At 42.6% G+C, this 494,451-nt stretch overlaps 4 protein-coding genes across 17 annotated transcripts; 2 read left to right on the top strand and 2 right to left on the bottom strand.

Annotated features, from left to right (window-relative positions):
• Positions 1–25,589: 25,589 nt before the first annotated feature.
• Positions 25,590–291,576, top strand: SEMA5B (semaphorin 5B). 6 transcript variants are annotated; one of them, XM_064717687.1, is made up of 25 exons: positions 25,592–26,371; positions 98,602–98,825; positions 108,089–108,149; positions 159,247–159,452; positions 173,720–173,819; positions 188,540–188,585; positions 211,051–211,113; positions 220,105–220,203; positions 220,935–221,148; positions 223,717–224,002; positions 228,267–228,402; positions 231,854–232,061; positions 234,169–234,376; positions 248,453–248,570; positions 253,930–254,111; positions 257,111–257,254; positions 258,713–258,860; positions 260,109–260,334; positions 260,976–261,194; positions 263,046–263,216; positions 264,093–264,242; positions 265,142–265,186; positions 268,295–268,500; positions 284,722–284,791; positions 285,290–285,395. In XM_064717687.1, exons 4-25 carry the CDS (start codon positions 159,299–159,301, stop codon positions 285,295–285,297), a joined length of 3,201 nt encoding a protein of 1,066 aa, XP_064573757.1. In that variant the 5' UTR covers positions 25,592–26,371; positions 98,602–98,825; positions 108,089–108,149; positions 159,247–159,298; the 3' UTR covers positions 285,298–285,395. The 6 variants fall into 6 exon arrangements, with proteins under 6 accessions (XP_064573758.1, XP_064573757.1, XP_064573754.1 ...); XM_064717684.1 differs by lacking the exon at positions 284,722–284,791 and adding an exon at positions 87,328–87,464 and having other exon boundaries at positions 25,593–26,371; positions 285,290–291,576; XM_064717685.1 differs by lacking the exon at positions 284,722–284,791 and having other exon boundaries at positions 25,593–26,337; positions 285,290–291,576.
• A 5,352-nt stretch (positions 291,577–296,928) lies between these two features.
• On the bottom strand, positions 296,929–369,014 carry SLC49A4 (solute carrier family 49 member 4). Its single transcript, XM_064719021.1, has 9 exons — positions 368,378–369,014; positions 348,441–348,534; positions 334,358–334,620; positions 328,792–328,921; positions 323,660–323,768; positions 322,967–323,034; positions 317,955–318,082; positions 307,543–307,725; positions 296,929–304,385 (listed from the first exon to the last, which is right to left on the bottom strand). The coding sequence occupies exons 1-9, from the start codon at positions 368,709–368,711 to the stop codon at positions 304,270–304,272; spliced, it is 1,425 nt and encodes a 474-aa protein (XP_064575091.1). The 5' UTR covers positions 368,712–369,014; the 3' UTR covers positions 296,929–304,269.
• On the top strand, positions 369,004–406,479 carry HSPBAP1 (HSPB1 associated protein 1). Its single transcript, XM_064719020.1, has 8 exons — positions 369,004–369,237; positions 381,313–381,498; positions 387,011–387,195; positions 390,967–391,103; positions 394,223–394,394; positions 401,779–401,862; positions 404,820–404,930; positions 405,143–406,479. Exons 1-8 carry the CDS (start codon positions 369,201–369,203, stop codon positions 405,698–405,700), a joined length of 1,470 nt encoding a protein of 489 aa, XP_064575090.1. The 5' UTR covers positions 369,004–369,200; the 3' UTR covers positions 405,701–406,479.
• A 29,122-nt stretch (positions 406,480–435,601) lies between these two features.
• On the bottom strand, positions 435,602–494,129 carry SLC15A2 (solute carrier family 15 member 2). 9 transcript variants are annotated; one of them, XR_010441016.1, is made up of 24 exons: positions 488,161–488,583; positions 480,702–480,748; positions 477,365–477,452; positions 476,617–476,758; positions 474,622–474,714; positions 473,438–473,537; positions 468,325–468,415; positions 466,193–466,270; positions 463,499–463,581; positions 462,420–462,506; positions 462,021–462,110; positions 461,638–461,682; positions 459,391–459,423; positions 458,242–458,330; positions 456,466–456,547; positions 454,395–454,520; positions 453,875–454,039; positions 451,270–451,316; positions 449,065–449,175; positions 447,926–448,022; positions 445,323–445,469; positions 444,196–444,300; positions 439,405–443,358; positions 435,602–435,966 (listed from the first exon to the last, which is right to left on the bottom strand). XR_010441016.1 is itself a non-coding variant. In XM_064718363.1 (24 exons), exons 1-24 carry the CDS (start codon positions 494,066–494,068, stop codon positions 443,182–443,184), a joined length of 2,244 nt encoding a protein of 747 aa, XP_064574433.1. In that variant the 5' UTR covers positions 494,069–494,077; the 3' UTR covers positions 435,602–443,181. The 9 variants fall into 9 exon arrangements, 6 of the variants coding, with proteins under 6 accessions (XP_064574433.1, XP_064574435.1, XP_064574432.1 ...); XR_010441015.1 differs by having other exon boundaries at positions 435,602–441,692; positions 441,995–443,358; XR_010441017.1 differs by having other exon boundaries at positions 435,602–439,501; positions 441,995–443,358.
• Positions 494,130–494,451: the final 322 nt, after the last annotated feature.

The raw sequence follows: 494,451 nt of genomic DNA, 5'->3' as shown, positions 1-494,451 counted from the left end.
AAAAGTTCCAGCTCTTCTCTCACGTCCCACTAGCCTCCCGTCCGGGGTGCTTTGTGCCTCCACCTCTCTCCCGGCGTGTGCCTTACTCCAAAGAGGCTTCTGGCACACAGCCTCTTTCATGATGCTTGTTTGTCTGGGGTTTTAAAAGCTTTAGCTGATCTTAGATCTGGAATAAGAGGTGAACAATGGAACAAAAAATAAAGAAAGGGGAGAGAGAGTTAACTGGTAGAGAGGATTAGAAACTAGGATCTGTTGTCCTTGTAAGTTGTTCCCACTTATTAAATCCTAAAGGTGAACCCTGTTTATCCTCACACGTCGGCAATGATGCCAAAGTGCAAGCAAAATAAATAAATACACTGAGTCTGACCAGGATCAATTTGTGCAGCCTCCATTATAATGACGGTATTGGAATGGTTGCTGCATCCAGACGAACAAATCGGTCTGTGCCCTGAGTCTGGCACATCCAGTGAGCCAGCTCTGCCTCGCAAGGACATCCCAGATGTCCTGCCAGTAATCTTCAGGTCAGGGCAGGTCAGCCACGTTATAATTGGCTTCCCACAAACAGAAGGGATCTTCACCTACCGCCCAGTGGCTGCATGAAATTCTTCCTTGGCTTAGAAACATCAAAGGAAAATCAAAGGCATCTTCGAGCCTGATCCTTACAGCTGACTGTCACCCGAGCATTAGACTAAGAGGCTGGCTGCAAGGGAGCAATTTGTAGATCCACACAGCTAACTGATCACTTCAAGTGGTGATGATGAAAACTGAATGACGTTGACATTAACAAGTCCCCTGGTGGAAATACAATTTTGCAAAGCAGAAATACACATAGAGAAAGTTATTACTATTAACATTTACACTTTTGTGGCATCTTTTGCAGCAGAATCAGAGCACACTTTCTCAGTCACAGCTGGATAACCTTTAGCAAATCATTTCACAGTGCTATGCCTCGCTTCCCATCTGCAAAAGGCCTCGGTTAGCCCGCCTTAAAACAAGGTTAGCAATCCTCAGCTCTTGCTAAAATGCCAGTGAAAGCACACATGAGGCACAGCCCTGAAGCCATCAGAAGGAGTTTGGGATTAGAAGGGATGGATGGCTGAAGGGAGACTTGGGGAAGGAAAAAGCATGAATCTTTTCACTTCACAGTTGAAGGACCCAAACAAAACATCCTTTATGCCAAATATCTGCACCCCTAACCTATTGCTATCCGCACTGCCTCCTCTCACCTGCAGTCCTTACTGACTGCACTGGGATGGATGGATGGACAGATGGGTGGGCTGCACTAGTTACCACCACTGCTGGTGCCAACCTCCCAGCCTGTGATAATCAGCCCGCTAGTAAAAGGGTCTGGATCTCCAGTTCAATCCCAGTTCAAATAAGCTATCAAAATCTCCAGGAACAGGTAACCTCTTCTAGATGCTGTTCATCTTCAAATCCCCAGCCTATAGCTGAAAAGCTTCTGCATGCAACTACCCTGACACGTCCAGACCTCTAATCTCAGCTGGATATCCAGATCCTCAAAGACTGCTTGAGTCCTCCTGTGACTCTTTTGTGTAGAAAAATGTTATATCTTCTGATGCTTCACATCACAGTTACCATTATCAGGCAATGTAAAAGTAACCTCAGTGTGGTAGAATTTTCTGTGCCGTGTCATAACCATACAGGATGTGCTGCCATTGTGATAGGAAAGGATAAAATCATGGGAACATGGTTGTTTTGTCACGGCAGTACATTTTTATCGTGATGGCAAGAGGAAACATTCTCAGGAAGAAAGAAAAAAAGAAGACAAGCTATTTCAAACTGAGCTTCTGAAAGGTTATATAAAAAATCCAGTTTGGGAAGCTGCAGTTTTTATATACAGGAGAATATAGAAAAGGTATCCATGTGGCAACTACAGCTTCTTTCGTTCAGTTCAGCTCAGTAATTTGTATTGACATGACAGGCACTGCCAAAACTTAAGAGACAAGATCATTGAGCATCTGTCGCAGGTCAAAATAATATATCAAGTATCAGCTCTAGACAAGGCTTTACACAGTGGCAACTACTTAATCAATCCAGTCGTGCATTACTAATGAACTCATTACAATTGTATCTCAGTGCACTGCTTTCCAGTATCCCAAGTTTACCCTGTATCTGTTTGACATTAATATCATATGTTGCTTGCTTCTCTGTAATTGTAATATTTGTATATGGCACTGCAAAACACTGTGAAAGCATTCATTTATTCACCACTGAGAAGAAAGCATTACTACCCTTGGATTATAGATCAGAAAACAGTGGCAGTGAGATTATATGATTTGCTCAAGGCTATAAAACCAGACAGTTTCAGATCATGTTCATTTCCAAAGCCTGCACTGGGTCTGCTAATCCTTACTGGACTATCTACATTCAAACACCTCTTTTACCAAGAATAAAATACAAAACTGGACTGAACAGTAAGTATGTCTGTAAGGAATTACACCTTCCACATTTCCTCTATGTTTCTGCTTTTTTTGACAAGCTTTATTCTTTGTTCTCTTTTTAACCTGAACAAGTCTCTGTTGGTTTCTCACAAAAGGTAAAATGAGTCACCTTTACCACAAAAAGTGATAGCAGAGCAGACAGAAAAAGATACAAGTCAAATTTCAAGCCATACAGAATCCAGGGGCAACTCTGCTGGGACCCAAAGCTACATGTCATTTGCCCAGAATGGAAGCATGATTTGCTCACTGCCTTAACTACACAAAGTTCCCTTCCTTCCTTTCCTTCCTTTCCTTCCTTTCCTTCCCTTCCCTTCCCTTCCCTTCCCTTCCCTTCCCTTCCCTTCCCTTCCCTTCCCTTCCCTTCCCTTCCCTTCCCTTCCCTTCCCTTCCCTTCCCTTCCCTTCCTTCCCTTCCCTTCCCTTCCTTCCTTCCCTTCCTTTCCTTCCTTTCCTTCCTTTCCTTCCTTTCCTTCCCTTCCTTCCTTCCTTCCTTCCAGCAACATCTCTTCCTTCTTTAGTTCAGCTTCAGCCAACTGATTTTGATCTGCAGGCTTATCTCCTGCAAGTTTTGTGACATCTGTGTGTGGCACTGATTGCATCAGCTGAAAAGAGACATAGGAGCTGGTTGCCATCAACAGATTGATGGTATCATAGCCCTGGGCTCCTCGTGACCTTCCTACAGCTCTTCAGCACATGATGAAAAGGAAGAGACAGGACCAGCCCCTGTAGGACTTCACGTGGGAGTGGTCTCAGAGAAGAGGCACAGCTGTACATTGCTTTTCTCCAGCTGATGTCTGTCAGAGGGGAGAGCCTGAAGGCAGCTTTCCACTCCTGCAGCCTCCTCAGCATCTGACAGCAGGGCTGCAGATGCAGCATATCCATACACATAACTCAACTAGCAAGTTCCATGGAATACCATTAGCACACCATAATCATGGATACAAAGGTGCAGCTGTTACATAAAGGATTGTTTCTTAGGCCACACATTCTAGTTTCATACTGTTGCATGAACTCTTTTTAACACTATTTTAAAATACGTCATGAGTCTCAAGAGACTGCTTGTTATTCAAGCTGTGACATATTTGTGCTTTTCACCTGGTTCTCTCACTGAGGTCAATGGGAATGGCATGGAGGCAAGCTGGGATGGAGTTTAGTTGGAATGCTTCAATATCAGTGCTCTGTAATGGTGTTCTCTGCAGCATAGAACTCTGGGCCTCCATTTGCTACGTCATATCCTTTTCCATTTTGGAGACCTAGAAGGCCTCTGGACTTTTTGTACAGACCTTGAACACTACAAAGAAAAAATACACACATGCAGTGTGCTTTCATGGGAATTTTACTTTTGTACTTTATGGTTGTTGTTTCCTTCATTCTAGAATAAAAGTACTTTTGGACCACAGGTATACAGATGCTCTTTATATATGAGAGGAAAAAACCAGTCAGTACTGCAGGAATCAGTTAAAAGTTGAGTGCTGATATTTTCCAAGTATTTCCTCCTAGATGTTTTCCATTATTGCTTTTATTGCTTTCTCTAAGTCTGAGGTCTGCATGCCCCTTTACATTTAAGAGGCCCTACTGTTAAGAACACTGTAGTTTCTTTGACTGAGTCTCCAAAGCTGGATATAATGTGTTCCTGAGTAAAATAAAAACCTTCTACAGAACAGGCACCTTGCTGGCAGGTAGTTGATAATTTATGTCTCACAGTTACCTGCTGAGACAGTAGTTAAACAAGATTAAAACAACCATGGGAGTCTAGCTGTTGTGCACTGACTGCCGCACTGCTGCATGTTCCCCAGCTACTGTGGTCAACAGTTTTCCAGTGATTTGCAGAAAATATTTAGGCTTTAAAAAATATTTAGGCTACTTTACTGTATCTTCTGGAAATTGTTGAACTATGAGCTTGTGAGGAGGGTAGAGATCTGAATTCAGTGCAGAGTCCAACCACACGTTTTCTCCATGAGGATTTACATGCCATGTGATCTATGGGGGCTGATATCTCCACCTAGAAATCAAAAATAGGTGCATAAGTGGAGTTTAGCTAATACCCCCTGGATGGTGATGACCTACATACTCCAGTAACAGGGGCCTATCTGGTTATTTTTGAACAATATAGGTCACTATTTTCCTGGCAAAATGTTTGACTTCAATATGCAAGTTCACATAACAGGACAGATTCTGCCATGTTCATCGGGGTAGCCTCACACCAACAGAGAAGGTGGGGCTTCTCCTGCAAGTAGAGTTATAATGCCTCTGGTCTGGGTGCACAAAATATTAATCCAAATGAAGGACCAAATATAAAGACAGGACTATAAAAATACAATCAAAATACTGTTTGGTGTAAAACAATGTTTGCACTACTGGCCTCAGTATTTAGTGGAGCTGTATCCATGCACAGTAGCTGTGCATCTGTCTTCATATTATGTCCAAAAATGTATTAACATTCAACCATCAGCACATATTTACTGCAGACTATGTTCTACTAAAATATTTTTCATACATCTATCCTTTGAGAATATAACCAATATATCCAATATATACATATTCAGTACTTTTCCCTCTCCATACATAGATAGATAGCTTTGTATCTACTTTTTACACGTGTACACACAAACATGCACACATATACATGGTATGTATTAGAGATGCCTTGTGTGGAATTACATGATTTTATATTAGTAAATATCCAGTCAATACTGGGTTTTCTCCTCCATTTTCAGGTTTCCTGGAATTAGTTTGTGTGATTAAATACTGCCTGTTTAAGCTTAAGATCAGCAGAATAATTAAGTGTATGACTATGCAGTCAGCAGCTACAACATGTAATATGGCAAAGTTTAATGAGGGATTTTCCTCCTGGAAGACCTTGTCTTTGCAAAGACCACTACTCAGAGCCATGTGAAAGAATCTGTACTGTGATGAAGCAAGCATGAAAAACTCCCCTAATCGTATGATCAAATCCCTTGGCTTTCTGCAGCTGTGCACTCAGAGTAGCAATTTAGCAATCCTGTAAGGAATTTACTAGGTCCTTAGGATTTTCTCTGTAAACCTTCTTCCTTCCCTGCATATTGCAGTAACCCATCTTTTAGGAGGAAAACACCACAGAGAATGCTGCATAGGAAAAGAGATTGTAGAAGAAGCAGAGAAACAAGCGGAAATAAGACCTTGATCCTAAACTCTTTGAATGTAATGGATTGACTTCAGCAGGCTTTGGCTCAATCCCTAGCTGTCAGGGAGGAAAGTGAGTAGGAAAAAGGAGGAAAAACAGCTGAGGATCAACAGGGAAAGAGAAGTAGTAGAAAGAAAAAATATTGAAGAGAAAAGGAAAAAACCAGGAAGGGAGAAAGGTAGAGTGCCAAGGGAAAAGAGGCAGAAGAGTAATAGTGGACGCCACTAAAACAGAAGTAGAGAGGAGTGAGAAAAAAAAAGTGAATGATCTGTGAAAGGGACTGCACAGGACACTGATTTGCTCCTGTTTTTTAAGCTGGTTGCACATAGCACAACCTCATCACCATGACTGAGACTGTCACTGTATTTGCCTGCTGATGTCCTTCCTGTCATGTCCTATGCCCCAGCTCCTCTGGGCACCAGGCCACCACTTCTTGGAGAGCACCAATGTTCCCAAGGGTTCTCTGCCTCGAGGTTTCCTGCACATGGAGCAGCCTGGTGTGCACCTGGGTCTCCCCTAGGGTATGGGGGTAAGCTCCTGCAGAAGTCAGTGGGAATGGAAGGAGATCAGTGTCAGACTAATACACAGTCTTGCCTCTTGCTTCCACTGCAACAATTAATAAATCATTTAACATAGGTTTTATAAGCACAAGATTGTTTTGCAGGCCAAGAACAGAAGTTAGGAGACCTGAATTCTGTTTCAAAGCCTGTTGACTGTTGCTCTGGCAATTGTTAGTAAGTCTGTACAATTTTTTTTCTCATTTTCTTCTCTTGAAATATGCATGCACCTATTTGACTTTGGTTTTCGCCTCTTGGGAGCTCACAGGCTGAAAAGTATTCCCAGAATCAGACCAGAACTGATATCAATCTGTTAGAGATCATGATGAGCAAGGAAACATGATCAGGAACCAGTGTGAAGGGCAGCTCTAAGACAGACTGTAGAGATGCAGGTGGGGATGGTGGGCAAAACTCATGGGTGCATGAGAAGTCTAGGATGGCATGAGGACACTGGGAACAGAGTCAATGACTGAATGATGGATTGAATGAGGAAAACACAACTGAATTTTTAAAATTGTTGGATGAAACTTAAGGTAACAAGACAGGAGCTAGCAGGACAGCAGAAGCTGTAGACACATCCTCCCCTAGAGCCATTACAGTCCTACATTTCTGCTTTCAGTCAGTATGTGCCTCAACACACTCTTATCTACAGATGGCAATTTGCTATTTCTATGAGTTAATTATGGTGGCTCAACAACCAGGATGGCAATGTGGAATTTTAGTGATGTCAAAGACAGAACATCACCTTCAAAATGAAAATCTTTTTTGTCTGGATTGCTTTAAAAAAAAAAAAAGGAGATCACATGCACACAAAATTCTGTTCAGAGGGAACAAAGCCACTCACTCAAAAAGTCAGGAGATGCCAGATAAAGAATGCTTGAAAAATCATAGTAGCCTCCCTTGAACGCAGTTTGTGAAATGGGGTTTTTAACAGCACAATTATTTTTTCCTCACAGATTGCCTAAGCTGTTTGTTGCAATAGTTGGGAGATGTATAATTAAAGGCAGGAGATAACGGAAAGGAAAAAGATGGTCTTATCGTTAATGCAATGTGACCTCTGTAACACTGGGCAAATTGCTTAAATGGAAATTTCCCCACATTATCTCTAAATGTTCATATCTCTGTTTCTGAGTATCCAACTTGGTATCTGAACAGATTTGTAGAAATGCTGAGCACTCATAAGAGAAACTGAATAGAATAGGAGCAGTGCAGTGAGTACTCAATGCTCTGTACAGCTGACTATTCTGAAATAGGAGATTTTTGACTGCTAAACTGTACACTCAAAATAGGAAACTCAACCATATATTCCCTATCTGTGAAGTGGAAAGACATCCTGTTTTGTTCTACAATGTAATAGAAAGACAAGCTTATCACGGGCGTGAAGCTCTTGAGCTCTTAAATGATAAACAGCACACAGAGGTAAAACTCACATCAGAGGGAAGTCTGAGAAGCATACAAGGAGGGATGCAAGGGACACTCATGGATCATGGAAGTTAAAATATGAAAAGCTATGCACCTACTGAGCACCCTCTACCCATACGCTGAAAAAGGAAAGGGATTGTGGGGAAAAAAGTGTGGTCAAATATTAACAGATGTCTGTTTATCTAAGAAAACCATTTTAGAGGAAACGAGCAGTGACAAGACAAGAATGTGTTCAAAAACATTCTGCCAAGCCTATGCAAAAATGTGTTAAGGACCTATAAAACTGAGATAATGATACTTTTCCTTGCAAGAAAAGTGCTTGGAGAACTGCTGGTGAAATCTGCTACAAGACTTAATGCATTTTTCTTTTCACAGGAACTATAAGATCTTACCAAGTGACTCCCAGATAACTCAAAGGATGAATCTGAAGACAATTTTAGTCAGTGGGAAGTTAGTTAATTTCAGGGATTTTGGAGCAAAATCCATGAGCCATCAAACCCAGTTCAATTTTATGAAGTGGCTTGATGTCATGAACTGTACACCCTAGAGACAAAACCACAGAGCTGAGGTTATTAGGGTGACATAAGCCAGGATCTGAGTTTGGTTTATTTCTCAAACAAGCCGTGTCTTGGCAGCAACCCAGAAAAAAAGCAATATACATAAAAACAATAAGAGAAAGGATAGTATGGTCATAAAACAGCCACTGAAGTCTGTGAAAAATAAGAGGGGGACAGCACTGAGACTCCACAAAGATATTGTCCAGCTGAACTGGTATAAAACAATAGAACAAGGATTAACTGAGGCTGCCGGGGTCACCTCAAGCTCATATCCCCACACATGCTGCAGAAGGAACTTAGCTGAAAGGGACAGGGATTTTTCACTTTTCTCAGTAATCCAGCAGGAAAAGTGAGCACCTGCTGAAGGCTCTTGCCAATGACAACCAGCAAATGGTAGCTGTAAAAGTGCAAGGCAGTGCAGTGAATTTGATCTGAGAAATACAGGCTGACAGTGAAAAATGCTGCATATCTGAAGTGCGCCATAGTTCTCCAAATTTATGAAAGCAGTACATCTGGGCAGCTCACAGGGGAGACAATGACAGGACACGTCTGTGGTGTTACTGTGCAAAGACAGAAAGTGCAAGGTGCTACTCATCATCTACAAATGGAGTCTTACTGTGATAGTGAAGAAAAGAGAACCACATTACCCATTTTTGTCAAATTCCTGGGCCAATCCCGTTGCCAGATTTGCAGGCCCTGCTCAAAGTCAGCTGGACACACTGTTCCTAGTCAAAACACTCCTTGAGAGGCCAAGTAGCCAAAAGCTTCTGCCTGTCACTGGCAAAAGATCCATTCCTCTGTGAATTCCCATGTGTAAGCTTTTATCTCACTTTGCATATGGCTTGTCTGAGCCCTAAGGAAAAGGGCTCCATGTACATTAGTGCTGAAAGTAACAGGGAGTTACTGTCACTGCAGCTCCTCTGTGTAGGTGAGGGCTTGATGCACTGGGTGTGCAGAGTCTCCAGAGGTAAAGCGACACCAAGCATTTTCTTGAGTAGCTTATGCTTAAAGCCTGCTCTGAGGAGAGCAGGAGCAATGAGGGATTCAGTGAATTTGCCTCAATGAAGAATTACCAAACACTTACATTCTTCTAGCAGACCTCAAGACAAGAGCTCTAAAGTGTAAGCACTTTTATTCTGCTGACATGTCTTTGGAAGAGGAATCCTCATTTCACATCTTGCACCATAGCGCTCTGATCTGATTAGAAAACCTTCACACTGGTGTGTTGCAAGCAGTAATGGTAATATTTATTTTCCTTTTCCTCTTGATTCAGTCCTGAGGTGGTGAGAAAAAGACAGAAATGGAAATATTCAACTATGTGTCATCTATGAATTCTTCCTTACCACTTTATCTTCCACCTTCCTTACCTTGAGTTCGTGCCTTTCCCGGTCCCATTAGTATCTGATTGGTTATGCATGCATAAATGCCAAACTTTTAAGTGGGAATGAACTTGTTTTTAATATTGTGTACTTACAGGAGGAATTTAAGGGCAAGGACCTTTTCTTTAATTGGCACATAGATATAATGTAATTCTGTGATAAGGAACATAGATATATTTGGATGACATAAATCAAACACTCAGTGTTTGTACCACAAGAGGGATGATATGCCTTATGCAATGGAAAATCATCACTCTCATATCTTCTGGAATTACAAACCCACAGCTTTAATCAAAATCTTTTGGCTTTTTCCTGTTAATATTTAAGTATTACAATACATGCAAGAAAGAGACATTTTCAGACTCAGCAAAACAAGTTAATTTTTCTGCAATGTCAATTCATGTTCCTTTCTTAAGACATGTTGTGTGGAAAAAGCACAGCTGACTTCTGATACAGTTCTGCTTTTGTAATTGGATTTACATACTGTAGTAAGATGCCCTTTTAAATTTCCTTCTTTTCAAATCTGTTCATTGTTTTTCTCTTATCATGTTGACAATACTACCACAAAGCCTATTTGATTTATAACTGCACTTTGGCAGACAAATTTGTTAACATAAACATCATCTTTTTTTGCCCACATTGCTAGTAAAAAATATTTTAAATTATTTTAAAAGTCCATTTGACCTTTCACTTTTGAAGAGTTGTAGAGTTCTGAGGAATTTCACCAAGTGTATGAGTAAGACAGCTTCCTTCCTCTGGATTAATTTTATGTTTTATGCAATAAGAAATGCAGGGAAAAATAAATGTTCTTTGTTTACAAACAACAGACTCCTATTCAAGTGTTGAACAACAGCTATTATTAATTATTTACATTGTTATAGCTCTGCAGAGACACCAGCATGGAGCAAGGCTCTATTTCGTTAGCTGCTATACAAACGCAGATGAAAAAGATGATTGGGACTATTTCAATATGCAAAGTTGCTTAAGGTAACAATGATTTGTCTGTAAAAAGCAGGAAAAGGCTTGGATTAATCCAAACAAAAAAGCCTAATTGTACTGCTAAAATCATTTGTGGTAAGGAAAAGGGAAACATAACTAGAAAAGAATGTGCTGCATTAACCTCACATCTGTTTACTTCTAATAGAAGGATTAGCTATTCAAACCTTCAGAAGGGCCATTAAAAAAAAACAAGACTAGAGAAGAATTGAGATGGTCATGAAAGGAAAGTGAGCCATTTTTAAATGGCTACTTCCTGCATCACCTTTGTGCTGAATTCCAGCAGAGCACTGCTGGAGCAGATCAGGCTCTGGAGGAAGCCCTTGGTGACTTCTGCCAGCTTTGGCCTAAGCTCGAACAAGCGCTGAGTTCCTGTTCATTGGATCAGTGAATCACAGAATATCCTGAGCTGGAAGGGACCCACAAGCATCATCAAAGTCCAACTTCTGGCCTTACCCAGGACACCCCAAGAGTCACACCATGCTCCTGACAACATTGTCCAAACATTTCTTGAACTCTGCCAGGACTGGTGCTGTCACCACTGCCTGGGGAGCCTGTTTCAGTGCCCAGACCTCTGGGTGAAGAACTTTTTTGTGATATCCAACCTAAACCTTCCTGGACACAATTTCATGCTGTTCTGTCACTTCCTGTCACCAATCACCACAGAGGAGAGATCTGTGCCTGTCCTGTTGCTCTTTCTACTAGACCTTTTTTCTCTCCTATCTATTTCTTCTTCATTTTTCTCTTTTTAGCATTTTTTAAAGTAAGGGTTTTGATTAGCCAGCCAGGATCTCAGACCTTGTTGCTGGGACATTAAGTAAGCAGAGATCCCTGCATTCAAAATCCCAAATCATGTTTAAATTTTTAAAACTAGACATGGACACACTTAAGATTCACTCATCCTATCAAATTTTAAAAAAAAACAATGATGCAAGAATCTACAATCTAGGAGCACTGCAGTAATTTAAACTTATAAAAAGACTATTGTATGTTCTAATTTTGGACCCAGAACTATTTGAAAGTGTTTCTGTTATTGATGAAACCAGCATCAGAAGGTGTTAATCCCTAAGAAGTTTCAGGTTTAAAAGATGGATGTAGGAAATCTGTGGCATACCAGGACACTGAAGTCTGTAAAACTACAGGCTAGCATTATCATTATTGGATTACATTTCTTTCTCCTAGCCTATTGCCATTTCCAGTAGATTTGATTCATTGCTGTTGCTTCATTTTCAGTAAAATGCCAGTTTCTGGGACAGCCAACACAATATACTGGGTTCCACTGAATTCTCCAGAAACAACAGCCCCCCACAAAGCCCCACTCCCTTCAGAATGCCTATTGAAGATGGGATTTGTGTGTCAGAAAACAGTCAGGCATGCCTTTTTCTGTATGCCTGCTAAAAGATATTTAACATACTGTGCCAGAATCTAGAGAAGGCTGTTTTCCCCTACAGAGTTTTTCTGAGGAAAAAATTGCTTCCTTTCTCTCTAAGAGGGTTGTTTCCATCAAGCTTTCGGAGAAGCAATCTCTGCTAGAAGGCATGATCATGATCATAAAGGCATCTCAGCACTGCAATTCATGTATGAGAATTGGAGGGAGCAGCCCCTGTCATTTAATCTGATTCACAGGGGGCTGAGAAAGAAGCAGGCAGAAGCAGTGTCTGCTCAATTTGTCAACAGGAAATCCGACCAAAAACTGTGCAGTTCTAGTCTGGTTTAGGTGAAGAGCTGAGCTTTTGATAGAACTGTTTTAATTAAAAATGCTTCTGGTCAATGGTGCTTGTTCTCTGCAGAGAAATGCAGCTAAAGCAGTGATAATAATCCTACTATTACAATTTTGTAACATTACTGGGTCTCTCATATATTTACTCTGTTTGCCTTATACTGTTTTTTTTTTAGGCTGTGTTATCCCTTCATTGTGTTGTGGACTGCTGTGATGCACCATTTCCCTGTACAAATAAAGTGGAAGTGGAGGGCATGTTGGTCTACTTATTTATTACAGGGAACCTAACCTACAGTGAAGAATATAATTTTGCAATACCTGGACTACAGTTCCCAGGAGGCAGAGCAGCTGTGTTTAGGAATCAAAATATTTTTTTTCCCCTGCCATTTCAAGCTATTCTGTACAAATCAAGGTCCCCTTAACTGCCCATTTTCCAGGCAGTGCTAACCAAGGATCCACAATGACACAATAGAGGAGACCTACTTAAGGAAAAAAAGAAACCTAGGCTTTTTTTCATATTTCAACATCTTCTAATGAGTTTATTTTCTTTTATGTGAGGTACTTAGGCTGATTCTTCAGAAAAATTGGAAGTTAATAATGATCAATCTACATTTACTCTGCACATAACTGTAGAGGTTATGATGCATGGCATAATTGCAGTGTACTGAATGTTTCCCTTCTACAGCTGGCTGCAGAGACTGTAATAGCCTGTTACTCATTTCTAGATGAAGGAGTTCCTCCTTCAGTTTAAGAATTTGTGCTTCTGCTGCTGAAATGTCTGAACTTGATCCTGACTGGTAGTTGTAGACAGCTGCATTTAATTATCATACAAACAGCATTTGTTTATCATTCTCCATTCAAAACAACCCAAATACACCTGACAACAGTACTGTATCAAATAAGCCAAAGATGCTCTTGGAAAGGAGGTTTTCCTTAATGCCCTTCTTTACAGCTAGTAATTTATCACATGCTGTAGGTGTTCTTGTTTCTTTGTTTCATTTCTCTTTCCCTCAAAGACAATAAAGAAGCAGAGAAGACCCAAGGTTAGATCTGGCATAACTCCAACACCAGTTTGCCTCTTATTCACCGATTAATTATTTATCTATTTTCCTGAGAAAGACAAACAACATGCAAACAAAATCAGGATGTATTATGTGTATTTACAAGCAAGTGAAACACAACTAAGATAAAAGAAAGAATTGAAAATTTAAATTATTCTTGAGGAAAAGACACCAGGGATGAAGTGAAATTTCATGAATGCATTCAAGTACTTTGGCCCAAATCCATGCCAGCTATTAATCCATAGCTTGCAGATGAATTTGTTTCACTGTTATTTGAAAAGAGAACAAAACCTGAACTGGAGCTGTTACAATGAGCTGACAATCCCAGCACAGAGCACAATGTAGTGGATTAGACCAGAGAAAACACATTTCACTAGAAAGCTGTCGCCAAAGAGTCAGGATGAGCTTGTGGCTATGGCTTTAGTGATGACTGGGAAGGGCTGGATTCACGTCTTGTGACGTGAAAATCTCCCTCTCCGTGCATCTGTTCCCTGAGTAAAATAAACCAATTTTTACCATTTTGCCCCACATAAACCTTCAGTGAAGATGGGATGTGCCATCGTTTGAGACAATACCTGGGCTTCGGAGAGCAAAAGCCCTACACCTCTTCTGCGTGAAAGACAATCCAACATTCTCCCAGGTCCTCAGGCATCTCAGCCAAAACGCAGCTAAGACAATCCAACATTCTCCCAGGTCCTCAGGCATCTCAGCCAAAACGCAGCTAAATTGCTAAATTTTGAAGGGAAGGGCGTGGAGATGCTGTTGTCTGTGCTGGCCCACAGACTGGGTGAGCAGACCCGGCCGGAGATGCCGCACAAGAAGAGTCACTCCTCAGAAGGAGTCGCCCCTCAGGCGGGGTCGCCCCTCAGGAGGGGTCGCCTGGGGGCAGCGCAGTCCGGCCGGAGACCCCGGTGCGCTCCCTGGGCGATGCTCCCGGACAGCCGTGCCCGCATCCCCCTTCCCTCGGGCCCGTGTGGTGCCCTAACGATGCCGGGCATGCAGGCAGGCGGAGCCGGGTCCTGCTGCCATCTCAGGAGCTCTCCGGTGGCTGCAGAGGAGGAGGTAAGGCAGGTGGCACGGCGTCTGTCATCTTTGGGGGGATGGCAGATCATGGTGTTCAGAGCTCCACATGCTCGTTTATAACTAATTTAGAGAACCCATGAAAGGGTTTCCTGGGTTTTTCGGGGGAAGCTTTAGACTGTCCCTCCTGAGTGGCAGGAGGTGGCCATCGGGTCCCTGTCACTGCTTGCCTGACCCAGAGGTGTTTTCATCAGCTGTGAAGGGACAGGATGGCTTTGGGGAAGTGCTGCTGGAAGGCCTGAAGGGAGCCCCTGGAGCCCAGAGGCGCTGAGGGCACTGGCCCTGCTTGGCAGAGCGGCCTCTGGGAATGTCCCACTCGGGGCAGCAGTCAGTGCTGAGGGACTGCCAGCTGGTGGGGGCCGGGGCGTGTTACTTACAGTAGGCTTCTCTGTGAATTCATAGCAAATATTTGGGGAGGGGAAGGAAAAGAGAAACTTTGTTGTGCTGCTTCACAGGGAGCATGTGTCGGGAAGCCATTAGAAGTGTCAGCTCCCTGGGTTCTGGAGGTGGCAGGACATCCCTTCCCAGGGATCAGAGCAGTGGGGGATGCCGGGCAGCTGCAGCTCCAGGAACAGAGTCCCTCCCTGAGCACAGGGATCTGCTCAACAGGACCCATGGATAGGGCTGTGGGGAGCTGGAGACCAGTGCTCTTTCATCCCCATGGGCAGGAACTGAGGGCTCCAGGGCCGATCAGGGCACCCAGGTCTAAAGGTGCACTCAGGTCTAAAGGTGCACTCAGGGCCCTGGGAATGGGCTGGAAACTACTGCACAACTGAGTGAGAAATTAAATTAAATAGTAGAGAATTCCGCAAAAGGAAGCATCTGATAAAAATAAGCACTTTTGCTGAGCGTGGAACATACTGTCACAGGAAGCCACTGATGCCAATACCTTAAAAAGATTGAAGAGGGTTTGGTCAGTTATGTTATAGTAAGATTGCCCAGCTTTGGCATTATTTATGTCAGATTTCAGAGAGATTTTAAAGCATGTGCTCCAGAAAAGTATTGAGTCTCTCAAGAGATTAACTTGAGATTTAAAGCAGGAAAAAAAGTACCGGGTTATGTCACTGCCCTCTTAGACTACAATTAGAGAGGATACTGATCTGAACAGATTGCCAAGTTGATAACATATGACAATTCCTATACTCTGGGCTGAGTGCAGCCCTGGAAAACAACAAGGGAAGTGAAAGGGACGTGATTTTGGATTTTGCAAGGCCTATGGCAACTTATCTGCTGGCAATGGAAAACATATCTGACCTGAGCATCTTTCAATCAGTGAGGTCCCATCCTTCAGGAAGGAGGAATAACTGGCAAAAATGTTATTGCTTCCACAAATTAATTCAGGTTTCCTGCTCTTTCATCTAGTACATAGTGCTTTGTTCTCACTCTCCTGCCCTCCCTTTTTATTCTTGTATGCATAGGAGACAGGAATGCTCCATCACTTAGGTAATCTCTTGTATTTACAAAACCAATCTGGTCTTGTAACATTTCTGATGACACATGAAAAATCCCCTCTGGATGTGCCACTGTATCAGCACAGCAAAGAATAAGCAGGATGTGGATTCCTTTGGCAACTCACATATCAGTTTAAAAAAGTTATAATATGGGAATATGGGGAGAAGGGTGCCATTCCTACCAGCTGTCCTGCTGCCATTCCCAGTTTGGCAGTAATATGGGGTTCTTTAAAATATACAGGCTACAAATTGACCTTAAAGAATTCCTGGGTGAGCCTTAAAGTGAAATTTGCATTAGTTGTATCAAGGTTTTCCCATAAAGCATGCATCTGTGTAAAAGGTAATAAATTAGAAACATATTTCTTTATATACTTTAAACACCACATAGCAAAATGCCCCAGCACTTTGGGGGCTGTTGGGATCCTTTGCCTGCCACTAAAGTGCAGTCATTCCTTGGCTGCAAAACAGCAGTTGCTGCAAGATCCACTAATGAACAGTTTGAACATTGTGTGGGAAGAATATTATCTCTTGCTGAAACCACATGGCACATATGAACAGTACTGCATGAATTTCCTGATTTTCAAATACTGTATCATCACAATCTGCACCTCAGATCTTTCATGGATTCTGTTTTTCTTTCCAGTGTCACAGCCTTTTTCTCAATACTTTCTAACATGCACTGGAGTTGCCATAAAAATAGTTAAGCAAAATTAGAGTGACTATTGGCAACAATATGAAACTGAGCTTCCTTCAACAGGAGGTGTGCATCTGCTTTGCTGCACCCTGTCATTCAGCATTCTCTTGGCAGAAGTGTTAGGAATTTACACTTGTTGTTACTGGGGACTTTTTTTCTGTTGCATGCAGATATATAATTTTCTTTCCAGGTCACTCAGTGTGTTGGTTCCCTCCTCTTGTTTGTTACCCTCTTGTTTTCAGCAGAGGCTGAAAGTTTCCTCATAGCTGGATTTTTGCCAGAGACACCTGATATAGAAACAGCTCCAAGAAATATTCTGATTTCAGAGTCTAGCTGGTCAAAAAAACCCCCAAAACAAACCAAACAAACAGAAAACCAAACCCCAAACAAAACCACCAAGCTTCAGGACAAAGGGGAAAAAAAAAGTAAAACAAACTGAAAAAGCTTTTGGAAATCTTAAATGAATTGACCTGAACTCCAAGCAGCAGCAAAACATCAGAGCCCTGAAATTGATAGATGTTTTAGTACTCTGGCAGCAGTGGTTTGGTAGACTGGAGTTTGAGAACTGCTGCATTTGCTGATTGCCTGGAAGCTGAACTGCTAAATATTTGAATACCTATGCACAGATCTTGCCTGGCTTCCTCTTGCTGTTCAGAGGAAGAATTACGGATGGAACACAGGTGAAAATCTGGATTAAACTGAATCTGAACTCTCATAAAATGTGTCTGACTCTGTCAAAAGATGTGATTATTCAGACCTAGCTTTCAAACTCGGGAGCTGAGAGAACCTAAATTCTAACACTGTTATTGAGGCTCATCAGCTGATCACCTCTGAGTAAGTACAAGTGGGTGTAAAGCAGGACATGCAGGGGTAGAGGCAGAGGATGGTGTTTCAGTGCTGACCTCTGCACCTCATGAACCCTCAGCACCTTCATTTGTAGCAATGTGGCACCAATTTCCAAGGCTTGTTTCAAATCATGCAGTGGAAAATTATTGGTGCTTAGGCTGGATAATCTTTTCCCTTGTCATGTCAGGAGCAAATGACAGTTTGAAGTGAGTACTGCTGCTTCAGCTCAGCATCTGATGGGTTTGCTTACCTGATGCAGTGTTCTTAGGCAGTGATTAATGACAGCTCTTGAGTCAGAGCCTGTAACTGTGATGAGCATTAACAGGTAAGACTACAAACAATAAAGGAAAAAGCTCCTGAGAGAGCCAAAGGTACTGACTGGCATGTCAGTCTGACTGCCTATATATTGGTCCCAATCAGACGGTTCAGAAGTTGCTACATTTCAACCAAAGCATCTTAAGGGTCTAAAGATTCATTAGAATATTAGATTCATTAGAATATTAGATTCATTTATTCATTATAATAAATATTTATAGCCAAATCTGGCCCCTACAGAAACTGGTGGCTAATTTCTCTGGTTTAATCAGACCCAGGCTGAGAACTCATATTGGAATGCTACTTTTCTTCTGTGGCAAAATCAAAAATACCAGCAGTATAGTTGTGAGGCAAAATCAAAAGTACCAGTAATATAGAAACAAGGAGATGCAGAAATGCCTGCAATGTTAAAAAAAAGATGGTGGAAGGTCCCTGTTTTATACTCAATGATGTACAAGTAAAAATACCCCAGATCATTATGCATTTAAGCACATGCCTATCTAAGCAAGTGCTTGAATATCACTGTCCTTCCCTGAACTTTAATGGGACTTTGGGCCTCTGTTCAAGGATTAATCTATATTTGTGCTCCTTGTACACCTGAGATGGGCTTGCTTATGACTTTTTTTGCTTTGCTGGAACAGGGTTTATAACCCTGTAAGTTGATTTCTATCCTAGTCTGTTTAAATATTTCAGACACATACACAAAAATAAACCTAATCTTCTGCCAATATTCCACCTCTCTGGTCTCATGACATCCAGGAAACAAGCCACTGATCTTTCCAATGATCTGACTTACAAATCTAGTTTTAGAAGGCACCAGCAGCTAATCACTCTGCAGCTGGAATACCTGCATTACTGCATCTCTGTTGCATGTGACTAGCTTGGAAAATGAAGTTAAACTTGTACAATAGAAGTAATTTAATACATGATTTAGAACTTTAACCATCTTACTACAAATTAATTTGCATGCCTACAACCCTTTACTTATATGAGTAGCCCTATGTGTTTTGATGAGGAAGGAATATTATGAGCCTGTTGACTGTAGAAATGATTGTATCATAAATCCATGATAATATTTACATGAAATGTAGCAGTTTCACTCATGGTTCAGGGCAGAACAGTTTCTATCTTTTGTCTTTTCTTCCTTCATTACTACTGCTGAATCTCACATTTTTGAAGAAAAGGAGAGCAGAGTCAAGGTTTGTATATTTCATCATGTTACAATAATATGAATATAGTATGTAGGCAATCTAATAATTTATTTCACTTAACCTGATTACATACCAAAGCAAATCAGAGCTAAGATTTAGGAAGGTCACTGCTATAATAAGCCATTTCTGTTGACCCCTGACAAGACTTGAGCACCTTTTATGGCTGGTGGAAAGGATATGTAGTATCTTATGGAACTGCATTTTGTGAGATGCATTCATAGAAAACTTTAGGTTGGAAGGCACATCTGGAGTTCTGTATACCAAGCTTCTGCTCAAAGCAGGACTAGCTTCAAAATCAGATCAAATTGCTCTAAGCCCTGAGAAGTTTTGAAAATCTCCAAGGGTGATGTCTGAGCAGCCCCTTTGGGCTCCTGTTTCAGTGATGCTCTAGTCCCACTGAGATGACTTTTTTCCCTTCCCAATTAGTATTTCCCTTGTTGCAGCTTGTGACTGTTGCCTTTTGTTCTTTTGCCACGCACCCCTGAGAAATGTCTGTCTGTCTTCTCCAAGGGATTGAGGCAGTGGAAGACTGTAGCTACATCCTGTCTTGGGCTTCTTGTCTCCAGCCTAAGCAAGGCAGTGGCCTCTGCCTCTCTCTGTACCTCAGGTGCTGTGGTTCCCTTCTTGCCCCAGCAGCCCCTCCCTGGGCTCTGTGCAGGCTGTGAGCAGCTGTTGTTGTGTGTTTGCTCAGCCCTCAGGCTGGCCTGGCACACGGGGCTCTTCTGACCCCAGTGCACAGCTTCATTTGCCTTTGTTGAGCCTCATGAGGTTCCTGCTAGCTTGCTTCTCTGGTTTGTTGAGGTGCTTTCGAATGGAAACCCTGCTCTCTGCAGTGTGCCACTCCTCCAGTTTGGGTGTCACTTGATGAGGTTGTGTTGTGTCTCAGCATCCAGGGCCATATGGCATTGCAGCACAGTAACATATTGACTTAGTCAGCGAGTGATAATTTTCAGCTTATCTGGCAGGAATAGAATTCTTGATAGTTGTTGACCAGAATTCATGGAATATTTTTGGCCACTAGACTTGACTGAGAATACAATATACTTTGCAGTGTATGTTACGCTAATTAAAATAAAGAGAGAGATTGTATTTTTATTATACATATCCAAATGTGTTTTAATCTAGCAAAGGTTTTTCCAATGAACAAGATTGCATGGAAAAGAAATGGCAAATAGATAATCAGTAATATATCATTACATACACAGTGTAATGAAATGGTTGGGATTATCTGGGTAGAATAACAGTGCACTGCTTAATACCTGGGACTCAATACCTGACTCAGTACCTGGCCCTGCCTGTTGCAACACCCTGATCTGAGTTTCCCCTCTAAGCCCTTATTTTCAATATCCATCTGAAAACCTGCAAAATGGAGGGCCGAAATCTAAATTAGTTGGCATCTGCCTAGGGATAAAAATATGTGTTTGAAAGCACTTTATATTTTGATTGTGAATACTAAAAAAGTTTAATTTTAAAAATATTTTTCTCCTGATATTTTAGTTTAAACAGCCCTGCGGCCAAAGTGGGTGAGATTTGAAATTCAAATTGTTTTGATTTGAATTATAAGCATCTGAATATCACAGACTGAGTAGGTACAGTATGTTTTTTAGTTAAGTTCATTAAAACATGCTATTATGCAAGGCCATTGTATTAACTGAACGCTGTGAACTTCTTAAATCCTCAGAATGGCTTTCCAGATCATGAGTTTCAAATACTACAACAGAACTACAATCTGCAGAACAGATACTCAGTTTTATCAGCATGTTCACATTTCCATTACACTGAGAATTTCATTTTCCAAATCAGACACTGCAAGTTGCATTATCAAGACATTGGTCATCATGTAAGCAAGTGGAGGAAGGAATATTAATACTTTCAAAACCTCCTCACATTTAGACTCAGAATTTTCAGCTTGCTGGACACGACAGTTCATTGTATAAGTGGGTCCTTGTAAAGCTTTTTAATTTAGCTTTTTAAAGGAAAATTAAAATAAGACAAGGTACTGCAAAGGCTGTAATGGGAACTTGCAGTGTTGAGCTCATCTTTCAGCTGAATTGCCTGAGGTGGGATATGAAGTCAGTAGATAAGCTGTCAACAGTCCCGAATTCACTTTCAATTAAAATGTGTTTTTTCTAGAGTGTGTTTAGTGAGATGTCTGATGTGCTAAACAACATGTCTTTAAATAAAGGTTAAGGCTAATTGTAAAGGTACCTCTACTTTCCAGAGAAAAGAAAACAGAAATCTCACTTGTATTTAGCAAGGAAGTTTTCAGTCCCTCAGATAATATGTGTCTAGGGGCACCATAAGGGTGTTTGGTGCTAGGTTTTACACTTCCAGTCTCAAGGCAAAAGTAATATACTATAAACACAGCCACTAGGCTCAAAGCTTGAGTTAGAGGAGGGGAAAAACAAGTTTTGATATAGTGTTAAACCTCCTAATGGTATTGTTAAAAAACTAATTTTTCACTGCTCTTTTTTATTTGCCAACAAATAGGTGACTGCTAGGTGCTGTATCTCTTACCTCAGTGTGGATGCTTACTGGGCAACAAGAAGTTTCTCAGTTTAACTTTCCCTTCCTCCTAGTGTATCATTGTGTTAAGACAACTTTTATGTTTCACAAGTCTTTGTCTGCAAAGAGGGAACTTTCTACTTTTGTGAGACTCAGTGGGAATACTCAGGCCTGCCTTTATGAAGTGTGATGACATTTGCTGACTTTGTCATGTCGAGTGACATATGAAGATTGGCCCTTGGCATCAGGGGGGAAACAACTGTATAGCGCTTGTCTGTAGGCTTCAGATGCAATTCTCTGAAAAATGAAGTAGTTGTCCCAATTTAAGCTCATTTCATTTCTTTCCAAAGAAGTTAAATACTGTCACTCTGGTGACAGTGTCAAGTCATCCCTATATATTATTCTATTTGTTTCATCACAGTGTCTTTTCTCCAGGGAACTCATTTGTATTCTCTTGCATTAAGGTCATCTGACTTTTAGTTAGTGTCATGGATTTAAATTCGACTTATCTTTAGTAAAAATTAAAATGTTGCTGTCACCACCAGACTGAGCCCGGAAACCACAACTATGGCTATTTAGCAATCTATTTTAAATTCAGGAAAAAAGCCATATACCTAAATATTTTATGGCTAGTTGCCATTTGGCTTCAGATCTAGATCTCAGTATTCAAGATAATGCTTACTATTGTTATTGCTATTGCTGTGTGCCATTGCTTCTGAGTATTTGCTGATACTGTGTTTAGAAATGTATTTTTTCTCTTTTGAGGAAACTGCATTAGAAGGGCATTTGGGCTCCACTCGGGGTCAGGCATTTGAATCATCAGAGATAGTCTGCTGCATATATTTTGACTGGTTTTTTTCATGGCAACTCTGCTTCTTCCCTTGCAGTATGATGGGGAAATAAAAACGTGTAGCTGGCCAGTGTAGTGATTGTCTGAACATATGTGTCCAGCTCTAAATTCCAGCATAGTTTAGAATTTTTTGCCACTGATATATGCACTGTCAGTCTGTGTGAAATGGTCTGGGTATCTACAGCAGAAAGAATTTTCTAATGAGACTGCTACTAGTGTGGGGTCACAGTCCAGGCATCAAGTGTGGGTCAATGTTGTTCCCTAGCTTCCAGACAATGAGGCCAGGATTGATATTCCTCTAGACCACCCTCTAAAACATCTAGCAGGAAAACTTATCTGAATGCCCAAAACAGCTTAAGCTCAAGCAGGTCCATGCAGTCAGTTCAGTCATGAACAGACTGACCTGTGTACAAATGGGGGCTAAAAGATGCTCTGGTTAGGTTGCAAATATATCATTCTATCTGCAATTTGGGGGACTGCCTTTGGATGACCCAGCTCATAAAAAGCCCGAGTTTGGTCTCTTCTTTCCCAGAGAGCTCTGTTTTACACTTGCAGGTCCTCATCCCCACCAGAACCCACCTGTACCTGTTATCCTGCCTCCTTCTGCCCTGCAGCCCAAAGCGCTCCCATCCGACTCTTGTCCCTCGTCCCTGCAGCGTTTCCGCTCTATTGAACTCTCCCCCATCCCTCTCCGTGCTCTGCCGCTGAGTTTGAAGGCAGCAAAGGCGGGAGCCCCTTTTCCCTTCAGGGTTCCCGGAACGCCAGTGCCAGACGCGCCGCTGCCCTGGCTGCTCACACGAGTGCTGCAGATCCCGCACGGGGTGCGGGCTCCCGAATCACGGGTGCGGGCTCCCGAATCACGGGTGCGGGACCCCGAATCACGGGGTGCGGGCTCCCGGCTCACGGGTGCGGGACCCCGAATCACGGGGTGCGGGCTCCCGAATCACGGGGTGCGGGCTCCCGGCTCCCAGGTGCGGGCTCACGGGGTGCCCCGCGGTCCGGCGGCCCCGCACCGGCAGCGGCGTGAGCGGGGCCGGCGCTCCGGGAGGCACCAGCAGCCCCTAGCGGTGACAGCCGCGCCGAGCGCCCGCTCCGCCGAGAGCCCGCTCGGCCTCAGCCACAGGCACAGGCACAGGCACAGCCCCAGCCGGCCGCGTCTCTGCCCCCGGCGGAAAGGGCGTTTCTCCAGCGGCGGTGGCTCTGGACAGGGTTACAGTTCAACACCTCTGCGAGCAGCTGTGAGGAGTCTTGCCATGACCTCGGCCTCCGCCAAGCCCGGAATAGGAACCCGGTACATCCTCTCCTCAGGAGACTGGAAACAAATTGTTTGATACAGATCACTTCACATGCAATACCCTGACTTTTCCCATGACATTTCTCTCTTTTTCATAGAATTGTAATTGTAGTGCTTTGCGTCACAAGCCCTTTACTAAAAGGATTTGAGTAGTTTCTCTGTCTGGCCGGTGATTTCCCGGATACCATGCTGTGTAAAGGCATTAAGGTATCAGGACCTGACTGTCCATGGAAACATTACAAAACTTTTATTTATGTGCACATTTTATGAACAAGTCTTCAAGCAATGCATTCACATACATGACCAACAGAACTGATTCCAGCCTAGTCGGAGAAATAGCAAAATAGTAGCAGGAAAATGCTAGAAGATTTTAGGACAAACAATCTTTTCTTCAATAGAAAAGTACTACCCATTATATCTTTAAATGTTGACAGACATTTATGTGGTCTTAAGTTCAATGCTCAGTGCCACATCTCAAAGTCTTAGGATGAGGAAAGGTTGAGCTGTCTTCTGGAAATTGCATATGAAGTTGTGGCATTTGATGAGGTGATCCTGAGGCTTAGATAACCAAGTGATTCACTCTACAGTAAAACTGAAAAAGAAGACAAATAGTGTCCCAGCACAGAGCACAACCTTCACTATGTTCTGCTCTGTCCACCCAGGCTGCTGTACATCATTATTTAAAATTCAATTCACTAAATTGAAAGATATCATCCTGTATATTAAAGAAATGGAAGGACACTTAGTTACTATTCACATGTAAATTAAGACAATATTCTAAGAAGATACTATTACCAAAAAAAAAAAAAAATCAGCCAGAGTTTTTTCAGTATTAGGAAAGATAGGGAAAAAAAGAGGCACAAATGTGATGCCACTGTGAATGGGGCAGTTTGCTCAGCACTTTCCAGACTATGTCTGACTCAAGTCTTCTTCCAGAGTTTGAGTTTTGAACAGAATACATAGGGAACTTGCAATTGCTTTGTATTCTTCACCTGTTCTATGCTTTCCAGTGTGAGTTTTAAAATGGAAAGGAGATAAAAAATGTTATGCATATAAATAATATATTGACTGCTTCACTCAAGGTATGAAAAAATACATTACTGCCTGAGCAGATGTAGTGATATAGTTCCTTGGTTAAGGAAGAACTGAGAAATTATGAACAGGCAAACAATTACATGTTGTATAATCATCATCTCAGCAGATCTATGCAGTTACTTCTCTGAGATGAGAATTGGGAGCACACCCACTGCCGCCACAATTGGCTGTCACAGCACTGATGAGCCATCATACAATTACACTGTTTTTATATAGCTATAACATACTGTCAACATGAATGACAGGATCAGTTTACAGAAGGAAAAAAAACCCAGCCTCATTATGTATGCACACATACATATGCAACGGCATCAGTGCAGGCCGTTCTATCTGGGGATTCAGCTGATAAATAACTGAGGCTCTTATCTGGCGATTTTAAAATGTCACTAGACCAGCCCAGATGTGTTTTTATCCTTTGACTGCCGGGCTGCTTGTCCATCAGCAGGGTCCATCCTATGGCTTTATGCGGTTGTCGCTGACGGCGTTCGGGCGCTGTGCATCAGCCTTCCCAAAGCCACGTCTGATGCAGCCCCCCGGCCTCGCAGCGATTCCCCGCGGGCGGCCCCCGGGCAGCGCTGGGGCCGCGGAGGGACCGCGCTGCTTCTCCCGTGCGCTCCGCGCCGCGTTCTCTCCTCATCGCGGATTTTCCGCCGCTGTCTGCTCTCCGGCGCCAGAAAACTGCCGCTTCCCTCCCCGGCTTCATCCCGGCCCCATTAGCCTCCGGCAAACAAGGGGACATCGGGGAGACGTGGCCACAGCCCCGGGCCCGAGTGAGGGGCTCAGTCAGGGCAGGGGACCGCGCTCCGCTCCGCGCTCGGTGCAAGCCCCGGCCGGGCGGCGTGTCCGCGGGGGCTGCAAGGGAGCCCGGAGCCCCCCGGCGCCGCTCCGAGCCCCCGCGCAGCCGCTTCCCCGCGCCCCTCTCCCATCACAGCCACAGCAACGCAGCCGGCCCTGCCCCTTCCACAGGGGAGGGAAGAGGCTGGATTTAAACGCAAACATCGCTCCGCCGCTCGGTGGATTATTTTCGCTCTTGTCTGGTGCCTCACCTCCACCCTCAGCCCTCCCCACACCGGCGGCACTTGAACCTGCCCGCCTGAAAAGTGTGCCATCCCCCATCGCCGACCCCCTGCTCTCGGGGCCAGCCCCGCCGGCCCCCCTCCGCAGGCTCCGGCCGGGAAGTGCCGCTGTGCTCCGCGGGACCCCCCACCGGCTCGGGGAGGCCGGCTGCGACCAGCGGGGAGGGCGGCGAGGGCGATTCGCTTGCTAGAGAAATGCCCTGTTGAACTTTGAATATATTAGTTGACATCAGTGCGAGTTGGGGCTGCCAGCCCCTAGCTCCCTCCTCCTTCCCTACCTCCTCCTCCTCCGCCTCCTTCTCCTCCTCCCCTCGGTCTCCGATGGAAAGAGTTGAAGCCGTGCTGATAGGAGCCGCTTGGAAGAGACAGCGGAGCGCCCGGGAGGACTTCGGTCCCAACTCCGGCCGCACCGCGGGGACGCTGCCCGCCGCCGCTCGCATGGCCCGAGGCGGCACTCCCTGAGCGCCGGGCTGGGCAGAGCCGCCGCTCCGCTCCCCGCTCGCCCCGAGCCGAGCCTAGCCCAGCCGCGCCGAGCCGAGCCGAGCCGAGCCGAGCCGAGCCCAGCCGCGCCGCGGCTGCCCCCGCTGCAGAGCGCGATGTGCCGGTGAGCCCCGCACCGGGAGCCCCGCGGCCACCCCGTAAGCGCAGCGCGGCGGCGGCTCGGGGGGCGGACGGCGGGACGGGCCGGGGGCGCGTAAACTTCCCAACTCGGCGGGGTCGGGGGGAGCGGGCGGCGCTGGGGAGGGGATCCGGAGAGATGGGAACCCCCGGGCTGCTGCGCGTCTCCGTCGCCCCCGGAGCAGCGCCCGGTAATGGGGGCCGGGGGCAACCTGCGGGGCGTGGGGGTGTGTTTGTGCCCGGCGCTCGGCGCGCCGTCCCCCTGCCCGCCGGGGAGCCTAAGGGGCTTGTTTTTTGTCGCTGTGTTCGCGGTCCGGCAGCGCTGGAGAGCACGCTAGCTCGGAGGTGGCAGTGGAGGTGGTTTTTTTTCCTCCTCTCCGCCACCTTCCCAGTTCTTCCTAAACCCGCTGAGGGAGGCTGTGGCGGGAGCGAAGGGGTGCAGTGGTGGGAAGGAGATAGCCTAGACGAAGGGATATCAATGATTTTTGTTTTTCAGATGGTAATTTGTCTTTGTGGTAGGGGTGGCCCATTAAATTTCAGCTCACGTCCAGATGGAGATCAAAAGCGAAGGGGAGAGGGAGAGGGAAGCCGAGAGCCTTGTGCTGCTCCTTAGATCCGCGCATTGTTAGAAACTTACGGGGAGTATATGGGGGGTAGGATTTCCAGAAACAACCTTTGTAGATCCAGCTCAAATATCCCCCACACCAAAGTTGGAGAGCTGTATTTTCCAGCACTACCATCTGCTCCTGGTGCTGCCCAGGAGCACGCTTACTGTTATGCCTCAGAGGAAACAAACAAAAGGTGTGCTTGCCAGGTCGGTCCTGAACCTGTGTCTTCATGGGCTTTTAGGTGGAGCGTTAAGTATCTAGGAGTATCTATGTTCTAAAGGTTCACTGTCCTCTGTTGGCTCAGTTTAGACTCTTTGATAATTTCCTGTCCTTAAAAAAAGGTCTCCAAACATAGTAGATGCCAGGTCCTGTTTTGTTGTTTGGTTGGGGTTTTTTTGGGTTTTTTGGGTTTTTTTTCCTAATTTATTTATCTGGTTTTAGTTGAGGTTTACTTTTTTTTTTTTCCCTTTTCTTTTATCTTAAAACTATTTATGTATGGATATATTGGTTAAGAACCACCATAGTAAAGTTCCTTATTTTGTTGTGCAAGTGCTCCCTCTCATTACAAAAAACATTTCTGTTCATAAATTATGGTCTGAGCTGCAAGAGGTTTGATGTCTTTGCCTCTGGATGTGTTCAGTGGTAGGCTAAGACCCCAGGCTGACTGCACTGTGGACAAAATAGAAACCAACTAAACCAGAAGTTGTAATGGGCTTTGATTCTTACTGCTGCTTGAGATCCCAGGTGAGCGGAGGAGGAGTGAGGGGAGCTGGAACAAACTACTCAACAGAAAAGTGAGTTGTGATTATACATCCTATTTGTAAGCACCCAATGTAGAAAACCGGTCATAACTGCAGACAAAGTGGCAGTGGATAAGGAAAATCCTGCTGATATTTAGCTGGATTTTTAACAGATTCAGTTTTTAAGCAGACACTTGAATCATCCCTATCTTTCATTTTTTCTCCTTTTGCACTAAAACTTTTCCGATTGGATTGGGACTCGGCACTAGGCAATAGTGGGGAATCTCTGTGTTTTATGTTGTGCTTCTTGCATTTTCAGTGAAGTCTAGGCACGTTGTTCTGTTTTTCTCTCTATCTTTATTGTTTCATTAAAAAGGCCAAGTTTTTGTCCTCTGCTGCCAGGGACTCACTAATCCTGAAGTCATGGGGGAGAGAGAGATCCCACCCTTCAGAATATAGATATTTGCTTTGTTCATCCCCCCCCCCCAGTTTGTTAGGCTGATGGAATTGGCAGTGGCTGCCCTCTGTGACCTCTCTCCCTTCCTGCAAAAAGCTGGGGCAACCAGGGAGGAGAAAATGTGCAAACTCCAGCAAGTGAAAAAGCACAACCCCAGAGGACAAAAGGCTTGAACAGAGAGATGCGGGGGATGAGGTTCTGTGCAGAAAATGACTTTTAGCAAACTGGCCTTGATCAGTTCACATTGACTGGAAACAATGGCATGGGGATGGGTTCAGCAGGAATGTGGGTAGCCCAAGAGAAGCTCGATGCAAGTGGTGCCATGGAACTTTAGTTGCTTTGCAGTAAGATTTAAAAAGTTCCCAGACAGAATGGCTTTGGTCATCCTCTGTGATTGGCCTTTATTCCCCAGGCCGACAGCTGACCTGGGGGAACATACCCCCAGACTATAAACTCTTCTTCTTACCTTGTAGTCTGTTGTAAAAGTGCTGCTTGACTTGGGCTGGCACGATAGGGCCCCGTAAGAGGGAAAGTTCCTGGGAAGCAGGCGCTCTGTGACATTAAACATGGCTCAAACAATAGATTTCTATTTTAGTCAGGACAAATAATCATGCGAACAGACATACTAGGGTTAAATAAGACCATCTGCATGAATATATCTTCCCGAAAACAAATAGATGCCGGGCAAAGTTTCGGAGTGCAGCCGGGGCTGTTGCCTGGCTGTTCGGCGAAAGGGGGCAGTATCCAACAGTGCCAGGGAGCGAGCTGCCGCTGCCGCCTCCCTGCCTCCAGCGCCGGCTGCTGCGGGCTCCATCAGCCGGGATCTGGGAATTCAGGGTCTTATCCGGTAGCCCGTGTTCAGGTGATTCCTTGTAAAGACATCGGAGAGGTTCACTGACTGTCTAGAAGATGCAAGATCAAAGCTGTAATTGTTTTACTTTGTGGTTGCATCACTTCCATATGCTGAACGACTGGAAATTAAGGACAATGCTGTATGATTGCAAAGCTAGTTTTGTTCACATGTAGTAGGCTGGCAGTAGTAACCTTACCTTGTTTTTACTGTACTGTTTTTAGGGAAAACATGGTGAAGCCTTAGCTTTGGAGTGGTGTTGGTACAAATGCCCTCAAGGAATTATCACCACTGTTTTCCATAGTAAGAAAACCAAACATTTTTTTCTCTAAATTTAACTTTCTTTGAGAACTCATTTGTTTCCAGCCTAGAGAAATATATTGATCCATCTCATAAAATATTGGTTTTAGAATGCATTTAAAAGCCTTTTCACCTTTCATTTATCTACATGCCTGCATTATTAGATTAGCATTTCTTAGTTCATTTTTTACTGGAAGCCACGGGCAATTTTACTGAGGGTCTGTCATTGGGAGGCCACGTGCTGGACTCCAGCTTTGTCAGGTCTCCTAAGTGCTGCTCACTGCCTTCATGGCAAGAGCTGCAGGAGCAGGGGCAGACTGGCCCCAAGAGAGGGGACGTGCTGAGGAGGGGAAGTCAGTCACTGTAATGTGAAGGTGTTCTGCTGCTGGGGTAGTGCCGAGATTCAGAGTTTAGGTGCCAGTGTGAAGTCTTCAACTGGATTTTCCTTGCTGCAGATCATGCCCACAAGATCATTTCTGGCATAAAACTGAAAAAGGGAAATTTAATTACCTGCAGAGAGTGGTGGAGACAATTCAGAATGGTTCTCTAGGGGTAAAATTCATCAGTGTTCGTTGTGCGTAAGTACCAAATCACATTGAAATCAAAAAGTCAGTCTTAAGTGATGGACTTACCTTTTACAGACCAAATACTGTGAAGGTGAACTGCCACAATTTTGGGTTGGATCCCTGTGATTTAGTCCAGAAGACAAACTGTGGTGTATTGCACTCTCCCTGCTGTGCCTTGACATGGGCTGTGTCCGAGCGTTGTTGTGCTGAGATTCAAGTCAATGGCTCTTTGTTATTGTTCTGTTACTTAAGGAAACAAAAATCAGCTCACTGAAGGCACTGTGTCAGTTTTATTGTAGGGATTGTTTCTCTTGTTTTCAGACTGCTGACTTGTCCAGTGTGCCCAGTATCAGGAGTCATCCCATCTCTGTCCATGGTGGCAATTTTCATTAGTTTCAGTGGGAGCTGAGTGTGAGACTTTTTCAGCTCTTTGAGCCTGCAACTGTGTGGACAGTGCTTTGCTTGCTGGAGATTATTCTTCAAGCACAGTTAACCTCAGTATTTATTTCCCCACTGTTCTCATTGTTGTCCAAAAAAAATTTACTGCATGACAGCCGTTATTTCTTACCCCAGGCTCAAGCCATGTGAGTGAAGTGCAGCAGAGCTCTGACTGCACAACTGTGACTTTCAGCACGCAGGGTCTCCTTGACTACAGCGCCGCGACTCCCAAAGTTACCTCTGCTTCAGAACTCATATAAAGCACAATTTTTTAAGGTCCACAAAAAATCACTCAAGGTGATTTTCTGAAGATGAGTTTATCAGTAGTAATAGTCCAGAAATATTACTGTTGTCAAAAATGTATCTACAAACCAAGTGGGTTTGTTTTGTTTCTAAATGTAATAACTCGGGGAGGTAATTTGCATGTGAAGGATGTTACCAAGTTACAAAGTATGACTCTGAATTGGTGGCAGGGCTATTCATGTGCTTATAATTAAACATGTACCAAAGCACTGTGCTGGTTAAGGACTGGTGTGTCTTTATTTACTTTTTAGTGAGCTGTAAATCAGACAATAAGTAAACATGCTGATTACTAGTTTTAATCCCCAAATCAATTGTCAACACCTGTAGAGTTTATAAATCATATGTATAATTTCATTGGTGTTCAGAAAGGGGTCATTTGTGGAGAGAGCACAGAATATTTTCTTCCCAGAAGCTGCTGTGAAGGAGCTTGATCTTACAAGGTGCTGCATGTTCCTCATTGTTGTTAACGCGTCTCCGGGAAACAGCACCCGGCACAACCAGACCCTGATAAACACAAACTGCAGCAGTGTCTGACCTCGTGCCTTTGGTGAGCAGGCAAAATGCTTATGGGCTTGTTAGTCTAGATAACACACTCCCTATTAGGCTGTTGCTGCAAATTAAATAAATTGCAGAGTGCCAGTTTCAAAGTTTGACTTTATCCGTGATGCAGCAACACGTGACCAGCCGGGACATAGCCACCTGCAGAGAAGAACCTCTGTCATAAGTTTTATTTCTGCCAAATATTGTGCTGCACTCAAAAGCTTCATCACAACTTCAGACCCATGAGGCAAACCCATTCCATAATTGAGAATATCATGTGAGCATCTGATGATGCAGAATGGATTCTCCAGTAGCCTTGGACCCTCAGTGCTATGGAGGATGTACCCTGATGCCAGATTGTCTTAGAAGTTAAGCACCTGCAGTCCTGCAGAACAGCCCAGTTAAGTCCTGCATAGATGATCTCTAAGCCATTTGCAGTTAAAGGGTTTGTAGCTTTGAAAGTTGGTATATTTTCCAGATTGTTTGTGCCACAGTCTTCAAAAACTGTTAGCTTTTAAGACAACCAGATGGCTTTAACAAAATATATTTGCTGGCACCTGGAACAGGTGGATGTGGAATCAATTTATGCAGTGTAATTTTTTCCACACCCCTTTTGGAATAATTTTATACCTTGGAGCCACCTAAGGTGCTTATTATGTAGCCAATAGGGAACAGCTTCTGTCTGACTACATAAGATTTTACACATCTTTTATAGCTAATGCCTAGATTGAAATGCAAAATTTAGTGCTGGGAGTGCATGTGAATTTGTGAAACTCCCTGGAGAAAATGTGGGTGCATGTATCAGTGAATGAATTATGCTTCTCCAGAGACAGAGAGTGTTTTTTTTTAGTGATAACAAATGTCCTGTGTTCAGTGTTTGTCATTTTAAAAGCAGTATTTTTCATTTCAAGTGCAAACCTTGTGCAAACCCTGTGCAGGTTACTGATGTAGAGTGAAAATGAAAAAATAGCTTCAAATTTATTTGAAAGGATAACAGAATGAAAATTTCTTATGTGGTATGAAATTGCCCTGACTCAGAGATCAAATTGGTGGTTCCAAAATATGGCTGTGACAGTTATGACTAGTTTTGTGGGAAAGAAGCAGATCCTGCTTGTTTTCTCAAGTGCAGAACACAAGCTTCCATGAGATTTTGGCCACATCCTCATTCTTGCAGCAGATTCAGGGACAGCGAGTTTACCCAGATGTTTGGATTCATAGTAACTTCAAAGGGTTTTGAGTGGGTGCTGTGGAACCATCTGCACAACTCAGAGGTAGGATTAGGAACTAAATCTGGGAGTACTTTGGCTCTTAAGGGAAGAGGAGTTTGACTACAGATGGCCTGTTGGGCAGGTTTAATTGCTTTGCTGTGCTGCTTGGCCACGTGGAAGTTGTTTAGCCTGCTGTTTCAGCTAAAGGTTGCTTATTTTTCTCCTATGGTGCTGATTTACAGCACATCAAAGACAGGAGGAAAAAATAAGGCAAGAAAGGAAAGGGTAGGAAGTTCTGTCTGGATAACTCAGTTTGACAGGATAATATGGTAAATTCAAGAATGCAGAAGGAGATGCTTTTGGGGCCTATATATATATATATATATATATATATAAAACACATGGAAGGAAAACTCGGCTATGTCTCAGAAGTTTGTTAGAGTGATTACAGATCCCCCTGCCCTGCCTCATGTTCCTTTCTCTGCTCTCCCTTCCTGATTGAAGATTCTCTGCCAGGAGGAGATTTTCAAACACATGGTTTGGACAGGGCAATCAGTCTATATTTGTAAAACACTTAGTATTTCACTCTCTGACCTTTTCTGGTGTCCATTCCACATATGAAGGGCATTTTCATTAGAAACACAAAGCTGAAACTCAGTTTTTGCCTGTATCCAATGTGCTCCTCCAGTCCAAAAGAGCTTAGCTTTTAGTTGCAATTGCAGCTTGTAACCACCTACTTAAAATAAAAGGCAACAGGGGGAAGAATATCATTAGTGGCTTGTGGTAGGATAAAGATACATACTTGCTCAACATGAGCAAAATAGGAACATGCACTCTAACCATGTGCTGTTCTAATACTGACAAAGGATGAGGTGAGGTAACACATAATATGAAAAATTTCACAGTTCCTGCTTTGTGAGGATAATCAAGTGATATAATAGTACAACTTAACCTTATTTCCATTTCAACGTCCATGCTCAGCAGTCAGAATTAATAATCATCAGGGACAGAGAGTGAGGCATAAAAGGACTGTGGCCTGGAGAATTTTGTGCTCATCTGTTAAAGGTATCATGAATAATGATGCAGATGGGCGCCAGGTAGGGTTGCCAGCGACAGAAATCTGTACAAATTAAACTTTGAGGTCTGTGAAAAGCTAGTCTTATGCAACTTGCTCAAGGTCATAGAGTGTGTGTTAGTGGCAGAGGCAAAGTTACAAGCCCTGAAAATAGTTATTCAATTACTTAATTCTATAAGTGTAGTTAAATCCTATGAATGATATGTTACATCTTGTTGCTTTCCTGCCTCAAAGCCCTAAACTCATGCCTTACAAGACTATGCATTTATCTCCATGCTCAACATTGCCAGTGTGTAGGTTTATCACGTAAATCCTTTACACAACTAAACAATTCAGTGTAAGTGAGTGTGACTGTGGTGCAAGAAAATCAGTACCCTGCTGGCATGTGCACTATTGGTCCCAATATTTTCAAGATGAGCTAGGGATTATTCCTGTATTTTGCATTTTCATATGCATACCAGACATGCATCGCTACAGGTTGAAATAAAACAAAAACAAGTGATTAACATCTTTAAAATTTAACATTTCCCCCCCTAAACCAACAGAAATTGCTCCCAAGAGAGTAATTTACTAGATACATTCTGTATTTGTCTAGGACTGTACATCAGTAATACAAACCATGATTTTGCTAACGCTGTGTGCTCCCTCTAATGAGTCTTTGAAATATTAAACCAGCTTATATTTGGAATGAGTTTTGCACACTTCCTTGTCTATGGTAGCTTTGCAAATCCAGGCTTCACTGTTTTGCCTCAGAGAATTATGAGTTTATTATACTCCTGGAATGCTAATAGCGCTTCATTTTCCCTCTAAATTTCTTCTTCATATTTATTTATTGATTCTTCATTTGTGCACAGTTTCACAGATAATGATGGTACTACTGAGAATAGCTGGTGTGAGTTAATCTTTAGAAGGCTGCAGTTACAATGCCATCCTTTTTTTTGCCAAAAATTTCTCTGCAAGTTCATACGCTAAGGCATCCAAAATGCTGAATTAGTTAAGATGACTGGATAAGATTACTGTGCTGTATTTCATTCCTGGTTTCATCAAAACAAAGCACATCAAGGCTGACAAGTCTAAATTTAATTTTGCATTGAAAACTCATGGGCTGATTTGAGGGTGATGTGCTTTGGGCAAGCAGTCTTTGGTCATTTGGTCCTTTTTCAAATGGAGTTCATTGACCTGTAAGACTACATATATGAACAGGGTTTTTAACATTTTACCCTTTAGTTTTTACCATTTTACTTTTGACTCCTGGGGTTCTTCCCCATCTGGTCCCTCCTCCCACAGTGACAGACTCCAGAAAGGTGCTTCCAGTCATTTTTTTCTGCCTTCCCTGAAGGCACAGAACTTCCCCCGAGCCAATTCATGTTCAAGCTGGTCAATTTTTCTAAACAAACATCCAATGTTGATTTAAATATTTATGAAGGGAGAAAACATCCTGCAATTCTTGGTTAAGTGTTTAAAATTTAGCAACCCTTGTGATTATGCTACCCCTTAGTTGTTAGGTTCTTGGCCCTGCTATGCTCTTATCCAAAGAGGAAAGCACCACATTTTCTTGCTGTGGTGGTACTTTGATCTGCAGTCAAGTAATCTCTTCATTTTCTGTGATATTTCAGGATGATACTGGATTTTCCAATGTTTTTTTCAATCCTTATGGCTTGATGGCTCTTCTCTGAAATTTCTAAAGGATGCTACTGGCCAAAGAAGACTGTAGAAGTGACAGCTACAGAAGTTTGGGAGAACTGAAACAGCAGAGGTTGTAGAGCAGAACTGAGCAGATAGACATCAGGACATAAGATCTGCAAAGCTGGAATGCAGAAGAAAAGGATAGGGGTGTAGGAATCTCTTGGCATGAGGAGCCTGGTGTGGAGCTGGAGTGGCTGCAATGGGTAAAGGCAGCAGCAGCTTTTTACTGGCAGAGGAGCATGGCTTGGAGCTGGGTGGGGATTGCAGCAGCAGCACTGCTTGTAAATCAGAGCAGTGTTGTATCAGGGGAACTCTGCAGAAAATGTCAAAACATCTGTCTGCACTTTGCCTGGGCATAACCAGACTCTCATTCAGGAGCACTGCAATGCAGGCACGGTGAAAAGAGGCACTTTAAACTAACTGAGGGCAGAGTTCAGGCAGAATTTCTGGTGAGGAAGGCATTCTGTTCTTGCAAGTGTAAGATCTGAGCCTGCAAAATCAAACTCACTTTTGCAATCTGTACAAATTCAGTGTGTTACTAATTTCAGTAAAATGACCTGTGAATGAGAGTTTACTGGCCTGAGTTCTTGATTGCTAACACAAGGCAAATGGTTAAATTATTTTCAAAAGTTATAGGAGTATCAGGTTGGCTTGCACTAACCTTAACTGTGATACCTGTGGTTAGAGAGGACTAGAATCTTCCCATAAGTACTACAATTTCTGTTTTTAGTTTGGAAAGATGTTATCATTTAATGAAAACCCTTTGTTTTCTGGCAGCCTACTCTGCTATCCATTTACAAAGCTCTCAGAGGGCTTGGACATCCATGAAAAGTTCAAGAGCCCAATTCTACTCACAGATAGATGAGTGCAGCCTCAGTGAAGAGCTGTGGTTGTGCTTGGCTGAGGACTGCAATGTGAGCCCAAGAAATCAGAGACCAGTTGGTACCTATGGAACCAGATTGCATAGGGATGGTATTGGTCTGGAGGAGCTCTCCTAAATGAGGTCTGCCAGATTATGCTGTTGCAAAACCCAGCACCAAGAGAAGCATTTTTAGTTTTAATTAAAACAAAAACGTGAAACAACATGATTTCTATTTCTGCTGAATTTTAGGCTTCCACAGGTTTGAGCATAAGATGCAGAAGTAATTGATTAAAAACAGAAGTAAAATAATGAGGCTTGCTTTTTTTCTTTCCTTTCCCAAACTGATTCAACTGAGGAAAGAAAAAAACCCAAACTTCTGAAGAGTTAACTTGAGATGAGTAAGACTTTTCTTCACAAATAGACCAAATGAACTACTGAAGTGCTTCAGTGAAGTTATCACAACAGCCTTGAGCTAGCAGGATTATTTCCATGGCAGACTTCTACCTGATAGAAACAGGGGTTTAAATGAGTAATTTAAAGAATTGGAAATAATCTGATACACGTAGTTCTAATGGTCTAAGATATTTGTTGAAGAGACAAGAGGCTGACCCTGCAACAAGGGACATCAGTAGGAAGAGTTCAATATTTGTACGTTAAAATTTGATTTTTTATCTTTAAAAAAACCCCAAAGTTCACATTTTGCAGTTCTTATCCAAAGAATATTTGGGTTTGAAATTGGCATACTACCTGAGTCAGAGCTGCAGGAGATGGCCCCACATTTTCAATTTGACAGTGCTTCTTTAAAATGCAGTGGTATAATTTAGGCATCTCTTATTTGTTTTGAATAGCAGAGCTTTCATGTCTGTCAGTCACAAAGACTTGATAGACATGATTAGAAGGCAGGAGATCAGGAAATGTGTGCTTACCACAGCCAGCTCTCCCCAGTGAAGAAGTGAGTGGCTTGGTAGCATATTTACAATTAAGGAGTAACTGAAAGCTTTTTTAAAACTGTGCTTTGTAGACTGCATTGAAATGGTGTTTTCTATTATGACCAGTTTCTGGAACAGATTATCATCATTGTAGGAAGCACTTCAAAGCAGACTGATTTAGGAAGATCTTTCACCAAAAACTTCAGCTTCTCTGTAAAACAGAAATCTACAAATGTGTCTGCAATCTGGGTTGTTTCAGCTACAACAGCATTTATTTGATAGAACTGGTCTGCTCTTAATTTCCAAAGTAGTACAAAGCTCTTTTTATTTTGCTGGCCTCTCCATTTCACAGTGAAGTTCAAAGGTTGTGTTTCCTTTCTCCCATATCCTTCTAAATTTCTGTTTGGTATTTTTAAAAGGCTAAGATTTAAAGATTATAATAAAATACTGAGCTGCATCTGATGAAGTCAGACACTAATTTAATATATTGGTGGCCAGACTTTCATAGAACTGACTTTAGCACATTGTCCAGTCCATTCCCCCAGCTCAAACAGCATCAGCCAAACCTCCACCACTTCGCTAAACATATGCTCAGCTGAACTAAACCATGGTAGGAACTGGAAATGCTCTTAAAAGGTATTAATTTCTGCATTTTCACACACAAGGCTAGTGATATTGCATTTCATCAAGACTGTGAAAAACTTGTAGGCTGAAGTCTCTATCTTTGAGAATTGAAGTCTTCTGCTTACTAGCAAATACCAGAGCAAATGTGAAAAGCCATCTTTCTGGTTGGGATAAAACCAGGTGCTATCAGCACATTGAACTGTGGTGGGATGCCAGTAAATTCTTCTTGGTTTTCAAGGATGTTGAAAAGAGAGGAAGCTTATGCAGAAAATAAAAGGCAGCTGTAAGAACAAAAACAAGAATCAATTAGAACTGTCTTGCTCCACTATATTTAGTAGCACACACAGAAGACAGGAAGAAGAATTTACAAAAAGTCATCATTGTTATTTTGTGCGTTACCCAGCTGTAATATAACACACTCATTGCATTGTCCTTTATGAGTCTTAAGTGAACAAATTGATTTTTACCAGGGAAGAAGATGAGACAAAGAGAAGTCAAGCCTCTTGTCTAAACTCATAGAAGGCAGCAGTGAAAGACAATCCTGCAGCCACAAATATTTTTTCTTGTTTAACAGCACAAATCTGATGGATTCTTTATATTAAAGAGGGGCCTTGAAATAGTTCCTGTACATTCTGGGAAATTATTTTTTTCCTATAAAGCAAGGCTGAATGCTGTTGAAGAATATATTATGAATACTTATGGTAAGTGCTAAAAAATAAAAGTTTTTTTTATCCTCAGTGTCATTAAATGAACAATTCTGACAATTCAGAATACAAGTTATTTATCAAATGTGGTGAGTAAATTAAGTTATCTTATGCAGAGGGTTTATTCTGGTTCTTTCTGAAAAAGTACATAAGCTTCTAAAGCAGACAACTCTGTGAACACTTCCTTACCATTTCTTTTCTCCAACATAGAAAATTAATAGCCAAGCACCAATTTTGTCTGTATTGTTAATGAGCATAAATTAATCTACTTAATATGTTGCATGCTTCTTGCACTCACACCTAATTAAATCATATTTGTTCTTAGAAGCTATTCGTCCTGTGTAAACCTGCTTCCTGAGTAAATATTTCTTTAATTTCTAGAACAAATAGATTGTGGGATTTGCAGTTGATTATCACAGCATTTCTTTTCCTGATGTGTGCTTCAGATGTGCACAGCAGAGAGGTGTGCTAAACACAGCCAGGAAAAACAGCAACCAGCTTTTTTGCAATTTGAAAATAAAAATGTCTTATGAATACTTCACACCTACAGAATCCTTCATTTGGGGATTACAACGTGCTTTGCCATGCTTTGTGGGTATTATTTATTTCCAGTTTTGGGAAGGATAAAGGGAAAGGGAGAGAGAGACTAGGGCCCGTTTGCACATCCCCATGTTGCATTAATAGAGATAGCTGTATTAAAATATATATGGTTGTATGCTACTTGTGTAGGACAGCAGAGGACATGGCTTTTCCTACAGGCTAATGAGGTACAGCCTCTATTTTTGGATGTCTGGTAGTGCATTAGGGGTCCTAAAAGCCCAAAGCAGAGGGAAGTCATGGAGAGTTAGAGACACCAGGGATCTCAGGACCACGTCTCTCCAGCAGGGCACCTCACGGTCAGGTTTGGCTACTAGGGTTCAATGGCTTATCACTGGGGTGTGCAGTCAGTGACAGAGTAGCTGGGAGAGAAATGCAGGTGTACAGTTCCTGGACATGTTGTGCCAGAGCAGAACAATTTAGTCCCAAATGAATATCCTTGTCTTCACTGCACAACTTATTCTGTGTGAATAGTGCAACAGCAAAGCCATGTGCCTGTCCTCAGTGCCTGTGTGCTTGCCTCTGGGGAGGTGTGTGTATGTATGGGTGTCACTGTCTCCCAGGACTCTTTTATGTTGAGACTATATAGGAGTAATTCCCCAGAAGTTATGGGAGAAATGTATTTCCTGTGGGAGGAGTGTTTAAGAGTTGTCAGCATCTTCATGTTTCCTAACTGCAGAGTAAGGAGTTTCTGATAGAGGCCGGTAGATTTTGAGCTCTGACTTTCTCTTGCAGAGTTAATTAACCAGAGTTTAAAGCACTTCCTCTCCTGAGCTGGAGTTTCTTATGTGGGAAAGAGAGGTAAGAGGCCATAGTCAAATGAGATCCCCAATTAAGAATGCAGGTGAACAAGGCTTGTAAATGACTGTCTTGAGTCTGAGCAGAAGACCGTGTCTGCCAGTAAAATACTGTTTGGATATACCCTTAATGAAAAGAAAGGGTTTGCTGTGGAGTCAGCAGCCAAACCCTTTCTGCTCTTAGAGTGCATCATGTCACATGTGCTGAGCCTCTTCCTGGCTTTTCTTCAGGATTGCAGGGAATGGAGTAGGCATTTGGAGGAGACTTTGCAATATCAGAGCTGAGAGGGGCAATGGGATGCTGAATGATACCATGTTATTGGGAAGAATTCTTGGCACCTATTTGTCTTTTGATGGGTTAAATTCATAAAACCATCATCACTCACACGTGTACTTACAGAAGTCCTGTCTTCTGACAGTTGCTGTTTTATTTTTTCCTTACTGGTGCTTTTAGATGTGGCTGAACCCAGTCAGATGATGGACTGTGAAGGAACAAATACATCACCTAAACAAAAACCTCTTTAGCATCTTTAGGTTTAGAGTTTTATTTCTCTGTGCACATTAGCTCCAAAAGCTCACTGTTTCTTCATAGCCCCTGAGAGCTCTTGTTTGACAGCAAAGGTGTCAAGTGCCCAAGTAGGTACCTGGATGTTGGTAATACAGCCTGTGCCTTGTCAGCTATCACAGGTGTGCCTACCTGTGCAGGGATTGCATCTCCTGCCTGAGGTGGAATTGTAACTGAAAACTGCCTTTATGTGGCTTAGTGTAATCCTCTCAACTACAGGAAGATGCTCTGACTGTGCAATACAGTATCCACTCAGGGAGCTAATAGGAATTACCTATTGCAATTGAGATTTACATCCTGGATTATTGGGCAATAATTTCCTTTTTGCAGGAAGTTCTAATTGACACAGAGGTCAGATGATGCTGGGACTGGAAGTTTAGACCATCTTCAGGAGGATGTCTGATGAGTGCTCTCTGCCTCAACTTTCCATGAATGAGTACTAAAGCACATTTAGTCTGTTTTGGTTTTTGAGATCAAAAGATCTTTGGGGATGAGAAGTTACTCTGTGGATAGCAACTTGTGCAGTGGCACTCATGTGGAACCTCTGCCTGACTCTAAGTCAAATAGCAGTGGAATCCATCTGAAATCCAAGCACCTTGTGGTTTAAATGCTTTCTCTGTGTTTTCAGATAGCAATCTCTTTAGCTCTTTGAGGCATTTAATGAAAATTGTTTTAACAGGACTGCAGCATCATAGAGAGCATTGTGTGTGTTTTCATGCAGTGGGGGCTGCAACCATACAGTACAGCTGGAGCTGGAGCATTTTACTGTGCTGTGACAGGTAGCATCGATTTTACAGTTAGGTGAGACTGATTTCAAATGTTCCCTTGTTGAGTTTATTGGCACCTACAACTAACAGTGTTAAAAGGTTAAATGGTATGTACGTTACACTGCACACAGCCCCAAAATTTGTTTAGAGAACAAAACAATAGTCTCTTGTGACTGGTCCTTTCACCCTACAAAATTTCTGTATGTGGATCTCTGTCCTTAATGAGGTTGTCTGAGAACACATAGCCTTACATCTTCTCTGAGCCTCTTATGGAGAACATTTCTGGCTGAAAACTGAACTGAAGGAAGGGCAAAATGGACTCTTGAGCTGAGCATTGGCTGAAGACTCAGAGAATGTCGCGGTACGTGGGGATCGTGAGATGACGCAACTTTGAGGTTTCTTATAGCAGAGAGAGATTATTGGTCTACACAGCTCTTTATAAAGGCCATTCAAAAGACTCTGTACTTGATTCTGACTGGTTACCACCCTGCCCACTGACCAATAGTTACCTGCTTGCATTCATATCAGGGATTGGCTCTCTGTAGCCAAACCCTGCTCCTCTTGTGAGGCATACAGACCATCTGGCTGCTGTCATAAGAGAGCCCTTGAAACACCTGGGAATGACATGGACTCCACGGCTACCATCAAGTCCTGTCACATGCTGACTCTGTGAATATGAATCTGTCCCATGCACACTCCATCATTCCTTACTCAGCCCCCCTGCAAAGCAAATTGTACTTCATAGAGATGTTGTAAGGCTTTGGTATCTGGGATTTGTAAAGCTCTGGGAACACTTAGCCTGGGCCAGCTATAGAATTGCAAGTATTAATATTGGTTGCATTCAAGTAATTCTATATAAAGGTCACCTGCTTTGGTCTGTGTTAACAGTTAGAAAGGGACATGAATTGGCTGAGACATGTGCTGTGATTGCTTAAATACAAACCTGGCAGTTGGTGAGTTTTAACTTCTAAGCTCATCTCTACCAGCAGCTCACTCAATGCCTTGGGCAAACACTGGGAAGTCAGTATCAGGTTTCTCTGTTGAAGTAATAATGCTTAAGGGGAAAAAAAAGAAGATAAACATAATTTTCTAGAGTTGTAAGAATTAATCAAAGATTGTTTTAGAGGATTACCTGAAAAGTGCTATGTATTTTAATTTTTTTCTAATCCCTGTATATTAGTTATATACGTAGGAAGTAATCAGTCTGAATAACAGCTCCCATTTGGTGATACCCATTTGAAATGACCCATCAAAACAGCAGAAAGGACAGATATGTGCTATTAAAAACAAGATGTTCTATTTCAAACTGGCAGCATTATCTCTGAAACCCGCCCTGCTGGAGCAGTGCTTTCAGAAAAAGTAGATTCCCAGCAGTTAGCTGCTGCTAACTCTTTAACTTAATTCCCCAAGTTTTTTGCAGAACAGCTGGTATTAGCTGCCCTTACTTCCTTTGATCCAAGAAGTCTGCATTTCCAGTTCTTAGATTCCTCCACATCTGTGCTCCCAGTAACAAGCAGTGATCAGAGGTGAGTCACTTTGACACATTGAGTGTCTAGTGTTGGCTTTGCTCCTAGTGACGTGTGCCAGCCTGGGTGGGAAAAAAAAAGAAAGAAAAGAACATAGACCCTAAAGGCATGGTAACTTGAATTATTTCCCTTCACCTCTTCCTGAAGTGGAAATCCAGCTTGCATATGGAGTTCATGAACTGGAAACAAGCTGCTGACTCTGTGGCTGCTGTTGGCCATGAGCCTCCAAACCTCAGCATTCAAACTGAAAGCCAGATCTCTCTGGTGCATTAAGGCTCGCATGCTGGCTTTAAGTGTTGAGCTTCCTTTCAGGACTAAGAGATTATAAGGAGTTGCCAAAGCTCTCTTGTCTGTATTCCATGTTCCTATGATTCCCTAGATAACTTCACTTTGAAGTGGACTGCAAATGAAGATGCTCCCCATTCTCTCTTCTCCAAATGTACATCCAACAGCCCCTGAAGTTTCCATCAGCTTGATTACTTGGCACCTGACATGTTCTGAAATGATAACAGCGAGTTTTCTTTATAGACTACCCCTTTAAAAGTTACTCAAGAAGTTACTGTATTTGTTCCTCCTGAATTAAAAACCTATGGACTGGCTATGAACTTCCAGCTACGGACCTGATGCAAAGAGTGCTGACATAAAAGGGAGAGAGTGTCTTAAAATTCCTTCCACTGTCTTTGGATTAGGCTGTCTTTTGAATATATTTGTCTTCTAATCTCAACCAAGTGTTCTTGAGGACTGTGCATGTCTTTACTGTTTCAGAGTTTTTTCATTTCACTCCTTTCATGCATGCCCAGTTAACAGTTCCTCTCATTTAGAATGGCTTGTGGTCTGTAGAAGCAGGTTGGTTTTCATTACTGCATCCGACATGGATGGCTACCAAGATTGTATTTTAATAGAAGGTAGAATAGATCAGTGTTGTACAATTGAAGTTGCAGCCAAAAGCATACTTTACCTTTACACTAGTGAGTCTACCAAAGTCAGTATTCTTTAAATTGGAACAGGGACTGTACATCTGTGCAGTACAGCTGGAATACACATCGTTAAGGGCAGGGTGTCCTCTCCAGGGCCTGGGTGTAGCACTTTATATGCAGTCCACCTGCAAGGGACTGTTTTCACTTGGCTGCACTCAACTGTGGTCATGGTTGAAAATAAGCAGATTTGTTATTTAATACCTTTGGCAGTCTGACAGGTAGTTTTAGTAAAAAATCCAAAGCATGCTTGGTTGGCATCCTGTTCCCATCAGGAAGTACTCATGTAGCAACAGATCCCTGTGCTTGTCCTCTTCTGCTAGGGGTGTTATACCTGCTAGAGAGAGCAGGACTTCTATAGTGTTGCTGTTTGTTGAAACCAATTTGAGAAGAATAATCACAGTCACTGCTTCTCAGAAAGAGCCTTTTGGCTCTGGCTGCTCTCTTTGGTCAGGGGTTTGAGGATAGTGTTTCTCAGCCTAGAGTTCCTGATGCACGCAAGTGTTTTTGTGTTTGCCTCCCCTTAGAGGTTGCGGATCTGTTCTGCCGAATGCAGGAGTGCAGGTCTCTGTCATTTTTCTGTCAGAAAACCCCCCAAGAGGGAGAGCAAACTTCAGTTGAATTGCCTCTCTTAGAGGCTCTTTAAATGATGTGGCTCTTTTAGATGGAAATGGGCTGAGCTCCAACCTCTCTCATGCTGTTTGCCCTGTAACCTCTGTTCCTTTCCCAGTTCCCATCTGCATTGTCAGAAATGGGCAAGCTCCTGTCTGCTGTGGGCTGGGCTGCTGCTGACAGGATTGCTGCCCTTCCAACAGGGCAAGGCCCTTCCCTCCCTCTGCCCAGTCCTTGCTGACTGCAGTGCTTGCATGTTGTCCTTGGCTTTCATCCTCAGAACTGTACCTAATCCAGTGAATCCAGCTGTTTGTGTTTCGCCAGAAAGCCTCCCCATCTGTGTGGGGGCAGGTTGGGTGGTAAGGGAACCAGGAGTTTTCAGCTACTCCAACCTTGGGCTGAAGTACAGACTTTTAATGACATTTTCTCCTGAATGTTAACGTTAGCTGGTTATGAAGCCAAGAATGTGTCTCTTCATGCCACTGGAACACTTTACTGAGGGTGAGGGCACGATTAGTCATTCAGCAGGCAAACATCTGGTGCTTTTGTGTGCCCTGCAGCTCTTCCTAGTCGGGAGGCCTCACCTCGGCCTGGCTAAGCCAGGAATGTGTTACCACAGGCATTCTAATTTTGTGCTTTTAACCACCATCATACATGAGCAGGGAGTAAAACTTGGTTTCTCATGTGCTCTTTTTCAGCTCTGTATCCTTGTATTTCTAGATCCCAGCTCATTCTGCACAACAATTTGTCTCTCTAGGTATGTGTGATAGATAAGAAAAATAGGATTTTCAGAGAATTCCTAAGCCACTAGCTCTGTCCTTTCATGCAGAATAAGCATCAGAAAACTAGGGAGAATAAAAGATGTCCATATTCAATCTCTGCTCCTTTCCTTCCCATGCTTGGCTTCTCTTTTGAATCCCAGACTTACCCTTTGAACATGGCAATTCATGACTGATAGTTGAATCATTGCAAAACCTTCTCCTTTTATTTCTTTCCCCTGACATTGTTTCCTTACTCTCTGCTAACCCACACAGGCTTTTAATTCTAGAGTGACAACAAGTTTCTTTGTTTTCCACAGATGGGGAAACTTCCTTTCCAAATGCCTCTCCTTGCTGCTTGCTGAAATAACTGGCTTCTCCATCACTTCCAGCTCTTAGCACACCTTTTTCCTGTCTGTACATAAAGCTGCTCTCTTTGTCTTTTGTTGGTGTTGTGTCATCTTCCAGGAGCTTTGTGAGATGTGCCTGGGCTCTTAGTCCACCTTGTCTAGGGCTGATGCAAAGTGTGTTGAAGTTTGGAGCCTGAGCTGAAAGTGCATTACAGCTGCTAGGAATGCAGACAGTGTCTGTAGCCAGAGCCCGGAATTGCTGCAGGTATCGCAGTAGATCTTAATCACAACCTGTTTTCTTCATCCAGGCATAACTCCCAGGCACACTCAGACTCAGACAGACAAGGTGCAACTGCTCTGTTTTGCAAAGTGCAAGGAGGTCTAGTTAAAGTGATCCTCACCATCACTGGGCAAGTAAAATCTCTTGGTGAAAAGGCTTCACTGCATTTCAGTAATTGCAAGGTGACAGTACAACACATTGTACAGGGAGAATTTTTATTCTCTGTCTGTTGGGTTACATGCATTTATGGAGACCAGTAAGAATAGTGGGGGCCTGAACCTTTAAGCCCAAAGAAGAATTATTAGTAAAGCATAAACTAACTAGAATTGGAGAAGGCTGACAGCCTATCCACTTTATCCATTACTGCTGTGGAATTGGTCCCTACAATGCATTCTTTCCTGTTGGCTTTAAATAACTAAGCACCTGTTGCTTCCCTGGGGAAGGCATATCATGGACCAGTAGTGAACTCTAACAACCAGCCTAAACTTTCCTTAGTGTTTTACCCATTTCCCCAGTTAACTAAAGAATTTTACACTTTTCCAGTATTTGTAGATGGCTCTGTTGCTACCATACTTTATGTGAGTGATCAGTAAGCTTCATTCTTATAAATTGCAGCTTAATACTACTGCAAGTTTCACCACGGGGATGTACATCTTCCACTGCCACCACTTAGTGCTCAGCTCAAGCTCCAGCATGTCCTTTGTTAAACCAGCTTGTGCATCTATGGGCTCTGCATAAATCTGTTGCTTCAGATACCTTTGAAAATGTGGTCCTACAGGCTTGGAACAACATGAGTCTGTGCTGTGGAAAGCCACTAACTCCATTTTTTGATATGTGAGCACCTGTTTATTTCATTGCCCTAGGAAAGTGATTTTGCTTGGTAAGTCAGGACAGCTGAATGGAGGCTAGTGCATGATTAGTAGAGATTGCTGTTACAAACTGAGTCTGGGCATAAGTGTGTGTGTGTGTGTGTGTGTGTGTGTGTGTGTGATACATGAGTGCAAATGTCACTGAGATACTTCAGTCTTCCCAGCTCTGAGTTAGGGGTAATGTCAATTGCAGGGATTATTGTAAAACTTCACAAACCAAATACTAATCACTGTTGTATCAAAAGTGTGCCTCATCTTCAAGATAGGCTCAGCTACCACCAAATTCTAGAGAAGCCTTTCTTTTGTCTTTACCAGATCTGAATCTGAAAGGTTTCAGAGGAAATACTTAATTTTAGGCTATCTTTGCCATCCTTCAGCCTGGTAATTAGGCCACCATTTTCTTTTATTTCAGCTCAATGACCAAGCTATCTGGAATTACATATCAACCCCTGTTTCATATATTTTATGATTCATTGTAATTTTAAAAGAGTCCTTTATTGGAAGCCTGGAATTTTACTGGTGGTTGAAGATCCAGAAAATCCATTTAGAGGAAAAAGACTAGTAAATGTAAGAGAGGATAAGAAGCATCGCTGGCTGTGTCTTTTGGTGTAAATCACATTCATTTCATAAAAGTCTTGAACACATCTCTTAAACTTTAATACCAGAATTTCAAGCCCAGCAGTCAGTGGAGTTTTTAGCACCAGCCAGAGAGTGCTCATAGTTGGCGGGCAGATGGTCCTTTCCCCTCTTTTTCATTCTTTTAACACACTATCACTGCCAGTTGGGCATTTGAAGGCCTCATTAATTTTCCTTGCTGTTTGGCAATAAGACCTTGCTTGTTCCTTGCTGTCTTCCATTACAGAAACCTGTGAAGTTTTCAGATTACTCCTACTTGTTGTTTTGATGTGGGGCTGGATTATCTGCCTTGCTCAGGAGCCAAGTGGTGTAGATATTGAATGATGTAGAAACACACTGAGATATGGTGTCAAAAGCACAAGTGGTTAGAGTGTGGAGAGGAGAAGTTTGGTGTGTTGACGCAAGGAGGGAATTAGAAATGAGAAGGAAAAGGACATGTCAAGACAATATTGATGTTACATCCAGCAAATTCAGAGAAAACTCTTTTCTCTGTTTAAATTGTCTGTGCTTTGATGCTGTGGAATAATGGTGATATTTTTCTCTACTTTCTGGTGAGGTTTCAGGTTTCTGTGAAGCTCTGGAAGTACACATAGGAACAAAAAATACTGTTTTGCTGAACTTCTTTTCTTTCCCCCCCAACAGAGAAATGCTTTACAATGTAGCCATATTTAATAAAATGAATCTGAGAAGTGGCAGCATGGGGCTGCATGTTGAGTGGTTTCGAATGGGTCTATATCTCATTATCCAGGTTACAGGGTAGATTTTTGATTGCCTGCCCTGCAAACTCATTTTGAGACAGGTGTGTTAAAAATGCATGTGTCCTTGGTTACCTGGAGAGAGCAGAGGTTCTTTGTAGCTCAGAGTTAAGTTAAACGACTAAAGCCTGTATTATTCATCAAGACAAAATCATTTTCTGAATCTGGAAGAAAAGAAGCTGTCTTGTCTTTGAAAATCATTTATCTGGCCTTGATTTTCCTCAGGGCAGCAAGTAGAAGTCAAGTTTAAAACAGAGATTAAAACTCTTTTTCAGTGGGATCAAGAAAAGTAAATTGCCAGCAGAACCACTTTTGATCAAATGAGTGTCTGCTGCAGGAATTGACTGTGCTGCCTGTGCAGCACAATGTTACAGTGCTCATCTGCTCTCCAGTCAGTTAGCACCACTTCGTGCTCTCCTCATGGTGTGCCTGGCAAATTGAGAGAGATGGATGTGTAAAAAGGGTTTTGTCTTTCTGATGTGGACTGCTTGAAGGTGAAGAGCTCACTGATAGATCAGCAGCAGTTGCCTCTGTCAGCACAATACAGAGAAACCAGAGGTGCTGGGGGTTTGTGGTACTCAGCAAACAAACAGTGCCTTGTTCTGTCACAGCCTAAAGGGGACGTGACTGGCATTCCTCAGATCTCTACCTGGGGTGCCATTGTCTGGGCTCTCACAAGTTGAGAAGAGCCAGATACAACCAGATCTTCAGTGCAGAACTGAGAGTGATAATTATTGTTCATGTGTTGAGTTCCTCTGCTGAAGGGTAGGATGTTGTGGAGTCATTATCTTTAAGGGATGAAGAAATTCTGATAATCTGAACTGTCTTATCACGGTCAGTATCCATCCATTTCATACCTCAGCGCTCTTTGCTTTTGAGTCCCTGAGTCCTGACAAGTGGCAAATTGGATCAATTTATATTCTTGGTGCCACGGTGAGATACAGAGGAGAATAAATCTCCAGAGAAATGTGTGTTGGGTTTGTGTGTGAGTAGGCACTAAGCAACATCACCAAGGGGACCAGGGCAGGCACAAATGGGGGGAGAAAAGTAATATGTTGATTGATTTTCTTGAGCTTTTACACCAAGAGAGAGGGGCAGTGCAGAAATTTCTCTATACAAATAATTAGGATTGATGAGTTTGGATAATCTGGATTCATATTCACTGTTGATCTATCAACCAATGCCTCTGTTTTAAATTACACTCTTCAGACTTGTTACAAGTAAGCTTACCAAACAGCTTGTGAGACACAGCAAAAAATAATATATATATTTTCCCTAAAAATTCAGTTGATGCCTTTTAATTCTTGAGGCCAGTGATATTATTATTTTTTCAGTGATTCTCTCCTTCCATACTGGTAGTTAATAAGGTAAAACCAGAAGAGATACAAGGAATACTTCACCTCTTCTTCAAGAGGAAGCATTCCAGGTGTTCCCTACAGCAAAGAATGTTCAAGATATCCTGTATTTGAGTCTGCTTGTAATTCTCCATAGCATTTCAACTGGTTATGGTGTTCTTTCTCTTCTCTCCTAAAATATTTGCCCATCTGTGTGATATGCAGTTAAACAGGAACCTGTAACTGTATTGCTGGGCAGGATGGAATGTCTTCTAAGGATAGTTCACAAAATACTTCATCACTCTGAGCATGAGATAATTCTACCACGAACAGCATATATCCTGCCTTCTTAATAATTCTCAGACTTGTTTTCTTCTAATGGATTAAAGAAAACCTACTATTTTTCTTACTCTTTTGTAAGCTGTACTAGTTGTCATCCAGATTCTTGCAATAGCATTTTGTTTGGCTGCTTTCTCTTCTTCATTATATACCAGAACTTAATTGAACTGAATGAGCTATACATGAACATGAAGTGGTGATTACTCAGCCCTGCTCGTGTTAATTCCCAAATATAATTTAACAATTTAAAAAAGTCTTAACTTCACTCAGTAGTTTTAGAGCATCAATCACAAAATTAATTAAAGCTTTCTAAATACGTCATGCAAATTATGCTTTACACCCCCAAATACATAAATCATATAGAATTTCTGTGTCAGGGAAGGTTTATTGCTGCAGCTGCCTGCAGTACACGGGTGTGACTACTTACATCATAGCAGCACAGGGTAATGAGCTACTCTTTGATGGCTGATTCTCTGCACAGTGGAGGCTGCCATCAAATGTGTTGTACTTGGAGTCAACCTAGAGTAAGATGTTATCACTCCAGCTGCTCATCTCCAAAACCTTGCTAGAGGTTATTTATTTTGGTTAACATGCTTCACTCATTTGCAATGGGCTAGGAGCACTCATGGAGTCAATTTTTTATGTTCATCTGACAAGTGGTAACATGTTACCACAAGATTTACTGTTGTTTCCTTATTATCTAGGCATAGCTATTGCTTAGCCTGTAGCTGTTGCATGTTTTTATTTACCTTTTTATTAACACTCCTCTTGCTGAAATCTTTTCTTCCTCAGCTGCTACTCCCCTCCAATCATTCTGCCCTCAAATCTTGTAATCTTCCCTTAAATTTTGGCCAAATTGTTTTATAAGTTTTTAAGTAGGATGCCTTTTGAATCTATCAGGTAAGAAAAGACATAGGAAAGCTACAGTACAGTAAGAGTCCATCATTTTGTGATAAGCCCATGGATGGTGGGATTTTGTTCCTCACCAAGGCTGGGGAGTCTCAAGTACCCCACAGGGTAAGACTGGGATGGCATCTCCAGGCTACTGTCCCTGCTCCTGGTTTTGATAGGTGGTAGGTTGTTCAGCCCCAGCAAGAGCCACTTTTAATAGTTGTGTTGTTCCCACTATTCTCACTGGAACATTCTTAAAGAAACTCAGCCCTTTAATAGCCAGAAATATTTTTGAAGGTGTAAGTTAATACTATTCAGAGACAACCTATATAATTTCATTTCTTGTATGAACACTTCCTATTAATCTAAACAGCTATTTTATACTGATACATTTATAGTTAGTAATCTTTTCCACTCTCAACTTTTGTTTTCCTTAACCAATCTAAGCTCATGAGATCCATAAAGTGTCTGATAGCATGAATAGTTTTTCTCTGGACCTACTCAAGTTTGAATTCCTCTGCTTTGGGTACAAGACAGAAGTGTATTGAACAGCTCTATTAATGCTTTTTCACCTCTGCTAGAAAAATGTTTTTAATACAATGATTTAGCTTCATTTGTTTTTGTAACAGCTATGCCCTGATAATGGCTGAGGTGGCTTGTGAATGCAGGTATGAACCCAGGTCTTTCTCTTTCTAGCCCCGTATATCCACAATATTCTTGTTGGATTTAAAGTACCGTATCTTGCCCTTTGCTTTATTTAACTTCTTGATTCATACCTCTTATGTCATGTATGATATCATTGTTCTCTGCTGTATCACTACATTTTTTGAACTGTGAATCAGCATCGCATTTCTTCAGAACACAGTGCTGAATTAAGAGCATGTGAGATGTAGAACTAGGGCTGCAAATTACACCGTAGCTCATGCTGAGGTCTGCCTCATCTGCAGGACTTAGACTGTAATGAAGCTACAGAAGTTGCAGTCAGAAAATTTTCATCTTTCATTTCATGGTAGCAGACAACTTAACTCTGAATGTCTTCAGTTAAATCCCCAACATACCTGTTGTGTTGGTTTCCACAGTGCTGTAAGATCTTGTGCTGTGCTGGACTATTTCAGTGTGTGCACACTTCAAGGTACTCAGCATATACTAAGACAAAGCTGCTTTTCTCAGGGTAGCTTTTCAGCAAGATACATTTCTAGAGGTGCCCATGCAGAATTCTTTGCAGGACAGTAGCCTAAATCACTTTCAGTTTGATTGTAATACAGAATCACTTTCAGTTTGATTGTAATACAGATGCAGTCTATGCCAGGCTGTGTAAGGGTGTTTGTGCTTCCCTGTGTGTGTAGAATTTGGAGGTCACCTGCTGTGACCCACTATCATTCCATTAATGAAACTGGAGCAAGCATGATTTACTTCAAAGCAGTAGAACTCCAAATGGACAAAATTTATGCCTGCATGGAGCTCTTCAATAAAGCAGGATTTTATGCAATATTACTTGATCTTCTAATCTAGACAAAGACTGTAAATTCCGCTTACTGGCAAAACCTGAAACTGGTCAAATTCTGTATTAAAATTGTCTATTGCAGGATCCTACTGTCCTATTCAGTAATTCAAGTGAGGTTACACCAGGGGATGAGTCTGGCCAGTTAATTTACCCTTGATGACAGCAGTTGTGCCGCTGATCTACACAATTGGATTGTGTTTTGGCATTGGAGGGACTCCGGGGAATCTCACGTGATCTGTGCTGTGAAATTAATTTGATAATGCACCATTGTTTTTCCTGAGCTTGCTCATTCATTCCCTGCTGAAGCTAAGGCTCTCAGGATCGGATTCATCACGTTTAGAAACCAACTACAGCTTTCCATTTACAGGATGTCAAAATCCCTGTGTGGTCTTTCTCTTAGGGAAAAAACAAAGCACAGCACTGTGCAAAAGGAGGCCTGACGGAGGTTTCTGCCAGTGAGGGGCACATTATCATCCCTCAGGCTCTACAGTTTACTGGGAGCACTGTAATCCATAATCACTGCCCCATGAAAAACTGGCATCATTGAGTTTCCTCAGAGCTGATCGTGGGTGAATCTGCAGGTGCTCATTCATGAAGGAATTGATGCAATCCATTCTGATGAACGTGAATCCTGCCAGGTTCAGAGGGAAGCATCCAGTCCCTCCGGGCTTCTCTCTTTCTGTATCATGCCTGCAGATTTTAGCTGTGCCAGCTGGAGGCATGGGGCCAACTCCAGCCTTGGTGTAAATCCATTAACATCAGTGGAGTTGCCTGCACCTACACTTTGGCCCACTGTGGTTAAACTTCTGTCAGTATTTCCGCTAAGCCCTTTTCTTTATTCATGGGTTTAGAAGCTGGCTGTAAAAATGTGCTCCATGCTGACATTTGGCATACAGCATCTCCTCATCCTGGGAGTACAGAGTACAGATTTTCTCCTTCTGCAAAACAAAATAAAATAAATAGAATAGCCAAACCCCACTGAGGAATTTTAGTCTGATTTCCTGGATTAGAAATAAGTAGGAGTTTGTTTCAGACTTTTTCATATTCACCTGTGTCTCTGGGGTGGATTTGTGTTAAAGATTATCATACCAATCTGTGTGTACATACAGAGAATCTGTTTTTTTTCTCTCATCTGTGTGTGATGAGAGCTTATATTGCCTGTTTTGGTAGTTGGGGTGCCATGGCCCTTTTAGAAAATGCAACGTGTTGCTCAGGCCACTGCATCCATAAATCAGTGGCTTGTGCTAAACAGGGAGCTTCTTTGTGATTTGAGATCCCTTATCTAAATCACAGCAACTGCTTTCAACAAGCGTAGCTCTGGTCTTTGTCTTCACACAGGGATTTGTGACTTGAGAAATTTGTTTGTTACTTAAAGTAAGTGTTCATATAGGCTTTTATGGAGACAAATCTCAGTTTCAGAGTTGCTTGAGAGTGGCCAATTGTGGTTTTCATGGCTCTCATTTGTTGGTGGCCTCTGGTGTAATGTACGAAAGCCACATGTGAATCTGTCATCAGTCTGAGTGAATGGGAGAAGTGTTCACTAAAAATGGGGGGCTTAAATGAGTTCATTTTGCAGATGTTTATGCCAAAGCATATTTACAGGAGCATTCATGAAACTGGCAAGATTTCCTCAGTGATAGTTCTTCATCTAAGTTTTTTGGGGTTTTTGTGGGTTTTTTTGGTGCAAATGCAAATGCTTTATGGACTACAATAAAATCAGCCTTAGAGCTATTTGTAGACTAAAGTGCGTTTGCAGTGCTGGTTAAGAAGAATTGGCTGGAGGGAGTTCAGATAAAAAGGGAACCTGCCCTGTGCTACTGCCAACCCCCAGAGATCTGCTAAGAAGTGGGTGCAGTAGGGGTGAACTGATTTCTGCCCTCAGTTCTGTCCTGGATCCACTATGGTTACAACAGACCACTCAAGGGTAATTAGGAAATCTAGGTGTGGGTGGAGTGTGTCTATTAGAATATTTATCTATTTCACCCAGATATTTTGAAAGATGGTCATGTCCATGCGTTTTAAACAGCTGTACTGATTTAGGTTGTTACTGTCTCTCAGCTGTTCATTATCTGCTGCTCAGCTGACTGATCATGTAAGTATTCCTAATTTGTTTCAGTACAAAGTGAAGCAATTCATTTAATGAAGCTTTTAATGAAGCTGATAGCAAGAAGGGATGGCCAGATCTTAAAGCACAATTGTTTTCAGAAATAAAGATAGGGCAGTAACTGCGACATTTGCAAAAGCCTTTGAAGGTGCAGAGGAAGAAGTGATGGTTTGGTTCATATTTTTAAAGACGTGTCTTGCCCTATATCCATAGGATATACTGTTTTTAAAACATTTTATGGCTTGCTTTCTTTCCCTTGTAACAAAATACAAGGTCCTGGAAAATAGAGCCAAAGAAAACTGGGAAAAAAAGTGTTCTTGTAAAGTGCAGACTTATTGGAAATTAAACCCAGACATTACAGGAAAGCTGTAGATTCAGACTTAACAATACTCATATTCCTTATTGCAGTAGTGTTTACATGGCCAGTGATGGAAAAACCCCAGTGTTCACAGATCTTCTTTTTTAGACTAGAACCTTCACAGATTTATGCAGTGCCTTGCCATTTTTTAGCTCATAAATCATCAGTCCTAGGGAAGCATATGTCCATGGACCTGTGGGCAGCAAGACCTTGTTTGGTTCTTTGTAATGGAAATATCACAGCCCATCTGCTTTTCCAATTGTGGAGCAGTCCTGGTCGGTGTCTCCCTGGCAGAGCAGCTGCAGGGAGCAGCAGACAGATACACATTTAGTATTAATGTACACTACACAATCTAGTACCTTTCACACGCTCCTTTGATAACCCTTGTGCTTCTGAGGCTAGGGAAGTATCAGGCCCTGAGGATATGCTGGCTCTGCTTTTGAAGACTGAGCTTCAGAGGCAGCCAGTGGAAGCTGTGGGGGCTCAGGACCTCTTAAAGCTAAGCCACAGGTTGTGCAGTGTTTGCTCATGCAAAATTAGTAACTCATCTGCAAGTGGTTCCAGTTGCTTCAAAGCAGTCCCCAGCCGAAGGAGGTGCTTTGCTGTAGGAGTGAGCCCGAGGGCCAGATGGCTGGAGTCACTGAAATAAAGAGGGGTGCCCAGGGATGCCTCAGCTCTTTTTGGAAGGGTCACTCCAAGGATGCCTTGGATCCTGATAGGATATTTCTGCATGCTGCACACCCACACCAGCTGAAGGTCTATGGCCAAGGGATGAACATACTCTGCTGAATGGAGACCTATTGTTATATTACATAATTGTTTTCAAAATAGAATGTAATACCCAATGTTACCTTTAGGTTTTACATATGTTTTTTTGTTTGGGTCAAAACCTCAAAGCTAGTTTGACTTTTATTTTTAATAATTTTCCCTTTCCAGCTCTGTGTTTTCTTCATTACTGTTTTTCCTCTGTACTCCTGGAATGATTTTAAATATTTGCACAGAAATAAGAACAAGTGGAACTGTTTCTAAGAGTCTCCTTTGTAAAGAAAATCTTGATATTGTTATAAATGTAGGATAAATAACCAGTTTAACTTTGAAAGCACTTTGTGATGCTCAGCATATCATAGAACATGTATTTGTTAAAACAATGCAGCATTTTTCATGGCCACTGGTTTTTACTGCTCTACCCTCTGAATGTCCTTCACTGAGTTTCTGACCATTTTGGTGCCTGAGCACATTAGAGTACCTGATGCATTAGAGTATAATGGATTTGTTTCTTTGCTTATTAAATATATGACCTAGTTCAACCTGAAATTATGTCCAAAATGCAGGAATTACAGGTGACAGTCTGTACCCTGAGTAATTCAGAAGGTCATCATAGCTTAATCTGTCTGTAAAATATAACAATTTGCCTAAACTTGTGCAAGTATTTTAAAGTACTGCAAGGTACAAAGTAGTCTAAACACAGTGAAGAGCCACCATTAGAGAGGAAATGAAAACAGCCTGGCTTGCTTGGCCCAGCAGAGTGGAGGTGGGAAGGTAATTTAAGTGTTCATAAATATATCACGAGTGTTAACACCAGGGAAGAAAAGAACAATTTAAGCTAAAATACTAGGCTGGCACAGGATTAGGAGTGTATCCACTGGTTGTGAGTTCAGACTGGGAGCTGCAATGTTCTGGCCACCAGAGAAGTGAGAGGCAGTTTTGTGTCGCAGCTTCTGAAAGGGAGAGTGTGTTTAGTGGGGATCATGGTTGTTTATGAAAAGGATCAATAGTGTGGTTGTGTGCGAGAGCGAGAGGCTGGATGACCCAGCAGAGTTCAATAAAGGAGCACAAACAGCCAAACTTTTGTTACAGGCATTGAAGTGTCCGATTCAAACAAACCCCAGCAACACTGCAGCTCAGCTCGTCCTTAGCTTACCCCACTGCACATATTTCCATCACTCTGCAGAGCTGAGGTCTGGATATTGTGTATAAGATTTTACCTTACCTTTAAAGTAAAACTTGACAATCTCATGATGGCCAGCAGACTGCATGGTAGGAAAAGAAGTATGTTTTCCTGCTTGTCGCTACTTAGTTTAGACATGATTGGGTAGAATAAATCTCTTGAGTTATCCTCCATATGCAGTACTCTGTACCTTGAGTGAAGTTTAATGAGAAAGCAAGGTCACAGAACAATAATGGGAAATGGCTGTGTTCAGCTATGAAGAGAAAAAGATTGATCCAGTCAATAGCCATTCAAGTTGGAGGAAACCTTTACATTGATTTCAATGAAACTGGATCAGAGCCTCAGTGAGTAAATTACTGTCTGCTCTCAGCACCGTGTCTGTCTGGTATCGTGATATAACACAATTATATCTGTGAGGACATTTTGCTCAGTGTTTGTGCTGTAAGGCATTAGGAATAAAAGAAAAAGTGATCCCAGCTGGAGCATTCTCTACACTGCAGAGGTCATTAATTTTTATCTGGAGCTGTGAAATGTAATTCAGAACTCTATAGAAAATGGACATTGGCGTTTGTGAGCTCTTTTTTAGAAACACTCATTTTCCTTCTCAAAAAATAAAGCAGATAATCACTTTTCTTCGATCAGTAAGGAGAGCTCTGTATGTGACTGGTTTCAATCAAATGAGGAATTTTCTTCCTTGGTGATTTAAACTACAGATGAGTCCAAGCTGAAATGTTGGATCCTAAACCTATGACTCCGGGACAGGTTTTTAGTTGACACTACCAGGGGAGTGGCTGTCTTAGTTAGTCTAGTAAAAAAAAAGCTGAATCTGAAGTGAGATCCACAGAGTGGTATTGTTATAGTTGCCCAAAATTGTTGGTACCTTTTCAACTGTAGCACAGGCACAAATTACATTGCCTACTTAGAACTCCATATTTGAAATCCATTTTTGAAATCCATTTTCAAGATGATAACCAGGGCTGCAGCCAAGTCTGAGGGACTGAGCAGGGGTCAGTGGCAGAACCAGTACTGACCCTGGATTGTCTGTGTTGCAGTATTTAATTCTAGACACCGCCATTTAGGTCACTGAGCTGCATTTTAAATTTATAGCTTTCTCTAGCCTCAACAGGCTCCTGTGTCTTCTGAGTGTGGAGGAAACAGCATTTTAAAGAAAAACCTTACTTCCTCTCATTAACCCTGAATGTTCTTAGAATGTGGTATGCTGGAGGCTTCCAATAAAAGTTCCTCTTTCACCTTCTGTATTATCAGATAGCAGACCAAAGCCAAACAAAGGAGAAGGAAAATCACATGGCAAATTAAATCATATGGCCATTCTGAACATTTTAGGCATGCCATCCTTTTTTCCAGTTATGCAGACAAGATTGTCCCATATAACTATTAAGTCTTCAGGGATGGGACCCTCCCATTGGAACACTGTTTAGTGTGTTAGCATTTTGTTTCTCAGCCATCCACAGAGAATACTTGAATCTGACTCGTGTTTGTCTGGGCAAAGAGACACCTCATGTATTCTCTTTGGTAGCACTGCAAAGCCTCCACTTGGGATGCACACACTGAGGATGGCTTAACCTGCCCTCTCCCCCATGGAATATGTATGGATCCTGCACACGCTTACATCGAGCCATTCTGGCAGGTTTTTATTTTGTACCATCACTGTGGGTTTTCCAGGCCACAGAGGGATGGCTCCATGGCTGAAGGAAAGCTGATAATCTTCTGCTTTACAACAGATACTTGGATGTATGTGTTTAACCACTGCTGAGTCAGACACATAAAAATTTTAGGTGTTGTGTGAGAAAATACTTTGAGCAGTGACGATCACAGTCATGTACTGGTCACATCTGTACTGGCTGCACATCCACAGAGAGCTCTCTTAATCCCTGAGAGCCATCTGCCATCCACTTGCTGGGGAGTGCTGGGACCTCTGTCCCCATTTGGTGAGCTCTGTTGAAGGTGCAGCTTGTCAGTGCATCCTTCAGCTCACCAAGGGCCTGTGCTTGGAGAACAGGGCCAGCACAGTGTTGCGCCCTAGTGTGGGTGTGTGCTTCCCAAAGGTCTCCAGAGCTGTGTGATCCTGTGTGTCAGGCATATCCTCTGTGTTAATTGCTGGAGGAGAGGAAACAAGGAGTCTCCAAGTGCTAAAGTTAGAAGCACGTTCTCTCAAATTGCTCAGAAATGTAGAGGATGTTCCCACAGCACTTCTGCTTCTCATCTTCCACCCTCCTGAGAGAGTTCAGAAAATACAGAGCTGTCTTCACCATTTTCACTCTGTTTTCTCCAGCTTTTAAATGTCAAATCTGTGTTCCCATATTGTCTTCAGGCTCCAGCTGTGTTGGTGTTACTGCCCTCTTAGGTCAGCTGCTCATTGGGTGGTGTGAATGCACCCCACTGTTGCGGTACAGATGAGCTGCAGTAGAGTATCTACTGTTTCAACTCAAGTTAAATGACATTTCTGCTTCAGCTCTCCATTTGTTGCTGAGGTATGGCTTTGCTGATCCCACTGCAGTGGGAACTCATGTTGAGTTCCTTGTTTGTTCTGACTCCCTGACTCCTTTCCTGGAAAGCAGTAGCTCTGCAAGCAGTTCCTTAGCATTCCAGGATGCATTATTGTCTCTGGATGAATTATCTTCTCCCAACATTTGACTAAATTAATTGTATTTATTTTAGTAGAACCAGAATATAAAGAAGTCTGAAGCATATTGTACACGCTTGGACTGTGAGGACCAGCTGAATGAATGAATAAATGAATATATCCTTTATTAAAGGCAGCTCCTACTTTCTTTGCATTCCTTAGCCAGGCCCCTTTTTTGGCTTTGGTGGCAATCTGTTCTTCAAGAACTGAGAGTATGATCAAATTCAAACAGTTAATACCTGTGGACCCAAGAGTTACTATTCCAGCCAAGAGCCCAGCTCCATGTTCCAGGATCCTCTTTGGCATATGTTAGCTCTGAAGTGTTCTCTCTTGTCAGTCTTTGTCAGATGTCACTTGTCACTGCTATCACCTCAGGGCCATTGGGGTCAGACAGCTCACATGCTGTGAGGAGAGCAGAGCTCAAATGCTGCAGTGCTCAAGAGTGCAGCTTTGAGATGGGCTGAAGCAAAACTGTCAGGGAAAAAGAGACCTGGTGAGTGTGCAGATTTGAGAGATGTCTGTCTCCCCTCTCCATATTGATGAGTTTAGCTTTAAACTCTGTAGCTCCACTGTGTCTGGCATTTTCAGCAGTGCCACAACACTGTTGGTAAGGCAGGAATTTCTTTAGGAGCAGGACATGGAGAGTTTTCCCTTCCCTGAACCGACATTGAGCATACCCAGCAGAGAGAACTCACAGGAGGCTCGCTGTTAATGCAACCAGAACTGGAACAGATAGGACATATGTGTGAATCAATTCCTGACTTCCCCATGCGTGTCTTTATACTCTCCCATTTCAGCAGTGTGGTGGAAACATAGTATCCTGAAGCTATTTCTTCTGCTTTAGGATAAAACACACAGGATACTGTAGAGATCAAATCAGAAATGCATATAAGCATATTTTATGCACAAGCTAACTTGATAATCTCCCTAGGTAGGAGGCTTTTAAAATTATCCCAGTACATTCAGAAGCACTAATGCAACAGTTAAAGGAGTTGATTGTAGCGTCTTCTTGAAAGGTAAGTGTAGCTTAGTGTATTTGGTGCTGGCCTAGGATTGGGGAGCTGAGGTTCTGTTTCTGACTCTGCTATCAGTTTTTCCTGTGCAGTTTCCCTGTTTGTAAATAAAGACTTATCTCCTTCTGGAGAGCTTTAAAACCAGTTAAGGCAAGTCATGAGAGAGCTGTAATAATAAAGAGACAGCTTGGTTCTAGAAAACAAATCTGGAATTTTAAATTTTTGTACTAATATCTAAGCAGGCTCCTGTTTTTTCTTGCCTGGGGGGGTCTCTGTTAGGAGTTCAGACCAAACCCTGAACAGAGGGGCAAGTGTTCTGTGCAGCTGGATTGACCCCAGGGCCTGTTGCAGTTAACAGGACACTGTTTCCATAAACAGTTTTGTGGGATGGATGGATGCCTAATTAAAGACTGGAGGCAATAAGTGAGCATTGCAGTAGCAGAGGAATGGAGAGGTAACTGGAATAAATGGGAGTGGCCGAGCAGTCCAGATTGCTCACAACTGGATTTCCAATTCTGGTTTCACTTAGGGGAAAAAAATCAGCTCTCTATGCATGCCCTTCTGCTTCCATTTAAAACTAAAACTATTTTTTAAACCTATGTTTATCCTCAGAAACCTGTTTCTGCCTGTTTTCATTTAGTTCTTTAAATTACTAGTTTAACCCAGTAAGACTTACCATGGATTTTCTTAAGGGGAAGAAATGGATTCTGCAATTTCAAGCCAATAATGATCTGTCCGTGTATAACATGAAAGAAAGAAATGGAAGGAATTTTTTGACAAGGAACAGACGTCTCTGTAAACTAATCTTTTCTAAGCCAACTGTGGAGAGATTTAGCTTTCTGGTGTTTCCCATGGAAGCATACTTAACTCAGAGCTGCTGAGTAGTTTCAGGTCACTTGATGGGGTGTAATTAGCAATAGGTAATGAACTGCTGAGCCCACTGCTGATCTTGCCAGGGAAATGTTTAGGACTCTGCAAAATGTCCTTTCTACATTACATGCAATAGTTGGATCCATTGAGATATTTCTCCTCAGTTCACAAGATGCATTTGATGCACATATACACGTGGTGTGTGTATGGGGCATGCTGCAGCCACAGGAGAATGTGACCACATCAAAATTGGTGCTTCACTAACAATTTAGGTTTTTTGAACTGCCAGCACTATTCCCATGCATGGCCTAGAGAGGAGAAGCTGCCAGGGTAGGATGGGAAGTGGAGAACCTGGTGTATAAAAGAGCTGTGTGTGTGTGGAGGGAGGGAAAAAAGCCTGAGATAAGCGATAGAAATCCCCTCTGTGAGTACTCAGGGATTGCCTGGTCCTGCCCATCACTAGAGGGAGAAGCTCCGTGGGAGAGCAGATGTCTTCTCCAGAACTAGTCACTGGAGTTTGGAAAGGATCTCAGGGAAATCCGCTTTATACTCAAAAGCACATGTTTTCTGAAATGCTTTCTGACTGTGCATGTTCAGCACTAGCAATAATTTAGGCCCCAATCCAATACCCACAGAAGTAATGGGTGTCTTTCTGTTAACTTCTTTTTAATAGACCAGCCCATAAAGAGAAAACAAGCATATTTTTAAGAGCCTGCTAATCTGTGGAGCATGTGTTACTTTGAGTGAAATCCCCTAGCACACTGTGAATGGAATGTTTCCAAAAAAAAAAAAAAGTAATAAAGAAAAAAGAGTAAATATCCATTTGTGGAAGCTGAGAAACTGCAATGGCTGAAAAAGGAAAGGTCAGCTGCATTCCAGGCTGAAAACTGACGATCTTCATAGTTATGAATGTGCTTTTTCCATGTGGGAATTGTGAAGATGCCTCAGTATTAATTTTATAGGGAAGAAATCAACAAGAAATCCATCCAAACAAAGCCCAAACCTCCTCACTTTATCTCAAAATAAATTGCATGAGTGGAAGAAGCAAGGGAGCCAACTTCCTTACAAATAATTGGAAAAATTTATTTCATATCATTTCTGTAACTCTATTGTGTATTTATTTTTCTTTTTAAAACAGAACAGCCTCTGAGTGTCTAGTCTGATTTTCTGTAAAACTTCAGAACATGGAATTTCATGTGCTAATTCTGGTATTTAATCCAATAATATATGACTGTGTTCAGACATACCTGTACTAGGGAGAAATTCACACTTTTACATTTAAGAAATTGACAGTGTATGGCATCCTGCGTTGAAGGAGTAGGTGAAGAGTAAAATGTCTGCTTTTTCCAGTTTGTTTCTCTAATTTCACCTTCTATTGCTTTGATGTGCCAGAATAAGAACTGCCTAGGACCAGGAGATGGATTGAGGGATTAAAGAATTAAGGTTTAGCCAAAGAAACATAAGATGTGTCCTCACATATATATTTAAAGGTGGAAAGTAGGTTCTGAAAGGAAACTCAGATCCCTTATCTGACTCTAATTAAAGGAAAAGGTGCAGTGTACAAAATTTTGCATCTTATTTCCTGGCTGTACAAAGGAATAATTCATGTGATGTTGGGGAAGTTATACCTGGTTGATAACCAAGTAAATGACAGCAAAAGCTAGCAGTGAGCCTCCCTCTCCTACAGACAGGTTCCCCAGAAGCTGTAATAGAAAAACTTCCTGGGACTACAAGCAGTCAGTGAGAGCTGAATGCATTCAGGGTGTTAAAACTTACATACCATGAGCATAAGGAGTTTGGTCAAGGCTTTAAGGTTAGGTAGAATCATCTGCTCAAACAAGTTTAAATTCTTCCCCTGTAGGCAGGAAGCTGCAATGCATAACACGTACACGAACACCGTCAATATCCAGCTACTACAATTAGTACAACTGTAGCTGAAGTTGCATTGATCCTGAATGAAGAATTCCTGTTTATGGCTGGCAGAGGCAGCTTGCCTGCAGGATCCACTGGGGTTGGCACATTAAGCACTCTTCAGCCTAAATGCATGAACTTCAGCCTCTTTTGCTCTGCTTAGGTCTGCTTATATTTCAGATAAACCACCAGCAGTTTGATGTTTATAGTGGAATGCAATCTGAAAATCAATGTTCCCTTGCCTGCTTTCGCTATTGTGCTCCGTTGCTCTTTGTGGTGTTATGTTATTAAAATTACATCAGGTGTGTGGCTGTATTGTTTGATTTGGTAGTTGAAACACAGATAACACTTGGATTATTGGGTCAGACGTATTTATTATCTGTTCAGAGGCTGGATATCTGATGTGAATTTCTGGAAGTGTCTGAGTCAATTTTGCAGGATGAGGACAGCTTCCCCAGCATTGGCTGCTGTGTGCAGACAGTGCTCTGGCTGCCGCTCACCTTTCCTTTATCGTCTGCTCCGCTGGAGCGTAATGAGCCTGTCTATTGGAAATTGTCTGTGTGGGGAGAGGCAAAAACCTGTAGATGGAATCCAGCATCCACTGATCCCCTGGCAGAGGAAGAAGGGAATGGATGCTTCTTGAACCTTTGTACATGCCACGTGGGGCTGGCACTTGGCTTTGAGCTCAGACACTTCTGTCTGCACTTACTGAGGGTCAAGGGAGTGGCATGTGCTGATACAGGAGAATATCTCCAGTAAGCAGGACAGTCCTGAGCACTGAGCAACTGGGTGTGTTACAGTGAGTCCTGTGACACCTGTGTCACTGTTACCTTTCTGCTGGTCCACGCTGCACTGACGCAGTGTCTGTGGATGCACACACAGCTGGGTGTGTGCCTCGGGGCGGGTGGGGCAGCACCTCCCTCTCTGTCAGGCAGGAGTTCCAGCTGTGGGCAGCAGCAGATGGTTTGCCACGGAGCACAGCTCACCTCGGGCAGAGCAGCATGTCTCAGAAATGCCCAGGTCAGCCCAGGAAGTGCCTGTTTAGCAATGCAGAGCCAGGTGACGACACCAGGGTGATGCCTTTTTGGGTTAATTAGCCTTCCTTGGAAGCAGGTTGCCTCAGCTTGGCAGTGAGGTTACATTGCTCCCAGGTGCCAAACAGAAAGCGATTATGTTTCTCTCAAGGCTCAGCGTAGCTTGTCGAGAGCTGTCTTGGGTGTCTGCCCAGCAGTGCACTCCCGACACCTACTCTTGGAGATGGAGGCAAGTTTAAACAGACTCATCTTTGCACGGTGAGGAGAAGGGAATCATCCAAACCAGCTTCACAGTGTGTGGCTAGACTTGTGCAAAGGAGTCACAGCCAGGATGAACAATTTGGCCTTACTTTGGAATCTGAGTGATGGAGAAGTACATGTGTGCCTGGTGGCCCGGTTTATAGGAGCCTACACATGAAAAATCCCCTGCCCCTTCCCTCTCTTCAGTTCTCTGTTCACAAGCAGAACCCTGCAGGTTCAGAGAGACTTCAAATGATTGAATCCATTGCAAACTCACATTCAGCTACCTTTCCCTCCCCAAGAGCCAGCTCCCTGCTCAGCCTTTTCTTTTAGGAAGATGCAGCGTTGTCCTGCACCTCAGCTTCTTCACTCATGTGCCTGCAAGCTGGAGAGGGGAGGTACAGTGCCTTCCAAGTGAGGAGGTGTACTCAGCCAGCAGCTGCTGAACTTCCCTATCAGGAGCTGACACTTACAGACATAAAACATTGAACCCAGGTTCACCTGAAGCCTTAAAAATACTTTACAAAGCTGTATGCATATTACTCACTAAAACAGATTGCACCTGGCCAGCCCTTGGAGCTGTACATCAAAGGGATGTACACAGAGAGGAGGGAAGGGAGAAAGGGAGCTGGAGAGAGATTTCTCATTAGATTGTTATCTAGGAGATGATGCTTGGCTCAGCAAGCCTGTTGCTTCCAAGGTTATAGTTGAGATTGTATTTTCTTGCTGCCACTGTAAATAGCTTCTGGCTCCTGAGTCTAACTTGTCAGATCTTCTCCCTAGGATCAGGTATGGTCTTTGCCATACACTCATTTGGCTCTTCTCTGGCAAGGTCCAGTTTGCAGGGCAGCTCATTTTGTCCCAATCAGCTCATCAGGAGGGACCTAACTTCTTATGGGTCATGTTTGTACAGAGCTGTCAATATCAGTTGGGCTCAATCCATGCTTCACTGTCTTGTCCACCTGGGACTTTGAGATCCTTCACATGCTTCCTTCAAGGTCTTGTTTCCTTCTTAATCAATTCCACCCTTGGGCCTGCATACAAATTTTTAATGATTCTTTCCTCCTCTGCTAGCTCAGTTCAGTTCTCCTCAAAGCCAGTCTGGTAAAAACAACAAGCTCTTGGTATCTTGTGGTGTTACCCCTTGCCTCTGGGCAGCTGCAGTGCTGAGTGCCCCTGGGAGCTCTCTGTGCTGAAGGAGAAGCTCAGGCTGCCGTGTCCCTGTCTGCAGGTGCCAGTGGCACTGAAAAAGGGAGGCTCACACACGTCTGGGGGGGAGCCCGGATGTTTTTGTCCCTCAGGAGAGGGAATAACTGGTGCTATCAGCCCAGTGCCTATTAGCGTGCCATACACCACAGTAGGTATTTCTATAAGCAGCAGTGCCTGAATTCATTTTGATCTACCTTGGTTCTGGATTAAGCTTTTGCAGAGTCCCAGTTTTCTTTTTGTGAATCCAAATTTCCAAAGCAAAGGGAACACCTGGAGTGGAAGATACTGCAGATGTCAGAGATTCAGGCTATAAAATTATAGGATAACTTATTTTTCTCAGTATGTGGTTCAGCAGCAGCTAGGCATCCAGGTATTTAATTTTAAACTATTAACACATAACATGGATTTGCAGCTCTATTTTCAGTGCAAATATTTTATAAAATATTGAAATTTAACACAGCTCTATATTCCTTGTCACAGGATAGTTAAACCTATAACGGCAGTTTCTTTCTTTATCAAATCCTGTAGAATCCTATTAGCTGTTGAGCTATAAAATCCAATTGGCCTTTTTCCCGTAAGATCAGCTGAGAAGATGTGATATAAATTCAAAATATTAGCACAGATTTTAGCCTAGGGCAAACACTGTTCTCTGCAAGGATATAGGGCCTTCACCATACTTACACTAATATTTGTGACATACCCTTTACCCTCAGTTTGAGACTTTGCTTTCCCAATCAACAAACCTGTCAGCTTGAGACTTATTTGATGAAGCAGTTGAAGCATCCTGCTGTGAAAATAAGCACAGCATTCAAGGGTCATTTGAAGTCCAGCTGACCAAGTCCTTTCTTTAAGACCACTTGAAGAGGGAGGAAAAATTGGAAAAAACTCTCTGAAGAGAAACTTTACACCAAAGGAGCAATTTGAATAAAAATATTACATAGCTGCCTGAAGTGGTGGAAAAAGATGACCAAACAGGGTTAATTGCATCTGCAAAGTGTTTTCACATTAAAAGAAAGAAGAAAATGTTAAATCCTACACTTTTACTTGTCTGCCAAGTCCATTTATAAGCTTCTTAAACTGGCATGTAGCTCTGTGAGCTCTTTCAGGCCATAATCATGTTACAGGTGTGGTCAGGGTGGCCCACAAGACACTTGTGTTTCCCGTGGGAGAGGGGAGAATGTGTGCTGTAACCAGCACACTGAACAGGGGGTCAGGAACGGTTCTGGCACAGCTGGAAGCAGCAAATGTGGCTGGGGCTGGGTCCAAACCAGCAGAGCACTCAAAGAGCTCTGTGGCTGCAGCCCCCATGGGCCTCAGGTACAGAAAGATTTCCTTACACGCAGGATTTGCTTGTAAAGGACCTCTGTGGGGACTGAGCATGTGAGCTCAGCCTAATGAGATCTGGGGAGCTGGTGCAGATCTTTTCAGCTTTGTCTCAGAGCTGGCCATGCAGGATCCATGCTGATTGACAGTAGTGAGGTGTCTTTATGATTTTCATTTTTTTGTTGTTTTTGTTGTTTTCTGTTTCCTGGGATATTCCAACTTCTTGTTACTTTGGATAGCAGCATGCAGAGAGTATATGTGATGAGTTGTTTTTTGTTTTTTTTTTTTTTCACATAGCTAGAACATAGGAATTTAACACACACCTTATAATTGGCATTCATTATACCAATAAAACAGCAATTAACCCACTAGCCTTATCTGAGGTTGACAAAACAAGGAATTAAAGTTGTTGCCCAGCAAAATGGGATCTTTTAGTTTTAAAGGCAATTCACTTGAGATCACAAGAAAAACCAACTATAGGGGGGCTTGCACCAAGGAACTTGAAAACACATTGATGGCTTTATTGCTAAAAATCTTGTCTTTCCATCACATTAAGGTATAGATGAAATATGTTAAAAGAAGCTTGCATTGCCAAGCTTCTTGCTTAGTGAGTTTAGTAGCATAAACACGCACTTCCCTACTTCATGCTGCAGGTGAGATTTGGGTTTTACACACTCAGCTGGAAGCAACTTGAGGGTCAGAGATGATTCTTGTGTGAGATTGTTACTTGGCAGGATGTGAGTCAGCAACAGATCTTGTCTAAAAGACATGACTGGAGGGGTGAATTGGGCCATTTTCAGTTACCGGCAGGACAGAAAGCCCCACCTCCCAGCAGTGCATAGTCACAGCCCCAGGCACATTGTGCCCTTGCCAGATCTTGTATAGGAATTTATATTTGAACAGGTCTGGTCCTAGAGAAAGACTCTTTAAAGGTGTTGGCAGATGATGGCATGGATGAGAAAGGTGTTCCTGATGAATTGGTCAGGCATGGTGTCACTAGTCCTCCTCAAAATATATAAAATAAAGTTTCTGACATTTGAAATCATGAATTATCACTTAGCATTTTTCAGAAGTGAAGAGATCCTTGTTCCATTTTTCATAGTTATTTCTTGCAGATATAATAGAATAAGAATTCATGTAGGATTTTCTTCTCTGTACCACTTAACAGCAAGTGTGTATTCAGCAGTGGCCACAGTGATCTCTAGCTCCAATCCTTCTCCAATTCATCCTTTTTCATACATGAGGCCTGAATTAATTCAGTGTAGAATTGTGGCCATAGTGTATAAGACACCATTATATCTTCCCAAGGAAAGTACTGTAGAAATTCAAGATCAGTATTTTAAAACACCCTCCAGGTCTGGACTCCTGCCTTAAACTCTATCTGAAAATAAGCAGAAGTGCCAGACTCTGCCTGTTTTGCCCTGCCGCTGGCCCCCTGCCTTCAGAGCAAATTAGGAACAAATGTGGAACTCACAGGCCTGCTTAAGCACTCCAGCAAGTTTAAAAGCAAACATGATGATAAAAAATCAACAACCTTTTCATCGAGTTTTAACTCTCTCTGACTCCTTAGTAATGATGGAGATGTATTATGTAAAATAGAAATGTAATATATATTCATTTCTTCATGATGTCTCTTTACAGTTGGTAAAGGAGTAATGGGGTAATTGAGGGGAACTATTCATTTATTTTTGGAGGAGATGAACGAACTTTTTCCTCACTGATATCTCCTCCTGTGAGAGAGAACACATTCCTTCTCTGATGATGTTGTGACTTTTGTCACGTTCTGCTTCTGAGAGTGTTTCTTAATTGGCACCTCTCAGATGAGCCTGTCTGTCAAAATCACATGTAGCACCTGGATGCATAGTGTAACAAAATACTCCCAGTATTTGAAAGGAATCCAGATTTAATATCATATTCTATAAATAAAGACTCCTTGTTGATATGAGATTGATGTGATATGCCTTTAATCATAAAAATGAAAAGTCGTCTCTGCATTTTCTTTCTAATGTTGAAGCTTTCAGATCCCAGATCCAGACAGAACTTGGACCCACAAATAAGCACAACTGAAATCAATGACCCCTAGACATATGCTGAATTTTAAGTAAATGCTTCTTAAATGCTTAAAAGTGAGGCCCCACTTTTCTTAAAATCCATTAGATTTCATTTTTAGACTTTATTGGTGCCCTAATTTCTGTGGATTTGGAAATGTCCCTAAAATGGGGATAAGACTATATAGTTTCCACAATGCTGCTTTGGCCACCATCCTGCAGCCACATCCAAAGAGTCCAAACTATTTTCATAGGAACAGAGATTTCCTGGATGCTGTACAAATCTATAATCCCCTTCTTCACTTGTAGCAAGCTAAACTTACATCCAAGAACATATGATCATGCAGCCCAGTTCATGCAAAGAATCATTGACATTGGAGGAAGGGCTCTCTATTAGCATGTCACATTCCCCAAGTGAGTTACATTGTCTGTTTTCATGTCCTGTGTTCCATATTAGCAGCTTTGAAGGTTGCAGGTATGCTTGAACCTCTTGTTTAGTGATAATGACTGAAATAATTGAACACAGAGAATCTCAACTAAAGACTGAGGGTCAGTGACAAGGTCTTTACTGACTGGTTTTGATGATTACCTTGTTTTTTGTTCAGACCAAACACTGAAGTAGGAACTGAGTTTATGAGAAAGTGTCCAGCACTTCATGCTGAACACAGGTGTGGGTTTGGAGTCCTTTGCCTGGGAGATCTGTGGACATTGCAAAGAGAAGTGTTCTGCATTCTTACTTGTGTGCACAACGTGGGAAGGCTGGAGAAGCACGTGGCTGAGCATAGAAATGAAGGATAAAGTGCTTTCCTTGCACTGATGAGAGCAAACACACAGACAGGGAAAGGCACACAGACAGAATGAGCCCTTTCATGCAGGGAGTGATGATTTACTGCTGTGCTGGCTGCATACCAAGTGCAGCTGTGACAGGAGCAAGGCTCTGCCCCACGGGAGACTGGGGGCAGACACCCAAACACCTCAAGTCCCTTTTTCTTCCTTACACCAATATTGTTCCACTGACTGCATGAATTTCCTACTGACCTGTACCAGTATGAGAGTTATGATTTAAGCCCCTTCTCACCTTCTCTTCCCTCTATTTCCAAACTGGTGTAGGAGGCAGTCAGTTGATACCAGCAGTTTGCATGGCTGTCAGTATAATGTGCTTTGCTCAGGTGTGAATAACTTTGGTGGCCGAGATATGGGCCTATTTCCTTTAGTACTGATGATCACTTACATTGCTGTAGACACCACTGGGTCCCATTCTGCTGGTTAGTGCAGTGACTCTGAGGAAGAGGCAATCCCTTTGGCAGATCAAGGGCCTGAATCTGATTTCACGTCCTCAGCGACAGGTTAAATGGGTTGAAGTCAATGGAGCCATGCAGGGTGAGAGGAGAATGGAGCATCCAGGGTGATGGATCTACCTACTTAAGGAGTTTTTATGGCTCCCAGAGCTGTGATGTTTGAATGCCTCACAAACTTAAAGACCCCTCCTGTGAGAGATGGAAGCACTGTTGTCTCAGCCTAACAGCTGGGGGGCTGAGACACAGTGAGATGAAATACCTTGGCCAAGGTCACTGTGGAAATCTGTGACAGAGCAAGGTCTGCCAAATTAAACCTTGCCAGGTTTCAAGCTGGTGTGTGGACTACTGGGCCAGGTTTCCTCGTAGCATGAGGTGAATGGGCTGTTCCTGCCTTCTGTCCCCCTCTGCCCCTTCTCTTTCCTGAGCTGTGATGGTGGGAGCTGCCTACCTGCAGTGCACTGAAAAGGATCAGCCTCTGAGATGCTCTCCCCTGCACAGGTTGGCTGAGGTCCCCTGAGGTGCAGGCAGAGGATGGATTCCTGTTTCCCAGGAGTGTGGGAATCTGGGGTCAGCACACCAGCAGCCTGTTCATTACCAGGGTCTGAACTGTAGCACCTTCCCCTCTCACATTTCTGTTATTTAGGGCGACTAATCATAATAACAAATTGATTAAGGTTAACTGGATAAAGTCATCTAAGTCGTATTTACTGCTAAACTAACTGCCCAGGGAGGTGAATTAATGATCTTTACAGAAACCTTTTATGGTTATTTGGCCACAAGGTGCGATCTGGTTTGATCTTTTATGCAACATAAATCAGTTTAATGGTTAAATCTGTGCAGCTAGCTGTTGAATTTAAATGAGGGCTTTTTAAATGAAGTATGATGCTTTTTCACACACAGAGGGACATTGAGCAGGTGTATATTGCAATTAAATGGGAAAACTTACAATTAGATAATGTTAAGTTTGTGACACTGGCTGACAGGAGCCCAGAGATTCATAGTGAAGGTCCATGATCAATCATTAATCCCTGCCACTGTGGAAGAAGTAAAATTGCAAATGGTTTCAGCTGAGGTCAGAGCAGTGTGGGAGAGTGATGTGGGTCGTGCAGCGGATGTCTGATATCAGCCATTCATTTCAGTAGCCTTGGGTACAAATACTCTGTTGAGTTACAGATGGAAATTATTTAATCTTCTGAGACAGCTCTCAGCCTTCTAGTATTTATGCTGTTTTGGTTAACACCCAGAAGCCAGGATCTGTTACAATAGGCAGCTACAAACATGTCCTGGGAGATGGCTTCAGATGGTTGCTGATTTTCCGAGATGGGAAAATGCTAAAAAGGCATTGGTACCTCTCCCAGCCTTCCTGCACTTTAACACTGCTCCTAAATTGCCTGATGTAGTCACAGCCTGTCCTCCCTCATTTAGACAGCAGCAATATCTCTCCCAAGGGCTTGTTGTTTAAATAGTGAATGCACTTTGGGAGACAGAGACTGACAGACCTGTGCCAGTGCACCACAGGTCAACAACCCAGATCTGGAAATGAAACCAGAGCTTCTGGTCTACACAGCACTGCCTGCTGGGTCTCCCATGAGTCCTGTCCTCACCCAGGGATGGAAAAAGGGATCAACTATTAGACAGGACAGCTTAGCCATGAGCTACTTTCCAGGGGATCTGCTGGACTTGAGTGCAGTCTGTTAGGCACACCTGTTTGCTCAGGTGTTTCCTGAAGGAAGGGAGGAGTGTTTGGGATGCTGACTGAGCACTGGGAAAAAGCTGTTTGTATTTGGGAAGGCATGGAGAGGAGTGAATGCTTCCTGTTAAATTGACTTATGTTCCAAGTGCTCCTATGTTAATGTTTTACTGGAGATATTAAAGAATAGGTAAACAGCTGAGATGGGTGGATGTAGGTGAAAGGATTCATAAATGCTCAGAGGAGGATTGGTCCAGGCAGAATAAGACACTTCTTTCCCATCCAAGTGGGGCACAATCCTCCTAGTCTTGTCTCCTTGTTGAGCAGACTGCAGTTCCTCAGTTTTTCCTGTAGACCTTGAAATCTCTAAATGATTTTTTTTAAAGTGATTTGGCCAGGTCTTCCTGCACGTTTGCACTCCCTGGTGTGACCAGAACAGGCAGCACAGTGATATGCCCACAATACTGAGCTGGGACTTGGTCATCCATTTACAGCCTTAACTCTTGTGGGTTCCCCACCCATGTCCCATCATGGAAAACAGACCTAGTAATGCAGAGTTCTGCGTAAATACTGCTTTCAATATGAGGATGAAAATGGCTGTGTAAGAGTTAAGTCTGCTTCTCATTGCTGTGCCTTAAGTTTACTGCTTGAAGTTATAAAGATCCACCTGTGTGCAGGGTCAGAGTGCATCGTGGGCACTTCTTGGGTTACAGTTTCTCAGAGCTGCCAGCCAGTTTGCTTTGTTCCTCTCTAGTGGTTCACCTGTGCTGAAGATCTCTCCCAGTAAAGTCAGGAATAATGTTTTAACACTTACAGTAATCATTTACATCTTCAAAATGAGTTGCAAACACAACTGAGGTGTTGTTGTCAACCAAGAAATCAGTTTTGCCTTTTTGATTTTCAACTTACTTTCTTAAAAATCCTACCTGAGTACTGTAATAAATGCTGCTCATAGAACAAGGAAAGGAAGATTCAGTGGATTTCTTTTTGTCTTCTTTTTCTGGTCGAAGTTGTGATTGACAAAGTTTTAATTCATTTTTTTCTTTATTAACTGGCTTGAAACACAAAACAACATGAAAAAGAAATTAGCTGCATTCCCTCCAGCCTGGTTTTGCTGTGAATTTGCAGTATTGGAAATTGGGGCTGTTTGGATTCTAATGCTTTTACCTTTAGTTCATTACCTTTTTGTGTAGAACAAAATAGAAAGAACATCACAAAAATATGTGATTTTTTTTGAGCCTTAAAAACAGAATGGGGAGGTTCAGGGTAGTGCCTGAAACTGCTTCAGACATTATCTTTTTGTACTGCATTAAAGTGCAAGTTGGTGTACTAAATCTCCCACCACTTTAGTGAGGTAAGTAAATATTATGATCCTATTTAACATATGCCTCAAGCCACATAAAAAACCAACTAGAGACTTGGTGTCCTTGGAAGTAAATCATTAAAACTGCAGCTCATTAAATGAAGACTGAATTCAGTCTAAGGAGAGGATGTTAGAATTGGAATTAGACTTGGTCATCGACCCATCTCCAGTCCACCAAACTGTGATGTAATGACACAGTGACATGAAAAATGGTACTGATGATTCTGATGGCATTTCAGATGTCCACTGTCAAGATTTTTCCCATTTTTATATCAAAGCTTATAGTTTCTGCTGTGCTTGAGCTTGTCTAAAGGGTCATAACCAGCCTTAGATCTGGCTTGTACTCAGGGGAGTTCTTGCCTGGTACTGTGTGAAGCTGGGATCTCAAAAAAAGTTTGAAAACTTGACTGGCTCCAAGTTCAGTCTCTATCATGGAGAGCATAGGATTTCCACCAAAGTGCATAAGGAGGCTTGAATACATGCAGAATTTTTTTAAAGCATGAAGCAGGGCTGTTGTGGCAAGCTTGGAAAGTGGTTTTGTTTGGGAACAGCCTATTTTCTGTAGAAAGGCAGTCTGAGGCTGGGCGGAGAATGTCGGATGCCAATTGCTTTGTTTCTTTACCACTTCACAGAGAAATTTGCTTATTTATTTTATTATCAGGACTCTCAGGATTCTGAAAATGAACATAATGATTGCCCTGTGCCAAGCCTGCACTGGTCTATCAGTCACTTTTATGTATATTTCAGGATGCAAATCAAATCAGAAATCATAGACATTTTGTTTCATTTCCAGACTAATAAAGTTGGCTTGTTCATGTCATTTTGATGTGAAGTTTACATTTAAGAAACCTCCAGATATGGCAGCTAAATTCTGTCAGCAGAGAGACTGAATAGTGGTCATCTGAAATATCTAGCCCTGACAAAAATTACTCAGGGATGCATAGGTCAGTCTCTGCTTTGATTATATGACTTGATTTTCTTAATTTGATGTTTCAAGTCTGATTTTATAAATATGGTTGGCCCATTCTGCTGAAGAAGAGATGTAGTCACACATCACCATAGCCTCACAATTTACGAAGATCAAATGCATTTTCTTCTTTCTTTCCCACCTCTCAAGGAGGAAACCAAGAGGAAAAGGATTGTGTGGGCACTCTCTCAAAAGACTTGCAGAGTGTCAGCAGTTACCTGCCTCAGTTGTGCTTTCAGGTTTGCCCTGGCAGAGTTGTCCAGTTAGAAATAAAGTGTTGGAGCCTGACTGTGGAACTCAAAGAAAAAGCCAAAGTTAGTAAGCATTCAGCACTGCTCCCAATTAAAACTGCTATAAAACACAAAGCAGATGTTCAGAGTGGATGCAGGCACTGTGAGAAGCAAAGCAAGTGAAGGTAAATCAGCTCTGCTTGCTCAAATGTCCACATCTCCATAACTCTGCCAGATATGCTGCAGAGAGGGAATGGGGAAGTGATCCAAGCACTTCAGGAGCTGGAAGCAGCTTGCAGCTGGGGGAAAGGTCTCTGGCTGTAGCACATCTTCATTAATTGTCAAAAAAGTTTGCCCACTTGACACTGCTGCTCCAAGTGCTCTGTTTTCAGTCCCACCTGGCTGTGCTGTAACTCTCATTTTCTGCTTGTGCTGCAGGAAGGGAACAAAGCAGCACTGCCACTTTCCCTGCTTTGCCCTTGAAAGGTGAAGACACTCCAGTAGAGGCAGAGAGAAAAGGCCTGTGGTAAGGGCACTAGCACAGGATTGGAGGATTCTGGTTTAATTCTTGCCTTTGCCACAGATGCTTGTGTGACCCCAAGGAGTTGGTTAATCTCCATGTCCTTTCAGTACTGCAGTTGTAGGGATAATCCTTCCCCAGCCTTTTTCTTCCTTGTCTTGCATATGAGCTGCTCAGGGCAATTGTGGTCTCAGCTTCTTTTGCCTAATGCAGTAATGGGACAGTAGGGCTCCATGGGTTGCAGGAAAAATAGAACAAAAACCCAGGCCACTGTGAGCTGATTCAGGCCTCAGACAGATAGAATGAGAGGGTGGAGAGGTGGTGCTTGGCAGATTTGTGAGAACTCTGCCCCATGGGTGTCTGCAGGAATGCCTCTCTGGGGAGAACTCTCACAGTTGTGCTGAATGCCTCTGTGTTGTGCTGGAGGTGAGGACTCTGTGACGCTGCAGTGCTCTGTCAGCCACAAGGGATAATGAGGTGCTCTGCTGATAGGAAAAACCATGTGTGTGCTGGGCAAATTCCTGTGGGTCCAGATTCCAGAGCAGTTTCTAGGCAATAAAATTCTACTTGCAGTTTTCGTTTCATTTCCCAGGCCTGGGACTTGCTTTACTTACTGAGGTTCACAGCACATCTGTTAAGGTTCAGAGGAACCTAGAGGCTGAAATGGGATTTGTAACTCTGTAGGACAGACACCATTTGAGTTCAGCCTCATGCTGGAAATGACACCAAGAGACTGAGTTCTTATGGTGACAAGTCACTTCCAAGCTGGAACCTGAAACAGTTTGCCACAAGTCCCAGTGGCTGCATTTTAAATGGCCTTGTGGTGCTAGGCCACCCTTACATACTGTACCTGTTACAACATCATGTCAGTAACTCAGTGCTGAAGCCTCCTGAAACAGAAGAGAGCTTTGTGGGGCAGCTGCTCCCCAAGACAAAGCAGAGCACAGAGGATAGGAGAAAACAAACAACAGCAGAGAGAGATGGCTACTGGCCAGGTTTGATGATACAATTTTTAGGAAATTGTGAATGTATAGAGAAGACTTCTGTTTTCCCTGTCGTGTTAATGATTCTTGTTGCTCCAGAGCATTTGAGTGGAGGGGCAGCATGAGAACCTCTATTCAGTTCTGTGGGAATAAATAGAAACCTTGTAATGCTGTGGGACAGCTCCAGCCCTCCTTTGCTGAGGAATCTGAGTAACAAACCAGAAGTGGCCCAAGCGCATGTTGTGAGCCTGCAGACCCAGCCCTGCTGAAAAGCCCTTGAGCACGTTTTGAGTAACCTCAGAAGGGTTTGTGTGCTTGAATCGGATCTGGCATTACTTCTGTCACAGCCTCGATTGGCAACGTCCCTGCAGTGACTGGGGCCCGAGCAGTGTGATTTACAAGAGAAGTTGCTATGTTAAATAAAAGTTACATAAGGAATAATTTACCCCCAGCTGCGCACAATAATGCTGCTGTAATGCCATCAAGACACTTTGCTGACTTCAGAAACTGCCCGTGTGAAGTGGAGTATCTTGTTTTTCTCCCCAGGCCTCACAGAGGGGTTTGAGCCGCAGCTGAGCTCCTGTGCTGCCCGTCCTCCCCTCGCAGGCAGGCGCAGCACGGGAGGCACGGGCACGCAGCCCTGGCAGCAAGGAGCCTCCCAGCACCAGCCGTCCCCACGCAGGGCGGTGCGGTTTGGAGGGGGAATTACCCCATCTCTCCACACTTCTGGCTGGCTGGGTGCAAGTCAGCTCCGGCCCCGAGGCTGCAACCGGAGCCTCGGCATGGCACAGAGCTGAGTGCCTCCTCGGGACTTATTAACAAACTCCCCTTTGATGCTCTTTGAAATACAGTTCTGTGGCTCCTGGTCTGCCTCCAGAGGGCCTGGGGTGTGGGTAGACGTGGTACGAGCGAGCACACCTGACTTGCAGGCGCGATCGGCGGCACGCCAGAGCAAAGGCCTTGCTGGTCTGAAGGCCAGCTCTGCTGCCAGGCTCTCTGGATCCTGACATCTGGCTGCCAGTCCTGCAAAGGGCTGGGAGAGTGAGCTTGGAGTGTGAGCCGGGAGTGTGAGCTGGGAGTGTAAGCTGGGAGTGTGAGCCGGGAGTGTGAGCCGGGAGTGTGAACTGGGAGTGTAAGCTGGGAGTGTGAGCCGGGAGTGTGAGCCATGAGTGTGAACTGGGAGTGTGAACTGGGAGTGTGAGCTGGGAGTGTGAGCTTGGAGTGTGAGCCGGGAGTGTGAGCTGGGAGTGTGAGCTGGGAGTGTGAGCTGAGAGCATGAGCCGGGAGTGTGAGCCGAGAGTGTGAGCCATGATTGTGAGCCGGGAGTGTGAGCTGAGAGCATGAGCCGGGAGTGTGAGCCGAGAGTGTGAGCCATGATTGTGAGCCGGGAGTGCAGCTGCCCCATGCAGGAGTGGCTGAGCCTGGAGCAGTTTACAGCAGGCCCTTGTGCTGTTCCCTTCCTTGGGCCCCTTGGACTGTTTGTGTGCTCATGACCCCCAGACCCTCTGCAGTGGGACTGCAAGCTATAACGTTTCAAATGAGGGAAGGATGACGGGGGGATAAAGAGGAGCAAGGGAAAGGCACCTAATACGATTTCAGAGAGCCCTCTGGCAGTCTGGCCGTGGGAGGCTGCCATGTATAATAAGGAAACGATTTGTCTGGGAATGATTCAGCATGTAAAACTCTCCCTCCCTGACCTCTTTCTAAGTCCCCAGCATGGGATTGCGGGAGGTTTCCAGCAGAGGAGAGCCGATAAGGCGCAATAGTTTTCATATGCTTGGAAGAGAGGTCAAAGTGTCCATGCTGAGGCAGCATTCTCACTGCCATGTGGGGCTGCGTGGAGCCTACATTTCACCTTTACTCCATGGAAGGAGGTGGGTTTTGCTTTGCTTAGAGACACATTAACCATCAGGGAGCTCTCCTTCCCAGCCCTTGGGCTTGTCCTTCCCACAGCCTCTCCCTCTGCCCTGGGGACCATGGTGAGCAAAACCCCACCAGCAGCTGCAGAGCTCCCTCCTGGCTGATTTTCACGGGGCTGCCTCCTCACTCTGAGTTGGCCCATTGGTATTTCCCTGAGGTTTCCTTCCCTTTTGTGGGGGAACCACAAGGAGGGCTGGAGGCTGGAGCAGCTGCCCTGTGGGATCCTGGTACTGAGGGCTGGTTTTCAGCAGGGGAAGTTCCTATGAATTTTTTGGAGCTTGCTCTTGATATGAGGGTTGAGACATTCTTACTTCTCAGGTGCTCTGGGAGTTCCTTCCGTCCTGCACTATAAGCCTGACTTGCACAAATGATTACAAGACTACTGTTTCTTGGCATTTGGATTTTATAGGTTGTCAGGCTCTCCCATCAAGTGTGGGAGGGGAAGAGGAGAGACAGCAAGAAAGTAAACTCAGCCACCCTGAGTTTGCAGATGCTCACTTTTAATGCAGCAGCCACCTGTGTGGGCTTCTCTGTACCCTAATATGCACCCTGACATTTGCAACCTTCTTTCATTGAAATCCTTAATTTCTCTTGGGGTGTGATCTTCTTTTGCTGCTTGTTTTCTGCAGTAAGTTATACTAATTTAAAAAATATATGGAGTGTGAGCAAATCAAAATGGGCAGCCTGAGGGGGCTGCAGGTCCCTGCCTGCTGCCACTGTCATGTGGGGAAGGAGCAGCTGTGCTTTTGAGTAGTTCCCTTCCAGAGCACTGCAGCTGTGTCCAGACCTAGGGTTGCTCCTTTCCTTTTCATTAGCTGAACGTAGAGATGGCCAAGATTCCTGACTCTACAAGTTCTGGGCAGTCCAAATTCTCCATGTGGCTGAAGGCCATGAAATACATACAGCATGCCTTGGGGAGCTGGAGGGGGAGCTGAGCCTACTTCAGAGATGGGAAAAGAGACAAGATCTGCAAAGGTGTGACCATTCTGCTGCAGGACAAGGCTGGAGTGGGCATGCAAAGGGGTTTCAGGGTGAAAAATGAGGGACAGCTCACTTCACCTGCAGCAGTGACTTACACTTATACCTGCTGCACTGCTGGCAGTGTAACCTGCACAGCCTGGGGGCTGGGTTTGAAATAGTTCTGAGTGTGCAGCTCAGAAGCTGCCTGTGGGCACCCCAGGCTTAGTGAATTCACAGGGTACACAGCCAAGGTGAATGAGGCACCCAGTGTTAGCCCACAGCAGTGAGGGAGATGTCAGAAGTTCAAACCAGGGTTTATGAATTCACCTTCTGAATGCTTGGCTTTCCGGGTCCATCAGAGATACCAGCAAGGACTGCAAGTGAAATAACTCTTTTCTCTGTTATTAGGTGATATCTATTACCAGACACCTCAGTTTCTGTTCTGCTCCTGATGGGGACATTTTGGCCAGAAGCAGTTTCCAATTTGGCAAGCACAGCAAAAGTATTACAGGAAGGGAGAGAAGTCCAGATCCATGGAGGAAATTTTTTTTTTCTCTTTTTCTTGCTGGTTTGAAAATAGCCCCTAAGCAGGATATGTCAGCCAGGAACTGAATTGTTTCAAGTTCCCTCTTCATATGTATCAGCTAGTAACCAGTCCACTCTGCACTTCTGTCTCTTTTCTGACTTTGGTGGGAATTTTAGGAAAATCTGCCCAGATCTGGATTCCTGCTTGAGCTGTGCATCTGCTGGGTCTGACACTGGTAAAAATTGGCTGCTTTGTGGGGTGTGTGCATGCAATAAATGGTTCTCTGTGAATGTCTTCTCCCAGCTCCTAATATCCAGGGACTGGCTCTGAAATGGGTAGCATTTTGCAAAAGCTTTTGCCTCTCCCTGCCTACAGTTTGCCGTCACAAATCTGGATAGACTTGTTACCAGTATGAATGCCCAGTCCCAGCTCTGTGTTTTGTACTTTCTCCTCACAGCTGCCAGTACAAATGTATTGCAGTCTGTCACAGCCAGGAGCAGAGGAAAACCAGGGAGTGTGGAGGAAATTTGGTGACTGTCTGTCAGTCATCATCTTCCTTGCTCTGCTGTTCACTTTTGCTGTGTAGAACAAATCACATAACCTTTCTGTGTCTCAATTCCTTCCCCTATAATGAGGACAAATATTAATTTGTCTCCTAGTGACAGAGGTGTGTTCATACTCACAAAGTGCTTTGGTAATCACAGGTATTCCATCAGTGCCATGTATTGCTATCCAGCAATCTGAATGATCAGGGTTTCCTGACATCTGGCCACATGGAGCTGGCTCTGTGTGGTACTGCAGACCTGCTTCCTGCCGTGCCCAGGTGCTGAGTGTGTGACAACCAAGAAATGGTGGGTTTGGATGTGGCACCTGGGTCTGTGCTGCTGCTTTCTAGCCTGGTGCATTGGTAGCCATGGAGCTGCTGTGGCAAGGACAGTGTGTAGCTCCACGGGGAGAAAAGAGGATGTACAGATCCCTCTTTCTCTTCCCATCACCCAACCCCAACCTTTTGTCATCACTTGCTCTATGAGCCCCTGTGAATTCTCTGGTGTGCAGCCATGGCTTGTGATGGGATGGTCAGCAAACCCATCTCTGTGATCCTGCACCTTGGCATAGTGGGGACTTGCTCAGTGGTAATTAACAATGTGCACTTCATTAGCACTTTCCCCATGACTTTTCCGAGCAGTCTGTGTCACACCAGTGCTTTCTTCATTACCTTTTCCCACTTCACTGTTGAATTAATTCTTTCAGACCTCTTCCCAGAGGAGCTACCGCTCACTCACTGATATATTGGGATTTTTTAAAGCCCAGCTTTTTCTGGTTTTCATACCTTGGATATTGTTTCCTATCTTACCCTGCCTTCCCTAGATATTTAACACTTTGCATTTCTTTTACAGTCCCTGTCTTATATTTTCTCTCTGCATTTTGTCATCGCAGTCTTCTTTTTTAGCTTTCCCAGTCTCACTCTTTTATACAGGAAAATGGAGTTTTGAGCATTCTTAAATCATCCTGTAAAGTTCTGCAGAGCACAGGTTCCCAGCAGCAGCATCCTAGGTGCTGGGAAAATTATTCCCAAAAGCCTTTCATTCTTTTCTTTAAATACAGGTTTTGGTCCTTTCTGTAGACCATGGTTGCGGTACTGCAGAAACCCTTAGTTGCATTTGTGTTGAGAAGCCCAGGACTCTTCCACATGGACATCTGTGCAACCACAAGGGAAATACTTTATTTTAATTCTCCTAAGAGCCTTACAGAAGGTAATCTTCACAAGAACCCCAGGATCTGGGGTCTTGCACAGGTGGGAAAGCTGGAACACAGATGCTTAACCAGAGTCACAGGAGGAAATCAAAAGCAGAAATGGGATTGGGATTTTTGCACTGCTGCCTTGAAGACATTGTTGAAAACATTCCAACAACATGTTGGAATGTCTTCACCAGTTTTTCTGCTGCTTCAGTGCATGCACACCATCTACCCTCTACCAAATGCAATGGAAACTGCCACCAGGCATGGACAGCTGGCAGATTTTGAGCAATAGGTCTGAGGTGCAGCTTTGGGAGGAGCATGGATTTATGATGACACATGGTACATATTATGATGTATGACACGTAGGGTACATTTTGTGAAATGTCCCTTAGTTGACTTAAAAAAATCAATTACATGCATCCAAGATTCCTGCCTGAAAGGATTTCTGTCTACAAATGGCCAAACAGCATAAAATTTAACTGCTCTAATGTAGCAAGGCATTTGCCCTCACACCCCATTGTTGATCTGAAGAATTGTGGCTTTGCACAGGATGGGAAATCTGTGTGGGTCATTTTTAGCACTGACTTGTCAGGCTGTCTGTAAACTTATCTCAGTGGGTTTTCCTGGGCTTTGCATCTCTGGCAGCACCTCCACAGTGCAGCAGCAAACCAGGGCTGGCTCTGCCCTTGGCTGCAATGGAGTTACACTCCCTCCCCAGGACAGCTCTTCTCCCTTCTCTACTGCTCAGGGTATGTTGGGGGTATCTTAAATGCTGCTGTGCTCTGGCTGAACAGGCATTTCTTCTTGTTCCAGATGAGATCTGGGACTTGGGCTAGTCTGCTTTAGGTCACCTTGGCTATATGTGATGGTTACTGCAGTGCGTTGCTTTGACCTATCTCTGCACCAGTGGTGCCAAGCTGCTGGTTTGTACTCAAGAAGCTGGGATGCTGCTGCTTGCTGAATGTTGTCTTTTGAATCTTGCTGCAGAGTGAGCAAACCAGAGTATAGATTATCTGATCACGTGGCATGTGGATTATTGCTTTTTAGTCATAAATAAAACAAAGCAGAAAAACTGAGATGCGATGTAGAACATGAACATACAGCTAACCTGGATGTTCGGCTTTTGCAGCTCAGGCCAGTACCTGCAGAACATAAAGGGTTAGTTATTCTTGCAGTAGCATGATTAGGTGCTGTGAACACTAATGATCCAAAAAGCTCAGTTTTAGCTTACGTGAGAATTGTATCCAACTTTTTCATGCCTGTTAACTTTGCAGACAGCAGAGTTCCAACAGGAGGCAGAGATCCAGGAAACTACATGAAAACTTACTGCAAATGCACGTAGTGTCTGACTAGACCTGTGGTCCGTGGTGGGGAGTTAGACAAGGTGAGACTGTAAAAGGCTGTAATTGTACACAGGAGATGGCTGTGATTGCTTTGAATGTGGAGCCATTGTCAGGAACACAGAGGGAAAAGCACTGCCTATTTGAGCACTCTTATCTCAAACTTCTGGCTAAGTGAAGTCAGGAAATGATTGGGGGGTGCTGTTGTTGTCTGTGCATTTTCACCCCTAGGATTTGAAGAAACTTGGGATTTTGTGCTGCCTTTGGCATGGCTTTGTTACCCTTTGCCAAGTTTCATTAATCAGCAGCCAGGGGTTACATGAAGGGTATGGTGTCTACCCGATGGGAATTCAAGGACCACAAGGAGAGGTTTCAGTAACGTTTGTTTAAAGGCACTTCAAGGTTTTTAAATTATTTTTGGCTCCTGAAACATAACTGCCATCCTTTAACTATTATCAATGGCAGTAGAGCTTCACATAATAACAGCATGCTGGGATCCATGGGAGTGTCAGACTGGCTTGCTGTTATATGAAAAATGTCACATCTTGCGGCATCTCAGCTCTTGATTTTTGTCTGGTTTTTAGCACTTTGGAATTTGATGCCGTCATATTATCAAAGGGAAAAATGTCTCAAATTAGAGCCTGCTTTAAACAGATGCTTGCAGTCTCAGATAAGTACAATTTGTAGACATTACTCAGAGAAATTTAAATGTTGAAGGCAGCTACCCTCACCAAATTGCTGGGATCCACCTAAACTGCTGAATTTTTACTTCAGATTCCCATTACCCTGTGAGGAGATCTTTTCCTTCTGAGGCATCTCCTCCATTTGCTGTTTTCCCTGAGACTCTGGTATCTTCTGTGCTGAACAGCAGCACTATCCCCTTGTCTCTGAGTCTCCTATGCATCACTGTTCCCAGTTGTGTGATGGTGGTGTTGCACTTCATACATCTCTCTGTGTGGACAGAAAGCTTAATTATGGCACATTAAATGGAACAATATGTAGAGCCTGGGCTAAACTCTGGGATATTTTTAGTCTTTGTTGGCCTTGTCGTGGCCCTTGCTGTATTTCTCTGGGAAACAGTTGCTGAGTAGCATCATTTAGCTTGTCCCACATAACTCCAGGCTCTTGGAAAGCCAGTTTCCTGCCAGGCTTGAGACTTCTGGGATGGCTGTTTTCCCAGTGGGAATGTGCCCATTTTAGCATATAAGACCTCATGCTTTATTAATGTTTTGATGAGTGTTTGGGGTGGAAAGGCAATTTCAGAATTAGTGTTGTATTTGGGGGGAGTAAACGCCCAAGGTCAAGAGTTTAAACCATGGCTGGGTTATGTGTAGCCAACATCTGCATCCCCAAGCTCCTCTTGCAGAGCAATTGGATCACTGCTTTCAATGGTACCTGGTGCACAGATACTCCCCTGGAAAGGGACAAGAAGCATTCCTGTGACTGAAAAATGAAAATGCTATGGTTGGGTGGAGGACAGGGAGCCAAATCAGTGCCTCCATGGAGAAGCAGCCACCTAGTGCCATGGTGGCTGACTGGGCTGGGCTGTCAGCTCAGGCAGCGTTCAGCTCTGCATGCCAGGCTGTTTGGGGAGAAAAACATGTTCTGGCTGGGGCTGTGGGACAGAGTCTGTCGTGAGGGGATGTCAGCAGATTTGGAGGAGGGATGTTGCAAGGGCAGGGTGGGATTACAGAGGACATTGAAGAGCTGAGGTTATGGAGTGAGTGAGCAGGGAAGCCAACCTAACCTGGATCCTATAGCAGCATGAGCATTGCTGCTTCCAGAACAGCTTGTGTGAAATGCTGGGGTGCAAAATTAGGATGCATGAACCTGGGGCCAAAGAGCCAGAGATGTGGCTCCACTGTCTGTCCAGCCCTGTCTGTCAGGGCGCTGTTCCACAGCAGAATAGGCAGAAGGGCAGATAAGCCTGGGCTGCCTCCAGCTCTGTGCAGAACCTCCCCTTTAGCTCAAACCTGAGGCTGATGGTTGGGCACTGAGATCTCTGGCTCTAAGCTGTTGTGCTTAAGTGCAGACACATGTTCTGCTCTGCCCATTGCCTCAAGCAATGGAAACCTCTAGCAAGTGGTTGAGGCAGCCATCTGGAGATGGTGATGTCTTAAACTGCTGTAACACGATTTGCAAGGGCTCGTCTGGTTTTTGAACCTATGGTATTTTCGCCTTTGCAATCTCCTCTTTCTTGCTCTGTGCACTAAAAGCTTTTTTTCTCCTTCCTTTTTTTTTCCTTTTTTTTTGACATTTTGGTCTAATGAGAATTTTGTGTAACAACATGGCTCCAGGAACTGCAGCTTTATGAAGAAGAGAAAGTTATGAGAGACCGTATAAAATCATGCTCTATTATATTACATAAAAATTAAATAACACCACACTTCAGAGACAGAGAAGCACTTTTATTAGCTGAGAAAACACACATGAAATTTGAGTTTTACATGCAACAGCACACAGGGTGGGTAGCAGGACTGGGAGCAGAACAGACCTCTTCCATGTCTTAACACAGGGAGGGGAAAAAGAGAGAAGCTGAAGATCCTGAATATAGAATTCTTCCTTTGCTGGGCAAAGAATTAAATTAAGAATTAGAGCAATTTATTTTCTGCAGTCATTAAACTTGCTTAGCAAAAGCAGACCTTGTATATTCTACTTTAAAACTAATTGTCCAGTTTTAAAACTTCTAAGAATCCAGGGAGTGAATTTAAGACATAGTTTTTTGAAGAAGACACTGCTAGTCCCAAATTGAACCAAGACTTAGATTAATCACAGTCTTCTGTGCAATAGAAGGCATTTGAGAATCCATCTAGTTCATGGGAAAGTGATCTTGGAAGAGCAACAAATAAATAATGTGACCTTTTGACTCTGCTAGCCCTGGAGCTGTGGTAAGTTTGCAGTCAGGCACTTGGTTCCAGACAGGAATTTTCATTGCTGCAGTGAAGTAAATCACCATGAGGAGGAGGCCTCTTTGGCCCTGTCTGCATGGAGATATTTTCAGAGCTCTAATTCTCTGTGAGTGCCCCCTCCATCAGTGATAATGTAAATGAAAGCTGAATGGTAGAGCTGCTGAGGAAGCCTGAAATACTGGCATCTTAAACCACGCTAGTTGAGGCAATACCAGAAATGCCAGCTTTATTTCTGCTGTGGTCTGCAGTGGGTTTTGGCTAAATCCCATCGGTATGGGTTGGATTTATCCCCAGGGCAGATTTAGTGAGGGAACAAAGAGTACTGTAGTGCCTTTCGATAGCATCATCTTGATGTGGCACTTGTAGGACAGATTCTGTTTGCCATTCATGTGCACATATCTTTAGCAATTCAAAGAGGCTGAATTAATGATGGGAAAGAAAATAACTTTTGGAATAACCATTGGTTTTCATGATTATTAATTCAATGATCCTTAGAAACAAATGGTTTCTAAACCTTATGTTTGGGAAGGGTAATTTCTCTGAAATTAATGTGGCTGAATTTTGTTTCTTTGTTTTGCTTCTGTAGCCAGGCAGAGCTGAGTCTTCCTCAGTCTCAGTTCACATTTCAGCCTTTCCTGGAGCTATATCCTGTCCAGAGCTTGTCTTCATGAAATTTGTGAGAACATACTTATCCTGGGAGCCTCCACTCTTCTCTGCTCTGGATAAAAGCTGGTCCATGAGTTCTCAAGTTAGTAGGAAGAAGAGAAAGTCATACTGCACGTTTGGTCTCATTTCCTTAGGAACCAGGCACAGCACTCATTTTGTGTAACTATAGAAACCAGCGCTTTAAAGAAATGACCAGCCAGTGCAAGATTTGGGATAAAATTGAGCATTGACAATGATGGTTTCTCCTGATAGGTCATCATGCACAAGGGAATAAAAGGCCTGATTACTACTGAGGCTGCTTGAGGAGACAGTCCAACCAGGCTGGATGTTGTTTTGTTCTGCTTGATTGCCATGGTCTCTGTGAGGGCTCAGCATGACACACCTGTCATGTGAGGAGAGTAAGAGGGGTTTGTGCTCTGTGTAGTCATTTGCCAACTTGTCCAAGGAAAATGTGGGGAAAACAGCTTTTCTCAGCATTGCAGCTCCTGTTGGAGAACTTTCTGCACCAACAGGCTCTTTCAGTTACTCACTGGCACAGCTGCGTGAACAGGCATCTGTAGCAAATGTTCCGTCTTTGTCTTTATGGGCTGTGTGGGCTCTGTCCCTACCCTCAGCACAAGACAAGCCATGTTAAACATGCTGAGAATCCATTAAAATGAGTCCATTTCCTCTAGTGTTTGCAAAACTGGTGCTCTCATCACTGTCATTCCTGGAAGTCTATTATGGAACTGTTCCTAGGACTCAGCTTTTGGGTAGTAGAAACCCCTGGAAAAGTACCACGGCCTCTGCTGCTGGCTGTAGAAACCTCCTCTCCTTCCTCAGCATATGTGCACAATCTGAACCTGTGAAATGCTGAAGAAACAACAGCTATAAACTCACTTCTCTGAAATACTTCCTTTTCCTCTTTTCATCCTCTCCCATCTGCTCTTTTCTTGTGCTTCTCTTCTTTTGGTGATGACAAAGACCCCCCATATTCATTCTGTGGTTTTCCTCTCCCTCAGGCAGCCAGTGAAAAGCACAAATGGTATTTGATGTAAATCAGAGTAAGATTCTGCTAGGTTCCCCCTGCCCCCCTTTCCATGCTCTAGGCATTAGTATAATAAAGAAGGCAATGATTGTTATTTAATTTACATTCTTTAAGGCTAATGCCTTTGACCTGTGAGGGATGGGAAAAGACTGGTCAGTGTGGCAATGTGTGAATGTCTTCAGTCTGGACTGAGGCTGATTTTTCATGTATTTAGGCAAAGACAGGAATGTAGCCCTGCCTTCCTTCTGCCGATCATCCTCACCTGCCATACCCTCCCTTGTCACCTCTTTGTGGGCAGTGATTCATGGGCTCCCCAAGAACACGGCAGCTGCTGCTGGTTCCGGTCCCAGGGATGGTGATGACAACTGCAGCAGTGCTCCCCACCAGCTGAGAGAGCTCCTGTAACTGGCCAGAGCAATCACTCGGTGAAAGGAGACATCCCATGGCTGAGAGCTGTGCCAGGGATTTTCTTCTATGCACAAAAAAGCCAAACTAGAAGAGCTGGGTTGGCCTGACCTGTCCCTGTGCATAGGGAGTAGAGTCTAATCCCCCACTGTGTTGTCCACAATATTTCCTCCTGCACTGGCTCATTTCCCCATGATGGAGTGAAGGGAAGCAGCAGGCTTCGTTCTGCCCCTTGTTTTCCCTCTAGGGTGGCTGCACACAGCCTGATGCTTAATGTTTCTTGCAGTGAAGTGGATACAGCTTTTCTCTGGCAAGACTGAGGGAACTGGAACTGCCTGTGCCACAATTTGTTCCTTGGATTCTGCTCACTGGGAAAGCTGGTGCCAGCCTTTATCAGAGCACATGATGTCTTACAATCAAGATGTAAGTGATTGCACTATTAGGATTTTTTTCCAAGTCAAAAATGGCCCTCCAATGATGTAAAATATTTCATCCTTGATCCTACTGTCATGGGTGCATTGTAGTTCTTCTGCTCCCCCCCGCACATCTTCCATTTCATATTCAAAAGTCCACCAATTAACTCATTTACCATGTTTTCTGTCTTTTAAATATTTCTTAAATTTCCATCACTGGGAAAACATTTAATTGCCCTAAGCCTGAAGCATGGTTTTGAGTCCAGTTTGTTGAGGCTTTGAGGCCAGACAACTTTATTAACAACAGTGGCTTGCTTTGCAGATAAATCCTCCTTTTCAGAGAACATCTTTACTAAAGAGTTTCACAGCTGATTATGGACACAAATAACTCATCAGAAAAAGTTACTGATACTCAGTGCTTGGCAAGCCCTGAGTCATTATCCAGTTAATGCTGTGGCATGGTGCATTTCCAGCTGTGTTGCAGTGGCATGCAGACCTCAGCAGCTGTTGCAGAGCTCATCAAATGGCTGTTGAGCATCATCCTTGATTTGTCATAAACCTGAAGGTTTCTCTGGGGAGTGAATGTTATCGCCTGCCACAGCCTGGCTACACTACAGTGGTGCTCCAGCACTGTCGTTATCTTACATACACTGCCTGTTTGAATTCTTTCCCTCTCCCCTTTGCTTTCATTATTTCTCCTGTTTGTTGGGATAGCTGGGGTCAGATTATTCATAGCCTTATGCTTCTAATTGGCTTGTCTGAAAATGCAGTCTGGTGTATGCTTAGTGCTATCTGGCTTCATGTCTTCCTCTCCAGATGAGTTAATATTTAAAAAAATATTTAGATGCCTAATAAAGAGTCACAGAACATTTGGTGAACTGCTCAGGTACATTGTGCCTACAAAGAAGAATGGAGTTTTAGGTGTAAGTTATGGTATGGACAAAAGTTATATTTTATGGAGGATTTTAATGTTTGCGCTTATTCTGAATAGGATCAAATACAGACAATTTCAAAACTGGAAAGGAAATTCTTAGGTGAGGGAGGAAGGGAGGGAGGAAGCTTTTTATGGAGTTCACAGAAATGCTTTGTTTTAATAAATGTTTATCTTCGGGTGCGTAATACAGAACATGCAGAAGCAAAACCTTATTTCAGAATGTTTTATGCTTCTCAAAGCTTCTCCATGTCTGATTTTCCCCTTTTCATAGCTTTCCCAGTTTTCTTCCCTTTTTTGTCTTTAGACACAATTTTAGCAGAACTGATAAGGTACCACAAATTGTTTTGGCTCAAGGAAAAATAATTTTCCAAAGATTTTCTGACCACTTCAGCCTTACTGCTGCTGGAAACCCTAGTTCAGTACTCATGTGCTTCCTAGAGACTTGAAAAATCAACCCCATTTTCTGCTGCAAAAGGTGTTTTGCAGATGCAAGAGATCACAGTTAAGTTTCTGATCCTGGTGGCCAGATTGCTTCAACCCTCTGTGCTTCACGAATTTTGTGATATTATGTGAACCACCATAAAGTTGTTTTTCTTTTTGGCTCCTATGATTGTCTCTGCAGGATCTGAATTATTGCAGTGCCAAATTTCAGAGCTCAGCTTTTTAACTCAACCAACACCCCCTCAATCTTTTAGTTTGGAAATACCTTGTTCAAGTCCCTGCTAAGTGGCCCTTATGTTTGTATGGAAACCTTATCAAAAGCAATGTAAGTCACTCCTGGCCACATCCCTTCATCTCTGAGAAACACCTTGACAACAGTATTTTTCCTCCCTTAAGTTGCACTGTGATTGCAAGAGATTTGCAATGGTCACTTCCAGGGACCCCCAAGTGTCACAGGGGAAAGAATTTGTGTGTTTTCACAGAGAATTGTTAATTTTGTGACTGTAGTTCTTGCAAAACTTGCCTGTCACCATGATTGGGCTGTGAGTGTCCCTGTGATTGCTCCATAAATAGCCTGGGTGGACAGCGACCAAACAGAGCACTTAAGCAGTGAGGACTTTTCTGTTGGGCCTGCTGGGTTTGTGCAGGTTGTCATTGTCACTGTCACAAACAGGCTGCAAAAAAATATTTTCAGCTGCTTGAGATAAAATGGGCAGAGGTGGAGACTTTGTGTTGGCTCGAAACATTGAGATGCTTTCAGGCCAGAAATGTTCTTTCTGCTGCCAGCCCCCTGAAGACTTCTTTGGCCTGAAGGCTCATGTGTTACAGCTTATATATCAGCCCAATAAAAGATTCACTATCTGCCTTTTCTTGCTATCAGTCCATCTCCTAAAAAATGTTGCTGCAGCGAATAGTGGCTCATATTTGATTTCTATCCAGGGTATTTTAAGACTGCAAAACCATGTGGCAGGATAGGTGTCTGTCTCAGTGCTATCCGCTGCCTGTTATTATGTGTGTTTGTATTAATGATGAGATATCCTGCAGCATTAGTTGATTTAAATATTGAAAACAAATGTTCTCCTATTTCTCTGCCTTGGGGCTAGGAGTGATTATTCCAGCCTCTTCAGTGTACAGGAGTCTGCATCTGTTGAGGTCTCTGTTCTGCTGTGAGCCCAACATATGAACTCAGTTTGCAAATTCATCTGAGAAATGCTAAAATCAGCACCTAGTTCTGCAGGTACCTATACCAGTACTATCCCATGGAGAAAATCCTGCTTTGCTTTAGAAATGCAGGTTTTTTTGGAGTTGGCCACTTGGGTCAATATCCTTCTGTCCCTTTATTGTTTACATCTTGATGTTTCAGTATCACCAGGATACATTATTATGACCCTGGGAGGCAAACAGTCCACTGCTGATGGTTTTTTTTAGTAACTTGGCAACGTTATCTAAAGCAAAGCAGACTCTTGAAATTGGGACATACTGCAATTCACAAGGACAATAAAAAGTATTTGTGGTACAGGGTATTTTGCACATTTGAAATCTCTGTTTTATCAATCTTAATCAGAATAGAGTGCCTGGAGCAAAAGAAATTGCTGTTTAATATTTCTGATAAAAGTAGTATTTGCAAAAAAATACATTTAGAAATGGTATAAGAGTTTCACACAGTAGCCTTAACGATGTTGATAGTGTTGTTTATAAATATGTGGTTAGGGAGATATAAAATTGTAGATCATTGACTTGCTAAGTTATAATATCATTTTCTGAGCTATTTAGGTGTGTCGACTGAATGAATGTTTAGAATCCATGCAGCACATGCAGTAAAAATTTGCATGAAGACCATATTGATTTCAGGTGCAGGGGAAACATTTCAAGGCAGAATAGATGAGCTGCTGGATTTATCTGTATTCCAAGCTGTGAGAATGCAGAATTTGCCCAAGGGACCCCTTCTAGTCCTAATGTGAGCTGGTGCAAGGCAGGGGGAGGCATCGCATACGAGATGTATTGAGCAACTGCAAGCTGCAGCTATTGGGTTTGGTTCCTGGCCTCTCCTGTGTATCCCAACGAGGCATTCCCTGATGGATTCCATCAAATAGCCTCATTTCTAGCCCTTCACACCAGGGAAAGCTGCTCCCACAACTACACCCAGAGAGGTAGAAGTAGATGTTACTCTTCAGTTCACTTGTGACATCAGTCTAGTGCTGAGTCACCAGCGTTTTTTGGTGGTTGCGTGCTGGTTTTGGCATTGGGGGCTGCAGAGTTGGGATACCAGCAGCAGGAGAAGGCACAGCCCTTGCAGAGCAGTGGCTCAAGGGAGAACCTACATCCCTAGTGAGTGGGCAGTGAAGAGAGCTCAAGGAAAACGAGAAAGCATGGGGAACGTTGCTATTACTTGCAGAAAAGTAACAGGAATTGCAAAAAACTGATGCTTATGTGGTGATGTGCCTTTTATGATGAAGTGCCTCAAGTTGTCAAAATCATTTTGAACATTTTGTTTCTTCAAGCCAATGTCAAGATCTTTTTGTGTCCTCAATCTGGAGCTCATTAAGTGCATGACGCATGGAAAATTCTGTTTATCTCTTAATAATGTGATACTGGGGAAAACAAACTCTTAACCCCATTTTCTGTTGGACACCTTCTGTACTCCAAATTCAATCTATTTTCTGTTGGACACCTTCTGTACTCCAAATTCAATCTATTTCACATATGTGCACTCAAATATTTGTATATATGTCTCACTGTGTCTCAGTGTGGATTTGAAAGTTGTTCTGTGCAGAAATCTCACCTGGGCATTGAGAACAAAATACATAAGCACAGAGCTCTGTCCACCTGAGATGGCCTGGGATGGAAACACCCCCTTACTGCCCGTGTTACAGATGGGTATTTCTCTGGAGGGAGATAGTGAAGGATGCAGTGCATTTAGGAGTTTGTTGTTGCCTTGCTTCAAAGTGAGGAGAGAATCAATAATTTGTTAGGCAGTGAGCTGACGTCTTGTCTGAGTGCCAGCTCTGGTGTCCTCCAGGATAAGCTGCCAAAATGTCTGAGGGAGCAAAGCGGGATGTAAATTCCACAAGTCATTTTCCTGAAACTCTTATGTGGGAAACCTTTAGAAGCCTCTCAGTAAGGACAAAATCCTTCCAGGCTTAATGCTTGTTTGAGCAAAATTCCTTCTGAGGTCAGTAGACCTAATCCTGAAGTCTTATCACTTGTTTACCTTGATGGGATTTGAGTGTGTGTGGGGGGAACAGAGGGTCTTGGGACAGGGTGTGCTGGAAACGCTGTCTTGGGAGGCTGGAAGCAGCCTGCCAGGCTCTGCAGAAATGCATGTTTGAAAGGAAGGTTTGCTTCAGTAAAAATCACCTTGGTTTCCCACTTTCTAGGCAGTGGTAGAAAGGGGCAGGTGAGGATCTGTCTTTCCTCTGAAGGCTGTTTGGTGCCTGTGGGTGGCCCAGCCCCATCTCTCAGGGACGGTGCATCTCACAATTCCACGTGTGTGCTTCTAAAGTGGTTTGCATCTCAGACTTTCTTTTGCATCCTAGATGGAAAAAGCCCCCCAGGCTGGCAACCCCCTCATATCTTTTTAGTTGTAAGGTAGCCCATCAGAGTGATAAATAGTGTCAGAAACAGAAGGAGATGAGAACTGAGATGTTGGTTTCTCTTATGCTTAAGCTGGAAGACAAGCTCTGGGTTTGCCGTGTGGCTCTGGGGGAAGAACTTTGCAGGGGCCTTTGGGGCAGGTCCTGGCTCTGCTTGCCCCATGTGCTGTCATAGTGAACCCCCATAAAAGGCCCCTTGTCCCTGCACTGCGAGTCATGGCGTGCCAACAGTGCCCTCAGCAGAGATTTCTCCTGCCTGTCTCTTTCCCTCCCCTCTTTCTCCTTGCAAATTGAAATCTATCTCCTTTATAACAGACTCAGCCTTTATTAGCTGAAGATCATGCCTCTTTATTAACCTTTCAGTAAGGCTACATCAGCTGAGTGAAACACCATTCAGCAGGGCATATGGTATCATAAAAGTCACTGCTGGTGTCACACAGCTGTGTACAATTTTGCTTGGTTTGAGGCTTTTTGCTTTTCAGTAAAGAGATGGAAAATGTTATTTTCTTCTTTTCTGCTTTCTGGTGAGTGACTTATAAACAGTTTGTGTGAAATTGGCTCTGGAAAATATAATCAGAAAAATATATATAGGCTGTTGCATTGTTTTTCTGAATTCCAGGTCATGGTACAGGGGAGATTCTGTGGTAAAGTTTCATTAAAAGTAAAGAAAGAACACTAAAACTCTGCTACTGACCCAGGAAAAGTAAAACTTTGTCGAGACAAGTAACACTGGGCCATCTTGTATTTTATTCCCTGCTGCTTATCTAAAGCACATTACTTACATTCAATAGATTTCTACTTCTGGTAGTTTATAAGTCCCTGAGTTTAAGAGCCTTTGACTAATTAAGAGCAGAGAGATTTTCACCATGCTGTCATAGCCCTACTGGAAGAATAATTTTCAAGTGCTTTGTTCTTTGGGGGCATATGAGGCCAAAATTACAAATAAGTGTCTGTGTAACTATACAAATATACTTGTATACATAAATATGCAGACAGGTATGTATATACACACAGACATTAACATGCAAACATACACACACACACACATATATATGTCCATATCCATATTTGTTTTTAAAAAAAGCCTTAGAAGTGAACAGCTTTGGCAGGCAGAATGAAGGTACTGTTACCAATCTTCTACGTGGGTCTCTGGTTGGGTTATAAGTTATTTGCAAGTTAACCATGGAAGAATTTCAAGAGGTTTGATCCTACAGGTGAAGAAGCAGGTGTGATTGTGTGACTGCCTGTGCACACATGCGGAAGGCATGGGAGGGATTTCTGTGCCTGAACTGAACTGACAAGTTTTCTTACTTCTGTCCATTGTTGCTGATTTGAAATATGGGAGGCTTAGCCTATTAAGGTAGCTCAGAAATGTCTTTCCAAAATGGGGTTTGGTCCAGGACCAGAGAAAGACATACAGGAAAGGATCACAAGTGAGGAAATGACTGTGTCAAATTGCACTTGAACAGTGAAAAGGTAAAATGCATATGAAAAAAACAGCTAAGTTAAAAGAATGTGTAAATGAAGGGACAGGCAGCTCAGTTGAAACTCATAACTGCATTAACCTTACTGTTGTTTGGAGTCCCAATCCCACAGTAAATCCTGTACCGCAGAGCTCAAGATATAGGAAAACATAAGAGTTCTTAACTTCATTCCTGTTTGACAGCATAAGCCAGTGCCTCTCACACCACTGTGAACCTGATTGCCAGCTCTCTCTGCCAAAGGCTTCGGCAGTACTGAGACCCAATGGGTTTTTAATTCCATGTGTAGGTGTTTGTGGTGCCACCAGGGAAGTGTCTGGTCTGAATCAGCAAATCTATCCTGAGATGACTGATGCAAAATGAAAGCAGTCAGGAAAAGTACTTGTTGATGGGAGTTATCAAAACATTCTTCATTTTAGTGAAGGTTGAAAAGCAGCTTAGTTGGGATAAGAAAATTTACAAATGTGTCATTATGCTGTTGCCGAGATCACACCTGTAGCATCATGCACCAAGATCATGCTCTTAATGTCAGAAACCAGACTCCAAAGGAACATTTCACCATTAAAGGAGATACAGAAGCAGGAATGAATTTAGCCAGTTTCATCTAGAGAAATGCTTAATGGCAGCATGATCATCTTAAGGGTCATTTAATACCAGGAAAAGGAAATGATACATAACACAAGTAGTAACACAAAGAACAGTGAATTCAATTTAATAAAGGGCACATTCAAATTGGAAATGAGGCTAAACTTTCAGATGGTTAGGGGCCGGCAGAAAAGGGAAATCATTTGCTTAATGAGGTAGTTATGACAAACTAGGTAGAAATACTTTGTTTTCTGAAATCAGCAAGTGTGACATTCAGTCTTTCCTGCCTGATACAGTGGGTTCAACAGCAGAGTCCAGTGGTGTTCTGTCAGCCTTGTCCATCATGACCATTAGTTGCATTAATAATCCGTGTTTGGATAAAGGCACTATGGTAGCACTGTAGAAACCTTCTTGTTTCTCTAACACCAAAGAAAGAAATTGGATATTTTGTATCTTCATAATATGAAACAAAAACTCAAGTGTGCTGTGGTTGTACAGGTGATGGAGATTTACAGCCTCATGACTTTTGTGCCTGGTCAAAACTGTGTTATAGAAAGCCTGTGGGGGACTCTTCATGGGGCTGTGGGGGGTTTGGGTGCTTCACTCTTCACTGTTTGAGGACAGTGGACACCTCAGAGGCACCTGCTGGAAATCCAACTCTTGTATTGCACTCCTGCTGTTCCCTTGAGGCAGAGCTGACCCCATGGCTGTTGTTACACAGTGGGTGATCTTAATTCCCGACCTGCAGGGCTTGCTGCTCCCAATGGGCTCTTGGGCTCCTGCCTGCTCATAGCTCATTTTAGGAGCATGTCTGAAAACAGCCTTGTCTCGGTGTTGCCAGGAAAGCTTTATGGAAAAGAGACAACAAATGCATACTGCCAGAACGTCACATCTGAGTAAAAGTGAGCCAAATGAATTTCCAGTGCAAGTTTACTAAAATTGGTGAACAGTGCAAGAACTGATACTGATATTTAAATCAGTGATTCTGATGCAATAAAGGCAAGTGATTAACAAAACTGTTTATCTTTTTGTAGCACAGATATAGAGTTGATAGTTCTTGCTTTATTTTAAATATACTGATAGGCACAAATTGATGAGGTTGCATAGGGATCCCAGCTAACAATTCATGACTGCCAACTGATGAGTTTTGCAATGTCTGAAAATGAAAGGGTAGCACCCCGTGCATGGAAGTGGTTTCTATTGTCCAAAACAGCTGATCATTACTGTGTTTAAGAAACAGAATTCTCATAAGGATTTGAGCTGCTCAAAATTTGATGCAATTTTTCCAGGACCTAGATAATCATCAGGAAATTAATGTAAAACTGTGATCTCATGTCATTTGGAAAATTAATGGAATAATCTGATGGGCAGAGCTTGCTAGGGATGTAACTGTACACTGGAAAATAAGTCTTTAGTCCTTGGTCTCTGTCAACAGCAGTGGAAGTGGAGAAGACAGTAGATTTTATTCTCTAATTATCTGAAATGAAAATGGGAGATGTCCTAAAGAGAAATAGAGTAGTATTGCTTTCAGCAAGGAAAATAGAGCAGCCTAAATACTAGCACTGGTTATTACATGCTACTATGGATGTGTGTGTTAGAGAGCTGGCTGAAAGATAAATTTATTCCTGTAAAAACATTGCTTTATAGAGATCTTCTTTGAGTTTTGAGATTTTCATTGGAGAAGTGGAAAATTAGCAGTTTCCACCTACCAGAGATTTTCAGATGGAAACCTGGTTGCTAGTCAAGTTTCTTTCCCCAGTGCAAATACATAAACACTTGCAGGAAATCATCTGTACTGCTGTGGACATTATTTCTTCTGCAGTACAAGTGAGTCCATTTTTGCAATCTGTCCTGTCTCTTGGTTCTGCAGCATCCCTTACTGGATGTATAAGTCACCTTAGCTGCAAACTCTCACTCCAGTTGTGAGATTTACAGTTTTTGCTTCTAGGTTTCTGTTGCAATCAAAAGTTTGCTTGTTGCTTGGAGAACTTGCCATCCCAGTTACTCTCAGATCTTCTCTGCTCTTTGGTGAAAATCAGTAACAAAGTGTTTGTGATTTTCTGTGGAAACAATGGCAGCAGTTGCACTGGCATTAAACGTCAAATAAAGAAGCTGTAAAGGCTGAGGAAAGTAAATGTGAGTTATCAGGAGTCAGCACAAGCGATTTTGGTGCAGTAACTCAATCTTGTTGGCTGGGGATAGTCACAGATTTAATCCAGCTCTCATATGAGGCATTGAAGCAGATGAACAATAACCTATGAAAGTTACACTCATAGTGTTCCAGGGCCATAGGAAAGATAACACTTCCATGGTGTTTGACCAAAATATTTTTTGGGCCTATATAGCACATGGCAAGTGTTTATCAACTACTGTTTAGCATGTACTGGACCCAGCTATGTAACTGATTGCAGCTTTAGTCCTTTATGCTGTGACATTGAGTTTCTCCTTAGGGTGCAAATGCCAGGTGGTCTTCTCCCAGCAGACCCCATCTTTGTCCCTATGTAGAATGGGCAGTGCTTTGTGGGGGAAGACTTACTTAAAATATCTTCCCTCCTTTAAGTAGGTGTCAGTCACATTTTTTTGGTTAGGTACCACAGACTAGATCTGTGTCTGCTTCGGGTCTACAGTTGAACAGAGTAGTTCATCACTGGGGGAAACAAGTCTTTCTCTATTAGTGTTTATAACTCTTCATTTTATCTGGGCTTGTCAGTGTCTGGCAGATTCTCCATCCTTTGTGCCATTCCTCTTCAGCTCACTAACAGAGCCATCATTAGCTCTGCATATAGTGGCAGGCTTGGGATTTCATCACTTTTCTGAAGTTTCCTTCACTCTTTCTTGGGCTCTCTTTGAAATTTATTTTCTTTAAAGGTGAAAAAGGATGGGTTCTGCCCTGAATCTGGTCTTTGCTCTGTTCTTAGCACTTGTAATTACTACAGGACTACACTGACCTGAAGCAGGGCTGCAACTCTGCTTAACATTTCTGCTTGGAAAAGCATTTATGAGATGCTGGCACGTGCATCTCATTTTGATAGGTTTACTTGTACTGTTTAGAACAATCTGAGATTTATAATTGCTTGTTTTGTAATGCAGATACAAAGAATTAAGTAAAGGCTTTTTAAGTAATGTCTTTTTTCTTCTAGCCAAAGAAGCACTGTCATGTTTTCATATATCAACTTATTTAGGGTCAAAGTTTGACTTCTCTCTGAATTTGATAGGCATATATAAGTGCTGCATCTGAGTAGAGGGATTTGGCCCTTTGATTTTTAAATGCAGTGCCAAAAGTGTGGAGAGAAAAGTGTGGCTTGATTAGAATGGAGCCCATGCAATGACAGGAGGCAAATTTTCAGCAAAAATTACTGTGAGAGGAGACGACGACTTAGGAAACCAACTGCAATTAAAATTGTTGTAACTGAGTTAATACTAGAGGATGAAAACTGCTTTTGATATTTGCTAGCTAGGCAGAAACTGAGAAAATATGTGTTTTCTGAGAACAGAGATATGGAGGAAAGATGGTTTATGTTTAAGGCTCTACACAGGGACTCAGAAAATTGACTTCAGTTCCTTTCCTGGCTGCCTCACAGGATGCCTCTGTAGTCTTGGGGACGATTACAAAGTTTTCACCATATGTTTATGCTGCATCTAGTGATCTGGAGCCCTCATATTAGTTGGGTTTCATGAAATTCTAGCCTATCAAGTAATATTCACTCACTTGTGTATACCAGAATGTAAAAATAAATGGTCTTTGGAAAAATTAAGCTGAGTTACATTTACACTGAATAGGGATTCTGTGTCCTGGTCAGTGATGGAAGAAAAGTAGGCCCTTCAGAAATTGTGACATATCAGACTCAATGCTCAGACCCAGAATGGGATAATTTAAATTGTTTAAAAAAATTTTGTGAGGAGGGAAAAGGGAGAGGGGGAGATGGTGCTTACCATGACGTTTATGAGCTATTTTCCCAGGATCTTTGTCACATAACTCAGCAAAGAGGAAGGACGTAAAGTAGAGAGATCCTTCCTCAAAGAGGCCTTTGTAACACCATTATTTGTGTCAGCCAAATGCAGACGCACTTCTTTTTTAATGGAGGAAAAATGTGCCTTTTTTTTTTTAAATAGATAAATCATCCACAAACAAGCTGATGTGAAAATTAGAAGGAAGAAGTCCAAAGAGGCATGCCAGAGAAGGAAGTTTGCAGAGTCCCAGGGATTCAGAGAAGACTGCAGTGGGACTGTCTCTGAGAGGGAACATTTACATCACCCCTTCTTGACGGCTTTACCTTCTGGGACTCTGACCTTGGACTGCTGCCGGGACGTTTGTCTTGGACTCGTCCTCTGGGCTGGTGAGTTACTGATGGAATGACACACGTCTCTGTTGGGCTGAAACATGATATTTTCAGATGGCTCAGTGCAAGGGGTTTTGGTCTCTGATCATTCTGTCTCCTGCTCCAGTGATGAGAGGATATGTCAAGTAGTTAAAGCACAAATCTTGGAGCTGGAAGGCTTGGCCACTGTTCCTGAGGCTGCCACAGCCTATTTGTGATTCTGGAAAAGGCAAAGAATGACAGACATTAGATGCAGCATTTTCCAGTGGCTCAATGACTTAACTCGGCTGTCATTAGACTCAGTGGGACTTTCTCTCTTGACTTTGTTAGGAACCTTATATTTCAGACTGTCTATAAAGCATGCATGTTCCTCTAATCATTTGTTTATAAAAGAATTGTGTGCCTGCTGCAGTGTAGGGAATTGATGCAACTTTTTAGCTGCTGTATAATGGGTGGGAAAATCACAGTTGACTAAAAAGGGGGGTCACTGCTGCAGGCCCTGGTTATATACTACTTCAAATCCCAAATAACGTTGGTGTATTTTGCCAGAGTTCATTGTTACACAGGAACCTACTACTCAGTTAGTCAGGACAGATAGATGTGATGTAGTATAAGCAGGGGAATGCTGAGTGGAAATTGATTAGTTTGGTCCTAGAATATATCCCACAAAAACTCAACATATTTTCCACAGAAGCACTACAAGAAGGTACTATTTATAGTTCGTGCTTATTTTATGCTCTCTGAAACTAGGAAGAGTTTCCACTTTGGAAAGGTTGTAGTTTAAGTTTGGAAAATGGAAAGGCATTTTTAAATTCCTTATTGAAAATAATTTTTTTATTCTAACAGAAATATAAAATATTTTTGTCTGATTTTGTAGAATGGTGGACCCAACATACAGTTTTCCAGAACAACTGATCTGGTCCAGTCATGTTGATTCATTTCCCTTTGGTCTGTCTGGCAAAGACATATGGGTCCAGAGGATGTTTTTTGCAGGGGAAGTGTCAGTTTCAGTCCTGCAGACAGCTCCCAGGCTGGGAGTCCTGTGAAAGAGAGGAGACGTGAAGGAGGCTGCAGGAATCAATCAATCAAGTGGTGCCATTAGCAGGCAGCAGTCTGCAGAGACGTGTTCAGAAAGCCCCAGAAATCCCAGATACACTGTTCTTTTGCAGGTTGCTATACTGAGCAAAACTTGGTCATCTCACAAGGGAGAATGGGATCATATGGCCTAACTCTGCTGCTGGACAAAAATACACATCCAAAGGGAACAAGTGCCACAGTGCCTAGAGAAAAAAGGGATAGTCCTGTGCTCCTTGTGCTCCTTATGCTCCAGAGGCTTGCTCGAGCAAGTCTCTCCTGTACCCTGGGCAGTCTAGGGGCAGAGGAAAGTTGTTTTATTGAGAACTGTTTGACATGCAGTCAAACAGTTTTAGGGATCCTAAAAGCCCTGTGAGCTTGACCTTAAAATTTGCTTGTACTTCCAGTACTTTGGTTTGTGGCCTGGCTGTGCACTGGCCTGTAAAAGCCCTGGCCCTGTTGCTGTTTTGCCCATGTCCTGCAGTGTGAGCTGGTGGGAAGCCGAGCAGTGACAGGACCAGCAACACAGGCTTGGTCCCCTCACAGCTCTTCTTTGAAAGACCTGGCAAAACCAAAAGACTGGATGTGTCAGTGTCAACAGATAAACTTTAATCAGAGAAGAGTCATGTTGGAGATTTCCTGGGCAGAGTTGCTCTCAGTATCCTGGGTCTGGCTAAGAAACAATGCGAAAGGTGAACTTGGCTCAGTGGCTTTTACTTCTTTGATCTTCCTTGCCCAGAGTGGTACCTTCTGCACCAGAATGGTGCAGCTGTACTCTTTGCAGGAAGAATAGGAATTTCATTTAACTAAAAATGTTTGCAGTCATTTCCTGTCTCTCCTTGAATTCTTTTCATATTCATATTAATGGATTTAATGCTAATGAGAACAATAACTATATGTTAAAAAGATCACCTGTCCCTTAAAAGGTCTCTTGGAGTAGCCAAAGGAGGGGAAAAAACAGCTCCCTCTGAATTTTTGACTCATCTAATCACCTAAATTAATCTCAGTGATTTAATTAATCTTAAAAAATTCTTAGTGTGCAGCTTGGTGTGACCATCCAGGGCATTTTGTCTGGCTCCATGACTTACCCTGCCTTGCCTGTGTATCCAGGGTGCTCTGGTGTGGGATTATGCTCTGCCCCAGGTGCCTGCCGTACTCAATGCTGTGTAATCAGACTGAATTCCGGACTAGTGTTGGCTATGACAGACAACTATTGCCAAGCAGCTGTAAGTCTAGTTTAGGCCTTTTAGGATCAAACTTTCATCTCCAATTTAACTCTACTGAAGGGAAGTGTTTATCTTTCACAGCTATTGAAGGTAGAACCTAGAGCTAAGTATTGTCTTCAAGCACTATCCCGGGCCCTGCCTCTGTGACCTTCCATGGATATGTACATGGTTTTGGTGACAGTCTGAAGTTAATAGTCATGTCTGTGTATGGAAAAGGCAGGAATGAAAATAATGCCTAACTTCAGGGTGTTCTTGCAAGCAATGAGGAATTGTGTCTGGGAAGCACCGGCTGGAAAGTTGGGGTTTCCCCCTTCCCCCAGCTGTGCCACTGGTCTGCTGTAAAATCCTTTGCAAATCATTCACCTTCTCTGGAGGCTCAGTTTAGCTTTTGTGCAGCAGGAACAATGATTCCTTTCAGCTCTGCATCCACAGTGGTGATTGCACGGGGCTAACGAGCAGTAATGCAGCCTTCGGGGAGCTGCAGTGCTGAAGCCACTCTAGTGACTGTTTTGTGCTGGGAGAAGAATAGATCCTTAAAATATTTAATCAACAATCACTGGGTATATATAGCCCCACTTCTGGATTAAATACTCTTAGTGATTTAGGGCTCTATTATGTCTTTTCCTCTTTTGTTTATCTCATGTTCTCATCAATCAGAGCTTCACTTAAGACCATGATAAAGCACTTTAACCATGCCTTTACTGGCTATAGTTGTTAGAAAATCTTCTGCATATTTTTAATAGTTTTAAAATAGTGATTCCATTCTCACTTTCTGAAATATCTTGACTTTTTTTAAAGGGAAAGAATAATGAATTTCCGTATGGGTTATACCTTGTAAAAAGATTATCTCCATTTGCTCTTTTTAGAAACTTTTCAGAAGGGAAGGCACTGTCCCAATGCACAGAAGCAATTTTTCTTTTCAATGGATCCTGTGACTCAAATCTAAACCTTTGCTCTCAGAGGAACACTTTTCAAATGTTTACTTAATGCTTGATTCCTGATAGGCAGTCTGGAGAAAAAAACAGATGAGGTGTTACTCCTGAAAGTTATACTGCTTTATATTGTTTGAAAGGCAGAGATTGAACTGATTTGTCTAGCAGCTTGCCTTTTCTCAGCTGGGGGAAAAAGTTCCTTTGTAGCTCAGGCTTTTATCAACAGTCCAATAAAAGTGTTTTATATACATACATAAAAAAATCATACAACATATAAAGCCTTTTATCTTGATGGCTCCAAAATAGTTGACAAATTTGTCAAGTAATTTGTCAGCTACCTTCCTCAAAAGTTATCTCTTATTCCAGAAAGTTATCATGGAGGTATTTCTATGGTAAGTGAAATTATTCTTGCTACTAATAGCTTTGAAATAACAATCAGACTTGCAATGCATGCAGTACAAAATTTTAATCTACAAATTTTAGAATGTTTTCCTAGGCCTTTTTCCTAGCTGAAACAGGTTGTTGTGGATGGGCAAAAATTGCATGAACTGATGGGGATGCCTGCTCCTCTGTGGTACCTCCAGACCCATCCCAGGCTTGGAGAGGACCCTCTGGGCAAGAAGTGAGTTTTCTTCAGGGGCCTTGTGAAGTTCTTCACAGCAATTTACCTTTTACCTCACCATGACCTTCCATGGCCACTATTCCATATAAGCCTTATATATCAGCAGTGTTTGCCTCTTCTGGCAGGGCTCTGGACACATCCCACATGCACACACGCTCTGCATCTGTGAGGCTTCACCAGAGGATCCCTTGGCTCCCAAACCTTTCCCCTGTGCAAGTTGTTGGCTACCTCATGAGCAAGCTGGTTGCAAGGTGGCTGAGCTTTCGTGCAGGGATCCACAGCAGGAGTGTGTTAATGGACTCAAGTGCTATTTATTGGCTCCATGGATTTTGCTGCGCCCTTGGCACGCCCGTGCTTCCTGTATGAAACTTGGCTGGAGGAGCCAGAACTGCAAGACATCATCCCAAATTCCAGCTGGGATGCGTAACTTGGCTACATGACACTCTCCCCTCTTTACCCCCCTTAACTACTTCCCATGTTAAATAGTTTCTCAGGACTCAAAGGGAAAGAGGAAATAATCTCCAGGCCAATGATTCTCATAAGTAGAAAAGTTGCATAAATAAATTAGCAATGATTAATAGGAAGAAATTGTCACTTGTCTCACTTGCCTGGAAGCTGTAGCTTGCTGAAATGACAGTCTTGGTGTCGAGGGCTTGGGATAGAGAGAGTGAGTGATGGGGGTAGGGATTTATTTTATATATATTTTCAAATTGAAAAAAAAAAAGTGTGATTTATTTTCCTTTCCTGCAGCTTGCTCCACATTTTCACTTTTACATTAATAGCTGTGGGAACAGCAGTTCTTACTGCCATATACTTTAGCTATTAACACTGTGTCTGGTTTGACAGTACATCTCTCAATTTATTTTTTTTATTCCCTTGTGATCATAAAATATGTATCAGCCTTCCTTTCTAATCTCCTTTGGCATGTCCAGCTAGCTATTTTGTATCTTTTCTCTGCTTGAATTTGATTTTTCTAGCAACATATACTTAATCAGTAAAAAGAAACCCTCTATTAAAACTCCCCTTTTTTAAAATTTGAAGCCTGATTGAATTCATATATAATGGAATGATTTCTCTAGTAACCCCTAACAGCTTTCTACCCAAAATGTTTGCTTCACTGATATTTTAATTGCTGTAATAATCAGCATTCTGAGGACGAGGTCTTTCCTCTAGCTCAGTAAATCCATACTGGCTGAGTAAAGCATGTCTGTGATTTATGTGCAGATAAACAGCTTTGGATCCTATCCAATCACTTCATCAGTTTTAATTCGGCTGCCTAATCAGTAGCAAACAGAAGGATTGCTTTTTGCTGGTCTGGTTGTTGGGGTTTTTGCTTTATTTTGTTTCTAACAGGGTTGGGAGTGTTAATACAGGGTTTGGCATGTTCTTCAGAATGGCACAAATAGCTCCCCATTTCTCATCATCTTTGTGTCAAAATCAGCTGTAACTTTCTGAAAGAGTTTATAAGAAGGGGATGAGATGCCAAGCTGTGCCTTTGGGCTTTCGGTGGTATCTAAGGAACCAGGCAGATATGTGGTCTGAACAGTGAGTCTGCTCTTATCTCATGGTTTATAAAGGACTTCCCTCAGATGCCTGAGAAAAGTGGAAGAAGCAGATTTTGTTTACTCTCTGTGTTTAGGGGTTGATGCCTTCAAAATAATTTCCACAGCAATTATTATACTGCAGTTGCTGTTTACTACAGGCAAAGTGTCTTGGGAGGGTCCTGGGAGGTGCAGGGGGACTGTGGGGTGCAGCTGTGCAGGAGTGGGACAGCAGAGCCCACTCCCCCTTTGCACCCTCAGCCTTTTGCTTGCTGCACAAGCCCGAGGTCTCCAGATGATTCCAGACAGGCTCTTTGAGATTAAGGCTCATGACCACAGTTCCTGACCTCATTTTTGTCTAAAATAACCTAAGCAAATGCCTGTTAAGGTTAAAACATTGCACCATTTACATTATCATCTATTAGTGCCATGTGTCAAGAGGTGAAGCATTCTGTGATTTATAAGCAGCCTCTGAAGGATTACAGAGAGCAACCCCATTCTGGACATCAGATCTAGGGCATGCAATACCATCTGTAATAACAAAGCTTACCTAAAGAGCTTAGAAAGGTTTGAGTAGTAAACCATGGCTGTGTGTCTATGAACCTTGTCAGCTCTCCTGGCTGCTTCATTTCAGTGTGTAACTATGCCTGGCCACTCCATTTACACTGGAAACCTGCAAGAGGTATTAGTAGCTCTTCCTCTGTATCTGCTTTTTTCCTGTTTCATGGCAGCACTTGCTATACAAGCAAGGAGCAGACTTGGGAAAGCTGTGCTAGGCTGTGTGGGTACCATTGGAGTGTGGGAAGGACACTGGCATTGCTGCTGTATCTTCTTGGGGGTTCACATCATAGCCCAGTTGACACATGCCACCTTTTTTCCATGTCAGGGTAAACCCTCCCAGCTCTGTGTAAAATTTCACTCTTACCAAGAATCCAGTCAACTTTTTGGCTCAGCCTTAATATTTTGCACACACCCATAGCTGTAGGCTTTAAATAGACTTTTGAATCATCATGAAATTCAGAGAATTAGGCTGGGCTGGAGGGAAGGGCAGGGCACTGGGTATGTGGCATTTTGGGATCAGTTCTCTGTGCAAATGTGGGTGTCCCAAGGGACCTTGGGTGAGGTGTGTAATCCGTCTGCTGTGTTGGATTTTTTATAGCTTGCAAAAGGGCAATAGCACCTTGTTGCCTTTGACTGGCAATGAAGAAAGAATAAAACCCATTAATAAAGAGAAGACATTTAGACCCAGTGGTGGTTCTGGTACAGCTCTATCTCCACTAACAGCACTTACTGGACTATAAAAACCAGTGCTTGAAGAGTTTTCAAAAATGATTTGGCAACATGTGTGGACGGGGAAGTCTGGCCATTATACTGTTGTTTATATTATGTTGCTTCTTTTTAACTGATGGCAGCCTGTGGAGGGACTACCAGGCTTGGGATTCTCCTGGCTTTGACTGAGCACAATCTATAGCTTTGGTTCTCTTAAACTTAGCAGGAGCTCTGAGCATTCCTGTTAAAATTGATGGGAAATGAACTTCAAGAGTCCTGAAAGATGAAGACTATCCCATCTATCTATCTGCTGCTTTAATGGAGAGATGAGAAAGGTTTCATGCTGTAACCCGGCAGGGAATTCAAATGTCTGAGAAGAAATTTCAGGAGAAGGCTCAGTGTCTTGCAGATCAAAGGGTTCATTTAGGGAATCCTCTATTCTCTAGCTATTATGTTTAGAGAGGCAGTGTGCAGACCAGAATTCTTCTGCTGATGAAACTTAAAGTTTGTGCTGTCCAGTGGCTTTCTGTATAGGAAAGACTACCTGCCAGTCCTGGAGGTTTGAGCTAACAGATGGATCTTGTTTTCTCACAAGCTGGTGTGCTGGGCTCTGATCTGCCTCCTGGGACATCACCAAAGGAGCATTTCCACTGTCACCATTTTAAAGAAGCAGGAGTAATCTGACTAAGTGAAGACTGAGTCCTTTTGGTGGGTGCTCTATCACCCCTGGGCTCCTTTGAGTGTCCCACCTTCAGGACTCAGCCCTGGCAGAACAGCTGCAGAAATGTTCTCATCTTCATCCCTTTCCTATGATTTCTTCCATGAGGAAAAGACTGATAGGAGAAAGAAGGAAATGTGAAGAGTGTGTATGCATGTTAGTCTTAATGTGTTGAAAGAGAGGACTGTGAGAGCCTTTTTTGGGTTATGGAAATGTGATGAATGAGGTTTCTTGAAGAAAACAATTGCTTCAGTCCTCTCAGTGAACTGCCTGACTGGTTCCTCTGTTTCTGCAGTTTGGTTTTTTTCAGCTGGTGCTACATTTATCATGTCTTTCCTTTATAATGTTTTTTTCCTATTTTCCCTTTTTTACCCTCCCTTTCCCTTTTTCTCTTTCACTTTTCCTGATTCATACTGTACAGAAGCCATTGCTCAAAACATAATGACCAGGGTGGTAAGAAGTCTGCCTATGGCTAAAGCCTGATGGCCTGTCCCTGAGAGCAGCACCTTAACCTACAGAAGCCCTCTGGCATTATATAGAATTTTGTCAGATCAGATACTAGTTTCCCTGGAAAAAGCATTTTGTCTTTTTATTATCTCTACTCCTTGTCTATGATGTAGCGTTAGCAGCATGTGCTCCTTCTCAGGAGCACAGTGAGGAAAAACCCATCTGGTTTGTGAATGCTGAGACATTGCTCTAATGGAAGCCATGTAAATAACTAGATAAATTATTTCATTGAGTTTGTCTGTTGAGCATAATGGGTAGCAGGGTCAGAATCTCTTCACAGTGATTCATTTCTTACTGGCTGAGTGGGATTTGTGTTCACAAGCCATTGTACACAAGTGTCCTCCAATTTTTACTGTCTGTCTTTTCCCTGCCTACAGTTTTAGCTCTTTGATCTCTTGCTGGTGAGCTCCAGGGAGCAGAGACTACCACAGCCAATGTCTGCACTGTGCTCAATGCAAAGAGTTCAGGCACAGGGTCGGCTTTTTGGTGCTGCCATAACTAAAGGATAAATTAGTACAAACTAATCTACAATTTGTTAGAATTTTCCATAATTTTTGCCTTTTTACTTTCAGGAGACTGTTGTGGGGCTTGGATAAGACATAAGGGTGAAAACAGTGGGAATAACCTTTCAGATGTGGGTTTCTTGAGCAAATGTGTTCATTCTGAGCTTTGCTTTTGGTGTTTCAAAGAGGGGATTTGTGGCTCACAGCCAGTGTAGAGGCTCTCTGCCCTGCCACGCCTGCTGTGAGTCTGGGAGCAAATCGTGTAGGCTGCACTCACACATCATCTGCCTGCAGCTCCTGCACTTACTTGAGCAACTCAAATAATTCTTGACTAACATGAGCACTTCTGTAGTTCAACTGGCAGAATGGAAGGTGCAGTGAACTCCAGCAGGAGTGAATGATGAGGCAGGTGATGGATAGTGGGGACAGGAGTATTCCCAAAGAGAGCATTGCAGTGAGGAGTAAGATATGAGTTCACAGCTTACATTTCTCACTGTTGCAAATCTCCCACTTGGAAACTGGGACAAGAGTGATTCCTCATCTCTTCTCTGAGGATGAAGCATTTAGGATTATGAAAATTTCAGAGAGGGCTGCAAAATTTCTCAGAAGGATTGATTGTGTTAAAATATTTATTGTTTCCACAAACATTTTCTGCTACCCAATATGAGGGCTAGGATTTTTTGCACGAAGCAAATAATTGCAGCTAAAGCTAGTTTTGAAGCAACCTTCAGGTAAGCATTAAGAAAAAATTTTTACATTGCTTTGTGGTTAAACTTAAATATTATTTATATTACATTTGATTTCCAAACAATGTCAAATTTCTCCCCTATCTGTTAGAAGATGTAGTTAGAAATATCCACTAAAAACTGGTTTTCTGGTGTTTCCACAGGTCACTTAAGATTCTTCCTGGAGCATGACTTCGAATATGACACTTCAGTAATGCAGAAGCTGTAAGTAAATAATATCATGTTTTTAAGCCCTTGTTTTAGAGCTGTGTTTACACTTTTTCCAGAGCTTTTCTAGAACTCATCTTTGCTGGACCCTGTCTACCTCACAACAAGCTTGCTGGGAAGTCACTGAGAGAAGACATGGTTTCAAAGTCAATCGTGCCATTTTAGATGCTTTGCTTTATCAGCTTCTTGTTTAATCTAAGAACTCCAGTAATGGTTGCCTAATCTGCAGGAAGAAAGCCCAAGACATCTGCCAGTATTGCAGGAAATGTCACAAGCAGGCAAAATTAAAAATATCTCATTAGCAGTGAGCAGTGAATAAAGTGCAGTGATACATTACCAAAAGCTGGCATGCCATTGGTTCCCAGGCACAGAACCTTCCTTTGCTTGTGATGCTAATTAAAAAGGCCTAGTAGAAACTGAACAAATGAACCCTAGAGGCTGCTGACCTGGTCATGTATTTGTTGGCCTTTGGTAACTTGATGTCAGATTTCAGTATCCTAAAAGTCCTATCATAGAAATCTCACATTGATATAAGCAATCACAGAGATTGCTTTTGGGCAATTCCTGGTTGTGAATGCATGAAAAGGATACAGTTTCCTTCTCCTCAACTTTTTCTGTCTTTTTCAAAGGTGAATTAGTAAGGTGCTAATTTTGGTATCTCTTTTCTGAATTCTGCATTGTTTTTCCTAATCAATTCTCTCTGATCTGCTCAATCTCCATTTAATTCAGTCAGCCACTCAACATCCAAACCTTTTGTAATAAAGAGAGTGCTAATTTTTCCATTTATTTCAATTGTCTTTCGTCAGGTGTTATCATATAACTCAATCATCCGGCATTGGAATTTGTAATTTAATCAATAAAGGAGGCCATTTTCCTTAAGAAGATCAAGGAAGAAAGATCTTGAGGAAAATGCACAGTGAAAGGAAGATGAAAAACAAAAAAGGGTGATAGGAACTGTGGTTGGCATTTAATAGCTGCACACCTTGGTGGTTATACTTGCCTGGCAAGTAGCAAGTAAAAGAGGTATCACTACTTTAAAATTAATGGATATAATGATTTTGCCTGTGCACCCATCTTGAAAAATCTAGAGGGACAATCATGGATAATACTTCAGTTGCTATGACAAGCACCTTGCACCATCTCTAGGTGTTGTCAACCCCATAGATGAGCAGTTCTGTTCACAGGAGCAGTTTGATATCAAGAGAGACACCAAGAAAGAAACTTTGCTGTGTGAGCTCCTCCAACCTTCCTGCTCACATGGCTTTTTATTGTGTGGCTGTTGCTTTAGATAAGGGCAGAGGAAGGATGATCTGCAGCTTCCCTTGATGTGATCACTGAGGGGTCCAAGGCTTTGCAGCACAGAGATGTCCCTACCCACACTAAAAGGTGGCTGTGGCCTTTGAACCTGCTCAGTCCCTGCCTCTGGTTTTGCTTGCAGGGCTTCTGCAGCCCCAAGGGTGGGCCATGCTACTGTGCTCTGCTGGCAGGATGGGGAGATGGCTGTTCACTGCTAGCAGTGAGAGCTGTTCTGGTTTCCTGCCCTGGCCCATCTGAAAGAGAATCTCTGCTAGTTCTGCCAGGGGTGTGAGTTTTGCCCCATGGTGAGGTTTGTTTTGCCTTCAGCCCCTGGAAGACAACATGTCTTTTGCACACACTGCCAAGCAGCTTTGAGAAGGCCTGGCTGGGAGATTGAATGCCCCACTGGAGAAGCGTAGGTACAGTTTGTGGAGATTGGGAGTGGGGCTGTGGCAGAGCCTCATCCCCAATGGGCTCAGCTGTGAGCAGCAGGTGAGCAGCACTGACAGCAATGAGCCATGGAGTGCCCAGGGGCACTGACCAACCATCAAAGGGAGCAGAGGGCACACAGGTGCAGTGCATGAACATGGGGGTATAAAAGGTTGGGCTAAAGGACAAGAAGGTGCTTGCAGCCTTCTGAAGTGATATGGTGTTTGTTTGGGTGAATGCTTAAAGCTCTCTGAAGTTGTATGGTGATACTCTGTGTGTCATAGCTGTGTCGTATGCTGTGACAGAGAAGCGCTTCTGCTGGGCCACTTTGGAGAGTGGGACACACTTGGGAGTCTTGACCCCTTTTCTTCACAGTGGGATTGCCTGGGCAGGTCTCAAATATCAGGCCTCTGTAGAGTCAGCCATGGTTTTGCTGATATATTGATTGTAAGTTTTATGGCCTCAGCTTGGCAAAATCTTCAAAACACAAGATGAAAGATATCAAAACTCTTTCTTGAGAAAGTGTTGCTATTTAAAATTATAGTAAATAATTTGGTGTTTAAGGCACATCACTGCTCCTTTGCTTCTGTCTCTACCAAGGTCTGGTTGCTAGTGCTATGGACACATTTTCTGCAAATCAAACACTGAGTCAGCTATTGAAACACCCATCTTGTGGGATATTTAGAACAGGTCTTTTACTTGAAGCAGCCATATTAGTAAAAAAGACTTACAGATACAACACTTTGGGGAACTTCTAATATGTGGTGTGTAGCATTTGTCTTGAAGATTTTAGTGCTCCCCTTGAGTACTACTCCAGACTGAATAAACAGGTATTTTGAGAGGCTTCAGGTGCTTATTTTCAACCATTGACAAATTTTTCCTGTGGCAAGCACAGGAGAATCAAGTGTAGAGCTCTACAGTAAATAATCTTACTTCCCCACCCCTTCCATCCCCAACAACACCCTAAGCACTCTACAGTAAAAGCTGTCTCTAATGGGGATAGGGTCTTAGCTCAGGGTTTATTAAGTAATGAACGTGATGGATTGAAAAATGCCTGGACAAGGATTGCATTGAAAGGGGCTGCCTGTGGAGGTGGTGGAGTCACCATCTCTGAAGGTCTTCAAGAAATGACTGGATGTGGCCCTCAGTGCCGTAGTCTGGTTGACAAGTTGGAGGTCAGTCAAAGGTTGGACTCGATGATCTCAGAGGTCTTTTTCAACTTAAATGATTCTGTGTGAGTCTGTGAAATGAAATGGACATAAAATTGAAATGGCTTGGTCCTATATTCTCAGCCACTCTGGAATTCAAGTCCTGCTCCTGTTTTGCACAGTTGTACCAGAAAGTTTTGGACAAGGAACGTGTGGACTGTGCCAATCAGACAGCTACAAAATCTACAGAACTGCAACTAGATGACAAATCAGTCCCTCTGTCCCTGGAAACTTATATGAGCAATACTGTAAATATTGTTCATCTTTTTTTCATAAACCTGTGTTTGAGTCTATTCTCCAACCTTTCAATGGTGCCAAAGGATTACCAAACATGCACCATATGATCTCTGGTTCCCTTCTTGTGCACTCCAAATAATGTCATCAAAGCTGGTGCTGGTCTGCCTGTTGTGTTTGGCCAAACATGAGAGCAGAGTTTCTCCAAGGAGTAGCTTAATGTGCTGTATTTGAAGATTGACTTTTGGAGCAATGACTCTTTGACTGGCCAAAGCAATCAGTGCTTTGCCCAGCCAGCAGCCGAGGGAACCCAGATCTAAGAATCTTTCTGATGAGAACTGTGGCTGAAGACATTTCTTGGGGTTAATTTAGCACTCAAGAACTCAGAGCTTTGTGGAGCTGGAGCATCTTCAGAAGTAAGCAATGGCACATGCAGATTGCTGCTCTGTCCTTCCCACAGTAATTGCTTCCTCTTTTCACCTAAAAAAGAGAAAATTATGAATTATACTTTAGTCGTGTTTTGTGGTGGTATTTTGCACAAAATCATGCCAGTGTAATGCATGTCCAAAAATATTTACATAAATGTTCATAAATTTTTCTCCACTTGCTTTTGAGCTGCTAAAACATTTTGAAACACTTGGTTTGGGCTTTTTTTGTCCTGCTCCCAGCACCAAATCACCCATTTTAGTGATTCAATGCCAATCAGGAATTTGAGGGTAAAGAAAAGAAAAACTGCAACCACTTTTAGCTCATCTCCTAAAGGATGTTGGGTTTTGCTCCCACTGATTTTGAATTCAACAGGCTGCAGAAGGACTGGGTGTCATTTAGCTATTAGAGATTTTTGTTTTCCTGATCATTGTGAAGTAGCATCATTAACACAGGCAAATTTCCATGCTTCACTGTGCTGTGTGCATGGTACATTAAAGGCCCTTTTCCATTGGTAAAGCTGAGTCTATTCTTCTGTAAAATCAGGGGCCCATTGGCAGTTCTTTGGCAAGTGAGACAGAGGGACTATTTAATGGGAAGAAGAGTGGTTTAATAAAGGGGAAAAAGTCGAACATGACAAGTGCAAGGAAAGATAGCAGAATGTTAGTTTATAAATCACTGCATAATTGGGCCAAAATATTCATCCATTTTCACAGGGCCAGGGAGAAAGAGGACAGCAGTTTTGGGGTGAATGAGTTACGTGATTTCTCCAAAGTGCCTTTTAGAGAAGTCAAGCACTCTATCCATTTCTCTTCCCAATATGAGTGCTGTGATTGCAGGCTAATGGAAAATGGTTTGTATTGCTGAATTTTCTTTTTTGAAATGGTGTATTGGCTTTTGGTGAAGAAATTGGACTTATGCTTGAATATGTCTGGATTTTACAAATACATTTTTAGCTTAATAAGATGGAACCAATTAACCAGAAAAGTCATTGCCAATGGATTTTACAAGTACATAAAAATATATTGCCTTTTCTTGAAACATTTCATCACCCTTTTGAATGTTCCTTTTTCTTTCCTTTGCTGCCACTGACAAAGCACTGTGATAATTTGTTCCCTCATGCCTTTTCCTGCAAATATTGATCTCTGGCCCTGATTGTGTATGTGTGTGTGTATGGGGAGGATATTAGGCATGTATGTATGCATCTTTTTGTTTCTGACTCAGTGTTTATTTCTTTCTCCAGTGTTGTTCAGTGTGTTTAACTTGTGGCCTGAGGAAAAACAGAGCACACAAACTATAAAAAAGTTGTTCTGAAAAGGTTGCTTAAAGTGGCACAGGACCCAAGGGCTAATGAGCAATCTCTCAAAGCCAGGTATTAATGCAACTGCTGAAACGTTTGGCACAGCAGAGGCACTGAAAAAAGCAGTAGCACCCGATTGTCACCCCTCTGGATCTCTGGGAGTGGACATGTCTCCTGGAAACTCTTCTGAGGTCCCTCATTATGTCAGCTGTGCCTTGCAAGTGAGGGTGGGGACAGAGACCCACTATCCTGCAGTGGCACAGAGGTCTGTGGAAATGAGTTCTGGTCTCTGCTTGCCTGTCTCTGAACAGGAATGCTCATTTAATCACCTATAGCAATATTTTACTTGGAGGAAATTTTAACATGAGGCCCTGCCAGCCTCCTCTACCCCTAAATTTCCATCAGCTCTGCCTGCAAAGAAGGGCTGGGTAACACACCAGACATGGGCGCATACTGAGGAGTTGTAGGATTTCTATTTCCATTACCTCAGCCTTCCCCATTCCCTCGTAGCCTTGCCTTCTGATTAAAATGCAAAGGTTATTAACTTCTGTGAGCATGTGGGGCAGTAACCCAGGCAGGCACTGCCTTGGGATGACATGGTTTTCCCTGCTCTGATCAACTCTGTAAACTGAAGCACAGAGAGCCTGCTTTGATCCTTAATAACTTTGCTCATTTGCTTTAGTTACCAGTTGATACAGAAATGACTTAAACACGGTACTTTGGGGTAAAATATTGAATGTTTATCCAAGTACATGGCAATGACACACAAAATTAGCTGTTGCAAACAGACGTCTCTGTTCCCATCAACTTTGCCCAATTTGTCAAGAAAACATCTGTATCATCTAAAGAAAAACAAACACTAAATTTGGGTAACAGGAAAGGCTTTAATTCTTTTCTTCTGCAAACTGTGGGAGTGCCCTGCAGGACAGTGCCCTTTTTGCATCGCTGCTTTCATTCAGCAGTGGTTCTCACATTTTAGAAGTAAGTTTAGATATTTTACCAGCAGTCTGACATCATTACTAAATCTCTGCATATTTACCACAGAACTGATGATCTAGTTGAAGGAAATTATTACATGCAAGCTGTAAAGGAGATACCCTTTCAATGGGGTGTGAACTTCAACACAAACCTAACAGTTGCCTAAAGTCCTTCTGGATTTGTGAAACTGTCCCATGAGCCACACCAGTTGTGAATGATGCTGTCCTTCAAACAGCCAGGACAGCCCAATACCTCTTTCCAGTAGCTGTGGTGTGAACGGCATGTGCTGGTTTACATCCAAGCTCGTCCACTGCTTATTTAATTCTCACTTTTTATTTTGGCCTGAGTTGAATTCCTGGCCTGTCCTTCATATTAAAATGACCTTGTTCCTCCAGGGAAACCTCCCCTGCTTCAAACAAATGGTACCAACACCAAATAGCTGCTTTGTGGGATCCAGTTTTGTCCTGCATTTGTTTTAAAGCTTCCCAGCAACCCCTGGCTACTTCGCACAAACTGTTAACTTGAGGGTAATAATTTTGTCTGGGTTTTGTCACAGAAATTCAATTAAGGAGGATTATGAACACAGTTGTAGGCCTGTTTCATTTACAGTTGCAAATGAAACCCAGGCCACACACTGATTGTTTATATAGGAAAGGAGATGCTGTGTAGTTTTGAGTGGCTGAATTACCTGCATGTTCCTTTGTGTGGCTTCGCTTATTGCAGAAGGGAGGGGAGTGAGACTTGCAAAAATTAATAAAAAAGTGATATAAAGGTGGGAAAGAAATCACCAAGGGAAAAACTACCCCCACTGCTTTTCCCTGGGAGGCACACATCCCTTCTACACATAATAAACTCCACAGGGAATTTCTTCCTCCTTAGAAAATATATCCCAAAGGGCAGGAGTGAGTAGTCATTTATTTATTTATTTTTAGTAAACAAAGAGCAATATTCTGTTTTCATGGCTTTGATATGGCTCCAAGTCCCTGAGCCACTGGGGACAAGGCATAAGGTTTCACTTTTTTTTCAGTTCTTATTTCTGGGCCATAGAAGCCAACATTTTATTCCATTTCTCTTCTCAAGTTTTTCTGCAAGCAGCTGAATTCCTCAGGTAGAAAAGGGGAGAGGAGGGGGAAGGGAAGAAAGGATGTTTAACATATTGGAGCAAAATGGTAGCTGCTGCAGAGGCTGGCTCCAGGTGAAGCAGCATGTTTGGAGACAATGAAACAAGAAGGGAATTTGTTTATTCAGGAGATGCCTTTTTAAGTTATGAAGGGCAAAACAAAGGCAAAACTTGTTTTGATGTCCTCTGATGAAATGTCTGTGTTTGTAGAGGAGCAATATCTCTCAGCTTTACTTTGCAGCAACAAACTTGGGAAATACTTTGCACCACTCAGGAGATATGTGAAGGGCATGGTGCTTGGGTCACCCCTTCCTCCTTTTGCAGGCTTTGTCCCACAGCTTTGGGCTCTGCCCTCCAACCTTTCTGCTGGAAAATCCCACACTGATTTCCCCAGGGTGCTGCCTGCCTGAAGACATGAAGGATAAGGCTTAGCTCCCATGTACTGATTTTTATTCATAAGGAGTTATCACCATTTTGCAGATGGGGAAGAGAGAGGTGCTCAAGGTGGAATCAGCCCCAAGTGAGTCCAGACTGGGCACAGTCCCAGGCCATTCCCTGTATGAAGTGAGTGCTGCAGGACCTTCCCAATTATTACGCAGCACCTTTGATTAAAGCTCTCCCCAAGCATACTCTAGCAACTCGTTTACCTCTTGTTTCTTATTTTATTCCTGATCCTTCAATTCAAGGAGAGGTTATACTGTCCTTACTATGGTTTCAACTGCATGCCTAAGAGGCTTACTGGATTCTTCACCAGATGAGGGGAAATAAGCTCTTTAGTTTCTAGCTTTAGATCAGATACTGTTTCTGTACTTCTCTCTATACAGACTTGACACTGTTGAACACTGAAAGAGAAGCAGGCAGTTTATTAACACTCAAAAACTTCAGCAAAATTCACTGTAAGTGATGCAGTGAAGTGTGAACAATATCTGGATGTGAATGCTTCACATCCAGGACAATTCATCCTGTGGTGAGGGGCTGTTACAGTATTTTATATTTCTCAGTGGTTTTGTGGTAGAGTTGTCTGGTGTCAAACCAAACTTCTTGTTGAGGTAAAACCTGGATGAAAGTAATGAAAGGCCTTATATAAAGGATGATCTCTGAATCTCTTGCATTTTGGGCACCTTTTCTAGAGAAGTTAGGACAACTGAAATCAGTGTCCTCAGCAGCTTTCAGTCCAGGTGAACATGACTTTATGGACACTATTATGGCTGGATGGATTTGAGTGTGAATAACCTTGCAGAAGTCAGTGGGTTTCTGCTGACACTAGAATAGTGGGGGAGAAAAAGGGGAGGATCAGTATTTCATGTAGCTATCAGATTGTTTTGTTACAACTGATTGGGACAGTCTGTCATAACTCAGTTTTTTTGTGTAGTGGAGGAAGGAGATGAACATCTCCAGAGGGTGACTCACCAGAAGGGCCTTCCCATGGGTGACAAGAGGTGACCTTTGGGACTGCTCATCTCCTCCTGCTGACGTACCAAGGCCTTGCAGCCTAGCTTAGCTAGGTGAATAAAGTAGGGTGAGATGAATCTCTGCCTACATTTTACTCACATATTTTATATTTGGTAGAGCATATAGAAATAGTCCTTTTTTTAGCATCTTTCAATCTGTAGATAGTAGAGTTGGATCCTTAGCCAGCATAAATGAGATAAACGTCAGTACTAAAGAGCTGACTTTGATGGAGTTACTTCTGCTTTGCTCCAGTTCAAGAAGTTTCAGTCTCCATAGAGTTTTCTGGGGTTGTTTCAGTAGTACCTCTGAGCTTTACACCTAAACTTCAGGAAAAGGACAGAAAGAGGCTGTGTGGTACCTAAAGTACACATGATTTCAGGCAGTACCTTATGATTTAGATAAAGCATTTTAGATTCATGACATCTGGCAGCATTGCTCTCTCAGACTGTAGCAGAGAAATAATCCTTTCAAATTAACTCTGTTGGAGAGTGAAACATTTTTCACCAGCCTAGTCTAAAAATCCTATCTGAGCCTTTCTCTCTGCTAACTGGTTCAGCACAAACAAACAGTGCATACAGGATGTAGCTGTTTCAGCAGTTTCCTTGGAACTTGCTGTACATTTAAAATTATTTTCTAGCTTTTTTTTTCTTTGAGCAAGTTTTATTTTACATAGAAGGTAAAATGTGTAGTTGAATCACAAAGCTAGATAAAGTATTGTGAGCCTGTGTTGGCCTGAAGTCCTTTTCATCCAAATAATGACTTTATCTGCTTATTGTGGAAGAATTGAAAGAAGTGTGGGAAAGTAAGACTGAAACGCACTCAGGACCCTATATTTCAGCATTGTGGGGGAGGCTGACCATTAATATGGGAATTAATAACTCACAAGCCTCCTCATCTGAGCAGCAGCAGTAGGAACTGGTAGTGCAGAATGCACAGACTAATTATGTTTCAGAGAAGCTAAAATTAAATGTTTGTTACAGCTTTAGGTGCCTGCACTCTCAGCAGGAGCCGTTTCCATTCCCTTTAGGCAAACTCAGAAGAGGCTGAACATTTAACAGCCTTGAACTACCCAGTCTGTGTGCCATATGTACACAGCACTGAGCCATGCCTGTGTTGTCAGTCTTCCTGAAAGGTGGAATCTGGATGGTTGCTAGCAATCCATGTCCTTAGAGGCACTGGAGCAAAATGCTGATGTTGATCAGAAGGGGAAGGTCTGAAATTGTAAGCAAACAGAAAAGATCCATCATGCATTTTCACAGATGATAAAAGGCTGACAGTGGCAGTCTGCTTATCAAATAACTAGATTTATTGAAATAGCCTGTGCTCTCATTAAATAGCTTGCTTTTTGTGTTTTTGTTTTATTTCATCTTACTGAAGCTGTCTGGGTTTTTTTCCTAACCTACTATTGCTGCCGTGTCAAACTGGCTAATTTAGACCATTTCCTCTGTTAATGCTTAAAAGCAGCATGGACTGCAGTGTTCTCTTCTCACTGACATTGCAGGACCTCAGAGCAAAGCCAGTCCCTGTCATGAAATCTGAGATTCCTGGAAAATAAATCAGGAAAAATAATGTAATAATTATAAATTTGTTCCTTCCAAGTTATAGTGCTAATGATAGTGCTATGCATTTCATTTAGCATAAGCCTAGTGCTGTCAGCTGAAAAAATGGGGTAGAATTGGTAATTTTTAATCAGTAGAGAGAAATGAAATGCAGAAACAGAAATGTTGCTAGCATGATATGACATCCCTTTCCTAACTCAGTGAGGTATCACATTTGGTGATTTTGTTCCTAGGGGAATGAGCTTCTGCTTTCCTCCTTTTCTGAAAACATTTGTAAGATGGGAAGTGGAATATTAATAATTGAAAATGCAAGTTGCAGTAGTGCCATTTGCATAAGGATGTTTCTTGACCCATGGAGGATATTCACTGTTTGTTGGAGAAAATATCAACAGAGGAACTGTGGGAGGCTGATGGATCTAAAAGGCTACCTGGCAATAAATTTATTTCTCAAATGAATCCTAATGAGGTTCCCAAGACTGGAATTCTCTATTTGTAGCCTGCCCTTTTTCCTGGAAGATGTGATGCACTATCAAGAGATCAATATCCCCCAGTACTGGATGTGGTGCCAGTAAGCAGATATTTAACATGAAATAAAGGGTTTTTTTAAACAAAGAACATGGAGGCAAGTCCTTCCTCGTGCAGAATTTGCTTGTTGAAGTTTAACAGTCCCAATGACCTTCGGTGAGAAAGCATTTTTACAGTGAACCACATGGAGCTCAGCAGCTGGGGTTAAGACTGATTTGACTCTGCTGATACTTTAACCTGTAGTTTCAAGAATTGCGGTTTTCTGTTTGGACCTTTTGGGGTGTTGTTTGTTAAGCCAGATGCTCATGAGGGAGAGCCATCCTTCCATGGTGTTTTGAAGGCCTGTGGTACCAAAACATTCCTCATGAAGTGCGCACGCGGTTAGGATTCGTGACTTTAACTCTCAGGCATATTTATAGGCCTCATTTCCATTTCTTGTGGTCTCATTAATGGAGCAGCAATAATAAATTGAAATGTTAATGGGAGATCATTTCACCAACAGCAGAAGGTATTAATGAACTTGATACAATAGTTGAAAGGAAAATAGCTTTTTAGAAGTGTAATTTTTTTAACTGTTGCCCCTGGTTCTCTCCTTCCTTCAAACATGTGGGATTGGGACAGTTTCAAAATTATGGAAATTATTTCATGCAGACAATGAGTTTTCCAGATATGTTGCATGGGAGATGCACTGTTTGCAGAAATTCCAGTGGGGACAACCATTCTGTAAGTGAACCATGAGCAGACTTTGCTGTAGTCACGGTGGTAGAGATAGAAACCCAGAAAGCACCTTTTGTCTGTGTGAGTTAATGAACTTAGTTAATGGAGAGAGAAAAAGTGGTCCTCCTTGTATGAAGAGGGCATTTCACACCCTGTTGTGAGATGCCCGGGGTTGGTGTTAAGATGTGGTCTCTAAGGGGACTTCAATTCCTCAGCAGACAAGGGAATTGTACCTTAGGATCCCTTGGGAACACTGTATCTCAGTTTTCCCACTGGTAAAGCTGAGGGCTTTGCGCTAATGGAAACAGCTGGATTTTAAGGCTTGGTCAGTCAGTGTCTGTGGAGAGTTAGTGTCTCCTGAGGATGAGGAGTTGCACTGTGGGGCAATCCTCAGCTGGAAATAAGCAGTACCAGACACCATCCAGCACCTTCCCCCGTGCCACGTTGTTGAAGGCCTCTGTGCTGAAATCAGTTACAGCTGTAAAGACGTTTCTACGTGCATGCTTAGAAGTTGAAGGCTAACATTTGTAATACATTTGAAGAAAATTTGCATTCTGGCCCCTGGTACAGAGCATGTTTGATGCTTTTGCTGCTTAGTTCTAGAAAGTTTGTTCCCAGTGAGTTTTCATCTGAGTACACTCATTAATCCTTTTTGGATTTAGCTTACCCACAAATATAGAAGAAGCTTTGAAGTGGATTGGCAACTTTTCACCACCCTTCTTTCTTTTGTTTTCTTAAATAGTAAGTTTAAAGGCACTATAGTAGGTCAAGAATTGCATGCTTAAACTGTTTGTTTCTTGCAAGAAAAGAGATTGGGGTTTAAATGTGCCATTCAAGCTAATCATCTCATAATCAGGAGTTTACTGACCTAGAAACTTAATCTAGTCCGGTGAGTTCATGTAGCTGGAACGTTTTTTTAGAAAACAGAAAAAATATTATTTTCAAATGAGGCATGTGATTAGTCTAATTCTCACTTTTTTGTAGATACCATTAATTTGAAAATTACTTCTGTGAGGAGCTGTTATCTTGCTTCTGTGCAGGCAAACTGTGAGGTCTACCCCCCTGAATGAAGCAGAGGGTGACCAAGTACATATGAAAATGGGCAGATAAATGCCAATGCAGGCCCATTTGAAACAGAAAGAAAGGAAGGGGAAAAAAAGAAAATATAAAAGGGAAGATTATCTGTCTAGCCTTACTGGCAAATGATCAGAAAAGTGACTGAAAGCATTATATTGCATTTTTTCCTGCTTAGGGTTTGATAAAAAACTCACTAAAATAAGTGGGAAACTTTCCTTGATGTTCTTGATTTTGGGCTGGGATGCCTGATCAACACTTACTCTGTCTCCCTGCAACAAATTGCTAAGTGCCTATAGCAAATATCATCAACAACCACCACTGTCAATACTACTCTGCACTGTCAAAGCAAACTCATCTGTTGTTGGCTAAAATGGCTCCTCAACATGTAGACAGGAAAGCACTTGCTTTGAATATGGATATGGATATAACCCAGTCATGTGGCATGGAACCCCATATGTTCAATAAAGAGTCATTTTTAGATAGACAAGTGACCTTGAAATGCTTTTAACAATTTTCTGCATCATCACCTTTTACACTTCTTACTGTTCAGCTTTAGTTCAGTTGTATTTAATTTTCCCCCCGGTTTCTTTATGTCTTATAAAGTTCAGTGTGTGCAGACTTGGTTTGGGAATGGAGGTGGAGCGCAGCTGGTGGAGTGGAGGAGCAGGGAATGAGATCTTTTTAAAGCAGCTCAACTTGTAACCAGAGAAGATACTGCATTTATAATGTTCCCATTCTTCTCAATACTTAACAAGAAAAATGATTGTGTGTGTGTGACGCGAATATTCAGCACAGAGCTTTGGTAGCTGACCGCTCTCTTTTCACAGCCATCCAACCGCACACACATTCCTAAGGGATTACCTCACTGCCAGCGCTCCTCAAAGTGTGGGATACGCCGAAGCCGACCAACTGCAAAGCTCCTTTCTGCCTGCTGCGGGGCTGGTTTAGGCAATGACCTTTAAAACCACAAATCTAACCCTATGTCTACCCCTAAAAAGGTTTTTCATTTGTTAGTTAAATGGGAGAGATGCTGGGCGTGGAAATAGGGTAGAGTCTGTAGGTTACATGTAGAAATTCCTTTCCAAGCTTTCCACTCCCCTTTGGCTCCAAACACTCAATAACTTTCCAGCCAGAGAATGTTTGTCCCTTCCTTCTCCCTCTCTTTTTTTTGTGTTCTTCCCTTGTTTTGCATATTCTGACAGCACTGTTTACTTCAGCCTGCAGCTCCCACTGCTTTGTCTGCTTTCTCTGTCTCACAATTGCATAAATAAACCACTAAAGAAAATTTGCATTTGATGGGAATTTTTAGCTGATATTAAGTTTTATGGGTGGAATATAATATATGTGAGTTGGCTTAATTAAACTGAATTGTCATTTGTGACACGGAGGTCTTTATCTGTACAAGACTATTTTTGCCTTTCATATTTTTTTCTATTAAACATGCCAGTGGATTTGAAAACCCAAGGATGACAGGTCTCAGAAAGTATCATCTCTCTTGTAGCAAAATATCTGCTTATGCCAAGTGAAGCAAATCAGCATCATCACAGAGCTGAACAGTTAATTTATGCCATGAATTTCTAAGTGCCAGGGGATGGAATCTGAGGCCCATATATGTTGTAGCACCCTCTAGTCGCCTTGTTGGTGACTTCCCTCACACTAGAGAAGAGATGGAGTCTGAAAAAATAGTTTAGGTCAAGGGAAATTGGACTAAAAGTTTGTCCCGGGTTTCTGTGCCCTGATGTCCTACCTGGGCGGAAAGTGGCATCCTTGCCCTCCCAAGGAGCCATGTGTGCCCCGGGCACTGCTGCATTTGGCTTCTGGGAGGCAAGGCTCTGGTGGGGCTGGCAGGTGGGCACAGCCCTCCCTGTGATTGCCAGGCCTGCACACACACACTGCCCCTTCTGCCACACGGGCTGGGGTATTAACCCTGCACAGCAGTGGGGAGCACACGGGGAATTCATCTCATCAGCTGCTGCAGCTTTGTTTCAGAGGCATGAGGAGCCAACCTCCCAGTTCCCATTTTCACCCTGTTCTTAAATATCTGAATTGAAGGGAAGGGTGGAAATGCCATTTTACCCTGGAAATGCCATTTACACATGCCCAGCTAGAGCATGTTTAATCCATCCCTCTGCCTAGGACTGTGATATTTATCCTTCCTTGAGAATCAGGAAGCGTGTGAGCCTTCTGCAGGATCCCCAGATCTGGCTTCACAAAGCACAGGTTCTTGAGAGGGCTCCCTACAAGTTCTGAATTTTTGATTGTTTCTCTGGAACAAGGCTGGCAAAGCATAGCCTGAGATTGTCACACTGATTAATAATAATAATATTGGTGCAGCTCCCCAAAGTGTGTGAGGGACTGCTGGAAGTACTAGTTCCAATTTATTTCTTTTTCAGGCTAAAGATTTCCACACTTGCGCAACTCTTTGCTGTCATTTTCCATGCAAGGGGTCTGTGTGCCCCTGAGACTGATACTGCATCTGCTCCTCTGCGAAGACAAAGATAAACTGGCTCCTGGTGTGTTGTTCTTTCGCTCACTCTTCAGCATAAGAACAAGCAACAAGAATGCATTTTAGATGTTAATGAAATTAATGAAAGCCAGATCTCGGAAACAGCTGAGATTGTTGACTGTCTCAGGCAGATTTTACTTCATTTCAATTACAGATGAGCCACAACCAAACCCCTGATTAGAATTGCTCCAAATTTTGGATCCACATCTCTCAGCTTTGCAGTTTTGACCAGTTTCCAGTGTTTAATTTTCTTCCTGTTTTATTTTTCCTTCTGGTTTTACTCCAGGTTTTTTAATGTTTTCATTTTGTCTCCATGAAAGACTGGCCTCATGAAGGACATGAGACGTGCTGCCATAAGTCCCACTGGGGCTGCAGAGGCATAATTTGGTTTCAGGATGCCTGTACATGCTGGGAGGGCTCACAGTAGATTTGGGGTTGAGAAGCATTTCTGTGCCATCCTGGCAGGCAGGTGGCTGCCCCTGCTGCTGTCCTGGTAGCTCAGGAGGGCACAGCCCCTGGGAGGTCTTGAATGGCAAATGTCTTTCTCGCTGGCCTGAAATGGCTGCGACTCTTGAGAAGTCCCCAGCTGCAGAATCTCGCTGCTGGCTTGTTACCATGCCTTCACCCATAACTCCAGGCCACCCATCAACAGTGCTGTGTCCTCAGTCTGCACATATATAAATTCCATCATGAATTTATACTCTGATTAAAAAAAAAATCCTCCAGAAGCGAGTGTATTAATAATAACAGATTCCTTTTTATGTCTCCTGGATATAAGGGGACCTCAAGCCTCTCCCTAGGGAGAGAGAGTGCTCTGAGCAATCCAGTTAGAAACCTCAGAGGCAGCAAGCATACAGGAAAGGCTGGTTTATTATCCTTGCTCTTTTATTGCTGTGCTCAGATCCCAGGAACAGTGTTACTTTGGTCCACAGATATTGTGCTGTGCATTTTTAGGGGAGGTTGAGAAGAACTTGATCATAATGGTTTTAAAAACATTGATAAAAGAGGAAGAAGAAAATATAATTTACATTAAATGCTACAGTACTTCATTTACACAATATAATAAAAAGCAAATTTTGTGATTCAAGTAATGATTGCAGGTTATTAAACTGGGCTTTAAAGGCTTCATAAATGAAAGCCTTTTAATAAATTGTGAACATGGATGATAATGTTCTTGGAAATAGAGAGAATCTTTATTAAGCTTGACACATTTGTTCTCCACCCACCCACTTCACTGTTGCTGTACTTGGTCCCTGGATCACTGTCACAAAAAAACACCAGTGGGACAAAGCTTGAGTAGGGAAAGCACCTCTACATGGGAAAGCACCACCTTCCATGGCTGCCAGGGCCTGGAGAACATGACATCTTGGGAGAAGGCTGCAACACCTTGGATTTGCTCTGGTCAGAGAGGGGTCATGGGGCAGCTGAAGGAGGTGGGAGCCAAATTCATCCCCAGATGGTTTCCAACCACGTGTAAGAGAGCTCTCCTCTGGCAGTTTTGAAAGATGAGCAGAGCACTCACTGACATATGAAAGTTGCTCTCCCTGGGTACCCGTTCAGTTGGGAATTTGGCAGCTGGTGATGGGAGCAGGTGTGGGGCTGAAGGGCAGAGCAAGGCTGGGCTTCCTTAGGGCCTGATTCAGAGCACAGTGACATCAGTGGGTGCTTTCTCACTGGCTTGAAGGATCTGGCCTCAGCAATGCCCGACAGTCATTTCACTGTTTCTTTGTGTTTTCAAGGGTCTGTTCTGACTGGCATCAGGTTGGGACTTAGTGACCCAGAGGGGAGGTGGCAGAGGGAGAGGCAGAGCCGAGGCAGGCAGCAGACAATAGAGCCTTCCTTCCCTTGACCGATAATAAACCGTGCTGGTGTAAGGGAAACTGTTCCTGCAGGTACAGCCTTTTGATTAGAGATCTGAGAGTCATAAAAGACTTCCTGTCATGAGGGTGAGCACATGAGACAACCCTGCCCAACTGCAGTTTTGGATAACTTAATTTTACCTGCTCAACTTGCCTCCTCATAGAGTGGAATATTCTGCTCTATTTTGCCTAAATTATTAAAGACTGATGAGGTTTCCAACCTCAAAGTGACTGCATTTCAGTGATGGATGAGTTGATTCTTCTGTGGATATACTAATCAAGGCATTTTTCAGCATCTTCGGCATGAAAGACACAATATAAATGTGAAATATTATTTTGTGCCATGCAGCTGCTCAAATCTCAAGCACACATTATGTCTCAGTAATATAGACGGTGTTTAAGACTGTTAAATTAAACTATTAAAGCCTATCGAAAAAACAGAGATGACAGAGTGCAAATTAAATCTGAATTATCGTTAAATTGCTGTGCCAGTAGTTTTCAAACACATCCATGGTGACCTGGAAGAGAGCAGGGGGAGTGGAATGACATTCACACCTCCTAATTGGAGTCATTATCCATTCTTTGTTATCGTGCTGCCCACAACAAGGGCATGGCTGGGACGCCAGTGACTTGGTGGGGGCACAAGGATGCCTGTGGACCACAGGGCATGTTTTGAATGTCCTGCCATCTCTCTGATTTAAAGTCAGGACACGGCCAGGCAGTCAGATAGATAGTTTTTAAAGGCAATAAATGCCTGCAGGCTCTTTTCTGTGCATGGTGACTGACGCGGGGGGTTGGGAGAAGAGGGGGCCATGGTGGCATGGCTGGGTTGTGCTCCTGAAAAATGTTGGTGTCCCAAGGACATGTTAGTCCTTCCTCCCCTGTTCTCTTCCCTGCAAACAGCCCAGGCTCACTGAGGGCCTCGGTGGACCAGAGGTTTGTAGTAAAATCTATGGGCCTTTGTGGAATATCAGATAGAAAAGGAGCTTTTTAAGTAACCTAAATGATCTGCCTGCCAAAACATGAGTGCACCTGATAGTATGTTCCCAGGTATTTTTTCTGGTTCATTTCTATCCAGTTGCAAGTGATGAAATTTTCAGAACTTCCTTTGGAAGTTTATCTCTGCTCCATTCTCTAATAAACACTCCACAGTGCATTTTCAAATTAAGATTTTGCCTTTGTTTTCCTCAAGTCATTGCTCACGATGGTATCTCTGTGTACCTCAAAAAATCCTTTTCCATCCTTAATCTTTACAAGCTTGCAGGCATGTGGATATCTGTTTATTGTGAGTAACCTGATGCCAATCCATCAGTTTGCTTCTTGGAGGACTATATGACAGCAGAAAGTGATTAATTTTCAAAGCAGACACAGCCTTTAATCTGCAGAAAAGGAAACAAACTTTCCCCCTCTCCTTTGCTGATTGAATCTGGAAATGAATGAATGATACCTGACTTCAATGTGTTTCTAAACTAATTTTCATTAGATATATTTGGTCAGTGCTGATCATCAGAGGTGTCTTGAAGATTGGTCTGTGTATGTATATGGTGCTAAAGTCAGAATAAGCTTAGTGATCGATATTCATTCAACATCTTAATCTGCTCAACAGTATTAAATGGATTGCCCCAATGTCCTTGCAAAGCAGGGAAATAATGTTAACTCTTGAGCAGGAATATTAAAGCAGAGAGGATGAATGTGGTGTCCAAAGTATTGCTAAGCAGCTCCTTACTTGTATCTTTGTGCCCATCATCCAACTGTTTGTTGTCATGAACCAATGCAGTTATAACTGTGGAAAACTCCCAAGGATGGCCAAGAAAATCGAAGACTGACAAAAATGAAGTAAACATCTCAATGTGGCTCTCCTGTATGTTCTATTGTATTCCCAGATCTCTCTGCTTGTCTCCAGTGGCTAAGTCGTTACTAAATCCAAGTGCACACACAACCCTAGTTCTGAGTAGGTTTATTTGTTGTCTGGGTGTTTTATTAATCTTTGGGCTCCTCTTCAAATGGTGTGAACACTGATCTTCATCTTTAAGTCCATTTCTTTCTTTGATGTTAAAATATATTTCCTGTTTCCAGCATGGGACTGAGCCTCTGTCCCTGAGAAGTTGAACTTAAATATGCAAGTCATTTTACAAACTGCTCCACTATAAAAATCCTACTAATTTTATATACATATACAGTTAGCACAGTAATGGCTAAAGATCTGTGTTCCTCCCTGGATTTACCATAGGAGATCTCCTCAATTTCCCTGCTGCAAAATGAGAGGGTAACAGTGTATTTAATTTAGTTATTTGAGGCCAAGACTGCTACGGGACATTTCTCTGTGGCTATGTCTCTGGGGAGATTTGAATGAATGGCCAAGAAGAATCTGAATCATCCAGTCATGCAAATTAAACCATTTCAATAATATGAGGGCTACTTTTCCTGATCCATAGTAATTGATGAGGCTCATTATATGTTAATATCACTCCTTTTTTTTAATCTTACATGTAATTCGCTACAGTGTTTCAATGTGAAGGTATAATTAAGATTCAGATGGCAATTTCATTCTAGACTGCTCTCTACAGTTGCTTTAATAAAAATTAGAGCTTGGGATGCTATTTTCTCTAGAGGCAGAAAAAAATTCTTTTTGATACTTCAGATGTAAATCCATCCAGCCACTGCTGAATTTTCTAATTGTGAAAAAATGCAAAGTACCACCACTTCCAGGCAAGCAGTGCTTCTCTTCCCCCTGTGCATGGTTCAGTGCCCCTGCTGAAGTTCATGTGTTCAGTGCAGCAGCCAGGACTCGGTTCCTAAATGCTCAGAAACTCTGACTTTCATGTCAGCCATGCCCAGATCCTCCATCTACACATTCATGTTACTTACCAGTGCCCATGGTGCTCCTGGTACAGCAGCCAGCTACTCCAAGATCTGCACCACCAAGCTGCTGGGGGGGAGACCTGTTTGTGAACCTTCATGAAATTTCATTGATACTTTATTTTACATATCAGGTGCTTTTGTGGGCAAAAAGCCTTTGCAGTGAGGGCAGGAGAAGCATGTGTGTGTCTGTGCCCTTGCAGTGTGTCATTGCTTTGTGCTGATCCTTATCTTTACCAATGGGATCTGGCTCTATGTGGGATTTGATGGCTGCCCCCCAGCTGACTACACACATGATTTTATGGTGGGGATGCAACTCCCTGTTGACAGAAATGCTTTGGGATGTAGCACACGAAAAGAGCAAATCAAAATGTTTCTGTAATAGCATGTGAGGAAAGACAAATGTGGGTGTACATGAAAACATCCCAGTGAGCCTGCTGACACGGGCAGGGAGAGGGGGAGGTGGGAGTTTCTGTGTTTTTGTAAAGAGAGTAAAATAGTCACCACCTGGTAGTGGGAATTTCTGAAGTGGATGGCAAAATCTCATCTTTTTTATAGCAACCATTTTTTGAAAGTGACCATTTTGTTACTGTTTTGTGTAGGCTGACATCAGGTGCTTTGTGAACCCTCTTCAGAGGTTTTCTTTGCTGGGTACTTGAGGAGAATGGTACTCTGTGTGTCTGGAGCACAAACCCTGTGCTGGTCTGAGCTGGTGCCTGGCAGGGCACTCCAGGTCTTTCCTCTGCCAGAAGGGAGATGAGCATTTTACAGAACTCTCAGCATGAGTCCCTGTGGGGTTCATGGATTGGAACACACAGAGATTATCCCACCGAAGCCATGCAGCCCCTGGGGGTAGAAGAGGAGCAGAAGGAGAGAGAGGCTGCTGGTGAGGGGGGCAAAACCTCACCTCCACCTCAGTGGTGGAGGGGATGAGACAATGTGCACTTATATAACTTGTTTTCAAAGAGATAAATGCTGGGGTGATCCTGTAAGAGCCAGAGTGACCATCATCCTGCTCGACAGTGGGGAGCACCAAGCAAAATCACTGAGTGGCTTTCTGACTCAGTTTCCCCTCCTGTAAGTTGAGGAGATCTTTTCCAAAGATGCAGTAAAGATAATTAGGATTACACTGATGCTGTGGTGTGAGGGACACACAGTCCTCCAGAGAGAGAGCTCTCTGTCTGACAGCTGCTTTAAAGATGTAAAAAGAAATGCAAAAATTTGGCTTCACTTTGCACCATGTGGAAAAGCAGGACGTGTCTTTCAAGAAAGGAATTTATGGCAGTGTTCTGGTTCTGAAGGACTGCAGGTGGTGTGGGTCCTCTTCTCCCTGGGTGTAACTGCAGCTCCTGCACCAGGCTCACACAAACATGGGAATCTGGGGTTGCCTGCCCATGCAGGTAGCTGTAGTGGGAGTGTGTTGTCTCTGTGCCATGTGTTGTACCATAATGTGAATTTTGGAACCAAGCCCATTTTTAATAAATTGTACCTTTCCTCTACTGCTTCCTGTCTAAATACTGTGTGTTAACCCAGAAACGAGCAACCATCACAGCAGCTGTCAGTGGATTTTTGTATGCTCTCAGCAAAGACCCTCTGAGGAATTTCCTTGTTAAACAGACGAGCTATCAAAAGCACCTTTTCCTGCCAAAAAGGGCAAAAAGCACAGAAAACTGAGTGCATGTTCAGTGAAATTCTGTTGCAGTTTAATGAGATCAGGCCTTGGAAGGAGATCTCTCCTGACTTGTGCCCGCTGCGAGGAGAGCCAGAATTATACGTGAGAATCTTGAGCATGTAAACCCTTTATCATCTTTGCTTTGACCCTCTCAGGACATACCAGTAGTTTTGATGTATTTCTGGTGGATGCTGTTGCTCCTAGAGCTGAGCTGGGCTGGGGGTGTACAACGAGGTCTTGGCCACTCATGGACAAACCCTTATCAGGGAGGCTTGGGAGTGTTGTTTCAGCCTTCAGTTGCATTTCAGACTTGATCTTGAGGAGGAAAATTACTGACCTCAACTGTAAGAAAAAAAATGAAGCTTATCACCAGGTCTGTCTGTAAATGAGTAAAACAGACCAGGACTCTCTGACCTGAAAAAGAGATGGACCAAGTGGACATGTGGTAGAGATCCAGCAGATATGAGAGAGTGTGGAAGCAGGCAAAGAGAGGGAAAGAGGAAGGATGTATCTTCAGACACCTGGAAGTCACCATTTTGCTTGATGTGTTGTTTTATGGCAAATTCCAAAGGAGCATTGGTTCAGTATTGCTGTTGGGTGGAAAGCTATGAGAAAATCAGGATGAGTGGTGATATGGAGGATTTGACCTAGAAAAGTGATGGGACAAAGCTTGATCGAAGCAGTAGAAAGGTAGAACCTGGATTTTTGGAAAGAAAGAAGGAAAATTACCTGATTTGAAACAGAGGGTGATATTAAAGAGAAATTCTGTGTCTGAGAGGCAGACAAATTTATCACATGAATTAAAACTATTCATTTCAGTGGTAGTAGAGAAATGTGCTGTCTGCTTTTATTCTGTCTCAGCCTGGGTTTGGCCATTTTTATTCTGAGTCACTGCTGCCCTTCTGTACGGAATTCAGGAAAGGCTCTATACTGAATCTAAGTCTGTCCATTATCTTATTTCCTTCCTAAGGGAGCAAGATTGATTCCCAATAAAGCAGCTGGTTGATTTTTAAGATTCTAGGACTTGCCTCTTTGCTTGATCTTTGGGTTTTGCATTTAACTGGTTACCTGCTCTGTCCCGCCTCTAAACGACTTTCCCCCAGCCTGTGGGCACGGACTGCAGCTTTGTGTCCAGGCTATCGCACACTGCACCACTTCTCCAGGGATTCCCTCCACAATGTCAGATATGAAAGCTAATAAAAAGTGTTGTTTCCCCTTTTCCTTTGGCAGTTTTGATTTTTATTCAATTTGTCCCTGCCTGTCAGGACTGAATGACGGGAAAGGAAGGAGAAGTCACTAAAGCTCTTTCTTCACATACCCCGAGCGTGCTCTGCTTCATTCTCCCCATATTCCCAGCAGTTAATAACCATTTTTTTTCAAACTATTGCATTTTCTTCATGCTTATGTTTTGTCCTTGTTGTCTTTTCTTCTTCTGGCACTGAGATCTTCCTCTTTTGGGTATTTCCTACTTCAGTGAGTAGGTTTGGCAGTAATGAACATTGGAGCATGGTCCAGGCCAACAGTGCAATACATACCTTGATATTTCTTATTTATTTCTGATTAATGTTCACACACTAAACCCAGCCAATTTGCAGGTTAGAACATTTTTTTTTCTTTGTCTCTGACCACTGCAAACTCTGCCTTTTATGTAGAGGAGACAACAATTTTTCCTCCTGCTTTTTAAAGGGATGCAGTAGCACTGAGGAGGCTGGGTTAGGAAGCTGGCTGGTAATTTTGCATATTATACACAGGGCAGAATAGGACAATGTCTTTTCTCCAGAGCTGCTTTGGTTGCGTAGCACAGGCCCTTGCTTGTGAATGACACAAATACTGTGCAGATGAAAAAGGGAATGTAACTGTGTCTGGTATTGAGCATTATTTTTTAATACCTTCCTGAAGATAACTTTCATGCAGCAGGATGTTGGTTATTTGACACACCATATCATTCTTGTGGGTGGTACCTTCCTTCAGGACTCCAGAAGTCTACTGGCACAACAATTAAGGGTGCATATTTTAAGCAGTGCTTTTTGACAGATGCAGATAAAACTGGCAGTCCTCTCGGCAGTGTGCTGCCAGTGGCAGTATCCAATGTCACGTGCTTTAGAGAAGATGTGAGAAGTTACGTGGTGCCATAAAGGAGTTTCCTTTGTCTCACAGCCATCAGAGCTGTCTGGTGTCCTGAAGCATGTGGATGCTGTGCATTCAGGGATGTTAGGAGGGAGGTGCTGATGTTACAGAGCAGAGCAGTGATGGAAGCAAAGGTAGCTGGACCAGTATGGCTGGCCAAGTGTGCAGCCAGAGTGGGTTGGGATAAATTTAAATAGTGCAGAGGAAATGCTCCATTTTCATTACATTTATCACTTACAGTCCATACAGTTTAGTCCTTTCTTTCAACTGGATAAATTAGGTAAATCACTTACGCAAGTCCATAAGCAAATATTACAATAATTTTTCTCAGAATTAAAATAAGCTTTGTTAATGAGTTCTTATGGTCTGTCATGATGCAGTGAAGACTTGTGAGCATCTGAATTACATAGAACTCAAATGAAAAATAGGTGTGGTTTTTTCCGTATTACTTAATTAACCACAGTCTGCTTTCACTTTTAGCTGCTTTTTTATATTTGAGTGATTGTGATTTTGCTCTTTCCTCATGTATTTGAGTCAGCAGAGCAATCACTCAGTTTTGGTGTAATAACCATGTAGGAGATCGGGGCCTCTTCCTGTAATTTCTTAATTCCTACCTATTGAAGAGAGAATTAAGACAGAATTGATACAGACAACTTGGCTATAACATCTCAATGTATAGGATGTCAACATCAGCCTGAAATATCCTTCCTGCAACTCAGACCTGAGCATTGCCAACCCTGACATCAACTTGCCTTGGGACTCTGCGTCGTATCATTCTAGCAGGTGGTTCCTGGTAACAAAGGGAGATTAATATCCCAAAGAATTCTACTCAGCTGTGTAAAACATTTTTTTAAAAAAAATCTAAATAAGGTTTGTGTGTTTCTTGCTTTCTGGCTGTGCAATGTCAGGGTGCCAGGTACTGCTGGCTGATTTTGTGGGTGTGGGAGGCACAGACACAGTGTGGTGGTGAGACTGAACTCCTGCAATTTTAAGGAGGCATATTTTGGAGAAATGCCCACACAAGCTGCAGAACTTCAGCAGATTTAGCCCTTGTTAGGTGGGCAAATCCATTTTCATCCCACTCTATCAGCAGATTGAAATTGAGGAGGACTGCAAATTGTGGAGTACATTGGCCCGTGGCGTAACAGCAATTTCTCAGTTCTGCCCTCAGGGACAGGCAGACCTTGCTGCCCAGGCAGGCTCACAGGCACCACCCTCCACCTCTTGTCTTCTCAGGTAGAAATCAACTTGACTTGGTGGGCTTGGGCTTTTCTTGTGTTTTAAAGCTTCAGCACATCTCCAGTTTCTGAATATGAAATAATCCCCTGTAGAAAACTCCTGTAGAAAACTCAGCACAGGGCCAACACAGTGCCTGTTGCCCTCAACATTGAACTCTTTTATTCTGGTCTTCTGAGAACTTTGCCATTCAGAGAATCCACATCAATAAGGCAGCAGTAATGCAGAAGTCAGCCTGTGCTGAAGTGCCTGAATTTGGTGGCTCACCTGTGCTGATGTCTGTGTGTCTCAGCTCGGCTGCCTTCCCTTCCAGATGTAGCTGAATGACACCTGGCCTGTTTTTGTCTGCACTGTTCTGCAGTTCCATTAGAGTCTGCAGCACCTGGTACAAAATTATGCCTAAAAAAATTTAAAAGGCAACTTTCAAAAAATTATATGAAAAGGAAAGAACAGAGAAAAAAATTAAAAGAACATACTTAGTTCAGCTGCATGAACAGTGTTTCACCATTCTAGGGAGAGAATAGCAGATCTTTCTTTAATCAGGAATTCCAAGCTGCTAAACTGCTCTGGAATATCTGATTTGTCCAAATATCCTATCTTACACTGAAACCAGGCTCTTGGTGTTGCTTATACACTCATCTTACCGCTGAAAATCCTAAATAATTTTAACATTTCACCTACTTTACTCCTTTAAACAAAATTAATGGAAAGAGGATAGAGGAATAAAGAAAAACACCAACGGGAAGTAGAATCAAATCTGACTGATGAGACATGATGTAGTTAAGTAATAGATGTCAAGCAACTTTAACTAATTCTTTATATATTCTTCCAAAGACTCATCTCCCCTGACTCTCACAGCTGAGCAGTTTGGGTGTGTGTACAGCAAGTTGGTGCAAATCAAAAGCAAAACATTTGTCCACAGACATACAAGGAGTTCTTCAGTTAACAGTGGTGCTATAAATGCCAGCCTGATCTGATCTATTAGTGCAGTTGAGTCTAACCTCTCTAGCCTCTTAAACATAGAAAAACAATAGCTCTTAAGTGACTGTGAGGTTTCAATTACATTTGCACCCCAGAGGGACGCAGCAGTGACCTGTTGCTGATGGATTTATGAGTAGGTTGTCTGACAGGAAGGTGGGTTTAAAAACAGTTGCTGCACCATGTGCTTACTTATTACATTAAACTACTTTCCTTGACTTGGACATCTCTATTTTTCTCCTCTCATCAGGCTCAGGTAGTTCAGGGGATTCCCACCTCTGATATAAAGATTTTTCCTCATTGATTCCTGAAATCAATATGAAAACAGAAGTAATTTTAGATATTAAAAAAGCACATACCAACATTTGAACCCCTAGCATGGTAGAGAAAACTGCTTCAGATGTTTTCTTTTAAAAGCTAAGAAGATTGTTTTCTCTGACTAGTCTGAGTAAGAGTTATTTTAAATGTAAAAGGACAAGTTAGATTTTTGGGAACACTTTTTCATTTAAATCCTTAGAATAAACATTGTCTTACCCATATTATATAATAAAAGAGCTTGGTTTACTTAGCTGGAAGCCATAGATTATTTTTTTTGAAAGTTATGAATTGCTTTCCTTATTCCTTTGGAGCCTTTTATTCTCTTTTAGAGCTAACCAGTAACAAGAGAAGAATTAAATATTGATTGATAAGGCAAAGATTTTAAAGGGGCTGAAAAATACGGAATTGTCATGACTCTGAAAGTGTTGAAATTAAATAGTAATATTTAATCTTTCTTTAGTATGTCACAAACTTACATGTATGCATTCCAGCTCAAAACAACTGTCCTGTGTAATGGTTTTGGTTTTACAGATGTATTCACTATTAGCCTATGTGTGAAGACTACTAAGCAGTTTTAATTAACTTATGTTGAATGCTGCATAACAGTACATCAACAAGAACTTAGAAAAACAAATCTTCATTCAGCTCAGATCAATACATGTATGTAATTCAGTGCACCTGTACAGAAATATCCTGCAAAGACACCTTAACTCTGACCCATGAGGCACTGCAGACAGCAGAAGTCTATTTCAATAATTATTTCAGTAACAGAGATGAATAGAAATATATCCTCAGATGCTTTTGCACATACTAGTAAGTTGCCCATATCTATCTGCCTGCATTAAATTGGGTAGGTTACCTCTTGCAGAGCTAGGAGCTGAACCAGGTGTTCCAGCCATGGTAGCCCAATTCACATCCTTTTGATTGTGTAATAACTTGGTGAAAGTGAATGGCTGTGGATTCACCTGCAGGTATCTCTTTCTTCAGCAGACTCTAGCTCTGCCTTTTCAACTCCTTGGAGCCTGCCTTCCAGGCAGTGTTAATGTGTAGCTGTGTGCTGTGAGTTTGAGTCTTTCCAGCAGCATTATGGCTCAGATATTCCCAGGCAAGATGTGTGGCTGTGCTCCATCCTGCTGTGCCTAAATTGCTGATGATACCTGTAGTACATGTTTGGAAGGTGGTGTGAATGCATCTGCACCTGGCTTAGGAATCCCAGGGTAGGTCAGCCCTAAAATGTGAGAGACTTCTCACTTGAGCTGGTGAAACTGCAGAACAAGATTGTACTGTCCAGAAGAAGGTAGCATTGGAACTTTATAAGCTATTAGTTTTGTATGCCAGTAAGAATTACCCTTTGGGAAGAAAAAAGCCCCAATATTATTCACTATGTACACTTTTGAAAACACTCCTGCTTTGCAACGCTTTTGTCTTGGCCATTTTCTTTTTGCTGTAATGGAGAACAAGTGCTTGAGTCTGTGACAGTCTCAGATGGTTCAGGTATGCCTGAGTAGCATCACTGAATTTCTTACAGTGGCCTGAGTGCCAATACCTAGGCTGAAGCAAGTGATAAAGAGATCACTGGGTGTTTTGGTTTTTTTTATGAGAGCTCACTGGCAGCACTGCAGCAAGAGGAGATCTGCTCAGAGGAAATCAGATCACCATGACGGACAGTTGTGTGGACTTCATGCGTTGCACAGAAAGAAGCCTGACATAGTCAACAAATTTCCTGCATAGCCGAATTTTCATCCTAACAGTATGTGCATGGATCAGTTAGGAACATGATATATCTACTTTCATAATTTGTCCTTATTCCTGTTTCCTTTCAAGTGGTCACTGAGGTACAAAGATGAGAAAAATTAAGTGTGTGAATGGTAAGTATCTACTGGCTTTTGTGTAACCCACTGCCATGAAAGAGCTCTGCAGCAGCAGCATTTCCAGTCCATTTTCTCTGGCTGATCTCTGCTTCTGTACAAAACAAACCAGCTCACGACAAACAGGAGTGTGTAACTTATCCATCCTTGAACCTCTCCAGCAACAGCCTCTTGCTGCATAAATCAATGGACTGTTTACATGATGGGGCACAGAATATGAAGTCAGGGATTTTCACTTCTCAGTGTGGTTCCTATTTGAAACTTGTGTGATCTCCCTGTTACTGCCAGGTTAACAGCAATAAAACATTTTACTGAGAATGTTTGGCAAGGAGGGGTTTTATTTTGTTCTTTTCCTGTCTGACAGATGGTTTTTGGTTGAAGTAGGGGTAGAAATTCCCCACAGCAGTTGCAGGGAGACTTGGCCACATCTACTGGCATTAATTATAATAATTGTCCTTTGTAATTAGCTGCATGCCAGAGATGGAGGCACGACGTCGCCTCTCTGCTGACTCTGATTGTTGGGTCCTTTTGTGGATTGCTCTCCCACAACTGGGAAACAGATTGTTTGGGCTGGAATTAGAGAGTTGTAGGTAGGCAGCAGCTGCTCTTGAAATTTTTTCTAATATGCTAGTTAGATGTGTGATTTCAAATTGATTTTGTTCATTTAGCAGCCTATTCAACTGGGGAGGAAGAACAACACAAGCCCCTGTAAGTGGTAGTGCTCTGTTCTGATAGAGGCTCTGCCTTAGATGACACTGAGGTGTATTTGCAACTCTGAAAATGATCAGTTCTTGTTCCTCTGCAAAGGTAGAAAAGAAGCTCTGCAGGTACCTGCTCCTGGCAGAGAAACCCTTACCCACTGCATGTCACACCAGCCAATGCAGGTGGCATTTGAGCTGACCTGAATTTGGTGTAAGTATTTATTCAGTGAAGTAGCACTGCTGAAATTACACAGAGATTTTCTGCTTTCTGATTTAAACCTGGAGCTGATTTCACTGTTAAGACCCTCACATTTAATATATCAGCCTGTGTATGAAAAGCAGGGCTTTCATCCCAGCCTAACTAGGTGAAGAACCCAGGCTTACACATTTATTTGGCTGGGTCCCCTGCTTTCTAGGTTAGAATGCAGACAGTCTAAAGATTCACAATTTTTCCGAAAAGGATTTCCCTCCAGTGGGAACAAGGGACTTGGTATCTCTTAAACAGGAGTGATAATCTTCACTAGAAGATTGAGTGAATGTTGGAGGTGGGCTACTGTAATAACCCATGTAAGTCATGTGATAGCCGCGTTGGGATGATAGGGTTTATACTACTAAATTTTCCTCTGAAATTTAGTCCTTTATATCATGGCAATCATATCAAGTTACAAAGGGCAGAAGTCTGTTAGCATTCCTATATTGGTAGAACTGTAACATTCCTCACAGTGTACAGCACATCTGATCACATCTGCAGCAATACTCTGACTCCCCACAGTCTGATTTGCCCTCAAATCTCAATGCATTTCACAAATTTAAGTAACTAAGATATTTTGGTAAGGTGAGCAGGCAATCCAAGAACCACATCATCAAAAAGCAAGTTAGTGTTCACAGAAGTTAGAAAAACTGCCCAGACTGTGTTAGATTCAAATCCAGAGTTTTTGCTGGGCAGTCCTGCCCCTAAACATCAGACCTGGACCAGGTGGATCTGGTGATGTGGATGATGCATTTCTGCTCTTGTCAGTGGTCTTGGACTGAGTGGCAGCTGTGCAATCTGGCTCCTAACATGTTGTGTGCAAATTGGTGTTTCGTGTTCAGGCTATGGCATCAGTGCAATATTGAAATGAAATCTGATTTGTGTCACACAGCCCTGACAGTGCAGAAACTACAGTGATGCTGTAGTGAGTGAACAGGTAACCAACCATGCTGAGCCACAGGATGGATGTTGTCCAGAGACACTCCTATGCAGTGTTATGAAGCCTCAATGATAAAATGATTAACTTCTCAAAGCAAAACAAAGATATTCCACTTTATCTGGAGAAGAAATGCAGGGTGGCTGCCAACCCTGTACTGTGGGAAGAAATCTATGCTCTTTTTTTTTGGCCCCATGCCAAGCCAAGGCTCACACCAGGGATGGCTCTAACTTTGCTCTGTTTAGTTTGAATGTGTAGGAGCACAACAATACAGATTATTTTGGTGCCTAAATCAAACCCTTCAGAGGATGAGAAAATCTACATTTTCCTCCTGCATCAATTGCATCAAATGACTTCATCTTATGAAATTGCATTGCATTATTAAAGCTAAACTTCAAGGGAGCAGGTGGCCACTGATGCTATTTCACCTCCCAAGCTGGTTGGCAAATCTGTCATCTTAACATCAAGTGAGAATAAATATTGGAGGTTGCAGTCAAGGGCTTTTTTCAAAAGTAGGGAGTTGCTAATGATAATGGCTATTAGTGTTAAATGTTTGCTTTTTTGCAAAGGAGTTGACTATGGTTTGTACTAATTAGTGTAGAGAGAAAAAGGAGACAGCATTTTCTCTGAAGCCATTCCATTCCCAAACCATTTTTGGGAGAGTTGGGACTACCTCTTCTCTAAATTTGAAGTGATGTGTTCATGTTGAGGATTCAAGGGTTATTTTTGCAGACTTGACTGGGGGAGAAGGCATGGATCAGAACAAGAAATTCTTACTTGTTGCCTGTCTGCATTCTGCATAGTTTAAATCATCTCCAAATTGAAAAGAAATTTAAGTAGAAAGAAAACCCATATCCAGCACTCTCAGTATTCAAGGAAAAAAACCAAAACCACAAACAACACAAGGGAAAGAATCTGCATCTCAATCTCATTGTTGCATTAAAGGAGATACACTGAATTTGCAGAATGGCTGCAGCAAGTTTTGAATAATAAATGAAAGGGGAAAATTGCCTCCCTGTGCATAGAGAGAATGCCAACAGCTGTGCTCTTTGCTTGTGTGCTGCTTGCACAGATACACTGGCATCACTCAGGACCCATGAAGAAGAGTGTAGCAAGACCAGAGTTCCTCATTTTTCCCTCCTGCCCTGACTCAGTCCTTAAAAAAGTTTTAAATTCCTTTTATTGCTTATAATCAATTTTTGTTGCTTATCTCTTCTTCTCTATTGGCAACTGGCCAATTAAAGAGAAGGAAAAGGAATGAGAAACAGAGGCCAAATAAGGAAACACAAGTCTAAATACTTTAGGGTTTTTTCTTTTTGAACTCAACATTCTCTTTTTCAGTTTTGTTGTGTATTTGCTGTAGATGCCATAAAGACACCACTTAACTCAGTCTACATTTTATTTTATGAACAGGAGATAATCAAGGAAAAAAAAATTGAGGTCTGACTTGTGATGCATTGATGCACCAAACTTACTTTGAACAGATTCTGAGTTGTCATATCAAATTTACAGAATCACAGAATCATCTGGGCTGGAAAAGACCTCCAAAATCAGTAAGTGCAACCATTAACCCAGCACTGTCAAGGCCACCACTAAACCATGTCCCCAAGTGCCACATCTACAGGTCTTTTAAACACCTCTAGGGATGATAACCCAACCGCTTTCCTGGGCAGCCTGTTCCAGTGCTTGACAACCCTTCCAGAGAAGAAATTTTTCCCAATATCCAATCTCAACCTCCCCTGGCACAAATTCAGGCTCTTGTCTCTTGTCCTATCACTTGCAGCTTGAGAGAAGAGACCCACCCTCACTTTACCACAGCTTCCTTTCAGGTTGTATATAGAGAGCATCAAGGTCCCCCAAAGCCTCCTTTTATCCAGCCTAAAGAACCTGAATTTGCTCAACCACTCCTGGTAAAGACCTGTTCTCTAAATTAACTACTCAAGGTAGTGACCTTTGCCAAGCCCACTAATCCTGATTTCTCATAGGACCAACAGGACACCAGTTTTTTTCAGAAGGTTATCTGAACTCAGGCCTTTGGAAGAGAAGGGGAAAGAACACAAACCCATTACTTACTTAGCTTTCATTTGAATAAAAGAAGCTTTTAATTTTTTTAAAACAAGCTTTAAATCTTACACTGAAAATTGAAGCAGATGAGTGAATAGCAAAACACAGCTCAGAAATCTGTCCCTCACTGCCAGGAAAGCCTTTTGTCTGATGTGGCAAAGAAAACACAGACAATTAGTCATTTTTATGCTTTCAAAGCATTGGTTTGATGGTGCCAAACTTTTTCTGACAGATCTCATCTACTTCAGTTATCTGCCACTCCAGTTTATGAGGTTTCTAGGGCAACTGTCATCTTCATTGTGAACCACCCAGGATTCATAGAAGGCTGCTTTTCCTTTAGCACTCCTAGAATTCAGTAGCTCTCTTTTTAAAATCACAGAAAATTATTATTTTCTATGAGCACAGGCAAATGATTTCTTGTTTTGGATTTTTGCAAGCCTGGTGGCTAGGAAGGCACCATCTTTCTCCTCTGTCAAGTGTCATCATAGGCAAGGAGTCTTGGCCATGAATATTGTTGTAACTCTCTTGAACTTTTTTGGGAGGAACATTAGCTCCATTGCTCTGGAAAAAATGTAATTGTCTGAGCCTGGGAGCTGGGCTCATCTGAGGAAAAAGAGAGGTGAAGAAAAAGGCAGGGAAATAAAGAGTTCTGAACTGGGACTGCAGAGAGGGGGAGTTTCTGCAGAGTGTTTGTGAAATTGCTTCTATCAAAGACTCAGTGCATCTGTGTAAGATGATATGGGATTATTTGTATTGGTAGTACCCAGTCCTAAAAGGACAGGAGCTCATTTCCTGGCTGAAAGAGAGGGGAGCCTTTGCTCTGTAAACCCACAGGCTGGGGGGAGTTCAATAGGATACTGTGGTTTTGGAATGCTTGTTCAAATATGTTTATTCTGTGAAATGGGAAAACCATTAATCATGCTACCTGGAAGAAATGAATAATCTGATTTGTCTGAAATTCTATTTTTTTGGGGGGAAAATGTGTATACGTGCTATGATAATTAACTATGTTTGTCTCTAAAGTCAGTCTCTGTTCTTAAAACACTTTCTTGTGAAATGAGATCATTTTATCATTCCAGGTAAGATGGATTGGTAGTGATAAGGAGAGATGTAAGGAAGCTGCACCACAGCTGGGTGCAGTCCAGACATGAGGCATGGAGTTCCATTGATGTATTCACAGAGACATTCTCCTGTGTGTTAATTTTGTGTTCCAGTGGTGCCTGGGAGCTCTTTGACAGCAGTTTTAGGCTGGATGTTGTGTATTTGGAAAGCATCTAGCATGTTGGTGGCAGCTATTGAGGAAGGAGTATTCTTCACTGCCCATTGGTATCATTCTTCCTGCACTGTGCAGAGGCAGCAGCCGAACAGCATTGATCATTCAGGTCTCAGTTTCCAGGCCAGAATGTAACAAAGGGGCCTTGCTGGCTCAAGAGCTCGCTAAGGATAAATGGCTACAATGCTTTTCACCAGACCTTCCCTATGAGGGGGTAGAGGGGCAAGGAAATGCAGTTTGCTATTGAAAATAATTGATAAAGTTGCTTGCTGTTCCAGCTGGAGCCGGTTTGCTGACACCATCCACCCCAGCCACTAATGCTTCCCACTTCCCTGATGAGTGGCCATTTTCTACTGCTGGCTTGGTGTAAGAATATAATGAATAGGATTTTTTATTTATTAGCTGTGTTAATGTGGCACACAGGAGCTGCATTACGTTGGGCACGGTACAAACACATTTATTTAGACTTGTGTGAAAATTACTAATGAGAGAAGATGGCTGGCCAAAGCTCTAGGCGTTCTGACACCTCTGAATAAAACAATGACATCCCAACAATGTTTAAAGTGATGATTCCAGCAGAAACTCAGCCAGCTGCTTCCAGAAACTCATACAGAATAACATTAGCTTCTCTAAACACTCTAAAAAACAGAAGAGTTCACAAATGTTAGGAGATGGTCTTTACCCTGAGGTGTTTACAGTCCAGAGCCTCCATCCTTCAGAGAAGTGTCTGCTTATTTGGTGCATCCAGGGAGAAGTGTTGATACTTGCCTTCTTTAAAATTGTGCATGGGTCAAGATGGTCAAGACAGAGAGTAAAGGGGAGAATTAAGGAAAACTATTACTTGCTTTAAAAGAAAGAAAAAATGGAGACTTGGAGCTGAAAGGACTTGCCTGAGGCTACAGAGAGAGTCGGTGGCAGAACCCAGAATAGAAGCCAGATGTTCCAAGTCTGTAGCAATATGACTTAGCCAGATTTTAACAGAAAGATGTTTTCCTTCAAAGTCTGTTTTCATCTTTCTTTTGAATTATTTTATTTTATTTTATTTTATTTTACTTTATTATTTTATATCTAAAGGGTAGTGAGGGGAATTTCAAATAAAAATAATACACTGAGGAATCTGAGGTTTGGGATGTTTGGTACGATTCTGATTTACCATGAGCAAGAAGAGCAGCTCTGATGCTAATTCTTAGGTAGGAACTTCAAAGATTGCAAGAGTCTATAAATATTTGCTTTATTTGCAGTGAAGAGTACAGGAAGTTCTGAGTTAGCCTAATTTAGGCTCCAATATAGACTATTTATGTACTACCTCCTGGGACCCCCTCTGATTACTGAAAGAATGACCTTATTGGAAACCAACAAGTAGGTCTGCAGTTAATTATAAAGGGTTCAGAGCCTGCTGCAGAACCTAACAATGGCATTTTTGTGGATGATGTTATGTGTTTTTATTTAACTGTTCAAATCAGGAGAGCTTAAACAGATGGCACACACTCTCCTGCTCCCTGAGAGCACCTAGAGAAAGACACTGATAATAACTGAGGGAGGCCAAGCCTAACAGGTCAGGAGAAATGGCAAAGCTCAGGCTGTCTGGCCTCAGCAATTACCATCTGAAAGCAATAATGAACTGGTCAGTGGGGTCAGGAACAGGTGATGCTGGGTGGAGAGGGAGAAAGGGGGGTTTGTTTGTCTTCTGCATTTGGAAGAAGTGGTTTGGACATGTTGCCTCTTTTTAAATTTTACAATAACAACAGTGACTTAATGAAATCTAAATGTGGCTTTTGGAGAAAATCTGCTTTAGAACTTATCCAAAATAATTTCCTGAAGGAAAAAAAAAATATCAGTACAGTTCAGGATAATGTCTAAAGAGAGAAATGTAAAAAACTGACTTACAGGGCAACAAGTTTATACATGGGATGATGCTCCTCTGGGGCATCATAGAAAATGATTATACCAGATTTTGTTCATCAAGGCAAAGTAAGCTAAATCAGATACAAGGCAAAGCCCTTAGGAGGAGGAGGAACGTATTCAATTTAGTGAGGCAACTGTGATAGTAATTAAAGCCCAGATGGAAACCTTTGAATGTGTCTGGCGTCTGTGTATCCGCTGTGTTTTTTCTGTTAACTTGACATTATAAAAGGAGCACCCAAAGAATAAAGAGATGGTGTTTGAAATTTCATCAGTCAAACACTGTCCCAAATTTGATTTATTGTAAACAATCTGCAAAAATTGCTTTGGGTATATATGATACAGGCAGGGAGTTTTCTCAAGTGGTAATTCACAAAGAGAGAAATTGTACATTATTTCTAGATTTGTCTTTGCTGAAATGCAGTCAGGATTAATTACACCATTTGCCAGCTCTACTGCGAACCCCTTATATTTCGGACATATGGATAGAATTTTATTCTGCTGTTATATATTCTCTCTGAAGCAGACTGCTATGCTGGTTACTTTATAAGCAGATACACTCCAAGATTTCAGTAAAAAACCTATACAATTAAAAGAAAGTAAAAATCAGGAGTTAAAAAGGGAATCATTGTCCTACTTTTTTTCCTGTAATACACAAGCCAGGAGCAAAGGATGGTACAGTATGGAAACACTGCTACAGGGTTAGCAAAACGTGAGGAGTGATTTGCTATTCCTGCTGAATGGAGGGCTGGGGGCGGCTGTAACTCTGCCTGGGCTGTCGCACGCACTGGGAGCCTCGAGTGTCTCCTGCCTTGTGTTTGAGTCATTACTTTATCTGGAGCAGACAGACTGCTTGCACTCCCAAATCCTCCAGCATATGCACTACTTGGTGCCTAGTACAGGCATGGATGTGCTGCTGAGATTTACTACTGGCCCTGAGTGAGTGGAGAGCTGCAGCCCCTGCCCAAGTCTGCCCGGTTTGACAGGCCAGGCTCAGCATCCCAGGCTGGCCTCAAGAGCATGGAGGAAGAGCTTGGTGTTCGCAGCAAGGCAAGTATAGAAAAAAACAAGGAGGGGGGAGGGAAGATGCTCCTCTTCAAGTGTGATAAATCACTTTTCCCCTTATCATCTGTAAGCACATATGTAGGGACTTGTGAAGCAGTCTGTTACCCCCCTCAACAGTTTATTGGCATGTTGTGATGTTGCAGTTCCAGGCAGAGCTGTAGTTAAGTGTGTATAATTGGTGGCAATATTAATGGTCTTTAATGATATTCACTCAAGGCAGAGGTGTTTTCCCTTGGTTTTCATTACCTTTATGCTGATAATGGCTTATATCCTTTGTACTAAATCAATGTTGCCAAAATCCTCCTGGTGGTTTTCACTTAAAAAAGTATCTCTGTGTGAGCATATTCCCCCCACATACACTGTCAGTCTTCATTATCTTTTTTTTTTCTTTTTTTTACGGCAGTACATGGAGCCTCTTTTGCAGTCTATATCCTGAAATAACAACAAAAAATCCAATTTCTTAAAAATGAGGTTTGCTGTTAATGGAGAATTTTTGAGGAGCTCTGTTCCTAATCCACCTGCTCTGTGGCTTCTGAATTCCCTGCAAGTGGTTCACTGCTCATTGATGAGAAACCAAAACCCTGAGTCCCACAACTCATGAATTTGAGACAGATTAAATTTTCAGATCTAATTTTATTTTAATCTTTATTTTACCTCCAAATTTAATATTACAGGGCCTCACAAGTGACTGTCTATGGAAGGTATTTTTTTTACATGAGTCAGGACAGCACCTATAACCTTGGAAGTGGAGTCTCTGTTCATGGGCTCTGTGATCAATCCTCCAGAAAGGGATGAGAAATTTGCAAGTTGATAAAAGACTTATGTGGAGTGCAAAAGAGGAGCCTATTCCTGTTCACCTTTTCAATCAGCTCTTCACTTCTCATCCTCTGACTTTGTTTAAAGACAAACTAATTGTAATTTAAAAAAGAAAAGAAACAATGGCCTTTTTTTTATTCCCTACAACCAACATCTTCTAGAGTTTATAAGACCACAGGTTATATTTATGGGTCTTATATTTCCAAAGGGGGTCTGTGATGCTTTTGTCTGCAATATCATTGCCACCATGGGACTGAGGTCTGAATCTTACATCAGTGTACATAAGAGGAGGCTTGAGAGATTTATAATGGGAAAATGCTGACAGCTCCATAATTTACTGCAGGGCTAACAGCAGCACTGTAGCTCCCGACAGCTCTAAACCCTTGTTCTGTGGGATGGTTTGTTTCTAATACACTCCCTTTGCTGGATCTTCCCCCACCCTCTCTCTGGATGAATGGGCCTAGGCCTGTGAATATCTATATTGCTGCATTTTCCTTTGGTATTTTAACAGCCTTTCACTTTTAGGATTTCCCATTGTTGGAATTTGTAAAAGATTTCAGGAACTTCTCAGCAGAAAGGCTTTTTCATATAATTTGCCTTTTTTCTTGTTGTTCTTTCTTCAGCCTGGAGTATCTTACATATTCATTGTTGCACCGGATACTCCAGCAGCAGCTTTACATTTTCAAGCCCTGGTACTTTGCTGTGTCCAAAAAATGGGTAGACACCGAACAATACCTACTTTTTAACTTATTTGAGTAGAATGCTGTGCATCTGCATAATGGTTTCACACAGAAAGTGCTTTATCTTCATGAGTTAGTGAGTCAGTTTAGGGGTATTCTATTGGCAAAAGCTTTCAGAGAAATTATGCATGGTAAATTAATGAAGGCCGTCTGAGGTATTATTGTGTGTGAATGCACATGCCATTAGAATCAATGGCTGGCTGAAAAAAGTTAACGGTCATTAAGGGGCTGTGAAAAAGGCCAGTGGACACAGATTTACTCTCTTGCAGGGCTCTGGTTGGGTTAGGTGAAGACAGAGATTGCTATTTGCCTCCAGGCCACAGGACAGCCCAGGCTTTGTGCTTTCCTATCCCCATTTCTCTTGGGTCCTGTCAGTGGCAGATTTAAGAGAGACTGCAATAGCCTGTCTTCTGAAGAGGTAGAGACCATCTTCTCAGCAGGTAAAGACCTTTGCATGACTTTTCCTTAGTTTACAAGTGGTTGGTAACAGAAAGTCCAAGTGGTTGAGCTTGAAATGGCTTAAAACAGTGTCTCAGTCATGGTGTGAAATGGAGAGCTTGCCAAAGAGAAGGTTCTGTTGGTTTTGGTTGATGCCACCCTATCTGATGGTGAGTCTTTAAAATATTGCTCACTCGAGTTGTGGGATATTGCCTGCAATCAGACAGGAAGAAAAGAGCACTGCAGCAGATCTGCCCATTAGCCAATGGTATGGGAAATGCTGAATGCCAACTGGAGATTAGGCAACTGTGTGCCACTCCAGGCAATACAGCCAGGAATTTGTCATAATTGAGCATAAGTGACGCAAAGTGGTTTTCCTGGGCACTTGTATTCTCCTGGGCTGTGTCCTTTCCCTTGAGCAATGTAGATTTTTTTTTCCTGCATTGTATTTTGAATGCAGTGATTTTGACTGAAATAAAATCCATGGAGAAAATTAATGATTTGATATCTTCTTGCGGCTGCCAAAAGAAATGTAAAAGAGTCTTTGATCTGGTGGCTTTAAAAAAGCGAGCTGGACCAGTTACTGACACTTACTGACCTAAGTGATAAAGTGACTGTGTCGAAGTTTAATTAGTCTTGATCAAGATACTTTTTTAAGATTCAGAACTAGTGGCCTATTGGAGAAGTAAGGCTTCTAGTTGTCATTTATGTCACAACATGTCCTTTTATCATACTTTCTGTGTCTCCAGCAGAAACAGTTTTTATTATAAAGGAAAAGAGAAATGGTTCATTTGATGGGGATTAGCACAGACAAGCTTACTAATATTTGAAGGCAATTTCTCTGCCTTACCTTTTTCCCTATTTCATATACCACAGAGATTACCTCAGACTGCTGTTGTTAGTCACTGTTATTTATATAAAGATATGTAATGCATTTGTGCTTGAGGGGTCGTCTGTAACGAGGTATGCAATTTCAGACTGTAGAGACTGGCAGGAATTACTGTGAAGGATTGCTTTGCGGTGACAGCTTTATCCTGCCTGTAATGTGTCATTGCGTGTGACTCTCAATTAATCACGCAATAACAAAACATTGCGTCTGGCGACAATGGTGTGTCCATTAATATCGAGAGGTAAGGCTCAGCTTTATGAACACAAATGCTGTCCCCTGCCCACTCGTGCACTTTAATCAGCGAGTCTCAGCCCAGAAGGAACATTTTTCTCTTCTCCTCTCCCCCATCATCCTCTATTGCAATCTATTAAGCTGCAATCCATAACGTCTCATGTCTCTGTAATGGCCTGATGGCGTGTGGTGTTAAATGATTGCATGAGTTTGACTTTGTCTCGCTCCGCCTTGACCTTGGTGTCTTCAGTGGCTTCCCCTCTCTCGTTTTCAAATCGGGAATGGGGAGTTGGAAGAGAAAATGGAAGAGTGACAGAATGGAGATACTACAAAGGAAATTTGATGTTGTTCTTTGAGGAGATGGGGGAGACAAGAGGTAAGAGGAACCATTGCTGGGAGATGAAAATGCAATGATTTGCAAATTTGCGTGAGAAAAGCTATCATGCTTTTGAGCATAACCTGTTCCACAGACTGAAGCCTGCCACGTGCAGGACCTCATTGGTAAGCAGAGTGGAAACCTTGCAGTAATTCTTCCCCTTGTTTGTTCTGCCATTTATAATATGATTGCTAAGTCATATATCAATTTAAGTAAAATCCCCAAATCTCGTTGTGTTTTACAGCTGTATTTATATCCTGAACAGAAACATAAAGAGGCACCTGGGTGTTCTGTGCTTGGGCTACAGAGAAAGATGCCCTGATCCCAGCCACCAAGTGTGAATCCCTGTTATTACATCCAGCCAGGTTTAGACATAGATTCTCACTCCCTTGATAGCCTTAGTTTGTTTTCGTTCAGTTGATTTATTTTGAGTTGGCATTGAGGTTTTACATCCTGTGCAACATAAATAGGAAGTCTGGTAGTAATTAGTGTCAATGCTTTTGGTTTTTTTGCAAAGAAAACTAATTTTTCAAAAGTGCTTGGCAGGACAGTCTCAGAAGAATCTCCTGAGCATCCTCAGTCTGGTTTACACCAAAGCATTGTCATGTTACATGCAACAGAGGAAATTAATTATTGTATCTCTTCCCATGGGTTAATACTGTTCGTGAATTTGTGACACATTTGACTGGTAGCATTGAAAAGTGCACAGTGAAAGAGGCATTTGAATTTTGACAGTGGTGTGTCGGGTGCATTGCAGTACTTTCACTTTTTGTAAATAAAAACAAAAAGCCTTTGGGATTCTTAGCAATAAAAAGGTTTGTAGCTCCTTGGGGAATTCTTCATGGTCTGAATTGCTGAATCTCCCCATTGTCTCTGAATTATCAGCCAGACAATAAAAAAATAGTTAATCCAGGGTTTATGTCAAACATGGTTATTCTGGAGTAAATGCAGTATTATACCAGCACCATACAAAGTTCCTTCTCCCTCTGGGCAATGTGACTTCTGCCAGTTAGCAAGAGCATTGGTTTTGGTTCTTTAATTAAGTCTAACCCCATCTCCCCTGCTGTATGAGCAGTGGATCTGACAAGATGCTGAACTTGCTAAACTATATAAAATAAAAGCACCTGCCCTCACAAGAAATTGAGGGCACTCAATAGTGCAGAAGGTGTGCTCCTTGGTGATCCCTGGCAGATACAATCCAGCACAGCTTCATAAAGCCATTTGCTGCCAGGTGTGGGGCTGCATATTTGCATCAAGCTTTTCCGTCAGGTGAATGCTGTTAGTTCATGTTTAGGAGCCAAGCACACACAGGGGAGACCTCCAAGAAGGAGAGTTTGTAATCAATTTCTCAATCCCAAATTATTTTTCCAGGGTCCCCACAGTATGGTGTTTGAGTAACAGAATAATTTCCTAGCTATTAAGTGCCTGAAAATCAGCAGTAATTAACTTAGCACAAGTTCTTCTCTTCCTCTCCCTCCTCTTTGCACAAAAAAACAAACAAACCCCCTTTCTCAGCAGAGGAAATGCAGATGGAAGCAGTCTCTCCTGCCTTAGTGCAGTCATGTACAGATTACATCTTTTTCCCCCTTTTGGTTCTGTGAATAACATAATTGCTTTGTTATCCCTCAGGGGATTTGTAATATTAACATTGGTTAATGACATTAATTCAAGTTTTTACCATTAATAAAATGGCATTGCTTAAAATTAAGCATTACATTTCAATTAGTAGTCCATCAAAGACTTTAATAGTCTGGAGCATTAAAGTGATATTTTTTTAAATTTCTTATTAATTTTTTATTGTATCATGCTAATTTCCAAAGAGTGATTGAAAGCCCAGCTGATCCAATGAACGACCCTATCTGCCATGTTTCTTGAAGGAACTTCTTTCTTTTATGACATTATGCAAAAAGGTCACATTTCCACAAAGCAGGAATCTGTTTCAGTCACCTCCTGAATTCATTATCTTCCTTTTTACTTTTTAACATGAGGCACATGATATACAGGCACCCCAGGTGGACATGTTTAAATTAATCTAGTAATAATTGATTCAGAAGAGATTTGGAGGACAGAATTTGCATAAAAGCCATAATGAGAGCAACTCCTCCAAGGCCAGACTGAACAGCTAAGTCCCTGAATAACTTACATCTCCTAAACTAATTTGGTTATATATGCAGGAATGAAGGTGTGGGGGCTGGAGCACCATGTGATTGGAATTCATTACAAATAATTCATCTTCTCTAGGAAGGCTGGCCTCAGAGTGTATTAAAATTATATCAGCTCCCAAATGCTTGCTCAGACCCTGCCTCTGGAAGATGATGACGAAGTTTCTGTCTGAGGGATTGTTTGGGTATTTTAAAGCATTTCTGAGGCTAAGAGCTGACACCCCAGGGCTGGGGTGTCCTCTGGCAGGCTGCTTCTCCTGCCTGGTGGGAAGATATTCAGATACTCAATCTTGGCTGGACATCTGATGGTCAAAAACATAAGTGCAGAGGAGGATCCCAGCTTTCAGTCTCAGATATTCTTCCCTTCAGTTCCAGAATGGAATTTCTTAGCTAAGTTGTAGATCATTGGATTTGCATTAAATCCTGGATCACTGTGATGTCTTTGGGAATTTAGGGAGTCCCGCTGCAGGATGAGGACTCTGTACTGTTTAGTTAAAGTAAATCTGCAGACAGAGAAAATTACAACTGTTCAGTCCATTAAAAGAAAGCAGCCAAGGCCTTTTTGAAGGTCAGCTGTCCTGCTTGACTTTGCCTTTGCCTAAATACTGTTTTAGAGAAAAGCTCTAAAAGGATGTCTCCGTGACCCAGCATAGTAATGCCTGTGCTCTGAGGCTGGTGAGCTTCAGTTAGCAGGTAACACAGTACCATGCTCCGGGTATCAGAGAAATTACATAGCATGTGTGGAAGAAGGGGGAAATTCAGCTCTGTCTTTTCAGAAACTGTTGATCATCATTTATTTTTCATGGGAAAATTGATGTCACTGTTGTTTTCAGCAGATAAGGAATCAGTCCCATTTTGTTTATACACAGCAGTCGGTAATACTCTGTCATTTGTGAGCTGTGTATGTTCAGTGCTGCCCTGCAGCCAAGAGGGTCTGGGAAGAGCAGATCCTGCTTTTCAGAGTCCCAAACACAGTGCAAGAGTTGGGGCAGACCAAGGCAGCCCTGCTGCTCCAGTGAGGGGAACAGTTAACAGAGCTCAACTGGTACCTGCTCTTGTAAGAGGTATGAGAAGAGCTGAGCACGGCAGGAGAAAAAAAGACTCTGGCTGACAATTATTGTTTCGTCTGTTCACATTTGGGGCATATAGAGGCTGGCTGAATGCTTTCTAGCCAAAGGTTTCTGTATGATAAATGATGCTGTGCTGTGCCAAAAAGACAATGCAGCAAAATATATTCTTGTTTCCAAACAGGCTGAAATTTGGAGTTGTGCTACAGGGATGCTTTATGCTTCTTCTCCTAGAGTTAAAATTAAACCATGAGTATGTGTTATGTGGCACTGGGTAATCACAAATCTTGACAAAACAAACAAGCTCTGGTTTCTCTCTCCTGCATGGGCAAGCATGAAAAGAAAAAGTTCTTCTCATTCTGTTTTTCCAACATAGCAGTGGAGGAAGGAGCTGCAGGGAGGGATGAGTTGGGTTTGCAATGTGCAACAATTGCCTTTGACTCTGGCATGTGGGGCTGTGTCAGTGATGCAAGAGGATTTGCTGGATGGAGTAGAAGGAAGAGGATGGCAGAAGCTGGAGGTAGTGTCAGAGGCTTTAACAGGAAAAACAAACCTCTGGAAAAGGCCAGCCCATATGTTATGGCTGACTCTCAGGCGGGAGGTTTGTTGATGTGATGATTTCATGGCTTGGTGTTTGTCTTCTGGACACTTGAATTGTGGGATTGCTTTAGGTCAGAGGAAAATTAAGGGGTTTGTTGTTTTTGTGTGTGTTTTTTTTTTTTTTTAATTTCTGCTTTCTGTTGTTTTCCCAGGTCTGTGGACACAGGGGCACCACAGTGCTACATAGTTTATCAGGATTGCTTATCTGCAGGGCACAATCTGGGGATTGTACTTGTCCACAGATTGCTGTCACAGTGTTGAAGAGAGAAACTTTGTGAGTCACTAACCTATATCAGGTCTAATATAATTTGAAACTATTGTCACCAACTTCCTTACTAAGCATCCCAAGGGATGTCTGCAAAAGACCCTATAATTAGAGTTGAATAAAAAAATTGTGTCAGTAAAACATTGGTTAATACTTTAGTAAGACAAAAAATTCAATAGCATTTATGGTTTTCATATTAAACTGTGAGACAAAAGATAAGCCCATACCAAAAGCATTTTGAAAAGTCAAGAGGGATTAATTCTTCTTTCTGTCTCTGTCTAAAACTGTCTGCAGATACTAGTGACTGAGTGACAAATCTGTGTCCTGCCTCAGTTTCCAGCATTGTGTCCTCACAGCTGCAGTGGGGAGGTCTGTGAGCAGGAGCACCACGTGTCTGGAAATCACTGCAAATAGAGGATTGTCTCCAGGCTGTCAAGTACAAGAGTGTGTTGGAATGACAGTGGCTGTGCAGTGTGGTCCTGGGGACTGTGGTTCTGCTAATTTCACATTTACAAGCCAACTACATTGTTTAGGGGAGTAACTTGAAGAAAAGCTGCTGTGTTGGTGTTTCTGTAACAGCTACAGGCTTAAGGCATCAGGCTGTGGGTTGAGTACCAAACCTCAAGCCAGAAAGAATTCTTGCAGCCAGGTGATGATTTGCAGTAAGTGTGATACTTGCAGTATGTAAGCAGCATGTCCGATACCTTGGATTTACAGCCCCCATGCAGGGGATTCCAAATCACATGTTCAGTGAGAAAGGTGACTTCACTGCAAGGGGTGCTGAGCCCTGTGCATGCTCCCCTGCTGCAGGCAGGGCCTCTGGAATAGTTATTCCTGCTATTGCTGCTGTCCCATGAGCCCTGGGACACTCTTCCTCTTTTTGGCTGAGGATCTGGAGACTTTGACAGGGAGTCAGGATCTCCTGATTCTGGAGCTAGGCTGCAGTAAATGTTGAGTCTGAGCTGCAGTTGTGCTCAGTACCATAGTGTCCAGTACATTCTGCTGTTGTGTTAGGCTGTGCCTTCATCTCCGTGTTTCGCAGATGGAACACATAAAAATAATTCCATAGCCAGTCCAGGTCTGGAAATTACCAAAAATTTGGTAATTCTTCGACAAAACTTTGGCATCTCTCAGAGAGGCCATTCTGTGAACAGTACAGAGCAGATATTTCCATCCCCCCTCTAGAGGCACTTTTCTAGAAAACAGTGGCAGCACACCACCAGGGAGATAAATGAGTGTGAGCCTTCATTGCCAAATACAATCTTTGAATAAACAGACGACTTCAGACTCCAAGGCACCTTTTCTCAAGTGCTAAATTCATACCCCAAACAAATGCTAACAAAGCCTCTCATGTCTTTATATTAAGTGTAGCCTGTAAAAAGAAGATCTAGAGCTCTCTGGGGAGCCTCTTGAAGCACTTGGGGACACACTCAATGTGTGGTCAGGTTAGCAGTACTCAGAAGCAAGTCTGAGTGTCAGCAGAGCAGGTATTTATTTATGCCCACTGGATTTGGCAGGAGCCCAGAGGTACAGTATATTTTGTGCTGTTACACAGACTTTTATTGTTGAATCAGCTTTATTTAATGGAATCTCTCTATAATAGGGTCTTGTTTTGGAGGGCTTCCTCTACAGGTGAGGAAACAGCTCTGTTTCCAGGACCTTGTAGCAGTGGACCACACTACTAAGGCCGAGTAACCAAGTGGTGGCTGATGGTTTGCTGAGGGCCCACACCAGTCCATAGAGAAGTGGCCTGACAACAACCAATTAATTTTGTGCTAAACCATTATTAAGAGTTTTGTCTCTGTTGCCCGTTCTGAATGAAAATATCCCTTTGCATTTTGTGGCCTTGGTTTTGGACCTTGACCAGTCCTGGGTGGCTTTGATCAGCAATCAGAAAGAGCCCTAGAAATAAAATGCCCCCAAGTGCACTGTCGATTTTTTGTGGAATGTAGTCCTAAGAACATCAAAGTATAGACTATTACAATTTAGCTCCACTACAGGATTCGTGAACCATGAACCAAAGAGTACATTAGGAAAAACTGATTTCTCCCTTGCAAAGAGTTACCTGAATTATTTATACAGATCTAGATAACAGAAGGGTTTCAATGAATTGACCTGTGTTGCAATATCTTGATTGTTTTATTCCTGATACAAAACCCACTATGATACTGCCAGTGGTGTCCTGCAGACTCTGTGAGGCAGGAGCTGTGAGAGGGGTCAGCATGGAGCTCAAGCTTCTGCTCTGCCACAAGACAGCAAATTGCCTGCACACACTTTTGATGCACCCTGCTGCTGAATTGCAGGGGGGTGTGAAGATAACCCTTGGATTATATGTATGAAAATGTGGATTTATCTTCCTGGGGTGTTGTGAGGGCAAGATCAGTGTGAGACTCATAGAAGATGTTGCAGTTGAGGCCATGGGAATCCCTGAACAAGGTGGGTACACACAAGCCTGGTGACAGCCAGAGCAAGGCCTTTGGCATATAAACTGCCATGAAATCCAAAGTGAGCTCACCAATTCTTCTAAAGACTGTAGGGTGATTTAATTAAAGTAAAACAAGATCTCTTCACAGATTCTCATCTCAGCCAGAGTGTGACCATTTCCATAGATTTGCCTTACAAAGTAAGTAAGTGAGAGAAGCTCAGTATCCACAAGTCCAGTCTAACAGTGCATATGAGATTTGACCTCTGGACATGAAGTGCAGCATGGCATGTTTTGGCTGTAAGAGAGATCCATGGGCACAGCTGAGGGCTGAGTGTGTGCATGTGGCCAGGGGCAGAGGGAAAAGCTGTGCTTTTTCTTCGATAGTGTGAAATGGCCCTTGGAGCCAGTTGGGTGGGATGGATTCCAGCTGGAGAGGGAGGGAAGCGTGAGGAGCATCAGATGAATAAAGGACCATAGTTTTGTTGGTCTTGGAGCTGTTTTCTAGGGCAGAGCTGCCTGTGCCAGCCTGTCATAGCCACATTTCTGAGCTGTCTTTCCTTACAATGTTTATATTTATTTCCTTTATTCTTCCAATACTTTAATGTCCACATCTTTCCATTGCACCTCTTCCCTCTGCTATCCCAGTCTAATAAAACCATAACTGTGGCAATCACAAAAGATCCTGAACAGAAGAATTAAAGCTTTTGCAGGAGGTTCCTTTTTTAGTCTTTTTTAAAGGCATGTCTTTCCTTTAAAATGAAAGATGAAGCATTTTCTTTTATCCTTTAACTTTACTGTCACATTTTATTAAGTCAAAATGATAGTTACAGTCTGAGGAAAGCAGGATATGAATTCCTGGTACAGCCATTTTTAAAGTGTGCTTTGTTTTAAAGCCCTGAAGATTGATTGAAGGTATTTTTCTTTTAGACACAAAGCTTTAGTCAAAAGGGGCCTGATCTGAGTTACCCTCTGTAAATCAGGATTAGTTCCTGTGAAATCAATGGAGTTGCAATGATACAATACGGGGTGAGTTGGAAAAGACTCATGCCCTGGCAATAAATAAGGGAGGGACTGTGGGCGATCCCCTGAACGCTGCCCTTGCGCCGGGGTGAAGCCACAAGGCAAAGCAGAATTATACCCTGTCCCTCTGGGCTGCCATGGAATGTCCTGGCTGGGAGGTGGGCAGGCAGAGGGGATTTGTGCTGACACAGGCACTGAGGGTGCAAATCTCAGCTTTGGAGGTGCTCTGAGTGTGCAGACCTCCTGCCTTTCCCAGATGGAGCAGCTCTTTGCACATCCCCTGCCACTGCCACTACAGGCAGGGAGGCCAGTGAGCTGAGATAGCCTGATTTAAGAGACAAGAGGATGGTGGCAGAAGAGGTGCTCTATAAAATACCTGACTGTGGAGCAAATGTCACCAAATCCAGTGTAGCCTGAATTTATCAACCTTCTTCCGTCAGAGGGCTGTAGGGATTCACTGGGTGGAGAGAAAAGGGGAGAAAGGTGCCCCATCACTGGCCCTTGGGGCTTTGCAGAGGCTCAGAGGACAACTTTCATGAGGGACAAGGCAGATAAACTTGGACAGATAATATTTTTGGACATTTTTATCTCTTTTTAATGTGTCTGCATTGAACCAGGGAGAAGAGTAGCCAAGGTGGTAACTTGCATCAAGATGAGCAAATAAAGAATTGAAATAATGTGTCCTGTCTGAGATTTCAGTTTAACCAGGGATTTGAGCTCTTGTCTCTCATCTGCAGTGAAACCTTGACAACTGGTTTCTTGAGCCCTAAGCCATTCTGAGCAGACAGTCTAATAAGAACAGCTCTTTTTATAGCATTTAACTGTATCTAAATGGCTTAAGGCCAGGGCAAGTTCCAGCACTGCAAAGCACCACTACTCCGGGCTGTGCTTGGGATGTGCAGGGTTTTAGCAGTCTGGATGGAGACTGGCCCTAAGCACTGATCATACTCCAGGCTTCATAGGGAAAATCTGCAGCTTGGGCAAAATGGGAGGCTTGGGTTTGGCCACCTCCAGGAAAATGAAAACATTTCATTTCATTAAAACACTTCATAACTGCTGGACTCTCCCAGGCAGTTACGAGCTTGCTTTTGGCATACAGCTGACCTGTGCTTGCACATGGCACTGCTTCATATTAGGACTGTGGGGTTCTCTTTGGAAATGAATTTGCTGCAGCTGGGAATAACCAAGTTAGAGTCTTAAAATACTGAGAAAAAGTGAACAAGGAAGCCTGGGAAAGGACAGGTTGAAGGACTAAGATTTTTCAGTGTTATCCACTGTCTCAATATTGTTCAGCTCAAGGGCTCTGACTTCTGTTGCCCTTGATCAAGCTGGCATTTCCCACTGACTCTGACTCCAGTTACACACCAGCTCAGGGCTGCACATGACACTGGTTTTCCTCAACTTTCCAGCACACAAATGCTCCACACATCTGATGAATGCAATTGGATGTAGGAGGTACAGAACACAGTGAAGGATATGAGTTTTTTACATGTTCCTTTTTCACCTTGCTTTGGTCATTTATTACTTTCCGCTTCAAGTTCAAAACCATTATTTTCATGCACACTTTGGATTTCCCTATGACAATAAGGAAGAGAAGATGGAACTTTACCCCAAGTACTGGTTAAAGCTTTCTAAGGAACACTGAAGTCTCTTGGACTGTGGTAAAATCTCCCAGGGAAAGTGGCAGAAATCCAGATACTTGGCACATTTTACAACTAGTCCAGACAAAACACTAGTAAATGTACTCTGCTTTGGCACAGAATAGGCTGTGGGATGCTATGAAGCTTCCCTGTATGCAACTTTTTATAATTTCATGACCATAATGAGTGTGAAACTTGAATTTACTCATCTGCTGATTGCACATGAGCATAGGACCCTATCATGTGTCTTTGTTTTAAGATTTTTTTTCACCTAGCTTGAGATCATTGTTTGGATGATTAGTACATGAAAATGGCCATATTGGCTCAGACTAGAAGTCTATCTAGTTTAGTACCTTCTTTCTAGGATTAGCCAGTAATGGCTGCCCTGGGAGTAGTAGAGCGTGCATAAAGTGAGATTTCTATGACTGTCTTTTCCAGTTTCCAGCAAGGATATCTGACAATGAAAAAGTTCTTTTTGCCTTTTGTGCATTTCCCACAACAACCATCTCCTATCTCAGGAAAGTTTGGCTTTGACTTTAAGTGTATCTGAAAGCTATACAAAATGCATCTCCCTGGCCTTCACATCTCTGCGCTGTGCTTCATTTCTGGATTTTTACTGGAAAAAAAAGGATCATTTAATCCAGTGGTTGAAAATATAATGTGAAGCTTCATCATCAATAATTTTTATTACAGTGTGGCTCATACAACATGTCCATCATGTGAGGTGCCACAGTACTCAGTGGCGTACACCCTGCAGTATGCTTGTGCTTGATGCTGTGCTGGCCTTAGCTCTAAATGATTTCACATCTCTTCCTTCTGCCAGTCCCATTTCTTAATTTAACATTATATTTGCTATGTTTTTCAAAACAGTCACCCTCTGTAGTAAAGTGCTGTAGAACCTCTTTTGGAGAGCTGGAAAGGGATTTTATATATCACTGCATAAAATCTGCATGTATATGGGGATGGAAAAAATGTGAAATGTTGTAATGTCTCACTCACACTGGTTGGGAAACCAAGTCCCGAGAACTACCCCGAGCCCTGAATGCCAATGCTATTTTCAGTCAGAGGTATGGAGCTGCTGCTGAGGACGTGCAGAATGGATGCACTGGCAACTCATCTTTATGCATGTTTAAAATCACAGAGAAATACAGTTAAGACTAAAACACAAGATCCATTTTTTCAAACCAACTGTCTCCCATTTCTGGTGTAAGCAGTCCCTTATTGCTCTTGTGATGCCTGAAGACCTTTAAAAGTTTCTTCCAACTCCTTGATGTCACAATATTGTCCTCTATATTGGAGTTTGCTCCAAGCCACAATCCTGTCATTGCGCATCAGTGCCTCATGTTACCTGCCATCAGCCTGCCCATTTTGGGTCACTGAAAGTGTTTTAGAGACTCCAAACAAAAATATAGAGGTATCAGATACTGCAGGTGTTGACTCTTACACTAATTTTATGAATAACATCTTCAGGAATTGAAAATCTCATTATGTGTGAATTTGATTAGAATTAGCTTTATCGCTAGGTAAGATTTAAAGGTAGAAGACTCTATTTATTTGAAAACATGTGCTTGCAATAGTTGAACAAAGTCACATAGGAAAATATACTGTGCACATCACTAAGATTAAATTTAGCAATGCAGATTTTCTTAAGCTGCAGCATCATCTTGGGGAACTTGTGGCATGGGTTTATTAATCCTCCATCCTCTGCCTCAGGCCTGGTAGGCCTGGGAGAATTTTTAGAGCTGTGCCTTTACTGCTACTGTTGTTAAAAATGCTCACGTAGAAAAGGCATGACTTTCCTCGCTCCTCACCTGAGAGTGGATGCTCCTCCTCTTGAGCTGTGCCTCAGCTCTTGTATAGACTGGGAGCTATAGCATCCCATAATAATGAAGGCAATCAACTCACTTCTCACCATTTTCCCCTTCAGATTATTCTTACTTTTATGTTACCTCAATTAGAACTTTCCTGGCAAGACCTTTATACTGGCTTGTTTTGTTTCAAGACACTCAAAGCAGAATGAATCACATGTTAGAACACAGTTTTCATGGTGACTGATGTTGGCCTTTTCTTAGCAATTTCTTGAATTTAGCATGGAATTTACTATGGACACATTTTGAAATTGAGGAGGGAGTTGTCCACACTGGGGGAAACATTTACACCTGGGATAGCTGAAATTTCATGTTGTTGGTGCCAGCCATTGCACACCAGGTGCTTTATAAGACACACACCCCCAGGGTACACAGAGATAGGTGTTTAGGGAGCTGTGCACTTCCCTTCTTTATGGTTGTAAATTGGGGTGGGATTTTTTTATTTTTGTTGGTTTGGTTTGGTTTTTTGTGCTGTTTGTGGAATATTACCTTACATACTTAAGCACAAGTAGGGTTGGTAGGAAAGGGGAGCTCCACCCTTCCCCATGTTACACACTCTGGACTAGCATTTGCCTTTCTGAAAGTGGAACCTTTCTGAAAGAGGAATTATTTGTATTTCAGGTATTCTCCGTGGGCCTGTCTTGGAAGCTAGATCTGCAGCCGCCCTTCAGTCATGATTGTTTCAAGATTAAAGGCCATTTCCCTGTCATTGCCAAGCCTTTTTCTTCTTGCTTTTCATCTCTCAGCATCACAGAATGCACCTGAATACACTGAAGCTGAACATCAGCAATGTGTTAGGAAAGAACACCCCACAATTGCTTTTGAAGGTAAGAGCTTCTGTTCCTGTTCCAGATTCCAATTGGATGATCCATTTAGGTTTAGTCTGTGCTGTTTTTTCTTACAACTCTGATCCACAGGCCAGGGGAAGTGGCCTGACGAATCCTTTTCTCTTTGATGCTTTACAGTGTTTTAATTCTGAGGTTTCACAGCAGTCACTTAATCCAGGCCATTTTGGGACTACTGGTCTAAGAATCTCAATTTTCTACTCTGTTACAGGCTCCCTGTAATCTTGTGCCATGCTGAAACTGTGTTTCAGTTTCCTTTTCTCTAACTGGTTTCAGTAATGCCTCACCTGGCTTGCTGGAGCCAGACACTTAATAAGTGAAATGTGATAGAGAATTTGGACACGCTTGAATGCAAGAGAAATGAGTTGATTTAAAATTGCTGGGAGTGGCTGTGCTTTTGTTTGTAGCATTCCTGGTTTGGTTTGGTTTTGTTATGTATTTGTCACCTGGACTAGTAGTTTTTCTGTCCTTCATCTGAGCATTTAACTTGAATGTGAGAGGGAGCCTTTGTGTTGCAATGGCCAATTCTTTTCCTGTTCTTTTGAAGCGTGGGACTTCTCTTGTCCTTATCCACTCAGATTTTCCAGGAACGTTCATGTCATGTACACCTCAATTGTTGTCTGGATAATCTGTCCACTTATCCACAGCTAGATTTTTATATTGGTACCACTATTATTTGAAAATTCACTCCAGACTAGTGTGTTCAACTCAGTGTGCCAGCATCAGCAGCTGCTGAGTCTCCTTGCTAAAAATGGTTTCCTCCGAAATGTTGGAATATCGATTTTGGCTCCCATTTAAGACTTTGCAATGCATCTCCAGTTACATTCTTTGCTAAAGGCAATTGAGTACCTTGCAATGTGTCTCTAGTTAGGTTCTTTGCTAAAGGCAATTCAGTTGTGGTTTTGTGACCTTTGAGATAGGGTTTCCAGGAAGAAAGTAGTCAAAGGCTTCCTTGCTGACCTTTCAGGGTTCTTCTAGAGAGATTTACTATTCTTCACAGAGGAGGAAACTCTTGTCTCCTAATTTGGAAAGTTTAAGGGATTTCTTGTCTGTTTTCCATTATCCATGCCTTAAAGGTTTAACTAGATTAAAATAAATTAGCAGAATCTTTGAGCCTATATGATACAGCACTGGCTCTAACCTTGGTCTGGCAAATAAGCCTTGATTTTAGTTGCTAAATAAATCTAACCATCTGTTTTAAGTGGGGAGGGCCAAAAGGAGAAGTCCTTGCTGTTAAAAAACAATGAAATTCAATTCAGTAAATAAAAAAGTTATGAGAATATTGTAGGTACAGAAAAGAGAAAAAATCTTGCTCTCTGTATTAACCAGGAGCACCAAACTTTGAGTTTACAGACGATGTGTCTGTGCAATCCTGCATTGAGGTAAATCATTCTGCAGGGAATGTTAAAAGCCCCAGTTCCTGAAGTTGAGGAATTGGTGGGCACTCAATATGAGTGCTACTCTGCAGAATTGATGTCTGTGTAAACACACTCATAATCTGCCAGTTTGCTTTGTTTTAATACGGCATGAATATTTCACAGGAAAAAAAAAGCTGTCCTCTTCTTTCACTGTTCTTGTTTCCTTCCTTCTTTCAATGATAGAGGGCAAAAACTGGTGAGTTCATTAGAACCTGACAATTGTGCAAAAGAAAGAAAGATTTAAATTGCAGATGCATTAAGAAAATGACCGAGATTATCATTTGAGATTCTTAAACCCAAGTTAGATTCAGAGTTATGGTTTTTTCACAGCACCTGTTTCCTTGTGATTGTTCATGATACAGTTTCATCTTGTATTTTCTGCTGCAAAGCTCAGCTGGAAAATACACTGTAGGAATTAAATTAAAGGCACCTTTTGTCCACTGCACATAAGGCCTGGTGAAGAGGGCTCACATGTCCAAAACCACATCTCAGTTCATAGTCTGATTTCTCTTAAAGCTATACCCTCTTCTTATGCCAGCACACGCCGGTTTAGGCTACAATGGTAGACAAGTAGGGGAATCTAAATTTTATGTGGTGTTCCCAGATTGCTTTGAGGATGTCTCTGCTTAACAGTGTGCCTCAGGGGCTTTCTGTGGCTCTCCAGATGCATGGACTCATGAATCAGAACCTGGTACACAATGGGAGTGTGTAATGACTGAAAGAGTGACCCCAGCAGAGCCCTTCTGATGCTCCTGCTGCCAGGGGAAGGGATTATGTTACACCAGCAATTTTCTGTGGATGGGCCACAATAATAATAAGGCCTCTGACCATTCAGTCATACAGGGTACATTAATTTACTGCCAGAATGAATAGGCTAACAAAACAGTTTATGTTACAAAGGTGTTGAATAACTTCTTTTTCACAACCTTGCTAACCAGGCTTCCCATCACCAGACAAATGGGATGCCATACCATGTTTTGTGTTCTCTAGTCTTCAGTTCCCACTTTGCTTGTGCTCAGTCTCTTTTTATTATACTTTACCCCTAGATTATATTCTTAACATCCAGTTGGATAATGTTCTTGTTATAGAAGAATCCAAGCAAAACTTCTTTCTGTCTATTTTCCCTTTATTTCCTGAGAAATTCTGTATTTTTATGTTCTTATCGTATCTCATCCACACTAGCCAATCATCTGTTTGATTGACTTTCTATCTCTTTGTCTTGCTATAAGGGTGGGTAAGAAAGATAGAACCCAGTACATGTCCTACCCATATAAGCAGAAAGGAGATTATGTATATAAAATGCTTTTACTTTAGCTGTGTTCAGACCTGAAGAAATGTTTCTTTACAGACTCCATTCCCAAAATTATTTGTGCTATTACATGTGACATAGCGAAAATGGCCTAGACAAGTCAAGGGGCATGCATTCTGGTTCTAGATGTATATACTTTAAATGCTAAAGATAACATTGCTCTGCCAGGACAATGTGGGCTGGGGAGGGAACATGAGCTGAATGGTTTATCCTCACAGTCTGCATGGAGATCCTGAGGGACACAACAGGAATTTTGTGCTGCAAGCACTGTCCTGTGTGTTTGCACAGTACCAAACTATCACAACGGTGCCCCAGTTTCCCTGGGGCTTATAAATGGTGCTCATTGTACAGTTCCAGCAATAATAACATACCCAGTTTGGACTTTTCATAATTAGATTGTTCTACTCTGTGCTTATAGGAAATCCAGTTAAAGTTTGATTTCCCTTGTTAGATCAATAAGAAAATGATCTTCTACTTCCCAGGAGGCTGTTTCTGGGTCTTACTACCTATTTGACTGTTAGTGGGTAGCTACATTAGGGATGTTGCATGCTTGTTTGTTTTTCAGTGAGTTGAGAATTTAGTGAAACAAGTCAAGTGTATTCTTAGTGCATCCCTTTTTATTTATACATGCGTGTACACATGCTTCCAAATCCCATTTCACAAAACAGTTTGTCATTCCAGCACAGCTCCCCTGTGGTCCACTCTGGTAAGCCAAACACCAGAGAATTTGTTTCTACTTCTTGTCAATCATGTTCATATTTCTCGTTTTTTCTGTATGGGTTTTACTGCCAATAGATCAGTGCCTGCATTTGCAGTTGGTCAGTGCCTGTGTCCTACTGTCCTGGTTGCCAGCAGTATACTTCATTGTTGTACAGCTCTTTCTTGGATATAAAACACTCTTGCTATTCCTTAAAGACATTTGGGGCTCCTTTGTAATGTGCCTTTTGGGAAAACCAGAAACATCTTCCATGTAATATCTTCCTTCCTATATAAGGTTTGTTATTTCAAGAGCCAGAGCCATGAGGGACGTGCACTCATGTTTGTAATAGCTGCAGAGTGTTTGGCTACATCTTGTTTACCAAGTGCTTAAAACTTTGCAAACTCATCGGTGTTATGTGAATGATTTGGATGTTCACAACTTCACTGGAAACGAGTTGTAGACAGGTTTCCACTTGCAGTTCTTTCCATTATTTTTTCTTATTAATTTCATCCATTAAATCAGTATGATCAGGAGAAAGTATGATAACTTCACAGGTTTTGCTCTGTTCTGTCTCTCAGGACTTTTTCCCCTGGGTCATAGCAGTTAGGGTAGGCTGGAAGAACATAATTTGTCCCTGCTTTAATAATTGTAGCCTGTCTTCATCCATAAAAACCCTTCAGCTGATCGCATATGGAGGCACAGGACAGAGGGGGACTTGGTGAAATAGCTTAGGTCTCCTCAGGACTGCAAACCTCAGCTTTGCAGACTGTACCATCATGGCCAGTGCGAGTTCTCAGTGTGTGGCATGTGATCCATTGTCAAATCCTCAGTCTCTCCTACATGCAGACAAGTTGCTCTGTCTGTTGCCTCAGGTTTTCAAAGTGATTTAGTTTGGGAGTGTTTAAATTTGGGAGTTTACTTCAGACTGTCTGTAATTATTACCTCTTACCAGATAAATGTGATTCAGGTGACTTGAATGTAGCTTGCTATGCATTTTCTCAATATTTTATTTCTTTAAACAACATTTTATTGAAATGTGTCCAGCTTCAAACATTGAAACCCGTGGGGAGCAGCTAAATGTTTTCTTGTATTGAAAGCAAAAGGTATTTTAACTTTGTGGGCTGAAGGATAATAAGGTATGATTTATTTGTGTAGAAAGTTCTTGACATTTCACCAAACATTCTCACTGTTGTTGAATTGGTCACTAATACATTATTGCCTTTACTGTATACTGATGGGAAAAAAGCACATTAGCATTCATCAACTCCAAAGGTGAGCTGGGAAAGCCCCATAGGAAATTCTGGTCAAGATATACACTTTTCTCAAGCAAGTGAGATTTTGACAATCCAAACCAAAATTTTAGTTAAAGAAGGATGAAGATTGTGAGGTGAAGTATTAGAGGTGTATGTAAGCATTAAGGGAAGGCACAATACATTATGGGAGAATTGTCTTCTAGCTCATACCCTTGCTGCTCTTGGTTCTCCATGCAGGGAGCCCAAACATTAACTAATGATGGAGTTTCAACTGGAACCTGGCGGCATCCTGTGGGTGCTTCTGAATATTTGACCTTCAGTGCATTTCAGTATGGATTTTGTTTCCATTAAGCAAGGCTTGTAGGAATTTTATTTTTAATCTTGAAAAACAGAGCTGTGGCAAATGGAAACTAGAACTATCTTATTTAGATTTGATTTAGAATTTGTTTGAAAATTATGACTGATAAAGCCAAAAATATACAGTAGTTAGGGAAATAATTGCTCTCAGGCAAAACTTCAGAAAAATACAACCAACTGCTCTCAATATTTTTTTATTCCAAAATAATAATTGTAATAGTAATTATGCTAGTTCTTTAAGACTTCCTCATTAATGATGTCCAAGGCACTTCACAAATAATAGCAATAAGATTTGATTAAAAAAATTACTCAATGTGGTGTTTCTTGGGACCTCGGGAAGAAAGGAAGGGTTGGAAGAATGCCCTTCATTCACAAAATGCTTTAGATGGAATGAATCATGAGAAGCAGGAGAGAAAAGAAAGATTTTGCAGTGAAGATTCAGGAACTGAAGTGATCAAGTAACTTAACATATGAGAGTGAGGGAAGGTAAAACTTTAAAGAGGTACAACAGCTCAAGGGAAGGAGCAGCCTGTGACGATGAGTGGTGTTGTTGATGAGAGGGAGGCTTCCTCAGCAGCAGGACTGAGCGAGGTGGACTCACAGTGTGGAGGAGCAGGCACTCAGGTCACCATTCTGCATGGACCAAGGCCATGAAAAACTCATGTGTGCAACAGAGTAGCTGATTGATATTTTCCAGAGGTACTGCTGGTGTAGCTGAGGCTAACAGCAGCATGTGCCTGGTCCTGTCTTTGGCACAGGAGCTGGATCTAGGACATAGAGATGGGCAGCCTTTTTTTTTGGATTTTGGGCACACATCAGAGAAAAAGAACAGGGCGGAAATCTAAAGTGAAGTGCTTATCTTCTTTTTCTGTGGTTCAGTGCAAACAAAGACATCCCTTGGAGAGACCTCATTTTCAATCTCAAATCTTACTTAATATAGTTCCCTAACTGAACAAGTTTGTGATACAAGAGCAGTGGTACAGCAGACCACATTTATTTAGCACATCTGTTTCTGGTGACTGTTAACATAGCACGTTCTCCTAAAACCTTCCATTCAAGGATGGCATTATGCTTTGATAAAGTTCCCTTTAGTACTAGCAATCTCATAAGAAATATTCTTGTTGTATCATACATGGTTCATTTGGAAAGCCCACAGATAGTGTCATCTCAGTCAGGTTCTGAATGTGTACTTTTCTTGAAGTCAGTGGGGTTGTTTATTATTAGCCAGTTTCCAATTTAAAACACTGATTCTTATGAGAACAGCCTAATTTCAAAAGTCTTTCAGGAATTTACAGCCTGTGCTCTCCTTCTTTGCTCTAACTGCCTCATGGTGGGAGTTCTGTCTGCAGAAGACATGAGTCCTTGTAGGCCTGGCAGCTACACAGCACAAGCTGTGCATTAAACTGGGCATCTCCAGTTCAGTCTTTGGTTAGCCAGCAAAGAGGATCACCTGCTTCAGATGTTCACCACAATCAGACGCTTCTGCTTCTCTGGCAGATCTAGTTACCTGCAGGAAAAATTCAAGGAGAGTTTAGCCCTGCTTTCTCTGCCTTATCCTACCTTCTCACTAGTGAAAATAGTTGTCTTGAGCACCACCTCTGCTGGCACAAGTGGCTGATTTAGACATGTAGCTGTAAGGATAGTGAAAAATTTGCCTCCAAGTGTGGAGGAGAGAGACTGAGGGATCCTTGAATAATGACAAAGAGATGTTGATTTTTTTTTCCCTATCGGACTGCAGTGGTTGTAGAGGCCAGGATGCAGGTTGCTTTCTTGTCTGAAGAGAGGGATTATACTGATCAGAATGTCATAGGAAGCTGCAAGTGATGCATGAGCACTCACTTTATCTTTCTCAGTGAGGGAGATTGCGTGACAGCTGCAGGACTTGTCTCAGTAAACAACAGATCACAATACTTGAACACTCTGCAACATCCTCAGGAGAACAGGAAGTCTTTGGGTTTGCTCACAGTGGGGCTGTGTGTGGCACTGCTCAGCCGAGTTTCACCAGCGGGTGGTGGGGCACAGGGCTGTGGCCACATGTCACTGTGCAGTGCTCTGTGGGGCTGCAGGCAAGGCTCTGGAGGAGAGGAGGAAGTGTCAGGGTGGTGTTCGCCCCAGCTGGCAGCCAGCTGAGGAAAGCCAAATCTATTCTTTCCATAAAGTCCTGTGCTATGTGGGCACACGCCTTTGGTCCTGTAAATCTCAGGCAGGGCAAATGGACATGCTTATGTCTCAAGGACGCACATCCAGATCCACCACTCTTGCAGCACTGTGGCATCCCCTCTTGCTCTTTATTGGCCACAAGGAACAGAAGTGAAACAGAGAGGGATGAGACTGACCTCTCTGATGGAACAGAACTGCTGCACAATGTAGAAATGTGCCAAATTAGGAATGTGATTTGCTCGGTCCTTCAATACCCTTCCTTGAGGTGGCCCCAGGACAATTTACCAGCACACTGTCCCATACTGGAAATGAGCACTAGTTCATGTTTACTATTTAGTGTTTGCTTTATCTGGGATTGAATCCCTGAGTTCTTCCTCATATATTGGTGTGTTTTGCCATCTGTTCCATATTAATAATAAAAAGTAAATAAACAAGCAGTTATAATTGTACTTTTGCAAAAATTTGGTTTGGACTAAATTATTTATTCTTCATATTAAAACAATTTGGCAACATTTGTTTTAAAGAAATGATTAAAATTTAGGAAATAAAGAGTCAAAATGCTTGGTATGCAATATGCAATACTTAGTGCCTCCTGTACATCACATGCATTACAGATAATTACACCTTGATGCACCAGCCAGTATCCCTAAACCCATTAAACAATTGGAACCACTGAGACATTAAATAGTTTCATGATTTGCTCAAGACAGAGAACTCCTGTGTCAGTGCTATTGGGCTCTTGGGACCATGTCTACATCTCCAGCTGTCATCTCTCTCTTGGGGTGGAAGAAGCTCAGCAAGATCAGTTCAGAGAGAGGTTGTAGACACTAAGGGAAAAAGGCATAAAATCATCCAGATCTTTAAATTTTACTATCTTTATTGGGATTCCTATGGTTCTATGGAGGCAAGACTTGAGTCTTTGATTTGGGGACTTTTTTCCTTCAGGATGATAAAAGCCAGAGCCTTTTCTTCTGTGCTGTTCTGTTCCTTGGTAGCTGAGGGATAAGAATATTCCTTCTTTTACACGATCAAGAGAAAAAAATCTTGTTCTTTATTTTTCCCATCGTCTCCTATCCACATATTCTAGGACAGTTTGGAGAGGGACATTAGCAACTCTTGCCTCTTGGATCTCATGGAAAAGGAATGGCTCACTGCAAGCTGCTATCACAGGGACTCACAGGCCACTCATGGGTTAGTTCATTGCTCTTTCATTTGAGAAGGGGCTTTGTAGTTGATCAAGACAGGAAAAAATGTTTCAGTGGGCAGGAAATGAGGTAGAAACATGTCTAGAAGGTGAAGACTGCTAGGAAAGAAAGCAGGAATGGGAGGAGAGGTGAATATGGGGTCAGAAGGGTAAACTGAATGAAACCATGAAAGTGAGACAGCTGGAAGAACATCTGAGGTGGGTTTAGGTATTGAGGGGAGAGATAAGGAAACTGCTGGTTTGGCCCGTTTTGTAGGAGGGCATGTATTCTGTCAACTGCCTTCTAAGTCCTCAGAGTTATGAGTGGAGATCAGAGATTTGAGAAGGCAATGACGCTGGAAATTGCAGCAGTTGGGATGAGGACATATTTAATGTACAATTAAAGATTTCAATGGATCAGGTTTAAAGAAAGAAAGAAAGAATACCAGCAATGAGGTGGAGGTGGTGATGGGAAGACAAGACAGCAGGGTGATATGTATGTGTAGGAGGACTTCTGGGGTAAAGCCAGATTATGTTTTTGGCCTCAAAAGTAAAGTTGAGCTCTGAGTGCTGACACATTTGTTTGCTCAGCTCTGCCCGTGCAGCAAAAGATTTCTCCCTCCCCTGATAAATTTGCTAAATTGTGGAGTGGTTTTGCATTGTGGAGGCTACTCTTAAAACTCAGCATGAAGTGGGAGTAAAAGTTAATGTCCACAGTCTATTGCATTAACCTGTGGTGTGGCCTACAACTGAGAGCTAAAATTTAAAATGAAGCTGATATTAAAATATGATTCATTGTCAGTCCAATAAAGATAATGCTGTAATTTCATTGGAATGTCTATGCATTCTTGGAAATGTCCACACTTGCAGCATTTGAGAAGACAGGTGATAGCATGGCTGGGTAATCATTAGCTTTCTCAGCTTTGGTTACAGCCTTGTTTGCCTTGTCTCTGATGGGTCTGGTCAGGGGCCCACACACAATGGAAACTGTGGCCTCAGTCTTAGCAGGCAACTGCCTACTTCATGGAGAGGCTCTGAATACTGAGGATAATTGAAGCAGAGGATGGTCTGAGATGGTAGGTCTGATTCTGAAAAGGGGACATTTCATCAGTCTGTACCAAGAAGAGAGCCCGAGGCCTTTCCTTGTTTTACAATATGATTTGCATCTCCTGGTCATGGTTCAAATCCAATATTGAGAGTCCTCTGGCCTAGTGGGTGGTCTGAAATAAAACTGAGTGGTTTAATCACTATACATCATCTGCCCTGTGCCAAGGCTGAAGCAAACCAAAAGGGGATATTGTACATGTTACAGGAGTCATTGCTGTCATCTGAGCCTTGCCAGGAGTGCTGCAATACTCACACACAGTAATTAGGCGTGTCCTGAACTGGTAAGCTGAGTCAAGAGAACTTAAAAAGAGACCATGCTGAGGCAGTAAGGGCAGCATTCAATGTGTGATCAAGTTAGCACTGCACAAAAGTAGGTCTGAGTATCTGCAGGACAGGTACTTCTTTATTGCCATTGAGTCTGACAGGTCCAAAGTGCTGTGTATGCTCTACTTCATTGCACAAACTTTTACTATTGAATCAGCCTGTTTTACAGAGCCTTACATAAGGTATGGGATTCAGGTTATCTTTTCTGGAATGGAGACCCTCTGAATTTATCTCACAAAAGGTCTTTTTATGATCTCTTTGAAGCTTTTCCATGCAGTTCTAGGATAGGAGCATGGTTAGCCTGTGCTCATGGGTATACCCTCATTTTACACAAAGAATCCTTGGTCCTGTTCAGTTTAGTTTCTTTTGCTTCAAATTGGAAATCCTTGCTGAGAATTATTTTGCAAGAGCTGTTGTTGAATAGCACTGTGGGTAGCCACACTCCATGCACCTACAATGGCTTTGCAATTTCAAGGCCTGGGCATTTAACATCTCTGCTCTTGTGCAATGTGTGCTGGACACTCAAAGCTGTTGCAGCCTGCTGGGATGAGAGCGACAAGGGGCTTAAGTGAGATGAAGCAGTGAATGTTGTCCTTCAGACAGGGAACCCTCAGCTCAGTCTTTACATATTTCCTTCCTCCAAAACACAGAGTGAGGGTGAGCTGGGGAGCAGTTGCTTTTGAGGAGATGAAGACTCAAGTATTACCAGGTTTACCATATCTTCAGAAGGTGATCCAAAACCCATCAAACACAGTGGAAAACTGCCAATGATTTGGAAAGCTTCTATAGAAGACCCTTAAACCCAGCTCCTCCAAACTGACTTGCTGTGCTTTGTGCAGCTGAGTAATCCTGGTCCCAGCCCTGCACTCTCAGGAAGTCAGAGCAGAGCAGTGTGCTGGAGGCTGCAGGGACTGCCCTCTGAAATGGCAGAGGGCCTCTTTTCCCCCTGCCTTAGGCTTGCAGAATGGCTGAGCACCGCTGTGCCTGCAGACTTACATTTCCTTCAAAACCTTGTGTTCTTTGCAGCTGGATACCTGAGCCACCTTGAGCTGCCAAGGGACTCGCGGAGCTTTAGAGGTTCTGAATCAGATAGCTGGAGATGGATGGTGTTGGAAACTATTAAACTTTTGTTCATTGGTTTTCATGTGGAGGAAGTGAGAGCACAGATCTTTAACCCCCTGGAAATGATTAGAGACAAGAAGCACAAAGGAGGCCTTGATGAACATTTTGCCCCTAAGCCATGTGGTTCCAAGTTTTCCGTCTCCTGCTGCCGACATGCAAAGCCAGAGCCTTGGTTTTTAATTTTTCATACTGTTTTTAAACAGATACTTTTGCAAATGTAAACATACCCCAGCACTGAAGGTTTCAAGCCAAATTAAAGAGTCAGCACTGGAAAAATCAACCTTCAGAAGAAGGTCAAATACAAGCAATCTCTGGAGTTCATTGGGTCCATATGTGTAAACTTCAGCTAATATGGGGTGGACCTAGGGCAGCATTTACCTTGAAGTACTGAGTTAGTTTCAGAGTGAAGCTGAAAATGTTTTAGGGATGCCTGTGGTCTGAGCAGTAGATTTGAATGTGTTGAATGAAAAAAGACTCATGTCCTGATTTTTGGTTGTAGTTGCATTCCCTCTTAACAAGAAGAAAAAAGTTTGGGAAGGAAAATGTGCCATTTGGCATTAATTCTGACGACTTGCATTTATACATTGTTATGTGGGACCATGCTGGGTTTAATAATCTCCAACTACATGCCTATAAAAGCTTAATTTTGCTATGAGGATGCATGCCTTTCAGCCTTTAATTTAATAACTGGGAAGGGTTTCTTTATAAGTTGTACCACCTGCAGTACTAATAGAAATCAAGACAGTGCCTGTTATTTCTTGGGCTTGATTGACATTTGAGCCAACTTGGAAAGATTCAAGCAAACTACTGCCTTTAATTTTTATAAAATTATTTTTACCTGTAGTTTGTCAGAGCTTGCCATTAAAAGGAAGCACTGATGAGTGTACCTCTCTGAAGTGATGAGCTTTTGCTTAGAGCAGCAGATGAAGAAATATTCTTCCTGCTACTGCACTCTAATAGTGGGTTAGTTAGTAGGAAAGAGTCAGTAAAAGAGGAGGTAAAATGACAAGAGAAATTATGGCCTAAAAGCAGGATCCTTAAAAGGTATCATCATTATATAGCAATTCTCTAATCCTACCCCCATCACCAAGAGAAATGCCAGAAGATCTGCAGCACGTCAGCTAGCTAACCTGCCTGAAAGGTGTTATTGTTGCTGGTTCTGCTACTTGGCTCAGAAATGTCTCTGCAGCTAAAGAGCTACAGAAAAAGGAGTCAGAGTCCCATTAGGAGAATGCCAGAGGTGAAACTGCAGTGCCTCCCTGGTGCTAGTACATCATTAAGGGTCCCAGAGGAGCGTAGGAGGATGCTTGAAGGTTAGAGGAGTTATTCCTTAACTCATGCCTTTTCATTGAAGAGCAGAGGAGGTACACGTGTTGTGTGTGCTTACACAGTGTGACAGGAATGCTGAGAAGAGCTGAAACCCTCCAGCCCCAGCAGCAGAGTTTTTATTATTGCGAGGATGGAGGTCTCACTGTTGGAGGGGCCCTGGCAGTGTCCAGTTAGGCAGGGCATGGGGCCAGGCCAGAGGGTGTCCAGCTCTGTGGTGAGGGACTATAGGAGCTGTTTTGAAACATAGTGGTGTTCGGGGCAGAGGCAGAAGCTCCATGTCAAGGTCCTGCTTTGGAAAGAGAGGCAGGTCAGGTAGACTTCTTATATGTGTTTTCTTAAGGTTTCAGTACTTAAGGGCTTGATTAAGGTTCATCCATCGCTGCAGGGAGAAAGGACTTGAAATTGCACCACAAAAATTCCTACCTCAAATGTTTCAAACCATTGCACATCTGAAATCCTGTGACGCATGCCAAGACACCACAGGCCTTAGTGAGATTCCTCATCAGCATTGTCCTCTCGCCCCTGTAGAAAGGGAAACTAATGCCTGCAACAAAGTGTTCAAACCTGACTGCCTTCAGTGAGACTTCTCCATTGATCTTTGGGGTTATAAAATGACAGTGGAACATGTTTTTTTCAGAGCTGTCTTGAACTGGTCTGAACTGCATCATTATTGTTATGAGTCATCAGGTCATCGGCCTGTGTAGTGGTATCCTGTTGGCATGAGACCAGGAGATATTACCTTCCATGCTGAGCCTCCTGATCTTCAACAACCAGCCCTTGAATGAGACAGGGCTGCTTGTCAACAGGTCATAGAGGGATTAGAGTCATACTGATTTGGTCTCATCTGTGCCTTGCCCTCTGAGGTATTTTGTATTGTCCATATATTTTACAGCCAGAGTAGTTAACAAAATAAATTCTCAAGAGAAGTCCTCGCAGTAAAGCTGGATGACTTTCTGAAAGACATATTTAAATCTATTCCCAGATATTTTGCTGCAATAAAGGTGTAAGATGGGAAGTTGAAATTCTGTGGTCTGTAATATACACAAGGTCAAAGTTGGTGGTGGCATTGAAAGATAGGATGCTGTGAACGCCCTAGCATCACGCCTGAGTGGACCCTAAAAGTAGCAATTCACCTTTTTTCTTTTAAAACATGTGGAGGTTTTTTGTTTTGTTTTTTTACAACAGGACTTTCTGCCCTAAATTGCTCAGTTGATGTTAACAGATGTAACTTCTGAAAGAGCTTTGTCTCTCTGAGCAAAGCGTAGCCAGATCTATTGCTTTGCACTTAACCTGTATGATTGCATTTTGGACAGTTGCCTAGATGGGCAAATCCAAAGCAGTTGATAAAGTCAGTCTCAAGCCTTTGCAATTGCTCAGCCACAAAGATGCTGTGATGACACCCAACATCCCACCATGTGACAATGAAGGAAGGATTTAGCTGATAGGCTGTGAAATGCTAGGTAAAGTGAAACATAGAAGAGAACCTAAGACCTGAAAGAGAAGGCAAAATCTGTCATTGAAGCAGCCAGGTCTTGAGTGCCGATCACTAGTATTCCCTAACTTGGTTCTTCATCAGTTGGCACAACCTTCTCTTTCTGGCAGGCAGCAGTTTCCCTTTGATTAGCACAGAAGGCAAGGTTGGAGAAGTGTTATGGCAGGCAGCCTCATCCCTTTACACCACTTAATCCTGACACTGAAGATGTTTCCTCAGTTTTGACTTAGTAAAATTGAGCTGCTGTTGTCTCTGAAACCAATACTGACACTCCATTGTGGATGTGAAAATAACTGCTGAGACGGCCTTGTGTTTATATGTGGGTTTTTTGCACGTTCTGCCGAAAATCAGAATAAATAGAAACCCTTTAAAGAGGTTATTAATTAGCCTTCCCCTGACAGATAACTCAGTAGGAAATCCATTAGTGGATGTCTGGGTGAATTCACTGCTTCTGGAGCAGCTTTACTGTTTTCTGCTTTCTCTTTTCCATTGCAGATCTGAAGCCCTGGGTGTCGAATTTCACCTATCCAGGTGTGCATGACTTTTCTCAGCTTGCCCTGGATGCCAACAGGAACCAGCTCATTGTGGGAGCAAGGTAAAGATAATATTTTGATGAGTCTAGCTCAAGCTCCTTCCCTTCAGGTTCTGGCTTCAGAGGAGAGTGTGTATCCAGCTTATGTGGCCAGTTTCCCCCTCAAAAAGAAGGCTACAATTTATGTAGAGGGATTTAGGCATCCAGTATAATTGCAAAGAAGAGAAAATTACTACAATTAAAAAGAAAAAAAAGATGCTATCAAAATGACTAGTTAATGAAGCAGAATGCTGGCATCTCACTCAGTATTGTGAATGTTAGAAGAGCTACAGTAAATCATTCTGCATCTTCCCCCTGCCAGCACAGAATTTGACTTTATGGTTTATTTGACATGGCAAGACTTTCACTCAGAACCAGGTTCATCTACACACCTTTGAGTAAGTGATAGAGCCAAGGTAAATGGTTGCTTTCTTCTCTCTTAGAATCCACTTCAGAATCTGGTAGCTTCACCTGGCTGATGTAGTGAGATCCTCACCCAGTGTGTTCTGGTGCAACTCTTTCTTCTAGCCCATTGTATATAATTATCATATATTTTCCTTTATTTTTAAATATTATTTTTATTTAGGATGTCACAAGAGGAGAGGGGAAACACATAAGCACAGGCAAGGTCTTACAAATTTAGAGCTGCATTTGTAATGGAGAAAAGAGCTATGCTTCAGCGAAATAATATATGTCAGAGGTGGTTCAGTCACAAGTCCCAACAGCAACTATTTTTTATTGCATAATAAACAGAAAAGACAAGCCAAAAAACAAAAAGATACTAAGCATGGGCTAACAGATCAGTTAAAGTATAACACTTAGAACATTGTGGTATCAGTCTCTGCTCTTAACAAAAATGGAGGGAGAGTGCTTTCTTCCCAGTGTATTCAGCAGTAGAGGACAGGGACACGAGGAACAGAGGTGGAAGAACTCATAGTATGAGCAAGAGAAAACAACAAGATATGTAGAGAAGGAGAGTTTTATGCTTCACAGAAACAAGTGAAGTGTGATTTAATACACATTTTCTGCCTGTATATGTGCAGTAAATAATAACATTTACCTTCCTGTAGCTGTTCAAATTGCCAGAGGCCCTCCTACTTTTCATAGAGTAACATTTTACTTTTCAAGCTGAGGCTTACTTGTGCTGGGATCTTTAACCAGAAATTATTAATATTTATTACTTCAGAACAGCATTGCTTTGGGGATGGCTGTGAACAGTGCATTCTGCCAGGCATTGCTCAGGCACGGTGCTCTGAGGAATTTGTGGTTTACATAATTGGGCTGCACGGCAGGTTTCCCCCACGCAGTCCCTCACCCCTCCCCAAACCCCACAGCACGTCCTGGAGGGACTCCCTGCCTCCCAGAGAGTCTGTACGAGCCTGGTTAGACAGGGGTACAACATCATCACAAACAGGGGAGTGACAGCAAAGCTGGCTTCCTGCTGGAGGTACGTTATATTGCAGGGTATGGCCTCATGAGGAAGCAGTGACAAGTATTTATAGAATTTGCTTGGAAAAGTCAGTTTTCATGAAGCACTACCCACCTGACTGGGACTCTGAAAGTTTCAGTGGTGCCGCACGGCTGTGCTGAGCAGTGCAGGGTACATTTAATGAAGATGCTGTTTCCCAGGGTGGTTTGTTTTGGTTGGATACACATGCTTGGTGTGGAGAAAGTGGGGAGAGCTGAACCCATTTCCTCATCTGAACTCCACCCTGTGGAAGGTGACAGGGAGAGATTCTTGAAAATGGGGTGTGGATGGGGTCCTTGCTGCTGTATGGCTCTGGGCGCACTGAGCTCCTGCTGAAGCTGTGCCTGAGAAATGGGAAGGGGAAGTAAAGTCTTTTCTGTTCCCTCCTTCCCTGATAAATCCACACCTTGTTCTGGACTATTTTTAGGGGTGATTTTTTGAGTCATTAGTTGCTCGTGCACCATCTGCTTGAATTTGCAAATGAAACAATACCTCAAAGAGATAGGAGCTGTCTCTATCCATCTTTGCAGGGTGTAATTTATGAAACCTAAATTTAAATGTTAACCATGTTTAAATGTGCTGCTGTAGATCATATTAGTAGTAATGCCAGCTATTCTGGGGTTGTGGAAGGAGTTTGGGATCAGGGTGGCGTTTATAAGTACTCCTACTTCTCAATTTCCTGGTTAACATTCTCTTAGATGATAGAGTTATAAATTATTTCAGACTGCTTCTGTCTGTCTCTATTTAAAAGCAGTATGACCTCACCACAGCATCTCTTTGGCTTAGTTTGTCCTGTGTTTCAAAGCTTCATAGAAAATACTTCCTAGAAAACCCAGGGGTTCACAAGAGTTTTTGGTTTCAGGAATTGGACACAGCGTGACTGAAACTGTAAGAGGTATTCAGGGCATGCCATGCAGACAGGGAGCTAGAATAACATGAGACTTGGATTTTTAAGCTTTATCCTTATCTAAGAGCCCTCCTTAAATGACTGGTGCTGTCTGAGAGTAAACCAGAGGAGTTTGATAACTCCACTGCACCAAACACCTGCCAAGTTAAAAACCCAGAAACAAAAGAATTAGTTTCAAAAGCCCACCATGGTTTCTAAGCAACGTATTTACTTGTCACATCATTTGTAAAATCCAAACGCTTGAGAGAAAGGATATGAATAGTTTAGAACATTGTAAATCTACACTCCCCATATTATGAGTCACATTTCATTAAGTATAAAAACATTTCAAAAATTCATAACCTTCATTTTGACTCACAGTTCACATGTTTTGTTTTTGTTTTGGGTATAGCATTTGTTTTTTAATGTACTGTTTTTCTTCTGTGAATGAGTGATTGTTTTGAAATATTTGCTGCTTTTTTTCAGCTCTTGAGCACAAGTGATCGCCATTTGAGCTTACTTTAATGGGAGGGAAAACTATAATCTAGACCTCATTATTAGTGAGAAAAAAAATTTAAATACAGTCACAGTGATTTCACCTGTCTGTTGGAGAAGCTGTGTTCTGCTGTGTCACCTGTGCTGTAGGCAGGGTGCCCAGGCCCCAGGGAGTGAGAGTTTTGTGGAGGAGGGACATGGTAAAGCTGTGACATTCCACCTCCTCAAGGAGCCTTACTCCTCAAGACTGTCTCATTGCTGGCTGGGCACAGACAGAAGCCAGTAAAGTGAAAGACCCTGCTTGGAAGCAGGCCAAAAATCATACTTCACAGGAGCTCCCTGGTGAGGACAACATAAAAGGTGTGAAGGAGGGTGGTTGAGACACTGTGTGACAATCTGGCACAACAGCAAGCTGAAGGGAAACAGCTTGGACAACAGGAGGATGGCACCCAAACAAATGACTGTACAGAGGGTGGCTGGGAAGTCCTAAGGGAAATATTTGACTTTTCCCAGAAGGAAACTACAGGGGTGTGAGCTCAGGGCCATAGCCTGGTGAGGCAGCTGATGCGAGAGGCAGGGCTACAAGGGTCAGCCATTCACAGTGAGTGGAGGTATTACTGAGGGAAACCACCCAGAAAACATCATGGCCAGAAGCCCTCACTGTTCTGCCTGCCAAGAGGGCTGTCAGCTCCAAGAGGAGATGGGAAAGGATCATCCCCTGTGGCTGTCACACAGGGAAGTGCAGCCCAGGAGCCCTTGTCACAACTGGCTGTTACCAACAAGAGCCCAGAGGTAGACAGGAGGGAGCAAAAGCTGCATCAGGGACTCAGAACTGGCAAGTAAAGTGCACATCATTATGGACTGCCAGACTTCTCAGCAATAAATGTAAAACTGCTTAGCTGCAGGTGATGCAAGCCTTGATGCTGACAGGGGTGATTTTCATACTTGATTTAGAGCTGATCTGAATGTGCCTCTTACTGCAGAGTAGATAGGTGCAAGGGAGGAGATATCACAGAGTCATAGAAAGGCCTGGGTTAGTAGGGACCTTAAAGATCATCTAATTCCAGCCTTCCCACCATGGACAAATATGACACCCACTAGATCAGGTTTCTCAGGGCCCCACTAAAGCTGGCCTTGAACACTTCCAGGGATGGAGCATCAATATGGTTGGTTTGGGGAGCAGGGAAGGTGCTGTGTGAAATTTCAAGTGTTGTTTTAGGGAAGCAGCCTAGGCACACCCTTTTCTGACTATTATGCTTCTGGCTATATAAAAGCATTAAAAAAGGTCTGGATCATGTAGGCTTAGGAGCTGAAGGCTGTGTAGAATGACTGATGTCCCAAAAGAGTTCCTTCAAGTTGCAGCTTGCAGAAAGATGGCAAATTGTAAATATATTCTAGGACCCTCAGCCAGCAGGTTTGGCACCCTGAGTTTACTGAAAGTCTCTGGTGTATGATTGATTATTCTGTCAGGAACCAGGTTACATGCAGATTTGTGGCCGAACACAGGCACTTTCCTGCCTGTTTGGCAGAATGCTCCAGAGCACTGCAGTAAAATGCTCAAAACCTGTGCTTGTCAGAAAATATCACTCTTACCCTTGGGCACATTCAATCCTGTCCACGTCTGGGCTGCCACTAAACTGTTAAGTCTCCACAGATAATGTCTAGGCAAAAAATATTTTGCAAACCAGGAAGTTCAGTGGCAGCAGTTGGGTCAGAGTAGTTCCACAGATCCACAGAGTATAAAATCTGTCAGCAATACTTACTATTGCTAAATGATCAGGACCCCTCACCAACATTTCTTCTCACAGGGCTTCAGTGAGGCAAGAAAGCACTAATATTTTCACACTGTGGATGGGAATCCAAGGCCAAGAGGGATTAAGAGCCACCTTGCCCTGTGAAAATACTGTGATATTGTGGCACAAGAATATGAAGCATATCTGAAAAGCAGTGCAGTACTGCACCTAACACAGCTACTCCTGCAGTGAGACTGCACTTTCTGAAGATACCAGTCAAGGTCTGCACAACCTCAGTCTGCACTTGACTAATGTGGACAGAGCCAAAGTTCTTCTCTGGGCTCAGAAAATCCATGGCAGAGGTGTAATTTGGACCCCTTACTCTTGTATTGGTTATTTTAATCACTTGTTCTTAGCCTTACTTCTCCAAAGATGCAAAGTGTTCATGAAAGCCTGTGAGTCCCATGCACTAACACTGGGAAAGTGTGACTTCAGCATGGCCAGAAAAGTCAAGTCTCTTATAGCACAGAGAGACTCACATGCACACAAGTCAGCATTGGGCACAGCCAACAGCTATGCAGTCCACAGGCCTGCCCTGAAACAGCCAGGAATGGTGTGCCATTGGTCCCTGTTAGCATCTGACTACAGGATTTTTCTCAGTACTTTTCTGAAACAAATGGACTGAACAATTTCTGGTGGCTTTGGGCTATTTTTGCACAGTCTCACGCCAGCTTTACCCCCTGCTAAGTCACATTGGGCTGAGAAATTACCTTGCCAGTGGAGGTATTAATGAGGACATGAGCAAGCAAAGAGCATGATAATTTTTTTGATTACATCCTGATCATAGGTGGGCAGCTGAAAGCGCTAGTACACAGAAATGGAGAGAAACAAATACCTTCCTTCTCACTGTGATTTTTCCTATCAGACAAAAAATGCTCTAATTAAAGTTGCATCCTTGTATCATAGACTGGAGAGGGGCAGATAACATGGTGATGTGAAGGAAAAAAATCCCCAAATCAGTCTCTGAAATTAACAGAAACCTTCAAAGGACCACGTGTTGTATTTTAAGGCATTGCTTGACCTGTGACGTAAAGAATGTGGTGAAGGTGAGAAAGCTGTCATTAGACACTGCAGCTAGTTAAATCCATAATTGGGGTGCACAGTTTCTTTACAAAGGGAACAAAAGTGTGATTTAAAGTGCAGGTTTTAACCTCCTTGGCTGAGCCTGGGATAGTTCAAAGGGAGATTTTCCTCTCTGATACTCTGCCAGGTGAGGTCAGCTCAGCCCTTGTATAAATTGTGGAGGGTGAAGCCTCACTGGGGTGTCCTTTTTTTACCTATGGGGTTTGCTTTCCTCTGCTGGTCTGCAACCGGTGTAAATTTGGCATACCCTAAATCTATGCTGTTCCTGACTTGTATCCCTTGGAGAGGAGGGAAAAGGTGTGGAAAGGATGAAGGACAGTTTTTGTAATTATGGGATTCTGGGAGGTTTAAAGCCTGGTCCAAATTTTGTTCAAAGTGGCTTTTGGCCTTTTCTTAGTTAAAATTTGTGCATTTTTTCAAGCAAAGAACATGAATTTTAGTTAGCTCATAGTAAATAAATCAAATGAAATGCTATACTGCAACACTGTCAGATTGTTGGAAAGGATGACTGTGCAGAAGAAGCTGCAGCTGTAGGAGGGCAAAGGGGCAGTTTTGCACATTAATATCGTACATGGAGAAGAGGATGAGGCAGTGGCAGTCTCTGGTCTGTCATCTCTGTCAGCAGGGAAAACAGCTGCTCCTTCAAATTGCCTGCAAGGCAGCACCACCCACCTCTCTGCAAGGGACCTCAGCAGTGCTGTGGGGCTGAGCACTTTCACAGCCAGTGCCTGCACAGCCAGTGCTGTGTGAAAAGCACTTCGTGCAGCACAGACTGATAGGAAGCATCTTTACACAGCAAATTGCAGGCCTCACTAGAAAAATATCTCATATTCCAGATAAAATGAAAATTGGTGATACCCTATCATGAAAGCAGCCACCCATGAGAGGCTCACTTGCTTTAGTAATGCACTGAGAATAATTAAGTTTGAAGATTGCATTTCTGAGAGTGGGATGGGTGCAAACACAAGGTCAGGATTCTTTGGCAAAAGCCTTGGAGACTTGGACATAATGTGTTCTACAGCATCACAGAATGGGGCTGCAGAGCAATTTTCCTCTGCATTGCTGAGAATACTTTCTCTTGCTCTGGTTAAGGTACAGATGTGTCAGTTTTATATGGCATGGCTCACCACAGTGGTTTGCATACCACTTTACATCCAGATGTTTAGGTGCTAAGCCTACTGTTCTGTGCCATTGCAGGGGTATAAAAACCCAGCAAAGAGTAGGGATTGTTGGGCAATAACTTAATCTCACCAGCCAAGTCCATCAGTATTTACATACAAGTCATGTTGAATACATCCAGAGAACTGAGGATGTTTATCAGCCTCAGTAGCCAGGTGGGGAGGCTGCCAGGGGACATTTGAACAACAATCAGTGCATCAGAATAAGAGGAATTTTATGTTGTGACTTACTGAAATGATGGGCAAATAGGAGAGCAAAGGTCTCTGTGTGTCTTGGGACCATATAAAGGTGCTGTAAGTGCTCTCTGACTGCAGCTGGATGAGAGAGGAAGAGGGGAGCTGTCAGCCACATGTCAAAAAAGACTTGAGGTGGCATGTGGGATAATATGTGATGGTCTGAGAGATGGAGTCGCTCTTCCAGAAAAATAAGAACAGACCCACACATGCGCTTTGAAAATTTGTCTCAGTTCTCTGAGGTTTTAAAGAAACTCATCTAGTGAAAAAGAGGGAAGAAAATATGGCAAAACAAAACAAAAAAAGGAAATTTGCCCTCATTTGATAAATATATTCAAACAATATTACAAAAAGAAAATCCTAATCCCCATTCTTTAAAGTGTCTCAGGAGCAGAGCAAAGACCAAAGATGTGGAATAATTTTGCAGTGAGGCTTTGTCTTTCCTGCCCTGGGGAAAGAGAAGGGCCAGAGACAACTTGCTGTTCCCTTTGCAAGCTGATGGAAGAGGGGACAAGGCTGTAAATCCAAAATCCAATCCCCTTTCTGCTTCTCCCTTCCCCAGTAGCATCCATCTATCTAGATTTCTGCATATTGGCATAGCCCAAGTGTGCCTCAGCTTTGTTGTTGTCCTGCCTGCTCTGCAGCTGTGTCTGCCTCTTTTGACTCTTCCTAGAGTTGGCCCTGAATATGCAGCATCTAGAGGAGCATAGCTGTGCCATGTGCCCTGTGCCATTAAAGCTGATGGTAGTTTTCCACTGAATGCAATCTAGAGTAATTTCATCCCTGTTTCCACAGAGAAGTACTAACTGGGCTTCAGTGCCACACAGAGATAGTAGCTGAGCCCCTGGCTTGATTTGGAAGCTGTTTAATACAAATGATATGCTGCCTGCATAAGGATCCTCTTCTAAGAGGTTGTTTCTCTAGCTCCAGTTGAATTTATAACCGAGAAAAGTTGCATTGGGAAAAGCAATGCTTCATACAGCAACTGCATCATATTACTGTCTGCCATTTAGTATGGTTCTCTGTTGTACATCTATTGATTTTTGAGGAAGAATGATGTATTGGTCAAGTTTTTCTTCAATAGAAACAAAATTACTGGTGAATAAGGATCCAGCTTGTAGGGTAGCTGCTGGTCCTCCACTTTTCTCCAGCAAGTGTTTGCCAGGAGCTTCAAATGAACCACTGGGGTAACATTTGCAAACAGATTGTCACATCACACTCTGGACCAGGCATGTAATTAACTCCTTCTGAAAGCAAAGGCCAGAATCATCCTTCAGGAGCTGGGTTTCTTGGTATGGTTGGCTAGCTCCGAAATGTGGATAACCATCTGAAAAGTTCAGCCACAGCTGGACCTGCATGCAGGCACTGTGCGTTAATCTAGCATGAGATTTGGTAGCCAGGAGCCCTGGGGTCTGATCTCAATTCCATCACTGCCTTGCTGTGTGCTTTGGAGAAGGTCATTTAACCTTTCTCTGGCTCATTTTCTCCATTAGTGTAAGGGGGGCAATGAGACTAACCAGCTCCTTGGGAGCCGTGAGGCATGACTAAGCTGTGTTTGCCATGTAGTGTGGAAGTACAAAGTATATCTAAGGCCTCCAGGAGCAAGGATAGGAAGAGCTGATAGGAGTTGCTGGCTCCTAGCCCGAGGCTCAGCCCCAGCACGTGGCTTCCAGGAGTGCCAGAAGGGAGCATTAATTGTCATATGCATAATTCTGTGTCTTGTTTCATATCACCCAAAGGACCAAAGTTCTGTTAATTGTTTTTCTTATTATCTACTCTGTGACAGTTGTGAGACCCTCTTGCAGACCTGGACCCTAACTGCAGCACAATCCCACCCCGAGAAGGGGAAGGGAGAGGGAAATGCAGATCTCTTCTTCCTGGCATCCAGTGATAGGATGCACTGGGATGGTTCAAAAGTGTGACAGTGAAGGTGCTGACTGAGCATTAGGAAGCATTTCTCTACTGAAATAGTCTATTTTATTTTATTTTATTTTATTTTATTTTATTTTATTTTCACAAGAAACCTCTTCCCAGACCACCATAAGCCTATCTGAGGCTCCAGTTCCTCACCCAGGCTGTGTTTCATGACGGGAGCAGTGCAATATTAGTCCCCAAAAGGGACAGTAACTCTTCACTCAGTTCTTTTCAACTTTCCCTGTCCTGGTTTTGGCTGGAATAGATTTAATTTTCTTCTCCATAGCTGGTACAGGGCTGTGGTTTGGATTCAGTATAAGAATAATGTTGGTAAGACACTGATGTTTTAGTTTTTGCTAAGCAGTGCTTATCCTAAGTCAATGACTTTCCAGTTTCCCATGCTCTGCCAGGGAGCAGATGCACAAGAAGCCAGGAGGGTGGCCAGGATAGCTGGCCTGGACTAGCCAGAAGGATATGCCATACCCTGGAACAACATTGCATTAACTGGGGCAGTTGGCCAAAAGAGGCCAGTTGGTGTTGGGGGATGGGCTGGGCATTGGGCAGGATGGAGTGAACAATTTTATTGTGCAGCACCTGTGTTTCTTGGGCTTTATTCCTCTTTCTCATTCTTATTGTAACAACAACAACAACAACAATTGACTTTGTTTCAATTATTAAATAGTTCTTATCTCAGCCTGTGGGTTTTACCTTTTCCCAATTCTCCTCCCAGTCCCACTGAGGAGAGTGGGAGTGAGTGAGTGGTTGCATGGCTGGGGTCAAACCACAACATTCTCTCAACGTGTGTTTTTCATGCATGATCAAACATTATTATCAGCTTCTGTTGGCTTTGTTTCTACTTGCAGAGTAATTGCCTAGAAAGAGAGGGAGCTTAAGACAGCCTACCCTGTAAGGAAAAAGGGGGGAACTTCTCACACCTACTATAAGGTGGAGGGAAGCAGCAACAAATGAGCAGATGTAAGGTAGTGATAGAGACTGAGTTAAGGCAGCATATTGTTGGTTTCTGTGTGCATGTCCAAGTCCTCAGAGGTTCTGGTCGTGGTCAGCATGTGGGCTGTCATGGCTCCAAATTTGATAGCAGGGGTTATTCTGAAATATAGAGAGGTTTTCTTACCTACTTGGTGTGTGAGGAGTTAGAAAATGTGAAACAAGCCTCACTCATTTAAATAGCAAAAAACATCTGAAGCTAGGATAGCCTTTTATTTATGAATGATTAGTCCATCAACTGCAGAACTGAAAAGCTGCTCTCTCTCTTAATTAGGAGAAGCACCTTTTAATCAGCCAGTACAGTGCTGACAGATGTGGTGCCTGAAAAGAGGCACAGAGGAGGAGGCCTGAATGAGTGACTGAAGCATGCTGCAATGCTTGTGGTTTCAGAGCTCTAAGAGGAAGGGTCTCTGTTGTTGTTCAGGCACTTTTATTATGTGGCTTCCCAATAGAAAGGCTTAAATTTGTCTTGTATCTCTATTGCTCAGTGGCATCACAGCCAAAGTGCTCTGCCTTCAAAGTAAGTTGTTTCAAGGCCAGGCAATGTGTGAACAAGTGCATGGGCACCGTGTTACAAAGTTCACCCAAGGTGCTGTTGGCTACATGAAATAAATACTTAAGAAGCAGATTTGACTTGGAACTGTCATGGCAAACAGATTTACATGGGTATATTCTTCCACACCCTTTCCTGAATCACATCTCAGCTGCTCTCTTGCTGCTCTGGTATGTGTGTTTTGTGGTACCAGGCACAGTGAGCACTTAATCATTTTACAAGCAGCCAAATACAAATTACTAAGCCAATTAACAAATACTTTCATTTAAAGGATTTCTGCTGCAGCTTGACTCTGTTCATCTGCACACAGGATAGAGCTCTCAGTTAAGAAAGTAATTCAACCTCTACTCAATAGTGTAAATGACACTTCAGCACAGGTTTACATGCTGTGCCCCAACTTTGGGTGCAAGTTATTCTCCTAACTAGGGCATAAACTAATGGTCCAGGAGATCTTCTCCTGGTTGTGATGCAGATATGTTCTGTGATGTTGGCTAAATTGCTCAATCTATGCTTTGAATTTAAATGAGAGTGGTGCATCTTTTTCTCTCTTCTCTATATATCCAGATGGAAAATTCTTTAAGCCTAGGTTTAATAGAGCAGGACAGACTTCACAGAAGCTAACTTTGTATATCTGAGCTGGGGAATAGCAACCCACTGCAGTCAGAGGTGACAGAGAGGATCTGCCCTCAGTTTGTTTGAACAGGCACTGGCTGGGAATCAATCTCCAGAGGATCCATCATCAACCCACTCTGTGTCTTAGAGCAACAAAACCTCATCCTTGCCTGAAACTTCAGGGCATTACTGTTTAACATGGGCATTTTCAGAAAGGCACTGATGTTTATGAAAAATAAGGTTAGTTGTAATAATAATTAGTAGTTTGAGGCATAATGTCATTTGTAGCAGAGTACTCAAGAGTGTTGGCATTTGCTCTGGAGATGGCTGAAATGCAGCCAAATCTGGGGTAAAGCAAAATCTGGGTTTAATACTGTGAAGTTGTGTGACCTTTTAGGACAGCAATTAAGAAGGCTGTCCTGTCCCTCCAAATTTAGGCACCAGCTTTTCATTCAGAAGCAGGAGGATATTGGAATATCCTGGCTGCACCAGGCCATTGCTCTTCTGGCCTAGTCCAGGGGGTTCAGTTTAGGAGAAAAAGGAATTAACCAGCATTCACTTACAAGAGAAGAAGGGAGGGGAAAAAAAAGACAGAAAAAAAAAGACCAGGAAGGTACCTCATGCATTCATGCGGAGATCTCAGTGTTCTTATATACTTCTTAATCATACTCCTTCAGCTGCTCTAAATTATAGTTCAGCAAGGTATTAAACAGACATAACTTCAAACACAAGCAGAAAAGAAGGACACAAATGGGGCAATTCTAGCTACACTAAACCATGCCTGTCATTCAGAGATCTTGCTCATTCTTGGACTGAAATTGCAGTTAAAATGCAATTCATAAAAATGGCACTGTCTGATTCAGCAGATGTTTTCCTTTGGCATTTTACTCCTGGTACAGCTTTACAGAACAAGTATGGTTAAAAGAGCATGTTATTAATTATGGATTAGTCAGTTCTAGCTGGGCAGGTCAGCTGGAGTCAGGAGGTGTCTGATAGCCTGGTTTGCCTACAGGTGTTTGTATTGCTGCTGTAAGATGTGAGAAGGATCAAACAAACAAAGAGAAACTGTCAGTGCCTGTGCAGACGCCAGGTGAGGCAAGCTGATAAAAAACATGGGGAAGCCCTCCTTTCTGTAAGAAAGCCCCAAGGTCAGGCTTAGAGAGCTAAGGTTAGTATAAAGCTTTTGGAATATCATTGTGCTCTTCACATTAGCATTATTATGTTCCTGCCTGGTTCAGGTCTCAGCCACCCGAGTGGCTTTGCCCAGGTGCTACACAGCAGTCACTGAGAGAACAGACTGGCTTTATTGAAATGGACACTATCCCTGTCTGCATCTGCTTTGGCTGAGTGGAATGAAAATTGTGTCCTTTGGATATGTCTCTTTCATTAAAGATATTTTGGTTGAATTTGCTCTGCAGTGCTTTCAGGGAAGAAAAAAAACTCCTAATATTAAAACTTATTACCTAGTCAAACTGTCCAGCTTTTTGCAAGCCTAGAACAAGGAGCTGAAATCTGCATTATAAGACTTCCAAAATCAATGCATTTAAATAGCATGCTTAACAACAGGAGAGAAACTTCAAGTCCCTAGTTATGAGAACTTTTTTCCTGAGGGCATTGTAAGATTGGAGGCCTTTCCCAGCAGAAGGCTTATTCCGTGATATCTCATGTCCTAGAGTTGCATTAATATTTTGGTGTGAGTAGTTACGTGGTGTTCCAAGGGAGTGGTCAGATCTGTCACTGGATGAGAATTTAGCTTCATTTTGAAATTTTAGCTGTGTGTAGCTGTACTGCTTCTGGTCTGCTGCATACACCTTTATTTAAGTCTGGTGCTAAAGAGTTAACAATTTTTGGGGGGAAAGTATGCAGCCCTTTGAGACAGAATAGGGTTTCAGACTGTACAAAAGAACTGCTGGATCTTCAGTGACAGAACTAGGAGAAAGGATGGAGATTTCCTCTGTGTCTGTATACTTCTCTGTGTACTTACAGCAGGTATAATAATCACTGATACATTTTCTTCAGACACTGCTATTGGGTCTCATTCCTCTCTGAGTAACAAGTTCCAGTGCAGAATACAATGGTGCAAGTCAACAGCAAGTCAGAGCTATATCAGCTGAAGATTTGGTATCAGGAGTTCAACATCCCAAGTTCCCCATCATCCTTGTCCCCATCCTTCTTTATTAACAGTCAGCAGCATTTGAGAGATCTTGATTTATTTATAGAACTGAGACAAGTACAATTCCATGCTTATGGTACACAAGTGATACATAACAGGAGAAGGAAAAATTGCCCAAGCCTGTTGCAGTCATGGTGACCCAAATATGAATCTCTCACTAGAGAAGTTTGAATTACTTTTTTTGCCTGGTCAGGCTGTGCTGCTGTACTGACCCTACAGAAGGCCCTTCAGAAGAGTCCTTAGGACCGTTTCTTCACTATAGGATCTTTCCTCTCTGGTAACTGGCCTAGGAATGGAACTTGCATTTTCACTAGGTGGGGGAATGTCTGTATACTCGCATTTCTAGAGCAGATGAACCTATATCATCAAAGCTGCACTTTCTGCCACTTAAACAGAGCCACTTCCAGAAGTATGGTTCAATTCACCATGTATGACATAAATGTGTGTTCTCTGGAAGATTGTGGTGGCGTTGGAAAAGGATTACAGCTCTTTAGACCTTGTGACAGATGGTATGCAAAAATATGAAGTTAGATGTGGCCAAAAGCCTCAAACACACAATCCAGTCCGTATGGCTTAATATATCAGCTGATTCCTGGTGACTGCATTGTCTTAGCAAGCAAAAATGTGAGATAAGTCATGTTAACTAAGCCTTATCTGTAGATGTTTATGCAAATATGTGTTGCCTCCTATTTGTGATGGAATATGAACATTTAGAAGGGTGACAGGAGCTCAGCTGATATGTGGTACCTCATGCTACAGTGACTTCTGTCAGAAATTCCCTTGCTTTGCCCGTGAAGAGACAATGACAGGAGGATTGGGAATATCTGCAGTCACTGCCTTGATTTCCCTGTTGATTTTCTGTGCAGAGAGATTCCACTGAGAAGTATCTGCTCTCTTCTCTTCCACGAAGTCCTGAATGGGAATTCCCACAACAACAGGCTTGGGGGAGCATAGTAGGAAGTCAGCTCTGCTCCAGCTGGCTTCTGTCCAATCCCAGTTTTCTCAGAATTCAGTGAAAAACATGACTGCAGCCCATACGGACCTCAACTAAAGCCTGCTGAGAGTTTGCAAATGGCCCTTTGTGGCTGGGATTTCACTGTGGTTCTTCAGTATGGATTCTGGAATATTTAATGCTAGGACCTGCTCAGAACTTTATTACCAGGTTCACTAAGATACTGATAAACAAGTCAGTGAACAAGCATATAACTGCTTTTGTATTCTGTGGAGAGGAGTCCAGGAAAACCTTTTGTTTGTAGACATGAATGACCAAAAACTCTTACTTGCTTTAATTATTTTCCCTTCCTTCCTTGGTAGCCTAATAGTTTGTAATTTTTCTGCTTGTTCATGCAGGAACTACCTCTTCAGACTTAGTCTACACAACGTTTCTCTTATTCAGGTATGGTCACTTTTTATTCTCTTATTTTATTTGACTTGTTAATGAAAGTTCTGTAATATTTGATGTACATTTTCAGAAGCCTATATAGTGTAAATTTGCCCAAAGTGGTGCATCAGAACCAAATGCTTGTTCCCACTCCAGTGATGATGCTGGGGAAAGGGTTCTGCTACACTTGCCCACTTGGATGGTGCTGTCTTTGGGTGGTAATGGCGTCTGCCAAAAATTTGGCATCTTAAGGAAGAAAGCATGTAGTGTGACTGATACAGGCTTAAACAAAACAATCAGTAGAAATCCTTGGCTTTCTTTAGAGATGTCAGTAACATGCTGGAGAAGGTTTTACTCTTCTCATCCATCTTCATTTTAGCCCTTGCAGGCCTTTGTGAACATGGATTGTTGAGGAGCTCTGTGTTGCTAAATGCATTACTAAAACCATGATTGGACTTGCAAGCATTCAAGAGGCAAAAGGGGTTGAAAAATGTGTTACCATTGCCTTTACCAAGAAAGAGCAGCTGAAGTTTGAAAGCACTTGAAAATATCCAGCATTATTAGGACTTTACTCTCACTGCACTGAATCTGGAATTGAAGGATGCAGCAAAAATTGTTAATGAAAACACCAGCTGCTTATCTTTAAATAAATTAACACTTATGCTCTGGTATATTTACCATCTTCTATAGTTGCTGGATCACCAAAGAAGCATTCAGCATTTTTTCAGACAGGCTGAGAGGCCTTGCTCCTGTACCTGACCACACAAAGAAGCCATTAGAGTAGTATTGCCAGCCTTTCTGATGTGCACAAGCCTTTTGCTGTTAGTAAGAGTTACAAGTATAGCTGGAGAGAAGAAAAGATGTTTAATGGTTGTAAAATGCATTGAATCTTTCTTTAAAAGGAAAACAAAGTACAGAGTTACCAATGACAACAATAAAGAGTTAGAGAAGCTGCTATTCCCATTTGGCAGTGCCTTCCCTTTTGCAGAGCTGCATTAGCATGGCTGGAAGGTTTCCAGTGAGCACACAGGAGAGGGAAGTTCGTAGTCATGAGAGGTGTCATACCTTCTGCAACGCCTGTTATCACACTGCCTGACGCAGCCTCTGCTGCTTGTCAGGGATCCCCTTCCGCAAAACCCAATTGTGAATCTCCCTCACACACTTCTGAAGCCAGGCTTGGCCCTCTTCAGTGCACTGAGTTTCCTTTTCTATGCTGCAAAACATGGGAAGTCTCCTTCTATGGCACTGGAGGCTGCTGTGGGATCTCCGGTTAACATAATGAGCTTAGTCCGCTCCTGCTCTCTGGGTGTATCCGGTTACTTTGCCAAGACTTTTTGCATGACAAAGAGAGCATGGAATTATGTTGACACACGTGTTGGGAATGATGGAAGTGATTGTTTCCCAACCTAATGGTTGCCTAAGTAGCTGCTTGGCTTGACTCCATAAAGCTCATGATGCTTTTTAAAGGCACCACCTTCCCTCTACCATGCATCATTTTAAAGGTCAGATCTGAAAGTGAGATAAGAAATGCAAGGAACTTGCATTTAGTTCTATAGGGGTGAGAGTGCACTTCAAGAAATAATCACAATGTCAGTTTGCATTTTGTATCTCCTCTTTGCATGTAAATAAAATACAGTGTGGATCTTTCTGGACCTGAACTGGGATAGTTTTTCATCTCGAGATTGTATTCTGATTTATTTCTGTTCATGAAACCTCATTGTCATCCTGCCAGTGGTGCTAAATCTGCCTCACGGTGCAGGTTTGTGCTGACAGGTATCTGGTTCCTTGCATTTGTACTTCCACAAAGTGAGGGCAGAAACATGAGGAGTGTGGTCTGTGGAGAGAGACATCAGGATATGCTGGCTGTGGCACAAAGCCTGGCAGTGAGAGAAATGTACCCCTCTAAGCATGGTTTGATGAAGTATAAAGCTGTTTTTCCCAAGTGTTCTTGTGCTGTATCCTGAGGCTGCACAGTTCCTGTGGGAAAGAGGCATGCCACGTGGTTTAGACAGGAAGTTACTGTCTTAGAATTGCAGTAAACTAAAAGACAAAATTTAGTATTAACTAGCAAGTTGTTGATTAAGCATTGTGTAAAAAAGACAGCATTACCCTATAGAAGGATTTTGATTTCAGGGGAGTGAAAGAAGAGAGGTCAATTTTGGGATGTGTCAGCCCTTTATAATAAAGGGTCAATTCTCGTTCTTTCTTATCTCTCATCTGCTCTACCACGTGTTGATGTTTCCTCCTCATTTAGAATTTTCTTTTGGTTCTGCTGAGATTGTTTCTCCAAGGCACTAATCTTTTACATGAGAACTAGAAGACGGAGTGGAGGAAAAAACTGAAACAGAACAAGCTCATTTCCTGCTCCACAGAACCAAATGTCCCAACTTTTCAGAGATTTTTCCTCCTCCTCTCTTTGTTTCCGATATGTATTCCAGAAATTTCATTTGGAACCCTTGAAGCTTTTCACCAAATGAGTTTTAGTTGCATGAGAACTTCTGTGGTGGTTAATACTTTTGTGAAAAGCATTTCTGGCTGATCTTCTTCTTCTTCTTTATATCCATAAGGAAGTTATGGCTCAGGTATTTTGGGGATAATTTGTGATTTTGTCTACCTCTTTTACTTGCCAAAATTGAAGCACCTTGTTAAAGAATTACTGAAAATCAGCATCTTGAGGTGGGGTATCCAAAAGCACCTGTTAATATTGGAAACTTTGGCATGTAGCATTCAAATTTTTGCAGCAGTCAAAAAGCACCATTTAAAAATGGGTACTCTTACCATAATTTTTAGCATCTCTTTTAAACAAAATCTGTTTCATGTCTGTCTTTAAAGATTGTCTTATATGTATTGTAAACTCTTGTTACTAGACATTTAATAGAACATTTCTTTTAAATGATGTGCACCTGGAGAGCATGCTGGTTAATTTATGGATGGATCTGAAACAAGGCTAGCTCCTAATCTGCAGCTTTCATGGTGAGGCCATAGAAAAGCCAGTTTTATACTGGAGTTGGTAATTAATAGAGTAGGTGGAAGAGTCATTTTAAAAACATAAGCCTTTAAGCAAAATTTTTAAAAATCACAGTACTGATTGGGATTTCTTAGCAAGGAATGCTATTCTGGTGTGTGTGTTAAAAGCAGGCTATTTGGCTGGCCTTTCATAAATCACAGTACAGTGCCTACCCCCTGCTCACTGTGATTTTACCTGGATTCTTAGTTCTCAATTAAACTGAGTAGGAAATTGTTTTTGCAACTTTTTTGAGATACAAAGACTTCCAATCTTTTTGCACTTAGATGAAAACATGCCTCTGACATTTTTCTAAAATCTGAAGGAGAATGAGATAGACATGTGGTTAATTGGCATGCAAATACTCTGGGTCAAGTTATTTTCTGAAGCATCAAAAGAGAACATTTACATGTGCATTTCTCTCATCTCAAACAATTGTTCTTGTTTGTTTGGGGCGTCCTTTTGCCCCTTCCCCTTTCCCTTCCTCTTTCCCTTTCCTTTTCATTTTCATTTTCCTTCCTCTTCTTTTCCTTTCTTTTTCCCTTCTTTATGGATCTAAGATGTCCTTCTGCACTCTCATCTGGTAAGTGTAATAGAAAATGTTGTAATTTCATCAAATATTTTGGCTTCAATTGTTTCTTTTAATGGAAGATCTCTTATAAAAAGTTTTTAAGCAGCCCTGTGAAATCTGAATGCTGGTATGTCAGGCCAGTAGTGTTTCAAGTATTTAAAATCCTTCAAGAGTTTGTACTGTATTTTAACAGACTGTAAAAGAATAAATAAGTGCACCTATTGCAAAACTATTTGGAAGACATAAACTATTTCACCTAAGAAAGACAAAAAAATTGTGAGTTCCCCAGTAGTCATAAACCTGCATTAGGAAGGATTGCCTGTGGAGTTCCACACTGTCCAGTACCACCGAGGTCTACAATTACAGATCTACTGGTACCCCACTGCAAAACACACAAAAATGCTACAGAACACACAACTTCATTTGCTTCTGAAATTTGGCTTCACATTTCTGAATAAGATCCCCTATATTCACAGGGGCATTTTGGATAGTGCTGCCCAGTCACTAGGGCAAAACCTGAGGTACTTATCAATCCCACTGAAGCATAAGACCTAAAACCAAGCTTAAAGCAATGTATCAATATACTGGGGCAGTATCAGCTCTTAAATCATGATCTGAACCTTACTGAAATAAATTTCTTTCTACTGATATTGTTGGGGTTTTGGAATAAGCATTTTTCAAACCTGAAATAGAGACAAAACATTTCCATAGTGTCCTGTGACAAACAAACTGCAGACACCTACCCAGTGCATTACTGATAAGGATGTTTTTAGTTCAGTTTTTCTTCCCTCATTTTAAAAAGCAGCAACATCCCTGCTACAGAGATGAAGCTCTTAAACTGCACAGCTGCTCCTGAAGACACACTTCCCTCCCTGCTACTCCCTGAAGGGATCTTTAGCTCTGTGGCATAATCACTGGTAAATCAACAGCATGTATCAACAAACTGTAGTTAATAATAATAAAACTTGCCTATCAGTCCTCAATATGTCACATAGCAACAAACGGAACAGGTTTTGTCTTTTGCACTTTGAATCAAACCAAGCATTAAATGCATTATTTTCTACTTATTTAGGGCTCAGTAGTGCCACACTTATGTCTGCTGATGAGAAACATGCTCTGTAAGTGTATAGAAGTGTGAGGAGAGGTGGCAGAGTTTAACTTGGTTTCTCTCTATAGTTGAATAAAATATGATAAACAAAATCAACAGGGAACAGTGAGTAATGTAGTTTACAGCACAAGTTGTCACTCAAGTAATCTTTCCTAGTGAAAATACTTCACTGAGAAATATTAAGGATTCACAATATGTTCATAAAGCCCTGGCACTTATCAGAAAACTTGCAAATGTTAGAAAAATCTTCCATCCACAAGAATTGCTGGATAGGCACCAGATCGGGCTTGGAGGGCCAAATTTGTGATGCTGGCTCTGCCCAAGGATGCCTGAGGTAAAGTTAACCTGCTCAGGTTGTCTGCCTGGTGTTTAACATGTGCAATAGGGCTGCAGCACTCCTCTATAAAGTGCTGTGGGGGTTCCCAGTAGAAAGGTACAAGTACTGTATTTCACATTTCCTTGCAGAAACATCCTTGAGCCAGAGCTGTTCCTATTTTTCAAAATATCTTTTCAAAGATCATGAGAAAATTAGGCATTGACATTGCAGCACAAGCCCAGGGCTGGGCTGGCCCAGCTTTGCTGAAGGTATTTATTTCTCCAATCTAGTTGGAATGTGAGATTATCGTCCAATTTAACATCCAGTTTGAGAAGTAATTTTGGGAAAGAGTAAGAATACTTTGCCTATCTTTATGTACCATTGAGTTGCCTGACAGGAGCTCTATTTTGAAATGTTCAGGAATAAGCTTCACTTTTCAGAAGCAGTTTATTGTTTGTTTCTTGCAGATTCCCAGATCTGTGTTTGAATTATGTGGCACATATTTCTAGATACAAAGTTTATTTCTTTATTTTCAGGCCAGTGCAGTTCCCTCATTTAAAAACATAATCAAAAGACCTCTACTAGAGCAGATGCAGTCTTTAATATGTGGCTCATAGCTGAGTCCTGGTTGTCACATATTTTATCAGTATGAAACATTTTTTATTAACAGATTAACATATAAATCTATTCATAAATCACCTTCCAAAGCTGCACCTAAAACCTCTCACTCTCAGCCTAGAGGTTTAAAGCTATTCCATAATAAAGCTTATATTGGCTGGAAAAACTTTCTGGTAAATTCAGCTATTTATTCTTATGGTTTAGGGTCCCCAAATAAAATCTACTCCCTGAATATTCCTTTCCTTAAAATGACTGGTCAGGAGGTAGATTGCAGCTTTCAGGTGCAAGTCATCCTTCCCAAGATTTATGTGAGAGAAATTTCTACGTGGAGTGAGAGATGAGGGACAAAAATAATGCATGTCAAACTGAAGGTGACAGTGTCTGAAGGCCACACCTCATCCTTCAAGGACACACTTCTCCAGCTCCTCACTGCAGGGAGCTCTACTCTGTGATGGGCTGCAGCATCTGCTCTTGGGAACCAAAGTTCTGCTGATGTTACTCATCAGCTGAAATTCAGAGAGCAGAGAAAGCAAATCTCTTCTCACAGTCCATAGTGTTGAGTGATTTCTGAACACAATATCCCCTCTGTCTAAGAGAACCCAGCTCATGAGTCCATTTATAACCAGCAAAGCTTTTAAGCCCAGGTTTAGCTTTAAATAAATACCAGTTTTCTTTTGAGAATTCTCTGAGTTAAGAACATACTGCATGCTCTAGTGAGTAAAAATGTTTCAATATGCACATTCATAGGTCTGCTAAACTGTCTCATAGTCTGCGGTCTAGTCATGATCAATTTAATTGCTGTCTAAAGTGAGTATTTAGACATAGTATAGGAAGTTCTTATATATATATTTATACATCTATTTTTATATATGTACCCATACATGGGAGGATCATATACATAGGGTATAGCACCCCCATAGAGGAGGTCCAGGAGCTGTACCTGTTTGAGTTTGTACTTTAAGCAGGGCAGCCCTCCTGGAGTGAGTGAAGGCCACGGAGCTGATTTGCATCCAGAGGGGAGCTACCCTGTTCTGCTCACACAGTAAAGTGAAGTTTACATGATGGATGTCAGCTGTGGATTGCCAGCCTGCTTCCCTGGGTAATTTGTTAGTTGGCATTCTCTCCTTCCCAGCCTCACCTCACCTAGAAGCCAAAATTACTACAGGGGTTTTGGTCTTTGTCAGCAGACATTATGAGCAGGATTTAGAAACTGAGAATTTAATTAGCTGCTGAAGTCACTTACTGATAACTGTAGCATATTGGACTCTTTATTTGATAAAACCCTGTCAGGCATTTTATGTGTAGGGAATGAAGACTAATGCTCTTATTTCTTGCAACTTACAGTCAGGACCATTAGACATACTTTAAAAAGGGAAGAGAAAAAAATGAAAATCAAAAGAAAAATAAATTCCTAGGACTTCTCATTTCCTGACACTACTGTTGCTTCCTTATCATTGCAAAATATATTTTGGTTTGCATGTTTAGCCTTTTTTCTCTGTGGGCTGCTTCCCACTCCAGCAGCTCCAGGAGCCTTTGGGGGATCTCAATGTGCTTATGGCTGTCCCCTGCTCTGACAAACTCACTCATCTGTGGCTGCTGTCAGCAAACCCAGCCCTGCACATGTTCTGAGAGGCAAATCAGCCTCTTGTTGTAGGCAGCACCTTACCTAAGCCAGCATTTATACAAAATGAGATTTATACAAAAATGTGCTTTTAAAATTCTGATTACTTCAGGTATGCGGGCTATTTTTTAGGCACGGAGTGGTTTATTGGCTAGCTGCAAGGCACGGAGAGCATTTCCGAGGCGCTCCCGGCCCGGTCAGGGCTCCGTGACAGGATCGTTAGCGGGGCCCCGGCACAGGATGGCTTCAATGGCACCTCGGCCGGGAGCGCTCGATGCGGGGGCAGCGACCCATTGAGCTCCACACGCGAGCACAGCCAGCTCCTGCCGCACCCTGTCCTGGGCACGGGGGAATGCCTCCCGCGGGGGCCCCGCTCAGCAACCCGGGTTTGTGGCGGGGGAGCTGCCCATGGGTCCCCGCTCGGCCGAGGGCTCCTCCTGCCTGGGACTCCACGTCCCGACCCATCCATCCCTGCCGGGAGCTGAGCCGCACATGCTGCGAGTCAGGGGTAAGAGAGTCCTTGAAGACACAAAGGAGCACACTGGGCATCGTACAGGATGAACAATGGAGTACCTGGGACAATTACTGCAAAAAAAAAAAAAAAAAGGAGCAGGTTGGCGCTTTTTAAGGACTGAGAATACAGAGGAATATCTACATTTTGTTCTCAAGACAGAGCTTAAACAAGATCTAAATGATTCATGTCCCCTGCACTGGCTCTCTGCACAGGATTAAGTTTGACCCTGTTAGCATCCAGTCATTTATAATGAGAGCATTAAAAAAAAAATCACCATTTATTGATTTGCATCTCTCAAGGGCCTACAAATGACCTCACGTTTCCTCTAAAACCTACTATTAAGCTTTTTGCAAAAAAAAAAAAAAAATTTATAGTAAACACATTTCATATTACTGTGTGTATTTTTTCCCTAGGTAAATAATCCTGCATTTCTCTGTTAGTAACAGTTTAGCTGATATGTTTTACAGCTTCTTTTAAGCGCAGCAGTTCTGAATGACTAATAGGAGGGGATTATTGGAGCTATGGAGCAGTCACAGACGGGGCCTGCACAGCTGTTACCAGACACCCAGAGCTGGGGAGCTGGGATGGGAACAGTTTGCTCATCACTCCCACAGGATATTGATCCTGTCTCAGCCTGGCAGGTGCAGCTGAATCCCTGAATCCTTTGAAAACCTCAAAGAGCTTTGGCCTCCAAGGTTTCACCTGCCTTCCCCAGGCTGTGCTCAAGGAGAGCCCAACCCACACCCTAAAAGGACAAGATATGTAAATGGGCACAGCCTTGACTATGCCTGTGGTATCTCCAGCCACCCTGACTGGAGAAGGATGGGAAGTTTGCATCCTCAGAAACCTTTTTGAGTTGCTGGCTGCCACTGCAGCTTGAGCAGTTAATAGGAACAATTATCTTAAGTTACTGTACTGTCGCTGAAATGCTTCTTTCATCTAGAAGATACCACACCATGGTTATAGGTACCTATTGCATTTTTATCACGAACATGACCAAGTAAGAGACTATTCTGAGACTGCAGAGACCAAGAGTGGTGAATCAGGTGAAGGGCACATGTAAAGAAATGACATCTTCTGCATTCTCTGTAAGGAGAGTTTGGGTAGCATGGACTGGCTGCTTCACTTGCAGACAGCTGTGAACAGGTAAGGTGGTTTCCAGCTACCCCCAGTCTGAGCTTTCCTTTCTCTAGCTATGAAGCTGAGATAATGACATTTTGGCCTTTTCAGTGCTCTGAAATATGTGGCATTTTGTTTAAGATCTAAATGTTATATGTTATTACGTGTACTTGTAAATATAGGAAATTTACCATAACTGTGAGCCTACAAAATTGTCATGTTCTGATTCATAGAGGATGTAGTATTAAGCAGTTGTTATCTTCATCTCTTCTCTTTAGGTAAACAACTAGGCAATTCCAGCATATCCATGTGTTTAAAATGGACCCCTTTTTCACTACTTGTTTTCTAAACATTTTGAATGAAAACCTTTGAATGTAAAAATAGAATAGTTGGGGTCTACTAGGGGAAGAATGCTATACAAATGTATCCCTTCAGATAAAAATACTTAGAATATGAATAAACCTGCAAATTTGTGGAAAAAGGAGAACAGCTTGGAAGGAATGTGGGGGAGGGTTAATAAAAATATGCTTTCATCAGAAACACTGTTCTGTCAAGAATTCTATGCACTAATTATTGATTATTCACTTCAGACAGGAGACAAAGCAAGGTTTTGAGGTTTTAGGAAAAAAGTATTTTACTTCCTTGTGAGTAAGGAAAAGGAGCTAACAGGGCTGCAGCCGTTTGAATAGGCTGCAAGGTCATCCAGAGAGAAGTGATTTAAGTTTTATTAAGAATGTGAAAAAAAAAATCCTAACTTAGCCTGGGAATATTAAGAGACAAACTGCAATTGCCTAAGAGGAGAGAATTTTGATGCATGGGGCAGAAAGGAATGATCAATGGTTCATAAATATAATAGTGGTAAACACAGTGACAGGAGAAAAAAATGTATGTGGCTAATATAATTGTTACAAATTTAGTAGCTTTTGCTGTGAGATCAGTTGTTGAGGATTTAATAACAAGGCAAAAAAAGAAAAATAATTTTTTTCAATAGAAGATAAATGTGAAAGCTTTGAAAACCACCAGAAAGGAGTTAAGAAGAAACACAAAGAAGTATGCTGCATTAATCCTGTTGTAGAATAATTTTGTATTCCCTCATCTTAATTATAAAACATATTCTCAAAACTCATTTATGGAATCTTTGACCTTCATAGAGGTCAAATGCAAATGTGCTGGAGGGGAGGTGAGGTAAGAGCCTGGTGGAAGTGGGAATGTAAGGGCAGGACTCAAACTGAAGGAAACTGAAAAATAAATCCTGGGTTGGCAGCAGAGTGCAGACTGGAGAACAGAACAGAGGATCTGGGAGGAAGGAATAAAAGACACTGCACCAGAGCCATCTTTGCAGAAGAAGGAGCAAATACATTCCTTGTTGAGATGAGGCTTGGCAGAGCTTACTACAGCATCAGGTGCTGACGTCTGGTGTTGGAAAAGAGGAGGCAGAAGCAAGGCAAACTGTGACAGACCAAGCAGGGAGTCTGAAGGCATCTGTTTCCCAGCCTTGGGAGGAAGAGGGGTGGATCAGTGCCGTGCACACTGGTCAGGTTCTGGCAGTGGCAGCAGGCAGGGGCTGTGTCCAGCTGGGCTGGGCAGTGAGGGGACAGTAGGGCTTAGAAACACTTGAAATTTTGGTGGTGGGACAGAGTGGCAGAGAGCCATTGTCCCTAACACTGCAGTTCAGTTTTTATTTAAATTGTAGTGCACTCCCAATAAAAAATAGACTTGAGAAATATCATTTGGATTCTTGATAAATCAACCCCATTGCTTTTTTCCCCCCAAACTGACTCCTTGTTCTTCTTGAGACAAGTATTTGATTTACACTGATTGAGTGCTGGACTCAGCCACTGCATATGTTGCTGGGGATGTGGTTTTTGAATTATGAAGCTCTTGTTATAAAGAAATTGAGAGATTCAGGTCCTTTTTGGCTTGTCATTTCCCCACTGACCACTGAAAAGTATTGCTGCATCAGAGCCTTCCAGAGTATTTAGGACTGGATGGATGTTGGCTTCACATTTCATTGGAAATGCTGGGGAGAGGAGGTGGAGGCAGGATACTGGGAATTCTGCACTTTTGGTTCTTCACTTTCTCTGTATTTAAGTGTTCCTTTCTGATGGAGCACAGATGGTCTTAGATTAAGGAAAATACATGCCAGAACTGCAGGCTAGGCTCAGACTGGGAGTTAAGCTTGACATGAAATAAGCAGAAGGCTGTAATTAGCTGATCAAGAGCGTTAGGCACCTGGTGGAGGAACGCAGAGATGTAATGCACAATGTAGCTGTAGAACAATAAAAAATACTGAAATCTCTTTTATGAAACATTGAGGACTTTTCATTGCTGACTTTCTCTTCCAGCCCTGCCTGGTAATTTCTGGATGGTCCTACTTATTCTTGGTTATTAGTGATTTATCAAAAATGGCCTTTTTCTGACAGTTTATGATGCTGAGCACCAAACCCCATAGAAGCCAGAGAGTCTAAAGGTCGAAATCTAAGTGTGTTGTCAACAAACCATCCTGGGTAGCTTACACCACACTTGCCTGTGCACCATGTGAGCTCCCTGATTGCAGATATCTGTTGTATCACTGGTCCATCTCCTCCTTTCTGCCTGATTTTTCCAGCCACGTGGTGGGTTTCACCTCTATGCTAGGATTTAGGCCCGCTGGGGCAGAATTGCCTTTTAATTTCCAGCAGAAATGCCTAGCACTATGCAGCTGTCCATGTGCCTCTGCAGTTCATGCCAAAATCATACTAGGAACAGGGTCTGGATCTTTTTTCTAGGTGTGCTAGAAAACAAATGGAAATTCTCACATACATCTGCTGAACTGAACAGGGAAAGTACTTTTTAACTTTAGGTTTTAGAATTTTTTATCCATATTATTGAAGCTCAAAAATGATTACTTTAAATTGGGGAAGAACAAGTGAGAGAGTCTGGTTTCACTTAAGTTCCTGCGGTTCAGGAAGGATCTCTGTGTTCAGACTGCCTTGCAAAACTTTCCCAATCTCTTTGGCTTGCACAAGACTGGCCTTGGCTCATTAAAGGAGTCTCAGAGCTTTCGTTTGGTCTCAATAATGCAGCTTTCACTTAATTAAAGATTTCCAGTGCCTTTTTTTTTTCGCTTTTGATTGTATTACACCAAGCATAAGTGCACAACCAGAAAAGCATTTTGATAGGATAAAATAAATCACATGCACATTTATTTGTTTAATTGTGCACTGCCCTCTTTTTTTTTTCCAAACCAAGGCAAGACTTAAACCATGTTCAACCTCTTACACAATTTTAATGAGAATATATTGCAGTGTTTGTCATCTGAAAGAGTATTAGCACCCCCCAATGCAATAGATGTGATTTCCCTAAAGAAAAACAGGAGGCACAGAACAGTGAAAATGTCATCTTAGTTCTACATTAGTCTCTTTAATACTGCAGGAAGTGCTGATTTTGATTCCTGAATCTTAGCCTAATTGTTGTAAGAATCAAATCCAAATTGGACAGTTCCTCAAACTTATTTTAGCTTCTTCTCAAAACAAACAAGTAAATGCTGAACAAGTATATTCAATGATGCAACCTGGAGAGGAATAAAGAATGCAAGACTTCCCCACTTTAGAAAGCTGGTAATACACAGGCATTTCACAAGTGCTTCAGTGATTGCATTTTTGGTTTCAAGCTTATATGGAAAGATTGCGTTTCATAGCTGAGCCCTTAATGCAGGTGCACAAAATTGCACTCAGTTGACTGTGTAGGATTTGTCCATAAGCTGAGGGAGAGGGAATGCAAAAAATATATGGTGGAGAACCCTTAACATCTTTCCATAAGCTGTGAGCTTCAAAGAGTTACAATGGCAAGGAAACCCAGAGCAGAAAAGTGAAGGAGAACAAAATCGCTTTGCTTGATGCAGAAATACAAAGGAGACTATAGCCATGGTAAATTGATTTTGTACTGAATATGGGCTGGTCCATTGGAGGGGGTTTTGAACCTCCTACTCCAGAAATCATTGTGCAAAACAGTAAGAGGAGGCTGCTTAGAAGTCTTGTCACATCTATCAGCAGAGGCCACAAAGAAGAAGGAGGGATTTGGTTCTGAATGGCGACTCTGCCAAAGAACATAAAGGGGTGGAGATGGACATCTTTTGGCGGTAGAGGAGCCTTGAAAGAAGAATTGCCTCCACTCTATCAAGGGAAACCATTACTGTGACTACATTCGTTGGCTCACTTCTTAGAAATAGCTTGTTGTACCTTGTTTGTATCAACTGAAGAAAAGAAACCCCAAAACAAAGCCTGCTCTTTGCAGAATAAACAGTGCTGGGGCTATGAGAAATAGTTCTATGTGATACCCACCTGGCCAGTGACAACTGCACCTGCCTCTGCATCAGCTGTACTTATATTTCTGACCTGTGCTTGACAGCAGTGAATTTTTTCTTTAATTATTTTCCCCTCAGTATATTTTAACCTCTTTATTTAGTTATTTTATTGATTTAACATATAATCTTATGTCTCTGTAATCTCCAGTTTGTTATCCTAAGCTGTAAACTGAATGTGACATGGCAAGAAACCAAATTCTACTGCGGCAGTTAATTACCCAGTGTGCTGAAACTCTCATCTCAGTTTCTGTATGCTTTCAATCTTCACTAATAGGAAAAGCATTGTCATCTTTCCCCAACATCCCCTCTGCTGTTCTCCAGTTCTAGATGTTGTCATTCACTCTAAACTGGCTATAGGTGAGAGCTTCAAGGTCTTTTTTCACTATCATCCCAGTTTACTGAGACTGTCAATTTATATTTGGCCCCATCCATGCTTTTTCATGCTTAAAAGCAATAGCTTTCAAAAAAAGATAAGCATTCCCAAATAGAACTTGCAACTAAATCATTGCACTGTTAAGCACTTTCAAGCAAAAGAAGTAGATCACCAGCTAAATGAAATCATTGGCACAGACTGACATTTTTCTTTACACAGAATGATAAAAATACAAACACTAGATAGTGGGAACAGAAATGCAGTGCCATCTTTATCTCTCTTCTTCAGAACTGTATCTTCCTTGCAAAGCTTCGTGTTGGTGTGTTCATCTAACATTGCTGTGTAAATATGCAACTGTCAAAGCTCGGCACACAGGCACAGCAGAATGTGCTCTCCTTTCTTTATCATTATGGACAGCTCTGCATCCCAGCATCTTTGTACCCCCACACTGATTCCCCTCTCTTTGGACCTGTCCTTGTGGCATTGCCTTAGTGCTTGTGTTAACTGTAAGGGTCTTCCACAAACCTTCTTATCACTCTTAGTGAGAGATTTAACCCACTCTGAATCAGTCCATTAAGCCAGCACCTTTCGTGCCCTTAGTTAATGTGCATTCTCCTCTTGCTTTTTCCCATGTGTTCCCTTTGGGTCTCAGAAGAATCCAATCCTTGATATAATAAAACACTTCTGGTTATGAAAACCTCACAATGAGTTATGTGGCTGGTGAGCTGTGACCTTTCCCTTTTGTGTGGTTGTGCTCTGTTGTCTCTCAGTGCTCTGCTGTCCACTGCTACCTGATACCCCATTTATTATTGCACTTTACTCATAATGCAGTTTGACAAGGCTGTACCTACACAGGCTTGCATGGGGAGTCTTGGGCTGCAGTGGAGGCTCACAGGTCCTTTGAAAACTGCAAATTGGGATGACAAAGTTCCATTATGTTAAAAAGCTCAAATTCTCCTCAGTATGGGATTCAGCATCAAGTTACAAATGCTTTACAGAAGAGTTACTGAAAATACACTTAAAGCAGTGGCAAGACAATCTGCTTGCTTCGGATATGAATTTTAATTTGACAGCACCTAAGACTGAGCCGGCTGCTTCATTGTAACATGTTCTTTGTGCACTAAAATTCCTGAAGAGCTGAAAAAAGCTGTAACCTGTACATGACTGTTGTTTATCTCTTAGAAAACACCATTTTAGTTTTAGTATTTGGTATCAAATGTTCTTTACTAAATCTTTAGACAATCGTCTTTAATAATAAGACCTTGGACTATTACAGTACTTCCATTTGGGTGCACTGTAGAAACCATGATCTGTTAAGCCTCACACAATGCTCCTTTCAGATAAGGGAATGCATAGTCTGGAGTTGTAAATTCCTACCTGACATTGCAGAGAAGGGGGAGTGTTAGATTTACAGACCTTATGTTGTTGTTTAATGGAATCTCCTGCAGGAAAAATGGAAGTTGAAGGCACAAAAACTCAAATTTCTTTTTGTAGATGAGACTGTAGCCATGCCCGAAGATGTCAGAAAGAAGAGGACAGGACATGGAGTCTTGCCCATTGTTCTAATCTCTAACCCCACTCCCTCACACATCACTGATTCAGTGGATGTATTTTGTGACACTAGCAAAAGAGAAAGGCTGTCTAAGAACTCATTTGTGCTAGACAGGAAAGTTTTTATTCCGCAAGAGAGCAAGGGTCAGTGCTCATCTCTGCCTCTGACATGCTCAGTGGCTTTTCCTAGTCAGTTGACCTCTTTGTGCATCTGGTTTTCCCTTCCTCCCATGTGCCTGTGTTTAGATTGTAAGTGCTCTCAGGCAGAAATTCTCTCCCACAGCATGTTTGTATATTGCCTAGAAATATGGGGTCACAATCTCAGTTCACTATGTGCTTCTATAATACAAGTAAATAACAAGGGATTTTGAAGTTGTGAAAGAGAGAAAATCAGTAGCATTGACCACCAAAGAAGAATTCACAGCAGCTAAGAACTTTCTCTGAAAGAATAACATTTGCAGTTGAGAGCAGATTGTGCCTTTAGGCACAGATGCCCAACTGCGGTACAGGAGCTTACCCACTTGCTGCAGAGCTGTGCACAGGAGGAAAACTCTGAAGCATTTTACCTTGCATTTTACCATGCCAGGCCAAGAGCCATCCCTGCACAGTGAGATGCTGACATTTGTTTGTAGAGAGAGGGTCTGATTCAGAGATTAAGGTTACAGGACCTGAAACCCACTGATGGATTTTTTTCACTTGTTTGTTTGTGAACCTCCATCTTCCAATTGTTATATTTGAGGTCTTCCCCAGCTGAGTTACTGTCCGGCCACTCCAGAAGAGCCGTGTCTGGGCCAGTCTGTTGTTTGCACTATGGGTTTAAATGGAGCAAACAGCTTGAATTTACTACATCTTGGAGGATCAGAGATCACTTAAGGGAAATCAATTAATAATTTGATAACACACAATGCAATTCCCTTCATCCAAACCCCCTCCTCTCCCTGCAATGAATTGACTGAATTCCATGATCATTCCTCATACCTGTCACTGCACGCAGCAGTGATCTGCAATTCGAATACTGCAGTGTGAAGCAGAACTAATTATTGAAGTTTAGCATTCTGTTCTTTTGGTATTAGCTATCTTTTTATCAGACATGCTTATCACAGTTTTAATAAATTACCAGTGTTGAAACTTCAGAAATGGCCTCTAGGGCATTAAGCTACTGTGCTTTATTAGATTTCAAAAAGTTATTATTTATGGAGCACTGTAAATGTTCCTTGTCCTCAAGAGACAAAAAACAATGCTTCAAAAAGGGAATTTAACTTTCCACTTTTAGACTAAACCAGCAAGTATTTATGGAGAAGTTCTGGAGGAATAAATAGGGGAGAAATAGCTGAAGTGTTGTAGGAATGTTTTCACTGTGAACATCATAGAAATGGAATAACCTCTACATGGATTTTCTGCATCCAGTCTGTAGAACTTCTTTGAAAGATTTTTTTTCCTTCCAAGTGTTGTAAAACCCAGAATTTATCAATTTCTTTTAAATGTTGCAGCATTTGCCCAGAGAAGGGTAGATCTACACTGCTGCTATGTTATGTTGGACACTACAAAGTATATCGAAACATAGGGAAACACTTGTAAAATGGATTTTTCATTATCAGCAAAAATCTATGGGTGATATTTTAGAGATCTGAAATCTGTTCATCACTGTGGATGGGAATATTGGGGCTGGCAACTTGTAAGGGAATGAACCAGCCTCTGAGCAGCCACTGAGGGAATGACTCTGCACTCCAATTTAGCAAAGTCCCTAAGAACGTGATTAAGCTAAACTGGTCCAGTAGGGTGTGCAAATATGTGCTTTATTTACATTGAAGTTGGCAGATTCTAAATGCAGAGGAAACATAGTCCCTCCATGTTATTCTCTCCATAGACTTGAGGAAAATCTTCCATACCTTACTGTAAAATGAGCTGATAAAAAAAAAATATTTATGAATGTAAATAAGAGAGGAAGAGATTTTTGGCCTGTATATGATTTTTGGCTTCCTGTATAATCTAGGAAGCAAGTTTTTCAGGTTTTTTTCCAGAGGTACATTTTTCTGAACATACTAGTGCCTTGTACAGTTACTGGAAAGGAAGATGTAAATAAATGTGCTGGGAAAGGAATAAGTCTGCCAGCTCAGGTCTCTGGCGCACAATAGCTGTCACAGCACAGCACCTCCTGCCCTCCTTCCTCATGCATAACTCAGCAAAGGGTGATGTGACTGGCAGGCTCTGCTCGGGGTGCCCCTGCAGCACAAGCAGAGAACCAAAATCACCTCACATTCCGTGGGCAGGTTGAGAAATCTCCTGTGGGCACTGAGGAGAGTAGATGGAAATGGAAACTCCTGCGTCAGCAATCCCTGCACACCCGAGCCCAGGACACAAGGTGCTGCTTTTGCTTCTGCATCTGCTGACAGGAGCAGAAACCTGAGGAACACAGTACCTTCCAGAAAAAGCTGGCATCTCATGGAATCAGTACCTGATTTGGGGGGTGTTTGCTTATTTGTTTCATGGTGGTTTTGTTTGTTGAGTTTGTTACTTTTTTGTAGCCAGTTTGTACTTAAGGGATTTTCGTTTCCTTTCAGTATACAATGTGCATTCTGGTATTACACATTTTTCCCCTGAAAGGACTGAACAACATGGTTGTGGGCCTGTCTTCAGGCATGAAAGTGGTTTGCATGCTGCAGTTGTTTCATGGAAGTGAGGTTGGTAACAGATGGATAGGTTTGTAATAAAACACCTTAGATGTGTTTAACAATGTGTTTAATTGATAAATATGCATGTAATATATTCTCCTCCAATCTTAACTTTCCAGTTTTAAAGCAATGGTTTGGTTTTGCATGAAAATCTGCAACCTCTTATTGTGCAAGTACAGTGCAGGGATTAATGTATACTTAATCTATAAATTCATATTGTGGTGTTGAAGTATAAATTGCTGACCTGAGTGTAAAAGCTAGTCCATAGAAGTCTAAGCAACTTTCACATTAACAGTTGAGGATACACATAACTATTGATAACAGGACTTGCTAGTGACAGGCAGGTACTTTGGGAGCCAACGCTGGGATGTGCAGGTAATTAAATAAATGTATCTAGAAAGCTTCTCTCAGCAGTGCGTGCTGAATAACTGATGTGACAGCACAGGATGAGCTAGAATTCTAGAGCACTGCTGATCTGCAGTCAGAGCTGGTAGCAAACTGTGATGCTTATAATTTATTGGGAGAGACATTAACTCTTTCTGTCTGTGTCCGGATGTGACCTCTGAATATTCAGATATGCACTGAATAGGCTTAGCTATTGTGGCCCCTTCTGTTGATTTCTAGTTGGGCAATGCCACACCAGGTGCATGTGATTGTACACACGGATGCTTCTCTGTGATTGTCTCCTTCATGGGGCTTCTGAAAATGCAGAAATAATACACAAACATGCAATTAAAAAAATATTTGAGAAAATATGTCTGCATAGAACTCAAGAAACAGAGATGTGAAGGACCAGCTGTCCTCGCAAATAGGCTGAAAGAGGGCATGTTTATTTGCATTTTCAGTTCAGGGACAAAGTTGCTTGTCCTCTGGTGTCTGTCTGCACAGGTGGCTGGGCAGTCCTGCCCGTGGCTTGCATGGCTCATCTTGCAGAGCAGCTGCAGCCCTGAGCTGTTCCCTTCATATGGCACATGGATCTGGGTACTCCCATCCTGCAAATGGCCCATGTAGTTATAGAGGAGATCCTCAAAGTGGCTGGAAACACTGTGAGAAACTGCATTTCTTCTGGAAATGCGTGAGGGAAGAAATACTTGAGTTTGTAAGGAGGTAGCATGAGAAGCTGGCGTGTTCTCTATAAGGATGTCATGGGAGGAATTGCTGACACCCTGACAGCCTAAAAAGCTGTTTGCTTGGTTGCTTAAGCACATGGCTAGTACACACTGTCCTGTGTTTGCATATAGCCCTGCTCCCAGGTTTGTCACGTCTTCATCCAGATTGTCTTCCACAACCCATGCCATGAAAGCTGTTTTCTTGCATATGGGTCCGGAGATGTGTACTGCTTTTGACTGACATATGTAGCAGGAGGTACAAAAATAATCCCAGATGTGTTTTCTGGGGCTGGGAAACTGAAATGTCTCAGAAAACTGAGAAAATTAATCATAAATTCAGGATGATATCCCAACAGAGTGACCGAAAACATCTGGTGGATACAGTTTGTATCTCATCCAAGTGTGCAGAGGCAGTTAAAGCAGTACAAAAAAAATTTTTAAAAAATGGTTTATTGGGGGATATGAGGGAAGGGAGGGGAGGCACCTAAGCCATTGTTCAAGAGAATGGTTTTTGAGAAGCATTATGATCAGGTAAGGAAGACAAAGTACAAAGCACCTCTCACAGTGCTGAGGTGTTATGCAAGTGTTAAGTAGGTCTGTGCCTCACTGATTAATATACAGGTACACACAGATGCGCCCCAGAGAGAGAGATCTTTCTGCAGGTTGCTCTGTCAAATGTCCAGTAGTTTGATCCTGGGGCAAAATGGATCTAAGGCAGAGGAAGAACATATGTTCTTCCGTGGAGGAGGGGCTTGGGTTGGATGCACCAGTGAGAGGACAGAGCACCAGCATCCCACAGGGAATTTGCAGAGCGTAGCCCAAGGCAACAGAGGTGACAGGGGTGGGACATTTTGACCTGAAAAGACAGCTGATCAGTCAAGAAAAGAAACTGAACAATGCCGGAGAGCTCATGTGAAAGCCCCAGACTCAGAGGTCTGAGCCTAGCCAGGTCCAAGGCACAGGCCACGGCCACAGATGTGTGTGGGCTCCTGGGAGTCCAGCACAAGGCCTGCTCTAGTCTGTAGGTCAGTGGACCTTGCAGTACAAATATTTAAGTGCTCATTAGCTGCTTGGCTTTGCAATTATACTTTTATTATTTTCAAGATGTTCTGCTTTGCAGGGTCATGAATATTTTCTTTGAGTCACCAGAGGTCATTGGAATTACTCAGCCCTCAAGCTAGCTCCCCCCTGTCCTGCCAAAGTCATGTGTGGGACTTGTAAAACACGCTCTGGCTTGCCATATTGCTTAATTATCCTCTTAGCTCTAATGAGATGCACCCTGACTAATGGTGTAGTCACAAACAACATGTTGCTATAATTTGGGCCATCACTAAGATCTTCTTTATCACTACCCATCAAGGTAGTGCTTCAGAAGGCTGAAGGGCAATGTGCCTAATAAAAGAAAACATTTAGGCACATTAGAACATGGCTGGAGGAGAGCAGTGCTCTGACTAGAGCTGTGTTTGCAGCATGACTCGAAGTTCTGTGGTGCAGGTGTCTGGCAGGAAGAGCTGGGTGACCCCTGGGAGGCCAAATTCTTGTGTGCTGCACTGCTGCAATCCCACATGACCCAGAGTATTTGCAGAGAAGCAGCATTGATTGCTGGAGCAACCAACAATTTTTGTTTTCATTTTCTCCTGTCAAGCACTGTTAAAGTAAACTGGGCTGTATAACGGAAAGTTCTCTGTCTCTGGTTTTAAAATGGGAAGAAGGGCCTAACAATAAGTGATCTATTTTCTGAGTATCTTTTTTCTTTTTCTTTTTTTAAATTCAAATTGTCAAAACTTGATTGAAGGTACAAAGACACTGTGTTTTAATGAGCATGGGCTAGAGCTGGGATTAAGATCATAATCCTACTGTGCAGTTGCATTGCTGATGTCAATGGATGCTGGTAGTCAGCAGGCAAAATTCCTTGCTCTCCTGTGATGGCTTACAATGTGAGCTCTGTCATCCAGTGTCATTCCCTCTCAGGATATGACTGAATGATCCTTTTCAGCAAGGACTTATCCCATCTCTAACAAAAACACTTCTGAGGCACAAGCTTTTGGCCTCCACCCTGGATTGGACTGCAGTATTTAGGAGATATTTCCCAATGGGGACCCCACATGCACAAGTGGCTTCCAGGGAAAGACCTGTGCTCCTCTCTTCTCTCACCAGATCTTTGCCTGTGCTCATGAAGTCTTTATTTCAAGTCAAAATGAATGGAATGCTCAGCTAATGGAGAAATGGGGTGGGTTTTTTTGGTTTTGGGGTTTTTTGAATGAGATGGAACTATCTCTTCCCCTAATGTTGTATATAAATGCATTTCCTGGCTGGTTGCATTTCTTGTACATCTGAATGAGTGTCTTCATGGACCTGAACTGGGAGTTGGAAAATTCATCTTCTCTTTTTAGTGGCTTCCCAACTTTCTCCTGCAAAAAAATGGATTTATCATGTGTCTAGAGGACAATTTCTATGGCAGCCTAGGTTTTAAAAAACATATTGGCTGCAGTGAGAAGTTCAAGAAGAGTTCAGATCCGGACCGAACTTTGAAGCTATTTCCTTTGTTGGTAATGGACTGAGGAAAATAAAAATAAAGAAAATCTGGCTCTGTTAAGGGAGCTCTGGATCTTTATCTATACTTTGTGAGCGTGGCCTTTCCCTGTGTAGCAGAGCTGTTTTTCTGGTGTTCAGAATGATGTATTATGTATAGTATGGATATTTATATGTATTTTCACCTCCAGCTAACAATACCTGCTTGAATTTGTTAGGACTATTTTTAAAAAGTGCTGAAGGGAGGAAAATTGGGGAAGGCACTGAATAGTTGGATATGTTGCTAAATATTTTACATTTAAAAGTTCTCTCTAATGCAGCTTTTCTGGTCTTGACTTTTGCTGTGAGGGAAGGGGCCTCTTCATTCTGAAGCAGTCAGAGGTCACTGGGGACCCCACATGCACTCAGCCTCCAGTCAATAGTGCCCTCAGCCCTAATGTGTTTTACTCTACCTCAGGACCTGACCCCACTTGTCTGGCATCACAAATCACCATCAGCCTTTTTCCCCTCTTCCCATCTCTCTGGATTTTACCTGTCAGTTCCCAATTTTGGTCCAGCTTGATTCACTGTAGGGTTACTTAGAAGGTGATAATCTTGGGGGTAAATTTAAGAAGACCAACAGATTTGTGCACAACTGCTAGACTTTGCTGTAGGGAATTTTTCTTTTTGGCAATGAAAGCTGGGGGTTTATACTGCACTATCCTCTTTAAAAAGAATGGGATGACTTGGTGTGTGGGGCTTATGTCTTGGACCTTCCAGCTGAATGATGATCAGAAGTTATATTTACATGTAAATTAAAGTTTGTCCTCTGTGAACATTCCAGTTGCCACCGCCTCTGAACTTCTCATCTATTTATCATTTGTGTGCACTGTGAGCACAGTGGGAGTTAGATACATGTTTACTGTCACAACGCTGCTTTTAAATTGGGCTCTGTAAATTGGCTGGAGATGCTTGCTTTTGTTTTGGGAGTCTCCAGACATGGTGGTTGGTGGCATTCTTGTGTGACTTGTGCACTTTGGTTTTTCAGGCAACAGCATGGGGTTCAGATGAAGACACCAGGAGGTCCTGTCAAAGTAAAGGGAAAACAGAGGTAAGTTTTGCTTTGTTACAATGATGTTATGGGTAAATATATTTGCAACATGTGAAATCCACACAGAGAATGTCTGACACCAGTTTGAGCTTGCAAATTTGCAGCAGTTTAGCTGTACTGCCACATGGGTATGAGCACCACCAAGCAAGCCACTTCAAAGGCCCCCTGTTCAAGTTATTACACTTGCTCTGCATGAAATTTAAAGGTGATTTCACTGCTGGAGAGGACACAATTTGTGACACATCAGGGAGCGGAGTGGTGGCAAGCCAGGGGTAGCATTCTGCAGAGGGGTGTGAGGCCAGGCAGGCTGGCTTAGCCCAGGTCCTCAGCAATGAGCCACTGGCATTCAGCCACGTGGGATTCAATGTTTGCCTGCAGTTGGAGTTTGTAGCTGTATAATTCCCTGGAAGGTGAGAATTGAATCTGCTCACACACTGCAATCTCTTCAGGTTGAATATCACAGAGCTGCTTGGGAGGCAGGTGCACTCTGTTAAACTGCACTTTAAAGTAGGAATTGCTTGAACTTGCACATGCTGTCCCAGAAGTTCAGAGTTTCAGGCATTTCTGATTCAGCCATGGGGCCTTTCCACCCTTCTTCTGAGAAGCTAAAACGAAGGCATCTATCTAAAAGCAGGATTTTTTTTGTTTGTTTTTCAAATATGATATTCATGCACTTCAAAAATCTTCAGTCCTCAACTGAGAGGGTGTCCATTGTCTTTAGTACAACTCTGCAAAGAGCTTAAAGTCCCAACCAGAGGGGCTGGCAAAAGATGAGACAGAATAAGCACAATCTTTGCTTAGACACAGACAATCAAGCACAGAGTGATTGTGTGGCTGGGCCAAAATGCTGGAATCTGCCACATTCCAGTTTGCTGCTTTAAACACAGGATTATCTGATCTTCCATTGACAATATTATTTTTATATAATAAAGTTCATGTGATTACTGCATAAAATTGTATGTACACACCAAAAAAAAGCTAGCTTGAGTTTTGCCAGATAGGCAGAAATTTGCTTCATGTTGCTGTGGAGAACAGGAGTATGGGTATCCTAGAACATCTGTTAGAGTTTCAAGTAGAAACTACATGATGCAGGAAATCAACATGGAGACAAAATGGGTTGGGATGGACAAACACCAAACACAAGACAGGCAGCAATGAGAAGAAGTAGGACAAAACACCAAAATTCAAGACGTGAGGAATTTTTGAATTTGTGGTATTTGTACTTTAGATGTGCAAAGAAAGGTTTTCCTCTTTTCTTTCATTGTAAAGTCTGTGAGATTTGTGTCCTGTTGTTCATGAAGAATTTGAATAACCTAGAAATATTTTGTCAACCACTGGATAAAGCCATACATGTGACTGAACAAAGTCTAGGGTAATTTCAATCTCTCTTTGTTACTGTTATGTCAAAAGTAAGCAGCAGTCTGAGTATCTTCACTGCTGCCTTCTCACACTGCAAAGGGTTTGCAAAAAAATGTCATGAGCATAATGCTCTGAGCAGCTGAATTTATGCTGATTGTGACACAGAGTTTGAAATCATTTGGTGGGTGCAGTGATCATGAGTGAAGTTTGGAGGAATGGAGGCATTCAAGCAGACTTAGGCACTTCCTGACATACAATTAGTGCAAACGAAGGTGTTGATGAGGACTCTGACAAGAAGACAGGAAGCTACAAAGGCAGAAGGATTCTGCAGTAGCTAAGTAAACACTGATCTCCCAGGTCTGTATCTACACTACCCTGTGAGTCCACAGCTGAGTCCCCTATACATTCATTGTTAGTTATACTGCAGAGAAATGACTCAGCACCAGCTCAAAAAGACCAAGTTCAGTCTAGGCAGCTGATGAAGCTCTACTCCAGCAAAGTCCAGATCTGACCCAGGATCTCTGCCCTTGGCTGGGTAAATGCAGCAGGTGAGGGCAGCACCATTGTGAACACTTCTGATTCTGCTGTGCAGTGGTGGTACAAGGTGCAGACATCTGTCTGCCTCAAAGTTGACTAATGGCAGGTTTCTACCCAGCACAGATGATTTGATGATAAACATGTTATGGATTGTTAGACACTTAGATATGTGGTGATAGAGGCTAGAAATAAGGAGAACCTTTGGATCTTACATTAATTCACAGTGTAATTGCCTAGGCTGGTACATTTTCCTTGCCCATTTAATAATGTATGTAGTTTAGGTGAAGCTTTCAAAACTGGCTCATGTATTAAAACGCCTCTTTTATTGTGCCTGTTAAGTATGAGATGATAAGATTGTTCCTGCTGCTTAGAAACTCTCTTCCTAAAATGCACAGAGCTGTACCCTAAGAAAAATAAGAAGCAGAAGAATAAAAGCCACAAAATGCATATCACAGAAGTGTAATTATTATGATATTATCACTTTCCTTTTGAGTACCTATTGTCTAGAGGAGAGGCAGATGAAAAATCTGAATCTTAGATAAAAGGTGAGAAAGTCCTTTTTTCCTGACCCCTCTGGCCATGAATTTCACTTGCTTATTCCTAAATTGAGCTCAGTGCCTGTGTCTGTCTGCTGTAACTTTTTGAAAAAGATGGAAAGTTTTGCTCTGAGGGCCTGAAGCAAATGTGCTTCCTGTGCTTTACTGGATTGTTCTAATGGCAGATTACCTTCCCTGGTAACATGTACTTTATTTTTTATTTGGATATAGCTTCAGTTTTGAGTGAGCGGGCTTCATTTTGCCCTTCTCTGCTAGATTAAAGAGCCCTTTAGTTATCAGTATTTATTTTTTACAGAGGCACTTATATGCTCTTTTCAATGCAGTACTTTGGTTTTTTGATAAAGTAAAAGATTAATTCTGCAAGCCTTTCTCTATGTCATTTTTCTACTGCCCTTGAATACTTTTTGTCTGTTTTCTGCATACTCCAATTTTTCACCTTGCAATCTCTGTAATGCCTAAGTGTGATTGAAACAGCCTCCACCCTCCTCAGTTCATATACATGACAGTTTTGTAGCTGCTCTGCCTAAATCCTTTCACAGTTACTAGTCTTGGGATGAAATCTCCATGTTTATACATAAAGCCCTTTTGTTGTTCTTTCTTTAATGCACAGTATCTTTATAAAATGGGACATTGGTCTCACTGATAGTTGCAGCTTTTGCCATCTTTAGGTTAAATGATTAAGAAAAATGTTGATACTGAGCTGGTAGCACCCCAGCTGGGGCTCCACTAGGACAGCAAGTTTATGAGTGATTTCACTTTGAGGATTTTTTTAATCACAGTAATTTATCAGACTTTAATCACTTAATGTATAAGTTCCTGAACCTGATTTTAAAATTAACTCTCTGCAATATATCATGCAGTATGAAAACAAGCACCTCAGAAAAGTCTCTTTCATTGAAGTTATTTTTATCAACTAAAACTTGTGGTTTCCTCAAAGATGTGTACATGCTTTTCTTGCCATGTCTCTGGAGAGCCATGCTGGCTTCCACAAGTAATCATTCTTTTTTTTTTTTTGTAGCATTTATAAAGTGTAGCATGATCAATATCTTTAAACTGTCCCCTGGAAAACATCCACATTACTGAGACAGTGCAGAGAACAAAGTCAGTGTTATGTTGCCTTTCTTTGTGTCTTCCAAATGAAATCATCCAGAGATTGTAGTTAAAATGAATGATGGATAGAGCAGAAGGGGAAGAGATGTATTTAATTTCATTAGGAGTTGCTCAGTTCCTCGTTTGTAATTGGTTTGTCTCTGCATAACAGTTGCCATCCACCACATCTAAGGAATTTTGCCTAACATGGAAAATTGTCGTTTTTCAAGATTAGAACTTTGGTCTTTCTTTTGTCTAAGCACCAAATTATTTGTTAATGTTCCAAAAGCAGCACACCATCATTTTAAACTGTGTAAAGAAAACACTTGTGAAAATGGCAGTGAAAAATGGCAGCTCTTACGTTCTGCCCTAAGAGCTTTGTGTAGCCAGGAGGAAGATGATGCACTAATAACACTCTGGAGCAAGAAATGAGATTAATATCTGATAGGCATCCATCTGAGTTGTCCCACTGCACTGCCAGTGTAGCTTCTTCCCTCTTTTTGTGTGGTGTCCTGTTGCTGTGGATGCACAAGGTCACAGGGAAATCCTAGCCAAGGCTTCAGCCCAGTGGAATGGGATTGGTGCATAGAAATTGCTGAGCTAAAGGAGGATTGAGCTATTTCAGGCCTTCCAGTGGTTATGTGTCACATAGAGGATGCTTATCTGCTTATCTGGTGGAACTGGGAAACTCCACACCATTTAAGAATAATAGACATCCAGGTAGGAGAGGCACCATAGAAATCCCCAGGGAAACAGAAATAGCTGGGAGGCCATCAGCTATTTTTATCCCCTTTGTAACTGTTCCTAGAGACCTGAACCTACATCCTATTACTTCTGCTAAGCTATCGATGCAGAATCAGCCCCCAAATAAATTTGATTAGGAAATCTATTAAAGAACATTTGGCTAGAAAAATCATTAGCAATTCTCTTTGCTATCTGTTCCACTCAGAGGAGAGGGGTAGTTTGGCTGGGGCCTTGGCTTAAACTGAGTAGCAGACTTGCTTGTCCAAAGAAGTAAATACAGATACCTGAGAGTGTACCAATAGCAGGGCTCAAGAACCAAGTTAGGTCTTGATTATTTTTTAATAAATTGGGATAAACTGCAGCAGATAAATTAAATGTTTGCTGCACTCTAAAATGTCGCAGAAGGGGTAACTTGGAGTTCTGCTGGCTGGTTCTCTGAACTCCAGGTTGTGCTCCAGGAGTCTGTTTCTCTACTGAGCATGGCAGACTGTCTGCAACAGCTATTTTTCTCATATAGTGTATAACTGTAAAACCTATCAGTATGTGATGAAATAGTGTTAACAAATAATTAAAAAGGAGATCTCTGACAACAGGGCTTGGGTAGTTTATTTAAACTAGAAAGCCATTAAAGTAGTGCCTATATATAGCTGTGCTTACAAAGAAAAATTCATCTGTACAATGAGATTAGGATTTATAACATTTTAGAACTCTGGTGTTAAGAGATGACAGAATAAACAACTAAGAAGCATCTACAGCTGGTTTATTTGCAGCAGCCTGAAACTTTTTGATTTTTACCTCAAATGGAAGCTGCAGGAGGTCAACCCCTCCATTGCTGATCTGTCCACATGAATGAAGGCAGTAACAGGACACCACTTTTGCTTCTCAGGTTTGAATTGTGCTCTCAAAACAACCTGATGTCTCTGTGAGGTAGAAAGAGACCTGGTCCTGTCCGCAGTCATGGACATACAGCATTCACAGACAGTACATGAATAGTAATTCTAAATGCAACAAAAAATAAATAAATGAAAGTAGGCTTAAACTGAGGAGGTGACAGGAAGGGGCTTCAGTGCAGTTTGTTGTAGTGTTGAGCATTAGCAGTCATGACCTCTTCCTTTCTAGGCAGACAAGGGTCATTAGATTGGAGAAAAGTGATACCTTCTAAATTTATGGCCCTGTCTCAATAAAGGAATGAGTACCAGGTAATTTTGGGGAAGGAGCAAGAACCTCAAAGTCTGTAACATGCAATTCATAGGAAAATCAGAAATATGCTTAATTCTTTGGCAGTGAGCCACAGGTTTTTATCAGCTCTACCATATATTTAATAATAATCCTAACTAATATAACTAAGTTATTCTTATTAACCATATAAATATGCAGTCTTCCCCCTTTATTTAAAACCTTAATCTCTTGATCCCTGTAATATCTTCTGGTGATGAGATTTGCAGACTGATCATACACAGATTTAACTGTCATAACTCCATAATGTGAGAGCAGGATCCAAATATTGTCTTGTCTGGACAGAGGTGGATTCAAACTTGCCAAATTTTCTGCTTATATTACAGCCCATCTGATTTTTGCTTCCTGTGGGCCTAGAGTTTTCCAGCCACATGGAAGAAACTGCATTAAATAGCTACTACTTTCTGTAGGGGCTTGTGAGATCATTTTACTAACCAGTTGCCTCAGCTATGACTTGCTGCAGAGAGCACTGTATTGAATGACTTTTCAGAGCAAATCCAGGCTGGTTTAAAGAACACAGAGAGAAGGCTGTTCCTTGCTATTTATTTTGAGAATGGGGTAGTAAGAGGATCTAATTAAATCTCCCAGACACTGTCTTGAGAAAAATCCTGCAAGGTGGAGCATTTCAATGGTTTTGTTTCTTTGCTTTTGTTGGAGGCTTCATAGACTGATGTGACTGGCCATGGGTACAGCAATAAGAAACACGAGGTGAGCACTGTATTCTGCTCTGGGCCAGGCAGGTTGGAGAGATGTGGTCTGGTAGTTGGATCTTTGTGTGTGTCCTCTAACCCGTGTCTCACTACAGTGAGATTAGCACCTGCATTGTTTCCATTACCCCAGCTGACAGAGCAGGGCAGACAATGTGCATCTGCTTCACAACATTACTGTAAGTGTCTAAATTGCTTTGAGACCAGTGCATGAAATGAGCATATTATCACTGCTCTTCCTCCAGGAGCATGCAGTGCTGCTACCATCATCAGTCAGTCAGGTCTAGGGAAAATGTCTGCTCAGTTAACTCATAGGAACAACTACAGGTGGACATGGCCTACACCTAGCAGCACTATTTTTAAGCAGTAAAAATGGATTAAAATGTGCAACAGATTAATCATTGCCAGTAGTCTGCAGCCTATGACCTTCCACAGAAATTCTTTTTGTGCGCTATCTTCTCAGCTGGGAAGATTTTACAGAAATTGAAGTTTGTTAATCTGTAATTCAGCTCTGTGCAAATAAAGGGAATTCTTCAAATTAAGATTTTATATTTTTGCTGGGCAGGGCTTTAGTTAGGAATACATTGTAGTACCTCGTCAGGAAAGGGTCCAGCAACATAGCTGGTCTTAGCTGTTCTGGGTCAGAAGCTCTGCTCAGACCTTGCACAAAGCAGAAAATGGTGGCAGTGGAGGGGGAGCAGGTGGGTACTCTCTTGTGTGAAATTTGAGTACAGAACTGCATTCTAGGTTAGATGGCAAATCAATCATATTCTGAAAACAACACTCTGTTGGGAGATGACCTAATACTTTTTTTTTAACATCATTCATTCGAGAATTTTTAGTACTTTGCAGTCAAATATATAGTGGTCCTAAAACTATGTGGGATTGAATAACTGTACTCTACAGAAAGAGGAATTACTTAACCCAGTCATGAAATGCAGACATCTCTAGGGCAGGAAGGAACTGACAGGGCTCCCAGCACCATGCAGCAATGACAAGAGAGGGCAGAGAGGATGGCAAGCCCTTTGTCTTGTTAAAGGAAGCAATGAGACCACTATTCTCAACACAGCAGGCGGGACAGTGCTTCTTAAGGTCCTGCTTGATAGACTGATGCACAGTCACCGTGACTAATCTGCTTCTGAAATAAAAAGAGTTGACTCAGCTATGAATCTAAGCTCTCATTTTTGGGTGCTGGGAATTGGGTATCTGATTCCTGCTGCCTCTCAAGACTGGCAGCATGTGCTCTGTGGCACTCAGTAGCCTGTTTCTAGACTGGGCAAGTGCTCCTGGGCTGGTTCTGGAGTGGAGTCTGTGTCATTCAAAAGCAAGGATCACATATCATGTCCATGCAGTTGCCATCTGTGGGTAGCACTGGCAGGTTTCCTGTTGGATCTTTTCTGCACAGCAAATGAAACAAGATAGTATGTAATCCAGCTAAGCAAGCCCCTTCCCTTCCAGATGATAGGGGGTGTTTTTACACTGCTGATTCTTGCAAATGAAGTCTTCAGGGGAATTATCAACATTCCCAACATGGGAGCTTGCTGTATGATTGCTGCTTACAGGAGGGAGAAGTGGTGTCTGCAGCTGTAGGCTCAACTTAGTGGCAAATGATGATCTATTGGAGGGAAGAAAGCAAAGCAGCCCAGGTAACCCAGCCGAGGTTGCTATTTTTCAACAAGTTTCCTTTTCTGTTTATGGTATAACATAATAGACTTTGTTCCCTTGGAGCCCAGTGGGTGCCAGTCATTGCTCATATCCTCTCCTCTGAGGGCCTGGGGCAGGCAGGCTGGTGCCCATGGCTCATTGGGCTCTTTGGGTAATCCTTGGGGCAGGTGGCTCTGCAGCCTCTTGCACTGCCTCTGGGAATTGCATACTAGTCTCTTACCTCCCTTTTCCTGTGTGTAATGTCGGAAAGTTCCTGCCCTGTGTCAGCTCCTCCACTACCGCAACTTCACTCCAGGAGATGCTCAGTTAGCCTGATTTGCACTGCACAGGTCTGTGGGGAGCAAGAGAGACCATGGCTTTCTCTATCAACATGAAGGTGATTTTCTGAACAAAAAGGCAACTGCAGCCTTGTGCTGCCACCCCCACAGCAGACCCCTACACCTTTGGGGACTGGCATGTGGAGGGAGTTGCCTACTGGTACCAGCAAGTGGTTGAGCAACTGAGACTGGGAACTTGCTATTTCTCACTGGCCTGGCCTGAAAGAGAAACTCCTTCTACCATGGAAAATCCTGAGCACACAATCCTATGGGAGGTGGGAAGTAACAGCCTGTTCAAGCACAAGATTGTCTGACCAGTCTGGTCTATTAAAGAGAAGTTCCTGCTGTTATCCTGCTGGCACTGGTTTGAATTATAGTGCAGACAGACCTGCTGTCCTTCACTGGTGAAGTTGGTGTCTGGGTAATGTTTTCAAAGCTGCAGCATTACTGGGAAAATAGGTCAGAAGTATCATTGTGGAAAGAGGGAAAATTTCTCCTCCACTCTAAGCAGAGCACAGAAAGAGGCACTTGTAGCTATGACAAAATTGACCTGATGGCTAGCATCCTACCCCAGGACTGTGCAGGGCTATGGTTAGAGAAATAACCAGCAAATTGGGCTTGCTCTCCTAGACTGCTGGCTCCCTACAGCTGTGCACTGCTTGAGGCAACAAACCTCCGCCCAAGTTAGAGCTAAGGAAGGTGCATTCCTGCTGCAATACAGGTATTTTTAATGTAATAACATTTTCAAAAATCCTTTGTCTCTGTCTCGTGTCCCTATAGGAAGAGTGCCAGAATTATGTCCGAGTGCTGATTGTTTATGGCAAGAAGGTTTTCACCTGTGGTACCAATGCCTTTTCACCAGTGTGTTCCAGTCGACAGGTCTGTTCTGCCTCTTCTACAGTGATGGAGAGGGTTGGATACATGCTCTGGGGAAGGACAGTCATTTGGCAGGCTATCATGGCTGCACAAGATATGTTCTAAATGTAACTGACTGAAATTATGTTGGTTTTCTTCTTTGGGCTGTTTTGGGGCAATGACTGCGTCTGCAGTTGGGGAACAGAAAGTTCATGTTATGGGTGAGTTTGGTCTGGACAAAGTGCTGCTCAAGTAAACCTTGGGTATGGCACTGAAAATGGGAAATACAGACAAGCTTAGCTCTGAGTACCTCCTGAGCTAAACAGTTTAAAGTTTCTTTAAAATAAATGGCAAAACTCCCTTTGGGTTCAAGGGAGGCAGGAGCAGGTCCAGAAAAATGTTTGTATGTTTTTTAAGGGCCAATATGTATTCAGGAGGTGTCTACAGAAGATTAAAAACCTGCACTTGCACATGGAGCACCTGATTACACCAAGGGGGTTTGGGCTTTATTGACTGGAGAATAACCCTTTGTACAAAGCAATAGAATCAGTGAGGTTCAGACACAACTTCTTACCTTGGCAAATGTTGGCTGTAAAGAACAATTTTCAGTCATCACTAAGATTACATTCTCCTAGCTACCTGATTTTTAAAAATCAGGGATTTGCTCATAGGTACTCATGGGCAAACCAAATTCTTTATATCATTAAGAAAGTCAGATGCTCTTTAAATTTTCTTCTCTCTCCTTTTAAATACAGGTAGGAAATCTCAGCAAAATCATTGACAGAATTAATGGAGTGGCTCGGTGCCCGTACGACCCTCGGCATAACTCGACAGCTGTGATTACATCACGGGGAGAGCTCTATGCTGCAACTGTGATTGATTTTTCTGGACGGGATCCTGCTATTTACCGCAGCCTTGGAAATGTTCCCCCTCTTAGGACAGCACAATACAACTCCAAATGGCTCAATGGTAAAGTCATGTGGGTCACATCTGAGCAAGAGATGTATTAAAGTCAGCTTGACAGGCTTGTAAATCTTTCTCTCTCTTTTCATATTGAGATCCAGAGTTATGATGGGGAAGGGCTTCTGGAGCAATAATCAATGCAGCTTAGAAGACATTAAGAAAGAGCCTGGAATTATTTCAGAAAAGTTGATTTAGAATATAGAAAGTGGGTCGTATAGGCTACTTAACAGAGATATGGGTCTCTGTCTTGTGAGATGACCAAATACATCATTTTAACAAGAAAACCACCCAAAGACTTGAAGATCAAAATCAACTTAAAGCATCGCATTGTTGACCCAGTTCTGCAGAGTGATAGGCACTCTTTACTTCCCCTGACTCAGCTGAAGATGCCTGGCTTCAGTGCCAGTGCAAGATCACTCCAAAAATGAGAAATTTCACAGCACATTATGTTCCATATGAGTCCATGCTGATGTGGATTTATAGTTATTAAAAGCAGCTCTTACCCCAGTGTGATAATACCCTGCATCAAGCAAGCTATAGAATTTCAACCAGCATCCCCTGCACTGAGTCCATACCTTCCAACTGGGGCAAAGCACTTCTAGTCTGAGCAGACTGTAGTGATGGAGACCCCAGTATTCCCCCTATCTCCTTTTACTCAGGTAATATAACCAGATATTTCAAATATTTCTTTTAGATTTCAGGGCCTTTCAATTAAAGATAAGAGCAGTGGGACTGTGCACTCTCTGGAGCTTAATAAGATTGAGCTAGGCTTCTGCAGGCATCCTGAAGTCAGTATGGAGATATGGAGTGCCAGGGAAAGGATGTCGTCAGGAAAGACTGTGAATTAGGAACAAGAAGCATCATAGCCCATATGCACTCATTGGAAACACGTTCCTCTTGTCTGTGCATGAATGCAAGATTCAGAAGGAAGCCATGTTGGAACATGGGAGTTTAAGGAAGACAAACAGTAACTGAAGTTCTCGTATGTGGCTGGAAAAACTCATGTGACTCTTGGATTTATAACCTGTGCAGCATTGGTGACATTGGAGTAATTTTGTCCTGTTCTGGCCAATTTTCAACAAGAAACAGAAAACCTGAAGGTGATTCAGAGAAGAGCCATTCAGTGATTTGAGACTTGGAAAGCCTGCCTCACAGTGAGAGCCTTAAGGAGCTCAATTTATTTATCTTTCTGAAAAGTAGATAAAAGGTGTTTTGTTCATGATATGGAAGTACTTACATCAAGAGAAGATTTTGGAAAGGATAAAGTTCTTTAGTCTAGCAGACAAGTCATGACAAGAACCTGTGATTGGAAGCTGAAACCAGATAATGTCAAATGGGAAAAGAAGTACAGGTTGCAGCTGGGTCAGTCTTTAGTGATTTGAACAAGTCACTGAGGAAAGTGATGGATGTAAAGCCAGGTGACATTGTCCACTAATACCAGATCTCCTTCGAAAGATGTGGTCTAATTATCCTGTTAGTTACAGGATCTGATGGTGGAATTACAGGGTCAAATTCTCTGGCTTGTGTTAGACAGAAGGTCAGATTGGGGATCATAATGGTCCCTTTAAGGTTCATGGTTAGTTTGAAGAAGAAAGTTTGACGGGGATGATTTGCAATGCCCTCCCCTCTGTACCATCATCTGCCTCCCAAACTTGCCTTGCAGCACAAGTGGGCTGCCTTTCTGTATTCTCCTTTCATTCCTGGACTGCAGCTTTAAAGGAATCCTGTCCCTCCCTTTATTCTTCTTCCTTTGAGCACTACTCAGAAATGAACATTGTGAAAACACCCTATTAAACCAACGGGTTTGGGGAAGGTTTGTTTGTTTGGTCAAATATTATTCATTGGCCAAACTTTTCCTTTTACCAAAGAAACTTTTAGGATAAAAGACTTTAGAGCTTTGTTATATCCCCAATTAAAATATTTATTACTAAACCTACTGAATTCAAAGTTCTTTTCAATTCTTGTGAAAATAATACCAAAAATTTTAGGAGAAAAACATTAAGGAGAGCACATTTCACTGCTGTCAGTCTCTGGCATGGTTTTGTTTTATGGACATAAGATAATCTTTTGTGCCTAGAAACTGGAAAGGTTTGATGATAAAAGCCAGATGTGACAGTGCTGGGAGAGTAGCTTGAATGTTTCAGTGCAGCTGTCTGGGGAATCGGGCGGATGCACGCAGCATATTTAACACATCATAAGGTCCACTTCAAAAGTGAATAGGTGAAGCAGCCCAATGGGGAGACTTTATCTTGTAAAAGGAGTATAGGTACAAAGAATAGTCATGCATATGCAAAATGTTGAACTCTGCTTTCACTGAAATCAGTAGCAGCTTTGCCAATAAAGTGGAGAAACAATGGGACCTTTCCAAGATCTGAAAAAAGGTACTGGAGCTATATCCTCATATATCATTATTCCCATCTACTGTTTTTATGTCCTCTGCTGACTCCAAACTCCCTGTGGTCCCAGCTTTGACAGGCTGCATAAATGGAGCTGGCAGTGCAATGCATTGAGCAAGTCAGTGAGCATGGATTGATTTCTAACCTATATAAATCTCTTCAAATGTTTGTTTTTCAGAGCCTAACTTTATTGCTGCCTATGACATCGGCTTGTTCACCTATTTCTTCTTCCGTGAGAACGCGGTGGAACATGACTGTGGGAAAACAGTGTATTCCCGTGTGGCAAGGGTCTGCAAAAATGATATTGGAGGGAGGTTTTTGCTGGAGGACACATGGACAACTTTCATGAAGGCCAGGCTGAACTGCTCTCGTGCTGGAGAAATCCCTTTCTATTACAATGAATTGCAAAGCACCTTCTACCTTCCTGAGCAAGATCTGATCTACGGTGTCTTCACTACTAATGTGTGAGTTGCACTGGCTTTACTGCCCTGCCTCTAGTCCCAGCAGTCTGAGGCTGACAATGTATTGATTTCTGAGACAGTCTGAGCAATCATTTTTGAAAGATCGTTTGGTAAACGTGAAAGGATAGATCTTTGTTATCCATCATGACTACATAGCCTTAGGACAGTGTTTTTAGTCCATGGCTCACAGACTCCTGGAGTCCATAAAAGGTGACTGTGCAGTTTTAGGGTAACTTAATTTGATGCAAACCTGGGCATTGACAGACTTCATACTTTTTGTAGGGACAGTCCAACTTTTGTAGTTTAGAGAGGTGATCTAAAAATGACCCAACAGAAATGCATTAATTTCCAGCCAGGCTAATTGCCTGGACAATCTGACACATTTGTGTGAACGCTGGAGCTGACCCATGAGATGGACAGGTGCACACATTTGGGAGAGAAGGGCTGGAAGGAGAAGAATGAGGCACATGGGATCACAACAGCCTAGACTGAAAACAATATCTATTGCAGTTGAACAGCACTGTAATAGCAAGGTCATGAGGGCCACAAGGCATTTAGCATTTCCAAGGCAGGATGGGGAGGTTTTACCTCTGCCAGACTGTTTGAGGTCCACAAATCAAAAGCAGTGATGGAACTCTCAGGGGAAGGTATGATTTCTGATACTTCATAATCACCTCTTCTTGGCTTGATATTGAAAAAACTTGTAATTGGAATGATTTAGTGTAGCTGTGAAAGCAGAAAGGAGAAGAGGAGTTAATTAAAAAATATATTAAAAAACTCATAATGTATATTTTTAAGTCAGGAAAGCTCAAATAACTTTTTCTCCGATGCCTAAGGCTAGGATGATAAGTTTCAAGCTATAACCAGTCTGCATGGTATTGAGTTTCAATAATACATGTTCTCCAGGGGGTGGTAGCCTGACGTGTAAACTGGAGAATGAAAATCTGAGTAGTTACTCCATATGGCAAATGCTCAAAGTGCCTTCCTTGTGCTGGGCAGCCAACTTGTTTGGGGTTTTTGTGTTCAGTGCTGTCCTATACGAATAAGGGCCTGTTCCCAGGGAGCCACAGAAAACCAAAGCAGTGAAGCCCTGCTGAAGTACAAACCCTCCTGTTTTAATGTGTCACCTGCTGGTGTGACAGGGCTTGAACTTCAGCCCTTGAAGTCACAAAGCATCAGCCCCAACCCCTTGAGCTAAAGCGCTGTTGGGAGCCTCACTGTGAGTCAACAGAGCCTGAATGTTCTTCCCCCTCTGTAAATTCCAAGAAATAGGTAAGTGTTTGGCCACCCTCATCCTCTTCCATGTTTTGTTTCTGTTCCATTGCCAATGTCAGTCAAAGTGAGCCAGCAGAGAAGCAACTAGAAAAAATAAACATGACTGAGCACTGCACCTTGACTGTGGGCTAGGAGAAGAACTGTCCTCAGATTGAAAGGCACATGAGTCATTCTTTAAAAACATTTAGAGGATATTTGCCAAACTTCCTAAACATTAAAAGGAAATCTGGCTACTTCTTTGGGCACCTGAGCTGACCCCCACTTTTTTTTTTTTTTTGCTGTTGGCTGTTGGAGAGGACTTCTGTGCCCATAGTGATAATGTTTTATCTATCCATTTGCCCATTCATCCAGCCAAGAGTGGAAGCTGGAAATGAGAAAACTATTATTTTATTTATCAAATTGGTGATGTATTTGGACAATCAAAGGGGAGGCATAGACTAGCTTTGGCTGGGACAGTGCTCTCCTGCTGTGTCCATCTCCTAAGTTTAACATGAGATGGTGATGAGTGTTACCTGTCTCCTCAGTGGACACTTGAGCATTCTTTGTACCTCAGGGATGTAGAATCTCTCTTTTATCTTCTGAATATAATATAATATGAAACATTTGTGTAATTGAAGAAATTAGTAATTGATAACAGCTGAAGTTAGATCAAATAGCATTTTGGGTGCACAACATAGTGTTCTTTTAAAAGTTCAAAGAGAAAATGTTCCAATTTGTCATCCAACTAGAGAAATAATGGTAATTATTCTTTTAACTTTCACTGGGACTTATATCATGATACATGAGCTCTGCATACCAAAGAGGGTTAATTTATGCGCCAGTCTGAGTTTCTTTGTGATAAAATGCCAATGCAACACAGAACTATGTTTTTTGGTTTTTTTTTTTTTAATTATGTGTACAGGTATTTTTACTTTGGAAGGTTCATGTTTATGAATTTAGGGTCATCTTATAAAAAAAGGGAATTAGTGGTTGTGGCAACACCCACATATAGATTTATTGCTTCATGTTATGTTATACCCAGCTGAATCAGTGGGAAACAGAGCTTTTGGGGGAAGCTGCTGATGAAATTTTTAAGATGCTTTTATTAAAATTTTCTGGGAGGTAATAGAGACAATGTTAAAACCTCTTTGAACTTAACCCATTCTTTAAACCAGCTAGTTAGTCACAGGAGGTAGGAGGTGGGAATGAAGGAAGTTGTACTTCACACCAAAACACAGGGGCCAGCTGCACCAGTTGATGTCACTGGCTTGAGACTGGGATCAAACTTTTCATAAGGAGGGATGGGAAATATGCCAGACCACAGATGGAAAAGAAAATGGTCCACAGATTTAATGGAAAACCTCTTTCCTTTCTCCATTCCAGCAAAGAGAAAAGGTTAAACTACAAAGTCCTTAGCAGAGCCCTAAAAATATTCTTTTTTTTCTCTTTCTTTTAAGTATTTTCATTAGACTAGTGGAATTTTATTCTTTCTTTTCCTTTTTCATTTTCTCCCTCATTGTCTTTTTTTTTCCTGTGTGCGCCTCAAGGCATTTACTTGTCATCCATCATTAGGTTTGTCTTAAAAGCTGCTGTCTGTGAGCATGCACTGCATCAGCAGTGTTCAGACAAAAGTGGAGAAAGGTTTGCCTGGCATTGCTTTGACATGTTCAAAGTGAGCTACTCCATCATTCTGGGGATGCAAGGGGCAGGGGGAGCAGAGAATGGGAAGGCAAAGCAGGAAGTTCTTCCTGATGTTGTATTGCTAGGAAGAAATATGCTGTGAAAGAATCTGTTCTTCTGCTTTCCAGCCTGGAATGGTGAAGAAAGGCTTTTTTTGTGTGTGCAAGAGAGTGTAATTATTGGTTTAGTTAAAAAAAAAAAAAAAGAAAAAGGCAAAAAAGTGTTCTTTTCAGGGAATTCAAATTGCCTTAATTAGCAAAAAGATTCATACAGAAGGGCATGAGTTATTTAAAAGGCACCGTGATGAATCAGTCTCTCATGCTGGCCCTATTTTTAGTTTTATTTTGATATCTTTTTCTCTAAACCTTGTAGTTTTTCTAAAAAAAAAAAAAAAGGAGGGGGAGGAGGGAAGAACTGGAAGCAGGTTTGAATTTCAGGTCATCACTTATCAAATGTCCCTCTGAGTCAGTTTTGTTGAGGTCACCGTCTAGGAAGTGCCCTCCAACCCTCTTGAGGCAGGAGGAGATGAGCTGGCTCAGGACCCTGCAGAAGTGAGTCCTCCTGGAGTGAAATGGAACAGCAAAGGTCAATGATCTGTGTGCAGTGTGACTGGGCAGCCCAGCATCCCTGAAACCCACTCCTTTCCAAAGAGTCCTTCCCCCAGCAGCATTTCCCTCACCGTGCTGTGCCTCCCCTGGCTGAGTGTGCTTGAACAGTCTGCCCCAGACAGATCCTGTTCCCACCTGGGAACACACAGAAGTGAACTGTGGTCATTGAAAACAGAGGTTTTCGTGAATTAACAAGACCTTTTTGCATGCTGAGCTGCTGTCAGAACCAGCTGGTTTGTCACTGTCACCTTTTCCCTTCCACTGCATGTATATAAAAATAATCCTAGGTGATATATTTTATAGCTGAAGATTTCAGGAACCAATAGAAACTGAATTTCACCTTGAGAAACAACAAGAGATTAAAAATTAGCTTGTTTGTAATCAATAAAGATAGATGGGTTGTTAAAAAATGAAAGTAAAACCAGACACAAATAATCCATGCAAATTAAACTGTATTCACCTTTCTTGTCAGAACTGCTTCCATGGCCCTTAAATCTCTGACATTTTAAAACCAAACTTTAAATTCATTCTCAAAATTGTCACGCAAGTCATCTGCATTTTACAGTTTATTTATTTATTTATTTATACTCCCAGTGAGATTGGTATCACTGTACATCTACCTAGCAATTTACATGTATTTTATTTGAGTGGAGTTTGATGTCTGTTATGATGAAAATGTCAATGTTCTAATGATTAAATTGATTTTTTCCCCTCCCCTTTTCCAGAAACAGCATAGCTGCCTCAGCAGTGTGTGCCTTCAATCTGAGTGCCATTACTCAGGCATTTAATGGCCCCTTCCGCTACCAAGAAAACCCAAGATCAGCCTGGCTGCCAACATTAAACCCCATCCCCAATTTCCAGGTAATGCTGTTGCCCTTCAGTTTGCTGCAGTCCCTCTGATGTCCCTTCAGTGGGTTGATTTGTGTAGGGCTCATTTCTCCAGGTCGACCCATGGTACAGATAAATTGTATTTCTCCACATTTATGTGTTTTAGTCTGTGGAACTCCTTGCTGCAGAATTCATGGCAAAAATTGAATGGTTTAAGGAATAATAAAAATGTTCTGGGTTTTTTATAATAATGAATGATTTAAATCTCTGTTGCACTTATCACTGGCACATGAGCTCTGAGGATGTGATTCTCACAAGAGGACATAAGGCATGTCCCTACTAGAACTGGGAAGGATTGAAAGCTGAAACTGGACAAAGTCAAACTAGAATGGAGACAATCTATATTTTTTAAACAAGAAAGGTAATTAACCACTGTGACTCTGCAAGGAAGTGATGAATTTTCCATCACTTCATAGGGCCCCTAAGGCTACCAGTGCTTCAGTGGAAGATGAATGACTTTCTAACACATGGTAGCTCAGCCAGAAGCCATGGACATGTTGCCACAGTAACTGGTGGAAGGGGACACTTGAGGATTGTCACAGGATTGTTCCTTCTCTTTTTAAAAACCTTTGAATTTATGAATGAGCAACTTTCCAGGATTATCAGTTAAAGCAATTTTGAAAATTATGAAACAGCTTCAGTTGCTTTATCACCAGATCCAGTCAGTGTGGGGCAGAGTATGTGTATGACAGCCCTGACAACCCTGAGTCTTCTGGAGCATGAGCCCATTTTACAGCTCAGCTCCTTCCCAGCAGGGGAATCCTGGGTAGGATGGACTTGTCTTCATGTCCTTGCTTCCCCATGGCAAATCCTTTCAGCCTGATTTTCTGAATCTGGCTCTCCTTTATTATGGCAAATGTGCTGAGGCTGCCTGCAAGTGCCATCTGCCTTCAAACTGGTGATGTCAAGGACCTTCCAAAAAGAAATCTACAGTTGCCTGAAATCACAGCAAGAGCAGATGGGAGACAGGTCTCTGCTGCAGGCAGGGACAGCCTTGTCTTCCTGCTGAGGAACCTGATTTCTTCTCCTGAATTCCCTCTTGGCACCTGACTGAGGCCTCCTGCCCGTACGAGGTGGGACAGGCTTGGCCTCTTGATCACCCTCTCAGCTTGGTGCACGCAAAATCAAGAAACAAAGCCTGGCTGAAGGTCCAGCCATGCCCAAACATAGCCAGGTTTTTGTTGTTCTTGGTTTGTTTTTTTCTATAATTTAAAGGGAATATTAAGGCAAACTGAGAATCAAGGACTTTCTGTCCCTTGCTTGGCTAACCCAGAAGGAATAGCAAAGGACTTTGCAAGGCATTTCCATGTAGAGAAAAGTATCAGATAAAATGTGGAGTGTAAAGATTGCAGCAGCAAGATGAAAGAAAAGGGTCAGAGGAAAATAAGGAAAGGAAAAAAGAGGTATGTGGTAGACAAAAGGAAGATTGCAAGAAGAGATTAAGATGTTTTTCAAGTACAGAAGGAACAAGAGGTCAGTGAGGAGCCTTAAGGAGATGACAAGGGTAATTTAGTGACAGAAGAGGCAGGTATTGCAAAAACATTAAATTAATTTTTGTGCCTCAGTGTTCACAAAGAAAGATGAGGGAAGCATGCCAGAATTTTTTTTCTTGCAGAGAGGAAGGAGAAATACTGAAGGATGCAGAAGACCAGGACAGTACAGATAATCAGGAAATTAGAACAAAACAACATTAAACCAAATCAGAGGGATGCTGCGTCAGCACATGAGCTGCCAATAGACCAAAAGAATTATCTGTGACTTGCTGAGAACAGAAAACAAAACCAACAATGACATTCCTGCTACTGGGACTCCTTTTAGGTGATGCTCTACAAGGAAAAGTGAATGGGGAGAAAAGTATCCAAAGGAAGACAGTGCTGAGAAAAGAAGGAGCATAGGATACAACAAAAGAGAGAGATCTAAGAACTCTTTAGAATCTGGGATGAAAAAAAATACCATTGCAATAGAAAAAAGCATTAAAACCCACCTGAGGACACATAAAAAACCCACAGATGTTTCCTTGGTCTGGCTATTCAGGAAGATGCTTAAATTGATTAAAAAGTGACTATGTTCATAGGTTGTGAGAATCAACATAACTGTTCTCCTAGTTCACACAACCTCTAGACTATTGTAAAGCTTAGTTCACCAGCCACTGGAATCCGTATTTACTGTGTGAATGTGTGTTAAATCCCTGACAACTCATTTTAGCACATAGTGGGAGAAGGGCTGCGTGGTGCACCCAGGAAAGGCAGCGATACCACCAGGGGTTGCTGTGATGTGCATGGAGAGTGTGCACGTGGGAAATTTGTACACTGCAGCTCAACTGCTGTAAATCAGCATCCTCATTCACAGTGTTCTGACTTTTCTTCAAGGAAAGCCCAAACACCTGCATCCAAAATGAAGAAAAATAAATGTGTGGGATTTTATTTCTAGTGAAATTGCTCAGGTGTGAGTTTCATTTAGTGAGTAGTGAAGTTGTTCATCGACTGAGTATGGGTCTTGGCAGGATTTAGTTGTACCACTGTCTCCCATGGTCTTGGGAAGATAAATAACCAGTCACCCTGCTGCCTTTAGTAGTAATAAGTTTTTTGCCCTCCAGGCATGATATTGTGGGGAAGAGTGAGATCCAGCCCTAACAACTGACATGGACCAAAAAAGTAGCACTGGCTTTTGAAAATATTGAGTTCTAGAGGTTAATCTAAGATGGCAACTCAGGCCTTAAAATGCATTATCCACTGGTTTAAAAGACACAAGATGTGCTCTTCTTCTTCCCAGTTCTTGCTGTACAAGGGAATTGAGTCCTGTTTCAGTGCTTCTCTTGGTGCTGGAGGATGGGTAGTTATGGCTTGATCTGGTATTTGCTGTTAGGAGAAAAAGGGTGGGGGGAGCTTATTGTGAACCTGCCTTGCTTCAGATGCAGCTAGGGGAGCCTGTCCAGAGGGGAGCACATCAAAGAAAAGCAATGTGGCAAGTTTAGTTCTTTTATGCAAAACCAGTCCATTTTTAGGTTTTTTAGACTCCAGGTTTTGTTCATTGTACAGACTGAGATGTTAGGTAGTGTCTGAAATATTTTAAGGATTTATCACCACAAAAACTTTCTCTCCACTGCTGCCTTTAGATGTTTGTACAGCTAGTTTTAATTTTTTCTTTTTCTCCATGGTTTGTTGAAGGCTTTTGCCCTTCTGTTGTGCTCGTTGAGGGTATCACAAGGGAATGAAACTCCACATTGCTGGTCAGTGGACCTAGGAGAAAAGTTTTCATAGAGTGGGCTAGAGGCCAAATCTGGGCTAAGGACCTATGATCAGGCTGCGTGCCTGATCCTGTGACCCTCACACAGACCCACCTTCCCAGGAAATCAACAGGACATGAGTTTCCATGCTGGGCTGGGTAGATGATGCACTTTCTGAAATGCAGTCTCTGTATTTAGTGTGGGACACTGAACGATGACAGCCCTAACGAGAACCTGACGGAGAGAGTGCTGCAGGACGCTCAGCGCCTGTTCCTGATGAACGACGTGGTGCAGCCAGTGACCGTGGATCCCTACGTGACTCAGGACAGCATTCGCTTCTCCAAACTGGTGGTTGATATTGTTCAGGGGAAGGACACCCTCTACCATGTCATGTATATTGGAACAGGTAAGAGCATGAGGGCTTCCAACAGTTCCTCCTGCTTGCTTGTAGACCTAGCAGGCGTGGGAGCCCAGTTGGGAAGTCCTTACACAGTTGCCATTCAATATGATTTTGGTACAAAACTTCCTGGAAGTTTTTTGTCTGAGTAAATTAAAAGCAGAATGGAGGACTTGAGGCGGAGTCCCAAGTGATCAGACTAAAAATCTCCATTGTGTTTTAAAAGAACAATAACATTTTCTCCCTCTAATAAAAACACATTTCAACTAATCAGGCTAATAAATAACAGTGGGGAAGAGCAGAGGTGGCTGGAATGCTCATGTGGTTTCATGCATGTCAGTTGCCTCTCAGTGCTATGACAGACCCGTCTCTAAATAAGCAGTAATAATGCATAACCTCCAGGCTTGCCCAGGGACTTAATTGTGTCTTTCTTTGCACTTTCATGGCCCTACTGATGTATGGCTCCCAGTGCTTTTGGGAATGGGCCTGCACTGAAGTTTAAGGCAGATAGGGAAGCAGAGTGCTTTTTTTTGTGGGAGCATAGCAAGCCAGTGGTAGAATTAAGTGGATGATTTAGGCTCTTGATTTTGACTTCCATCCACTAATTAGCAGAACATGTTGCCTCTTCTGAAAAGCACAGGTATCTTGGATAAGTGAAAATGCTGAAGAAGGACAAAGTGTTATAAATGGTTGTCTTAGCCCATAGTAATACTAATGATAGAGGTTAAATTAAATAGTTTGATTAATCAGAGCATATGGCCAGCCTCATGGGTATAATGTTGTTATCCTCTGCAGCAGAAGCTTTGACTTTAGAATAAGATGGATAGCTTCTGTAAGTGTTCATTTAATCCCACATCTGAATGCAGAGTCATTGCCTTATTCTCATGTTTAGGAGAACAGACCTTCAGGACTGTGTTATAATTTATCTAACTTTTACCACCACTTGTTTCAAAAGTGATCATCTTGGTTTATTATTTATATGTTCTAGCAACACTCCCAGTATGGGAACTCCATGAGCATTGACTATGTTGAGAAGATTGTACTTAAATGGAAATACAACATGATTCTGCCAATATGATATCTTGATATTTAAAATGAGGGGTCCAGGCTACAAAGCCTTTACAGAAAATTGGAATACTTCCTGCCTTATATCATTAGTGTAGAAAGGTCCAATGCCATAACCTTAACTACTTACTCATGCTTGCTTTGTGGCCCTGGTTAGTGGTGGCTGAAGAGTAAGATCTGTTGAAAATGTTTAAACCTGTGAAATGCTTCAGTAGAGGCAGCCCTGAGCACAAACTCAGTCCTGAGACTAACTGAGCCCAAACTTTTGTCTTGTTCCACATGTAAGTGAAAGGGAAATTTCACATGGGTCCAACTCCAACATTATAAATTGCTGAGCTTTGGCACCAGTGCAGAAGTTACTGGAACAGAAAGATTAAGTTTCATGAACCATCCGGATGACAGTCCTCTTGGGGGTTTCAATGAAAAGTGGTGTGCATTAATCTCCCACAGCTTAGCAGATCTTTAAATTGTTTATCTAAGAGCACTGTGAGCACAAACATGTATGTTTCTGTGTATGCACTCCTCATGCCATAACATCCCCTTGTCAAGCTGGCTTCTTCCAGGAAGAGGATCAATTAGGTCCGCGACCCATGCAGTCATTATGGAGGCCTCAGAGATTTCCAGCAGGGCTGCTGCATCTGTTGTCATTTGTCATGACATCAAATCACACTGATCTGCTCCATAAACCAATAGAAATACAGACTAAAGGCACCAGAAATGATTCTTGCCATCCTGGGTCACCTTGCTCTGTAACTCTCTGGTAACGGGACCAGACTCCTCTGCCTCAGTGCTCCAACTGGGAAAAACTGCCAGGTGTTCACTGTCCAGATGGTTCACATCCTTCTGAATTCCCATTTAAGTGCATTCTCAGGTGGTTTCTGCTGAGGATTGTAACGATGTAGCTGGAGCTCTCTACCAAGGGCAGCAGGTGACCCAGAACTAGGTTAAACCAGCTCTGTAAAGGTGATACTAATATTTCCCTCTTTAGGTAGGTATGAAATGAAGCCACTGCCTCTAAAATTTACTTGTGCCTTGTTTCTTGTTCTATTAGAGTATGGCACCATCCTGAAGGCCCTTTCTACTACCAACAGGAGTCTGAGGAGTTGTTATTTAGAGGAAATGCAGATCCTCCCTGATGGACAACAGGAAGCAATCAAGAGTCTCCAAATCCTACACAGCGACAGGTCGCTCTTTGTGGGTCTAAATAATGGAGTGTTAAAAATTCCTTTGGAGAGATGCTCCATGTACAGAACAGAAGGGTAAGTAAATTTACAGCTCTAATAGATCCCTGCTGGAGTGCATCTCCTTACAGATACATGCATAACAGGAGCAATGAGGATAAGAAATATAAGCTTTTCTTTTTTTGGTAAATGTTAATTACTCCTCTTCAGAAATTAATCATATGTTTACCAAGTAAGGGTTTACAATATTTACTTCTATTTTTGTGGGGTTTTTTAAACATCATATTATAGTGTTGCTTTTATTAAGTCCATGTGTTTTCCTGGTGGTTCTTATTGGCAGTATGGCTGAGGGTTTTTGAATTTGGGTTGCAGCCAGCCTTTCCTTGCTTATCAGAGTGATCACCTCTCAAACATAGGATTAGGCAGGGCTGGGCTCTGTGGCAACTTGTTATTGCTTTTGGAAATCAATAGTTCATCTCAACTATGTGTGACACTTCTTACACCTGGATAGATTCTGTGCCTCAATTGTACCTTATAAAGGGAGTAGGAAAAAGGACTTTTTCTAATTGTCTGCCTTGGCTCAAGAGCAGTCTTCCACACAGGACTGTAGAAGGTTTTTGCATCCAAATGGTGCCTTTCCATTTAAGCAGGTGAAAGTGTGATAGCAGCTGTTTGAGACAGATGCTGAAATATTCTCACTGGGTGCTGTGGGCATTTACTTGTTTACATCTCTTGAAAATTCTTTTCCTTCTCCTCTCATGCTTCTGCCTTGCTTCTGTGAGAGTTTTGTAGTTTTGTGTGAAACTGATGTCCTCTGTGCTAGACAAGAGGAAAGATTTTGTTAGCAGCATTTAAACAGATTCCCTCTTCCATGGCCTACTTCAAGATGTCCCTGTTCTCCTGCCAAAAAAGCTGATATAGAAAATGTCACCATAACTTTATTTTCAACAAGTAGAGTTTATCCATCAGCTTGTCTAAATCCATGCATGTCTAAAACAGACGGACACAAAAGTGTTTAGTAAGAGAAAAAAGCCACAGCTGGAAAATGCCATCCTGTCCTTAGCCCTTAAAAGCAGAGATTTTAAAAGGTAGAACATAACAGCTGTCCTTTTCAGGCTGTCCTGTAGACTCAGTCTGAGAATATTTATGTGTGTATACATATATATGATCCAGTTTCAAGATAAATGAGTTCTTCCTTTCCTTTTCCCTTCCTAATCTTGAGTTCAGCTTTCCAGTAATTTATAGATACTGTCCTATTTTCAGCCTGCCCAAGTACTTTGTATGACACTTCCATTAAAATTCAAATGTTGGAGGTTTGCTGAATTGCCTTAAAATGGGGCAAGCTAGAAAAAAGAAGTGACTGGAGAGCAGACAGGTGGGTTATCTCACAGGACCACCACATTTAGGTCCTGAAGGCTGCAGAGCAGCCTTGTATAAGCTTATCCCAGCAAAACAAAAACCTGTCCTCACAGAGGTTCCCTTGCTTGCTGGTGACCAAAAGCAGCCTCAGTTTTATGCACTGTATGGCGCTGAGTCCCAGCTGAAATCACTGGGAAGTTTGTGTACTAGTGCTGTTTTTCTTGTAAAACAAACTTCCTGGAAGCAATTTTGAGTGAAATGAGAAAAGAGCCCAGTTCTTCAGGCTTGGGAGACTCAAATTTTGCCTCCATTGACTAGTTTCATGATAGAAATCACCATCTGGGCAATAGCAAGGTACATGCGATAGGTCCTGATGGCATGGTGGGGTGTGATATGGGAGGCCAGAATTTGCTGAATTTGGGTGCTGACCATTTAGTGTTCTTGTGTACGTTGCAAACCATCCTTTGCTCTGTCGGTGAGTCTTGTGCATTTGGAAAAAGGAAGGAAAAAAAAAAGAAAACGCAGGAAAGCCAAGAAATGCCATCATTTATTTATTTGTTTGAGAGAATATTTATGATATTATTAGTACATTTTAGACTTAGAGTTTTCCTTTTTTTTTTCTTTTTGTCTAGGAAATTTTCAACTGCAAATTTTTCAGCTGCAGGTGTTGGAGCCCTTCCCCCCCTTAGCATCCTGGCTATGTAGGTGATAAGTCAATTTGACCTCCTTTGTATTTCTTTCAATCCTGAACAGTATCAAGAAGGATATTTTAATTTCCTCCAGTGCATTCCACCTGGCACTTCTCCTGGGCTGTGATTTATTGCTTATTGTTGTGTCTATATTTAATACCCGCCAATATTCAGCCTCTATGGGTAGAAGGGCTCCCGCCCCTACAATACTCCCTGCTTACTTTTTTGTTGTGCTGTGACTTCGTGACTGGCCTCCTTGAAAAGCTCTGGTTTCAGCAGCTTTTATAATGCAATTGTTGTGGTGGGGCGGCTCGGGAAGCTTGGAGGTGATGGAGAGAATTTGTGCCTCCCAGGCAGGAATACCACATTGTTTGTTGTAGGCTCTGCCTTCTCTTATCAGGAAACTTTTCAGCCTTTTAGACCCTGGGGGCTGATGTGGGTTTATGATTGCTGATACAGAGCTGTTGCCTTCAACCTGCCTTCCTCCTCCTCCTCCTCCTCCTCCTCCTCCTCCCTGGAACAGCAATCGTATCGAGAGAAAATTGACCCTAGCATTGATCTCGACCAGGGATCTTTGCTGCTCTGCTGCTTTAAAACCTCGGGGCTTGCTACCGAGGCTCAGAATTGGGGCAGAGGGAAAAACAGCAGCAAACGGAAGAGATGGAAAGGGATAAGGATTTCTGCCATCTCCTTTACTGTTTGTTTATTGACACGGCACCAATTTAATCTCTTAAATGGTGACCAGTAAGTCAGCCCCGTGTCTTGATGTAGTGGGTGTCTGAGCAGTGTTTTGTGTGTGCCCACTGACCTGTCTCAGTCTGTCTTTTCAGAACAGCCACTCTTAGCAACAGGGACACAGGAAGACATCTGTAATGTCAGCTGCCCAAATTTACAGGCTGGACTTGGCTGCAGGGACCTTCCCTTGTTTGTGTGTGCTCCTGGTGTTTGTCTTTCCTGCTCTCCTGAGTGCTGCGTTCCCCACTCACTGGAGACTCTTAGGAAGATGTCCAACATGAGCAAAACCTACAAGCCCCTTGAATATGCAGAATGTTTTGAAGGTTGCTTTGCTGGGTGGTTTGCCTGTGCTTGCTGCTGAATTTTGCATGGCTTTGAAATCTTTGTAACTTCCCTGCAATTTTCAAATGAGCTTCGATTTTTTTTTACTTCAAGTTGCCCCCAAGCTTTAGTGGGGAATATTTGAAGAACCAGTACTGCAGCCTTATCACTGACACCGCTGTATCTTTAGAATGTGCCTGAACAAAATCCCAAATCTGAATTTCAGAGCTGAGGACCTCAGATCTGCAGCATTATTTTCAGGTGGGATGTATTTGTAAGGCATAGTTTAGAAATTTTTTCAAAGGCTGAGGTGCAGTTATGCATTTTTAGAATTGCAATCTGACAGATAGGAAAATGAAGCTGGTTGTTACAAGGAATAGTTTAGGATCTCTTTCTGTTGACTCTTTGCAGCATCAGAACCATGGGCCTCTGAGCACACAGAAACCCTGAGGTGGGCCACAGATTTTGACTGCACATTTAAATGAGGAAAAGAAAATGTTTGGAAATAAGACCAGACAGCCTCTTGAATACCCACCCCTTCTCCTCTCCCTGTCCCAAGCAGTTTATTTTAATGCACTTTATTTTGATATTCATTTCTTCCTCTTTCTCCTTCCATATTATTTTTTTATGCATAAAACTTGCAGTTAACATGATGCAGGTTGCAGTTTTGGATGTACAGAGTGGTTCTGGGGATAGTTTAGCTCTCCCTGCTGTGCTGTGGGCATCTCCCAGGTTGTGGCAGTGCCACCTCAGGTTACCTTCAGGCCACTGTGGATCCTCCTGCTTCCAGAGCCAGGCCCTCTTGCATGCAGCTATGACATGCTCTAACCTGAACCCTTGTCTGCTTTTTGACCCGATTGCAGGAATTTGCTCTTGAGTGATGGTGAGATTTTGCCCTCTTGCTTGGCCTAAATTCTTCTGAACATCCCCTCCAGCCATGGTACTTAATGCAAAGCTGGCAGAAATGACTCAGCTGACAAGGACTCTTATTTGCTGACTTGATATCTGTGAGAGAAGCACAGCTCACCTCTAAATAGCTCTGGGCCAGTGATCACACAAACTAAGTACATATAGGTAACTCCTGAAATGGCTCCAGGGAGTTTTTGGAAGAAAAGGGTCAGCAGCTACACTAAAGAAGCAGGGAGTTTTCTGCCCTCTTTGTCTCTCTCCAAAGTGGAACTGTAGCTCCAAGCACAATCACTGTACCACCTCCACCTTTGAGGGCTTTGAGAAATCACATGGAGGATTGCTTTGGAGTTTAATGTTGCATTATTCTTTTATTTTTTTAAGCCTTATATGATGCAAAATTCTCTGTAACAAAGGAGTGAAGTACTTAAATGTAGGATTCTAAAACCTGAATTACAGGATTACTATATTTCAGGACTAAAGCTATTGGGGAATTTAGTTTGGAGAAATAACATAGTCTGGGAAGAGGTATAAAAATTTTCCAGTTTGGGGGAAGGATTTAATTGAATACAATCCTCTGACTTCTTCATCAGAATGATGATAGCTCCTTGAAGGACAAACAATGAACTATTGTTGGGTAAAAAGAAAAATGTTTAAAAAGGTGGGGGAGGAAACAACAGGGACACTTGTTCAGTGGAGCCCAGCATCCAGCAGATCGCTGAGGCGACACTGATGGCCAGATTGTTCATCAGAGATCTTGAAAATCCAATACTTCTTTCTTAGCTGAGGCTGTTGAAAATCTGGCCCAGATTTTGTTTTGAAGATCTTCTGCCTGAGAGTTTAAAAAAAATATTCAGCACATTGAATATCCGTTTAAAAATAGAGGCAAAAGGAAAGGTAACAGACTACAAAAATGTTGTGATAAAGCTTAATCATTAATTTCCATCTGTTCTGGCTGATATGGCTTCTCCACAATTAAGGGAATTAGCTAATTATTGTATCACCAATAATGCTGAAAAGCTTTGGAAGACTTCATAGGCAGAAAGGAGAGTGCTCAGCCCAATGTTTTGTCATCCTCAGTATCCAATAATACATCAGAATAAATCACTAAACATCTGGTTTGACATTCTGGTTGCATTTAAGAAAATAGCAAGACTCCCACTGACAGAGAATGAAGACATCAAACAGAACCATGATCACTAAAGCTCTTGGAAAGAATGAAGTTTGTAGATGAAATGGATCTGTGTTCTTTAAATAGAAGTACAAAATTATACCATTTTCTCTATCCTGACAACACATTTGCATCTGCTGTAGCAGGCAATTACTCCCATTTTCTTTAATGTAGCTGTTTATATATGTAAAGTTAAGTGCATCCATACAATTTGCAGGATATGGACCTCCAAGGTTTGAAGGGATGGTAAGGTCTAAGGAACGTGGCTTTCAGAATAGCAGTCAAAGAGCTTCACTTGAATGGTCTGGGAAAGGGATGTGTCTGAAATTGGAAATAAAAAGCAGACAAGGATAAGCAGTGAGCTGGTGAGCTGGGGCATGTTTCCTGTAAGATGCCAGAGAGATTGGTTTTCAGTTTCATCTTATTTGACATTATCTTTAATGGCATGGAAGAAAGAAAATAGCATACTTTGTAGATGGCATTTAAGTATGAAGGAATCACAAATAACAGTGAGGAGAGAAATGCAGTGCAAGGCCAGCAGGGAAAGCAGCAAGAGGCTGAGTTTGAGGAATAAGCCTGTGCTGAGATTTCTGGTGCATGTGTTGCAGAAAAAGAGACAGGATACAAAATAGGAAGGCGCTAATTCATCTGCTCCTAACCAGATGAATTATTAGAGTTTTTCTCATTTCTACTAAATATTCAAACCAATGACATGTATTATATTAATTTTAAGCAGCCTGTGCACTTTTAGGCTCCCACTTTTAGTTCTGAAGTCTGGAAATGACCCTTAGTGAACAGAAGGGGAATTTAGCAGTAGCTGGAGTCCAGAGTAATATGATTGCTGAAACAGACAGTGGTCACTTCAGAAGAAGCAAATAAAATCAGCTGATTTCAGGACTCACTTCCTTTTGTCTCCTTCCTATCATGACTAGGTTGCCAACTCGTTTTGGGTTTGCCAGGAGGGAGGACACAGGTTGAACATGCCAGGGCTTTTGTTTGCTCCCTACTTTTAAAGCATCCTGCCAACAGGACTTAGGAACAGTTTAGTGTACAGATCCTTTTACCTCTAGGAGCTCGGCTGTAGGCCAGCTCAGATCAATGCTGTCTAAAAGTCATTACCATCTGATGCCTGCTAGGTGGGCTGTGTGAAATTACTTTCAACACAGTGGCAACTGACAGGAAAGCATGTCGTTTTCTTGGAATATGTTATGTTAGGATGACATCAATGCTATTGTTATACAAACAAGATTAATAACTAAAGCTACTAGCAAGCCCCAGGGCAGATATCCATTGCATCTGTCAATTCTTGCCATTTGCTACTATTTTGTCATAAGATTTGTATTCTAGGCAATGGTCACATTCAGTAACGTGGCTCCTGATGAAAGGATCTGCAGTCGTACTGCTGCTGTGGCTGGTTTTCTTCTTGTCTCAAGCTTCAGGCAGAATTTGCAGGGCAAAACACAAATGTGTCCAATGTTAATACTGAGTTAATGTATTGCTACAGATGCATCATTAACTTTTTATCAGGAGATGTGCTGTTTTACCTGTTTGGGGAAGAGGAAGTATCTGGAGTCAGAGCAAATTTGGTTTTGCTGGCTTCAGTTTAAAACTGAACTACATATAAATACATAAAATATGTATGGGTTATCAAAAAATGTAATATTGTACAGTTTGTTATCTTCTATCAAAATACTGAGTATTGTAGAACTATTGGAACACTCCAGTCTGCAAGAGGTAAAGCTGGATTTCAAGAATATCCATTTACTTAAGTGATGTTCTCTTGTTAAAAAAAGGAATGAACATTGTTTGATGGTGTTATTATGATTACATGGGAAGAAGCACTGGAGAATATGTAGCAGAACCATTTTGGCCCTTATACAGTGTTAAAATATCCCTGCATTAGAAGGCAGATGTGTTTGATCCTCAGGCTGTAATGGATGGTCTAATATTTATTTGACTTTTCCAAGATACATTAATCTACAAAGGCTCTATCCAGTTTAATCTGCATCTTGTTGAGCAGAAAATAATTACCCAGATCTTAACAAAATCCTACTTTCACAAAGGAGCTCCTTGAATATGGATTACTTTGTGCAGCCTAGGTGACAACTGTAGGCTATTTTCAGGTTTCTTTATCATCATTCACACTGCTTTCTAAGTTTTCTGCCTTTGCATTTTTCTTTCCCATCCTGAGTTCCCACTTTAGTGTAACTTGTGTTCTTAAATCATCAGCGTCTTGCAGAGGCTGCATAAAGCACCTGTCTGCCTCTCATGCAGTGGATTTGCTCTTGCCTAAGCCACCCTTTGCCTGTCTCCACCCACACCACCAAACTCCAGCAGTTTGCACACAGAGATCTCAGATCTGCAGCCACAGAGCAGAAGCACAGGAGCAGAGCACGTCTTAATGTGACAGCTGCCTCCAGACACTGACTGACACAGGGCAGAGACAGGGAGTAACACTTGAGTGCACTGATCTGCCCAAGCTGCCTTTCCAAAAGGATGCCTGGTCCCCTCTGCCTCTTCCCATATGGCAGCCCTGGGGAGCATGTTTTCTTAAGGCTCAAAAGCCTGCTGAGGCTTGGAAACGGTGGTGCTCTGCAACCCCGACAAACATGCCCTGCATTCAGGAATTCCTTCTGGCTATTCCTTTCATTAGGACTTCAATAGTATCTGAGTTTTCTTGTGGATGAATGATCCTGTCACTGGTAGTCAGAGACCCTCTGTACTTTTGTTTTTATTAGAGGTCAGTTTTGTTTGGCACAGTGACAAGAGTTTCTAAAAGTGTCCATGAAGGAACACTCCTTTTCTTTTTTTTTTTTTTTACTAATCTGTTTTACTAATGTAAACATAAATCCAGATTTAATCAGAGATGGCATTAATCTTCATGTTTGAATAAATGGAATGTTGTTTTATTTCACAGCTTTGAAAATAAAAATAAATTCCTATCCAATAAAGAAGTCAGTGTTGCTAGAAGATGATGGAATGGGATGTCAGAAAGTAAGAAATGGAATAGTTGTGTAGCTTGTGCGAGGCCATAATCTATAAACCTCAATCGATTAAAGTGATATTGAAAATGGTAGGCCAGAAGGTGAACTCTTGCTAGAGTTTCCCTGATGTGGAAAAGAAAATGAGATGAAACTGCCTGAAAATCCTCTGTCTGTGCACTGCTTTTTTTTAATAAATAACATGTGTTTGACTCATAAATGGACTTCACTTTTGGAGGCTGCTTTACACCGTGGCTTTAATTTATTCATTCAAAACAAATCATGTGCAGAGGAGCAATCACTGATGCTAAGCATGTGTGGGTGATAAATGACACATACCCATTTCAGCTTCTCTGCCTCTGCATCCAGTATCACATGCCAAAATACCAAACCCTGTCTGTCCACATTAACATCAACTGTACCCCTCACAGCGGTGGTACCTGTGAGCTGCAGCATGCTCTTCCCAAGCTGGGCTCTGCTCCACAAATAGGCCTGTGAATTCCTTATGTAGCATGTGGCTGCTGGTCTTGAGGAAAGGGCAGTAACATCTGGCATGGAATATGTTATATTCACCGACTGAGAAATGAAGCTGCTACTTGACCAGCATCTGACTAAAGCAGCTCAGTTCCACTTGGCTTCTCTTCTTATGGGGAAAGATAATGAATTTGTACAGATCACTAACTCATTTCTGCAGTCTGAATTTTTAAAGGTATCAAAATTAGAAGGATTTTTAGAATGTCTGGTGCTTTTTTTTCCTTTTACAATCTTATTTTCTTAAACCACAATCATCCTTTTAGTTCTAATTTTTCTCTTTTCATGCCATCTGGCTTTGGGGAAGACAGAGGTCCACTCTTCCTTGCACAGGCAGTTGAGGTTGTCAGTAATTATGATTTGGTTGGCTGGAAGCTAATATGGTTATTTGTTTAGTTCATCCCCTCTGCAGGTTGCTTGCAATGGAACAGTAAGCTACCCTTGTCTGCCAAACACAGCCTCATGCTTACAACTAACTCAGCTAAAACCCCTTTATTGCTTGCAAAGGGCTGTTCCCTCACAGGTGACCATTCTAAGAGTGCAACAAGCCAGTGTGGAATTGGAACTCTGAGGTCTTATTTCCCAAAAGAGCAAGGGGCACTCCTGTGCTGCCCATGCTCCTGAGATGCTGAGCATGGATGAAGCTTGCTCAGTGCCTTGCAGGATCAGGGTTATAAATCCTGCACCAGTGGATGTGCCTCTGATGGACTGCCTGGTGATGCCCATGGGGTCTAAAGAACCAGGTACAGAGACAGTTCTTGTGTCTCCCTGACAAACGGGACCTTCACTGCAGGTTCCAAGCTCAAGAGTGAAAATGCAGAACTGTCTCCTGGTGCAGTGATGGTTTTGTGAGCAAACACAGTTTGGGAAGGAACTTCTCAGCCTTTGGGTCTAGAGCCTTGCCTCTGCACATCATCATGTCCTGCCATTCCATTCCTATTTGCTATTAGTCGTAAAAAAGGAGTGATAAAAAGTTAAATGAAAGAGAGGAAATGAAAACTGGGAGAGTAAGCACAACCTGGCAGATGAAAGGAGCAGAGTTCTTCGTTGTAAATATTTTGAATGAGTTTTGTGGCTCTTGGTACAAAATGGCATTTTTATGTGTCTTCTGTCTGGTAGTAAGAATGGGAAGAGGCTGTAGTAATTCTTTCTTTCCTTTGGTCTGTCAAAGCCTAACCTCTTGGGTCTGGTTCCATTGATTTGATGATTCATTTTCAGTCTAAAGTTTTAACTTTCAGGGAAAAATGACCAAAAGATGAGGTTGTCTAGACCCAGAGCAAATTAAAGTGGGAATGAAAAACTTTTTAAATACAGATGTTTAAGCTTTAATGAAGATTCTGAAAGAAGATGTCATTCAGGACATTACGAAAAAATGGATCTTGGGCAGCATTAGCATACTGGAAGCAGAAGCCCTTTTACAGCACATACCATTAGTGAATGCTCAGCACACTGGCTGTCAAAGACCATATGAAAACTCTTTTGAGTCATAGGTAAGAGTTTCCATTGACTTTAGTGATAGTGTCCCTGTTGCAGAGTCTTAATCCTTTGTGTTATCCCAGATCACTGCTGTAGAAATGATTGCAACAGCCAACAGCAGGGAGGCTTACAGCTCCCAAACAGCTGGCAGCAGGTGAGCTCTTAGGAGCAAGATCTTATTTTCATGCAAATGACCTTAGTAAGTGAGAATGAGGAACTGGAGGAAAAAAACACCTTGAATAGGAGACTCAAATGGAATTGTTTTTCAATTGAACTTTTCAGTGTATGTCTTTATGCCTCACACAAGGCATTTATTGTGAGGCAATGAATTAAAATGAATCACTATTGATATTAATGCCCTATAAAAATAAATCCAACCTCTTCCTATCAAAATAAATCCAACGTCTTAGATATCTGTCAGGAGGTTCTAAGTCCTCACTGAGTGTGAGGTTACTAGATGGCCAGAGGGAAACGGCATGGGCCATGAGGTGTAATCATCATCATCATCATCTTACTTTCACAAGCATCCCACTTAGTAGGATTTCATTAACTAAGTCATTAGCAGTAAGACAGTCAGTGTTAACCTGCTATGCTCAGGTAGTCTTCTGGGATAATGGGTTCCCCCTACCCCTGGGAATTGTGGTGGGAGACAACAGAATAGTGTCTCATTAGTTCCTTGAGTCATTCCCAGCCTGCTACTGAAGAGACTTAAGTGAAATGTTCCCTTTATGTACAATATAAAACCTGGGCAACCAAGCCAGTGGCAGAAGTCCCATTGCCTTTGAAACATCAGAATTTCATTGTTGTATGTAAACTCCTTTGTATCTTATTTCACAGTATTTACATATTGCCCTGCAAGACTGCAGGCCCTGTGGCCCCTGTGAGATTTTTCACCAGTATCATAATTCAAAATGGTATTTACATGTAAACATTTCAATTTATTTTGTGTTATGAGCACAGAGAAATGCTGTGATATCTTTGCATTTTCCACACCATGGTGCCTGATCTACTAAGAATGACAGTGTACTTCTGAAACATTTTGATTTGGATATGCATGTGTGCTTGCATATATTTGTCTTTTGGTATGTGTTTGCTGATGTGGTTTTATCTTTTAATGACATAAACAGGGATATATATATTTTAAAGATACTGTAAGGATATAAATTTGGCTGGCTTTTGAAGTGTTCACTGGAAGTATTTGCCAGAAATGTCATTTTCTTGCATTACATACATTGTAATGCTTTTCCTGCTTAAAAAGGGAGAAAAATGGACAAAATTTTGCCTAAGTAGATACATTTCTCCTTACCCCTAAGTGTATCACTGTCAGCTGATATAACAGGTTTCTCACCAGAGTTGAGGCAGATGAGTGTGCTCTGAGTCCTGAAGGGAGGCAGACAGCATAGCTATTTTGTTTTTAGATTTCAAATGGTTTTAAAGGCCTGCCATGAGATGAGAAGTCCTGGGCTGTGATGGTTGTTAAATTATAGAGTGTGCGTTCTGACAGCCCAGCAGAGCCCGGGCTGGGTGCAGGAACTCAGATGCAGCCAGCCACGGGCTGGTTCCCGAGCTGCCCACCACATGTGCCATGCCAGCATTTCCCAGTGCCCAGCACCATGGCCTGCTGTGCCAGCTTCCAGTGCCATGCACCCATGGTGCCCAGCACATGGCTGCCATGCCAGCATTTCGTGCCACCGCTGCCAGCTTTCCAGTGCCCATCCCCAGGGCCCCTGGCAGCCGTGCAGCTCGGCTGCTGATGGCTGTCAGCTGGGGGTCACAGCAGTGGCAGGGGAGCGTGGGCTGTGATTCAGTGAGAGCTCTGTGAGGGTTCCAGAGCCGGCTGCTCCCAGCCAAGAGCGGCCCATTAGCTCCATGACATACATTATGGCAGTGCCAGCAGAGTGGTCAGTGCCTAGCTGGGCTATGCTGCAGCCTGCAGAGTGGCTGAGAGCTGCAGCACAGAACATATGGAGATTATTTCCTGAATTTATGCAGCACATGTTTTCCTATAAATTAAATTCAGAGAAAATGTGTATCATAATAGGGTGATGCTCGCAACAGCCTTCCCCGTTATGAATTACAATGACCTCTCTCAACTCGCTGGGTGCCCAGTGAAATGGCTTCATGCATTTGGGAACAATAGTGTATGTGGTGTCAGGGTCTGAAAGCCTGACCAAAAGGCTCTCTGAAGAATAGCAGGACCTTCCCCCCTGCCTCCCCCTCCACTGGTTCTCTTTTTCTACCTTTTAGAAACTACCCAGTTTCCTCCTGAGGTGCCAACTTGTCACGGTGTGGGCAGATGCCCCAGGGTGTGCTCAGTATTGAACTGGGTGCTGTCCTTGCTGAGGGGCTGCTGCACAGCAAAGGCAGCTCTGGATGTGGCAGCAGCCCCCTTCGTGGGTGAGGCTGCCAAAACAGCAGGACAGGGGTCTTTAGCCAAAGTAATGAGCAAAGCAGCACATGTCCCTTCTGTGTCCTTGGACTGAGGATCCCAAGCCATTTTCTAGGTAAATATTTGATGTTCTGTTGCCTGGGGCTGGGATAAAATCATCTTTGCCTTTTCCTTGGGTGTGCTGAAGCAACTGAAGGAAAAATACAGTAGAGACAGTCATTGTAACTACCTTCCTAAAGCCTGAAAAAGAAGTTTTGTTCCTTACAACTCTGTGTGTGAAATCTTTAGCAGAGGAAATGTAGAAGGAGAGCAAAGTGGAAACTCATAATTAAAATATAAATGTGTCTGTGTATAGTTATATATAAAGCAATGGGTACCAGACATCAAAGCAATCTGGGGTTTGCTTTGGGACAAATCACTGTGGAGTCAGTACAGACTAATAGAGTGTTCTCAGCTGTGTGAGGGACTTGCTTTTTCATTTGCAGCTGATTACAGGCTAATAGGATTTCAAAGATTTCTGGGAGGGAACAGTTCACATCTCATTGCATTTGGGGGGGGGGGTGATGTTTTGTTAATCATACTGATACCTTGCCTTAGAATACATTTTATTACTCTCCTGTTTAGCTTCTCGAACTGAATATTTCCCCGGTCCCTTGCTGCTGTCTAATTGGCAGTTTTCAAGTCATTTGGGATTTTTTGAAAGATCTTATCAGCCTTTTGTGTGACAGAAGAGAATGGATCATAGGGTTTAAAAATAGTGTTGTGAATATTTTTAGGTTTAGTCCTCTCTTTGTCTTTCACTAATACATGCATGATGTGACTTGTACCTTTATATTTTCTTAATGAAAATTAACAATTTGAAAGCAACTCATGGGAACGACCAATACAGCTGAATTTTATTGGTACAGACTACTTCTGTGACTGATCTTCACTGCTTAGTGGCAGTAATAGCCCTAGATATTTTTGTTTAGCAGCTCACATGTTGGGAACACACACTTAGCCTGTAAATATGGATTCAGGAGGAAAATGAATACAGCAGTGTTCAAAGCAGCCAAAAGCTTAGAAATAATGTTCTGCTGTGACTTTTCCAAACTGACATCTTGATGCTGGGATTATAAATGAAACCATTGTTCCAGCAAAGACCAAGACTAATAGAAAGCCTTTATTACCAGTCCATTGGCTAATTCTGCTTGTCTAACCCCTTCAGATGGACACAGTGTCAGAAAACATAGTCACAGAGGTTGCTTTGTGTGAGATTTGGCCTGCAGTGTGATTACATGGGGGCTCAAAGATATCTCAATGACAAGTGTTCTTTGACTAAAATTTGTAAAGTCATTTTCTTTCCCTAGGTCTTGGAGAAGAGTGAAGTGATTTTTAATCTACAGCTTCTATAAGTGATATTTGCTTTGTGTCCTATCACCCTCCTATCCATTTCTTCCCCCTTCCAAGCAGGTAAACCTCTGCTTAAAGAAATTGTTTCTTTTGCTGAGCCTCGGTGCAGTTGACAGCTGTCACATACAAGGACTATACTTGAATACATGTCTTTGGAGCTAGACAGTCTTAAAGGGCTTTAATCTTTTGTCTTTGCACATGCAGGGAATGCCTGGGAGCCAGAGACCCTTACTGTGGCTGGGATAGCAAGCAGAAGCGATGCACCACCATTGAGGACAGCTCCAACATGAGCCTCTGGACCCAAAATATTACTGAGTGCCCAGTAAGTGGAAGCAGTGGAAAAATTTTATATATACTGATGTGTGTATGTGTAGAAGGGATATCTGCATGATATTGCAATGAGATGGCCTTTTTTTCTGGTCCTGGTCTCCAAGAGATGGGAATAGAAAATAAATGTCTCTTCTTGAATCAGTCTGAGTTGACTCTCCAGCTCCCTTCCCAGCCGCCCACCCTTCTCTGATGACAATATCCAGTTCCTGGCTGTGATCCCCAGAAGCTGTCTGGCTGAGTATAATTCCTGCTGCTTGAACTGTACCTCCAGGATGGCTGGGAATGAAAAAGCAGTCTTGTTATATAAATTGAGGGTGGAGGAGAAATTGTCATTAATGCTCATTGTTATTATCTAATGTCAATTAGCATGTTAATACTGCTAAGTCCAGTAGATAGGGAGAGAGGGCTGGATGGGTTATATCTTCAGTACGCTATTTCTGTCTGGAGGTGCTGGGATGTTTATTCCCCTTATCTTCCTTACTCCGAAGATATTTTCCCAGGAAATATTAGTCATTACTTCAATCCATCCTCAGCTTGGCAGGCTTGAGTTTTTCACTGCTGGATTCAGAGGCTTGTGTGTTTATAACCCTCCTGTGCTGAACTGGGATGCAGTGCTTCTTGATTGCCCATGCTGTTATCTCATCCTGCTTAATGCCTGTGTCTGTTGATGGGTGTGTGAGGTGTTAATCCTCTAGTTTGAACATGTCTGCTGTGGTGCACACTAGGGAACAAACTACTCCAGGTCATTGTTTCAAGGTCATAAAAATCCAGCACAGAATATTCAGGAGCTTTGTCTGCTCTTGGGGTGCATTTTACATTTGTTTTAAAATTCCATTGTAGATTATTTTCTGTGTAGATGCTCCTATTCTGTTACATGTGTCAGCCTTGTGCTCTTTGACTGACAGGCTGCCAAGCTGTTTAAAATCCACATGCAAGTGCTTCCTTTTTCTTTAACCCCTGCCACTCACTGGAACGAATTCACACTGACATGGAGTGGGATGGCTCATTTAAACACCTGCATCAGCAATATCCAAGTATTTCCTTGTATTCAGTGCAGGAAAGGTCATGGACAACAGAAGCAAGGGTCCAGAACAGCATGTGCAGATGAGCACTGAAAGGGAAGGGGAATGTAATGACCCAATGCCAGACTTCATTCCTGCAAAAGACCTGTCTGTGAGTTTAGTTGGATGAGTTGCTCATAAGATGTCCTGGCTTTTCCCACCCTGCTTTTCTGGGCTGAGCACCAGGCGCTCAGCTGTGCTGGTACAGCTGTATGTGAGATCACAGTCAAGTGTGAAATGGTGTAGATTAAAAGCACCCCTCCCAAATAAACTTTTCCTAACCCAGCTAATGTTAGTGAGTTCTTCTGCAGCCTAGCCCACAAACAGATGTCCTGGCACAGCTGAGAGACTGGCATTCAGCAACTTTTAAAGCCAGAACTGGCATATTATTGAATTATATCCTACATGGGCCAGGCATTTGTATGAGTCAACCACAACACTAACACAACTTGACTGCTGCTCTTGTGCATACAGGCTTGTTCAGAGCTAGTCTGAACATCTTTGTACAGCACTACATTGTGCCACAGATCCCCACTCTCCAGCTTTAATATTAAGAGACTTTAGATGGAGGCTTAATCATGCAGTGTTAACATGGGGCAATGGTTACTGTATGGTATTACTAGATAACATCCAGAATCTCCTAAGGGTTACTGAGGTTGCAGTCTCAACCACTTTAACATTAAGAAATGGTAGCACACAAATTCCACAAACTAAACTGCTCTCCCATGTATGTGCCCACAGTTTCCCAGGGTGTCCTGATACAGGATTGTACCTGCTTTCTTGGGAGAAGGGAGTGAGGTGCACTTTGATTTCAGAAAAACAGATGCATCCTATTTTGTGGTATCTTACTGATGCCAACATGAGCCACCAGCAGGAAAGGAACTTTAGCTTAGTTAATAAACTATTAGCCAAGCTCATGGTGTCACTGTTGCGGGTGGTTGGCAAGTCAGGAATTGAGTATTCCCAGTAAAGTGCACCATCCTCCTTATCCTGAGCCAAACAATCATCTTCCTTCCAGGTTTTCATCCCAGTCCCACTTTGTGTTTCCAGCAAACCCCTATCTTACTCATATTGCATCTGTTCCATGCTACCTCATTTTCTTGCTATCAGTGGCAGTTTCCCCACTCTGTTTTTGGGTGTCTTGTACCCTGCTGTCAATTCATGTGGACTCAGCTGCTCAGAGCTGCAGTGCTCAGGGTGATCCTGCTCTGGCCCACACTGAGGCATCTCCTGTGCACAGAAGAGTCTTTGGGTGCTGGGATTAAAATCTATGAATCTCTGAAAACTGAATTTTCTCCATGTCCCAGTGATTTTATACTCTGGACACTTTTGAATGGCTTTTCATAGGAATTGCAAAAAGGTGTTACAAGGACATAAAGTTCAGTTCCTTGCTCTGAACACTAATTTGTTTCAAGGAAAATATTGCAACTTATGGACAGTCTTTTCCTCTAAGTTTGATTTTATAAATGGTTTAAGCAGTTTGACTGAAACTTTGCAAGAATTTTCAGCTTTCATCAAACAGCTAGTATGGCAACTTCCAGATTAATTAAAGCTTGGCAAAATTATAAGCAGTTTATATCTGAATCCCAAGATAAAGAATAGATGAATTGAAGGAACAGGGAATGCTTCTAGTCTCACCTGTAATATCAGAATAAACCTGGAAAATATCCTGGTAACAGAGATTAGGAGTGGTCATCTGAATTTTTAGATCCTGCATTTGAGCTTTTAGATTCTACAAGGAAAAAGAAAAAAATGAGGTCTTTGGTGTGAGTATGGTAGTTTATAAAAGACAAGAATTCCAGAAATGGCAATATTGTCAGGTGAGAGAAGGGCATTTGATCAGATGTGTTTTTAAAGATGTCCTCTCTTCCTGATGGGCACTGTGTAGGCTTCAAAGGATTTGCCTTAAAAAGGTATTCCTGAAAAAGATCAGTGCATATGGGTTTTTATCCCACTTCCTAAGTTTACTCTTTTGAAGATATTTTTGTGGATTTAAAGATGGAATGATAATCCATATGTAATTTTTTAAGTATAAAAACTTCCCACACTCACAGTGTGACATGTTTATAAATCTCAGCATTTTGGTTATGGTTGCTTATTTGTTTAATTTTTGGGTTGTTTCCCAGTATCACTTATGAGCCAATGATTATTTGCTTTTTTTTTTTTTAATTGATGCCACGGGCCACATCATCCCATTGATTTTGGAACAGAACTCCCTGCTGGAATCAGCAAGGCTTTCTGGCTCAAAAATGAATAGAAATGATCCAATACTTGGATTATGACTTTTCTAAGGCAGGAGGAAAAATGAGATAAAAATCTAGTATTAAATACCTCAAAGTACTTATTTTGATTCCCCTTCTCCAACCTCTAGAAACCCAACTGTATTGATTTTTAAACAATGTTTAAAACAGCAAATTCAACAACAACAAAGCTCTGTGATCTCCTCCATGGGCATCTTGCCTTGTAACCTTCAGCCCAGAGCAAATTTTTACAACTACATGATAATCTATTGCAAACAAAGGCTTACAGCAGATGCCTGAAACCCCCAGCTGCAGCCTGAGGAGTGCAGTATCAGATCTAAATTGCTTCCATGCCACTGCTGCATATTTTTGATGCTGCTGTAGATGGGTGAGCGGGGAAGATGACAACCCACCAGAGGTACATTCGGAGTGTTTAACGTAGTGCCAGTCTTGGAGAATAAGCACAGAGCAGCATGTTTCAGAGGATGAATGCTGGGAAGCACTCCTCCCCTGGCTGTGGTTGGCTCCCTGCATGACTGCTGAGCAGGCTCACAGCCCCTCCGTGCCTTCTGTAGAGCAGAGACAATCATTCCCCTCTGGGGCAGCCCAGGGGACTGATCCTGCTGGCAGCAGGGCTCAGTGGAGCATGGCACTGTGGGGTTTGTCAGGGTAGCTGGCTCAGATCTGGGGCCAGGGCTGCTTGCCAGAGACCCAGCCTCTTCCTGCCTTCACCCTTCGTTGCGTGCAACGCTGAGGCCAAATCCAGTGCTGCCTTTGCCAGAGGCTTCACCCCGTGCTGAGCACCCCACCACCACATGGGTCACCCCACAGGCATGAGCTGCTTGCAGGCACCACCATCTGTGCCATCTGCCTGGCACTTTGGGATGGGGCATGGTGTGGGGAGCATGGAGGGAGCCAGCAGGGCAGAAGTGCATCATGGTGCTGTGCTCTTACAAGGGAGTAGCTGTAGGCAGGCAGGGCCACCACCAATCCCTTTCTGCATCGTGTTTCTCAGGTCAGTAACAGAGGGGATGCCAGGACAGGGGTGTTCAGGGAAGCTTTCAAGACATGGTCTTGGGCTGCAGGATTTTGCAGTAGTGGTGGAGGGAGCACAAGAAGTGATTCCAGGAGAAGCAAGTTGCTCACATCCTCTCCAGACAGCCTTGGGGACAAAGGCCCCAGCAATCTGGTCTCCCAGCCCTCGGCTTAGGACTCCCCTGGAAGCACTGGTTCAGCAAATGGAGAGCAAGCTCTGACACCCTGTCTGCTGGAGGGTTGTCACAGCCCTGAAACAGTTCTGTTTCTCATGCTCTTGGTCTGCCAGTACTACTGTGTTTTTCCTTCACTGCAGTGTGCAGGAAGCTGTCAAGTCCCAGCCTGTTCAGGGCTGTGCAGGCATGAAGCAAAGGGCAGAGGGAACAGATAGCAGTATGGTCTGGTCTATAAATTGTCTTGAGATGAATTCTTACTCTGTAGGTGACTATGTGATCCTCAGCATTAATGCTAGTCACCATCATGCCCACTTTTTGTTCTTCAGCCATTTAGACTGTGCCTCAGTTTAGAAAGGGAAATAATTGTTACTGCAGGTTTGGGCAGCACCAACTCAGCAAGGCCTCTCAGCTGGTCACTATGGTTATAGGAACACTAACATGGAAATACTCTGCAGGAAGCCCTGCAGAGGCTGGAATATGATGGAGTGGGGTCAGTCAGTACTGGCCATGGTGTTGCTAGAAAGGCTGAAGTGTGGAGCAGGGAGCATGGTGTTTGTGTGGTGTGGCAGATGGATGTTGCTCCTGGTGTAGTGCTGGCTGGGTCGGCTTGGTGCCTGTGTGCACATGTTAGGTATGCAGCGTGGAATTTGGAGGGTAAATATTGATGTGGCATGGTCTGAAAACAACCCTCTGTTGTGAATCCTGCTCACAAGCACAGACAGCTCCCATCTAAGATGCATCCTAATCCCCCCGGCAGCTTTGTTTGGCATTTCTATTGTGGGCCTGTCTCCAGAAATGTAAACTTGCTATTAATGACTTTTTTTTTCTCTTAAAATTAGGTGAAAAACCTGACAACAAATGGAAGATTGGGGCCTTGGTCCCCATGGCAACTGTGTGAGCACTCAGATGGGGACAGCACAGGCTCCTGTATGTGTAGGTCACGTTCATGTGACAGCCCTCGTCCTCGCTGTGGAGGTCGCAGCTGTGAAGGGGCCAGGATTGAGGTCGCAAATTGTTCAAGGTACCTCAGCATCTTTGTGCTTCTCAATGGAGCAAGAGTTTTGTGTGTCCACAGCTTAGCTCCTTCTTTGTGACCATGCCATTGTATCCCAGCCAGTGTGAGGTGTGTGAGGTCCAGCTTGAAGTTAGTGTAAAATGAAGAAACCCAAGCACTCTGAGTGAAGGGCCCTCAGGCAAGGCTCTTGGAAGATGAACACCCCAAATTACTGTACACTATACTGTGCCTTGGTTTCCTTCACCTATACAGTGAGTAGTCACCCATCCAGGAGGAGATGAGTAAGGCAGAGGTAGCTGTCAGCCAGTTGAACAGCAGACTAAAAAAATCAACAAGCCGATAATTTTTCAGAGCTTGGGCTCCAAGGCCACTTTGCCAAAACCAAGCAGAGCTCCTTCAGAGCAACGCTTGTAAGGACAGGGCTGAGCCTAGCTCCAGGCAGGGCTTGTTTGCCTTGTTCTGTGAGTCTGTGACCTGTCTGCAGCACAGGCTGCCTGCTGTGCAGGTGAGAGCAGCTCCTCATCCTCTGGCTCATCCTCTGGCAGCCAGCAGGTGTGGGAGATGGCTGCCAGGATGGTGCTGGAACAGCACAGGCAGCTCAGCTGGGGCCAAAGCACTGCCTGCCCATGGCAGCCTGAAGCTCAGCTCTGGCAGTATGGAAGCTAAATGTCCTCCTGTAGGGTGCCCAAACATAGCCATGGTGTTTGTGACTGTGGTGCCCCTCCACCCTCAGACCACATCATGTCATGACTCAAGGGAAGATGATGCAGTAGTGTAAGCACTATTTAATCAGGGTGGGGGCAGACAGGATTTTGGTAAATATTGGGTCAATATAGTTTTTATCTACTTTATCTTCTTCATAAACATTCATTCCATTAAGGACAGCTGTCTCTTGACTCATCCCTGGAGATCAGTGCTGGCCTTGGCACCAAAAATTCAGCAATACTCATGTTTTAATTGGCATTTCTCCTTGCAGTTATGGGCTGTGTTGCCCAAAAGGTGTGCAGTCATTCCTACCCCTGTGTTGGCACTGTGGGCTGAGCAAAGACTTTCCCAAGCAGGCTTTCTCTGTCAGTGACAAATGGAAAACATGCCAGTGGGATGGATTTCTCAGCACTGCTCTGATGCCTCTTAAGGCAGGAACAGCTTCTAAGAAGGGGATGAAAAACAGATTATTCAATCTTAAGACATACGAAAACAGCATGGTTTGAAAAATAGGGACATCTGGTCATCTTACATCCGCTTCAGCCCTCAAATTTCCTTTAATTGACTTCATATGGCATTGAGATTTCTTTCTGCAAAGAGGGAGTAGGATGTTTAAAGATGAGTTCTATTAAAAAGCTGGAGATCTGAAAGTGGAAGGTTTCTTTATTTCTGTTAAAAATCCTGAAACACAAATGGATGTTGAGAATTGTTGGGGTTTTGAGGATTTCTTTAGTGGAAATTACTTGCCCTTTTTGCAGCAGTAACAGCAACCTTCCATTTGATTTTTTTTCTCATAATTTTACATATAATCATTCTTTTGGGTTAAAGAGTGGGGAGGTAGTAGGTAGTTTAAAACATGGCAGAATAATATGGAATAGTAGAATTTTTATATGAGTGGATTTCTTGTTCTTTGACCTTGTTTGTGGTGGGAGAGGGGAAGGGAGAGAGGGAGAAGGATAAGAGAACAAGAAGAGGAGGGGGGAAAGATCTAAGAGGGTTCTGAAATAAAGCTGCCAAGAACAGGCAAGAGTTGATAAAAAATACAAAAACTGTGAAGGGCAATGTGGGTTTTAACTTTCATCCTCTGCCCTGATTGGTGCTATGCCAGAAAATACTTCTTGCCAGCAGTGTTATTAGTTCAGTAAATGCTTTGAAAATTAACATCTGTTTTCAAGCTTAGCTTTCAAGAGTCAGAGAGCACCTGAGCTGTTTTTTGACTAGATTTTTTAGAAAGGTTTTTCTTTATAAAAAAACACACCTCGGGAAAGATATTTTTTGGCTTAAGGCACTGAAGTGTCAAGATTAGGCAGTTTTATAAGACAGAGCATTACCACTGGCTCCACATGAAATGAAACCTGCAGCACAGAATGGATGAGATATGGTTCCTCCTCTCCTGCTTCAAGGTCCAGTGCTGCCAAATCAGAGGAAGGTGAGCTTTAATAGATGCAAGATTTTAAAGATGAAAATGTTGGCTTCTGTGTAAGCACACGTTTAGGCACCTGCACGTGCTCAGCCTTTCACAGGAGCTTTGCCAATGTCTCCAGCGCTGAGGTGTGAACTAGGCGGTTTTACATCACCCTGGCTTCAGGCTGTGTTACCACTGTTCAGCAGAGATGTGATCACTTATTAAACCATGAAACTCGATCCTGCCTCTGAGCTCTTAATTGCCTCTGGTTGCTACAGATTTAAGGTCACACTACAGTGACGTCTGCAGGCGGCCATGAAAGCTAGAGGCAATTATTGTTATTTTTAATGAAATTTCAGATTTCCACTTAATAGGATTCAATGCTGAAGGCTTTAGGAAAACACAAGATATTATGAGGTTTGTGATAAAAACATGGGAGCTGGCAGTGGTGTTGCTGTAAAAGATTTAAAGCATCAGTACCTACTGAATTAGCAGAGGGTAGGTTTTTTATATCCTTCAGCACAACTGGCATTCGTATCCTCAAAACCAGAAGAGTTTGGAACATACAACTTTGGGATAAGCCAGTGGGTCAGAAGAGCAGGGTTATGATACATGGGGAAGATGATGGGGAATAGTCAGTGAAAATTATACTAATCACACTATTGCCCAGTAAATTCTAGGAGATATTTTCAAAATCATTCAGCATTGGCTTAGTTGTCTTCCTTTCCAATTGTTAGAGACTTCAAAGGGAGGAAAGTTAGGCCACTGCTAGGCACTTTTGAAAATCCCTTTTAAAAAACTCCCCCAATACAAAGACTGGTTGAAATGAATGATCTATTCTCCCATAAGTTCAACATTTTTCCCATAGTGTGTTCTCTCTCACCCTTTTTGCTAGAAATGGCGCTTGGACACCGTGGTCTTCCTGGGCCCCATGCAGCACCTCCTGTGGGATCGGCTTCCAGGTCCGGCAGCGCTCCTGCAGCAATCCTGCTCCACGGTACGGGGGCAGGGTCTGCGTTGGACAGAGCAGGGAGGAAAGGTAAGGGCTGGCCATGATGCTGTGTGTTCATTCCTGTGGCTGTAGTGGTGCTGGGAAGGCAGATTGAGGCTGTTGGGCTCAAAGTGCAGAGCGGGAGCAGTCCTGGAGCGTGGCAGGGATGCGGCTGCATACGTGCATAGACACCCTCTTTCAGTGAGCCTGTGAACATCAGACACTTCAGAGCTGCCGTCACTGCCAAGCAGGACCCTTCAGCCCTCTGCAGGTATTCCTGTCCCACACAGAGGGCTCACCTCCTCCCCGAAGGCAGAAGCTGTGCCTGCTGTTGGCACTGTACAGTTTATGGACACAGTTACTCCATTCTGATCCATCCCTGGAGTGGCAGCTGAGTATGTGCAACTCACTGCCAGTTGCACCATTTCCAAGTCTCTATTACTTGTGCTGATGCTCCAAAAGCAGTTCAAGGCAAAATACAGCTTAACTCACAGATTCAGGCTTGAGTTTTTGCAGGGTATGGTATCAAAAAAACATCCTTTTTCCCCTCTAAACTATGAAAATTTCACACAAAATTACTAAAAGTTTAGTACTTTCTGAACCTACAGAGCCATCTGCACTATAACCCTTCTTCAAGCTTGGCCCCTCATGAAATACATGCTTCAAGGCATCCCAACTTCCTTCCAGGCCTGACATTTCATTAAAGGTCACCTGTACTTGGCAATAGGCTGTTGCTTGTCCCTTGGGTGGTCACTAAGACATATGTCTCTGCATTTCTCAGAATAAAAAGAGCAATTCATTTAACTTCCATGTTTCAAGACATTTTAATGTTTGGTTTGATTTGTGTCCATTCACAACAGTCTTTTTTGGGTTTAAAGACTACCTCTGAGTCAGTTGCAGTTCTATCTGATTCAATTTGAGAACAATATTGATTAAAAAGATGAACAAAATCACAGTTACTTTTGACACAGAACATGAAATAGCATTCAATAGGGCCTGCCTTTAGATGCCTATAGGGTCCAGTTGCAAACTCTAGCTTGTTAGGGCTGAGGCAGCAGTAAAAGCCAGATTCTGTAAAAAAAAGATTGTGAGGTGTTTAGTACCTGCTATTAGTGACAGATCACTGTTGAGTTGTCCTCCCACCAGTCATCCCATGTACAATATTTGCTATCCACTCTCTCTTTGTGACACTTGGGCATCAGTTTATGAGCTCTTTTGTAGACTCAGTGTTTGTGGAAAAGTTTTGAGACAGCGCATTTCAGAAAACCTGATCTCAACCATTTACTCCAACGAGCTCAGCCTGATTAACCACTCCCATTTGGTACAAAGGCTACATTCCTCTCCATGGACAGGAATATTGCTAATCTGATGTTGTGTCAGCCCCTGCTGGCTCTGTGCATGCATCAGTTGTGCCCAAATGCAGTGTGCAGTCTTGCGTCCCACACCGTTTCCTCCCTTGGATGTGCTGACATGGAGTTTTTTAAGCAATGCACTTTCTTCTTTCAGATTCTGTAATGAGAACAATCCATGTCCATTACCGATTTTTTGGTCTTCCTGGGGACCCTGGAATAAATGTAGCGTGAATTGTGGTGGAGGGATTCATTCAAGGCAGAGGTCCTGTGAAAACGGAAACACATGTCCAGGCTGTGCTGTGGTATGTATTATTTACTGACATTGCATGAGGGGCACTTATTGACAGTAGCATTGAGGAATGGGGTATTTAGCTTCTCTCTCCATTGTGGTTTTATTTCTCAAGCAAGAAGAAAATGCTGTCTTCAATTTTTGCTGCAGAGGATGCTGAAATGAACTTGGAAACAAGAGGGGTGGCAGATTTGGGGACAGACTTGTATACTGAGTTCTTCCTTAGGCCTCTGTAGGCTGATATCAAATCCTTTACCTGAAAGCTCTAGACATGCTCTTTTCTTCTGTCCCACTCCTAAGGATGATCCTGTTGAGTTAAGGAGGCCACACACACACCAAAAATGAGTTGCACTATCACACTTGAGTAAACAACAGGTCCAACACCCCATTTGTTCTCTTTACTTTCCCATTGCTGTTCCAGCAGCTGTTTCATGCAGCCATTTTAATTGGTTGTGTGGGGCTTCATTTCAGTGTAAGCAGGTTTGATCTGGAACCTCCCATTTCTTACCAAGATATTTGGCATTTACAGTAGAATCATGAAGCCCTGAAGCATTACATTTCTTCCCCTCTGCCAGAAGAGAGTTGTTCATTTAGTTAATTTAAATCAAGAACACAAATGTTTGTCACTGGAATTCCTCCCATTAGTGATGAGAATTGTAAAACCCTTGAATCCCCTATTCCCAGCCAGCCAGAATGCTGTGTGTGCTCAATGGCTGCTCTAGACCAAGGATGGCAAATGGTTCATAACCTTCACTAGAGAGTTTGAAAAGCCAACCAAACAAAAATAGCTGTAAAAAGATCTACTCTAAACCCTACTATTAAAAATAAAATTATAAACTTTCAAGGAATAGACCTTACTGACATCTTGTCCTCTTGAGGCTTTTCTAGGCTGACCTGAGAAGAGCATCTCAGGGTCAGAGCAGAAAACTTGTTTGCTGTTATTATTATCTCTTGCCTGAATTATTCTCCTGCCGATAATGAACCAGGCTGCCAAAGCCCCACAGGACTTTGAGTCAGCAAAGAAACACAAACCTGAGGGAGACATAAAAATAGCAAGCACAGTTTACCCTTGAGGTCCACCTATGTAGCACACTGCCTCCATAATCACCACATTTTGTTCCTGTGAGGTCAGATAAGGTGGATGAGGACAGTTTGAGATCCAGAGAGTACCCCCGTTATTTTCTGAAGTGTAAATAAGCCTCTGCCAGTTAGGCTGCTGCTGTTTAGTAAGTAAGGAGGGAGCGGTTTTCCTTCTTGGCAGGAATACAAGACCTGCAACCCGGAGAGCTGCCCAGAGGTGCGCAGGAACACCCCCTGGACCCCGTGGATGCCTGTCAACATCACCCAGAACGGGGCCCGCCAGGAGCAGCGCTTCCGCTACACGTGCCGGGCCCAGCTGTCCGACCCCCACGAGCTGCAGTTCGGGAGGAAGAAAACCGAGAGTCGCTTCTGCCCCAACGATGGCTCTGCAGTGTGTGACACTGACTGTACGTCCTGCCAGCTCACGGGGACCCCGGGGCAGGCCTAGGGGGGGCAGTGCAAGGGGGACGCTCTCAGAACAACAAGCCCCTGACTGTGGCTGCAGTAGTGTCAACATGTACGACTGGTGTCACTGCAGAGGGGCAGGGATGGGGAGTGCCCCGTGACACCCATATACAGATGTGAGATCTGTGCTTATGGCAGTGTGTAGATTTGTTCTTGCTCCTGCTAGGCTGCCCCAAAGACAACAGGCGAGTAATAAGGGTGTAAAGAAGAGAAGAGCTGTTCTCAGGATAGTGTGTCTTTTCTTTCTCCCCTTGCACGCTGTTTCTCAGGTTGTTCCCTGCAGGGCTGCTGTGATGCAAGGCAGCATCTTGAGGGCACAGCCTGGACTGCCACAATTTGCTGCCCAGGGAGCTGATTTATCAAGGTTACAAGCAGATTCCGTTTGTATGCCTACAAATTTCTTTTTCTATCTAGTTTAGCTGTAGCTCTGGGAAAAAAAAAAAACCCTCTTGCCAAGGGATTTCAACAGAAACTATTCTGCAGGGCACATAGATCCTGATTTTATTCATAAGCTGAACCCCTTTTTAAAAGCTCAGCAAATTACTAATTTCGGATCTTGGTGTCTTGTTTGTTTTCCTTGAAGCTCTTGTTGATGACCTCCTCAAGACTGGTAAGACCTCTGCACGGATTATCAATGGGGGCTGGTCCTTTTGGGGGGCCTGGTCTTCCTGCTCCAGGGATTGTGAGCTGGGCTTTAGAATCAGGAAGAGAACATGCACAAACCCTGAACCTAAAAATGGTGGCTTGCCCTGTGTGGGGTCAGCGATGGAGTACCAAGACTGCAATCCTCACCCCTGCCCAGGTAACCATGATCATCTTCCTGCATGAAATTCAGAGGTGTTTTCCTAAATCTTAGTGGTAGAGCAACAACAACAACCACAAAATCAGTATTTCTAAGCTGCCTTCTTCTTTTTTTATTTTTTTTTTAATTTGGGGGATTTTTCCTTATGTTTTTTAAAGTTATTGTAATGACCAGCATATATTATCTTTAGTGCTGACTTAGATTTCACCTCAGCTCAGAGGGTAACACAGCCACATCCTCTAGAGGAAGTAGTATGGTGGCTTTTAGCAATCCTTTGCTTCAGGAAGATTTGATGCTCCATCCAGTGGAGGGCATCATGGTGCATCTGCTCCATGATGAGAAGGCAGACTTAATAAATGTGGCTTAATACTGTATAGAGATGCTTGATGTGGTGGTTCTTCTTGTGAACACTTATTTCTTCCCCCTCTCCTGCTTACGTATTGTTCTTGCGATGGGCATCTACTCTTGACATCAGTTACCATTTCCTGCACAGCCAGCAGGGAGTATTCTTGCCTGGTTTCCTGGTTTTCGAGTTTGTCCTCATGTTTATGTTGCACTCCTGGTCCAGAATAGTAGTAATAGACCACTGACTACTGTATTCTCTCTCACTTATCCTTCCCCTTGCTCTGTAATAACTGTCTAAAGTAAATTTAAGTGATCTTACACAAATTACCTTGCCTCTTTGCAGTTCCAGCAATTATCTACCTCTGGCAATGTAGTTTGTGGCCTACACTTGAAAATGCTCTATTATAGTCGTACTATTATGATTCTAAAATTCAATACAAAGATAAAATTCAAATGCAGATATGATCAGAATGTGCAGCAAGAGTATAACAGGAGTGCCAAATATTGCACTCTATGGCCTATAAAAAGGAAATAACTCTAGCACTATAAAGGCAGCTATTAGTACTATTTTGGAAGCTCTCAGTGGCTTTTTCACTAATGTCTGTGCCCCTTTTCTGTGCTGTTTTCTCCCCTCAGACACTCTGATGTTTTTCAATCTGTTCTGAGTGCATGATTACTATTTCTCTGTGTCTCCCTCCTTCCCTGCCTCACTCAATGTGTATACACAAATCCTGGGTTTATTTTGCTCTAAGTCATCAGGTTATTATCTTCTGAATTAATGGCATGTGGATCTGCAAACCAGGCAGTTTAGTGGGTGGGGGCTGGGGGATTCAGGGATCTTAAGTTCCTCCCTAGTTTTATTATTAAACTCTCCTGGGGTTATGCTTAGATCATAGAGTGGTTTGGGTTGGAAGGGACCTTTTAAAGGTCACCTAGTTCAATGCTTCTGAGTTGCTGTTTCCTGAAGGCTGCAACTAGAGGACTTGGGCCTCCCACAGAAAGGTGCCATATAAGCTGCACTTTGGTGCTACAGTGCTTTTTTCCCAAGTAAATCTGCTGTTGCTATGAAGTTTCAGGAGACAACATAGTAGTCCTTGTAATAGAAATAGTAATAGTAATAGCATATAGTAATAGTAACAGTAGTAGTAGTAGTAGTAGTAATAATAATAATAATAATAGTAGCAGCAATGCTGTTTTATAAAAAGGAAAGGAATAGACTGGAGTAGAATATTTCAGTGAATATTAATGACTACAACAAAGAGTAGTTTCTTTATGATGCAGAGTCTTTTTCTGCATTGATTTCATTCTGCATCCACAGAGTGAAGTGGACTTGTACCCTCTCTTGACGTGAAGTTCTTGTTGTCAGGCCCAAATGTCCTGGGGTGCAGGAAACTGCTAGCTAGTGTGGGCAGGATGTGCAAGGTGAGACACTGGGGATCTCCAGCTTTGTCACAGTGATAGGAGTAACCAATGGCCTCTACCTGTCTGCTTTTCAATGTCCTTCAGTGAAAGGCTCGTGGTCTTGCTGGACTCCCTGGTCTCACTGCTCAGCCACCTGTGGGGGTGGGCACTACCAGCGCACGCGGACCTGCACCAACCCAGCTCCGTCCAGCGGGGAGGACATCTGCATCGGGCTGCACACCGAGGAGGCCCTCTGCAACACGCACCCCTGCCAAGGTAGCCGCCCCTCATCCCCGCTCCAGCTGGCTTCCAGGCTGGTGGGAGCAAGGCACAGCTGCAAAATGTTTAAAAAACAGATTAGAAACACCACCAGTTACAAGTTTTTTGGTCATTTATTCAATGTCTGTTGAGCCAGGGGATAAAGAGACATCCCAGTATCAACTGCAGTGGAACTCCTTCCTCTTTGTGTGTTCACTGGCCATTGCTCTGGCATTCTGGTGCTGGTCAAGCAAAATTTTGCTAATGGTTAATCTCTTTCAAGTAATGGAAAAAGCAGGAACATGGTTCTTCAATGTGGAAGTTGACCCAACAAACAAAAGGAGTCATGAGGCAGCAATCTGTACAGTTGCTGAAGGACAGTCCTTCCTTTTTGTTTCACAGACAACAGATCAGCATGTGCTACAACTCAGAGGACAGGGTTTAGATTTGTGTATTTCTGATCCAGTGCAGGCTCAATCCTGTCCTTAGGAACCTCAGCAAAACTCTGTGAATGCTCTAATTCGTGCTGGCCGCTTGAGGTGTCTTTGGGAGGCCACATCAAAGCTTGGAGGTCTTGGTGCAACGTTGCCCCACCCTGCTCCTTGTATGTCTTTGACCAGAGAGCTGATGTAGGAGGTTTTAAGACAACTTTGTTCTGTGCAGTGCTCCACCAAGGGTCAATTTAGTCCACATTAAGAGAACTACAACCTGACAAGTAGAGTGCAATGCTTGCACTGAGAAAATTAAATCCACTAAGGATCTGTGGAAAACATGTGTGAGAGAGGCCAGGCCAGGATCTGGGATCCTTCAGCATGGAAGAAGTCTGATATCTACAAAGCACCCTTTTCCTTCTTGGTGACGCTGTGTGTGTGTTTTCCTGCCCCTGGATTTCAGGTGGCTGGTCGGAGTGGTCAGAGTGGAGCCTGTGCAATGAAGAGGGCATCCAGTACCGCAGCCGCTACTGCGAGGTGCACAGCCCGGACTCCTCCCAGTGCGTCGGAAACAGCACTCAGTACCAGGAGTGCCTCTACAATGAAATTCCTGGTATGTACCGGGTCATCCAGGAAGACAGGGTGGGCCAGTTCAGGAGAGCAGTTCGTGCCTGGACTGTCAAACTAGGCTGAGATTTTCTCTATTAAAAATTGGATGTTTCTAGAAAAACAAGGAAATAGATAAACGTTATAAATTCCCTTGTGGCAGGCATGGGATAAATGGCTTTCCCTTAAGCAGCTTAGCATTTCTTTTAAACAGAATTACCTTGATCCATAACGAATAACTAGTGTTGCTTCACCTGAATTGAAGCTTTTAAACTTGTATGGTTTGTCTTAGGCTGGGTTATAAAAATTGTCTCTGTTCTCAGTATGCATACGGGCAACAGAAGGTCGTTGATTTCAGGTACCCAAAAAGCATCCCAAAAGAGATAAGAATTAAGGTGAGGCAGATGCAGAAAATTGGGGTATGAAGGTGGGAGATTAATCCAGGGTCTAACAGAGCAACACTATTGATGGACAGATGGTCATCAGCATATTCCACCCAGTGCCTTCTGGAAATTGAATCTCTCAGGCAAATATCTGATATGGGTCTAAACTGAATAATGGTTTTCCACATGTTCTTTTTTTTTGGATTACATTGCACTGACTTAAAAATCTGACATCTCTAGGCAATGGTATTCTTTTCCATGGTTTTTTCAGCTAACATCTTTTCCCTAAATTGAAGAAGCTAAAGAGTGATCAGGTAACAGAACTGGAATTATAAGATCTTTGGAGAGGTTTCGTTGCATGTGTTTCAAACCATGAGCCTATAATTCAATTTAGAGAGACTCTCAGCTTGCTGCAGAGCATATGAGCACCTTCTTGTGTCTGAAACACAAAGGGTTTAATTACTTGAAGAAATAAAGGGATGGCAAAATGATAACTTTCTCCAATCTTCTTTCCTTTGTTTAGTGATCCTGCCAGCCTCCAGCATCGATGAGAGCACGAACTGTGGAGGTAGGTTGCCACTAACTATATATCTTGTTTTTATCTTAACCTGACTTCTTTTCTCCCTGTGCAGTATCAACCAAACCATTAATCTATACAGCTCATATCCCACTGATAGCTTTAATTCCGCTGGAGTCTTGCTGTCTGAGTCAGACTGGAGGAATGTATCTCATGTCCACTTGTCAGGTCCAAGACTTATATTTATTTGGAAGTTTGGGTTGGCCACTGAGGGTCATTAATTACTAGAGAGCAATTCCTTGTGTCTCTCTACCTCCAGGGTAAATGGTTCAGGTGGAAGAAAGGGTTATTCCCCATTCACCACTGTAAGCCTCCAGCTGTTTGGAGGCAGGTGTTTTTAAATAACCTATAAAGATCTCAGTGAACAGGGTCTCTTAAACAGATCCTTTGCTGATATAGGATGAGATTAGAGGTTTATACTTGTCCTCCAAGCACTTCCTTTCATTCAAGTTCTCACCTCTCACAGAAACTGTGTCTCCTTTCTGCATGTAACATGGAAAGGTCCAGCCATTAGTGTCGCTTTTCCACTGCCCTGGGAGCCCCTATGATAAAAATGCAGACTGAAGAAAATGGCAGTTCCTTTAATGTTTTAAAATGCTAGTTTCACACTAATGGCCATGCCAATTCCTGCTTGCGTCACATCCCTGCTTTCCTGAAATCCAGATGATCTTCGGGCTGCCAAAATCTCTTCTCCCTGCAGAGATCATGGCAAAAACAGGCATGCCACCTGTGGCATGGAAATGTGGATTCTCAGTTTGCAACTGAGGGCAATCAATGCAATTAAGATTTCAGCTCCTGCAATGTAACATTTGGCTTCCTGCATCACTCCTTCTCCCTCAGAGAGTGCAATGGTTCTGCTTTGATTCCAGGACCCCTTGCTGTAGCTTGCACTCTACTGTTACGCACTGTAGCCACATTTCCTTCTTTTTCCACCACCACTGTATTTGCTGTTGCTATCTACATTTTTCCATAGCTAATATTATTTATTAATGTAGTGTTCTACAATATTTGGCAAAGAAGCCAATCAATAGAAATTCTGTTGATGCATCTCAGAAAATCTATATTTTCAAAGTGATGAACCAGAAAGCTTTCCCCTGGGGACTCACATGCTGCAAACAAAATAATATGTTTTTTTCCCCCCCTACGATACAGCCAAAACTCATTTGAAAAATCAGATGGGTGTTTCAAAGGTGAGAGTGAAATAGGAGAGAGCTTTATGTTGTGACTTGCAAATGTGGCAGTGAAATGAAACATTCACTGCAATATAAGCAAATCTGGGCAGGAGGAGAATGTGGCTGCATGTCATGTGGCTTTACTGAACACAGTTGCATATTCTATGTTTTAGGTCTCATGAGTGATGCAAAACAGGCAGAGGTTTTTAGAAAGGAAATTTATGTTTTAAAAAGTCTAGTGACATTTAGTAGGAAATTATAGTATTTCTGCTGGGTTTTTTGGGACCATCATCCAAAACAATAGAAAATGGTAATCTTGCAATGGAATTTTATAATGTGGTTTGAAAAATAAATCTAGCTCATCAGTCTAATAAATTCTGAATGGTCCCTACTGTAATTATGATTGAAGTGCATTACTTTGCTGTAGAACTCTACTGGTTTTGTTCTTTTTAAAATCAGAAGGATATTTTTTAACTAGAGATTAGACGAGAGCCATTGACTAATGGGCAGAATCTGCTATCTAAAAAGAATATCACTTAAAATGTAAGATGGCACCAAAAAAACTGCACACCGTGATCAGACTAAGAATGAGCCTCATTTAAAGCCACTCTCTGAGCAGCCCCATTTCTCTGCACACAGTCAAGTCAACACAGCAGTGTGTCCAAATGAATTGGCTTTTTAAGTGTTAAGGGAAATTTACCGCTGCAGTCGCCACTGAGGCGATGTGACTGACCCTGGGGCCAGCAGTCAGGGGGTCCCCTCGGGCTCTAGGGCCTCTGTCATTCCTCTTTGAAATATGGCAGAGCAAAGGCAGAGGAAAAGCATTTGGAATCAAATAGCTGATTCCTTTCTGTTTAGTCCCCCCTGCACACAGCAAGATACAACAGGGTCATAAAGTTTTGCCATCCCATAATGCCCCTGGTTGCTTTGATAACTTGGTGGCTCTAATGGTCTCTACTGTTGGTTCTGTTGTCAGAGGAGATCTGGTGGTGGTGTGTTTTACTGTGGGGTGTGCGACTCAGTGAGGTGAGGGAGGAACGAGAGTGCTGTTTGCCCTTGCCTTCCCCCACCAGTCAGAGCTGTGAGTTAGGTGCTTGCCAGTGTGTGGGCTGCTCAGCTACTGCTCCTTCCAGAGCTCAGTGCTGGCCTTGAAGGGTGCTGGTGCAATCCCACATGGAGAGATCTCTGCAGGAGGCTTTTATAGCCCACACCTGCCTGCAACTGATTTCCTATCTCTGCAATTTGCTGAGAAAGCCAACAAAGAAGCGTTTTTCAAGCACTGTTCCCCTTTCCTTTGTCCACTTTATCTTTCCTGTTCTCCGGAGGACCCCTATTTCACTGTTAGCCCTACAAATACACCTCAGAGGTAGTGCAGACAAACCAAGGCTATGCCATCCCATGAATAAGCAAGAATGCTGAGCACACTTGGATTACAAGGGGGAGGAATGTGTATCTCCCCCACCCCACACACAGTCTCATAGGCATTTTGGGCAGCCGACAAAAAGTGCTTTTCCCTCCCTTCCTTCCCCTTCAGAGAAACACTGAGCATTTTTATCCCCTTATTTCCATGACACGCACATGCTTTGGAATCCATTAATGTGCATTGTTTGTATGGCTCATTTCTTTAGCTGTCAGCTTAACATAATGTTTAGTTTCAATATCAATAGAGGGGAGAGAGGAGAGACAGGGAGGGAGCTTTGAGAAAACAATGCATGAACCTGTTAAACTGCACAAGGCAGAGCTGCAGTGGGGAGACCGATTTGCAGGGAGATTATGTCAGTTTATGTTAGAATGTAAGAGTCTGGCTTCAACAGCTTATTAATGTTGATCCCGAGATGTCACTGCTCTGATTTGCACCTGTGGTCTTGTCAGGGGAGGGAAAAGGGCTGTTCTTTAAAAATAGCATCTCTTGTCATTTCCCTTGCAGGTTTTAGTCTCATCCATCTGATTGCCACTGGGGTCTCCTGTTTCTTCGGCTCCAGCCTGTTAACGTTTGTGATTTACGTGTATTGCCAGCGCTGCCAGAGGCAGTCCCAGGAGTCCACTGTTATCCACCCAACCACTCCCAACCATCTCCATTACAAGGGCAACACAACCCCCAAGAATGAGAAGTACACCCCTATGGAGTTCAAGGTAGGGTACTTGAGGAGAAATACCACAAACAGCTTGATACTGCCTAAATAAATTCTGTATTCATGTCATGTTTGGAACTGGGTAGGTCTGTGTTTCTGTGCCCAGCTGATGGCATTATACATGGGGTTGAAAGGGCATTTAGCTGTGCTGTCACAAAGGGGTTAAAAAGCCTCATTACTGCAGTGGGATTTTGTTCTGTTTCACAGTCCTGATGAATGCCAGTCTGGCAAGTACATACCAAGATACTCCAGCCCATTCTGACTATTGAATGTATACAAATTGTCCTCAAAAAAATCAGTAAGAGCTCAGTTCAGTGCATTGTTAGTGCATGGTAAGAGGAAATGGAGGGGAGGAAGAATAAAAATGGAAACTTCATTGCACAAATAGCTGGGAAAATGTGCATTGGTAGGATGAGATTTTGGAAATTCTTTGGTGACTGCCAAATTGGAGTGAATGAGAAAGCAGAGAGGGTTTTGCCCCCCTCTATCAGTACTGGACAGAAACTTACCCCAGGCAGCTGTGCAGAATTCAGTGACAGTAGCAGAGTGGGGAGCTGAAGCCCGTAGGAGATGAGTGCTGAAGTGGCATGTGTTGTTGGCATGTTGGCTTGCTAAAGTGAGCATGGCCCATTATCAGAGCAGATAGGACCCAGGGTGCTGCAGACAATACCCTGAGACTGCATTTGAGCATCAGCCTCCTGGTGAAGCGTGGGATCAGAGCAGTGAGCAGTGGCAAGGGTAGAGGGGCTTCATGTCACCACAGGAGGAACGGCCTGCCTAGGGTCACTTGAACAGTGTGGAGCATGATTTGGGACAGGAACACAAGCCAGAAGGAAGCCCTGCAGCTGCTTGTTCCTTCGTACAGCTACGTGCTGCTGACATTTTGATTGGCTGCCTCTGCTGCTCTGGCCTGGCTTCTCACTGAGACCCAACAATAAGATCAGTGGTGGGACTGTTGCCACAGTCTAAACTCCCTGGGTGTTGAGGACTCTTTCTAAGTAGGAATTTTAATGCTGGGCATAGTACAGCTCCTGATGCATGGCTATGATTCGCAGTGTGAATGCATATCAGAAATAAGAGCTTGCATCAAATAATTTGAGAAGAGTCAGTGTTGTTTTGCTGCTTTAAAGGAAAACAGTTTGAGCTGGAAAATAGCTGACCAGTGTGGTAATAAGAATGTGGTGAAATCCTTGTTGGGCATTGCAGCCTCTCAGAGGATACTGCTGCCTATAAATGCAGTCTCAAAAACACATTTGCTAGCAAGCTTAAGGCTACAGTTGCATACAGTTTAATAAGAGTCCAGCATCATAATGCAAGTCAGCATAGATTTGTGGAAAGTAAATCATGTCAAGCAAATTGGATTCCTTTTTTAAATTAAATAAATATTGATCTAGATAGGAGGGAAGCAGCAGACATATCGGGATTTTCAGAGACTTTTAACAAAGTTTCACGGGATGCATTATTCTACACACTCTGCATATACAGGTTCAGTAATAAATTATTAAGACAGGTAAAGAACAGGGACTTGATCCTGGAAGCATCAAACTTCCAAGTAATCCTTTCAGTTATGGGAGCTGCTGTGGCAAAGTCAATAGGAAGACCCAGATTAAAAAGACTTGCAGAAATTAAAAAATGAGCAAGAGTATTCCCTTGTTTCTTATATAGCAGACAATAAAGAAAAGACACAAATCTGGTTTTGTGGCCAAAAGCAGGTAGTTAGAGGGCTGGATTTATGTTAACATTTTCTTCATGATTTATACTGTGCTACCATGTGTTATCAGATGATGCTAAAATAGGCCGAATGGTTAAAATTTAGAAGGATGAGGTTGTTCACAGAACGATCTTGATCAATTGGGTAAATGGGTTATGAAATGCACTATGTCTATGTCAAGTGGTGCAGTGAAGTAGAAGTAATAACAAAGCTAAGCAAAGTTTAAAATAGCAGCAGATTAGTTAATGTGGTGTCAGGAGGGAGTTGACCTCTTTGATAGATCCATCTCTGAATACTTGATCTAGTGTATAGTAACAGTGAGCAGCTGTTAGAGTCTTCTTTCGAGGGATATAAAGAGCTTAGGCATTAGATCAAGGTTTGAAAAGTCTGGTTTATTTAAAGGGAGGCATTAGCTAACTGAGACTGTATGACTTACATTCGGGGAGAAGGGACTTGGACACAAGGAGAGATAGACCAGATGGGGCTTATTTACAAAATGTTAGGAAGTGAAAGAGTTCAAGTGCATAAATCTGCAGTCATTGGACAGACCAAAGCTAAATGTTTAGGAGCAAGGGGCTACTTGCTGAGAAGAACTCAAAGTCATACACTTCAGAGTGGTGAATGAGGCAAAGAAATTTACAGAAAGGGTAAAATCTATTTGTCAAGTGAAGCCTCTTTTTCTCCATTCCTGTTGAGTATTTCCTTCTGCTCACCTTCTCTATTGCCCCTCCTTTCCTAAGCTCTTGGCTGAAAATTTTTCATTTCATACTACAAATCTGCCACTCCTCAGTGTTCCCTTGAAGCATGTAGCATTAATGAAGTAAAAGGAAAGGCTCTGTGTGCTCTGTGCTGTGTAATTACTTATGGAACTTGTTATTAGCCAGGTTTATATTTAGGAATAACTGACAGATTTTTTTAAGGGTTAGGAGGGAGATTTTTCATGCCTTCAAGGAGCATGTGTAGTTTTATTGTGATGCCACAGAATTAACATTAAAATGATGGAGAAGCTAAAATTCACCTTCCTGATAAGGAGGGCTGGACTGAGCTTGGATGTAGGCTTATCTGAATTTGAAATGTGTACATTTGAAAGAAAGTGGAAGGACCTGAGGTTCCAGATTCTAAACCCAAATAAGTTTCTCTTCAGCAGATACAAAGGAAACCACCCTCAACATTTTTTAATGAAAGCAAAAGAATAATTGTATGTGTGTGTATCTGTGTGAAAGAGTTAATAAATTCAGGATTAAGGAAATAGAGGGTGTGTAGACTACTTTTCAGTAACAAAAAATGATAATACATAGTGACATTATGGTAGCAGAAGGCTGGCCATATGCACAAGTTTATTATTTTCCATTCTTTGATAATAACAAGCCTTCTGCAACCATCTTTAGTTTGTTTTCATCTTGAAATATCTCTGCTCTACAACCAGCAGGTGAACACTGTAGAAAGTTTGGCAGTGTTACATTCAAATGTACAGCACTGAATGCAAACTCATAAATCAAGGTAAATTTTATATGAAGGCAGATTTTAATGAAGGAAGTGCTAGCTGATACGAGCCTTGTTGGCCATTCCAGCACAGCAGTGCAGTAATGCAGATCAGATGTAAATACCATACATAATGGGTGACCTATTGATCATGTAGCTGATGCTAACTTGCATAGGCAGTGTTTTGCAGAAGCATGTTTTATTTTTGTTGGCTCCTTTTCCCTTCCTGTTCTGCTTTCTCAAGAATGATGTGAGGTTTATTATTAGCTATTTTAGCCAGGATGCCTTGAAAGATTTCATGCATATGCATTTACCAGCAACACGTTGATTTTGATTTGGTATTCACAGATCGTAGGGGAGAGACCTTTTGGGTCACCTAATAAGCAGTTCATGTTTCATTAATTGGTTGAAGTTCAAACAACACTCTGACAATATTGAAGACTGTGCAGAACAAAAGCATAATGAAATAAAAATTATCTGCTCTTCACGTTTTGGCATGACGGGTTACAGAACCACCTACAACCTTCCCAGTACTGCCACGCCAATTAAATAATAACTGACTATCAAAGGAGTGAGGAGATCTTCTATTTAACATCTTGCTTCAGCTGCTCCATGCCTTGTGTGAGTTACTTAGCACAGCTGTGCTGATGGAAAGCCAGATGATCCTGCAGTAGAAGCAGGAGGATGTAGGGTCAAGATTGAGCCCTTGTGAATTAGGATCTCTTGGAACAGCCACACATGGAGAAAGGGTTTGGACTGAACTTCTTCCTATTGCTAAATCCTCTGCCAATAAAGAGAGCCAACATTTTATTCTACAAGGGATTTGGACAAAGGCGTCTGCATATTGGGCCAAATCCAAAATCCAATGGCCTTTGGATCTGGCCAGATGGGATCAGTGAGAAACGTAAGTTGCAGGATGGTTTTGATGATGATTCTGCAGATTTTCTTTGTGATTGTGCTGGACAGACCTCCCTCTGTCCTTCCTTCCTTCCACACAGCTTTAGTCATGAGTCATGCAGTAAAACTCTCTGTGCTGATGCCTCAAATAAACTGAGGAAGCACCTGAGCATTGCATCTTCTCTGGCATCAGCACTGCTGCTGTAGGAACTTAGGGCCAAATACTGAAGCAAAACAGTCATTTATGTCAAGGATTAAATTTATTGTGGGGAAACGATGAGGTGAGATTGCAGGATATGGCAATGAAAGAGGGAAACTAAGTGTTTGATGTATTGCTTGATATCTGATTTTCTAGGACATTAGAACAATACACATTAACTTTAGTAGAACTGTGAGTCCTGCACTTGCCTAAAATTATACAGCAAATATAGATGCAGTTACCAGAAAATGGGGGGAATAATCAGTAGATCACTTGGACTGTATAAGTTAGAAGCTGCAATGAATATTTTCTAATGAAGTGAGAACAATGCTGTTGGGAAACAAATGACAGAATGCAGAGCAGACACCCCCTGTGAAGGACTCCGGGCCCTGTGATCCACACTTCATTACTAATCCCAAATAATTCATGGCAATAAAATACTAACAAGGAGAGCTGAGACACAGAAACCAATTCTGTCTTTGGAAGATGAATCCTTCTGAATAGAATAACACACTGCGTGCTTGGTGTGGCTTTCAACCTTGCAAAAATTAGCAAAAAGATTAGTTAGTTGATTTGAGCTTATTATGCCAAGGTTATTTTGTGTGGGCCATTCTCTTGAGAGATGGACAGGATGATCCTTGTGGGTCCCTTCCAGTTCAGAATAGTCTGCGATTTTATTCTGTGAAAAAAATAGTAGTGCTTAGGGTATAGGAAAGTGAATCTCTGTATGGATTTTAAATGTCTCTCTCGTGGTGATGGTCATTTTCATTGCTTCTGAAAATCACACCTTTTTTGTAGAGAGGAGGCAGCCAGTGGTTTAAGTTAAAGCTATTTAAACTGTTGTCAAGTGCCCTAGAGGAATGTTTGTCAAAGTCAGCCTTGGTCTTTGAGAATGTTTGCTTCTCCATGGAAAACTTTGTTTCAGTGTCCTGCAGTTAATTTGATGTGTTGTTACTTCAACTAAAATTGGCCAACCCATTTATTTTTGGTGATCACAGCACATACATTGATAGCACTGTGATATAAGCTTTTTTCTTTTCCCAGTGACCCTTTCACTGCATCATTCAAGCCCCGGGAAGTGGCTGTAATGTTCACATATAAAGCAGTAGCTGATGATACCCAGTGTTCTCAAGAAGTTATCAACAGTGTCCCTGAAGTATTTGCTTTAGCTGCATGGTGTTAGCTAATGTAATCAGCTGGGGGGAAAAAACCATATATATATGTATAGATATAGTAAATCAGATTGAAATATAAATTCTGTTCCCAGTGAATTGCATGTTTAACAAAGGCCATTTCCCTTGAACAAAGTGGCATTTAAGAACATTAAGTGCTTGAATGGTAGAGTACATATTTTTAGTACTTACCATGAGTATAGTATTATTTGAAATAGAATAGTAGGGGCAGGGGGTTGGATTGGCAAAGAAGCATTGTGCCCTTTCTTGTATGATCCTGCAGTTGCAAATATCACTTCAGGGGACTCTTGATTTGCATAATGCCTACTATGAAGGGAAGGCAAGAGAGCTTACTGATGGGGAAAAAAGGATTAAGTGGTGCGTCTCAGTCAAAATCTATTAGTGTCTTTTCTCCCTTTATATCATTGGCTCGAGTCAAATTGAGCAGTCAAGCATGCCTGGAGGTGTGGCTGTCCTGGGATGATTGTGCCCAGGCAGGGCCGTGCCTCTCCCGGTGCTGTCCCCAGCCCCTGGCAGCAGGGGCTCAGCGGGTGCTGTGTGTGACTCACAGATAGCGCACTCGCGTAGATAAAGTATTTAAGAGTAGAGGAGAGCGCCAGTTCACATCGGAGTGTTACCTTGCTCCTGCTCCCTCTGGGATACTAAGCAGCTGCTCGCAGCAGTCCCCCGATGGGAATTGAGTCCCTGCTCCATCTGTTTTTCATGCAAACCCTTGCTGCTTCACAGGGTGTTGCTGCTCCCTGTTCCCTTTTCCCTACCATTTTTAAGAGAGTCTGGCTTTTGAGATGACTTTTTGTTTTTAAGCCATGTTAAGAAGTTTTGACATTGTGGGTAGATGCTTCACAGTATCCTGTCACGTGTTTCAGTTTATTGACTCAGCCTTCTCTGCTCCCCCTTTACAACCAGGCACACCTCCTCTACAGCCAGGTTAGGGATATGGTCCATGCTCTGCTTTCTCACAGGCTAGATCATCATGGATGCTCACATGAGCCTTTCTTTGGAGAAGTATTACTGCAGCTGTGATAATCTGTTTGTAGGCAGACAAGTTTTGGTTTGTTTTTAATTAGATCAATGAGTGTAGCTGGAAAATCTGGCAGGTTTTTGAACATGTGAGCTGCTGTTTCAGAACTGAAGACAGACAGATGTGTTCTAAAGCTTATCTGATTTTTCCAGCTACACTCATTGATCTAATGACTGATATTACCTTTTTCTTGCCATTTTCCCCTTTCCTAATTTCTCTGAGGTTGACATGCACAAGCCTGCACCCACCCAGCTGTGCTGGAATAATAATTAATTGAAGAACTACAGGAATGGGCATAACAAAATTGCACTGGACTTGCTGCTGCTTACTTACATGACTTCCCTCTACTGGACAGCAGTGGAATATTTCAAATATACCCTTTCCTCATTTGCTAGAAGTTAAAGGTTCTCCCTTGGTCCAGGTACTTGAGGTGATTCTCTCCTCTTGGTTGCCTCAAAGCTCTGGCTAGAAGTGTTATGTGTATTAGCTGAACCAGGAAATCCTCAGTGCCACCAAGATGTGCAGGAGGAATTAATTATGTGTTTGCAGAAGACTTTAAAGGGAGCCATGAAAGAGGCAGGGAGCTAGAGTAAAGGGAGAAGATAATATTAGACAAACAATAAATATCAGAAAACATATAACCTTTGTGCTACACTTGGAGATGAGCTGCCTTGCTATTCTTCTTAAACAGTTCCACTTGCAATTAATGGATTCTTAAGTAGAGTTATAAAGAAATTGAGCTACATGCATACAAAATAAAGATAGCTGTGTCAGTATTCAGGACTAGAGCTCAGTTTCCAGAGTGTTTGGCAGCTCTTGAGTGAGGACTGATGAAATACTTGAGCTTTTTTTTTTTTCTTGACCATGACTGCATAGTCCTGAAGAATCATTGAGAGCTCAGGGCTGCTCAGGATGCACTGGCTGCTGCCACAGCATGAGCTGCACAGCCTGGGGATACACTACAACCACAGCCACTTTCCCTGGTGCATCATTTATATATACATGTGAGGTTTGGCCTAGGGGAAGCAGGAGTAACTCTGCCTGCACTCCCATAGAGCTGGGGGAATCCTCATTGAGTCAGCTCTAATATTGTCCTGAGATTTGGCACAAAGCATGTGAATACAGGAAAGAACTGAAAATCTGTGGGTGAAGGAATCTAGATGGACTGTATCCCAGAGTCTCTGAGAACCAGCTAATGAACAACTCCAATTACCTTTATAAATATCAGGGACCTTAGGCAAGCCCCCAGTGCCATGAATTGCAAAGGTAACACAAAAGTGTTAGTTAGAAAGCAGGCTCATTTCTGCCCTGCTAATTGAGTCACTGTTAAGCTACAGAAGTGCAATGCACTAAAGTCCCACAAGTAGCATGAGTAAGTCTGTGTGGGAAATGTCAGTTGGATTTGGGGATCAGACAGAGCATCTGTGAGCATACGGGCCCACAATCGCTAGAAAAAGCCCAGGCCTTCCCCATTCAACCAAGCACATCAATGGGGTGTTAAATCCTGCTCTGTCTGTAAAATTTGGCAGCCAGGGCTATACTAGAGAGTGAAACCAGGAGAAACAAATGGGATTGACTCAACTGTGCTTTCACTTACAGCAGTGGAAACTCATTGAAACAAATCTGTGTCAGTATTAATATGCAGGAAGATCTGAATTAATATTTGAGAGGCAACATATCACATACCCTGATGAAATGAAAGGTGGTTCAGCTGAGCTGACAGCTGAGCCAAGACCTAATGCTGAGCAGGGAGAAATCAAACATAATCACTTTTTGCACAGAGTTAGAGCTGCAGATTCTCAGCTGGTTAAAAATGTAGCTTCACTCGTCCATACATCTAAAGCAAAGAGGGTGGTATTGGTGTCTTAAATAATCTTGTGATGTGTAAATAGAAATTGGCTTGGACAGGAAGGCTGCTGTAGAGATTGAAACCTGGCTAATGGACTGTGAACATTGGGCAATTGTTGATGGGAACAAACAGGGCTTTGGGGAGGAGTTGTTTGGGACGCTGCAAGCAGTAATGCAAGGTTTGGCTTTATTTAATATCTTCATTAACGACCTTGGAGAGAGTGCAGTCAGTGTGTTAATTAAATGAGCAGTAGATATTAAACTGGAAGGTGTGTCAAAAAAACAGCCACTGCTATAGGACTAATGGAAAATGACCTGAGGAGGTTACAGAGGAAATAACAAGGTGAGAGGCAACATGGGGAGAAAATAAAGCAATCCTGAGGAAAATAATCAAGAAGCAGCTATTTAGAGGGTGGGAGAATTTGGAAAGCAGTAAGACTATAAGAGACTGAATGGAGTTAGCAGATGGCAAATTGGGCCCAGTTTTTACTTTTATTTTTATTACTTCTTTTTTCACCACTGCAGTTACACCTTTGCAGTTCTCAGTCTAAATGCAGCACTGTGGGCTGGCACGAGGCTGCATGACTTGTGCTGGTAATTCACCAGCTCTGAGGCTCAAGGCTGCTTGCTCCAGTATGAGAGCAGCAGGGCAGTGGGAGCTGTGCCCCCAGACAGCCCCAGACTAGTTACCATCAGCTGGAGCCCAGTACAGCCCAGTGCTCCAAACCTGCACCCAGAGTGATTAATGTCAGTTTTAAAGGGCCATGGTTATGCCTGGTGAATTTGTCTGAGTACTGGAGCATGCTGAGCCTCTCTAGTAACACTCTGTGTGCGTGGGGCACCCAGGAAGGGCATTCACCAAGGCAAGGAGTGCAATGAGGAGACAGTTTGCACCTTCCCACACAGCTGAGATCATGTCTGCTTCATCCTGTGCATCAGCTATATTGGGAAGCAGTTGGGGCAGCCTTGAATTCCTCTTTTGTGTCTGGACACCACATCATGGGTGTTGCCACCCCCACATCATAGGCAAGCTGGGGCTAAATTGCAAGCTTTAGGCTAGACACCTGCACTTGCCAGTGGGAGGATTTCCATGACCTCCTCAGACTTCAGTTTCCAGTTCAGAAAAATACTTCAGTTTGCCTTACTATTACATGCAGTTTGTTTTGCCATCTTACTCATGTGCTTGAAGTCAGAAATGTGCCAAAGCATCCTTCTGACAATGGTCCTTTATGCTGCCAGCTCTGAAGGGTTTTATAAGTTTACAATGGCAGTAATATAACTTCACTCCCTCCTAAGTGCAAGGATAAAATAGCTATTTTCAAACAGCTATAAATAACTTTAGCTATTCATTTTCTGATAATTGGATGTTAGTTCTATTGTCAACCTGAGCACATCTACAGATGCTGCCGTCATTTGGGGGTTGTTTAATTTATTTACCAATAACAGTGAACAAAGAATCTCCAGTCTAAAAATATGGTAAGCTTTCATCCAAAAAGAAAATGCAATCATAAGTTTAGTGTCCCAGTGGGATTTTTTTGTATCTCTTTTTGAGATGAATAACCTTCTTATATAGAAAATAGGTTCCTCATCTGTACATCTACACTTCACTGTAAATCCTGCAAACAGCCTTATTGAATTCATCAGGAAAAAACTCAATGCATAAACCCTGGCCACTGCTTCCTTTGACTCCATGTAGGCAGAGCTTAAGAGGCTTTATAAAAGCATCAGGTGAGATAGTTTTCTTGGCATAAGACACTAAGCAAATTTTAAAGAAATATCAGAAAGAGGAGTCATTCAAGTCCTAAAAATCACTCCTAGCTTGGAGAAAATACATGGGTCTCATAAGGTCTTCCTGGCAACTTTCCATCTTTCCAGGGTGATTTGTAATTCTTAGTTCAAGAGGCACAGCAGTGTTGTGGCATCCAGTTGATCAGAAGAAAGGGAGCATGTGGGTGGGCCAGACGTCATGTATTTTCTCAGTTATTGCCAAAAGAGGTTATTTTAGTTGTATGGTTTATTTTGTTGAAATGTAATTATTATGCTAATTATTCCCAAATTTACTGATTAATTATAATTCCAAGATCTCTGCCCTAGTACTTCCAGAGATGTACAAGCTTTGGTAAATGTTTCATAATATTAATATATTTCCACAGCCCGAGTCATTTGGCTAATGTTTCAACAAAGCAAAAAGTAACATCCTTTAACAAGGAGGCATGTCTAGCTCCATGGAACAGCTGATCTGCATCAAAAAGGCATTTTGCTCAATCTGATTTCACTGCAAGAAGCAAATGGCTTAAAAGGAGCACAAAAGAACCTAAATGTTGGATCTTGGTTTCATTACATCATTGCACAATTCCCTTATCCCTCCATTTTCCTGGGGAATGAGGGGGCGTAATGGCCATCCCACTGTTGCTACAGGAGGTCTGTTGGATGCTGTTACAAGGAAAGTTGGAAAGGCTGCCTCAATTCTTTTAGGGATAATTGTGTGGCTGAGTTCAGCAGGAGTGTTTTCCTTGATTTCTGCAGCGGAAGGATGAGGGATGCACAAGGGCTTCATTTGGATTTACTAAGAGGAATGGGTTGGCTACAAAGTTGCTGTCTGCTCCCTGGACCCTGATTTTAGACCTTCTGCTGTGTTCACAGTGGATGACCAGGGTTAGCAGCGATTGAAGTTCTTACCCCGGTTCCTTCATGCCTGCACTCATCCTGGGGTGAAGGAAAGGGGAAGATTTCTCTGTAGTGCACTGGGGCGTTCAACATTACAAACAAAATTCCAAGGTGGAAACCTAAAGCTGTGCAGCCCTGGCACAGGCAGCATGTCTCTGATGAGCCATGGAAAGGTGTGCACTGCATTGTTCAGCCTCTTCAGAGGCTAAAGTGGTGGTAACCATAAAAACTGAAAAAATTGTTTGCAGCTGCCCAGGGAAGATCCCCCACTTTTTTTCTTTTTTACCTTTCTAAAGAGGAAAATGTCATGAGTGGGAGGTAGAAGAACTGAAATTATACCTGTTTACAGAGAAATAGTGGAGGAGCTGTGAGGCTGGGGGATATTGTCCTTGCTCACTGACTTCACTGGGATTCTGATGCTGCATAGCTGGTGAAGATTAACCTACAAAACTCCTGGGAAACTTGCTGACTCTTCCTCCACAACCCCCAAAATAGAAAGATCTGGAGCTCAGAGAGAATGCTGAGCTCTGAAAAGCTGAGTGCTTTCTTCATGAGCAGATTAAGGAAATCTTGCCATCATATGTTACCCTGTGGGAACTACATTATGGCCCTAATTTTAGTATTAGTTGTACGAGTATCAGAAGCTTTTAGAAGTATCATTTTCACTTAACTTCTCAAAAATATATGGACTTCCTTTTAATTGTGAGTGGGGAGATGCCCATCTACTTTTTAAATCAAGTTTTGAAATTTTCATGACTGCATATTGGAAATTGAAACATTTGATCTGTTTATGTGTGTAAGAAATGTTTACACAGCTTATACTTGCAGCTGTGGGATGGGAGTTGAGTAGTACTGGAAGTCCCATACTGTTATGTGTAAAGATGTTTTGATACATCTGGGAGAATGTAAGCAACTAGGTCAGTGGATAATGACTTAATGATTTGGAGCAGGGGTAGAATTTGGGGAACTAGTGGCAAGGTCTTGCTGGAGAAAAATGAACAAATGGAAAATCTGAATGATGACCTAGGCTAAAAATATCAATGGAGAAAGCTGAACAAAGTTAAATGTATGCATGTGGTACAACAGAGTCTGTTTAACACACCCACCACTGGGCAGGAACTGGGAGAAGCAGCCTGTGAGTGCTCTGCCTATGGTGTGACCCTTCCCCTCAGACTCCTCCACTTCTAACTGCACACTTGCATGAGTGATCAGATTGTTCATATAATTCCATAAATATTGAACTACTCAGGATTCTGCTGTGCTTGGCACGGACATGCGATTCACCAACAACAAGACTGGATCTCTTGGTTAGTTGACATATCACATATAAGGGAGCAAGCTGCTGCTCTTTTACAGTCTGTTAAAGCCATAACCATTGTAGTCCATATGAAAACATTCCTGCTTGACAAAGCAGAGTTCCTGGGTCAGAGATTTTTTCAAATTATATCAGTCATATGCCAATGCAGCCTAAAGGCTGTGTAAGGTGTCATTTAAAGAAAGCAGTTAAGTTGGGCTTGCTATTGAGTGATCCACTTGGCTGTGTTAGAGCATGCTGGGGGCTTTCCTTCTGCTAACAGGCCCTTAAACTGAGGTTAGTGGTGAACAGACCAAAAGAAACAAATTGTATCAGCTATGCCATGCCAGGATGTCATGGCTCATACTGTGAGGGAGGAAGCAGGTAAAAGAAATAATTGTTAGTGAAATGGAGTACTTTTCCTAAGTGCATCCACAGGTTTTCATATTAGCTCAGTCTGGCCTCACTTTTTACATGGAATATTATGCTTGCACAAATACCAAAAGCTTCTTTCTTCTCAAGGCAGGATAGGACCAAAATGAGGGCCTGAAATGCATTTTCCTTGGTGTTTGGAATACATCAAGTGTATGGCACGGAGATTTTGTCAAAACTAATTTGCAGCAGTAAGCATTGATCAGGCTTTTGGTTCTTTCTGCTTACTGAGCAGACAGTTGTAAAAGCTTGTAGTTGCTGGCAAGGGCAGTCAGTAGTGTTTGATATGGGAGGAAGCAGACAATAAGAGGAAGATACAGGTTGAGTGTCAGGAAAAGTGTCATTGGAAGGGTCTGGAGGTGCTGAGATGACTGACAGGTCTATTGCCCTGGAGGGTGCAGGAGGGCTCAGGTTGCAAAGGCAAGTCTCTTTTCCTTCCCTGAAACCTCTGGTGAGCTCTAGTGCTGGCTGGGCTGCTTCAGTCAGCTTTGCTGCTGCAGCCACTGCCAAGTCCCTGCAAAAGCACCAAAGGACTGTCCTTTCCAGGAGGACATGCTGGGCTTTGTCTTCAGGAAGCACTTCTTGGCCCTGGTCATACTGAGGACCTGGCTCAGGGGGGCTGAGGGGATGAGACACTGGCAGGAGTTGGGCTGGGAGCCAGGGTCTGGTCTGTATTGGGTTTTGTGACGAGCTGGTGACAACGTTGGTGACAACTCTTGCCTTTCCTGTTGGGAGTGATCAGTATTGCTGGGGGCATCCATGGGTGCAGCAGGACGATCCCATCCCACAGGAACTGCAGTGAGTTCAGGCTGTCAGGAGGCTCTGTTCTCAATGGCATAACCCACACAGCAATGAGGAAATGCCTTCCAAAGGGAAAGTTGTTTGCCATCTCTGTACTGTCACAGTGAAGAGCTGTGGGATGAGAGTAGGGGTTAAAACTCTGAGTAAAGCAGCACAGGAGTCGATCCAGAGAGATTTAACTGCAACCTCTTCTCCTGCAGGGAATGCATGAGTGTGTCTGTGTACATCTCTAAATTTCACTGCTGCCTAATTTCCCTTCTACAAATATCAACCAATTTCTAGTGCCAAGGAACCTAATCATCTGTCTATTAAAATGAGACAGACAATAAGTTTGTGGGGGGAAATGTTAAAGCAGTGCACATTGATCATGCTGATTTAGGACAGTACTGCCACTGCAGCATTTCCAGAGACAAATTATTTGTGGTTAATTGTATTATAAATTCCACTAAGCCATTTTATGAGGTATTTACTTAAGATATAAACCCTCCATCCAAAATAAAACCAAAAAGAGCAAATGACCGGTTGTGGTGTTTTTCTTAAGTAAGTACTACATGAACATAAGAGAGAGAAGGAAAAATGCAAATCATGTTAATTAATTGCTAAATCTGTTGTAATGGGCTAGTTTTAAATACTGTGGAACATGTTAAAACTCATAGAGATTTTCCATCCCAAAGCCAAAGAAGTTGAGTCCTGAGGTCTTTGTCCTTATATCAAGATGGTCCTGAGCTATTGCAGGTCAAGGGTTTTCATCTCACTAAGTTTCAGAGGTGGCAATCCTGTCATGCCATGAATCTTAACCAACCAGACAAGGCCTGGATGCTGGACCAGAGAAAGTCAAGAGAGTCCAGAGAAACTGTGGTAGTGGGACTCAGCCTCTTCATCTTCCTTCTGTTGTGGCCATGGAGTTATGGTGCCAGCAGTGGGTCCCAGACTAGGAACATCAGTAGGAAACAGCAGCCATTGTGTACAGCCAGTGTGAACACCTGTGGGGCTCACCAGAGAGCAACTCCCCCAAATACTTGGTGGTAGTACTTAGAAAAGTGCCTTTTTACAGGGAGCCTCAAACTTTGTTTTTCTCAAGCTGGGTCAGAAGACACGGAGGCGCAGAGCAGTTAATTGGATTTCCCAAGGAAGCATAGCAAGCACTGGAGGACTGAGGCTGGCTTCCTTCTTTCCCAGCCTCCAGCACAAAGCTGCAGACTGTTGGCCACACTACTTGAATATTTCTTTGGGTGACTGCGAGCAAAGCATGACATTTCCTTTTTTACTTCCATATTGAAGGGCACAAATTCTCATTTCTTGAAAGTATTTGTCACTTAGAGCATGCCTATACAAATTCTCTCATTGGTTCCTACAAGTGTTGTGCTATGGGATCAATTTAGGGAGTCCGGGCAGAGGGAGATTGCAGTCAGACCAGGAGGGGGCTGGGTCTCCTCTAGTTTTCATATGAGATGTTTCAGGCAGTGCTTATTTCTGAAAAACTTATTTGGTTGTTCAGCAATTGGGAAATTTCTTTGCCAGGGTAGCTTTGGCACAGGAAAGCTTTTCTTTCTAACATCTTGTATGAAATTGGGAGTTGTAAGCTCCCAAGGTAGCTGTAGCTGTCAGTCTGCTGATTAGAAGAAAACATTTTCTTTTCTTCCTCCTCCTCTCCCCCTCCCCATGCAGTAAAATGATTTGATTACAAAGAAACAGGGAGATAAATGTACTGCCTGTGGTCTTGTCTTTGAGCCCAGGGTAGCTGATCCTTTCAGTGGTCACAGCTGGGATGTGGATGAAGCCTGACGCGCAGTAGGGAGCCCACTGCAGTCAGGTCACCCTGCTGCTGCTGGGGCTGGGGGGACAGAGCCTTCCCCAGAAACTTCCACCTGCCCTCAGGCAGAGCAGAGATTTCTCACCTTGCTGAGGGAGACACTTTGCCTGAAGTTCAGTGGGTCGATCAAAGCGGAAGGAGCTGGGTAGTTCATGGATTCAGGCATTAGTTAATTAGTTCTCACCTTGCCCTGAGCTGGGTCAGGGAAGAGAGGTTTGTCTCAAGGGGGAACCGAGGTGAAGTGGCTCCTCACTAAAGCAGCATCAGATCGTGCCAGAACAGCCATTAGGGCCCAGGACTAGCTGGCTCATTAGACCCCTCCATCTCTGCTCCTGACAAGAGAGATGCTCATACTCTCTTAAATGTGCTGTTAATTAAATGCTCCCTGAAGATCTGGTGTTGACTCCCAGATCAAAGGAGTGAGTTCCCTGCTCAACAGCCATTAAAGGTGCACTTTGGAGTGACATAGACCAGAGATAGGCATAAGAAATTTAAGCCAGGTGTTAGGTGAAAAAATTGTGATAAAAGTATCTCAGACAAATTCACAGAAATCAGATGACTGTGAGGAAGGAGAAAGTTCCATAGAATTATTGCACACATACACACAAAGTGTGATTTTATCCTTGCACATAGGTAACAGCTGGCATAGCAATGGTCTTTAATCTGGGGAGAGGGGGACATCTGCTTGTTGGTGGGAAGAGGGGAGGGAGAAAAAAAACATTTCTAAATTTTTCTGGTAAAACGGGCATTTGTCATTCTAATTTTTTATGTTATTGTTTCCGACAATTGTTACGTGGTTGTGAAATTTTTTTAAGTAATTTTAGATTTTCCAAAAGTGACCATGATTTGTTACTTATACTGTAGCTTACAGAAGTGACACACTTAATATCGGGGGGTCCAAACCTGGATATCTACCAATGGAGATGGAGATCAGGTAAATGCACACCTGCTCTTCCAAAGAGGAAAAGGTTGGCACGTTTTGGCACCTGGTTTGAGAGGGAGCCACAAGCTGTACCATGAGCATTTTGGACGAGGTTAGAGCTGAGCCATGAGCATTTTGGACGAGGTTAGAGCTGAGCGCTGCCGTTAATCGCCAGCCTTCGTGTAGGCCCAGCATGGCTTTGTGTGACAGTGGTGTTCAGACACGCCATCCACCAGGAGACTCCGTGTCCCTGGAGAGGGCTCTGGCTCCATCCCCAGCAGTAGCTGAGTGCAGGGCAGCTGAGGGACAACCCGGCAGGAGCTGTGGTCCCCAAGCCCGGCCCGTAGCGAGCGCGAGGTGCCAGCTTGCTCTCCCAGCCGGAGGGAAGGTGGTGGTGGCTGCAGCAGAGTCTGGCTGGAGCAGGCAGGTGAGAGGGAGGTGCCTGCAGGTAGAAAAGAGTAATTGTGTGGCACTGTGGCCATGCCTGTCATCTCCTCTTCTCTTTTACAGACACTTAACAAGAACAACTTGATACCGGACGACAGAACCAACTTCTATCCGTTGCAGCAAACCAATGTGTACACAACAACCTATTACCCCAGTACACTGAATAAATATGATTACAGGCCCGAGGCCTCCCCTGGAAGGACCTTTACCAACAGCTGATGATGGACAGATCCTATGGGACTGGATTACTTCCTATATGATTTTTTTTTTAAATTGATTTTATGGACCAAATACCGGCCCAGCTTCTAGATGTAAATATTGTACAGTAGGGTCTTCTTTTTTTCCTTTGGTTAATTGTGTTTCTTGTAAACAGCACATCTCCTTACAAGGACAAGAATTCAAATGGACCATTTGCAGAGCTTTTGTGGATATTTGTCTGGAGATGGCTCTTCTACTGCAACTGTTTATGGCTGGAAGGTCAGCATGCTGTCCAAGGCTGAGGTTGTCGAGGAAGGGGCTGTGTGCTGGGCTTGGTGACCATTGAGCAGCCACACAAAACACACAGGAGCACTCCAAGAAGGCAAGAGGTGGCCTCCTGGAGCAGGGCTGGATGCATCATTCCTGAGCCAGGACAACAATGGTGTGCCAGATGACACACAGCTCATGGGACGGGCCAAACAGAACTCCATCACACCAACAACTTGATGAACATTTTCTTTTTCCTTTTATTTTTTTTTTAATTTTTATTTTTGATTTTTTATGTTTCTGAGGAAAAAAAAAAGTAGTAACTTTCTAGGGCAGTGTTCCCTATATCTTCAAGAGAATCTTTTCATATTACAGGAAATACTCTCTGCAGCCTTCTTTGGTAATATGCAGTTCAGCTGATGAGAAACAACACACAAAGAAAGTGCATTATCCAAAGAAGCTTTCCAGAATGTTTCCAGTCTTAATTAAAAGAAAATTATACAGGCAGTGAGACACTGAGAAAAGTAAATGTTGGAATAACATTGGAGACATGAACTTGGAGTGCCTAACAAACAAAGATGTTTATATCACTGGAAAAAGAGATGTGATGATTGCCGCACAAGAGCCATGGGCTTTTTTTCTTTCTTCCTTTTTCTTTTTTTCTGAGACAGTATTAACTCCTTTTGTTCTAGCTTTGATCCTGATTGTGTCTGCCAGGAGAGGCAACTTTAGAGGCCGTGCTCTTCTTGTGGGAAATCACCTTGCTTTGGGCTAATATTTCCTCTTGTTTTATTATTGGGTTTTAGTTCATATACTTTCAAAAAATGAGTGATTCTGACTTTGCAGGGGGAAGGTATTTTTTTAAGGAATGTTTCCATAGTCTGACATGACCCAGAAAGTCTGCTGCACATTCTTACAGCGTCTTCCACTCAGTACTCTATGAAATAGTAACACAACTGAGTAAAGTGCGTTGTTTGCCAATATTTCTTTAATTTTTCTGAGAAAAAACAATCCAACAAACAAATGCTGCTGCAGCTATTGAAGTAAATTGGAGCGGTGGCATTATTAAACAGTATATCCAGCCTTGAAATGTAATTTTGTGTATGTGTGTGACTGTGTCTATAAGAACTGTATTAGTCTGATGCAGAAGCCATGTTGTCTACAACCAGATGTTTGTCTGACATAATTGTTTGGCAAAAAGGAAACTTATTGCTGGTGCTTAATGTACAACTACATCCAGTGTGTTAGCAACGTGAACAAGTTCACCGCTGTTACCATTCAGTGTTTCTAAATATTTATGATGAACTCCTGATGCTAAGTATTTTAGAATGTCGCAATACTGAGCATGAGATAAAAGTACACCCTGAAATACGCATGAGCTCCACGTGGTCCTGAGCTTGGCTTTGTTGTCTGCACCTTCCCCGAGCAGTGCCCGGCCCGGCTCGCTCTGTCCCTGCAGTCCTGTCTGTCCCCGCTTGGTTCCGGATTTCGCTGTGAGCCCACATCGGTTGTTTCTCGGTGCTGTTCCTTTGCAGTTGCTTGTTTGGGAGCCCAGCTTGGGCCGTGTACTCAGCTCTTTCACGTAGGCAGCTGGTAGGAAATGAAGAAAGCCTGTGCTACTTGTGACAAGTATATTGCTTTTCCTGTGAGGGAGAGCCAGCGTGACTCAGCAAGCCTGTGTGTTATGGTGGTTTGACCAGAGGGCAAGTATACAATAGCCTCCCATTTTTAAATTACTTTGTTTGGCTTCAGTTTGCAGTGATTGAAAGCTGTAGGGATATTTGTAATAAAGTGGGGTTATTATCACTGCCACAAGGACACCTTAGGCTCAGCAGTGCCCACCATTTCCAGCAGCTGCTTTTCTTATTTAGCAGCCCACCTTGTTTCTGCTCAGGTGAAACAGATGGGGCAGAGGGAGAGAGAGAGATGCCCTTAAACAGATTTTAAGCAGTGGAGTCAGGAGCTGATGCAGACCTAGCAGAATGTCTGGAGCACCTGCTGCAACTCTCCAAGCTGGCACAGTGGTTCAGCAGCCCCGAACCCTCAGCAGCACAGCCAGGCAAGACTTGCAGCTGGAGCAGAGCAGGATCTCCAGGGAAGCAGGGTAGCACTGGTGGCAGGCTGCCTTCAGGGAGGCTCTTCCCAGGCCCTAAATCCCATTTGGGGAGTGATGGCTTCGTGCCTCGTGCCATAAGGAGTTCACTCTCACTGAATTTCCACATGCCCCTCAGCAATATTTAAAATTCTGACTCAATGTAGTTCTAACAAGTATGTAGCCCAAGGGTTGGAAATTATTACATTAGACTATCAGGATGGGATTTCCCAGCTTTAATTTATGTGATTCAGAAGAAAACACTGGCTCCCAAGATCATTTCAGCCATTGTAAAATCAAAGCCATCTCTGAGCTTCCCCATCAGAATAGTCCCTGTATTAACACACTCTGCAATTACCATGCACGTGGCAAGATTGCAGCTGGAGTTTGAGGGAATGCAAGCAAGTCAAACCTTGCAATTATCTCAATCTTCTATTTTTCCTTTCTCTGTTCCCCTCTCCCCTTTAAATTTTTTTTTCCATTTTTGGCTTCACAGAATAACATGATGCAAACTGATTTCTTTTTTGCAGAGTACCATATGAAATTATTTAAATGTTCAAGTCACCAAGATGGGTGATTATTGCCATTGTGCTCAGGAGGTGGATATTTTGTAGGCTATTGGAGGGCAGATGCTATGAGGGTGGTGCATGTGGTTATAGTTTCATCAAGACATTCCTTCTTATCAGCCATCCAAATGGATTCAGCCCTTTTTCATATAATTGGCAATCACAGCAAGGGGCTGTAGTCTCCATTCGAGCAGAAAGCAGAATCCAGGAGAGAGTGAAAAAAAGAAATCAGAACACTGTATTACTCAATTAATGTTTGCAGAGGAGTGCAGTTCTGTAAGGACGATGTTAATGCAGTGTGAGAGTTGCATTTTTTATGAGCTCTGCAATGTGTGGCAGGTTAATGACGTGATGTGCAGGGATGTTCTTGCACTCCAGGTAATTTGGCACCTTGAGCATCAGGTCTGTAATATCTGTAGAAGTTTGAGTTGCTCCCGCATCTGGATGTTGAACTTGCTAAAATTTCCTATTCCTAATACCATCTTAAACTGGAGTGGAAATGCATTTCCTTTGGGAGCATATCCATTGCTTTCCTGAAAGTTCATTATGCTATATATTTTTTTTTTCCTTTACTTCTAAGGCAGAGAAAAGGAACCCTGGGTGGTTCCTCTGTAGGTCTGGAGACACTGTGTCTCTGCAAACCCTTTGGATAGGATTCAGGTGTACAGGACTTGAAATAAGATGGAAATCTTACAGCCAAGTATGTAGTGGAAACATCTGTAATTAGGCCATTCTCTGTTTTTCCATGGAAATGGCTGCCTTTCTCCCAGCTGAGGGCTGTGCCTGCTGCTGTTATCCAGGGATGGTGTGCCCTTGCTGTCGGGTTTTCCTTGAGCAGCTGCCGGTAACTCACAGCTCACTGACAGACGAACCACTTGAGGATCAAACCCTCACACAAGAGGTGCTGTTGCTCTAAAGGTGCACTTGAATGTTCAGCATATGAGCCAGGGCTGCTCTCAAATGTATGACCTGTACAGATTTATAGGAGAATAACATTTATTGTCTAACCACCACGCTTCCTACTGCCTTATGTTCAGAAAATGAAGTGTTTGCTTTGAAATCAGCAGAGAGCAGGAATGGAGCCCGTGTCTGATGCAGACAATTTGATGCCTCCGGTGATAATCTGCTGTTCAGCCCACCTGGAGAGAAAACTGCTGTCCATTGAGATCGATTTATTCTTTGTACCAAATGTAGCGGGGGAGAGTTTTATATATATATATATAAATATCTATAAATATATATATAAAAATGTAAATGTAAAGTTTCTGTAACAACTTACTCTTCTTTTTGTAACAGTGTATACATCTATCAGTGGATAGATATGGTATATATTTATAATATATACACACGCAATATATATATTTAGCAAAATGCCTGCAGAGGAAACTTAGAATAAGAAAGGCAGTGCTGGTATTCAGATTCCACAGGGACAAACTGAAGAAAAAATCCTATAAAAATCTACTACCCTTTCCATTAGGTTTAAAAACACACTTTTGAGGTAAATGAAATATAATTTTTTATTGAAAAATAAATTGATTTTTCTAGTTAGAAATGCTGGTTCTCCCCTAAATCATTCTGGTTAAGAGTTATTAAGAAAGAGATACTTGATACTGTTTATATTTTCATAATAAGCCTCCTAAATTTCTCATGTGTATCACTCTATTGTTCTTGTAATTATAAGTAGGGAGTAATTGTGCAAAGAAAATTAAAATAGCAAGTAGGAGTAACAAGTCTTGTACTATTAGAGCAAAAGACATCATCTGTTAGAATGGGGAAAATGTCATTTTCCATGTAAAAGAAGTCAGTAACTGCCTTCTGAGTTATTGATCAGCTTTGCAAACCTTGCCTTACAGTCACACCAGGAGGTTTGATCTGAAGTGTAGGAAAAGAAGCCCTGTGATCCCATATATTTTGTTTTTCAGATGGGTCCAAAAAGCCCCCCAGGCCATGGAGGCCCCTGGGTGTCTCTGGAGCTTTCTGTGTCCGTGGCCAAGGCTCTGCCCCACCTGTCCCCCCTGAGCCAGCCCTCACACACGGCAGGCACAGCACCCTCAGAGCATGGCAGAAAAATACCCAATAAATCAGGTCTGGAGGATTCCTTCTTCCTGAACAAATCCCTTAAATGCCCTCATGACCAAAGCCTAAGCTCCCTACAGATGAATTTTTCCCTTAAGCTTTTTAGAAGGAAGCTTCAGGTGGCTTCAAGAGCAGTTTGTGGGTAGCTGAGAGAGCTTTCTGTCCAACTTTGTTTTTCCTGGTTGCCAGAACCTTCAAAACTGGGCAGAAACCCCTCTGGAGCTGGGTCTCAGTGGGACCTATGCAGTCTCAGCTCTTCCGCCTGGAATTCCTTCTTTAGAACCTTTGGGCAAAATTAATGTGTTAATGCATTAATGCTGTCTGGAGGAGCAAAACGAGCTACCCTCTATTTACACAGCCACAAACATTTGTGCTCAGTAGCATTTGGTGTAAATTTGGGTCTTGAACCTGTTACTGTTTCCATTCCGCCTCCAGCCTCAGCTGCAGACTCGCCCCTGCTATTCAAGAGGATTCAGTGCTGTAAGAGCAGCATTTGGCTTTCTGCAGGCCCCTGCCACGATTGGGTTTTAAACAAATCTGGTCATGAAAGTATTAACACTGCGCTCTGGTGCTGATGCCTCTGTCAGCAGGACGCTGCTGATTCTCAGGCCACGGAGTCAAGCAGAGGTCGGCGTGGATGGGCCATTAATAACCGGAGCAAAAATGTTATTAGTACCAAAATGTCAAACAATGTAAAAGCCAGCCAGCTGCACAGCAGTGTGCTTTCTTTCCACACCCCTCCTTAGACAGCATCCAGACCTGCCCATACCTAAAAGCCATGTGCTTAATTAGGAGCATTCCCGCAGAGGAAGCTTAGGGAGGATGCATGGTATGTGAGATGGAAATGATAGGATTTAGCTTGTGGTTGAGGTGGGAGAGTGACAGATGCAATATTGGATCTTGGATACATGGGAAACAATTATGTGAACACAGAATGCTTGCCCCAAAACAATAAAACCTGGAGAGTGTTATTGGACTCTGTTGTGAAGGCACATCACCTTTCCTATGCAATCGAACTTGATGGTACTTTAGCATAAAGGTGACCTAGACTATTATCACTGCCTTTAGACACTGTGAATTTTTTTTGGGTACTCTGTATTTTTATATATTGTACAATGTAAAGAATAATTCAGAAATAAAACAGACCAACCTGACAAGCCTGTGAGTTATTTCTCCTGCGTGACCAACACGTGGTGGATCTGGGGCTCCCGACAGCTCTGGCAGGATGGGCCAGCAGGAATGAGGAGGAGCTTCCTCCTGACCTTTGTGGCCAGTGGCCATGCAACATCCACCCAGCTGGGGATGGGGAATTGCAGCATCCATCCTTCCTCCCTGCCTGCACTTTGGCCACATCCTGAGGCCCAGGTATGGGGTATGGTTATATTTGTCATGAGTTGCAGTCTCTGGGGACACCAAATTGTGTTACTGGAGGTAAGGCTCCCTTCCCCCATCACAACCTCCAACCAAACATGGGGTGCCTTTCAAAGAAGGTATTTCTGAGTGAGGTGCCCACTGATGTAAGGTTGAATATGAAATTCTGGGTGCCAAATCCTTGTCCAGATCTGCAGTGAGCATCTCCCTTGTGCTCCTCAGCTCTCTGCAGGTGACACCGAGCCCCCAAGGGCACAACTGCTCTCTGTGCCAAGCCAGCAGAATACATTCATCCTGTGCAGAGCCTTTCAGCTGTGTGTGCTCAGCTGCAATGAAATCCTGTCACTGCTGCTGCTGCTCAAGCCCTACATATTGATGCAAAAAGTTATGAAAAGCTGAGGGACATATTTTGATTGAAGGATGATCGTAGCCTCGTGTTGAAGAACGTTATAGCTCTTGTTGCATTTATTAATCAAAGAAAAGACCATGAAAAGTGACAGAGTCAGGAACATTTTAGTTTATGTTCCGATACAGCTTAAGACTTATATTGAAGTTCCATACAGAAAATTACACCGTAATGTCATAAAAAATAGATTGGATTGCTAATAACCTGAAACGTGCTACACCTGCATACATAATACTTTAATCCTACTAAATCATAAGCTATCATTTGGGTGTTTTCATATTCTCAAGTGTGCATACAGGAATTTCTTTTCAATGCAGACCATTAAAAAGTAATTGAGAGGCACAAGAACAGTAAAAACAAACTTGCTGTGAATAAGATGGATTTTTTTTCTCAGTTAGTTTGCACGATAACACAGGGAGGTCATTTTTGAACAGTTTTGTTTTGCATCAAGACACCTCTGCATACAATTAGAGCAAAGTATTACGTTGGAACCAATTTCCAATTTCCCTTAAATCTGTCTACCACCACATTTTTTTTCTAGTTGCTAATTTGACTCATTAACATAACAGCTTCACTGGTAACGTCAGTAAATTTTGTTCTCTCACCTTCACTGTGCATCCCAACTGTACCCTTTTCTCTCTTTAATTCTTAATTGTGTGAAAAACAGAAAGTTTCATTATCTTGTGGGTTCCCCATGAGGTGTGGGAGCACCCCCAGCAGCACAGGCAAAGCAGGGACCCAGGCCAGGCTGTGGGGCTGCTTGGGGGGCCCAGCAACGGCTGCTGCCCCACAGACCCCTCCAACCTGCCTTTGGGAGTGCTCAGAGGTTTGGCATAAAAAATGCAGGAAAAGGAAAAAGCAGAAATTTCCTCATTACTCGAGTCTGGTCTCACTGTTTCCTCCCAGCTCCCTGCCAGAGGGGCTTTGGGGACAGGCTGGGCCAGGTGCTGCAGTGACAAACCTGTCCCAGCCCTGCCCTCCATATGAAGCCCATCTGCTGGTGTTTTCTTCTCTGATAAGGGATGGAAATATCCACGGCTGGTGGGGCAGTTGCCTGGGCAAGGGCACTGCCAGCACTCGGTGCTGTGGGGGTGAGAGGGGCAGGAACTGCAGCCCAGCCCAGGTAACCCCTGTGCTCATGGCAATGCTGGAGCAGAGACTCACATGAGCGAGCTGTAACCACCACAGAGCAGCTGAGCAGAGGTGTTTGGGCACCCAGGCATTATCCAGAGCAAGTTAATTTCCTCCTCTGAACAGGCACCACATCGTGCAGATAGCATGGAAATAAGAAATATCCTGCAGCCTGATTTTAGCAAGGCTGCTGACTCTCTCATACCTGAGCCTCATATGCTGCCAGGAGCAGTGGCCAGGCAGAGCATTGTGCAGACGCACTCCTGTGAAAACAGGCAGGCTGCAGCAGTGAAAAAGGTCTCAAGTGAATCCCCTACTCCACACCCAGCACTGCTGCTGGTGCCCAGAACCCCCACCAGTGCCCCCACCACAATGGGATCACACGGCCTGGCTCTGACTCCTGAATTTCCCTCTGCCCACACAACCATTTCACTCCTCTATGAGAGCCCACATGGTTGTGCTGCTGTGACCAGGCAGGGGGACAGTCCCCAAGCTCAGCAACATTCCCTGTGTTGGCCAAAATCAGCTCAGTGCAGCCATCCTTAAGAGATCAGCACAGAGCAAGCCCCTCAGTGTGTGAGAGGCAACCCTCAAGTGCAAAAGCTCTGCTCCCCATGGTACCCCATGTGTGCTTCCCCCTCGAGGGACCACACACTCAGTTACCAAAAGCTTTGGAGACTCATTACAAACTGTTTTGCTAACAGCTGAAATGCATTCTGACATGGTTTGTTTTGTCCCTTCATAAAGAAAACACTGACAGAGTTGTCATTGCACTTTCTGTTTAAAAAAACTGAGGTTCAAATTAATCAAGAAGGTGACAGAGTTCAGCTGTTCCCAAAGGAAAAACACAACCACATGCACACATCCCTGTCTTTGGAGAGATTTCAACCCTTCAAGCTGCTGACAATATCTCCAAACCAAACCATTCTCCTCTGGGGTAAGGACTGAACTGGGTGAAGGTGATTTTGGTGCGACAGAAATGCAAATCTGGCTCTTGGCAGCTGGGCAGGCTCTCACCTTTTCCTGCTGCCCCAGTGTGATCACAGGCCAGGTTTATTTTGTGACCCAGCAGTTCTATCACCCTTTTTTTTGTTCCAACTGGAACAAAAAAAGGATATTGACACTTCACAGCAACTCAAACGTGTAAGGTCAGCTGGTTTTCCTTTTAAACCTACTAAGATGACAAGGAAATGTTGTTGTGCTGCACACCAGCCACGTCCATCTGTCAGCTCCATGGTGTGGATCTCTACAGAGTATGGAAGGTGCAACTCTTTGGGTCCTCGTAGCAGCTGAGGCAGATCTGGAGCCCAGCAACCACTCAAAGCTCCTCCTGGCTGTGGGGGAGCTGTGGGCAGCGTCTTCTGGCTGAGCAGCTGTGCTGCAGCCTTGTCGCCCTTCAAAATAACATCTCTGAAGATTTTCAAGGTCAAACTTCACAGTTTGTGAAAAAAGCAAAAAGTAGGCCTGGCTTTCCATCACTCTGGGGATGGTGAGGTGTGTCCCAGAGTCAGGGTTAGCATGGAGCACAGTGAACAGCAACAGCCTGTGGAGGCTCCATCCATCTAACCCTGCTGCTTTCCTCCGTTTTTAAACCCCCCATAGTCATTTCCTTGCTGTCATGGAAATAATGGAGCCAGCAAAGGATTGCTCCCCTCTCAAGCACAGGGTAATGAACAGCCATCAGAAACATTTGATATTTCCATGATGTGAAGCATCAATGGCCACAGAGAAAACCGTTCCCATTTTGGCAGTACTTAATTTACTGTCACGAGCAGGCGATCTGTACGGGAGAGCAGGCACAACGCTGATACACTTTTATTACCCTGCCAGGAGCCACATTATTGTTTTCTGTTTTCACATTTCTTAGCAACAACATTTTTTTGTTCATAGGTTTCTTCCTAGGAGCTTGGCTGGAATTATTTTTATGTTGTCCCCAATTTACATGCTGACTTACATCAGCCTGTCCTCGAGCGAGAGCCTTGCTTTCTGCCTGAAAGCCTCCTGGCAATTACTGCTGTCTTCTGCTGATCCATCACTCCTTTGGCACTGCAGGAGATGAACCTCCTGCCTGGCAGAGCTGCCTGTCCTGGGGAGCAGCTCAGTCCCTGGCAGGCCCCGCCGTGCCAGGAGCTGCTGGAGCCAAGTAGGGTCTGGAGTGAGCAGGTACAAATTTGTACTCTGAGCACCATTGCTGCACACCAGCCCAGAGCCCCAGAGCCCCCAGCCAGGATAAAACCATGCCTGACACACTGAGCTGCAGTGCTTGAACCTGGCCTATGCTGAAAACCTCTCTCAAAATGTGTAAAGGTGAATGCCTCGGGTCCCAAGTCCCTGATGCAACCCAAATCATGCTCCTGGAGCAGGCAGAGCCCTGCAGCTGCTCAGCTCTCTTAACCCATGGATGGAGGGTGAAGGCAGGAACCCCTGCCTGGGGGCTGCTGCTGCTCTTGTTCCCCAGCATCAGCATCCTGGGCGTTTGGCTGCAGCCCAAAGATGCCAAAACACACAGAACCAGCATTTACAAGGGCCCCCAACCTTTTCCACAGCCTCTGCTGGTCCCACAACCATTAGAGATGAGGTATCTGAGAGCCCACCCACATCTGGGCACATCTGGGCACAGCACCAAGTGCTTTCAACCAGCTGGCCCCAACCCAGCTGCTCCCCCGTGTGCAACTGCAGCACAGTCGCAGAGGGAGCTGCCAGCACCCAGCACTCCCTCAGGAAAGACAGAATAAATGTCATTTATGTGCCAGAGAAAGAGCAGGCTTCAACAACAGCAAAGATAAAACAGAAAATAGGAAAAAAACCTGAGAAAGAACGAGCACAGGGATTTCACCAACACACAGAACTACATCAGACTCTGAGATGGATCCTCAGTTCTCATCCCCCTAAGGATGGAGATCTCTGTAACACTGCAAAGATAAATACAACTGGGAACTGTGTCATTAGAGGCACTTTAAGCTCCCATATATAGCCTGGAAAGAGACTGTTGCTAAGAATAGTGGGGCCCAGATATTCCACAACATGAGAGTTGACAGATTTCTTCCCAGCACTAATAGGATGTGAGGCTATTTTAAATTTGCCCTGATAAGTAGTCAGGCCATTCTTGAAGAGCTGGTTCTAGAAAACAAACATGGATCAAGAGATGCTGGGCTGGGTCTGCTTCAATTAAACACAGGATAAACACAAGGAAGGTTCTTAGGAAGGCTCTCCTTTCCAAAAGCCCCACAGAGACACTGATGGTGGGAGCCAGCAAAATCAACTGGCCTGCAGCATCCTGAGCCCTGAGGAATCAGGGTGTGAAACCAGAGTGGTGATGATGTGTGGGGCTGCAGAGGCTGCCACCCCTGCCAGCCCTTCCCTTCCCCTCCCTGCTGGAGGGTACCAAGGGCTGCACCTGCAGTGCCAGACCATCCCCCAAAACCTCAGGAAAAGCCATGGAAATCTTTCATTGGCTGGGCTGGGAGATTGGATGAGGCTGCATTGATTTAGACTAAACAACCCCATTTCATGGCAGTATCTGCAGTGGGTTTTGGCAGCATTATGGCAGAAATAAACTATTCCCTTGTGCTTTCTTGGAAGTGATGAACAGCGATGGCAGCAAACTGAGTAACCTCTTTAATGTGCAACAGCCAGTACGTAAAATAACACACTCTTCATGGTCAGAGTCCAGTTTTAAATAGAAATTACACAGTGGGTATGTTACATTGACAAGTATATAGTGGTTTCAACATTATTTTCTCAAAAATAAAAATACATCACATTGGAATATTGCATACAAAATGTAGTATTTGCCCTAAAATAAAATTCTATCAAATCACTTTAAAAATTACAAAAGTAAAATGCATACAAACTCCAGTAAAACTGAACAGTCTTACAAGTCGAGGATAGTTTACAAAGATGCTCTCCAACATGTAAAACCCTCTTCCTTCTCCATATGTTCATGCACTTCAAAAAACCCCAACTGTTAGGTGTGTCCCATAATTAAAAGCTGTTTTTGTGACCTTATCAAGTACTTATTTCTAAAATGCACAGTGGAAGACATTAAACATGGTAGGGGGAAAAGAGATGTTAATCTAGCAAATATCACAGGCAGAGAAAAGAGATATGTTTGGAAAATGCATCATTGTCCCACAGGAGCAGGAGCTGGTGGCAGTGGGGACACCTGCAGCTCTGCTGGGCTGGCTCAGCCCAGGTGGAGCAGAAAGGTCAGAGCAGAAGAGCTGTGGGCAGGGAGGGGCAGGAACACAGCTCCAGTTTACACTGCACATTCAGGGGGTCCCTGCTGGGGAGGGACACGGAGCATCCCCTCCCCTGGCATGGTGGGCACCCCAACCCTGGCAGCCCCTCCCCAGGCCCTCTGGCTTGTCCCACACAAACCTGCACATCCCCTCTGAGAAGAAAAACATGACCTTGGGCTTGTGGTGGCTTTGACAAACACGTGGACCAAGGCTGGAGAAGTGGCCTCAGCCTGAAGGGAAAATCTTCCTGTAAAGAAAACAGGTTTTGCTGCTGGTATTGTCTTCATGTAGCAATGCAGTGAGTGCAGTGAGTCTGTCCAGATGCAACAAGAGGATAAATCCCATGGAGGAAGCCACTGGGCAGAGAGAGCGTGCAGAGAAAAGCTGTTGGTGCAGAGAGCAAGTCCCACCTGCCTTGCCTGCTGCACCTTGGAGAAGCAGCACCTCCATACGTGTGCCACCTCCACAGCTGTCCCTGTGGCACAAAACCCACCACAAACAGAAAATGAAGGTCAAAAACTCATCCTTGAGGAAGGAAAAAATGAGGGTCTGGAACAAGTAGGCTGAAGGAGCCACCCCTCCTGTGCAAACAGCCCAGGAGCCCAACATCCCCTGTCCTGGGCATCCTGGCTCAGCCCTTCCCTTCCCTTCCCTCTGTGCTGCAGTCCTGCCTCCACCAGGGCCTGGAGCTTCCCACGGTGCTGCTGGGCCTGAGCAGTGAAGAAACAGTGCTGGGGCTGTGGGGGGCATGAATTGATCCAAAAACATTGCAATCCCAAGCAATTGGCAGCAGCCAGCACATCTGTGCAAATATTTGCTTTTGCTTGTCAAAACTTTGGACAGAGTTACATTTCTTCCTTTATTTATTAGTTTCATCTGTCTTGAAACACAAACTGCAAAAATTGTGAGCAGATTGACATCTTCTTCTGACTCCACTGTGGCTGTGCCTGCTCTGGGGCAGCTCTGTGGCAGCTGCAGTGACATTCCTGGAGGAAGCAAGGCAGATATTCCCGTGCCACCCACAACCACCCGGCAGCAGCCACGGCTGCAGGGACGTGGGATGGAGTCTGTGCGGAGGGGGATGATCCCCTCAGGTGAAGCAGGGAGCCTGGAGCTGCCTGGCTGTCTCTGATGGAAAGGAACAGCAGCCACAAGGCAGCATTTCCCCCTTCTCCCCCCACAGCTGGAATGCCAGGACCCATGGAAGGTGACAAAGTCCTTGTGTGTTTTGGCAGGGTTGGCTCTGCCCTTCACAACTGGGCATCCACACACACAGAGCTCCTTGCACACCCCACATCCCTGCTCTTCCCATGTGGTGCTTGAACAACCCAGAGAATGGCAGCCCCAACATCAAACACCAAACCAATACCCAGAACTGGTGTCGTTTCCACACACTGTAGCACTTGTCTTGCCAAGTTATTACAATGGTCTGTACTTAGTATAAAAGGAACCTCCTCAAAACTAATGAAACATAAAAATGCCTTTGTCAGAGATATCTACTTAATTTGCAAGTGACCCAACAAAAGAAATGAACAATTAGAGCCCTGCTGTCACACCATTACAGAGCAGTTATATCCACTGTGCAAACTGTGTAATTCCCATTCATATTTCAGTCACTCCTGACAATTAAATCACATTTCCCTTTCTTGTAAGAGCCAATACAAGCACATCAATCAGGGCTGCTTGTTTATGCTGCAGTGCAAGGCCATGCAGTCACTTGCTCAGCTTACTGTAGAACAAACCCAGCATTAACATCCCTGACACACAAAATTTCAAATTGCATATGGACTTCATCAGTCCAGTGCAATATTTTGGTGCTGAAATGCCCCCTGGAATTGGGCACTTCTTGTTACTCAGTCCAACCTGTTGCTTTCCCCAAGTTACCACAACAAACACTGACAGAGTCTGGGGTCTCCCAACCCACTCCAACATTCAAGACTTCCCACTCCCACTCCTCTCAGCTCTGTCAGATGGTTGGGAACAACTGAGATGCTGTGAGCCTGAATACCTGACACAGACAGTGCTCATCTGCTTGGCCTCTCCAGGTGTGGGAGCTAAAATCACAGGTTTCAGGTAAATTACAGGCTGCTTCTAACAGATTCGCTGTTCATGATGTGTGCAGAATCCTTTGGGTCTGCACTTTATTCCAACTGGCACGATTTTCTAAAAAAAAAAAAAAAAAAATTGCCTATTTTTTTGTACATTAAGTACATGGTCAGCCAAGCTCCTTTCCCTCTAAAATTGCTCTGGAAGCAAGGAAGCTCCTCCCCACACCTCCAGCTCAGGGGAGCAGGCAGCCCAAGGGAGGGCAGAGGGAGTTAATGGGTAACAGCAGTGACCAGAGCCAGGAACCAGTGCTGCTGCATTTTCTAATCCTGAGCTCCCCATGAGCAGCATGGGAGCTTGCACAGCTCCAGAACTCAGGAGAAGGAGAGCCAGCAGCACTGGAAGCTGAACCAGGAGTGTCCCTGAGCCAAACAAATGTTTACAATAACCATTAGGAGAGAGTGGTCACCATGGAGCAACGTCCCAGCATTCCCAACACAAACCACAACACATTACCTGTGTTCTTCAGGGCTGTGAACTCACAGGCCACAAAGAGAGGAATATTCCAGGGCTCCTCAGGGCACCTTCCTCTGCTGGCAAGTCACAGGCCACACAGCAGCCAATGCTGTGACTGGTCCAAGCTAGAGAGACTTCAAGCTTTCATTAAGAAAAGCATTAACTGTTTCAAGCCTATTCTGCACTCCTGCTCATTGCATCTGCACTGCTAAGGGCTCTCCCTGTGCTTCAAACTCAAACTTCCAAAGAAGTGCAGGTAGCCTGGCAGCTTGCTCTCCTGCTAAATCCAAACAAGGGTGACCAGGCAGCAATGCTTATCCAAAAAATACTTCTGTGGGTTGTGTTACTGACATGAAAGGGACTGCCCCTCAACAGAAGGATGCTGCTGTGGAGCACAGATGGGGATAAAGCGTTTTTCAGAGATCTCAACAAGCACATTTAAAATCCTCACTTCCATCCTAAAGCAGACTTGCTAATCTAATAAAATCCTAAGCTTGAACCCTGAGTGTGTGGAATGCAGCCATGTCCTGCACAACTTCAAGTAACTTGGGAGCAATCCTTTGACTTTCACATGGGCAGATTTCCATCAGAGCTGCTGGGAACTCGGGCTGAGCCCTGACTGCAGCGTGCCTGTGAAGCCCCAGCAGGTTTCCCAGCCCTGCAGAGGCCCTGGGGGCTGTGACTCAGCCCAAGCTGCAGTGCCAGGGCAGGGGCTCAGCGTGGCAGGGCTCTGGCAGCGAGGGGCCGCAGGGCTGGCGTCTCTGAGGAGCAGTGGGAGCTCCCCATGAGGGACAGAGCCAGCCCAGCCAGGGTACAAATGCAGCTCTGGCCAAGGCTGAACCCACCAGCCATGGTGATAACACCTCTGGGATAAGAGATTGGGAAGGGAAAGGAAGTGACTGCAGAGCTGGAGAGAGGAGCAGCTCTGCAGGTACCCAGATCAGGGCAGAGAGAGGGGCAGGAGCTGCTCAGGCACGGGAGCAGAGATTCCCCTGCAGCCTGTGATGGAGACCATGGTGAGGCAGCTGTGGCCCATGGGGAGCAGAGATTCCCCTGCAGCCTGTGGAGAACCCCGTGCCCCACAGCTGGATGCCCAAAGGAGGCTGTGGGAAACCTGCTGGAGCAGACTCCTGGCACGATGGAGAGAGGAGCCCAGACTGGAGCAGGTTTGCTGGCAGGATTGTTCCCAAAGGTCCCTGCCCACAATGGAGAAATTCGTAGAGAATTGTCTGCCCCCATGCTGGAGCAGGGGAAGGATGTGAGGAGTCCTCAGGGGATGAGATGTGTGATGGTCTGACCACAGCCCCCATTCCCTGTCCCCCTGTGCTGCTGAGGGGAAGGGGGAGAGAAAACCACAAGTAAAGTTAAGCCTGGAAAGAAGGGAGGGATGGGGGAAGGTGTTTTCAAGATCAGGTTTTATTTCTCTTTATCCTACTGTGATATGATTGCTAGTAAACTAAACTGGTTTCCCCAGGTTGAGTCTGCCTTGCCCATGATGGTCACTGGTGAGTGTTCTTACCTCAACTCATGAGCTTTCCATTGCATTTTCTCTCCCCTGCCCAGCTGGGGAGGGCAATGACAGAGTGGCTTTGCTGGGCACGTGGTGTCCACCCACAGTCAACTCACCACACAGAGAAACAGCTACCAAAGCATCAGAGCCACAGTGAGCCATTCACTCTGACTCAGAAAAACAATCAACAGGGTTTAAAACAAGAGGTTCACTCATCTCCCCTGACTACAGAGAGCCTGCATCTGGAAGCACTGACAAATATTTTAAATTGTCTGTTGCCTTCTGGAACAGAGGAAGAATAGGTTATAGTCTAAGCATTGTGTAAAATGCTTCTCCACCTTAAAACAGTCAGGACAGTGAAAGGGTTAGAAATCTCTGTCACTCAGGACAGCAATTTTGATCTTTATATAGCTACAGTAAATTGCACAAACAGAGCTCTGGAGAGCCATCCCAGCTTGCAGTTCTGCCATGACAATGCAACTCCAGACTCCTGGCAAACGATCCCTGGTTTCAGAGACAATAGGTAGCAGCAGCTACTGGATACTGAAACTAATCCAGGCACTAAAACATAGTAAAAAGAAGCTGGACAGTTAACACCACTCATCTGAAAAGTAAGGGATGATGCCAGTGGATCTGAATGTGCTGGTTGGACTGATTTCATTTTCCCTATGCAGGTTAGCTCCACTACCACAAAGAACCTGCTTCAAGACAGGAAAGACTATTCAGAACTGATACAAGCAATGAGCTAAATCCATTTTCAGTACTACAGTAAGGACATCAATTGCTCTGAAAACATAAAAGCAGGGAACAGCTTGTTTTATTTTACTGCACAGATACACTTCTGAGTTAAGTCTTAGAGGTGTATTCTCTCTACAAAAGGAGAGCAGGCAGAAGGAACAGATCCATGTCTGAAAGGTAGTTCTGGGTTTATTTGGGTGAGCTTACCGTGTTGGTGTTGCCCCAGGGGCAAAGAAGAGCCCCACACAGGAGCAGAGGGTGCTTGATTCAACTTCTAGAGATGCAGAGCCTCCTCCAACACGTGCACCCACCCCCTGCCACAGAACTGCCAGGACAGGAAATCATTCCCTGAAAAGAATCCCTGTCGCAGGCCGTGCACAATGCTTCCCACTCACGGCAGTGACTGGCTTGGGTACAAACAAGGGCACATCACCTTCCCCAGGCAGGATCACCTGGAGTAAACCTAGGCAAACACATACCCTTGCACAACTTATATATATATATATATATGTATCTCTTATATATATAAGTTTTATTTGTGTATACATTGATATAAATATGCACGCCCCCATACACACAAACACATCCCCATAACACAAAGCACAGAACACACACACACATACAGAAATATTTTAAATGATGCTGAACTGAAATCTAAGAATATAATTAAGAAATCATTAGCAGGTTTAAAAATTGAGTTAAAAAACTATTCAAAGTGTCTTTAATATTTATGTTCAAGTAAGGGCCGGAACGACCACAGATTAGTACTGATAAAAAGAGCTGGCAATAATTTCCCATATTATGCCAGAACTCGTGAGTTACTCATTGTCAAACTCATTGTCATTTCGCCATCAATGCATCTCCTCAACTAGAAAGGTTTTTTTAGGAAACAGTGATTTCTCCAGACTTGGGTTACAAGCAATATTGTTTAGGCACCCTCAGTCATAAACTAATCCTAAAAACCACACACACCTTAGAGTATCAGGAGAGAGCTAGCAGGATTCAGACATCCACACCCACAGTATTCAGTGGCACAAACAGTAAAAAAGGCAGTACTGGAGATGGAGGATGGAAAGGTGACACAGTGGTGGCCTTTAGAACAGCAACATTTACCTAGAGTGACACTCCAGTACACCACAGATGCTCCATATCAGGAACCAGGGTGGCATTTCAGAGATGACTGTGGGTGCAGGTTGGGATTCAGTGGCAGCTAAAGCTATTGTTTACTTGTGCTCCAGGGTGGTAACATACACCTCTAATAAAACTGCAAGGATTATGTGGGGTATTTAGTATGGCTAAAAACCCTGGTACCAGTGTCTTATATCAGAACCCACTTTATTAGAATGTAAATGTAGTGTACAAGCACCAAATCATTTTAGCTTAAATGTTTAATGAACATTCAAAATATAAATGACTAGTGATTTTAAAGAGATCTTGAAATGATTTTTGTTTTCTTTCTTATTTTTTTTCCTTTTGTTAAGATTATTCCCTATTTTCATTCTGATAGAAGACTCTGAAGATTACTGGTACCCTGGTGTGTATAACCGTGAGTCAGCACACAGGCACACACACACAACATACACCTCGCTGCTACATCAACAGCCTCTTCAACAGAGAGCCCCAGCCCTGCACAGGGACCTGGACAGCAGAGAGATTCTCTTTGTGCATTTTGGTGTCTCCATCACCACTTCAGTTCCACATTTGTGGCAATTCAAGATGGTCTTGAACATAAGAATGACCCATCCCTCACCCTCTCTAAATAAAGCCACGATTAAGTCTTGAAATTTCTTTGTTTTTCTGCTGTTCAGCTGTGCAAATCCAGGCAGATGTGCAGACTGCAAAGCCGACTTCCAGTCTCTTCCAAGCCCTCACCAGTGCGGGGTGATCACACGGAGACGACAACGTCGAGATAGAGTCTGTCGTAGGACTCGCGGAAGCACAGGATGAGGAGCAGGCTGAGCAGACACGACCCTGGCAGGCACCAGTTGAACCAGGAGAACTCTGCAAAGCAGAACAGAGACCCAGCCTCAGTTATCAAACATGTTCTGTGTTTAAAGCGATCAAAACTTGGACTGATGGCAGGTTTGAAGGAAATCGCTGTGTGCTGACAAAATCCTGACGGCTCCCAATCGATGGATCCACGGTTAACTTGGTCTGTGAGCCTTCTCCATGGACACCTCAAGTTATAGATATTTATAGCCAATTCCTCCAGCTAATGGAAATCCTCCTTATTCAACCTCCCAATGAAGAGAACGGGGAAAAAAATAAAGATCTATCATTGCTAATGGAGAATAAACCACTTCCAAAGACTCTGCTCATTAGTCCCTTGATTTCTATGGATTGAGAACTAAAATTAAAAGCATAGAAGAAACTGGGTTTGATTTTGAATCAAACCTGCTCCATTGTATAAGAAGGGAAAACCAATTCCTCAGAAGAAACTTGTGCATAATGGGATCAATTCAATTTAAAAGTCATTGCAAAAAATAGGCCCTTTCAGCTGTTTGACGTAACGTACTGTCCTTAAAAGTCTGTGCTCTGTACTCAAGAAATCCTATCATCTGATATTTGACTAATAATTAGCAGTTTGAGTCACATTTTTTTCAAACAAGTACCACAAATTCTTTTTTTCTACATGTGTCAATTTACTAAAGAAACATTCATTTCACCAGATAGTGTTTTACTCGTTTTTTTTTTCAAATTTTCCATTATTATTATTACTACTTTTATTTTTTCTTTTATTATTATTTAATTTTACAGAATCTAAACTCTCCCTCCGGGAAAGTTAATCAAATCTGAGTTAATCCAAATCAAGGCTTCATCACTGCTACTTTCTTAAATCTGCAATTTATATTGCTGAAAGAAAAAGCATGATTTATTTTAAACAAGGCAAAGGACAACAGTCAGAAAGCCTGAAAAATCAGCCTTCCAAAACCAGAAACTTTAAACAACATCCTCCCTGATCCACCAAAAACCCTTATGGATTTGTTTAGGCAGTATTATTATTAAAACTATAGTAAAAATTTCCTAGGCTTGGAGAAGACTTATGTGATGCCAGAAGTCAACAGGCAAATGCTTTGCTATTATTTTCCTTACAACATTCCTCCTTAATTGAATTAAACAGGTTTTACCTCAAATATCCTAAAAGATGAAATTTAACTTGGGAATACTTCATGCCTTTTTTGATCTAGAATTTGTGCCAGCCCTGGCAATGCAGGGAATGCATCAATCCTGTGATGCCAAAGGTCATTTTCCTTTTGTTTTTCCCTTGGAAATCCCTGCAGAAAGGCAAAGGAAACCTCATCCAGAGGCTGCAGCTCTGGGGCACAGCACTAGCAGCAAGGCTGAGCTTCAGGAAGGTTTGCATCCCCACTCTGCTAGCTGAACCAAAATCTTCAGTGCTCTGGAAAGCTTCCAGGGCTTGGGTCCTTCACAGCATTTGCAATATCAGTACAAGGAGAAAAAGAGAAATTGGAATGAAAACTACTTAAAGATTATTTGGCTTAAAGGAAAGACCAAGGGAACAAGATGAATTTGACTGAGTTCTGGTTTATCTGTAAGCTTCTTAAATGCCATTACAGGATGTATTTGAATCAAATGAAAGCAAATGATTAAGATCATTATCTACCCTCTAACAGATTTTTTTAATCAGAGGAGCCAATAGCACCCCTGGCACTCATCCCCCCCAGTGACCACACACTCTCTCATATTTTCTATCAAAGAATGGATTTTCCTAAGCACAAATTACTTTATTTTATTTCCTTTTGAAGAAATAGGGAAAATATTTTAAGTGTATGGGTATACCAATTTCAGGTTTATCCTAACCTGCATTTACTGGTATCTTGTAGGGAAGGAAATATGAGAGACAAAAAATGGTCCCAAATACTCTATTTATGGGGGAATGAGTCCACTGTATTGTAATATTTTCATCAGAAGTGAGACTCCATATCCCCATCCTCATTTATTATGTAATGCCAAACAGTGAAAAAATTCTCTGAACATTCTGTGCCATCTTTCCAGCTGAGGTACAGATGTCAGAAACAATAGTATGTGTGAATAGAGTTCACACCAATTAATATCAAAAGTATACTTTAAAATGTAAAGACCAGCTCTCACACCACTCAAGGCTAGTTCAGACGGCATTCAGATTTTACAATGATACAGTTCAGCATCAGTATTAAAAAATTAAATAATTTCTCTCTGTTTGTGTTCACAGACCACAATTTGGAACAAGCTTGTCATCCTGCTTGCAATTTCCTGGCAGAAAGACAAACCATGCTGAAAATTTGCCCCAGGTTGAAACCTTGATGCTTTATAGCAGAATTCAATCTGAAATTTGTCACTCTCCTCTTGGTTATAAAATACAACATCTTAAGAAATAATAATACATAAAAGCTCACATTTTATAATGGTTTACAAATATTACACCGTGAAGCAAATGTTTACCATAATAACAAAATACAAAGAAAAAATCTGTGTCTTTGAAAACCATTAATAAAGACCACTTCCCTTTGAAAGCAAGCTGGGTTCTTATTTTACAGCTTAGAGTAATAATATGTATTACAGTCTACTAAACAGCAAGTTTTAAGTTATGATTATGAGTTAGGAGGAAACAAATAATACTTGAGAGACGAGAAAATCTGAATGAATTGACAAAAACCTGAAGTGAAATCCTGTTATGCCGGAATAGGCCATGGGATTTCCCAAAGGAATGCCTGTTCTGTCTTAGGGCAGTGGGACCTCACCCTCTGAACCAAGCTGGCTTTAAATGGGGCATTTCTGCTCTGCCCCTCCTGGGTAACACAGCTCTGCCCAAGAGCATGAGGCTGGGTGAGCTTTACTGTGGTTCTCACCACCCACAGGTACAAACATTATTAATGGCCACATTACCCAGGCCTTTATACAATTTGATGACAGTGTGTACCCTGGTGGTATCTGGCTACAGCAGATTCAGGCAGACTTATCCTGCATCTAAGAAATTTCATTTTTATAAGCATGCATATAGAAAAGAATTAAGATTAAAATTCTCCTTCCTTGCTGCCCTTGCTTGGATTCAAACATTTGGTTATCAACAGAAATTGTACGTGCAAATCCTTCCTTTTGCTGACAAAGGTATGTCCTTAAGGAGTATTAAATTTTTTAAGTGTCTTATATTTCTTACCTGTATGGTAGAATGTGAGGAAAAACAAAAGCACTCCCATGAACACATTACTCAAAAAGGTGACAACTCCACAGCTTATTCCTTCTGGAACAGGGTAGACTGTCTCCACAAAGAGCTCAAAGAATATTGGTACGCTGCTGTTGAGGAATATGCCCAGCAAAATGCAGGATGTGTACAGTGTAGCTATGACAGAAACAAAACCAGTTATTAATTTCATGCTGGTGTGTTCCTCTCCTATTCAGAGCTGCCAAGAATACTAATATTTGAATAACCAAAAACTGTATAATCTTATTTTTACCCTCTGTGTATCAAAAAGAACATCACATCCCATAAGCCTTAGGAAGAATGCATGCATTGATTTGTGGAAAAAAAAATCAGAAATAATGATTGATTTATTTATCTATTTATTCAAACAGAATCCATGAAGATACATTCAGTGATTTGGACTTCACTTGTAAGTAAAACAAACAACAAAATTATGAATGCAAAGCATCACCTACAGTTTAATTTACCTCTGAAACAAACACAAAATATTGTCCTACACACAATTAGGACAGGGAGCAATTAATGCACCAAATTGGAAATGGACATGGATTAACCTTTTGACTTAGCTCTAAAGGTCAAAACTAATTTTGCTTCCATTTTACAAATAAATACTAATGATCTACCAGCTATCAAGACATTAGTATTCAGCACAGCCTGAGCTGCAACATGTTGAATCCCTTCTGGCTTCAAAAGGAAATGAAGGGCACCCAGCTCCTGACAGGAACGGGACAGATTTGATAATGCAGATTATTTGCTGCTGTACAGCAAATTGTTTTTCTTGGAAAAACGAACAGAAAAATGTGACATTTCTTCAGCAACCTCAGCTATTTTGTTCTACAATTTCAGCCAAATACTTCACAGTACTTAATACAAAAGCTTAATATACTTATATTATACTTAAATAAACTTATTATAGCTATTTCTGGACTAAAAAAACCAAAAAACAAACCACAAAACTTCACAAAAATTTAGTATCTATTTAGAAATATAAGTAAGTTTTTTCTTAGTGCTGTCTTGGACACAGGAGATTTCCTGACTTGCAACCTCAATAACCTGAGGTTACTGACCAAGTAAAAAGAAAAAGGAAATTATCAGAAGGCTTTAAATAACCAGAAAACTCTGGAATAATTTGTGAGGCTCCTACCAAAATACTAAGAAAACCTAAAGAAAAGTATTTCAAATACAAAAGTGTTATGATGTCAGAGGTGAATTATTTATAGTGTCTTCGCTGCAGTGAAAAGATTCTGTGGTACAAAATCCTTAGAATTTTTTTTCATATAAATATATATATGTGTGTAGATATTTCAGTTTAATTTACACTCGTTTGTCTTAGGAAAGGGAGAACAGAAACAGCTCTACTTCATCTTTTGTTAAGCACTGCTCAAGCTTTCAACTGAGAAACTGTTAGGAAGCAGGAAATGTTCAGCTTTAAAAAAATTAAAAACCAGCTTTATAAAATATAAAACATCATGGAAAAGAAATAAAGAGATTAAGAAGCAGAAAGGGCTATTTATTACATCCTCTATTTCATGTGGTTTGCTTCCAAGGGACAAGGACATTTCTTTTTCAACAGAGGACTTGTCGAGACAGGAAAAAAGAGGGAAAGGTGGCCCCACTTCTTTGAATATACCACAGTACTCTGAGCTGTAAGAAAAACAAACAAACACATGCAAAACCAAAAAAATCCAACTCCCTCAAAAAAACCATGGTAGCTTTTCCTACTCTTGAATTCTCCTGTCACAAACTGCAGAATAAATCAAAGAAATTGATGTAAGATATGTCCAGGAGACAGACAGGAAAGAAAAAACCCCATACAGCATTAGGATGTTCTTCCTAATGCCCTCCTCTAGCTAACACTGAAGACCTGATTCCCTAGTTATAAGATCCATAGATTTTTGCTGCCAGTCCTCACCAGTATTTAAAGTTTCATGAGCCACTCTTTGAACTCCCATTCACCTCAAACATTGCTGCATATTGCTCTAAATCTCTCTAACTGCTGTTGGGTGTAGCCAGAATATCCAATCACACTCTGCGGTTTGAAATTTTTGTATTGGCTTGAGAGACCAACACATAAATGAAATAGAAGAATCTCTTAAGACAAATGAATATTTGCCCCTTATTACTACACTCAGTTGAAGATATCTATAGATAGACTTGTAACTTCTAGAGAAGAACGTTTTCAGAACCTCTCTCAAAGGAGGGAAGGTGGCACCCAGCTGTAATTCTGTATCAGAAACTCAAACAGTGGAAATAGTTGAGAAGCTGCTGAAAGCCACAACAGCACCACTGAAAGTGGAACAGTGAACAGACTGTCAGAAGAAACACCTCTGCAAGAGGGCTGAAACATCTTCCAGAAGGAGCAACAGCCAGGAAAAGGGAACTCATACCTCTGAACAGAGACAATGTCTAGACATATAATTTCCAGAAACATAGAGTCACTGAGATGAAAGCAAAAATTAGCAGCCATTTAAAGACTTCAGATTTTGTTTAATACAGTAGGTGCCAAGGTTTCCATAAAATAGGAATAGGAAGCAGTCTTCAAACTAGATTTGCTAGTTTAAAATATGCCAGTTGAATTACATCATTGCTCACCTTGCAGTGCACTCACAGGGCACTCACAGGAACACACCCACTGGCACACATCTCACACTCCCACACTGAGAGGAGCAAAGCAGCCTTGGCCTCACCCCTTGGCTGCCCCAAAGGATTGCCTGCCTTGTGTGTGCACACCAAGAGCTGCCAGCTGAATACCAACAGCAGCACCTCAGCTGAGACCACAGCTGGTACTGATAAAGCAAGGTCTGTGCAGAGGTACAGGTACACACACCTTTGGAATTAATAAGCAGAAATGTCACAGCAAAAGGACAGACAGAATACAGCATCCAGTAGATGCCAATTTAAGTTCTAACATCTAATGGAAATGAGAGCTTCTAACTGGGAAACCACAAAAAGAAGCTCTGAAAACGAGGAAGATGTGCACATCTGAAAGCCTTCTTTAAATGGTACGTATTGTAGTGATGGGAAACTGCTTTTTATCTCAAGCATCTGTAAATCAACCAGGGTTATCCTGAGTGCTATACAAATAAGCTTATTCCAGTAATTTAGCAACTGAGTCACAAATCCAACTGGCTGTTGACAGGAACTCAAAGATAAGATACACACTTCTAGAAAAGTAAGTCCCAGAAACAAGTAAAATCAGAGTTCAGAAGTGGGTTTTGTTTTTTATTTCACACATTAAAGAGTGTATCTCATATTCCAGCTCGTGGATGACAGGACAGTAGGAAGATACCACCTATTAACAGGGACCATTTGCTTTCCATCACAGAGACCTTGTGCTGAACAAACACAAACAATTACCACGATTTCATACTGCAGAGGAACAGCTGCTCAAGTTACAGCAAATGTTCTTTCAATTAAGACAATCTTAATGACAGTCCTTGGAAATGAATATAAGGATCTGAAAGCACTGACAAAAGAAAAAAAAAAAAAAAGAGATGATTCACCAAGAAGCTAACATTATGTCCTAAAGAATAACAAGTAACTTGGATAGGCATACACTGGAGAAGTGCTACTTCATGCTACCACTATTTTAAAAAATCACTTTTTGTCAGGAAAAGGAATCAATTAATTGCCTATGAAGTTATGTGCAAAGTTGTGTATCCAAGACAATGGCAGCTATGGACATCAACAATGGAACTGGGTTAGGTTTCTTAAAACATTACATTAATTGAAATAGTTTAAAAGATGTTTGTGTGCATTAAGCAGCTATTTCTCAGGTTGACCACTGCAAAAATATCAGCAAAGGCAAAGATCCCATCCACAGCACAGGTGTTTCAGAGAACTGGCAGGAGCTGCTGCAGCAGGAGGCTCAAGCCAGATTTCATCATGTCATGCTCATGCTTGAGGTGTGAGGTAACCCTTGCTATTCCCTCAGCACTCATCCTGCTGGCCAGGAAGGGAGCAAGGAATAAAATGTGTCTTGATAATAGCACTAGAGATGTTACCAGTTAGATGACTTGGGACTGATGGTGATACAGTGGCTTAGCAGAAAGAGGAGAAAAGTGGCAAGAAGGAAGGTTCCTGACTGGCTTATCTCCTACAGGCCTTGAGCTGCTGGATGGCAAATACATGCCCACATCCCAGAAAAAGACTTTCTCTTCTCCCAGCCACAAGCTGCGGAAAAAGCTTTCTACCAATTAAAAACAATACTGGGGGGGAAGTTAGGAATTTAAACAGGGAAGTGATTTAAATGACAGCCTTCACTTGGTGTCCTCAGATGAGCTTGCAATGCAGCAGAAGGAGACTCAACCATCTCTGACATACAAACAACTTTCAAGAATTTTCCAGGACATTCTGCAACATGTTTAGCAATTTACTCTTAAATTATACCATCACTAAATGTACAACTACAGAGCCTGATCCAAACCCAAATGAAACTGATGAAAGGACCTCAACTGATGTGACCAGTTCTTATCAACCAGTGGCACATGCATCTTGGCTGATTTTTAACAAAGAATATGAAATATCACCATTTCTTAAAAAAAAACCAGTTTTCAGATAAATTTACACAGGAAGTGCTGTATCAAGTGCAAGCAAGTGGTAAAGCATCTCCTTCCAAAGTCCTCTGCCAGAATCTCTTGAACTCTGTGCATTTTCTAACAGTTCTCTTTTGAGACACACTCAGCCAAAACTCACACAAATTTTCTAGAGATAAACAGGAGAGTAAATACAATGGAATATATTCTCTTGGAAGCAGTACACAATTTAGAGCAAAACCTGTGGAGATCCTAGGGCACTTTGTCAGTGCCCATTATAACTGTATTGCAAACATCAAAGTGAAAAGATAATGCCTCATATGGATGCAGCCTTTGTTGACTTCAGTGCTTCAGTATCCCCATGACCAATTTGAACAATTCAAGTTAGTTCCTGCCAAAATCTAAAGTCTATTAAAGTAGAATGAAACCTCCCTATAATCTAACTCTTGCTACTGGCCATGGTAAGAAAAGTCACGGAAGAAGTAATCCCTAATTTTTCCATGAGAAATGTGACTCCCTTAAGGTAAGACAGTAAATTTTACTGTAATTCACTTATGGGAATGAAAAAACACAATAGAAGAAAGATGTCTCTGCAGTGCACATTTATAAAATCAAAATGTTTCATTGCCTGGATTTCCATTCCAGCACACACTGATCAAATTGCTATCTCATGATATAGTTTTGAAAGAAACCAAAAATCTGATCAAATTTGATTTGTTCTACATTCTTCTCATGAGAAAAGCAAGTGGAACTTGCTTTGAAAGCAGAGCATTCAGTTTGGAGAACTAAGAAGTAAAAAAATTACTGAGTAAGCCTCAAGAAATGAAAGAGGAGAGGGCTGGAAATTATACAATATTTGAGGTTTGCTATTGATGGATATTCAAAGTGCCCAGATTCATAGATACTCATCTCTGAAATGCTCCTCCCAAATTTCAAGCACTGTATACTAATAAACACTGTGTCCTAAAAGAAAATAACCTCCTAAATTAGTTCTTCTTTAGGCACTCTTCTGTTTGTGAAGTTAAAGAAGCTGTCAGCAAAACAAGGGTCATTATTCCCATCTTATGAGTGAGAAAAGCACAGCAGGAGTTGGGGTAATGATTTGCCCAAAGCCCTAAGCAGGTTAATGTTTTCAGGCCACTGTTTTATCCTCTGGGCTCCCCTGCCTTACACTTACCAAGCACATCTTGTTTATGGTAAAGAAATTAAACTGAAATAATAAACCTATCAGTATTATATTATTAACACCTTTCTTCTTCTGTGCTTTGTAGATGAGGACAGAGAGACAGATGTGTTTACAATGTTCAATCTGTTGAACCTGAAAATAAAAGTGTGGGCTGCTTAACCTAAACACAGTCATCAGCTTATGGAGTTGCCACTGTATTCAGTGTCTGCCATGCAGCACTAGAAAAGATTTTGTAAAGCAAACTTCTGCTGAATGTGCTCATAAATATTAGAATATTCTTGATATGCTACACCGAAAACATTCAATCTGAGCTGCAAGCAACTAGTGTTGCATATCAATTTTTGGAAAATGCTGGTATTTGTATCCAGAGATCCTACCAGCAATACAAAGTGGCAAGATACTGAAACTGGCAATACAATGCCTTACACGATTATTTTGGGTCGAAGTATCCCATTGTACATAAATTCACATAATGAAGTTCAGTACAAAGCAAACTAACAATGAACTTGGCAAAGAGAAACAGATCAGCAGCTGCACTGAGAATTCAATGGAGAAAACTATTTTAATGCTCTATGTGTACATAAAATTGTCTTTGAAACTGAAATGCAAATAATATACATTAAATTTAAAATTTCTTAAAATAAAATTCAGGGTTGCTTAAAATATAAACCAATTCCAGAATCAAGGTTTTTGGAGAGCTGTGATTAGCTGATGAGAGGTGTTTTAGACAGATGATATAGTAGCTGGCACTGCATCATTATTGCCTCGCTTTCTTTTTTCCCCACACTGGCTGTTATGGTTCATATATACAACTATGGCTACACTTTTTATAAAGTCTTTTGGAGTTACATTAAGAAGTCAGCAAATGACACAAAACTTGTCTTCCTCCATGGGAGGAGGAAAAATGGAGTGTATTATGCAAATACGAAGCAATGCGGGCATTACTCAACACAAACAATCCTAAACAGTATAATTTAAAACCACAAATGCAGTCATTGATTTTTAATAACTGCATTAAAGGTCTCCATTCTAAGTAATTACATTTTGTAGGAAATATCTTTAAATGACGTTATGCCTATTTAAAAGGAATTAGAAGAATATTATACAAACAAGGTGAGGAAAATATATTTTGCTGTGACCATTTTTTCAGATACCTTCCCTCCCCCAGTATTTAAAACAGACATTACTAAAACTGCCACCAAGAACACCAATTAAAAGAGGACTTTGGTTTGTTTGTATTTTAAAAACAAATATTTTGAGATTTTTTTTCCTTTTCTTTTAGGGCGAATAATTGGCCAAACTCTCTCATCTTTTTTATGCTTCCATAAAAACACATCCACCTACTGCCTGCTCTGAGCCCAGGTGGGAGAAAAGCAAAGGGTTTTCAGAAGGGGGAGATGAGCTCATGTCCCCAATATTCACATGCAAAAGGAAAAGACTGGGTTTGGACCTGGGGAAACCACTGTCAGGGTCTGCCTATAGAGGCAAACTTAATTCATGGATGAAGCAGCTGTTAGGTGAGATACAGCAGCCAATGGTGATGCCGTCTAACCAGACCTCATCTCTGTGGTGAAGCTGCCTCAACACCTGGGCCAGTACAAAGGCTCCCAAAGGTGTCCTGTCTCCTCCCCAAAATGACCATCCTGTCCTGTGGGAGAGCTGCCTTTTAACTGAACCAGCAATCCTTCAGATCACGTGGATATTTCAGCAGTTCCCAGGTATTGCTGCAGATGGCAAAGCCTGACTTGTTCAAGAGAACAACACTGGAGGCAGGCCAAGAGAGGAGGGGGAAGTCCCTCCAAAACTGGGAGCTACATGGTTGGAAGGGAAAACCTCTTTGGAAGATCAAATGTACACCCCCACAGATTTTCATGTCAGTTTTGAACCCTGCTTGCTCTGCCTCAGCATTTGAATAAGGCTGAAAGTGTGGACTGAGATCCATCACTGGCTCTGCAGCACTGCCAAGCCCAACACTTGTGCTCTTTGCCACAGGACAGGAGGAAGCGGAGGAGCCTAAGAACCTTCTGGCTCATCAAAACCTGCCTTGAATAACACAACCCCTGCTTTATAGCAGGTGTTCAGTGCTGCCTGCAAAGTGGCTCTGGAATAAAAAGTATTTTATGGACCTTTTGTGGAAAAAAATTTAAAAAAGCAAAGGAAAGAAAGAGAATAGTAGATGAAAAAGAAAATCAACCAAAAGTTTTCAAAAATATGAATGAGGGAAAAACCCCACGATGATGTCTGCTTTTGTTTTGCACATCTTCAAGCTCTACAAAAACCACACAGCAAATAACTACTTGGCAGTCCACTGTCAACACTTGCCCACTGATATGCAGAGTGACTTCCACCTGTACCAGTTACCACTAATCACTTCCAAAAGCTGCCAGCCCACAGCCTGCATCTGACCTCTTAGATTTGTACTCCAATACACTCTACATCTCAAACTTTTAATTAAAAGGAGAAGAATAAAAAGAAGTTAATCCAAATCAATTCAAATGTACCGTTTCTCCCAATTACTGTGAATGCAGAGGTCATCATCATGTTGCATCATTACACTGAGGAATAATCTAGCATGAAGTCCTATAAATTAGCTTAAATAGCTTGTGTGTTTTCATCCATAACAGCATATTTCATAAAGATATAGCACTGCTTTTCTGTGTACAAGGAACTAAATTGAACAGGCACATTACATCTATTTTTTAAGAACTTTAATGAGAAAAGCCTGATAAGAACCTTCCCCCACTGCATATCTATGAAATTTAAACAGAAGAAAAAAGAGATCTGATTTTCTGGCTGCACATTAGACTCTGATGCTTTAGACTGCCTTTTTTTTTTGAGGAATGCACCACATTCCTGGCACTTCTATTCAAAACAAGCTTGTGTTTTAAAGAAAAGGGTTCAGTATTTACAGTGGCATATGTAAGAAAAGCACTGACAGAAAAATCTGATCTATAATTACAACTCAATCTAAGGAATCATCCATTTTAAGAGAAATGGTAATTGCATAAAAAGTACAACCCAATCCCTGTATTTGAATCAAGAGATGCTAGTTTAGGACACTATATATTAAACCTCAAATTTACCTACATTTATGTCCTGACAGTGGATGACCTTTCAAAAAAAAAACCAGCACAATGCAACTACATCTATAAAAAATAAGAAGTCTTATAGAACCTATGTTGCATGCTGAATTCTTTATAAAAAAACCCCCAATAAAATAAAATCAGAGAGAGCTCCATCAGTTTTGCTTTGGAACACTGGTGAGTACGTACGTAATGACTTTCCCCTCTTGAAATGTTTCTTCTTCATTCTTATGCATAGACTTGAAGGGTCATTTATGTGTTTGGTTTGTTGCATCAATTCAGAGTATAGAGTTACTGTAAAAATTTACATTACTGCAGGCTTGCAGTGATGAAGCAGGCAAGCATGAGAAAAAAGCTTTTATTGCTTTTATTTTAGATTTGATGGAAATGTGTAGTCATTTAGTATGACAACAGCCATCATGAAATTTGATTTATTTATTGATTAAATTATGTTTTATTTAAGCAGAATTTTTGAAAGCATTGAAATTTCAAGATAAAGCACAAATTTGACCTATCCATCCAGATGGTGTTGCTCCTGAATTGATCATGTATTTCAATTTGCTGCACCCACTTTAGTTTATAGTTGTGACATTTGCAGTGCACCAAGGACACTTACTGAAACTCAAACATAATTTGAGTAAAGCACTACTCTATATACTACTCTCCCCACCAAACTCTTTTATTAAAAATAGGCAAAAAATGGTTTTCATTTCTCCTAGAATGCACAAATTGCTTGTATCAAAGATGGCCCTTCATTTAAAATGGATTTATAGAATCCTTTACTAAATAAATATATTTTTGAACCTTGATGGCTTAGGTTTTACTGCAACTTGCTACTCTGTTGAAGGTCTTGGAATCACAGGAGGATCAGTCCTTTGGTGCAGATAATAAGGTGAAGGACAGATTTTTAAGAACTAAGCAGTGCTAGCTTTCACCTAAGGGTGCAGCTCGCTGGCAGCCCAACTGGACCTCTGAGCTTTTCCCCCACTCCTGCCAACTGCTTTTTTCCCTGTCTTTTTGAGGCACAGGCTGAGTTAATTTTGGGCTGGAAGAGTTCCCTGAACCTGCAGGCAGGTGCAAGAAAAAAGGACAGCACTGTGCAGGGACAGATTTAGATGGCTGAAAACACTATGGGTCACCTTGGTTTGAAATGCACCAAGTGTTTCTAATAACGAATGCAAGTTTCAACCCCCTAAATTCCCAGACATGTCACTGTTTCTTATATGCAACACTACTCTCATTCGTCTGATTTTTCTTGATTTATTTCTCACTTCGGTTATTCCTAAGGACCCAAAAGCAGAAAAAGACTTAGTCCCCAAATCAAATTTAAATGTGTACTCAGGGCTCCTGTTATTGGGTTTTTCAAGTTTTTAATCTTTTTACTGAATTATTCAAAGCAGTAAGATATTTCAGGTTTCAAAAGACTTTCTAAACATTTTTTCTGTCTCAGTAAAACTACTGTATTACTAAAGATACCAAACCAGGTTATAAGATATTGAAGACTGCAAATATTTGCCTGCAATATGAATTATAAAGAACAGGAATTCAAATAATTGTCAATACCTGTGGTCAAAGGCAGATGAGTGACAGAAGTTAGACAGGTGAGAGTGAACCAGGTTGATGCTAATGTTGCTCCAGATAAAAGCAGCAGCAGTATGAACTTCAGCATGCCCCTGATAAAATCTGCAAATCTAAAATAAAAACACACATCAGAGCAGTACAAACACCGATTTTCATGTTATTTAAATGTGATGCTTGACAATTAATTCAATATATCCTCATTAAGCATTTTGGAGACTATAAAAACAATTTAAAAGTAATTTCTCATTTTCAGAAATAGAAAAAAGGTATTTTTATAGAATGGTGATATTTCTAGCTGTCAAGCTGAAGAGCCATGGATGTTTTAGCTGTCACAAAGTAACAATCAAACCAGAACAATTCTCAAGCAATTATCAAGGCATCACATGAAAACACTAAAGGAGAGTTATTTTTTCCTTCTGCATTTGTTGGACACAATATCTCACCACTACTTCCATCACTGTTTTGTCAGCATTTGCCAGTCTCCCTTGGCAGACACAGAGCTCCATTAGCATATGAGGAGGCTGCCGCCTTTCATTCAAGACATAGTTAAGTGTCAAGATTCATTCCTATGGGAAATGGAAAATCTCCAAAAAAGTCCAAAGAATCCCTAGTTGAAGATGACAAGGAACAGCTTCTGAACCCTTGGATGCATTGGTGATGAAGCCTGTGGTGGCTTAGGCAAGGAAGGAGCTCCTTACACAGGGGATCACTCTGCCAGTGGCTGGTTTGGGTTGAAAAGTTCCAGAAACCACAAGCTCGGTGCTGCTCCTCTTCTACACAGACCCTGCTGACAGACGGGGGGAGGACAGCCCCACAAGTCCTTGGGCAGTCTGGCTCTTATACAGAGGGAATTATGATATTTACACCACCTGACGGTACAATTGCTTTTTTCATCTTTTCCTTTTTCTTTCAAGGAGACAGAATGAGCAGCGCTCGTGTGGCATAATTATCAGTGCAACTGCTCTTTTCAAAGGGGATGTTAACCTAACTACTGGGAAAGATATATTAGAAAAGGCAATGTTATTTCTTCGTGAGCAATTTTCTATAACCTCCTGCTTAGGAGATGTGCTTTTGGGATGGGTGGGTTAGGTGTGTATTTCTAAAGCAAATCTTATGCCCCCTTGACAGGTTCCTACCTTGATTAGGCTAATGGCATCATAATCCACCTAGGTTGGTCCATGATAAAATTTGTCTGTCTACCAGCTGACTGCCTTATCTACCCTGACAAAGATCACTCTATAAGCAGATACCTTACAGCTTATTTGATAAAACAGGAAATGCTGCCAAAATTTTGAGAACTTCCAAATATAGTGTAACAGACGTAGGAGTAATGCACTCAAACACTCTCTGCTCCCCCAAACCAACTTCTTTCCTTGTATTGTGATTCTCCCCATGCCTGAATTCCACACTGAATTTAGCAGTGAGTAATTCAATAAGCAGCAGTGGGAGATCAATGCTGCATATAATCTGAGAAGTTTATGACTGCAGTGTTCAAGTGGCGTTTGCATTCATCTCCAATAGCCAGAGGTCAGCTGCTACTGGTGGAATTTTTTTCTAACAATCCAATTGAGGAGTCAGGATCACCTCACTGGTTTGCCAGTGAGTTTCTTTAATTATTCTTTGGGATCACTAGGGTCAAAATCAGCAATTTTAAAAGCTTTGCAGAAGCATCTGAAAGTGTAAACTTCCAGCTTATTCCACAGAGACTCCCACTTTGCCTGCTGGCAGACAACATCTCTGTCCTTACAGGCAAGGGCAGTGACGTAGGTCCTGTCTAATGAAACAAGGTGAGAAATATCAGCCTTCTGGGAGGGACATTCACAGACTACAGGTCTGGGGTGATCTCTAAAGGATCCTTGGTCTCTATCCCACCACCACGGATATGTGGGGATGGGAGGCTGATATGCATCTAATCCATTCATGACAGCTAAGTGGAGAAAATACCACCTTTACCAAGCAGGTGCCACTCTTCCAGACACAAGGATCCCAGTTTGGGTAGCAGCATGCTCCAAAGAGCTCTCAGGTAACACAGAACTACAAAAGGGTCAAATGTACCCCAAAGTAAAGGTTTATTTAGCTATTGGATTCAGCCAGCAATAGAAATAATAGAAAAAAAATGACATAATAACCTAACCTGAACTTGGTAATTGAAGGACTTCTGTTTCTTGTCTGGTTACAGGAGAATAAAGAAGACTGTAAATCTAGTCTACTTTTCATAATACTTGCTTCAATCAAAAAATATGAGAAATTACTTTTATCTTCAGACTCTGTACCTGATTTCAAACCTTTGTTCTGTATAAATCCTTCTACATCATCTAGCATGTAAGGGGTTTCCTGCAACTGCTAAAAAAGTAGGCACAACAGGACAGAAGGTGTATACCCTGCCAGACACACACCCCTGAGCCTACTGCTGCTAACAGTCTCCAGCCTCCCAGCAGATCCAGCCCTAGGTTGTATCCTACAGTTAAAATCACAAACCTGCACTGCTGACAACACTGTCTGCTGTTAAGGAAATTATCACCATGCCATAAAGTTTCAGCATTTTGACGACACTGCAGGTTAGAAGCAGGAACTGAAACTGAGCTGCAGAGGACAAAACCTCAGAAATATCTATGATCCTTGGCAAATGTGGGGGGAAAAAATATTTAAAAATCTGAGAAAAGGGAATAGATTTATGTTTCCATGCAATTATAGGAATGCTGCTCTTTGACACTGCTTTTCTTCAAACTAGTAGCATTTGAAAGCTGCCAGCAAAGGGTACAGCACCTACCAGCTGCCCAAAATAAGCCAGGCTTTTCAATGATAAAAATGCATCAAACACATTAGCTAAACATGTAAGTTCATGGCTATCAGGACAGCAGTGGGAGGAGAGTAGAAGGATTTATGTATAATGCTGAGAGAAACTTGAAGCATTTTGAAAACGAGATAGATAAACAAATTTCCAAACTGGGCATTACTTTAAATACAGATGATTTAACACCTACTGTGATGTACAGGACCTAATGCTCAAGGGCAAGGCTCAGGTTGTTAAAAATTCTAAATTATAGAATCTGCATTGACAAAAATGGAAGGAGCAAATTCCTAAGATGCACCAATTTTGCTTTAACAAATTAGCAGAAGAAAAAAAAAGGAAAAAAAAATCCACCCCAAAACTAACAGCTTCTTGAGAGGTGGTTAAGGGAGAGAGCTGCTTGCTTGGCAAATCACAGTTCTGACACTGAAATATATCAACTTGTCAGTTTTGACAAGAATCATTACTTAATTTTCCTAATTACAACTTTCAGCAGATTACAGTCAGACTCGTCATTGATTCAACCCTACACAGATAAATGCTGAATAGGCCTAGGAGGGAGAGTCATCCATCAGAAGTGACAAATCACCTCCTCCCTCCCTTTCTGTATGCAAACCCTCCCATCTGAACTGTGCATCGCCCAAGTTAGAAAGACATATTTGGAGACAGACTGTTGGTATTTCTTAAATTTACTAAATGCTACAAAATACAGGTATTCAACAAGGTTTGAAATCAATTTTGAAGCAGTTAAAGGGACTGCCTGCATTTCCTGAAACTAAACCCAGACAGCTTATTAAATAAATTAATCTACCATAAAGACTGAGATTTGCATGTTGACTTAGAGTTTGCAGATTCTCTCCCAGTTAAGTTAAGTGAGCTTCAAAGCTCTACTATTGAAAAGCTGCAAATAAACTAGAGATTACCTCATAATGAAAAATGGCAGTCTACTGCTTCAACATGCAACCTATGGCATCTGTGTCATTTGCAGCAGTAGCTTTTAAACATCTACTCTCTTACAGAGAAAACATTGTATCTGAGCTTGGCTAATCAAAAGCAACTCTTTTTAGAGGAAATCAGGTCATGAACTTTGTTTGGCTAGATGAAGTCCTTTGGCCTGCATCTGGAGTGGATGGGAGAGAAGCACTTGTTTCTTTTCCCTAGGTCAGGAGTTTTTCCCTCTCCCTGTTGCAGTTGCTAGGCAGCCTGCAAAACGTCAGGATGTGAAACCTCACATTTCTTTATGCATTGTGTATTCTGATGAAGCACAGCAAGTGAAAACAAGAGAGTTTCAAAAAGAAAATAGAGAGTCCTAAAAAGATCACTCTCTCCCATCCACAGCACCATGATGATGCAACAATTGCAGATATCTGCACATGGACTCTAAAGAGTGGACACAGAGAAGCCAGGACAATGCTCAGATATCCCAAAGCAAGGGGGGAACATGTGATTGGTTTTAATCACATAATAAACTCACTGCTCAGGGACCTCCTAAAAGACTTTTTCTCCCTCCCACAATCCCTTTTCCTAAAGGGGACCTCAATGAATGAGAAACAGCAGCCTTTTGGAAGGGCAATCCTACTCTTGCTGTTCCACTCCCTGTGTCATCAGCTTTCGTGATGGTCAGAGAGAGACAGCTGTGTCTGGATTTACAAAAAGCAAACACACCCATACTGTAGCCCATAGGATACAGCAGAAAATAGTTAGGCTATGCAGGAATCCAGCAACCTGCCCAAAATGGGCCCAGACTAATTTCTCTGTGAGGGAACAAAATGTTATTGTAGTTAGGCTGCCTGTGCTACATTCCCAATATCCCTTTGGGAAACAATATGCCCAAAAGTGTTAATGGAAGGAGACAGAAAATTTCTTCAATGCTTTCCAAATATGCTGCAATGAGGTTCTTCCCCCTCATACCAGGCAGCTGAATTCACCAGAGCTGTCTTTAAAAGCAGCATACAGGAAGCCATTGTCAGGAACAAGAATCTGACTTTCAAATTCAGGTATATGCATGTGGAGTTCTCAATTCCCAGCAACCACTAACACGGTATGAATTATTGCTTTACTAGAAACACATTATAACCCCAAAAGGAATTTTCCATTTCAAGTTTCTGAAAGATGAGAGAGAAAACAAGTTCTGTTCTTAAGAGGATAAACTAAATGACAATCACAGTTGAAGAAATGGAGAAGGACCTGTAATTATTCCTACCTTGCCATTGCTATGCCAACAACACAACCTCCAACTATAGACCAAAATCCAATCCAGCCTGCATCCACCTGACAGGGAAAAAAAAACAAAACAGAACATAGAGAAATGTGTTAAAGCTCAGAAAATAAGATGGTGTTACTTTCAAAACAAGTGTTGGGCAGGAGCTCCGAACTGCTAACAAGAGCTCTCTACAATATTCTGAAGTGCAAGGCTTTTTCTGGGAAAGGAAATAAATTCACCACAAGAAAGTAAGACTAAGTAGTCTATGCCCTAAATGTGACCTCTCTTTATGGAATCTGACTAATGTCCTCTGTTTTTTTATAATACTCTATCAAAAGCTTAGAAATCATCTTCTCCCCACTTCATCTTTTCTACTATGCATACATTATTTTCTTTCACTAGAGACGCAGCAGCCAACAATACTCCCATTTTTTTACCTACTTCTTCCTTTTTGTTAAAAGGCATGTACAGTTCTGAAAACACTCACCACTGATGGAGAATCAGCAGGGAGAGTTTTGACACTTTGGGATGCCAAAGCTACAGTTCATTTTGTTTAAAATTTCAGGGAGTAAAGTGGTCCATATGTATTAACAGCATGTTAAACATAAAAATCTGATAAAATTGCATGCTAGTACAAAATAAAAACATGCCACTTACAAAATAGCTGCTGATTATCAGTCAGGAGATACTTACCTGGCTTACATGAATGGGTGTTAATATCAAATCCAAAACACCAGACCAGCCAGAGAAAACACCCAGTGGTATGGCATAGGCCAAAGCAATCATCAAGAATCGGAAATTGCTGTGAAGATAAAACGTTGCCATTAGCCTCAGCTTATACTAAAAATTGCACCAAGATTAGCCAGGAGAGTAAATCACAGCCTAGAATCTATACTCTGCCCATCAAGAAAAACAGCAAAGGTCTGAAGGAGGAGTGAGCCAGGGAAAACAAGAAAGGTATCCAGCCATGCCATTGAATTCCTAGTGGCTGATATGTTACCACCTTAGCACTGATAATAGAAAAAGCCAGTCTCTCCACATTGTTCAAAGATTTTTGTAACATGCTGGGCTCATATGTTTCTCAGTTCTGCAAGCAATTCTTCCATGCATTGGCATGGGCAACCTACTTAGCCTAAGTGTATGTTAGGAATAATAAGCACTAATTTAAAAGATTAAAAGCTTATTTCAAAAATAAAATCAGAGATTCATCCCTCTTGAACTGCACTTAAAAGATCAAAAAAACCCCAAGCCTGTTTTAATTCTCTTTATTTTGGTGAAACGCAAGGAAAGCTCTGGAAATGAGGCAGATACAGTTGCAAGAGTGGAAAATTTTGACAATTTGAACTGGCAAAAACAAGAGACAGCTATAATACTCTACTCTAAATAGTCAACATATTTGCTTCCCCCCCCCTCATGATTCAACCTTTAGTATTCAGTGAAGGTGAAACAGTCAAAGCTGTATCATCATCTTCAATGTATAGAGCTAAACAGGAATTTAACCAACAATTTCCCCCATTCACCATAACTGAAAGCAAATGTGAAGTCCTTGCTAAGACAAATCCAAGTTTTCCTCAAAAATGTCTCAAATGGGAAAGAAAATATACTTTGGAATCTGAAACAGTGATATTTTAAACTGAAGAGATTTTACAGTGATTCCAAGGTCAGTTATCCCATGGGGTATCTGTGTAACCCGAAACAAGGCTCCCTCTGGTCAAAACAATTTACATAAAATTGATCCTGATCAGTACCAGTTCCTTGGCAAGCAGTGGCAATTTGATAGCACACAGTTACAAAAGCCAAGAGGGAGAGAGAGATTCAATTACACTCCAAACCATTTGTAAGTTTGCAGCTTACGCTGTTTTACTCCCTTAGATGCTCCACACACAACACAAGCAGCCAGTGCTTTTTGCACTGTTCTTTTTCACACATCCTCTTCTTGAATAACACATTCCCATCCCATGAACATATCCTCCGCTTTCAATATCATTTGTGTCAGATTTATCTTTCAATGCAAAGAAAAACAACACTCAAACTTTCAGCTCTTCTATACATTGGTTATATTTCTTTGAATGCTGTCTTCCTGTCTTCCTGACAACTCTTCTCCTTTTTTAAGAATGCCACACTCTTATCCTAGTCTATCTTGTATCACCTTGGTATTTGATGCTATTTAATACTATCCATGTGAAAGCCATTTCAACATTTGTCAAATAAAATAAAAGGGAATTTTGCATGGATCTTATGGAGCCATATTGTGGATTGCTAAGAGGAAACAAGTCTGAATGCAGTGTTCTGAAATAACACTTGGCTGAATATTAAAAATCTTTGGCTATCTGGACCTCAACTTCATTACTGAGCTACTTTTGAGGGAGAACTTTGTCCTTTACTTGAGCAGTGTTTTCTGTGGTGTATTTGTTTTCTGTCACTCAAGCAATCAGACAGCCTGAGATGTGGGATAGCTGCTCTGTGCCACATCCAACCCCGAGCACCAATCCTACAGTAACAGCTCTGCATGATGACAATCTCCAGGGACAGAGCCTGCTCCCCTGCCTGGTCTCCACAACAAGGAAGGTGACCAGGAGAAAGGGAGCGTGGCAGTGACAGAGATACTGATCACCAGGTGTCATTCTGCCCCCTTGCCCAGCAATACCTCGTGCTGCCTAAAGTCATTCCAAACACACATCTTCAGTAGCAGCTCCACTTTTCATGGCTCCAGTCACTTGTGCACAGCTTTTGCAATTTTGCAATTGCTCCACTGAAAGTAGAAAAATGTGCTGTCTGTCACACCATCAGCTGTTGAACCCACACTGTTTTCCATCCTATCAGCAATGACAGGATATCAGAATTAGCCTCCCTGTTAAACCATTCTGCTGGGATATGAATTGATTTTTTATTCTGGTTTTTTCAGAAACCGAACGCCACTAGAATCCGTAAGACAGGCTGGTTCAGAGGGGAGCCCCATCAAAGTCAGTCATCTTTTTCAGAGTAACTTTGACAGTGCCTATTAACATCAGGCACATTCTGAGCAGCTTCCATTACTGGATGGTGTTGTTGATGAAAGTGTCATTAAAGCAATAATGATGCATAAAACCCCTGATACAAAATTTCAAAATTGCTTACACAGTCCCTAGAAAACATAAAAGCCATGTAACTGGCTAAAAGTATCTTATTACTTCAAATCAAAAATCACAACACTTTTTTTAATGCAGGTTTTAAGACTTATCAACCATTTACTTGTATTAGATATTTTTTTCATTGAAGTTTGTGGAATATCCTGAACTGGGGAAATAAAAACAAGTCATATTTGCTTCACCCAAGAAACTGAGACAGGGCACCACACATTTTCTAATGGAAATTCAAACTACACTTGTCACAGTGTGTGATAGACTGTTAAAAGATTTGGGCTTAGCTCCCAAACCATGACCAATCTGTTGTCTCCCACTGCAGACTGAGAGAGTTGGTATCAGGAGATAATGAGACATCAACTAATTGTAACAATCTGTCAGAAGGAAGAACCCTCCAAATCAGAAGGAAGACTCAAGTTCCTAAGAAAGTCCCCCAAAAAGGGCCCACAGGGGATGGCTGACCTCTGCTGATGGTGTAATAACTCTGCAAGAAGCAGCTCACGTAGAAGACTGCCAAAGGACCTGAAGGCACGAAGGAGTGTGGGAGTTGCAAGGATGTGATAGATCCCCTTGGTGTCCAAGGAGAAAAGGTCAGTGACTTCAATATTGCTTTATTTTGAAGTAATAAAACTGTAGCTTGGTGGAGAAGACAGAGAAATGATGAACATCTCAATTCTCATGCTTGTATCTGGTGCATTGCTGGGTCAGCCCACCAGCTCACACACATCCTGAATGCCTTACACACAGTTCTCACACCAAAGGGTAATTCTACAATAAAAGGAAATCATGATTTCCTGGTAATCATCTGCTGGTTACCTTCAGTCTACACCACCAAGTCTAAAGAAAGGATCTCTAAGCCAAGCTGAAGCCTAGATTAGGCAGGCAACAGAGTGTAGAATCCTAACGAACCAGATGATGGATTCCTCCTGAAGCATGGCAGATACCATTTTCTTTTATAAAACTCCCTTGCATGACAGATTGTTACTGAACAGCTCCCCAAGATAAGTGGGCTTAATGATGAACTGTTGATTGTTTCATGTGCAGAGGAATGAAGAAGTGCCTTTGATAAAGGGCAGCATGGAAGAATGCAAGACCATAATTATCTACCTGTCCACATTTTAAAAAAGCCCTCTTTGTTCTTGGACACACTGTAAACTATAGTCATCACCGAAAAGCCCAGTTTGTTTTCTGAAGTTTCACTAGTTATTGTTAACAGTAAGCCAGCTTTGCTGTTTACATCATGACCTTACCAGTATCTCAGGTCCACTGTTTACAACACTTTAAACATGGAATCTAATGGTTATAAAACTCCCAAATGGAGCACTGTCAACTAAAATTTTATATTTCACCTGCAAAGCCAGTTGCTGTTTGGATTTCTGTTCAACAGCAACATTTTTACAACACAGCCCTCAGGCAGGGTCTAACGGCACATCAGCTTGGGTGTAGAACAGCATTATTGTGTGTGATAAGTGTCCTTAAGAGAACTGCTATTTTTTAATACCCTGAATAGGTCACTTAGCAGACTAACCACCCAGCTGTACTCACACCTCCTGAGTGCCAGCCTGCTCCAGGATGAACACACAGGATTAAGCATCCTGCCAACTATTTACTCCCCCAAACAAAAAAAAAGCCTCCAAAAACAGAACAAAACCCAGTGACAAGGGATGAGTTGTTTTCACTGCCTCTAAATACAATTATTGAAAGTACAGCCCACAATAGGCCTGCAGTAACTAAATGTCTAAAGCTGCACAATTATCGAGCTTCAAGCAACCCTTTATATGCAGATTCAGCTCCTACATCACTCAACAAACAATTACAGCAAGAGTCAGAAGCTTCCCAGTGAAGTCAGTCATACTCTGTACCAGGGGAGCAGCTCTTCTTTGCCCCAACAAGTTCCTCTGTGCAGTATCATCTACAGGGCATGGCCTTCACAATTATTCACCCTTAACATTACAGTTGCTTTAGCTGCTCCTCTCAGATCATATTTACATTACACAAGACACTGTACAAACACTGGGGGAAGTGGGACTGTGTCTTACAAAAAGAACCCAAGAGGGAGAAGCTGCAATAATGTCTCTTTCTTTATAACCTCTCTTTTTATTTAACCTAAAAATTCAAAGCAAGCTAGCTCACCTGTGAGCCTATCCAGAAACACATCTAAAGACATTTTTCCTATTCCCACTTAATATTTTAATGTACAATTAATGCGATTTAATAGATCATATAACAGTTTTAGATAATTCATTCATTGCTTCTATGGTTGAATGAAAACAGCTGGATAATCCTTCAAAAGACAAGTAAACCCCAAATTCATTCCAATGTAATAAGCACAGAAAAAAACTACTTAGAAGTTAGTTTTGCCCAGTGTTGTTCACTGTTTTCTCACTGTTCACTTTTAACAACCTTGTATAACCTGATGTAACAGAAGCATTGCATAAGAAAAGCCATGCTAACAAGATGACTAAAGCACTGCTGGTGCTGAAGGACTGGCATGAAGAGTGGAGATACACACAGTGGTTTAAAATTTAATGTCTGCTCTTTAGCAGTTAGCATCCTTTTATGTCTTGACATTAATATTTAATTTTATTTTGTTTAAAAGTACTACAAACCAACTTGTTTGCTCAATGAGAAGATTAAAGCACACTTGTTTTTATTTACTTAGGCACTGATCTGCTTTGAAGTGGAAACCCAATGAGGTCCTACCTTAAGAGTCTGCAAAAACTTCTCCTGTAGCTGAGGCGCTGGCTCGCCGCAGCCACGCTGGGGGGGAACGGAGGGCGCGAGGGGAAGTAGGCCAACGCTGCAGAAAATATCAGGGAAACCATTCCAAATTCTAAACAGGAGGGCAAAGAAAAACAAAACCAAGAACAGATGTTAGCATTGAAAGACTTATTTCACTGCAGTGCTGTTATCAGCCAGCCTCTGAGACATAAATCCCATCACAAGTGTTTGACTGCTCCTGACAACAGAATTCCGTAACTTGAAGGAGGAATTTCTTTCTCCTTCCCCAAACAAGATTTCAAATTGAGATGGAGAATCAGTGAGACTGGCAGTCCATTCCAGTGATAGGTGCTGCAGAGAAAAAGGCTCACACACAGGGAACTCAGTGAAGCAAAAGGAAAGCTTTTGCTTTTTCTCTTCAGAGAGAACTGCAATATGAGGATTTGGCCACGTTTCCTTTCGATGGAAGTAACTCAGTGCAGGTAACAGCATGCTAGAGACTTGAAACAGATGGGACTGGGGAAGCCCCAGGGCATGGAATAACAATTATTCATTGCACAAGATGATGAAGGCAAACAAAAGGTCAAGCAAGGCAGCAGTTCCAACACAAACAGTACTACATGGCAACAGAATATAAAGAGCAAAGTGCAGAAGCAGCCATGGCTCATGAATAGAAAAAGTGCAGGTAAGGGGGGGAAAAAGAAAGAATACAGCTGTTTGTGGATGCTCTGCTTGTTCAGCAGCAGGAATTCCGAATCTTTGAAAAATTTCATAGCAGAAGTTTGAACCTGAGCTTGAGAAGTGATGAGCACTTCACAGAAAACAGTAAGTCCCATGAGCAGACATTCTGAAGAGAAACAACTCTACCCAAAGTCAGTCTAATTAATTTATTTTACAGGCCTTTTACAATATATATCATGTTCTCCACAGTCCTCAATCCCAGTATTTCTCCTATTGCCTTTGAAAACAAGATTCTTTGCTGATAGAGAGAAAAATGTATAGCTGAAGTGTGTTATCTTAAAAGAACTTATGATCTTATAACAAAGGAGTGTTCACTGACAGCACAAATAAATTCCAGCAGAGCTGGATACTCAATTGCCTTAATTTTCTTTTTTTTCTTCTCTTTTTTAATAAATCAATATGAACATGGCACTTTGCCAGGTCTTCTGCTAAACTAGAAGAAAATAAATTCAGGAAACTGAAAAGTAAATAACACTCAGAGTCTAAATGGATCAGCTGGAGATGGAGAAGGGAAATGAATGCTTCTATTTGGCATATGGGAAAAAAGGCATATCGAGAGTGTGACAATGCCATTTTTCATCATCAAATACTAAAGGACTCATTTTGAATTACTTGGTGTCTCTTTTCCTGCTGTGGTATAACTGCATGTTTCAAGGGGCAAGGGCACTTAAACTAGATCTCTCTCCTCTGCTCTTCAGAAAACAGATTAATTTCTATCTTTGTGCACATTGTTTTGGACACCATGATCACTGAATAAAGACCTGGCAGTAACTGATCACCCCAGACCTAAGAAAGGGATGAGATGCTCTGTCACTACAGGATGATTCTACACAGCTCTTTAGTAAAAGCTGTTTATCTCCCCACCTCCTGCCTCTAGTTTACATACAGGTTTATAGACATATATATTACACACATTTTAATCACATATTAAAGGAAGATTTAAGATTGCAGATAGGTATAGCCAATCAAGAATGTGATCACACAATCCCATCAATTTTGTCCAAGGTACTAAAGTGCCCTTCTCATACTGCAAGGGGAAAGGCCAAGTTTTATTCTGCAGAATCACAGAAATATTTAAATCACAGAAATATTTCATAACAGGTGCCCATCTGGGGTCTCATCTATGCACTGCCTCAAGATTTCTACCAGTCAAATTACTGTAGTAGGAGCAGTACAGTAACCATTTTTTTTGTCTTTTTTTTTTTTTTTAATTACTATGTTCAGGATGCTGTCCTTGCAGTACCTTCTTGCAACTCTTTAATGTTTCCCAGTGTTATACTTTGCAAGCTAACAAATTTGCCTAGAAAGCTCTGCTCTATGCCTAAATAAAAAGTGACAAATTCACAGTGGAAACAAAAGCATCTCCCTCTGTTGAAGAATATGAGTTTTTAGTGCCATCTTAGATTTGTATACAATACTTACACCTCTACCTAAAGTTCAGGTACTGCCAAACACATCTGATTTCTTACATATTGAAATCCTACCTCAACAGGAAACCCACACCTTTGTTTCCATAATTTAAGTTACCAGAGTAGAGGAAGAGGAATACAATCTAAAATTTTTCCTGGGCAGGTAAAGAGTGAGTGAAAGTAAGCAAAATTGAGAAGGTAAGAAATAGGTCAATGCTGAGAACGAGGGAGCTGCAGCCACAAGAGAGAGGCTCTTCTTTAGAAGCTGCCAACTTCTCAAAAGTGCAGTGAATGCACTCAAACAAGGCAAAGCACATTAAATGGGGCATCTCATAAATTAGTGTGTGGAGACACAGATATGTACACATCTGTGTACTTGCTGAGGAATGCTTCACAAAAGCTGGGTACCACACCATGGTGACTTGTTATGTGAGAGATGCCTGCATCTCAGCCTAGGAAGCAGGCACCATCATGATGCTTGTGTAAAAAAAAAAAAAAAGAAAGAAAAGAAGGAAAAAAAAATAAAGAGGTTCAAGACTCCTTGATAACAAAGTATTTTTCCTTCAGACGGGCTACTCATAGCACAAAAACCTTTTCAATTCCAGAAACTCTCCTCCCCACCTTGTTCCGTGGGAATATTCCAGGGTGCATGAGGGCTCCTTACACACACACCTTTTTTTTTTTTTTTTTTACAAATAATAATTTTACATTGATATTTAGGAAAGTAGGAGGCTAAAAGCTCTGGCTGCAGTCTGGAATAATTAATTTCCTTACACAATTCAGGTAATACAATTCAATCCTGATTTGCTACACCCATATTACTTGAGCTGTGAACCAGAATATGCAGCAACACAGACGACACAGAAAGAGGCTGTGGCAATTCAGCTGAGCTCTGAGTACATGTTTGAGCTAAAGGAACAGCAATTTATTAAAACACAGAAGAGACTGGAGTTAACAGAGCAATTTCAGAATGGGTTTATAAGCAATTGCTTCATAATCATGTTTGAGCTTAAGTCCTTGGAAAATCTGCACACTGTTGGCACACTACTGATCCCAAGTCAACAATTCACATCGTTACTGTCTTTTAAGAGATCATCTAACTTTTGGAGGCTGCTTATTTAATGCTAGCTCACACAAAAGCAACATGCTCATCAGAAATGCAGAGTGCTTACCTTGTGAAACTGGCTTCCCCATAGTATCTGAAAGAACAAGTCATACCAAACCTGACCACACCGGCTGAAGAAGTGGGGAAGTGGGACATTCGGGTCCAGCTTCTTGCTCTTCTACATTCTGCAAAACCCTTATTTCTAATGTGTGAAGTCAGTTTGAGCCTAGTTTTCTGCACAGCTGTTTAAGGGGACAAATAGTACCCTACCACACCTACCAGGTATTTTTTGTCCCACAGGTGAACAGAGCTGTCTGTTCACTGTTACCCACTATGGAGCAGCTGTCCTTCCACCTCTGGACCCCATGTGGCACAAGAGAGCACAGGGAAGCAGTCAGAGGAACCTTGTGCCTCCAGCTCTCCAGGGAAACAGAGCTAAGCTGAGACAGAACAAATCCCATGAGGGATTCAAAGCAAACTCCTCTTTGACAGTTCTTAGCAATTTTAAACCACTTGGAGGTTTTCCATCATTACTGTGATTCACTGCAGGCCAGCAATGTTCACAAAGCAGCTCTCTGTCATTGTCTGAACAGCTACAGGGCTTGCAGCTCCTGAAAATACACATCCCATAGGACACAAACACCAGCACAAAGAAACTATCTCTGTTCAAAGCACGTTCAAATACTAAGTGAGAAATACAGATGCCCCACAAAACACAATTCCTAGGAAGCTGAAGAGCTGCTGGAGAATCATTGCCTGCTGGGACCAGTGATCCCAAACAGGACTACAAGGGTGTTCCCACATCCTTGCCAGCTCAGAAAGGTAGAAAGAGCCCTGCTGAGGTGTGAGGCAGGCAAGACCTGAACCTTGGTGGCAACATCCATCCCTGTTTCTGAGGAAAATGCTTAGGAAAACCTTCTGAACGAGAACAGAAGAGAAAGGGAATCTCATGCACTGCTGAAGGCAACATTTCTACTGCTACCAGACTCAAAACAGTGGTTTCAAGCACAGCACGGTATTTCCTTAGGCAGATGAATTCTTCCCTCTCCATGGAAAATCTGCAGAGGGGGAGCTAAAGCACTTCTCTAATTGCTATGGCTTTCCTCTCCTTATCTACTGCTCCTCAGGACAAAACCCGACTTGCTTTCGTTTTTCCTTCTTTCACACCAGACATTTTCATCTGCCACGAGATTTTCAGAGCCTAACACCATATTTACTTGTGAAAAAGGCTTAGCTAAACCTGAATTTCCTTGTTCCATTTGAGTCCAGTAAAAAGCAGCTTACTCAAAAATACTTGCTGAACTCATGATCCAAATTCTATTACACTTTCTTTAAAACAAACATTAAAGTGGCCCTCGCCCAACAGGAATATTAACTTGACAAATTTCCATAAGGATAACGTCCAGGAATAAATGATCACAAACAGCTAACTCAATCCACTAAACCTCCACATAAACTACACAGTATATATATGTTAGGACTTCTGGAACACTTAGAACTAACTCCTGGCTCGATTTCAGAGGATGCAATTGTAAGAGGGGAAAACCCCTATCAGATGTGCAACTCTTAATGCTGTACCAATTTATATTCACTAAAAATTAGAATGTAGACACTTTAACCACTTAACCAATTCTATTTCTTTAAAGTTTGCTGCTAATTTTTCTAAGTGACAGGAAGAGGCATAGAAGCCATTATAATAAAAAGAGCAAGGATATAAAACCTAGGTTTAATCAGGTGAATTTTATATCAGTGATTTTTTCCACTGAACTGTTGTCACTTCATTGAAATTGCTCACCAGTAAGAATTACGTGGTTTTAGCTAAAACCAAAATCTATCATGTTTTAATTTCAATGTTTCTGATTCTGTGGATTCTGAAATACTAATTATCTAATCACATTTGAAAGGCATATGCAGGTCATAAATTAAGGCTCAGTTAATGCAGAATAGAATTTCATGCTAAAAGACTATTGAATTTCCATCCTTACAGAAACAGTAGTAGAAACCCAACTTGTCATGGAAACAAATTTTTAATGAAAATTCAATAAGCAAAAACCAGTTTTGAAGCTCAGGGAAACTCCAAGAAGACATTTCTCCCAAGTTCAGCCGATACAAACAACTGAACTACTTCTTTCCAAGTCAGTCTGTACAAAAGGCTGTTTAAAAAATTAATCCTCCTAACTCAATTATCTTCCCCCAGGCACAGACTAGATCCTGTGCAAACCAGCCACTAGAGGGTAGCGGTTCTCAAGCACCAACACACAGGAGGGCACGAACATTTTGTGTTTAGTCTCACCTGCGTAGAGCACGGCCTCGATGCGGTCCTTGATGTGCTGGGTGTTGGAGGGCGCTGCCAGCTGCGCCGTCCCGTTGGGCGGCGGCACCACCAGCGGCCCCACCAGGAAGGCGGCGGCCGAGCCCAGGTAGTTGAGCAGCGAGGCGATGGCCGTGGCCGTGGCGCGCTCGTCCGGGGAGAACCAGGTGGTGGAAAGGAAGGGAGCGGCGTTCATCACCGTGGGGCCCGCCAGCCCGTTCAGCAGCTGCCCGCCGTGGATCAGCCTGCGACACAGAACACACGGCACTGAGAACCGCTCGCTGGGCTTTGGGAATTAAATAGGCACGTGAGGTACTGCGAAAAACGCCAATCACTCGTTATAAAAAAAATTAAAAGTTTAATTGTCGGGATCTTTAGCTTGTCAGAGTGACCCCGAGAAAAGTTCGAAAGTCTCTTTTCCCAGCCCGGCACTTCAAGAAGGAGTCAGAGCTCTTCATTTCTCGGTCTCAAGGTTGGTCGTATCTTATCTGTAACATTCTTTCTCCTGTCCTGCCGAGGTCCATCCGGCAGGACAGTTCCAGGCACTCTGCCTGCCCCTGGGGTAGTGTTATGTCTTTATACTAAAAACTACGTACACAATGTTTACAATTACTTTCCAATACCTATCACCTGTGTTAGACAGTGAGCTTCTACTCTAAACCAATCTAAAAGTGCCAACATCACAGCAGAAGATGGAGGCCAAGAAGGAGAAAGGCTGGACATGCCCAGTTCCCTCCATCTTGCCCCCTGAACCCCCATACCAAAAACCCCAAAATCTACTTTTCCACCCCGTGATAACTTCACTATTATTCTACCTAAACTGTTGTGGCTTGCTGATCTTCATATCAGGTTGGTAATTTGCTCCATAATCAAAACCACAGGAATTTTGGGCTCTGTGCCAGGGTGTCTGAGACCCCTGGCAGGGGTCTTGGCTGCTCAGGACAGCCAGAGGGATGTTCTGGGTTCCAACATTTAATAGTAATAAAATGGTTATAACAATAGTAATACGATTAGAGTAGTAACAATTTGGACAATTTGGACTAGGACAATATGAGACAATAGAAACAAAGAGTTACAGACGTCTGGGTACCTTTTTCTGGGCAGCAAAAGCCCGGAAAAGGACACCCATTAACAGAGGATTAACCCTTAAAAACAATAGTCTGTGGCATATTCATACATCTCATACATGATGCATAAATTCCATTTAAACACAGGATTCTGTCTGGTCAGTGTCAACTTCTTCCTCTTAATCCTAACTGCATCTTCAGGGCTGAGCAAGGCAGGAAGAAGTTCATTTCTTCTGATAAGAAAGCAATAAATTCCTTTTCTCTGAAAGATTTAGGTGTCCTGTGGCAACTATCTCACTCCAAGTCCTTTATTTAAAAAAAGTATCTTACATAGCATAGTCTCTATTTTAACATTATAACCTAAAACTATATTTAACACAGTACTTAAGAAAATTAATACAGTATAACTTTCTAACATAACACATATAATATTCATTTTAATATTTGAGAAAAGACAATCATAAAATACACATTTTTCACAGGTACCTAGTGCTGGAAATGGAGCTGCTGCACAAAGAAATGAAAGGCCTGTGCAAAAGAAGGATATTCTATCCACCAAAAGAAGCCAAATTAGATTGATTTAAAGAATCCAGAGCTACTCAGATCTCATTACCTCATATAAAAGGAGAAGCAAATGTTCTCTTCAAAGCAGAAAAGGAAAAGGGAATAAAAGGAACTTTCTTTGCAGCAAAAAGATATCATGACAGGATATAAAAGTAGAAAAGGTGCAGTAGCAGAAAAGCTTTAAATTATAAACATTGTAAACCTGACCCTCCTGCCTGCATACATCCCAATGGAAGATTTAAATTAGTTATGGCAAATCCAAAATTGAAACACTTCAGCAAAATACTCTGCATATTTTTTCACTGCATTATTTATTTTTATTTACACACTCAGATGAGCTCTATGTGCCTACAGATGAGAAGGCTGGGCTGTTAGGGTTTCCAAGAGAGTCGTCTTCTGCAGCAATCTGGCCATTCTCAACACACTGCTGAAACAGCCAAGTAAACCCAGATTTTTCTCGTTTTTCACACTCATTGGGATTTAACAGATAAGGCTGGTGACAGAACAGAGATAGTACTTCCAGGCAGTGAAGTCTCTGCAAAGTTTGGCTTAATAGTAGTACAGTGAACAAATACAAAAAGGACTTTTTGAAGGCTCTCCTACATGTGGAATTCAGTCAGAAATCTTCCACTTTGACTTTTCCAAAAAGTAATCAGCCATAGAACGCAAAACTATTTCAGAACTCATATAAAAACTTCATGCCTAAAAAACAGCTAGAGAGTCACATGAGATATTGCAACCCTCCAAAGCAAATCTATTCATTGTGCAATAAAGTGGTGGCAGATGATATTTTCAAATGGGTGGTGTTTTTTTAACCATAGCAGGAACTCAGTGTTATTGCTGCAAGACTTGAGTTGTGAGACATAAAAAGCTCCGGCTTGAAAATGGGGAAACATAAGCCAGCATTTAGGCAGGGTTTCAAGCCACAAATGGCTGAATAATATACAGTATGGCAGGAGTTTTTAAAGCACACAAAGGAACACAATATGCAAAAGAAATGCCTACAGACTCTTTATAGAATTAACAGGATAGATTGCAATAGAAAGGAATAAATGCTACCAATTCTCAGTGGATTGGGAATTAAATTTTTAAACAAAATTTATAAAAAATATCCAAAAAAAGAAGCATTATTATATATCATCTAAAGGAAACTCTTTCTGAGCTGGGACAGAAATAATATCCACACTTACTTATATGCAATTTACTGTTTTTGGAGGTTTTTTAATCCTCATACAGAAATGACAGATTTCATTACTGGTGTTGATAATGTGCTTCAGATGGACACCACCAAGGCATGGTCAGGCCTTGTCAATGCTCGTTAAACTCTCACACATGCTAATCCAAAATGAAATGGTTTTAAATAAAGAAAAAGTACTATATAAACAATGCTCTGGTATTTTTCTGGAGGACACATTACATCAATACCCCATGGTTACTCTCCAGTATATTTGGAACAAACCAAGGTATCCTTTTGCACTTTGGTATTTTCATTCTACTTATCTCACTGTAGTTATTCTCAAACTTTAAAATGTTCCAGGCTATTTGCAGAGCTACAGCACATCCCCAGAAACAACTGCATTTCAGTAGCAAGTAAGGTAACTACTGCAACATATAATGATTTTATTTTAGTATTTCCTCCTGTTCCAAAGTGAATTTAATGCTTAAATTATGTTCATGTTACTGTATGTTTGGAAAACTGTGTCAGCACAAAATAACCTTCATAGCTTTAGTGTACTACCACTTCTGTTCACTGACACCACTCTGGTGTTACTGTTTTAATCCAAATATGCCTCCTCTGTAGTCATCCTAAAGGCAAATAAAACTCAGTAAAATCAGAAAAGAGTACAACAGTTTTGCAGCATCTGTGGTCATGTAGGCACTTCTTCTGACAGAAGAAGAAAAGTTTTGTAAAAAAAACTCTAAATAAACCATCAGACAAAAGACCCAGTTTATATATTTTGAAGATTACACACACATATTCCTACCATGTACTTCAGATTTAGATTATGTCTATCAAACTCCATCATCTGAATAAAGCTCTATAACCAATCTTATACTCAAAGGGAGCAATAAATGTTAATTTTACTTTGCAGATCCTGAGGGATAAAGTAGCAACTTAATCCAGTATTTAAATTCTATATTAGCCTTTTGTCTTTGTTGTTTTGGATTTGTTGTTTTGTTTTTTTTTAAAGGGTGAGTCAATTTTGCCTCTCTCAAAGTGTCTTCTGTTGGTGTTTTCCTGGCTGCTCTCTCTCCTTGTCCTGGCTGGTGTGGTCTGTTCACAGATTTGCATTTTTGGCATTTACCAAGCCTGACATTATCATTCAGGGTAGAGCATCTCTTATCTTCATATTGTTTAATTTCTCAAGTCCAACATATTTGAGTTAATAAACACTTATTTTCAGACTAAATTGCCATCAATATACAGACTACTACCTCAAATATCTCTGCACATGATAACAGCTTAAACCCTATTTTATCTCTTTTTCAATACTGACTTGAATTAAGCTACTTTTTCCTGAGAAAAAGATTATTTGCATGGTTCTTCTGCACATCCTTAACTCATTTCCCCAGAGAGGCAGGGATGAGAGATTCCAAATGCAATTCAGAGCATTTACTAAGCTGCTGCTCTGGGAGATGTATGTAGCAGCTGCTCCACCTGACAGAGAAATATGAACATAACAGTATTGGTGGCTTTTTGCTGTTTGTTACAACATCTTATCAGCACTGCACAAGATTTTGGTCTCACAGCCTGTGAGTCTCCTCTCATACACCATCAGTGCTAAAAACTGCCCCAAGACCAAGAGAGGTTTGTTTCTGTTATCCCCTGATTTTCTTCTTGTTTCTGCTACTGGAAAGGTGCAAAGAGGAGCTGCCTTTTCCCCATCACTATTCCAATTTCATTCTGTACAAGTTTTCTCTTTCCTGAGGAAAGGGATGAAAAGATAACTTTAGCTCAGGATCTTACCCAGATGGAAAAACATTTCTCAGTCTCATTGCACTATAAAGTGTAATATTCATCTGTTATTTTTCCCAGTGCTGTTTTCAGATGTGTTATTTATCCAATCATAATTTAATTATTTTCATGTATCAAAAAGTAGAAAGCTATTGAGGTCAAATGACAGGAAATAACATGAGCAGAAGGCTTTTTAATCATAATCATGAAAGAGAAAATTGGAAAAAAGTTACACCAGAAATTAATTCTCGACTTACAAAATAATTGATGACTGTAGCTTAAAGCAAAATTGAGGAAATAAACATCTGTCTAAAATATTTTGTTTCTAACTGTCTCAGTGACCAGGTCAGGACTCATTTTGATATGTCAAGGTTTTTGACATCTGACCTCCCTGCTAATGAATTGATGTGCTCTGCCAAACGTGTAATTTGCAATTGAACGTGAGCCCTTTATGAACCCTTTTAAAGAAAAAAAATAATCATTTAAGGAATTATGGTAAATGGTAGTGTGAAATATCACATGGCAGAACATCACAGTAATGAGTATTTACATTATGTATCTATCTAAGAAAATAAACATATGGACACACATACACACTTTTGCACAAAATAAAGATCACTTCTGTTCCTTAACTGGCCTCTGAACTGCAAAAATATAGTACAAGGGACAGTTCAAATACAGCAATAGAAATTAGAGAAGAAAAACTCTTACTGTACTATACTGTCACCTCTTTCCCAATTTTTTTTATCAAGTCACACTATAAATAACTTTAATTATGCACTTTTCACCACTTCCCTGAGAAGATTTGATACTTGTATCAGGAACTGACCTGGCTGTACCTGCTTTACTCACTTCTTGCAGTCACTGTTAAAATATCCTAACAGGCAGCAACAAAGAAAACCATGAAAGGCTATAAATGCTGGAATTACAATATACCTGAGCAAACTGGGTATGAAAAAAGTGAGATTACACTGGAAAAAGGTCCTAGTGACTGATGATAATACCATACCGTTAAGATGGGAAAGCACTTCCATTTACAGTCGGCTTTATTTTTATTTTTCTCCTTGTACAAGTTGAAACTTTGCATGCATGGTCACAGTCACATCAGGTACTGGATTTGTTAAGTTGTTTAAAAGCTGTGTGTTACATAAGTGGTTTTTCTAGGTAAAAAATCCAGACATTTAGTGTTCCTACCACTGTGTGTCTAATGCCTGGACTTAGGAGAATTTTAAATGAAAGAAAATCTCATTAGTTTCTGTTCTCAGATGGGGAAAAAAGGCAACACTGGAAGGAGAACTACTTACTCAAAAATTACTTTTGATATAATGGATTTAAAACCCACAACACTAAAATAAGTATCGAAAGTTCAGTTCTAAGATATGTAAAGCAAACCTTTTCTGGAAAGGCTAAGACTGGAGAAGTTGGATCAGAATTTTAACTGATTCACAGTGTGGAAAATGCATTTTCACCTTTTCTTTGGCAGACAACACAGTGAAGAGCAGGGCTGCCAACCCCAGGGTGTTGCTCTGACTCTCTAAACACAATGACAATTTTCCAGCCCGAGTGGAAAATTCAACCCCTTTGCATCTTAGGAAGAAGCACAGCTCATTTCAAGAGCCATGAGAAGAGGAGCTTCTGGTGCAGGTTTTGTTTGTGAAACTTCTACCCTGCTTTTCCCACTCACTGCCATGAGAATTGACCACTTAGTCACTTTTCAAACTTCTATGAAAATACAGCACAAGTAAACTGCAATTCAGTTCTGCCAGTGTTGGGAAAAGTCTGAGGAGCAAGGAAGTCACAGAGAGTACTTATTCTCAGGAAGACAGGGCTACAGTGTGCCACTTACTGTGGAAAAGGTTACTACATGAACTGCTGAGCTTAACAATTAAAGCAAAAAGCAATTCTGGATAAAGAAGTTGATGTTTTATAGAAATGGATGGCTAATATTTCTTTCACATGCCTGACAATTTCATTCACTGAAACAAGCGGATTGTTCAGCTCTTGCTAATTTGGAAGACAAACAGGTTTATGAAGTGATTAGCTCATTGTGGGAGCTCCTGGAAGCAAATGAAAGAGACCCTTCCACTGGAGGACTTCAGAGAACTTCTGAAGTGCTATTGAACTTAGTGTCACTACATGGCAACAAAGCAAGCAAATACCTCCTACTCTAGAGTGTCTATACTGATGTGTGATGCAAACTGCTTGCCCAAAAAAAGGCACATGAAAAGCCATGGGCTTACCCACATTATATATTAGGAGACTGTTATACTTCAAAGGGAACCAACATTAGTTCTGTCAACAACCACTTCTGATTTTTCACAATCAAGCTACTAGAAGTGGACAGAGCTTTTCCTTTAAACTCACAAAAATAAATATAACAAAAGAGCCTCCTAGTAAGAGGAACTTTTTCAGGCACTTTTAGGGCAAAGAGAATTAGGGAGGTCAAATTCATGCTTTACTGCAATTCATTGCTACATTGTATGACAAATGCAAATGATGTTTTGTTTATACCCCAAAGAGAGAACAACCAAGGCTCTATGTCTGGAAAAAGACTGGAAAGAAAAATACCTCTGGGTAAAGCAATGAATTCATCTATTAAAAATAACATTCTATAGATGAATTTCATGGAAATGCACTTCCTTTCGGTATTTTCATTAAATGATATATTTATACTACAAAAGCTTTCTGCCTTCTGGATATTCATGGATTGAGGCCATTAGCTTTTTTTTAGCTTGTTTTTGATGCATGCGACCATTGATATGTGGAATAATTTACAGCTGTTTTTTCCCCCATCAGTAAGAAATATTATTGAAAGCACAAAGCCTGAGTCATTGTTTGGTACATTATCTCCAGAAATAGAATGAAAAAAAAGAGAAAAACTTAGAAAAGCACATTTTGTCATTTTCATCAGGAATTAGGCTCATGTTTTACCCCTGCATGAACCATGGCCCCAGCACAGTCAGTCAGACCACCATGGGAGTGGGCTTAGAAGGGGACACAGCATCTCCATCCCAGGCATCCCAGCCTCACGGCCCTTCTCCCACACTTAAAGAAAACAGCAAACACATTTACAATGGTCTAAAAGCTAGTGAGTTTGGGGATTAAATTTAAAGGATTGGAAAACCAGACTTACTCCAAAACTTATTACTGAGAGCCTGCTGAGAGAGACAAGTATTTGCAAGGAGAGGAAGCAGCCATCTCAGGCAAAGAGCCTGAGGTGTCCATCACACATCCTGACAGAGGAAAGGGATGAGGTGGGTGTACAGTGAGACCCCCTGGCACTGTGGTGACAAATTCCCTTGCATCCTCACACTGTGTTATTGTGCAGCCATCACACCTGTCACACACCTGTGGGGGGAGTTCTTCACTTTATCCAGGTTTGAAAGATAAAGGCACATAAAGTCAAAGCTGAGGGGCTTTTTTATTAAGTTCTGTTTTCTTGTTTTTCATTTAAAACTAACCAACTCCACAAACCCATTACTAAAAGAAGAAATATTTAAAGAAACACTAATAGAGGACATTCTCATCAAATATGAACAGACCCAAAGTACACAACATTGTAAACACGAAGTAGGCAATTACATTATGGGCTAATGAGGCAAAACATACTGAAAAAAATTATCAGGGAAGTGCACCAGGACTGGCTGCTATTTGGGCTGCTGTGGGAGAAAGCTGATTAAGATTACTTAGTACAAAAGAGGTCCTAAGTAGGATTTTTTAGTAAAAGAGTAGGAGTGTACAGGAGATGCAGCAAATTAAAGAATGGGATAAACAAGACCTATTTAAATATTCCTGAATAATTTTTCTTAAGCGAGTGAAAGAGCAAGAGGGTGTTTTGATTATAATGCAGCAACTTCAATATAAATTTGATTAATATGAATTCTTTAAGGACAGAAATTAGCCACCATAATATGACTCACAAACTAAGGCAAAGAGCTCAGTATGATTAAAAAATTAAAAGCGTTCTACAGTTGAGGATACCACCTGCCATTATATGAGATGAAGCTAAATATCCCACAGAGAATATAAATTCTCTTCCCTTCCAGAACAGGCTTGCACTAGCTGAGGCCTTGTAGAAGTGCTGCCCACTAAATACTGCTGCAATACCAAGCCCTTTCTGAGATAATTTTAAAACTCCAAGAATTTACAGAGGTCTGTAAATTGCTAATTCAGCATGCACGCTGGTTGCAGGTGGGTGACACCCACAGTGCCACGGCCAAAGTCCAGGACAGGAGCACAAGGAAAAGAGCATTTATGACCAGAGCTGTGGAGTCATCTCCTTTTTGCAGGAGGGCTGATCCAGCTGAAGGAGGAGCCAGTGTGGCTGCCCCCCAAGCTGATGAGGAGCTGCTGGTGCATCACAGGACACGTGGCCCCAGCAGTGGCAGACGGGACCGCTGGGCAGCCAGAGGGACACTAAATCACCCCAACAAATAAGCAAAGCTGGAAAAAATCATAACCACTTCAGAATACAGGACCTCTAATCGAAAACAAATGCTTTGGAACAGAGGTTAAAAAATAAACCCAGTGTACAAGATGAAGCTGATGGAAGTAATAAAGACAAGATATACTGTTACATTACAGAGGCATAATAAATAAGTATCCCCCATGTGAACCTCCTCATGAATGACTTGTTTCCTTTTTTCCCCACTTTCCTGTTTTTCTGATGCCATGGATTAACCCAGCACTGCAGCACAAATCAGCACCAAAAGCACCAGGCAAGTCCTCAATTTTAATATTTTTCCCCCTCCACTTGCTGAGCTGCAGCACACAAACAGGTATGTTTATTCATCTTTCTAGTCCCAGACCCTCACTTTAGATTAAATCCTTTTTTCATTTCTCTTCCCCAGTGAGGTAGGGAGCACAAAACACTCAGCACACTCTGTCTTTATTCCTTACCGGCTGATTTGTCTACCTGCCTCTCCTAACAGGCTCTTCTCATTCCCTAGAACACTTTAATTCCTCTTCTCTACAGATGCTCCAATTTGGAATTGTTTGGGGTTTTTTGAGCACAGAAGTGTGTTCAGTATTACCAGAGAATACAGGAATTCTAGTACCTCTTTACTGAAATAACCTCTTCCAAAATGCTCCTTTGCATATTTCATGCATAAGAATGGTGGCTTATGGCAGCCTTAGGATCAGAAAACCCAAATAATTAGATGATCTCATTAATTCTTTAGGCTTTAAGCAACAGAAATGGGGAAAATGTGGAATTATTAAAGGGTAAGTCTAACAAGAGTAAAACTCAAACTAGTTTGCAACTAGCTAATAGAACCAAAATGCACCAAAGATGTGCTAAGAGTGAATCTTCAAAGTTCACAACAATATATATATATAAAAGAGAAATATTCAAAATCCTAGGAACTGTTAATATTCACAAAAAGACCCATTTATAGGCTCTACCAACTATTGGTGTGTCTCCTATAAATGACTGTGTAAACAACCATTCTGTTTCCACTGCAATTCTCTGCGCTTTTTGCTGGATTCCCAACACACATTTTAATGGTGCTTACTGCCAAGGAGCATCCTCTCACTGCCATGACTTCAAGGTCCTCAGTAACTGCTTCTCTGTTGTGAAATCTAATGTGAAGGACAAACACTACCAGCCCACAGCGTAAAAAGTTCTAATAAATTGCTTAATTAATGTGTTCAATACAAATGACAAATTATGTTACATCCTTTACTTCCATGTCTTTAATTATCCTGCCTTTCAAAACATTTTAAGAAGTCTTACATCACACAATCAGTCTTAAAAGCCAAAGTTTTATGGCTGTGGGCTGATTTCTTAATTTTATTTCCTTCTTTTACACATTTCAGCTCATACAGCTTTTTGCCTAGATTTAAGACATAAGATGTATGTAAATCTATTCCTAAACACAGAACACAAGGTAAATATGAAGTGCTATGTGGAGGAGAAAAACAACTCTGATTTAATCTATAAAAAAATGGCCTCTGAGTAATGTTAATGTTCAGGATAAAATAATCAAATCCTAAAAGAATCCAATGAAAATATTTACCCAGTGACAAGCAAGTGTCAGAAAGGAAAAGACTAGACAAAATGCAAGCAAAAAAGCATTAGTGATGTTCTGGTAAGCTTCAGGGAAGGGACAAAGATTCAGGAAAATACAATTTGGTAACATCTTTCTTTCCTTTATGTTCTATATAATGTATATTAAATGTGAACTAAATAAACAGGTGTGGCAAATGAAGTTTTCATAACTTTTAAAAAGGAATAATAAATTTGGGGTCAAATTTACTGTCATATATCTGGCACATCTGACGAACCCAGAAGCACATGGTACCTAAGAAAAACTCTTTTTAACATCCTTGTATGACAGACTCATTAACCTCATAGTTTGCTGGGCTGGGGAGGTAAACAGGTAAAAGCATATGTGTACATGAAAGGGACTTTATTAGTCCATTTAAAGGATGGATCCTCCATCTGACATGCAAGTTCACACTTTAACATTTTCACCATGTACTCCCACTTTGCCTGCACTGAATTTAGGCAGCTCTGGCATGGATTTCCAGTACAATTTTAGGTCACACACTGTCAGAGAACAAAAATTCACCACAGAAAATGTACAGCTGCTTCAAGAGACACAATGAAATGTGCAACTTGAATTTTCCCTCATATGCATAGTGCATATCAAATGTACTGAAAAGAGAGGTTAAGGTCTGTGTTTAAAATATGACTTGGAGGACTGGGCATGGTCTTAGTCTGATATTACATACTACAACCAAAAGAATAATTATGGACTAGAAAGGGGATTAAGAATACACTTGGATATTACAGGTCTGTTTGAGATAAGGAGCATAAAGCAGCCAGGATTAATGCCAGTCTTAACAGTGATTTCCTTATGTCTATGACTGCTCTGATAGGTGGTGGGCCTTAGTAGCTCTCCTTAATGTTAATCACAAGAGCTTAGGGAGCTACAAAGTACAAAACCCCCAGTCTAAGCCCTACAAACCTCATGAACATTCTTATAATTTTATGTATATTAACTCAGACAGAATTGTCCCATGGAAATCTTCAGCATATTCCCACAGATTACTCTCAGGCTGAAGGAACACACTACAAAACACACAAAAGCATTTAAAGAAATTCCAGTTACACTGGCTTCTGAAATGCTTCCAATTAGCTTGCAAGTGATCTTGTCTCTCTGACAGGCTCTGTAACATTCAAATTGTTGTATTAACATATAGACACATTCAGAATAAGTGCATAATTTGGTGCTCAGCCAGTTGTGGTTAATGCATCAAGCAGTAATGCTCATCTCAAAAAAAAATTATTTTATTTGGTATCACTTCAAAGAATGGATGAAAACTGGCCTTAAGCCTTAACCCACAAAGCAGTGGAAGTTACACAGTATAGCATCACAGGGTCTATACAATTATTTACAAAATCTCTTTTGCTTCCCACAGTTGGCCATAATTAATTCTTGGTAAATTTTTAAAATCAAACTGTGTAAAAGATCAAGCTACTTCCTCATGTAGATCTACAATTCTGGCAAATTTCTTTTTTGGGAGTAGGATAAGTAGGCAAATTTATCAGTTTCAGCTGGAGGAGATGATACTTATTTTCACAGCCTGAATATATGAAATTATTAACCTTTTCCATCCGTATTCTGCTCACACTCTTTTTTCCCCTATATAGTTTTCAATAAATTTTAACATCACATTTTATACATCTCACTCATCAGACTCTATAGAGTCCAAAGCCTTTCTCTGTTCCTTGAATGTTTCTCCTTAGTTTTGTATTTCATTGCTTTCCTAGGCCTGCTCTCTGCAGCTACACTGGAAAACTTTAAAGGTGGAAACTCTTCTTCCCACTCCCCAAATGATACCTCACATCCAAATCTCACCTGGGAATTTTCATCTTCTCAGGTATTTATAGTCTTCATCCTTGTTTTGGTAAAGCCTAGGCCAGCACATGTCTTCTGGCATACATCATAAATGAAAACTACATAAAACACCACATTTCATTGCATTTAAGCCACGTGTCCCATTTAAAAGCTATTGATATTTAACCCAAGACTGATGAGAATGAACAAACTGAATGCCGAGCACCCCTTGACATTTTAAGAAAATGGAAACCAAGGGTAAAATAAGGACAGCTCTTTCTGGCCACCCAAACAGTACATTTTTCTCAAAAGGGTCACTGTGAAGGGTAGCACAATATGGTTAGTGCAGCCTGCCCTGCTCACAGAGTCCTTGAAGACCCTGTCAAAATGGGCAACACCAGCCAACCAACATCAGGAGCACCTTGAGTGCTTCCTCATATGCTCACTAAGCACCTAAGAACTGAAAGTGCATGATTTCATACCTCACACTCTGCTCTTAGTTTACTTATCAGGGCTAGTTTTACAATTCATGTGGTTTTTCACATTCTCAGTTCTTTCTCTGAAACTCCTTCTTTGTTTTATCCATGGTGCCCAGTCATCGGCTTTCAACTTCACACTGAACATTTTCTTTCTCAGCTTAAAAGGTGCCCAAGCTGATTTTCAGGTCAAACAGTACTAAGGGGAAAAAAAAAGCCCCCAAGCCCAAATAACTTGCTGAAGTAATACCAAGACTTTGTGGCAGAATTCAAGCTGACTAGAATTCAAGGGGAAAAAAACCCAACCCACATAAAACATTTAAAACATTTTATTTGTAAGACCTTCCCTTAGTGTTTACATATTATGCAAGCACAACTAGCAAAGAACCAGTGCTGCTGCTTTTTCAAAGTAGCAGGAAAGAGTAGTAATGCCTGCATACTCCCACCTTCTTCACACTAAGAGGCAAAAGAAAGTTAAGTGAACAAGTGATCCATGTTCCCTGGCTGTACAAAACGAGCAGTGCCGCTGCATTACTCATCATTCCCCAATTCAGGATATGTTGATGGAACAATTAAATTGTTTGGTTTGTGGGATTTTTAGAAGGAATCTGTTTTTATCACAAATTTGTAAAGCAGAAAATCACTTCACTGGAGAAGAAGTACAAGGCTACTTTGAAATATGGACTGGAAGAGACTACATGAAAAAAAGCATTTTGCACAAATTCATCTGTCTCACGGCATGATCCCACACATTCACTATGAGAAAATGAACTAACTATTTAACATTTGCATACAAATTACTTATTTTTGGGGGTTGAGGCATGGCTCCCTGTGTGATCTTGGGCCAGTTTCTGAACCTCACTAAATCTCTAGCTCTTTATTTGCAAAGCAGATTAATATTAGTTATGCAGGATGTGGTGAGAGTAAATTAACTCAAGCATGTAAAGGGTTTTCTGATCTTCAGATACTATGGAGAAGAAGGACTAGAAGAATCCATTTAAGAAGCAAAGAAGCACGAAAACCCACAGCCACACAACAAACATTTGGTATATCAACTTCATACAAAGAATTGGTGCTAACATTTCTATGTAGTAGCAGCAAAAATTATATTAGCAGAAAGAACAAAATACATGTATTAAGAATAATGAATTCACTTACTTTTTCCTAATTTCTAGGTCTGAAACTGGAACACATCTCAGGCCAGCTCCCAAAACCATGAGGGATGATGTTAGTAACACTGTTACCCTCAGACCTATGATGAAAAAATAACAGTATTTTACAAGTTAAATCAGTAATGTTGCAAAAGAAACATTGCTTTTATATATCTATATTTACATGGAGTTTCACAGAAATAACACATGTTTCTTTCAAATCATAAGCACTTTGGTGCTGATATAAATTCCAAACACATTCTGAAATCCTGAGTTATTTTCTACACTTTCACTCCAGAATTACAAAAGCTTACTCTTGGCATGGCAACACACAGAAGTGTATCCAAAATCTACACAGACATTCTTGAAAGTGAAAAGTAATAATAAAAGTATCATCAAAATATACAATATTCCCTTTGGAATTAGAGGCATTGGGGAACATGCTCTACTGTGTTATCTGAAATCTACACAGATGCAAAGAAAAATCTGGACTTGTTCATTCTTCTCCAACCACTTAACGAGCACAGACACAGCACTGTTATTGTTTTCTTTCATAATGCAGATATGCATTTCATCCCAAAGAAACAACCATTTATTCAGGGGAAAAGAAGTACAAGTATTTTTTTGCAGTCCTTGCAATTAGGGCAGTTTTTTGCTGCTCTCAGCTCCAATTGTCAGAGGTTGTAAATATCGTACATTAGAAAAAAGCCACAATTGACTGATTCCTTGAATATGTTTTTCCCTCGTGCAATTTTCATCTGAGAAGCTCTTAGATTAGAAACAACCTTATCTTCATGCTGCAATTCCTTTTGCCAGCAGTTTGTTTGCTGCTGTTAAGGTGTTTCCATCAGCAGCACAGAACAGTGACAGCTGAGGGGCTTAAGCTCCAAAATCTTGCAAAACACCAAATCATAAATACTCACAATTAAAAACCACAGAGAGAGTCTGCATCTGTGAAGTTGTAAATTTTGAAACAATTTCATAGCAACAAATAGAAAATAAAGGGCTTCCGTGTTCTTAGAAGAGTATAATAAAAATATTAATGATTGACAAACATGCAATACCTCTAACATTTAGGTAAAACTAGTAGTTACCCAAAATACAGATGATAAAAGAACCTGTCCTATGATGTCACCTATCAAACAAATGACTTTGATTCTTTCTAAAGCTGCCTATCTTCAGAGGAGTGTTCCCTCTGTTAGTGACTCCTGTGATCAGCACAATTCAAGCAATAGTTGCATTAAATATTTTGTCTCCATGTATTTTACTGAAATGTGATTTTACTGGATGAGACATAATTTTGCTCATATTGTGACAGTTCTTAATAAATCTCACTCACATGCATGCAGATCCTGGTGCTGGACACTACACAAACCAAACACAAGAAAAGTTTCTCTATCAACCAGTGTAGCCCAAGACAACCCAAACAAAAATAAGTTAGTAAGTAAAGTTACAGGTTTTCTGAAATAGAAGTGAGACTTCCTTTGGTAAGGCCCAGTCATTAACACAAGGAATGCCAGCTGCAGTGATGTGACTCCAAAGGACACTTCACATCTCTGATGCCCTGAAGAAGTATCATCAACCAAAAATACTTCTTTCCTGGTAGGATTTCCCAATACCTCCTTGAGCTTAGTTGCTTGACTGTGCTCAACCAGCAAATGCTGCTGTTAAACTGGTTTTTCAAGTGTGTTCAGAGAGCCCTAAATAAATGCCCCTTTAATATGGCTGCTCAAAACCTTCATGTTCCTGTGTTTGCTAGGCCACCATGAGTCTTCATATGACATTTAATTCCACATTGCCATACTGCCTGTGCTGTGCTGGGGCAATTATGCATATCTGCATTGCATACATGATGCTTCTGCCTCTTCTTCTTGGAAATTAATCTTTGTTAGCACTGCTTTTGTGGGTAATGAAAATTTGTATGCAGCAAGGATTGGAATTTTATTGATGGAAAATTGAAATACAAGTCTTTTATCTGAAAAACTTGAAGTTTTCCATTAGGAAATGCTATCGAAATTTTTCAGGAAAGCTCTAGTCATGTGCACACCACCTTGTTTTCCATGTAAACCAGGCTCTTCTTGAACTACATTTCACAAAACACAGTGCATTCTGCCTTTCAAGAGACACAAGGAGAAGGACAGCATGAAGGGTGCTGCTCATGGGGCCCTGCTTGAAGTGCAAGCCAGGGACAAGCCCAGGACACAGCTGTAAATGAGAAACAGAAATTTAAATTTAAATCACCACAAGACTTAAAATGAATGTTTCCATATTAAAAACTCCTACTTGATTTTTAATTTTTAAGAAAATCCCTAAATCAAAACATATGCAAACCAAGAAAGTTTTAAACTGAATCTGCACAGAAATTTCCTTAAAAAATAAAAAACCCACAACATGCAATTTGGTAAAAAAATTAATTAGATGCAGAAGTTTGCCTCCAGCTTTAAATTCAGGCCTATCTTTAATGTCAACCTCATATGTCAGATAATTTTAAAGTAAAATTATCTGTTAAAGCTTCACAATCATGTAGGCCTGATCTCTTCATTCTTTGAAGTCCTAATCTTGAATACTATTTACTGTAAGGTATCCCTTTAAAATGTTTTGATTGTCCAGCTTTTTCTTTGTCCTTTTTTTCTGTTTCCACCTTAACATGTAAACGCCCTCCTGCAAATTCCTTTGGTTAATGCTGCAGGTTGAAAATGATGACATCAAAGTGAACAAAAGATTGTCAGACAAGCAGCATATCAGACATTTGTTTTGCTAATTACACAATATAGTTTTACCTCTAAGCAACTCACCCTCTTATTTTGCTTTACATTTTAACTTTTTTTCATTTTTGTCAGAAACCAGTCTTTTTATTTATTTCAGTATTTTTGTTTTGAATGCTGCAGTTGTTGCTACATTGAATTTGACATCTTGTATTACTCTAAAAGGGGCACCCCAGAGTGCTTAAGATAGCAACCATGCATCATGGGGACTATAAACCAAAGCAACCAACCAAGCTTGAAAAACAGCCTGTGAACCTTACAGCAAATTATGTCTCTACTTTAGAACATCTAAGTAATTCACTCAACCAGGAGATTTTGTGCAGATGTAATTAACTCCATTAATTCTACCCTGTAAATGCAAGCAGAAATTGGAGGGAGGGAGGAGGGTACAGCTTCTTAAAATCCATCATTCAGTTTCTACCCGTTTCTATCAGAGGTTTCTGACACATGGCTGAAAGGGGAAGAAATTCCTTTAAACAAGATTTTCTGCCAGTGGGTGAAGTTTTGTGTTCTTTACACCTTGTCTCCTTAGCTGCTCCTTCCCATCCTCTTCTTGCAGGAGGTTTCTGGGCCCCACAGGTGGCAGTGGCTCTTGAGCAAACTAAGGCCTTGCTCAGAACAGCCAAACTTCACTGACAGCAACAGAAAAGTCCAAGCCAGCAACAGAAATTGAGTCAGTAATAAAAAGGATGTTTTAATTATCATTTATGAGTGTAACAGTCGATATTGTTCAACTGTTTAACCCTCCTGTGGCTCATAACACCATCTGCTTTATGACTTCAGCAGTCAATGCTGCATTTGCTGTTTCATATTTCTTTTCACAACAACTGTCTCCAAACTCTGGCCACTATTACAGACTTAAACTCTCAAGCCACAATCTCCACCACCCACAGCCCAACACAGAGCAGAAGCAGAACCCCCCATGCTGGAACGTGGGGGCAGCAGCTGCCAGTGGCACCCAGCTGCTCTTAGCTCCCTCACAGCAACATCAAGCAAGAGCATTCAGAATGTGGGTGCTCATCCCCCACAACTCCTCCAGCATGCCTTACTTTCAAAATGCTTTTCAAAGTATATGAAAAGAAAATGCATTCCTCCACACCCCACATTACTGACTTGTAACCCAATGAGTGAATTATTATGCCCAGTTTAATAAGAAACTTAAAAAACTATGCTGCTGTCCTAATTCCAACAATTTATACATTAGTTTGTGATTCACCAGGAGAATGTGATTAACTCATTCCTGAGCATCCCCGACCTGAGTCCAGCACAGCAGCTCCCTCAGTTCCCCACTACTGCTACAGAGCACTGCAAGCAGCCTCTTCTAGCTCAGAGCACCACACACATGGCACACACCGTTTGAGTTTGCTTTCCCCCATACAATGAAGCATTCATCCTAGGGGAAATCTCAGTCGGATGGGCAGAACAGACAAGTTTTCACCTTTCTCCTTTATTTTTAATAGAAGTTTGGCCTAGAGGAAAGGCTGCTGGATTCAGCCCTTCCCGTGGCATGGCAGCACTGATTTTCCTCATAGAGCTCACACACCCTGCTCTTAGATGCAGTAACATTTGAGGGGTTTCCTAACTTCCCCTGCAGATACCAAAATCAGTTCTCACAAATACCAAGTACAGCAAGGCTCTGAGTAGAAACATGTGACATCAGCCTCCTGCCCTTTTTCACAATTTTTAAAGACCAGGCTGAAAGCACAAATTGTTCCTTCTGACACTGAACTGAAAGCATTTGCTTGACCTCCCCATCATTTTGACTAAAACATATCTAGCTAAGAGAAAACAGAATGTAAAAGTCTGTCTTGGTCCACACACACCAGGAAATTTAAAACTCACCAATTGCATTAGCTGTTTCAACAATTCACTGTCAAATTGTGCTTTTCCTCCCAATTTAAAGCAAATTCAAAGTTCTTGTTTTGCCCTTCTTTACAAAACAAACCACAGTTCCTGGATGTTTCCTTCTATGAAATTAATCTATAAAAACCAACTTTTACATTGAGGTTCAGTAAGTAAAGTATTGAGCTTCAAGCCTTCCACAATTTTTCTCTGGACTTGGAATTGTTTTTATGTTTTGTTTATATGCCCTCCTTATGGCTCAAGCATTATTTTTAAATGGGTTTCTTTGCTGGATACCAATGTTCCATTTCATATGATGGGTCTGCTTTTCTCCCTTTTTAATATATCCCTATACATTTAGCTGTACTTTTCAAAAGGCTTAATTAAACAGCTCCCTTTATCAGGCAATCCTGAAAGCACTGCACACACACCATCCTCCAGAAATCTTTGGTTTTTAATGTAATTCTAGCAAAATTATACTAATAGCTGCAACATTTACTCTCATAACATCAATTATCTTTGCCATGATTAAAATACCAAAAAAAAATTTGCTTTCCACTAAACACAGTGAATAAAACTTACGTTGTGCCTGCTCTTTGCCAAATTGACTACAGCCATTAAGGAGGATAAGTGGCAATCCTCTTTCAGAAGAGGCATCCTTGCATCAAGCAATACAATTTCCAAAAGAAAAGAACCTTTTCATTGATGTAAAAATACTTCATAGCTGAGATGTGGTCCCAGTCTTTCTGCTAACACACGGAATAAAATTGAAAAGTCAGTGTATTGGGCCTGCCTCGGATTCCACAAAGGCACTTGATTGCAGAGTGGCATAAATTGTGTTTGGAAACTCAATGGAAAATAAATACATTCTCAAGAATAGCATCAATAAAAACTGGGAACCAAATACAAACACTGCATGCAAGAGAGAACAACTACCAGGTCGTATGTAGCTAATCCAAAATTACAGACTGACAGATAATTCTGAGGTGGAAGGGACCCACAAGGATTGAGTCCAACTCTTAGGTGAATGGCCCATAGAGTGACTGAGCCCACCACCATGGTGCTATCAGCACCATTTACAGCATGCTCTAATCATGGATTGAAGGCCAAGAGATCATTGGTGCTATTAATTGCTGCTTCTATCATTGGAGCTATTAACCACAACCTGGACTTCCCTTTCTCCCTGACTACTTGATGCTGATGCTTCTGTTACTGCCCCATTTCAAACCTCTTTTTAAAATAAGCTGAAGCAAACTGCTTCCATTCATCTCCCTGGCTTTATGTGGCACTGCCAAGACAGCATCCCAATCTCAACTGGAAAGATTTAGGACCTGAGTACTTTTTATTTTCTGCTTGAAAATGAAGCTAACTCAATTTAAACATTCTGTAAGACAGGTGACAGCATCCTTCTGGCATCAAAATGTAAGAACCAAACTCTATCATACAGAACCTGTCTAAAATAAATTAAACCCAGAGCTACATAAACCCTCAGTCTTGTCTAGGGCACAAGAAGGTATTTTTCTGTACTAATCCACAACACAGTCCAGTTCCACCTTTCAGTGGAGGATTGCAGGGCAGATTCCACCTGACATTGCTTCAATTTCTGTCTGACATAAACAGTTGGCAGACTGGGATACTCATATGAAATATGTACTAGAAATTTCTTGAAATGCAGACGTAGGAGGTAATGATCTTCAGAGGGGCAATTTCTCTTTATAGTATCTTACAGCTGTTGCAACAGAATCTGTCAGCAATTGCTGCCCAGTTAACAGCAAGGCTATCAGCAGGAGTTTGACATTTCTGTATAAATTGATTTACTTGCAAAATTTAAATCTGAGAAAGCAAACTCTGTACAAGAACACAACAAGCTGAAGTAAAATAGTTTCTGTGATTTGGACAAACTTTCTCATTGGGGTCAGAATTTCAGTAGAGCCAACATCCCAGAAGTGTCATCACCACTGATGGGGGGAACCCACAGGGAAGTCCCTGCCAAATCAGCAAGACAGAGGGGTGCCAACTACCAGATCTGACCCAAAGACAAAGTAATCTCTGCTGCTTGTTGGACAGACATAGCAAGGCTGTGTGCAAACTGAAAGCATGAGGGCCAATACACATGCTTTCTTTTTTCCAGTGTACCTCTCAGATGAGGAAGATGCACTCTGCATAAACATCCTCATGTGCATCCTTGTAAGGAGGGTATCCCTCCCAAATTCTGAGGTCAGTTAAGAATTTTGAAAAAAACACAATATAGCTCAGAGACTCAAAGCACAAAATTGAGCCTATCAAGTGTTTCACAGAGAAGACACTCATCATGAGGGAGGTCACTGAACACATATAACCACTAAAACAGATATGGAAGCTGACAGAACATAATTGTGAGAAACAAAACTAAACAGAATGCAATTGAGAGCTATTACAACAATGACACAACCACTCTGCAATTCCTGAGCTGCTGCATCTTTTATTTGCACCCCAACTGTAAGGAAACCAAGACACTTAAGTACACATTCTAATGCACAGCTCGCCTCTGGTATGTATTATAAATACTGTTCCCATTTTTAAGTTATTTTTATTCTTCTCCACACACCCCTCTCCTCAACATTCATTAAAGCATGTAAAGTCCTTATTCTTCTGTTTACTCTAGCTACAAGAACTTGTTAGAAAGAACACCTGTTAGAAAGAACAACAAGCTAAAACAACAACACCAAGAGGCTGCAGGGTGCCTTTATCTCATTTGCATGGATGAAGCCAGGCCCACATCAACAGTGGACCTGTACTGCTTTTAACATTATCCCAGCACATTAGGCAAGCACATAATCAATCTCCAAAAATATGCCAAGGAAAGTATCACTTAATTCTCCTGCTCTCTACTCCCCTACATTTAGTTATTAGAGACTTAATGATGCAAATTCTTTACAGAGTTGGCTCCACTACCAGAGATTTAACCACAGTTGGTGACACACTACCCATGTAAACACAAAGCAGTATTTCAGAGTTTGTGCAGCGATTTAAAAGTCTGGTAGTGTAAATAAAGAAGTCCTGGTTTTAAGAACTGAACAGGCTTAATCTAAGCTTTCAGATATACAAAAAGGTAGCTTACAAGTAATGAAGCTTCCTTCCACATGGCAGTGAAGGATTTTGAAGCATCCTAACAGTTTAACATCAACAATGGGGAAAAAAGGCAAAATATGTAAATTAGAAATCTGCATTGCAAGTTTATACAAGTGCTGTAAATTCTATTCAGCAATCCAGAGGCTGACATTTTGCCTGAACAGATAAACAAAGTGCTGAGCTGAATGGTATTTGCCTGAAGATCAAAACGACGATTTTAGAATCAGTTTTAGACCCTTTATTAGAATATCTCCTATTCTTTAATAACACGTTTCTTGGTTTCAAAGGAGACCAATTATTTTAGCCAATTATTGTTATTACACATTTTACTGCAGAAAGCATCCCTTTTATCTGCAACTAATCCAAGTGCAATGAACCTCTCCTAATGCTTGCAGAGCATCTCTCAGAGAAGAGAGCACTGGCCTGGGGCAGCAGGACCTGCATCTCTCAACATGCCATAGGAAATTGGGCAGGCCACTTCCCTTCTGCTTCCCCCTGCCCTGTGTCTTGTTTATTCAGGCTATGAACACAGGGAAACAGGAGCCTGTCCCACCATTAGTATTAGAAAGTCTGTTAAATCAGGTTTTCTCTTCACCTGAGGTGAGTGCAGTGCTGGGATACAACAAAAAAGAGCTATTTAAGTACTTCCTAAATCTGTGACGTTAACACTTGTATGAATTGTTCTTTCTTCTCTCACCACAGGTAGCTGCTTTCTACTCTGAATATCAGTATCTAATAAAACAGGAAAATTCAGGTGAATCATTGAATCCATCTTTGCTATTTGATAAAATTAAATCTACATAATGGCATGTGCTAGTGTGTACACAGAGAGAGATGCTGAGCAATTAACAAAAATGGCCAATAATGCAGTTGGGGGCTAAACCTCCTCACTAACTCTGAAGCTAAAGAAAGGATGTCACTAACAAGCTGACAGAAAGTGCACAACAAGAAGCCTTTGCTCTAACTCTCCTGAATGAACACCAACAACTGAAGCACTTACAGCACCACACAAGAGGAGGGAAGCACTTCCTTTTCTCTTTCCACTCCTTTCAAGGACTCCCAGTTGCACAGCAGGCTCAATTACCACACACTAACTACAGAGCCTTACCTGTGGCAACAGAGAGCAAAAACAATTATTCTTATACACATCAGCCAGGGAAGGTGTTCTGTTGTTACCTTGATAGCACTTACTCACACCACTCAATAGTGCATGAAACTCTTCTTTTTAAGAAGTACAGAGGCATTTTGTTTTGCCTCAACCAAGTATCAAGAAGCAACCGTGCAGCAAGGATTGGCAGCTCCATTAAATACTGCCCAGTGCATCTGCTAAGCAGGACACTAAGTGCAAGGTTTCCTCCTTTTATTATCCCTGCTGGGAGAGGGGGAAATAAAGAGCTGCAAAAGCTTCACTAATGTAATATCCATGCAGGTCTTGTGACTTATAGGAAAGGTCACTGAAGTGAGCTTTCAAATTTTCTATGTGTGAACAGTTTCAGTGTTACTTGAACATTAAAATGCATCAGGCACTACTTAGGGTACATAGTTCATTCTAAAAGACATCTTTCTCAGCACTATAATGAGTCCTAAACCCATCATATTTTTTAAGGGTCCTGATCAATTCTTTAGGTTCATGTGATTAATTAAAATTATAACACCACAACCTTTCTCAAGTATTTAAAAGGGATGGCTCTCTTCAACAAATAAAGAAGTAAAACAAAAAAGTTTCTAACTATGCTTATACTTGATGTCCTATATTCCAGAAAAACACCAGCATTCATTCTTTGCAAAAAGCAGAAGACCTCTCACTTTCAAAACACATCACTCCCTCTGGCTGAGTCACAGATCTCCAGCTCTGAAAACAGGAAAAGTCCAAAAACCCCTCTCTACTAAAAATCTGCATGAGAAAGCTTAATTTACAGCTTTTGAGGAAGTTGGAGCATTGATCACAAGCTCCTGCAGCACAATTACAGCGACAGCACAGCTACAATAGCACATGCATGCCAGAAGCATTAAAAAACCAAAGTTATGGCAGGAAGTGATGGAATAGCTCTGAATGTCACCACTAGGAGAAAGGCAAGGCAAGCCACAATTTCCCCAGTGCTGGGAATATATTATTTACAATATATAATCATATAATTGTAACTAAAAAACTTCTTAAAGAATTTTTTATCATGTCTTTGGTGTGCTCAGTTAAGGCAATACCACAGTGTCAGTGGAAGAATTCAAAAACTCTCCAAGAAAATTTGTAAAATAATGAAACAGCAGCCAAAACATATTTCTTCAATTTACTTCTGCTCTTTTCAGCACTGACCATGGTTTTGAGGGCTTGGGTGTTTTTAAACAAATATTTTATATAAATCAAATATTTTTATTTGACAATGTCAGACTACAAATTTTCACAACAGGCAAGATTATTTCAGGACCTGTGTTATGTACGCACTGTTTCATAAGTCTGAAAAGGCAAGCAAATCCCCCTGTTTCACATGGCTCCTTTCCCACAAGTGAAAAGAAAGAAGAAAAAAAAGCACAGGTGAAAAATCAGCAATGCCGAAAATGTCCAAACTTTACTAACAGGTAATGAATGAACCTCATTTTTGTGTTTGCTTCAGACTTTTCCCTCCTAAAACATAACACAAAGCTAACTGTTAAAAACAACATCTGCTGAAAATAATTAATAAAAAATATTTTGTTTATGCAGTTGTGTAATGTTTTTACTAGAATTCAGAAATCAGTAAGGTGCGGTAAGTTTAGCATTACCAAGTGAAAATTATCTTTCTTTGTTCATACTTAGTTTCTTCTGATAGAAAAAATACATATCATGTTAATTCTTTGAAGAAAAGTCTCAGTTTTCTTTAAAGGGAATAGATTCAGCTTTTGCAGAACAACAGCCGCTCTACTCTTTTTCTCTTTAACAGAATTCTAAACTAATAGCTTGGGATTATAAATACAGTATAAACATACAGCTAGCAAAATGAATGCAATATAACTTTCCTAAGTACTTGACTACTTCCATAATAAAAACCTATGAGAAAGCCCAGGGGACTTTGATAATAGAGAAATTATTGTTGTCATTCACATTAAAAAGTTAGTACCAGCTACCTTTATGCAGCATGGATGCCACACTATTAAAAACTCCTAGAAAAAAAAAGGAGACTGACAAAATTTCAATGTTTTTTAAATGCAGCAAGGCAGTGCAAAACAAAACAGTATTTTAGCACTTTTAGTCCCGTTCCACAAGGCTTTCCAGAAGGGAAGAGATACCAGCCAGAGGGGCTACAAACATCCTCTTTGCATCCCAGCGGTGCCTCCATCACGAGGCCGGACCTCCGTCAGCCCCAAAGCCACACAAGAGGGAAGAGCCGCCCTCCCCTGCGTCAGCAGCGCCCGGAGAGTCCCGCGGGAGGCACAGAGGAGCTGTGACCCACCAACCTCGGGGCAGGCACGGCTGGATGAAGGGCCAGCTCACCCTCTGGCTGACAGACACTGCCAGGCACAGTGCAGAGCTTTGGCTGTGAAGAGGCAAAACACCCGGATCTTGTTGGAGATAAGAAAAGGCAAAAAGGTCACTTGTGTCCCAAGAGATTCCCACCTCTTGGTTTTAAAAGTGCCTCTCAAGACAGTTCACAGAAGCTGTGCTGCTGACCTACACTGCTGTGCAGGCATCTGCCCCCACCCCATTTGCTGCAGTCCCATTTCCTACTGCCCCTCAAAGTATCCATTTCCCTGTGCCTCCTACTCGACTCATTCCTTAACCTCTCCCATTCCCAGCATTTCTTGCCCTCTGGCTCCAGATCTTATTTCTGCATCTGTGCCTCCCATACTTCACCCACTACCTTGCTCCACACTCTCCCCTTCTCATCCATCCACAGGCTTTTCTCACTCCTTTGAGCCCTTGGATCTTCTTGCATCCAACCTCTCCTCCTCCTCAACAACCAAGAGGAGTGGAGAACAGAGGAAAACAGGAGGGCAAGATGGGCATACCACAAGACAGGTGAGGTAGGAAGTAGAGAATAAGCAGTGAGATTAGAGTGAACTTGGGTCAAGAGAAGGTTATGAAGAGTAGTAAAACCATGAGAGCATACAAGGGAGGTATCAGTGCACAGTTGCCCTGGTATTACTACCCCTGTAGTCAACTTCTAAAAGCTGCTGTTGACAAAATATCTTCCTATCTGGACCTGTGTCCTGATCCAGTTCAGGGATGCTTCAGTGCTTTAACTGCTTGTGTTAGCAGCTGCATAAGAAAAGCAAGGGATCATATTTTACACTGGAAATTATTTCCCTATAGGAAATAGGGAATAGGAAATATAGGAATTATTTCCCTATTCATCAGCTTCCCAGCATCAAGGTGTATTAAGTTGCATACACAATCACAGAATTGTCAGAGTTGCAGGGGGCCTCTCGAGATCCTTGAGTCCAAGCCCTCTGCCAAGGCTCAGGATGACCCGGAGCAGGTTACACAGGAATGCATCCAGATGATTTTGAGTGTCTCCAGCAAGGAGAAGTGGCTCCACAATCTCCCTGGGCAGCATGTTCCAGTGCTCTGCCACCCACAACAAAAAGTTCTTCCTCATGTTGAGGTGGAATTCCCTGTGTTTGAGTTTATGGCTCACTGTGCTTGTACATGCAGCGTGCCAAAGCCCAAGCGCGTTATCCCAGATAACAGATTACTGTTGTCACATGAGCTATATGCAAATAGAATTATTTTACTTTCCACCATGGAAAAGTTCTTCCAAATCAAGCATACAGCTTCCTGATATGCTTCACCACGTGATGTTTAAACAGCTGTCCCAGTACCCCTACTCAGCTGCAAAGACCTGTGTGAAGAGTGCAAAGGGCACAGCAGCTGCATAGGAGAGCAGCATAAAGAGAATGTATGGAAACACGGCAGCAATCAGAGCTGGGGTGGAACCCCACCCAACAGAAAGACCTAGCTCCAGTAGAGGACATCTACCTACAGCCCCAACTGATGCTTTTCAACTCAACCTGGCCCAGCAGGAGGTACGGAAGCACTACTAAGAATCAAGCTAGCATTGCTATGATGAACCAGAGCAGCATCAAGTTAATACAATTCACCAGCTCCTAATTAAAGCACTCTGTGTTTCTAATCACTGAGTATCAAGTGGTCTTTTGCAGCATGCCAGACTCCAAGGAGGGTGGGCCAATCAATTCTCTAATGTGTCTCACTTCTGGAAGTACTTGCACAAACACTCTGTGAACATTCATATAGCCACAGTAGATAAAATTTAGCAACAAAAGCCAAGTTTGGTTTCGTCTTCCTTTTTCTTCTCTTCTGATGGTACAGAGGAAAAGTATGTCTATACAAATATGCACACCAGCACTCATCAAAATAAATTTTGTAAAAGCAAGCTGATCAAATACCTGCTCTAGTGGGATTTACCTATATTCAGCTCTCTAATTGCTTCTTTCATCTCTCCACATGAAAAGCAACACTTCATCTCATTTCTTCCAAGATTTGTTAGCATAGGAAAATTAATCTCTTTCACAGGATTTGATAGGTGTGGATCAGTATCACTTAAAAGATAATGAAGTATGGACCATTAATAGCATGCAGTAGCTGTCTACAGGATGAGAGAGACAGACTGCAGTAAAGAAGGTATTTTCCTTCAAACTTCTTTTGTATTTGGTTCAAGTGCATCAAGCACTTGCATTTTCACCAAGCACATGCACCTTTCACTTCTTGAGTCAAGGCATTCTCCCCTGGCTCCTTTCTTAGCTGAAGCCCAAAGTTCACATTTAACTTTCATTCAATCCCAAAGAGCTTCTTGCTGCTCTGGCTGGAGTTAAAACCTTTGCCATTTGTAAGAGACATAAAGGTCATAATAGCCTGAACCTGAACAGCTTTTAAGGACTTTGCCCACTATGGCAAACTGTATAAAGAAGCAACTGCTCATCTGTGACCACCAAGCTCTCCAACCTACCCCTCCCCCTTGAATATGACTCCATGAATTCCTGGAAATTTGGACAGTAAATTATACCACCTGATGGAAACTTGAGATAAGATAAAGGTGGTACTATTTTCCGATTATCTCAGACCAGGAAGAGAAAAACAAGCTGGGGGAGCACTGGCAATAAACACAAGGAATCTACACTGAAAGCCAACACAGCAACTGGGCTGAAAGTTCTGACTGGGTCCAGCAGGTGGATGCCACAGCTCACTCATTTAAATTGAGAATCTCCCAAATCAAAGAGAAAGACTGAACATGGGACTAATTAACATTGGAATAGAGGGAATAATTTAACCCATAGAATAAAAGAACTGTGCAGCCAAATGAGCACTGATTCCTGTGTTTGCTAAGATGTATAAATGGTGAAAGTCTGGAGTGACCTCAGGACCCCCCCACACTGAGAAGAGAAGAAGAGGACCAGCAGGATGTCTTCTGGATCTGTGGGTAGTGATATCTTTCTACTTAATCTGTCACTCCCTTTCTCCCTCTCTTTTTCTTATTCCTCTCTCTCTACCTCACATTTATGTTAAATAAAATCCGTACTACAAACTTGGACATATGGTCTCATTTGCACCTTAATTCACGCAGAGGCATCTCTCTAATAATCATAATTACTGGATCCTAACACCATAAATACTAAGTAGAATCAGTTGTTTATTATGAGGCTACTCTCTAATCTCAGCATCACACTTGCCTTCTTACTTGCTCCCTTGCCATTCTACTCACATTTTTGAATCTGTAAGCTTTCCCATGGGTATTTCTTGCAGACTGTACTAACCTGCCGAAGTCAGAATGCCTAAAAACTTCTACTGTTGAAGCATGTAAATCCTTTTGGCTTGATGTCACTAAGTTAAAGTCTCACAGCCTTAGGCCAAGTCTTATCCCAGATGATTTTAGCTGAGGCTCATGCTTGAACTTAGCACACAAATTATCAAATTGGTCACTTTGAAATACTGGGCACTCATCTTGCAGTCATGAATCTGAGATAAGAAAAGTCTATTTCTGAGATCATGACAAAAAGGAAATGAAAATGCATTTCTTTGCCAAAGGTGAAAATTCTCAGACTTTGAAGGCTCACAAGCCACCTCTTTTGTCCTTCTGTTAAGCATCTATGGCATGACAGAACTATGAATACTTCCATCAAAAACTCCCATTTTCTTCTAAGTGCCACCATGGAAATTACTTCACATAATCCATTTATATTAACAATGGAACCTATCAGCAACTACACTTGCAGTGATTCTTCTAAGTTATTAGTAACATGTCCAAGTTATACTTAGATTGTCCAAAAGCCTGAATGACAGAGAAGGACCCTGAAATGCCAAGCATAATGGGAACACTTGAGAAAATCTTCCCCACCTGTTGGATTCACTCGGCCATTCAATGCTTTCACCAACTTCTAGAAGGACAACCTGCTTTCTCCCTGTACCCACTTTCACATGTCTCAAAATAAACCCAAAGGCATTTCACAAACACCTCCTAGACTAAAATCTCAGGAGAAAACAAGTTCACCTGGAGTCACCTCCCTTAGGTCCCAGTGACCTTATATGTGAGGTAGAGGTACCCAAAGGACCCATGAAAGCAAAACCAGCATATGCACCCAGCATCAAGTGACAATCCAGGAACTCCAAACATGAAAGCTGCCATGCACAGTTCTGCTTCTACGTCATGTGTAGTTTATTTTATAGGGAGAACAGTTATTAAGAACATTTTTTGTATTAGTAAGGTCTGATTTAGTACTTGTACTCAATAGTCATGACAATTTTGTCAGACTGCATTAAAGAATTTAATCTCAAAATTCCCAAGTGGAAGAGAAAGAGCTATCAAATGTCTTCAGAGAAGGAAACCAAGATGCATGATTTAGGAGACAGCAATATAATAAAGAGTTTGGTATTCAGGAAAGAAATAACTACTCTTACAGATAAAAACTTTCATGGTGTCAATGGACAAGCCAATCTTGATTAAAACCAGAATCTGATTATTGAAGTTTTCTCTCTACTTCATAATGTAATCACTAGAATAACATCACAGCATAAATTCAATTTCAGCAAAATAAAATTACTGAGATTGTATATGCAACCCACATAAGCATATATAATTTTATAAAAAAGGACCAAGAAATAGATTACATTCCACTTTTACAAGTAATATGTCTCATCCTCAAATTCAATATAAAACTGTTCACTGCATTCCAAAAATTAATGAAAAAAATCACCATTCTATTCAATTTGTTCAATGTAAACTATCATAAAATATTTCATCCTTCATTGCCTCTTCTTGCTTATATGGGAAAATAATGAAGACTGACATATATTGCTTCTAGGTCTCACTTTGTAACTAGGAGCTTAATAAAACCCCCTTGGTGAACCAGATCCAGCGTTTGATTTCGAGTTACACATATAAACATCCTAACAGTCCTGTGTGGTTGTATTTACAGTTCTCAGGAAATGAAACACTCAAGGCACAAAATGTACATAAACACTCAAGCATCATGTGACAAATTGTAGCTAATTTTAATCATGTAAACAACAAGGGTCCATCCAATAGCACACTTAAGTAATTTCCCATTTAATTTCAGTCTTATTAAATCTCTAAAGATAATTAGAATTTAAACAAGGACTCTCTAATCCTATTGCTAAAGAAAATACACCAAATAAGACACATAGCTCCATGGCACCCTCTATCTTTTCACCTTTCTTCACTAAGAAACCAACCAAGACAACACCTCGAATCCTACACATAGGAAACAGTTTTCAAACCCACCCAAAATGGCACATACTCAGAAGTGACATATAATTGATGAATTTCATCATGCACCCATCCCAGAACAGGACTAAGAAATGTGACAGATGCCACCACTGTCCTTACACAGCACCCAGCCAAGGAACATGGAAACCCCTGGGGGTGCCCAAGGGCTGGCACAATTCAGCCAGAGGAAGTTGGGAGGCAGGAACAGGAACAGAGCTCATTCCCCAGAGAACTTTCAGCTGTGATATGTGAACCTCACTATGCATCTGAAAACAAATGTACATTTGAGGACAAGAGCTCAACAAAACCACAAAATAGCTTTCAGTTTACACAGTTTACAGAGATATGGGCTAAATCCAGACTTCCTCCATCATCTCAAAGACCCTTTAAAACAGTGTGATAAATCCCTTCAAAAATGTCTTCTTTGAGTCTGCTCAGATCTTCAAGTAAAAAGGCTTCTTTGTGAAGCCTTGTGAAGGCCATCACTACCTTCCTGATGAAAAATCATCTTCAGCTTCATAAAAAACATGATATCCCTACAGATCCATAGGAACATGGTCTTAAGTCAACCAAGACTTTTTGTCATGCTGCTTCTGGCACCAAGACCCTTCTGGGTCATCCTCTGGGGAGGCATACAGTTGCCAGAATTATTCCTCGGGGAGCCAGAAGTGACACCATCTCTAGACCTTTCCCAGTCCATGTATTCCTGCCATTCCCCAATTGCCTAGCCTGGGCTGGCTGCAACCAGGCCTTCAGAGTGAATCCAGGGGATACCCTCAGCAGGCCACAGGGGAAAAGGTCACAAAGGCCAATAAACCTTCTGAGGTTAGAAAAAACAAAAAAATTGTAATTCCTCCCTCCTAGAACCCTTCTGTACAGAACTGAAGAAAAGAAGTTATTTAGCACACCTCTCACTAAAAATAAACCCTGCTGTTGTCTCTTCTCAGAGGGCCCCACACTTCTCTGAAAAGCTATAATGGAAGCGGCTCATGGAATCCAAGAAATGCTTCTTGTAACTATTAGTATGCTATTCATGAATATTTATTCTTTCAACTTCCAATTAGTTAAGAAGCAAAAAAAAGAAGAAAAGTGACCAAACCTTTGCCAGTGACCGAACCAGTACTGAAACAAGGAGCAGGTGCACAAGATGCACAACAGAAATCTGGTACGGATACAGATTTATGCTGTGAACTATGTGCTGTGAATGAACAACTAAAAACCAAAAAGACCAATTCTTCTGAACTTCTTCTGAAGCATCATAACACAAAATCAGATTAAGTGACAGCAGGCAGATACTTATAAGTTCGATTTACCTCTGACTGTGAAGTATAAGACTATCTAACAGCACAATCTCCTCTCAGATTCTGACATGCCTCATCTACAGTGTCATACTTCTGATACTTGCCAGGTTTTACATGTTGACACTTCACAAATACATTTCTTCCTGACAGCTCCTTTACTAGCCAACTCCAGTAACAAATGATTCAAGTCAAAGAGTAAATGGTGTAGCTTCTCCAGAGTAAATCTGGTGTAACAGCAAGCAAGTGAAATATGAGCCTTGCAAGATCAGATTCAACCAACTTTACAGCTTCAAAGCAAAAGTCAAGATCCTCCTGGAACACAGGTACTCCAAAGAGCAGGTAACTCCTCCCCACAGCATGCCTCCAGTGAAGTGTGCCCCATGGCTGACTGGGGGCTCAGCAGCTCTCCTGTCTGCTCCACGATGAACCAAGTGACAGGACTCCACCATCACTTCCAAAGTGAACAGCACCCCATTCTCTGTGGGAATCACCCAGACTCAGCAAACAGCAAGAAAAGAGTATCAGAAAACATTCAGTGCCCTCACAAAATCTGCTGATCTGGAAAGAACTTGCTCCAGTGCCCATATGTACTCCTTACGCACACAGCCAAATGAGTTGAGATGCCCTGTTCAGGTTACCTACCAACATTCTCTCAATAAGGACAGCAACAAACCAAGAGTAAAGGGGTTGCTCATATCCGCACCTCCAATGAACATGAGAATTTAAAAAAAAAAACCCAACAAACACACAAAAGAACCCTCCAAAGCAATCGGTTAGGGAAATGAGAAGAACACCTGTATACATATTCTCATCAAAACAACCTACACATGAAACCAAGAAATCCCACAACTACACTACTAATCATAATACAAAAGCACAAAATACTAAAGTTTCTTTTCCCATTAATTGCTTCAAAACTTTTACAGTATTATTTTGCAGTGCTCAGGATCAACTTCATAAAAAATGTAGAAATAAAAATACAGACTCAGCTCTCTAAGCATAGGTTCACATTTACCTTTATTTCCTTCATGCCATGGGCAGTCTTCACTGTAGAAACCAAACTAACTTGCTTTAATTTTAAGATCATTAACAACACTATTATGTATCAATCGAGACAGATATTGCCAGCTCAAGTCTAAACTGCTTGAGAGAAAACTGGATGAACAGCCACCATGGACTCATTTCCAGAATGTACTTTCAGCCCAGTAAATTTTATTCCCCCAATGCCTCTTCAATTTTAGGAAAAGTAATTACAGTTTTGAAACAGGCCTTCTCAAATACAACTTTTCTCCCTGCCTGCTTTCACTTTCCCTTCCTCTTCCCCTTCCTTTCCCACAAATGAGCTATTAATTCCTAAATAAATGGAATACGTAGCACTTAGGATCAGGAGCCACAAGGGTCCACTGGTGACTATCTCCTGTTTAGAGGTCTGTTTAAACAGGAATTAAAAGAAATCCCTTCAGTGGATTTAGGCCCAAAAACTGAAATCTGCAAACACCTCAGTGGAATGGTCCCCTGGGTGACCACAGAGGAACCACACAGACCCTGGAGAAGTTCTCCAGAGACAAACACCATTTTGGTAAGTTTGCTACTGAGATGCAATGGTCTGAACACAAATTAGGAAACTCTTCCTTGTACTCCTCTTTGAAACACCAAAGCACTACTTCTCTCTGTTCTCTGTCTCTGTATCCCTAGCACAATGGAAAGAAAACCACCAACTTCATGTCCAGCCTGCTTTTAAAAATGAAGAACTTCTTTCAAGATGCAGTGGCCACCCTGAGCAATGGCACTACTTGATCAAAACATCAACGCGTGTTTGTTTGACAGCAGGTAACCAGAAATCACCACCAGGTCAAACAGCTGGATGGCAATGCCGGACTGGAACAGCTCCTCCAGACCCACACCTCCCATGCGACGTCAGATGCCCTAATTCCGCTTAGTATCTTCCTTGTGAATGGACTTTGATGAGTCTTCGTTTGGGCAGAGTACTGAAAACAGCAGTCATGATGCCTTTTAGGTATTAGTCAACCCTTTTTAAGGCCGAGGCCATTGGGCCCGAGTGTTCCCGGTCTGGCAGCGTCCCCTTCACCGGCCACGGGACCGCGGCGCCGGGGGACACGGCCACGGCGTCCCCGCCTGGCCCGGGGAAAGCCACAGGAGCGGGTCGGGGAGTCCCGAACCCCCGGCCCCGCCGCCCCCGGCCCCGCTCACCCTTCTTGTCCATGAGCCACATGAAGAAGAAGCAGGGCGCGAAGCCGATGGGCCCCCAGAAGACGAGCAGGGCGATGTCCCAGCCGCTGAAGCCGAAGGCCAGGCGGGCCGAGTTCTGGATAGGGCCCCATGTGTTCCACACCAGGCCTTGGGCGAAGCCCAGCAGCGAGAACAGCAGCAGCACCAGCCACCGCCGCCCGTACACGCGGCCCGACAGCGGCGGCAGCCGCCCCGCCGGGACCCCCGCCGGCCCCCGCGGCTGCGGCCGCGGCTGCTGCGGCGGCGGCGGCAGGAGGGGCCGCCGCTCCTCCGCGCTGCTCCAGCCCAAGCCCATCTGCGGGGGCGCTGCCGGGGGGCCGCAGGGGAGGAGGGGACGGGGCCGGGGGAAGGGACACCCACACTTCAGCCCCCGAGCGCGGCAGCGCTGCCCCGGCCCGGCGCTGCCGCATGCGCGGTCGGGGAGGGCCGGCGGCCGCCTCCTTCCTCCGCCGGCGAGGGGAGGAGGGAACGGGCGCCGCGGAGGAGAGCCGGGCCCGCCGCCCGCGGGGAGGGAGCCGCGCCGGCGGGCAGCGGGGGCGTGCGGGACGGGGAAGGCACCGTGCCGCGCCCCGTGGGGAGCGGGGGAGAGGAGCCCGGGGCAGGAGCGCGGCGGCCCGCGGGCGCGGCCGCCCGGGTGTCACCGGCTGGGCCGGGGAGCTCCGGCCGTCACGCCGCCACCGGCTCCGCCCCGCCGCGGCTCCCGGGCCGCGCTGCCCCTTCCGCCGCCGAAGGCGGTGCCGAGCCAGGCCCGCCCGAGCCGCCCCGCAGGCAGAGCCGCCGGAGCATGGCCGGGGCGCAGAGCTGCCGTCCCCCCGCGCCGGGTAGGTGCCCCTCGGCCCGGACCCCAGCGCGGCGCGGCTGCAGGCCCGGGCCGAGGAGGGTATGGGGAGGGTGAAACGGCGGCTGAAGCGGGGCCGTAACCGGGCCCGTGACCGGACCCGCCGAGCCCCTCCATCAGCTCCTCCTCCAACACGTCCCTGTCGGCCGCGGGCCCCCTCAGCAGCGTGCTACCTTCGCGCAGGGAGGTGCTGCAGCGGGGCGTCCCTCGGATATCGATCCTCTTAAAGGGAGAAGGAAATCGTGTTGCTTTGGTGGATATAAATCAACCACGGTCCGAACTGAGAGGGAAAACATAACAGGGTTCGGGTACAACATGCACAGAAGTCCATTTTAAAATAATTCGGGTCAATATACCATCATGCGGGGAACACTATGCTCATTAGTGTTATCATTTAAATAGATTGAAGTATATATTCATTTGATTAGTTTATGTGAGAATTTATCTGTAGATCAACCATCTGTACTTGTCATAAAATTAATGGTTCGTATGCTGCACAGTGCTTCATGTGCCCTAAAATATTGGGTATTTCAGTGTGGCTTGATTAGACATTCTGTCACCAAGTCTGGAAGTTGGCTTGATTAATGCCTGTGTAATTAAATGACGAGAGCTGAACGGTGGGATCCCCACAGACTGGTTTTATGTCCAGTGTCAGTGTCATAACTGTTGATGTGCTGGGCAGTGCACAGCTGAATTTTACACATGGCCACCATCCCACAATTTTGCAGCCAAAACCTCCAAAGTTTCATTTCATTCCCATGACATTCTTCTCAGAACATAACAGACATTGCTTTTTTTTTAGTCCATGCAGCTCAGTTTCCTAGACTGAAAGTATGTGCTGACTGAAATCAGCAGAACTATGATCAAAAGAAAATTATGTTTTGTCTACAAAACTTCAGGAAATGCCACATGAAAAATAAAATTCACACACAAATAATGGGGGACATACAGAAAACTCAAATTTGAGGCTGCTGTGTACAGCTGTAGTGACAAAAGCACAGTAAAAACATAGGGTGAGATTCAGACTTCCTCATGGCTGATATATATTCTGGTAGTGATTTGGAGCTCCCAATAAGATTAATTCCCCATTTTACTAAGTCTTTTTCATACATTACCACCTCAGCATAGTTTAGCCCATGCCAAAACATTCTTTCAATTTAAAAAGGGTATGTTACAACTATAATTTAAGTGATTTGCTGGCATTCATCCAAAGACAAAGTGCTGCTATTTGCAGAAGTAAACAATGTGAAAAAGTACTTCTCTCTTTGAACATTTTTCAATTAACTGTAGTAATTGTGGGGGTTTCATGGTTCTAGTGGCAGGAAACCCATCAAGAAATAAGACAAGTGGGGTTTTGTGGTGTGCTTCTTAACTGCAAAACTTGTCTCATGCCTCATATTATCTGCCTTGTCAAATGAAAACTTGAGTATAAGCAAGATAACTCTTTGATAACTTATCCAAGACACTTCATCTTATGATGGGTTTCAAGATATTTTGCCTCTTTCATGGGTCAACAGGAAAGAGAAATTTCTGAGAAACAGCAACAAACTAAAGGAGTTGTCAAAATAAGGCTCAAAAATATTTAAGTATATTTATTATTGACTTAATGATTTAAATAATTTATTTTAATTGCTTGATTTGAAATCGCTCCATCTTTTCATAGCTTCACAACCCATATGCGCATCTTTCAGTCATGGCCTGACCTTTTCTATTCCAGCTATTTAATTAACACAGTGTAATATTCTGTGTGAATTATTCTTGTTTGCAGGATATGGTATTGGTTAAATTTGTTAATGTAAAGGAGCAGTGTATTGTTGATAAACTGTTGGAAACCAAATTAGCTTTATCTTGCAGCTAGCTGATTGCATTATTTCACTCATGGGTATAATACTCCTCTAAATATGCTAATTTCACTCTTTTCTCCGTGTGGTGACATTTTTACTGTTCTCATTACTGACATTTGTAATATTTGAGGTGGGGAAATTTTTCTTGCTTTAACCTCATTATAATGTAGCTAAAGAGATTTGAATATTATCAGATGAAATGCACATATATTCAGGCAAGCAGAAAGGTTATTTTCTCTCCTGGCCCATAACTTTCACGTCTTTGCATGACACCTGGATCCAGACTGTGATACAGATGCCCATGCAGGTACTACTTGCCTGAGCACAATAGTGTGTCTATTGGTAGGTGCCTTCATTTCCAACCTACAAGCTCTGAGGTGGTTGTGTGACCATATTCCTGCCTATCTGCCTGCGTCTGACCTAAAACATTCAGGAATTCATCTTAGGAGGAGTTGGTTGCCTGGAGCTCTGATAGACTAGTGGTGACAGACAAAAATTACATGGCTGGGGCTGTCCTTGCTTCCAAATGCTCCTGCATCCCTGAGGCAGGCCTGGTGGATCTGCTTGCAGGTTGGCACCTGCAGTGTGCCAATTTAAGATTGGCTTATTAATATAAACTGAGGCTTTGGTGGTTTGTTGCCACCTTGGGGCATCTGCAGAGTCTAGTTCAGCTAAAACACATCTGTCATGTAATGTTGTGCTCAGCAGTCCAGGAGAGCATCCCCCCATGGGGCAACCCCCAGTTCCTAGCACATTAGGAAAGGCCATTTGCTCTTTCCTGTCACCATGGTTTTGACAGATTCGCCTCCATGTGACATTCCTCAGAGATTCAGTGAATGTCAGTGTCCTCTTGGTTCTCACACGTCTCTCCCAACAGCTCCTAATGTCACAGATACAATCTTGTCCTTTCTTGTGTCAACTCATACCTTGCAATGTGACAGGCAGCAAGTCATTGCATACCTCATAAAGGTTAGAAGCATTTTGGCACCAATGGGCAGAACCCAAAATTAATTCAAAGATTGAAAAGTAGTATTTTGCAGATTCTAAAAATTCCTTCCAGGATCTAAAAAAAGTTCTCTTTACCAGGGATTTCCCTCAATTTCCAGACTTCAGCTGGAATTATGACAGTGCAGTTTCAGAGCTGCCATAAACAACACTGGTGTAGCAGGGGTGTGTAATGAGTGAGTTCTTTACACCCCATCTTGAAAAACACCTCTGAAGGTGAGCCTGTGAGGTGTGAGCCAATCTTGTTCTTCCTTCCTTAAGTTTTGACATTGTTTCTATTCTAGTTGCTCAGGAACAGGTTGGTTGAAATCTGCTCTGGTTTGGGCACCTTCCAATCTGTGTATTCATTCAGCATATTTTCTTGCCTTCCTTTTTTATTGGGAAGTATGTGAACTCCAGCTCTAACGTCATACAATGATTTCCTGGTCCTTCAGGTTTTACAGTGCTTCCTTTTTTCTAGTGTCAACAGGAAGCAAAAATACAGACCAGACACATCTTTAGCTTATGAAAGCTGAGCAGTTTTATTCTTAAATTCAAACTTCAGTGTTTTCCAGTGGGGAATTCATTTATACCTTTTGATTGCAGGCTGTGTATATTCCCACTGCAGAGTGACCATTGTAGTGCAGATGATTCCAGGTTTGTGCTGAGCCAGAGCCCATTGTAAGATTCTCTAGGGAGAGCTGGGATTTTCCACCTTTTCCTGTGGAGTCTGCCTTTGTGGCTGGCTAATGAAAGACATGTCACTGGATTGATTCTCTGTACACCACACTGCAGGTTCTTTAGTGCAGCTCTCAAAAGGAATATGCAAAAGTCACATCTGACTTGGGCTTTGAGCACATTTAAAGCATTCTGTGCTCCATTTCTGCTTGTCCTGCCATTCATCACCTCCTTAATGATGAACATGTAAGTGATGATTGTATCTTCTTTGAGGGGGAGGTGGAAGCTACATGATGTCTTTCATCAAGGTAATTTTGTTGGCTACTGCCCTACCTCACTTAGCCTTCAGGCTCCATGTCTTAGACATTGTAGGGAGTTTATATTGGAACTCCAGCTCCAGCAGACTACTGCCCCTGTGTTGTCTCATTTTATTCAGGGCCACCATGTGCAAGTAACCGCAAATGACATCAGTGGAGTATTTTACACCCCAAAGTTATGTTAAGGAAATTCATTTCCAAAGACTGATGGTTCCTGTCTTCCTGAAAACCTGAGAATTATGCAAATGAACTGAGTCACAGGATGTTAGGCTTGAATTGGGAAGTACAGGGTGAAAATCTCCACTGTCTCCTTGTGCTAGAACTGCCTCAGTGCAGCTCTCATTGTCTCTGGTGCCAGCAAGGAGAGATAGTCATGGTGCTCTGGTACTGGTCTGTCCTTTGTGCCTCTGGTGCACGTGTTTCTCATTTCTTATCAAACTGTGCCATTGTTCTCCTGTTGTCTTACATGGAAGCAACAAGGGGTAACTTAATTACCTCTCTGCTATAATTAACAATGTAGACATTAGGGAGTTTGTTTGTGTTGGTCTAGTCAGGTTTAGCTGTCATACCATAGGTATGCTGTGAGCTCTGCAAATGAGTTGTCTGAAGACCTGATTGTCTGGATAGGTGTTTGGGATCAAATACATATTGAGGACAAAAAGCTCACAAAACGTTGTTTGTGTCTTTGAAAATGTCACTCTAACATGTAATTTCATATAGAAAGAAGAGGCTGAATAGATTATTTCTTTGTCTGTGCTTTTCTCAACAGGGACATATATGAATAAAGTTTAAATATTCTATGCATTGTGATCACAGACACAATGAAATTCTTAGGAGTGGATATAGTAGCATGAGATGTTGGGTTCTGTAAGAATATTTTAAAAAAGAGCAATGGTAAGGTAGTTTGGATGTCTTGGTATAAAAGTAAAACTTTAACCTTTCACAGTTTTATTATTTCGCTAATGTTCAGGGGGTTATCTTAAAATTCTATGTAAAATTCATACTTTTGAAGACCAGACATAAAAGACATCATTCCTTCTAATACTTGTATTACATCAGACAATGTTGAGTGATATTAATGTTTAAAAAGAATATGAAAATATTGAAACTCTTCTACTGTAAGGAGTTTTCCCTATTTGCTCATAGGTTGAAAAATACTGAGTTTTGGTAGATTTTACATATTGCAAGAAACTTCCAAAACTCCAAAGCAGCAGCACTGTCATAGTTTGTTGTATAATTAAAGGTCACCTTCAGTCTCCAGAAATGCAGATGCAGCTGATTACAACAGGAGTTCATGGAGATCTGAGTAGCAACTTGGGCCTGCAGTCCTTGATCTTCTCTGATATTTAGTCTTGGTGTTTACAGATACAGAAACTTTGCAGGCAGTTGTTATTTGAAAAAGAAAAGATAAAGAAAATCTCTGGAGGGAAAATGCTGAAGATACGTTGACATCACTAGCAGCAGTTCACTGTATTACAAAGTTGTGAAAAGGCTGTGCTTTTTCAGCTAAAGAAGAGTTTATGTTTAATAGTTATATTAAAAACCAGAACTAATATGAACATGTTAAGGTTGAAAATTAAATTAGAAAACCTTAGTAGTTCACATATTTGTGGGCTGTTTTGGTCAAGTGTATTGTTGACATTATGTCAAAGTAAAGCAATATTTTTACATGAACCTATATGGTCTGGGTCTATATGAACCCCAGGATTCAAAATATGCACTGTTAACAGTTTTTCACCACCAAAATTCATGTTGCAGCATGAAAATCTTTATGAACAAAAATAGGAATTTGAAGCAAAGATTAAAGGCATTTCTGGTTGTTTTAGCCATGCTGAAAGAAATTGAATGATGTAAACAATGGAATAATAGCCATGCTTTTTCCTTAGTATTCCTATAAAAATGGCAATCCCTGAATCTAATCCCCTTATTGTGCATTCCAGAAACTGTTCTTGAGGTTCACATGGTGGGTCTCTTTCAAGTCAATAATTCATGTAATTCAAAAACTTCTTATATTCTTTTAAAGTATAATTTCATTCTGACAATTAGTTATACCTCTAATTGACTTCGTCATTAATCATAATTTGTATTCTGTGCAGTATGATGGTGAACAAGGTCATGTATACTATCATCAAAACTCCTTTGAGGATCAAATTCAAAAGGCTCCATTGTATTAATTACTATTTATTAAAATAGCTTGTAGGGGAAAAAAAGCATGTATTTTGAGAATACTATTGACTATTTACTACATAGCTTATGGGGAAATAGTGTAAATGAAAGATTTAGATTCTTTTGTTGCTGCCATTTTGAAGTTCTTGTCAGTCAAGTTTGCAGGACTGAACAATAATGAAGTCACAATTGGTTACAGTTTCTGACAGTGAATTTTATACAGTGTATTCATCTATTTAAGAGTAGTGCTTTCATACCTACTACTGACAAGGAAAAGAAAAAGAAATACAAATAAACTTTGCTTATAATATGAACAAATTCTTTTTTTTTCTTAGAAATACACACATTAACTTCCTGACATGCCAGTTCCCTTACCTTCAATTATAATGCTATATTAGCATTGAATTTTGTATTAAATTTTCTGTTTATTAGCAAATGTCCGAAATGCGTGTCAGTGCTGGTGGGCCACTGGGAAGATGCGGTTTGGCTACTGAATTTCCTCAGTAGCAGGTGTGTGTAATTCACACCCCACAGGCTAACAGAAAGGTGGAATTTTGGCAGCCCAGCTTAAGGAAGAATAGTCTATCTTTTTATATCTTGGTGGAAGGTTTTGGTTAAAGACCACAATCTTTTCCTTCAAGCATTTCTTTTGCTGGAGGAGACCAGAGGAGCTGAGGTCATTGAGCATTCAGTTCATGAGCTGAAAGCCAGCAGGCCTGCATTCTGAACCTGCACGGCAGGACGGAGGAGAGACAGCAGGCAGGGGCTGGCCAGGGGGTCAGGAAGAGCTTTCGAGGAAGAGCCTTAGGGCATTTAAGGGAACAATTTCCTAAACGTATGCTTGAGATGATGCATTGAGAGCGGCGGGGGGAGGTCCCTCCCCTGCTCCCCCCTAAGGAGTCTGGCAGCAATTCCCGTTGCTTTATCGGAAGGACAAGATGAGGTTTGGGCATGGCTCCCACCCCTGTCTTCCTTCACGTCTGAAGTCACTTCAACTTCCTGTAAGAAAAACTGCAAGATGCTCATCCCTGCCACAGGAGCACTGGAAACTGAGTTCAAATTCCTCATTCAGCCTCCTTCTCTTCTTCCTTTGGCTGCAGGCTGCCACAGTGAGCCCAGGCTGCCAGTCTGACAAGTGCAGGCTGGTCTGTCCAGAGTCTCCATGCAACTGCCACCTGTCCTTCAGTAACCAAAGCATCTGCACATCTGTGCTAGCTGCCACCTGTCCTTCAGTAACCAAAGCACCTGCACATCTGTGCTAGCTGCCACCTCTCCTTCAGTAACCAAAGCACCTGCACATCTGGGCTAGCTGCCACCTGTCCTTCAGTAACCAAAGCGCCTGCACATCTGGGGTAGCTGCCACCTCTCCCTCAGTAACCAAAACATCTGCACATCTGATGTGCAGGTAGCTGCCTGCTGCTGTGTGCATTCACAGCATTAACATTCCCACAGCCAAAACTAATAGCAACAGCAATAGCTGGCTGGCAGGTAATACCTAGATGTTGGTGCAGCCTATCCTGAAAACTACACATGTATATTTAGAGGCATTCTGTTTGCCCAGAGGAGGCTGATTATAGTGCCTAGTGTTGTAATCACATGCAGATTATTTAAAGTTGGTTTTTTAATTTACAGAATTAATGTACTGTGAAACCATTAAGTCTGACCTCCAAAGCAAGTCACTTATATTTGGTTTGGGGAGTTTGCTCATCTTCCCCTGTACCTTCTCTTTTCCCACTCTGGGTTGTTGAATAGGTAAGATTTTGGAGGTTAGGTGATTTTTATTGACTCACTGGCTGCTCTGTATTAATGTATTAAAAATGTATTTTTTTTTTTTTAATAAAAGAAGTAAGGAAAAGGGAGCATTACAGATTTGCTAGAAAAACAATTTGATGATGCATGTACCAAATACATTACCAGGATTTCCTTGTATTCCCTATTTTAGAAAATAATTTTAATACCTCTCAATTAAATTTCATATTTAAGCAGCAGGGTGTTTTGGCAGAAGCCAACTGCCATGCACTAATGAACTCTTATAATTTGCTAAATTATTTTAAATGAATGACAGTACATTTAGCTTTTTAATGACTGTTCATTTAACTTCTGAACAACTTTGATCAAGTCCACTTTTAGTTAGACTGCCTGCTGTGCTAAACTCTTAATTCCCAAACCCAACTCAGTTATTCAGAAAAATTGTTAATCAGAAATATTACATTATTTTCTGTTTCAGAAGCACAAAGTCTACTGGAGACTACTTGGCCAATTCATTACTTTTCTTTTACCTGCCCTCAGTGCTAAGTCTGGATGAGGCTTAATGTTTGACAGTACTTTGTGTAAAGACAACTGGAGAGCTTTCTTTTTTTTTAATTGGGAGATCTCTATTTTGCAAGGTTTTGGCTTTCTAAAGAACACCTATGTTTTTTGCCAATTATATAAGCTGCCACAATTACAAAACTTGAGCTAAAACTTGGTTCATTTTTTCAGTTCCTGGTTGGATTCTGTACATGCCTTGGGTAAAGTCAAAACATGAGACAAATTATTCCTGCTGCCTTTTGTACTGTGAAGTCACACCATTTGTTGAGCCTGATAGAAAGAGCTAAGCTGAAGTATTCCTTTTCTCTTGTGGATCAGAGTACAACTGAGAAAATGAAGACTCCCACAGAGCTTTTCTTTTTCAAGGGAATATGCATTTCTATTCTCTCCTGCTACCCAATCTCCCCTAGGAATTTGATATTTAATGCCCAAGATGTGCAATGGATATTTTTCTTCTTTGCTACACATTTTATATGTTCACCTTTTACTTGTGCACATCTGTATCCAAACTGTATGTATACTTATATATGCTACACAACCTCAGGTTTTGTCTTGGACTCAATTATCATCAATCTCAAGCTAAAAAATACCAAGAAGCAACAGCCCAGTTTATAAGGTTTTTGTGAAACTATGATAAGAACAATTAAGGAAATTATTATTTTAAACTATAACTCTGCTAATCTCTCTTCAGATCTTCTATCTTCAGATATCTCTTTTAATTACTTTTCCCCACTCCTACAGCATATGGTTTCATCAGAAATCTCTGTTGGTCTTGAGCGGAGTTCTCCAAATTATGATAATATCTATTTGCTGTATTATATGATATTTACTTTTTATCAAGTGTCTTTTCTCTAGCAGGCACTTAGATATGCATGACAAGTGTTACAGGGAAAGAATTCCGTTTAGCTGACTTGTTCTCACCAAGAAATATACAAAGGCAAATCAAGACACAAATTCTTCACACAGATCTAGCAAGAATCTGCATTTGTCTTTGCAAAAATCCCTAATGTATATTTGTTTAAGTCTTTAAATTTTCTAAAATGTTTCAAATGCCACTGTGCATTATATGTACTGTATGTGATTATCTATATCAGGAGAAGATATATACTTATTTAACAAAGATTTTAATACTGTTTGAAGATAGGAATTATTAGCATCTTAGTAAGACAGACTCTTTCATTTTTTCTTGATTTCATAGGGAAATACGTTTACAACTGAACATGGTGACATGACAATCATTCAGTAGAGGAGAGGCTATTTAACCTAATTGTGGTTTTTTGTTTGCCAGTGGCCTGCTCTCCCAGTAGCTTCAGCTCTGAGCTTCCCACTGTGTGTGTATGCCCTGTGGTTAAAACCACACCTTACAAAAGCATGATGTGCATGTGGAAATCACATTAGAAAGCCACACAGAATCAACAGTTGGGGTTCAAAGAGCCTTCCTGTCTCTTCCAGTAAAATTTCTGCTTTTGTAGTACATCCCAACTGTTCACTGAAGTTACAGGATAAACCTGAAACTTTTGCAATAAAAGTCAGCTTTACAAAATCTTCCAAAAAAGTGTCACCAGTTTCTTGCATTTATTTGCATTTACATCCTCTAAAATACTTAAATGTAGTGCCCTTAAAGCAAAAAAAAGCCCTGAGTAGTCAAAAAGACAGCCATGCAGTGATAAACATGGCCTAAGCAGAAGTGATTTCATTTTTATGAGCTGGAAAATCTGAAAGGTAGGTAAGGCCTGCCAGCTCCCACATGGTGAAGGCACCTCTGTGCAATATTATAATTGCCCTGGTGAAAGACAGAAGTTGTATAAACCCCCTGGGAGTGTTCAGATCTGGACCAAGGCTTGTGTTAGCTCCTGACCAGAACGGCTGTGAATAAACATGCTGAGCTTTCCCCTCTTGCCGTGCCTCCAGGCAGCTCCTGGTGGCTCAGAGCACGTGCCCTGTGTCTGCAGATGGCCTTTCTGCCTGCTCTGGAGCTGCTCCCCCAGGTGTGCCAACCTCTCCTTGGGAAGCCCAGAGCCTCCTCAGGGGTGGGGAAGAGCATATGGTGAGCCATACGGTCCCTGTGAGGCTCCTTCTGTCCTGCTTGTGTCAGCTGCTGGGTGTGAGACTGAAGGCCAAGTGTCAGAGACATCCCTGTGTCACAGCAACACCATCCTGTCAAGTGTTGCTCTGCCTAGGAGAGCAAATGTGGAAAACAAACCAAAATCCAAGCTCCCTCCTGTCGTCTGCCTTAGGAAAGAGAAGCCATTTAAAATTTTTATGTTCCATGAAGATGAAATATCAGAGGTCTTTAGTTTTAAAGCTTCACAACGGAGTTTTCATGAGGGAAAAGTGAGGGATTTGGTTTCCCTGAAGTCTGTGGAATAAGAGACCCATGACTCTAGGAAAGCCCAGCCCCAATACCTCCCACTGAGTTTGTGCCAAGATAGCAGTCTAATTTAGAAAACCAAAAAGCACAGCTACGTGCTCTTGAAAGAGGAGGGACTCAGAAAAGTTACCAACAAGATACAGCACACAGCATGCACAGGACACCTCTTACTCCTGTCATTCCCACTTCAGCATTCATAGATTTATTTTGGATTTTTGTTGCATTTAAATTAATCCTGAAGAACTTTTCTCAGTGACATTGTTCCCAGTGGGTCACCTTGTGTTTCCCCCAGCTGGCTCCACAGGGTTGCCCCCTGTGCCACTGGGTGGTTCTGTGCTATCTCCCATACATGGGGAGGAATGACAGGCAAAATTAGTACCCAGAGGGAAAGGAAATTTTCTTGGCATGTATTTATTTAACTCACTGTGTAGGCCAGACCATCATTTGACCCCTATATACAATGATTGAATTGAATTGGTTTGTTTGTTTTAAATAAACTGCTGGAAGTCACAAGGAACCATGTGTATCAATTCAGTATGTTAAATCTTAGCCATTATACAGATAAAAATTCTGGATGAGTTAACTTCAATAGAGGTTAAAATAATGAATGGATTTTTTAATGATCTGAAGCTGTAGTCCACCTCTTCTGCTCTACAGAGATGTCATTCCTTTTAAAAAACTCCAGATTTTCCCTCTGAATATGTCCCTAAAGAAAAGTTGTTCTAAAAGTGCTGAGTTAATTCAAGATTGCCAGCATTTCAGCTTGACAGTTTCAGTGGGACATATAAATCTCTAAACAGCAAAGGAATAAATGGAAATCTTGGGTTAGTTTAGTTCTCAGATTGGCATCATTTCCTTTTTCTAAAATTCTGTTGATGAAATTTTAAAACACTTCAAAAATACCTACTGATTGGTTGTGCTACTGTTCCTCAGTTTAAAGAGAACACATGGAGAGCCCGTTTGCTGCCTCTGACAATACACTACAGTTTTGGAAAGAATCCCATGCAGAAAAACTGCTACTCATTAAATTTATGTTCTCTAAACTCTGAACATTATTTGCAAGTTTGTTTTATTGTTAGCCTATTTCTAAGCAGTTTGGCTACAGTGCTATATTGCCTAAGATACAAGTGAAAATTCTAAGCATGTGCCTATTTTTATTTTTTGCTTTATATTTTATGTGCTAATACAAAGCTTTAAACTTTAATTTAGTTCTTCCAGTCTTTGCAGTACAACTTTGATTTTTAAAAAATCTACAAATATAATAAAACAATCTGTCATAAACAAAGGAGGCCTTAGTTCTTATTTTTTTCTGTCCCATGGAAGATGAAAGGTAAAACTTCATGTATGATAAACCATCTCTATCTGTTTTTTTTTTTTTCTTTACATAGATGAAGATGTCAAACCATTTACTCCTGAGAAAACCAAGGAAATTGTGATGTCTCTACAGCAACCTGCAGTCTTCTGTAACATGGTTGGCAACTGGCCAGCCCTGCACTGGAATGTGGAATACCTTTCTGCTGTGTTGGAGGGAAAGAAAATCCAGTTTAGGCTGGGCCTGAAGACAGTGGATTTAGGTGAGAATGAGGTGGACAGGCATTAATGTCACAAGGTCCTGCAATTATCTGCCTTTTCATGATAACTGTTCTTTCTCTAATGTATTGCTTTTCATTGCAGCCTCTGTTTTTAGGAATGGGATCTGGTCAGCAGTAGAACTCTCCCTTCTCTTTCTCAGGTGTTTATTCCCAGTAGGAGGTGTGGTGGGTTACACCAGCATTTAAGAACCAAGTCTCTCAGTATTCCTTCCTTGCTTTGTAGTGTGTGTGTTTGGTCCTGGTCTTACACATGATTAGATTGTTCACATGAGCTGAGCTTCCGTATCCATAAGCCTGACTGTGTTAAGGAATTAGCTAAATAATTAGCCACACTTGGGGTATTTATCTGTATGGTGGTAATTCTCACCTTCCTCCAGAGGTTTTTAAGACTTAGGTGATTTTCAGTACTTTAAGGTCCTGTGATGGAAGGCATGATGGAAATATAAAGCATTAAGAAAATCATTTGACACCAGTGCAGTAATTTCACTGCTAACCCTCCAGGTTCACTCATACATCTTGGAACATGCCATGGGAGACAGACAATTTTCCAACTGGATTTTAAATACTACAACTTCATCTCTGTCTGTAGGCACACAGTAGGGTGTCCTTGGACAGAGTTTCATACCATGGGGGGAAGACAGAAGAAACATGTTCCATCTGCTGTCTACTTGAAAGGTTCTGCACTGCTTTATCCCTGCCCTTTACAGCCTTTGCCCTCCCAACTACATACCAAAATACATTTTGCCATACACTTTCTCCCTTCTGCCTATAAAGTACCTTGACTACCTTTAGGATCTTTTTTAACCCTTAAGCCAGAAAAATCGACTTTAAAAATATTTAATATGTCATAGTCTTTTAGACCCTACCTAACTGTTCTTTCTGTAGTCTTCTAACCTTTTTCAGTTGGACTTCCTCTTTCTTGGAATGCAGAGTCTGCACAAAGACTCCAGATGAGGGTTTGCCAGTTCCAGGGAAAGTGGTAGGATTACATCATACTATCTTACTTAACACTGTGAAATTTGCTTTCTTCACAGCATCATGACCATGTTATTTCATGTTCCATTTTTGCAAGAGAAGTGATGAAACAGAAGTGTTAGAGGGAAAATGGTTGGCGTGTTAGGATTTCAAAGCATTTTACCAGCATGGATTAATGATTTCTGTGCCATTCCTGGGGGGGACAGATATTATTTACTCACTTTCTACAGATGGGAAAACTGAGGTGTAGAATTAAAACCTTGGTACACATCTTCATAGCAATATCTCTGTAGTTCAGTGAGGTACCACCTAATTCTTGCACTAAGTGTGAAATGCATCCCATTGCCAATAGAGAAGGTGTAGCATATATATTTATATATATTTTATATATATAAATGATATTTTCCTTTTTGCCTATATACCTTGTTACCTTATACCTTGTTAACATATCTGAGTTGTAACACACAAGGCCTACCAGGTAAAAGAGTAGTTTTGATCCTACTCTCCATTAATTAGTAGGCACTTTTTGAGAACTTGATGGATGTTCCAACTGGCAGAGTTTCTGATGGGACTGATGGAGTGTTATGTAGCTAAGTCACAGATTGATGCTACCAACTGAGTAGATAAGAGTCATCACTTAACAATAACTTGTAGTCACTAGAGATACAGAGTGGATTTAAATTGGAATTTATATCTTGAAGCATCTAACTGCATTTTGCTTTTTCTTAAAGGCATTTATCCCTGTGCAGCAATCAGTTTGCCTCCAGGAGCCTCCATTATGTGGTAATGTTGGTTGGAATTGTCTTTGAGGAGATTGGTACAGCCTTCAGGGGTTATATTGTAACTGAATGAGACCTGTGATGCCATAAAAAATTTTCAATATAAGAATATATTAGTGAAGCCATTATCCAAGCCATCTCAGAGTCTGAAATAATGTAATACATTCCATGTGCCACTGTCATTTGGAAGGTGGTTGATATCATTATTGCATGCTTAAAACTACTTTTAATGAGGGCCTCTCTTTCTTATTGTTCCTGCTAACTTTCCTGGGTGAAATGGAGCCAGTCATCTGCTCAGAGAGAGAACAGAATTTGTATTTTAGAATACAACTAAAATTGCATTGATCTCTCTCCCTCAATATTCCTTCCATATCCACAAGAGGTTTATTGCCTTAAGACTAGGTGGGACCTCTCCTACTATGGAATTGGAAATGTAAAAGAAAAAATCCACTCTCCTGCTTAAAGGCACATCTGGTGACACTCTGAAATGGCAGCTTCAGAATTTCTGAGGTTATTTAAGTGAGGTTCATCTGGAAAACTCAAAATTCATGGAGATCTCTTACTACAGCAATTCCTCATCTTTCTTTAGTGCCACATCTGCATCTGGATGGGTTTTCCAAGCTGAAGATTCCTTAATGTACAAAAGTGAGAATTGCAAATGGGGCAACTTGGTGGGAGTTGCAAGGATTTTATATTTGCTTTTTTTACTAGTTTGTAACCTCTGAAGCATACCAATGTGGATGGCACATTTGAAATATGGAAAAATGTGACAGCTAGCAGTATTTTTTGTATATATTATTTGTACCTAAGTGTGTTTTTTATAGTATTCTGTCTGATTACACAAGTTAAACAGTTTGTGTCCATAAGAAAGGAAAAAAACTACAATCAGAGGACTAAGCATTGACAAAAGATGCCTTCAAAGACAGTACCAGAGTTCATTACAAGAACAGTGAAGATGCTATTAATCAGGAAATCCCTACCCATCTGGTTCCAGCCACACTAAAAGATTTATTTTTCTGATGTGGGATAAGGGATAGACCAAAGCTTCAGAAGCTTTGCTTCTGACAGAGAAAATGTGGCATTACTGCCATTGTGTCTGATGGCTACCTGGAGCACACCAGCACAAAGTAAGAAGAAAACTTACACAGAACTGACTTCTGTATGCAGCCATTTCTTGTTTTGACCGTTTTTGGTGGTTGCATAGTAAAATGAATCAACAATGAGTTTACTGTGAAGAAGCCAGAGAGAACAAGAAGCTGCCATGCTAATCAGTTTCTGAGTCACAGGATCTCTGGAGGATGTTTCTCTCACTGACGCTGGATAGAGCTGATGCTGTCAGATGTGCAGTTGGATGGGAAAGGGCTGCAACTTGACCATCTTGCCAAGAGGTTTTATCACTAAGGATGGCAAAAGAATTGAGATCTCTGAGGTTTGTTATAGCAGGAGATTGCAAAGGTGGCTGCAGAAATAGTAGCTGAATAGGAGGCTGAAATACAGTACAAATAGTGTACACTGATTAAATGTTGCATAAAGCTGAGATATGAAGTGGTTATTGGACTTGGATGTGCATGGCCAGGTTCTTTTGTTTGTGAGTATGCCTGTGCTTTGTTTTAGTATGAAGTGGCTATTCCTTGCTTGGATTATTTAATTCCCCAGCAGCTGTGAATAGGGGTTTGATTTTCTTTAAAAAAGGAGAAGATATTTCACTTGCATTCTCAATGGAGTTTTAGGTGTTTTCTAAGGCTATTACACCTTTTTTGTCTACATTTTCCTTAGTACACATTGCAAACACACTGAGAAGAACAGATGTTGGCAACTGTCAGAACCAAACCTTAACTAAGGAGGAGAGCTGCTTCTCTAAAACCCACTTTTTCCTTCTCTCCTTCCCTCCAATTTCCATTTGTGGTATTACAGGAAAGAGGAGGACTGTTATGCCTTCAAGTGCCATGTCATCAGACAGAACTGGCAGCCTACTTTAGACTTGCATGGCTTAATCTGCAATTTGTCAATTACAAAACACCCTCAGCTTAAATCATTAAGTATTAGCAAACTGGTTAATAATGTTGTTGCTTTCTGTTGCTCATTGCTAACATTTTCACCCTTGTTGCAGCCTACAACCTACAAACCCATCTAAGCAAACTGTCTAGATTGCCCAAATGTGTTTTTTATTACTATTTATTTTTCCATAACCACCCACACCTTGGTACTGAATAAGGTATCAATCAAACCAAGAACCCTGCCCTGAGGAGATTGTATTCTACAAGATAGTCTTGCCTTTCATAGTTGGATTTTTTTTAAATGAAACTGAGAGTGAAATATGCTGTGAGGTAGAAAGAGCATATTTCTTGCCTTTAAAACATTTGCTTCTGAGTTATCTTGGAAAATATGCAGTGTCCTAAGAGTGTCATGAAATGAAAAAGTGTCCTCTTTTTTTCTCATGAAAGTAATACAGATATTGAGGCACCCTCAGTAGTGCCTCTTTTGTCTAATCTTTCTGTCAGACACCTTATAGTAAAATGATAAACATTGCATTAAAACCTGGGTATCGGGAGAGGGACTGCAACACAGATATGGGATCCAATACAGAGGGTTTGGGTTGTGATTTTGTGACTTGCAAGTGATTTATATGTCTTGTATGCAGTCGTTAGGTAGGGAGCCCATCCACTGACACTTCTAGGTAATGATTTTATAGTAGTGGGAAGGAAACCACTACCTATGCTACTACAATGGAAAATAATAGTGATAAAGGTTTGTAAAAGCTGTATGAGACTCTGTGAGAACTGCTGCAGTAACGAAATGAAAGTGGTTAAGAACCAAGAGCTGCTGCTGCACAGCAGTGAAAGGATCCCATTTCTGTGCAGCTCTCTGCAAGTTACACAAGATTAAATTGCAGCTCTGTCATTGTCATTCATGCAGGCTGCAGTAATTTTTCCTCAGTAGTAGTTATAGTAAAGTAATATTTTTTTTAACACTGGATAAGTCTCTTTGAAGATGGCACAATTAGTGGTGGCAGGAAATGAAGATCTGTGATGAACTGCAATTAAAATATTCTGTGATGTGGGTACCTTACAGGCCTTCCAAGTGACCTGACCTTGAGCTGAAAGGCTGTATCAGTCAGCCTGACCAAAGCATGCTGGGAGCAAAACCCTGCTGGTAAACACTTTCTGTGCCTGCCAAGGAACACTGCAATATGCTTTTGTCAGCCCCAAATGAAAAATAAGGGCACACAGCATTTTAGATGGATCATTGGCAGCATGTGTGTGGCTCCATACCTCACTTTCTATGCATGACCACTCTGGCTTGGTCATTGCTTCAGGGAAAGGGTAAGATGAGCATGTCCATCTGCATAAATCTATGGAGACAAAATAAAGCATACAGAAATACTTGATGTGCACATTTGCACCTCACACTTAGGAAGGGAGATGAAGCAAAGCTCTTTAGTGAACTTGGGTGTGTTATTGAGTTACTGTGCTGAAGAACAACACTAACTGTTGGTCTGTTTTTGTCTCACAGCAAGTTCAAGGTAAGAGCCATTCAATTAAACCTTAATGAAAAAGCAATAGTCTCACACTTTACTTATGAGTTAGGTCATGAGAACCATTTTATTGACCAGAGTCAGGCTACCTAGTCAGATTTGTATCTGATGTTCCATTTAACCATAGCTGAGAGAACCTGTATTATTTTTACTGGTTCTGTGCTCAATGCTCACGTAATATTTGATTTTTCTTTTGTTGCTCTAGTTCCCCAGTTTGAAACCAGTTGTAGCTATGTGGAAGCTACACTTGAGGAGTTTTTGACTTGGAGTTGTGGGCAGCCTTCTTGTCTCTCTGGACCATTCAGTTGTTACGATTACTCCAAATACTGGGCTTATGCTGACTACAAGTACATTGCCAGGATATTTGAAGACAAGCCAGAAATTTTCCAGGTAAAACATTAATATTATCTCTTCCTAGTTGAACCATTGCAAATTATCTAATGTAGCTTCTCTTGCTATCCCTCTCTGCTCCTTTGGCCACTTATTTTAAAATTCTGAAATAAAAGGTATTAGCTCTCAGGCAAACTGAAATCTGCCAAGTGGCAGCCATCAAAGTTCTGAGTCTCCTTATAAATTTAGAAACACCACCCCAAGTGACAAAAAATAATTACCAGCCTGGCATCACTCTCTTCCCATTTAGGCCAGATCCACCTTACACCCAAATGGTGCCCAAATGAACAGCTCCACTCAGGAGGGAGGATTGATGGCATGTATTTCATTGTAGTAACAAGGCTGTAACATGGCTTTGCTCCATGTTTTGCCTTGTGGCTCATTTTCTTAAGTAGCTTAGCTCCTTTCCTTAATATAATTAGATTAACTGTTTGTGAGGAGGAGAGATTCTGTGGAGGCAGTAAAATACAGGAAGTAACCTGTCCATGGAAGTATGCAATTACCATACACAGTAGGACACAGCTACCCAAGGTATTTCCTTTTATTTTCTCTGTGCCTATCTCCTATTTCAATGTCTTGCTTCATCTACATTCCTGCTACTTCTCCTAGCAAATTGTAAGAGGGCAAAATTAAGTACAGCTACACAAAAGGTATACTTCTTCAAAAGATATAAAGAGTAAGTAAAGCCTTATTCATTTCTATACTTTGAAAGGGGAAAATGGAATCATAATTCCCTGTAAAATCACTGTATCGCTGGGGTGACAATGAATATGAACTGATAAGCCCCCTCAAATTAATTATTTCCTCAGAAAGCATTTCCCATGTTCCTCATATGTATTTTATTCTTTTGTGCCAGTAAAACTGATGTTTTTCAGTGATCAGTCTTTTTTCAGACTTTCAGACTTTTCCAACTTTCCATTGGGCCGGAAGGTAAGGATTGGGCACAGAGATCATCTTACCTTTCTTTCTCCCCTTCCCTTCCTGAGCACACTGAAACATAACCAGCATCACATAACATTGGGCTGGTTTGTGTTGTCTGAACTAAACTGGGAGCTCCAGGGATGTTTCAGGCTTCCCCAGATCTTTGCATAACTTTCTCTGTGGTCCTGCCTTGGTCTTCTCTTCTTCTGCCTCCACAGACACCATTTCCATGTGTCTTCCAGCACAGGCCAATAGCAGCTCTGAAGTCCTGAATATCCTTCTGCTTCCTTCACACTTGAAGGAAACAACAATTTTTCCACTTTTTTCTTTCCCTTGCCCCCATTCAAGAACAAAGTTGAGGCTCCAGGAGTTGCATTTCTGTGCAGGTGCCATGCCACAACCTGATCACCTGACCTAACACACAACAGATTGTACTGCAATTTTAGAACAGACACACGTAATGGTTATGCCATGGATTTTTTTGAGAAGTAGAGTCTGGGAAGGAAAGACTTGGTGGTGTTATGCAAGCAAATATGGTGTGTGTCATCTGCCATTTTCACAGGCATGGGAGAGAAATGCATCCATCAGTTCCACACTCACATGGCTTTTGAAACACTGCTACACAATTTATACCAGCCAAAGGAGTTCTTTGTGGAAATTCTTGTGTGAATTTGATGATAACTCATTTTTTTCCTTCTAGATTTTATTTAGATTTACGTGAGGGTATTTGAAGGGGAAAAGAAGGCCAACTGCACTGTTATTTATAGTGATTAATAGGGCCATTTAGAAGTTGTTTGAAATTTAGATTGCACTGTTTATCATTTACAGTTGTGTGGGCTAAGGTAATGATTCCATTATTCTAATCTATGAGCAATATCTAGCATCTTACATTTTTTGTTCAGTTGATATTTCATTACAGAATTTGAGATATAAATCAGGAGCAAGATACATGCATGAAGTTTAAATAGAAATGAGACCTTTTAAAGTGACATACGGGTACAGATTAACTTCATTATAAGCAGCAAATGAAATAAATATATATCACAAGTAATGTGCCATCTGTTATGGTTGGAACACCTTTTAGTGCATTTCTTCTTACTGTGGCTTTTTATTGTAGAAAAGGAACCCAGTGTGACAAGATTTCAGTAATACTACCAGTTCCTTTTCAGTTCATTGGTTAAAAACTATTTTACCCATAATCGCTTCAACTATTTACTACAGCAGGAGCATTTTCAAAAAGTTCTTTTAAATCTGATATTGATTATGTGTGCTTTCTTTTCACTTAAATTGTAACAAAATATAAAAACTATTTAGGTGTGAGATTAAAGTGTAGAAATGGTGCTACGCTTAACTTTTTCACTGAAATAGTTGTATTGAATTTCAAATTTTATGCCTGCTGAAATCTATAGAGGCAACTTTTTCTTTTTGATCTTTTGCTGCCTTTGACAAATGTTTATATTACACTTCTGCATTTTTTTCAAATGATACCTTTAAAATCAATAACTCTGAAATTCAGAATCTTTAGCAACACCTAATTTTTGGGAAGGCTATCGCTCACTTTGAGGGTCTCCTGATGCAGAGTCGTGGTGAAGTCATCCTGATCATGTCTAGCTGTCGTTTTGCTCATCCATAGATCTTAAAAAAGGATAGTCATCCACCTGTCTGCAAGCAGCAAGCTTACATACTTAAATTAGGACTCCTAGACTCCTATTTTCTCTTTATAGACAGCAGAAAGAGAGAGGCTTTTCCAAGGCTTGATTGAGAGTGCTTTGACTAGAGCAGGAGCCAAGATTAAATTAGGTTCCTAAAGTTAGGTGATGTGAATGACCCCAAAGTGCTTTACTGAAATGGAACAAATACCATTATCTTCCTTTTCAAGATGGGAAAAATAAAACTCAGAGATGAAGCGATTTGCCCAAGACCATCAGGAAGCCAGAAATTTAATCTCTGTTTCCTAAGGCTCAGTCTGGGGCTCCAGCCAAAAGGTGCAGGTATCTCTGGCCAGTATTCCTCAAGTGCTTTCCAATAAACAAATGATCAGACCCTGCAGGTGGCAGGGAGAGCTGTAGATACATGGGAAAGCTTTATCCAAGCTACACAGAACCATTCTGCAAACCCCCTGCATTGTCTGAAAAATGCCTCACTGTGTCTCTTTCCAACTGCCAGCCCCAAGGGATGCCTGTGGGAGGATCAACAGACTGGAAAGATCCAGCACTGTGTTCATAATACGAGTACACCTGTTCTGCCCTTTCTTACCCTGTCATCAAGTTGTTTTAAGTTCACTGCCTCTGCAGTTGCAATTGTGTCCATTAAATAATAAGAAACTTAACCTGGCATAACACTGGGTCACAGATGGGGTAAAGTCTGTGTTCCCAGACTACATGGAGAAAGCTGAAATAGGAGCAAGGAGAGAGCAAAAATTCCACGTAGATTATCAATTGTTTGGAAAGGGAATAGGGATTTTTCTTTCCTTCTTTCCTTTCATTATCTTTTTAAATGCCATACATAAGAATTTTTCTAAAAGCAATCCTGATCTTGGGTGGATGGTTAAGGGTGGAGAAAGATAAAAAAGAGTGTTTGAAAAGAAAAAGAAGCCCCATGTGGCCATGAGAATTTGGGCAGCCCTTCTGTAGAGCAAAGGAGTAACTTGAATGATATGAAAGGTGAGGATGAGAATTTTGGAGGAAGGGGAACAGACTGTGCATGCTCCAGAACCCAACCAGGGAAAAACAGCTGCAGTGGCTAAAGAGTGATGAGCAATGGAAGGAGAAGACAGGAGACTCTCAGAACTAAGGACAGGATGTCAATCAGTTCAACAGCTTACATAAATAAACCTTTTTGTTGCTGCAGGATGTAAGGTGGTCTGACTTTGGTTTTCCTGGAAGAAGTGGAAAAGAGAGCACACTGTGGATTGGTTCTGAAGGAGCAAACACCCCCTGCCATTTGGACTCCTACGGCTGCAACTTAGTGTTGCAAGTACAAGGAAGGTAACAAGTGCACATACCTACAGTAAACACAGGGGAGAGCTATACTGTGCATAAAGTTAGTTTTGGACTCTTTTTAGTATTATTTCTAGGTCCTGATTATTTCAGTTTTCTGAGTTCTCAATGATTGAAGAGCATCATAACTGTTCTACAGGAAATGGCAGAACTTCAGGGCATTCTGGAGTTGACACAATTTTATTTTCTAGTCTGTGTGTAATATGGTCCAATTATAAACACTTGCATTTGCCTAGTAGTTATGAATTCAGGAATTTGGAATTAGGAGATAAAAGAGTTAAAAATAAAAAACCCCAAACAAAATAGAAATAAACTACTTTAGACTTTTACAATATTGTCTGTGCAAGAGCCTCTAATAGCCTGCTAGAGTTAATTTAAAAGGGGACCATCAGGATGGGAGCAGCCAGCTGTGAGCAAAGTTGAAAGGGACATTTGAGGCTCCAAACTCATTTGGGAGCATGTAGCTGTTGCTGTATCTTTCTGCCTGTTTGCATGCTGTCTTTGTTTTCTTTTCGCATTCTTTTTTTTTTCTCTTTTCCTTACATATTGGCTTCAGGGTTGGTGGGGTTTTTTTTGGTTTTGGGTTGTTATCTATTATTGCTAGAGTAGTCCTAGAGTAACAGAACAAGTTGAAAACAATTTCTATGTTGGATAGTATAGAGTGGAAGGAGAAATTTGCTAGGGGTTTTTCAATGGGAATAATTACTCTGCCATTTTATAGAACAGTAAGACTGTGGTGGTGGTGGTGGTGGTGGTGGTGGTGGTGGTGTGATTAAGGTGCAGGATTGGAAGTCAAGTGTGTTGCCTTTTAGCTGGGCAGCATCACATGCTGACTGGCTTTAAGGACTGGGGTAAATGAATTTGTCATCATCTTATCCCTAAGAAGGGTAACTCTGTGTAGGATTTTCATTCATGTTTGCAAACAGCCTTGAGGTCCTTGGGTGGATGTGCAGCAGAGACATTCTAGAAGCCTCCCTCAGCACTGCTGTGCTGCAGCCAATCCTGTAGACTTCAGATCACTTGTGCATTGAAGTCCAGACACTTTAGTGTATTCAGGAGCCAGAAATCTCAATGAAAACCATGAGACTTAAATGCCATAATCTTCTAAGGATCCACTTAAATACTGGGTGTACTAAATAAGTACAGTGATGTAGCAGACACAATACCTGCCAAGCCTCTTTGATCTGTACCTTCAGATGTTGAACTCAAGCCAGAGTTCCAGCATCATGCAGCAATTCTGTCCACCTTCCCAAGGCACTTCCTCCCCCTCAAGTAGACCAAAATCCTTTTTCCTCTCAGGGAAAGAAATCCAAAGCCCTTACACAGCCTGAAAAGACAAAGTTGTTTTCTCTTCAGAACAAAGCCTGTAAATAGATTGCAAACTTCCACAAGCTTGTGAATCCTGTGCTTCTTCAGAGCAGAAAGATTCCCTTTTGAGACTCACAGACAAGACAGGCTTTGTACCAGAATATAAGCTTACGCTAAACTTAAATAGATTTGCCTTTGCAGGGAAGCCAGGGACAGCTCCTTAGCCCTTTGTTGCTATCTTGAATTTCCTCCTTGCATCCCTTAGGCTTCTTAATTTTTTGCTTTATGATATTGCTTTGCCGTGAGCCTGCAGGATTAACCCTGAGCCTCCTAACCTAGTCATTCTCTGCCCCTCAGAGGATCTAGCTTGGAGGGCAAAATAAAGTTGCAATAAGGCTTGAGTTTCAGGAGAAGTGGTTTTATGCTTGCATCCAGCAGTTGCTTTGGTAATTACCAAGAAATATCAGCAGCCTATGGCACTTGCATCTGTGCTGGTCTCTGTAGTTTCTGACTATCTCTTCTGTTCCTGTCCCTTTTGGTTTCGTGCCATTTGGTTGCTTTGCGCCCATTTTCAGATCTGTGACTTAGAACTGACAACCAGAAGCAGTAGACAAAATTCAAGAAGTGAGTGCCAAGGGAAAGGAAACAAAGAAAAGCCCTTTGTAGAGTCCAAAACAAAAGAGAAGAGCTACACAAGGGCTCCAGCTGTGCTGTAAAGTGCTGTCTTTACTTTTCCATTGCTTAGTGTATTGGTCATGTTGCACTGTTTGTCTAGCACCTCTTAAATGTAATAAATTCTCTTTGTGTATTCCTTCTGGTTATTTCTATCACCTAAAGTACTGCCATTTAAAACTTCTATTTTTAAATACCATATGTACCTGCTAAGATATTTAATTTATGATGCCCATAAAACTGGCACCACCAGTTCTGGCATATTCTTTTTTTTCTCTTTGATCTGGTCTATGTAAGTGAAATAGAGACATTAGCTCCTGAGGACAAAGTGTGGTCCCAGCTCTGCTTGGCCTTTGCACTGTGGTGCCTTCCTGTGCTTCTTTGGGCATGTAGGAGCAACGTGGCACATGAGTGCTCTCATGAGCAGAACAACCCCGTCCTGCTCCACCTGGCATTTAGTCACACCAGTAAGTTCTTAAATGCACAACCAGCCACATTTTCCTCATGTGAGACTGATAACACAAAAAAATACAGGTGTTTAAGGATACTTATGTCTATGGATGTATCTGGTTTTTATTCATTCCATCTTTGACATAGAAACATCAAGGTGATTTTTAAGAATGAGGGGTTCATGACTAACAGCCATGTAAGGAAACAGAAGATAATGTCTACACCCTTTTACTGTTGCCATCTTAAACACACAATGCCCTCCTTTCAAAACAAATACAGATTTTGAAAGCTTTTCATTCAGTGAACAAAAATACATTGTCTGTAACAAAACTATTTCTTCTAGTTTATAGAGCAATTTTTAATGCTCTGAGCATCTGTAAATGCTGCATGTAAAAAAGAGGAAGAAGAAACGAGACGGGAGAGGTTTTTTAAATTTTATCTGCCTTTAAAAATGATTGGTGAGAAGCTGTAAATCTTCTCAGTTAAAAAATTAAAAAGTAGAATATTTTAAAAACACTTTCAGGAGACAGCCTGTAAGCACTGGCTGTGTTCTCACTGCGTAGGAGATTCACACAGCGAGGCAGATTTATGTTTTATTGAAAACCTTGCTACTGCCTTTAATTCTTTGCTGCAAGTGACACGCACTGAATACATTTTTGTCTTCTCTCTATTTTCAGGAAGAGATGGCACCTCTTCCCACCTGGTGACACCAGTTTCCTTTATCCTACCAGGATCCCTTATGAGGAATCCAGCATATTCAGCAAAGTCAACATTGCCAACCCTGATCTGAAACGCTTTCCCGAGTTCAGGAACTCAACAGCCCATGTTGTTACCCTCAGTCCAGGACAGGTACCACTTACATACAAGCTTCACATTACTTAATATGCTATTTAACTGCCTAATTAAGGGCTAGGAAACCTTAACAAATTGACTGTGGAACTTCCTTCTTCCTCCACTCCACATTCAGACCTTACAGATTTCTCTCAGCATAGAAACTTTCTTCGCTGACAGTTGTTTGCTTCGAGTTTTTAGTACAAAAGCTGCAGACATTTGGAGAGCTATCAATCAGCTGTCTGATTCATAGATCAGAGTTCAATCAGCTGCCTGATTCCATACAACCACCTGTCTTGCAGCCACCTCAAATTTGTCTGCTTCAGAACTTTCTTGAACTCTGACCTGTCTACTACTCATGACAGCAGTATGTTCCATAAAATGCATTTGGTTAATGAGTATATAGAGGTAGCAAAGGAACTCATATTTTGGTAGTGAATAGCCTTCACCTGTTGCTTTAATAAATACTTTAATGATGATACTTGCTTTTAGAGTGCACACCATTCACAGGTTTCATGGTGCTTTCCAGGGCTGTGAGGATGTTTTTAATCCTGCTTTACTGAGAAGGTTCAGCTGTAAGTGCCTGGCCTACAGTCACACAGGCAGGCAGCAGCAGTGTGAGAGTAGGGCTCAGGACTCTTGATTCCCAGTCTCCTGCTGTAAATAGTGTCCTTCTTTATTTAATCAGCAAGGTCTGTATTTGGAGTCTGAATTACCCTTTTTCATTTGTTCAGCCGTGCATGTCCTGCTAAGGCACTGCTGTGCATCTCAAACTGTCAGGCCCTTCCAAAGGAATTTTGCAATGGTCATTGCTCAGACAGTGGAGTTGCTGCTGCTGGAACCCTTTTGCCATTCTCCTACCAGATATTGTCACCTCTTTTGACCTGCCAGCTCAACAACTTGTATGAGCATTCCCCTGTCCCTAACTGGCAAACCCAGCTGTCTTCAACAATTTAAAGAATGGATTTTTGCTAATTAAGTTAATTCTAAGGAGGCAGAGTGGGGCAGGATAGTAGCTTCCAACAAAAGGATGATACCCTTCAACTGGAAGTGTATGCTCTGCAGTTGGTACAGATGCAAATGGGGAATCTATGATCAGCCTTTACTGTTTGCACTACATCAGCTCATACTCATACTCCTAAAGTAAATCATTAGTTTCACATTCAGCACTTTGTAAGGTTGCAGCAGTCAGTAATTTAAAGCACAAAGAACAAATTTTTACTATTGATAAAAATGCCACATCCATTCAGCACTGCGTTATCCCTGATCCCCAATACTATTTGAATTTATAATCTCCTTTGCAATGATCAAGTGCACTAGTGAACCTTTAATATGGTCTTAATTTTAATTAGGCTTAAAGCAATTACGAATTAATCTTGCTAGGAATAAAGATCTTGAGCCAGCTCAGTAATAGAATTTGTCTGCATTGCCATGAACAAAATACTGTTTGGATTTCCTGGGGGGGAAAGTGATGTAGCAGCAATGATGGAGCAGTGAGGTATTGCCTTTGTCCATTTCATCCGTGCTTTTTGTGTGGTGCTTGCCAGCATCTCATCCAGGAGCTTTCAGGGCAGATGGTTGGGAGCTGCAGCCATTTGATGGAAAGGAATGACCTAGAAGAACTCCTTTTTTAACAAGGGAGAGAATTCCTAAATAATGTCTTGATATGTGTTTAACAGTGGTTTTCACATAGAATTAGCCCAATTACTGGAGAATTTGTAGGCATCTTTATTTTGTGATAAAATGTAGCATCTCGACTCATTCCCAGAGGGTATGCAGAACATTTTGGATTATTGTAACAATAAAAGGCTGAAAAAACGAAGACAAAGGTGTTCTTAGGTATTCAGGAGAGCAGCTGCATGTAGAGTGAGTGCAGCTTTGAATATCAAAAACTTAATGTGTCTAATGCCACCTTCTGGTCAATGTTTGCCACCAGCCATTTTTCTGCCTGAAAGCAGAATTCCTTCATGTAACATTGTGCCAGTGCACAGAGTGTACAGTCAGTTAGATCCTTTGTGCCCTTGCACTGTATTATTCAAAGCTGGACCTCTATTATGAATTTTGGTAGCTGATTGAGAATTAAGGTTTTATAAGGTTTCATCCTGTACCTGACCACTGGCTGTCAGCTGCATTTCAACAGACATAACTTCTGGTTTTACATTAGTGATCTGTTCTGAAACAAATGATGGAAACATTTAGATGTCAAGCTTACTCAAACAGGCAGCTGAGTAGTGGAAGGGCTTGCAGCAGTACATGACTATATCCACTATATCCATGGAGTTACAAGCTCCAGTTGTGTTACAGAAATGTAGGGGGTCCTTATAAATGCTTGGACCTGGTCACCTCTGTGATGGTTGCAAAGCTGAGGATTAAGTATGGAGCAGCATTTCTAGTAACGCCCTGATTTTTTTCTCAAATATACAAATGCTCCCTAAAAGACCAGAAATGGGACAAAACACATCTGTTCTTGTATCTTCTACCCATGCTCTGGGACAAGTATTAAGAGAGTTAGGGATCTGTCACCCTCAGCTTAAATCCCATTCAGGACAGGTGTCCTATATGCCATCAGTGGCACCTGGCACCTCAACAAAGTGGTTCATCCTTCCTGTCTTACATAATTACAATCCTGCAGGAACATTGATCCCACCTTGTCCTTCAGCACAGGCTGTAGAAGGAGCCTATGCACATAGATGCTTAACTTTTTTGATGATTAAAAATAGGAACGATGAATACCACCTGAAAAAGCTACAAAAACTGAGGTGCTGTACAAGGATAAAATCATTGATCATTCTTTCCTCTGCCCCACTTCTCACTGACTTCTGGCTTCCTTCCTGCTCACTAATGTAATTGCTCTTAATCCATCTCCCTGTTAATCCATATCCACATAACCAGACAATGGTAGGGAGACTACGAAGTGATCTGGGTTTATCTGAAGGGATGGAGAGCAAGCAGCTGCCCCTCTGTGCCCCTGTGAGCAATCCCATTCCCCCCTTGCTACCCCAGGCAGGTGCTGCTGAGGCAGAGCTTGCCTGCCCTGGGCCTGGCCCTGTGCCCCAGTGCAGCCTGAGGCCAGAGCAGCTGCAGGGCAGAAGTGCAGGGAAAGGCCTGACTGAGGTAGCCAAGAGGCACATTGGGTCTGAGAAGGGTGCCCTCCCTCTGGCCTTGAACAATATTGTCATTGGATGGAAAAAAACTATTTTAGAAAAAGATGAACATTACTGCTTGCTGGTTCTCACCATGGCCTGCTGCTCAGAAGCTTCCCTCCCCTGCTTCTGCAAAGTCTAAAAGAAACACATTGATGTGGCCACAAATACAGTTGTCACTCAGTTCCTGTGTTTAGCTGCAGGATTTCTCTTTCTGGGCTTCTGCTGCAGAATCTAACACACCATGGGATCCTGCTCAGCAGCAGAGCTCTCAGCAGTGCAGGCAAACCTCTGACCTCTAATCTAACCCTGAGCAAGAAGAAATCTTCATGAAGTCAGGGAGGGATTTCCCTGTGTGCTGCCTTTAAAGAAAGGGTGTGAGAACATCAGGTTGGGCTTTAAGTGAGGAACAGAAGAACACACAGCCTGGATAGCTAAGAAAAATATAATTGATACCAAAGAAAAGTGTTTTAATAAGTCAATAAATGCAGTAATTCAAAGGTAGTGTAATGTTCCTGCTCAAAGTATACAAAAGACTTTTTAAAAGGGGTTACAGTAAAAAAACTACTTTTGTTGGAGAAGAATTTAAGTGATTTTATTAAAAGAGAATTCAGAGTCGGCCACACCATTATGCATAGTAGATGGCTGATAATTCTGTTCTGGGGAACGAATAAAGAGTTTTCACATGGGAGACTGCAGAGCTGGCCCCAGGTCACCCCATAGAGAAAGCAGACAGCCCAACCCAACCTCAGGACACCACAACTATGATTTCCATCACAGAAGAAGCAGAAGAGTCCAGGAGCTGAATTTATGATAGGATTGGTGGTAAAAACACTGCTCAACCTGCAACCCCTATGGAGAACCCCTCAAAAATGAAAGGTCAAAGCTGCAATTCCCTGACTCTGCTTCTCCACCTCTTCCCTGAGCTTCCCTCATTCTCTCACCTAGGTCACTGTGGGCCATTCCTCCTCTTCACTGTGCCTTTCCCCATGGCTGTGCCTTTCCCTTGGCTGTGCCCGTGTTTCTGACCCCAGTCACCCTTGGAGCTCCGTTTCAGTGCACAGGAAGAACCAGGAGGGAGGAGGAGCAGGCAGGGTGAGAAGCATCTTCCAAGCACCAGGACAGCCAGGCTCCAGCTGGGATGAGGCACAGGCTGGGGCAGCAGGGCTCACACAGTCCTCAGGTGGTGCTCCCACACAATTGGCTATGCCTGCACCTACTTCATTTTATGTTTCATTGCCATGGTTGCAAACACTTCTGGGATCTCCTTGGGTCCCCCCGTGGCTCAATGTCTTTATCTTCCCTTGACACTGGCTTCCTTTTTGTGTGCATTTACCTAAATATCTTTTTCTAATGAGCAGAAATTTCTTGGTATAATATTTCACTTCAGGGTATGCTCTCTTTTTGAAGCAATTCCACCTCTGCCCTACCTTTGCACTGTATCAAGTTAATCATGTCCACTGAGAATTCAAACCTGCTCTGTTCTCTGTGCTGTACAAGTCTTCAGCATTGCTCCACTTGCTCTCCCAACTGTTCCTTTGGTTTCTTTCCTCCCATTACAGCATCTCATTTTATCTTTTCTGGGACTTCTGTCCTACTTTAACTTCATTTGCTATATTTGGCTGTCACTAGCCTAAATATTAAAATTATCTGATTGGTTACTGTTTAGATCAGTATCTTCCCAGCATGAATGAAGTTAGATAAGTTCTGTGGAAAGCAGGCTAGCACAAGATTATCTCTTAGCTTGGAGTAGTTCTGTCTTGCTGTTGCCCTTTACATTTTCTCCATAAAATGTTTGCTGCATTTGTGTGTGTTGCTTCACTGTGGCTTACTTTTATGTTTCCTATAGAAATGTAGCTAAATCTGTGTCCCATATTCATAAACATATGGAAGTCTGCTTTTTTGAATTGTGAAATTGATCGTTAGAGGCAGTGGTGGTGGTTTTTTTTGGTTTGTTTTCATTTGATTGTGCTTCTGTTTGCTTCTAATTTGAAAAACTAGAAGAATACTATTTTTTAAATGTAGAAGAAATCTATCTTTCTTTTCTCGGTTATTGGGGTTTTGGGTTTTTTGGGTTTTTTTTGTCTTATTAGTTCTGCTCTCTTGCCAGCTGTATTTTTTGGCTTTAAGTACCTTTTTCCATTTCTTCATCTTTATTAAAGTTTTAGTCCTTTTGCTTTTTGATAATTTCAATTGTCTTGTTGCTATAAATCCTAATTTTAACAAGCATAAGCTTGTTCAGCAATGAAGGAGGGAGAGCAAATGTCTTTATGGACCCTCTTGCCTATTTGAGTCGCAGCTCTGTAACTCTCCTAGAAACTGCATCAGCGAACAGTGCCAGCTGCAGAGACACAGCTTTGCAGTTATTACCCTTAACCTGCTGGCAAGGGAAACCTGATTAGTCTCTAAAGGACCAAGTTCCTCCTCTTTGGTTTGAAAACCCAGGACAAGTTGTGGGGATTGTATTTTCCTTCTGGCTGTACCTGCTCTCTCTGAAGCAATTCTGTCTCCATTTTGCATGTGAGTCATGTGGAGCCAGCACGTTCCATGTCTAATTTCCTTCTTGGTTTTCCAGGCAGCATCTCTTACTGAAACATTTATACATTTCCCTTAGTCTGTCTCTTGCTCGTGTTCCCTCACCACATGGTCCCTGTGCAGCACCTCCCCAGTGTCTGCTGCCCTCCTCCTGCTGGAGCTCGCTGTTCTGCACAGGGCTCACAGGAAGGATCCCACTGGTGCCAGCAGCCACTCACAGGAGCTCTGCTCTCTTCTGCTGTAACACAAAGTTTGCCAGGGCTCACCATTCCACCCAGTCACTTGGAGGGCGCCCAGAGTCTGTAGCAGAGTTCAGTGTAAGAACCCCTATAGAGCAGATGAGCATTTGGGGAGGGAGAGGATTTGTATGATTTTGCAGTGAAACTGGAAAACACTTCCTTACAGATAAACCCACTGCTGCTAATGCAACTGTGCTGTTCATTTAAAGTGGATGTTTCCTTGATAAAAACAAAACTCTGAAACTTGTTCTGCAGAGAAAACATGTTTTGGCTGCAGTCTGTAGGGTTTCATACACTTACATGTCAGGACTAATTAGTGATATTTTAAAAATAATGACCCTCCACTGACTGACTTCCTTTTCTGTTCTGCATGCTGTACTGGATTAAAGAATAATTTCCAAATGATTTTGACCTTTGGAGAGCCAGTGCTTTTTTTTGACCTAAATTTAAGCCTGTAGAGAACATTTTGTCATCTGGCCCAAAAAATAAGAGTGTTCCAAGTGTCCTGTAAGTGTTTGCAGGACTGGTGCCATTGTTTGCCCCACAGACATTTTCTCATTAGCCATGTTTTGATGTAATGAAGCACAGGGCTATCTGGGTAGCAGAACATCCTTCTAAGTAATTTGTGTCTACCAAGAGAAAGAACTGTCTGCAATTCAGATACAGATCATTGCTTCACTTTCCCCATTGTGAAGTATATATTTTTATCTGTCTCTGACCATTTTTATAACTTGTCAAAAAATATCTTTTATGCTTTCCTTGATAGCTCCATGTTACTCTAATGTTCAGTAATCTGCAAAGCTTGTCCTCTATCATCAAAACAACATCAGTGTCTTGTACCATAAAAACCATGGGTTGGAATCAATTTTCTGTCACAGCTATCATCCTGATATTGTTGTAAAGCTCTGATCTAAACTAGATTGTCCCAGAAATCATGACATTTTCTTTTAAAAGCCTGTCTACTAAAAGTGAAACATTTAATACTGGTGATTATTTACCAGAATTAAAGCTGCATTTTGTCACCTAGTCATCTAGATGAGCAGAGGGATGCCTGCTTTTTGGGAAAACCAGCTGGCAGTCCTACAGGAACTGGGAAGTTTGCTCAGTTGGAGAGTCTACAAAAGAATTCCTGCTTGACTGAAACTCTCTCTGAAGTCCTGATGTAGCTGCACCAGCTGCACCCCCTCTGTACTACTGTATTTTGCTTACCCAGAGCAGTTAAAGGTTATAGTCCTGCTTGGGACTATATGGGAAGGAGTTTGGATGAAAGGTAGTTCTGGATCATGTCCATGTCTTACATGATAGTATTGATAGCGTGGGCATTTAAGTCTTGAGAAAAGGCTCTTTAAAAGAGAGAAATAAATATCACCTCTCACCTGTGTCCTTGCCTCAGTTCTGTCTCTACACCCCACATCACCTAAATTAAAAAACTGTGTCTTTCTTCAGGCTTCTGCTTGTTCCCTAATGCAATGTCTGCACTTCCAGGTCCTGTTTGTCCCAAGGCACTGGTGGCACTATGTGGAATCCATTGATCCTGTCACTGTCAGCATCAACTCTTGGATTGAACTGGTATTTTCCTTTTAATGTCCTGGGGATGTAGCACAAGGGATTTCTGTCCCTTGCCTGCCAGGTTCAGTCCTACTGGGTGTGTTGTGTTCAGAGGCTGGGGAGGGAAGAGCCCTTATGGATACATTTTTTCTGGAAGAACCTTTCAAGGTTCCAGATCTGAAGCCCCAGTTCAGCAGAAATCCCCTTTCAAGTTTACTTCAATCAGGTAAACAATAAAACACAAGCTAAATTTTCATGCCTAATTTCTTAAGGGCCAGCCAGCTTTGTGCTGAATAGAGAACAAAAAGCCAGGAACTTCACCTCAAGGACAAGCTTATGTGCAAAGCTAAATTAGAATTTAAATCAGATTAATGTGAACAGGAAGGGAGGAGAAGAAGATTTTTGAATTTTCATTCCTCTGTGATAGTTTTGCTTTGGCTGAAGTTGGATTTCCTCATGTATTTAATTAATTTTCTTCTCCCTGGGCTTTGATTTTTCTTGCTCATGTTAACCAGTATATATGGGATGGTTCCAGGGATATTATAAAATCATAGAATAGTTTGGGTTGGAAGGGACCTTTAAAGGTTGTCTAGTCCAATCACTCTACAAGGAGCAGGGACATATTCCACTAGATCATCTCAATACTCCAGAAGGTTTTCTGATTGACATTACTTTATTATTAATCCTAGGTTAATATTAAAAAAAAAAAAAACCTTTTGAAATGGCCTCACTGAAATACTCACTGCCTTTTTTTCCCCTACTTCTAAAACCTATATTAGACTGGAAATCTGCAGGGGAAAGAACACATGCTTTCAGCTGCTGTTCCAAGACCAGAGGATGCATTTCTCATACCAACATCAAACCAAGCAGAGCACAGGAACTCACTTGGGTATTTTCCTCATGGAGAAATTTTTGAGGTGAAACCTGTGTATTTAGCAAGGACAGCAGGCCCACAGCCCAGACCAGGCTCTCACACAGCCCTAAATGCAGGCAGGCTGTTTGCAGTGCCAGAGAAGGCACCAATTCTATTGTAGAGCAGCCACTTAAGCCTGCCTTGAATTTGAGCCTTTGAGGTAATTCAGAGGAGCTGGCTGTGTGCCCTGGGCTTGGGAGGGCCCTGATGCCAGCACACACTTGTCCCTAAGCTGGGCCTCACAAGTTGTCCCCCTCTGGAGGAGCAGGCTGTGGTGGGATCAGCTTGGCTGGTAGCTCCCAGGTGCTGGGGTGGGGCCTGAGCATTTCTAGCTGTTCTTATGTGTTGCAAGGGGAAAAAGAAAAGTGGAGCTAAACTCTACATCCTGTTCTGTCATAAAGGTCTTGCAGAAGTCACCAAGATCCTGTTTGGTGCCAGCAGGAGTCAGTGGCTGTGTGGTGTCATAAGCAGAGGAGTCTTTGCTGGATCTAGCTGATAAATGACACACACCCTCCCCAGATATCAGTATCTGCCATGAGCAAATGTGGCTATTGCAGCCCAGGTGAAAGGTCCTTACAGAAATCACCCCTGCAGCTGATGATGCAGCATTGTTTGTGAGGTGTTGGGCACTCCATTTATAAAATAAATTCTGACATGGATTCTAAAAGACAATTCTGAGAACATTTGCATTATCAAACCAAGCAGTTCTTGCTCGCAGCTGTTACCAGCTGCTTTCATATTGACAGATGTGAATCACACCAACAATTACAGTCCCAGTGAAACCATTAATTATATTGGCAAGAGTCTAGAGTAGAAATTTAATTTGTTTTCAGCTGGATGTGAGCTACCCAAAAGTATTCCTTGCTTTCTAACATACTGTCATGCAATCAGTACAGCCCTGTTGTTCTGCAGGCTAGGATGAATACCAAGAATGCAACACCTTAAATAGTTTCCACATGTCAATACCAAACTCTGTACTTTGGTGGTTTTTTATACAAGGCCATTAAAAAGCCTAGCATCCAAACCCAGAAAATGCCAAGAGCACTTCCCCCTGCTTCTATCCCAAATTCTGCTTAGGGTTCCAGGAAAAATTGCTGCTTTCAGCCCTCATACTAGCCAGATGTGTGGTTTGCTTGACAGGTTCCCTGGAGCCACAGTTAGATCTGGGTCAGGGCTGGTCAGGGCTGTGGGTTGACCATGTTGGATCTTCCCTCCAAAACTAATACATCTAAGCATCTCAATTAAATCAAATATATGCATCCACTTCTAGGTACTTGTCATTGAGATAACAAAACCACCATCCTGTTTGAAGAGTCTACCATTCCTTCCACATACAAGAAACTCAAATGGGAAAGAAAGCCAAAATCCTATAAAGTTTTTTTCTGCTATCCTAACCTAGCAAGCATCCAGCTGTCCAAGGGGGATCATGAAGGAAGGCCTGAAATAAAGAGCCTATATTAAGTTAGTAAGTCAATTTTCAGTTTTGTAGGAGAGTTTTCAGAGCAAACATGCTTTTCCTTCTGGTGATGTTCAAAAGTGCAGCAGTTTGTCAGCTGCTGTTACATGATAAAATGTTTCCTAAATTTCCTTAAGATTCACTTTTGTGCTTGTGTAGTCCTTAGATAGCTGCTGCCTTGCTATAACATCTTGTGTGTTTTAATTGCTTAAATTAGACATAATATGTAGATATAAAAATGTGCTATGTACTTCTATGGCTCTTCTAGTCCTAAAGAGCTGTTTAAATGCACACATTAATTAAATGCTAATATTGCATTATAATTTCAAGCACCAGATTCAATTAACAAAACACTAATAAGGGAAAAGATTATATACACATACTATTTTTTGCAAATCCTTATTCAGATGAGCAGTCACACCAAAGCCTGTGCTGTCACCTGTTTGGGGGCTTTGCACAGGAAGAGAGTCTGAAACCTTCCACTGACTTCACATGCATGAGTGTGGCTTTCAAACTAAGGCCATCTATGTTTTTCCTAAGATCTTTCAGCTTTCTGCAGAGAGCCATGAGCTAATCTATCCCCTAAAACCTTCTGTTCTCTTGAGGCAGGATGCAGATCATGAAGCCCGTGTAGAGGAGGCAATAACTCGAATGCTGGTATGCGCCATAAAATCAGCAGAAAATCCCAGTGATGGAGATCTCTGGCTAAATCCCACAGAGGTAAGCCCTCTACTGCTCTCATTATAGCAGCAATAACAAAGAATTACTGACATTTTGCTTAGCTCCCCCTGAGTCTTTATGCTGCTTTGAGAAAGAGAGTTTGAAGTTCCATCCCCCTTCATGTAGCAAAAGTAATTCATGGAAGATAATCACGCAAGGCTGAATTGAAACATGTCTCCTTTTAACTGAGTGTATTCTGGATGTTTTCTTAGGTTGAGGCAACCTCCCATGAAATCAATCTTCAGTACCTGAATAAAGCAGTGTCTGCATACCTCAAGTGTCAGGAGACAAGTGTGTCAGGACAGGCACGTTCCAGCAGCAGTGGTGCAAAGCAGAGGACAAACACCTCATGCAAGAGGAAGAGAAGGGAAGCTGGCTGTGAACCAGAGAGCTGCACATTGCTAACCCAGAAATGTGACTTTCCTGCACCCAAAGCAGAAGAGCTGCGGAAAATACCTTTTGGGCCTCATCTTATTCAGGTTTTACCACAGTCTCACAAAACCAGCGTGGTGGGTGCAGTTGCAGTTGAAAGTGATGGTAGAGATCTTCTCCATGAAAATGAAGGAGAACATTTTGGAAAATTACAGTGCAAGAGGAAGAGATTGCTAATGAGTAATGACTGTGAGGCAGCTGCACATCAAATGGATTCAGACTGCAGTCCATGCACCTCACAAACAGCCCTTTCCACCAATGACTTGTTAGACTGTCTGGTTAATCCTCGTGTCATCAGTTTAGTGGCTCAGCTGCTGTTGGAGAGAATGAGAGTGTGATGCTGGAGTGCTTTATCATTGCTGAAACAGAAATCAAACAGCAGCCTTGTTCTGCAGGTTTAAGATCTGTAATAATTGAATGTTCCATTTCAAGTAATTTTTAGGTACAGATAGACACAGTTAATGGTTAAGTGCAGGTTGAAGTTGAGCTGAAAGAAGAATAGCTGGTTAGTGATGGCTGTGAAGAGAAAGGTGTGTTTAGTCAGGGAGCTGCTCAATGTTATGAACAAGAGAGAGCACACACAGTCACACTCCCACCGTGCTGTGCAGGTGGGATCTTCACAGTGCTCTACAGCTCCGAGCTGGAAAACAAATATGGCTTGATGATGGATAGCAGAGGGAGTGCTGGGACATGGTCACAGCAAAGGGGGACCAGGGGTGGGAGCAGAGAGATCGACTGACTGTAGACTGGAGTCCTTGACCACATTTAAAGTAATAATAAGCAATAAGCAATCAGTTGATTACATTAAAAGTAATAAATTCAGGTAAACCTAAACCTCAGCCAAGAGAGAATGCACTCCCTAATGCATCTACTTCCTCCCTTCTACTAAATAACTTCAGTTTTGTCACAGAGCTCTGGGTTGGAGTGAGACAAAAGCCCTTAGCAAGAAAGTAGCCTTTAGCTACTTGAAGGTAGGAGAGTAAGGGCATTGGGAAGTTCCTGCTATTATTTATTTAAAGACAGGTGTGCACAATCCCCTAAGAAACAAAGCAAAACAGCTGTGACTTTTTACCTCTGTCCTTCTCCTTACCATAACAATAAAAATGTATTAATTTTTTTCTTTTGGTTGTAAATGGTTGCCGTACAAGATCATCCTTTCTTCAAAGGATAGTAATCCTTGGATTTGGTTTTAAAAGCTGGGTTGTTCTCTGATTGAAATTTAGGGAACATGAAATATTGGCAAGATGTTTGTTAACTCTGAATCTATGCATGGAGGCTTGAACAGACCTGGGAAGAAAGCTGCTGGCACCTTCCAGGATGCTCTCACCTCCTCTGATTTCTGTTTGTGGTGGCACCAGAGGCATTTTCCCTAACTGCAGTTTCCAGAGACAGCTTCAGGGACAGCTCCTGTGAAACCTTTGCTTTTAAAATGTCTCTTTGCTTGTGTCTGCTAGAGACCAAGAAGCCAGTTTCTATCATCAGCCTGTTCCCATAGCCTTAACCTTCCACCACCAGCCCTCCAGCTGGTATTTCCTTTGCTTGATGTGTGCTCCCTGCTAAATACATGAAGCTAGTGCTGTTTTCACAAAGATCACCTTCCACTAATTTATAGTTGAAAAATCCTGATTGCAAAGGTGCTTTCTCTCTGCTTTTATTCAGATTGCATTGTTGGCAGGGCCCTGATGAATTATGGTAAGGGCTTCAGATATGCACCAGTAGATCAGAAATTCAGGGAACCTTGCCATTTCTAAAATCTCCCCAAAAACCTAACACACTTGGAAGAGGAATAAGTTGAAAAAGCTCAAAGGTTCATGTTTAACAAGCACAGAAACCTTACCCTGATGGAAACAGAGCTGTGTGTGTAGTTTGCTGGAGACCCTGGCTTTGAAGCGTGGCTGTGAGTTAGCAGCAGAGGCCACACGAGCTCCATCTCTGACCCACAAATGGGCAGTTCCCAGTCCTGCTCTGCCCTGGTAATTGGGCTCAGATCCTGGTAACACCTCAGCAATGAGAGAAAATCCACTGTTCTCGTTTCATGTTTCTACACCAAAGGGTCTGCAGGGTTGCACCCCTGCAACCAGACCAGAATTTAATAAACAATCCTGTTGATACAGTTCCTGTTTGTGTGGTGGCACTGCTGTGACAAAGGGATTCGGTCAGGAATCACTTAGGAGACATCTTGGTCACCTCTGCTGCCTTTAGTGATTCACCAGGCTCATAGGGAGCAGTCTGTGGAACAGGGCAGACCCATTTTGAGGCACAGGCACATCTCAGCAGAGCTGGGTTTAGCAAGACCCTGCTCATGTCCTACTGCTGGATTTGCCTTTCCCAGGCTGACCAGAGGGGCTGGGACCAGCTAGAGAGCTCTGGAGCAGTTGTGCTGGGAAGGAAGGGTTACAAATGCCTCATTTTAATTCACTGAGCAAAAATAGTCTTGCAATAAAAAATCTTTTATGTCTAGAACAGATAGAGGAGGGGGAGGAGAAGCACAGGCAGTAAAGTGGAGGAGGATGGCAGCATCATCTTCCAGTCCCCACAGTGTGAACTTTCTTAGCTTAAGCTTGCCTCCCAACACACAGATCATCTTAACACACCCCACGAAATCCACACTGAACATTTCATCCCTCTGTATTCCAAATGACTGTCCTTGGAAAAGCTCACTGAACATGTCAGGGGTCTCTGCAGGACTTGCCCTGACCACATTCCATGCCTGTGCCAGAGGAGCCATTTCAGGCTCAGTGTAGGAGCAGCGGCATTCTCCCAAGGCTGAGCTGTGTTCAGTCACATCCCTCACCACTCCAATCACACCCTCTCTGTCTGGGGACAGTCACAGTTTATGCCTGTCCAGGTGCAGGCCATGATTTAAGGGCCAGGCTGTGGCCAGAAGCCATTAAGCCAAGGGGACAGGGAGAAGAGCGAGTGAGGCTGTTTAGGATGCAAGGCAAAAGCACCAGAAGGACTTTGTGTCTCAGAGGTGCAATATAAAATCTCAGCCATACACTCTGCACACGGGGGCAGAGAGAGAAATGACCACAAATTCAGCAAGTCACGTATGGCAAATGGCTTGTGCACCAGCAAGAGAAATTTATGGCTCTGACCCGATTCACAGCGTGCCGAGCGCCACCATTCCTGACGCCGCTTCTAAATTCATGGCTGCTGCGTGCAGAGGCTCAGACAAGTTTCTACATATTCATAGCGTTAAAAATAAATGATTCCTGATCTCTCTGGTGACAGCCTGTCTCCAAGAAGAGCAGGAACCCAGTGCTAGCCCTCTGCAACTGCTGATAGAAACTTCCTCCCCAAGAAGGAGCATTTCCCACTCACTGTGAGCAATGGGCACAGCAGCAGTTGAGATCATAGCCCAGAGCCATTGCTGGGGTGGTCACAGTGGTGACATTGTGTCATCTCTGCTGTAGCTGAGTGACAGTAAGAGATGGATGCTGCAGGGTCTAGTTTTGAAGTTAAAGCTTTGCTCCAGCCCAGGGCCAGTCCCAGCAGTGGGATGGACCAGCACATTCATCTCCCCACACACATCCAGGCTGCTCTTGGCTGGTGGAGACGCTGTGTGTTCCCTGCCCCAGTCCCAGGTTTGCAGAGTGACTCATGGGCCAGCCGGGGTTCTCTCTCCTGGACTCACTGGCATTGCCACTCACTGGCCCTGAGCACCACCCTCATTGAAAGGAATCTGCAGAAACCACCAGAAACCACACCCAGGTCTGACAGCCTCAGCTCTCAAGTGAGCAGGAAGGGAAAAGCCCAAATAACCACCTCTTCCAGAGTTTCAGTCTTCTCTGGAAAACCTCCTCACTAAATTTCTGTGGGTACCACTGGGTTTCACAGTGCTACTGCCCCCATGTGCCTCTCCCAGAACTTCTGCTGTGGCTCAGTTTTCTTGATGCCACAAAGCAGCTCAACTGCAGAGCTGTGACATATGTTATCATATAACATTAACCATAGATTAAGCTTTTAACTAACAAACATGGCATATTGAAGAGGCAGAGAGAATCCTTCCACAGTGCTAATTGCCCTTTAAAATAAAAGTAGTGCTACAATTCAGTCTGTTTGCCAACTAGTAAGCTCCTTGCTGTGTTTCTCAGCTGCAAATGTGAACTGTTTTGGTGTTTGGCATGAGCAGGCTTCCACTCATGGGAGTTTCCTCCATGGGACATTTCCAGTATGGCTGATGGGGAAAGACCTCGGCAAACAAGTGGCCTCATTTTACCATCTGGTTCATCCAGATGGGGAAGGAAAAGGATCCTAGATCTCCTGTACCATATTCTGTCCTCCAGACAGAGAGCTCTGACGCACAGCAAGATGGGGACACACTTTGCCACACTGGCTGAAGGGGCAGTGGGATGATGGCATCTGTGATTAAAGAGCCACACATTTCAGGGCTGTGTTTTTGGAGACATCCCAAGTGGATGCTCCCACTAAACATTAATTTCTCCATCTAATTAGTGGGGTTTGTCCACCTTAGTGGGGTGACTGGGAGCTGGAAGTTCTGGTCACCTTGGAACAGCCAGTTTGGGAGGACCCCAGTCCCCATGGCTCTAGGGGGGACTGTAGGGCAGTGGGGACAGAGGTGGCAAATGCTGTGCAACTTTGTGAGTCTCCCAGAGGCTCAGAGAACACAAGCAGAAGCCCTGGAGCTCTCTGACCTCCCAGTGCCCCTGTGCTGAGGGACCTGGGGAGCCCTGGAGCTGGTGAAAGTGTCTCACAAACCAGAAGTGTTTCTTTGCACCGAAATTTCACATGCATCACAGCTCTCCTGGTCCTTGCATTTATTTACAGGGCAGTGTCATGGAAAAGACACAGCCAGCTCCCTGCTCAATACCTGTAATAGATTCTTCGTGAAACCTAGCTCTAGGTTTTGAGAGCACAGATTTTGCTGCTTCCAAAGCTGTGGTGGTATTCTCCCAGCAATGAGTTCTCATTCCTTGTGATGATCTATGAAAACCACTTTGTGAAGGTCTGAATCTGATACTTTCAGCACTGAAGGACTTCTAAATCCAATTTCACAGCAAAAAAGGTGGCTCCACACCTTTCCAGATCAGAAAGGTTGATTGTAAAACAGGTTTTTATCTCCCTGGTAGATACTTGAATCATGTAGAGTCACTCTCTGTCGCATCACTTCATCAGGGAGGATATATGAGCTTCAAGGGCATCTAAAGAGTTAAAATTGTTCCTGAATTCCTCTCTCACCCCTGCCATGTCCCCTCCTCCTGCTCCCCAGAGCCTGGGCTATGCCCATTGAAAGCATCAGGCAGTAAAACCCGTCCCTTCAGAGCAGTGCCAGGCTTGTCCCATGCCCTGGTGGGACACATGAATCCAGCCCAATTAGCAGCAGCCCTAACAAAGCTGGCTGAAAAAAACACTATTATAATGAAAGATGGTGCTGTGTAAAAAGAAAGCAGAGCAAGTGAGGCTGTAACACAACTTATTGCTGTCCCCAGAGGAGCCTCGTGACTTACGAGGAACTCGGTGCCTCGCCTGCGTTTCAGCCCCCACGTCCCCAGGGATGTAATGTATTACCTCTGCATTTGCTGGCAGCTTTGGGGGTCTATCCAAAGGGATTAGGATCCCTGCCCTGGTTAAGAATGGAGCCTTCTGCCACCCTGGGATAGCTCACTGCAATGTAGTTTGTTCCTTGTGTGCTGCTGCTCCGTGGAAGCTGCAGCATTGCAAAGATCAGTGCCACAGAGCGCAGGTAGCTCAGCCCTGCTCTGGCCATGACTGGCGTCTCTCCACGGGCAGCAGCCCCATCTCCCACCCAGGCTGGGGCCCTGAGGACAGCCTTGCCTGGGTGAGCCTCCTCTCTGCCCTGCTGGGGACTGGATGGGATCAAAGGTCTCCAAATCACCAACTCCAAGCACGTGAATAGACCTGACTGCCCCCAGGTTACATCCATGAGGAGGAGCTTTGTGGGCAGATAAAGGCCAGAGCAAGGCCAGCACAACACATCAACAGAAGCATTCTCAGCCCCATGACTGCTCTCCTGTCTGTCAACAATGTTATTACCATTATTAACTCAGAAAGATGTTCAGAGCTCTATCAGAAGAAGCACTAGAACAGGAATCAGTGGAAGACAAGCCTCTCCTGGCTGGAGCAGGAGAGCAAGGATGAGATGGCCATGCAGGTTTTTTCCATCCCTTCCTCTTCAGAGAGTCAATTAGCAAGGCATGGTAACAGTATTTGTGCAGTCCCTGCTTGCGCTGATTACAATAAATTTTGTCCTGCATGTTAAAGTCAGAAACATCTCGCATCTGCCAAGCAGCAATCAGGACCAATTAATGAAGATGTAATTTCCCCAGATGCTGCTATTAACATAATTCACCGTGTTCCTAGCAACATGAATATAATTAACCCAGTTAACCACAACTCTCATCATGTCACACCAGGCTGCCCTTGCCCTCAGAGGAGCCTCCCTGCCGTGTCCCCAGCCACATCCACACGGCTGAGGGGCAGAGCCACTCCCCATCCTCTCTCCTTGGGGATGGGTTTGGGAGCCATGGACGTGGCCCCCAGCCCAGCAGTGCCAGAGACTCTTCTCAGGGGCAGGAGAGCACAACAACCCTGACACCCCACATGGTTTCCAGGCCTCAGCTGCACCTCCAAAGGGATGTGGGACACTGCAGCAGACCTGCCCCAGCCCTGGGAATGGCACACACCTATGGGGGTCAAACACATGGCACAATTCAGCCAGTCCCTTCATGCAGGGTGCCCTCCAGCCCTTCTTCCCAGGCTGATTCCAGGGTAATGATGTGGCTCACACACAGCTCTGCCCTCAGCACCACCCAGAGCACAACAACTCACTGTGGGGAGCAGCAGGTCCAGCTGGAGTCAGGGGGGATCCTCATCCATGGGGGCAGCCTGCAGGGCTGGGACCAGCATCCATGGACACCTCCACACACAGAGACATGAACAACACCCAGGGTCCACCACAGTCCAGCAGATGGAAGCAAAGAGATTCTAGGCTGGAGAAATGGGATGATGTAAGGCAAGGCCGTTGTGAAGAAAGGCTGGAGCCAGGACTGGTGGCTGGGGTGAGCTGCAAGAGGCTCCAGTGCCCTGTGCAGGTGTGTGTGTGTCCTTGTGTGTGTCCCAGCTGAGTGTGGGCAAGCCATGAGGGCCTGTCCGGTTTATCTCAGCTGTTTGAGGGGCCTGAAAAGGCCCGGGGGCCTTGGGGCAGCCCGTCTATCGAAGGACGAGAAGAGGCTTCAGTTCTTCTTTCTGGTTTTATGTTTATTAATTGTTTATCTAAAAGATGTTCTTTCAGCCATCAGAGATCTGCTCAGCAGTCAGCCATGGGCACACTGTCCCTGCCCTCCGGGGCAGGCACCTATCTTTATACCCATTGTGACGTGTACAATATTTATCATTTTTCCCCAATACCATCTATTCTTATAACTCGGTGTACTTTTAGTAATAACCAATAGAAAGGTGCCACCGTGGCCAAAGAAGATGGAGGAGAAGAGGAAGAAGAAGAAGGACAGGACACACCCCAATTCCTCCATCTTACTCCTCTAAACCCCCCTGTACAGAAATCCTAAACCTTGTGTCTCACCCTCTAATTAGCTAATCCCTTCACCATTCACCCTGTGAAGCCCTCATCCTTGTCGTCTCCTGTGTAGGGTTAAAGTCCAGCTACCAGACACTTCTGGCAACATTCCAGGAGTCCCGAGCCCCCCCAGGGTCTCGGTGGCTCAGCATCTCAGGACTGAGATCTTGAGATCCGACAAGGGCCCCCAGGTGCTCCTGTGCTATCTGTGCTTGCCATGGGCTGGGGACAGGTGATGCTCCTGCTGCTGATGGGGAAGGCCAGGGGCAGTGGGATTTTCTCCTCTGTCTGTCCTACCTCAGCTTTGCTGTTGCCTCTGAGGAACTCAGGCTGAGGAAGAAGAGGAAATGAAGGTTCAGGTGTTCAGACCAAATGTCAGGGTTTATCCAGTGCTTTGGTCCTTGAAGAGTTGAGGCAGAAGTCTCATCCTGTGCCTGCATCGCGGTCTTGCTCTCACCTGATCATTCACCAGGTGCTGGAAGCAGGAACTGGAGATGCTCTTGGGAAGGACCAGGCCTCCTGCAGCTCCCTGGGCCATGTTTTAGCAGAGGAGCTTAATCACTGCCCACCTTCAGGGCTGACACAGGGTGCAACCAAGATTGTTTACACAAGTCCTGATTGTTTACACAAATATTATTTCAATTTTCCCTGATTTTAGAGAATGGACATTTTCAAGTGGTCAAAATTGGTCAGAAGCAAGTTTCATCCACATGAAAGGACTAATCATCTGGGGGTTTGGGCTGGGTTTTATTTCATCATTCCACATTTTCATTGTAATTTCACTTAAAAAAAAAACCAACAAAAAGCCCATGAGCAGCATTTCTGAAAAGCTCAAAACAGTTGGAAGGGCTTTTGTTTCCTGAGGGAAGAGCCCCTGGTTTCTCTCCCAGCCTTTTTTTCTGGTGAGAGAGGAAACAAGAAAGGGTATGTTAAAAATTAATGAATGCCTTTTTTTTCCCCACAAGTGTGGGGAGTTTTCAAATGAATTTAAACTATTCAGTTCGTTCTTTTGATAGCTTTGGTCAATAGGGAGTTGATTTCCCAGCCAGCTCTGGGAGCACCTTGAAACTTCTAAAATTTGGAGAAGCATTGACCAAATCCCATTTCCTAGTGTGAGGCCACTAGTGCTTTAAATAATTCATCTGGTTTCCTGCAGATTGATTTAACTCAAATCACCTGCAAATTCTCAGTGTAAAAATGTGGGTAATCTGCCGGGTCAGAAAAAGCAAGACATTTTAATGAAAGCATAGACCTCTCCAAACCAGTGAATAGTTTAACAATTACCCGATATAATAGCACGTAAAAAGATGCTGTGGACAAAGGTGAGATCATTCTTGTTAATTAAAGTGTCTGAGCCACAACACTCCTGCCTTAATAGTGGATTTAAGCTGAAGCGCTGTAAAGCGATGATAGAACGGTCATTGCTTTTGTGTAATTAAGGGAGTACAGAGAATTAACAAGTGCTTCTGCGGAGGGCCGAGGGAGCGCTGCCAGCTCCTCACGGCTCTGCAGGATGCTGTTCTGGCTTTCCTGGGGCTGCTGGGACACCCAGGGCAGGCGGGGGATGTGGGGCTGCCCCGGCCTGGGCAGCGGCGGGACCCCGCGGGGATGGAGCCCCAGCCCGGCCGGGAAGGGCCCGGGGCCTGCGGGGCCCGCTTGGCTCTTCCACAGCCTCCTTTCTCCCTTTCCACCCTCCTCTAGAAGGCCCCGCCGCCAAATCGGGATCGCTGCCAGCGCTAGAGGCGCCCTGGGGACACATTTTTGTGGGGTTTTGGGCGTTTTTTTGCGTTGTGCTGCCCTCTGCCAGCCTCTGCCCCGGGCGGGCGGGTTGGACTCGCCTCAGAGCCCGGGGAGCCTCAGCCGCGCCGGGCGAGGATCAAACATTGCTCGGGAAAGGGAGCGAAGGAGAGAGCGACCGGCTCCGTGAGGGGCGACCGGGGCACGGCCGGGAGAGACCAATCCTGCACAGCCAGGGAGCGGCTACCATGGCCGGGAGAGCCTTCCTGCACCCTGCTGGAGAGACCCGGGAGCAGGAGAGTCCCTGCCCGCTGCTCCCCCATCCTCAGCCCACTGCCCTTCGGACCCCTTTGCTAAGGGATGCGGTTTGGTCCCCAAAGCCCAGAGTGGGTGGGGTAGAGACTGCGTTCCCAAAAGAAGAAGTCTGGTTCCCCATCATTGCCCTGCTTTCCTCTGGGCATTGGGCCCTGCCTGCTCCCACCACAGGGCATCCCAAACCATGCCAGCATATCAGTGCAGCTTGGGCTGCAGAAGCATCCTGTCCCAGGAGCGCCAGCGCCACTCATGCACAGCACGTGCCAAGGTGGCTTTTTGAACAAAGTTTGCTTCCTTTTTCTTTTTCTTTTTTTTTTTTTCCTTTTGGTGCCACAGTAATTCTTTTATTCCATCAGCTACAGAAAATCAATGTGTCTTTTCAGTTAGAAGCCCTGGCTTGAAGCTTTCAGTTCCTTAAATCATCTTTGTGTGATTTAAAGGCAGGAGAAATCCCTCTCTGGTGCGAGGTGTGTGATGCCTTCCCAGGAGAAGCCCCGCCACAGAAAGACAACGTGATGGCACAAGCTGCAAGAGGCTGAGCCCCCATCCCTGCCCTTGCACCCCACTGTGCCCTCAGTGACCCCACAGAGCCCCTCCTGCCCCAGTCCAGGACAGGGCTCTGTCAGGATCAGCATCTCCACCTTCCTGGCACCTCTCAGCACCAGTGAGGGTCAGTACTGCCAGGACCCCCAGCTCCCAGAGGGGCCACTGAAACCACACAACATCCTCTTAACTTGCAAACACATGAGCTTGGGGGGAAATGACTCAAGCACAGCAGACAGGGCTGCTGGGAGCCCCGTTCCAGCCCCACTGCTGGCAGCAGGAGTACCCACATATTTATCCAGCCAGATGTTATTAAAGCCTTGATCAAATTAAACATAGTGAGCTTTAAATTCACTGAAGTTTTAAGTTACCCAGACTAAATTCTTCAGAGAGAACCTGCTGATTGACAGGTTACTTTTTAAAAATTTTGGCAGCTTGCGGGGTTGGAACATCGGGTGCCCAGCCAGGGGCTGCTGGTGGGATGCCTACAGGGTCCATGTGTTTCCCTAATCCTTTATGGACTTGGCTGAAACAGCAGGAGGACATGAAGAACCCCAGAAATAATTCCTTTAAATCCTGTTCTGAAGGCTTTTCCCTCCTTCCCGTGTTCAGATTCATTTATTTAATTTCCCCCATTGAAATAAAGACTAATGTTGCTGAGTTGGAAAGCACAGCTCTTTTGTCTCGCCTTGCAAGGAAAGAAAATAGCCTTGCTCCCCTTTTAATGCTCATGCATGAAAAATCTCCTGGCAAAATCTCCATTTATCAAGCCAGATTGAAGGGCACACAACAGAGGAGCTCATTGCTCGGTGCCTCTTACCTTGTACCTCTGTTTTGTGCTCAGAAGTGCTGTGATTAAGAAGATTGCTTTTGCTTTTAGGTGTCATGGGGCAGAAAATTTATAGCAAGGGGAAGCAAGGACAGGGTTGCAGCTTTACATGGAAATCAGAGCATTTCCTAACAATTAAGAGAGAGGCACCAAGTTGGGGGCACCTAGTGATTTCCAGCATTGAGCTGGTGTGTGTTCCTTGTCACCAAGGGGACTGGGAGGCTGGTGGGGACAGAGGGCTCAGGCTGGGTCTCTGCTGGTGCAGACACATCATTCACCAGCTGTTCTTACCACAGGGGGCTGCTCCACCACATCAGCAACACAACAGGAATGCCTTCCACCAACCTCAACACAATCTTTTAAACAATTATTTATAGAGTTAATAGAGAAGTCAAATAATCCAAATGAATGATAACATTTAAAAGTAATTATTTGCTACAAATGAACACAAATTATTTCAATACATAATGCATTAACTCCCGCAGAAGGGAAATTCATCCTAATTAGAGGTGTGCTGGGGCCGTGGCACATCATGAGGGCACTTGGCTCTGGGACCTCCCTGAAACCCTTTATTGGCTATAAATCCATATTTTTTCCCTCCCATATAAACCCCCTATAGCTTTTACTTTTCAGTAGGACAGATCCATGATGAGCTATTCCTTTTTGTCCATTAATTGCTCCATTTTGTTCATTTAATTCCACGGAAGGTGCAATAATGGAGGGACACAGCCCAGCCATCAGGCTCATCCGCTCTAAAGTAATTTTTCCTTGCACAGAAAATCTGTAGTGAACAACAAGAGCATTTTAATGCCAGCCTCACTCTGCCAGCAGCCAAATTTGCCAAAAAGGGGGATGAGGCATCCACAATGGTCCCAGTGGCATGCTGCTCCAAGCCCTCCCAAGTAAAACCCCATCACTTGGCCAAACAGGGACTCAAATCCATCATCAGGGCAGATATGGATTCTGGTCATAATGCAGTTTCTTCCACCTGATTCAATCACTGCATAATTAAATTACCTTCTCTGGCATCTATTTATTTGTACCAAAAGCTCACGCTTTCCATCTTTTATTTTTATCCTTCCAGGCAGCTGATGCTGGACGATGCAATCAGTGGTGACAGAAAGGTTCTGTTTCGATTAATGAGAGAGCAAAGTTCGGGGGGGAGGAGAGGCTGAAAAGCCAGGACGGAGGAGGACTTGTGATAATTCAGGGTGATTATGGCTAATTGCCCTGTTTTGCTGCCAGTTGCAGTTTCTGAGGCAGAACTATCAGGCTGTGAAGGTCTGGAGGTGTCCTTTGGACGGGCGCAGGGAGAGGGAGGGTGAGATGGCTGCCCAGTTTTCCCTGGGACTCACTGTGGTCCCAGAGCTGCTCATGGAGCCCTGCCAGGATGCTTGGGGCAGGGCAGGCAAAGGGACAGGGACATGGCCCTGGCAGAGCAAGCCAGCAGGAGGGAGGAAGAAGCTGGGTTTGATGTAGAGGGTCCATAAGGAGCCAGTTGCCAGCAGTGATCCTTGGTGCGTGGCCATGGCGCCGCATGGACAGACTAACACCAAACCCAGGCGTGCCTTCTGCCAGCACATTTTTCCATGGAGAAAGCCATAAACTGCCTGCCTGCCTGCCCACAGCATCATTCCTCCTCCCCTCCCTCCAACACAGCCGGCTCGGTCCCTGATGTGTGGTGGCTTTTATTCCTCATAAACTCCAGTGCTGGCTGCACCCCTTCCTTTGACGGACATGTTTGTTCTTAACTCCAGTGACACCTCATGGCAAATGAGTCCAGCTTAATATTTCCTTTAGCTGTGTCAATGCTGCTGCAGTGTAACCATCTGGCTTTGCCTCTGGAGCCTGGCTGGTGTGGCCATGTTTGCTCTCCTCTAATCCTCCCCTCTCACCCTTGGCTGGCCTTGACTCCATCACCCCATTTCACTCAGTCTCTCATAGAAGATAGTGTAATGCCATCTTGATGGACTTCAGCAGGAGCAGGATTGCACTAAACAGTTTATATTTTTATTAAACAAGGCACATTGACTGCTCCAGCTTACACAGATCATCCTTACCCTGCAGCTACACAAGTCAGGAACACCTGGATTGTGGGCTCCCTTGACTGCCTGTTTTGCTAGAGGATGTGTGTGACATCCCCACACTCACATTAGCCTATTTTTCAAGGCATATGATTTGCTTTTGGAAATTCCCAATCCTTAGGAAAGCAAAATTAGAAGAGACTTGGCTTCTTCCCAAAAAACCAGTTGATGTATGAAATGTTCCTTGAGTGTTGTGAGTTTGCCTTGCCCTTGTGTGGCTTAAATGTTGCACTAGGATCATGGAAATGGGGAGAGAGGTTTTTATTATTACTAGTTTTGCCTGTTTCTTATTAAGTTTCACCATCTCCAAGGCCCCTCTGTCCAGGTGGGATCCTGCTGGTTAGGGGCCAACATCCCACCTACCCTCGGGTTTTTCCACCAGCTGCTGCTCACTGCTGCTCCCCCAGCACCACTGGGGCACAAGGGGGATCCATAAGAGCATTTCTGGCCATCTCTGGGGGGCTGGCCTGTGCCAGATGGGTCAGGGGATGAGGTAGATGAGGGTGACAGGAAGAACATGGAAACAAGCAGGGTTCCCACTCCCAGGTGTTCATGTGCATTTGCATATCTGTAGAAAAATGTCCACACTGCTGAAAGCAGTGACGGTAAGGAAGGATCCTTTTCCAGTTATTAATTAAATATATTATTTAATTCTAGGACCTAAATTCTACCCATGCCTCACACCCCATGGCAGCCATAGGAAGAGACCTGCCAAAGTCATCTTTGTGGAGAACAAAGGCTGGAAGTAACGAGAAGCTTTTATCCAGAGCAAAACCTTTGTCATAAAACTTCAGAAAACGAATTTCTTTTCAATGGATCCCCTGGAGCCTAAAAAATAAGTATCTGGGGATTCATGTAGTAGTAAAAGTCTATAAAAGTCTTTGAAGCAAATGGGCTATTGAGGAATTATGTGTGGAAATGAATGGCTGGATTCCTCTGCAAATCCCTTCATGGAGATGCCCTGACATAATGAAGATGCAGCAGATGCATTAGTAGAAATCATCTTTTTAATAACTGCTATACCTTATGGTTTTCTTAAAGTGAGGGTTTACCTGATTAAACATTTTTTTCTAGAAAAGAGGCTGTCATCATTCAGTGGGAAGAAGCCAACTTGGTTCTCCATCCCCTCCCTGGCATGGAGGATGCTTTACCTGTCTGTGTAATACAGAGGAGCAGTGAGAGCCTTCCTTTCCCCTGGCAAGAGGTGGGAAAAGATGAACTTGGGTCCACAGCGAACTTTATGATAGGAAAATGCAAGGGGAAAAAAGCAATTCGTGGCAATACAATGGTTCCTGGCCAGGGCAATGGCAGGCACATCACTCACAGAGCACCTGACAGACACAAAATGCACTGGACAAACTCTTTGCTGTCCCACAGGCTGAACTTGTCCCCCAGAGGTGCCTGTGGCTCCCCCAGGACCTCCAGCCCTCAGAGCAATATTGGCACCCTCCCCACCACGCCCCACCTGCCAGCCCTTGAGGTGTCCCTAAGGTTCCCACGTGCGGCCCTTGTGCAGCTTTGTCACAGCGCTCGCCCACCCTCAAGGGGAGTTCCCACACCCCCCAAAGAACCTGAGCTGAGTTAGCTTTACAGGAGTGCTGGGTTCTCTGTGGGAGCAGAGCTCCCTGCTCTAATTATTATCGATTCTCTTTTTTCCAAGGAAATGCTGGGCCTCTCCACACCCCCCCTGCTGACTCCAGAGATCTCACAGCGATTTCAGCTGAGCAAGCATTTCTCTTGCAAATCTAAATATTTATGCTTCAGCTGTGTAAACAGCCCAGACTCAAATGGGGGTGTTTATATGGTACTGAATTGCAGAGAGGGATCAAGGCTGACCCATCGTGTAGGTCTGACTTCTTCTCATGCTGTTTATTGCACGTTGTTGCTGATGGGCTCAGCCCACTCACCTCCCTTCTCCAGGTGCTTTGCTCTGATTGTTTATGTGGTGAATCCAGATGGACAGGAATTAGATGGTTGTTACTTTATGTTGTACTGTCTATCCAGGTGCCTAATGCACATCTGCTTGTATGCAGTGGTTTAAAATCATATGACATTACAAAGGGAAAAAAAACCACGACCAGGCTTTGCTAAAACCTGATGTCCATGAGGGAGAAAAGTTACACACTTATTCCTTAGTGTACGTCCAGAGAATATGTTACCAATCTTGGCAAGGCCCTCCACAGACTCTTCTCATGGAGAAATTATTTACTAGGCATGGAACAAGCAGGAGTTTTCTGTACAAGAGCTGGCCTGGAGGTTACACTATCCATTACTTGCTGCTCAAAAGGCAGGTGGGGGTGGGCACACGCCTGATAAGGCATGGATGTGATTGCAGCCTCCCTCCCTGATTTTCACTGGGGTCTGCCTGCACAGCAAATAAGAGGTTTAGATGTGTCCATGTGCAGTGTCCCTGTGGAGTCACTCACAGCTCTGACCAGCTGCCTGCAGACATCACTGATGCTGGGAGGCAGCCTGAGGAGATGGGAATTGCACAGGGTGAGCAGCCACAGTTCAATACAGTTCCAAATAGATAAAATAATCACTTTTTCCCTCTGGTCACAGCAGAAAAGGGTGCAGCTTCTCATGGGGTACAAGCAAAGCATCCCTAAAACCTGCCTCAGTCCCATTGTGGAGACACCTGGGGGTCACCAGGAAGGCAGCAAGGCAGGACCCCCAGGACCACATCCCAAATCCTCAGAGCAATGCTGTGCCTCCTGGGGCAAAAACCTGCCCAGCAGAGGCTCTGTGATACCTGACTTGGACAGCTCAGCAGGGAGGGGGATGCCAACAGCCAGTGATGGAGGTTTCTAAATAACCACCTCATTCCCAGGTGGGAGTGTTCCTGCTGGCACCTTGCTTAGGCAAGGGATCAATTCCCCTAATTCCCATTCCCCTTGGTTGGTGGCATGGCCAGGAGGCATGGCCAGGGGACACATGGCCTGGGCTCGCTGAGGCCATGTGGGTGCTGCCCTCCTGCTGTGGGATGACCCCAGAAGCCCCTGCAGGAGCTGCCCCAAGAGCAGGGGGCTCAGACTCAAGGCCTCCAAAGCAGTTTCCAAAACTCAGGTTTTGGTGTTCTGAAGCCTCAGTCACACTGAATAGGAGCAGTTCTTTGGCACACTCCAGCACCAGTCCCACACACATGCTCAAGCCTTTTGACAAATTTCAAAATGAGACTCATGCTCCCAGTACTGAGCAGGAACAGAGCTCATAATTCAAGCTGGGGAGGGTTTGTCTGACACAATTAATATTAGGCAAACAATTTTTAATAGGGAAACATTTCCAGAATACAGGATTTTTCTTTTGAGGTGCATAAGAAAAACCTGTGAGTGGGGGCTCAATTTCCTCCTGGTTTTCACCAGGGAGGTTATCACAGTTTGCAAAGTGCTGCTGGGGAAAGAAGGACTGAAACCAACTCCTTCTGCTATACTACTTAATTAATTTTAGACACTTTACAGCAAAACATAATTTGGCCCAACTCCTACAAATGAGAAGACAGAGTGGTGAAAATGCCTGGCTCACCCAGCTCTGCTGCACACCCCAAACATGCTGCAGCCAGACATGGAAATTCTCCACCTGAATATTAAACAAGGAATGGAAGGTAATTCAAGCTTCCTAAAATTAAGGGTCTAAATCCATTTACATTTACAAGCTCTGTAATTAAATAATAAACCAAAATATTATGGTTTGCACTCTAAATATGAATTCAAGAGCATATGTCTAAGATTACATTATAGCCCCTTATTTGTTTAGCCTGCTGCAGACTTTGCTTGCAGGGAGGAAAAAATTGCAGAGAGAGGAAAAAATTAAATCCCTGAGTCCCAGAGCCACAGCAGGTCCCTTCTGCTTTAGGTTGGGCAGGTTCAGTCAGGCTTTTCCTTGCAGAGCTGTCCATGTGCCTGTGGCAGCACAAACATCTTTCCTCCTAGTGCCTGGGCCCACCCCATGCCCTTCCTGCTGTCACCCTGTGCCAGAGCCTGTCCCCAGTGGGTGACCTGCCCTGAGGTGACTGCTTGGAGCTGCTCTCTCTGCCCATCCCAGGCTCTCGTGTGCCAAAACAGGCACAGCCCTGTGTGCTTATCCCTGCTCTGTGCCCTGTGCTCCTCTCTGTGGGGACGTCCTGGGGCTCTGCCCCTCTGGCCATCTCTGCCCACCCTGCTTTTGAGGGCAGGGACAGTGGCACAGCCACCACTTGTCTGCTCTTTTGTTTGCAGTCTCGGCAAAGAAATGAAGGCAGCAGGGAGGGTAATAAAGCAGCAAATGATGCTCTGCTGCTGTGCTTCACATCTCCCATGGTGACACCAACAAATCACAGCCTCTGTGCAGCACAGGCACTTCTGGGAAGAGAGGGGGGTTTGGGGAGCTTGTTCTGATGCAGAAGATTTTAAAATGGACTATCTCCTTTATTTCCTCTTGGGGTGTCCTCTGTCTGCTCAGTGCAAGCCAGAGTCCCCTGCTGACACTGCCAAGAGTTCCAGCAGCCACTAAACAAGAGTTTGCAGCAGGGACAGTGTGCAGAGGGCTTTGGGAACCTTCTCAGTCTCTTGCCCAGCATCTCAACATCATCTGTTGCCTTATAAATATTTAAAGGTCCCGTGCTCATGTGCATGGCCTGTTCCAGCAAAGTTTCCCCCCAGCACAGCAGGGAGGAAGCACCAGTTCACCCCGGTGACAAGCTGGGACCAGCGGCACAGCTGTGTCTCATCATGTCCAGCAGTGGCTGTCACCCACCTGGTCCCCTCCTCTCCACCCCCAAGGGAAAGGTAATGTACCCAATACCCTTATGTCCTCGTGTCAGGGTCACCTAAACTCTTCTGTCCCTCCTTCCCCTTTTTATTTCCTCTTTTACCCCACTGTGCTGCTGCAGCAGAACCGGCGGCCACTGCTTAGAGCCGCTCCTTCATTTCCCCGCCTGTTTTAAGAGATCCAGGCGCCTTTAAATCCACGTACATCAATTATTTCTGCCAAGTCTCCATCCTGCACAAGGGCACTCTGAGCAATGCAAATGGCACAAATAAAGTGTTTGATATTTAATGATCCCCCACTGCATGGGGAGGGTGTGCTCTTGAACAGGAGGCGCTTTCTCAAGCCGGTGCAATGCAGAAGGACCCCTGTCTCTTGTGACTAATTGAGCCCTAATGGTTTTCCTTTATCATCCAAAATGAAAACAAAGGATTTAAGGGATGTTTTATTGTGGCGCTGTGGGTCTTTCTATTCATTTATTATTCCCCAAGTTAAAAGCTGTGCTTTGGCTTGTCCTTCTGAACCCGCTTCTCTCTGGTGTTGCTACTGCTCTTGAAGTTCTGTCGCTTTCCCTCTGAGGACTGGAAAACAAACACAGCATGTCTGCTGCTCTTGCAGCCTCTGCCAGGAATGAAGGTGCCCAAACCGTCCCCATTAGCTATACTGTCCTTCAAAAACTTGTGGGTTTGGGGATTTCAAACAGGGTGGCCCCACATACAACAGGAGGGAGGTGTGGGAGCATGACTGACCCAAACACAGGGGGAGAGCTCCCCCCGCAGCTTTCATGGGGTTGATGGAAACAGCAGAAAGGACCAAGGCAGAGCAAATCTTGAAGAAATTATGCTTCATTCCTTACAGCCAGGGGCAATTGTTTGGGATGAGCTGGTAGCTTGCCCTGCCTCCCTGGAAGAAAAGCCACTGGCTCCCTCCCTCACACACTCATGCACCAGCTGCAGGGTGTATATTTAAGAGGGAGAAGAAAGGGAAGGCTTGTGTTTGCCAGGAAAACACCCAGGGTGTGCATCACACACACCTGCCCCAGTGCTGAGCCCAGAGTTCAAGCACAGGCACCGATGTAAAGGAAAGACACCAGGACAAGAGCAGGACTGAAGGGAATCTTGCAGCAGAATCATTCTGCAAATGGCAATAGCTCAAACCACTGCACAGCTCTTTCTGGCCATTTGATGTAATTAAGGCTGGGCTCTAAAGTGCCATCCCCGCCCCACGACACATTTCCAAATTGCTGCTCCTCTGCAGAGCCGCCTCCAGAGCTGTCCTTGAGATGTCAGCACTGGGGTTAATTGGAATCGACAGGAAAATTGGCCTCTGGAAGGAGAAGCGCAGATGCTGGCTGTATGTGGGTGGTGGGAACAGAGCCATGCTGCTGCCAGTGTCCCCCAAAGGGCAGCAGTGGGTGCTGCCCCCCATGAGATGGGTGACTCCACGCCCAGCCCAACCTTCGCTCCAGATGCCTTTGCCCCACATCCAGATGCAGCCAGACACCAGCATGGGAACCCCACAGGCACCAGAGCCCACACAGTTCCCCCGTGCCTGTGGGCAGGGCTGAGGGTGGATTTGGCTCTTCCAGCTGCCAATTCCCCAACTCTGGCTCTGACACCAAGCTCAGTGCTGGGATGCTGGTGGGATCTCAATGGGAATAAAAGCCACCTCCCATCTCCCTCACCCTCGAGTAATGCATCAGCTCCACTGCAGGGCTGCAGACTCCTGTCATTTTTCTAAGTATTGCTCATCCCCTCCAATGCCATTAATCACACTATTTCAATTAACAGCCCTGAACCATTGAACAGACCTGTCCTGTGCTAATGTGTTATTAATTGGGTCGGGTTGGGTGGCAGCAATATCGAGTGCTAGGAGGCTCTGAGCTTTCATCTTCTGGTCTGGGCTGCTTTCATTTATCTAATCACCTCCCCAGTGCCACAGGGGCCCTTTCACTTTTCCCCTCTCCACCTTAAAGGTGCTCAGATGCACTTTCTTCATTGTCTGGTACCAACTAGTCACTGAAGAGAGTCATATCTAACTCACAGTACTCTCCCCCAAAAAAATCAATGATTGTTTACATTACTATCCTACAATCTCTATTTTAAAGTAATTCATGGCAGAGCCAGCACTATTAATTTTATTAAGCTGTTAATAGTGGGCAGATATTATTCTGCTCCATTGATCCTAAGTTGATGCAATTACCACTTACAAATCTTGCACCGTGTGGCTGAAAATTTCAATTCTGTGTGCAAGCTGAAGCTATACATTAAAAACGTGCCAAAGCCAGATCAGATGCTGCTGGTGGAAATTGGGGAAAGCTGATTCAAAACAAATAAGGAACTGTCCAAATTTTATAACTTCCCCTCTTTTAAAGCTGAGGTACAGAAAACAGCCTGGCACTCAGCCATTCCCGAATGCCCCATGTCAAAGGGAGAAACAGACACTCTTCCTCAAACTTCTTGGGACATAAGGTTCACAGAAAAGTCATCATCATGGATTATCAGCTAACTGAAACATTCTCTCATGTGAATGGGAAATTTTATTGGTGAAACTAAGCTTAACTCTATCTGCACAGAAAACATGTCAAAGGCCAGGACAGGCTCATCTCCATCTGAGTGTGCATTGTACTCTGTTTGCAGAGGATGAGTATCCCCCAGAGTCCTCAGATCTTTTCCTCTTCTCTGTGTAAAAAAAAAAGGAAAAAAAAATAGCAGAGCAGTGTGGGGAAATGGAGAGAGACAAAATGGTGCAAATCACCCAGGTCTCAAACATCCCCAGGAAATCCAACAGCACAGAGTGACCATCTGATCATGAGAGATGTGAGGGATCCTGTGTCTAGGAAGATAAAGAGATTCCTCAGTGGTGATGCCCACCCTGTTGTGGAGATGCCATGTGGGTGCCCAGTGTGGCTCACAAGGCACAAGCTCCTCATTTTAGCCATCAGAAATTTAAAACTGCAGTTTAAATCAGAATTGAGGGCTCACCCTTAAGCAGCATGCAAAAAGATTCACTCAAGCGCATCCTTTAGATCATGGGCAGAAATTCCCTTTGTGTGTATTTGTGAGTCAATAAATACCTGCCACTCAAGGAATGGGATATAAGAAAAAAAAGGAAAAAAACTCTCTATCCCAGGATCTTGCACTCTGAATAGAAGATGATGGATGGATGGATGGATGGATGGATGGATGGATGGATGGATGGATGGATGGATGGAAATACTAGACAAGGGTGAACCAAAGAGGAGGCAGGAGCCATCCTATCAGCCTGCAGTACCAGCAGACTCATGGTTGGTGATAATCAAAGGATTTGGAGGAAAACCATCAAATCTGCTGAGAGCCTCAGCAATGCAAAGAGGAGGGAATTGAGGTTCCAGGAGACCTGGCTAATTGGGACCAGCAGCCTTTGGAGTACATACTACTGGAGAGGGACCTCCTTTATTCCTGTGCTTCAGCCTGGACTAATTTTGAAGTGATAAACCCATTTGTTTGGGATGTACAGTTTGACCTGTGTGCTCTCTCTCAGTCAAATGTATTTTAAAACACCTTGAAACAACAATATGAACTCTTCAGTAAAAACTAGGGCATCTGAGATTGTCATACTTGTGGAAGTTCATAGCAGCATTAGACAGTGTAAATCACCTGGATTTGGAGAGTGACACCAAGTTACACCAGCTGAGACTCTGGCCCAGAATCCACCCAGAGTAACATGGAAAGGTATCATAAAACTGCTGATCCCTGGGTCTGCTTAATGCTCTGGAGAGGGCAACTGATTTACAGGACTGACTTCAGTCAGTTAAAATGATTGTTTCACATTATAAACCAGCAGCCTTGTTAGCCATGCAAAGCAAATAAATGAAGAAATAAATGCTCTCCACAGCTCAAACATGGGAGGCTCCACCACAGTCCCGCAGGAGTGTGTGTGCCAGGGGCTCAGCGGGCTGGGGTGCAGGAGCAGGATCCATGCTGTTCAGCTGGGATGCTCCTTGCTGCCTTCACCTGGTGCCAGCTCCAGCCAGGCCCAGACAGTGAGATTCTCTGTGGATGGCAGCAGTGGAGCATCCCTGAGCCTGGCTGCTCCCCTCAGCCAGGGTTAAGTGGGGCACCAGCATCCCCTCAGGGGGGTGCCTGGGGGACAGAGGAGCAGGCACAGCAGCCTCCCAAACCCAGTGATCCTTCCCCTGGTCATGAACAAAGCTGTTTGCAAGGTGGTGCTGAAATAGGAGCTCAGATTCATGAGCATTTTTTGCTATCAAAATGAGCTATTTTTGGCCTTTCCTCTGCCTTGTACTCCTTAAGCCATTTATACCATACACTTGGGGGGGATTTTAACCCTTTTGGAGAGTGGGAGACCAGGATTAAAGCTTCCCCTTCCTGCAGGGACTGGGCTGTGAGCAGCAGGAGCAGCACGACCTGATTGCTATAGATGTTTTGGGAGCACAGAGCACAGGCCAAGCCTGCAAACAGCTCCCTGCAGACAGACCAGATGCACATTAGCCTGAGTGCCTTTCCCAGTGCTTAACACCCTTCACCAGGGACTAAGTTCAAAGCAAATCCATCCCCTGCTTCTCCAGCCAGACAGCTCAAAGTCCCTTGGAAACTGATAGAGTTTGGCTCATCAGCGTATCAGTATCTGTTTTATTTTATCTGTCTGCACAAGCCTGCATGCAGGGATAGATCAGATTAACATGACTGATGAAAAACATCCTCCTCTTTATCCCCTCTGACAGCAGCAACCCTTTATCAACAGTCTGAAGACAAAGTTTTCTCAGCCAGAAGTTTTCTGCCCTGAAGGTTCGTTGTTGTTTTTTTCCAGCAGAAGTTTATTTTTGCTTCAAGAAAAATCAAAACATTTTGATGGAAGATTTTTCAGCCATCCTTATGCATTAGACATGGTGGCAGACAGGCTTGGCACATCAACATCTGCTCCTTTTCACTGGATTGAATTTAATATCTGGTGTATGAGCACTAACCCTCCCTCAGAGCTCAACAAGACAGTTGGAGAGAAGAAAACAGCCTCTCTTCTGAGGGTTTCCAAACACTTTTCCACAGTGACCCTCTCATAATTTTATCCCCCTTTATTTAGCTAACTTCATAATGCCCTCCAGTGGGGTTTTGGGGAGGACAATGTTATAAATTGCAGACCAGTGAATCTGTCACTCACTGCTGCTAAAACTCTGCATTTATCCTCACTGCCACAGAGGCTGTGGCAGCAAAAGGAGGAGAGAAGAAGAAAAGTAATTACTTCTTGTTTAGCTTGTCACCAAATCCTCTCACCAGCCCTCTCATGTCTTTCCTGGCTGCCTCAGTGATTTGCCATGCTCTGCAGTGCCCAGCTGGGTTCAGTGGTGCTGGTGTGACAGTGAGGATGGGGAAGGAGTTGGGGGTACTGGGAGCCCCTCAGTGCCCAGCACACCCTGGGCTCTCCAGACTGTGTGCACCAAGTCCCAAACAACTGATGTGTGAATGCTATTAGGGATTCCTATCAAGACGTGGGGTTATTTCAGCCAGGAAGTCTTAACCAAAAAGCATCCCCAGGGAGGAGTGAGGGAGGAGGGGTTTTCTCCAGAGGGTTTTTTAAACATTTGTCAAAAATTGCAGATGTTGAAGAACCCAGTCTCCCAGAGAGGACTCAAACTCCACATTCCCACTCAGCAGTGTGGGTCAGCCAGATGTTGAGCTAAAAGCAAAGATACTGAGTCATAAAATTAACTTAAAATTGAGCCAATTTTCTGGTTGGTGCTGAGGTTCCCCAGAGCAGCATCATCTTCCTGAGACCTGAAATTATGTGGGATATCAAAAGCCCTTACCTGGTGCATATATTAAATTGAAGATAAATATTTTGACCAGCACCTAATGGGCCATCTTTATGATTTTGTTCAAGACCTGCAAGATCAAAAGAAAGACAAAGAGCAAGGGCCATTTTCTTCTGAGGAGGTGGTGGATGTGGGGGACCACTGGAGATGCAGTCAAAGTATCCTACTGAGCTGTCCTGGGTTGCCATTGCTGGGGTGTCATGCACTGAAACCAATTTGCCATGTGATAAATTTGATGCACTTCACACTGAAGTTGATGCATCACCTTTGGAATCAAATTTATCATCTCTTCTGTCACACTCCATAGACTGGGTCAGAGTCACCACCTACTGAATTAAAAACTTCACGTGCAGTTCACATCACACCATAAATCAGCCCAAAATAGAATTAAGTGCATTGTATGCTAAGAACTCATCCATCATGCCATAAATTAAACATGGAACAAGCCTCTTAAGCTGGATGTGCCCAGATATAGACTGCAGAGTCCATTGGGGAAAACATGACACCACTGAAGTCACTGAGGGCTTGGTCATTAATTTCAGTTAACTTTTTAATCTACTGGTCTGTACCAGATCTGTCTCTGTCCTGCACCAACCTGAACCTTGGGTACCCAGAAGCTTTTTCTGTCAGAGGCTCTCCTGTTGAGCCATGCACATAACCCCATTGGAGGTTTAGACAGGAGCCTGGAGGAGTGATGCAAATCAGCCCCCTACCCTGCTCCTGCATGGGGAAAAGGCAGCAAGGGGCTGAGAGGGCAGTGCAGCCCTTGCTGGCAGCCAGCACACTCTGTGGGACACACACAGCATCTCCTGTCTTCAAAGGACCTGTGCCAATGAAAGGCCAGGCTCAAAGTCCTTGTTGATGGAGGGGAGCATCCTACTCCTAAGCTCTCAGCAGAACTGCACAGGGCTGGGCCTGGCTACTGGGGCTGATGGATGCCTGACACACCCTTTGCAGTGTTTGGACTTCAAAAAAACAGGAGAGGGGAAAAAAAGAAGAGAAAAACAGTTTTAGGCATACACATTGTGTCAGAGCATCCCAGGCAGTCCAGTGCTCAGTTAGTCCTGTGTGACAAATGGGAACAGGAGCACAGAGTGGATGGGTACCAGCTGCTCTAAGCCAAAGCTGGAAACTTCAAAGATAAGACTTCAGAAATTCTTACCTAAAACCAGGATACTATTTTCTGCTTTTTGTTATCTGTGTTAATTTTTGCTTTTCTGACAGCACTCTTGCAGCACAGGAGCTCCCTGTCCCCTTCCTCAGGAAATGGTGGAACAAACTTCCAGCTGAAGCCCAGTGCAGTCAGAGACATCCTTGGATCCAATCCACAGTCTTTCCTCTTATTTTCGTATTCATCTGGTCCTCTCAAAATCTGCTCAGGAACAATTAAAGCCCGTCAGCCAGAAGCTGATGCAACTTCTATTTAATTAGCCCAGCAGCCAATAAAGATCTCATTCATCAAAATCTCATAGAAGGTATGGCTGTTGTGGGGGAGGAAGATTTGTCACTTCTTCCCCAGATCCAGATGGCAGTGGAGCATCGATCAGTGATCCGACCACTCCTGCGCAGCCCGAGCAGACCGAGCAGCTGGCACACATCTGTCCAGAAAGCTGCAATGGCTCAACACTGTGCAGGACTGCCCCAGGTGCTGTGGTGGCAAATCCTTCTTGAAGCTCAGTCTTCAGATCATGACTAACTTGGGCAGCAATTGGCTCTGGTGGGATCAACAGCTTGGAAGGGCTTTTCCTGTTCTGACCCATTTGGCTGCCCTACCCAGCAGCAGGAAATGGCAGAGGTGTGTAAGGAAGGCTGAACACAAGCAGGATGACTTGGGAGAGGGCTGAAAAAACATGGTGCCTCCCCAGAACTGTTGCCTTTGTCCTGGGGAAGGGTTTTAGAGTCCCTCTCACTGTGCTGCCACTCTGAACCTAAACACATAAGGGATGGCAAAGCAAAGGAGAAATCAGTACCCACAGGGATGGATCCCAGCAAAGTTTTGGGGTGCTCAGCATGTCAGAGAAATTCTTTAGGGTGATATCCTTTTGGCCTGAAAGCTTCTCCTCAAATTGGCTGTCAGGGTATCAAATATTTACCTGACCTTCTTCTGCAGGGTTGAGATTTTCCCAGAGATTGTGCAGGGTGGCCAGGAGGATGGGGGGAGGATAAATCTGTACCTGCAAGGTCACTGTGCTGACTGACAGGGGGGTTTCACCAGCTCAGACCTGCAGATCCTTGTGGGAATCACTTGCCAACACTGTTTGCAGCCTCACCATCACAATTCACTGAACTGAAAAAAAGTAAATCAGCTATCACAGGATAGTTCATACTTTACAAACACGAGTGATGCTATCTTTATAATTAACGATTATGAGAAAGCAGCTTAATAGCTTGGTTCCTTGTGAGTGGCTTGATTTGTAATACATGGCAATTGGCATAAGCAAAGCAGGCTATTTGGGCCAGTTTACCCTTGGTGTGTCCAGCTGGTAGCTGCACTTCACAAACTTTCCTCAAAGCCTTCACTCCTGGGCAGAAAAAAGCTGCAGATGTAACCCCAGTGACAGGCATATTCCCAAACTGGGAGGTGCTTGGGGGTGGAATGGTGGGCACTTTCTTGCTGCTGCCCCACACATTTTGCAAGTTGCTGTTGTCAGTGAATCCTCCCTGGCATTTGCAAGGAAAATGCTTGTGCTCAGCCCAGGGCCTTGAGCCACCCATCTCCTCAGGAGTTATTAACAGGAACATCATAGCTGGCACATTACTGTGATTGATGCTGTATCAATCAACTGCAAAAGTGTTAAGCAAGCCTTAAAAAGAAGTGAGATGAAGGCTTAAATACCAGGCTAAGACGTCCATATTATGGGATTATTCCTGGGTTGAAAACACATGGGCAGAGATGCTGACATCCTCAGCTGTGCCCCTGTCCCTGATGCTCCATGCTGGCCAAACTGGTTCCATGGGAATTCAGAAATGAGTGTTTGCATTGCAAATGACTGTATGCACTGTGAGTCTGTAGTTTTATTGCTTATCAAATAAAATATAATAAGAGATACTCTCTATTAACACCTTGTTTCAAACCAAGCATGTTTTTATTCTGTTTCATCAAGTCTGATTTGATTTGGTTTATCTTTGTTTAAGATTGATGTGATAAACTACACTCAGGCTTGCCAACTTTAGTTATTTCTGCTAGTGTGACATTTGATATTTCAAAGCTCAGGTGGGAAGCATCCTCTTTTAAGGAGAGTCTCAGTTTTTCTTGCATTAAAAAAAAAAAAAAAATTGTGGCCAGGTCAGTTGTGGAGAAATTTATGTGTGGCATTCAGTTTGTCATACCCAAGAGGCAAAAAACCAAACACCCTACTCAAGAACAAACCAACCAAACAACAACAACAACTAAACAAAAACAAAACCAAAAACAACACAAAACAAAACTAACCCTCAAATGTGTTATCTTTTAATCATCGGTGATTTTCAAACACTATGCCCTTGGGGAACCCAACTCACAGATTTTCTGCCAACAAAGAGTGATTTTTCTTGAGAACAAATTCACTTCTCATCTCCAAAGCCAGGCCCACGCACCAGTGAATTCCTGTATTGTGCATGCAAAGCCAGGATCAGAAGCCACGGGGCAGGGATGGCCCAGTGCCCAGGACGTGCTCTGAAGGGGGTGCTTCACACATTCTCTCAGGCCCTATTCTAGTGCTGTGCTTCCTCCCAGAAGATGTCCCTGATTCCCCTGGGAATGCATCAGGCTTTCCCAGGGCTATAGGACCTTCCTTGCTTCACCTGCAGCCATCTACAGCAGAAGGAACCTTCCCAGGCAGATGCTGGCCATCAGCCCTTTCCGTGCCCTTCACCCCGTGCTCAGACCTGGAGCAGGTGGAGAAGAAGCTGCTGCAAAGTGTGGATGTGTTTTACCACTCCCAGAACCTGGGCTCAATGTTTCCCAGAGCTTTACAGAGACTCAAATTCAGCTTCTCCTTCTGGATCTCTTTTTTTCCATGGAGGGTCAAGGTGGTCTCTTTGCTCCCCTGCTTGTGCTCAGAAAGGATTTTAAAACATTTACAGCCTGACAGACCCAGCAAGCTCAGGGCTGGCAGAGAAAAAATGCTCCTTTTCCCAGGCTTTTATGTTAAGTGTCTATATTTAAAATGACTATATAAACTAAAAAATTATTAACAGGTTTAAGCACTTTACCAGGCAAATCCAATTTCTTCTTTGGAGAACTGGATGGAATAAAGCTAAAAAATTTGTTTTGAGGATGAGATTTAATTCAAAGTGTCAGTGTTAGTTCTCCTACTGTACTTGTAGGTTTAGAGAAAAAACCTGTTTGCTAGCAAACAATTGTCTTAAACAAGATCATCATTAATCCTGAATTCAGCTGTCAAAAGGACTGAGACTGCAAACTAAGAGGGAACAAGGAAAACCTGGTAATTTGTTTGTTAAATATTTGTAAACTGTCATGTCAGTAATGGATAATAAGAAAATTTTGAGCCTCCAGAGCTGATGCATAACACAAAGCTTTGCTGTATTGCACCTAAACTATTATCAATAGCACATTTATTATAATAATAGATGAAAAACAAGCTTCCTGGCTGAAAAACAAGATCAATTTGAGCTCAAGCTATTTGGACATGTTCTAAATGTTGTAATTAAAATGCAGCATGAATGTTCCTTTGAAAAAAAAAAGGGAGAAAAATAGCCTTGCTACAATTACATACGCCATCCAGCCCTGACTCAATAGCCTGACCCTGAGGAAAAAAAAAATAAAAAAGAACAGGCAAAATTGTATTTGTGTCCAGTCAGACATTTGTCATCTCCAGGGCTTGCTGCAGAGCCTAAGCTAACATGACTTTTCCTGTTGGGTCAGGATCCAGCCCAGCCTTGCAGATTTGATGCATGGAGTCAGCCCTGGTTGCACCGAGCTCCCTGTGCCGGTCAGGATGTGATCACAGCAAAGAAACCCGGCTGAGCTCTACCTGGCTGCAAAAGCAACTGCACTTTATGGTGGAAAAAAAAAAAAAACAAAAAAAAAAAAAAAAAAAAAACCAAAAAAAAAAAAACAAAAAAAAAAAAAAACCAAAACAAAAAAACCAAACAACCCAAGCAACCATAAAAAGAGATAAAGAATCCACCTGTGTGGAAGGTTTCAGTCCTGGACAAGTGGCCTGGGGACAGAAATGGTTGGAGTGGCTTTATGCCCAGCACCCTCGCAGAGTTACAGCGCACATCAAAGCGGCAGCCCCGCCTCCCGCAGCAATTAGAGACTCACGGACACTTCCCAGAGCTGCCTGTCGCCCTGGAGAATTGGACTCTCCTTTTGTTCTGATAAAGAAGTGACTAGTGAGCTACAGCAATCTCCTGGTAGCTCTCTAAATAATTGTGTTCTCTCGTGCTTTTAATCATAAGTCCCGCGAGGCTCCTAATACCACATGTGCGCTCCAAATGGGCCCATCAGCTCGGCTTATCAAAGGGACTTCATTTAATCCCAGGCTTTGATGGAGACACCAGCGGCCAAAGTCCGCCCTAATGATTTTCTAAGTTTACTTATCTTGCAGATTTGGGGCATGAAGGGCACTTGGACTCCAAGTACAGCATTGATAATGGGAAACCATGAGGAGGAAGACAAAATTGGTAAGAGTTTGACAATCTGAATCAAGAGAAATCACAGCAGAAACCTGGAAAAGCAGTGGAGACTGAAAAGGCAAAATAAATCCCGTGATTGGTGTCACCACAAGCAACAACATGAGACTGGTACAATAAATTGCTGGAGGCAATATCTACCTCTGAGTGAATATCACAGCTGTGAGACACCCACCAAGGAGAGGCCAAGAGCAGAAAATCTAAGCTAGGAAATGCAGAGCCAGAGAAAAGCAGGCACAAAAGTGCTGTGGATGGTGGAGCTGCTCTGACCTGGCAGCATCCCCTCCCAGACAGAGCAGGATGCAGTAGGCATGTAAAACACACCTTTACACAAAAAAGTGCCTGCTCTTCCCTGAGCTCAAAAGAAGCTCAAATCTTTCAGAGTTGAGCATCTTTTAAAACCACCGGGATGACTTCTCTGCTCATTTTCAGCCCAACAGGTCAGTGGACCCCACAGGGTGTAATACAGTAACACCTGCTAAAAAACGCTGAGCAGACTGAAGCAAAAATCCAAAGAAAGGAACTAAAATACCTGGTTTCAAGGGATGCTAACAATGAACATTAGGACCAAAGGTATCACAGATAAGGGTTTAATAGAAAAGCTAAAAGCCCAGCCTTCTCCTGAGAGAGTTGACAGGAGAAGACTGGAACAGTGTTTCACTCCTGAGCTGTAAGTGATGGATGTGAACACAGTGGAAAAAAAAAAAAAAAGCTCTGAAGCTCTCAACAGCCTTTAGTAGTTTTCAGCTCAAATGGAAGAGGGAACTCAGAGCCTGCAATACAGAAGCAAGAAGTGCTGTGGGCTGTGAGAAATGGAGCACAAGCCCTTTGGTTACAAGCAGCACAAACAAAAAGATGGTGGAAGGGAGAAACAAAGAAATCCTCCAGTAGGGATGTAAAGGACTGTGCTGGCACCATTAGTACAGACGGATTCTTCATGGCACTATCAAAGTTTTGGTGGAAGATGGGTAAAACATCTACCTGAAAACAGCCAAGACCATTTATTTATTTATACAGAGAATGCAGGTGGTCTAGGACAACCTTTGGGGAGAAAATGTAAAGAAAAACAGTGATATTAACTCCAAAAGTAAGTCCACAACCAGCAGACAGCAAAGGGTAAAATGCAAACATTACCCAGGCTGGCTAATCCCCACAAAAGGACTGACTGGTTAAAAACATGTTAAATCCTTGGTCTCATGAGGAGTGCTCTTAGGAGAGGTGGAGGACCCGAATCTGAGGAAAGCTTCCAGGAAGGTGCTTGTGGGTGGGCAGAGTGGGATTGCCCAAACCTTCCCTTGCTCCAAGTGATGAGATGGGGGGACTGCACAGCTCCTTGGCCATCCCTGAAATAACAGGGCACTGATGACACTGGCTGTGGTGGGAAAGGAGCAGGAACACACAAATGAAATACCTTCTATGTCTTCTCCTTGCTCTGCAGATTTGGGGCTGTATAAAGTGCCAGGAAGCAAAGCTGGCACTGACAGCCCATGACTGGCACACACTGGGCTGGCCAGTGCTGGACCTGGGAGCTGCAGCCCCAGAGAGGCATCGGAGCATCCACTGAGCTCAGGGCACAGCCAGAGCTGGACTGCATGGCCTCACATGGGGGGAGCCACTGTGACTGACACCACTTTGTCTTTCTGAAAAACAGCAGCTCCTGATGCCTGGTGGGTTCCTGCTGGCCTGTTACACCTCTAACTTGGGCAGGAAAAATCCATATTGGTACAGCACCTTTGAGATGTTTCTTTCTTTGGTGAGGACAGCATGAAGCTGCTTGGAAAGTGTTTTGATGCCCAGATTAAACAGAGAAAGAGCCTGAACAAAGGCTCCCAGCAGCTCCAAACAGACTTGGGTAGAGTCAGAGCTTCAAGCAAATTCACTTCCATTTGAAGAAAGTTCATTTGTGAGTGGTACACAAACACAGCAAGGTCTGGGAAATGCCAGTTCTTACCCAAGACCTGGTCTCTGGGGATGGACAGGGAGCAGAAAGTGCCCTGCCAGGATACAGCCTGCTGCTCCTTGACCCCAAGATTCAGAAACTGAAGCCTGGCAGCACATGGAATACAGAGTGATAAGACAGGGCTCTCAGCAAAACACTGACAATGACTTTTGAAAGGCCGAGCCTGGAATGGCCACAGAGCCACCCCCACCAGCTGGCACTGGTGACAGAGGAGCTGCCCCTTTCCACCAGCTGCTGTTTCCATGCTGATGGCAGGGCTGTGATTGCAAAGGCAGCCCACACACCACTGCTGAGATGGACACAGCCTGTGTGGCTTTCTCTCACTTCTGTGCAAGGGACTCTCAAACTGGCTGGCAGGGCAGGGCCATAAATAATGTGTAAACAGGCTGGGGCCACAGGCAGCACCAATGGATGCTCCAGGGCTGGTGACAGCAGTGTGTCAGTCCAGAAGTCCCTGTGGCTTGACTTGGCACAACAAAAGGGCTGACTATGGGCAGCTAACCGGGCACAGGACAGGTGGGAGGGAGATGCTGGACAATCCCTGTCAGTGCTCTGAACTGATTTGCCTGCAGAAGATGTGTCAGGGCATACAAAGGTGTGACAAAAAGCCAGAGGCAAAGCAGCCAGGGCAGATGCTGTTACCACCCAGACGTTTGGCTTGGCGTGGTCTCTGCCCAGACACAATTCTCCTGTGGGTCAGCAGCTTTTCTGGGTGCAGGAAAGTGGGCAGCATTGTCCAGGACAGCTCCAAACAAACACACTGCTGCTGTCAGCAAAGAGGCTGCATGAGTGGAGGAACAAGCAAGGTGCTGAGGGCTGCCAAAGTCATCAGGGAGAAGTGACTTGTGGGGAGGGAAGATCAGCATGTGGGACTGAGGGGGCTGACTGCTAGCAAAGGGAGTCATTTGGAGCTAACCTGGGAGTCTGCAGCAAGAGGAGAACCAAGCTGAAGCTTGGAAAGGGTACATGGCAAGTTAGTTCAGCTTCTTTTCCTTACACACATGGGTAGATCCATCAGGACAGGCCAAGCAGACTGTACAATGTCTGCAGTGGCAAAAATAATCCAAAGAGAAATGTTTGCTTGATTTGTGTATCTTCATCTTGGTTGCCAGTTGTCACATTGGTGGATTCCAGTTACAGCTCCCCATTGCTCTGACTGAATTGCTAAATTCAGGTTTACATTTTTCCTTTCTGTAAGCACATTAGAATTTTAATTAAGCACTAAGTCAGTGTTTTAGCAGGTTTTTGAGACTTTAGCTATTTATCTTGTTGATTACAGTTCTCTCAGGTCCTTAGTTGTGGCCTAAATTTAGAGCAATTCTGACTGACTGAGCCCTGCAGGATAACTGCTACAACTATTCATTAAAAATGAAGAGATCAGAGCTGATCAGCAGACTGTGGGAGCCTGCTGTGTGGCTGCTCTGCATCCTGACAGTCTTCTGATCTACAGGTGCTAGGGCCAGGTTAATGCTGATCTGCTGGCAAAACACAGCATGAAAGAGTTTGAGAAGATGCAGCAGCTCCTTGATACAAAGCTTAATAAGAAACTGTTTCCCTCCTTGTTATCCACCTGAGATGGTGAGGAAGGAGGGATTTTAAGCAAAGCAATTATTTTCTTTCATGCAATTTCAATTAGGTAACACGAGCCCTTCTCAAGGCAAAATGTTTGTGTCCCCCTTTTTTGTCTCTCTGAGGAGCACTTTGCAGGAGATGAATGAGGGTCCCTGCTTTACCAAGCACATGGGAAGCATCCTCAAGGAAGCAATGCCACAGTTCATGTTTAGCCAGCTTCATGAGGAACTTTGGGGATTTTTTCCTAAATTGATGGAGAATTCTAAAGGCCCCACATCTACTTGTACATGAGAGGTTTATCACGCACATGAACATGAAAGACTAGCTATCAACAGCTAGTGAATCCAGCTATCAACATGCAAAATTCTGGCCAGATCTGTCAACATCTGGGACCAGACACATCTCTTAAATGCTGTTTTAGAACTGTATCACAATAACAAATGTAGTGATAATGAAATGCAGAGTCTGGGACCATCCAAAATTCAGCAGCTGTGGTATTTGCCATGGCGCTGATCTCCCAGGTTTAAGCAGCTTGTGCTAGAAAGTGATTCTGGTGGCTCAGAAAAGAAATTCAATGCAGAGAAAAAAAGAGATTATCCTTCTGTGGATGACCCTGGCTAAAACTTGTTAACTACCCCTAATTGTAGCTCTCCCTCATGTGCTAATCACATCTGTAATAACATTCAGCTGTTTGCTCTGTTCCCATGGCTAAGCCAAGGTGGTGGCTCCCAGGGATGGTGGGGACATTGCCAGGGTAAAGCCACCTGCTCCTCTGCTCAGTGCAGACCCACCAGTGCTGGTCTTCATGCTGGTTTTTGCAGTACCCTGGAATGCCAAACCCATTTGCAAACCATGGGTGACCATCTCCAACAATGGCCCTTCACCACCAGCTAGGAGAGTGCTCTTCTGAATTCATCCACTTTTTAATCATCTGAGCTTTCCTCTTCTCTCACCTCATGTTCTCTGCAATTAATTCAATGTAACTTCAGCTGTTCATTGAGGAATTGGGAAGACTTTGACCAAACAGCCCTTTGTTTCCTCTCTGCCCATCAGTCTGCAGTTTCCTTGCCTCAGGCCAAAGCCAAGTAAAGTGAAAACTTTTTCTTTAACTCGTTTACATTTCTCTTTCCCAATGAAACTCACATCTAGGTCACTGCTCAGTAAACCACAACTTCCACCAGGGCCAGCCCTGCCTCAGTCTAATTTTCTAGGCCCCATTTGAGTATCCAGAGAGGAACCAGCTCCTGACCTGGCCAGGCTCCTGCTTCCCGGTCAGTGGTGACAGCACACACCAGCTGCATCCAATCAGTCCCATGCAGCCCTCCTGGGGCTCATCTTCTGGAATTCTGGGATTGCGGTGAAAGGAAGATGGAAGAAAAGAGAGATGCAAGCCCCTTGAGCTGCACAGAGAACTTGCTACCTAAAGGCATTTGACTGCCTCAGAAAAAGGTAAATTTAAGAACTGACAGCAAAGATGTTATTTTGCTGAGTTTGAAATCTCATTTTTATGCTTATCTCATGCAAAACTGGAAATAACACTGGTCACACTTACAACCTGCTAAGGGGAAAATTGGCAGCAGCCAGTGCAAATGAATTTTCTGCACAAAATTCTTCCTCAGAAAGCACCTTTCAGAGAAACAGATAAACTCACATACTTGCAGAGCAAAGCCGAACCCCTGCAATCTCCATGAAGGTTTGTGCAGCAGCACATCTACGGCCCCCCACCACCTCTTCCCTGTCCCTCAGCTGGAGAGGATAATTCCTGTAGGTCAGTTGGAGTGAGCTTTCCCTAATCTGTGCCAGGGAAAGCTTCACCAACAGCTGAGAGCCTTCAGTGACAGGTGAAGCTGGACAGGCAGCAGGTTGCTATTTCTCTATAGAGGTTCATTCAGCTTTACATATGCTATCACTACTTTGGATCCTCCCTGTGATCCTAAAGCAAAGAATTGTGAGGAATAAAGAATAATTTTCTAAAATTGGGTATGAAGAGCTGAGCATGGCCTCATCTCTGAGGTGACCATATGGAGGAAAAACCCAGAGAACTCATTACTCCATGGAATCAAGTCCCAAACCTTTTATCCAGTCTTGAGTCCATTTGAAAGTGATGCAAGGCCTCCAAGGATGGAGTTGTGGCTCTAAAACTGGAAAAGTGCCCCTACAGAAGGGGCAGCTCATTTTTAGAGCCCCCAGCTTGCTCCTGGCTGGTTGTGAGCATGCCAGTGGAAATCCCTCCAAACTGCTGGTGCATTCCAAATAAATGGGTCCAATTTAGCAAAGCTACAGCAGCAGCTGAAGTGAAGCAGTGGGGAAGGATGATACCAGTAACCAAGCAGGCAGATTAGAGAAGGGAAAAGCTTCCAATAGGTGATGATGAGCAGGTGGGAAGAAGTAACCAGTTCATTCCTTAAGAGAAATGTGAACAGAGCCTCACAATCCCCTCAGTAATTCCTGGGAGGGGCTGCAGGAGCAGCCCCCAGCCTCATGTTAGCACTTTATTTATAGCATTGCCTTCCTATTCATAATCTTCCCAACTGTGAATTGCAATTTTTCCTTCCCCCAGCATTATGGTGACAGTTTGGAACACGGAGATGTTTGGAAAGGGGCAATTTGGCATCAGGAGTCTAAAAAGCAGATACAGATGACATCCTAAATGTATCTTTTATGAGTTTGGAACGATTCCTTTAAATTAAGCTCAGAGTCTGTGACAGCTTCTGGTAGTGTCGCCAATAAGGAAATAAAACAAAAAAAAATCAAGAGGTTCTCAAACATATGTAGTCTTAGAGATCTGGAGACCTTGCTTTCCCTCCTGCACCTTTGAACTGCTTACCAATGCTTCCCAGGGAAAGTGCTTCAATAATTTTAATTTGTCTCTACACCACATATGCCCTCGAACCCCAACATACTTTTAAATTCAAGGCTTATAAAAAATTAAATGCTCCAATAATTCTAAATTGTGTTTGTTCAGTGTTACTGGAGCCTGGCCATTCCTTCAGTTTGGGGATTTTTGTTTTGTTTGCAGTGGGTGGAGGAAGAAATGCTTTCTATTAGTGCTTCAAATTGGAAGCCAGTCAAACAGCATCACAGCAGAGTGATTCAGCAGCCTCTGAGCCGATTCACAGTGTGTCATAAAATGGGATTAGGAAAACAACAATGCTTGGAGGAGAAAGAACCCACACAAAGAATCACAGCAGGAGAACAATACCAGAAAGAACAGAGGGGAATAATCCTCACTTGGCTTCTGTGAAGCAGGTTGGATGACCTAATTGGTGGCTTTCAATGCCCTTCATTCTCCATGGAGTTGCAGGGTTCAGCTGCCTGGATCCAGCCACCACAGCTTAATAAATGTTTCTGCATGGACTGAACCACCCCAAATGTCCCTGCGTGCACATCTGCAGCCTCTTCTCATTTATCTGATGAGACCATGGTCCCCTCTGGCACAACCCCAGATGCTACTTCACAGCAGGCAGGAGCTCATGCAGAACAAGTGCTGAAAGTCCATGCCCACTTAGGACGGGAAGCAGAAGGAGCAATCTTAGGCTGTGAGTTAAAACCAAAAAGCTGTGTTTTGTTAGTGTTACTCAAGAAGATGCACACACACACACACACACACACACACTGGCAGCACATCAAAGGAGCTGAGGTGGTGTCAAACTAAGTGTATTTCCTAGCACTGTCCTGAACAGGAATTAAATTAAACACGTATTTTGTGATCTCCGGAATCCAAGTATCAGTAACCGTCTATGGCCACTGCCAAGATGGAAGAGGAAAGCATAATTTAAAACCTCTTCTCTGTGAACCTGAAGATCCTATTGACAACCTTGTTTTGAATTAGGCCATACCTGTTCCAACTGTGGCCTTGAAGTGACAGAGGAAGGCAGGGACTCTCTCAGGACTTTTACTAGATCAGCAGTGGTTGGATTACTCCTATGCAGAACATGAAATCACAGCTTCACGCAATTGAGGAAAATCAGACAATTATATCACAATTCCAATAAAATTGCTATATCCAAAGTCTGGTAGAGACAGAAAAACAAGGAGGAAAAAGAAAAATCTCATATGCCATGGTCTCCTCTTGTAGACTGAAAAAATGATAAAGTGCATCCTTGTAAATAACTCACTGCAGGATGCCTGGAATTTTACAGAAACTACTGCAACTTGTCTCCCAGTGGGGAATAACTGAGGCGTGAGATAAGAAATCAGCTATATCCTAACTTGCAGTGACAGGTGCTGTAAAAGGAAATGCCCAATAAAGGCTTAATGTATAGGAAGATGGCAAATAACTGTCTGGAATTCTGAAATAAGAAAGCATAAAGCAATTCTCTAATCATGTCTAATCAAAGAACACCATCAGTTGTTAAAAACTTCTAGGGGAAAAAATGGGAGAGGTACCAGCATGCTTGTCTTCGTCAGCAGTGTTTTGGGAATATTTTAGCCTGCAGAATTTAATTCCCTGTTATTACTTCTGAGCCTGAAGGTGAAAATCATAAATCAGAACGATTCATAACATCCAATAATGGGATGAAATACTCATAAGGAGAGTTACATGATGAAATCCTTTGGGATTGTGTGTAACCCTTACAGTCCTTGATGATAGCATTAAAAATCCTTCTGTCACTAACATCTATTCTTCCCTAATTCCTATACTAGTTTTTCCTCTTTCTTCTTTCATAACATTTCCAGATTTTTGTGTCATATGGCATTCCTTCCACCCTTCCTCCCTGCTGCCCTAAATATATGTTTAAGGCAAAATCATAGGAAAGGATTCCATGCTTAAAAAGATGGGCAGGTTTTAAATTACACTGCAATTACTACTAAGGGCTTTTAATACCTGAGGAGCTTTCCCAAGGAGTTTTGTTCTGTTTTCAGGACCCCCACTGTTTTTATAGAGGGCCATTTGGTCCCATTTATAAGGTGGTTACATTTTGAGTAACAAAGACTGCAATGCTCTAAAATAAAATAACACTGTCCCCACCCTTCTTTCACCTTCTCATAACTGAGTTTAAAAAAAATCCCAACCCATGATGTGTTAGAGCTTTGTTTTCTGAGTAACAAGACCAATCATGTTTCCTCTGCTTGAGGTCTCTCTCTTCTCTTCCTTTTCTTCTAGGTCCTCTGGATCCACACTGACATAGAAATATCCCATGATGGAGAAAATAATGCACACAGCAAAGAGGAGAACAGTGAACAAGACAAATTCAGCCCACTAGGAAAGAAAAAAGAACAGCAGGTCAGGAGACCCCAGACTTTCAGTCTGGAGGATATCTCTGCACTTTCAAGTGCTTTTTAAAGAGCTGGGTGAAAATTATTTTTTAGTTTCCAAAATGGCTCGCAAGATGGAAACTTTCTCATCCTGTTTTTCTGATAAACGTTTGTACACATAATGCAATTACAAATATGTGATACCTCTTGAAACAAAACAGTTAGATTGCATTGGTTTCATTAAATCTTTTCTTATAAATCTGGCTCGAACATACCCACCTGGACTTTTTTTGCCTACAAGACTCTTTTGGGAGAGGCAGATTCATGCTGGCCAGATATAAGCCTCAGTTCAGACCTTCATCATGCCAGAAGTTTCACAGCCTGAATTAAACTACCTCTGCAGCCTGAATTAAATTACCTCAGCCTGACATCTCAGGGATGCCACAGGCAGCCTGGCAGGATTCCCCAGGTGAGAGCCCTGAGGAAGAGCTGAGTGCCCACGGGTCTCGTGTCTGGGGAGCACTCAAGGTGTGGCTGCCACTGTGTCCGGGCTCCAGGTGCGGACACAGCCAGCGTGCCTAGAGCTGCGCTCCAGCAGCATTACCAGCACAGGGCAGGTACTTCCAGCCCCTGGAGAGCCAGGGAGGGCCAGTGCTCCTCAGGGGAGCTCCACTGAGGGCCCCACGGAGCAGGGGCAGGGGGACAGCTCAAGGGAGCTGCTGTCAGCTCAGGAGCAGGAGCCTGGGGCTGGGCAGGGAAGCTGTGCACCAGGACATGGCCATCCAGAAGCACCAGAGGCCTGTTGTAAAGCACGACCTCTCTTTTAAGAGCCAAACCATACCTGTGCCATTGGTGCAGCCTCGGCAACAATGAGCACAAAGGTATTCCCCACAGCCACGGTGAGCAGCCAGCCTGCCTGCAGCACCGACTTCATGCTGGCTGGAGACTGAAAAGAGGAGAAGGGCCTGATCAGTGGGGACCGCGCTTGCCCTTCAGCCCGGCTTCACCCTCTGCAGTCCTGCCCAGGGCAGGCGCCACTGCGCTCAGCCTAGGAGGAGATGGGGGCGTTTCCTCTGTGTGGAGTGGGTAATCTGTGGTTAATCTCAACATCTGCATACAAGGAGCTTTCAAAACATGGACAGGAGGACACATGAGGAAGCAGGAGGTGCTGTTGTTGCAGAGCTGAATCCGGGTCATCCCCAACTTGCAGCATCTGAAATGGTACCATCAGGACGTCCAAGGAGACATACAAGCCCTGCAGCTTGGAGTCTGGTGCCATGTGGCTGTACACCTTTGGAAAAGAGACTGGATCTTGATGTTAAATTTCCTGCTGAGGACAAATTTTTCACATCCCATTACAGATCATCCCACTGCATTAATCATCCTCATTAATAAACATCTGCACCTTACTCCAGGGATAGATTTGAGCAGCTTCAGTAGCTATTTGACCATGTAATGTCTCAGTCCTCTCTTCTCATCAACCTCCCTAGACAACAATCAAATCATCCCTTTCAGGTTCATTACCCCTTGCTCCCTTGTTACAACCTTGCATGTTTAGACCCCTTCAGTCTCTCAGTTTTAAGCAGGCGCCAAGTCCTCATGCCACCCTGTAGCCCTTGAGATACCTTGCCTTTATATCACTGAAAAATAAATAGCACAAAATACTTCACTAGGAGAAAACCCTGATATTAAAATATTCAGAGTTTTCCCGTTAACTATCCAGTTCTGTTCTGTGTTCTCGGGTTTACCAGAAAAGGATATTTCCAAGTATCACTGAGAACAGGTACCTTCAGAATATGAATTAATTTAGCTTGAGGGCACCCAGAAAGCTGTGTTACAATCCCACTTTCAGCTGAAGGATGGATAACACTGTTAGTGTCATGTCAAAGGAGGTATGACAAGTCAATGACAGATGCAGAAATAAATCTTGAAGTCTAATTGTAAGGTCCTTATCTTTAAGTGGAGTACCTGAGAATAGGAGAAGGCCAGACCTGTAATGGAGAACATCACCTCCCCAGCAGATATCAGTAAATATTGTGGTAACTGCCAGGCCATATGGACATTGTTGGCTTTGATGTCTTCTGACTTCCAGGTCTCAACAGCACCTCCAGAAATCTAGCAGGAAAATAAAGGCACACTGATTAGTTGCTGAAAGATCAGATCTTTCTTTGCCTGGACAACAGCAGCAAATTTACCAAAAAACAAAGTTTTAAGCAAAGGTGCAAAAAAAGCCCTGCCTTTGAAGCAAACTATGGCTCTCAACTCTGCCATTTCCAAGCTTGTTGGAAATAGGATGACTCCTGCTGCACAGGGCAGAGAGAGCAGGATGGAAGCATTCCAGCTCGTTTAGGTACCACAAGAATTCCCTGAATCATTGCAAACCAACAAGTTGTCTTCTGTAGTTGGGCTGGGAAAAGCCTGTGAGGTTCCAGTGCAGAGCCTGTGACCTGCAGCTGTCCCCAAGGCAAAAAAAGGATGAGAGCTAAGTGCTCATTGCATCCATGTGGTCACTGCTCCCATCTTATCAGCACTGCACAACTGCCCTATGATATCACTGACACCCAAACAAATTCAGCTCAGGAATGGCAAGAGTAGCAAAGACTGCTCCATATTAGATCTATTCAGATAGTTATGGTAGCTGTATTCCTAATTATTTTTGTTTCTTTTCCCAGGTGTAATTAATACTGCCTGTGATGCACAGAGGCTCAGAGGCTGAGACAGATTTGACTAGAAGCCAGGAAAACATTAGATTGAAATGACTTCAGGCAGAAAGCCCTGTGTTTAAGGAGAGTACTTGGGAAAATACAAGGGGATGTTTACGAGATGTTCTTAATCACCAATCATTGCCAGGGAGGCAAATCAAGAGACTGTATTTCAGCAGGCTAAAAGGGGTGAGAAGAGTGCTGTGCATTGCTCTTTAGCCCATAAAGAAATGTCACAAGCACCATGCTGTAACTGCACACTGAGGAAGGCTGGGTGGAAGGCAGCATCCCCATGATTTAAGTTTCACAGTTCAGCTACATTAGCAGACTAATATATTGTATTCTTGGTTCTTCTATATGGCGCTCCTGGCAGAGGAGCAGGGCTCAGTACAAATCACTGCAATAATTAAAAGTGATCTTGGCCTCAAGCAAACTAACTCTCTACAGAAAGCAGAAACCACAGAGAGAGAGATGGAAAAACAGAGGATGAAAAATATTAAAGTACTAGCACAGGGTTAGGAAGGGCTGAGGCACAGAGCCACCCTGAGCAGCCAGGGCTATAGCAGGGACTTATGCAGATGGGACCACAAACTGGAATCCTTGGCACAGTGACATGGGACACATTTACCTCAGCTGGCCCTTTTACCAGAGGCTCTGGGGCAATTTTCTTAGTGTTGTATTTTTAATGCAACTTCTCTATCTGGTTTCTCATCTGGTGAAAGAGGCTTGCAGCCATGAAAAAGGGGTCTGGCCAACATCACTTCAAGTGTGTGTGTTTTATGTACATATATCTCTGCACTCACAGATGGCAGCATCTGCTTGTTCCCTCCAGGGCTGTACATCCCACTCCAGCTACTGGAATTGGATAAAAAAAAGCCAGGTGCTTCATGGCTATATTTCTCCCCCGACGTATTTGGACTCTGCAGACATGAACAGCTCCCATTAATTGCCCAACAGAGAGATGCTACTGACAGGGAGTAGCTGACAACACTTTGCTCTGCTCATCACAACACAGCAGCCAAAGTCCCAGAGGGCAGCTTAGCAGTGTGTCCTGTCAGACCCAGTTTGTCTGTGTGCCTTTGTGGTGGAAAGGTTACAATGGGAACTAAGCTGATCACGTTCATCTCCGTGGTTCCAGCCAGCTGGACCAGGGTTGAAGCAGTGTGTCTAAGAGGTTGGCAAGCAGGGAAAGGAATCCACCCTCTCAGAAGTGCTCAGACCTCATCAGGGCTAGGCTGTTCAGAAAACCAAGCCTTGACTTTATACTAGGCTCCAAATTAGCTGTACAGACAGTGAGAGGAGGAAACAGATGTACAACCTCACCAACCTCCTCCCTCAAGACCTTGTCCCTCTTCCCCCTATGCATAATCTACAAAATCTTGGAAGATCAGACTTTAGTTCAGTAAGCTAAATGTGAGGATAGAGCAGACTGTTTCTGCAATTTTTTTGAGTGTGAGGCACCACCAGGTACAATATTTTAAAGACCACAAGCAGAGCCAGCTCTTGGCAGATGGTAATAACTCTTTGCAGTGCTCTGGGTCAATGTTAACTGCTCAAGGATGGCATGAGACCAGCACAAACCACAGATCACATGATTTTCTATGGAGGATTTCTGTCAAGGAAAAGATTTTACTTCTTTTTAACCCATGCAATCTGACATGATCACAGTGGAAGGTGGAACAAATACCCACCCACTTCGCTTATGTAGGTACCAAAACTTTTTACAATCCCTTTGATAACAGACTGCCTTCAGAGGGCTGCTGCCCAGGGATCAGAAAGTGGACAAAGCAACTAAGAGTCACCAACACAGGAACAAAAGCACTACCAGAGAGTAGAAAAGGAGTGTATGACCATCACAGGAACACTTACATTAGTTATCACAACGGTGTATGAGGCACCAAAGTCAAGCAGCCCCAGCTCCAGGGGGAACTCTCCTGTTTCAGTTATGCATTTTCCATCATTATATCTAGATAAAAGGATGAAGTACAGTATTTCACAGTTAGTTCCACAAACAAAACACAGAGCAGAGCTATCAAATCTGCCCCTGAAATGGAGCAGGGAGGATGCAAGATGTAGTAGCATTTACATCAGACAATCACTGGAGTTCTTGCTATCTTATCCTTCCAGAAGCACTTAGACACTGACTGGAATTTACCTAATGACCCAGGCCATTGCTAACATTTTTAATGGTTTTTGCTCTTTCTTAGTGCTGATGTAATTTTTTTCCTCCCCTTAGGTTTTTTTTCCTGCCAAATTTTGCTGCATTTCTTCAGGAAATCAGAGATGTGGACCCAGAAGCAATTTTGTTTCCTTTCAATAGAGCAAATTAGCCTTCATATTTGTTCTTCTGATTTTGGATGTGTGAGATGGCACAGAGGCTCAGTAGCATTGCCACAATGGCTGCTGCGTCCTACTAAATTGCAGCAATAAATATTTTGGATGGAGCTGATGCAGAGAAAAGCCATGAAGCTTGTTTTGAAACATTGGAAATGCTAGAAATACCCTACAAGAGCCAACTCCAGTGCTGCCAAACCAAGGCCATATGGAGCCCCTGTCTAACAAGCCCAGCCTGCAAAGCCATGTAATGCTACTTGATGTTACCAGCCCACATGCTAACACTTGGTAGTATGGAATATGAACTGGCCTTTCCCTGAGAGCACCCTAACACCAGGAGCTTGGGCCTGAGAGAGTAACAAAATAAAGCAGGCACTAAATGGCAGAGGAGACTTTACCATGTCCCACCTTACTCCACTGACAGATGCACAGGAATGGCCAGCCTCTTCCCTCCAGGCCCCCACATAATGTGAATAAAAACTTCTGCACACACATGACTGGCCTGGAGCACCTGCTCTGCACTGAGTTGATGATTCTGCTTTTTACAAACATCTGCCCCACAACCACATGCCAAGACAATAGCAATGCAGGTTTTGCTATTAGGCTGAGAAAAGTCTCTTTGTACCCAAGGAAATGCTTCAGCAAGGACCTTTAGCTCAGGAAGGGAGACTTACACATCCCTCTCCAGCAGTGAGTACTCAGAAGCACTGTAGTTTTTCTGAACAGTAATGAAACTTTTGCTATTGATAGTGAGGTTGACATCTTGGCTCAAAGCATTAATGAATCTGCAAAGAAACCATATTTCATTGACCTGTCACACAGGGCAGGAGAAGCATAATAGCAGACACTTTAGAAGTTTGCATATTCTCTCAAAGCATTCTGTAATTCCACAAGTTTATGAGTCTCTTCTGCAAGTTACCAAAACATTTGTCTGATTCATTACCTAGTTTTTTCAATACAAGATTATTTTCCCTGTTGCATTAGTTTACCTTCCTACTCTCTTTTCTATGAAAAGTGACCCTCACTTTTTGTGGTCTAGAACCTCCTGGCAATCCATTCTCAGAGACCAACAAAGATTGCAGCAAATCCTGAAGAGGTCATGAGGATGCTCAGGGGGCTGGGGCACCTCTCCTGTGAAGACAGGGTGAGAGAGTTGGGGCTGTTCAGGCTGGAGAAGAGAAAGCTCCAGCGAGACCTGAGAGCACCTTCCAGTACCTGAAGAGGTCCTACAAGAGAGCTGGAGAGAAACTTCTTACATGGGTATGGAGTTATAGGACAAGAGGGAATGCCTTTAAACTTAAAGAGGGTAGAGTTAAATCATGTTAGATTTTAGGAAGAATCTCTTCATTATTAAGGTGGTGAGACACTGGAACAGGCTGCCCAACAATGTTATGCATGCCTCTTCCCTGGAAATGTTCAAGGCCAGGTTGGATTGGGCTTTGAGCAACTTGTTCTAGTGAGAGGTGTCCCTGTCCATGGCAGGGGTGTTGGTACAAGGCGATCTCAATGTCCCTTCCAACCCAGACCATTCTGTGACACTGTGCTGAGTGTTCCATGGCTGTGTGAGGGGACAGAGCCTCAGCTGACCACAGGAAACTGTGAAGTTGTGCATCCTGATGAGCAGCTGCACCATGCTGGCAAGGAGCTTCTACCAGCGACAAGGAGTTTTCTAGCGTAATAAGATATCTTCACCAAAACTAAAACTTATATGGGAACAGTTTATTTGGTGTTTTTTCATAGACAAAAGACATATACAGTTTCCTTCGGGCAACTCAAAAATTAATAGTAAAACCAAATGCTTTTCATTTTACCTATGTTTTAAGATACTTTTGTTTTCAGTTTTTTAAATGAGGGTGAAATCCCTGAAGTTAGTCAAGTGCTTAACAAAAGTAAACTTTTAGTGCAAAAATAGTTTCTTCCTAGTGAAACTTCTTTACAAATTCTTAAATGGAAAGTCTGGGGATTTGGTCAAAAATCTCCACAAGAAAATATAAAAAAATTCTGACTGAATCAAGTCTTCAAGGTGTTTAGTCAATAGAAATCTTCACAAGTACAGGGCTATGAAGAGATACTGCCCTCCTAGTTTGTCTATATAGGCTTTCAGATAAAAGGGTTGGACATTGATTTTAAGGTTAGTTTTGTTTGGTTGTTTTTTTGTTTTTATTTTGTGGTGCGTTCATTTTGTTGTTTTGGTTTTTTTTTCTAATTTCACTTTGCCCAAATCCTCTAGAAGGTCTAGGTGGAATCCCGGTTTTTTTTGGAGGTTTTTTTTTTGGGGGGGGGGGGAGTGGTTGGGTTTTGTTTGTTTGGTTTTGTTTTAGTGGTTTGCTTTGTTTTTTGAAGTTTTTTTTTGCAAATTTGCATCTTCTGCACCTCAGCAGCCAGCACAAACCACAACAGGAGTGTTCATGGAAATTGGGAAGAGTGCACTAAGCAGAGCCCAATGCCCAGCTGAATTGTTTATGAGGATGTAAAACTGTTGCTGCATCCAATTTAGTAGAAACTTGTGCATGAGTTTGGGTGAACACCATGGGTTGGCCAATTTGCAAAGGACACAGCAAGAGCTCCTATCCAAATTGCTGCTTCCCTTTCATCAGTGAGATGAATTTGCCACTTTTCCAAGGAAGGAGCTCTTTTATGTTGCCATCAGAGCCCAGAGTACCCTCGGCAGCGAGCAGCAATAGTTCTCAGCTCTGCATGGCATGTGTGGGAGGTGACACTCTGTCAAGCCTCCACAGCTGACACCCAAGTCTTGCATGAGAAGTGTGGACTGGATTCCAACCCGAGAACATCTGGGCTATGTTACATACAGATGCATTAGACAAAAGCACTTTCCCTCGCCCAACCACCGCCAAATCCTCAAAAAAAGCCATTCCTACCTAACAGCTGCCAAACCATTTTCTGGCTTTGCTTCCAAGTCCGTAATCTAAAGAGAGGAAGAAAAAAAAACCATCAAACATATTTATTAATGCTGCCTTACAATGTGTGGCAGACAATAGTGGTGTCTGTAGAGTTACACATGTGCTGCAAAGCCTGTGGAAATCAACTGGACTCTCACATGGGCTTTACATCAGGCCACAGCTGGGGAGCCCTGGTACAATGAAGCCAATGGCAAAACTTCATCTCCTCCAAGGGCTTAAGATGAGATCATACTTTTTCTCCTCATCTCTTCTGTAACAAAGGTTACTGAGTTTCAGCCAGTCACCCTTCTACTGAGGCATGTAACACTCTCCAAAAAAAAAGTATTTTTCTTGATCTTGAGCCTTACTCCTACAAAATCTGCAAATGCCTTTCAGACCCTGATTGGGGGTGGTCAAACCACCACACTTGTCATATTCACGGACTTCACAAAAGTCTAAAGCTGACAGGAACTGCTAGGTTACTATACTGATGATCATGCATCACTCAGGCTGTCCCTGATCCTCAGTACTCAAGAGATTAAACTGTTGCAATGTCCAGGCAGAGAGTAGAAGAAACCAAGATGCTTCTTTGTGCTCACAAACAGATCCCTGCAATGGCCATCTGGATGGGCACACTGGGAGTGAGAGCCTCTCTCCTGGAGACCACAGTTAGAACAGCAGCTAGATAGTTAATCAACATTCATTTGGAGAAACCTGTTTGGTGCACAATGCTGAAAAAACACAGTTAAGACACAGCCCTGCCCTGGAGGTTGCATGTCACAAAAAAAGAACACAAAGCAAAGCTCTTGGCAGGTAGAAATCCAGAGCTGTGCCATGTCCACTGAGGATGGCAGGGCAATTTCAATTTGCACTGCCCACAGATGGAACCCAGGCAAGCCAAGAGGGACTTTAGAAACTGGCTCTCTCTCAAAATTTTCTGGCCCTTTCTCCACACTTTTTTCCTGATGCAAAACCCTGAGTTTCTGAGACCAGGGATCCAGAATTTCAGTATATCTATTAATGTCAATTGTACTTCAGAGTAATATGCTACCCACAAATAACATATGCCCTAAATAATAAATAGCCACAGTGAATAATAAATGTCAGAGCAATAAATAATAAATGGCAACATCATTTTTTTTTCCATGGGAGACACATGGGGATGAATACTCTCATTCCTTGCAGACAGACCAGCCAAGCTATTACTCGTTTTCACTGATGATCCCCAGAGCTCTCAAATTCATTTCCTGCCTACTCAACAGCCCACAAAGGAGAAGAAACCAATTTGAGATAGGATCCTTCCAGGAAAGCACTCACACCTGAGTGAGTGGGCCAAAGCCAGCAGTGAGGGAGGTAATTCGAGGGCCAGCCCTGCAACACAGCAGTGATGCTGGCACTGCTTTCCTTGTGCTGCAATGCTGAAAAAGTATCATTTATCACACTGTCTTCCACATCTCCCTTATCTAGAGCTGTGAATGACAGGTCAATAGCATCACCCAACAGCACAGCTGCTTCCCAGCACATGAGAGCCTGCCTGTGCCAGGGTGGGCATTAATTTAAGCACAGTCTAGACAGCTGGGGCAGCATAGATGTACTGGAGCTTTGAGATTGCTATGCTCCAAACCTGTTGAAGGCTTTTGCTTCTTAAAGACTGTATGGAAATGACAAGTATTTCCTAAAGAAACAGCACACAGCTTTCAGGGTCACAGGGAAACTTTGTGTGATACTGAGTCCCAGACTCCAAATCATAAAGTCTGATCATCACCAAAAAACTTGATGCTATGACAAAATAAATTCTTTAAATTAATTTCAAAAAAGTTATATGGTTTCTACTGTATAATATTGAATGCTTAGTATGGCTACCCTGCCAGGTAAAAGGGTCAGGAACTGCAAAGAGAATGGATATTTCAGCATAAGGACAGATTCTGACAGCATATACACACCTGCCACAATGTGCAAAAACACCATAAATTTCAAGAGAGCTTCTTAAGATACAGCTATGCATATTGATATCACAATCTGCCCTGCACATCCCATATGCCCCTCTCTGATTGTTGCAGGAATACACAAAAGTCCAAATACAGCCAGCTCTGCTGCACAGCCTGAAATGAGCTTAATCATTTATTCTGTTCAGCAAAACAAATGGGCCTTCTGTGCTTTTTCACTAAACACTTGCAATAACTAATCCCAGAATCATTCCTCTGATGCTTTTATTCCATGGCCAGCCCTAGAGCCTCTTTAACATCTTTGCTTTATAGAGCCATCTTTGGGGGAAAACCCCTGGCTCTGTTTCCCCAGCTTTCTCCAGCTCTGCTGCCTGGCAGGCATGACTCTGCTCTCCCACTGCAGCACTCAGTGGATTAAAGTGTGCCCAGAAACTCTCAGATGCCACAACGCCTCTATTAATCAACCAGCAGAAATGTGTCCAGATCCAGTGCCTCTAGCTAAGAAGTGAGTTTTACACCATCTGAGAGCAATCAGACAGACATTGCAACTGAGCAAATGAATTAATGAGCCTATTACCCCATTGTAGCATCACAGCCATTGAATTAATACTGTATTTACACTTCACTCCCACACTCACTAAGCGGCTTGATAGGCTTCCTTCTGCCTCAAAAACAATTAAGCTGTATACTGATTTTTCCTTCACGGTGTAGTTAAAAGCAAGAGTCAATCCTTGATGTTGCAGGGTGAAGTGAAGGTTCTGTTGCTCTCCATTCAATATTAATTTTGAGTACTCAGCTGGGTTCTGTGGAAGAAAATAAACTTGGTTACACTTTCTTCAGATAAGAAAGGATTTGTATTTTCCTACCAGGTGCAACACTCTTTAAAGGAGACTGTAATCCTGTTATCCTTTATTCCTAATTACAGGTGAATGTAAGGTGTATCCTTTGCTGGGAAATTCTTCTCCAAATGTTCAATTTCTGTTTCATACAACAGAGATATTATGCTTCATTTGTAAAGCTATTCCCATGCACTTCTAAGGCAATGGAGCAGAACAAGCTTTTGCATCTGTGGGCTTTATTAGAAAGTGCCTGTAAAAAACTCCATCCTTTCTTCAATGACATGCAAGTCAGGCCTTTCAGTCCCAAATATATGCTTACCTGAAAGGACTCCACAGGCTGCTGAAATAGGTCCTTGTCTTGGATTGCCACTTGAACAGGGTTCTTTGCCAAATTCAGGACCCGAATTAAACTTTCTTTTGGGACAAGGCGAGGCATATCGGTTTCCTAATTAAAGTAAAAGGCTTTAAGTGCCATCTGTATGCTTTATTAGCACTTTAATATCTCTTCATTTTTAGTCATAATAGTCTTCCTCTCTGTAATGACACTTTTCCATCCCTTCCTCAACAGAAGTTGCACTCAGAGGAAACTGAACATAAATCATTTTTAGGGAGGTTTCCTCATAGTAGCTCAATGGCCAACCCATCATTGCTCCCAAAAATTGCTCTTCACACCACTAAGTGTACAGACTACACACCTACTGAGGAGGTAGAACAATGTCACAGCTTTCATTATACAGCTCTCTCGTGCCTGGATTTAACCAACTGCCACATCAGAATGGAAAAATTTGTGCTTAGCTTTCAAAAGCAGTGACCAGAATAATTATTTCTCACTGCAGTCAGTGACTGGGAAAAGAATCAGACCAAAAGTTAAGTAGTTTTGAAAGTCCCCAGTCCAGCTCCATGTCTGTAATCAGTGCTTTTGCATTACTGGACACCTTGCTATCTATACAGCTGACTGTACAGATATTATTCCTTGTTTTCTGAGAGAGGTAAGCTGATGCCTCCAGCACTGAGGTATCTCCTTCTGTCAGGAACCATTTCCTAGAAAGAGTACATCAATCAGTGTCAGCCTTGTACTACCTGCAGAACTAATATTTTTTAACTTCTCTTTTTTTCTCATTTTATTTTCAAGTAGCTGCAAGCAATACTGCAGAGCTATTTATTTTTCTTCTATGTTATCTGATAATTTGGGTATTGCAGGCAGGGCATTTTGAACCCAACTGGGTGGGGAGACACACTGCCAAAGAAGTCAGAATGAGCTGATTTCCTTGTATCCATATGGTGCTCTGGACCAACAAGCCTGCTAATATTATCCAGCAAATTCCATTACTGTAGCTTTCCACTTCTGCTACCCACAGTCAAGTGAAGATGGACCATCTTACCCTCCTCTTTGATGGATCTTAAAATGGCCTTTAGGGTAAAATTTTCATGCACAGGCACAGGGAACCTCTAACTCACTTTGTCTCTGCCCAGAGGAGCCACCCTCCGCCAGAGCAAACTTTGGTGCTTGGCCAGAGATCCTGGTGGTGGCAATGAGAGCATTTCTTTGCTCACATAAAGAGATCAGAAAAAAGACCTGAACCCCACAGTCTCATTTCAGTGGGAGGCTCGTTAGGGGATTCACCTGAGGAACCAGCAGATGTTAATCCAGGGCTGTGAGCCAGCCACTCTAACAGAACGTTTTAAGTATACATAGAAGCTTTAAAAATTAATCCTACAGTAACTTTTGTGAGACAAAGGTCAGCCAAAGTCTACACAATGCTGGTCATGAGCCAGAAACAAACAGTACGAATCTGCAGGAGCTAACATGGAATTTATGAGAGATGTGCTGCCATCCTCTCTGGGGATGCCTGGCAGTCCCTGATGTCTGTGTCAGCATTCACCTGCCTCCCCAGAGAAACACTTTGGCTTGTAAAAAAAAGCCATCTCCATCATAAAGCAGGAAAGTGATTAAATTTCAAAATTTTAAAACAATTAAATAAAAATACCAAAACCACCACACACACACAACAGACCCCAAACAGAAAAGTATAGGCAAGCTACAGCAAGAAATAGGAGAGAGAACAGACTACCTTTTGGAAAATAATCACTAGCATTAACTAGATGTCTGTCAAGCACTTTGACGATGGAAATCTAGAATATAGACCAATACAGATGACCAGCACAGCAAAACTGCAAAGACTAGAAAGAAAGACACACAGACAAAGAGAGGGAAAAGTAGACAAGGTAAGAATTATCATTAGCAACTGGATCAGTATGCTCAATTGTAAAGAAAACATTACAAACTTTGATCAAGGAGCACAATGGCTTAAAGGATTATCTACCAGACATCACTAATAAAAACCCATGGAAAGAAAGTATTTCTGAGGAATGCCTTGTGCTTTACTTACATTTATTTTGACTTCTATAATGGCTGCAAGTCCAAACGCCAGCCCTGCAAGGATCATACCTGTTGCCATTTTCCTAATAGGTCTATGGAGCAAATGAAAGAGGTGCCATTAAGGAAAAAAAAGTAATTTAAACTATAGAATACCATTCCTCTGGCACAAAGATGTGCCAGAACCATGTAATAAACTGTCCAACAGGTGGCACTCAGGATGACAGGCTGTTTAAATTGCCAATCTCTTAACTTAAAACTATTTTATTATTCTGCATGAGGCCAGCACTGAGGCCGGTGAAGAGTTTCTTCCTTGCAAGTTTCACATTATCTTTTTCCCAGCTCTTCTAGTGGGAATAGCTCATGACATTATGTGAATCCATGATGTTGGAAGGAACGCCAGAAATTATGTATCTTCAAGTCCCTTTTGGGAAAGGCAAAAGAAAAGTAACATTCTATTTAGCAGTGGGAATGAGGAATAGAAAAATGTGTAGTTTTATGTCATCAATGTTTCTGACCATCTGGGGCATCATTCTGGGTTATTTCTCATGCCAATACATTTACATTTCTAGGAAATAAAGAGCTTTCTTCTAAACTCAAGGCAAAGCTGGTACAACTTTACCAGAATTATGTGAGAAAATATGATATGATATAAATCAGAATAATACATGTCCAGAACAGCAGATTCAAACTGAGTATTGAGTTGTTGAGATTTGAGACAATTCTGGTTCTAGATTCAGTCATCTCCACTCTTTGTAATGGTCTTTAGTCCTGGCATTTAATCCTGGCTGCTGGGTGAACTAGTCTGTGATCTGGTCATCAGGCAGGAAGTTTTATCCAAGTCAAGGCACAGTCCAGGCCATGGGCTCACAATGGTATCAGGAAGAAGCACAGCCTCTGATGTGTGTCCTCCAAAAGGGGCACCATTGCAGGGCTGGACGATATTTTGATATGTCTTCAGGTGCGAGTAATTCAGATCGTGGGAAAGGACCAGCAGGGTGAAGGGGGAGGCTTCTGAGGCACCTGCCACCCCCATTTTATGTGGTTTTGTCTGTCCAGCACTTTAGTTTGGATTAGGAACATGCTTTTTAAGCCAGTCACCCCACTCATTACCCTTTCCCATGCTATGGCTCACATGCAGAAGTGGTGCTGGGCCATAGAAACTTGTCTCCTTTCAGCTGAAATTCCACTGACAAAAGCACTCCAAGAGTGCACATAATGTACTTCCACTGCTACAGGGCATCAGTCCACAGAGGCAGAGTACAGATACTCTGAAGTTAATTCACACAAATTGCATAAAGTGGGTCTCATAAACAATCTGAGGTGTGCTTCTATTACACTGCACTTCTTGCTAACATAGACTAAGGATAAAATGCTTGGCTCTTGTGGAAATCTCCTTATGCACTCACTGGTTCAGATCCTAGCCAGCATGGGACCATGAATTTGGTCCCATGGGGACTTTTCAGGGATGGAATTATTTAGGCATGACCTGGGAAACAAGGTGGAAAACATGTTGATCAAATTCAAAGTGATAATACTCATATCTGCTTTTGGAAAAATCTGTACAGAGCAGAATCCAACATCACTGAGTTTTACCCTCTGCATTTCCATGAGAAAATGAGTCACTTCCTTCTGTGGAAGAGGGTGATGCTGCCTCTTGGGACTGAAGTATACTCAAGTATTGGGAAAGGTGAATGGAAAAATGTGTTTCTCTTCCTTAAAAGCTATTCTGCACACTTACAGCAAAAGAAAAAGCACAGATGTATCTGCACTGTCCCCAGGTACTTACGTGAAATTCAATTTGCACATGTTTATCAGGGGGTAGAGCCCAAAGTCAAAAATCGGGATGAAGACAAGAATAAGAAGTGGATTTAAGAACTGCAATACAAAAGAATGGGAGTTCAGTGACTAGAAAGCAACTTTTAGTAATTAAACCCATAAAGCACTGTCCTCCAGAAATAATTCCATTACAGAAGGGACATGGACAAACACTTAAAACCTCCTTTTAAAATATAATCATAGTTTGCACTTAACATCTTCTGCTATTTAGTTTTCACAGGCATGAACACATTTTGTTCATATCCTCCCCTCCAAGAGGCAAGCAAGCATCTCCAGTTTCCCTGGAGAGAGAACTGAAAGATGATGTTTTTAAAGAGTACAAACTCCACTGACAATAGAGACAGGTGACCTTTGGTGCTGTGGTGGGACCTTACAACAAATCAGCAACAATGGAAACATCCTGGGACTCCAGCAAAATCCCAGAGGAACAGGCACTATTCTGTGAGATTGGCAATTTCTCACATTTCAACACAACCGAGTAATCCCCCAGGAACAAAATTTCTCCTGGTAGGGGCACGGCTTGTCTGCCAGCCAGAAGTGGCAAAGCAAGAAAATAGAGAGCAATGAAGAACAAGCAGGGAGAAATGTTGTTTCAGTTCCAAAGGAAGATTTCAGGAAACAGAACAGCTTTGAATTTCTCCAGAGCTGTTCACCATAAGAATTGTAATCAACTGTGACAACATAGCACCATCTTGCTTTCATGTTTTCATCTCCCCTGCAGAAAGGGAGGAACCAAACATATTTCAAGAACAATGTTCATCCCAGGACAGGAGCCTGTTAAAAGGAGATACAGGTTGTATTCTCCACGTGCCAGCACTAGCTCAAGAATTATTATGGAGGTATGTTACCCCACACCTCTGCACTGTTCTGTAGGAGTCAACTTCTGCATTAGGACATCCTCAGGGTCTTCTGAACCCCAAGCTTGCAAAGCAGCTGTGAGCAATAAGGCAGAGGCCACACCACAGCAAGCAGCAGGAGAACCTGCTATCACCTTGAAAGGGAGCAGAGAATGGCCACTGGTCCCATGAGAAAAATATAAATGAGAGCAAAAAAGAAGATACATTCTAAGGGTTATTTCCTACCCTGTAGTATCTTTTACCTGCATTTGGTCAGGCTGAAGGACATATATTCCCTGAAACAAAAAGATATTCCAAGTGATTAATAAACACTATAACATATCAGCGCATATGGTAAACAAGTAATCGGTCCCAGAGAGGCCTTTGCAGCCAAGGTGGTTTCCTCAAATGCTTTATGTTGGCTTTAGCAGCTGATATTGTGCTCTTGACACTTTCTGTCTAAGGACACAGTGTTTATTAAGGTCATTTTGCAGAAGGAAGCTGCACTCAATCCTTGGTATTTGGCAGCTGTGACACAGCTCGTGACAGGTACTGAGGCCCATCCTTCAGGCTGGCTGAGCCATGAACTGCGTGAGGGGAGGAGGATGGGGGTGTTAGAGCTGGGAGGCAGACTTGAGCTTCCTCCCTCCCTGCTTCCACAATGTGAGAAGCCCCAATCCTATCAGTGAGTGTTCCCAAACTTCAGGACCCTGTGAGCTCTGTTGGCATTTCTCCCAAGTTCCCAAAAGGATAACAGAAGACCATCCTTGAGCCAGTGGGCTGTACAAATACCTCTCTCCTCCCCTCGTCTGCATCTAAGAGGCTTTGGACAACTGCAGCTTCCAGGTTTGAGGCAAGAGTCCTCAAGGCTGTAAGAGGTGCCTCACACTTGCATCACTATCCCAGCCCCACAAATGGGCAAGGTCAAAAGGTGGATGACAGATCTGAGACTCCAAAAGAAACCATGGACCTGTCTCCAGGGAAGGACTGATGGTTTTCTGAACTCCATTAAATGCTTTTCACTTGAAATTAAGATGAAAAAGATGGGGGGGAAGGGTTCAGGGTCAGGGGAAGAGTGCAGGAGGGAAGAAATTATGAAGGAAATAATGTATTTCCAAGAAAATACTGGGGGTTCTCTCCTGTCTGCCAGTCCTGTCCTGAGCAGAGTCTAGACTGGCTGCCTGTCTCTGCCCACAGCTGCCTCCTGGGAGAGTGGAAAAATTCCAGGCTAATACCCCCTCCTGCTACTTTGCACACACTATAGAAATGTGCCATTAGGAAATGAGCCTGCAAATATTTCATCTGACACTAAATCATTCCCTGTTTGACTCCAGACTTCCTAGCTGAGCCCTTGTCCACTGAACTGAAAGTCACAAAGTATTATGAACATGAACTCCATCAAGCCTAAGGGTGGGATCACTCCAATGCTGCAGTTACCTTCTTGAGGTGGAGCAGCTCATGAGGGGAGAGCAGAGGACACTGAAACAAAAGCCAAGGAGCTATCCAAGTTGGTGTGACAAAAAAAAAAGCCTTGAATCTATCTTTCCTCACCTGGGAGAGACCAGTAGTGACACCTGGGGATACTTAGGTCTCCTGCTAATGGATCACTAAGTGCATGTGAGCAAAACACCAGAAAACTAATGTTTTAGATATACATCACATAGACTGCATGGACTTTGTCCTGTCTTTCTGAGGTGGATAAATATTACCCAAGGTGTAGTCTTTTTCATGCCTCATTTGAACTAATTAAGCCTAATGAGTATCACATATTGAGAGCCCAATTTTTAACAGGAGTGACACAGACGGTCTCAGATTTGTGGCTTTAAGACAATTTTAAACTGGAAAATGGACCCTTACAATCCTAGATTTTGATGTGAGCATCTGCAGACAAGATCTAGATGGCCTGTTAAAACATATGTCTAAACAGATCTAGATGGCCTGTTAAAACACATATGGGGCTGAAAAACAGCCCATTGTGGGGACAGCTTCGGGCAGATAGCCTGTCTACATTTATCTGCTACTGTAGCCATTCACACCTTTGAAGACCTTTATGGAAACTAGCTAATTAATCCCTGTAACATCTTTAACATATACACAAGGTTCCTGCTGGTTTTGAGAGGCTTCATTAATATATCACCAAGTGATCCAGTGCAGAAATGTACAACAGCTCTAGTCACATCTTAAAAGGGCTGAGTGACTTGTCTGCCTTCCATGGGGGCAGCAGGCTGAAAATCCTACCTGCTCTAGGTCACAGGGCCACTGGCTGCCAGCAGGTCAGCACCCTGACCTTTAGGCTGCTGATGGCTCCCCAGCCCTCACTTCTAGCTGAGCTGAGCTGTGATGAACAGAACATGGCTGCATGAACAGAGCCTCTGGCTTCTCATCACCAGAAGTGAGACTCACCCAGATTCACCAAGCAGACGCTCTTAGTACTGCAAGACTCCAGTTAATAAGCAAGAGCAGGGATGTTACTACTAGTCTTACCAGCCCTGATGACATTAAGTACTTACAAAATCAGCATTCATTTTTGTGGCTTGCAAAGTCCACCTGGATCCCTAAAGAGAAAACAGACAGCAGTGAAGCCTTCAAGATGTTCTGTGGGGCTAGAAAACACGCGGACAGAGAAGATGACAGTGATGGAGCTCTTATTTCCCATCTATTCCTTCCCTTCCCTGTAACACCTGTCATTAGGCAGGGCACATTCTCCCCTCTCATTCTCCTGTGCCAAACACCTGGCAGGACTCTGAAGGGCTGACCAGGAGTGATGGTGGGAGGCCCTGGACACTTGGCAGGAATATGGCCTGCTGTGTCCCCAGGATGCTTTGGAGTTACCCCAAAAGGACAGAGGTGCCAACCGAGGCTGGCAGGCAGAACTGTACCCAGTGTACTGTACCTGCTGATCAAACAGGGCCCAGAACATTGGCAGTGGTATGAAGAGGAAGAGAACACGAGTCACCATTTTAACCTCCCCAATCAGCTGTTTCTAAAAGGGAACAGACAAAAAGGTAAGGGTGTAAAGCCAACAGGTGATTCAAGCCACAAAGCATAATTCCATTTCTTTCTGCATGGCAGTTCTTCATTGCTCTTCCTTGTGACATTGGATATATTTGCATTTCTACATTTCAGTGCAGCACCTAAACTGTCCATTAAGGGTCAGGAGAGTACAGATGTGGGAAGGGACAGGAAAATGCATGTGAGGAATGGTGTGGCCAGGCTAGTCCTACTCTCTCCCCTGTCTGTCTGCCCATCTCCCCCTTCCCACTCCAAACCCACCAGGTAGAGTATCACTCACTGAGTATTTTTCTGAAGCCCAGTCCAGCCAGTGATCTCTCTTTGGAATCTCAGGGGAGCGGTTTTTCAGCCGGTTTTTAAGAGCAAACTAGGGAGAAAAACGGGTAAGTAACTCATTCATGCCATACTTGCCCTTGTCACACTCCCAGCTCAAGGCTACCTTCCCCATCTCCAAATACAAGCAGTGCCAGAACATTGAGGGGGCTGGGTTGCTGGATACCTCTAAAATCTCAGATTGGAGGCTTTATGATGAATTGTCTGCAGGGAAGTTTCTATGACACCGGTTGATTAAAGGTATGAAGGGGGAATGAATCACAGAATCACTGAATCTTAGAATATCCTGAGTTGGAAGGGACCCACAAGGGTCATTGAAGTCCAGCTCCTGGCCTGTTTATGCTGTGTGCTCCAGTCACTGAACACACTGACAGAAAAAGTGGCAGACCTCACTTAGAAATCCTGTCTTTAAGATCCTGCCTGTTTCCCTAAGGTAAATCTGGCACTAGGACTGACCTAGATAAAGAGAAAACATCTGCTGTTAGCAACAGCTTCCTGAAATAGAAACATCATTATCCACATAATAATAAAAGAGTATTTTTCACATACTGTATTCAGCTCACACACCATGAAAAACAATTTATAAGGCTCTAATGCAACTTCAGCAAGTGTCTCTTGCATTTACATGAACATGCTGAATGTCCATAATGTGAATGTGTGCTATTACTGTCTGCTGAACTGATAAAGTTCAGAAAAATTATTCAACTGAAAAAAAAGGGAGTCATATATCTGATACTCTCTGAGTTTCTGAATTTTCCTTTCAGTTCAGTTTCTATCAGCATCTGCCACTTGTGGTTCTACTAGGTGGACATCAACTGAACAGTTCGTGGAGCTAAGGGAAAACAACTGAAATGATGAAAAAATAAAGTAGGACCTTAATGTGTTTCTAATTCCTTACAGCTCATCAGCAAGACATCCCAAAGCAGCATAGAGAAGAACTCCAAAAGTCACCTCCCCTTTCCCTTTGCACCTTTTTGTCCTACAGCCTCTGACTCACGCATGAAAAAGAAAATCACACACACTTACACCAATGCATTTGCACACTTCCAGCAAGACATTTCCTTGTGGTGGTGTTTTTCTGTACAGTCCACTTCCAGCAATGAACACAACTGAAAAAAAAATTATTATCCAAATGGGGATTCAAAGGCTGAAGCTCAATCTTGCACTGGCTTCTGGAAAGGATCACCCACCCCTGTATTCAACAGAAATGCTCTGCCCTTGGGGCACACAGGATTGCCCTTCTAACTAAATAAATATACAGGAATCCTTTAATGCCTACAGATGGAAGAAAATGCAACATCCTACAAGAGGCAGTGTGATCCCTAGAAAGTCACCACTTTAGTGGTGTCTAATATCTGCTCTGGCACAATAGGCATCTGATTTACTTTGGGAACCAAAACTTTGAAAATTCATTTTTGTCTATGCTTTTCATAGACTAAACTTATAGTATAATCCACATTGAAATGCTGCACCTGATGTTGGAAATCAACCCTCATCCATTGGAAACCTGTGAGGATTAATGCAGATACAACACAGGCTCTGTGCACTTGCATCTCATACACATTTCAATGGAAACTGCCCAAAGATCCCTGCCTCACACAGAGATGTTAACAGAAATTACTTCCATTTATGGTTTCCACAAAGGGATATACAATTAAGATACTGTTTTATCCTGGTTTTCTCCCTCAAACCACAAAGAGTATCAGAATGAGACTTCAAAATCCTGTCAGAGATGGAGTTACCTGATTGTGTATAATTTATCCTGTTCTATGAGAGTCTTCGAGGACACTGGAATTCCAAAGAGATTAGTGGGGAGAAGCACCTTAAAACTGAGCATGAAATCCATATAATTAACTAACATGAACTTTTAAAACTAACCCAATTGTCTGTGTCAGTCCACAGGCAATGGAGAATATCAGGTACTTCTGTCCTAACACAGGAGGCCTGAGACACTGCAGGGAACACACCTTTGCTTTTACCTGACTATGAAGACTTTAGCATCCAGGTTTGACTTGCAGAACTTGAGACACCTCTGAAGTAATTTTAGGTGAGTAGCACTTTGTGCAAAGTCACCCAGAGTGGGTAGCTGCACTACCTAATTTTCAGCATTTCCCTGTGAAGATGTTGGTGCATTTAAAAATGTGATCCATTAGGTTTGCTGAACACCTTTTGATGATGCCATTCACTCCTTTGGGAGCTGATGTTCCTGCATTAGGTTTAGAATTTGGAATTAATGGGTATCAATCTACCCCATCCTTCAGGAGCAGTAGCAGACCAGAAAATCTTGCTCCAAATCTGCCTCTAAATCTATCCTTGCTTTCCATCAACACAGGCAGAGGGCCAGTCAGGGCCAAAAGGGTATTTTCTGCAGTTCTGCATGCTACTCACATAGTCAAATATATCACTTCCCAGAGAATTTTAGCATGTTACAAAAGAACAGAGAGCTGCTTTGCCAGGCAGGACATGGAATCTGGCAGCAGGACACTAGCTAAAAACACATTTCCACCAATGCCCTCACGGAAACTGCAGCATTTACACGTTCATTTTCCCCTGGGCAACTACTGCTGTGCTAGAAACATTCAGCACAGCATGGTGCACACAGTGGGGCCCTAAACTGATAGGAACAGGCCACAGGGGAAAATAGAACATTCTCAGGCCTGTGACCATGCACTTTTTTGAAAATAATTGCTGCAACGTTAGCTGTGGCCTGATGACATTTCTTCAGTTTCCTGATTCTTCTCCCTGATGGAAATTTGAGTGGAAACAGCAATATTCACATTCTCTGGGGGACAAACTTTTCAAATCCCAGATGCTGCAGTGAAATCACACAACTGTTTGGTCTCTCAGTGAAGGTAACAAGCTGAATGAAAAGTCACCCCATGCTCTGTCAAAAGCTCACACATGCAGTATAATAAGGGAACTGCTCTTCTCAGAGCTTGCAGCTGTGAAACTAAAGCTGATTGGGTGTCCTCTGTACTGGCTACCAAAGGAGTAACATTAAAAATGGGGAGATTGTTGAATGTTTTATAAAGGTTGAAGAAGAAATCTTGACAAGTACATTAGTTGGGCTAAGATGCAAGTGTTAAGAAGCACAGGGATTGTGGCTGTCTCCTGACACTTGGATAATAAGGATTTTTTTATTGCAACGTAATAATAAGTTGTCACTGCAATTGTGGGAATTACTTCAGCCAAGCAAAGTAAGACAGCTCAGAACAAACTAACATCTCATCTAACTCCTTCTGCAGCACACAGATTCAGCAGCAGCAGAAGTCTGAGCCATTGAAGATGGCCCTGAGCTGCAGGAAGCCCATGGAAAGGTTAGAGGTGCCATGTTGAGCTTCTTTTCTATAAGCTGGGGATCTCTAAGGACTGCTCAGATTGCAGTTCAAAGGCCATGTCTGCTCATAGGCAAAGCTGCAAGGCACCACGAGAATAATTTTGGTGCCTTCCTTTGCATTAGAGCAAAGCAATTATACTGTGAAACATCCATGAGACCACCCCCCTAACAGTATCACAATAAAAGATTAAAGTAAAACCATGCTCAGCCCACCATCAATCAACTACTGATATTTATTGCAGTTCTGAAGTGGGAATTGTTAGGTGACTTTGAACCCTTTCATTTCCTATCACAGTATCCATCCAGATTAGTGAATTTGTGCATTTTCTCATCTATCCATGGACTCAAAACTGGTAACTCCTATTACCACTATTTCCACTCACCAAGTGCCAGCACCATCAGTGCTGCTGGGACACCAAAAGCCAGTGCATAACAATCCTCTCCAAAACATTTCACATCCCCTGAAAAAGAAGTCAGAAATAAAAGCAGCTCATTACATCTAGACTTATGTTACTGGGGCTTTTGATTTGATTCCCTAAATCAGACACTTCCCCTGGTTTTAAATCTTCTTTGCTGGTGCTTGACACTGTGAATTGAATCTCCTTGAAACAGTTGTCCTCCCTTGATGAAGACAATTTGGAAGCAGGGTTAGTGTCTGCCAGCAAAAGCAGCTGATAATGGAATATTGATGCAAACAGTAGAAGGGAGGGGGCAGACAAATAGGTATAAAGAAGTACTGGGAGCTGTAATTGAGGGAAAAAAGCACAACATTTCAAATAACCTGAAGCCATTCTGTATTTGACTAGATCTAAATAACCAGTACTGTGCTGCATCAGTCTTGAGTGAAAAACCTGAATCTATTTTCATAGCGACCTACAGTGGACAAAGTGGGAGCCAGTGCCTGCACTGGGTAAGTGGGAGCCCAGGATAAGCCCCAAAACTCCAGTTCCCTCTCTCACTATCACCAATCTCACTAGGGCAGCCTGCTTCAGATGTCAGGTCTTGCAGCAACCCATTAGGAAACCAGGTGTGTTACAGCACAGGTCGCATAACTCTGAGCTCTGGGTCACTGAAACCTGTGCCTCTTGGACCAGGTCAGTTCTTGCACGGTGCTCTGCCTGCAAACACCAAACCAGCAGTGGGCTCTGTGTTTGAATGCCAGGGGCCAGACATTACTGCATTCTCACATGGATAATGACAAAATGGCTAAAGTAAGCCAACAGAATTAACAGGAGACCAATCCATGAAGCTCTCAGCTGCTCATGTTTGTTGTAGCTGGAAAATCCCAGCTGCACAGCTGTGTGCATGCATAGCATTTATTTACTTATTTTCAGCAAATTAGCTAAAATCTAACAAAGCTGAGAGCATGGGCTCTCTGGGCACACTGAACTTTTAACATGTTAAATGAGTTGGACTTCTCTACCTAAAAGTATATATTTCATATTTGTACCAAATGTCTACAAACTGCATTTCCTGCTCTTCCAAGAAAAGATTTCACACTTAGCAAAAATATTACTCTTTCCCCATCCTCTTCAGTTCCATGTTGCAACTAGTTTATACTGGCTCATGTTTTGATGCTTCAAGGAACTGGATTTTCATCTGCCCATTGACTACTTTAAGCAAAAACCCTTCCCAACTGAATGCTGACCCAGAGACACCAGAGAATGAACAAGTAAGAAATACAGCATTTGTCTTTGTTCCTGTGCATGGTGTAAACATGAGACAAGAGCCTGTTGAAATGACACTCCAAACAAACAGAGCTTTCTGGAAGCCATGGAATGGAATGAAAAAAAAGACAACTAAATGTGAAGACTACCTTGTCCCTGTCCCCATCACCTATGGCCTGCTGCTCTGCCCCTGTGCCTGTATTTAGAGTGTGCCAATCCCTTTGGCTTCGAAGCGCTGCAATACAATGAACTAAGTGCAGCAAGGCTTAGGGACTAAAAAGGGTTTTGCAAGCAGGCTGGAATATAAAGTAGGTCTTAAATGGGGCATAGGCCTGTGCTTTGTCTTCAAGGCTAGTTGCTCAGGGCAGCAATCTTGCAAGCAGATCCACGCAGACAAGCCTGAGTGCCAGGTCAGAGCCCTCCAGAAGTCAGCAGCACCCCGTGGGAGGGAGAAGGTAGGACTTGAAAACCAGCCCTGCTAAGTTTTTCAGCCCTGATACTGCACAGGACAGCAGAGCTCATTTCCCATCCATAGTTTACCTGAAGCCAAGTTCTTCACTGGCAGTGGGGAATAGATGACCATATAGGTCCTTCCACTTTTCATGTTTTAATTCTGCAGTTCAGGCTGGCTTTGAAATACAACCAGGAATATAATTTCTGTGAGTTGTCTGCCTGTATCATAAATCTTTATGCTGCTACAGCAGGATTAACAAGGTGTAAATGCAATATACTGACCGCTCCACAGACAATACAATTTCTGCCATTCTGTTGTCATAAGAGTCTAACTCTGCACAGTAGAGTAGTTAGAGGGCAGCTAATTTATTGTTTTGTTCTAAATCCACACTGACCTCTTAATACAGGAGTTACAAACGTGGAGATCAAACTTCCAGCATTAATGGATAAATAGAAGATGGAAAAAAACTTGCTTCTCTCTGAGGTCTAAAACAAGAGAAGACAATGTCAATGTCATGGCTAATACACAGCATTGGGCTTGCAAATTGAACACTATCAATTCTCTCGTTAAGAAGGCTGGGTAAATATTGACACAAAGTGCATAAAATGTTAAGCAAACAAGCTCGTGTTCAGGTGATGGTAAATGCTCGCACAAATCAGCTCACGTTACTCGAGAAGTGCTTTGGGGCTTTTTGGCATTTCAGAGGAAAAGCTGCTGCTTTGAGAGTGTTGTGAGACTGGAAGGAGGGGAAAGCATTTACTTATTCAGAACAAGTAGCATGATTCAGATCCTTTGTCACCTAATTCAATCCAATTTGGCATGGTTTGACAAGCTCATAATTTCTTTCCATGTCTGAGCTCTTTTTTTTTCCCCCTCCTTTCCTGCGTACAAATAGAAAAAGAAACCTGTGTATTTTAAGGAACTGGTAATCACAGCATAGATGAAAAAGTGCCAGCAATTGAGAAGTATTCATCAAAGAGGAGACCATCAAGGTGAGGCCAATCAACCTCAAACTAATAGGGTAAATTAAATCTAGGGGAGCAAATTCAAGAGCCTAACACAGGGATCAACTCTAAGAGAAAGAGTTTTGAATTTAATCTAAGCTGTAACATATTATAGTTTATAGAGTCAAAAAAATTAATGCTGATCTTCTTTCTTCCTGCATAATTCATAATTTGGAAGGAATCAAGAATTTGATGCAGAGTTGGGTCCTTTGTGCAGGAGTAATGTGTGTGTGCAGTCTCTCCTTGCTTGTGGGAGGGACATACCTGCACAGTCACAGTGTGCTGTATACAGTGTTAACCTCCTCCCTGTGCCTGGTGGGCCAGCAGAGAGGGGAAACAAAAGCAGGCTACCTGACCCACCCCGTGCTCATGTGTGTCAGCAGCTCTGGGACACCTGAGCTGATAAAGCGAGAGGGGAAAATTACATCAGACATTGCATGGTACCCGACAGAGAGCTCCCAGGGCACCTTGAGCCTCATCTCTCTGACCTGAGCATCATTTGAATGCAAAGCTTTAACTCAGCTGAGGGCTAGAAAACTCCTCAGGGACTGTTGTTCTGTCTCTTTTCCTTCTAATGTGTCCTGCTTCCGTCGGCTCCCTGAGACAACAATATTCACAAGGCTAGAAAACTGGAGAAAGCGTGAAGAATTGCAGGCAGCTAAAAGAGGACAGCTGTAAAGTAATGAATCCTGAGCTCCAAAAATGTAACAAAACTTCCTGTAACTGATGGTGCAGCCAACGGGAAATATTGCTGCTTCGTATGGCAAGAAGCATCTTATCACAGGGGATTACTGCAGGGAAGAAAGGGAGGTGGGAGACTGTGAGAGGGCTCCTCTTTGTGCCCCCTTGTAAAGTGGGTGCTGAGAAGGTCAGGGTGAGAGCCCCATCACCTCCCACTGCCACCCACCAAGGAGTCTGGGGGCCTCCTTACTTGGATTAAGGGCTTTCTGCCATGACCCACCACAGTTAGGAAGACCCCATCAACTGAGCTTTTGGCTTTTACACAATTTTATTTCCTAGAATTTTCAAGGCTGACCCATATGTTCCTCTTAAATTATTTATCCTAGACTAAGGGATTTGAAAGCCTTATAAAAATCATCTCAATGGCATGTTCTTATGGTTAATAGAAAACAGCAGTGGGTCTTACTATCTGTTATATTCCTTTCCTTGCTGGTAGTTTTGATAATCCAGAACTTTCTACTGCTAAACTAGTAAAATTATATTTTCTTTTCATTCTACCTTTGTGACTAGTTATTTGTCATCATAGAGAAAACTAGAGAGATGAGCAGCCTCAGCAATCTTCCCCATTCCTGGATAGCCCTTGCATGACTTGTCGAGGGTGGTACAGTAGAACCCTCACAGTCCTGCCCTCTTCTAGCCAAATTGTCATGGCACGTCTCTAACCCTTGATATCTGAGTAAATCAGAATTTCTGAGAGCTGTGATAAACTCAAGCATGCAGCTCTTGACATGATAAAGTCTAGAGCAACAATTACCAAAAAGAATGTGGTAGTAAGAGAAGAGGATAGTGATGCATAAAGAATTTGGAGCATCTTATTTCACACATTTTCAGATTTTAGTGATGGAAACAAAAATGGTCAGAGAAAAGCTGAAATAACTACAAAAATAATGACCCAGCAGCTTGCAAATTATACTGATTGGAATAAAGAATTTCGTCCCTATTGTCTTAATCTTTAGAGCAGACACACATTAACAACATGATTTGGATTAGCTAATTTGAGAAAAGGTACTGTACATGATAATCCTGATCGCCTTGGCAACCAGAAAATAACGAAACAAAGGAAAGCTATTTAGCACCTTAAACACCATACTGCACTGTTTGAAAGCAGCTTTGGTCCCTAATTAATGTGTGCAGCAGCTTCACATTCATATAACATATTGTAAATATAATTTTGTTCAGGCATTTTTAACTTGGACTTCTAAACCCATAGACAAAGGCATTTGGAAATCTCCTGCAGATAAATCTGTTTTCCCTATCTGACCTCCCACCAAATTAGTCCCCATCACTGTCTGTAGTTGTACCATTCTCAAAGTGGCAGACCCAAGACTATTATGCTCCTGAAGTACTTTAGAGAGAATCAGATTGATGTTGTGCATTTACCTCAAAGCATAAACTTGTCTCTAGGAATAGCAGGGGTAATTTAGTTATTTATACACAGAACTACCTCATTCCAAGTTTTCAGACAAAACAAATAAGCCCATGCACTTAAGGACTCAGATGAAGTTTATTGGCGTCCGGAAAATTAAGGGGGAATGCTTCATTTCATAGTGAATTTTTAAAACTTATTTCAGCCTACCTGGAGTGGAAGAAAATAAAACATAAGACCCCTCAAACACCACTCCAGAGGAAAGAAACATTCTGTTTGGCCTCAAACCTTTCATTCCTTACAAAATCAAAACTTCTCATTCCAATTCTGATGACTTAAACTTCCTATCACATAGCATAAAACATTTGTTTCTTCTGAAAGGCCAAGTCATTTCAAAATGGTAAAATAGAAAACTTTCTATTTTGAAAAGAACGTTTGAAAAAGAATGCATAGAGCAGAACACATTGTTCTTAACAGAATGATTTTTACAGTTTTCTTTCTCTAAATTAGTTTTTCTTGAAGGTAGCACACAGGTGAATGTTTGAGCCTTTGTATTTGATAAATTTGTTGGAGAGATGTAGTTTGAATGCCAGAGAATGGGTAGAGGCCCACACAACCACAGGCAGTTCAGGTTTTCTCTCTGTGATGCAGCTGTAGTTGTAAAGGTGGAATAATAATATGTATGTGCCTGAGAGGGGTGCTGAGATTCATTAGCTGAAGTCTATGAAACACTCTGAAGATAAGTGTTACATATTATCATACTGTAATTAGGTGGTAATTGAAAGATGCTGGATAAACACTATTAATCATTAATATTCATAGAAGTAGCACTTGTGTAAATGCTGCTGTTGGACCTCACAGAATTCTTTTGGGACAGCTACTGGTGCAGCAAGCCAGGATGTCCATGCACTGGCATTCATGCAGCTATCCCAGAGCACGTGTGCTGTGCTGCCAGCCTGCTTTTGGTCAGAGTTGTGCCAGCTGGGGAGGCTGGTGACCAGCAGAGCATTGCTGATCCCCTTTCTGCCACATCCCCTAAAGCACATGACAGCATTTAGACATGCCTGCAGGAGGATCTGCTTTGGACAAGTGACCATGGAACTTCCCATCTTTTGTTACTTCTTAGTAATCATAAGCTTCATCACTTAAGCATCACTCAGTTCATGTGCAGAAAGCACAAGTCTTCCCAACATTTTAAATTTAGTCTATATTATTTCATTACATGTTGACTTCATACTGGGATATTGCAAAAGACAAGGAGAAAACTGCCCTACTGGGCTCCTTGTCCAAGGGGCCAACTCTCATCTAAATTTACCAGTGTTTTTCCTGAAACACTGTTAGTCTACTGTCCTTCTTTAATGCCTCCATTGATGGGAATTTCCATCTCACAAAGGCCCTAGTATTTTCCAGTGTTTCTCTAGATCTACTTCTGGAAAAAAATTTCACACTGTCAGTCCTAAATAATCCTCCTTGAGTTTAAGCCTACTCACCACAGACCCTCACACTTATTTTCTTTTTTGTAGCAGTGGCCTTCTACATATTTGATTACTTATGCCCTGCACATGACTTGGTGATTTGAATACTTGTCGTTGAGAAAATAGAGATTTTTATTTGTGTGTTAAGTCAACATAAATCTATTTAACTTCAAATCAATTGAAAAATTTAGCATTTTGCCTGAGGATTAGCACTTCCTGACCTGCTTTGCTTCCTTTAAGCACTACCTTATCCCTGGTTTAGCCCCTGTTCTGAATAATGGGAGTTTGAGATTAATGCAGATGAGGAGCTAAGCACTCATGACAGAGAATGAGGACACAAAGCACCTGGACTACAATTCTCAGGATACACAGAACAAACACAGCTAAACAGAAACATTTTCTCAACTCTTCAGAACTTTTCATTCTGGAATATCCAGAAAACATTCTGGCATTACTTGCAAAACACTAGAATTTCCTACAGTTCCTTCTGAACAAGATCTGAGACACGGACTATGACTGAGGAAGAAATCCCACAGAAGCATAGGCTGGTGATAGTCTTTTCTTTCATTTGCCATATTCCACTGCAGTGCATTATAATCACCCTTGTTAAGATGTGATATATACACAGTTCTGTGATATGCAAGACAGGATTTTTCAACTACTCTGATGTCCAATTAACATTTAGATGATTTTATGCAATTATGACCTATCCTTTCCAGTATCAATCCTGTTCTGTTGTCATTTTGCTTTCCTGAAGCATCTAGATTCTCTCAAGTCCTATGCAAGCCATCCTACCTCATGCCTTAATATGTCTTTTCCAGCAAATTGGCCCTTATTCAAGCACAACAGGATTTTGATCACATAAACATCCTCACAAAGTAAGCAGACACTGCAGATTTTAGGAAAGAAAAGAAGACTTACATGTTCCTCTTCAAACTGGTCCCCACCAAATGCAGAGACACAGGGCTTGATACCTCCCGTTCCAAGGGCGATCAAAAACAGACCAACCATAGACAGGACCCTTCATGCAAGAACAAAAAATATCACCATTGCAAAATCCTTCCAGAGCTTATGAGAGCATTTTAGTGCCACCCAACCGTGATTCCTCTGATAATGTTTTTTTTTGCACGCAGGTAAGGATGATGAGCTAGATAAACAAACAAATTAAGTATCCTAATAATTTGAAAAACAAATTAATTATCCTAATTTCTGCATTCCATAGCAGTCAATTAACCAAACTGGTTTTGTCAGTTTCTTGTTGTTCTGAGGTCAAATGGACATATAGGAGATCAAAGCTCTGTGGAATTAGTTTTACTTATATGACAACAAAAGGTGTCAGAGATCAATTGAGAAAAAAAAATAAGAAGGGGAGTACTTTTTGCAACCTTGTAGTCTGGGTAAGAGCAGACAAACTGAATTAGGCTCATTCTTGCATGCTTTCTACTTCCCAGTGGTTTTCAAAATACCATTGTTGGCCTGACAGATTATGTCTCTAGGGAACAAGAGTATCAGGACTGACCAGGTCTGGGACAAAAGAAAACTGTTCTGTAAACAACATGTGCTCCTGCCTCCATGTGCATATTTTTTGAGCTGTGACTACACTGACAAAAGCAGCTTGGTGGTTTCAGAGACACTACTGTGACAAGCCTATCAGTTCAGAATCTAGAGGGTTGTATCCTGTGGAAGAGACAGACCCTTCCCCTGTCATCAGAAAATGTATTTCAGTTTTGTGTTCCCATACAGATGGGGGAACCTTGCTGAGCTGGGCAGCTGTGCTGATGAAATAAGCAGGCTCCAGGAAGGAGCCTGCTGCAGGCAGCTGGATACAGAAGACCAAACCAGTAGCATGGTATAGCAGAAAAGGGTGATCCCAATGCATGTGCCAAAGGGGTTAGAGTCTGTGTGGTGATTTCCAAATCCATCTGGCATGTTCACACACTAGATACACCCTTCTGCTCTTAGTCAGATATTTCTAGCCCTTCCCTGATGAAAGTAATCCATGCACAGCCCCAAAATTCTGGTCGGATGGAGATAAAACAAATTACAGACTTGGGCAAACTACCATCACAACCTGCTAGAGCACTGTGGCTTCAAGGGTTACTTACACATGAACAGCTTGGTTGCCAAGGGATGGAATGGCACCGACTGACTTTATCAAATGGCCAACAACATACACAATGGAGAGGTAGATGATCGTCCTGTGAGGAAAGCAAACAGCAGTGACTGAAGGTGCTGGGTGATGTACAAACTGAAAACAGAGTGTGCCCATGGGCCCTGGCATGGCAGCTCTGCTTGGCTGGCACACAAGAACTGGTTTGTTCTACCAGTGGTAAGTGGGCAGCTGTAATTCCTTTGTGTCAACACTGAGTGCACTAGAAGGAATAGATATGCAAATGGGATCAGATTAAGGAGGGATAGCCCATGCTTTATTTGTAGACATTACTGAACAGAATAAATGAAAAGTGTTCCAGTCTTGTCATGCATGGAAGACTGCAAAGAGAAGAGCACTGTTCAGGCCCAACTCAGTTTCCAGATTACTAATAACTGGCACTTTGTAGGATGTGCATAAGTGGATCCCTTGACTGGAAGGGATATCTAGAGACTGTTGCCCACATTCAACCCACCTAACCAACAAACCTGAATTAGGAGTGTGGTTTCCTCATTGTAAGTCTGTTTTGGGTCCCAAGTATCTCTGAAAGACTGAGCTCATCTATCTGCCTCTCATGATTTGGTGAGGGAGAGGAAGAAAGATGAGCAGGATGATCAGACTCTTGAGTATATTCTATTCCTTCACCACCCTCTAGATTAGGAGAAATCTATGTATTCTTGTTAGGAGAAATCTATGTTAGGAGAATCTATCTTGTTAGGAGAATCTTCTTATTAGGAGAAATCTATGTATTCTCTGCTGAAGACACATACAGAGGCAAATCAAAGGACTTGTAAGGACAGAAACAGGACAGAAGTCCTATGAGCTTTGAGCATGGAAGAGATCCCTGATGCATTCAAACCCTGGTTGCAACAGCTAATTTAGCAGCACATCAGATCATTCCTAAAAGCCCCTCTAATCTGTTATATTGGCCAAGGTTCAGCTACTACAGTAAAAGCCACTTCCCATTAAATTATAGGGATTACTCCAAGGAAAGTCTCTTGACTAACACATGAGCATCTGTATAAGGATTTACCTTCTCACAAAATCATGCTGCAAGATAAATATCCTCAAAACTAATGAACACTGCTATGTGACCTTAAATGATAAATTTAATAAAGTCCCACTGGTTTTTGTTTGGGTTTTTCTTTTTTCATTCAAATGGACAAGAAAATGACTAAAACTGAGCACAGAACTGACAGCTCCTTAAGAACTTTCTTCTGGATAGGCATATGGCAGCTGCTTATTTCCTATAGAGACACTTCTGCCAGATAGGTTTAGTCTTAGAGAGAAAAGTTCAGCTGCACTTCATCACCCTGACAGCCAAGACTTCTCAGACAATGAAAAAACAGTGCCAAGCAAAGAAAGTCCTATATCCAGCTGCTCATCACCACTCTGGGGCAGATGTTGGTTCCACAGCTTATCATCAGAAGGAAAGACTGCCTAAGGACTCTTACTCAGGAAGAGTCTACCTGGTTATATGCTGATGGAAATTATTTGAGAGAACACAGATTAATCAGGCATAAAAGTGGGTGTGCTGTTACATTACCCATGCTGTGAGAAGTGTAACTAAGTACATTACAGTTAATGATATCTGAATCTGAGATCTACATGATGACATTGCTTCCTCACTATCTTTGAATCCTTCTCAGAAGCAGACCTTAGCAAACTGAAGGTTAATTGCCCTACACCTCAGCTTCCTGAAGTCAGGTAGGGAAGGACAGTGGAGGAAAAGGGTTATTGTAACATTTAATTTGTCCCAACTTTGTTGCCTGTTGGCCTTTGGGTGTTAGACAAGCAGAGAACAGCATGAGCAAACAGATCAGCTCTGTTAAAAGAGAGGGGCTGACCTTCACAGGTGTGTCTCTGCTGCACTCTGGGCTAGCTCAAAACTGGGAGCACACACAGCACTGTCCTTGCATGCTGACTAAATTAGAGAGAGGTCTTCACTCACTTGTATTTGCCCAGCCATGAGTCTGCCATGATGGCTCCAATGACAGGTGTGAAATAACACAATGCAGAGAAGGCATGGTACACAGCAGTGGAGAGATTCTCATCCCAGTGGAAGAAGCTTAAGAAATAGAGTGTCAAGACAGCTAAAAGGAAACAAAATAAAAATCATATCAGATAATTAATGTGTATATCTGCAGGTAAGCAGGATCATGGTGGCAAGAAAACTACTGATTTGTCTAGCAACTGAGCAGTGCTGTGGAAAGATTTGTGTTTCCAGACCTGTTCCTCATAATCTCTGACAAAGGAGAAGCTAAAATGAGATATATGAGTATCTGACATCCTTTGCTCATAAACAGTTATGTTTAGCTGAAAAACATCTTTTCTAGCTTATCTTACCTAACCTGCAGTTCTGTTTATGCACTTTTTCTATTTACAGATTAGGTGCCTGTAAGATTCAATTCCCAAACGCACTGATTGCACATCAACTATGAAAGACATCACACAGTAGAAAACCAGGTTTGATATAGAGAATTGTACAATAATTTAGACTGGAAGGTACATTTGGAGCCCTCTAGTCCCAACTTCTTCTCATCTTAGATACAGCAACAATGTTAGGATACACTGTTTATATGTGCATTCCAAAATATCAATTAACTTTGAAAGACAGCTGATACTACACCCAGCACAGCTCAGAAACACCAGTGCAGTTTGTGTAAAGACATCAGGACAGGAAAGTCACAGCCAAATACCTCTCATGCCATAGTAGGAGAAGCGCTCGCAGAACTCGTTCACCACAATGAAGGCAATGCTCAGGGGGTAGTTGGAGCCACAGAGTTTCTGTTGGAGACAAACAAGAACATATCAACGGCCAGAGCCTTCACCCCAGCAACAGATTCCCACAGTGCCTGGGTGGTGGAGAGGAGTCCAGTCCAAAAACCAAGTGCCCACAGCTGCTTGACCGGCCTGTGAGCTGGACTCAAAGGAGAGAGTGGTCCTCACAGCCTGATTAAGGCTCCCCAGTGAATCAGCTGGGCTGACATGAGCCCAGTAAGCACTGCCATGGGGATTCAGCAGCACACCATGCTTGGAGCTCCAGGAACTCCACTGGAAGGGTGCTACCAACTCTCAACTGCAATGCTAAAATCTCACTGATACCAAAAAAACACCTTTGGATGCCTTTTCTTCTGCACTCCACATAAACCACCCTGCCCCAAAACTGCTCCCTCTTCTAATATCAGACCTTGCCTCAGAAACTGGGAGACCCCAGGGATCTGCTGTCTGCTTCTGTGTGTAAAGCTGCTCCCTCTCTCAGTCTCTGCTCCTCACTTGTGCTGAGCTGTGCCACCACTCACTGCAGAAGAGCATCAGCTCTCTGTCTGACACTCCCTCAGGCATGGCATGCATTTCATATTTCAAGATTGCTGGCACAGCTATGGACAATTCAATTTATTAATCAGAACTTTTAAAAAAGGCAGTGATGAGACTGTCAAACCTGTCTAAATGTGGCCACTCTTTCCCTGAGCCTGACTTTACTGCAGCTAACATCAGCACTTCCCAAGTGAAGTACAAAGCATTAAACAGATGAGTCTTGGCATGACCCTGTGTGGGCCTCTGTCCCTCCTGCTACCCCACCGTGGTCTGAGCTAAGCAGCTTTCAGATTCCAGCTGCTTAGTGGCTCCACTGCCTCACAACAGGAAAGCAGGTTTGCACAGCACTGCCCAGCCTCTGCCAACTAGCAGCAGAGGGGCTGGCCATGGATTTGGTGAGGAATCTGGGGGGAGTGTGATGTTAACAGATGCAACTATACTTATGGATTTAAACAGCCATGGTATGGGCCAGTGAAGTGAGATGAGCTATTCACATGCATTTCTGTGCCTCATGTCAGAAATAATGAATTCCTGTATTTCTTCCCAAGTCCCAAATGCGAATAAAGTACCAAAATAGATGTGTTTATTCAGGTTTATTTTACTACCAAGAGACCTAAGGTTATTTGGATTCCCAAAGCAATGGCATCAAGTTTAGAAGAGTACAGTTTAATAACGCTGTCTTCCTCAACATTATGAAAGAGCAACAAAACAGGCAGAAAATCAAAACTCCACAACTCCCACCTCCCCCCTACTTTCCATTACTTAATCCTCTAAAGACAAATATTTTTGTCCATTTTTATATATAATATATATATTTTTCTCACCAAAGGGCTGACTTTTTATAAGAAACTCTTAACCTTGTTGCTTTACTAGAGTAAATACATAATTATCCATTTCATTTATGATTTACTCTGAAACCATTGTGATCAGCAATATGGCTTGTAAGAAAGAGTGGGCTCCCTTGGAAACTGCACTGGGGCCTCCTGCTTTTAGACTAGCCTAAAAATGGTGGCATATATAAGCTGTAAATGCACAAACACACAGCCATATGCACACACAGAATATTTTTCCCCCACAAGCTTTTCATGATAGAAGAAAATCCATAAGAGGCAGTTTATGTTTCATGTTTGTGCTGGGAGGCATTTTATGAAATTGGAAGTAAAATTGTACAACAGGGATATTTTTCTTCCTCTCCTTCCCAGACCTTACTGTACATACTCATGGCATTTAATAACATTTGGTGGAGGTACAGAGAGTAACTGTCCAAATCAGGTGGACAGGTGTCAGGAGCACTGCTGCCTGAACTCACCCCTCCACACTCAGTGCACAAGTTCCAGTGGATTTATTTGCACCGGTTTAAGGTGCAGTGACTCATTTCAGCCACTCCTGCTCTGGAATGGGCACCTCCTACAGACGAGAGGGAAAGGAGAGCAGGGGGCAGTGACTTCCCAGCTAAAGCTTCCCCAGTGCCTGAGCCACCACCCTGAGTAAGTGCTTACAAACACAGAGCAACGACTTACAAGCAGGGGTGCTTCCATCTGGCTTGTGTGTCATGAGATGGCATCAGCACGTGCAGAAACCCTCATGTATTGTCTCCACTGTATCACTGACCTGCCTGTGGCCTGCCTGGACATCCAAAAGTGGGAAGCTTTCATCCATGTGGAGAGCCAGATGCAGTTTGCTCGCTTTTGCGGAGGAGGACCGTGCTCAACAAACAGCCCCAGCAAAAGCAAGGAGGTTAAGCCTGGATTCATGAACACACTGATAGTCTGCAGTGCTTAGCTTCCACAGCAAGCCTGGGATCTGTGGGATTATGGATCTCTTAAGGATACTGTGGAAGTTGATAGACCGTGTCTTTGGAAAAAAGAAAGTTCATTTAAAGTACCCACTACAGGAGACGTTTGTTTTCAGCTCTCCTTCTTGCTGACTAATGGCAAAACAGGATAAAGATTAATATTTCCCAGGAGCTCTGGATATCCAATAGTTAATGTCTGCACAGTAATTAAAATTGAGTTAAATAGTTGGTTTGCTAATGACATGACTGCGAGTTTTAAGACCAAGTATTACATATTATCCTGCAAGTCAAAGCAGCTACAACATAAGCCAAATTCTTCCTGAATGCTATGCAGTGAACAGTTTTTAGGGGTCAAGCACTCAACAAGAATTAGCCTGAAAACCTGCACAAACATCAAAGCTGCAAGGCAGCAACACATGCACCTGACTCAGGCTTTAAATCAAAAATGTAAACTCATGGTTCTGGCACTGCAGTTGGGCTCTGTAACACTCACCAGTGGCCTGTCCTCAATCCCTGTCCTTCCTTCTGCTTTTCAGCATCTGGATGCCCTTCCCTGGGGGGTTTCATCAAACTAAACAGAGTTCAGCTCCCTCCCTCCTTTGCACAACAGCCCCATCCACTTCAGAGATCTAAGTTCTTTCCCACAAGGAAAGTAGTGTTCAGGGAAAAGGCAATAAAAACCCTTACCCTTTCCCCTAAACATTCAGACAGTTTGTGCTTTCCCTTTAAGCTGCACTTTCTTAACTTAATCAGGTTAGTGGAGGGATTTTTGCCTTGAGTTGTTAAGGCTTATTTCAACCCTCTGCAAGAAAGGGTGTTTGTCTGTAGCCAGAGCACAACAGAGGGGAGAACAGAGAGATCTTGCAATGTTTAAAACAAGCTGAGCAGAAAGCAAAGCAAAGGAAACCAGCAGTAACACTTACCGGAGATTTTTTCTGAAGAGGGAAATCTCCTTTGGGGGGATCATCTCCTGCAGAAATAAAAGTGAACAAAGTTTCCTTGGATTCGTTTCTCTGAAAAGCGTTCATCTCCCCTCTCGCCTTGTCTCCCACCATGCTATGTGGCTGTGGTGAGTTGACTGGGAAGATTTCCAACCTCAGGCACGAAGTTTGATTCAGTTTGAGTTAACCCTAATTGAGCACATTTGTGCAGCCAGGGCAGAAAGGGGAGGGAGATGCTACCAGGAAAGACAGCTCCAGAGTTCAAGAGGAGTCAGGGAACACAGACTAAATCAGTCACAGGTTGGGGCTGTCAGCACTTTGTGGCACAGACCTCCCTGTTGTTTGGCATGCCCCCAGCTATTTTACGTGCACCAGCCCAGCACGGTGCTGGATGCTGAACAGATGTGAGCTGAATAAAAATCCCAGGTCCCAGATACACCTACTGCCTGTGGATTTAGGAGCAGAGCGTGCATCTCCCTCCCAGTGTGGTAATGACAGGTTTACTCTGCAGGGATCTCATTTCACTGGAAAGCCACACATTCCAAGACATAACTACTAAAATGTTCATCACACCAAACCCTTGGACACTGGATGTCACAGATGCCTGCACTGTGTTAAATCATTTCTTTGCTACTGCAGGAGTGAAGTGACCCATGGTTCATTCCCACAGCAATTCCCTAGAATGACCTTGCCTTTTCCCATGGGACAGTTCAATCAAGCAGGCACAGCCAGCACCCAGAAGCAGCCCCAGCACCTCTCTCTCGCTTTCTATTATCCAGAGAGCTTTGGACTCCATATGACAAACGTAGCCCATCTGTGCTGGGAGTCCCTGGGTTCCCCCTGCAGCCATGTGGGCTCAGCTCCCTGCAGGTACATTTGTCCCTCCTTGCATGCCCTTCCCATGGCAATAGCGGAGCTGTTCATCTGCATTCTTGCAGTGCCAGCTGCAATTGCAGAGCAAAATTCACAACCTTCCCATAAACTATCCTCAGTGCTTGTGGCTCTGCTGTATCCTCAGCACAGTGCAGAGGTTTCTTCTTCCTCTTACACTTGGCTTCTTTAAAAGGCAAATGTTCAAAGAATTTTCCCAAATATTTCTCCCTTCTCTTCTCAGGAATGCACAGACCACACCCAGAATCCACAGCTGGTACAAGGAGTCTCCATAAACTCGTCCTTAGGGCAAGTACTGAGTTGCTGATAGTGTTTGGTTATCACAAGAACCAGGTTTGCAGCTGATGAACCAGGAAAGAGGACTTTGGTCACACCACAGATCCTTAATCTGGTTTCAGTTTTTGTTAACAAGACATGGAGAACACTTACACAAGAGAATCAGATGTGATGGACTGCACAGAAGAAGTATAATTACTGTCCATCGTGTCCTCTGGCATTGCTGCTTCTGAAAGTCCCCAGAGATCCCACCTCATCCTGCTAACTGGGCAGCTAAACATGGGGCCAGCTGGGCAGCTGACTTGGAGGCCAAACTTCAGATGGTGCCAGAAAGCTCTACCCCTTCCTTGTTTCTTTTTTATTCTACAGCAGTGGCAAAACAAGAGTTTGGTACCTCCTCTGGTACTGCCCCAAACCAGCTCCTTGTCTTCAGCCCTCCCAGTGACCTGCACACATGCACAGCCTTGCTTTTCACCTGGGTGCAGCCTCCAGGGAGGCTCCAGGTTTATCAAGCCCTTTTCATGGGCATGAGTGCTCAAAAGCAGACCCAGATGGGGGCAGAACAGGTCTTGTTCACATGGGTTCTGGGGCTCTGTCCCTACACACCAGGTTGGCACCTGCTCGAGTCCTGCAAGTCTGACCCCATGCTAGAGGCAGCAGAAATATTTCTGAGCCCTCTGCTGGCATCTCATGGCCAGGTATTTCTTTACAGCTCCCAGTAGAAACCTGCTGTATTCTGCCATACACAGGCAAGCAGAGCAAACACAGCAGCAGAGTTACTAAAGGAATAATAAAAAAGGAAGGCAGGAAATGTTTCACCATCCCTTGCACAGTGCTCCCATGCTGCTGCAGTGTGATGCCTTAACATTTTCAGCCTCCTGCAGCTATATTTCCTCTGTGTATATACAGCCCTGTGCGTCACATAAGCTAAATGATTATTTTTTTTAATGCTAGCATGAAAAACCCTATCAGTCAGTGGGATTAGCATACTACTTGTCTAATACACTGCAGAGCTGTTTAGGCCACTAGCTGCCAGAAGGTCTTCTCAGAAAGAAAGGAAGAAAAGGAATTTAAATGTCTGGCAATAAATGGTAACTTGTAGCAAACAGTAAAAACAAGTTTAGGAGAATAAAATTGCAAGCACCTCAGATACAAATACAGAATGATACTTGATAGAAGGAGACCTGTGCGACTGGACTGAAAATCAGGAAGGAATTGTACCACAAATGGAAATAAGGTGGCATTTCTGAAGACAGGTATAGACAAACAGATCAAACAGAGTGGTAGAAGTGTGCCTGCAAAGCTAAGGCACAAAATGAACCACAGCTAGCAAGGAGACATAAAAGGCAATAAGAAAAGGTGTTAGAAATGCTGTCAATATTGGAGAAAGAGGAAGGAAAATGAAAAGCTGTTTTTTAAACCAGAAAACAATCATCCAGAGAAGCCAGGAAACTTGTGTCCTTTTTGTTATTTTTACTAAAAAATTAATTGCAACAAGGTATGCAACACCTTTGAAATGAACCAGTAGGAGTATGTGTGAAATGAGATAAAAACTGCTTAAATAATATTTGGATATCTCAAATGTGCTCAGATCATCAAAGCCTCATGAAATTCACCTTCAAGTGCTGAATACCACATTGAGCCACTTCCCTTGTGAAAGGCAAAAGCAAAACAAGCATCACCACTGCCTTTAAAAAGCAGATTGTTCCTCCAGGAGTGTTCCTCCATAACAAGAGAGATACTTGATCAGATAATCCATTCAAAGCACCAAAAGGAGAATAAGGATTACAAAACAGCCATTTCAGATTGGAAAAAATTGCTCCCAAACCGGACTGTTTTATTCTTTGTTAAGTGGAGTAACAGCTAGAGCAGCTCTGTATGTGATATATCCTAACTCTGGTGCCTCTGATCTCTCACAAGGAAATAGGGTTCATATGAAATGCTCATAATAGTGGACAACTGGGAAATCCCTCTAAGAATATCAATGATTTTCCATCACATTAGGAAAGCATGAAACATGCAGGTCCTCAGCTTTCCATGAGCAAAGAAAACTTCAGCGCAGCCAGCATGGTGCTCTTGTTTGTACTCAAAAGCAGGGTGAAGAAGCCGGGGAGACAACTGGGTATGAGCCCAAAATGGTGTTGCAAAATGGGAGAAACCATTTTACAACTCTGGAATGAAAGCAATGAAATTTGGGAAAGAAGAATACCAAATGCCACTCCTTTCCATTGACAGGAAAAACAGCCAGAAGAGAACCATAATCCATTTTTGTTGAGGATAAGATGAGAGAAATAACTGATTTTTTTCAGTAAAGAATATTTGGGGCTCCTTTTTCCAATTTCCCTCTGAGTGAGGACAGATGAGCATTGGAACAGAGGTGGTGTGGCGACGTCTGTTATATAAGAATGCGTTGGGGAGTACATAAATATCAGGTCCTGTTCCAGAGCAGGCATATAGATGAGGTGCCTTCCTGAGTTTCTGTGAAAATCTTGTGCCAAACAACTTCACCTGGCAAGTGTGAAAGCAAGGACTATTTTCTGTACAATTTCCTCATTTCTGAATTATCCCTTATGCAACTGGGGAGTCTGTAGGATGATTCATGTTTACATGTTATATTCAGCTACCAGATGCCTTGCATAGCCAGAAGTTCCCATTAATACATTTTGCTATGACTTTCAGTTCATAATTTAATTTTTTTCTGGTTCCCAAATCCTCAGAAAGAGAATCTGCATTTTCACGTTGCTTTTATAATCCTCACATTCTCACTGCTCCCTGCTGCAGTACTGTGCACCTTAATCTGTTTATACTCAACTAATCTCTTCATTTTTACCTGCATTCATCTCATGGTACAATCCCTTCCTAATTTTCAGCTCAGCCACACTTGTCTTTTCATAATGAGTCTTATTTTTAATTCATATACACTGGCCATATTTTACAGCCCTTTTTCCATATTTGTATTTCTCTCCTCCTTCTCTGTTTCTGAGATAAGGTTTTAGGAAACTAGATGAATATGTGGCAGCAACACTTTGGGCTTAATGACCAGACCCTGGAAGGACATGATAACCTCTGGAGGTCTTTTCTGGCTTTTTTTCTCCAATTCTTTGATCACAAGAAAGAGCAGAGCTTAACTGATTTATACAGATCAAGAGTGGTTTCCATTGCCTGCAGACTTCTCCCAAACTTCAAAGTAATTTAAGAAAATGATGTATCCAATCATTTGAACAACCAGGAAAATATACCAGAAGCCTTCAAACCCACATCTCTCCTCTATTCACCAGCCATTACAGACTTAAAATTGTGAAGGCATTTAGATCAATACCGCTAACAATATCAAGTACCTAATCTGCATTTAAGAACCTGTCATCTGGTCACAAGTCAACCTGTAACAATCAGAGAAACTTCTCATCCCTCCTCATTCCTTTTTGCCCTCAGTTTCTCCTACTATGAGCAAGAAGAAATCTTTAAACACTTCCTCACCAGCTTGGGCTTCCTTTGCAGGCTGTGGTGTGCAGTCCCCCTCTGCCATTCCGTGCCTTGGACGTGCCCAGCTCTGCTGTGCCTGAAGATGAACCTCGTTAAGCAATCCCGGCTCTCTTTCACCCTGCTGTTAATGTTTCACTTCTCAACAGCAGTCCTTTGGCCACCACTAAAATAGTTAAACTTCCATTTATTTCTGATCTGAAGTCCTCTCTGCTCAGCTCTCAAATGTCATAGGGAATCTGCCTTTCTTGAATACAGCCTCTGAGGCTGCATGGCACCTTTCACGGATGTTCACGATCAATCACTTCACACTGCAGCTACATTATCTTTCAATAAAATTACTACTTCTGGTTGAGGATAAGGACTGACTCTGTGACTAGATAGGATCTACAGCTGTCCATAAATCCAAATTTTTGACACGGTACACTAGCTATAGAGTTGGTCTTAACTATACATGTCTTTCACTATCATAGAATCACAGAACAGTTAGGGCTGGAGGGGACTTTCAAAGTCCATCCTTTCCAACTCCTCTGCAATAAGCAGGGATATCTTGAACTAGATCAGGTTTCTCAGAGTCCTGTCAAACCTGATGGTGAATGTTTCCAGGGATGGGGAACCTAGTGAGAAGATTGGGGTTTTGAGAAGATACGGGATTTCACCAACCTTTGACAGACTGGCTTCAGTTCCCAGTTCTTCACATATTGCACAGGAAAGCAGATATAACATTGACAGATATAACATTGTCCCTCCAGACCCTTTTTCACCTTCAAGCCATGAGCTGCCTGAAGGAGAATCAATAATTTTTCAACTGCACTTCCACTGTTTACTCCTTTCTGCTTTCCCCCGTAACTGCCTGTAAACTGCTGTGACTTTCTTTCAGAGAGGCTTTAGGGAAACTCTTCTGCAGGGGAAAACCCCAGATATTTTCTGCAAACACAGAAGTAGTTTAGAGTGAGTTCAGCAATAGAGTATAATGGGGTCTCCACTACCCAACAGCATGGCCCTGAAGCCATCTGCATCCTTCACCTTTTTATTGCAGTCAAGTCCCACCTGATTCAAGGTCCTGTATCTATCATCATCACCTCAAGATAAAGTCAAGGCTTCAAACAGGCTGTCAGTTCCTGATGAACTCTGCTATTAGCTGGACATGGGATGACCAGTGGAATTGGGCAGGAGGACTAGAAAGATGCATTAGGGAAACACTGAGAGACACCTGAATTTAAGAGAGAAAAGAAGCACACAACAATAGCTACAATGTGCGATAGTGAGAAGCCTAAGCTGATCACAATCAAACTCCAAAATGAAATGAGGAATAAATTCCTACATATGATTATTCATTTGATAGAGCAACAAGGGATGCAAAGCCTGAAGTAAAAGATGAAGAACAGCATGAACAACTCATAAAAAGATGATGGCAAATCATGAGGGGCTTGTGAAAGGAGGACTGAAGCAAAAGTTTAATAATGGCTAAAAAAGAGCAGGCTGTGCACAGAAGAGATATTAAAGAAAAGATAGATGGTAAGAAGAATTTAAATCTATAATGTAGGAAGTATGGCCAGGATCCAGGGAGTATTATTCATATTATAAGAAGATACAGCATAGATAAGTACAAAGCACAGCATGGCAAAGCCAGCAGCGTGAGACTCTGGGCAAGCACTGTGAAAAACAAGCAGAAAAGACATATGAGCACTACAGGCCAGACAATGCAACAGAGAAGAAAAGCTGGAGGGAGAATAGTTTTTGGGAAAAATAAAAGGCTTCACTTGGTAATGCTTGTGACTTATATTAGAAGATTTGGGCAGGGAGAGACGAGGAACACATGAGGAAGGGCTTTTATTTCTGAACAATTATTTAAGAGGCTATCGTAGCAAGGAAAAATTAGGATTTTCCTCTTCATTGAAGGGAATGTTCAAGCAAAACACATGAGAGCATGAGAGAGCTTAGGCAGGAAATGAAGAAAACAGCACAAACAAAATACAACATGAATTTAAATTACTTTCTAGGCTCTCAAGTTGAGAGTATCACAAAACCACTGAAAAAAAAATGGAAGTTGGTTCCAGAATAAGACTTGTGGTCTTTCAGAACAGACCACTGATTAACAGTAAGTGAATACCAAGGAAAGCCATATATCGCATAGAAAATCAGGGATAATATAACTGTTCAGGCTGTCAGTAAGGAAATGGGCTATAGGACCTCTTAGATTATTTTCCAAGTATTTTCCCCTCCACTTCTAAGACGTACTTGTTGCTATGGTATAAGGTACCATGCACTGACTGGTAGCACTGGTTTCAATAAGTTCAAGACATAGAGAAAATGTACATACAGGTGCTCCAGGCAATGGAACATGTCCAGCCCCTGGGGTGTTTCTATGCTCTGCCCTTCATGATAGTCCTTTGTTGCTCCTTTATAGAAATTTCAGGCATTTTAGCAATGCTGTCCACTGCTTAGAGACAGTTCCTAATTGAAACAGTAGCTACTTTTAATGTTCATCTAGGTATGTAAAGTCAGCAACAGAGAGAGTGCTCTGGAAAAACACAAATGCAGAAAAGGAGAGCCAAGATAGGTGTGCATGTGAGCTCCATTGCTAACTCAGTGCTGTTTGTCTCTCCTAGGTGCAAGTGATGAATTCTGACTGTCACAAGGTGTGCTGGTCCCTTGGGCACCCAGTGCCACACCTGTTGGTACTGAGATACCTGTCTGTCTCAGGCTCAGCTCAGGCTCTCTGTTCAAAACCTCTGAATATCAGAGAGAGCCTGGAAACAGAAAAATCCAAACATTTACCCAGTCCACTTGCCTGGAGCTGAGGCTGGCTCATCCCCTTCCTGGTGTGGGAGGTGCTTCCCTGCAGCTGGAAGAAAGATGTATGTGGTGAGGCAGAACTTTGGAAAACACCTGAGGACCATTTGGTGTCCCAAGAACATTTTCTCCCTGGTGGTTCCAGAAGCAGAATCTCATATGGTGCCTTTCAGCAGCAGATATCTCAGAGCATCTCACTGAGCAGATAGCAGTACCTCCATTTCAAAAAGGAGTAAAAGAAGGAAGAAACATCCTGCTGAAGGGAGACTCCTCTAAAACCTCTTGCATGGCAGCCCAGCAGTCTCTCCGTTAAGCTGCCCCGCCTGCAGCATTATCAGAACAAGTGAGAAACAGCAACTGATTTGTTGTGCCACAGGCTCTGAGGGACAGCTCAGCCACTGAAGGCATCACAGCCTGCAGCAGCCTGGGTCTGAAGCAAGGCTGAAAGAACTGCATCCAGTGTCTCAGCCACCCCGTGGGTGCATTGCCAGTGCTCACTCCCAGCCTCTGGGACAGATACCGCCTTGGGAATTTCTCTTTCTGCACTGATCTCTCAGCTGACCAGTAGCTCTCTTCTGGTGGTATGTCCCACTCCCTCTCCCACCCTGCTCCTGAGTAAAATGCTGCTTTTACTGGCTTCAGTGAGGCAGTTGGTACTGAAAAACCAGAAATCCTGTAACCACTCTGTTCCTCACAGCCTGCTCACAGGGATGCCTGGAACTGAGTGGAGGGTGTCTGTTGGGCAGTGAAGGAGGGGCTACAGGATGTGACAGCAGGACCCTGGGGTTTGGTTCTGATACATTGCTTGTCAGTCCCTTGAGCACTTATTTCAAGTTTCCTAACCTTAACTGCCCTTCCTATAAAAGAAACATCAAGCAGCATAATCTCCTGTACATGTGGTGCAAGTGGTTTCATTCATTAATCTGGCTACTGAACTAAGAAAATCTCAGAGAAGGCAGGAATTCCAGTTTTTCCATTTTTTTCCATACACCCACAGTAAACAGCCTGTTTGTTGTTCTCTGCAAGTTTTCCTGTGTCAGGAGACATAATGCACTGCACAATTTCAAATCTTTGCCATCACAGAGAGGGTATTCTCACCATAACCTAGCACACAGCTGATTTTTTAGCTGTGGTTTAAGTCAGATTGCAATTGTGTAATCAGTATTTCATCAAGGCAAGCTGCCAGGGACAGAGAAGATGTAAATCCCAAAAATATATCTGTTCTGATGAAAAAACCTTCCTGATCTAATCCACAGAGATCTCAGCTCTCTGACAGCGGCCCCTCCCAGATGCAAGCACTGACAGATATGATACGACCTTCTGCATTCTAGGGTCTGTCATTTCCACTGAGATGTTAATCAGATCCTCCCCAGCCAGCTTCCTCTACCACCACACCAAGGGCCAGGCAGATTAGAGGCTCGTCCAAGATTCATTAACTCTGGTTCCCTGCATTTTCATAACAAGCTTGCAGTGCCATCCATTCTTTTCAGCCTCCCCCCGCAGTGACCAGGGGGATCAATTTGCTAACACAGTGAGTGGGAGCAGCTCTCACCAGCTCCAGGGGAAAGCAGAGTCATGTGGGTTTTCCCTGCATCAGGTCCCAGAGGAACTGGCACAGAATTGGAGATATTTTTGCTTTTTTTAATGTTGATCTAACCATAGGGTCTCCAGGGACCCTAACACTTTGTAGCACAATTCTTTTTGTTCTGGCCATCCTGCGCCCAGGGCAGTCTGTTCTCCACTGGCACTCATGACAAATCCCTCAGAGTCTGGCAGGGATAAGGGTTATATTATTGTAGAAGGAAGAATTAATCTGTGACTCTTCATCCTTATGCTAACTCCCCCCCAAAAAAGTCCTTTTTTCCTAGGAGATGAGTGGCATCTGATCCACCTGACATCAGTGGGAACCAGGAGTGCTCAGCCTTCCCTTGATGCCACCCCAGAGCACATGTTGTCTTCCTCCTGCTCAACCATGTTTCTCCCAAATCTCCAGTCTCAATACCTTAACTGGAGCACATCTTCTGGCTGTGACTGAATACTGAATTAGGCATTTGCTTTAATCCTCCTTCTCCTTTACTCCCAGCCTGTCTCCTTCCTCCTGGGATCTTGCATGGGCTTGTGCCCACCACACAACAGCTGAGTTCTGCATCACACACCTGCAAACACTCTGTGTGCTTCTCTTGTGCAAAGAGCAACCCTGAACAAGGAAATGGTTTTTCCATGGGCACACAAAACCCACTCTGGTGCTCTCCAGCTTGTGGCCACCCATAGAGCAGTGCTGAATGCACTGGGCAGCAGCATGGCACATACCCAAGCAGCAGGCAATGGTGTATATGAATACATGCACTGCAGTCTCACCTGTGGTGTGTGACAAGTGGGGATTCTGTTTCCACCCCAGCTGGTGCACAGGGGTGCTGGGGATACACTGGGACAGGCTTTGCACCCCCTTTCCACCTCCTGTGCCCACAGCTGCCTTTGCTGTCTGGCATTCAGTCTTTACATGTCTCCAAGTACTCCTTAGTAAATAGAGGAGACCACATTGTCAGAGAAATCCATTAGTGACAACATTTAATAACTCTGATAAATCCATGCCAAAAAATGCAAACACCTTTTCCACAACCTCCAGCTACTCCTATGCTACATGAGAAGGTCTAGCCATGCCAGTCCTTTAAGATGCAGACAGCCACTTGAGTGAATTGAATACATTCAATTGACTTCAAAGAACCTTAGAGTGCTCAGCAACTTGCAAGAGATTTGTTTATAGAAATAATCACTTTCAGAAGAAAAGTGTACATGGCACTTTTTCCTCTATCTCCCATTCAGTTTTACCTCTAACAATAAATCACAAGAGATTCAACATGGAATGGATTGGCATTGTATTCACCTAGAAATATTTATTTCCTGTATAAACTCAGATTAATATTAATTCTCTTCAAGATAAAGGCAGCTAGAAATAATTTGAGGGCATAAAACCAGTTTTCAGCATTCCTGACACTTCCCATTGTTAACAAACAGATGATCTTATAATGGTAAAGTCAGAGGAATAATTCCTCTCTTATACAAGGTCTGATTGACTAGACATGACAGATGGTGTTTTTATTACTTTCTGTTCTAAAAGAGGCCTCATCTAATGCAGTCCAAGCTGTGTTACGAGTCTTAACCTCCCAGATAAGCAAACGCTGTTTCATCAGGTTAATGGATCCTTACTTGATTCAGGAAGGCAATTTTCCTTAAAGTTATTCTAATCAAGTACTCAGAGCCCAAATTGTCCTGCCTGATTGACTGCCAGCAACGGGTAAATCTCTCTACTAAGAACCATATTTATTTTCAAAGAGGGAAAGCAAGTTATTATTATTATTACAGAACCAATTCTATCCTGTATTCAGGGGCTTCTCCTATACTGGCTTTTACTGCAGTTGCAGAATTAAAGACAACAGTATAGTTAATGGAGCCTTTCTCTCCATAGTTTTGTTAAATAATAGGCAGGGAAGGAAAATTAGAGAGGTGGCCTGCTGTCTATTGATACCCCCTCAATTAACTGCCCCTATGGCAATAACATGTGACCCTAACCAGCACAGAACTCCTCAAGCAGACTCACTCCAACCTGTCTCCCTTCATCTGCCCCCAGCAGCTTTGCCACTAGGCTGAGAAGCGACAGAGGACGGTCCCATTTCTAAAAGAAAAGCTGTGAAGGAAAAGCAGTGCCTGAAGGATGCTCCCTGTAAGTCCCATCTCCTGTATGGCATTTGGCTGCTCAGGTGGTTTGGTGGCACAGCTGCACGGGGGCACAGTGGCAGCACACACGAGATAAGGATGGCAGTGCCCTGCTCCTCTTTGCTGGCTCTGGCCACTCCAGGCAGAGCCCTGGAGCCCTGGGGCTGTCAGGCTGCTTACAGAAGCAGATGGGAGGCCTGACCTCTCCTACTCTCTTCCACCCACTGCAAGACTGGTCTAGCAACTAAACCCCTGTGAGGACAAGAAGAAGAGAAATCAACTCACGGCTGTCAGGAAACACACAGACCACATTGAATTATTGCATAGAAACAAGAACTGAGTCCACAACTCCTGAAAGATCAGTCAGTGCTTTTACTTCTCAATGCACATGTTAGCTTTTCACACAGCCTCACAAGCAGAATTGGTTGTCCTGATGCCCCATCAGACATTCAATATTGGATTTCCACCTCCAGAAAATCTGACCCCCAGGAGCCCTGGCTGAAGCCTCCAGAGCAGGGAAAGTGAGCTTCATTAAAAAAAAAAAAAAGTTCCTTTGCAATTTTCAGGAAAGCTGAGCTGTTCTCCCTACAGCTCTGCTGAAGTTATTGATGCCTCAAATGAAACAATCATTCTCAATAATTCTTATTTACTAGCCACCAGACTTTTAGGGTTTTGTCATGCAGAGAATTGCATTGTTATATTAAGGCAGGCATCTTAAAAACAGTGATTATTCTGCAGGAATGATAAAGCTATGGATAGCAGGTGAAAATGCTGTGCTTGAATCAGAGACTCCCAATCCAAAAATTCAGGAAGTATGGCTTGGCTCAGTCTCAAGGATCAAAAGTTTCCAAGCTTCCTCAAATGTCTCTGTTTCAGGTCCTGTCATGTAGCCTGGCACATTTCAAACACACAGCACACTTCAGGAGAGGCAGCCTTTTAAAACAGTGCTCTCCTTGAAATCATTGTGGGGCTGATTGCAGACACCTTTGGACTCAGAGCAATCACCACTGCTAATTGTTCAGAGGGGGATCAATAGAGAGGCATAACTTAAGAGCCTGTTACTTGTGGAGACAGCCTCAGGGGACAGCCCTGGAACTGTCCCCACAGTAAACACTCCCAGAAGAAGTAGGCATCCATCCCTGTTAATTACTGATGGGAAGGAAGGCATCAGAGCAGGAGGAGGAAAAGATGAGACCTTGACTCTTACTAGGTCTCCTCTGCTACACCAGTTTTATAAATGAGCAGTGTATGGTGTAGAGAACTTGTCCCTGGGCCTGATGCAAACCCCCATAAATCAAGTGAATAGACCATAAGCAAATTTCCCTCCCATCCAGTTTCCAGTGTCTAGGAACAGCTGACTCTAGCTGCTTTGGAACTGCAAAGTGGCTCCACAGCTATTGGATAAGCTGCCCCAGTGGGTTTGTCATTGCCTTTATTGAGTGTTGGGTCAGACACCACACACAGAAGTGTCTGTGATCAATGAACCCATGCTTTGCTAGTTCTCTGCACAAGAACTTATTCACAGTTAATCCAAACCAGCTTCATTCATGAAACTGGCTGGAAATCTCATCAGAACAGGCTTTGCAGAGAGATTTCTGACACTTTTGCTTCAAGCACCAGCTGAAAATAGAGAAAAAGAGACTCCAACTTCCTCTGAGTATTTTGTCAGATCTGAAGATGGGTGATCAATTCACAAAAACTAATAGCAGCTTGCTCATTTTCCGCCTTTTGCTTTTCTTTCCCCCTATGAACAGGGGTGTTTTTTCCTTAGGCTTATATGTTACTCAGAACAATTGGTCACGTAGTTTCTGAAAATCATTTCAGGTACTTAACACTATTAGTGATCCTTAATACAGGCACAACAGGACAGTACAATACAGGCACAAGAGGACAGTAAGTTGCCTTATATGCTTCCCAGATTTCCACCTGGATGAGCACACATCTTAGAAACAGGTTTGCAGTGCAGATTTGCACAACTCCCATTCTGAAGCTCTTGCATGGATATTTTGGACAATTGCCTCCAAACAGCCCACTCCCACCAACATTCCACACACAATGTCTGTCTGCTCGAGCACTCCCAGCCAGGGAACATGGGAAGAACAGGAGCACAATCCAAGTTACTTACGGAAATCTCTGCGGAGAGTCTCACACAAAGGTGTCGGCGGAGTGTCCCCAGGTGGAGGCATTTCCATGGAGAAAGCAGTGAAATGGTCCAGTGCAAAAGGAGAGCACTATGATCTGTTTAAGCTTCAGGATGTGTCCGAGATAAATCCAAGGTATGAAGTTATTTCTTCCTGTACTCACAGCAGCACTTGTATTCCATGGTAACGTACAGAGAACAAATGGCAAAACAAACTCTTGGCCTCACAGGAACATTGTTCTGTTTGTTGTCCCTGGAGACTTTCAGTTAATCTTCATCTGTGGGTTTGGCCAGAGAAATGTACTGGTGAACCTCCCCTCTCTGATTTCTCTATGCAAACTTGAAACTTCTTGAGGATTCATTAACTCTTTACTTCATCATTTCATGTATTTCAGATAGTGTTTTGTATTTTCTGTATCACTCAGTGGCTTTGTA

This window comes from Zonotrichia leucophrys, chromosome 7 (assembly GCF_028769735.1).
Source record: "Zonotrichia leucophrys gambelii isolate GWCS_2022_RI chromosome 7, RI_Zleu_2.0, whole genome shotgun sequence".
Taxonomy (NCBI): domain Eukaryota; kingdom Metazoa; phylum Chordata; class Aves; order Passeriformes; family Passerellidae; genus Zonotrichia; species Zonotrichia leucophrys.
The sequence above is the reverse complement of the archived record's forward strand: the minus strand, read 5'-3'. Positions and strand labels throughout refer to the sequence as shown.

Excerpts from the sequence above, each read along its gene's own strand:
- SEMA5B (XM_064717685.1), top strand. The coding sequence starts at position 159,299 with ATGATTGTTTCAAGATTAAAGGCCATTTCCCTGTCATTGCCAAGCCTT. Across the intron at positions 211,114-220,104 it reads AAAGTAAAGGGAAAACAGAG|GAAGAGTGCCAGAATTATGT; the intron begins GTAAGTTTTGCT and ends GTGTCCCTATAG. Across the intron at positions 257,255-258,712 it reads GGACAGAGCAGGGAGGAAAG|ATTCTGTAATGAGAACAATC; the intron begins GTAAGGGCTGGC and ends TTCTTCTTTCAG.
- SLC49A4 (XM_064719021.1), bottom strand. The coding sequence starts at position 368,711 with ATGGGCTTGGGCTGGAGCAGCGCGGAGGAGCGGCGGCCCCTCCTGCCG. Across the intron at positions 318,083-322,966 it reads GTTGGCATAGCAATGGCAAG|ATTTGCAGATTTTATCAGGG; the intron begins GTAGGAATAATT and ends TTTTTATTTTAG. Across the intron at positions 307,726-317,954 it reads TCATCTGCCTTTGACCACAG|CTACACTGTACACATCCTGC; the intron begins GTATTGACAATT and ends TTTCTGTCATAG.
- SLC15A2 (XM_064718362.1), bottom strand. The coding sequence starts at position 488,287 with ATGTTCTTGGGACACCAAATGGTCCTCAGGTGTTTTCCAAAGTTCTGC. Across the intron at positions 458,331-459,390 it reads TTCAGCCTGACCAAATGCAG|TTCTTAAATCCACTTCTTAT; the intron begins GTAAAAGATACT and ends TTTGTATTGCAG. Across the intron at positions 444,301-445,322 it reads TGGCCTTCTCCTATTCTCAG|TCTCCAGCCAGCATGAAGTC; the intron begins GTACTCCACTTA and ends TCCTCTTTTCAG.
- HSPBAP1 (XM_064719020.1), top strand. The coding sequence starts at position 369,201 with ATGGCCGGGGCGCAGAGCTGCCGTCCCCCCGCGCCGG. Across the intron at positions 394,395-401,778 it reads TTACCCTCAGTCCAGGACAG|GTCCTGTTTGTCCCAAGGCA; the intron begins GTACCACTTACA and ends CTGCACTTCCAG. Across the intron at positions 401,863-404,819 it reads TCAACTCTTGGATTGAACTG|GATGCAGATCATGAAGCCCG; the intron begins GTATTTTCCTTT and ends CTCTTGAGGCAG.